The sequence below is a fragment of the Hemicordylus capensis genome, chromosome 3 (assembly GCF_027244095.1).
Source record: "Hemicordylus capensis ecotype Gifberg chromosome 3, rHemCap1.1.pri, whole genome shotgun sequence".
NCBI lineage: Eukaryota > Metazoa > Chordata > Lepidosauria > Squamata > Cordylidae > Hemicordylus > Hemicordylus capensis.
The window spans coordinates 282,858,315-283,435,030 of record NC_069659.1 but is presented as its reverse complement, the minus strand read 5'-3'; the positions used below and the strand labels follow the sequence as shown (position 1 = coordinate 283,435,030).

At 43.5% G+C, this 576,716-nt stretch overlaps 6 protein-coding genes and 1 pseudogene across 20 annotated transcripts; 4 read left to right on the top strand and 3 right to left on the bottom strand.

Annotated features, from left to right (window-relative positions):
* Positions 1-32,863: 32,863 nt before the first annotated feature.
* LOC128349368 (steroid 17-alpha-hydroxylase/17,20 lyase) lies at positions 32,864-54,270 on the bottom strand. Of its 2 annotated transcripts, XM_053305524.1 has the most exons (8): positions 53,902-54,270; positions 47,949-48,087; positions 44,480-44,709; positions 40,603-40,689; positions 37,500-37,712; positions 34,629-34,798; positions 34,428-34,531; positions 32,864-33,945 (listed from the first exon to the last, which is right to left on the bottom strand). In XM_053305524.1, exons 1-8 carry the CDS (start codon positions 54,208-54,210, stop codon positions 33,668-33,670), a joined length of 1,530 nt encoding a protein of 509 aa, XP_053161499.1. In that variant the 5' UTR covers positions 54,211-54,270; the 3' UTR covers positions 32,864-33,667. The 2 variants fall into 2 exon arrangements, with proteins under 2 accessions (XP_053161499.1, XP_053161500.1); XM_053305525.1 differs by lacking the exon at positions 37,500-37,712.
* A 54,790-nt stretch (positions 54,271-109,060) lies between these two features.
* On the top strand, positions 109,061-117,750 carry BORCS7 (BLOC-1 related complex subunit 7). Of its 3 annotated transcripts, none has more exons than XM_053305533.1 (6): positions 109,061-109,105; positions 110,287-110,468; positions 111,361-111,423; positions 112,898-112,941; positions 114,230-114,250; positions 116,331-117,750. In XM_053305533.1, exons 1-6 carry the CDS (start codon positions 109,084-109,086, stop codon positions 116,380-116,382), a joined length of 384 nt encoding a protein of 127 aa, XP_053161508.1. In that variant the 5' UTR covers positions 109,061-109,083; the 3' UTR covers positions 116,383-117,750. The 3 variants fall into 3 exon arrangements, with proteins under 3 accessions (XP_053161508.1, XP_053161506.1, XP_053161507.1); XM_053305531.1 differs by lacking the exon at positions 109,061-109,105 and adding an exon at positions 109,488-109,602; XM_053305532.1 differs by lacking the exon at positions 109,061-109,105 and adding an exon at positions 109,507-109,642.
* Positions 117,751-117,885: 135 nt separating this feature from the next.
* AS3MT (arsenite methyltransferase) lies at positions 117,886-165,831 on the top strand. 4 transcript variants are annotated; one of them, XM_053305527.1, is made up of 12 exons: positions 117,886-118,903; positions 119,196-119,233; positions 120,167-120,294; positions 122,380-122,530; positions 129,496-129,632; positions 131,745-131,814; positions 132,433-132,514; positions 133,926-134,057; positions 136,467-136,609; positions 138,254-138,379; positions 161,878-162,062; positions 164,360-165,831. In XM_053305527.1, coding segments are annotated over exons 1-12 (1,206 nt in total). In that variant the 5' UTR covers positions 117,886-118,902; the 3' UTR covers positions 164,373-165,831. The 4 variants fall into 4 exon arrangements, with proteins under 4 accessions (XP_053161502.1, XP_053161501.1, XP_053161503.1 ...); XM_053305526.1 differs by having other exon boundaries at positions 161,878-165,831; XM_053305528.1 differs by lacking the exons at positions 161,878-162,062; positions 164,360-165,831 and adding an exon at positions 153,730-153,911.
* Positions 148,152-148,332, top strand: LOC128352640 (uncharacterized; annotated as a pseudogene).
* A 4,149-nt stretch (positions 165,832-169,980) lies between the features above and the next one.
* CNNM2 (cyclin and CBS domain divalent metal cation transport mediator 2) lies at positions 169,981-466,033 on the top strand. 3 transcript variants are annotated; one of them, XM_053305514.1, is made up of 10 exons: positions 169,984-171,817; positions 354,862-355,005; positions 357,300-357,437; positions 359,523-359,692; positions 364,682-364,775; positions 365,959-366,024; positions 375,661-375,845; positions 455,291-455,366; positions 457,704-457,889; positions 465,660-466,033. In XM_053305514.1, the coding sequence occupies exons 1-9, from the start codon at positions 170,194-170,196 to the stop codon at positions 457,808-457,810; spliced, it is 2,604 nt and encodes an 867-aa protein (XP_053161489.1). In that variant the 5' UTR covers positions 169,984-170,193; the 3' UTR covers positions 457,811-457,889; positions 465,660-466,033. The 3 variants fall into 3 exon arrangements, with proteins under 3 accessions (XP_053161491.1, XP_053161489.1, XP_053161488.1); XM_053305513.1 differs by lacking the exons at positions 455,291-455,366; positions 457,704-457,889; positions 465,660-466,033 and adding an exon at positions 391,772-395,319 and having other exon boundaries at positions 169,986-171,817; XM_053305516.1 differs by lacking the exons at positions 364,682-364,775; positions 365,959-366,024; positions 375,661-375,845; ... (1 more) ...; positions 457,704-457,889; positions 465,660-466,033 and adding an exon at positions 358,495-358,547 and having other exon boundaries at positions 169,981-171,817; positions 359,523-359,655.
* On the bottom strand, positions 318,350-321,567 carry LOC128349370 (zinc finger MYM-type protein 5-like). Its single transcript, XM_053305530.1, has 2 exons — positions 321,414-321,567; positions 318,350-321,147 (listed from the first exon to the last, which is right to left on the bottom strand). Exons 1-2 carry the CDS (start codon positions 321,565-321,567, stop codon positions 320,132-320,134), a joined length of 1,170 nt encoding a protein of 389 aa, XP_053161505.1. The 3' UTR covers positions 318,350-320,131.
* NT5C2 (5'-nucleotidase, cytosolic II) lies at positions 429,321-574,271 on the bottom strand. Of its 7 annotated transcripts, XM_053305521.1 has the most exons (19): positions 548,824-548,954; positions 517,529-517,602; positions 497,274-497,333; positions 476,195-476,312; positions 473,367-473,456; positions 473,173-473,268; positions 468,099-468,190; positions 467,845-467,902; positions 467,325-467,418; positions 466,052-466,105; positions 461,639-461,722; positions 458,380-458,421; positions 454,338-454,445; positions 453,134-453,200; positions 433,680-433,850; positions 432,526-432,577; positions 432,217-432,277; positions 430,642-430,818; positions 429,321-429,857 (listed from the first exon to the last, which is right to left on the bottom strand). In XM_053305521.1, the coding sequence occupies exons 6-19, from the start codon at positions 473,178-473,180 to the stop codon at positions 429,612-429,614; spliced, it is 1,314 nt and encodes a 437-aa protein (XP_053161496.1). In that variant the 5' UTR covers positions 473,181-473,268; positions 473,367-473,456; positions 476,195-476,312; positions 497,274-497,333; positions 517,529-517,602; positions 548,824-548,954; the 3' UTR covers positions 429,321-429,611. The 7 variants fall into 7 exon arrangements, with proteins under 7 accessions (XP_053161496.1, XP_053161492.1, XP_053161493.1 ...); XM_053305517.1 differs by lacking the exons at positions 473,367-473,456; positions 497,274-497,333 and adding an exon at positions 574,117-574,271; XM_053305518.1 differs by lacking the exons at positions 473,367-473,456; positions 497,274-497,333 and adding an exon at positions 574,015-574,127.
* Positions 574,272-576,716: the final 2,445 nt, after the last annotated feature.

Below are 576,716 nucleotides of genomic sequence, written 5' to 3'. Positions count from 1 at the left end.
ATACTCCTCCAGGGGGTGGGGGCCTCCTAGTAGTGGGTGATTAGATTATTTGGGGCATAGAGAGATGGGTCTGTGAACCCCGTGTGGATGTCACAGTGACTTGCCAGCTTGGTGCGAAGGTTGCAGACATCACACTGTGTCTAAGTAGGCTGTTAGGCAGAGGAGTCAGCTGTAATGGTGCACATTGGCCCCAACAATGTTGGGAAATGCTGTTGAGAGGTACTGGAAGCCAAATTTAGGCTGCTAGGTAGCATACTGAAATCCAGGACCCCCAGGATAGCGTGTGCTGAAGTGCTATCTGTTCCACGTGCAGATGGATCTGAGGGGTGTCAATGTGTGGATGAGATGGTGGTGCCAGAAAGAGGGGTTTAGATCTGTTATGCACTGGGATACATTTGGGGGCAAGTGAAGCCTGTACAAAAGGGACGGGCTCCACTTGACCCAAGATGGAACCAGACTGCTGGTGCTTAAAATCAAGAAGGTTGCAGAGCAGCTTTTAAAAAGACGCCTGGGGAATTGCCAACAGTAACTGGGTGGCATCTGCTTTAGCCAGCAAAATCCCCTAAGGTGTGAGGGTGAACATGTCTCAGATAAACCAGAAGGGAACAAAGTAGAGCCAGGAGTTAAGCAGAAGGAAACACATGACAGCTTGCCAAATGGGTTGGATGATGTTAAGTGATAGTACACGCCAACACCAGGTGAGGGATTCAGTGTATAGGTGTCTATATACCAATGCCAGAAGCCTTCAAGCCAAGATGAATGAGCTGGAGTACTTGGTTGCAAATGAAAATATAGATATAGTGGGTGTAACGGAAACCTGGTGGAATGATGAGAACCAGTGGGACACGATTATTCCAGGATATAAACTCTCTAGAAGGGACAGAGAGCAAAGGATTTTAAAGAACTGTATATCAAAGAAGGGATAGATTATAAAAAGCTAGAAAATCTAGGTAGATCGGAATCCTCCACAGAAACATTATGGGTAACATTACAAGGACTAAAAAGAAATGTGTTACTAGGGACGTGCTATCACCCTTCGCATCAAAGCTCTGTGAGTGACCTGGAGTTGGAGAAACAAATAAGAGGCATGAAAGAGGGCCAGGGCAGTAATAATGGGTGACTTCAACTACCCACACACTGGGTAGTTGTGGGTAATTACCCACTGGGTTAATTAACATTCAGATAATGACAGAGGCGCCAAATTTCTAGACATGCTAAATGTACCTTAGAACAGTTAGTTGTGGAACCAACCAAAGAGATGGCGACCTTGAACTTAATCCTGAGTGGTTCCCAGGACCTGGTGTGAGATGTCAGTGTTGCAGAACCATTGGGTAGCAGTGACCATAGTGTGATCCAATTCAGCATATATGCGAGTGGAGAATTGTCAAGGAAGTCCAACACAGATGCATTGGACATCAGAAGAGGAAACTTCTCAAAAATTAGGGGACTGGTAAGAAGCAAGTTGAAAGGGAAAGTCAAGAGAGTCATATCACTCCAGAAAACCTGGAACTTATTTAAAACCACAATATTAGTAGCTCGGAATGTATAACAAGAAGGAAGAAAGGTACCACCAAGTTCAGGAGGACACCAGTGTGGCTGACCAGTAGAGTAAGGGAAGCTATAAAAGGGAAGAAGACTTCCTTCAGAAAATGGAAGTCCTGCTCAAATGAAGAGAACAGGAAGGAATATAAACTCTGGCCAAAGAAATGCAAAGAGACAATAAGGGATGCAAAGAGAGAGTTTGAAGAGCACATAGCTAGAAGTGTCAAATGGAATAATAGAAACGTCTTTAAATATATCAGAAGCAGAAAACCTGCCAGGGAGGCAGTTGGCCCCTTAGAAGATGAGGGTGTGAAAGGGATTATTAAGGAGGATAAGGAGGTTGCAGAGAAGCTGAATGAGTTCTTTGCGTCTTGCCTTCATGGCGGAGGATACTGTCCAAATACCCTCTCCGGAATTGAGCTTTTCAGGTTTAGTGGCTGAAGAACTGGGTCAGTTTGAGGTGACAAGGGAAGACATTCTAAACTGTCTTGCAAAACTAACAATTAACAAATCGCCATGGCCAGATGGCATCCACCTTAAAATTCTGAAGGAACTAAAATGTGAAATTATGATCTCCTAGCAGAAATATGTAACTTGTCCCTATAATCAGAGCCAGTGTGATGTAGTGGTTAGAGTGCTGGACTAGGAACGGGGAGACCCGAGTTCAAATCCCCATTCAGCCACGAAACTAGCTGGGTGACTCTGGGCTGGTCACTTCTCTCTCAGCCTAACCTACTTCACAGGGTTGTTGTGAAAGAGAAACTCAAGTATGTAGTACACCGCTCTGGGCTCCTTGGAGGAAGAGCGGGATATAAATGTAATCATCATCATCAGACTCTGTACCAGAGGACTGGATAGTAGACTCCGATTTTCAAAAAGGGATCCAGTAGGGATCTGGGAAATTACAGGCCAGTCAGCTTAACTTCGGTGCCGGGTAAATTGATGGAAAGCATCCTCAAGGATAAAATTGTAAAGCACATTGAAGAAAAGGTATTGTTGAAGGAGAGCCAGCATGACTTCTGCAAGGGAAAGTCTTGCCTTACTAACCTTTTGAAATTCTTTGAGAGTGTCAACAGGTATGTGGATAAAGGTGATCCAGTTGATATAGTATACTTGGACTTCCAAAAAGCTTTTGATAATGTTCCCCAGCAAAGGCTCTTGAGTAAACTTAACAGTCATGGAATAAGTGGACAGGTTTATATATGGATGGGGAAGTGGTTGAAGGACAGGAAACAGAGAGTAGGAATAAATGGACAGTTTTCACAATGGAGGTAGGTAGGAAGTGGAGTTCCCCAGGGATCATTACTGGGACCAGTGCTCTGTCTTGAATTTGTTCATAAACGATCTAGAGGCTGGGGTAAGAAGCAAAGAGGCCAAATTTGCAGATGACTCTCAACTATTAGGGTAGTCAAATCTACAACAGATTGTGAGGAACTCCAAAAAGGTCTCTCTCCAGACTGGGGGAGTCAGCGACAAAATGGCAAATGCAGTTCAGTGTAAGCAAATGTAAAGTGATGCACATTGTGGCAAAAAACCCCAACTTCGCATATATGCTGATGGGATCTGAGCTGTCGGTGACTGACCAAGAGAGAGATCTTGGGATCATGGTAGACAGCTCATTGAAAGTGTCTGCTCAGTGCATGGCAGCTGTAAAAAAGGCTAATTCCATGCTAGGAATCATTAGGAAGGGGATTCAAAATAAAACTGCTAATATTATAATGCCCTTATACAAATGTATGGTGCGGCCACATCTGGAGTACTGTGTACAGCTTTGATCACCGTATCTTAAGAAGGATATTGTAGAACTGGAAAAGGTGCAGAAGAGGGCAACCAAAATGATCAGGGGCCTGGGGCAGCTTCCTTATGAGGCTAGGCTACAGCATCTCAGGCTCTTTGCCTTAGAAAAGATGTGACTAAGGGTAGACATGATCGAGGTGTATAAAATTGGAGTGGACAGGGTAGACAGAGACATTTTTCTCCCTCTCTTACAATACTGGAACCAGGGGTCATCCCATGAAACTGAAGATCAGGTAATTTAGGACCAACACAAGGAAATATTTTTTCACACAGCACATAATTAATCAATGGAATTCTTTGCCATGGGATGTGGTGATGGCAACCAGCTTGGATGGCTTTAAAAGGGGCTGAGAAAATTCATGGTGGACAGGTCTATCAATGGCTACTAGACTGGTAGCTGTGGGCCACCTCCAGCCTCAGATGCATGATGCCTCTCTATACCAGTTGCAAGGGAGCAAATGCAAGAGAGAGGGCATGTCCTCACCACCTCTTGCCTGTGGGCTCCCGAGAGGCATCTGGTGGGCCACTGTGTGAAACAGGATGCTGGATTAGATAGGCCTCACGCCTGATCCAGCAGGGCTGTTCTTATGTTCTTAAGATAATCAGACAGCATCTTCTTTTGAGCCAATTAGCATTTTGAAAACCATCCTGAATGTTACACAAGGTTCTCTCTCTGGCTAGATATGCAAGGGAGAAAATGTTGACTTGGCTAATTTAACACTTCTGCCAACCCCAAAAGCATTTCAGGAAGCCTCAGATGACCCCAAAAAAAAAAAAAAAACCCTGTTGCCACTCCTTGGGAAACCCATAGAAAGTTGAGGGTGAGAACATAAGAACAGCCCTGTTGGATCAGGCCCAAGGCCCATCTAGTCCAGCATCCTGTTTCTCACAGTGACCACCCGATGCCACTGGAAGTCTACAAGCAAGAGTTGAGGGCATGCCCTCCCTCCTGCTGTTACTCCCCTGCAACTGGTACTCAGAGGCATCCTGACTTTGAGGCTGGAGGTGGCCTATTGCCCTCCGACTAGTAGCCAATGATAGACCTCTCCTCCATGAAGTTATCCAAACTCCTTTTAAAGGCATCCAAGTAGTTGGCTGTCACCACAGAGAATGGCAGAGAATTCCATAAGTTGATTATGCGTTGTGTGAAAAAGTACTTCTGTTTGTCGGTCCTAAATTTCCTGGCAGTCAATTCCATGGGACAACCCCTGCTTCTTGTATTATGTGAAAGGGAGAAGAATTTCTCTCTATCCACTTTCTCCACACCATACATGATTTAATACACCTTTATCATGTCTCCACGCAGTCGTCTTTTTTCTAAACTAAATAGCCCCTGGTGTTGTAGCCTTGCCTCATAAGAAAGGTGCTCTAGGCACCCGATCATCTGGGTTGCCCTCTTCTGCACCTTTTCCAGTTCTACAATGTCCGTTTTTAGATGTGGTGACCAGAATTGTACGCGGTACTCCGGCTGTGGCCGCACCATAGTTTTGTATAAGGGCATTATAATATTAGCACTTTTATTTTTAATCCCCTTCCTAATGATCCCTAGCATGGAATTGGCCTTTTTCACAGCTGCCGCACATTGAGTCGACACTTTCAATGAGCTCTCCACCATGACCCCAAGATCCCTCTCCTGGTCAGTCACCGACAGCTCAGATCCCATCAGCGTATACTTGAAGTTGGGGTTTTTTGTCCCAATGTGCATCAGTTTACACTTGCCGACATTGAACTGCATTTGCCATTTTGTTGCCCACTCACCCAGTTTGGAGAGATCCTTTTGGAGCTCCTGACAATCCATTTTGGGTTTCACTCCCCAAAAGAGTTAGGTATCATCTGCAAATCTGGCACCTCGCTGCTTACCCCTACTTCTGTTCATTTATGAATAAATTAAAAAGCACCAATCTGAATACAGATCCCTGGGGGACCCCACTTCTTACTTCCCTCCATTGTGAAAACTCTCCATTTATGCCTATTCTCTTGTTTCTTGTCTTTCAACCAGTTAGCAATCCACACATGTACTTGTCCTCTTATCCCCTGACTGCTAAGTTTTCTCAGGAGTCTTTGATGAGGAAGTTTGTCAAAAGCTTTTTGGAAGTCCAGGTATACTATGTCAACTGGATCACCTTGATCTACACACTTGTTGACACTCTCAAAGAACTCCAAAAGGTTTGTGAGGCAATATTTCCCTTTGCAGAAACTATATTGGTTCTTTCCTAGCAGGGTCTGTTCTTCTATGTGCTTTACAATTTTATCCTTGAGAATGATTTCCATCAGTTTACTTGGAATAAACGTTAATCTAACTGGCCTGTAATTTCCCAGATTGCCCCTGGATCCCTTTTTGAAAACCAGTGTTATACTTGCTACTTTCTAGTCCTCCAGTGCAGAGCCATACTGGAGGACTGGAAAGGTACTTTGAAATGCACTGATATACTTAGCCCTGGTGAATATATCCACCAAGTTTCCTGTGAAATCAATATATCCATAGGTGAGTATACTGCAACAACTTTCTCAAAGAGTTAGGCTGCCAATGATATACCTGGAATATGAGAAGCAATATTTCTTTCTGGATTTGTTTTTAATTGAAGAACAGCTGTGTTCCAAAGATGCATACTTTCCCAGTTCATCGGGCCATATGCCCAGCTCGAAAGAACCACAGGTATTTTCATATTATTATCCTCCCTGTATTGCCTACACTCTGTGTCTGCTTCAAGAGAATAACCCTCTCTGCCATTGCTTAATATAACCCTTGGGGCTGTTTTGTAACTTTTTGTAATTGCCCAAGAAGCCTGAAGCTTACTAGGACTTGGGATAGGAAGCAAGAGGAGAAACTGTAATAAACAGGGATTCCAATGAAATCAACAAACATTGCTGTTTGACTTGGGTAGGTTCTCTTGATATTGGAAGCACACAGGAGGGAAAAGAATCACACCAACAAATGGGAAGGAAGGAAACAGGATTGGTGCAACAGATGTTTATAAAAGAGTGGATCCCAGCACATTTTTGAGTAAAAACTCTTCTTCAAGAAACTACAACATATAAAATATATGAATAAAAAATAGTTATAAAAGGAACTATATGAAACTGCACACAATTTTTAAAAATGGATAAAACCAAGCCAATTATAACATTATAAAAAGGAAATAAGATAAACTTCAGGTACAAGGACAAGAGAGGTTATAACAACTTCTCACAAACAGACTAGCAGATTAAAACAGTTTTTAGTAAATGCACTAACTAAACCAAGGTTATGATAAATAGCTTTTTATAAATAAATTCAAACAAAGGTATTAAGACAAAGTAAACAATAAGAGACTATTTTGATCTGCCTGTTCTGGATGGGGTCACACTTCCCCAGAAGGAGCAGGTACGCAGTCTAGGGGTGCTTCTGGATCCAAGTCTCTCTCTGGTGTCCCAGGTTGAGGCAGTGGCCAGAGGTGCCTTCTATAAGCTTTGGCTGATACACCAGCTGCACCCGTTTCTTGAGATGACCTCAAAACAGCAGTACATCTGCTGGTAACCTCCAGACTGGATTACTGCAGTGTGCTCTACGTGGGGCTGCCCTTGTACGTAGTCCAGAAACTACAGCTGGTCCAGAATGCAGCAGCCAGGTTAGTCTCTGGGTCATCTCGGAGAGACCATATTGCTCCCGTACTGAAGGAGTTACACTGCCTGCTGATATGTTTCCGGGCAAAATACAAGGTGTTGGTCTTAACCTATAAAGCCCTAAACAGCTTGGGCCCTTGGTATTTAAGAGAATGTCTTCTTCATCATTAACCCCGTCGCCCATTGAGGTTATCAGGAGAGGTCCATCTGCATTTGCCACTGGCTCGTCTGGTGGCTACTCAGGGACGGGCCTTCTTCTCGGCTGCCCCGAGGCTTTGGAATGCGCTCCCTAGTGAAATAACAGCCTCCCCATCTCCAACAACTTTTAAAATGTCTTTAAAGATGCATCTGTTTACCCAGGCTTTTAACTGATATTCTTTTGATTGTTTTAACTTTGTTTTTAGAATATTGTTTTAGAAATTTTAAATGGTTGTTTTAAATTTTTTTGTTTTTGTTTTGAACTAATGTTTTACTTTTGTTTTTATCTTGTTGTAAACTGCCCAGAGATATAAGTTTCAGGAGGTATAAAAATATGTTAAATAAATACAATAAATAAATAAACCACATATAATAGTAAATAGCCTCTTGCACTCAAATTAGCAAGTTTAAACCCTATAACCAACATATTCAAATTAGCTAGACTATGGTGAATGCAGTAGGGATGAGCACAGAACTGTGTGGGGGACGTTTGAAGGTGGGAGGTAACTAGAAGGGTGAGGGAGGGTGCACTTAGCCCACCCTCCGCTTCTCCCCCCACTTCTTCCCCTCTGGCTCTCCATTAGTAAAGGCTCTGTCAGGGAGGCAGCATACCTCTCTACCGCCCTGTTCCCTCTTTGGCCGGAAGTACCAGGAAGTACTTGGTGCGCATGTGCATGCCTGGATGATTCCGCATTTATTTCCCTCACGTAAGCTTGCTCTGAGACAAAAGCTTTAATCTGCTACAGCAGGGAAGAAAGGGAGCAATATGCCAGCTGCAACAAATTAAATTATTATTATTATTATTATTATTATTATTATTATTATTATTATTATTATTATGTAACATTCTTTAATAAACTTCTGCTGCACTGTTCCTGTTTACATCTTTCTCTTGATCTTGGGAAATTTAATAAATGCTGAAGGGGGCGGGAGGTATGTGTGTTTTTCTGAAATGTTTAGTTGAGAGGCAGATGTAGCATAGCTTGTAATGTTGATTGCTTAGCCATGGTTTGGGTCTGTCACATTAACCGCCTGAATTCATTTTCTACTGCCCTAATCACATGCTCCGCAGTTATGGTGACTGTTGTTGGAAACCAGATTTCAGCTGTTGAATTCTGGTGAGATTTAGGGTGCATTCAGGTCTTCTCCCCCACCTCACTTTTGAACTGAATCGGAGAGCTTTTACAAATTCAAATCTCACTTCTGTCATGAACCCGCAAGGCAGTTTCTGGCAAGCCACCCTCTCCTCATCTCGGGGTCCCAGCTGCAATATGGCAACAACAAAATCTTTCATTGGGTTGTAAGGGTAACATCAAGATGACACATGTGAAGCACTTTCTACATTCAAAAACTGCTATTCAAATGTGAAGTATTATTATTAGTGCTCATTTTAAATACAGTTGTTCGAGAGCTAGTTCATAACCTTTTGGCACTCTTAGGTGTCTATATCACACAATCGAACCAGTGTGACCACAAATCCCTTGCAATATGCTGGAAAATACTGCGTTGTACATTGGATCCCTTGCTGATTTATTGATGCCCCTAAAAATATTGTTGCCCAGGAGACTAAGGGGGTTTCTTCTTCTCTGGCAATCCTACTTTAATGCAGAGTTCAACAGGTCAGGGAAAAGTGAAAAGCTCCCTTTCCTAACCCTGGATTTACTATTTACATATTATTTGAAAGGAAGGTTAGTGGGTCTTGGATTGTCGTAATAGATAGAGTGGCAAAGGCCACGAGCTGAGTTATCTGTCCCATCTCTAAAATGCCTGTAGTGTTGCTAGATTACAATTGGCACCTCCCTAAAACATCTATATTATAGGCAAAAGTACGCAAAGCCTTTGTTATAACAGCAGTGGCAGTGTTTTCCTCCCAGGGGCTGTGGGAAACTGCCATTCCACCAAATAAATCACCCTAAAGGTACAGGCAAGTGTAAGCCATGCAAGTAGCAGTCTTGAAATGGGACGCTGTGCAGGATCAGCTCGAGAATGCTTTGTCTTCCTCCTCTTCTTGTTCAGCTACAGTTTCTGGTGTAACATTCCCTTTCCCACTTAACTTAGAGACTCCAGCATAAATGGTATTTGCTGGCTGACTTAGCAGATGGAGTAGGGAGCTCATATCCAGCTGTATGATCAGGTGTTTCAGGGTGACCAAGAAGGTGGCAGCAGCAGCAGCAGCAGCAGCAGCATGGGAATTTTAGGCAACCAGCTCTTTAGTGCCCTGGCTGTTGGGAGTTCACTGAGGCAGAGCCCCGGACAAACACACAGTGACTGACTTCCTGACTACCAAATTGCCCTTGTAAACAGGAACAACTCCCCTAGTCCTTCTCTCAATGGGCTATTGAGCAAGTGGTAGAAATCTTCCCACTCGGCCCATGTTTCAGAATTGCTCTGGAAGAGAGAAAACACATCGCTGAGTGTCAGTGATGTTTTCCCTCTCTTCCAGAGAGCAGGCAGAGTGGGGGCATTTCTACCACTTGTATAACAGCACACATGTAAAGGGACCAGGGCAGTTGCACCCAAGCTCCAGACTCCAGTTGCATCCCTACAATATAAGTGTGCTTCAGTAGGATGTCAGTCAATATGTTCAACATGTTAGCCACGCATGGAACTATATTATGTTGCCCTTGGGCAGCTTCAAAATACCTAGTATTTTGCTGAGATCTGGGTTTTATAAGCTTGGGAACACTCTGACATCCTGACCAGATGCAGCCCATCATCATGGTATTGTCCTAATAGATTGGTTGATTTGATTGAAGAGTTCTTTCTTTCAAAGAGGCATAATCACTCTAAGCTAGGGATAAACTTATTTTGTAAATTATTTACACTTATGATGTTATTTGAAAATGTGTTGAATAGGTTATTTCTAGCTGCAAGCTGTTTGTTCTAGGGAGTGAGTTTGTTCTAGGGAGTGAACCAGCATGGCTTCCGCAAAGGTAAATATTGCTTCACCAACCTTTTGGAGTTCTTTGAGAGTGTAAACAAACGTGTAGATCAAGGTGATCCAGTTAACATAGTATACCTGGACTTCCAAAAAGCTTTTGACAAAGTTCCTTGTCAAAGACTCCTTGGGAAACTTAGCAGTCATGGGATAAGGGGACAAGTATATGTGTAGATTGCTAACTGGTTAAAAGACAGGAAACAGAGGGTAGGTATAAATGAGAATTTTCACAATGGAGGGAAGTAAGAAGTGGGGTCCCCCAAGGATCTGTACTGGGACCGGTGCTTTTTAATTTATTCATAAATGATCTAGAAGTAGGGGTAAGCAGTGAGGTGGCCAGATTTGCAGATGATACCAAACTGTTTCAGGTAGTGAAATCCAAAACGGATTGTGAGGAGCTCCAAAAGGATCTCTCCAAACTGGGTGAGCAGGCAACAAAATGGCAAATGCAGTTCAATGTAGGCAAGTGTAAAATGATGCACATTGGGACGAAACCCCCCAACTTCAAGTATACGCTGATGGGATCTGAGCTGTCGGTGATGGACCAGGAGCAGGATCTTGGGAACATGGTGGATAGGTCGTTGAAAGTGTTGACTCAATGTGCGGCAGCTGTGAAAAAGGCCAATTCCATGCTAAGGATCATTAGGAAGGGGATTGAAAATAAAAGTGCTAATATTATAATGCCCTTATACAAAACTATGGTGTGGCCTCACCTGGAGTACTGTGTACAATTCTGGTCACCACATCTAAAAAAGGACATTGTAGAGCTGGAAAAGGTACAGAAGAGGGCAACCAAGATGATCGGGGGCCTAGAGCACATTTCTTATGAGGCAAGGCTACAACACCTGGGGCTATTTAGTTTAGAAAAAGGACAACTGCGTGGAGACATGATAGAGGTGTATTAAATCATGTATGGTGTGGAGAAAGTGGATAGAGAGAAATTCTTCTCCCTCTCACACAACACTAAAATCAGGGGTCATCCCATGAAATTGACTGCCAGGAAATTTAGGACCGACAAACAGAAGTACTTTTTCACACAACGCATAATCAACTTGTGGAGTTCTCTGCCACGAGATGTGGTGACAGCCAACAACCTGGATTGCTTTAAGAGGGGTTTCGATAACTTTATGGAGGAGAGGTCTATCATCGACTACTAGTTGAAGGGTTAAAGACCACCTCCAGCCTCAAAGTCAGGATGCCTCTGAGTACCAGTTGCAGGGGAGTAACAGCAGGAGGGAGGGCATGCCCTCAACTTCTGCCTGTGGCTTCCAGAGGCATCTGGTGGGCCACTGTGAGAAACAGGATGCTGGACTAGATGGGCCTTGGGCCTGATCCAGCAGGGCTGTTCTTATGTTCTTAGGTGATGTGGTAGTAAGAATTAGTAACTCCTCTGCTGGAAATTTCTCTTCTTTGATTGTTCATCCTTTGGCTTGAGACCCAAGCCATGTACTAACACAGCTCTGTTGCAAGATACTAAGTCTTTCATAGTCAAGCAATGTCAGCATTTAGAGACAAGATTGTGTGAACACCATCTCCCTTTATAGTACTTACCTTATTCAATACTATATCTTGCCATAAACAAGGAGATTAAAAGGTAGAAAATTAAGATACAAATGAATTGCATTGCTCCATGCTGTAAGAGGCTGTTGTGCTTACGAGTTTTAGATGAGTCCGGCAAGAAGTGCTCAGTTGGCATTGGCAAGGGTCCTCTGAACTAGAGTAGCTAATGTTAGAACCACCTGTTGCAGGGAACAATACCCTCTAATTATTTCACGATGAGGATGAGACCTTCCAGGGAACAATATCGAGCATCTGTGTTCAGTGTATTTTTGCACCTGCCTCTCTGGCAATGACCTATGCTCTTATAGTGTTTCTTTATATAGTCCAATAAAAAGATTTTGCTCTCAAGAGAGGGTATTAATTAAAACATGTATAACCTGCATTTCTATTTCATGAGGTGGGACTTCCAAAGTAAGTAAAACCAAAGTTTTAAAACTAACAGATAAAATTACATTAAATTAAAACACTGCCAGCAGCAGGCAATATTTTAAAACATGTTGTAAGCTGCTCTGAGCCTATGGGAAAGAGTGGGATATAAATCAAATAAATGAAAACAAACATAACAGAGACAACTAACAAGAGGGCAATATCCCAAATAATTTTCTGCAAAAAGCATCTCTGAACAAGATTAGCTTTATTGCATGATAGAAGATCAGCAGGGAGAGGTGCAGTTTGGCTTCCCAGTGTAAGGAGTTCCATAGTCTTGAGTGCCACAATGGTGAAAGCCCTGTTCTATTCCATCTACCCAGCACTAGCTGTACTTCTGTTGGAGACTGAACACTGAGCAAGGCCTTTTCCACAGACCTAAGAAACATGTGAAACATAGTGACCAAGGAAGCTGCCTTATACTAAGTCATATCATTAGTCCCTCTAAGTCAATATTGTCCGCACTAACTGGCAGCAGCTTCTCCAAGGCTTCAGCCACAAATCTTTCCCAGCCCTACCTGGAGATGCAAAGAATTGAACCTAGGATCTTCTCAATGCAAAGCAGATGCTCTACTACTGACATTCTCTCTCTTCGCCCCAGTCAGTACTCTAGCAGCAGCATTATGTACCGGCCGAAATTTCTGAACTTTATTCAAAAGCAGCAACTTCTAGAACATGCTGCAATAATCCATCCTAGATGTGACTGAGGCATGTATTGCTAACCCAGGAAAGGGTGCAACTGGCTCATGAGTGTAAGCTCTTTGAATGCTCCTAGCCATGGAAACCGCCTGTCCATCCAGGAGTGTTCTCAAACAGCAATTCTGGTCTTTCCTGAGAGTGCAACCCCGTCTAAATCAGGCTGTACACCTGTCCCTGGATCAGCTTACAGTGCAACATTGTCAAGCTGTATTAAAATACAAAATTGGACAATACCCCCCCCCAAAAAAAATCATATGTAGGAGATGCCACATAGTTAAAAACTAGCAATTGCTGCATTTTTAAAAATCGTGAACTTTGCTCTGGATGTATAAAGACCTTTCATTTTTCTTGCTGTGTGACCAAGACAATGGATATAATCCAGAGAAAGTGCATTCTATTTTGACATTTGAAAGCACAAGTAGTTTAGGCTTTTTAAAACTGCCAGCCTATTATCAATACTATGATATAAATAAAGTTCTGCTGGGTAGTGGTGCCTTGGACTAGCTTCCTGTGTGGGTTGTTGATGAGAAATGTACAGTATGAACAAGAAACATCTTTAAAGAAAAATAAAGGGCAGCAAAAAGCCCGAAGAAAAACTTGCCCTACAAAAAAGTAGGATAGCAGAATGTCAAGAATTTTGTATATATGACTGTTTAAATTTTGACATTCACATGTGAATACTGGCAAATTGAGATCAATGCGAATGCCCCCAAACAGAAATAAACTTATTGGATTTCAGTCATTCATCCATCATATTTATATACTGCCTTATATACACATCTGTAGGTGGTGTACACAGTCCAAATTACAATATAAAATAAAAACAAACAAAACAGTTTCATAGATTAAAGAAAATTCACAGAGTAAAACAAAACAGTTTAAAATTGAGAAGCTCTTATTTTGACAGGGAGTGCATTCTAAAGCTGTTTGGGCAGCGACGGAGAAAATCTGACTCCTGAGTTGCCACCAGATGATCTGGTGGCAACTATAACAAGGCATCCCCAAATAATCTCAATAGGCGGCAGAGTTCATGACGAAGAAGGTGGTTTCTTAAATACCCTGGACCTATGCTGTTCCGGGCTTTATAGCAGATATACAAGCAAATGCTGATTGCATTTAAGTGACTGTCAGCATCAACTACAAAAGTCCTATTCTTCAGACATTGTTATCAGTTGCGGAGCCTGACTGCCAGTGGCCTGTGAGGGGCCACGGCGGTGGCCCCCCTGACCCCGGCCCCAGCACCTGACATCAGACATGGGGGGCGTGGTCTGGCTCCTGAACTGACCCCCAAAGGGGCCTCACAGCCCCTTTAGGAGCTAAACTAAGGCTGGCACTGCACAGCGCTTTTGCAGCGCAGCCCGGAGCGGCTCTTCCCTGCAGGAAAGAGCTGCTCCTGGCTGCGCTGCAAATGCAGTGCCAGCCTTTTAACCTGAACGGGCCGCGCAGCCCCTTCAGGAGCTACTTAGGCTGGCACTGCACTTGCAGCGCAGCCAAGAGCTGCTCCTGGCTGTGCTGCGAACGCAGCACCAGCCTTAGTTTAGCTCCCGAAGGGGTTACACAGCCCCTGCTCGGGAGCTAAACCAGCATTCCCGCATCTGACATCAGATGCGGGGGGCATGTCGGGGCCGCGAGGTGCAGCCCTTGATTGGGTGCAGCCCGGGTTCTTTGAACCCGTTGGTCCAATGGTGCCTCCGCCCCTGATTGTTATACCTGAGTTCACACATATTGTTATACCTGATTGTTATACCTGAGTTCACTGAGTTCACACATATAAATGTTTTTGTGTGAATGACTATATCTGTTCATTTTAAATGTGAACCTGGATACAGGTCCCTCAAATGCATTATACAGATAGGAAGTGTACTGCTGTACCTGTATTCAATATATGTTGAATACCTGTACCAATGTAGTTTTGTACCTGAGTACACTGTACATAGACTGTATGAGTGTTGAATATGTAAATAAGGCTTGTGAATAGGGCTAAAGTCTCTAATTTTTGCCATGAATTTGGGATTCTTGATACTTGAGTACTTCCTTTTTCCAAGCAATTAACAAATTATCTGTGTAGTAACCCGTGTGTGTTGGAATATGAAAAAATGTGGAGCACTGTTATTATTCATTTTAGTATTGTTTCTCTCCTACAAGGTCCCTGAAGCAAATATTTATTGCTCTGCCCGCACTGCAGACAGCTAAATCTGAGCTTTTGCAAGCCAGGGCTATAAGACAGAGCCCTCAGACTAAAATATGGGAATTTAAGCTGTGAAGCAGCTGTTGGAGATATAAATACTGATACAAGTGATTCAGCAGGATCCTCTCCACCATCCTGCAGATCAACATTCCATGTGCACGATTTCAGAGAGAGTGTTTACCAGCCAAAGGGACATCCAAGGTCATTAAATCATAGGCCAAAGTCATCCAGATCTTGATATTAAACTTCCTCAGAGTATCATTTAATTTAATGTCCATCTATATGGGACAGGAAGATGGCTGAGGTTAATCTGAATGAAAGGATGCAAACCTCAGTGTCTGCCATCTTGTGAATAGGCATAAGCAGAAAAAGCCATGGAAGCTACGAAGAAACTGCAGCTACTCTTTGAGAAGAGTAGAAGAAAGAGAGCTGATCTTGTGGTAGCAAGTATGACTTGTCCCCTTAGCTAAGTAGAGTCCTCCCTGGTTGCATATGAAAGGGAGACTAGAAGTGTGAGCACTGTAAGATATTCTTCTTAGGGGATGGAGCTGCTCTGGGAAGAGCATCTAGGTTCCAAGTTCCTTCCCTGGCATTTCCAAGATAGGGCTGAGAAAGATTCCTGCCTGCAGCCTTGGAGAAGCCGCTGCCAGTCTGTGTAGACAATATTGAGCAAGATGGACCTATGGTCTGACTCAGTATATGGCAGCTTCCTATATTCCTGTGGTACTGAGCACCCCCCACTTTAACCAGCAGGAGCAGCTGACAAGCTCTTTACTGTCTACTGAAAAGGGCCAGGGTACAGGCCTGTACCCAGTAACCCTAGCACCAGAAGACTGGGCTGGGAATGAATCAAAATAATTGTCCAAATGGGGAGGTTAAAGAATTGTGAGAGGGATATAAGTGAATTCAGAAAATGCTGAAAGGAATTCTGTCCCTTGAGACATCCCGCCATGCACTCATGAGGAGTACTGGACACCGCACAGGTTGTGGCAGTCATTACTTTTTTTTTCTGGCTGAAAATTCCTAAGAGTGAGATACAGGAAAAGGTAAAGTGTGCCATCGATGTCAACTCCTGGCAACCACAGACCCCTGTGGTTTTTCTTTGGTAGAATACCAAAGAAAGGAGGAGTTTACCATTGCCATCCCCTGCACAGTATGAGATGATGCCTTTCAGCATCTTCCTATATCGCTGCTGCCCGATATAGGTGTTTCCCATAGTCTGGGAAACATACCAGCGGAGATTTGAACCAGCAACCTCATGCTTGCTAGGCAAGTTATTTCCCCACTGTGCCATTAGGTGGCTTAAGAGTGAGATATGATATGGTAGATAAATATGACAAACAAAACAAGACTGAAAATTAGACAGACAGCCATTTTTTCTATCCTATATAATGCAGCTTAATAGATCCTTGTCTTGGGAGCTTTGAACCAGGAGGGGAGGCAGGTAAAGAAATAATTGCATACCTGATTTTCACCTGGATTGTCCCCAAACCCACTCAGTGACCATGTAAACCACCCTGGGAGAACCAGGAAAGGGAGGCAAAGGATACGATAACACACCTACTCCTGAATCACCTTAGAGCTGCCCTTCCTATTCCTCCCCTCACCCATCGTCAGAATAACAGGAATTTCAATGTGTGGATTATTTTCTTTAAAACACACTTTTAATAGTTCTGTTGTATCCTATTGGTGAATGCTTTGATGACTCCAGCTGAAAAGCAAGATACAGATAAAATGTGAATAAGATGACACAGCAAACTTGGTAAACTATGGCAATAACATGGGGTCAGTTGTAAATAAGGTTCTGCATCCTGAGGAGCTTCAACAGGCTGATAATATAAATAGTTCTTTGTAAAATTAAACAAGTTCTAGTAAGAACTATTCGTCCTACTTTCCTTTCACTGTCTCTACAACTAGACCAAATTTGGTTCAAATCGAGGTCCACAAGTTAGATCTCTTGTATCTCAAATGTTCATGCACCCGCCATCTTGGATCGGGGTGGATGACATCATCACAAACTATGCCGTTGAGGTGTCCCTGTGTGTCCCTACAACTGTACCCAATTTGGTTCATATTGGTCCAGGTGTTGCAAAGTTAAAGCTGGTGGGAGGGAGGGGACACGTGGGCGGACGGAGACACACACAGAATGCTGAGTGATCTCATAAGCCTACTGGAAAGTAGGCTAAAAAAGGCACCCACTCCAAAAAGAACTCCTGTAAAGCACTGCACATGTACAAAACATTTTTATATGAACAGAAAATTTGGAACAGTTAAAGCCTCAACAAAGTAACAAAAGTGGGGCTTCCTTTCTCTGAAGTGGGGGGAGGGGCTTTTGCAGACAGCAAAGGTAAAGGTAAGGGTGCCATCAAGTCGATGTCGACTCCTGATGACCACAGAGCCCTGTGGTTTCTCTTTGGTAGAAATTCTGACCAACTTTTCCATCTTGTCCAGCTCAGGATGGGGGCTGACTATGTAGCTTGTAATGCCAGCCCCCAAAGCTTCCCTCCCAATAACACTTCAGCAGATTCTGGGCTGGTGGCACAGCATGGGGCAGAAGACTTCAGTTGCCCTCCCCCACTCTGTGTTTTATGCCCACCCCCACCCCACTTCCATCCCCTCGATGACTATTTCAGAGGAAATGTGAGGCAGAGTTCTCCCTATCCTCACAGGTTCTCAACTTGTCACAACACTATATTGAAATTTGCGGCACCCCAACAGCTTTTGATCAGTTTTGTGGTGCCTTTTAGTATCTAATTCCTTGCTGTCATGACTCCTACCCGAGCCAGAGGAAGAGAAGGGAGTTCACTCAGGTGAATCCTTGACTGCAAGAGATTTACAGTAGGCTGCCACCATCCACTTTATTTCAATATGGGATAAACCACTCTTTCCTCCTGGAGGCTTTACACACAGGGCTTCTACCCTGAATCTTCTTAGGGAGAGTGTGTGCATTCACAAACCAGCCAAACTTACCCCAAAGTCCCTTCAAGATCCTTGGACCCACTCCACACACAAGTCGGGCTTTGTCTTGTGAATTCTAGCTTATCTCTAGGTATTTCTGGGTTTTTAAAATGCTGGTTTTAAGCTACTTTTTCTGAAAACACTGGAGCAAATAGAGAGAGGCACTGAAGTAGAATCATTAGCATGATAAAAGGGATACTCTCTTTACAAATGCAGATGTAGCTCTTTAGTAATCTCTCTCTTCTCTCCCCCAAGAAGAGATTTGCTTTTCTTCTGTTATCAGTTGTCTGTTTGATAGGTTGACCACTATACTCTCATCCTGGTCAGGTGGCAGAATTCTGAATTCATGACTTTCCTTTTGCCTCTCCTGGATACAAGTAGCTTTGTGTCGGCCATCAGGTTTCCTCTAAAAAATATCTGCTAGATTGGGGGGGGGGGGAGTTACAACTTTAATTACCTTCTTCATCTGATGCACTTCCAGACGGGGTTCTGTTGTCTTGAGCAAAAAATACTTTCTTGCTTGTTTTTTTAATCTAACCAAGAATATTATTATCATTCATTGAACTGTTTTAGATCTTTATCCAGTTGTGCTAGTTTGAATCAATTTTTTAGTATACATCTCTCTGTAATATTTGTTATGTTCATCCAGTTCTTTAGATAATCCTTTGACTCATTCATTGCAGGTATCATTAAAAAAAATCATTAGGTCCAGAGAACCTCAGTCAGTAGTGAATCATACAGCTCAGATATTTGAGCCACTCAAACATGCATATATATCACTCAGTTATTTGCAGCAGAATGTGTGAATTGCCGCCATTAAACAGTTAATACAGTGTACATAATATAGTAATATTTATTTATTTATGTATTTCTTTAACATATTTTTATACCACCCAAAATGCAAGTTCTCTGGGCAGTTTACAAGAGAATAAAAACAACCAATAATAGTGGTTGTATTAATAGTGATACAGTACAGTAATGTAGTAATAAAAGTCCCTTACCACATGGAATTTACATCTAAGGTAATTTGATGTGATGTGAAAACATATTTTTGAGATGGAAGTTTCCTGCATGCTAATTATCGCTTGATGTTCATTTATTGACCGATGAACATGTATTTATTTATTTTTACATTTATATTCCACTTCTTCTCAGTACAGAGCTGTGTACATCACACGTGGCCATGCACTTGTGATCTCATTCTAGCAGTTATAGTGTACCATTCATAATCTTTTACAGTTTGTAGCACACTATATTTGTTATTCTTAAGACAGAATATGTTAGCTCAGTGCAGACCACGTGTGAAACCTTTCCATCAGCTGAGCACAGAAATCTCATTTTCTTCAACTGCATTAACAGCTAGGCACACAATTACAATGTATGCAGCTAGGGATTTGGTGTCCCCCATCCCCAGCAACTCTTCAGATAAAGCATAGCAAATTAATAACACACTGCAAGCAAAAGTTATAATAAGCATAAGCCATTTCTCTATCTCTAGTTCTAATTTGGATTGTGTAGAATCATTGCGAGTTTAACTGGTGCCAACGTAAGATTTTGGGGAGAAAAAGCTCTTATAGTCCCCTGCCCACCACAAGTTAATGTCTTAAGCACAGAAGAACACAGTGGTTTCTCCTGTGAGTATTAAAAATAATCTGATAATAGAAATAAAAATATTTACTAAATTAATAAAAAATCATCTTGTAATAGTCATCAAAACAATTGCACCATAGACAGACGTGCACTTAGGTAATTTTGCAGCCTGGACCTAAAAGCCTTTAGAGCCCCCACCCGCCATGGCAAGTTAAGCACCATTTTTTAACATTTAGGTTCTTGAGAGCACAAACCACACCACTCAGGACAGACTAAAGAGGATTTAGGGGCTCCCAGGGGTTGTGGAGGCCCTGGACCTCGGCCCCGAAGTCCAGGGGTAAAAGCGCCTCTGACCATAGGTCTTCCCTTCAGATGCTACACTGCTCACACAAGTAGACCAAAACAGAAGAGTCATCATATTAGCCAAGCTAGAATATGCTCAAGTGTAATACTGGAGTGTATTTAGTGTGCTTATCCAATTATATTCCAGCATTGCTAAAACATTTGTTCTCTTGACCCTTGCCCTACATGGCTTATACAATCTAGCAGGGAATATATTGGAGAGGGTCTTGCTAATATCATCAGAGGCTCTCTGAGGGAGGGAAGGATGCCCCCTTGTCTCAAGGAGGCAATTGTTAGACCCAGGGGCATAGCCACCCTTGGGCAACTGGGTTCAAAGAACCTGGGCTGCCGCCCCTCAGGGGCCATGCCTCGCAGCCCCAACATGCCCCCCACATCTAATGTCAGACACAAAGGGGGCTGGTTCGCAGCACAGCCAGGAGTGGATCTTCCCTGTCTTAAAGGCAGGGAGAGCCGCTTCTGACTGGGCTTCGAATGCAGTGCTGGCCCCAATCTAGCTCCTAAACGGGGCCGTGCAGCCCCATATGGGAGTTAGATGGCCTGTGCTACATTCACAACATGGCCAGGAGATGCTCTCTCTGCCTTTAAGGCAGGGAACAGCCACAACTCCTGAACAGGGCTGTGTGGCCCCATTCAGGAGCCAGACCACGCCCCCACATCTGACACCAGACACAGGGGCGTGGCTACCCCCACGTCTGACGTCAGACATGGGGGGCAGAGGGAGCGGGGCTACCACGGCGGTTGGACACGGGCCACCGCTGGTCTGGCTCCACTACTGGTTAGACCACTTTTGAAGAAACCTGCATTGGATCCTTTAGAGCTAGGAAATAATAGACCTGTGTCCAATCTTCCATGGTTGGCGAGGTATTTGAGAGGGTGGTGGTGGAGGGTGATAGTTGCTTCTCAACTCCAGTCAGTCTTGGAAGAAGCAGATTATCTGGACCCATTTCGAACCAGCTTTTGGACGGGCTATGGGATGGAGACTGCCTTGGTTGTCCTGATGGATGAACTCCAATTAGGAATCAACAGGGGGAGTGTGACCTGTTGGTTCTCTTGAATCTCTCGGTGGCTTTCGATACAATCTGTCTGAGGGGGTTGGGGGTGAGAGTTACTGCTTTGCAGTGGTTCTGCTCCTATGTCTTGGGTAGATTCCAGATGCTGTTACTTAAGAGATTGTTACTCTTCAAAACAAGAGCTATTGTATGGAGTCCCACAGGGCTCCATTCTATCTCCAATGTTTTTTAACATCTACATGAAACCGCTGGGAGAGGCAGCTATCAATATACTGATGACTCCCAGATTTATTTCTCCATATCAACTTCATCAGGAGATGATGTACTCTCTCTAAATGCTTGCTTGGAATCACTAATGCGCTGGATGAGGGAGAACAAACTGAAGCTGAATCCAAACAAGACAGGGGTACTTGTTGTGGGAGGCCAGAATTTAGGAAGTGGTTTAGATCTTGCCTGTTCTGGATGGGTCTACATTCCCCCTGAAAGATCAAGTAGATAGCTTAGCTTGGGAGTACTTCTGGACCCAGACCTCTCCCTGATATCTTAGGTTGAGGCAGTGCCAGGAGTGCTTTTTATGGGCTTCGGCTGATACACCAGCTATGTCCATTTCTTGAGACAAACAACCTTAAAACAGAGGTCATTAACTGGTAGCATCCAGGCTTGACAACTGCAATGCGTTCTACATTGAGCTGCCTTTGTAAGTAGTTCAGGGACTGTAACTGGTGCAGAATGCGGCAGCCAGGTTGGTCTCCAGGGCCACCAATAGAGACCACATTGCTCCTATTTTAAAAGAACTACACTGACTACAAGTTAGTTTCCAGGCAAAATATAAAGTGCTGGTTATTGCCCTGAATGGCGTGGGCCTAGGGGATTTAAGAGAGCTCCTTCTTCTTCATAAACTCCACTGCCTATTAAGATCATCAGGGTAGATCCAGTTGCAGTTGCCACCGGCTCATTTGGCAACCATCCAAAACCGGGCCTTCTCTAGGGTTGCCCCGAGACTCTGGATCATACTCCCAAATGAAATCAGAATCTCCCCATCTTTTGTTGCTTTTAAGCGACTTTGGGAAACACACCTGTTTCATGAGGCTTTTAGTTTATGGTGTTTTAAAGTTCTAAAGTTTTATTTATGGTAATTTTAATTTATTTATATGATTTTTGGTTTTGGTTTCATTAGATTGTAAACCACTCTGAGATTTTATATAGAGTGGTATATAAATGTGGCAAACAAATAAATTTTATGTCAGCTCTGAAGCGTACTCACATCTATGATTGCTTAGGAGCCTGTGTAGTTGAAATGCTTGCAATGTTTTGAAATAATTATTTGGTCTGATAACATGTTGCTTCACCTTCTGTTTTGGTTTTCTCTCATTTTGAGCTGAAAAATACCACCACAGAGTAAACTTCTTTCCTCAACATGTTACAGCTTGAGAGAAACCATGTCTCTCTCGGAGCAGCCTCTGTCTGCTGTGGTTCAGGCATTTCCCTTGATCAATAACCTTCTGAAAAACTAGTTGCACTAATTTCTGAACAGGACGGGTAGCCATGATTGAACAAAGGGCTAGGGGGCACGTATCCCTGGGCCCCTGAGCCTGCCAGCTGAGTGACAGCCTGCTCTTCATTCTCCTGTTCCCACTTCTAAGAAGGAGAGAGAGACGGCAGGGCAGGGGACCATCTTTGCTTTTTGTCCCAAGGCCCACCCTAACCTTGCTATGCCCCTGTTTCTGAGAACCATCTATGCCTATGAATGTTAATCTCAGTACTCTACTCTGAGAGAAGTCTCAGTAACTGAATACCTATATTTTACCAACTAGGATATATGAGCAGGTGTGAGTGTAGTGCCATCTAGTGAGCTCCCTAGTACCCATATATGCCAACCTGTTCCAAAAGGGTCAGGTGTCAGGGGCAGAGGAACAGTGTCCCTGTTGCTGAAGCAATCAGATTGCTGCCCTCTTGCCCCAGTCCAATTGTGCATATTCGTTGACTAATTTGCATAGCTTATGGATGCACACCTAAGGTGTTCTCCATCAGTACTGCATTACTTTCAGTTAGATATGCAGATATGCATCCGAATACGACAAATACTTATAAGACGAATATTTATATACCGTTTTCCAACAAAAGTTCCCAACGCGGTTTGCATAGATAGATAGATAGATAGATAGATCGATCGATCGATAGATAGATAGATAGATGGCTCCCTGTCCCCAAAGGGTTCACTGCCTACAAAAGAAACATAAGACAGACAGACACCAGCAAGAGCCACTGGAGGGATGCTGTGCTGGGAATGGATAGGGCCAGTTGCTCTCCCTCTGCTCCATAGCCACTTCAAAAACGTGCCGCTTTGCTTTAAAACCACTTTTAAAAGGTGCCTCTTTGCTCAGTTAGCAAAGCAACATCCCCACCACCTTCCGGGCCACAGGTAATCACAAGTAACTCCATATAAGTAGAGATGGCTTGGGGTGGGAAGTGGAATATTTTTGTGTAACATTCCTGAGAAATGAAACAATAGGGGAACAATGCAAGATAGCGAGTGTTTAACCAACAGCTTGGGTGACCATTATGTGTTCCCTTTTCTCTCCCCCCGCCGCCAATTTTCATGAGAAAACAATGGGAGGGCTTTGCCCTAAGTAATGCCATTATACATAGTACACAGTACATTATACGTAGCTAAATCTAATTGGCTACATGGTGCTGTAGTGGGCATGCACCATATGTGACCTCTGGCTAGGATCAAGTAGTGAAAAAACCATCCATGTTTTTGTTTTGTTGTTTTAAATAATACTCTGCACAGCAACTTTTGCAGCAGAAATTGAACTTACAAAAACTTGCCTTGGCCGTTTTTGCTATGCTTGCTCATAGGGAAAAAATAATTTATTTGGATAAGCTTTTCTATTTAAGTGTGTCTGGGGGTGCATATTCAACATAACAGAATGCAGAATAGCTACCCATCTATATGAATGCACTGTTATAATTTAGACCCAAAGTGGTTAAAGACTGGTGAATGTCTTTAACCTGCATCCAGCTAGCAGCATTTAAAGTTGCTAAGTTTTCAACTTCTCTCATGTCCTACATTCAGGATGGAGACTGGCAGCAGCTCTCCAAGGTTTTAGACAGGGATTAATCTTAAGAACTTGTCCTCTAGAGCAGAGATGACTACAAAATGCCACAGACTTGTCGTCATGTGGGCAGCATGATATAACACCCATGTACAACTGAGACGAATGATCTTCTGCCATGAATAATAATATTACCCAGTGTTTGTGCTTGCTTGGACTAGTACATTATACAGCTCTTGGCTTGCTGTTATTGCTAAAGCCCGTATAGGGAAGGGGAGTCAGTTCTGGTTTGATAGTCTCAGCTTTATTCAAGCTCCCATTCAGTGCTTTTATCTTTCAACATGCCCTGTGCTGATACAGTCTGTTCTCCTGCCTTCTTGTTATTTAGTTAAATATTAAAGAGTATCCCTAATTGGGAAAATCCTTAGCCGAACTGCAGACATACACCTTGTACCTTGTGCTTTTATGGCCAAAGCAACTACGCTTCTCTTCTCCCCTCCCCTCTCCAGGGTAAAAGGTGACACCAGTTGCTGAGGCTGAGCTTTTAATTCAACCAGAAGCTAGAATAATACCTGTAGATCATAAAGCCATAGCTGATGTGAATCAACAATGATAGAATGTGCATCCTGTGTTACTAAATGCATAAATCCAAGGAAAGAAAGTCTAGTGAAAAAGGCACGGATCTGAGAATTGGGGGACTGGTGATTGTGCTTGCAGTCCTGTGCGCACTGATCACATTGAGCTGGTTCTTGGCTTGGCACATACTCAGTTAGCCTTGGGAGTGTGTGCTCCCTGCCTGTGTGCAAGTCAGAAGGATTCAGTTTCCAATTTGTCATTAGAAACAAGCCCAGATTGATCACAACACCTGGACCAACTGATCCTGGCTTATTCTAACCAAAGAGTTTGGAACAAACCATGATCTGAAACCCGGTATGAAGTTGGGTTTGGATCGTAGTTTGTTTCAAGCAGCACTATGGATAGAATAAGCCAGGATCAGGATCTGGTTCAGATGTCATTACTTACCTTGGCTTGTTTCTAGCCACAATCAAAAGAATTCTTCCAACTCACACTCATACTGGGGAAGTAGTAGCATGCATTACCAAGAGTAAGAGATGGTCTTAGTTCCACATGACCCATCACGAGTCCAGCCCAGTGGGACTTGCTCTGAAGTAAACATGCACAGGCAAATATTGTATATTGAATTTACTGACTCTTCCAATGTGATGCTATTTTAACAATAATGTATATTAACTAATTTAGAAAGTTCCAGGGTTTCAGAATGCAAAATTATCCTGTTTATAAAATGGACATATTTTTCTTGTTTTATGGTTAAAATCCTTTTTCCAGTTTAGATTTGTTACTGAAAATGGTAGCTAAGTGCCAGTAGTCCTAAGCATATTAAAACCTGTTGAGCTGAATAGGGTTGATTCTCTTACACGTTCTCAATGTCGTCAAAATCTAATCTTGGCCAGGAAAACAAATGAGCAGGTCTTGACAATTTACAGAGCATTTCTGTGCTCCATTTACATGAGCAGGACGCTTTACACACAGGGCTTCTACCCCGTATCTACTTCAGAGGAGAGTGTTTGTGTTCACACACCAGACAAACTTACCCCGAAGTCCCATCGAGATTTTTGGACCCACTCCACACACAAATCGGGCTTTGTGATGCGAATTCTAGCTTATCTCGACATATTTCTGGATTTTAAAAATACTGGTTTTACGGTAAGCTACCTGTAGCAAAGAGGGAGAGGCACTGACATAGAGTCATTAGCATGATAGGAGGGATGTTCTCTTTAGAAATGGAGATATTGGTCTTTAGGAAGCACACGCTCTCTCTCTCTCTCTCTCTCTGCACCCATTGGCTAGAAGGAAAACATGGAACATGCCATGTGAACTTGTTTCAAAACAAAATCTGAGAGCAGAGGGGAGGGGCTACTTCCCTCAATGCCGCAAGTGTAGTTTGAAGTATCTTTGCTCAACATTTACCCAAAAGCATGAAGCCATGTGAGAATAACTCCCTGGAGAGGTTTAGGAGCCTGTCTTGCCCTCTGTGCTGGCAGATCTTAAAGAACACTAATATTGGGGATTCTTTGCTGGTTCATTACCATAAATCTGATGGTGTAACGCCACAGCTGGGGCAACTCAAGTAGGATTCCCAAAGGGGAGCTGTTTGGGGGGCAGTTTTGCGGGTAAAGTGGGACTTGGGCTCACAACTAAGCTTTCTCATGGCAATTCCAAGGGTAATGGAATCAGGCATGTTACCATTTTTAGCCTACTTTCCAGTAGGCTTATGAGATCAGCCGGCATTCAGTGTGTGTGAGTGTCCCCACCAATCAACTTCACAATGCCTGGACCAATATGAACCAAATCGGGTACAGTTGTAGGGACACACAGGGACACCTCAATGGCATAGTTTGTGATGATGTCATCCACCCCGATCCAAGATGACAGATGCATAAACATCTGAGACAGAAGCAGGCTAATTTATGGACTGTCTAACCAATTTAAACCAAATTAGGTACAGTTGCAGTGAGTGACACACCTCAATGGCATAGTTTATGATTATGTCCTCCACAATGATTCAAGATGGTGGATGTGTACACTTTTGAGGCGCAAGTGGGCTAACTTGTGAACCGCCTAACTGATTTGAACCAAATTTGCCACAGCTGTAGGGACACATAGGGATGCCCAAATGGCATAGTGAGTGATGATGTCATACACTTCAATTCAAGATGGAGGCCGTGTGAACATATGAGGTGCAAGCAGGCTAATTTGTGGGCTGTCTAACCAATTTGAACCAAATTGGGTACAGTTGCAGTGAGTGGCACACAGGGACACCTCAATGGCTTAGTTTGTGATGATGTCATCCACATGGATTCAAGATAGTGGATGTGTAAACCTTTCAGGCGCAAGTGGGCAAACTTGTGAACTGCTTAACTTATTTGAACCAAATTTGCTGCAGCTGTAGGGACACATAAGGACACCTCAATGGTGAAAATTGTGACGATGCCATCCACTCCAATTCAAGATGGCAGACACATAAACATTTGAGGTGCAAGTGTACTAACTTGTGGACAGACTTACCGATTTGAACCAAATTTGCTATAGCCGAATAGACACACAGGGATGCCCAAATGGTGTTTTTTGTGATGATGTCACCCACCCCGATCCAAGATGGTGGATGCATAAAATTTTGAGGTGCAAGTGCACTAACTTAAGGACTATCTAATAGGGATATGCACGGAAACACGGCAGGGCAATTCAAAGGCAGCGGGGGTGCAGCTTTAAGAGCGGGGGAGGATGCACTTGCCCCTCCTGCCTCTTTCCCCCCACCAGTGTCCTTTGTTCAGAAAGTTAATCATGGTGGCAGCGTACCTCCCTGCTGCCCCATTGGCCAGATATGGCTGGAAGTCTCCGATGCGCCTGCACACATACACATGCTGGCACCAGCAGGGGCAGTGGGGCGGCAGGGAGGTACGCTGCCGCCCCAATTAGCTTTCTAAACAAAGGACGCCAGTGGGGGGAAAGTGGCAGTAGGGGTAAGTGCACGCTCCCCCACTCTTAAAGCCGGCACCTCCGCCACCTTTGAACTGGCTCGGAGGCCCATAAAGGGTCTCTGAACCGGTTCCGTGCACATCCCTACTATCTAAACAATTTGAACCAAATTTGAAACAGCTGTAGTGAGTCACACACAAGGACACATCAATGATGCAGTTTGTAATGATGACATCCACCCTGATCCAAGATGGCGGACACATGAACATTTGAGGTGCAAGAGATCTAACTTGTGGACCTCAATTTGCACCAAATTTAGTCCAGATGTAGAGAAAGTGAAAGGAAAGAAGGCTGATTAGTTCTTACTAAAATAACTTGTTTCAGGGATGGAGTGCCTGGCATCAGCAAAAGTGTACCACCTGGTTCTGTACTGCTTTATGGAGCGTCTATATTGCTAGATGAATTCTCCTGTGAATTGACCCATGATTGTTTGTTGTTTACTTCCTTAGCTTGCAGGACAGGTTCTGAAGTTGGGTGTTCTTTTTGCACCCTTCATCATCCTTATCATGAACTAACAGAAAGGAGGTTTTATGGTGCACTCCAGTAAAGGCTGGATGGAAGAACCATCCAGAATGTGTCCCAAGGTCAGGGAGAAAAGGTAACAGATGCTTTTCTATCACTGGATTGCCTCTCTTCTGTCAGGGACTATAGATTTAGAAGATGCTAAAAACTTAGAAGATGGTCCCATAGACTATAAAAGATGCTAGAGTCACTAATCTTTAATAGTCTCTGGTCCCTTCCAGTTGTTTTTAAAGCCCCAGTTGCACACAGAGCACCAGGAGGAGAGTGAGAAGGACATGTCTCCAGCAGGTGATGAGGGTCACATGGTACCCCAGGCAGGGAAGTTTGCCCTGGCAATCTAGGGGCTGAATAATGAGTTTCTTACTCTGGATCTGGGAATGTAACATAATGAGTTTTCCTGTAGAATATAGCAAGGCAATGGCTGAAGATGATGCGAGTTGTAGGCTAACATCTGGCAACCCAAGTATGAAAACCCCTGCAATAAGACTCGGATGCTTCATATAGCAGTACCGGACCAAAACAACACGAGGCATCTTTGCTGGTGCCAGGCACTCCATCCTCACCACCTTGATTTGGGTCTCAAAAACCAAGGAAAAGTGTGGGTGCATGGAGGACTAGTTGCAAGTGAGCACAATTTGTGACATTGCACAATGTAATTACTGATCATGTGGCATGTCTGTTAAGGCATCAGCCTTAGGTTCCAAATACACAGCTTTGTGGAGCCTGAGTTAAAATGAGATAGCCTTAACATTGGTCTCAAACAGGTAGGTTTTTTGACAATCTATATTTAAAACCTTCCTCTTTCCCTAGAGACATTGGATTCTATAAATAAACAAAAATATTTTATTTATTTAATGTACTTATTTGTTGTTACACATACATCTTCATTCACTTTGCTTCACATCAATCAGGTGAATTAGGTACTACCATACTTGCCTTACAATTGGAGTACGAAAATTAAGTGAGTTTCCCAAGGATACCCATAAAATTAAATAAACGAGAATTTGGATATAGTTCCACTAGGTTTACAGCCATCACGACAATAGCTACAAGCACATGTACATATCTCTGTCTTTGGAGCATCTTTAATGACTGATTAGAACAGGAGGGGGCAGATGAGACTTCTTCTTTGTCCTCTTAATCATAGTTCTGCTGAGGCAGAGGGTCCAGCTTTTCAAATATATCACGTTATAGTTCCAACAGCAGTCCCCTCATTTAATAATATACATGTTGAGGGGTTTTAGATGATTGCAATAACTGTCCTTTCTCCCCTTGTATTTTGGCCAAGTGAAGGAGTTAAGATAATTCTGTCCTAATAGGGTGTGTGTTTGTGTGATACACACACACACAGAGTAAGTATTGTTTAAAACCCTTTGCTCTTAATTCTACATGATTTGCTGAGATTACCCCTCTTACCCCTGGATTTTGGGGCCGAAGTCCAGGGCCTCCACACCCCCTGGGGTAGTCTCTTTAGACTGTCTCAGGTGGTGTGGTCACTGCTGACCTGCACAGCACCGGGCGGCCAAGTGTGATTATAATCTGTGCCGGTTGCTTTAGAGACAGAGGGGAGAGTGGGGAAAGAACAATTTGGGATGCAAATATGTTAAGTTGTGTGTTCAAATGTTTCTTTTACTGTATATTTGCATAAATATACCCCAAGTGTTAAAAAGTGTGTGTGTGTGTGTGTGTGTGTGTGTGTGTAGGGGGATGATGCTTAACTTGCAGTGGGAGGGGGGCCTCCAGCAGGGTGGGGGCTTCCAAAGGCCTTTAGGTTCAGACTCCAAAATTATCTAAGTGCACCACAAGTCACTCAGGCAGGAAGCTTTATAGATTTAGGCATGAGAGACTTCCAAGGCCATTCTGTTCTCCCCTACATCAAAACCATGAGAGTCTTTGGGTTATGTGTTAGTGATAAGTAAGTGGTACAAAGACTTACACCCATGGAGCAGGACCACCTCACAGTCATAAATTGCTCTTCAGCATAGTGAAAATTAGGGGCCCGCTGACTAGACACAACCAGATAAAATAAACCACACTGTCCATGTTCTTTAGACTTTATTATGTATGTGAAAACGGAAATTCTCAGGATTCTAACAAATGTCTTGTCTGCTCAGATAAAAGTTTGAGCTGCCTGAAACTACTATAAACTAGTTGTTCCAATGGCTAAATTAATGTGACTGACATTAAAAACAAACTAGATATTTCCCTCATTTAATTTTCATTGAGTTAATGTGAAATTAGATGAGCATGAGTTGCTAGCAAGAGGTTCATATAATTTGTGTGTTGGTAAACAGATCTGCAAACTGTCAGATTCAGAGTTTTCCCAGAGTTAACAAAATAAATAAATAAATAGGTGGGTTGTGGTGGGGACTGGGATATGGGAATCGGGAAAGTAGGCCAAACAAGGTTCTGCAGGAAGCTACCAAATTCTGAAAGGGATGATTAGTTTGTAGTGCTCACATTGCAAGATGGCCACCTTTTGTGGTAGCTTCCTTAGATATTATTTTTAGGAGGCTATGGTGTATATTGCGGTTATCAGGCAGTACAGCTCATGGATTTCATTAAGGGACCACCTACTTTCCCTTCATAATTCCTGCTCTGTCTTTGTAACATACTTCTCAAACTGGTGTTTCTGTAGCCATATGCACAGAGGGCCCTGTGGTTTAATTATTTAATACAGGCCTACCAGGAAGTTCCATCCTTCTAGCTTTACTTCACAGACTTTGGTGATAGACAGTGTGAACCAAATTCTCCCTAACTGCATCCTGTCTTAAAGGATGGATATAAAGGTCTTAAACAATACCTTCCTAACTATGTTCTGTCTTAAAGAATAATTCCTTTTGTTTCTTTAGTCCCCTAGAACTGCTTTAATCCACATCGCCGGTCAGGCCTGTCCTTATATATGAAACAGTCTGACTTGCTTTTCTTCTGACACACTTCATAAATCGATTCTAACTCATCAGCAGCTTACAGTAAACATTTAATTAAAAACACATCACAAAAATATTATAATAGCAGCAGTATAAAACAACAAAACTAATTATAAAATTATCTGCAGCAGGAAATGAATGCAGTCATTGCAGGCAGAGGCGTATCTAGGGAAAATAGCGCCTAGGGCAAGCACTGAAATTGCGCCCCCTGTCCAAACATCTGACACCCATCTTTCAGATAACTTTACCATACTATGAGCTCAAAAATACAAGTCAAGCTTGTTAATCTTTTAATATTTCAGAAACTATTTAGCAGTGCACGTAGCCAGACTATGCTGGAAAACTACAAATTTCAGTATTCTGGGGCTCATGAAATACCCAAATACTATGTGGAGGTGTACTTGGAAAACTAAACAGAAGTGCCTGTCTAATTCTCTACAATGCATTGTGGCATCACTATTACATAAGTTTTAAAAATAAATGGAGAATTTGACTTTTCCCAGGTACTCTGAAAATAATTAAAGGATATGCAGAGTAAACTGTGTCACTGCTTGGAATATATTCTAGTATTTCAGAAAGACAGTTAAAATGAGAGAAAGAGAGCAAGAAACTCCCAGTGGGCCTTAATACTAAGAATTTCACACTGATTCAAAGACAAACTCTCCATTAATAGCCATATTATTAAGACATCACATTTAACTCACTTATCACAAGAAGCAAAGTAAGAGCAAATGAATACAATTCTAGCTCATAAGCTTCAGCTCAGTATTCACAAGCCCTGATTCTCTGAACATAGTGCCAAACTGAATATATGTACAGTGACTTATATTATATTAATTTAAAAAAATACCTGTAGCCCCTTCTGGGGGCTTCCTAAAGGCCATGGGGGGTCTGCAAAAGTTTCCCCTCCCCCCACTGGCCCCTAGGGCCTCTCAGGGACCATTTGAGCATGTGTGGTGGCCATTTTAAAATATATAGATATTTTAAAAATGGCTGCTGAAAACAAAATGGCTGCCGCACATGCTCAAATGGCCTCTGCAAGGCCTGGCATGGTCTAGGGCCTCACAGAGGCCATTTGAGCATGCGCAGTGGCCATTTTGTTTTTAGCAGCCATTTTTTAATTTTTAAAAATGGCGCTCCTCTTCTAGTGGCTCCCGGGGCACGTGCCCTGCCTGCCCTACCCTAGATATGCCCCTGATTGCAGGAATGCCTTCTGAAATAAAAAGGTCGCTCCTCTCAAAAACCATGACAGGAGGAGCCGATAGCTTTCTAGAAAGAGAATTCTTTTCTAGGCTGCTATCCAGGCTGCTGAGCTGCTTCACCAAGTCTCTGGTGCCTGTCAGAATGATTCTCAGTTAATGCTGGGCCAGAAGGCAAGCCTCTGTAGCTTAAAGGTCATGTGGGTTGATAGGGTAAAAGACAGAAAATGTCCTATCCCCTTTACAGATTATGCTAAATATTGCAGACAAATGGCAATGGGCTGTGGTTGTTGCTTTCCAGTGCTGTTGCCAAGCAACACAGAGTCCAGTGTCATCTCCTCATCTACCTCTGGTGTTCATTGCTGAACTATGACAGTGTCATAGTGTCCCCCCGTGAAGTGATACAAGGCCACAAAGTATTTGTAGTGCTGTGTTCTTGCCCTGTGCATGCTCTTCTCTAATAACCCCTGCTAACTTGGCAAAGAGGCACCTTTTAATGTGGTGATTCTCTTTATTTAGCAGGGGGAGAGTAACTGGCTCTATCCACCCCTAGCACAGTACCTCCAGTGACTGTTGCTGCTGTCTATCTTATGTTTCTTTTTTAGATTATGAACCCTTTGGGTACAGGGTTCCATCTTATTTGTTTGTTATTTCTCTGTGTAAACAGCCCTGAGCCATTTTTGGAAGAGCGGTATAGAAATCGAATGAATGAATGAATGATAATTAATTAATAATAAATTTTATTTGTTAGCCAGTCCATAATGAATTGTTCTTTAGGTGACTCACAACAGAGGATTAAAACATACAATAAACACTTATAACACATTAAATCATAACAGACAAAAAAGAAGAAAAGAGAATACAAAATACAGTACAAAACAGCTTAAAAACTCATATTAAAATTTAAAAATCAGATTGAATCTGAAAATCAAAATATAAAAGGCCTGTGTGATGAAAAAGGTTTTTACCTGGCATCTAAAAGAACAAAGTGACAGAGCTGGGAAAACTCGCTCAGGATGCTATTCCATAAATGGGGTGCAACCACCAAAAATTAGAGTTTTCAAAGAGAAAACAAAGATTGTGATGTTCTCTCTTCTCCTAGTGGCTGTGTTGGGTCACTAAGAAGTTTAAAAGTCTGCTTTTTTTCCTGAAGAATTTCAATCATATCTTTTAGCTCAAATATCTGAGTGTCCTGTGTTAAGAACCAGATGTCCCGGATTCTGTCTTTACCGATGACACCTCAGAGTTGTCATTACTATAGCATACAAAGTCCTATAACCCAGGCTATTGCTCACAGAGATTGGTAGGGAGGAGATGGGCTGCAGCTACTGAAAGAAGAAAGATTACTAAGAATGTTGGTTCCCCTTCTACCTTGATGGTAGTTCCTGCTCCCATTGCCTCCATCCTAGGCAATCAGCTTTCACATTCTTGACAGTCTTGTATGTACAAACCTTTCCAGTAAACCAACTGAACAGAGATTCCCATCTGTCTCTCTGTTTAAGTGAAGTGATCTACTTCCTAGTAATGTCACTGATCTACTTCCAGCCCCTCCCAAGCCTTCCTCAGTGTGGCCTTTACTTTGAAATTTGGAACTTGGAGCACAACACCAAATTTGCCCTCTGGTTCTGGCAATGTGTGGCCTTCAGGGATGCTGAGGGTGAATCTCTGCAAGATCCAAGCCATAAAAAGGAACAGCTCCATCTTGGCTAGGACTTCTCCCATGCAAACCCGGACTCCCGCTCCAAAGGGGAGGTAGCTGGGTGAAGGAGAGTAGATGTGGTTCCCACTCTCATCCAAGAAGCGACCTGGTGGAAGGTACAAAGTGGGTTGCATTTAACATCTCTGTAGAGAACATGTCAGACTCTACAATGGAACTTCATAAGAAGATAGACCCTTTCCAAATCACAGAGCAGACAGGAATTCTATAAGCTTCAGTAATGTTTCACTGCCATGCAAAATTGCAGTGTTGAGAAGGGGAGAGAGACGGCTGACTTCATAATAAACAGGGCAAGATTCAAAGCAGAAAGGGAGACTGTGTGAATATGTTTAAGAATAGCAATAGGCAGAGGCTTGAGACTATGAGACATTTCTGGACAGGAAACTAAGCTAAGAGGGGAAGTAGGACAGAAGGATCAAAGGATAGTAGAAAAAAAGTGTTGAAAGAGCACTCTTTCTAGATCATATGGGAATCTGAATAAGAGGACGGACACACACACACAGCCACAGCCACACACTCACACGCTTCCCAGGGAGGCATTTGAACATGGAGGCAGTACTGCACACTCACCTGGATTAAATTCCCCTGGCTTGTCCCACTCTTTCTCATCATGATGAATGGACCAGAGGTTGATCACAATCCGAGCTCCCTTTGGGATGTCATATTCCCCAATGCTGCAGAAAGACCAAAAACGTCAGTGCCCGTCTCTTACTGAGAGTAACTCCCTCCCTGGCTTTGCAGCAGATCCCACCCTTTGGAAATGGTCCTCACCTAGTATCCTCTAATGCCTCATGTGGGATAAGGAGTGGAGATACAGGCCGGATACGCAGAACCTCACTAATGGTAGCCTCCAAGTATGTCATGTGCAGCCGGTCACTGAGCTGGGGATTTCTGTTATAGCCAACTTTCTGATCTAGTTCATCTTGGATCTTCTGCTGCACCTGAAGAAGGAAAAGGAACTGGGCAAGTCACTCAGACAGTGATAGCAGCAGAGTAGAGAGTCTGCAATAAACTGCCTCCTCCTTGCCTATTGTTTTATGTGAGCCCCACCCCACCTCCTTCAGCATTCCCTAGCTGGGTTAACCAACAGTTTGTGTGGGTATCCTTTCATGGAAGAAACATTCTGCCACAATGAGTAATTCAACTGATAATGAAAGGTGGGCAATTTTGAAAATAGGGGATGCTGCCTTTATTCCTGGGAGCTGCGCTACTAGAAGGTAGTAGCTGTGGTTCCTCCTGCTCTCTATTATCTGTGCTGTGCAAGAAGCAATGAAATTTCTCTAAGTGAACATAAGAACAGCCCTGCTGGATCAGGCACAAGGCTCATCTCATCCAGCATCCTGTTTCACACAGTGGCCCACCAGATGCCTCTAGGGAGGCCACAGGCAAGAGGTATGTGCATGCCCTCTGTCCTGCTGTTGCTCCCCTGCAACTGGTATTAAGAGGCATTGGGCCTCTGAGGCTGGATATGGCCCGAAGCCAACAAACTAGTAGCCACTGATAGACCTGTCCACCATGAATATGCCTAAGCCCCTTTCAGTGCCATCCAAGGTGGTAGCCATCACCACATCCCATGCCGAAGAATTCCATAGATTAATTATGCGCTGTGTGAAAAAGTACTTCCTCTTGTCGGTCCTAAATTTCAGATCTTCAGTTTCATGGGATGACCCCTGGTTCTAGTGTTGTGAGAAAGGGAGAATAATTTCTCTATGTCCACCCTTTCCACTCCATGCATAATTTTATACACCTCAATCATGTCTCCCCTTAGATGCCTCTTTTCCAAGGTAAAGAGCCCCAGATGCTATAGCCTAGCCTCATAAGGAAGGTACTCTAGGCCCCTGATCATTTTGGTTGCCCCCTTCGGCACCTTTTCCAGTTCTACAATATCCTTCTTAAGATATGGTAACCAAAGCTGTACGCAATACTCCAGATGTGGCTGCACCATACATTTGTATAAGGGTATTAGAATATTAGCAGTTTTATTTAGAATCCCTTTCCTAATGATTCCTAGCATGGAATTAGCCTTTTTCACAGCTGCCACGCACTGAGATGACACTTTTAATGAGCTGTCCACCACGACCCCAAGATCTCTCTCCCAGTCAGTCACCGACAGCTCAGATCCCATCAGCGTATATTGGTGGTTTTTGCCCCGATGTGAATCACTTTACACTTGCTTACACTGAACCGCATTTGCCATTTTGTCGCCCACTCCCCCAGTTTGGAGAGATCTTTTTGGAGTTCCTCACAATCTGTTGTGGATTTGACTACCCTAGATAGTTCAGTGTCATCTGAAAATTTGGCCACTGTGCTGGTCACTCCAACTTTTAGATCGCTTATGAACATGCTAAAGAGCACTGGTCCCAGTAACAATCCCTGGGGGACCCCACTTCCTACCTACCTCAATTGTCAATATTGTCCATTTATTCCTGCTCTCTGTTTCCTGTCCTTCAACCAATTCCCGATCCACACATGAACCTGTCTACTTATTCCATGACTGCTAAGTTTACTCAAGAGCCTTTGCTGGGGAACATTATCAAAAGCTTTTTGGAAGTCCAAGTATACTATGTCAACTGGATCACCTTTATCCACATGCCTGTTGCTACTCTCAAAGAACTCCAAAAGGTTAGTGAGGCAAGACTTTCCCTTGCAGAAGCCATGCTGGTTCTCCTTCAACAAGACCTTTTCTTCTGTATGCTTATCAATTTTGTCCTTAAGTATGCTTTCCATCAATTTACCCAGCATCAAATTTAAGTTGACTGGCCTATAATTTCCCAGATCCCTACTGGATCCCTTTTTGAAAACTGGAGTCACATTGTCTTCTTTCCAGTCCTCTGGTACAGAGTCTGATTGTAGGGACAAGTTATATATTTCTGCTAGGAGATCAGCAATTTCACATTCGAGTTCCTTCAGAACTCTTGGGTGGATGCCATCTGGCCCTGGCAATTTGTTAATTTTTAGTTTATCAAGACAGTTTAGAATATCTTCCTATGTCATCTCAAACTGGCCCTGTTCTTCAGCCGCTAAACCTGAAAAGCTCAGTTCCGGAGAGGGTATATGGTCAGCCGTGAAGATAGATGCAAGTACTGTATGTCATTCAGCTTCTCTGCAATCTCCTTATGCTCCTTAATAATCCCTTTCACACCCTCATCATCTAAGGGGCCAACCGCCTCTCTGGCAGGTTTTCTACTTCTGGTATATTTAAAGAAGGTTTTTTTAAATTCCCCTTGACACTTCTAGCTATGTGCTCCTCAAACTCTCTCTTTGCATCCTTTATTGTCTCCTTGCATTTCTTTTGCAAGAGTTTATGTTCCTTCCTGTTCTCTTCATTTGGGCAGGACTTGCATTTTCTGAAGGAAGTCATCTTCCCTTTTATAGCTTCCATGACTCTATTTGTTAGCCATGCTGGTGTCTTCCTGAACTTGGCGGTACCTTTCCTCCTTCTTGCTATACATTCCAGCTGTGCTTCTAGTACTGTGGTTTTAAATAAATTCCATGCTTTCTGGAGTGATTTGACCCTCCTGACTTTTCCTTTCAACTTCCTTCTTACCAGTCCCTCATTTCTGAGATGCTTCTCTGTGGGGCTAATATAGCCCATTGCCATCATCTTCTCAATAACCTAGGCAGAACTGGAGGAGCTGGTACCTCTGGGTAGAGTAATAGATAGAGCACAATCCACTTCAATACAGTTGTGGTGGTCTCTACACCAGCTCCAAAGATGTCAGCCACTGTCATAAGCAAGTGGTCCTCTGTCAGCCCCTGCCCCTGCAATAAGTGGCTGTTGTTGTTCTCCATGTTCAGTTTGGCTTTCAGGAGTACATCCATTAGGTCATTTGCTGAATCACCATTGAAGGCTTCCTGGAAAGGAGAACAGAGCAAGGTTCTGAGCAAGGGCGTAGCAAGGTTGGAGTGACCCTGGGACAAAAGTGAAGATGGCCCCCTGCATCCTACCCCCTCACCTTCCTCACTTTCTTCTTCTCCCTACCTGCCCCCACTTCTTCTTTGCTGCAGAAGAAGTGTAAGAACATCGATGGATGGGTGTGTGTGTGTATTCCCCTGGCTGAGAGAGGGTGAGATCTACTACCTACATATATACCTCCTAGAGAAGGCTCATCTGTTTTGAAGCTGAGATGAGTCCTCCAGTTAGAGCCACCAACATCCCAGTGAGTCGAGGATATGGGAGGGGGAGAATTAAGAGTAGGCTGTTGCCCAGCCAGGCTCCCCTGGTTATTGCCCCTCCATTCAATTATAACTACAGCCCTAGTTCAGAGCCACTATGGGCTAAGACTGAGGGACATGGAAGAGACTGGTGGAAGCCCAGGACTTGCCTGCTGTAGTGCATTAGAAATCGGAATATTTCAGTTGTACTAGTAACATGTGTTGGAGATGGAGTTCAAGTACATTGACCTTTTGCACTGACTATCCTAATGACCAGTAGGGGCATTGGGAGTAGAGGTAGCTAGTGAGGGTCTCCTTACCTGTCCCTGCTTTACCTCTACTATATGACCCCTGCCTTGACTCCTCAGGTACTTCCTGGGCTGAGTCAGTCCTCTTCCTTTCCTCTCGGAGAGTAGACGGAAACATCTCTCTCTCCCCCCATCTATCCATCATGCAGCTTTTAGACAGGACTAGGTCTTTCCTATCCAAAATGTACTTCACTAATAAACCTATTTAGTTTAGATGGTAAAAGAATATCCATGAGTGTTCTTCCCATAACTGCAACAACTAAACTGGGCACTCAACTCTGTAACTGGAGTGAGTAGCTTCCTTTTGTTGGCGCTTTGCTAAACAATTACAAACTCCAACAAAATGTCCTTTCTTTTTTATAGTGATGGGGAGGATGCAGAGGGAGGCTGAGTATACTGCAGGAGCCATTTGGAGGAGATGAACTGAAACAACCCCACACATACACCTCCACTAGGTAGGTTCCTGTCAGCAGATACAGTCAGCTTAGTATCAGGGGGAGGATGGTGGGCAGGTTTTGTCAAAACTGACCTCATTTTCACTGGTAGCCCATTCAATCTGATCTTAAAGCAAGATTATTCTTTGTGCGGATACATGCCCTCTCCCCTCCACGCTCCTTCTCCTTTCCCAATCTAGAACAGCATTCTGGCTCCAAATTTGTATTGGATGGAATCCTAGTCTGCTCCATTTTCATCTTCGTGTGATGCTTCTATCCACAAATGGTCCTAACGTGATTGTTTTTATTGCTGCTTCTGTGTGTTTTACCCACGTATAGTTTTTTTTGTTTGTATTTTATATATTTTAAATCAGATTTGTTTTATATTTTTAGCTTAATTTTTAATTGTCATTTTTATTGTATGTTTTTTAACTTTTGTAAACCGCCTTGGGATTGTTTTTAATAAAAGGCGGTATATAAATTTAACAATAAAATAGATAAAATAACTCCCAACAGGAACTTGATCTCTATTCTTTGCTAGTCACATCTCCTAAGTGGAGATTAGCCTACTGCAATGTGCTCTTGCAGATTGGACTGCTACAATGTGCTCTATATGGAGCTGCCCTTGAAAGTGTTTTGGAAGCTCCAGGAAAGCTGGTCTTATGGGGAGAGAACTGGTCTTCCCGTATTGAGCATGAATTGTCCCCTTTGATAAGCAGGGTCTGCCCTGGTTTAAATTTGAATGAGAGATTACATGTATGAGCACTGTAAGATATTCCCCATAAGGGATAGGCTGTTTTGGGAAGAGCATCCACATACTTGCATTCACCCCTGCTAACTGAGCGAAGAGACATCTTTAAAGTGGTGATTCATATTTAAAAGGGGGAGAGCAACTGGCCCTATCCAGCCACAGTACAGCATCTCTCCAGGGGCTGTTGATGGTATCTGCCTTTTGTTTATTTTTAGATTGTGAGCCCTTTGGGGACAGGGAACCATCTTATTTATGTGTTATTTATTTTTCTCTGTAAACCACTTTGAGAACTTTGGTTGAAGAGCAGTATATAAATATCCCTGGTGGTGGTGGTAGTAGTAATAGAAGGTTCTAAGTTCTCTCCCTGGCATCTCCAAGATAGGGCTGAGAGAGACTCCTGCCTGCAACCTTGGAGAAGTTGCTGACAGTCTGTGTAGGCAATACTAAGCTAGAGGGATCAATGGTCTGACTCAGTAGAAGGCAGCTTTTTGTGTTCCTATGCTGGTTCAGAATGCTGCTGCAAGGATGCTTGTTGGCAGAAGAGGCATTTTAGCTGCATCTTATATCTCGTAGTATTTAACGTTCTGACTTCTGATTTTAAGCTTTGCTTTAACTAAGGTTTGTTTTTAGTTGGTTTCTATTAGTAAGCAAGTAATAGTTTTATTCTTTATAGCCAAACGTCTTTACAAGTTTCTATTAATTTTATTTTATATTGTTTTTATAGTGCATTTGTTTTACTGATTTGTAAGCTACTTCAAGCAGTAGTGTACTGGAGGGGTAAAGGTAAAGTGTGCCGTCGAGTCGGTGTCGACTCCTGGCGACCACAGAGCCCTGTAGTTGTCTTTGGTAGGATACAGGAGGGGTTTACCATTGCCATCTCCCACGCAGTATGAGATGATGCCTTTCAGTATTTTCCTATATCACTACTGCCCAATATAGGTGTTTCCCATAGTCTGGGAAACATACCAGCAGGGATACAAACCGGCAACCTCTGGCTTGCTAATCAAGTCATTTCCCTGCTGTGCTATTAGGTGGCTACTGGAGGGGTAGGGCATAAATATTTTAAACAAACAAAACAACTATATGGGACCACTTACCTTGTGTTTTGCAAACTGTTGATACAGGAGCTGATCTCTCATTGCCACACACTGTTTCAGCAAGGCCAAATCTTTATTGGGAAATGACTGGAAACAGAAGCGGATATGATGATGAGGCTGTGGTGTTTTTAACTAATCTGTTCCTTGATCCAGGCCAGCTTTTGAATGGGGCTAAGGTTACTTGCATTCCAGTCCTGGGGTAGAGGTGGGGCTAACAAACAGCCAGCAGCAAGAGCATTGAAAAACAGTCTGCACTTGCCCCTCTCTACATAATATCTATTTCATTAAACTATTAATATTCCTGATTCCACTCCACTGCCTTGTCCTTGCATACTACAGCTCTTTCCCTTGGATTCAACAGCGGCCCTTGTTGTCCGCAGACACCAGTTCAGAATCTGTTCCCACAGATGCTAGATTCTGCTATTGAGATTCAGGAAGTTCTGTTCCATCTAACATGGAGAGTGCCCAAGTGTAATTTTTCTTGGCTTGGTACACACTTGTTAACACCTCACAACTTATCTGTTTTGAAAAACTGGAAGATTGATTGATGTCCTCTAGCTTCTTTAGGTCCCTTTGTTCCTAAAATTAATATACATATGCATAAGTGCACTAAAAAAAACACCCTTTGGATGTTGTTCTCACCATCTATTTTCAGTTCTTCTATGCACTCTGGACCAGAGCCTCACTCATGGACTCACATACATTCTAGTGCTTTAGAAGTTTATCAGCAGCACTTACTCTTGCTATTCCTGGGATCTCACTGGCCCTGATTGCTTTGCTGCTTATTCTTCCCTCCTGCTGCCAGCTGGATGCCATACCCTTTGGACTTATACAAAGGAAATGCCTGAAGGAGCTATGGAACTTTGGGACCTGTAGTTCTTGAGAGAACATGCCACATAGGGAGGCACACGTCCTAAAGTTTCCTATACATGTACATACTCTGTTTTATTCTAAAGGTAAAGTGTGCTGTCAAGTTGATTGATTCGACTCCCGATGCCCACAGAGCCCTGTGGTTTTCTTTGGGTAGAATACAGGAGGGGTTTACCATTGCTTCCTTCTGTGCAGTATGAGATGATGCCTTTCAGCATCTTCCTATATCGCTGCTGCCCAATACAGTACCAGCAGGGATTCGAACCAGCAACCTTCTGCTTGTTAGTCAAGCATTTCTCCACTGCACCATTAGGTGGCATCTGTTTTATTCTAGAGGAGATAAATTGCTTGCTCTGTTCCAATACTGCTTGTGATATGAGCCAGCCAATTTCACAAGGTATTGCATGATCTGGATATGCCACAGATTCAGGGAAATAGGTTTCCATAAACATCCTCAACCTGATCGAAAATTTACTCTCCATTTTGTTTTTCCTCCTGTTAATGCCTTTGCAGCCCAGGCTGAGCCCTTCTGGGCTGCTTGGTCTGGGTAACTTCAGGTACATGTACCTGAATGTAGACTCTGATTTTGTAAAACAGAAGCAAGTGGTCTCACGGTTAGGGGTTGGGGCTTCTTGCATCTGGCAGTACATGGCTTCTCCTTATTGAACCATTCTTAGAATAATTAAAAAACACCCAAAACACCCTTTCGGATTTACCCACATCTATTGGTGCAACGGTGTGTATCTCCTTCTCTTCTGTTCTCCCTCCCTTCCTGCTCCCCATCTTCTTCTCTCCCTCCCCCCCCATTTCTCCTTTTCCTACACCCCCCTTGTCAGTGCAGCACGCCAAGGCTTGCTTGGGGAGGGAAGGTTGGGCTCAGGGTTGGGGCGGGTGGGGGGAAGGGATGGGGGGTGGGGAAAGATATATGTAAGGTACAAAATGTCAAACATTATTAATTTTTTAAAAAATAAATAAATTTAAAGCTATACAGGTCTCACTCCAAACTTCCCACCTCTGCCAAAACTGCATATTCTGTGAGAGAATATGTAATTTTGGCAGAAGTGGGAGGTTTCTGTGTATGAGCAAGCACACATATAAGTACAACATATTTGTATTCAATATGTGTTATTCAAAATGGGTAACAGGATTCTGCCTATTTACATAACATTTTCTGATTTTTGTTTGAAGAATTCAAAGGTTTTTCTCTTTTGTGGAATTCTAGGTCATGTCCGAGAGTTCATTATTTATTTATTTATTCATTCATTCATTCATTCATTCAGTTTCTATACCGCCCTTCCAGAATGGCTCAGGGCAGTTCACAGATAAAACAAAAACAGTCAAAATCAATCGACAATTAAAACAGAGATTTTAAAATACCATAAAACAACAGTTAAACCATGAAAACAGTCTAAAAATCCTGAAAAACCAGGTACATTAAAACCCTTTACAACAATTAAAAAACCCTGGAAGGCCAGGCCAAACAGATACGTCTTAAGGGCTCTCCCAAAAGCCAATAAAGCGTTCAAATTATGGATCTCTGCAGGGAGTGCGTTCCACAGCTGCTATCCTTGCTTCCTATAAAGCAAAAATATTTTCCTGGCAAGTTGGTTCACTGGTAGTATTTTCTGTTGTCCAGTTCATCAAAAAATTATTCCTGGCACAATGCTCTACCACGGGGAAGGCTTTTTTTGTTGCACTCAGCTTCCTTAACAAATACCCACCAGCTTGCTATACAGATAAAATTTGCTGATAAAAAGCACTTTGTCATACATTTGTCTCTATTTTGTATACAGGTAGGTAGAATTCTCTGATACCCAGGATGTTTTTGTTGCACCCAGCATAATAGGGATGTGCATGAACAGATTCAGCGCTCCCTTTCTGGAATCCAGAACCTGTTCAAAAGCCAGAGTTTGAGCCGGCTAAACGGGTGGCAGGGAGGGGTGCCTTTAAAAAATAGGTAAGGAACTCCTTACCTGCTCACCCCCTTCCCGTCACCCCACCACACACACACACACACACACTGGCACTCGTTTTAGAAACAGCCGCATGGGGCTGCGGTGTTCCTTCCTACAGCCCCGATCGGCATCGGCACACGCGCCAGCCATTTGCATGGTCAGAGGGGACATGCAGGTAAGGAGCTCCATACCTGTTTTTTAAAGGCACCCTTCCCCACCCCACAAGGGAATGAACGGACAGCTCGTGCACATCCCTACATCATCAATATACACCTGTCACCTGTCACAGGGAGGTAGAGCTGTATGGTGACCAGAATTCTTTTTGTTGCACTCAGTATCATAAAAGTATACTTGTCTGCTTGGCATGCAGGTAAAATTTTCTGATAACCAGTACTTTTTTTGTTGCACCTCTTTGCCCCAAATAGCATTTGGAACACCCCAAATCTTATACTTAGAAAATAGTCAATATCCTATAGTTGATTGACACATTCCTCTTGTACTCTTGAGTGGGTGATCTGGCTATACTCAAACCAATGACTTGTCCACTGTGTTTAAGAAAATTATATGAGGAACTACCCCAAGCTCACCATTATCAATTTGAAGAATGGTGGTGGAAATGCCTAACATTCTTTGATATCACATATACAGATAGACTACTTGCTGACACACTGCACAAACCTGGAAGCATTTTTCTTTGGTTCATCCCACCCTTGAAGGATATCGCCCACATACTCTGGATCAAATCTGTGCATCTCAGAATAGTGTACAACTGTGGGAGCAAAGGAAGAGTGGTGCAAACAGCAAAGGCTACTGTCCAAATTTCCAGTCCTCCTTAATAAAGGACTGCAAATCACGTGGGAAATTAATAAAGTATGAGTCACTAACAGCTTGTCATTTTAAGCAATGCCATTAAAACAGATTAAGGGTAGCAAGAATATTCCTGAGTGGTCACAGCCCTCTTCTGCAGAGGCTTTCTTGTCATCTCTCAGAAGCTTCCCTGGAAGAACAGAGTATGTGTTCTTTAGTTGCCTACTCCTCTTGCCAGCTCTTACCTGAAGCCATGGGAAGATATCCACTAGACCCTCCTTGGCCACAGTGTCTACAATGCCTTGGCTGTATTGGAGCATGGCCTCAAACTCAGCATCTCCACGATGGTAGGATGATTTAAAGCAAAGGTTGCACACCACATTCGTAACAGCACGTGTCAGTTCAGATGCTATGTCCAGGGAAGATTCCTGTGTAACATTCAGAATTCCACATAAGGAAGCTGCTTCTTGACAGACTAGAAGAAAAGCACAGAAGAAGAGATGCATGATGGGATGGTCATAGTGAACACTTAAGGAGCTAGAAGGATGAGTCAGGATTAAGGGGTGAGGCTGAGGCATGTGTAAAATAGTTAGTTGAGCCCCAGGATTGTTTTGGATTTCAGAACTGGAAGACCTCGGTCCAATCCCACTTCTTCCATGAGTTTACTGCCTGTCCTCCTTGGGCAAGTTCCCAAGATGTAAAAAAGGAAAGGAAAAGGAAGATAGTAACAATAGGCCAAGGGCAATCAAAATGGCAAAAATACTGCAATCTTAAAAAGTGCTATCTAAATTAGTAATGGTAATCGTTATTAAGAAAAAGGTCTGTGGGAAATAAACACAGCAATAAACTTTATGTTTGATCAGTTTTGGTCTGGAATGTGCCACTTGAATGTCTCTTTAGAAAACAGGAAAGGCATTTTAAAATCAAATATAAATTCTCCTCCTTATGTCTTTTTCAATCAACACATAAACATGGTGACCTGTGAATACTGACTTTAGATTGACTAATGAGAGCACCCTCAGATTGGTCTCATCCTCAGCAAATCCCACTGAGAAGAAATTTTTATTCAGTGCAGACCTTTGGAATATGTATATAAAATTGGCTCCAGATGTGTGTGTGTGTGTGTGTGTGTGTGTGTGTGAGAGAGAGAGAGAGAGAGAGAGAGAGAGAGAGAGAGAGAGAGGGAGAGTGTACATGTATCAATATAGGTACAGTGATTGTGGTTGGCGACTTGGTTCGCTCCTGATTTTCCAAGGGCAAAAAATTGTTTACACACCACCTGATTGTCATATTGCACTGTTTACACTGTATTTTCAATGCAAAATATGTCTTCAGCTGGTGGACTATTCAGGAGCTGAATTTTTGCCATGAAACGAAGTTATGAAGCCAAAGATACACTCTGGGTGGGGCTCTGTCCTTACTCATAGTATGTGCAGGAGACATGTTGGTTGACTTGAAAGTGAGGAGGCTGATAACTTTGCATACTTTATCAGGAAAGTATGATGATAATGTATCATCAAATGATACTTTGTGCAAAGTATGATGATCAAGAAATATTTGGAATAAGAGAGGTGTGGATATCTGTCTCTACAATGGCCCTAGATAAGGGATTCAAAATTACTGAGGGGATATCTTTCTTGGCATAACAGAAAAGTGAGACCTACAGGCAGGTCCACAATGATTAATGGTCTTGTTAACAAAATTCAGACTATAAGGCAGGTGTCCCCAAACTGCGGCCCTCCAGATGTTGCTGAACTACAACCCCCAGCATACCCAGCCACAATAAATTGTGGCTCGGGATGCTGGGAGTTGTAGTTAAGCAACATCTGGAGGGCCGCAGTTTGGGGAAGCCTGCTATAAGGGATCTCTACGCGTGCAAGTTACAACATGGGGCTGTGCTTTATATAGAATACAATAAATATCTTAATGTATCAAGTATATAAATCCAACCATTCTGGAGACCATATGTTGATTATTTAGTGTGAACAAGAACAACCTGTTATCCAAGATGGCCATATGATATGATAGATAGGGTTGAGTTTAGTTGAAAATCCTAGTTCACATCTGCCTTCACTCTTTCAGGCCCTGGACAAGTTGCTCTCCAATAGCCTAAGCTGCTTTGCAGAACTGATACAAGGGTGAATGAGATAAGAACTATCAAGTTCTTCTAAAGAACTATAAGAATTATAAACTCTTTTAATGATGAAAAAGTTGTTGGAAATTATTAATAACCATCAACAGGAAGCTATTCTCTCCATAATGAATATCACTGTCTGTGACCTCTCCATCTTTGTCCTGATGAAGGAAACTTCTGAGAATTAAAGTGCATTATGATGATGATGATGATGATGATGATGATGATGATGATGATTAAATTTTATACCCCGCTCTTCCTCCAAGGAGCCCAGAGTGGTGTACTAAAGTTTCTCCTCACAACAACCTTGTGAAGTAAGTTAGAAAAGGCTATGTAAAGGTTTGAAATTAGACCATTATCTATCCTAAGTGACTGAAAAAATTACATGATCAAGTATCCATGCTTCATATACAGCTGTTCCATTGCTCCTGGCATGTGTTATGTCATGAGAGTTTACATAATTCTGTATCAAGAGAAACTGATACCATAAAATATATCTCCTTAGCCAGTCTGCAGTTAAGTACTGGCAATCACCACTAAGTGGCAGTGAAGGACAAAAAAAATTAGGCAATACCATACAGGACAGATAGTTATAGTTTTGCTTTGCAGGATGAAATATGGCTCAGTAAAATAACATAACTCTGTTCAGACATCAGCCACCGAATGGCTTGGTTCTGAACTGAATGCAGATTATTACTTCTCCCATGCTTCAAATGGGCTCTGTGATTTCCTTTTATTTTGGTTTTCAAGCACCTACATAGGCGTTTGCTACAAACTTTTTCTTTTCTTTTAAACAAGATTTCTAAACTGATTACACTTAAAACATCTGCTCAGTGAGGTGGGGAGGTGACTTCATGACTGACACAAGAGTCAGTCAATCAGTGCTGTGTACAGCCCTGCTGCAAGAGGCAGAGAAGTGGCTTCATCAGTGACACAAGGGTGGGCAATTCATCACTATGCAAATCTAGTTTCTGCTGCCAGAAAACCTCTGAACTCAGAACATCCACAGCTGGGTGCCTTCCAGACTTTCCTTGCCTCCATTTGGGCAAGTCGCATTCGGGCCATAAACAGCAGGGGGAGCAGTCTCGCAGCAACTAACAACCTGAAAAAACAGCAACTTTTTCACGCTGGATATGCGACGACCTTGCTCTATATCGCAGCGATTACATTCGCAACAAGGCATTGGAAATGTGAACGGCACCCTGCTGTCCATGTAGGGACTGCGGTGTCACAACACAGAAAGTGTGGAAGCACACTTCTGAGATTCGTCCTGACCCCATTGTGGGTCTAGTCTGGAAAGCGCCCAGGTTCACTTCTGAAACTATATATAACATCTGTGCATCCAGAGAGGTAGATTTGTTTTGCAGGGCATATTTGCTGTTCTGAAAACAAATGACTTGGAATGCAGCTTATATTTGTTCCATTACACTTAAAATCTTACACCTATCTTCACCCAGAGACATGACCTTAGTATTTTGGCTACAAGCACTATCACCAGGATCTTCCTCTCTCTGTCCTCCCGCCCCCTTTTGCTGGCATTCTCTTGAGAGCTAACCCTTAGCTGCCTTGGGGGTACTTACTGATTTTCTCCAGGGCCAGAGAGCCCTTCCCAAACATGGAAAGTGCAGAGTGCACCAGCTTGCGCTGAAATTTCCAGAGAGGACTGTAAGTGGCAAAGGCGATGTCTTTTCCATTTCGTGTCAGCAAATCCGTGGTTACCTTGAATCAATGAGGAAAAGCTTAAGAACATTCTTTTGCCCTTCCAAAACACCCAGTGCTGCAATTAGTTAAGTGTAGTTCCAGTATACTATACTAAACAGTATACTATACTATATACTATACAGTATACTATACCTTGAAGGACAAAACTGTATGTATGTATGTATTTATTTATTTAATGCATTCATATACCACCCAAAACACAAGTTCTCTGGGTGGTTTACAGGGCAATAAAAACAGTCAATAAAACATTTCAACAATTAAAATTAAAAAATTAAAACTATTAAAACACAATTAAAACAGTATCTAATTAAAAGCCTGGGTGAACAAATGTGTCTTGACTGCCCTCTTAAAAGTTGTAAGAGATGGGGAGGCTCTTATTTCAGCAGGAAATGTGTTCCAAGGCCTTGGGGCAGCAATGGAGAAGGCCCGTCCCTGAGTAGCCACCAGATGAGCCGGTGGCAACTGCAGATGAACCTCTCCAGATGATCTCAATGGGTGGTGTGGTTCATAGCAAAGAAGACGTTATCTTAAATACCCAGGGCCCAAGCTGTTTAGGGCTTTATAGGTTATAATCTCTGCCCGGAAACTTATCGGCAGCCAGTATAGATGTTTTAAGATAGGAGTGATATGGTCTCTCCGAGATGACCCAGAGACCAATCTGGCTGCCGCATTCTGGACTAACTGCAGTTTCCGGACTATGTACAAAGGCAGCCCCACATAGAGCCCATTGCAGTAGTCAAGTCTGGAGGTGACCAGCAGATGTACTACTGTTCTGAGGTCATTTATCTCAAGAAATGGATGCAGCTGGCATATCAGCCGAAGATGATAAAAGGCACCTCTGGCCACTGCCTCAACCAGGGAGACACCAGGGAAAGTTTTGTGTCCAGAAGCACCCCCAGACTGCGTACCTGTTCCTTCTGGGGAAGTGTGACCCCATCCAGAATAGGCAGATCAAAATCATCTCCTCACACAATAAGTACCTCCATCTTATCTGGAGTCAGTCTCAGCTTGTTACCTCTCATCCAGCCCATCACTGCCTCCAGGCAGGCATTTAGGGAGGTTATGCCTTCTCCTGATGACATTGACATGGAGAAATAGGTGTCAATAGAAAAATAGAACAATATCGGACCTCTGAAAAGTATACAGTGTACTGTGCTTGATTGGCCAGCAAACTCGCCTGACCTGACCCCATAGAGAATCTATGGGGCATTGCCAAGAGAAGGATGAGAGACATGAGACCAAACAATGCAGAAGAGCTGAAGGCCGCTAATGAAGCATCCTGGTCTTCCATAACACCTCATCAGTGCCACAGGCTGATAGCATCCATGCCACGCCGCATTGAGGCAGTAATTGCTGCAAAAGGGGCCCAAACCAAGTACTGAATACATACGCATGCTTATACTTTTCAGAGGTCCGATATTGTTCTATTCTACAATCCTTGTCTTCTTGGTTCCATGTAATATTCTAATTTTCTGAGATTGTGGATTTGGGGTTTTCATGAGCTGTACGCCATGATCATCACAATTATAACAAATTAAGGCTTGACTTATCTCGCTTTGCATGTAATGCGTCTGTCTCATATATCAGTTTCACCTTTTAATTTGCATTACTGAAATTAATGAACTTTTGCACGATATTCTAATTTTCCGAGTTTCACCTGTAGGTTTGGCAGTCAAACTTGTTAATCAATGACATATTTATTTTTATTTATTTGATTTATATACCGCTCTTCAAAAAATGGCTCAAGGCAGTTGAAAATAACAAAGTTATTTTTTAGCCGCACCATAACATATTGTTCTCTGAGCAGCTCACAAATAACACATTAAAAAGATTCCAGTTAAAACACATAGCAAATCAGTTACTGCTGTTTTGACATGTATATTACAGTAATTCATCATATCCCCAAACCAGAAGAGTGGGAAAACAGGATATGAGTATGTCACCATAGGCATACCATTAATTAGATAAAGGGAGAGGAGTATCTCCTGGCCCATAGCCTCTAAAGGCCCCCCAAGGCCAGCTCCTGCCCTCTCTCCTGCAAGAGAGAGCAAAGGCAAGGCGGCTGCCTACCTGCCAAATCTCTCCCTGCTTCCCCGCCCATGCAACATGCCTGCGAGAGGGAACAGAAACTGCTGGAAGGGGGGAGAGAAGCAAACTCCCCCTCAACGAAGCTTCCTCCTCCTCCTCCCGGGCAGGCTGAGGCAGCTGAGAATGAATGGATCTTTGCTGAGTTCGGTCCTGCTCTTGGGGGAGGGGAACGGTTCTGTCTGCCTTCTGTCACCCAGGCTGTACCTGGAGGTGGAAGGGGGTGGGAGACACTACAAGGAAGACAATAAAAAGGAAGCCCCCCCCACCCCGTTTTTGTTTTTAGCAACATGTGTTGCTGGGACTGCAATCTGCAAACTGTCTCTCTTCAAAGGGGGAAGGGAAGAGTTTGATGTGTATGTGGGCATGGAGAATGGAGCAGCCTCTTGGAGACCAGGTGTACGTGTCTGCTGCTCTCTGTGCTTTCAAAACTCCTGAACTCTGCCCAAGGAAGACAAAAAAAGTAAGCCCCCGCCCTGTTTTTGTTTTTGGCAAATTGTGGAGTTTGGACTGCAGTTTGCAAACTGTCTCTCTTCAAAGGGGGAAGGGGAAGAATATTATGTCTCTGTGTGTGGAGGATAGATCAGCCTTGGGTCTGTGCTTGTTTCATTTTTTGTACCAGTGTCTGCTCTCTGGGCTTGCAAAACAATGAACTGAACTCTGCAAAAGGAGAGAGAGGTGCAAGGGACTTCTTGCCTGTTTTTCTGAATGGTGGGTCTCTTTCCCACCCATTCCCCAAGTTGCATTAAAAAGCAACAAAAATTCCTAGTTCTCCCCAACCCAGCCAAAAAATACCCATTACCTTGGGTTTTTAAAAAAAACTTCTTTATATTCTTGCAAATGCAGTTGTTTACACATTGAATCCTTTAGAGACAGAGGGGAGAGTGGATAAAGAATAATGCAAGTTTGTTAAGTTGTGTGTTGAAATATTGCTGCTAATGCATATTTGCATGAATATGCTTGTTTCATGTTATTACATTCTTGTGAGTTCAGTTGCTGCTTGTGCCTTCAGGAACTCCCATGTCTGTGTGTGTGGAGGGGGGCATGATGCTTGACTTCCCAGTCAGTGTACATAGGATTGCAGTTTTATTATAGAAGTATATCAGCACAAAGTCAGGTGGTGTGGTTGTGTTTTGAAACAAGGGCCAAGGCTTTAAAACTGGGTCACTTGGCGACTCTTTAAAACTGAGTCAGTTGTGTCACTTCACAACTCTAGATTGGGGAAACTCTGAAAGAACCACATTCAAGCACTGGTTTGCTCTGCAGGATTGTTTGGATGTTAAATTAATTGCATTGCTCTTTAAGACATGTTATGTTACCACGGAAAACCTCTCCTGTGAAAAGCCAATATACAAAAAATGCAGCATGTAATTCCTACAAGTCGCCTTTCCCATATTTTGCAAATGATTTGGTTTGGTTTGAGATCAACCCCCAATCATTTGGTCCATATATCTTGGAGTCGATTCAGATGACAGTTTGGTTTGTCTGTTAATTTGCTACAGTATATTACACGTGCCCTTAATTAGGGATGTGCGAAACATTTCGAATACAAAACACAAATACAATATAATTACAAAACTCTTTTGTACCCAAAACAGTCTGTTTCGGGTGTTTTGTAGACAAAACAAAACACCAATTTTCCAGATCCAAAAGTTTTGTATACAAAACAAAATGTCCCTGTTTCGGCTACAAAACGTTTTGTTGTTTCGGACCTCCATTTTGTGGTGATCTCTGAGTCAGTCTCCATTTTGTGTTTGACATCTCTTTGAATTTCCCACCCTTCCAGCCTTCTGATTGGTGACCTAAATCATGGGCTGACCTGCTGACAATTCCCTCCTTGTTCTGCACTAGCTCTTTTTCTTCTTGCCACTCTTTACTGACCCCACATTGGCCAGGGGAAGGATTGCTAACCCATGGGGTGCTGGGTTCTGTTGATTCTGTGGTGTTCTGAGTGTAGATTTTCTAGTAGCATATGAGAGTGGATTCTTGCTTTTCACTGAAAATCTCATATGCTATCAGAGAATCTACAATGAACACCTCAGAAACAACAAAACCCAGTACCCCACGGGCTTGTGGGTATGGGGGTGGTTGGAACCCTATGTGCACTACACAACTCCTCGCTCAGGGCAACCCCAGTGCCCCCCAAGTGGAATTATGGGGCTGCTGAAATCTAAACCTCCATTATTCCCTATGGGAGAAATCTTAGACACATAAACTTCATCAAATCACAAAAGATCAGCCCTTTGCCCAATTTTTTTGAAATAATTCTGGAAGTTTCCTTGCCCCCATTGGGCACTACCACCCACTACACTCCGCTCTGGGTCATCCCTTTCCCCTTGATTTGAAGCGATACATTTGCTGGAATCTCCATTATTCCCTATGGGAAAATTCTTAAAGATGTGTAAACTTTAAAAATTCACAAAAAATCAGCCCTTTGCCTAATTCCTTTGAAATTTGGCTGGTAGCTTCCACCCATTGGGCACTACCACCACCACCCACTTTTTTCCCCTGGGACCTCTTTTAAAAATCCAAACCGATTCGGATTCAGAAAATTCGGCTACAAAACAAAACAGGGCTGATTCGGATTCAGAAAATTTGGGTACAAAACAAAACGGGGGTGTTTCGATTCGGATACAAATCGAAACAAGAAAATTCCAAAATGCACACCCCTACCCTTAATGTTCTTCTGCAGCAGAGACATGGGGCCAGGAGAAGGGGAGGAAGGCAGCAAGGGACCCATTTTAAAATCTCATCTCCAGTCCCGCTCCAACCTTGGTACCCCCCTGTATATCACTATGAACAAATTGACCCATTATATTAAAGGAAGACAGACAACAAAGCCATGCACATCACTAACAGGCTTGTATTAATTATGTGAAACTGATCACAAACATGATTCTGCACATCATGCATTTTCTTTAATATTTCCTGTACATTCACTATATGCCATATGCTCCCTGACAAAGAATAATGTTCCAAGAGTAAGTATTATTCATCCATCAAAAATAAAATTCACTGATACGCATGGAGGTATTTGCCTCCTCACCTTACTTCCTTGTAAGCTCAGTAAACTGTTAACATAGGACAGGAAAAGTATAAGATCCAAATAACCCCTTGCAAAGAAACTGCGTGTCACCATCCAATTCCTGTTCTCCCTTGCTCCTTTCCATCTATTTTTAACCCCTCATTGATGCTACAATTGCTGCTGCTGTGATGTGTTTGGGGACAAAGAGAAGACAAGACTCTGAGGAAGAAGAATTAGGAGAATAGCTATAGTTGAGTGGCAGAGCACATGTTTTACATGCATGCAAGTGTCCAGTTCAATATCAAAATATGAAGTTTATTTCATTTCCTCTCTAAAACTATAACCTTCTAGGCCCCAGTTATGAAATATGTAGTAAATAGGGTTTAATTAAATAGCTCTCCCAAAAACTGATAAATCCAGATGAAACCAAAACAACTTTGTTTTCCAGAAGCTCAGAGAATGTTTCTGCAAAAGTGGGAAATGTTGACTTATGATTGATTATTTATCAAATAAGTTCAGCACTCTTAATTCTTTTTCTTTTGCACAGTTGTAGAATGCTGAGGAAGCAGTCATAGGAGATAGTGTGGGCTCAAAGCTCTTACATCATTAAACATCTTTTCTGTATTCTGTAACAAAACTTGGTGAATTCAGAGATAGATTTCATGGTCTATATTCAAGTTAGAAACTAATGGGTTGCTTACCATTCGTGGTCTGCCAGCAAATATCTTCCCTTTCTTAAGCAGCACTTCCTTGGCATGGAGATAGTTGTTGACCACCACCACATAATGGGAGCCCATGTAGAGGCTATAGAGGTTGCCATACTTCTGCTGCAGCCTGTGGAATAATAGATGGACCTGGGGCTGTCCAGCAAGCTGCAACAAACTCCCTATGATTGGCAGGGAGGGCAGGCTTCTGGGGTAGTTGAGCCTAGGCACCAGCTTCCATTTTGCTAGCTTCCAGAAGAATAAGAAAGTCAGCATCAGGAGCAAGGCAACTGAAAGAGACATCATTGCCCTTTGTTTGGCCTGGGACTTGGTCTAAGATCCAGGTACAACTAGTCAAGGGAAGCACTCTCCTGCAACTGAAAAATCTAAGCTCTTTTAAGGGCTTGTAGTGACATCACATTGCCTTGAGGCTTTTGCCTTGCTGGCTAATCAGTTATTCTGGGAGATAACTGCAATGTGGAACGATAACAGCAAAGCAAAAAGAAATTAGCACACTTGAGCTGAATTTGAGCTTGAATTTGATTATATGAATTACCAAAAGAGTCATTCAAATAAATGTGTTTCTTTGGGGAAAACACTGGTAAAGTTACCAGACACCCACCCCACCCCCCACTTTATGGAATGTCCTTTATTATTACATATTTTTTCTTATGGTAAAACATTTTTACAGGTATTTATAAAGCAATTAACATTTCTAAGCATTGTACAGAAAATTTAAAAACTCAATAAACCCTATTTGAGGGCTTATAATCCCAGAATATAGACAAGGCACACTGTGAAATAAAGGAAAGGAAATAAAGCTAGGGTGAATAGATGCATTTTAAGAGGGTGCTTGAATGTAAAAATAAAATAAGCAAGTTAGATTTCTAGTGGAAGAGTGATGCATGAAAAAAGGATAATGGAGAAATGGTAATAATTCAGTAAAGACAATGGGTAAGAAGCCTTTTTAAAAAAAAATAAGGAAAAGTTTCCAAAGACAGTGAATAAGTATGAAACAAAGAGAGGGAACTGAGGTAATTGATTTCAAAAAGAAGAAGAGGGAACTGGATCAGAAAGGATTTTAAGGGATCGTTCCAGTCCATTTGGTTCTGTTTTGGCTTTTACAAGTCCCCAGTGGGGTCAGGTAACTGGAGACAAAGCATCTAATGCTAATATGGAAGCAGAGAAAAGCATTTTTATCTTAAGGAGAAGATAACATGAAGGGTGGATAGAAGAATTCTTATCCAAGAAGTATTCCTCAAATGTCTGTGGAAGGACACACTGCAGGAGGAACAGAAGTTGAAATAGGGAAAAGATGCTTAGGAGATGAAGTATTGTGTATTACAACAAAGAGAGAAGTAAAATAAGATTGCTTCGCTTGCAAAAGAGCAAGAGAGAAAGCATTCTGCAGAACAAGTGCAAGCATGGAGATAATGGACACTTGGAGAATGCCCAGATTGAAGGAGAGAGAAATAATATGAGCCAAGAGACTGACTAGGACAGTCTGGGAGAGCATAACCTCAGTGGGAGAGCCTGTAAGGGTCTCAGGAGGGAGGAAAGCATTTTACGTAGATATGTCAGAGGAATCAAGATGAACATAAAAGTCACCTAGAAAAAGAGTAGGGAAAGGAAGGAAGCAAGCCAGCCCAGGATCAAAATATGAAAGAAAAGTGCTAGAAGGATGATAGCAGGATAGATATTATAAAAGCAAATATAGGTGGCCCTTGTCATCCATGGTCCTGGCACCTGCCGTTTCGCATATCTGTGGTCAGGCAATGGAGACCCGACCTTGTTATTCACGAATACAAACAGGGTTAAAATTTGCCTATCTACGGTTCCTAGGTGGCTGGAGACCTCCGAAGTAATTTCCAGCCACCATTTTGCTGAACAGAGCCATTTTGCGGCTGTTTCTTTAAAAAAACATTCCTGTGGTTTTTTCATGGAAATATGGCAGAATTAGTGGTTGTGGGGGCATTGCTGGATGCCGGACACCAGCAGAGCATGGCACAGTATATTATTTCTTTAATTTCTACCAAACCTTTTTGCCCTTGCCCAAGAACCTAACCCCCCAATTGTCTTGTCTCACCATTTATTTATTTATTTATTTATTTGACATATTTTAATACTGCCCAAAACTATATTACAATAATTTAATTTTTAAAAATAATATTTTAAAACAGCATCAAAACCATTTATTATTTCTCTGTGTAAACTGCCCTGAGCCATTTTTGGAAGAACGGTCTAGAAATTGAATCATCATCATCATTATTATTAGTACTAGTAATAATACCATTGTGAAACAAAGCAAGCCTACAAGAAAGAACAAGTCAAGAACCGAGCAGAAAAATGGAAAAATAAGCCACTGCATGGTCAATATTTGCACAATATAACCGGAAAATCAAACATCACCAAGACCTGGCAGTGGCTTAAGAATGGCAACTTGAAGAAAGAAACAGAGGGTTTAATACTGGCTGCACAAGAATAAGCACTAAGAACAAATGCAATAAGAGCAAAAGTAGAAAAATTAACAACAAACAGCAAGTGCTGCCTTTGTAAAGAAGCAGATGAAACAGTGGAACACTTAATCAGCTGTTGTAAAAAGATCGCACAGACTGACTACAAACAAAGGCATGACAAGGTAGCAGGGATGGTACACTGGAACCTCTGCAAACAATACAAGCTACCTGTAGCCAAAAATAGGTGGGAATATAAAATTGAAAAAGTTGTAGAAAATGAAGATGCAAAAATATTATGGGACTTTCGATTACGAACAGACAGACATCTGCCACACAATACACCAGATATAACTGTAGTCGAGAAGAAAGAAAAACAAGTTAAAATAATCGACAAAGCAATACCAGATGATAGCAGAATAGAAGAAAACGAAATAGAAAAAAATCACAAAATACAAAGATCTACAAATTGAAACTGAAAGGCTGTGGCAGAAGAAGACCAAAATAATCCCAGTAGTAATCGGCGCCCTAGGTGCAATTCCAAAACAACTTGAAGAGCACCTCAGCTCCATAGGGGCCACAGAAATCGCCATCAGCCAGTTACAAAAAGCAACTTTACTGGAAACCGCCTGTATTTTGTGACAATATCTATAGTAATAACAACAATATTGATAATAAAATTCAGCCATCCCAGGTCCTTGGGAAGGACTCAATGTCTGGATAAAACAAACCAGTAAATAACACCTGTCTGACTGTGTAAACAAGAGATAATACCATTAAAACAATATTAATTAAAAGCCTGGGTGAATAGATGTGTCTTTAAAGACTTTTAAAAAGCTGTCAGAGATGGGGAAGCTCTTAATTCAGTAGGGAGCGCATTCCAAAGCCTTGGGGCAGCAGCAGAGAAGGCCCGTCCCTGAGTAGCCACCAGAAGAGACAGTGGCAAATGCAGACGCACCTCTCCTGATAATCTCAATGGGCAGTGGGGTTCATGGTGAAGAAAATGTTATCTTAATACCCAGGGCCCAAGCTGTTTAGGGCCTTATAGGTTAAAACCTTGTATTTTGCCCAGAAACATGTTGGCAACCAGTATAGCTCCTTCAATATGGGAGTAACATGATCTCTCCGAGATGACCCAGAGACCAACCTGGCTGCTGCATTCTGGACCAACTGTAGTTTCCGGACTACATACAATGGCAGCCCCACATAAAGCGCATTGCAGTAATCCAGTCTGGATGTTACCAGCAGATGTACCACTGTTTTGAGGTTGTTCATCTCAAGAAACGGATGCAGCTGGCGTATTGGCCGAAGCTGATAAAAAGCATTTCTGGCCACTGCCTCAGCCTGGGACACCAGGGAGAGGCTTGGATCCAGAAACACCCCTAGATTGCATACCTGTTCCTTCTGGGGAAGTGTGAACCCATCCAGAACAGGCAGATCAAAACTGTCTCTCGAGTTTTGACCCCGCGGAATGAGTACCTCCGTCTTATCTGGATTCAGTATCAGTTTGTTATCCCTCATCCAGCCAATCACTGCCTCTAGGCAGGCATTTAGGGAGTTTATGCCCTCTCCTGATGATGCTGACATGGAGAAATAGATTTGGAGAAATAGATATGTCATCAGCATACTGATAGCACTGTCCACCAAATCTCCTGATGATGTCTCCTAGCAGTTTCATGTAGATGTTAAACAACATTGGAGACAATATGGAGCCCTGAGGCACAGAATACAAAAGTATAGATTGTGAAGAAGAGCAGTCTCCAAGGGACAACATCTGGAACCTGACTGAGATGTTGGAGCGGAACCTCTGCAAAGCAGTGCCTCCCACTCCCAAGCCCCTCAGACGCTCCAGAAGGATACTATGGTTGATAGTATCGAAAGCTGCCGAGAGGTCCAAAAGGACCAACAGAGTCACACTTCCTTTGTCAATTCCCAATTGGAATTGAAATCCATCAGGCCGACCAAGTCTCCATGCCATAGCCCGCCTGAAAGCCAGTTTGAAATGGGCAAAATAATCAGTTTCCTCCAAGCTGTCTGGAGCTGGGAAGCCACCCGTCATGCCTCCACTCAAGGACATTGGAGAAGAGTGGGAGGCAGGTGACTTACTAGAAAGTGGGGAGGTGCCTGAGGAGGAGCAGGCCGGTAATGTGAATGGGGAGGTAATTGAGACAGGCCAGGGCAAGTATTTGGCACAGGAGGGGCCAGCAGGGACAGGTGATCTTTGGAGAGAAGGGTCAGGATCTGAGCCAGAGTTTGAACTGCAACTATCTCCTTGAGAATGCAGATGGGGAAAACATCAGCAGCAGGTGAGGGAATTACAAAAGAGTAATTGGCTGGTGAAAAGAAAGAAGCTGGATTGAATTTATGGCATCTGTCGGGAGTGAAGTGTTGATTAGGTGCACGTGGCTGCTGACTATAGGGCAGCCTGAGACTTGAACAAACTGCTGTAAACAACACGTCAAATTGGCTTGGAGCTTTTGTCAGAGAGATTGTGACATTGGAATCTGGGCTTTTCACTCCTCACTTCTGTATTCTTGGTGAGATTGTTAAACCTGACTATTTAGCAGTAAAACTGAAATTTGAGCTACTGGTGTCAAGAGCTTGCCTGCCGGACAACGCCTGGCCCCAGATTCATGGCACAGGAGCCAGCAGCTCAGGTTTCAAGCTGACAACAGGGGAAGCACGGGTCTCAGGAGTTCAAATGAGAAGCCAGGAATCCAAGGTTGCAAACGCTCTGATACAGTGCAAGCCCAGCTGACGTGTTGTTTCCAGCGGTTGTTCTCTGCCCACACCACCTGATTTATAGTCTTTGGCCTTAATTGTTCTCCTCCCCCAGCCAGCTGCTAGAGATTCAGTGTCTTTCTTGCTGCCTCCCAAGGAGGCGCTGGCTTCTCCGAAGTGCACTTGCTTTCGCCGCTTCTCCTGCCTATGTTCTTGGGGAGTTAAGGGTCATTCGCCCCCTGGGTTAGGATCTAATTTTTTCACCCCCAGGGTCCTCTGATCCTGATGGACCTGCTTGTACAGAACCTTCGCTCTGGCCCGTCTTAACTCTCTCCTGATGCCCGACATCAGACCACTCTCCATCAGGTGCCTCTCCACCTGCTGGAGGGTTGCCTGCCTCCCACTCCTCTTCACTGTTCGTGAGGAAGGGCATGACAACTGGCTATTGTGTCATATATTTCTGGCCAGTGTCTTCCATTGAGTGAGCTTGTGACACCACCACCCTCTCAATTACCTTGCCAAGCCATGGAAGTTTGGAACATCTACTTGTCTCATCCACAGTTTCATTATCCGCAGAAGTTGGCAGGACCGGAATCCCCGCAGATAATGAGAGCCAGCTGTACCATATATACATGAATACAAGATGAGACTGAATTTAAGATGAACCTCTTAAAATAGGGGTTAAATAAAGCTTATACCTATATTTACCCAAAAGGAAATGGACCCTGAATTTAATACACACACCCTCATGAATGCCAAAATTAAAATTGGGTGGGGGGGGAGTACTAGTCTTGTATTCAGGTAAATACAGTACATTCGATGTGTGATTGAAAGGAAGAAAATTAGAAGAGGCAGAGAGGGATAGAAACAACACGCAGATGAAAAAATTAACTCCAGTGCCTTAATCAGAGTAGTGGGGAACATGAGAGAAAGAAGACCCAGAAAAGGAGAGCATGGTAGGAGTAACAAAATCAGAATGAGAGATCTAAGTTTCAGTTAGGGCAAAAATCAGTAAATTTATGAATCAGAAAAAGATAATGAAATAGAGGAGATTTGTTAACCACAGAATGGCAATTTAAAATAAATTGCCAGAAGAAAGAAGTATTACAACAAGGAATAGGATTAGAATTATATGAAATAGAACATGAGCTAGAATTCCCTGTTAGAAGAAGCAAAGAAATCAGGAAAAAAGCTGTTTTAGAAGTAAAAGATGAAGTGGGATTTTAAAAGATAAAAAAGTACAAGTAGCTGCTTAACATGTAGACTGGGAAACATTATGGTACACTGAAAGCAAAGCCTACAAGAACATTGCAAAGAAATAGCATAAATATTTATTATATTTGAGTCTTAAATCCCATTTTTGTGATATTTTAATCAAAGCAGAGAGCAACAAATTAATAAGACAAAATATTTTGTTTTTTATTTTTAATAAAAAGTCAATTAGAACAGGATAGCAGTAAGCACAACAACCAACTCTGCAATATCCAAACTAGAAAGAAAAAATCCAGATCACAATAAGCTCGTTCTCATGACCATTTTCGGTGGGTGCAGAGGGCACGTGGAAGGATAATGGAGAAATGGTAATAATTCAGTAAAGACAATGGTTAAGAAGCCTTTTTAAAAAAAATAAGGAAAAGTTTCCAAAGACAGTGAATAAGTATGAAACAAAGAGAGGGAACTGAGGTAATTGATTTCAAAAAGAAGAAGAGGGAACTGGATCAGAAAGGATTTTAAGGGATCGTTCCAGTCCATTTGGTTCTGTTTTGGCTTTTACAAGTCCCCAGTGGGGTCAGGTAACTGGAGACAAAGCATCTAATGCTAATATGGAAGCAGAGAAAAGCATTTTTATCTTAAGGAGAAGATAACATGAAGGGTGGATAGAAGAATTCTTATCCAAGAAGTATTCCTCAAATGTCTGTGGAAGGACACACTGCAGGAGGAACAGAAGTTGAAATAGGGAAAAGATGCTTAGGAGATGAAGTATTGTGTATTACAACAAAGAGAGAAGTAAAATAAGATTGCTTCGCTTGCAAAAGAGCAAGAGAGAAAGCATTCTGCAGAACAAGTGCAAGCATGGAGATAATGGACACTTGGAGAATGCCCAGATTGAAGGAGAGAGAAATAATATGAGCCAAGAGACTGACTAGGACAGTCTGGGAGAGCATAACCTCAGTGGGAGAGCCTGTAAGGGTCTCAGGAGGGAGGAAAGCATTTTACGTAGATATGTCAGAGGAATCAAGATGAACATAAAAGTCACCTAGAAAAAGAGTAGGGAAAGGAAGGAAGCAAGCCAGCCCAGGATCAAAATATGAAAGAAAAGTGCTAGAAGGATGATAGCAGGATAGATATTATAAAAGCAAATATAGGTGGCCCTTGTCATCCATGGTCCTGGCACCTGCCGTTTCGCATATCTGTGGTCAGGCAATGGAGACCCGACCTTGTTATTCACGAATACAAACAGGGTTAAAATTTGCCTATCTACGGTTCCTAGGTGGCTGGAGACCTCCGAAGTAATTTCCAGCCACCATTTTGCTGAACAGAGCCATTTTGCGGCTGTTTCTTTAAAAAAACATTCCTGTGGTTTTTTCATGGAAATATGGCAGAATTAGTGGTTGTGGGGGCATTGCTGGATGCCGGACACCAGCAGAGCATGGCACAGTATATTATTTCTTTAATTTCTACCAAACCTTTTTGCCCTTGCCCAAGAACCTAACCCCCCAATTGTCTTGTCTCACCATTTATTTATTTATTTATTTATTTGACATATTTTAATACTGCCCAAAACTATATTACAATAATTTAATTTTTAAAAATAATATTTTAAAACAGCATCAAAACCATTTATTATTTCTCTGTGTAAACTGCCCTGAGCCATTTTTGGAAGAACGGTCTAGAAATTGAATCATCATCATCATTATTATTAGTACTAGTAATAATACCATTGTGAAACAAAGCAAGCCTACAAGAAAGAACAAGTCAAGAACCGAGCAGAAAAATGGAAAAATAAGCCACTGCATGGTCAATATTTGCACAATATAACCGGAAAATCAAACATCACCAAGACCTGGCAGTGGCTTAAGAATGGCAACTTGAAGAAAGAAACAGAGGGTTTAATACTGGCTGCACAAGAATAAGCACTAAGAACAAATGCAATAAGAGCAAAAGTAGAAAAATTAACAACAAACAGCAAGTGCTGCCTTTGTAAAGAAGCAGATGAAACAGTGGAACACTTAATCAGCTGTTGTAAAAAGATCGCACAGACTGACTACAAACAAAGGCATGACAAGGTAGCAGGGATGGTACACTGGAACCTCTGCAAACAATACAAGCTACCTGTAGCCAAAAATAGGTGGGAATATAAAATTGAAAAAGTTGTAGAAAATGAAGATGCAAAAATATTATGGGACTTTCGATTACGAACAGACAGACATCTGCCACACAATACACCAGATATAACTGTAGTCGAGAAGAAAGAAAAACAAGTTAAAATAATCGACAAAGCAATACCAGATGATAGCAGAATAGAAGAAAACGAAATAGAAAAAAATCACAAAATACAAAGATCTACAAATTGAAACTGAAAGGCTGTGGCAGAAGAAGACCAAAATAATCCCAGTAGTAATCGGCGCCCTAGGTGCAATTCCAAAACAACTTGAAGAGCACCTCAGCTCCATAGGGGCCACAGAAATCGCCATCAGCCAGTTACAAAAAGCAACTTTACTGGAAACCGCCTGTATTTTGTGACAATATCTATAGTAATAACAACAATATTGATAATAAAATTCAGCCATCCCAGGTCCTTGGGAAGGACTCAATGTCTGGATAAAACAAACCAGTAAATAACACCTGTCTGACTGTGTAAACAAGAGATAATACCATTAAAACAATATTAATTAAAAGCCTGGGTGAATAGATGTGTCTTTAAAGACTTTTAAAAAGCTGTCAGAGATGGGGAAGCTCTTAATTCAGTAGGGAGCGCATTCCAAAGCCTTGGGGCAGCAGCAGAGAAGGCCCGTCCCTGAGTAGCCACCAGAAGAGACAGTGGCAAATGCAGACGCACCTCTCCTGATAATCTCAATGGGCAGTGGGGTTCATGGTGAAGAAAATGTTATCTTAATACCCAGGGCCCAAGCTGTTTAGGGCCTTATAGGTTAAAACCTTGTATTTTGCCCAGAAACATGTTGGCAACCAGTATAGCTCCTTCAATATGGGAGTAACATGATCTCTCCGAGATGACCCAGAGACCAACCTGGCTGCTGCATTCTGGACCAACTGTAGTTTCCGGACTACATACAATGGCAGCCCCACATAAAGCGCATTGCAGTAATCCAGTCTGGATGTTACCAGCAGATGTACCACTGTTTTGAGGTTGTTCATCTCAAGAAACGGATGCAGCTGGCGTATTGGCCGAAGCTGATAAAAAGCATTTCTGGCCACTGCCTCAGCCTGGGACACCAGGGAGAGGCTTGGATCCAGAAACACCCCTAGATTGCATACCTGTTCCTTCTGGGGAAGTGTGAACCCATCCAGAACAGGCAGATCAAAACTGTCTCTCGAGTTTTGACCCCGCGGAATGAGTACCTCCGTCTTATCTGGATTCAGTATCAGTTTGTTATCCCTCATCCAGCCAATCACTGCCTCTAGGCAGGCATTTAGGGAGTTTATGCCCTCTCCTGATGATGCTGACATGGAGAAATAGATTTGGAGAAATAGATATGTCATCAGCATACTGATAGCACTGTCCACCAAATCTCCTGATGATGTCTCCTAGCAGTTTCATGTAGATGTTAAACAACATTGGAGACAATATGGAGCCCTGAGGCACAGAATACAAAAGTATAGATTGTGAAGAAGAGCAGTCTCCAAGGGACAACATCTGGAACCTGACTGAGATGTTGGAGCGGAACCTCTGCAAAGCAGTGCCTCCCACTCCCAAGCCCCTCAGACGCTCCAGAAGGATACTATGGTTGATAGTATCGAAAGCTGCCGAGAGGTCCAAAAGGACCAACAGAGTCACACTTCCTTTGTCAATTCCCAATTGGAATTGAAATCCATCAGGCCGACCAAGTCTCCATGCCATAGCCCGCCTGAAAGCCAGTTTGAAATGGGCAAAATAATCAGTTTCCTCCAAGCTGTCTGGAGCTGGGAAGCCACCCGTCATGCCTCCACTCAAGGACATTGGAGAAGAGTGGGAGGCAGGTGACTTACTAGAAAGTGGGGAGGTGCCTGAGGAGGAGCAGGCCGGTAATGTGAATGGGGAGGTAATTGAGACAGGCCAGGGCAAGTATTTGGCACAGGAGGGGCCAGCAGGGACAGGTGATCTTTGGAGAGAAGGGTCAGGATCTGAGCCAGAGTTTGAACTGCAACTATCTCCTTGAGAATGCAGATGGGGAAAACATCAGCAGCAGGTGAGGGAATTACAAAAGAGTAATTGGCTGGTGAAAAGAAAGAAGCTGGATTGAATTTATGGCATCTGTCGGGAGTGAAGTGTTGATTAGGTGCACGTGGCTGCTGACTATAGGGCAGCCTGAGACTTGAACAAACTGCTGTAAACAACACGTCAAATTGGCTTGGAGCTTTTGTCAGAGAGATTGTGACATTGGAATTTGGGCTTTTCACTCCTCACTTCTGTATTCTTGGTGAGATTGTTAAACCTGACTATTTAGCAGTAAAACTGAAATTTGAGCTACTGGTGTCAAGAGCTTGCCTGCCGGACAACGCCTGGCCCCAGATTCATGGCACAGGAGCCAGCAGCTCAGGTTTCAAGCTGACAACAGGGGAAGCACGGGTCTCAGGAGTTCAAATGAGAAGCCAGGAATCCAAGGTTGCAAACGCTCTGATACAGTGCAAGCCCAGCTGACGTGTTGTTTCCAGCGGTTGTTCTCTGCCCACACCACCTGATTTATAGTCTTTGGCCTTAATTGTTCTCCTCCCCCAGCCAGCTGCTAGAGATTCAGTGTCTTTCTTGCTGCCTCCCAAGGAGGCGCTGGCTTCTCCGAAGTGCACTTGCTTTCGCCGCTTCTCCTGCCTATGTTCTTGGGGAGTTAAGGGTCATTCGCCCCCTGGGTTAGGATCTAATTTTTTCACCCCCAGGGTCCTCTGATCCTGATGGACCTGCTTGTACAGAACCTTCGCTCTGGCCCGTCTTAACTCTCTCCTGATGCCCGACATCAGACCACTCTCCATCAGGTGCCTCTCCACCTGCTGGAGGGTTGCCTGCCTCCCACTCCTCTTCACTGTTCGTGAGGAAGGGCATGACAACTGGCTATTGTGTCATATATTTCTGGCCAGTGTCTTCCATTGAGTGAGCTTGTGACACCACCACCCTCTCAATTACCTTGCCAAGCCATGGAAGTTTGGAACATCTACTTGTCTCATCCACAGTTTCATTATCCGCAGAAGTTGGCAGGACCGGAATCCCCGCAGATAATGAGAGCCAGCTGTACCATATATACATGAATACAAGATGAGACTGAATTTAAGATGAACCTCTTAAAATAGGGGTTAAATAAAGCTTATACCTATATTTACCCAAAAGGAAATGGACCCTGAATTTAATACACACACCCTCATGAATGCCAAAATTAAAATTGGGTGGGGGGGGAGTACTAGTCTTGTATTCAGGTAAATACAGTACATTCGATGTGTGATTGAAAGGAAGAAAATTAGAAGAGGCAGAGAGGGATAGAAACAACACGCAGATGAAAAAATTAACTCCAGTGCCTTAATCAGAGTAGTGGGGAACATGAGAGAAAGAAGACCCAGAAAAGGAGAGCATGGTAGGAGTAACAAAATCAGAATGAGAGATCTAAGTTTCAGTTAGGGCAAAAATCAGTAAATTTATGAATCAGAAAAAGATAATGAAATAGAGGAGATTTGTTAACCACAGAATGGCAATTTAAAATAAATTGCCAGAAGAAAGAAGTATTACAACAAGGAATAGGATTAGAATTATATGAAATAGAACATGAGCTAGAATTCCCTGTTAGAAGAAGCAAAGAAATCAGGAAAAAAGCTGTTTTAGAAGTAAAAGATGAAGTGGGATTTTAAAAGATAGAAAAGTACAAGTAGCTGCTTAACATGTAGACTGGGAAACATTATGGTACACTGAAAGCAAAGCCTACAAGAACAATGCAAAGAAATAGCATAAATATTTATTATATTTGAGTCTTAAATCCCATTTTTGTGATATTTTAATCAAAGCAGAGAGCAACAAATTAATAAGACAAAATATTTTGTTTTTTATTTTTAATAAAAAGTCAATTAGAACAGGATAGCAGTAAGCACAACAACCAACTCTGCAATATCCAAACTAGAAAGAAAAAATCCAGATCACAATAAGCTCGTTCTCATGACCATTTTCAGTGGGTGCAGAGGGCACGTGGAAGGAGATATCAAGTTTATCTCCCCCTCCCCCCCCCGAATTTACTAGTCATGTGTGGGACGCATGGCTCACACTCCCATACAATCCATGCTGCTCCTGACAGTATGGAGTTCTGGGGGCTGGGAAAATGCAGCCCAGGCTTCAGATATCCCTAAATGCACCACGAGAATAAGGGTTTCCCCCTCAAGCCAGGCACTCTAGGTGCTCAGTTCTGTGTCTGCTTGGGCTGCTCGTGCCCTTTTATCCAGGTAAAAGGCTAGGTAAAAATCCCGGGCTGCCCGGGGAGGCAGTGCCAGGATTGGCCTCGATTCCAGCATTTCACATGAGCAGGTTGGCATCCTCACTCCTCTCCTTTACCCAAATAGTCTGAACAGGTCTTTGAGAAACCAATGACTGGGAAAGACCCGGAAATTGCAAAACTAAGGAAACATCCAGGCATGGCATGCATGCTAAAAAGTTCCTCTTAAATTAATCAACAACACTCCTCAACCAAGGCAATCCCTTCCTTGCTGCTGACAAGATTTCCTTTCACTGATTGAATTAGTGAAGACCAGCAACTCATGATTGAACCATAGCCAGAGAAACTATGACCAGCTTGCTCCATGCTCAGTGATTCTCAATGGATAGTTTGATTACATTTCCAAGACAGTAGACCAATGAACTTCACTATTTTTCAAGTGGGGCAGGAGGGCATTTTGAGGGAAAACCTTCAGTATGAGAGCCACATTTCCCACTGTGCTAACCTCCACACAGTACTGTTCTTTTCTCAGTGCTGAGAGGGCTCTAAGAGAGACAGAGCCCTCTCTTAAGAGCCCCATGGAGAAGTGCTACAGTTCCCAGGAAGGGCTACAATTGTACTCTGTGTGCACCTTCCAAGATGGAGCAAGGGCTCAAGAGGGCTCTGCTTCCCTTTAAAAAGTCACCACCATCCCAGCATTCAGCACAGCACAGCACAGCACTGCACCATAAGACTGGTAGTCTCCATACAGTGCCAGGGGACTGTACAGAGTTTTAAGCTTCAGTTGGAGCTTCACACAAGCCCAATAAACAATCAGACAAGGAGCTGCTCTTATAGTTAATGGGGGCCGCCACTGACCCCGGGTCTTACAATGGAGAACACTGCAGTTGATACAGGAGGAAATATCGGAGGCAACAGAGAAACTACCTTTATCTCCAAGTCTACAGGATAGGGTAGAAACCTTTTCTTTAGAATTGTCCCCTTTTGCCCTTGCTCTTCTGAATGGGAAAAGAGGTTGAATTGTCAGTTGACTATCAGGAGTTTCCATTTGACTATGAGGATGGAAACTGGATCCCAGGTCTAACAGTATGTACCACTCCCACCACCCCACTCCAGTTTCGTTTACAGCCCTACAGGAATGTTTGGCATGATTGAGGTGTGTCTGTGAGGAAACGGTCCAAGAATAAGGCAGTGTTTTAGCACTGAAGTTTTGGAATAACCTAGGGAACCCTAAAGAGGGGAAGGCATGGCAAATGTGTTTTACTCCCATGAGAGTTCAATACAGACTCTCTGATCTATTAAAATGAGGATGGCCGCCTGAGACATCTTTCAGATGCAGCCTCCATTGCTCATGGAACAATAGTATAGTTTTTCTAGCATCTTCTGGAAGTTATTTTTATCCACATCTGGACTCCATTGTTTTCCTACTGGATCACCCATTTAATTTAATTTAATTTAATTTAATTTTTTATTTAATATATTTTTATACTACCCAAAACAGCAGGGGCAGTTTACAATAAAACAATACAAATAACAGAAGAAGTTATAATATTACAACTATTTAAAAAATTAAACAGTGTTAAAACTATTAAAATAGTATTTAATTAAAAGCTCTGATGAACAGATGCATCCTTAAGGACTTTTTAAAAGTTGTCAGAGATGCGGAGGCTATTTCAGAAGGGAGTGTGTTCCAAAGCTTCAGGGAAGCAGCAGAGAAGGCCCATTCCCAAGTAGCCACCAGGGCGCTTTCTAGATTAGCTGCTCATTAGCAGCAAAATGCCTCTGTACAGGCAAATCACATTCAGAATGGAAACAGCAGGGGGAGCAGTCTCGCAGCAACTAACAACCCAACAAAACAGCAACTTTTCCATGGTCGTAGCTCCATTTCGCAGCGATTAAATTTGAAACAAGGCACTGGAGATGTGAACGGCACCCTGTTGTCCACGTAGGATCTGCAATGTCAGGACACAGGAAGTGTGGAATCACACTTCTGAGATGCGTCCTGACCCCATTGCAGGGTCTAGTCTGGAAAGCGCCCAGATGAGCTGGTGGCAACTGCAAACAGATCTCTCCTGATTATCTCAATGGGCAGTGGGGTTAATGGCAAAGAAGACATTTATTAAATACCCAGGGCTTAAGCCATTTAGGACTTTATAGGTTATAACCAGCACCTTGTATTTGACTGCCTTCTGTGCCAGACGTTTGGGTTGAGAGTCCACATGGAGACTCTTCTCTCATCCTGGGGAAGAATTGGCTTTCCTCCCCAAGGGAAAAAGGCTTTTCCGTTACTTTATTAAAAGATCTATATATTTAATTCTCCTGGGTGTGCCTTTCGAACGTGCTGATTGGCTGGGCTGCAGGGCACCTGATTGGGTAAGGTGCACCCAGGAGAACCAGCGGGCCAGGCTGTGGGCGGCCATGGTGGCCGCCGCTGCCGGGCAGGCCGAGGAGAAGGGGCGGGTGGGCGTGTGGGCCAAGGAGAAGCGGCCGCCGCTGGATGGGCATGCAGGCCAAGGAGAAGCGGCCGCCGCTGGGCGGGCGGAGGAGAAGCGGCCACCGCTGGGCGGGCAGGCCGAGGAGAAGCAGCTGCCGCTGGGCGGGCGGGCGGGCCAGCCGGCCAAGGATAAGTGGCTGCCGGGCAGGCAGGCCAGCTGCGGAGAACTGGCCGTTGCCGCCGCCAGGCAGGCGGGCTAGCCGAGGAGAAGCGGGCGGCGGTGGGCCCGGCTGGAGCCGAGGAGAAGTGGGCGGCGGTGGGCCCGGCCGGAGCCGCGGGGAAGCTGGCGGCGGTGGGCCCGGCCGGAGCCGCGGGCCTTGGGCGGCGGTGGGCCCGGCTGGAGCCGCGGGCCTCGGCCGGCAGCCTGGGCAAGAGGGTGGGGGAGAGGAGGTCGGCCGCAGAGGCCAGCAAGGAGCGGCAACAGCAACGGTGGGAGAGGGGAGGTAGCCGGCCCCAAAGAGCGCACAGATGTTCTGTGCGGGGGTCGGCTTGTAGATATAAAAGGTGCTAGTCTTGCTAGTCCTTAAACACATACAGCTTCAAGCATACTAGTAAGAGCACCCGCCCTTGCCCTTAAAGGTATCCCTCTCCAACCTCGAGCCGCCCCCCGCCAGTTCTGTGCACATACCTACCAAGCGGGCAAAACGGAAAACTTGTTAAACTCACATTCCCTCCAAACAAACGATTCCATGTTGCAGGGAGTGCGAACGGCCATAGGGGTACCATTAATTAGACAAAGGGAGACAAGTATCTCCTGGCCCATAGCCTCTAAAGGCCCCCCAAGGCCAGCTCCTGCCCTCTCTCCTGCAAGAGAGAGCAAAGGCAAGGCGGCTGCCTACCTGCCAAATCTCTCCCTGCTTCCCCGCCCATGCAACATGCCTGCGAGAGGGAACAGAAACTGCTGGAAGGGGGGAGAGAAGCAAACTCCCCCTCAACGAAGCTTCCTCCTCCTCCTCCCGGGCAGGCTGAGGCAGCTGAGAATGAATGGATCTTTGCTGAGTTCGGTCCTGCTCTTGGGGGAGGGGAACGGTTCTGTCTGCCTTCTGTCACCCAGGCTGTACCTGGAGGTGGAAGGGGGTGGGAGACACTACAAGGAAGACAATAAAAAGGAAGGCCCCCCCCACCCCGTTTTTGTTTTTAGCAACATGTGTTGCTGGGGCTGCAATCTGCAAACTGTCTCTCTTCAAAGGGGGAAGGGAGGAGTTTGATGTGTATGTGGGCATGGAGAATGGAGCAGCCTCTTGGAGACCAGGTGTACGTGTCTGCTGCTCTCTGTGCTTTCAAAACTCCTGAACTCTGCCCAAGGAAGACAAAAAAAGTAAGCCCCCGCCCTGTTTTTGTTTTTGGCAAATTGTGGAGTTTGGACTGCAGTTTGCAAACTGTCTCTCTTCAAAGGGGGAAGGGGAAGAATATTATGTCTCTGTGTGTGGAGGATAGATCAGCCTTGGGTCTGTGCTTGTTTCATTTTTTGTACCAGTGTCTGCTCTCTGGGCTTGCAAAACAATGAACTGAACTCTGCAAATGTCCTGAAAAACCAAACACAGTAGCAGGAGGGAAGCTGCGGGGGTGGGGTGGGGGGTGGGATGCCTTCCTTCCAAGCACTCCATGCCGAGCGAAAGGGTGCAAGCCAGGAGGGAGAGCTGCAAGGGATTTCTTGCCTGCTTTTCTGAATGGTGGGTCTTTTCCCCACCCATTCCTCAAGTTGCATTAAAAAAACAACAAAAATTCCAAGTTCTCCCCCTCCCCCTGCAAGATAAATACCCATTACCTTGGGTTTTGTTTTTTTTAAAACCATCTTCATATTCTTGCAAATGCAGTTGTTTACACATTGAATCCTTTAGAGACAGAGGGGAGAGTGGATAAAGAATAATGCAAGTTTGTTAACTTGTGTGTTGAAATATTGCTGCTAATGCATATTTGCATGAATATGCTTGTTTCGTATTATTACATTCTTGTGAGTTCAGTTGCTGTTTGTGCCTTCAGGAACCCCCGTGTGTGTGTGTGTTGTGTGTGTGTGTGGAGGCGGGCATGATGCTTGACTTCCCAGTCAGTGTACATAGGATTGCAGTTTTATTATAGAAGTATATCAGCACAAAGTCAGGTGGTGTGGTTGTGTTTTGAAACAAGGGCCAAGGCTTTAAAACTGGGTCACTTGGCGACTCTTTAAAACTGAGTCAGTTGTGTCACTTCACAACTCTAGATTGGGGAAACTCTGAAAGAACCACATTCAAGCACTGGTTTGGTCTGCAGGATTGTTTGGATGTTAAATTAATTGCATTGCTCTTTAAGACATGTTACCACGGAAAACCTCTCCTGTGAAAAGCCAATATACAAAAAATGCAGCATGTAATTCCTACAAGCTGCCTTTCCCATATTTTGCAAATTGTTTTGTTGGGTTTGAGAACAACCCCCAATCATTTGGTCCGTATATCTTGGAGTGGATTCAGATGACAATATGGTTTGTCTGTTAATCTACTACACTATATTACACACACCCTTAATGTTCTTCTGCAGCAGAGACATGGGGCCAGGAGAAGGAGAGGAAGGCAGCAAGCAGCCCATTTTAAAATCTCATCTTCCGGCCCGCTCCAGCCTTGGTACGCCCCTGCGGATGGCGCTCCTAGATGATCCATGTTACGTGCCTGCAGCATGTAGCTCTGGAGACACATTCTGGCCTCTGGAGATCCCACAATGCACCTCGTGACACACATGATGCTTTGGGGGATTTCCCCTGGAGTCAGGTGCTCTAAGTGCCCATCTCTGTGTCTGCTGGGGCTAAACATAGCCCCAGCAAACACAAGATCCAGTAGCCCGGTTTAAGGGAGCACTTGCTCCATTAACCGCAGCTAACAGCGAGGCTACAAAATGGGGCTAGGTGGTGCTACCCTTCTGGGGTTGGGCCTACTCCCGGCAGTTCTCACACGCAGCCTAACCCGGGGTGGGCTTCCCTAGCCTGGGTTAGACTGTTTGTGAGAACAGCTTCCTAATGTGTTAGATGATTGCTTTGTTACATGTTTAGTTATTCATGACTTGGCTGATTACATACATACTAGCTGACCTGGTGCAGAGCATCTGCGACCCTAGTTCTCCCTGTCTTTCTCCCCATCCCTTCAGCTCTTCTCCTCACTTCAACCCCAGTTAGTTCATCCCCACTCCCGTCAGCCCCAGTTCGTTCCCCCTCTCCTTTCAGCCCCTGTTCGTTCTTGCCTGTGGCTAGTCCAGCCACCACTTCCTCTCACCAACCGACAACCAGTCCAGCCGCCACTTCCTCTTGCCACCCGGCGGCCAATCCGGCCACCGCCTCCTATCACCACCCGGCGGCCAGGCCGGACACCACTTCCCATTGCTGCCTGGTAGCCAGGGTGGCCACCACTTCCTCTCACTGGCCGCTCACCTTCCTCTCCCCCTCCCCTTGCTTGTGAACTCTCGTGAGAGCTGCCACACATGGAATTAGCCACGGGTACGTCTTCGTGAATTATATATAGAGAGATAGATTAAAGAATTCGCTCGTTACAACATATTCAATAACCCACTCAGTTATGATAGCTTACAATAAAGGTTAAATGATTTGTGCCTACACACGATTACCATCTAGCGTGTTCTATATAGCACGAGAATGCTCATGTGTGTTCTTAAAAGCATTGTAATCAATAAAATATATCTTTAACTGGACCATTAAATCCATGGCTTTTTTTCTCTCCTGGGGATTGTTTGACCAACCATTGCAATTCAAATTTAGGGGTGCCAGGGTACTCCGTGTTACACTTATAACCAAACGTAGGTAATATAGGCTAAGGGAGGGTGCTTTAATTTACAGGACCCAACTGGCAGGGGTTGAAGTCTTAGGAGAAACCAAGGGACTCCTCTCTCACACACACACAAACTTGAAACATCTACTTGCACATTAAATGAGTATGAAATCATGAAGTTAGTCAGATTAAAGATTTAGGAAAAAATAAGTAAAAGTAAAGGTTAAAGGCAATGGTGAAATATAGTAAATACAGAGCTTTTTGTAATGTTCACGTCTTACAGATATGGAGTAATTTTTTAAAAAAAATAGTAACAAGGTAGAGACGGTTAAGTTTAAAATCAGAATTAACTATACAATAATGTAATCTGTGGTTACAAACAAATATGTCTGTAATACTTAGTGGTCCACATGCTGCGTAGAGATACAAGGGTGGAAGGAAGGCTTGCAGGGAGCCTTGGAACCAGAGTTCCATCTAACACGGGTTCCCAGATGTTGTTAACTACAACTCCCATAATCCCCAAGCAAAAGAAATTACAGGTGGGAATTCTGGGAGTTGTAGTCAACAACATCTGGGAACCCCTGTTAGAGGGAACTAGGCTTTGCTGCCCTGTTTCTTCAGTCAATGTAAGTGCCGTGCGCATGTTGCACTCCCAGTAGTTTCATGTAGATGTTAAACAGCATAGGGGACAAGACTAAACCTGCAGAACACCGCAAGCCAGTGGCCAAGGAGCCAAGCAGTAATCCCCTAGCACCAACTTCTGGACCCTCCCCGCAGGAAAGGACCCAAGCCACTTGAAAGCAGTGCCTCCAATTTCCATATTCAAGAGGCGATCCAGAAGGATACTATGTCGATGGTATTGAATGCTGCTGAGAGGTCCAAGTCAGGAGAACCAACAGGGTCACGCTCCCCCTGTCAAGCTCCTGACAAAGGTCATCCAATAGGATGACCAAGGCAGTTTCAGTCCCATATCCAGGACAGAAGCCGTATTGAAAGGGATCTAGATAACCCGTATCATCCAAGACCCTCTGCAACTGAGACGCCACCGCACACTCTATCACCTTACCCAAAAAGGAAAGATTAAAAACAGGCCTGCAATTGTTGAGGTTGGAGAGATCAAGGGAAGGCTTTTTTAGTGGTCTCACCACCGCCTCCTTGAGGCATGATGGTATCTTGCCCCCCCCCTTAATGAGGCATTAATTATAGTCTCCAACTACCTGCCTGTACCTTCTCTGGCAGATTTTATTAGCCATGAAGGGCAAGGGTCTAGAGCACACAACGTTGCCTGCACACTGCCCAGGATCTTGTCCACATCCTCAGACTGCACCAACTGAAAATAATCCAACACAATAGGATCAGATGGTACCTGAGGCACATCTGCCAGAACTGCCAAAACCCTGGAGCCCAAATCGGTACAGATGCAAGCAACTTTATCTGCAAAGTGTCATGCAAACTGGTCACAGTGGGCTATGGATGGCTCCTCCCACATTATCTGGTTCTCACGACCAGAGATTCCTGGGTAGGAAAGGGTTAACCCAGGAATCTCTGGTTGTCTGTGGCATAGGGAGTCCTTCTGACCCAGCAGCTCTGAACCTGGATAACCCATATCCACTACCCAGGCTAAAAGTGAGGTAGGAGGAAATTGGAGCACATCCTACATCGTGTTCTGGTCATCTGTGCTGCTGCTGCTTTTAAATTGCTCCTGCACAAGCTGTAACCATCTTTATAATAAAGTCCTGTGACTTGCAATGCCAGGGAAAGGAGCACTGTTGCTGTACAGAGGGCTGGTTCTCTGCTGCTCACATGGTGCATTGTGGGATACTGGAGGAGCCAGGGTGGTTCTCACCTCCTCTCCCAATCTCAGCTATGGAGATTGCTTGTGCTGTTCGTGTGGGTGTGCAAGCAGCAGAACCATGAGCAGGCTCTGATTGTTTGGGAGCAGGAAAGTAGGATTCTGTTTTCCCTCCACCACCACCCCATTTGGTCATGTGAACAAGCACAGTTTTTTGGGTGTGTTTTTTTTTTTTACAAAAGGTCAAAGCTTAGCAACATACCTCCTCTAATCCAAAAGGATTTGCTCAGTTTATATATGTATAATCATCAGCTGACCAGAATGTAATGCCTTAAGGTATAATTCAAACATACCAACCTCTCCCAGTTAACCTATGTTTTCTTTTAACCATTGACCTGCTATCAGCAACTAATATCATATGTTTAGGGGGCCAGTTTTCCAAAATGTAGAGGCTTTACACATGAAAATCTCTAGATGGTTCTAGCAGGACCTGGTCAGGTATATATTGTTTGCTGCCCACCAGTCTGTCCTGGACTCACTCAGTGGCATATCGGGGGGAAACAGCGCCCAGGGCAAGCTCTGGCCCTGAAATGGCGCCCCCGCCCCCCACATACCTGTGCCGCTGGTGCGGCGGCGCCCCAGGTGGCAGATCACCAGCGGTGGCGGCAATTCGGCGGTGGCGGGCGGCGGTGGGTCACCCGCCGAGTGCGGCAGCGGTGGCGGCGATTCGGCGGTGGCAGGTGGTGGGTCGCCCGCCAAGTGCGGCTGTGACTGGTGGCTATTGGCTGTAGTGTAGCGGCCCGAGCGGCGGCGGATCGCCCACTGAGGAGTGCAGACAGAGCGACGCCGAGGCCTGCCGCCTGGCCCGGTGTCACTTCCCAACTGCGCAGGCGCGCCTGCCGAGTGTTCGCCCGCCAAGTGTTCTGTGAACACTCGGCGGGCGATACGGGGGGGGGGGCGGGGGAATGCCACTTTTTGGCGCCCCCCATGTGACCCACCGGGGTGGCGCCCAGGGCACGTGCCCTGCCTGCCCCCCCTATCGTTACGCCCCTGGACTCACTGCTTAGGTGTTCCATAAAGCCTCCTTGATATGAGCCAGAGCAGAGCCATTTTGTAAAAGTCCCAATTTGTAATTCCTTGCAGAGTGGAAAAACTTCTAGCTCAGGGTCTTGAGACAAGTCAGGAGGGTACTTGCAAAATATGTTAATTCGTAACTGAGAGGTAATGGAAGACAAAGACAAGATTGCCTGTGTAAAGTGTGAAGATAAGATAAGACAAGATCACATATGCAAAGTGTCAAGTAAGACTGCGCACTGTGGTTTTGCAAGCAGAAGGAGGGGAGGGGGCATCAAGACAATGCAAGATTTAGGGTATAAAACTTGTGTGTAACAAGGGGGCATCGATCTCAATTTGGGAGCGGCCCCAAAAGCCTTATTTCTGCAGAAATAAACTTTGAAGCTTTCCCTCTGGTTGTGTGTTGCTGGCGTCTGCACCACCCAGACAAGAACCAGCCTTGTTCAGGCATATCATCTTGGTTGAGCACCATCTTCAGGAACTTCTTTACCAGCCTCCTTAACTGGAAAATCTGCATGCTGAGGTTATTTAAAGAGAAGGAGTTGAGGCAATTTGGTTCCCAGCCTACCTGCCCCAAAGAAGCCTGGTAATGAGCCTGGAAATCCCATGCTTCTAACTGTGTAGTCCTGGTCTTAGGGTAGGCTGTCAGCCATCAGGATTTGAGAAAGCTTCACATTTGAAGTGGTGAGGATTCAGATGCAACATCTTTAGCAACATACACAGTCCTGCTCCTCAGGACTGTAATTCCAAAGGACACTGTTTTTCCTGTATTAGTTTAGCAGTATTAACTGGGGAGGGTGGGGAGAGAATTCAGATCGTTACATTTTGGCAGCTGCAGTTTAAAAAAAGAAAAAGGTACAGCCCTGTGACATGAATAGTACTTCCTGAAATCCCCTAGATGATCAAAGGCACAGGAGCTAAGTCTTCTAGTACATCTAGATGGAACAAAGATAGATAAATTATCTTAAACCCCAGGTGTTTTGGTATGTTTGATGAAATATCTTCCAACTAGTATTTTTTAGCCCGTTATAATAACGGGCGCTAGCCTTCCCTTCCCTCCCCCCCCTCCCCCCCTTGCCTCTTTCCTCTCCCTTGCCCCTTCTATTTTTTTTTCCCCCGTCCAGTTTCCCTCTGGGCTCCGGGCCCGCCGCCACCATTCTCCCTCCCGCCCCCGCCTGCCTCCATGCCCGCCTGCCTCCATGCCGCGGCAAGGACCCCGGGGCCAGGCGCCGCTGTCTTTGGAGTTTTTGGCCAGCGCGGGCCCTTCGCTTTCGGCCTCCGTGCCACCGCCGGTCTCCCCGGCCGGGCCAGGGCTGCCCGCTACCGCCGGCCTCCGCTCCGGCCCCCCGCCGGCCCAGTCTCTGTCTCTTCTGGCCGTGGCGGCGGCTCTGCCGCTGCCTCGGCCAATTTTCTCCGCCGCACCTTCCCGGCTTCTTCTGGGCGGCCGCTTGGCCGCCCAACATGGCCGCTGGGTGCCGGCGGTTGTGTCTCCCTGCCCTCCCTGCTTCGCGCATGCCCAGAGCGACCATCGGAGGCACGGACACACGCTTGGTGTCCGTCCACGGACGGACACCAAGCCTTTTATTATAGAGGATGAAGTAAAGGATGTATGACACTGTGAGACTAATCATACACACATAATGCCAGCCTAGAGTTGAACGGGGCAGAGGTTGAAACTCCATTATGTCTGAGCACTTGAAACCAGGTTTTGAGCCAACTGCTCCTCTTTGCCCTTCTTCGAAACTGGCTCTGGCAGGGACTCCTACTCCCCCCACCCCTGCCTTCTCCACCTCCAGCCTCGCTGTTCTTCACCTTCTCCCATACTTTTCCCCCTCTCTCTCTCTCTCTCTCTCTCTCTCCTTCCCACCCACTTTCTGCTCCTGCTTTCGTCATCAGCTCCTGTCCCCTGTGTCTGCGAAGGGCATATTCTGCTGCTACTTCTTCAGGAGGAGGGATCATAAATCGCTCTTAGTCCGAAGAGTGCTTTTCAAGATCTCGTTCCCTTCCTATTAGCAACACTCGCATCTTTAACTAGAAAATCCATCCACTCATGTGTAAACAAAGACAGTGTTGGCCCTGGGCATATTCTTGCAGCTTGGTGTGAAATTCACATAAACAAAGGCAAACACCAAGAAGTCCTGGCAGATTAATTGAGAGTTATTATCTTCTTTGACCAAAGAGGAGTAGGAATACATGCTGTTCTTTAAAGTGGAAAGGACCTTTTACCCTGTTTATGGATTTCTGAATCCAGTTTTGCCTCTCCACTAATTGTGAATTGAAGCAGTTAAAGGAAACCAAGCTCTGAGTCTTCTGTTCATAATAAAATGTTGGTGTTGGTGTAAATGTAGCCTTCACAGTGGTCAAGACTCCACAGATTTCTTTCTGAACAGCCTTTCCTTTTGTGGCTGATTTATTGTGTATTTGTTAGGGCTGTAGTAAGTTATCATCATCATTAATACTGTGGCGTTTAGATTCTATGGACACTACCTTGGGAGTAGGTCTGTTTGAACTTAGTGGGAAATGCTTCTGAGCAAACATGAATAGGATTGTTCTGTTGCATTTCACCATTCACTTGTTTTCTCATGAGAGAACAAGACAGGAGTACATCCTAAGGGTGCATTATATAGTTGGCAGAAATTCCATGCTCAAACATTCCTAGCAGATTATCCTTTTGAATAGTGTATAGTCTATGATCATCTGTTTAGATCTGGGTTTCTCAACGTGTGGGTCCCCAGATGTTCTTGGACCAACTCCCATAATCCCCAGCCCCAGTGGCCTTTGGTTGGGAATTATGGGAGTTGAAGTCCAATTACATCTGGGGACCCACACGTTGAGAATCCCTGGTTTAGATTCTAGTATATGAGGAGTTGAGGGCAGGAGGAACCAGACATAGCATGCCAGAAGTGTTTCTGAGGACTCTCCTACATTTTTGGCAGAGTGTTCCTCTGCATGTTTGACTTCTGGTGTTTCTTTCTTACATTCTTTGCAATGTATATACTCCTTTTTAGGTTTAAATCTTTCAGCTTTGCTTCTGCCTTGCTTTAGATTCTGCCTTGTTTTTAAAGAAATAAAAATCTGATTTTATAAATATAACAGAATTGTAAAGTACATTTTTCCTTTCATATCTCTGGAGTGTCTGTGTATTCGTGTGTGCACATGTGTTTTATTATCTATAGTGGCACATAATAATGCACATGTGTGCACACTGCCTTGATACTGCCATCCAGAACAAAACTCATTCCACTCACAGTTTAAAAAAATTAGAGGGGGGGCACACTGATTTATATGTTGCTGGGGGGCACCCTAGCACTGGCCCTGGAGAAGGGGGTGTTGCGGGGCTCCAGTTCAATCTTTTGCCATTGAGAGTTGGGTGTTCCCCACAAGCGCAGCGTCCTCTGAAGCTGTTTCTCAACCTTTTTGGAGTCAAGGACCGCTAAATTCCTCGTGCAGAGTTTCAAGGACCGCTACATTCTTCATGCACAGTTTCCCGGACCAGCATTTAGTAAAGGGCTTTCAAGTTTATCTATTAGTGCTATATTACAGGCATGCACAACTCAAATGACCTGGTGGGCCAAAACTGATCGTGACTTGGCTCATGGGGTATGACGTCAATTTTTAGGGTGCTGATTATTAAAGTAATACTTAATATCAATCAATTAATTTAATTTAATTTAAGTGAAAATAATTAAAATGAATTTAATCAAAATTTAATTTTTGAAGTTCTAGCAGGCCAAGATTAATTTTAATTAAAATAAAATAAATTGAATTAAAAATTCTAATAAAATAAATACAATACAATCTGTACAAAATACATAATAATAAAATGCATTGTTCTTTCTTTCAACCTCTGCCAAATCATCACACTTAACACAGAGCACTTCTAAGGAAAAAAATTAGAGAAGTTTTTCTCTTAATTTTTGATAAGAGGATTATATCTTGATCCTTCACCACACAGGCTTTTATAAGAAGGAAAGAGAAAAGTGAGACGGGGAAAGAAAGAGGGAAAGAATAGGGCAGGCTTGGCTTGAGGAAGAACATGGGGCAGGCTTGGCTTGAGAGAGAGAGAGAGAGAGAGAGAGACAGAGGGATGGAAAAAGGAAAAGAGGATGGAGCAGGCTTGAAGGGAGAGAGGGAGAGAAAGAAAGAGAAAAAGCTAAAAAAGAAAGAAATGGGAAGAGGATAGGTAGGTTTGGCTTGAGGGGGAGAGAGAAAGTCTCTATAAGCTGCTCAGATCTTGCAGAAGGAGCTAGGTAAAGAGGCATAGAAAAAGCAAAATTAGGCAGGAGCCTGGGTAGGCAACAAGGGAATTGACAGGCCTAGGAAAGGATGTTAAGCTGAGGGAGCAGTCGAAGAAGGGCGGGGGGCAGGGGGAGAAGGCCAGAGAGAAAATGGGTATGTAAGTGAGATGCATGCGGCTGGGGCCTGCAGAGGTGAGAGAGACTGGAGTTAACCTATGTTCACGACAGTGTACTGTGTATTGATTTAATTAATCCAGCAAATCCCATCTCACAAGCTTCTGTATGCAAAACACCTAACGAATAGCAAAATATCCATTTGGCCAAGTATGCACAGACAGAAAATGTGGCAACAGGGACCCCACTCGGGACAACAGGGTACCTGGTGGATAGGAGGATTGGAGCAAGCAACTAGTCTCTTCCTCCTTGAGCTAATCTTCTCAAGAAAGGGGTCCAGTCTCAACCTCCACTGCTTAGCCAGCAGTCCCCATGGAATGATTCAGGGCGCCTCCTCCTGAGTCTGTGCCGCTATCCGGGAAAAGTTGAACTTGAGCGAAGAAGACCCGATTAGAAGGGCGCTAAGGAGGCCTTATCCGCCTTGTTGTCACCCTTGTCGTCACCCAACTGGAGCCCCGGGAGGACTCCCCGCCCCCAGCGGCCAGGTGCCTCCTGGGCCCCGCATTGCTCCTACCCCACTGCCCCGCTAGAACTGAACACGCGACCCAGGCGTGCAAGCGGATTTCAGGCACAGGGAGCTACCTCGGCGCGGCGTCCCGGACTCGAAAGACGGTCACCGACTCCTCGCGGCCACCTCCTAAACTCACCGGAGTGGCTCGTCCTGCCCGCCTTCCTGGTCCTCCTGGCGCTGCTGCCTGCTCCAGCTGACGTGGAAGCACTCCGAGCGCAAGCCACATCGATAGGAGGTACGGCGGCCCTAACGGGACACGCCTCTGCTGATCGCAGGAACGCGAACAGGATGAGGATCAGGGAAGAAGGTTTGGCCTCTTCTGCTCTCTTCGCCCCCGGTTTTACGTGTTGATGGCCAGAACCTCGTAGTCGAGCTCCGTCCTCTCCTCTTGCCTCGCAATAAACTCTGAGGTAGCTTATGAAAGCAGGGTCTCTGGGCTCTTCCCCCTCCCCATCTAATTACAGCGCGAATAAGCCAAGCGATATCTGGTTACTGTTGCACTTGCACTCGCGAAGGCAAGGACCGGCACTCAACATGTCACGGTCCGGCACCAGTCCGCGGACCGGCGGTTGAGAAACACTGCTCTGAAGGGATTAGCTCAACCCATGAGCGTGCAGTCTGAAGGGAGACCTGGGGCAAACAACCCCAGTCCTCCCCAGCAGACTGGCCCCCTCATGGGAGGATTGCTGTGTGGAGGAGTATCCTGGATACTGCTTTCATTTTCTTGGCAACTGCCCCCAAGTTGCTATCAAAGAATGCCCCCTGCCGCCGCCACCCCATGTGGACATGTGCATCTTTGCCTGTACCCCGAAATAGCGAACCCACTGTCCCGGGTTCTTTTGAAAACATGGGCTCCCCTCTCCCACGATTCCTCGCGCCGGTAGATCTGAATATGGCACAATGCTAGACAGGGCCTTGGAATTCCGAATGGGTTTAAAGGTCCATCCCAGTGTCTCGCGCATCCATGCACATGGCCAGGCTATGGCACATGGAGGATCAAAATCTTCTTTGGTTGCATGCAAGGCTTCACAAGGAATTGGGGAGGGGGTTACCATGGAGAGTTGGGGCCCCCACATAAGCAGGGCCCTTTTAGGTGGGCTGGCTCAACTTGTGTGCACCCAGTCCATGGGTTGACCAGTGCCTACACACAGGGGCATACCAAGTGTTAGAAGAGAGATTTACTCCCTGTATTTTGCTCGTCTCTTGGTTAGGTATTTTTACCAGATACCAGTATCAAATTTCAAACAACGCTTTATTTCATTGCTAGGAAAAGCTTTTGGGTGTGGCCGCCCCCAGTCTGGCAGGCTATCCATCTTTTGTACTCTGCCATAAACAGCTTTCGCACCTGCGCATCATATAGAAGCTAAAGTGTTACTTTAACGCCAAAGGTTCCAATTTGCTTCCAAGTGTTACATTTTCCCCTCTTTCACTCTCAAGACATCTGGCTTGCAGCCTTGGCCCGGTTTCCCCTCCCCATTGAGATATACTTTTAAGCAGTGTTATCATAAAATATCCTCAAGGCATGGGGGGGATCTATCAACAACTGCAAGCGCCATTGATAGGGCATGTATCATAGTTAGTTAAGTGCTATTCAAACCATTTGTGCTTTTTGGCTGTTGAAGCAAGTTGCAAACACGGCTGGAGCGGGCCCAGGGACGAGATTTTAAAATGGGCTCCTTGCTGCCTTCCTCTCCTCCTGGCCCCATGTCTCTGCTGCAGAAGCAGGCGTGTCACTACAATCTGGCAAGAGGAGGCAGTTGTCTGGGGGCCCCACTGCCTGGAGGGCCCCCCAGAGACATGTCACATGACTCCCCACTGTCCACCCACCCAGCCCCAAGGCCCTTCACTCAGCCAGTCCCCCTTGCCCTGTTCGTCCTCTCTCCTCCTTGCCCTCCTGGCTGGCAAGCAAAGCAGCCTGCAAGCTGCTAGAGCTCCTTCTCTCTCTGCCTCTCAGCTGATCGGCGAGTGGGCAGGGCTTCCAGAGAGGCTTCCGTGCAGGCCTCCCTGAAGCCTAAACTCGAGTAGGCCGGCAGGCGGCAAGGAAGGAAGGAAGGAAGGAGACAGGCAGAGTTCTCTACAGACCCTCTGCCCAGGCCAGCCAGCCCAGCCTTTGAATGTGGTTTTTTATGTAGAATGTCCTTTTTGTGGTTACCCACACACACACCATATATAGGGATCTGCTTGCTTGCTGTAGGGCTTTGATATGTGGGGGGAGACTCAGAAGTCTCTGAATATTTAAATTGAAACAGATTGGAAAATTGGCTGGCTTTTTTTTTAACTATCTAAAAAGTCCTATAAGTGTCTTGTTTCATGGCAGAAAATTACAAAAACTTCTGGAACAAACAATATTATATTTTTATTTATTTATTCATTCATTCATAAATGCACTTATGTTCAAGTTGTTCTGCAACCCAGAAGGTCTGAGAGATAACTGTGAAGCATGTGTTGTGCTTTTATCTTATTTTTCTTTAGAAATGCTAAGCGGGTTGGACATGCCCCAAAACCTCACTCACACTATTTACACTGTATGTCATCAGTCAGTATGATTTATCTGTAATGATATGAAATGTTAAGAAGGCCCTGCACATACTGATTTGCCCCCCAGCCCCGCACCCCACTAGGGATGACCCTGCTTCTGAGCACCTGCAGAGAGTGGTTTTTCCCCGAGGCATGGGGAGGGCATCCTAACTTGATGGGTTGTCAATCCCAACATGCTTCGAGACAGGGCCAATCAGAATTGTTCTCTGATATCACTATGCCATGCCAGCCTCCATTATCCCAGTTCCGGTCCTGTCTTTGCTTCTGGACGGTCACACTTTGCCAGCCTCCTTCAATAGGTTTTTTCCTTTCTGACTTTCCCCCTTCCTTTCTCTGTGTGCAAGGTGGGAAGGGAGTCGTTTGGTCCTTGGTCCTTTTTTCTCTCTTTGTTCCCCCCCGCCCCAAAATTCTCATTTTCTCTCGTCCTTCCTCCTTATGGAACCTTCACATTGCGGGGATATGCTGCAAGGGGCTCTCTCGGAGGGTCCCTTATCGGAGGCTATTCCAGCTCCTCCTCCAGCCCCAATCACGTCTTCTGATGCGGCTGCTGTTCCAGGGCCGATCGCAGCCGGCATGACAGCTTGCGCCGCTGATCATAGCTCTGAGACAGCCTCGCGCCTAGAGCTGGCTCCGCTGCGAAAAGCGGCAAAGAAGTCAAAGCATTTGAAGGAGCCCAACGAAGGTAAAAGGAAAAGGAAAAAGAAGCTGGCCTCCAGCGGGGCTCCGCTAAGCGAGAGGTTGCAGCTACAAGCTGTTCGGGCTCAGCTGCCCTTATCGGCAGTTGCCGATTCTCCCGCGCAATCTCCGGCGGCCATTTTAGCGGCTCCCTCTGCCGCGGTCACTCAGATTGCTCAGCCTCGAATGGAAAATGTTTCACGGGGGCGAGCAGCGAAATGCCTACTGGAGACCAAATCAAGGGGCCCAATGGTGAACTTCTCTCCCCCGGTGAGTTGAAATGGCTGGGGGAGTTTGTTACTAAACATTGCATGGCGCTGGTTACTCCTTTATTTGAGCGGGTAGGCTCTGTCTCTCAGCCTGTGCCCGTGTCCTCCATTCTTCCAGCGCCTGATCCTTCGGACCCACATAGGGGGTGAGCTACAGTCCTCCTGGTCAGATGGTCTAGACGGCCATCCTTTTCGTCCTCTCCCAATTCCAGCCCCTTGCGGGCGGTTATTCCTCCAGGAGAGCGCATTTACTTGCGTCTTTCTACTAAGAGGTGACAGCACAAGCGAAAAAGGGTCTCTCCCTCAGGTTCAGATGAGGGGTTTCCAGAAGTCCCTCCCTTCTTCCCCAGGTCCCCTTAGCCCCAGCGGCGCCAGTTGCGGTTCCCCACCGCCCTCCTATAGCCTCCTCAGCTTCTGATTCTTCTGGTGTGGAAAGAGAGGAAGGGGAATTGTCTGATGAGCAATCCCCTCTTACAGAGAAGCCCAGCACCACCACCAGGCTGTTTTCTGTTTCTGAATTTGAGATTTTGTTGGCTAAAGCAAAAAGGGCCATCAAGGATGTGACCCCTGATCAGGGGGTGCCTTCTGCTTCAGGACTAGACCAGGAGGTTTTCCCTTCTACCTCTGCAGCTGCAGTGACGGTTCCCTTTCCAAGTTTATTTAGGGATGTTATGTTGGCAGAGTGGGGGACCCCTGTTACTTCTAAATCTGTTATCTCTTACCCTAAGAAACTATATACCTTACCTGCGGATGTCATGTCCTTGTTAGCTGTTCCTATTGTAGATGGGCCGGTGGCGCAGTTGGTGTCGGGCGCCCTGCTGAACAAGGAGGGCGACGAATTTTTGAAGGCACCTGAGGAAAAGAAAGCGGACCACCTGCTCAGGAAGGGGCATGAGGCCTCTGCTACTGTCATCAGAGCCGCTGCCACGAATTCCATCTTCGCCAGAGCGTCTATCCTGTGGGCAAAGGAATTGATTAGTTTGGTACCTCCTGAGAATATCAAACTGCGTCAGGGGCTCTATAAGCTGGCCAGGGCTTCAGCCTTGATGGCCGATTCTGGTCTTGATTGTCTCCAGCACGTTTCCCGGGCCATGGCGGCAGGAGTGGCAGTAAGGAGGGGACTTTGGTTAAAGCACTGGAAGGTGGACAATACATCCGAAAGTGGCCCTGGCTGCAACTCCTTTTCTGGGGGGAAAATTATTCGGCGAATCTTTGGAGCCTGTCCTAGTTGACACTCGTGATAAAAAGAAAGCAATGCCCTCTGGACGGGGGGAATTCTCGTAGGGGGTACAGAGGAGGGTCCTCTTTTCACGATTCCTTTCGTCCCTACAGAGGTTTGGCTCAAGCCGGTTTTTCAGGATACAGAGACGGCAACAGAGATAGAGATACAAGACCCTTCTCCTTCTGTGGGTCCTGGAGGTCTCCTTGGTCAGGCAGAGGCCGGGGAGGTTACAGAAACAGATCCACCACCTTTGCCAACACTCGTGACGCCAAAAACCGTAAGCCATGACTCAGTTCAGGTGGGTGATTGCCTTCTGGATTTCACAGGCACATGGGCACTCTCCACAACTGATCGGTGGGTGATTCAAACTGTCACCCACGGTTATTTCATAGACTTTGTTTATTCTCCTCCCGATTTTCTGTTTCTGACTCTCGTACCCAAACTCAGCTCCAAACGCGTGCTGATGGACCAAGCGATCAGTCACCTGTTAGAAATCCAGGCGATAGAGCCAGTTCCAGTATCGGAATATGGTCTGGGGGTGTACTCCCTTCTTGTTCCCCAAGAAGGACGACTCTTGGCGGGCAATTCTGGATCTGAAGCGCCTAAACAAGTTTGTGAGGAAGAGGACTTTCCGCATGGTGTCCCTAAAGTCTATCAAGAGGGCGGTCCACCCAGGGGATTGGCTCTCTTCAATAGACTTGTCGGAGGCTTACCTTCATGTTCCCGTTCATCCGAGCTGTCGACGTTATCTGAGGTTTGCCTATGGTCGTCAGCACTTCCAGTACAGGGCCCTGCCCTTTGGCCTGTCATCGGCTCCTCGCGTCTTCACGAAACTGATGGTCACTGTCATAGCTCACGTTCGCCAGCAGGGGATACATGCCTATCCGTATTTGGACGACCTTCTCGTAAGATCTGTGTCACATCATCAGGCCATCACCGATGTCTCCCACACAGTGCAGGTCCTGGAGGAGCATGGCTTCGTGATCAACAAGACCAAGAGTCATCTTCAGCCATCTCAGGTCCTTCAGCACTTAGGCGTTATCTTCAATACGACATCTGCCTCGGTTTCTCTTCCCTTGGACCTACAGAACAAACTCAAGTCGGCGATTTCTCCCTGGATGGTGAGGAGGAAGGGCGATCTTATGTCCCTGGCACAAATTTTGGGTCAGATGATCGTGTGTCTGGACTGCACCCCTTGGGCCAGGTGGCATTCGAGGCCTCTTCAATGGTTCCTCCTACCCTTTCAGTCCTCGATCATGGAGAAGAAACGCGTGTTCCTAGTCCTCCCTCTCGAGGTCAAAGCCTCTTTCCGTTGGTGGCTCTCTTCGGCATTACAGAAGGGCCTTCCTTTAGGCGACCCACAGAAGGTCATAGTCACGACGGATGCCCAATCTGGCTGGCTGGGGGACGCACTGTTTGGGACACCACACTCAAGAGGTGTGGGAACCAAGGGATCTGCGCTTCAACATAAATTGGTTGGAGTTGAAGGCCATTCGTCTGGTGCTCCTGCATTTTCAGGATTTGGTTCTAGGCCGTCACATTCTAATAAGGACGGACAACGTAACAGCCAAAGCCCATGTGAACCATCAGGGCAGTACCAGGTCCAGGGCGCTGATGAAGGAGATGGATCTGCTATTGGCTTGGGCGGAGGCAAACTTATGCTCTCTGACAGCCGAACATCTCAGCGGACAAGAGAACGAACAGGCGAACTGGTTAAGCCGTCAGCAGATGGATCCGACGGAGTGGTCCTTGCTGCCGGAGGTCTTCGATCTAATATCAGCCAGGTTCGGACTCCCTCTCGTAGACCTTTTCGCATCCGCAACCAACTCCAAACTCCCAAGGTTCTTTTCTAGATACCTTTGTGTTCAAGCAGAACAAGTGGATGCCCTAGTGTCTCCATGGCCTCCCGGACTGCTATATGCCTTTCCTCCGGTACCTATCGTGGGTCTTTTCCTGCGGAAAGTCCTGACGGAGAAGGCGGAAGTTATAGTCATCGCACCCTACTGGCCACGCAGGCCCTGGTTCTTGGATCTGGTGACCTTGTCGATCCACCCACCATGGCCACTTCCCTTCAGGAGGGATCTCCTGTCTCAGGGTCCTCTTTTCCACCCAGACATTGTGTGGCTGCGTCTTCACGCTTGGCAGTTGAGCGCCGAAATCTAGCGCTCAGCGGGTACTCCCAGGGAGTGCAAGACACTATTCTCGTGTCCTGCAGGCCGTCCACCTCACATATTTATCAGTTCACTTGGGCTGCCTTTGTTTCTTGGTCAGACACATGTCAGGTTTCCCCTTTGGCTGCGGGGGGCCCGGAAGTTTTGGGCTTCCTCCAGTCAGGTTTGGATAAGCGTTTACGCCCCAATACCCTAAGACACCAGGTGTCTGCTCTTGCCTCTGTCCTAGATCTGAGACATTCTGGCTCTCAGGCCTTGCACCCTCATCTCAGTAGGTTTTTACGGGGAGCTAATAATTTGGCTCCGCCACCAGTTAACAGATTTCCCACTTGGGATCTGAATGTTGTCTTGAACTCTTTGACTAAAGCTCCATTTGAACCCTAGTTCAATTTCCTTACGTTTGTTGTCCTTCAAAGCCTTGTTTTTGGTGGCCATCACATCCTCTAGGAGAGTGTCGGAGTTAGCCGCTCTCTCCGTAAGGGATGAATTATGCGTTTTTCAGAAGGAGGCGGTAGTTTTAAAATTGGACCCCACCTTCTTGCCAAAAGTAAACTCGGTTTTTCATAGAAGTCAGGAAGTCGTTCTGCCTTCCTTTTGCCCGAAGCCCACGCACCTGAAGGAGTGGGCCTGGCACAAGTTAGATGTTCGAAGAGTTCTGAGAGTTTATATCGCTAGAACTAAGTCCTTTAGAAAAACTGATTCTCTTTTTGTGTCCTTCCAACCTCGTTCACTTGGTACCAGGGCTTCGAAGGTTTCTTTGGGTCGTTGGATTAGAGCTGCCATTTTCTTGGCGTACGAAGCCAGGGGTCTCTGGGCGCCTAGAGGGATTACTGCGCATTCTACGTGGAGCGCTGCTACCTCAGCAGCTTTCTCGGCCAGGGCTCCCTTGGAGGAGATCTGTAAGGCGGCCACCTGGAGTTCCATCACTCCGTTTGTTAAGCATTACAAGATTCCCTCTGCATACGATTCTCAGGCGGCAGTTGGGCAGACTATCTTACAACGGGTGGTATAAGCATCCGCCTGTCCCACCCTGGGGTATTTCTGTTAGCTTGGTTATGTCCCATCAAGTTAGGATGCCCTCCCCATGCCTCGGAAAAAGAAACATTGGTAGACTTACCGTGAAGTGTTCTTTTTCGACGTATGGGGAGGGCATCCAGCCCTCCCGTGGATGCTGTTTTTCTTCAAGAGGCTTTGTTTTTTCTTCCTTGAGGGTGGTGGCCGACTCCCAGGGTTACAGTTTTTTGCTATCCCTGTTATCTGTCTACCTGTCCTTGGCTAACTTCTTCTGTTGTGTCCAGATGTTATTTAGTATCCAGATGTTATTTAGCCTTTTTTCAGAATGTTCTTCGCTCACAGTCACAGTCCCGGAACTGGGATAATGGAGGCTGGCATGGCATAGTGATATCAGAGAACAATTCTGATTGGCCCTGTCTCAAAGCATGTTGGGATTGACAACCCATCAAGTTAGGATGCCCTCCCCATACCTCGAAAAAGAACACTTCACAGTAAGTCTACCAATGTTTCTTTATCTCAGTACAGTGAGAGACCACAACCAGCCCTACTTCCACATTGGGGAGCAGGGAGAATGACTTTTAGGACAGACTAGTGCATAGCTTCAGGAGCTCCTTGAGCCCTGGCATGTCTCATCTATCTTAAAATTTTACCAAGAAGAGGCAAATTCCTAATTCCCCCCCCCACTAGTTCTTTTTCTCCTGAGGAATGGTGCTAATTCTTGCTCTTTTCTCTATTTCACCCCACCTATCTTCCTTGCTTCAGTGGGACTTACTGGTCTCCTATAGGGAGCAAAATATGCTGGGAGCACAAATTAATTGGGTTTGGTTTACATTCCTGAGCATGTGCAATCCTATATGCATTTACCAAGGACAGTTGAATGCAATGAAGTTTATTTTTAAGTAGATATGCTTTCCTTGCTAGTAAGTCCTTGAGGCTGCAATTCTCCACACACTTATCTGGGACTTTTACACACAGCAGGCTTTACTACAAGTTTACTGGGAGGCTTTACTGCCCTTGTCCCAAAGAACCAATGTAAAATAGTGTTGTTGTTGTTTTTACTCTGGATATAAATCAGGCTACACTCTAACGAGCAGTGAAAAACCTGAATTGCATGTGAACTGCTCCCCAATAACTCACAGAGACTCCAGGGTAAATTGGGCCAACATGTGAATGCAGCACCTCCAGTCCAGAGGAATGCCCCGTGTGAAAAACCTCCTGGAATCAAACTTTACTGAATTTGTTCAGAATTTTGAGAAAACATACATAGGCTCACACAGCATGGTTGAAAGTCTCCTTTGCTAATCTGCAGCGAGGGGCCCATTTTAATTATTAGTGTTTCTAGTGTGTTCTAGGCATTAAAAGTAGCACAAATATATAGTATTCAATGTATATCACTATATATTGTTAATATTGTGAAGCGTGCATGTGTGTATTCAGTGAAATGTATTTCCAGGAAGCATACTTATTCTGAAATAGCAGAGTTAAATCCTATGGGGCCCGGGGTGTGCAGAGGCCCTGGACTTGCGGGGGGGGGGCGCATTTTAAAATCTCATATCTGGGCCCAGTCCAACCTTGCCACGCCCCTGTGCAGAAGAACATTAAGGGCGCGTGTAATATAGTTTAGCAGATTAACAGACAACCCAAACTGTCAGCTGAATCCACTCCAAGATATACGGACCAAATGATTGGGGGTTGATCTCAAACCCAATAAAACAATTTGCAAAATATGGGAAAGGTGACTTGTAGGAATTACATGGTGCATTTTTAATATATTGGCTTTTCACAGGAGAAGTTTTCCGTGGTAACATAACATGACTTAGAGAGCAATGCAATTAATTTAACATCCAAACAATCCTGCAGACCAAACCAGTGCTTGGATGTGGTTCTTTCAGAGTTTCCCCAATCTAGAGTTGTCGCCAAGTGACTCAGTTTTAAAGCCTTGGCCCTTGTTTCAAAACACAACCACACCACCTGACTTTGTGCTAATATACTTCTATAATAAAACTGCAATCCTATGTACACTGACTGGGAAGTCAAGCATCTTCCCCACCCACCTACACATACACACACACACAGGTTCTTGAGGGCACAAACAGCAACTGAACTCTCAAGAATGTAATAATATAAAACAAGCATATTCATACAAATATGCATTAGCAGAAATATTTTAGCACACAACTTAACATCCTGAATAATAAAAATAAAATAATAATAGAATAGAAGAAAAGGAAATAGAAAAAATCACAAAATACAAAGATCTACAAACTGAAATTGAAAGGCTGTGGCAGAAAAAGACCAAAATAATCCCAGTGGTAACTGGCGCCCTGGGTGCAGTTCCAAAACAACTTGAAGAGCACCTCAACACCATAGGGGCCACAGAAATCACCATCAGCCAATTACAAAAAGCAGCTTTACTGGGAACAGCCTGTATTCTGCGACGATATCTATAACAACAACAACAACAACAACAACATTGACAATAAAATTCAGCCATCCTAGATCCTTGGGAAGGACTCGATGTCTGGATAAAACAAACCAGTCAATAACATCTGTCTGACTGTGTAAACAAGAGATAATAATAATTCTTTATCCAGTCCCCCTCTGTCTCTAAAGGACCCAATATTTAAACAACTGCATTTGCAAGAATATAAGATGTAAAAACACGCACAAGGTAATGGTTTTTTGTTAGTTAGTTTGTTTTTTGTGGGAGGTTGGGGAGAACTTGGAATTTTTGTTGTTTTTTTAATGCAACTTGGGAGTTGGGTGGGAAAGAGACTCACCATTCAGAAAAGCAGGCAAGAAGTCCCTTGCACCTCTCTCTTCTGGCTTGCACCCTTTCCCTCAGCATAGCTGAGAGGAGAGCTTTGAATGAAGGCATTTCCCCCCTCCCCCAGTTTCCCTCCTGCTACTGTGTTTGTTTTTTTCAGGAGATTTGCAGCGTTCAGGAGTTTTGCAAGCACAGAGAGTAGACACTGGTACAAAAAATGAAACAAGCACAGACCCGATCTCCACGAGGCTGCTCCATCCTCCACACACACAAACCTGAAACTCTTCCCTTTCCCCCTTTGAAGAGAGACAGTTTGCAAATTGCAGTCCAAGCTCCACAATTTGCACAAAACAAAAACAGAACGGGGGCTTACTTTTTTTGGTCTTCCTTGGGCAGAGCTCAGGAGTTTTGAGAGCAGACACGTACACCTGATCCCTACAAGGGTGCTCCATTCTCCATGCCCACATACACATCAAACTCTTCCCTTCCCCCTTTGAAGAGAGACAGTTTGCTGATTGCAGTCCAAGCTCCACATGTTGCTAAAAACAAAAACGGGGGGGGGGGGGGCTTCCTTTTTATTGTCTTCCTTGTAGTGTCTCCCATCCCCTTCCACCTCTAGGTACATCCTGGGCGATAGAAGTCAGACAGAACCGTCCCCCTCCCCCAAGATCAGGACAGGGCTCAGCAGAGATCCATTCATTCTCAGCTGCCTCAGCCTGCTGGGGAGGAGGAGGAGGAAGCTTCGTCGAGGGGAAGTTTGCTTCTCTCCCTCCTTCTAGCAGATTTTCAGAAGTTTTCGCTCCCTCTCGCAAGTACAGTGCATGGGTGGGCAAGCAGACAGATATTTCGCAGGGAGGCATCTAGCTTGCCTTTGCTCTCTCTTGCAGGAGAGAAGGCAAGGACTGGCCTTGGGAGGCCCTCAGAGGCTGTGGGCCAGGAGACATTAGTCTCCCTTTGTCTAATTAATGGTACGCCTATGCCTACACAGCCTCATGGTCTCCCCAGAAGATTGGCCCTCTCATGAGAGGGCAAGTCTGCTGACAGAAAGCTACCAGTGGTGCAGGATATTCATTGGGTATGGATGGACTGCTTTTGGCAGGTTACGGTGGGACTGCAGCATCCTTTGCCCTCCCTCATCTACAGATCCCCTCCTAGATTTTCTCACTGTTCCCCTCTCAGAGTAACAAGGAAATATCCCTTCTGGACCCACCCGCCCTGCTTCTTGTTTGTGCAGGACTATTGGTGCAGGGCTTTTGGGGGGCCGCCAGTGCCATCACTGCCAGAAGAAGCTGCACAGGTACTCAATAATAGATATACAAAATGCTACTTGCATCAAAGAATTATGATAACCAGTCAGTTATAAATGAAGACTCGGGTGCTATTCACACCACCGCACAGGCGGGTGGTTGGGTGGTGGGGAAGGCAGGGTTCAACCTACCTTCCCCCAGACTATTGTTCTTCAGTGCGCAAGCCACAGTACGCACCCACATGACCTCTGCTGCTGGGAGCAATGCGGATCAACAGAGGCTGGGATTTGTTTTCTCAGCCTCCAGATATCCCACAAGGCACCATGCAACTTGGGGGATTCCCCCATCAGAAAGCCACTTTAGATGCCCATCTCTATCTCTCCTCGGGCTGATGAGTTGAGGCTGATGAAAGTGATGGACAATCCTCAGTGCCAGAAGAACAAACAGCTCCTGTGCCAGACAACAAAAGACTTAGGAGAAGTGTGCGTGACAGGAGACAGGAGACCTAAATCAATCAAACAAACAAATAAATAAAAGACTTCAATACTTTGTCAATAAATTTTAAATTATTTCCCACAGTTGTCTGATTTTATCCAATATAGTGGGTTGTGTTCCAGATCATGCCTCAGGAAGACAGGAAGAAGAGTTCAAAGTTGTAGGCAGTATCTGGTAGCTAGGTAGGCACAGCCCCATACTCCAGTTCCGTTCCTGTCTCGCCTCAGGCAGCACGCATTTCCAGAGAGCTCTGTGCTTTTCTCCTCTTCAGTCTGGTTATTTCCCCTAAATTCCTCTTACATTTCCTTTTTTGTGTGCAAGAGTGGGAAGGGAGTCTTGTTTTTTCATTTTACAATATTCCAAACACTTTTTAAGTTCGCTAATTTGACTGTTGGACTTGTTCTCCTTATTTGTATTTGTTTCTGTTTCTGGGCTCCCCCTCTGGTTCCCTCCCATGGATCCCTCTCATGTGGGTGACCTTATTGGGGGCTCCCTTTTGGAGGGTAACCCCTCTGAAACCATTCAGGCTCCCGTCAGGGACAAAGGGAAGAGCTGTGAAATGGCTCCCTGCGGTGGCAAACGAGCTCTCTCCCCATTACACGCCAACCTGCTTGCCGCACCTCTCGGGTCCTCCATTAATCAAGGGACTGCAGTTCTAGCCATTGAGGTGGGGAGGCTTCTCCTCGCAAAGCGTCAAAAAAGAGCAAGCACCACAAACTGGAAGGCGGCAAGCCATCTCAAAAGCCTCTGCAGAGAACCATATTTACATCAATAGAAAATGAAACCACCCGTGGCGCACCTTAGTGAATGCCTGCTTTTACAAGCAGTATGTCAGCAATGGCTGCCCAAACACCTCACTCCAGCCTTGCTTCAAGCGCAAGGGGGCTCTACTGCTACTAATATGGGGATGGGCAACCAGTGTACACCCACGAATGTTGGCATTGGCGACCTTATGGGGGAGGGGGGACCTGACTTGCCGTCCATTCCCCCCTCATCCCAATCAGCAAACTCCAGCACCAATAGTCCAAGTTCTGTACCAGCCGGGACCGGCTCGGAACCAGCACCACAGATTCCACTGGACATGAGTAACCCTAACCCTCCATCAGATGCCCAGTTTAAGCAGCCGGCGCCAGAATTTGAGGCTTGGCTCAGGAATTTCATACACTCTGAGATGACCTTCATTCCCCCTGCCCCCCTTAGGGGTGCGCCTCAGACCAATAAGCCTATATTTCTTTCTTCCTCACCGGGCTCTAGGCCCACTAGAGGGGTCATTCCTGCCAATGAGAAAGGGCATTTCTGTCCCAGGCCTCCCAGACCACGGAAATGCAAGAGACCTGCTCCCCCATTACCACTATCTTCCTCTTCAGAAGAAGGGCATATCCTACCACCTAGCAAGAAACAGGCACCTCCAACTATCCCTCCGGATACCCTCACTCCCGCTCCTAAACTCCCTCCTCCTGCACTCCCTATATGGGCTCCTCCCCTCCGCTCTCAACTTCTCCCCCCTCCCCAGTCAGAGGACTCCTCGTCCTCTTTCTCTACTGAAGAGGGTGATTTGTCTTAGGAGGAAGAACAATCTTCACAGGCCAGCTCATTCAGGCTTTTTCCACAGGCGGATTTCGAAGTGCTTTTGGCTAAAGCATGTCAGGTCATTAAGGATACTTCACCCAAATCCACCTCACAGCCTCAATCCAGCCTTGACCAGGTGGTTTTTCCTTCTACCTCCCCCTCACCGGTTCCCTTTCCCCCACGTTTTAGGGAAGGCTTGCTCGCAGAATGGAAGGTGCCTTTTGCATCTAAACCATCTACTCCATGTCCTAAAAAACTGTACATGCTTCCAGATGATATGTGTCTTTTAGTCTCTCCCATAGTAGATGCCCCAGTGGCACAACTGGTGTCTGGGTCTCTTATGAACAAGGATGGTGACGAGCAACTGAAGATTCCGGAAGATAATAAGTGTGACTTCCTCCTCCATAAGGTCCATGATGGTGCGGATATGGTCATTAAGGTGGCCTCTGCCAACTCCATCTTCGCTAGGGCTTCTGTTCTGTGGGTGAAGGAGTTGATCCAATTCATGCCTCCAGAAAACAAGCAGCTTAGACAGGGCATTAATACATTTGCCAAGGCTGCGACTTTTGCAGCCAATTCTAGCCTAGACTGCATACAACATGTGTCTCAATCCTTTGCTGTAGGGGTGGCGGTCAGGAGGTGTTTATGGTTAAGAAATTGGAGAGGGTACCACAGTTCCAAGCTTAACCTGGCATCCTTCTCCATTCTCAGGGGCTAAGCTGTTTGGAGACTCTCTAGATCAAGTCCTGGTTGAAATCAGGGATAAAAAGAATGCAATGCCTGCCCCTTCCGTCCCTTCCGACCCTACTCCAATACCTCCAAGGACTACTGACCTGCCAACAATGCCTACAGAAATCCCTGGCTCCAACAGGGCCAGCAACAGCGATTCTGAGGGAACAACAGGAACCAATCCTACAGGCAACCCTTTAGGCCTGGATTCCAGCAGAGTTGAAAACAATGACTTCTTGCCCATTGGAGGCCAGCTCAATTTCTTTTCAACAGCTTGGAGCCAGTCATCTTCAGACGTGTGGGTGCGGGATACCGTCTCCCAGGGCCTCCGACTGGAATTCATGGTTCAGCCATATGATTTTTACACCCTCACCCACACTCCCAAAGATCCAATGAAGAAGAGGCGGATGTCTCAAGCCCTTCTACATCTGATACAGATACACGCAATCGAGCCAGTACCTCCTGAAGAATATTTCCAGGGAATTTATTCCCTACTATTCCTGATTCCAAAAAAGGATGGCTCGTGGAGAGCGGTACTTGATCTCAAATGCCTAAATCGCTTTATCAGGAAATGGCCCTTCAGGATGGAGTCCCTCCGTACCATCAAGGAGGCTATATGCAGGAGGGAATTTTTGGTGTCCATAGACTTATCGGAGGCCTATTTCCACATACCCATGCATCTGTCCCATCGCAGGTTTCTACGCTTCCAGGTCCTAGACAAGCATTTCCAATACACAGCCATGCCCTTTGGCCTCTACTCGGCCCCCAGGGTCTTCACCAAGATCATGGTGGCCCTCATAGCCAGGATGTGAGAGGAGGCACTCCATGTGCACCTATATTTGGATGATCTGCTGATATGCTCCCCTTCTCTTCCACAAGCCCACAGGGACGTACAAAGGACTTTACAACTCCTGGACTCCCACAGCTTCATTGTCAACAGGCAGTAGAGTCACCTGATGCCATCCCAAACCCTGAAGCATCTCGGAGCCCTCTTTGACACGGTCCAGGGCATCATATCACTGTCGTTGGAATGCATAACCAAGATGGTGAGTCTGGTCCACCCCCTTCTGGCCGATCCATGGATGGACCTCTCCATCCTGGCGCAACTCATGGGATCCATGGTGTCTTGCATGGACTGCATTCTTTGCACCTTCTGGCACTCCCGACAGCTCCATTGGTGTCTTCGACCTTTTCAGGAACTCATCACTTCCAAAACACACAAGACGCTCACACTCACCATGGAAGTCACTCAGTCCCCCCGCTGGTGGATATCCCCAGCCATCCATCAGGGGCTCCCGCTGTCTCCACCACGTAGGATCACAGTGACCATAGATACAAGTCTGACAGGCTGGAGAGCCCACTGCATCCAACAGCAAACGTTTGGACATTTGTCCCAGTGGGGATCCTGTAGAGAATGTGGGAGAGGAGTTAGAAAGGAAAAGGGAGAAAAAGGACGTTGTTTCTGAACAAACCTTTAGTTAAATCTACATGAGAGTTCTTTGTGTATGAGAGAAGCAGCTATAAAACAACTGCCAATTTGTAGGGCACCTTCTGCCCAAACATTGCCCTGCCAAGGCCCTACTCACTCGCTGCTGCTGCTGCTGTGTAATCTGCCCCAACCCATAGTTTAGTGCTCTTCCTCTTTTAATCCCCCTCACCTTCTTCCTTCCTCCACCCCACTTCACGCTGGTTTGCACAGCACTACAGTTGAAGGAGCCCTTACCACTCAAGGCGGTGCAAACAGGGGTGCATCATGAAAATCCTGCCCCAAGCAGGTAAGCGCTCCTTCAACTGCAGCACCATGCAAACCAACGGGAAGTGGGGCGGAGGCAGGAAGATGGTGAGGGGGAGCCAGGCACATCAATACCTTATTGCCACAGCACAAGCAAGTTGGAGGCAGATGCAGATCCAGGGGGTTAGAGGTGGCAGGAGGAGGAGAATGATGAGTGGCAAGCCAGGGGCCACCACTGAGGTCTGTGCAGGCTGCCATTAGTCTGTGGGCCACACAATGAACACCACTGGTGTAGTCAGAAACTTAAAATAGGGGGTGCTCCCCCTCACTCAAATATTTGAAATCCAGCTGAAAGTGCCCAAAGACTGGCTGGTTGGATGTCTTATCTGGATGTCTGAGCAGAGACTTGATGCAGGCTAGGGGGTGTATCCCCCCCCAAATCTGTTCTGCTATAAGATAGATTATTATTGGTTAATGGAAAGGTTACAGTATTGTAAACAGAACCCATCTTTACAAGTGCCATCCTCCAGAGTCTCCCAGGCCCCAAATAGGATCTAAGATCCAGATTTACAGAACCAGAGATGGCCAAGGAAAAAATGCAGTTTAACATGAAGTTTGTAGTGCAGGCCAGAAGGCCAGCTCATTCCCAAATGTCCTTTGTTTACAAAGTAATACCTCTGAGCAACTTACCTGGGAAGATCCAGGATATCAAACTGGCAGTTCCTGAGATAGGAACATAGGAAGCTGCCTTATACTAAGTCAGATCATTGGTCCATCTACCTCAGTATTGTATACACAGACTGGCAGCAGCTTCTCCAAGGTTACAAGCAGGAGTGTCTCTCAACCCTGTCTTGGAGATGCCAGGGAGGGAGCTTGGAACCTTCTGCATGCCACCATGCAGGTGCTCTTCCCAGAGTAGCCCCATCCCCCTAAGGGGAATATCTTACAGTGCTCACACATGTAGTCTCCCATCCAAATGCAAACCAGGGCAGACCCTGCTTAACAAAGGGGACAATTCAATAGTTTAACTAATGCTTAAATGAAGATAGAGTGGTCCCCAGCCTAGGAACGATTCCTTCCCTTTAGCAATTAAAAGCAGTGGCATACCACAGTTGGAGGGGACCTGTTTTCTGAAAACGAACATCCCCTCCCTCAAAAAAAATACCCACTTAATTTTTTTGTAGTGGCCACTGCTGCTGCCAAAACAAAGCCCCCCAAGCACCCCCACTCACATGCTGCAACTTGCAACCATTGCTGCTGCTCCTCCTGCCTGCTGCCCCATTGCCACTTGCAGAGACTGGCCCCCACTGATCCCACCTGCTGCCCTGCCACCACTTGTGGCAACACCTTGCTGCCATTGCCGCCATTGCAGCCACTCCTTCTGCCCACCACCGCTTGCTACCATTGCCGTCATTCCTCCTGCCGCCGCCCTGCCACTACTTGCAGCGCCTTGCTGCTCTTGCAGCCGCTCCTCCTGCCCACCACCCCACTACCGCTTGCGGTGCCATTGCTGTTGCTCCTCTCGCCTGCCATTCCACTTCTGCTTGTGAGCCAGCATGCACAGTGGTAAGGGGCTGGATGGCCCCTTTCTGCTCTCCAGTGAAGGAGAGAGAGAGAAAGGAGCCATCTTGCTTCTTACCTTCCAAACTGGCTGGAAAATCTTGTGCCCTGTGTTGAAATCTTCCATGCCGGTCTTGTGGGTGAGCAGGTAGAAGCACTGTTACCTCTCTCCCACAGCAAGTGGCAGAAGAAGAAGGCCAGAGGTGGTGGTAGTGGATGGAGGAGGAGGGTTGAGGCAGTAGCTCCTAGTGGCCTGTGTTCACTGATAGTCACTAGGGATGTGCATGGAACTGGGCGGGGGTGGCTCAATGGGGTGGGGGAGAGTGCACTTACTCCTCCCTCCACTCCTCCCCCGGTGCTGGAGTCTGGTAAAATATTTCATGGTGGCAGTGTACCTCCCCGCCACCCCTTCCCCTCTTTGGCTGGAAGTGGCCAGGAGTACTGGGTGCATCTGCTCATGTCGGGTGCGCACATCGCGATTGCACGCGAGCCTGTCTGACGTGTGTGAGCACATGTGCGATGTTTGCCAGCACCCAGCGTGCACACGTGTGCCCGGTACTTCTGGCCACTTCTGGCCGAAGAGGGGAAGGAACAGCAGGGAGGTACACTGCTGCCTCAAAATATTTTACAGGACTCCAACACCAGTGAAGCAGGGTGAGGGGTAAGTGCACCATCCCTCGCCCTTAAAGTCCTACACCCGCCCCCCACCGCTGAATGTTCGAACCAGCCAGTATCCTGACCTGTTCGAAGGCCCATAAAAGGGCCTTCGAAGTTCAAACAGGTCCGTGCACATCCCTAATAGTCACCTATGATCACTGATAGCTACACTCCTAATTAAAGATAAAGGCCTCTAAACAGAACTTTAACAGCAGCCCAGTCAAAGTACTAATTGTTCCAGACTAAGCAATCAGAAACGTCCAGAAAGTATTAAGAATGGTTCCCCTCCCAGTGTGTAAAACAATAGAGAAGATACCAGAAGCCAGATACAAGAAGGAACTAGTTTCCTCTTGAATGTTCACAACAAACAGATAGGATGTTAAAGCCATCAAGAAAAATGTCATCCTTTTGTGTAGGCTAATTTCCCCTATCACCCCCTGGAATAGAAAGTTACTGGAATCTTTTGTCAACTCCATTCGATTTTTGGGTATAAAATATTCTGCTTCAGAGCCAGGAAATTGGACAATCTGAAAACAGAGAGAGAAAACCTAACAGATTTGCCCTTCATATAAATCTTTAGCTGCTTTAGGTTTCAGATCCCAAACTGTAGGGCTTTTGCAAACTCTTTTTCTTATACAAAGGATATTTCAATGTATTTTACTCCACCCCCACCTTCAAGCTCAAGTCATGGGCAACTAGAAACTGTTTAAGCCACAGGAAGCATGGCAATTTCTTTAGTATCTTAACACTTCAGACCAAAAGGGATTCAGAGTTCCGAGTTTTCCAATCTTTGAGGTAAATTAAAGTACCCTGCACCTTGAAAGCATAATTCCAAAGATGCACAGTCCCTCAGAAGTAGAGTTGCCATGCCCCCACAAGTTCTGGGTTTCACCCGAGTTTTAAGCATCTCACTCAGATTGCCTAGCCCACCCACATTCGCCTGGATTTCAGCTTTCATTTAAAAAAAAAAAAAAAAGCTAAGCCCTAGTCCTTGTAGAAGCAGAGTTATGGAGCAAAACGTGCAGTCACTATTCTGCTCAAAAATTATTTTCCAGCCAATTTACATAATATTAAAACACTGCAAATATACAATATTTGGAAAGCCAGAATTTGGCAACCTTACTCAGAAGACAGAAGGAAATAGATCAAACAGCATTGTGATACAGAATACTGGCTCCACTCTAAAGGAATCCACGTATTAAGCTTCTTCTCACGAGCAGTAAGAAGGGCTCACGGGTGGGCTGCAGGGAAGGTGGATTAAACCTTCCCCACAGACAATTGTCTCCCCAGACAGATGGCCCACCCAGATGAGCAGTGGTTCTCCCAGCAGCTCCAAGGGCTGGGGGGCTGGGACGCGCTGCCATGTGTCGCCTCGCCCCCTGGAGCTCCAATAGTGCACTGCATGAGTGCGTGGTGCATTGGGGGGGGGTCCCCCCTCAGTTCCCCAAGTGTGCCAGCTGCTCGTTCGCTTAACTTCATTTTCAAGAGAGGCTACTTAGGCGGGTTTGCCACTGTGTTGCCACCAGGATCGGCCAGAACCTAGTGGTTCACATGCATGTGTAAAACTGGGCTTGGCTCCCTTAGCCTGGTTTTGCATGCATGCATGCCTCATTAAATGTCTTGTCTGAATCCACTATCCTGGGATGTTCTCAAACCTTCCCTGTTCAAGAAAGTCCAGTTCGTTTGATCAGAACTATTAATGGCCAGTCCAGGAGTAGTTAGCACCTCCAGATAATCATTCACACATTTTGTCTCCCATACACCACAATGTTAAGATTTTACTGTAACGAGGATTAGTTTTTGAGCAAAAAGTGAAAGGTAGGACTAACACAGATCTCTGTGTACCTGTGATCTTCTCTTTCAGGGGCTGCAATGTTCATTTCCACCTGTTATCCTGTTATGGAGCTTGACCCTACTTTGACAAAGGAAACTCAGCTCAGCAGATTTAGGAAAGGTGCATTTTGGGGGACTTATCAAGCTACGTTTTGTCTTTAAAGTTTTCTTTGTCTTATCTTGGCTCTTTTACCTGTGTTTAACCTATCCCCACCCCTATTTGCGTTGCATGAAATTTGTGGGTGTGGAAAGAACATTTTGTTCCTATTCTAAACATGTATGTACATGTTTTTTGCTCTTATGCAAACCACTGTGTGGGAGCTACAGGCTGCATTCCTGCCCAAGAATCAGTAGTTGGCACAAAGCATCTGAAGTAGCCAACTGATGATTTATGTACCCCCCCCTTTTTTTTTTCTCTTATGCAAACCTCTGTGTAAGCATTACAAGACAGGCTGTGTTCCTGCCCAAGAATTAGTAGTTGCCACAAAGCATCTGAAGTAGCCAACTGATGATTTTCTTGCTTTTTCTCCAGAGGCAGAGCTATAATAGGGCACATGGTCTCCAAGAACCTGCACAGCTCTGCTTTCGGGGCCACCTCACTTGTCTCTGAGGCTGCTTCTCTCACCTGCTGGAGGGGAAAAAATGCAAAAACCCGTGGATAAAGGATAATAATGAATAATGAATAGAAATGAATAAATGCTAAATGAATAAATAACCAGCTCTCAACACTCATAAAAACAGTAAAACACATCTGTATAACACATATGGACATACAATAACATACCAAGTGGAATTACAATATGCAATTTAAAAATGAAAAACTGGTATATACAGGTATCCAAACAAAGTCCGAGATGTCTTCAGATGTGAGAATATGAGGAGTACATATGATGCAAGTGATAAATTCTCAGATCCAAAAGGAGGAAACAATGTACTCAAGGAGATGTTGCAAATGCTTGTAGTTCAAATCGTGAATCCTTCATTCAAAGAGAGCAAGCAACATACTCTGTAGAGACTGATAGTGGCTGATGATAGAAGATAGGAGAGCTGGTCTTGTGGTAGCAAGCATGACTTGTCCCCATAGCTAAGCAGGGTCTGCCCTGGTTGCATCTGAATGGGAGACTTGATGTGTGAGCACTGCAAGATATTCCCCTCAGGGATGGAGACTTGATGTGTGAGCACTGTAAGATATTCCCCTCAGGGGATGGAGCCTCCGCTCTGGGAAAAGTGGGAGGTTTCAAGTTCCCTCCCTCGCTTCTCCAAGATAGGACAAGATTTTTTTATAGGACAAGATTTTTTATTGAACCAACAAACTACCAAAGCATACAGTACGTTGCCAAAGCACAATTATATACAAAGTGGTTGTTTGTACATGATATATCTACAAAAATTTACACACAGTGATTTGGAAACCCACAAGGTTATGAAGTATATGCAGGTAGTACTGTAACTCAGGGGTGTTATCTCTCCAAGATAGGGCTGAGAGAGATTCCTGCCTGCAACCTTGGAGAAGCCGCTGCCAGTCTGTGAAGACAATACTGAGCTAGATAGACCAATGGTCTGACTCAGTATATGGCAGTTTCCTATGTTTCCTATGAAGTCCAATAACATCTGGGGACCCACACACTGAGAAACCCTGAGTCCTAGAATGTATAAAGCAGTGTATTCAAAATGTTGCACATACATCACAACCACCCTGTAGATTAGGCCAGTATTACTAGCCCTATATTGCAGATGGTAGGCTGAGACTGAAAGATTTTGGCTTTTTTAAGGCCATCTAGGCAGGGGCAGAGATGAGATCAGAATTACGGGCTTCTTTACAAGACACTCTGTAGCACAGATCTTAAACTCAGAATTATTATAACCTTTTCTCCTCACAGGGGCTCTGTGCTTTTAAAAACTGCATATTCAACAGGAATAGTTCCCACCCCCCAGTAATTTGGAAAGTTAAAAGATTTATTCAAGATATTGCACTCCTCTCCACAGAAAGAGATTCATTAGCTTCCCTAAACAAGTGGCATAGTTTGGGTGCCTGCCGGACTCCTCTGAAGCTATCTACTTGACAAATCCCTGCTAATTGAGCAAAGAGACACCTTTAAAGTGGTAATTATCTTATATGTAGCAGGGGGAGAGCAACTGGCCCTATCCGACCCCAGAACAACATCCCTCCAGTGGCTGTTGCTGGTGTAGCCATTCAGTAGAATCAGCTTAGATTGGTGTCAGGGAGAGTCAGACCCTTGATTCCAGGCCTGTTCATAGACCAGGAGATTCTTTGGAGAGCTCTGAGCTTTGAACTTTTGCCTCTGAGAATGCGGTGCTTATGCTGAAGGAATGCTGACAGAGAGGCTTTCTCTGGGAATGATGACTCCGTGCTGTTCTCATGGAAATGTTGACAGAGAAGCTTTTGAAACTCTGATCAAGATACTGTGCTAAACTTACTGTAAGGCCATTTGGGCCTGAGTTCTGTAATAATCGTGCTAATCAATGCATATCTATATTAGCTGGCAAGGTTTATGTAACACTGAGATATTAGAGATGATTGTCAAAAAGGATCAATATGGTTATTTTGCATGCCTTGATTTTGCTTACTCTCACCCCTGTCTCTTATCTTTGTAGCTGCAAAATTCTATACTTTAGTTATGCAGAGAGAAATTCAGAGATAGAGGACTTTATGATGTCTTAGCCGCAGAAAAGGCAATAGAAGCTGTATGAAACTAGCAGAAGCTATTCTTTCTGCAGTGATAAGACAGAAAAAGTTCTGTGTGAAAGGCTTTTCCAAAGGGAGGGGCTGCAGCAGTTTTTCACTGAAATAGCATGAGTGAAATGGCTACAAGGGGAGACACAAAGATTTTTGGAAGAAGTGCTGTTTGGCTTTAAAGTAAAGGTAAAGTGTGCCGTCTCCTGGCAACCACAAAGCCCTGTAGTTGTCTTTGGTAGAATACAGGAGGGGTTTACCATTGCCATCTCCTGTGCAGTATGAGATGATGCCTTTCAGCATCTTCCTATATCATTGCTGCCTAATATAGGTGGGAAACATACCCGCAGGGATTCAAACCGGCAACCTCTGGCTTGCTAGTCAAGTCATTTCCCTGCTACACCATTAGGTGGCTGTTCGGTTCAAAGCAAAGATTTTACCTGGTGTCTGATCTTGTGTGTTCCCTGTCCTATGTTCCCAAAAGCTCCAAGACCCTCCAACATCCATGGCCAGTCTCCAGTTTCCAGCAAGACCAGCCTCAAGCCTACCCCAGCTTCCCACTGAAGCCAGGTAATACAAAAAACTCAGCTCCACTCCCTTCCCTAACTCAAATCTCTCCATCTCTCTCCCCTCCTTTCTCCCACTTTCTTCCTTTTTCCTTTTTTTTTAAAACAAAGTGAAGATATTCTTGGTAGTTCTTATGTAATAGTAGTTATTGCTAATCATTAAGGCAACATGCATACACACCACCTGCCAGCTGTTATTTCTCTGTAAAAGCATTTATTAGAGAAGTAAACATTTAAAAGACAGTTTGGTGTCTGTTTCTTTCTCATGCCTCTGTCGAGAAATAGCTATATCTTGCCAGAGGACCAGAGAGTTCCCAGTGGGTAGTATTAATACCTTTGGCTCTAAGGTACTCTAGAGCATATGCAGAGTGCAAAGTGACTGGGAACACAGCATCTGAAAGGCACTTTGTCTCAGAACAATATATGGATTCAAAATTGAAGACCTTGGACTACATTCACTGGAATGGAACAGATCCTTGGAATAAGGATCTAAATTTCTGACACTGGAAAATGGGCTGGTCTGTCTTTGCTCAGACAGAGAGAGATCTCAAATCAATCCTTGGAATATTGATCAAGTATCTAGCCTTTTGGTTTATATATTTTAAATTCACCCTGTTCTATTAGAGATCAATTAGGCAAGACTTTCAGAGAAAGTTTTTAAAGTGATAGGCACATTATTGATACTTAGTGGCAATAAGCATAATACACACACAGAAACAAGGTCTTCTGAGTCCAAACTACCCCTGTGGGCACAATACTGGTATCTGCCTTATGTTTCCTTTTAGATTGTGAGCCTTTGGGGGACAAGGGACCATCTTATTTATATATTATTTATTTTTCTATGAAAATTGCTTTGAGAACTTTGTTTTAAGAGCTGTATATAAATATTTGTAGTAAATATGGTAACAAGGTCCACGTCCACCTGCTCTCTGACTTCATGATATGATCATCTGGACTGCATAAGTTTGTCTAGGGAGTGTGACAGTATGTAGATGGCACTTGCCTTGTCAGAGGAGGTTGGACTGAATGGCCATCCTGCCCCTTATGACTCGTATGATTCTCCCATTCCTATTGTCCCATTTTCTCTAGATACAAAAGAGTAATAAGAAATACATTTCCACCCAGAGATAGGGTTCCCCTATGAACTCAAAAGTAGTCACAGCGCGATAGGATACAAGGGGTTGGAACATGTAAAGAGACAGCTGCGCACAGAAGCTAGAGGAATAGCTACACACTAACCTTTTGCATTACTAACACTTCTGCATTGACATAGAAACTGCAGCCTAGATCCACACATGTCACCAGCTCCTATCCAACCTTCCACAATATGCAATGAAAGATGTAAAGGGCAACTCTGATCAAAATATGTGATGTCTTGGAAAATGCAAATTCTTTGTGCAAAGCTAATTCACAAAGCTAAAAAGTTGAAAGCTCTGCCCAAATTCTGGGGAAAACAGATTCAAGTTTTGTTCACAGACCAAGGAAGTGCTTTGTTGATATGGACATGTCATCTGTTTGTGCCCCACTTAGCAAACTCTGAATCAGACTGGGTGGATTTTCTTGGGGCCTGAAATCGCCCCCTACTACATTATGAGGGAAACAAAGTTAAATTTGCTTCACAGACCAAGGAAGACCAAGGAAGACCAAGACCAAGGAGAGGAAAGCTGGTCTTGTGGTAGCAAATGGGAGACTAGAAGTGTGCGCACTGTAAGGTATTCCCCTCAGGGGATGAAGTCACTCTGGGAAGAGCAGAAGGTTTCAAGTTCCCTCCTTGGCTTCTCCAAGATAGGACAAGATATATATTTTTTTAATAGGACAAGATTTTTTTATTGAACCAACAAACTGCCAAAGCATACAGTACGTTGCCAAAGCACAATTATATGCAAAATGGTTGTTTGTACATGATATATCTACAAAGATTTACACACAAGGATTTGGAAACCCACAAGGTTATGAAGTATATGCAGGTAGTACTGTAACTCGGGGGTGGGGAATTACAAGGCACATCAGGTAATGGGGGGGGGGTTACGTCCAATGTCCATTTTCATAATTTGTCCTATTGCTGTTTAGAAGAGATACTCTTGTCTTTTTGCACATAACCATACAAACTTTTCCAGAAGAGATTTACTGTCTCATCTGCGTGAACCTCTTGGTCGCGTCTTCCCTCCCTATTCCTATGCAGGAGCATTGCATAAATCACATACAGGTTTACTAACCTGATTACGAGAAGGGGAACGTTCCAATTCCCTATTATGAGAGCACCCGTTCCATCCCGTTTCCTTGAAGGTTTCTTTCTGGGACCTCAAAAAGAGGTTCTATCACTCAAACCCGAGGTTAGTTCTTCCCAAGTCTGTTTTTCCAAATCAGGCCACTCTAACAGCTTGTTTACTCCCTGCCACACTCATTTGGCTACCACACACTCTTTTAAGAAATGTGAGTGGGTTTCCCTGAATGTTTTGCCTAGCTCACTAGCTTTCTGTTTGCAGGTGATTTTAGGACACTCTTGCTCGCACTCTGGGAGCCATGGCTTAGCCACATTAAGTGGTAGTACTTGGTGGTATAAGCGCCACCTTGTTTCCCATAAATGGAAAGGGATTTTTTCTCCTTAAAGAGAGCGATGGGGTGATCGGGTTGCAACAAGTACTGTGAAGTGCGGTGTTTGTAGCATTTATGTTCTAAATCAGGTTTTAAAAAACCCACTTCTAGAATCTCTCCATAAATTGTTTTCCTTAGCTGCTTAACTGAAGAGGATCCTTTAAATAGATCCGGTTCAACCTTCCATTTTTTAAGTGTGAATAACAAATCTCTCAAGTAGTCTGGGTGTTCTCTTTTTAATACTTGTGTGATATTACCATTGAAAAATGCTTTCCCCCACCATGCTATGCCCCATGCTGACTTCCGCCAACGCAGAGCGAAAAGCGAGACCCAGGTTTTTTGCAGGAGGTTGGACATATTATGGACATTCACGAAAATCCAGTTTACAAAATTGTAGGACATGAATTCAGTTACAAAATAGGGTTGCAGGGCAGGTAGGGCTAGGCCTCCCCACTCAACCTCCTTAAATGCTACTGCATGGGCCAAAGGGAAGGACGCGGTGTGCCATACTAGACGGAAGATCTGGCTTTCAACTCTCCGAAGGAGATCGAGCGGGGGAGGATAGACTACCGCCAGGTTATGCACCGGGGATATCAGGTAAGTCCGGATGTAAACCACTTTCTGGTACATGGCAAGGCTCCATTTTTTCCACATGGTGATTTTAAGCATTACTTTTTCTTCCCAATCTGTCCAATTTTCCCCCTAGACTTTATCCTTAATCCCATATTCAGTCCCCAAGATGTTTACTGTATCTACCCACTTCAGTTTGGACTCTGGGGCCCCTTCGCTTTTACATTAAGAGATGGGTAGGCACGAGAGTTGCTGGCATCCGGGGTCCATTTTAACAAATACACTTTTGTCAGCATTTAATTCTGAGCCCGAGATCTTGCCATATTCCCAGAAGAGGTCTAGTATTACAGAGATTTCATTTTCATTCGATAACAGTAATGTAACATCATTAGTAATGTAACATAATGTTACCCTAAACTCAGAATGCGGTTCTGAGTGGACAGGTGATTCGGCTATCCCATCACTCTCCCTCCTCCTGGCTTCAGGTTCCCTCCCTGACTTCTCCAAGATAGGGCTGAGAGAGACTCCTGCCTGCAACCCTGGAGAAGCTGCTGCCAGTCTGTGAAGACAATATTGAGCTAGATAGACCAATGGTCTGACTCAGTATATGGCAGTTTCCTATGTTCCTATGAAATGCAGTGTTGGTATGGGCATGTGACGTGTGGTCCCACATAGCAAACTCTGAGTTGGATTGGGTGAGTCGTTTTTTTGGCCCAAATTGGCTCTGAAATAATAACAAAGGAAAAAAGCACCCCACAACTCAGAGACCAGAAGAGTGTCAGATATAGCCCTCGCGCCAAGCTAAAAAGCAGTTGCTGGGCCTTTGGCCCTAAAACAAAAAATGATTTCTCTGTCTCCTTCACAACTCTTCTCCCCTTCCCACACTATGCACCCAGGACCAATAAGAGGGGGAACCAGGCCTAGAGGGCCATTTGGCTTGGGCTTCAAACCCAAAGGAGGCCTCACATTTAGACACTTGTTAATTTTTTGGCGTTTGATAAGTTGCACAGCTTGTTTCTATGCACATCCCTATCAGACCAAAATGTGATACATTCTTTCAGCTTAGAGCTGCAAATGTAAGCAAGTGCATAGGAACATAGGAAGCTGCCATATACTGAGTCAGACCATAGGTCCATCTTGCTCAGTATTGTCTACCTAGACTGGCAGCGGCTTCTCCAAGGTTGCAGGCAGGAATCTCTCTTAGACCTATCTTGGAGGTGCCAGGGAGGGGGCTTGGAACCATGCAGGTGCTCTTCCCAGAGCATGACCCCATCCCCTAAGAGGAATATCTTACAGTGCTCACACATGTAGTCTCCCGTTCAAATGCAAAGCAGGGCAGACCCTGCTTAGCAAAGGGGACAAGTCACGCTTGCTACCACAAGACCGGCTCTCCTCCCACAGTGATGTGATGTTATTTATTTTGTTTTCATGTGTCGTCATTTTAACTATGGCTAGGGGCCTTAAAAGTCGTAAGTGGCCGGGGTGTCTCTGGACCTCTGAGAGGGCCTACCTGTACCCAACAGCCTCCTCCCCACCTGCACACTGCGCTTAAAAGGCAACAGCCCAGCCAGGGGCATAGCTAGGGGAGAGGGGGCCTGTGTTTACCCCTCTCTCCGGCCCCGCTTGGAGTGAGGGAGATAATGAAGGAGATTGGGGGGGGTGAAACTGGGGGACCCTCAGGAGCTGGGGGGGGCAAGTTCTTTGAACCCATCTGCTCAATTATAGTTACACCCCTGAGCCGTCCTTCAACTCTTCTCCATCCTCTCCAGCTGTCTTTCGCATACTTGCCTGCCTGCCTAAACAGCGTCCACCACATGCCACTCAGTGAGCGGAGAGAGCAGTTAGTGGGGTGGACAGTGTAAGATGCGTCTGCAGCAGACTGCACTGTTATCTGCTCTGCACACTCCGAAGCGGCCGGTGGATGGTGAGGCAGGCAGGTGCAGGACGGAGGAAGGCAGTCCCCGAGGCAAGCGGCCCACTGGGAAACATCCCGGTGCTGGGGAAAGGCAAGCCTTTGTGCGGGCGTGAGAGACAGAGAGGAGGCGGTGGCTACTGCTTGAATAAGCACCTCTTCCTGCGCCTTAAACTCCTTGCACGCTTTGGACAGCGCAGCTGGTGGACACATCTTCTGCGCTGCTGCTTGTGCCTCCCTCAGGGGGGCCAGCACAGAGAGAGAGAGGGAGAGAGGAACAGCCTCCTCTTCCTCTTCGCTCTCTTGCCTTTGTTCTCCCTATAGGCAGGCAGGAAGGTGGGTCCATCCAGTCCCCAGAAGGAGAGGGGCAATCAAGTGATTGGTGCGTGCCGCGGCGGCTGCTTCTTGCAACCATCAGTCCGTTCACTTTCTTGGGCAGCTGCCCTCTGTGCCCTGCGTAGCACAGAGCAGCGGGGCACAAACCTCAGTAGCAGCAGGTCGGTGCGTGCTGCTTAAAATATAATAATTGGTAACGTGTGGCTATTCCTGTGTTGTGGAATATATAATAAGCCCGCTGCTAGCGTTCAATCCCTTCTTCTACACTGAGACATAGGGCACCAGTAAATACAAACATGACTGATCGGTAACTGAATAGATATCCCAACCAGGATCCTCTTATTGCTATTTGCGTTCCTGTCTCTTTTGTCCCTTTTCGCTCGCCGTAATTAAATTGGCTAGGCGGGCTTCGGTGGATGGGCGAGCTTAACAAGATGGCGGCAACTCCAGCCGGAAGCGCTGTGGATGCCCAGGCTCGGTTCGGCCACTCGGTGAAGGGACTCTTGACCGAAAAAGTGACCAGCTGTGGTACCGATGTCATCGCTCTCACCAAACAGGTGTTGAAGGGCTCCCGCAGCGCCGAGGTAAGCGAGACGATGAGATCCAGCAAGCATTGCACTGGGGAGCAACCTTGGGATGGGATGAAGGGAGCACAGAGCATGCTGGGATTTGTAGTCTTCTTGTCTGGATCTGGCTGATATGAAACCGGACTTTTAGGAGAGCTTCTGCTTCCTGTATGCATGGTTATATTTTCCAAGTGTTTGCGTGGGGTTGACTTTGTGTTGTTATCTTTTCGTGGAGTGACGGAGATGAGAAAAGTAGGGATTTTTAACCGGGATTGATCGGTATTCTCTTTTTCTGGTTTAAAATCAGGAAGCGGGGATGTAATTCCTAGAAAGCTGTCCGTTAATTCTCCCTAAGTGATCTGAATAGAGATCGGTTTGTATGCTGCCCTGTGTGTATATAGATACACTACGGTATGGCCGCGCCTGCCTTCTAAGTTCTACGAATACGACAAATACTTATATACCGCTTTTCAACAAAAGTTCCCAAAGCGATTTACATAGTTATTCATAAATAAATAAATTGGCTAGTAGTTCATTCCTACAGACGTGAGTGCTCCACTTTGAGTAAACGGTTACCTATGTTACACCTGCTCGAACGGAACAGGACTCTGAATTTAAGACGACCTCCTGATTTCTTCTAATATCAAAACACTTGGAAAAAACATAGTATTGGGTTCTGATAAATACAATAGAAGTGTTTTTACCCTCTTATCATATGGTGCCAGGAAACAAATATATGGGAGCCTCCCTGTCAAGCAATGTGATGCTTTCTCTTCTAGCAATATGTCACTGCTCAAATTCCATTGAAGTCAATGGGTTATAGGCCACAAAATGAGCAGAACTGCAGTCTTGGGTACACTTGAGTGCTATCCCACTAGATGTGTCTTACTGTGGCTTGTTACTCTTTCAGTTCCTAGGGCAGGCTGCCAGAAACATGGTGATGCAAGAGGATGCCATCCTGCACTCAGAAGATGTAAGGAATACTTTATCTACAAAAATTGGTGCTTTGCCTGTTGAATAGATACTTGGTTCTTCTGTGTGTACTGCAAAAAGTGCAGAATGCAGAAAAAGTTACCATTGAAGTTTACTGCTGAGAACTTGTTCTTTTCCTGATACTGCTCAGAGCTTCAATGTTTAATCCATAAGAACAGCCCTGCTGGATGAGGCCCAAGGCCTATCTAGTTCAGCATCCTGTTTCATACAGTGGCCCACCAGATGCCTCTGGGAGGCCCACAGGCAAAAGGTGAGGGCATGCCCTCTCTTTTGCTGTTACTCCTCTGCAACTGGTATTTAGATACACTGTCAACCTGTGTCCCTGTCAGCAAGAGACTAAATTAATGCATGTAAATTTACAATAGAAACCTTGGTATTATTTATTCATGATCAGATGTAATGATGAAGTGAACAAGAACATGTCCTAGAGAATGTGGCCATGTTATTTCTAGGACAAAGAATTCATTCAGTAACAAAAATCCCTTCAATTGTATTTTTAAAATGAACCTTAAAAAGGGGGGGGGGATTTTGAAATTGTGACCGAAGGATGGCTTAAGGCTGTTTAATATGTCATTTTTTCTGGTAATGTCCCATAATCAACACACACTTTCATTTTTAATTAATAAATTATTTGAGCAGCAGTGATGATGACAGTCCATAGACTTGAAATCACTGGTTCATGACAAAGGAACCTGTTCTGCTTCCTCTTGCTGAGAGAAAAGCTGTTCGCTCCATTCTCCAGCAGCAAATAAGCTACAGAATTCGTGACCTTGTTTGATCTCCAGACTCAGTTACTCACTAGTAGTCCCATTGAAATTAATGGGAGAAGTTAGTCATGATCAACTTGTCCTACTAATTTCAGTGGGGTTACTATTGAGTAATTGAGTCTGGATGTCAGCTGTAGTTACATTTTGCTGGATTCAGCCAGTAGCTGGGTAAATTGCACTCAGTAGCTGATGGCAGATGGTGTGGTGGGTTACAGGAAGAGGTTCTGTGGGCTGCATGTTGTCCAGTTCAAGCCTGTCAGTTCTTGACCAGGCTTATCAATGATGAATTTGAAAGCCCAAACTCTTCTTACTTTGCTACTCTCAAGATCTGCACTCCAAAACTGCTTACAAAATGTCAGCAACCAGTGTTAAAAATGGTCCTGGCTGTAAAATGTCAGTAGTGTTCTCTTCATGCCCTGAAAAGTTGTGATTCATTACTTAATGGTACCCATCTGCCTGAATTGTATAACATAAGACACTATGACCAGAGTTTTCTTACTAATTTAGGAGAATTCAGGAGTTTTAGAGCATAGAAAATTATATTTTTATCATAGTTAATTCTTAATAACCCAGGGATCCTTAAAGAAGAAAAGATACTGTAGATTAGGAGAACTGAATATGTGCTGGCATCTAATTGCACTGACAGTCATAGGCATTTACAGTATTTAATATTTTTGTCTATTGCAGAGTTTAAGGAAAATGGCCATTATAACTACCCATCTGCAGTATCAGTAAGTAGCATGCATTGTTTATTCTGTGTTTGATGGGCTGATCCCCACCCGCTACATGTGCCCTGTATAGGCCCCATAAAGTTCCTTGCTAACTGGCAAAGAGGCACCTTTCAAAGTGGTGATTCTCTTTATATTTAGTAGGATGAGAACAACTAACCCTATTCATGGCATCCCTCCAGTGGCTTGTTGCTGGTGTTTGCCTTGTGTTTCTTTTAGACTGTGAGGGACATGGAACCTATTCTTTTTTCTATGTATACTGTTTTGAGAACTTTTTCATTGAGAAGCAGTATATTATTATTATTATTAGTAGTTCATTTTTCAATGCAAACCTTTTTGGGAATGTTTTAAATTGAAAAGCAGTATACAAATAATACTACTATTTGGTTAATTTTATACCAGTAGCAGGGGAGCCCTCCAGAGCAAGACTGGAACTGAATCTAGGACTATTAAAAGTAGGTCGTCTGCTACCAGAATGCCAGGAGCATCTCTGTTCGTGATTCCTAAAATAACAATGGTTGCAATCCTAAATGCACTTCTACAGAGCAAGTTTCACTGAACATAGTGAGACTTTCTTCCATATAAATATGCATAGGATTGTGCTATAAGTTGATGATTAAATTAAGTAATTGTATGCCTTTCTCCCATTGGAGTTTGATGGTAGTATAAAACAGCATGATAGAAATCTGCCTCTTAGACATGATTGTTCACAGCTCTACATCACAGGTTTCTTTATACAGCTGTACCTCACTATACATGGATCCAGCATCTGTGGCTTCGTGTAGCCATGGTTTGGTAATTAACACCTGATCTCGGCATATGTGGGGGGGGGGGCAAAAAGGGGTTAATTCTACATATCTGTAGGTTGGGGTGCCTGGAAATGACCTTGGAGGTAATTTCCGGCTGCCATTTTGTGGAGGAGAGCCATTTTGGCTCACTTGTTAACACAAAACAAAAGTGCTTTTTTTGTGAAATTTTTAGGATGCGGGCAGTCATCCTTGGACTCCCAAAGGCTTGCGGAGCATGTTAGGGCACATTATTTGGCCTGTTTTTGCACTTTGAGCATGCTTTTTTGGTGTTGCTTTTTAAAAAAAGTCGGGGGACGTAACTCCCACGATCCTGTAGACGCAATGCCTGATTAGCTGTGAAATCATGGCAGTGAAATCGGAGAATGTGGTCTCTCCTTAACTCTTCTTGTCTCTTGAGCAGCCCAATATGTACTTTAACTTACTTGTGTTCTTAAGTATCCTATAGATGTTTTCTTTGTAATGCTTTTTTCCTTGTTTTCTAGGCAAGAAGCTATTCAGAAAAAGTGAGTTTGCTTTGTTTGGTTGATACATTATCTCTGACACTTGTACTCTGTAGATTCTTGTTGCTATTCTTGACAAACATTGAGGTTGTTCTCTTCAGCTGGAAACCTGGGCTAAAAGTGTGGATAGGGGGTGCATGCGCACCCTCCTCCTCACTGCGGGCAGCTGGGCTGCCAGCAGCTCCTTTCAGGCTATCAGCAGCTATGTAAATGATAGAGGCCAGAGCAACCTGACCTCTAGCATTTCCCCAATGCACCACACTGCTTGTTTGGTACATTATGGGATTCTTGAAGGCCAGGCTTCGTTCCCCGGCTGCACCACTTGCTACAGTGGCAATTGTGTGGGTGTGCAAGCAGAGCGGCGAGGAGGGAAAGGAAGTTGTGTGGGCAAAAGTAGGTGCGCTCCTTCCTCCCACTGCCCTCTCCAACCCCCCACACAAATGTTGCATGAACAACCTTATTATCTTCTCCTTTCACATTTGTCATCATGTCTATGTTGTTTTGACAGCAATCATGCTGGATTAAGGCTATATCTCTTCTGTACAATGCTTAGCATGCTATAGATGCCAAATAGATATAAAATAATAGTAATAATATTTGCTTTTGTTGAATGAGTCTAGTTGTAAAATAGTAAAAAAAACAAAAATAAGTAATGTGAAGAGTAACTGGTAAAGAGTAACATTTCAATTTATCCATTCTTTTAAGGCCTAAGTTTTGGCCATAACAAGGCCCCCCAAGACATCTCACATATAATAACATTATAAAATAAATAATAAAACATATTACAATTTAAGTACAAAAACACAGAAACTGGCACCAGAACAAACTAGTAAGAGGAGGAAAATCCATTAACCTAAATTAAATGCCTAGCTGTGAAACACTAGCAGTGAGGGAGCCAAACAGGCCTCATGGCAAGGAGTTTCATAATCTGGTTGTCTGGAGGGGTCCGCTCTTCATACTACTCAGCAGAATCTGCATTGTTCTGTCGTCTTCTATCAAAGTTTTATTCCCTAGCCTACTAACCTCTAGCTATTACAGTATATAGATTCTGTCTGTGGTTGGTTCAAGATTTCTTTCATAAGTGAAAGCCTGATCTTTGATCCTGCGCTTAAGACCATATTCATTTTGCCAGGGAACATCACCCTTTGAAAACTATGACCATGTGTATCTCACTTTGATTTATGCTACCATTGCCATCCTGGACCCTTTTCTGTCAGAAAGATGTGCAATCCCCATTGAAAGCAGAAGCCCAATTGAAAACCTGGAAGTAAGTTTACTTGTTTGAAAGTAATTCATATCTGGAAGTTTACTTGGAAGTAAGTCATACTGCTTTCAATGGGGTGTACTAGTATGCATTATTAAGTAAGACTGGGGGCAACCTCCATTAGAATTGCAGGGAGTACGGTATTGAGCAAAGTGGAGGAAGAGAGGCAGCTGGAAAGGGACTGAAAGTTGCTATTTTAGGGCTTTGCCTGTAATCGTGTTGTACGTTTGTGGAGACCTGGACAAACTTGCTCCCCAAAGAAAAGTCTCCTGCAAATCAGGACAGCCCCAACCCACGTTCCTTAGTATATTCTGCATGAGGTCTCACCAGTTCTGTCATTTCCTAAATCACTGGTTATTGACCACTGTGACTGGGGACGATGGGAGTTACAAGTCCAAGCAAGTGCTCATGCATATATTATTTGCCACATGGGTGGCTAAGAATAGTTATGTTCTGAACCATCGTGATAGTTTGAGCCCTGGGAACAAGCTGTTCATTTTGTTAGTGTTTATATCTGGTTTTTACATATTTTTACATGTTATGGTTTTTGTAAGCTGCTGCCAAACTCTTTGGGCATTAAATGGTAGCATTAAAAGTCTGTTTTTGGATATAGATCTTCCTTTATTCCATTGCAGACCTTGGCATACAGAATAACCTGGGAAGGGGAAATCCGTGCATTAGGAGCCTCTCCATTTTATTCTGATATGCCCGGTCTATCTGTAGTTTGCAGAAGCAGCACCTTTTGCTCCATGTATAGTAATTATTCAATACAGTCAGATGTCCACGAGTGCCTGTTGAACTTTTCCATCTCCTCTCCAGTGTTGAACAGTCTTCAAATCTGTGTGATCAACTGAGCCACCTTCTGAAATGAAGAGACAGAGCTGTACCATATTTGAAGAGCAGCTGGAAACTGATGGGAGAAATATTGTCTTAGGAATTGTGGAGCCTGTTTCCACTTCAGCAAATGCACTGTGAGACCGAGCTGGTCCAAAAGTCATCTGCCAGTTGTGATGATATGAAGTACATGTGGCTCACTGTATAAGACTGTGACGTGGGAGCAGCCCATTTGTTTTGTCCTTACTTATGTTCCCTTTGTAAAAAGTTGGATAGTTCCATGTATTTATGTTAAGATCTACTATAATGCTTTTTTTAAAATGTTGTTTTCCTCTTAAGGTAGCTGTTAACAAGATTTAATTTTCCTAGGACATGAAGCAAACCTTGTTTTGTTTTCAGTATTTTAAGGATGCAATTCTTCTTGTTTCAGACTGTGAAAGCTCAATCAAATTGAGCATGTGAATTGTATGGTGTGAAACATCCTTTTTTGGGGCATAGTTATCTAATAATGTGGTACATGGATAAACCTAGAAAAATGCTTGAAATTGTGTGTGGTTATTGTATATAGGGACTACCCCTCTTGCACAGGATCACATCTTTATCATGTCACCTCTATCCCACACACAAGTTGGGTTGCAGTAGTATGAAAAAAGCTTGATCCTGTTGTCCCCTGAAATCTGATGCAGAAATTATGACTGGCACTTGCATCTTTGAAGATGAACACCTAATTTCATATATAAGCACATCAAGAACGAGTAGAGTTTTCAGAGTCTAATCCCTTTCTCTTCCTACCTGCTCAATGGGAGCTAAGACTATTGAGTGTTGTATGGAAATCTGAGGGCTTCTTTAGATTTGGTTTAAATGCCTAACAAATTTAAAAAATGCTGCATATTTCATTCTATATAGCTGCTAACAATTTCCCATTTCATTGGTATTGTCCTGTTTCTTGGTATGTTTTCTGTTGTATGATTGTGATTTGCATGATGAAACAACTGTGTATAAATATATCTATCTATCTTCTTTGCAGAAAGAGTTCTAGAATGTATTCCTTTAAGTCCGTACATCTGCTGTTAGTTTTGTCCTTGAACTGCATTCCTACACACTCACTTCTGTTATGGTTCTTGATTAAGCAGCCTTGGGTTCATTATGTAATTCTCAACAGAATCAGTAATCTATCCAGATATTCAGCTGGAGAGGTACTGGAAGTTCAAGTGCTCTGCATTGAGCCAATTTAAAATTTGCCATTGGCATGGAAGCAGAATTGATCCTATAGTATGCATTTTAAAATTATTAGAGTTTTTTTTCATTTATTAGTAATGTCATTTTGAAGGCACTCAGAGTTTGTATATGAATTAAAATAAATTGATGGAGTGACATGTTTGTGCACAAAATCATATGCAATATGTACTAAGATTGCTGTGCTTACTCTTTAAAAAAACTCAGGTAACTACATTTATAGTGGATAAACAGCAATGCAGTTCTATATTTTGTGCATTGTTAAAACGCTCTCTTCTGTGTTTGGGGCCTATTACTGGCCATTCTGTGCCTATACAAAGATTAATCAAGTAGAGCAAAACAATCTTGTTTTGAGATAATCTTAATTCATGTTGGAAGATCTTATATATGCTGGCATAGTATAAATAAGCGATTTCAGGGATGGAGTAACACTGTTAGGGTTGCCTTCATGAGCTGCATTTTTCTGCTGTTTTCATTTGCCCAAAGCACCATACTGTGGGAAGGAATGAAGCTGAGTGGATTGAGGGTCTGTACAATTGCTCTTTGGCCTATAAACAAGTAGAGAATTACAGGAATTCAGTTACACAAGCTGGGATCTTCTGCTTTTATTCCTGATCATTATTGACTGACCTGCTGCTCCCACCCAGATATTGATATGCACTCAACTTGAACAATGAAGGACACCATCAGAACACAGCCATCATTAGTTAATAGCCTTGGTACAACATTAATTTGTATTGGCTTGAATAGCAAGAGAAGGAGGGTTCTGAAATGAGATGTATTGTGTTTTCTCTACATTGCCTATGCTGAAGTAAATAAGGGATACCTCTTGGGGGTCTGGTATTTTATTTTAGAACCATCTGCTGCAGAGAGAGAATTGGGTTGGCTGCCCCTTCGCCTGATCCTTTAGGACAAGTGCACTGTTCTCAAGGAAGCAGTAGGGTGGGACAGGGCTACAGTGTCTATCTGCAAGGGCAAGAACTATCAGAGCTATGGTTTCTATAAGGCACCATCTTCAGAACTTTGGTTCCAATAAGGTCGTCTGGAGTGCCTAAGATATTTAGGGGGGGAAACTGAGTAGTGTGGAGGCGAGCGAGCTGAAGAGAAGCCATGGCCCCGACTGCTTGTCTAATGGTGTGACGTGACTTCAACCATGGGAACTAGTCACATCTGCTTCCAGGACACGCTTGTTTATTGAACAAAAGCTCGACCTCTCGTAATGACGTTGCGGTTCAGGCAGTCCATTGTTAATGTGGAGGGCAAAGTTTCTTCCTGAAGAGGATTCAAGTTTTGGGTCGGATCGGGTTGTAGAACCAGGCTCAGTAAGGGCGGGGGAAGGGAAACTTTCCGGCGTTCTTCCCTGGGCGATCATCAAGCAGCAGGGGGCGGTGGGGCTGGGTGGGATCAGACTAGAAGCACTTTTTGATGACGGTTGAAATAACTGGATAGGGGCTGTATTTGCACACCTTGGGGGGTGGGGGCTGATCGGGCGCCCGCAATCCCCCCGTGAGGGAGTGGGTTATGAGACGTCTTCTGCTCCCACCTCCTCCATACATAACACGACAGGGCAAGAGGGGTTTACGCAGCATTCTGACCCCTTTTGTTTCCTTGCAGTGGCTGCCGATGCCGAGCGAGTATACAGGGAGGTGCAGGTGAGAGCTGGGGTAGCTTGGTGGTGCTGAGATCTATATATGTTGTATCTCTGCTGCACCCGAAACTGATATTTATTCCACGCTAACATACATACACACTCAGTTCTTGCCTAGCTATTCCCACCGCAGCCAAGTGCAATCCTTGGGTGTCTCGATGTTTCGACTTGCCTCTGTTGCACCCAGCTCCCCACACAATACCTTTTTTCTTCTGTCCAGTTTCTCTCTTCCTGCACTTCCCAACTGGGATTGTTTCCTGTCATTCTCATAGATGCACTTAGCCTGACTGACAGCTGCCTGTACTGCTTTAGTCAACTCATCACTTTCGCATTGGGACATATTATTGATATAATAATTATTACTGTGCACTGTGTGAGGACTGCATGAAGTACACAGCACTTCTAATGAATCTTTCTGAATGAATAGATAAAAGCTTTCTTAATGAATAGACAAAAGCTACCAGTAAAACAATTGTAGCTGGTATTCTTGAAAAGTAATTTTAAGGTTGTCAGTGCATTAAATGTGTGTGCGCCAATTCTATTAGAATTTAACAGCTAGTCAAAGAATGGCACAGCGGGGAAACAACCTGCCTAGAGAGCAGGAGGCTCTTGGTTCAAATCCCTGCTAGTGTGTACTTCTATATTGGGCAGCAACGATATAGGAAGGTGCTGAAAGGCATCATCTCATACTGCATGGGAGAAGGCAATGGCAAGCCCCTCCTTTATTCTACCAAGAAACTAACTTTTGTGAAGAGATCACTTTCAATGTGGCTAGGTTTTGATACATTGTTTGTATTATACGCTCTAGTCTTATGTCTTGTTTTTTGTTGTACTGTCTGATCAACGATTGTAATAAAGTTTATCTATCTATCTACCAAGAAAACCACATGGCCGCAAAATGTTGAACATAACTTTAGTGTTTTTCCTCTCTTCTCAGGATTACTATGGCAAAGAGTTGACAAAAACAAAGGATCTAAAAACTAATGCCTGCCGTACTTTAGCAAGACCTTTGCCCGCATTTGTCAGAGAAGCACTACAATGTGTTCATGAGGAGGTTTCAGCAAAGTATGGTATTGACTTGAATGAGTTTATGTGGTTGTGATTGATTATTTAAATATATTGCAACATGAAAAGCTGGAGAGGCTATTAAGGCTTTAAGCAATTGGCAGATTAAGCAACAAAAGGCAAATGAGGGCAAGTTTGAATAGGTTTTGCCTAATATAGGAAGAAAGCACACATTCCTATATGTTTTTAAAGAGGACATTTTAAAGGTATCCCCACTTGCATTAAGAATTGGTGGGTAGCCCCTTCTCTATCCCCAGCAAGTTATCTTTCCAACTTGACATGCCCAACCCTGCCGTCTCAATTTTTTCCCATCAGCATGGCTGGATGATACCTTATCATCCATGTAGGTGCCACTACAATTCAGGAGAAGTGGAAGGTGTGTTGTATATTTTATTCCATTGTGTTTTCTATAGCACCGCAAGCAGTAAATTGATTTTACCCCTTCTAACAGGTTTACTGGGAAGATCCTTAGAGTTTTATATAGCATATTTTTTGCTGATAAGAGTGCTTCTGTTTGTTATCTTAAAGTGGTTAGTTGATAGATTGTCTGCACTGCCTGTATGCTTGCTATGAACTATAATTGTTGCGAACTGTTTCTGGTCACATACCGTAATAAAGATATATCTATTAAAAGTATCCTTTCTTCTAACAACTGGTATCTTTCAGTTTAATAAGTATATGACTCCTTTGCTCTGAAACATATTTATTATTTAATAGATGATCATTGCTGGGAGTCGTGGAGTCCTGAATAATATACTTTGTATATATTTTGGTCATGCCCAATTATTAATTTTTGAAAATATATAATATCAATAATTAACAACATGACAGGCTATAATTTAACTAATGAGCCATAGGTAATTCTTTTTGGCTATATAAGAAGAAGTATGGAAAACAGATGTAGAAATGGTCACATCTGTTCACAGCAGCAAAAATCTGTATTGTGAAAACGTGGAAAAAAGCAACAACAACAAGCCTAGACTGGTTAAAATATATCTGAAGTGTGGTATCTCTGCTTACAGTCTCATAAATATTCCAGGGATGAGGATAGATTTGTTTCTAGTTGTATGTTGCTTATTCAGTACTGGAATGAAAAAGTTAAAGATTTTGTATACACATATGAATTGTTCTCATTGATATAACCCCTGTTGAACTGGATCCTGATTTTGGTATTTCAAATAATTACAGCAAAATAGGAATTTTTAAAAAGTAAAAGCTGACTGCTACTTCATTACAAAGGAAATTTATCTCAAAAAATGACCTTTTGTTAATTAGTCAATTCAAAGGCAAGTGATTAATTACTAAATATTTTTTGGAGGGGCAGGTGGGTTGACAGCCATACAAAAGACAGTTGAACACCCAACTACAATGGAAACCTATGGTGAAGCAAGGATGCTTTAATAATGTCCCACATTCTAAAAAGACAGTAATGTGGTAAAGGGGTATTTGAAAACCTACCACATCATGTTTTACATTGTTGAATGATAAAAATCTTAGAAGAGAACTGTTTGACCCCTTTGCTAGGCTGCAGGTCTGGCCAGCTCATCAAATATTGACTTTTTTAAAGCATACATGTTACTTTTAAGACCATACTGTATCTGAATCCAAGTCTAGTTTTTTCTTCTTTGATGTTAGAAATCAGAGGGTCGTCTTAACTTCAGAGTCTTCTTCTTTTCAAGAAAATACAGTATAACCTGTAACCTCTATTATTAAATGGGGTCATCCTCAATCAGAATCGTCTTCTATTTGGGTAAATACAGTACAATTTACTGTAGAGGCTGCCACGATTAGGAAAGATTTTGTAGATTTTAGTTGGTCATGTTGTAGGGTCTGTGAACAGGTATTATCAGCATAGGACCAGATTTTCTATTTCCCCCCTCCTGGCATATCCAGGACTGTCCTAGATGTACACCAGTGGCAGAGGAGTGTTGAAGAGCTACAGGTGCAGATAGAACACTTGTTTGTTTTGTGCAGTGGTGCTGATGCAATAGGCTTTCCTTGCTGTACTTGCCACATGGTTCTGTCTCTTTGTCTCCATCAAAACATATTTTTCCTTCCTCATTGACTTGTCCTTACTTCCCCTAGGTACTATGGTTGTGGCCTGGTGATCCCAGAATGCCTAGAAAATTGCTGGATATTGGATTTGGGCAGTGGGAGTGGCAGAGACTGTTATGTGCTCAGCAAGCTGGTTGGAAAGAACGGACATGTAACTGGGGTAGACATGACTGAAGCCCAGGTAGGAGCTTTCCCTTTATAGTCCAATTAAGTTGTGCATTTATTTATTTTTAACCTACAGAGGTATCCTGTTCCCTGCCCAACTAGTTAGCTTCCTTCATGGTCTGCCTTCATTGTGCCAACACCCATTCTGACATCTCCACCTGTGTGCAAGTTTCTCACATGGGCTGTGAGGATGAGAGCCGGGTGGTGGTGTTACTGAGAAAATGAAACTAACAAACCCAGTGGACAATGGCATGTTAATGTCTAGTCTAGTTCAAACCCTCACGCAAGCATGTTCAAGTGATGTAAATATCATGTGGAAATATTCCCTTGCTTCAGTTAATATTTATTGCCACAATTCACAAGTTATATTTCTGCTTTCAGTGACACCACAGCCTCTCTTGCCTTTCCCATAAGCTGTCCCATACTGCCCTGTGATTAAATTTGGATGCAATCTCAATATTATGTGGCTGGTGACAATCTGCTACTGAATAATCCCCACTTTCTATATTACTTGCTTGTTTGCCCCAATACCATTTCCTTCACTGAGGCTCATCCTTTTTTAAAGCATGATTATGTGCACTAGTGCTGGTGTGCCTATAGATGCCCTTTTGAAAGGGTGGGGGGGAACACATCAGTGAAATTGATAAGGCATTACCTGACCTTGTCAGTTTCACCAGAGTGGGGAGGGCTAAGGAAATCAGCATCTTGACAAGGTTTTCCCTTGGCCTTGCCAGTTCCACTGGAAAGCAGAGAGGTGGGAACTGTGAAGGACATGGCCATGCGCCAGATGGCCACAGTTACAGAAGAAGAGAGGGAGGAATTGGAGCCATTCCTGTTAACAGTGACCAAAGAGTCACTTCTGTACATGGCGAAGACATTGAAATGTGAACATGCCATTTCCAGATTTGTACAATTCTGAAAAGGAGGATGAAAAAGTATGTTAGTATGTTGGTATTTGGTTTTTTAAATTGCATTTAGAGTTCTTGTAAACTGCTTTTCATGCCAGGCCTCTTAAAACAGTAGACAGAATGCATCTCTTAATAAGTTATTAAAAATGTAAAGTAAGTAAAGTTGTCCCGTTGAGTTGGTGTCAACTCCTGGTGACCACAGAGCCCTATGGTTGTCTTTGGTAGAATACAGAAGGGGTTTACCATTGCCTCCTCCTGTGCAGTATGGGATGATGCCTTTCATCATCTTCCTATATTGCTGCTGCCCGATATAGGTGTTTCCCATAGTCTGGGAAACATACCAGTGAGGATTCAAACAGGCAACCTCTTGCTCCCTAGGCAAGTTACTTCCCCGCTGCCCCATTAGGTGGCTCACAATTTAAAATGTAGGAGAGTTGAAATGAGATTGCAATAACTGCTAATTGATTTTTTAAAAACTGATACATGTACGTTTAAAAGTGCATTTCTGGCTTTCAGAAATGTACATCAATAGTGGGAGAAAAGTGGTGCATGTGAAATCTGTCTTATGAAAGTAAGTTTCACTTTGGTACATAATTTGAAAAAGCTATAACCCTTTACCCTTTATATGCAGGCAAGTAGAGATTTCTCATTACCACCAAAACAAAAGGTACATGGAACTGATGTGAAATTGGTACATCCCTTCCTTGTTTAAAAGAGAACGCTTTTCAACCTCACAGTTTTCTCCTCATCTGCAATAGTTTCCTGTACACTGCAATACTATACATGGTTACTCAGAATCAAGTCCCATTGTAGTCAATAGGGCTTACTTGTAGGTAAGCATGCATATCATTGTAGCCTTAGTAGCATTGTTCCAAGAAGATAAGGCTTACCTCACTGGTAGGTAAAATTAATCCAGGGCAAAATGAGTATCCCTAAGCAATAACAAAAATTTAGATAAAATAATAGAACATAAAAATGACAGATGTGAAGCAAATAAGCACAAGAATAGTGCATTAGTGTATTTAACTCTCTGACTGGGACCTATTTCTCAGAAACAGAAGCTGAGATGGTAAGCCGGTGTCTGGGATGCATCGCTTCATTCTACACACTGACTAAGTGTGTAGTCCGATGACCAAGTGCTCTGCTATTAAAAATAAATCAATCTTGCACATAGAAAACTATGTGTCAGAGAGAGAGAGAGAGATTCTATGTGTGCAAGAATAGCTTCCCCCACCCACTTATAGGAGATCATTCCATCTTTTGTGTCCCCTCTGCAGTCTGGTGGTACTGTTGAGATGTAGGTTTGCCATATCATCTGCTTTTTGTGAGAACTAGGCCTTAACCTGTTGTAGCGTTTTCCATCCTCAGCTAAGATACTTCAAGTTATGTCAGATACTTCAAGATACTTTGCAGACTCCTGGCTTTATTGCAAACTTACTGCTCAAAGCCTAGAGGGTCCGATTGAGACATGGAAGAATCAGAAAAAAATGTGTGAGAGCAAGCTGAGGCAATCCAAACTGGGAGCAAGAAAGACTCCCAGTTGTATTAATAATAATGAACGTAAAGGCAGAGCCAGGTTTTGGTAGGCCAAGATATCAGATAAGTAGATCCAGGAGCAGAAACAGGCAGACTCATTCTTAGAGCTTACATAATAGGCAATTATTAGGCTTGAGCCTGAAACATTTTGGAGGCCATTATAGAGGCCTCCGAAACGTTTCAGCCACCAGGGCTGTTTTGGCTTTCGGAGGTGGTGGAGGTGTTCCCTTAAGGGTGGGGGAGGGTACACTTACCCCTCCCGCCGCATTTCCTCCATCAGCGCTCCATTGTAACAAAGCCCCTCGGGGCGGCAGCATACCTCCCTGTTGCCCCGTTGCCTTCATTGGCCGGAAATGGCTGGAAGTACCAAGCAATTACCCGTCGCATGCGCGTGCGTGCACGTCAGATGGATGGGTGCGTGCGCGTGCATGTCAGATGGGTGGGTGCGCACACACATGTGACGGGCGCATGCACGCACATGACATGCGCATTTGCACCCGGTACTTCCGGCTGATGAGGGCAATGGGGCAGCAGGGAGCTACGCTGCCGCCCTGAGGAGCTTTGATACAGTGGAGCGCCAGCGGGGGAAATGCGGCAGGAGGGATAAGTGCACCCTCCCCCACCCTTAAGGGAACACTCCCACCGCCTCCAGAACGGTTCCAGGCACATCCCTAGCAGTTATACTGCATTGCAGGTAGGGCTTGTTACGTTTTGTCAAAGATCTGTATCTGTGCCTCTCAGTTTCTGTGGGGCTGGATTTCAAGTATGTATTGGCCATGTTGTTGCTGCTGCTCAAAAAGGAAAGGGTATGCTCTCTTTCATAGAAGGACACTTTTAGCTGGATATAGATAGTGGCTGACATCCAGACTAAATTACTCATAAGTAGTCTTACTGAGTAACAAGTATCCTCATAAGCCAGGTAGTTTTGAACCATTCCAAAGCATTTTTATATTTCAAATACAATGATTAAAACAGTACCCTTACAGTTGAGCAATAAGGGTAACGGTGCATTTATCTTAGGAAGCTACTTTTTAAGAAGCGCGTAATTTATTCCCCTGCTGGAATCTGGCGTACAGCTGACTTGAATATCTATCTATGCTGTTCAGAACACATAAAAAGGGAATACAAGTTAGGTTAAGCGTGAATGTTTTCCATTCAGGTTGGGCTTCGGGAATAGATAACATGACTGCGTTAGTCTAGAGCAGGGGTTTCTAACCTGTGGTACTTCAGATGTTGCTGAACTACAACTCCCGTCATCCCCAGCTACAATTTATTGTGGCTGGGGATGATGCGAGTTCATCAACATCTGGAGTCCCACAGATTGGGAATCCCTAGTCTAGAGGAATACCACTACCGTATTATTTATTTATATTTATTATTTATTTATCATATTTTTATACCATCTGATATGTATATCTCTAGGTGGTATACAAAATTTAAAATATTTAAAAGTCACAAATTAAAATACATGACAAAAACAATATTATAAAATTATTAAAACAAGTTTTAAAAATTATTAAAATTAATTCTAATTAAAAGCCTGAGAGAATAGGAAGGTCTTGAGGTTCTTCCTGAAAACAAACAGAGAAAGAGATGCTCTTATTTCAACAAGAAGCTTATTCCAAAGCCCTGGGGCAGCCACAGAGAAAGCCCAGACCTGGGTCACCACCAAACGAGCCGGTGGCAACCATAACTGGATCTCTCTGTAAGATCGTAACTGGCGACAGGGATTATGACAAAGGAGGCGCTCTCTCAAATAGCCTGGACTCAAGCCATCAAAGGCTTTATAGGTAATAACCAGCACTTTGTATTTCACCTGGAAACATATTGGCAGCCAGTGCAATTCTTTTAGAACCGGTGTTATGTGGTCCCTTCGTGTTGTCCCAGAGACAAATTTGGCTGCTGCATTCTGTACCAATTGTAGTTTCCAGACTACATACAAAGGCAGCCCCACATAGAGCACCTTACAGTAGTCAAGCCTGGAGGTTACCAGCATATGTGCCACAGTTTTAAGGTCATCCACCTCTAGAAATGGACGTAGCTGACGTATCAGCCGAAGCTGATAAAAAGTGCTCCTGGCCATCGCCTCCACCTGAGAAACCAGCAAGAGCTTTGGGTCCAGAAGCACTCCCAAGCTACTTTCAGCTACAAATCTTTCAGGTGGAAAGACTTCCTGGCCTCCCACAGTCAGTACCTCTGTCTTATTTGGATTCAACTTCAGTTTGTTATCCCTCATCCACCCTATTACTGCCTCCAGGCAGGCATTTAGGGAAGATATGCCATTTCCCAATGAGGTCAGCATGGAGAAGGAAATCTGGATGTCATCAGCATATTGATAACATCCAGCACCAAACCTCGTGATGATCTCTCCCAGTGGTTTCATGTAGATGTTTAAAAGCACTGGAGACAGTATGCAGCCTTGTGGGACTCCACAATTCAGTTCTTGCTTATCGGATCAACAGTCTCCAAGCGACACCATCTGAAATCTGCCTGAGAGATAGGAGCGGAACCACTGTGCCACCCAATCCCACCTCCCTCAGGCGGTCCAGAAAGATACCATGGTCAATGGTATCGAAAGCCGCAGAGAGATCCAAAAGGATCAGCAGAGTCACACTCCCTCTGTCGATAGCCAATTTGAGATCATCCATGAGGCTGACCAAGGCAGTCTCGACCTCATAGCCCACATGAAAGCCAGTTTGAAATGGGTCTAGATAATCTGCATCATCCAAAACTGCCTGGAGCTGAGAGGCCACCACCTGCTCAACCACCTTGCCCAACCATGGAAGATTAGAAACAGGTCTGTAATTAGCTAACTCTGAGGGATCCAGTGTAGCTTTCTTCAAAAGTGGTCTAATAGCCACCTTAAGACAAGGAGGCTTCCTGCCCTCCCTCAGAGCATTTATAATATTAACCAGACCCTCTCTGATAATATGATTATCAGATGAGATAAGCCAAGTTGGGCAAGGGTCAAGAGAACAGATTGTAGGACGCACAGTCTGAAGCAGTTTGTCCACTTCCTCAGGAGTCACAAACTGAAAATGATCCAATCCAATCCCATAAGAGGAGTTGCTGGACACCTCCACAGTAGACTCCACAGTAACTGTGGAATCCAGCTTGGCCCGAATCTGAGACGTTTTATCCACAAAAAAGTCATTAAAGATGTCACAGCGAGTGACCAATGTTTCCAAGTTTAAATTCAAGGGGGAGGGGGTACATACTAGCCCCCTCACAACCCTACACAACTCAGCTGGATGTGAATTTGTGGAAGCAATGAGGGCAGAAAAGAACTGCTTCTTTGCCGCCCGTACTGCCAGAGCATAGGTACATAGGAACATAGGAAACTGCCATATACTGAGTCAGACCATTGATCTATCTAGCTCAGTATTGTCTTCACAGACTGGCAGCAGCTTCTACAAGGTTGCAGGCAGGAATCTCTCTCAGCCCTATCTTGGAGAAGCCAGGGAGGGAACTTGAAACTTTCTGCTCTTCCCAGAGTGGCTTCATCCCGAGGGGAATATCTTGCAGTGCTCACACATCAAGTCTCCCATTCAGATGCAACCAGGGCAGACCCTGCTTAGCTATGGGGACAAGTCATGCTTGCTACCACAAGACCAGCTCTCCTCTCCTAAAGGTCTTCACATGTGCTCTGTATTAACATACAGAATGACATATTTCTACCACAGGAAGCACAGCCAAAAAGGGACTTGACAATTACATCTAGAGAAAAAATCACCTTGTTTTTGTTTGTTACGTACACTGGAGGTCATCTTCTAAGCTGTCATTCTTCACATGTGGTGAAGGATAGATTGTAATATCAGTTGTTTTTCTCCAAAAGAGAGGATGGATGTTTTTCTCCGAAGGAGAAGGGAAATCAGGCTATTGACTGCAAGATGGCTGTGACCCACCATTGCAGTAAGACCTTAAAAAAAGCAAATCCAGTTCTGAAATGAATGAGTGGTGTAGGGAAATATTTACATTACTGTATGCAAACTGGAGCAAGTCCAGCAAGCACAACTAGAATTATGGCTATTTATTTATTGCATTGTTTTTAATTCCATACTTTCTGTAAGGAGCCTGTGGCAGCATACATGAGTCTTCCCACCACATTTTATCCTCATGACATCCCTGTGAAGTAGGTTAGGCTTAGAGATAGTAACTGGACCAAGTTCATTCAGTGAAGAATGGCAGCTTAGAAGATGACTTCCAATGTATGTAACCAAAAAAAGGTAATTTTTTTCTCTAGACGTAATTGTCAGGCTGTGCAGGGATTTCAACCTGGGTCTCCCCAAACCTAGCTAAACACTTCAGTTAGTATGCTATATGGGCTTCCTACACTCTGGAGAGGTGATTGAAAGAGCAAGTTGGAGTCTAGCATAAAGAAAGAGGCCGGGATGGAGGAAAGACCCTTGGAGCTCAGTGATAATATGAAGACATTAAGTACCAATAAATGTATTTTCAAGCTCTTTTTCTTGCTTTGCCATGAACTTAAGGAAGCACTATCTTTCAAGCCTTTGCGTGTTTTATTTCTCTCCCTCAGGTTGAAGTGGCGAAGAAACATGTTGCGTATCACATGAACAAATTTGGTTATCAGAAGCCCAATGTAAGCTTTATCCATGGCTACATGGAAAAATTGGGTGAAGCAGGCCTGAAAGATGAAAGTTATAGTATTGTAATGTAGGTACACTTTCTAGCCTTTTCCTTACAAAATGATAGGTTATATTTTGGAGCAACTAGATTTAATGTTAAATGCTATTTGCCACACTGTACTGTGATTGGAACTTTGTAGGTTTCCAGCACTCCCACATATTTGTGCTATGCATAGCTGGCTCAAAACTCAAACTGCTGTATGGAGTGGGGTCCATCATGCCTTTTTGTACTCTGTTTCTGACAGCGGAACTACACACTACAGGTGAAACTCGGAAAATTAGAATATCGTGCAAAAGTCCATTAATTTCAGTAATGCAAATTAAAAGGTGAAACTGATATATGAGACAGACGCATTACATGCAAAGCAAGATAAGTCAAGCTTTAATTTGTTATAATTGTGATGATCATGGCATACAGCTCATGAAAACCCCAAATCCACAATCTCAGAAAATTAGAATATTACATGGAACCAAGAAGACAAGGATTGTAGACTAGAACAATATCGGACCTCTGAAAAGTATACAATGTACTGTGCTTGATTGGCCAGCAAACTCGCCTGACCTCACCCCATAGAGAATCTATGGGGCATTGCCAAGAGAAGGATGAGAGACATGAGACCAAACAATGCAGAATTGCTGGAGGCCGCTAATGAAGCATCCTGGTCTTTCATAATACCTCATCAGTGCCACAGGCTGATAGCATCCATGCCACGCCGCATTGAGGCAGTAATTGCTGCAAAAGGGGCCCAAACCAAGTACTGAATACATATGCATGCTTATACTTTTCAGAGGTCCGATATTGTTCTATTCTTCAATCCTTGTCTTCTTGGTTCCATGTAATATTCTAATTTTCTGAGATTGTGGATTTGGGGTTTTCATGAGCTGTATGCCATGATCATCACAATTATAACAAATTAAGGCTTGACTTATCTCGCTTTGCATGTAATGCGTCTGTCTCATATATCAGTTTCACCTTTTAATTTGCATTACTGAAATTAATGGACTTTTGCACGATATTCTAATTTTCCGAGTTTCACCTGTATAATATAAACACTGGCTTCCCAACCTTGTGAGCTTTGTGATAGTAATGCAGGGGTTGGAGAGGTGGTATTTGCATGAGATAGTTGGCAGGCAGGAGAGAGTCACACAATGGATCAGGTTTCCTGCCTTTCTTCGTCACCAGGAACTGTCACCTTATGTGTCCTCTTCATCCTTTGTGCATACTCTCTTTCCTCCCTAAATAGCCCAGTGTATCTCATACCATCTCACAGGCAACTTCCAGCTTCCTGTGAGATTTTACTCCAATCCCAGGAGAGTCCTAGCAGTTTGTGATTTTCTCTCTCCTGCTCTTGTTGACATGCCAGCCTGGTGTGCAGCCCCTAAGGAACATTGAGGGGTCCCTGCCCCCTATTAGTCACCTTGCTGCATCCTTGTGGAGGGCCACAGAGTGCTGCCAGGAGTGCCCCATCTCGCCTCAGGAGCTTGCCTTGTCCCACCACACTGGCAGCGCAGAGTCTGGACACTCTCCTTGTGCCCACCAATTCTCCCCTGCAGATGCTTCAGGCATTGTTCCTCAGTTAGGCTCTGAGACTGGAAGTAGTTTAGTTGCAAGGGAAATTGGCCTGGGAGCAAGGGAGAATTGGCAAGTGCGGTAATGGTTAGGCACTATTCCTCTCCTGCTTGCTGACTTCTCATGCAAATGTACCTTGCATCTATATGAACTGGCAAACTGTTTGGGAAATACACACTCCCTATGCTAGTACTGGCTGCTTTTGGAGGCAAGCTGTTAACCTACATCAGGCAGGCTTTTTTGCTTGTCTCTGCAATTGAAACAATGCAGATTGAGCAGGATTTAAATGAAAAGGAAGTTTTCTAACTGAGATTTTCAACATGTCTGATGGGAAGCTTCATAGTTTTAATAATGTATAGGCATCCACACTCTTCATTTGCCAGTGCTAGGCTATGACAAGAGCTCCTCAGGGACACGAGAACTGCCTGGACATCTCCTGCCCCTTACCAGGATGGGACACCCAAACTCCTGCATTGCCTTGCTCCAAGGCTAGTTCGGAGTAGCAGGATGAAATCTACCCTCCGTGTTCCTTCTTCAAGGTGCCTAAATGAGTTTTTATCTCCTGTCTAGCTCCAATTGTGTGGTTAACCTCTCCCCCGATAAAAGAGCTGTTCTCCGTGAGGCCTATCGAGTGTTAAAGGTAAAGTGTGAACTGGCTATGTGATGCATATTACAGAGACTGTAATGACAGTGGGGAGCAAAGGGAAACTCTGAGGGATGACCCAGAGACTTCTGGAAGCAGCTCTGTCCAGTCATACTTACAAATGGGAAATGTGTGCGGTCAGTGTCAAGCACTTTAGCCGGCGGAAGTTCACATTCTTTGAACTGAAGCAGCCGTGCAGCCCAGCACCTGTAAAGAGCACTAGTCAGGGTAGAATGAGATGTGTCAAGTCTGCACTTGGGACGTTGTCTGCAATGTGCTTTGTTTCCCAGCTGCTGCTAGATGCTGTTTATACAAAGTGAGGATGATGGCTGATTTTTCCTACAAGGAGAAGGCCCGGGTTGCCTTTGGAGACCTTGGCTAATTGTGTTGTCTGGGTGGACTGCATTGCTTCTGAAGACATAACACACACACAGCAAACTGTTCAACTGCCAGCAAACAGCGGCTGGAACCGGCATTGCAGCCCCAGCCAAGCAGTTTCCTTGACTTTAACCAAGTCACAACCTCCTTATTCCCTCCCCACAATACCCTTTGTGGAGACAGTTTTATGTGTTTGTTTATTTATTGCTTTGACAAAGGCTCCCATCTCTCTTTAAGGAAGGTGGGGAGATGTATTTCAGTGACGTGTATGCCAGCCATGACCTGCCAGAGGAGATCAGGAAACATAGAGTCCTGTGGGGTGAGTAACCCCGTCCCCCGTCCCCCCCCCCGCCGCTCACACACTTACACTGACTCAAGAATTTGAGGATACAGGGCGGAGACTCCAGAACCAGCATTGGATTTTCAGCTGCTTTGCATTTCCCTTGACCCAGAGCAACCTTTCTTGACCTTTTAAAACTTTCCCTTTGTTACTTATTTTACCTTTTTGATGGGCAGCCCAGCAGCAATAATCTGTTCCATGAATGTGCAGAAATCCTTGCAAGCAGTTGTGTGCATAGAGCCTGTGGCTACATGCAACCATCTGTGGATTGGGCTAGCAATCTTTCCCCCCAGTAATGCACCAGGGAACAACATGATCTTGCTTCCTTCCCCAGAGCATTATGGGTCAGTTGCTGGGGAGGAAAGTGGAGTTTTTAAACTCCGCTGCTGCTGCCCATTGAACTTTTTACAGTTACAAGAAAGGAGAGCCCAGCACTGCCATCAGGTAAGGCCCCTGATACAGCAGCTCAGTCTGATTGAGCTGATAGCATACTGCAGTACTGGATGCATGACTTGTCCCCTTAGCTAAGCAGGGTCTGCCCTGGATGCATATGAATGAGAGACTAGAATGAGTACCCAGAATGTTGGGGGCAATATGCTAAATCATTGTAAACTGCTTAGAGAGCTCCGGCTATAGAGCGGTATATAAATGTAAGTGCTACATGTGAGTGCTGTAAGATATTCCCCTCAGGGGATGGAGCCGCTCTGGGAAGAGCATTGAGGTTCCAAGTTCCCTCCCTGGCATCTCCAAGATGCTGAGAGAGATTCCTGCCTGCAACCTTGGAGAATCTGCTACCAGTCTGTGAAGACAATACTGAGCTAGATGGACCAATGATCTGACTCAGTAGAAGGCAGCTTCCTATGATGTGAGCACTCTCAGTGCATTGGTGAACTGATGCACTTGATTGAGATAGGAGCCAATTCCAATCTTACCAGTGATGCTCAGCCCTGATCTTATCTCTCCCTGGAATGTAATGTCCCCACCCCTCAGGTGCCTCATGCCCACCCCAAGTGAGTTGCTGGCCTACAGTTTGACATCCACTGTGTTTGGGAGAGGGAGTCCCTTGCAGCTTGTCATGCACTTGGAAGCCTTCCAAAAATTTTCTAGAGCTGATACAGACTTTAGCCTTTTGAGGAGAAGCGATGTACTTGCTAATACATTGAAGTGTATGCTAATTTAATCTTCTCCCTCAACTAGGAGATGATTTTTTTTTTTTTAAACCAATTGGATGGCATATCCTCTCCCACCTGTAAGCCAAATGGAAACTTTAGGAACTCAGAGGGGTGAAAAGATACCACACTTTCCAGAATCCCAAGCCCTTCAGGATCTGTGCTTTTCATGCTCTCTGGAAACTATCATGTGGTGATCTTTATCATTGTACCATCTTTAGGTGAGTGCCTTGCGGGAGCCTTGTGGTGGAAAGATCTCTACAAAATTGCAGAGGAAGTTGGATTCTGGCCACCTCGGTTAGTGACAACCTCTCGAATAACCCTTGCTAACAAGGAGGTGGAGAGTGTTGTGGGTAAGAGATTGCTGCTTATTGCACATACTTAGTCTCTTCTGTTACATGCTTAGTCATTCCATGAAGCAAACGATTCTAGCCCTAGAGCTTCCTGTCTTCCAAATATGCAAGACACTGTCTATGCATGTTTACATGCATGTATTATGAAGGGGTATATGTGCATGAGAGAGAGGAATGGCTGTTGGCATCTAGTCTGCTAGCTACACTAAGAATTCAAATGTCATGCTTAGAATAAATGATGTCAGCTGTATTTGCATCATTTCTGTTCCCAGAATTTCAAAAGGTTTAGATGAAGAAATATTTCTTTTATATAGTGTATGAATGTTTGTAGATTTTATATGGGCCAGTTAAAAACTCACTAGGGGACAGAAATAACGCATTTAGCCAACGTTCATTTCCAATAGGTGCTAAAACTAGATGTCTTGAAAAATCAGGATAATAATAAAACACTGAGGCTCTTCTCACGATCCGTGAGAAGAGCCTTTAGGGGGTTTGCAGGGAGAGCGGGCTTAGTCCGCTCTCCCTGCAGACGAGCAGCAGTCTGCTCAGGGCAGCCACAGCGCCTGCCCACACAACTGCTGGCTCCATCATGGAGCTGGAAGGGGCTGGGGAGACTGAATGGGACAGTCAAAATGAGAGAAGGAGAGCAAGAAACTCCCAGTGGGCCTTAATACTAAGGATTTCACACTGATTCAAAAACAAACTCACCATTAATAGCCATATTATTAAAACATCACATTTAACTCACTTATCACAAGAAACAAAGTAAGAGCGAATGAATACAATCCTAGCTCATAAGCTTCAGCTCATTATTCACAAGCCCTGATTCTCTGTACATAGTGCCAAACTGAATATGTGTACAGTGACATATTATATTAAAATTTAAAAAATACCTGTAGCCCCTTCGGGGGCTTCCTAAAGGCTGTGGGGTGGGTCTGCAAAGGTTCCCCCTCCCCTCGCTGGCCTCTAGGGCTTTGCAGGGACCATTTGAAAAATTTAAATGGCGCCCCCCCTTCAAGTGACGCCCGGGGCACATGCCCTGCCTGCCCTACCCTAGATACGCCCCTGCAAGGGATGGTGAAGGAAGATTCCACTATCTGCTTTCACCTAGTTGTGTCACCTACTTAAGCCCTAAAGGTCACAAGTTTCTGCACCCTGCTATTACAGGGCCCCTTTTCCTGGAAACAATACTCTGCCCTGCCTGACTAAAGATAAGCATCTGTTGACCATACCTTGTCCTGCCAGACCAGGTGTAAGCACAGCTAAAGCTGATTGGTGCATTATTGCTTGTTTCTGCCTTGTAATTGGTTCACCTTGTCTACTAATGGCTAAGCTTTATTCTGCTTGTACTATTATGATTCATGTATATCATGAAACTTTGGCCTCTGATAGGCTCTGTACTCAAACCTATAGCCTGTAAACACTATAAAAGACTCTTGCCAAACGCCTGAGGGTGTGCTTTTGGAAGAGAGACACCTGGCATGTCATGATCAATAAAAGCTTGAACCTGATAGATGGTGATGGTCTCTGCTCATTAAACAAACCCAGAATTCCCGGAATTTCTCCATCCAAGACTATCTTATTTATGTATTATTTATTTTTCTATGTAAAGCGCTTTGAAAACTTTGGTTGAAGAGCAGTATATAAATATTCTTCGTAGCAGTAGATCACAGTGTGATGGAGCAGTTTCTCTGCTTCCTTCCTGTGGGGGGGGGTGAGAGGGCTCCTTTGAAGACATCTCAAAAAGATGAGTCTCTCTCTCTCTCTCTCTCTCTCTCTCTCTCTCTCTCTCTCTCTCTCTCTCTCTCTCTCTCTCTCTCGATTAAGCAGGAAGTTTCCCTTAGTTCCAATGAAGACTCTAGCTTCTGAAAGATGGGAATACTTAGAGCATTCCTTTTTTAGTCTGTAAAAATATTAATTGCACACTATTCTAGCCAGCAAGAGCAGAGCACTCTTATGTGGCAATCTCCTGGCAAGTCTCCAGAGCCCTACTCCAACCCTGGGCAAGTTGATATTATATTATATAAGCATGTGTATTTCAAGCCATCTCAGCACAAAAAGGGTTTGTGTTTGTTGTGCTTTCCTAGTATTTCTTTAGATAGGTAAGACCTTGAATGAAATCACTAAACAGTCTGTATTCTGCAGCTCATTTTGTACTTACAGAGACCTGCCTGTAAAGTTTCATTGCCTCGGCATTAAAAACAAACAAACAAAGGATCTTAATCCTCTGCCTTAATGCATGAAACACAATCAGTGCTATGTCGGTCCAGAAATCTAGCTATTTGCCTACCTTTCTCCCCATCTCAGAAGCTCTGGTAGTCCACATCTACGATGATGATTGTACTGTGTTGCCTCTGGCATTGGTCATAAGGATAGTCCCTTATACTCTACAGTATACTCTGATTGCAGGTGATTGCCAGTTTGTTTCTGCTACTTTCCGCCTCTTTAAGATCCCCAAGGATGTCCTGCCCCAGCAGCAAGAAGTAATTTATAAAGGAGGAATAGTTGGGCATGAGAAGGAACTAGAGTTTGACATTAACTACAAGTTCAAGGTACAGGCCTTGTGGCCAGAATTTATTTATAATTTTTACATTTATATTCTGTTCTTCCTGGCCCAAGCATCCCAGGGCAATGTACATGAATATGCTTATCCTCACAACACTCCTGTGAAGTAGCTTAGGGTGGGAGATGTGGCTGGCCCAGACTCACCCAATCCATTTCATGGCTGAATGGGGTTTTGAACTTGGGTCTTCCCAGTCCAAGTCCAACACTCTAACCACTACACCACACTGGCTCTCTAATTCCCTTGTGGAGGACTTGTTGAGGCTGTATATGAGGCAGAAATTCTACCCCATGCCCACTAGAAGCTATAGTTCTACTTCTGTCTGATTCCCTCCCTCCCTTTTTGAACAGCTGACAGATTTTTAAATAGATTTTACATTTTATATCCTGCTCTTCCTCCAAGGAGCCCAGAACGGTGTACTACATACTTAAGTTTCTCCTCACAACAACCCTGTGAAGTCGGTTAGGCTGAGAGAGAAGTGACTGGCCCAGAGTCACCCAGCAAGTCTCATGGCTGAATTAGGATTTGAACTTGGGTCTCCCCGGTCCTAGTCCAGCACTCTAACCACTACACCACGCTGGCTCCTCCTTCTTCTGCCATGACTTAAAAATGAGGAGTAGACTTCTTCAGGGATAAAGCTGCTAGATTTTACACATTAACATTGGATCATGCACTACACATTTCTCCTATTATCACAAACATTTCTAGATATACCTAAGTTCTGAGATGCTTTCTCAGTTTATTTTTGCTTGCTTGCTTGTTTAATTAATTACATTTTCTATACCGCCACTCAATGAATTTTCTGGCAGCTTACAGCAAAATAAAACAAACAAAACATTTAACACAGTTAAAAGCAGTTAAACAGTTAAAACAATTAAAACAAAGATTCAGCTAAAAGTCTGCCGAAAAAGATGCATCTTCCAGGCCATCTTAAAGGTCACTAAATATGCTGAGCTGGGAGTGCATTCCAAAGCTTAGAGGTAACTGCAGAGAAGGCCCAAGTTGCTGCCAAACAGGCTGGCAGCAACTGCAAGTGGAGTACCCCAAATTATCTTAGTGAGTTTTGTGGACTGTGCAGAAGAAGGCATCTCCTTAAGTAATGCCACCTTCTTGATTAGTCAAGTCTACCTAGCCTCAGCCATCTGCTTGCTGTCCTGGACACTCTTTCCCCCATTTCCTGTTTAGCAAGGAGGTTTATGGCAGGGAATTTATGTTACAAATCCCTCCAGCTTCACTGCGAGCTCTGCATAATTCAGTTGCTATTAGACTTGTCCAGGGCTAAATGCCATGTTATGTGGGAGATTTGTGAATGGCTCTCCCGATATTTTGATTTTCAGTTAAATGCAGCTGTGGGGATCCCTGCATTGTACTCGAGCAGCAATGTTGGGGGAAAGAGTGTTAACCATTTTTAGCTGCACTGTGGTCCCAATCTAAATTCTCCACCTCCTTCAAGCTGTTATTGGTCTCACTATGGAAAATGATATAGGCACCTGCATGGGACAGTGGATCTAGGCTTGGACAGAGCAAAAGTAAATACAACGGGACCTTGCCTCTTTTGTACATGCCCATCTGGTCTGTTTATTGCTAGTTAATAGTTTCTTTTCTTTGTTGCCTTCCCCTTGCCTTCCTCTAGCAAGGAGAAGTGGTGGATGTGGATGAGGAGACAGCTGCTCTTCTGCAGAACTCAAGATTTGCTAGCAAGTTCTTCATCCATCCTGTGAGGCCAACCTCCGATAATAGTAGTCCTGGGAAAAGAAAGGTTGGTTATATTCTAGAGCAGCACTAATAGAGAGCATTGCTGTATCCCAAGCAGGGCCCTCTGAGTTTGCATATGAAAGACCACCCTGCAAGTGGCAACTGTACATTGGGGTGTGTGTGTGTATTCCTGCTAAGGTCTGGTTCTCACTGAAGTGGTAAAATTGTCTCTGGGCTGTGTTGTTTCAGACTGTAGGTGTGGGCTCACATGGTTCATTGTCCTCCATACAAAAAAAAAAAAGCTCCCTCCATTGTCATCTGGATTATAACCATTACCAAACAAGTCTGCCAGCTGTAATTATGGGTTACCAGCTGTTGTTTAAGGGCAAAGAATAGCTTTATGCTTGAGTTCACATTGTCGTACCCTGGAGGCATGTGAAATGGTTGAACATTGCACCTTTTAAATGTAGGCAGGAATCCATCAGAACTTGGATGAGGATGAAAGAAATAAGCACTGTTCTGGTCTATAGCTTGAAAGTAATAATGGTGAACCAAATTCTCAGATCTTGATTTAGCAACGTTATCCATAATCACCACTTTCTTTACTCTTACTTTGTCCTGAAGCTTCTGAGCCTTAAGGCTACTCTTCATGTAATTTGTCTTATGTTGCAACAAAAAATGGAAAAGTGCTAAATTTTGGATACTGAGGAAATTGCCGTGCTCCCCACTATAGAGCCAGAACTAAACAGTTTATTTACATACTTGCAAATTTCTATAATATTTATCCATTATCAATACTTGATCACTTAAAGGCTGTTGACCTTAAGTGATGGTGAAAAATGGTAGTTGATAAATGGTAGTTGCCATGCTGTAGATATGAGATGGGTTGAAAGAGAGGCCTTTAGTGACATGTATTGTTTTCAGGCATGTGCTTTGTGTAAGGCCTATTTAGCACTCTGCAGTTTTGTCCTTGTGGAACGTGATAACATCAGCAAAGAGTAGCAGCACAAATGTGCTCATCGGATCATCAGTGGTGACCATATATTTTAATTTGGTGTGTGTAGCACAAAGCAAGCTAGATGGTCGCTCATCTCTGACCTTGCATTGGGCTTCCGAAGCAGTGAAAAGTGCCAAGAGCTTTGAAATCTCAGCATGTTTGTAGGGAGCAGCACCTGCCCTTTTTTCTAAGCCTCTAAATCTCAGTGTGAGATCAGATACAAGACATACACACCCAAGCTCAGGAAGGGGTCAGGATTGGTGGCACGTCTGGCAGCCACAAACCTTGGTTGGCTACCAAGGCTTGTAGACCCTTTCCACCTAGATATACATTCAGATTTGTTTTGTCAGAGCTCCTGCTCAAATGATGGTCCAATGATTCTCTTGTTTTCTCAGCACTGTATCGGGAGCCTCTGGCACCAACCATAAATTGCCAAATACCTGTCATGCTTTAGAAGCAAAAGTACATCCTCCAGCTCCTTCAGCACTAAAATGACAGGGAGGTGCCATGATTAAGCTCTGCATCAGTCTGGGAACATGTCTTGTGTGATTTGCACTTGGAAAATTGGTTCATTAAAATTATTGCATATAGAATAGGAGCCATTTGTGCAGTGTGGTGTGACAACAAGTTAGAGAAGCGCTAATGCTTTCTATTCCCATTCCCCAGAGGCTTCTTTGTACGTCCAGTACACTTAATTGGATCTTGATTCTTACCCTTCAGCCCTGACCTGTTTTGGAGATGGTCTATGGAAAACTTTTTCTTCCTCCTTCTGATCCATCTGATGAAGCCAAACAGCTGCGTGTCCTAGAAAGGACAACCTTGTGCTTATTGGTGTATAGTGGGAAGGGAGAGAGGCTAGGGGCATGAGAGGCATCTCTTTAGATAAGGAACATAATTCAATGAGAGCTTTGCAGTGAGGTGCTGTCAGCTGAACTCTGCCAAGAAAAACAAATAGAAACCATTAATTTGGCTTTCATAATAAAGAGGCAATGCCTTTTATCAATATGAAACTCAGTTTTAAAAAAATACCACCCAGTAGTAAATAAGGTTTATAAACTGAGGCTGGATTAATCAGTAATCTTAAAGCCAATTTTCAGTTACCCTTTTTAATATCCAGCCTTCCAGTATATGGACTGGGAAAGAAAATATGCACCTTTTCAGTTTGAGAATAACTTTCAGTTTAGGCTGTGCAGATCAACTCTACTAAAACTTGTGGTAGGGATTTAGAGGCTAATAGGGAATCTCAAGCTAGTAAAATCCCAGTGTGTGACCAGCAGGTTTAGAAGCCTAAATGACTATAGTGAATTGTGAGATTTGGCTTTTAGCTCAAAATCTGTTACATTTCTCAGAATCTTTTGGGTGTGTTTATCTCAGTAATAATTACAGTAACCTTGTAAAGTAAAGCAATATAATAATTACTGGGATGGGGAGTCTGAGACTGAGAGAGCAGAGCTTACCTATAGTCTCCCAGTAAGTTTATGCCTGAGCTCAGATTTGAGGGGCAGGGGGGTAGGGGGAGAGTTCCAGGTCCTGCTCTTAACTACTGTACTGCATCTTGATCAGTGAGATTATGAAGTAGACATGGTTGCACAGTGTTGGGGAAAAACACAGCCCCTTCCCTCCATTGCTGAAATTGTGACATGATGTCTGTGATGAGTGGATGGACTTGCCTCAGAAGCCTTTGATCATGGAGGAATAGTACAGCAAAGGCCAGGATGAGAGTCACTGCAAGTAATCTATTTGTACTAATAATTGGAAGGTTGATATCACTTGAATTTATTTATTTATTTATTTATTCATTCATTCATTACATTTATATCCCACTCTTCCAAGGCGGCAGGGGTGTGGGGGGACCCTGGTTGGTACTCCAGATAGGGACCCACATTTTTTCTTTTTCAGATCTACAGAAATCCTTGGTTTGTTGTGTATGGCCTTGTGGTTTTATCTACACCTGAGCTTCTTACACTGTTCCCTAATCTTACATTTAGCTTCCAAACTTAACTGCACATGGTAGGATTTAAAAATAAAGTGCCTGTTATATTCTATCCAGTATCTTTTATGTTTTGTTGTTTAGAAGTTTGTCCCAGTGGGGATCCTGTAGAGAGTATGGGGGGGTGGAGTCAGAAAGGAAAAGGGAGGTAAAGGAGGAGTAAATAGAGTTGTTTCTGAATAAACTCTTAGTTAAATCTACAAGATTAGTTTGTGTTTGTGAGGGAAGCAGCTATAAAACATTTGGCGATGAGATTTTGAACCAGCTAAGCGTGTGAGCCTGCAAAGCTTGGGAATGTTCCTGCAACCACATTCATTGCATTATTGGGCCTACATTCCTGAACTGCTTTCTACTATTACAGCTGCTGATCGTTTCTCCAGCTTCCTGACCTGCACAACCCCTGAAGGTACTTTTTCCTTATCAATCCTGGACTCTGTTGTTCACTGGATGCCCACTGCAGTGTGGTCAGATCCCACCACCTTTCCCACTCCCTTCTCTTCCCTGGACACAATGGAGGTCCTATTTCTGCAATTACCTCCTCACTATACAGATCCCTGATTTTACTCCAGCGAAGCAGAAGGCTATATTTTTCACTGTCTGGGCTCATTTGTCCTTTTCTACCAACTTGGAAGGGGATGCCAATTCTTAATGAAGCTGCGCTTCAAGATGATCATTTGAAGCTGCTGTTCAAGATGATCATCTCTTCAAGATGATCATTTCAACCTTACTTTGAATGCGATTGTGGAACATTACAAGTTCTATTCTAGATTCCAACTACCTGGCGAATCTATCAATCAGTATGTCACAGCATTGAAATCTGAAAACGTGCCAACTTAACTGATGAGGGATCAGATTTTTATGAAAACAAACTGCTCCAAACTGCTTGAAAAACTGCTGTCGGAGCAGAAACTTACCTTGGATAAAGTTAGAGAGATGGCTAGGAGGGTGGAAAATGCTCTTCACTGTGCCAAATCGCTCTCTTTGTTTTCCCAATACCAACCTCCTGAAATCCAGGCTGTTCAGTCTAAACCCTTCAAAATCCAATCTTCTCATATGGTACTGTTCCAGAAAGCAGCAGCACAAGAAAGAGGAGCTACCACTGCTACCAATGTGGGGATTCTGCACACAAAGCCAATTTTGCCACTATCCTGCACGGAAAGTAACTTTCAACAGGTGCAAAAAAAGGGGATGGTTTGCAAGTCTGCTGTTCACTCCATTACTGATGAACTATATGATAAGGAGCATGCAAATGAACCACTTACTGACAGCATTTTAAGTGTGACAGAATCGGAGCCTGCTTCTTCACATTCTAAAGTTAAACTGAATGGCCATGAAGTGTGGGTTCTGGTTCTCCATACACTATCATTTCTCATCTGCTTTACAAGAAAATCCTTGTAAAGGATCAGATCTGCACCTGCAGCCTTCAGACATCCAACCATGGGGATATGGAGGTTCCCCTATTGCCATAAATAGTACTTTACTGCTGTCCTGGAATATAAAGGACTTACTGCAGAAAGGAAAGTGTATGTGTCATAAAAAGGAGTCTCAATATTGGACTGGAAACATCAGAAAGATCTATGGATCATGTTAGACCGAAATAGCATGGAACCTGTATTACAGATGGTGGAGCATCCATATGCTGATATGATTCTGATACTTCTTGCACTGCCATACATTTCAAACATAAAATTTAGATAAAGGCGAATGCAAAACCTGTACAACACAAAGTGAGGAATGTACTCAGAATTGTGCCAACTACTCAGAGAGGAGTTCTTAAGACCACAGCATGCTGACATCATATAACCTGTTGATTCATCAGCATGAGTCTCTCCCATTGTTCTTGTGGGGCAATAAAATAGTACACTTCGAATGTGCATAGATTTAAGGGAATTCCATGTGCGTAGATTTAAGGGAACTCCAACATGGTAGTGGATGTCCTCCATTACCCAATATCAATGAAATGCTGCTTACTCTGAAAGAGGCCTCAGTGTTCACAATTTTATGCTTGTCTTTGGCCTATCATCAAATTCCTCTGCTCAAAAGTTCTCACAAATAAAACAGCCTCCATTATGCCAGAAGGTCATTTTCAATTTTAAAAAAAGACTGCCCTTTGGATTAGTCTCTGCAGCTTCAGTATTTCAAAGAATGATACCTGCCATTTTTGGGACTACGAATGGCATCACTTACTTTCAGGATGACATTTTAGTGTATGGCAAAACCATTAAGGAGCATGATGCTAACCTGACAGAAGTCTTGAGAAAACTCTGACAACATGGACTTGAGATCTCTGCAGAAAAATGTCAGTTTTGCACACACTCGGTGACGTACTTAGGATCAGTGTTCCCTCTATTTTTTTTTCCATCTGTGCCATTGTGTAGAATAAACTTTGTAGAATAAATTCCATTGTGTAGAATAAATTTTGTTCTGGGCAGCAGTATCAAGGCAGAATGTGCAGGTGCATTCAGATTGGGGCCTTCCTGATTCAACCTGAGCAGGATCTACGATTAACTGAGCAGACCTTTAAAAAACTTGTATGCTGTGTACGTGCCAACGCCATGTGGTGGCTGCAGGGAACAGCACTGCAGATGTGCATGGCCCTCTGGAGAGCAGATCCAGCTGGTGAAAAGCAGTGGGGCGGTGGACAAGCAGGTAAGGACCTCCTTACCTGCTCTGTAAGAGAACTATTCCCCACCCCGCCGGCGGCTGCCTGAGCCATCTGTGCACATCCCTACAGCTTACCTCATTTGAGCAGAACCAAATAAAGAGCAGACAGAAGGCTGTGCCAGTTGGTCAAAGAGTCAAAAGAAAGATAGCATACACTAGGGAAGAGATTCAGCATATAGGTGCTTATATGCCAATGCCAGAAGCCTCCGAGCCAAGATGAGTGAGCTTGGAGTGCTTGGTTGCTAACACAGAAATAGATATAGTGGGCATAACAGAAACATGGTGGAACAGTGAGAACCAGTGGGATGCTGTTATCCCTGGATATAAACTCTATAGAAAGGACAGGGAGGGGCACCTTGGAGGTGGAGTAGCATTGCATGTTAAAGATGGGATAGAATCTAACAAGCTAGAAAACTTAGGAGGACTGGAGTCCTCCAGAGAAACTCTGTGGGTGAATACAAGGCCTGAAAGGAAATGTGCTATTGGGGATGTGCTATCACTCTCTGGATCAAAACTATGACAGTGACTGGGAGTTGGAGGAGGAAATCAGGGAGGCGTCAAGGAGAGGCAGGGCAGTAATTATGGGTGACTTCAATTACCCACACATAGACTGTGTAAATTTACAGTCAGGTAATGACAAAGAGGTCAGATTTCTAGATGTGTCTAGTCTGTGTCTAACACAGACACTTTGAATTTCAGAAGAAACTTCTCCAAAATGAGGAGTATGGTGAAAAGAAAGTTGAAAGGGAAAATCAGGAGAGTCACTTCGCTCCGGAATGCATGGAGTTTATTCAAAACCACAATACTAGAAGCCCAGTTAGATTGTATACCCCAAAGGAGGAAAGGTACCACTAAGTTCAGGAGGATGCCAGCATGGCTAACAGGTAAAATCAAGGAAGCCATAAAAGGGAAAAAGACTTCCTTGCAAAATTGGAAGGCCTATCCAAATGAAGAGAACAAAAAAGAACACAAACTCTGGCAATAGAAATGCAAGGTGGGGAGGCGAAAAGAGAATTTGAGGAACATTTAGCGAAAAGCATCAAGAGGAATAAGAAAAACTTCTTTAAATACATCAGATGCAGGAAACCTGCCAGGGAGGCGGTTGGACCATTAGAAAATGAGGGAGTGAAAGGGATTATTAAGGAGGATATGGAGGTTGCAGAGAAGCTAAATGAGTTCTTCGCATCCGTCTTCATGGCAGAGGATACTGAGCATATACCTGTTCCTGAACCAGGCTTTTCGGGGATGGAGGCTAAAGAACTGAGTTCTTTAGAAATGACAAGAGATGGTGTTCTAAACCAGTGTTTCTCAACCTTTTTGGAGTCAAGGACCACTACATTCTTCATGCACAGTTTCCCGGACCAGCATTTAGTAAAGGGCTTTCAAGTTTATCTATTAGTACTATATTACAGGCATGCACAACTCAAATGACCTGGTGGGCCAAAACTGATCGTGACTTGGCTCATGGGGTATGACGTCAATTTTTAGGGTGCTTATTATTAAAGTAATACTTAATATCAATCAATTAATTTAATTTAATTTAAGTGAAAATAATTAAAATGAATTTAATCAAAATTTAATTTCTGAAGTTCTAGCAGGCCAAGATTAATTTTAATTAAAATAAAATAAATTGAATTAAAAATTCTAATAAAATAAATACAATACAATCTGTACAAAATACATAATAATAAAATGCATTGTTCTTTCTTTCAACCTCTGCCAAATCATCACACTTAACACAGAGCACTTCTAAGGAAAAAAATTAGAGAAGTTTTTCTCTTAATTTTTGATAAGAGGATTACACTTTGATCCTTCACCACACAGGCTTGTATAAGAAGGAAAGAGAAAAGTGAGACGGGGAAAGAAAGAGGGAAAGAATAGGGCAGGCTTGGCTTGAGGAAGAACATGGGGCAGGCTTGGCTTGAGAGAGAGAGAGAGAGAGAGAGAGAGAGACAGAGGGATGGAAAAAGGAAAAGAGGATGGAGCAGGCTTGAAGGGAGAGAGGGAGAGAAAGAAAGAGAAAAAGCTAAAAAAGAAAGAAATGGGAAGAGGATAGGTAGGTTTGGCTTGAGGGGGAGAGAGAAAGTCTCTATAAGCTGCTCAGATCTTGCAGAAGGAGCTAGGTAAAGAGGCATAGAAAAAGCAAAATTAGGCAGGAGCCTGGGTAGGCAACAAGGGAATTGACAGGCCTAGGAAAGGATGTTAAGCTGAGGGAGCAGTCGAAGAAGGGCGGGGGGCAGGGGGAGAAGGCCAGAGAGAAAATGGGTATGTAAGTGAGATGCATGCGGCTGGGGCCTGCAGAGGTGAGAGAGACTGGAGTTAACCTATGTTCACGACAGTGTACTGTGTATTGATTTAATTAATCCAGCAAATCCCATCTCACAAGCTTCTGTATGCAAAATGCCTAATGAATAGCAAAATATCCATTTGGCCAAGTATGCACAGACAGAAAATGTGGCAACAGGGACCCCACTCGGGACAACAGGGTACCTGGTGGATAGGAGGATTGGATCAAGCAACTAGTCTCTTCCTCCTTGAGCTAATCTTCTCAAGAAAGGGGTCCAGTCTCAACCTCCACTGCTTAGCCAGCAGTCCCCATGGAATGATTCAGGGCGCCTCCTCCTGAGTCTGTGCCGCTATCCGGGAAAAGTTGAACTTGAGCGAAAAAGACCCGATTAGAAGGGCGCTAAGGAGGCCTTATCCACCTTGTTGTCACCCTTGTCGTCACCCAACTGGAGCCCTGGGAGGACTCCCCGCCCCCAGCGGCCAGGCGCCTCCTGGGTCCCGCATTGCTCCTACCCCCCTGCCCCGCTAGAACTGAACACGCGACCCAGGCGTGCAAGCGGATTTCAGGCACAGGGAGCTACCTCGGCGCGGCGTCCCGGACTCGAAAGACGGTCACCGACTCCTCGCGGCCACCTCCTAAACTCACCGGAGTGGCTCGTCCTGCCCGCCTTCCTGGTCCTCCTGGCGCTGCTGCCTGCTCCAGCTGACGTGGAAGCACTCCGAGCGCAGGCCACATCAATAGGAGGTACGGTGGCCCTAACGGGACACGCCTCTGCTGATCGCAGGAACGCGAACAGGATGAGGATCAGGGAAGAAGGTTTGGCCTCTTCTGCTCCCTTCGCCCCCGGTTTTACGTGTTAATGACCCGAACCTCATAGTCGAGCTCCGTCCTCTCCTCTTGCCTCGCAATAAACTCCGAGGTAGCTTATGAAAGCAGGGTTTCTGGGCTCTTCCCCCTCCCCATCTAATTACAGCGCGAATAAGCCAAGCAATATCTGGTTACTCTTGCACTTGCACTTGCGAAGGCAAGGACCGGCACTCAACATGTCGCGGACCGGCACCAGTCCGCGGACCGGCGGTTGAGAAACACTGAAATGGAGCAATACTTGCATAACCATGGCATAAAACACAAGACACTTTCCTTGTACTATCCTCAAGGGACTGGCTTAGTGGAAAGAATGTACAGATTAGTTAAAGTTTTTACAATTGGCTACTATGCAACAACAACCCTGTAAAGAGGCGATCCATGAAACTCTACTTGCTTTTCAAACTACTCCTCATTCCATTACAGGAAAATAACCTTTTGAACTGCTGAGAGGACAAAAATCAGCACCAAACCTATACAATGGCAACAACTGATAGGACCTTCCATGCCATGGAGGTGTAGAGATTTGTGATTCGGTAAGAGAGAAGCAACAAAAATACAAATTGTATGTGGATCAGAAACAAGGTGTGAAACAGCGAACCGTTAAAGTGAGGGACTTTGAGTATGGCTGCCTTATAAAGTGAGAAAGGGATGTTCCCAATATTTTGGACCAAAACAAATAATTGGAATCTGAGGCGATTATGGAATATTGGATTATGGAAAGAAATGGAACAGTTCAAGACTTTCCAGCAAGCATACTATGAGAAAAGAGGGAAGGTAGTCTGGTCTTGAGAGAGGAGCTGCAGAGGACTTTGATCTTGCCTCCAGTTTTGACTTTGCAGAGAATGATGAAAGTGATGGACAATCCTCTTTACCAGAAAGAACACCACTAACAGCTCCTGTGCTAGAGAACCCAAGACTAGTAGTGTGTGTGACGGAAGACCACCTAAAAGATTTCAAGACTTTGTCACTGATTTTTAAATTAGTTCAATTCTGGTTGTTATAAAGTGGAGGGATGTGTTGTATCCTATCCAATATCTTACGTTTTGTTGTTTTGCAGTTTCAGTTTTTATCAGTTTATTAACTGATGTGTCCTTTATTTGAGGACTGAATATTAATTGGATTTTTATTGCTGGGATGTGAAGTGGGAGCTTGCTTCGTTCACTCCAAGCATCAGCCTGGTATTGCAGTGTCTCCAGGAATGGTGCCAATCCCCATATTCCAGTGGGGATCCTGTAGAGAGTGTTGGGGGTGGAGTCAGAAAGGAAAAGGCAAGGGGAGGATAAAATGGGGGTATTTCGAAATAAATGCTTTGGCGCAGCGGGGAAGCAACCTGCCTATAGAGCAGGAAGCTGTTGGTTCAAATCCCCGCTGGTGTGTTTCCCAGAATATGAGAAACTCCTATATCGGGTAGCAGCGATATAGGAAGGCACAGTCTCTTACTGCATGGGAGAAGGCAATGGTAAACCACTCCTGTATTCTACCAAGAAAACCACATGGCTCTGTGGTCGCCAGGAGTTGACACTGACTCGACAGCACAACCTTTAATTTACCTAAATCTGTATAAGATTACTTTGTGTTTGTGAGGGAAGCATCTATAAAACAGTATCCTTGGTGCTGATTTTTTCTCTTTCTCCCCATTTCTAAGGCCACATTTATAGAATCTGTTTATTCTGGGCTCATATCCCACAACTTAATAACCTTTAATTGTTTTACAAATTAAATAAGTAAACCAGAGCCTGAAGTGAATGAAATGAATGAATTCCAGATGAGGTGAATGGACAAGAAAATGCAATTGAGATTTGGTTTAAGTGCAACATGATATAATGCAAAAAAGTAATACAGGTGAAACTCGGAAAATTAGAATATCGTGCAAAAGTCCATTAATTTCAGTAATGCAAATTAAAAGGTGAAACTGATATATGAGACAGACACATTACATGCAAAGCGAGATAAGTCAAGCCTTAATTTGTTATAATTGTGATGATCATGGCGTACAGCTCATGAAAACCCCAAATCCACAGTCTCAGAAAATTAGAATATTACATGGAACTAAGAAGACAAGGATTGAAGAATAGAACAATATCGGACCTCTGAAAAGTATAAGCATGCGTATGTATTCAGTACTTGGTTTGGGCCCCTTTTGCAGCAATTACTGCCTCAATGCGGCGTGGCATGGATGCTATCAGCCTGTGGCACTGATGAGGTATTATGGAAGACCAGGATGCTTCATTAGCGGCCTCCAGCAATTCTGCATTGTTTGGTCTCATGTCTCTCATCCTTCTCTTGGCAATGCCCCATAGATTCTCTGTGGGGTCAGGTCAGGCGAGTTTGCTGGCCAGTCAAGCACAGTACACTGTATACTTTTCAGAGGTCCGATATTGTTCTATTCTTCAATCCTTGTCTTATTGGTTCCATGTAATATTCTAATTTTCTGAGATTGTGGATTTGGGGTTTTCATGAGCTGTACGCCATGATCATCACAATTATAACAAATTAAGGCTTGACTTATCTCGCTTTGCATGTAATGCGTCTGTCTCATATATCAGTTTCACCTTTTAATTTGCATTACTGAAATTAATGGACTTTTGCACGATATTCTAATTTTCCAAGTTTCACCTGTAAATAAAATCAAATCACTCCCTCACAAACTGTTATTAGCTCTACAGAAGAAAAAACACAGGCATGATTCCATCAAATCATCATCCATGAAAAAAACAGTTGGCAAGAGGGTTGTATCTTGCTGATTCGCACGCAAATCACACACATCATGTGCTGCCTACATATATAACCACTCAAGTATTCATAAAGTAGAGCTGAATTGCTTTCAAGATTATAATTTGCCCAATATCATAACATATTAAAAAAAACCACTTTATTATATGAATGTTACATCTTAATCATGAACTTTACCAACCACCGTGAAAATTCTGAGCAAAATTTAAACACAGAATGTCCAAATGTAGAAATTAGACATGTATATATAATATTAAGGTGATAAAAACATTATAGAAACATAAAACAGAAGAGATCTATCTTACTGGAGAGAAGTTCAATTGCATATATGTGTTTTGTTTCCTTAGTTTCAAAAACAAGAATGTCTTAGAAATAAATACTTTGATTGAACAATCTGGCAAAATTCACTTCTCTTTTACTGCATAATAGCATTGAGCAATCAAATTAAAATTTAGGATATTCTGCTCTATTAAAAGGGGAATTATCTGTATAATCCTTGTAGAAAGAGAGAATTCTTTTGAATTCTCATGGAGAAAACTATAGCAGACTATTGAAGGTATCCTATGAAAATCAGAGTCAACCATCTTATTTCCTCCCCACTCTTAAATATTCCAGGACAACAACAAACTGATGTTTGAACTTGTCCTGGCTTGTTTAGAGCCAAGTAGTATGGTATATCATTCAAAATGACTTATCTGTTGCCAAGCTGCCTGTCCTAGCCCAGTCTTCCTATCTTGTTATCTACTGTAATTTAGAATTAAAGGAGAGAGAGAACCAATATAATCTTCTTCAATATACACAAACCCCTGCCAGCCTCATTTTATTCATAGACTTTATAGGTTGCAATCAATCACCAGGGCGTTTTTCACACAGCAGGCTTTACCGTGAGCTGACTGAGTTCAAAGTTGCACCCAAAAAAACAGGCACAAAAAGTGAGGTTTTTTTACCCTCTATAAATTGGACTACACACTAACATGCAATGAAAAACCCAAAGTGTTATGTGAAGTGCTCCTGATAGCTCACAGGGATTTTGGAGTAAATCTGGCCAATATGTGAGTGCACACCCTCCATTCTGGAGATGTGAACTAAAGGTCCTGTGTAAAAACGCCCAGGGAAATTACCTTGTTGCATACTTTCGATAGCAGACACTGGCATGGCTGACTAATGAAGATGTGATTGGGGTATATTAAGCAGGGTGGTCCATAAGTCCTCAATGTGGGGTGTTGCCTAGAATACTGGAAGCATTGCCACATCCTGGAGACACAACAATCCCTGGTAGGTTTTGGTTACCAACAATTAGAAATAAATTCACTTTTATCTAAGAGAAAAATTAGGAGACTGGCAATGAATCTTTGTCAGTGTAATATCTGGACAATCCTTGGGTAAAGTGGAATAGAAATGGCCAGCATATCCTTCCCATTCTGCAAAAATAGTTTTGGTATGAGGCCTCAGTTTGAGATGATAGCCAAACCATACTGCAGTTCTGAAACATACAACAGCACCACCTGCTGTATATCTAGTTGTTTCTCCAGTGTCCCTTTGTGATTTCCCTTGTTTAATAGTTTTGAATTTGATGCTAGTAACAGTTTGCACAAAAGCTAACAGTACCAAGTAAAGAGAAACTGAATTAATCTCTGTGCAGATCAGTCAGATTAATCTCCTAGTAAATAATTCTGTTACATAAAGTGATTGGAGATAGGTGGCTGATGGTCTTATTTTACCTTTTCCACATTCTTTTTGATGGCAGAGGTTGCTTGTTTCCTTCAGGACTTTGGGAAAGGGATGGAACACTTTCCAGACAGAGATTAATGCAAAGGAAAAAGCTGTCTCTGCTGGTCTTGTGGTAGCAAGCATGACTTGTCCCCATAGCTAAGCAGGGTCTGCCCTGGTTGCATATGAATGGGAGACTTGATGTGTGATCACTGCAAGATATTCCCCTCAGGGGATGAAGCCGCTCTGGGAAGAGCAGAAGGTTTCAAGTTCCCTCCCTGGCTTCTCCAAGATAGGGCTGAGAGAGATTCCTGCCTGCAACCTTGGAGAAGCTGCTGCCAGTCTGTGAAGACAATACTGAGCTAGATAGACCAATGGTCTGACTCAGTATATGGCAGCTTCCTATGTTCCTATGTTACTGGTTAATACAAAATTGGCCTTGACATTTGAGAGTCAAGGCCAATTCAGTCTCCAACCGTAGAACTTAAAGCCAGCATTATACATTAGGATTTTTAAAAAACACTTCTTAAAATTGGGCTGCAGATAATGGTTAGGAGGAGATGTATGGAAAGAGGGAAACACAGCTGAAAGTAAAGAAATGAGGCTCAGAAGGTTACTTTAATATTTTGTCTACAACAATAGTGGCTAAAATTATTTTTTAAGAGAGTGTTAAGTAACAAAACCATGTGTTTGGGACTGCATATGGGGAATATAGATATGCATTTGAACTTAATATAAGGAATTCAATCTTTGATTAACCCTTGCTCAGCTATGAATATCTCTGGGTGTTCTTAGGCAAGTCACTCTCTCTCAGCCTAACTGACCTCACAGGGTTGTTGTAAGGAAAAATGAGTTCTCTAAGCTCCTTTGAGGAAGGTGGAAATATAAAAGTAGCTAGTATGTGAGGCCTGTTGACCAGGCAAAGTCATTTTGCATAGGTTATACTTCTAGGCAAGTTCAAGAAATTAAATATATGTAATATAATGTTTTATTAATGTGCTTGCAAAAGGGAAGTAAAATAAGTTTGAAATTTGTAGGATTTCAACTTCAAATATCATTCATTTTATTGTATAATCATATGGTAAATTTGAATCATAGTAAATGTGAATCTGAGAAAGTCCTGCTTTTAATGGGCATTACATCATTTTGGAATTATTGATCTATTACTGAGTGTTAAATTTGTTGAACAGCAGCAGCTAAAATATGATTATTGATTCAGAATTTCTTTTTAAAACCCCCAATTTTTTAACATGTTTTCAAGCATATTCCAGTATAAAAAGTAGTAAAGTAAACAGTAAAGTTGTGCCATCAAGTAGTACATTCCGCTAATTTAAGCGGCAGGATTGTTCATTCAAAATTTGGTATCTGTAGGTCACCAGGAAGCATTACTTTATTTCGTACAAATTCTTCAAAATACATAAGAGATAAACAAACAATAGCTGACATTCTAACGGTGTGCCCTTCAAGCAGTTGCAGCTGTGGAGATGCATTGAGAGCCCCTGCAGTACTCTGTTATTTGAAACCCTCATTGCTATTGTGGAAGACAGCTACTATATCGGAGGGCTCCACTGCACTTCAGAGGTGCTCTGTAGTAGTGTTTCTGCTCTTCTAGAGTGCTTCTGGTGGATGAGGGGACCTTCTGAAATATTGGTGTTCTTGCACCGTTGCGATCAGGATTCACAGGGGCTTGCACTGCATTTCTGCAACTGCTTGAATTTGTCAGGCTGTGCATGTTTCATTTGTCAGATTGTCAGCCAGTGTTCTAGGGAAAAGAAGTTCCCAGGGTTTTGCACCCTCGCTTAACTTGAGCTATAGAATGGGCAAATGGCTTGACTATGAAGCCAGAGGTTGCTGGTTCAATTCCCCGCTGGTAAATTTCCTAGACTATGGGAAACACCTATATTGGGCAGCAGCGGTATAGGAAGATGCTGAAAGGCATCATCTCATACTGCATGGGAGGAGGCAATGGTAAACCCCTCCGTAGTCAACCAAAGACAACCACAGTGCTCTGTAGTCGTCAGGAGTTGACACTGACTCAATGGCACATTTTACCTTTTCCTTCCTAGTAGTTGGAAGCATGTTGTGCTCATAGCTCACACATATCTTGTAGTGAATATAATACCATCCCCCTCCCTCCTTTCAGTATTTTTAAATTTTATTTTACAGGAGAAGATTGCTGATCCATTTAAATTAGTGGAGCAGATGGAGGCAAACATCTCTGCACAGTTGCCCTCAGGATGCTGTGGGTCCAAAGGATGCTGCTGAATCTTGCACTGTAATTTCTGCAGAAAGAAAAAGTATGAAAGGCCACAGAGATATCCATTAAAACAATAAATGCAAAGAGAGATCATGGTATTTGGGCAATAATATAAATATGACATTTGGAGGCTCTGGCTATACTGCTGTATGTGTGTGTACACACACACACGCTCTCTCGCTCTCTCTCTCTCTCAACTAGGTGGGCCAGGAGCAGAGCATCTGGCATCTGCGCCTCCGGCTGGCCACCCACTACCACTTCTCCCCCCCCCCCCGCCCTGCTTTCTGGCTTGCAGGCCAGTCGGAAAGCTTGCCCGCCACCTCCTCCCATCCCTTTCTCCCGGCAGCCAACCCAGGCCGGCCCACCGCCATTGTTTCCCGTACCCGTCGCTAACCCCAGGCAGCTGTTCTTGCGAGAGATGGGTACGTTTTAAGAGAAATAGATAGATTTAAGAGAAATAGATAGGTAGATTGGACAGGATAAGAACTGCTTGATGCCAAAACTAATTATAGATGAAGATGACATATAACCATACAAACCTTTCCATCTATCTCCCTTCCTTTGCTGTTATTCATAAAGACTTTTTAAAAATATTCCTGCTGAGACATTCTCTCTAATTAATTTTGGTATCAAAGACAATCTTTGGAGTAAGAATAAAAGAGCTGATGCCTATGAAAACTATCTTCATTAAAAAAACATGAAATCTCACTGGATTTCTTCAACACCCCCCGCCCTGCCGAGATTACTGGAGAGTTTCATCAGTAGGATTCCCCTTTCATGCATACACTCGTCAAAAGGCCATTGTTAAATGGCAAGGCATTTGTCATACTCCCCAATTCTCAGTGCTTGACATTTTAACAAGGGCTAAAAAGATGCACTTTTAAAAATTTCATGCATTCTTCCTGGCATTGAATTTAATCCTGTCTCATATAAACACGGCACTAGATTTCTTGAAGTTTGAGAGTTTGCTGACACATGCAGCTTCATCTCAAACACTGCAATACCTAGCATTGGCCATTACAGAACATGCAACATAAATAAAACTTTCATTTCACCTAATGCAACCTCAGATGCAGTGCTTTTCAACGAAGTCAATTAATGCATCCTGTCAGAAATCTGATGTAAAGCATGGAAATGATGTATGTACATGTGTTAATCAGCCCTTGAAAGAAAATTAAGCCTAGTGCATGAATAAATTGAGGTGATGTGCATCTCAGTCAGCACCAGTCCTGTAGACTTAATAATACTGTGGAAACTTGTAGGACCTTTTCTTTTGTGACACCTACACTGTGACGGTGTTGAAAGGAAGCACTCATGCTTTTATTAGATGGTCTTCACTATTTCCTGACAGGTGCAAGCGGCACTAGGAGAAATTGCAAGAGTGGAAAGAGGAGATAAGAACAAACAAGGGTAGCAATAACATTACATATAGCCCAGTAAGAAATCTTATGGTATCTCCAACAGGTTTTAAATACTTTGCTCTTTGGACTGTCATTTAACTCAAAGTAGTTTTTTCTGCTTCTGTAATCCATAACTGACAAGCTACAAATTATATAAAGGTGTTACATAGCCCTTCAATTTATAGTTTGCAATGTGTGAATATTTCTCAGATAGCAAGTTGCAAATATTACAAATATAAAATCAGTGATGCTATGCAAACTTACATGAGATTTGAATTGATGTTTTCAAACAGCAGCTTGATATGGATAGGAATAGGCAAGTTTTGAATGGGCAGTTTGTTTCAGGTGCTCATTAATAGTAATAGTAATAATTTTATTTACAGTCATTGACCAAACAGAAAATGGAAACTAGCAAGCATTAAAATGTGTGTGTATATATATATACAATTTAAAATTGGGATGATATCCCATTATACCTTTTAAAAGCAATATAACTAAACTTAGCTACAGAAATAGAAACTAAAGCATCTTTATCTGAAAGCAGATGTTTTACAAGGTTGGCATCGGATCGATCTGCCAGTTTACATATTAAAGGAGCAATAAGGCGTTCCCTGGGATATAAATGGAGATTACAGTGGAGAAGAATATGCGCGACAGTTTCTGCATCTCCTGACCCACAACTGCAATGTCGTTCTTGTAAAGGCACACCCTGAAACCTCCCAGCTAGAAGTGCAGATGGAAGGGAATTAACCCTTACTCTCGTGAATATCCATCGAAACTTAGAAAAAGTAATTGTCGACAGATATCTTGCGGGAAAAAGATCCATATTAGTTCTTATAGTTTTATAAAACTCTGGAAGCGCAGCCCAGTTTTCTTGGATCTCAATATCAACAAAGCGTTGTCTCACCACAGTTTTCGCATTCACTAGACCCAGTTCCAGCAGTTGAGTTGGGTCTAAGCCTAGAGAGGTGAGTTTCATACTTACTGTGACACACCATAGTGACTGGGGGCTAACTGAGAGAAACTCAGGAATTAAACCAACTGGTCGCAGATGTATTTTCAACCAGAAATAAATAATCAGAAGCCAGGCCCGAGATTCAATTTTTATAAAGCCAGCCTCTGTCCTTAAAGTCACATTTGCTGTACATTTTGGCGTGCCAAATAAATTCCTCAAGAACCCTGATTGGGTTCTTTCCAAAGTGTCAAACCTTGAGTATGGACCTAGTTGTATGCCATACAATAATTGCGGAATGACCTTTGCAGTAAAGAGCTTTAAGGCAGCTGGTATGAAGCCTGCACCCTGAGTTCTAAAAAATCTTAAAATTGCTGCTGTGCTGCGTTTTGCCGATTCTGTGACCATGCTTATATGTGCTGATTTCCCAGCACTATGTTGAAAAATTACCCCCAAATATTTTATTTGATTTACCTGTTCTAATCGGTGTCCATCTAGCATCCATACAATTTTTTTTACTTTGTTGGTGAAACACATAATTTTAGATTTATCATAATTAATCTGTAGATGCTCGTCTCTGCAGTAAAGTGCTAAGGCATCTAACGCTCTTTTGAGCCCAACCCTGGTTTGAGATAGGATCACCGCATCATCGGCATACATCAGGATTGGGACTTTCTTGTTAGCTAGTTTTGGTGGATGAGTGTCAGATGTCTGCAAACACTTTATCAAGTCGTTAATATAAAGATTGAACAAGTAAGGGGCCAACACACACCCTTGTCGCACCCCTTTCCTAATGGGTACTGGATTTGTAAGATTACCAGCATGGTCCAAACGCACTCTTAAAAAAGAATTCTCATGCATTTTGATGAGCAAGAGTAGAAGCCTTCGGTCCATAGAAGTAGCCGCCAATTTAGACCAAAGACGGCCTCTAGGAACTGTGTCAAAAGCCATCTTAAGGTCTATAAAAGCGGCGAACAGAGGTCGCTTATTCCTTTTGACCTGTTTGTCCACAAGATGTTGTAATATTAGACAGTGGTCTAATCCAGATCTGTTAGCTCTGTATCCTCCCTGCTCATCCTCAATAATGCACTCCTGCTCCATCCAAGCACACAGTTTGACACATAAGTGCTTGGCATAAAGTTTACTTATAATGTTTAAGAGGCTTATTGGTCTATAATTAAAGGGATCATCCCTTCTGCCTTTCTTATGGATGGGGACCACGATCGCCGTTCCCCAATCCTGTGGGAATTGTGTGGTTTGATCAATATATGTGAAGAGAGCAACCAGCACAGGAGCCAGGTGCTCATTAATTTTTAGCACTTGCAAATCTATGCCATAAACTTTCATCCAACCAGTGTCCAACATTAGTTGTCATGAGAATAAGTTATCTATAGCTGATTTCAGATACCACGTCAATCATATGTGGTATATTGAGTTTTAGTTATTTCACCTATTTATTCATGGTAATTAAACTCATTTATAATAAGTTTTTATTATAAATATAATAGCCATTTATTCACGCTAATTAAAAACTTCATGGTAATTAAAAACTTCTAGAGTTTTTCTAGATTTTCCTCTTAGAATTACATGTGCAAATAATTGATGGGGAATGCTATTGTGGGGGATAAGCATAATTTGGATGTCTTCGTTCACCCTCTCTTGATCTTTAGTTTAAGAGTCAAAACTGAATAGCAAGGGGGACAGAGGACACTCCTGTCATCCCTCTTAGAGGGAGAGAGAGAACAGGAGGACACTCCTGTCATCCCCCTTAGAGGGAGAGAGAACAGGACAGATCGTAGTCCATTGGTGATCACACTAGACAGCAACAATCCCAAATTACATCCTCAAGCCACAAGTGGTTCAATCAAACGGCTAACGTGGCTATTTTGTTCCTTTCATCCTCCCTCCTCCGCACATCAAGATTACAATAGATTAGTAACATATTTTAAAACTGGTCCTTCCCCATCCCCCAATGTTTTGGAAATGAAACATCTCTCCTCTGTTCATTTTTTATTTCTCTGTCTTGAAACATAGAACCAATGATCTTTTGTTAAAACCATGGTTGCCCTTGCTGGCATTATCTTCAAAGAATATGGGGGGGTGGGGGGTGGAGGGATATAGTTTGGGTTGAAAGCTATAAAAAATTATTGTATTATACTATGTGAAGTTACATAGTATTATTATAATTTATATTGATCTGCATTACGCTCTATGAAAAATCCTCCAATAAACTTGTGAATAAGAAAAAACATCATGAACAATATGAAGACACTTGGGACAAATACTTCTCCTGAAAAGTATTTTAAAACCAATTAAATGGAGTGACTGTAGTTTCAGGACAAACAATGACTTGACTCAACTCTTAGTGTGGAATTTATTATCACAAGATAATATGGCTACTAGCTTAGATATCTACAGAAAAATATTACACAGGCTCATGGAGGATGTTTATTTAGCCATGATAGCCAACCATGGGAATCTTCTAAAGAGCTAGTATCCCTTTGAATACCAGATGCTAAGAACAAGTCAGCTATTGTGACCGGCTTGTGAGCTTTCCTGAAGCAATTAGCTGCAGGACTGACCCATCCACTATGCAGTCGCCAAGGACACCAATTATTGGAGATGTGGGCTTGGGGCATGAGCAGGGTGAACTTGAGACTGAACTGCACATTGGTCAACCGAGGTGCAGGGCAGTGGTGGGACATTTTACCATTTTTAAAGGCATCATCTACCTTCCTCATCATGGCCGCTCTCTCCCCTCCTCTCTCAAGCCCCATTTGGAAAAGCAGAGGAAAGTCATGGAAGGAAGGGAGGACATCTGCTTTGCAGAAAGAGAAGGGAAAGTGGTGGTGGCGGCAGAGGCCAGCTACGGGTGTGGTTGGAGAGGCAGGTTCCAGAGAGGTCATCTATGTGCTTTTCAAGATGAGGGAGAAAGAGGCAGGTGGGAAGGCAAGTTAGAGTGAATAACACATCTGTGGCTTGTTCTCCATCCCCCTCAGCTCTTCTGCAGGAGGGTGGGGCACCAAATTCCCTAGGGCCAGCCCTGATTGGCTGGCCAGTGTTGTAGACAGAGTACTGGATTAGGTGAACCTTCCACCAAGGCAACCATTATGTTACTAGGATCAACAACCCAACTTGTAATGGTTGTTCAACAGATTTGCCTTAACAACACTCTGAAAAAGCAATGAGAGGGGCTATTCCTCTGCTTCATCATTAAAAGAATAAATTAATAGGACTGCCAATTTCCTAAGAGATAGAAATTGAATGTTTAGTGTTTAAATTAGGAAGCTTTTACTCTCTCCTTATTCTCACGTACTAGATCAATCCTCATGTAGCATTTATGGAAAATCCATTCGTATTTGGGCTAACCGTTGTCTATTAAGGTGTTTTCCTGGCCATAGAAGGATGTGCCTTAAATGCTTTCCAGATTTAGAACCTAAACCTGTACTTTCATTTGTTTATATATTAATTAATTAATTTAATTTAATTAAAACTGCTACCTTAGAGAGCAAATGAAAGTTTTAATGGCCTCTTACTGAGAGATAGAATAGTAAGTCTTATTTATGATAATTCTTGGCTTATAACTTTTAAGACTCTGTTTTGATCTGGTGAGGACCCCTGGGCAACCTTATGGCAAGAAGCTGTTTTTAAATGAATTAGCCTTATCAATATTAAATGTACAGTCCCCAGGAAGGAAGAAACATAAAGAAATGTCAAATCAGGGGCAGGGAGCCATTTATACAGCAGGGAGCCATTGAGACTGAAGCCTGTCAGGTTAAATTTTAATTGCTTTATTGCAGAGCTCATAAAAACTCTGATAAGAAAGCAACAAAGGTGCTGCATATTTTTAGTACAGCCACATGTTCTGTTCTTAAAAAGCACTAGTAACAAAACCAGATTGGTGACATTTTGAGATTAAAGGCTTGTTTGCACAGTCATATACCTCAAGATAGTAGCTTAACTATCATGTGTCTTGGATTTGCGTAAGCAATGAAGTGGGATGTGGGAAATTAAGTTGAATGGAACTGGAAGGAAGCAGATGAGCCCCAGGATAATCAGGTACACTTTCCTGATAATTTAAGTGAGCCTTAGTTCATGGGGACAGATGGATATGGCTAATGAGTGCATCACTGTTAAATACAGTATTCCCTACTCAAATTCAAACTGAGTTTAGTATTGTTTTAAACTTGGAAAAATTTCCAAACCAGTTTCTTTTGTCACATTGCCTAAAATGGAGGAGGTGATGATAAATGAAAACCCACCTGTTCTGAGCAGATGGAAGGAAAATAAGTTCAGGAAGTTTCTAATAGTTGCCTCCATTGTATGTCCATGTGGAGCAAGTACTGCCCCAGCAGGCCCTGTACATAAACAAATCACTGCCACCAGGTAGAATTCTTTTGTCTGGATCTACCACCAGTCACTAGAGCCTCTGTCCTTCAGCTTTACAAAAAGGTAGAGTTACCACCAGGCAATTTAGGCAAGTAGATGTGGGGTCGGAAAAATATTAGAGACACTCTAGAAACAGTTCAAAAGACAAGAAAACATTTACTTAGTTCAAAATCTTAGTTCCTAAACAGTGCAGTAATATTAAGTAAAAATAGGAAAGAAAGTTCAGTTGAGCAAAAGTACAAGAAAAGCACTGAATAACCAAGTCCAAAAGCCTATGCAAACTAGGCCCAGCAACAGTCTCACAGGAGTGCAAGGAATAGCTTCTCCCAAAGATTCCTTCCTTTCCCTGCAGAAGGCTTCTCTCCTTCCCTACCACATAGTAGTTTCTGCCTCTCCTATGCTGCAAGTTATTCTCTCTTTTTTCTCCAATTTTTCTAAACAAATCAGTCAGATAGTAGCAGCAGAATGGCTATCCACACCGTATGTTGAAAACTGCCATGGTTTTGTGCAATACCCCCAGTACTAGGATGTTTAAAAACATTTATCTTGTGCTTTCTATATTATGCTAACAACAGATAGAAGTGACACAGAGCCCATCACCTCTGTCATTGCCTGTATGGTATCTCCTGTATGTGTTGATTTGCAGCTCAGATGCCATATGTTGCAGGTATCACATGAAAGCCAGTTTCATATGTGTAGAATTCTGCATGGGTTGTTTTTTGGCGCATAGCTGCATGAGCATTGTTTTATTTATTTAACATTTTTATACCAACCCAAACATACATCTCTGGGTGGTTTTAGTGCTTGCAGTGGTGTGCATGTAAGATACAATATATGATGATCCAGAACTACTGTGCCCTAAGCAGAGCAGGGGTGCAGATCCACCAAATTTAGGAATTCCCCTTCATTTTACTGACCCTCCCCCAAGTGTTACCATTTCATCTCCCAAAAGTAAGGAATCTGTTAACATGGGGAGAGAAAAATACTGTTTAACGAGTGACAGAAAACCACTATCACATTTTCTATCCCTCAAAACACATTTTCTACACACACCCCACCCGGCAAAGTGTATTTCCTCTCAAAATATTTAAGTGAGGAGTTTAAGTTGCTTGAACTCCTTCCACTCTTGTCTCCTGCATTCCTAAAACAGAGGTCAAGAGGAACAAAGGTCTGGGACAGTAGTTGCCCTGGTTTTGACAGGGTTAAAAATCTAAGTACAAATGATAAACACCACAAAGTTCAGCCTGAACATGATTTACATGCTCTAATTGTCTGGAAAATTTAGTTCATGTGAACTATGATTTTTTTTTACACAGCTGGCAAAAGGAAAGAGGGTGAGAGGGGCCTGTAAATGGCTGTACACTCTTACTGGTTGGCATTTGATTCTTGCAGTAGGGGGAGCTGTGCTGCTACAAGAAGTGAGAGAAAAGAGCACCCAGCCAAAACAGCAAGGCAAAACAACAACTTTAAGCTCTAAACAAGTGCCGTTGTGTCACCAAAGGTATGGTGGAGTATAATGCTGGCAAATTAATTGAAATAGGATGCAAAGCTGTGCTAAAACCTGCTAACTGGGCAAAGAGGCACCTTTTAGAAATAGTGGCTCTCATATTTGGCAGGAGAGACTGAGAGAACAACTTCCCCTATTCAGCTCAGCACATTCCTCCATTGGCTGTTGCTGGTGTCTCCCTTGAGTTTCTTTATAAATCGTGAGTCCCTTTGAGACAGGGAATCTGTATTGTTAGGGTATTTCCATAAGACCTATAGTCCTGAAATTTGGTACAAGTGTGGTTCAAAACATCCTGAGCCAGTTCGTTCTCCCCCACCCCACATCCCCTCAGCCAGTTCTGACACTGCCACAGCTTTCTCTTGGCCAGCCAGCCAACACTTTCCGGCATTCCTCTTCTTCTCCCAGCAGCTGCTCGTGAACTCTCGCGAGAGCTGCCTCGCATGGGATTAGCCACAGGCATGCATTAGAGAATTATATATAGAGATAATAGTAAGACTCTTGGAAGTATATACAGTATATAAATCAAAGGGACCTGCCACACAGTTCTAAGCATACTTATCATGTAAGACAATGGGACATTTCTTAGTCAACATAATTTCGGGTTTCTATAAGAGTGTACAAATTTGGGATATAAATGTGCAATGATACAATCTATATTGTATTGAAGAAATGGCATGATTCCTGCCAACAGATCTAAAGGATCTTGATTGCAGACTAAATTTATATTATATGCTAGTAAATTCATTTTGTAATCTGCTAGCATAGGTCCTGGAGCAACCAACTACTTCCAGGAGCAACCAAACTACCAGAACTCAATATTCTTCATGTGCAATTTTGTTTGCTGTGTTCTGTCTTGTTCTGAGGTAAACTGTAGTTCTATTCAGACATTACGTTTCATATACTCAGGTTGTGTCTGTACAAATGTTATGTGTTTTAGTGTGAATGTGTGTACATGTGTTAATTTTAAAAGTGAACTGGATACAGGTCCCTCAAATGCATGGTACAGATAGAAAGTGTACTGCTGTACATGTGTTCAGGATAACATGCGAATAAACCTATGTGTATACAGATCTGTACATGTGTACACAGATTGTACATGCATTTAACATAACATTTGGAATAGGGCTTTTGTGACCTGCATTTTCAATGCTACATGTTAAAATGTCTCATTTTTCGACTTACCTAGTAAACAAATTGCTTGAACTATATAGCCTTATAATGACCTTATAAAAAAGACACTGTATACTATTACAGTGTTGAAGTAGGACCAGAAGTCCCACTCTGGAACATCTCTAATGCCCTGCCTACACTTTTCACAGTTACAGTGGTGTTCATCTGAAGAGGAAAAATCCATAACCATGATTTGTGGGTGTTTCTGTGATTGGCAGCTTGGGGTGCCCAAGGCTGCTGATCATGGAAATGCCCACCATCATGGTTATGGTGTTCGCCTCTTCAGATCAACACCACAGTGAAGGAGGGAGTGACATACCAGGGTGGGACTTCTGGATCTGATTTTGACTCTGTAATTGTGCATGGAGCCTTTTTTTTTTTAGAATGTCCAAACAGGGCTTACGTATACCAAATTTTTCCTTCCTACTGATGTGGGAACAGCTTAACTCCAAACAGAGATACATTTTGTCTCTTTCTTTGCTATATAAACCTGTTTTCAGACTTTTCTAATTGGATACCTTGACTACACGTGTCTCAGTTTTTCAGCTTTCTAGCTAGTGTTGAGGTAGATTATCTATTTGGAGGTACTCCTTGCCCCCACTTTTGAAACAGGGAGAGTACAGATATCTTCCCTTTCAGCCTTTCCTAATAATCAGGGTGTCTCAGGTTTACTGTGTACCAGGTTTCAGTTATATTAATGTGTGGAAATACCTAACAATTTTGTGGCAGATGTCATTTCTCCCCATTTCCAGGGAGAGATGTATATACGTACTATTTCCAGATTTTAGTAATCAGGATGTTTTGAAACATACTTGTACCAAATTTCAGGACTATAGGTCTTACGGAAGTACCCTAACAATATAGATATCACTATCAGTAAGACCCAAACTTATTTATTTGTTACCATAATGAAATATTCTGACAGTGTCACTTGTAGTATACTGCAGTATTTACAGTCCAACCTTAAACATGCTTACTTGAAAATAAGTCCCACTGAATTCATTGGATAATTCCTAGCAGGTGTGCTCAAAACTGCAGCTCTAACATAAACTACAGTATATGGCATGTTTACGCAGAAACAAATCCTACTAATAAATCCTAAAATGCTGTTTCTTTTTCAGACTATTCCTATAATTAACATCTTAACTTGCTTCAAGCAATGGCAAAAGGACATAACCAAATTTGTTTGGCAAGGGAAAAGACCAAGAATTAAATTTAAAAATTTAACAGATGCTAAAGAAAGAGGCAGTCTTACCCTGCCTGATTTAAGGTTGTATTTTGATGCTGTTTGTTTGACGTGGTTAAAAGAATGGATAACATTAAGAAATCCCAGAATACTTGATCTGGAAGGATTCGATAGAAGGTTTGGATGGCATTCATATCTGTGGTATGATAAAAGTAAAGTGCATAAAGATTTTCTTAATCACTATGTAAGAAGGAGCCTAATGAGAGTGTGGGTAAAATATAAAAAATGGTTGGAATCTAAAACTCCATTATGGCTATCCCCGATTGATGCTTTAGCACGTAAAGAGATAAATATGCAACCTGAATGGGGTACCTATAGGAATTTGTTATGTTTCCAAGAAAAGGGCTGTAAATTAAAAAACCTAATCGAAGTACAAAATTTGGTTAGTAACTGGTTTCAGTACCATCAGTTAAATGAAATTTATAAGAAGGATCTTAAAGTTGGATTAGAGGATCAAATGTCGAGATCTGAGAAGGAGAAGGAGCTGTGTGAAAATGACGAAAAATTAGTTTCTAAGATGTATAAGCTGTTGCTTTTGGAGGAGACAAGAGATGAAGTGGTTAAAACGACTATGATAAAATGGGCTCAAGATGTGGGTCATAATATAGATATGGCAGCTTGGGAAAAATTATGGAAAATGGATTTAAAGTTCACTGCATGTTATACTTTAAAAGAAAATTATTATAAGATGATGTACAGGTGGTATTTGACACCCAAAAATTAGCATTCATGTATAAAAATGTTCCAAACAAATGTTGGAAATGTGGACATTGTGAAGGAACTTTTTTTCATATGTGGTGGTCTTCTGGGAAGGCAAAGACCTTTTGGGATATGATATATAATGAGTTGAAGAAAATTTTTTAAATGACATTTCCTAAGAGGCCAGAATCCTTCCTGCTGGGAATAACGCAAGGAGAGTTTTCCAGAAGAAACTTAACATTTTTAATGTATGCAACCACGGCGGCCAGACTAGTATATGCGCAGAAATGGAAGGACAAGGAAATGCCCTCAAGAGAAGATTGGTTGATAAAAATTTTGGAATATGCTGAGATGGCAAAACTTACAGTACTGATAAGGGATGAAAACTTGGAATGTTTTAAAGAAGATTGGAAACCATTCTTACTATACTTAAAGAACTATTTTTCTAATATCGATTTTTCAGCAGGGTTTGAAATTTAGTAATAATAGCAGGTTGGGTAGAGTAAAATCGAGTTTGCAATGTGTAGGATAAATGTTTTGAATTACTATAGCAATGGTTGACTTGTATAGTTAATGAATCATGCAGATTGGTGAGCGGGAAGTCAATATTTACTTAATTAGATGTAACGGGATTGTTAAGATATTGTAAAAACCAATTAAAAAATTTAAAAAGCAAAGAAATAAATCCTACTGTGTTAAATGGGGCTCACTCCGAGATAAGTGTGCATAGGATTGCAGCCTTAGTTAACTAGAACATTTCATTCACCAAAACTTCAAGCTTTTGTTTGACAAATGTTATATATCTAATTTGGTTTTTATTTGGCCAAAATGGAAGATGATTCTTCTTGCAGAGATATGGGTAGATTATTGTATTGTTTCTGTAATGATAACAGAAAATGAGACAGAGGTGGTAAGATTTGTTTTACTGAATCTTATCAAATGTGAAGCTTTCAGGATTTCTCTTTCTCTTGGGGCCAAATTTAAGATTCTCCAAAATTAAATGGAATATACTGACCTATAAGTAAATTGGATGGATTAATTAGAAAATAAAAGGCTACTTTTAGATATGCATATTTATAAAATCTATAGCAGTCTTGGTCAAACTGCTCAAACTGATCCAGGCTGCAGCACAACACTCTTATTTATACAGAACTTTCCTTTTGCAACAGTTAAGTAAACTCTGCCACTGTGAGGGGATCAAGAAACAGCCCATCTAATGGAAGTTTACTATTACTATTAGCACTAAATTAAACATCTCTCTGCCCACACAGCATACTTGCAATACAGACTAGGCTATCGTATTTGGATTTCAAGAGTTCTGGCACCTTACAGAGCATGTACAAGGTGCCTTCTCTTTGTAGAGGGAACTAGGTTATGTACAATTGTCTTAAAACACCACCCTATAAGAGAACAGAGAAAGCCAGGAAACATAGCATGTACCGTATAACTGAATGCTGCTTTGAGTACAGCTCTTAGGGTCACTTCTCAGGATAGCATTGTGCTTTGGACAGTGACCAAAATGCAAACATACATCAGTTATGGGTACTGTTTCAAATGCTGCATTTCTCTTTAAATATATGCAAGCAGTAATGGATGAGGCCTCTTGCAAATTTTAAAGTAGAAAGCCATGTCTGAAATACTCTGGTGGTAAATTTATGTCTGCACTTCACCTCTTAGGGGATGGAGCTGTAGCTCATTGGCAGTACTTTGTCTCAGGTTCAATCGCTGGCATCTTCAGGTTGGGCTGAAAAAGATCCCTGTTTGAAATCTTGGAGAGCCACTGCCAGTCAATGTAGACAATACTGGGCTACAGTGGTGTAACAAACACCTCCTCCATTAAAAAAACCCAAACCATTTAAATTTTGAGCTGTCCCCATCCCCAGCAGCACTCACTCTTCCTCTGTCGCCAACAGCACCAGCTCCTGTGGTGCTGGCAGCAGAGGAAACAAACATGTTTCCGTGTGAGAAACATCAGCCAGGAAATGGCAACAGATATGAATTCATGCTCACTGCCATTTCCCAGCTGGCTTTGTACACAATAGGCATGCAGTTTAGTTCCTCTGCTGCCGATGCCACAAGAGCTGGGGCAGGTTGTGGCGGCAGCTTGTGGAGTTGGAGTGCGACCGTGGTGGAGGGTGCACAGTGTGGAGGCAAATGGGAGGTCTGCAACAGTACCCCCCAGGGGCCTGCATTAATGGAATGTGGTGGAACACTGCTAGCTCTGCTCCTGCTGGGCTAGATGAACCAATGGTCTGACTCGGTATAAGGCAGCTTTCTATGTTCAGAATGAATCCTCAGTACATAAATTTAAAAGAGACCCTTGCATACAGAAAACTGAATGTCAAGGGTAAGACTAGACTTTCTCCTGACTTTAGAAAGGAATCTTTTGTATGGAGTAGTATTCCAAGGTTGTATCCTATTATGTATGCTTCTACACCAGCTTGAAGTGGTATTGCCCAGGAAAATATATAACATCTCATTAAAAAACAGCCCATGTGTCCAGTATAAATGACATATGCATTTCACAAGAAGTGACCTTAAATACACATGATTTCATTCAGGAATGAATCTGAATGCAGGAACTCCATTAGATGCGACTCCTCTAAGGTTTAACCACAGTACCACAATGGTTACAGAAGCTGCACCAGGTGCGTGTAATTGTTTATTTTATATGGGCCATGTTGGAAAGCGATCCTGCAGCTTTAAAAATTACAATAAAAGGGAGAATGCTGTCTACTTTTCAAAACAGTACAGAATACGATGATGCCCTTTCTCCCTAAGCAGTGAGTGCTGGACAGAAAACTATATAGCAGAAATTTGGTGGCAGGGGAGAGAAGCAAGAAGAGGTAGAAGGGAACCTATGAATCTACATGAATTCTAGTTTTGTTTTTTTAAGAGTACAAGGACATTTTTGTGTGTGGGAAAACCCATAACATTTACAGCACTCCCATTTCACAAGGAAAATTCTTTTGAGAAAGATCAACAACAGTTTTTCTACCTCACCTTAAACTAAACGGACAAACGCCATCCCTTCGCATTGCGCCAGTGCCTATGTTAAGGCCGACGCCGTTGTATGCGTGCTAATAGAATATTAAGGACGCACACATTTTCCCCTCCCCGGCTTTTGTATCTATCTCACCAGAGACGATACTGTTAAGTATCCAGTAAAAATCTAAATGGTTCACACAGAACTAGTGAGTAACGCTCTTACAAAGGCTACGTAGTTCTAACTCCAGTCAGAAGAAGGGCTCGAAGTGGTGGTTTGCAGGCAGCTTTTCCTATTGCTTGTTGCCACAAATATAGTTTTCAAGGCGGGATACTGAGGCATCCTAGGGGGCTCCGACAACTACTAATACGCTACTTAAAAAGCATATGTAGGCAACAATGTCTATGTGCTTTAATATACGAGGAGAAAGGAACGCACGCTCTATAAACAATTCTGGGCTAAAACCTCAAGAACACCCGGAACCGGCGGAAATCTTTAGCCTCTATTGGTTGCTACTCTCACCAATCTCCGCTCTTCTCCCACCCCATTGGCTCATGGTTCAATCTGGCTAGTGCTCGCATACGGACTCGTCACGCGCTTTTTCAATGTGGAAAAAGGGGCGGGGACCATGCTCTCTCGTTCCCTTTATTGCACTGTAAAGGCTTTTAACTGTCTCTTTGCAGCGCTTGCAAAAGCGAGTAGTAGCTGCTATATCCAGGACTCGGCTAAGGGTCATCGTTAGGTCAGCTGAGACCCCAGCTAAGCACTGTTTCTGAGATGTTGGGGAGCGGGATCCGCAGAACCAAGTGGTCGCCTAGGGCGCTTAACTGAAGGGGGCGTGGAGCGGAGCTTTGTCGCTGTGTGTACTATCTGCTATCAGGAGGGGAACAAGCGGTAACACTGATAAAAGTAACTATGGAGGAGGTGGGGAAGGCACTTCTCCCCAAGGCTGCTGTTTATCTTAACACTGTCCCTGGGTGAAGCCATGAGGCTTAGCCACTTCGGTAAAGGGAGAGAGCAGGTGACGGTTGCAAGGAGACCACATCACGCAGCGAGACTACGGGCGGGCCAGATGCAGAGATAGCTCCTTGCTTTCTGGCCTCTCCCCACGCTGAGTTCAGTCCCAACCAATGCGCCACGCTGCACAGGAGAGCAAACAAGAGGCGTTCGAGACTGCACAGAGCTGCCTCCGCTCGCCTCTGGGTAGAGGCAGTGGGAAGAAGCCACAGAATTGCTTAAAATAAAACCACTCCTATTAAGCACTATGCCGCCCAGAAGGACAGCGATAGCAAGGCAAGCGTAGAGCCAGTGGTTCTTTGCAGCCCATACGGATACTGAATTCACTCAGGGTGAAGTGCAACAGTCCTGCAAGGGACAGCTTTTGCCTTCTTTCTCTGGGTGACTCCGTGGTGGGGACTGCTGTGGGAGATGAGAGCGAGAACAGCAGAGGGTCTCAGGCAGCAAACCTGGAACCGGCCCTGACTTGACTGTAAACGTCCCGCCTGAGCAGCAGTGAGCCTGGAGTACTCTGCCCCTACCACTCTGCTTGGCCAACGAATACGAGCTGATCAGTTGTCTTCGGTCGCGCTTCTTCCCCCTTGCTAAAACCTCTACCGGCTTTGATCCCGGCGAGCTGAGATTCTCCGCTTTGCCTGCTTCTACCCCACTCTGACTCCACACCCACCGCGTGCGCGAAAGAAGTCTGGTCGAACAGGCAGGTGGCCGGCTGATATTTCCCCCCACCCCTTTCGTGTGCGCGCTCTGTGATTGGACCCTTGTTTTCTTCTCCCCCCCGCACTTCCCCCTGTGCAGTCCTGCTTGCATTCACCTGATTGGTCGATGCGCACGCGCGGGCTCCGTTGCCCCCCCTCCCCTCAGGGGTAGGGGTTGGAGCAGCTCCTGGTCAAGGCCCGGCAGTTGCCTGTCATCCCTTAAGGGGCTCGTAGCTCGGTGTGGCAGTTGAGCGTCGTTGCGATGAAGCCTCTCCGCTATGTGTGGCCGTGCTGATCTCCCCTGACAGGAATATGGCTGCGCGCCTGCCCGCGGCTGCTGCCTGGCTTATGGCGGGGCCGGGGGGAGGCGGCGAGCGGGAGACGCGGGTCCTGCTGCGGTTGCCGCTGCTGCTGCCGTTGCTGCTGGGCATCCTCCTCAGCCGGTGCCTGGGAGAGCAGCCCCCGCGCGGCTCTGCAGCCGCCGCTTCCTCCTTGTTGCCCGGCGTCTCCGACTCTGAGGAGACTGTTATCATTGGACTGCGGCTGGAGGATACGGACGACGTGTCGTTCATGGAAGGGGGAGCACTACGAGTGAGTGAGAGGACTCATGTCAAGCTGCGGGTCTACGGGCAGAATATCAATAACGAAACCTGGTCCCGCATTGCCTTTACTGAGCATAAGCGGCGGGGGGACGGAGAAGGCAGGCGGTCGCCGGCTGAGCAAGAAGATGGCCCGGCTCTTGTAGGCACTACGTCGTCGGCCCCGCAGCGCTGCGGCATCCGCACTTCGGACATCCTCATCCGGCCGCACATCATTCTAAACCGCCGCACCTCGGGCATAATCGAAATCGATATCAAGCCTTTGCGCAAAACAGAGAAGAGCAAGTCCTACTACCTGTGCACTTCCGTGTCTTCCCCAGCTGTTCTGGGGGGTCCAGGGGGTTCCGCTGGGGGCAGCAGTGGCGGAGGGAGCATTATTGGCTCTGATGGGAGCCCCTGGACTGAGACTACCTGGATCTATCATGATGGTGAGGACACCAAGATGATAGTGGGCGAGGAGAAGAAGTTTTTGCTTCCCTTTTGGCTTCAGGTGATCTTCATCTCCCTCTTGCTGTGCCTCTCTGGCATGTTCAGTGGCCTCAACCTGGGACTTATGGCCCTTGATCCCATGGAGTTGCGAATTGTGCAAAACTGTGGGACAGAAAAAGAGAAGAACTATGCCAAACGTATTGAACCTGTGCGCCGCCAGGGCAATTACTTGCTCTGCTCCCTACTGTTGGGCAATGTGTTGGTCAACACCACCCTTACTATCCTGCTTGATGACATTGCTGGTTCTGGGCTGGTGGCCGTGGTGGTCTCCACCATCGGCATTGTAATCTTTGGTGAGATCGTGCCGCAGGCTATTTGTTCCCGGCATGGCCTTGCCGTAGGTGCCAACACCATCTTCCTCACCAAGTTCTTCATGATGATGACCTTCCCAGCTTCTTACCCAGTCAGCAAACTGCTGGACTGTGTGTTAGGGCAGGAGATTGGTACTGTCTACAACCGTGAAAAATTACTTGAGATGTTGAGGGTCACTGACCCTTACAATGATCTGGTCAAAGAAGAATTGAACATTATCCAAGGAGCGCTGGAATTGCGCACAAAAACAGTAGAGGATGTAATGACCCCACTCCGGGACTGCTTCATGATTACTGCTGAAGCTGTGCTTGATTTCAACACTATGTCTGAGATAATGGAGAGTGGTTATACCCGAATACCTGTCTTTGAAGGGGACCGCTCCAACATTGTGGACCTCCTTTTTGTCAAGGACTTGGCCTTTGTGGATCCTGATGATTGCACTCCACTCAAGACCATCACCCGTTTCTATAACCATCCACTGCACTTTGTCTTCAATGACACCAAGCTGGATGCCATGCTTGAGGAATTCAAAAAAGGTGGGATGGTGGTGGTTGGTGATGGGAGTGGGGAAGAAGAATGTAAAAGGAAGCTTTAAGGGCTAGAAATGCACTTTATTTAAAAGAAACCTTAGATTTTTGGATTGCTAATTTCTGTGCCGGGCCTGGTTCCAGGTTATGGGGAGCCTACAACAATGTGCTTGGGTAGGGCCTCCATCCTCTGCTTTGTCACTGATCTGCCTTGCCACACCATCAGAGAGAGGAGTGAGTGAGAGGCGAAATTGAATACTCTTGCAAGGAACAGCCACTTGCTGCTTCTTGAGCTGTCTCTTGCTGAGCATCTTTGCTGGGCTCAGTCACCCACCAAGAGAGGAAGGGAGAGCAAGAGAAGTGGGCAGAGATTGTTGCTGCTCCTGCAAAGCTGCTTATTTGAGTGGTGAGGATTAGGCCTAGAGTTTCTCACTGCATTGGCCAGAGAGAGAGGGGAAGAGGGAGGAGCAGCTGCTGCATCTTCTTTCTCTTACCTTTTGTTTCCTGCTAGATGGCATGGCAGTTTGGGTTAGACCCAGCAGGCCTAGGTTTTCTTGCCACCAAGATGGAGAGTAAGTTAGTAGGCAGAGACAGCAGCCTGCACTTCCTTTGGGCACAAGATTGGGACCAGTCTTTCCTGCCACCAGAGAGATATAAGTAAATGCACAGGACTCTGGCTACTCCTGGAAAGTGCCACTTCCTTTCACTTGTTTGTATGCTCTCTTTGGGCAGTCTCACTGGGCCCAAGCCTCCCTGCAATGATGCCCAAAGAGAAAGGGCAGGCAGAGACAGAGGCAGCTGCTGCCTCCTCTCAATTGCCTGTGCTCCTCCTCTGAGTGACATGGCTAATCCACTTCTCCCTACCATGCCTCCCAGAGTGAGAGGGTGAATGGGCAGAGGTTGGAGCAGCTACCACTGCCTCTTGCTAACTTATATGCCTGTGTTTTCTCTCTGGATAGTGGTCCAGTCTCTGTTGTCAAGCCTTCCAGAAGGAGAGGGCAGGTGAGCAACTGGAGGTAGCAGTGGCTTCTCCTTGTAGCTGCCACTCACTTGCCCTCTTTTGCAGGTAGCTGCCCTGTATTGTGGGGATGGGAAGAGGGGGAGGCATTGAGGAGGAGCTGTTGCTGCTTTTGCAGCTTGTGGCCACTGGGCACACAATGGGTGGATATACATCTGAGGTGGCCAAAACATCAGCAGCAGTTGGTTAGGAGTTTGGTGGCCCTTGTGGTGCCCAAAGGTGCCAGCCTGTGATGCTGGCCCTGTCAGTACAAAATTCTGTGTGTATAGTGCTATTGTAGAATAGCAGTCTGGATATTTTGCCTTCAATTCTCCGCCTCAAGTAATGAAAGGCTTTGATTCACTGCTCTCTTTATTTCTATGTCTGTGTGTTTGGTTGAGTATTGTTTAGTTGATGATACATTGCACAGTAACCTTGTACATGTTTATGTGGAGCCATGGGCAGTCATATTTACAATGAATGTAAATATTCATTGTATTTGTAAAATGCAAAAAACAGAAGTAGATTCTGGGTTTTTTGCATTTTACAAATACAATGAATATTTACATATCGCTTTTTAACAAAAATTCCCAAAGTGGTTTACATAGATATAAATAAACAAACAAACAAAATGGCTCCCTTTCCCCAAAGGGCTCACAATCTAAAAAATAAACCTAAAATAGACTCCAGCAACAGCCACTGGAGGGATGCTGTGCTGGGGATGGGTAGGGCCAGTTGCTCTCCCCCTGCTAAATAAAGAGAATCACTACTTTTAAAAGGTGCTTCTTTGCTCAGGTAGCAGGGGATTTTCTCATACACATGAAATGCATATTTTTGTGTTGTGTGCTCACTTCACCTTTTTTTTTACTTGTACATGTGAAATGTTTTTTAGACAAACAACTCTTGTGACTCAAGAGAAGTTTATGGGCCTGAAGTGCATGTTTGTGTACAAAAGAGTTGTATAATTGTGCAGGCAAACTAATGAGTCACACAGTTTGAAGTGTTCTCCTTCAAGGAAAATTCATATTTGTGATGTAAGCAGCACTTTTCAAAGTTGAACTCTGGCTTTTGTAATCTTTTTTGCCAGACTCTCAGGTTCATAAGTTTTAGCAACTATTCTTAAATTTCAGCTTCCCCCTTATATTTATTTATTTAACATATTTGTATACTGCCCAAAATGCAAATCTCTGGGTGGTTTACTACAAAAATTTCTAGCAGTCTTTTATTTAGCACAACTTTAAAATTGATTTTCTTTGGATCTAAACAATGATATTGTCTATGACATATGAAAAACCTTCTCAAGAAATGATCTGAACTTATGCATCACAGTATTCCTACATGGAAAACACTTCTATGCACGTATTAATATGAAACCTGCATGTAGCTCATAAGACGTGGTCAAGGATGTTAGCTTTTTTAGTCTGTCTGCATACATATTGCCAAGCTGTGATTGGCTGCAGCTTTTCAGTGTGTATGCACATGTGTTTGCAGAGCACATAAGAACAGCCCTGCTGAATCAGGCTCAAGGCCCATCTAGTCCAGCATCCTGTTTCGCACAGTGGCCCACCAGATGCCGCTGGAAGCCACAGGCAGGAGTTGTGGGTGTGCCCTCTCTCCTGCTGTTACTCCCCCGCAACTGGTACTCAGAGGCATCCAGGTGGCCTGTAGCCCTCCACAAATGCCCTCCACATGCACAAATCCTGCATGTGATCATTTTTCTTTATGATCAATATATTGGTTTTAATACCTACTTACAGGTGTATTCTCTATAAGAATGTTGTTGTTATACATGAAGTGGTCCTTCAAATTACATATAGTTCAATACACACCAAACACCACTGATGTAATGGGTAGTCCTTTTTTCTTTCTGTTAGCTTCATATACACCCCAGGAGAAGGAATTCAAGGGAGGTATAATTCTGTTGGAACATGGGAATGTTTCCCATTGCAGGTATGTCACCTATGGTAAATGATGGCCCTGGTTGTGAACACACATGCTTGGTCCACTTTTAATTCAAAATTGGACCACTTGCATCTAGATTAATTCTATAAATCCTATATGCCCTTGTGACCTATTATGTTCTCTTACTGATACCACCTGTGTATTGGGCTCAGTTATCAAGGAAACAAAGAGGCATCCTTGGTGTTTGCTCATCAGTAATGGAACTCCTTTGTAATGCAGACTCGCCAAGATTGAGAATCTTTGTGAAGTTTTGGAAGTCACCTCTGTTTGGGTTTCGGAGTTAGATTGGGAAAGTGTTTGAAACTTCCTTGCATTAGACACAGTGTTGTTCTGATTCACCAGTTATTATAATCTTGATTCATTGGATTGAACTTTGGAGCAGGATATAATTCTAAATAAATAATTTGGATTTTGAAGCTTTGATCATAGATTTGTGTGGAAGGTAGTATGACCCACTGACCATCTTTAGAGCTATATTTGCTCTATAGCTGTGTAAGGAGGGTAGTGCTGAAGCTGACCTTTTCTCAAGGTAATACATGCACTGTAGCTGAACTTCTGCACTCAGTTCTCTGATTTCTAAGCAGTGCACTCTGGTTAGAATTCAGAACTATGTCTGATTGATGCACTAAAATCTAGCTTTGTATTTTAGCTTTTCCCATGTTTGAGTTGACTGTATGTTTTGAATGTGTTGATTCACATGAATTGTAAGATATTTGTTGGTAATGTTCTCTTAACCTTTTACTTGACTGCTGCATTTTCTGGAGAAGATTTGGGGGTGGGGGGGGAGGGAAAAGGTTGTTTGCTAGCCTAGGTTGTTTGCTGGGCTCCTAAACTGTAACTTGTAAGCATTAAGGACTTGAACAGATTGTATTTTTAGCAGTCTAAGATTTCCCATTTTTATAGCTAGCTCTCACTTGTACAGTGCCACTAAAGCAACTAGAACAAGAGAAGTGGGGTGGGAAAACAGATGCAAAGTTATTTTAAATGTATTGTTTTTCACTAAATTCAAAGAACTGTTTTCCTAGTTATCTTGTTCTAGTTGCTTTAGTGGCTTAGTGGAAGTTAAAATTAATGCTATAAAATATACTCTGCTTTGTTGGCACCCACAGGCTGATCTAAGTAGTTTATACTATTTTGTTTAGGTGAGTGACTAGTTAAATCAGTGCAGTTTTTTTAGTTTTTCTTCTTTATTTCAACTAAACAAACAATATAATAATGATGTGTATTCATAAGTATGTAATCAAATAAAGAAAAAAACAAATCAAAGAAAGAAAACCCCTTTGATCATTTACATAGTATGTAGAAGTATATATCCCAAATATAATATTAGTAATAATACTAATACTAGTAGTATGTAGATAATACTAATATTAATACTTGGGATAATTATACCTCCAGCAAACAGGACACTGGAATTAACTAAACTGGATGATCAAGCCTTAATATTTTGTGTGTCTCTTTCTGAGTGGCAGTGTTATTCTAAGAATTGCATTCCTTCATAAATTAAATATTTTGTGGGACAACAGGGGTAAATTATTACTGCAGTGTGTTAGATTATGATAAAATAACTTATCCACATAACCTCCAGACCTATTGCTGAAACTAAAGAGGTCCCTTTTCTTAAATAGAAAGTCAGGTAGCTTCAGGGCCGAAAAGACAGGCTTAGGTCCTAAATTATGTCAACCTTAAGATTAAGAGGTCTCATAGCATTACAAAATGGGTTGAAAGTCCCACCATGGTGCATTACTTACCCACTCCTCACTGCATTGCTCATGGTTACAGCAGCATTCATCTGAAGACGTGAACGCTGCCTATAACCATGATGGAGGCCATTGATCTAGACCAAACCGTGGTCTAAATTTTTTTTTGATGTAATTTAGTTATTTCTGCACATTTATAAATATGATAAATAATTGTGTAGCCATATAAGTATATTTTTGTCTTATCAGAATGATAATGTCTGTTTTAGAGTCTTCTCCTTTTTCAATCAGTTATGTAAAACTGAAGATATAGTCATTTTTTGTTTTTCGGAAGTCCCTCATAATGTGAGGCCGTAAGGTGTAGCTTACTGAGCTTGTGCCTAAATCTGGTACGAGATGGCTTATAAAGGACTATTGCCAAAAATGTACCTTGGTGTAATGTACTGCCAAATTCTGCCATTGTTTCTATGATATAAAACTGTTACTTGAGTGGTGAGTACACATGTGTGACTATACCTGTGCTTCTGCTGTATGAATGATTCTTGCCTAGTTAACTTGAACAGGAATGCGTGAACAAAAATTCTCTGGTGTATTCCTTCATAAATTAAATATTTTGTGGGACAACAGGGGTAAATTATTACTGCAGTGTGTTAGATTGTTTGTAAGGCACCCATTGTAAACTCCCATTAATATTTTTCCCCTCAGGGTGTTTAGTTGATGTGATGGCTCTTTATTCTAGTAGCAGAAATGATAAGCTGATCTTTACATAGTTCTCAGCTTCAAATAATCCTTCCTGAGGTTAACAAATGTGTTGGGCTGGCCCTGAGGGGTATATTTTGAAAATGATGGAGTTACCTTTTTACTTTCTTTGCTTTGAAATGATCTCATAATATTGACAAGGAATTGGATTAACTTCCAAGGCAAGTACACTGCTTTTGATCAGAATGGAAATATACAAGAACAGCAGCTTGCTGCAAGTTTAACATTCAGTGCTTTAAGGATTAATAGTGTGAGCCATTTAAACTATATTAAAAACTGATTGGCATTGAGAGTTGTTGGGTATGTGTCCCTGCCTGGTTTGGGAAGTGGAATTAGTGTGTTTGTTCTTTACAGCCAGGGGCTGTGGTGCTGTATATCTCTAATAATTTGATTGTAATTTAACATATTTACTTGGCAGGTGCTGAAATGACATGAAATGAAAGGGAGCCACACCATTTACCAGTCCAGTTAATATGAGTGTAATGGCCAGGGGCGTAGCTAGGGGAGAAGGGGCCCGTGTTCATCCCTCTCTCTGGCGGGCCCCCAGAGTGAGGGAGATAATGAAGAAAATTGGAAGGGATGGAGCTAGAGGGACCTTAGGAGCTGAGGGCCCGTGTTCTTTGAACCCTTTCGCTCAGTTATAGCTATGCCCCTGGTAATGGCTAAATGCATACTCTGAAGAACTGAGAATAGCAACTCTCAAATTGTGGGGCAGGCCTGTGGAAGGAGTGACAAGATATCTGAAGGTGGCGTGCGAAGTTCCAGGGAAGGAGAGTATCCTACAGTAGGCAAAGCAGAGTCATGATCCTCCCAGCAGAGGTAATCTAGCATTGCAGTCATAACTATACTAATCATTGAAGCTACAGAGAGGCTGGGAGCTTCTGGTCACAGCAGCTCTCCCTTTCCTGCCTCTTGCTCTGCCTGTCTGGTTTTAGGATGGAGTCTGTCTGCTCTGTTCTACTCCTAATGTCAAGCATTATAATGAATGCCCCATTCAACAAATGGTTGTACAGCTATGTGTGAGAATTCCGTGAGCTTGTCTGTCAAGGGGATGGCCAAGGTTGGGAAGATCTGAAGGGAGACTAAGGCTGCAATCATATGCACATCTTTCTGGAAGTAAGCTCTTTTGAACAAAGTGGGATTTACTTTTGAGGAAAACAACAATAATATGGAATGGGTTGCATGTTTATAAGGGGACCTGAGCTCACAGGTTTTTAGAGAAATAGGATTAGAAGATGAATTTAACTTCTTTGAGACTAATGTGAAAGTGACACACTACTGAAGATTTGAACAATAACCAGGCATGCTATCAGATTTTATTTTTTGTGTTCATAGTGAGTGAGTTGCTGGGTCTTTTCAAAACAGGTGATGGATATTATCACTGAGATTGGGAGGGGCATGCTTTCACTCACTTTTTATGTTTTCTCTATGCTACATATAGACAGGGATGTGAGTAGACTGTCTTTCCTGCTTGCTCACCCCATTCAAATTCTCTGCCAAAAATAAGTGATGTAAATGAAGAACGTTTTAGATATTCTCTTTTTAATTTATTCTGGATTCAAGACTCTGGTGTGTAAACAACTTTATTTTATTTTTGCAAGTATTGGGCTATCAGAGAACAAAAAGAATGAGAAGGTATAGTTCAATGGGTATTGGTGGCTAGTGAAGGGAAATGGGGAAATAATACAGACCTTTATAAATTGTCTTTGAATCTAGGAGCTAGATAACAAACTCTTGAGCCAGCGTGGTGTAGTGGTTAGAGTGTGGGACTAGGACCAGGGAGACCCGAGTTCAAATTCCCATTCAGCCATGATGCTACCTGGGTGACTCTGGGCCAGTCACTTCTCTCTCAGCCTAACCTACTTCACAGGGTTGTTGTGAAAGAGAAACTCAAGTATGTAGTACACCACTCTGGGATCCTTGGAGGAAGAGTGGGATATAAATTGAAAAATAATATATTACTGGACTTAAGAGGCAGACAATATAGGAGGAGGGTAAATTGGCTTCCCTTTTAACCCCTTTCCTAGTAACATACTTTGAACAGAAATAGGGCTGCCTGGGACAGTTCTGTTCAGAGTATGTTACTAGTAAGGAAGCCAATTTAAGAATTTATAATTAATAAAGATTTTATTAAATAAGTCTTCCTTGCATCTAAGTGTCCTTGTTAAATTTCTAGGTGCTATGGCTCTCTAGTGGCTGGGATTTGTCAAGCCCTCTAATAACAGATGCCATAGTAGAGGAACAGGGGGCGATTCTCCCTGCAGAAGTCCTGTGCCTTGCTCATTGAAATCCCTTTCCAAACTCTGTTTGACTTTAATGAAATCAGCCTACATGTTTAAAAACTTTTCTCGGTCAGGTTCTGCTCCATGTTTCTAATTCCATGTGGTGCTCCTGCAGAGGTGCATACTCAACCCTGCAGAATGAGTAAAGAAGCCTAATGCGGTTTATACTTGTCATGACAATAGCTATTGATAGATGTAAAATTAGGTTGTTAACTCTGAAATACTATGCATGATATAGAACAGTTCATCTAATAACTGTGAAAGGCTTAGTTGTAGCTCAAGAGCGAAGTTGAGTGTGTTCAGTTGCAAAAAGTTAAGTGGCTTGATTTGAGGTCTACAGCAGAGAAGAGTGCACAGGTGCTTTGGTTTTGGGGGGAAATGGTGGGCAGTTCTTTACTTGCCTCTCTTCCAATTGACGAGTGTGTTTTTAACGATCCTGTTTGCCTGAGCCCTGGCTAAAACTTCTGGCATTCTTTCTTGTCGTTTTCTTCATTGGCTGTTCTCAGCATGTGTGACCCTAAATCCAAAGCCTTCTATTTCTAGCTTGCTGCAAGAATTCAGCTTGAAATGCCTTGTGTTGTGACACTAATATTGTAAAGCTGGCACACTTAACACAAACCATTCATTGTACAGCAGCTTTCTCAGTGCCCTTTACAGCTCTACTATGCAGAAGTTTCTGAGAGTTCTCCCTTATCTGCTGCAATAGTAGACCTGGAGACTTTGAGTTTTGCTTCTTGTTTTATCTTTCTCTTTGCTGCTATATTACACTACAAGATTGCTGAGTTTGAATTTATAACCTGTTTCACAGAAAAGGCACCTGAATCATGTTGCTTCATTTCTCCGGCATGAGTGCACTGGTTTCTTCTCCTTTTGAACTCTGTTCAGATCTGAACAATCAGTGCATCAAGTGATATACTTCACCTATATGCTTAAAGGCATATGATAATATATACCTCTGGTTTGCATGTTATCCAGTGTGTGGGCTTAGATCAAATAGTTGCCCAGTAAAGGATGTACTTATTTCTCCTGCTAGGGCATCAGATTTTTTGCTCATTTGAAAAATTTCCCTTCTCCTCCTGCATGGGAGGTAATTTCACATATCCTCACTTCTCTTCCTGTCTGTTCATTTTGCAGCATAGCTGTAGAATCATCTCATATTCTTCTCCTCCCTGTTTTGGTGTCTTGGTTTCTGCAAACTGTGTACTCTTATTCACAAATTTCTCCCAACTTCATGGGATTGTGATTTCTACATAGCAGGATAGATTGATTTATATTACAAAAACAGATCTGAGAAAAAGTCAGATTTCCAGTTTTGAAATTAATGTTATTCCTGAAAACCTTTACATACTAATTGGATAATTGGTTGAAATAATTAATATATTGGCTTGTAAATGAACAGGGCTTTGATGCAACCTAAATGAATGCTGATAACTTTTCTTTTGGACTGCAAAATATTAGTGGCGGGGAAAGGTAATTATGAAATTATTGGATTTCTGCTTGACTCTCTCTTTAGACATGAAATGTCTCTGGGCTAAGTGCTCCAAATACTTCAGAAGCAAGGGCTGGTAATTACTAGGCAGAATAATAATGGAAAATATCCAGGTTGTTTCGGTGATATAGTCATAAATATCAATAACGCTGCAATGATAAATGCAGTCCATGACCTGTTGTGTTATACGGTATTTATGAAGTTAGACCCTCTCCTTTTTCTTTTATCGAGAAGTGCAGATATTGATCTGGTGTGTTTCAACAGTCATGGGATTCTCTTGGTTTGAAAAAACTATATTTGTTGACTTTAAAATGGATGTATTGTATACATCTTGAATTTCATTTTAAACTAGGTTATTTTTGAAAACACAAGAGGTATTATAGTGTAGTGGTTAGGGTGTTGAACTAGGACCAAGGAGACCTGATTTCACATCCTTACTCACCTGTGAAACTCGATGTATGAACACACTGGCATCACTATCTCTCAGCCTAACTCACAGAGTTGTTGTGATAATAAAATAGGGATGTGAACTATGTATACCACCCTGAGATCCTTGGAGAAAGGGCTTTAATTTAATTTGCTTTTAAAAAAAATTATTGATTCTAGTCCAACTCTGTTGCATAATATTTTTGTGCCTTGTACAAAGAAGATTGTATCCATTTTGCTCATTCATGGCCAAAGTTGTATAATGAGCTTCAGGGCTGAGTGGATATTTGAACCTCAGTTTTCCATATTCAAACCCAATACTCTGCTTCACCACATTGGTCCTTTTTCTGTAGTTGGAGAAGAGGCAGGTGACCTTGATGTATTTCTTTGTCTTTGCTAGTCCCTTCTGGCCCCTACAGTTTGATTTGCAGAGAAACATTTAATCTTGGTGTGAATGTTCTCAATGAGCCAAATTTTTCTGGCTTCAGGCCAGTATCTGCATTCTCTGCTGACAGGGTAAAGAAACAGGTGATATGAAAAATGGGAAGACAGTGCAGTGTCCTTGTCTTGATGACTATAACACAAACTAAAAGTGCACTGTGTCATAAAGTGCACTATATCTTTCTTCCAAGATGTGTGTAGACACTCTATCCTACTTGTACAGTGATCTCATTTAAAAAGATGAGAGAGATGTTGCCAAAGGACAGTTATTTAACTTCTTTTCAATTTAGTCCCCTCAGGACCAAATATAACCAATAGTGTTTTACTAGGCAGCCTTTGAGTAATCAATATGAAATGCCCAATTTTTGCCAAATAAAGTCCTAAAGTTTTTTGTTTTTTGTTTTTTTTGGTAATGCGCTTAGTCATCTGTGGAGGAACGAGGCCTAGATCTCCTAGTTTTTGTAAATAATCCCCTGTATTATTGCACTGATATTCCTAAACCACTTCTTTTTGTAAATTGGATTGTTTGTGTAACTTGCTTTGCACAGAAAACTGGTAGGGTCAAGAGTACCTTGGAGTGCCTACTGTACCTTAGTTTCACTTTGAGAATATTAGTTTGAAAGTTTGGTTTTGGAGGGAAGGGGAGTTTTGAAGAATGGAGGAAACTTTGAGTTATGCTGATTGGGTTGTTTAAAAAAATGGTTGGAGCAAAAATTGTGAATATGTAGAAGGGTTTTTCAGTGAGACCAGTTAGCTGAAGTTGGAGTCAGTTTGAGTCTGGGAGAGCCTGCAGTCAAAGCTGAAAACTTGAAGAAAGATAGTCTGGAGAGAGATTACAGAGTTGAAGAATTACAGGCACAGAGCTGTGGCAGTAGATAAAACTGTTGAATCATTGGCAGAGTGGTGCAAACTCTGCAGAGCTGAAATCACTCAGAGCTGGAAAAGAACAGGACCTGAGGCTGAATTAAGGAAAGGCCAGAGCTGCTAAAAGTGATTGGCAAGTTAGGGTACTGTGATCACTAAATTTGGGCACTGTGAGAGTCAGGTAAGTGAATGTGTTTTGACCACATTTTGTTCCTTATGCTCTTTTGGTTGCAGGAGCAGAGCCAGGCTGCTGGCGGCCTGTGTGCGGTCGCGGTGGCGGGCCCCTGGCCCCGCCCCCCGCATCTGATGTCAGATGCGCCTGGCTAGCCATGCCCCCGCATCTGACGTTAGACACAGCGTGGTCTCGCAGGCAAAGAGAAGGAAGATTTCAGTAGAAAAAATCAGAGCGGAGGGAGAGGGGTTGTTTGGGAAGCTCTGCTTGCCGGTTACACCCATCTGCTCAATTATAGCGACATCCCTGCCCAGTAAAAAGCACCACACCGATCTTGTGTTCCATAACTTCCCTTAGGGCATTCAAGCACACCAGCTAATTGCCCTGGGAACAAAAAGTTACACTCGTTGAATTTGCTGCCTGGTCCAGAAAAGTTCTCAGAGGCTCACTTTTTCGCTGGCGCTTCTTCACAGTCAGTCAAGCTCACAACAAGGTTCCCCATTCCTTCTTCTGGTCTCTCTGCCCCCGCCTCCCCAACTCCACCAGGAGCCAAAAGGGGAAATATCACGTGGAAAATCAGCTGTAATCGGCTTTGGGACCAATTTAAAGAGCAAAGTCGCTGCCAGTGCTTGAGTGCAGTAACCCTCCTTCAGAGAGTGCGCCTGCCTGTTTTTCCCCGGTAGTAGGAGATCCTCAGACAGGGTTATGAAGTGTGCATGCCCGAGACAGAACTGGACCATGTGACTCTTTGTAGGCGTAGCAGTTCCAGTTCTGTACCGCTCGGGACTAGACGGCTGTTGAGAGAGCGCTTACTGTAGAGTTTGAGAATCTGTCTTCTATCTCTGCTTGGTTCGTTGGTAACTGTGCTGCTTGAGTGTTCTTTCTCATTTTCTGTTTCGTTGGAGCCGCGTTTCGCGCTCCGCCTTTTCTCCTTCCTAACCTAATTGTGCTAGGGGTGGAAGAGAGTCCGTTCTGCATTCGGCACCAACCACGCTTTGTACAAAATTGCTGGTTTTTATTTCAATTAGCGTATGATTCGGCTTCCAAATTTTAAACGTTTATATTATTTTGTCCGTTTGAATCGGCCTCATGGACATCTCCCATGCAGAGGAACTCCTACAGGGGTCCTTGTCTGAGGCGTCGCTGTTGCCGTAGTACCTGGGCAACGCGCGGGAAAACCGCTCTGCTCCCGATCTCCCTGTTGAAATGGCGATTGATTGTCTGGCTCCCATTTCGGCTGCACCGGTGGTGCTGGCTGGGGAAGCGTTGAATGCAGGGCAAGCGCCTGCTAAAGCCTTAAAGAAAATGAAACAACATCTTGAGGAGAAGGGAATGAAAAGGAAAAAGAAGCGGAAAGAGTCCCTTGCGAAGGCAGAGGGACACAAGCACCTGAGCGAACGGCTACTAATCCAAACGGTTTGCCGGCGCTCAAAGACAAAATCGGCGGGAAATGGCACTAAAAACAAAGAATTGCGAAAGAAGCACTCTAAAACTGAAAAGAATGACAGGTGCCCGGTGGGCAATGTACCGGCAGAGTCAGGAAAACAAGTAGATACACCGCTTGGGGAAGCCTCAGCACAGCCTGGGTCCCCTGTTCATGCTGTCCCTACCCATAGCCGTGTTCCTTCTCCAACGGCTCAAGGGGTAACTGTAAGTAAGGACCAATTTTCCCCAGCAGCCACTCAGTGGCTTAAGGAATTTTTCGCGAGGGAATTTGGGTATACACAACCTAGAACACAATTGCCTAATGTACCTACGGGACAGCCAGTAGACCCTCCTATGACAGAGCATCTGCCCCTCCCTGCTCCTAGGTTAGGTCGCAGGCGGCAGCCCAACAGGTGCGGTTCCGAAAGACTGTCTTCTTCGTCACCAGATTCTAGCCCTAGGCGTAGAGCCATACCTCCTTCGGAGATTGGTTCATTCCTTCCCAGATTTTTACCACAAAGACCTAGCAAAAGGCTCAGGCACTCTTTTTCCTCTTCTTCTACATCATGTGGGGCAAGGAAGCAGAAGCGTCATAGACAGCCTGTTCCAGTGGTTCCTACAATACCACCGCCTACACAACCACTACCTGCACAACCTACTCCAGTGGTTCCATCTCTGGTTCCACCTGTTCAGCCCATAGCACCTGCTATCCCCAGACTAAGTCCACTGCCTAGGCAGCCTACCTCTCCGCGAGGATCCCGTTCCTCATCAGGGGAACATTCACCACAGATACCCATAGATCCTGAATCTGATAAAGAAGAAGGGGAACTGTCAGACGAGGCGATAGTTCCTCCCATTCCTAATAATGCTAGACTCTTTGCCTCAGCAGATTTTGACATTTTACTTACCAAAGCAAAATGTATTATTAATGATGTCTCTCCTCCAGAACAGGAGGGCGCTACACCTACGTTGGATCAACAGGTGTTTCCAGCATCAGAGGCAGTGAGTCCGGTGGTCCTTTCCCGCCATTATTTAAAAGGGTGTTGTGCGCCGAGTGGCAGCGCCCTACAGCGGCCAAGCCTATAGGCAATATACCCCCAAAACACTACATGATGCCCAATGATATTGCCAAACTCCTTGCCACCCCCAAAGTCGATCCACCGGTGGCACAGCTAGTGTCCGGGGCAATTGTTCAAGCTGAGGGACAGGAACAGTTAAAGACACAGGAGAATAGACGATCTGAATCCCTCCTCAAAAAGGTGCATGACGCCACAGCATCCTCTATTAGGATTGCTACTACAAATTCCATATTTGCAAGAGCCTCATTACTCTGGGCTAAGGATCTTGTTAAAATGGTGCTCGCTGATATGTCAAAGCTCCGACAGGGCATTAACAAGATGGCCAAGGCGGCGGCCTTAATGGCCGATTCGGGCTTAGATAGTATCCAACAATCCTCAAGGGCCATGGTAGCGGGGGTGGCGCTTCGCAGGTCCTTATGGCTTAGGTCTTGGAATGTAGACTATAGATCTAAGCTAGCCTTGACTTCTGCGCCTTATACAGGGGAGAGCCTCTTTGGCCCTGCCCTAGAGCCGGTCCTAGTTGATTCCTGGGATAAGAAAAAAGTGATGCCTACCGCACGCAGGTCCTTCAGAGGAGGTTTTCGTAGCTCAACGCGTTCCTTTCGTCCTTACAGGCAGCAGCTCAACCAGCACTTCTTTCCATACAACCAAAGCTATTCCTCCAGTTAGGCGTGGTTCAGTACTTCCAGAGGTTCAAGCCGACCTCAATGGCGACAACATTACAGAGGCAACTCCAGAGCCTTCGCCAACAAAGCCTTTACCGCAAATACCAATTACAAGAAACAATGACACCATTGCCATAGGCCGACGACTTTCGGAATTCTGTACCACCTGGATGTCCACGGCTTCCGACACTTGGGTAATCGATGTCATAGACAATGGATACGATAGTGAACTTTCCACAAGACCCCGTCAAAGATTCATTCCCACACCAAAGTCAGCCAACCCGGTGAAACATCTGCAGATGCTGCAGGCAGTACAGCATCTTCTCCAGATGAGGGCAATAGAGCCAGTCCCTCCTTCTCAATTTTTTCAAGGCACCTACTCCATCCTGTTCCTTGTGCCGAAAAAAGACAGATCCTGGTGAGCCGTTTTGGATTTAAAATCATTCAACCAATACGTTCAGAAGAGAAAATTCTGCATGGAGTCAATACACACCATAAGGGAAGCGGTGCAACCGGGAGACTTCTTGGCAGCCATAGATCTCTCGGAAGCGTATCTCCACATTCCCATCAGAGAGCAGTCCCGCAAGTACCTTCGGTTCGCATACGACGGGAATCATTTCCAATACCGGGCGCTTCCCTTCGGCCTGTCATCTGTGCTGAGGGTCTTCTCAAAAGTTATGGTGTCCCTGATTTCACACCTCCGCCTCAGGGGCGTACACATACATCCATACTTGGATGACTTACTCGTGAGAGCAAGGACGAAGGCTCAGGCCAACCGGGACTTGGCCATGTCTCTGAGGGCGCTCAAGGACCATGGTTTTGTGGTCAATGCACAGAAAAGTTGTCTCGAACCATGCCAACAGTTGGTGCACTTGGGGGCCCTCTTCGATACAGCAAGGGGAATGATCTCCTTACCTCAGGAATGAAGACAGCGGATCGAACAACAACTCTGTCCGCTTCTCCACAAGGGAACGATGGACGTCATGACACTGTCCCAAGCCCTAGGCTCCATGATAGCCTGCTTGAATTGCACACCATGGGCCAGGTGGCACGCCCTCCCTCTTCAATGGTTACTCCTCCCTTGGCAGGACCACATTATGGCGGGTCAAAAGACATCTATCTCGATCCCTCGACCAGTCTGGGAATCATTCCTCTGGTGGCTGTCTCCAACCATGAAACGGGGCCTTCCTCTGGAGGAACCCCCATGAATAATACTAACCACGGACGCAAGTCTCTCCGGCTGGGGAGCTCATTGCAGCAACCAAGTCGCACAAGGCCTTTGGTCGCCGGTGGAGGCGCAACAACCCATCAGTTGGTTAGAGCTGAGGGCTGTTCGTCTGGCACTACTCAGTTTTTGGGGCTTGCTCTCCCGTCGCCATGTATTGATCAGAACAGACAATGTGACGGTGAAGGCCCATATCAACCAAGGGGACACAAGGTCAAGAATTCTGATGGAAGAAACAAACCTGTTATTCAATTGGGCGGAAACCAATCTCCTGTCAATTTAAGGCGGAGCATCTAAAAGGAGAGAACAATTGTCTGGCGGATTGGCTGAGCCGCAGGTTGCTGGATCCCGGGGAATGGTCCATTCATCCAGAAGTTTTCGACCACATTGTCCAGCTGTTCGGACGTCCGCTGGTGGACCTGTTCGCCTCGGACAAGAACCACCAACTGCCTCGTTACTTCACCAGGTATCACTCTCGCCTAGCGGAGGCCACGGACGCCCTTCATTCTCCATGGCCAGAGGGTCTGATGTACGCATTTCCTCCCACGCCCATCATCATGAAGGTGGTTCGGAAAGCAATTCAGGAAGCTGCAGACATCATTCTCATAGTACCGTTTTGGCCTCGCAGACCGTGGTTCTCCACCATAGTCGAATTGGCCATCGACGACCCTTGGTTCCTTCCACCATGCCCAGACCTCCTGCACCAGGGTCCTCTTGTAAACCAGGAACCTCATTGGCTCAAGCTATCCGCCTGGAGGTTGAATGCTCAAAGTTAATCGATGGGGTATTCCGCGGCCATTCAAGACACGATTCTGGCATCCAGACGGGCGTCTACCCATCGTATATACCAGGCTACCTAGGCCACATTCCTCAAATGGGCGCGGAAAACCAGGGTGGATCCCATTACATCAGGCATGGTGGAGGTTTTGGGTTTCCTCCAAGATGGTCTCAGAATGAACCTTCGACCTACCACACTGCGCCGGCAGGTATCAGCCCTGGCATCGGTGCTGGATCTTTCTTCCGATGCCCAACATTCTATCCATCCACATATTACTAGGATTCTGCGAGGGGCCACTAATCTCGCCCCACCACTTGTCCGATGTTTTCCCTCCTGGAACCTGAACAAAGTACTGAATGCTCTCACTAAGTCACCCTTCGAGCCCATCTAATCTATTCCTTTAAGAATCTTGTCTTATGTCCTGTTTTTAGTGGCAGTTACTTCTGCCCGCCGAGTCTCCGAACTGGGAGCCCTTTCATCAAAAAAGGAATTTTGCACCTTTCAGGAGGATGCCGTTATCTTGAGATTGGATGAAACATTTCTCCCAAAGGTTAATTCTCTCTATCACAGGTCGCAGGTCCTCATTTTACCCTCCTTCTGTCCTGCGCCTAGCCATAGGAGGGAAAAGCTATGGCACAAATTAGACGTACGTAGAGCTATCCGTATCTACCTTAGGAGAACTAAAGATATTAGAAAGTCTGACGCCCTATTTGTTTTGTTCTACCCACACACGTTGGGCGACAGGGTATCGAGTAGGACACTGGCAGGCTGGATTTGGGCCTGCATCTTGTTGGCGTACTCATCTTTGAACTTACCTCCGCCTGGTGGAGTTACTGTCCATACAACCAGAAGTGCCGCCACTTCAGCGGCCTTTGCTGCACATGTCCCTCTATCTGAAATTTGCAAGGCGGCTACCTGGTCATCTATCTCACCTTTCATTAAACATTATAAGATTTCGGGATTTAACGAAAGTCAGGCGGCCTTCAGCCGAACTGTTTTGCAACAGGTCCTATAATTTCATCCTACCTGACCCAGGGACTGATGTCATTAGCTTGGGCACGTCCCTGTCTGAGGATCTCCTACCACCGGGGGAAAAGGAACATTGGTCTTACCGTGAAGGGTTCTTTTTCCTGGTGGTAGGAGATCCTCAGCCCCACCCGGATCTGTGTTACGCTGACTGAGCATCTACCTCGGGGGGGGGGGAACCTTAAGGGTATACCACAGATGGCTCTCAGGGTGCTCTGGAGCTGGTTCCTATCGTTCTTCCTCTGATACTGTTACTGTTGCTCCTGTTTTTCCTCAGGTTAAGTTTGTATTAGTTATGTTCTCGCTCTCAGCCCTATGGAGGTGGCTTCTGTCTAACTTACTTTCACTGTTCAGTTTGTAACATACAGCTTGACACTGTCCATTTCTGCCTAGCTCTCTCTAAGACTCTTAGGTTCCTCGCTCAACAATCCTGGAACTGGGGCTGCTACGCCTACAAAGAGTCACATGGTCTAGTTCTGTCTCAGGCATGCACACTTCATAACCCTGTCTGAGGATCTCCTACCACCAGGAAAAAGAACCCTTCACGGTAAGACCAATGTTCCTATCTGTGTATGGAGAACTGAAACTAAGCGTGTTTACAGGGAAAGTCCCAGCGTCAACTTTCAGTGAGACTCAGTTGCAAGTAGCTTTTGAAAGGCTGTGATTATTTCCTAAGACTTCTTGTGAGCTCAAACTGTATTTGTGGGCAGGGTGATGGACACACTAGTGGAGGGTCGGATCCATCGGTACTACCTTCTCTTCCGCCAGCTCTATAGAAATGAACTTTACAGTGGATTGGGGGTTCAGCATATTAGGGCTTGCTCTGCCTGCCAGCCGCTTACTACACTTCCACCATGAAGCCCTTTTTCCTTCTGCTCCGCTGAGGTTTTGTTGCTCAGACCATGTGTCTTTCATCAGGCAAAGCGTGTGGCCCCAAACTTCTCAATCTGGGTTTGAACACGACTGGCATGGGAAAGAGAGTACCTGACCCCACGTGCACAACAACAAAGTATAAGAACAGGCTGTGTTTTTTCACCTGCCTCCCCTCCCCACATTTCTAAACTGCGGAATGAGACCCAAGCCTGCCCCTATAATGTGTATATGAGAGCGGGGGCTGGAGTTGAAAATGAAGTGATAGAGCATATTTGCGCTATCTCCTTCGCTTTCTGCCTTGTGGTTTTTGTTTTTTTTCTTGTTTACACTCTGTAATGTCTCCTCCATTCTTTTGTGTGTAATCATTTAAACGTGTGATCAATGGCAGCTTTATGCTAATATTGCAGAACGAAGCACGCGGGGGCAGGGGAAGGAGATGAGGAAGGGAGCAGAGGGCAGCTTGGGAGGTGAATAGAAGCAATAGCAGTGGGGTGGGGGAGGCAGACGGAGGACACTTGCGGGCAGACACAACACTCTCTAGTTCCTGCAAACTCAAAGGGCTCTCTTCTGAGGCCCTGCTCAGCCCGGGTCAAATACTCGCAGGTAATGCAGCCATTGTTTCCGCTGAGCAAGGAACAAGAGCAGTGAAGCGACGATCAAGCTCCTCCGCCTGAAGCAGCCAGCCAATCAATTGTGCGGGAAGCTGCTACTACAGTAAGCAGCCTTTGAGGGAGAGTCATGCCCCCGGGTCTGACGTCAGACACGGGGCGTGTCTGGGGCTGCTCTCACGGCTCCTGATTGGTGGGTGGCCTGGGTTCTTTGAACCCTTTTGCCCAATGGTGGCTCCGCCCCTGTTTGTTTGAACTTGTTTTGTACTTAACTAATTGCAAAGTAAAATTTTTTGTTTACATCTAAAGGAAAATTGTAGTTTCTGTTTTCTCCACCTCATGCCTATAGGCCTTACCACCCTACTAAAGTTTGTTTTTGCGACAGAAGTTTGAAAGGCTGCTGTGGTAGACTCAGCCTAAAGCACAAAAGGGTACTTGGTGGCAGCGGTTAAACTAGTAATTGTCAAGGGAGATCCATGTCATATGTTAGCAGCAGTGCGGATCCTCCACATGATCACATTATATTAACAGTCGGGATGTGCCTGAATAGTTTCAGTGCCTCTTCGGAGAGGCACCAAAATGATTTGAGTTCCTGCAGCTGAAATATTTCGGTGTGGGTTGAGGGGTACCTTTAAAAGGAGGCAGGCAGGTCCTACCCGCTGCCCCATTGCAGTGCTGTCATGCTTAAAATGTAACTTAAAAGCAGCAGCTGCCATCCTCTTTAAAACGCTGCACTGAAGGGATGCTACTCCCAGCAGCCTTTGTGTGGCATCAGCACGCAAATGGCATTGATGCATGCACCGATGCCACATGAGGGCTTCTGGGAGCAGCATCACATCGGTGTGGTGCAGCATTTCAAAGAGGACAGCTGTGCGGCTACTGCTTTTCAGTTAAGGTGTTTTGTTTTGTTTTAAAGCATGGAAGCGCCACGATGGGATGGCAGGGGCTGGCGGCAGCTCACTGGAGGAGCAGGTAGGACCTGCCTGCCTCCTTTTAAAGGTACCACTACCCGCTCCCTGGGACGTTCACAAAGCATTTCATTCACATTCCTAATTAACAGACTATGAGACTTAAAAGAATCTCAGTAAATCTCCTTTGGCGATTTAAGAAATTTGTAAAGCAGTTTATTGGAAATTGAGGGATGTTAACATTTAACAAAGGAATCAAATTTGTTGGGAAGCAGGAATAACTTTGCATTTTGGGAAAAGCAGGAGGACTTGGAGATGATTCTAACCTTCTGATAGAGTTTCATATAAGGGCAAGTGTTCTTCCATGATATCTCTTGGGGCTGCTTCAGTGTAAACCCAAACCGGTAGGAACTCGCGTACAGTGCTATATTCTCTCTACCATTGCAACCACACATTTGTTAGTATGCGGCCGTGTTTTATCGGGAAATTCTATTCACTGTTGCTTTTGTAAACCATATGTTAAACATTCTCTAATAAAAGTCAAAGTGCTCTTGGGGCCATTCTAGACAATGTTAAATATAACATTGTCTAGTTAGAGACTTATTTTCCCTTAAAAATGGTTGCTTGGAAATCTGAATTGGGGCAACAGTACAGAGATAGGGAGTATTACCATTTACTCCTGCAACCTTTTCTCCTCAAATATTGCTTCCCTGAAGAGGATATTCCAACCCTTCAGACTACACCATTGTAGCAAATAGCACCTTCAGGGTTGGAGGTTGGATGCTTGGAGGATTTTCAGCAGGAAAATTGTGTAGAATAAAGGATTAAAGATCCCATACCTTTGCACCACAGTCCTTATTCAAATTGGGTCCTTGTGCAGCTGCTTTGTAAAGGAAAAACAGACTCCAAACTCAACATGGATGCTTGACATCTAGTTTAGCCCTCAGATGCTTTGCCTCCAGGGACTTTTTACTCATGCAGCTGCCCTTAGAAATGTGTGCTTGCTGCCATAGTCTGAGGAATGATGATGGGGGTTGCTGTTAAGTAGTGCTTGATTTAACATGTTGTCAGAGCATCATACTTGATCTGGCATAGGGCGGCAGGTGGGGGAAGATAACAGTTAGCACTCCTTTCCTTGTTGCCACCAGAGGAATGCAAAACAAAATCCTAATCCAAAATCTACTTTTAATTCCAGTTTCATTGGAATATAAATATTACAAATATTAAAATAAATATTATTTATTGTATAAATAAAAATACATGAGATTTATTATTTATTCAGTACTATTCAGCAAAAGCAAGTTCACAGTATAATTCACATAACAAAAGGAAGGAGAAGATGGTTCTCTTGGACTCAATCTAAAAAGAAATGCAAAGGAGGCATCAGCAAAAGCCATTGGGGTGATGCTATGTTGGGGTGATTAGGAACAATTGTATCCCCCCCCCCTCCGCTAAATATAAGAGAGACACTATTTTAAAAGGCTCCTTTGCATAGTTAGCAGGGGTTGATCTGTGCAAAGCAGAACTTGTGCTAACGAAGTTATCAGTAACATATTGTATTCATGTCAACACTCTTCCATTAAAGCACTCACTCACTCTGTCAATTCCTGGTGGAATATGCATCAGGGCTAAGCAGAGGCTGTAAAGTATTTATATGGTTTTTACTTCATCCAGAGCTCTTGCTTTGTTTTCCCTATCCACCCCTGCCCCGTCCCTAGAGGTTGAGCTTCCATATGTTACAGGATAATTTGGAGCCTCATATCTGAGCTGGAGGTGGTGGTGGTTGTAGGGCATTTTTCTCTTTGTTTTATCTTGGTGCATGACTGTACATAGAAGACCTACGTCATTTTGGGCTTGATGGCATTTAAAGTAACAACAAGCAAGTCAAAAAGTCATACATCAGATGCAGTAGGGTTCTTGTCCTCCAGGACTGGCACAAGCTGTTATGTGATTTAGTTTTTTCTTAAGCAGATAAGAGTAGTATTGGGAATGTACTGTGATTAGGGCTGCCAGATCAAAACTTCTGGGGTGGATTAAAGCCTTTGTTTCGGAGCAAGCCCACATGAAGGGAAGAAAAATGCTGAATCATCCCCTCTATGCTTTCCGAGCAAGGTTTTTCCTTACTTCAAAAAGCATCCCAGCTGCAAGGAACAGGGATCTAGGAAGATACAAAAGCACCTTTTAAAAAGCTTGCAGAGGTTTTTTTTTTTTTTACAATGCCCTGGCTGGATGGGCAAAAAGGAAAGATGGTGCCGTCAAGTCAGTGTTGACTCCTGGCGACCACAGAGCCATGTGGTTTTCTTGGTAGAATACAGGAGTGGTTTACCATTGCCTTCTCCCATGCAGTATGAGATGATCCCTTTCAGCACCTTCCTATATTGCTGCTGCTTGATATAGGATTTTTTCATATTCTGGGAAACACACCAGTGGGGATTCAAACCAACAGCCTCCTGCTCTCTAGATGGGTTGCTTCCCTGCTGTACCATTAGGTGGCTGGATGGGCAAAGGCTATTGTTAATTAGCTTAGTTATGTTACAGCTAAACAAACCTAGAACAGTTTCAGGGATCTACAAAGCGCAAACAAAAGAAATAGAAAGTCTAATGCAAAATCTGCCTAAACAAATTTTTCCTAGACTAAACTTCCCGAAGCCAAAGCCCTGGCTTCCTTTGTCTTGAACTCACCAAAACCCTGGTTGAGAATCAAGCCCCTGTAGTCCTATCTTCCAAGATCTGCAGCCATCCTTCTGCAGCCAAACTCCATGGCCACACATCCTTTTCTTACCCCCAGTCTGCTTCTTCTAACAAAGGAACCTTCTTTTCCTCCCTACGACTCTCTAGGTCCCACCCACCCAGTGTGCTGATTGGCTGAGCTCTGGAGTTCACAAGTCTGTCAGTCAGGACAGGGTTCACTTCTGGTTGACTCTTTATGAGAGGAGTGCCTGTTCGCTACAACTTCAGATACAACTCTTACTGTTTTATGGTTTGGGGGAGATGTATGGAAGATTTCAATAGCTGGTACAGGGTTTAAATGATGGCTGAGAAATTGTAATTGTAATTTTATTTACGGTCATTAGACCAAACAGATGGCTGAGAAACATATTCAAGAAATGATAGAGTTTGGATATACTTTTCTCTTTCTAAATGTTTATAAACTACACTTGGAGTAAAAATACAGTCAAGATGATTTGTATTTAAATGCATTTCAACAGTCAGTGTGAAGGAGCTTGATCAGAACATGATTCTCAAGAGTATTGTGTAGTGTAAGTTTACATGGAGATACTGGAATGTTTGCTCCTTTAATACATAAGTTACTGAAAAGATGAGAGTATTGTGATGAGGACTTCCAAGCAGTATTGCAATTCTCAGTCCATATCTTGCTGATTAAACTTTTAATTTTGAGTCTTTCCTAGTTCCACTAATTGAGCTCATAAAACTAGCCCTTGACACTAGAGGACCGCAGTGCTGTGAACCGTGCCATGTCTGGTGAGCGTGACCTGGCACTTGTGGAATGATTTGACAAGGTCCCAAACTGCAGCCTGCCAGCTACAAACAGTAGCGTAAATACTAAACACTAATGAGCTGCAGCTATCAGCACATGGCTAATGGCCCCAGATCAGCTGGCCACTGCAGCCTCACTGCTGCCAAGGTCACCTGATCAGTTCAGGTGCATTTGGTGTGTGATTTATTATTCTGCTGCTTCTGAGGGGATGGTGAATGTTACTGTAAATTGTTATTCCTTCAGTTTTGAGAAACAGCCTCAACTATGAAATACAATAGGAAAAGTAACATGTTGTAATGTGCATATAAGAATTAATATCTTGTTCTGTACTGAAATACGATTGAACCTATTTTTTTAAAGCAGTATACTTTGAGATAGTGTGTGCAATTCATTCATTCAGTTGAGTTCAGTTGTCAATTGAGATTGACAACTTCAGTTGTCAGTTCAGTTGTCAATTGAGATTGACAACCAGTGGGAATTAAAAATAAAAATGTTATGGCCTGAGATAAAGAAATCTCTTTTGGCTAAATGAATCAGAAAGGTGAAACTGATATTCAAAGGGCATGAACACACAGCGGCAGCATGATCCTATGCACATTTATTTGGAAATAAATCCCAGTGAGTTTGATGGTACTTATGTTTAGTACCATTGCAACATCATTCTATGGGTCGTTGTAGTAGTGGTTAGTAAAACTAGTTAGTAAAAAGTGGTTAGTAAAAATCAGTTAACATTGGACTATATATATATATTTATTTAAAATGCAGGATGGGGAGGGGAATCTGAGCTGTTTTGGCACAGATATTTGGTAGCAGGATCAATCCTAAGTGGAAAGCATTGTTGCCTTGAGTGTTTAAAGTTACTAGACTCTACATTCTCTTGCCAGATTAGTGCCCCCCCCGCTAGATTAAATTATTAAAGGAAGAAGTTCCTTTAGTCTCTTTGAGTTCTATGCAACCTCAGAGTTGTTTTCATATAACAACTGTATATGAAAGTTCATATAACTGTCTGTGTGCATGGCATTGTTCAAAGAGTTGGAAGAAAGGTCCCTATCTCAATGGACTCACAATCTAAGGGCCAAACATATTTATCTATCATATTTATATACCTCCTGATCCCCCCGCCCCCCGTGTGTGTGTGTGTGTGTATGTGTATGTATGGGAGAGAGGGAGTTGGATTGGGACTGCAATCTGGACATAGGAAATTCTTAAGCCTTTAAACTGTTGCTATTTTTCCTGCTGAAAGAGTTCTAAAGCCGGAATTAAATAGCTGCTTGGGAGGTGATTTTCAATTGGATAACAGTGTGGAGATAAATTCTTTTTTTAAACTAACACTCACCTCTGTGCTGCACTCCCAGTCCATATTGTGGCCCTAACAAGATTGCTGCTCACAAGCCTGTAAGGGCACACTGATATATTTATCAAATGGGACTGTTGTACAGTAGTTTGGCCCTGAAGATGACACAGAGAAATAGTTATGATTAAGTTACTTAGAGCAGGGCTTCCTGCCCTTTTTTAACAAGAGCACCCCTTCCATCACAAACCTTCAGCTCAGGTACCCCATAGATATGTTTAGAGAGAGTGTGCTTGTGTGTGCGCACATGTACACAGATTTAAACATTGCAGTTCCCAATCTGGGAAGGAGAGAGTGGAATTTGTTTAAGTCCAGTTACTGTACCCAATCTGGGAAACATGCACTGACTGGAACAGTCACGTGGTTCAACCTCCATGAATAAAAGCAACTCCCCCTCTTCTCCCTTAGGACTTTGATCAGTGGACCCCCCAGGATCTTTCTCTCCTTCTCCATCTCCCCCTTCTTCTTTCTCCTCTCGATCACAAGCAACAAAACCTGAATTTTATGGTAGGTGTTAGGACTCCTGTGTCCTTTGCTTGTCAGAAGTTTGCAGGATTGGGTGTACCATTCTTTCTGCCCACTTCTTTGCGCATTTACTTGGAAGTAAATTCCCACCATATTCATTAAAGCCCAAACAAGTGAGCGTCTTTGTTTTTAGAGGGTGTGTCTCTATTTATGTGCATGGAGACTGGTAATCACTGATCATGGCAGAGAGAAGCAGAAACACAGCTATATTTGCAAACATCTTGCTGCATTAAACTGTGTAGCTTTGGCAACTTCTATAAAATATTAAGCTCAGCCGAGGGTGGTTGAAGTTATGTGATTAGACAAACCATCATGGATAAATTGTGAATCCTTTGATATACAAATGACTTAAACTTGCCACTTTTAAATTGCTATTAACATTTAAAAATGCAGTTTTGTTTTTAATAATAATTATATTTAATAATTTTAATCCATTAATTAATATTCTGAAAATTTATTTTGGCCCCTACACACTAAGTCACAGTTGTTTCTGGCCTACTGGGACATTTGAGTTGTGCACATGTTTTCTGGAGTGCAGAGCATGTGGAGTGGTGATAGGCAGTATATCTTTCAAGCCTCCCTCTAGTGTCTCTGGTTGAGGCAGTGCATAGAGGTGCTTTCTATCAGTTTCGGCTGATATGCCAGCTGTGTCTGTTTCTTGAGATAAATGACTTCAGAACAGTAGTGCATATGCTGCTAACCTCCAGATTTGATTACTATAATGTGTTCTATGCCTCTGTACATAGTCAGGAAATTGCAATTGGTGCAAAATGGGGCAGCCAGGTTGGTCTCTGGGTCAGCTCAAAGAGACCACCCTACACCTGTATTAAAAGAACTGCACTGGCTGCCAATATGTTTCCAGGCAAAATACAAAGTGCTGGTTATAACCTATAAAGCCCCAAACAGCTTAGGTCCAGGGTATTTAAGAGAAACCCTTCTTCATTATGAGCTCCTCTGGGCAGGTCCATCTGCAGTTGCCACCAGCTCATCTGGTGGCTAGTCAGGGATGGGCCTTCTCCATTGCTGCTCCAAGGCTTTGGAATGAGCTCCCTGTTTTAATAAGAGCCTCCCCATATCCGATAACTTTTAAGAAGGCAGATGAGACACATTTCTTCACCCAGGCTTTTAATTAGACTTACAGATTTTAACATTGTTTTAAATTTTAAATTATTTTAATTTTTTTTAATGTGTGCTGTTTTATTGTAAACTACCCAGAGACATAAGTTTTGGGTGGTGTATAAACATGTTAAATAAATAATATATATGATGATATTTATATTTTTGGCACTGACTATCTAATATGCTAATTTTTCAAGCATGATGGACAGCAAGTGTCGTATGCTAGGGGTATGCATGGATGAAATAATTGTTTGAGGGAAGAAAAGTGGCATTTTCAAAAGTCTATATGTTGTGGAAAGAAGATGTAGTGGCAATCCCCAAATCCATTCATCAAATTTAGTTATTCAGTACAGTCATATTGATTTTAACTATTGGAAATAATTATCTGTGTCAGATTTTAAGCCTGTATATTGAAATGTATGCTGGGAAAATGGGATATTTCTCTGAGGCAAGCACAAAGAAACATTTGGAATAATAGGTCTGCAAATAAGTGAAATTGAAGGGCTGTGATTTTATCATAGAAGGGGAAAAAAGAGCCAACGTGGTGTAGTGGTTAGAGTGCTAGACTAGGACCGGGGAGACCCGAGTTCAAATCCTCATTCAGCCATGAGACTAGCTGGGTGACTCTGGGCCAGTCACTTCTCTCTCAGCCCAACCTACTTCACAGGGTTGTTGTGAGGAGAAACTCAAGTATGTAGTACACCGCTCTGGGCTCCTTGGAGGAAAAGCAGGATATAAATGTAAAAATAAAATTAAAATAAAATAAAAACAAATTATGAAATGTTTCATCTTCCAATATATTCTCTCTCTTCCTCCCTCCCTCCCTCCCTCTCTGGAATAAGATGACTGTTCTCCTTAAGCATCCAGGATGGGGCTATATACACAAATAAATCCAGTGCTGCTGTTGCTGGAATTGTGGGTCCCTCTCCTTTGTGTGTGTACTTTTAATGATTGAAGTATGATTCCAGAGAAAGAATACACTTCTCTCTGCTGGGTGAACTTTCAGTTGGAGAATGTAATTGCTGAGGGCATTTCACAACTAACAGTGGTGCATAATTGTAGTTAGTTCAGTGTTGGCTGCATGCCATTGTCTAATTACATGCTGCCTATCTAACTTCAGCAGTTTAGATTGCTTTCTACCCTGAACTGTTGTGTGATGTTTTTATGTAAGAGGTGGTGCCAAGGTTATGTCCAGATATGGCAGCACTTCATTGGTCAGTAGTGTAAAATGTGTATCTTTATGTGGATTTTTAATGTGGATTTTTAAAAGAATGTGTATATTTATAAATAGTGTAAAATAAGAGGTAATAATGATACACAAGAACTGGGTCAGACAAGGAAGGCAACAGGAGGGAAACGCTCTTAACTGGACCTGTTGAACCAGTGAGGAACAAGCAATGGCTGAAGACTGTTAAGGCTAGCATGGGCCCCACCCCTTCCCAAACTCCTAGAAGAGTCCTCCTCCAGAGAAGGCACTCTGACTGGGCTCCCCTCCTTCTGATGAGATCCATTGAGTAGCTAAGTGTGTGCTCTGTTAGAGCTGGAGCTCAGTCCTGGCCCTCTGTTGCCTTTGCTCCTGGAGATCCAGTTGGGATGGAGGGGGCTTGAGGCAAGGGACTGGAACCCCACCAGGGGGGTGCCAGGTCCCCAGAGCTCTAGGACTTTGCCAAGGGAGTGGCCAGTTCTAACTGTTCTAGTTTTGATGGTCCCAGGGGTCTGTCAGGGATGCGGATCCAGCTGAGGTGGACTCCCCTTCATCCTTGGATTCATACTTTTCTGGGTTGATGTCTGGGCAAACCCTGACAAAAAGTGCTATATCTTGATATAATTTTTCTGTTCCCTTGTTAGGCAATAGAACTTTTCATAGCAATTTAGAAAAATAATCCTTGAAATTGGAAGTCTCTCATACTGAGACTTCCAATTTCAAGGATTACTTTTCTAAATGCAGCGAGGAAGTAACTTGCCTAGGGAGAAAGAGGTTGCCAATTCAAATGCCCGCTGGTATGTTTCCCAGACTATGGGAAACACCTATATCGGGCAGCAGTGATATAGGAAGGTGCTGAAAGGCATCATTTCATGCTGCGTGGGAGATGGCAATGGTAAACCCCTCCTGTATTCTACCAAAGAAAACCACATGGCTCTGTGGTCTCCCGGAGTCGACACCGCCTTGACACAACAACAATAATACTGAAAACCATTAAAACATGGAAGTGTGTTTAAGTAGCGGTTGATGTTCTACATGTACAGTTAGCTCAGTGGGTTGATCCACATGTAATGCCATATCATGCTTTGACTGTCAGGCTTGCATTGTTTGATCTCTTCCCTTACTTCCTAGTTTGAGTGGGCCATTATACCTGAGCTGACAAACTATGGCTGTGCTTGGATCCAAAATTGAAATTGGAGAACTGTTTCAAACCATGGCTTCCAATTCTGATTTTTGGAGAGCAAGCTCCAAAGGAGCTCCTCTCACAGGAGAGAAGAGCTGGTCTTGTGGTAGCAAGCATGACCTGTCCCCTTGGCTAAGCAGGGTCCACCCTGTTTGCATATGAAAGGGAGACTTGATGTGTGAGCACTGTAAGAGATTCCCCTCAGTGGATTGAGCTGTTCTGGGAAGAGCAGAAGGTTCCAAGTTCCCTCCTTGACTTCTCCAAGATAGGGCTGAGAGAGATTCCTGCCTGCAACCTTGGAGAAGCTGCTGCCAGTCTGTGAAGACAATACTGAGCTAGATAGACCAACGGTCTGATTCAGTATATGACAGCTTCCTGTGTTCCTAAGCTCACACTATAGCTTGCTGATTCAAATGTAATAGCAGTGATTTCCCCCAGCCTAGAAGTCAGGGAATAAATTTGGGTGTGTGAGCCTGAGAATGGTCAAACTATGGTTTGGCCTTGCATGAGGCTTTACACACAGGGCATCTACCCTGAATCTCCTTTGGGAGAGAATGTGTGCATTCACATACTAGCCAAACTTACCCCGAAGTTCCTTCAGGATCCTTGGACCCACTCCACACGCAAGTTGGGCTTTGTCTTGCAAATTCTAGCTTATCTCAAGGTATTTCTGGGTTTTAAAAATGCTCGTTTTAAGCTACTTTTTCTGAAAACGCAGGAGAGGCACTGACAGAATCATTAGCATGATAAGGACTCACTCTTTACAAATGCAGATGTAGCCCTTCAGTAATCTCTCCCCTCCCCCCAACCATTGGCTAGAAGGAAAACATGTGAATTTGCATCAAAAGCAAATCCGAGAGCAGAGGGGAGGGGCTGCTTCCCTCAGTGCCGTGAGTGTACTTTGAAGTGGCTTTTCTCAACATTTACCCTGCAGTGTGAAGCCATATGCGAATAACTCCCAGGTGAACCAGTTAGGGATGTGCACGGAACTGGGCCAGTTCGGTCCGCCACCCCTTAGAACCCCCCCGACCGGTTCGGTCCGGGGGCTTCGTGAAGTTGGTGGTTTTTGGAATTTTTTTCCTTTAGGCCCTTTTGGGGTGCTTCCTATGGGCCGTGGGGGTGTGTGTGTCCGTGAAGGTTCTCCCTCCCCCCACCGGCCCCAATCTTCACCACCGCAGCCCGTTTTAGAGCTTATTTCGGCCTGTTCAGGCCTCTGTATTTTTGCAAAGTGACCATTTTGTCTGCTGCCGTGCATGCGCAAATGGCCTTTGCAAGGCCTGGCATGGCTGAGGGCATTGCAGAGGCCATTTGTGCATGCATAGCGACCATTTTTAAAATTGTTTTTTAAAAATCGCTACTGCGCATGTGCAAATGGCCTCTACAAGGCCCTCAGCCATGCCAGGCCTCTCAGAGGCCATTTGCACATGTGTAACGGTGGTCAAAATGGCCTCTGCGCAATAATACAGAGGCCCAAACAGGCCCCGGCGGTGATTACCAAGGCTAGTGGCGCGAGGGAGAACCTTTGCGGACCCCACCCCCCTCCCAGTGGCCTTTAGGAAGTCCCCTGAAGGGGCTAGAGGTAATAATAATAATAAAAATTTTAAAAAAATTCTTTAACTGGCGGGGGGAGTGTTTCGTTTCCGGTCTGGACGGAACCAGGTGAGGGTTTGGTTCGACCACGAACCCCAAAACTGAATCCCTGAACCAGTTCGCACATCCCTAGAACCAGTCCCATGTCCACTTGAATCTTTGGGCAAGAAGCTGTTGCATAGATAGTGGAATAGTAATTATGGGTTAACGTTTTCCTGCTTTTGTTGTTATAAACTGACATTTAAAGCTGGGGAGGCTAGAAGATGAACAAAACAGCTTGAACATAGAAATGGGAAGCTCTTTCTACTAATAGATTTAAATTAGGAGCCCCTGGTGGCGCAGTGGTAAAACTGCCGCCCTGTAACTAGAAGGTTACAAGTTCGATCCTGACCAGGGGCTCAAGGTTGACTCAGCCTTCCATCCTTCCGAGGTTGGTAAAATGAGTACCCAGAATGTTGGGGGGCAATATGCTAAATCATTGTAAACCGCTTAGAGAGCTCCGGCTATAGAGCGGTATATAAATGTAAGTGCTATTGCTATTGCTATTGCTAAATATGGGTCCATAACTAGTATTATTTCTAAGCCACTTTATGGCACAGCGGGGAAATGATTTGATTAGTAAGCCAGAGGTTGCCAGTTCAAATCTCTGCTAGAATGTTTTCCAGACTATGGGAAATGCCAATATCAGGCAGCAGAGATATAGGAAGATGCTGAAAGGTATCATCTCATACTGCACAGGAGATGGCAATGGTAAACCCCTCCAGTATTCTACCAAAGACAACCACAGGCTCTGTGGTCGCCAGGAGTTGACACCAACTTAACGGCACAACTTTACTTTAGTATTATTTCTAGGCAATTCCTTAGGAGCGTCTCATAGGCTTTGATTTACCAATGTTGTATTCTTTCTTTAAAAGTCAGAATGTATAGTATGATTATCTACAGCCCTTAGAGAGTACAGAAAATGGTGACTTAAAATGAGTTATCTGGTGTGTGTTTTTCTGGTATAATAGTTTACAAAGATATGACAAAGCAATCTTAAGTTGCCGTCACTTGCCATAATAAAGATCAAGCAAAACTTTATCAGTTTGTCAGTCAGCAATCATAGTAGTAAAACTGCTGACGGTGCTCTGGTACTGTGTATTTGCAAGGAATAATTTTGAAAATGTCAACGCAACCTAGGATGGTGGTCTGTCCCCCCCCCGCCCCTTTGCTTCCTATGTTGTTCCTTTCTTACTCTCCTCCTCCTCCTCCTCCTTTAAGTTGCTAGAGAGAATGTATTGTGTTTAACCTTTGCATCCATAGAGTCAGTGTTAGTCTTAAAATGCAGCCCCAGTTTTCCTATGGGAGCTGTGCAAAGGACAAACCTGGTGAGTTATAGATTTTTAGTTGGCAATGAGTGATTTCTGTGTTAATCTGAGACTGCTCCCAAATGTTGCACTGCTGATATTTAGAACCATTAATTGTACATTCATCTTTGGTGCATTATAGCATGTTTGTATCGGTACCCTTGCAGCTCTTAAAGTTATTTTATTCCTCTTTGTTTTTCCCCTATGGTGTCTGCTGTACAACTGGATGTTTTCCTCTAGTGGGTTGTTGTTTGGACTCTTTCTGGTAGGCTTAACTTGGGAGGGGGGAGTCAAATATTTTCACAGAAAAATGCTTCTGTAAATGCTGCTATCTTTGCAGGTGTCATTAGGAACATTGGAATCTGCCATACATGGAGTCAGACCATTAGTCCATCTAGCTCAGTATTGTCTACACAGACTGGCAGCAGCTTCTCCAAGGTTGCAGGCAGGAGTCTCTCTCAGCCCCATCTTGGAGATGCCAGGGAGGGCACTTGGAACCTAGATGATCTTCCCAGAGCAGTTCCATCCCCTAAGGGAAATATCTTACAGTGCTCACACTTCTAGTATGAGCACTGTCTTCTAGTCATTGTAATATCAGAGACATCTTTGTGAGATTCTACAAAGCTGGAGCTGTGCAAGTATAGTCAAGGAAAACAGTAAGAAGTGTGAATAGAGGATTTCTACACAATTTGATTTCACAGAGAAACAAGGCAGTGATTAAGGGTGAAGGAGGGCAAAGATGAGAGACGCTGTCAACCACATGTACAAAATAACAGAATGTTTAGTGCTATCTTGGTGATAGTACATTTATTTACTTGAACATTAATTGAAAAAACAAAATTGGAAGTAGAGCAACAATTGGGACATGATTAGGTAGGTTTGTACTCCACAAGTTGACTGCCTAAGTACAAATTGCTAAATGTCAAACTAGATGTGAGAAGGAAGATCTGTGAACAGATGTCCTGAAGTCTTTTTTTTTTTTTTTAAAGTTAATAGCGGTCATGAGGAATCATTTGGATGGGGGGCATGGCACTGCAGGTCATGTATTTAACCCTTGCCCCTGTTCTATTTTCCCAAGTGAAATGCCTTTTGAAGCTGTTATTAGTCTGGCTTAGGTGAACAGACAGGTATTCTCTCCCCCCACCCCTGGTGAGATTTAATAGCAACTTGTGCGTGTGTGGATTTTGATTGGGGAATTGGCAGTGGTGAAAGAGTTTTTTTTTGTTTGTTTTTTAAACCAGTTTCTAGCGCCATGGCACCTATCCAGTTTGACTTCTCGCCCTCCACTGACCATGACTACTTCATAGTTGTTTTTTTTTTTTAATGACCTTGGAAGATCTGATCACAGATCTTCCTTGTTGCATCTAGTTTGGCCTTTACATTGGCTAGGACAGACACAGACTTTTTTGACAGTTGATATCTGTGTGTGTGTGTGTGTGTGTGTGTGTGTGTGTTATATTTCTAGACCACCCCATTCAAAGGCTCTGGGTAGTGCAGAACAACTTTAAAACATAAAAACTCCATTTAAAACACACTGTGTAAAACAATATAAAAACAAATTTAAAGCAATTCAGAACCATTTAAAACCAATTAAAATACTTAAAAGCAATTTAAAAACCTTGAAAGGCCAGGCCAAACAAGTCTTTAGAGCTCTTTTAAAGGTCAACAAAGAGACTATATTATAGATATCAGCTGGGAGTGCATTCCATAGGCCAGGAGCAGCTACAGAGAAGGCCCGACTCCAAGTCGCCACCAGGCATGCTAGTGGTAATTGGAGACGGACTTCTCCACTTGACGTCAACATGCAGTGGGGATTATACAGAAGAAGGCACTCTCTAAGGTCTCCAGGACCCAAGCCAAGCTGTCCAGGGCTTTAAAGTTAATAACCAGCACTTTGTGTTGAAGATCATTTTCTTCAAGGAATGAATGGAGCTGTCGAATCAGCTGAAGTTGAGGGAAAGTGCTCCTGGTGATAGCCTCCACCTGAGATACCAGGGTGAGTCCTGGATCCAAGAGCACTTCCAAGCTGCATACCTGCTCCTTCTGGGGGCAGTATAACCCTATCTAGTACAGGAAGATCTAACTTATCTCTCAAATTCCAATCCCCCACAATGAGCACCTCTGTCTTGCTTAAATTCAGCTTCAATTTGTTATCCCTCATCCAGCCCATTACTCCCAGTAGGCAGGCATTAGGGAGTAAATGCCACTTCCTGATGATGATGATACTCAATGCCACTTCCTGATGATGATGATGATGATGATGATACCCAAAAATAGATTTGGGTAGCTATACAGTATACAGAAATAGATTTGAGTGGCTATACACTATGCAGTATACAGCCATATGGCTATATAGTAGTTGTCTTTTAACTTCAATTAGCTGGGCCGGGCGCAGAGCATCTGCACCTCTAGTTTGCCATAACTGTTTTCTCTTTCCCCTGCCCGCCCGCCCGCCAGTGCTTACTTTCCTGGCTAGCCACCTGGACGCCCACCACCACCTCCGGCCCGCCACCACCACCTCCTGCCCATCGGCCAGCTGTCTGCTCCCTCTAGCCAGCCCGTCGCTGCCCCGCCTCCGGCCACCATCGCTGTTTCTCCCCTGTCCCTGTCGCTATGCGGGCAGCTGTTTGCGAACTCTTGTGAGAGCTGCCACACATGGGATTCGCAACGGGTACGTCTAAGAGAATTATATTTATAGATAGATAGTTCTCATCTCTTTATTATGTTAGTAGTTCAGGTTTGCTGTTTAAATATTAAAGCATGTTAAAACTACCTTACACTGTGTTAATGTTGCTTTTTTACTTACAAATGCATTTCAAGAATTCTGCTGTGCTGACAAACCCTGTTTGACATAGTGGGCCTGGAGAACGGTGCCCAGCTACCCTTATTGACTAGATTGCTTGATCTTGCATGTATCAACAGTCTCTCCCTCAACAACAGCACCTGTCATGTGTAGGCTTGTCAGAAAATGTATCTAATTTTGTGGCCCCAGTAATTCTTCCTAACAAGTTTATTTCCCTCCAAAATCAGACTGTGTGTATTCAAAGAAACTTAATTTACAAGAAACTGTCATGTTGCAGAAAGGCAAATAATCTATTCTTCCAAATCATAAATTCTGTTCTCATGGGGGGTAGAGAGAGTGGACTGAAAAGCTTGCATTGACAAATTTCCTTTGGATTTAGGAGCCAGGATACTTGAGAAAATTACTGGACTGATGGATATTGTGGAGAGGGATGGTAAATGAGTTTCTCTTTATTCCTTTTACAAGTAATGTACTCAGAATAGAAACAGGTCTGCCTTGGACCAATAAAGATTTTATTAAATAACTCTAACACTGAATATCCTAGTCTACATGCCACAGTTAAATTTCTAGGAACCATTGCTCCCTGGTGCCTGGGATTTGTCACGCTCTGCTGCAAAGATGTTTAAACAGTGACCATTGTTCTATCAATACAAGTGATTTTTGATACTGGAATAGCTATATCAATTAGTCTGGAATTTAGATGACCCCAAATGCCCCACACCCCCGGCTGCTCTGCTGCTATTTGCCTCAGAAGTGAAGAAGTGTGTTTGTTGCGTAAGGTTTGATAACCAATAAACATAGATCTTTCATTAAATTAGATGTATGAAGAGAAACACATTTGCACTGAAAATTGTAGAGGTGCATAGGAGACAGATGATTCTAAAGAGCAAAGGCAAGTTTGTAATAGTCTTTGTGGGGTTTTACATTTATAGAAATGGGTGATGGAAACACAATACTTGAATAACTCTGACAAAATGTTGTAGTGAAGCTTGAGGAGAGGCCTTGAGGAGAGGCGTTGTTCCCTGTGTTAAGAGAAGAGTTTTGGGTCAGGGATGTGCCCCTGCCCCTTATTTCACTTGGAGCTCCTGTCTTGATTGACTGTATAGCTCTGTTTTTTTCTCCAGAAAGTATGGTATAAATAGGCTAAAGGGTAGGAGTATTTAACTCTTGCCTCTTGTACTACAGTCTGAACAATAATGTTGACTCTCAAGAGGAAAGCTCCCATTGGCACTAATGGGAACCTCTCCCAGAGCTAACAGCTTCTGGGACTACTGAATTTGAGACTCATGACACAAGGGGAATTTTTTTTTTTTAAACAAACCCATGCCACAGTCCTGATCAGGAGACCTCACAGCTGCTGTTTAAGTTTAAATAAAACACCACAAGGCCAAATTATGCATTGAATCTTGCATGTACTTTCGTCCTGCAAAGCTCCAAGTGCTGATAGTAGGTAGGGATTTGCCGATTGGCAAATCCTTTTTCACCTACAATGGTGGTAGCCACTGATCTGTATAGGATTTTTATGTCAGTCAGTTGACTGGTCAATATTGTCAGTTTTCTGGTCAGATAACCACAATTGTTTGGCTGCAGTCAAATATCCAATGAAGTTAAAAAAAAAAAGCCCTTGTGAGTGGTTTTTATTATATTATGGGGCTCATACAATATGAAGAGAGGGGCTCTTTGCTACCTCTGCAGGAAGGTTTATGTGTGTGTTACATTCATGTGTGCGTGCGCATGCGCGCGCGCGCACACACACACACACACGCCTCCCTTATTTTGGCCCCTGTTCTTTGTCCCTTAACAGAGAACTGCTTCTCTCCTCCTCCCAGTTAAGCCACATCATAAGATTGCTCACTGGCTATTTGCTTAACACATCTGAACAGAGTTCAAGAGGAAGTATGAAGCAAGCACACAAAAACTGCTACCACAGTGGCACAGGTCTATGTTGCCAGCTAGCAAGAATTTATCAAATTTAGCACATTTATATACTGCCTATTTGTTATAAGGTGGTTCACAAAAGATAAAAACAATTTAAAACAGTTAAAACACTTAACCAGTTAAAGGTAATTAATAACTGGACATCACTTAAGAACTTGACAGAAGAAATGTGTTTTTAAGGCCTTCTTAAAGGCCACTAAAGATATAAACCCTCATATCTCGTCAGAGATCATATTTCAAAGCCTATGGGCTGCTACAGAAAAGGCTTGACCCGAGTTACTGCCAGATATGCTGGCAGCAACTGGAAGCAAATTTCCCCTGATGAACTTGGTAGGCAGAGGGAACCATGAGAAGCAGGCATTCTCTTAGGAAACCAATTTTTACATAGAAATGGTAGATATATTTGTAGTGTGCTGCATGTGTGCTGCGAATGCAAATTATGCACCCTGTGTTACTTCATACACCCCTTAATAAGAGGACTAATACCAGGAATGTTTAGTACCATTTTGTAGAGTACATTAAGAAAGAATACATGTGTGTGTTTGTCTCCCAGGTACTGTGTAGCCCGCCTGCCCAGAGTAGAGCCTTGTCTCCTTCAAGTCAATGTTTGCTTGCTGTAGCCCACTAGTCAGGTAGATACAGCTTTATGTTACCACTGTCAACCTAGAGTGACAGGCACCTGACCCAGGAGAACCTGGACATACACAAAAGATACTTTGCACATACGTGCATAGGTATCAGAATCTTCGCTGTCAAAATATGGAAACCCTATATAGGAAACAAGTGCCCAAGAGTTGAGACAACAGCTGAGCTGCATTAGCTGTGAGAAGTGGTCTCCATGTAATTCTGACTTGGCACTCTGTGAAGCTGTTTGAAGGGACTGGATTGTAGAGTCTCCTAGGAGATGACAGTTTTAAAAATTGGTATTATTCTCTCATTCTTGCTCTAATAAGTCAATGCTTTAAATACCTGCCATTTGAACAATATTGACTGGTCAATTAACCAAGGGTTTTTATGTTTATCTTTATTTGTGAGGTAGATCAACTGCCAGTCCTAGCTTCACACTGTCACACTTAGAATCTGTTTTTCAGCTATGGTAACTTCTCTGCGAATCTTGCTTGAATTCAGGCACAGGGAGGCACTCCACCCAAGTTAGCACACATCATTGATCTTTTTAAAAGGTATTTGTAGTTCCTAATTTGGGGTCTGAGTTGGTGCTAGAGTCCTCGGATGACTCCTTCAGCACATCCATATTCAATACAGGTTGAAAATAGATGTACCACCACCTCTAAATCCTGAAAGACAGAGAGAATAAGACCAGGAAATGGACCAGCCAGTATGGCTGAAAGCTGTCCTCTGGTGGGCAGAAACAGTTTTACTTGTTTTTGGAGCTTGTAATGTCGTTACTTTATTAACTAAAATCATTTGAAAATTGTTAATGACAAGTGGAACTGTTTTGTTTTCTCTCTAGACTGAATCCCTACCTATGCCTAAAGTTTGTTTCTTAATAATCTGCATGGAAAGTACTCTTAACTACACTGTGTATTTAGAGAGGATCCCAGTCTTTAAGATGGTGAAGGTACTTCAATTACTATCTAGCTTTAAAGCTTAAACTGATTATTGTTAAGGAATGTATCCTGTGCATATACCCCTTTTTTGCATCCATGTTATGGGACAGGCTTGGGATATACAGGAGAACCCCGTTAATTGTGGACCTGATATCCGTGGCCCTTTTCTTGTGGGTTCCACAGGGCTCTGTCCTTGCTCCCATTCTCTTTAACGTCTACATGAAGCTGCTGGGCCTGGCCATCTGTCGGTTTGGTTTATGTTTTCGTCAATATGCTGATGATACTCAGCTTTATATCTCTACCCCTGGCCAAACAGGTGATGCCATCCATGTGCTGGCTCAGTGCCTAGAGGATGTCAGGACCTGGATGGGCCAAAACAAGCTCAGTCCCTCCAAGACTGAGTTGCTCTTGCTTAGTTTGCAATCTGGCCAATTGCCCTGGGTGAGTTTATCTGTTGATGAGATGCTTCCCTTGAGAGAGATGCTTTGTGATCTGGGGGTCCTTCTGGACTCATGGCTCCTGCTTGTACAACAGGTGGAGGCCATGGCCAGGGGTGCATTTGCCCAGCTTTGGCTGGTTCACCAGTTACGGCCTTTTCTCGACCGGCGGGCCCTGGCAACAGTCACCCCTGCCTTTGTTACCTCTTGTTCGGATTACTATAATGTGCTCTTCCTAGGGTTGCCTTGGAAAATGATTCGGAAGCTTCAGCTAGTCCAAAATGCAGCTGCCTGCCTCCTCATTTGGTGGCTTTAGATTTGAGAGTGTCACACTTCTTTTACGGGCACTGCACTAGTTGTCTGTCCACTTCCAGGTCCAATTCAAAGTGCTGGTTCTCACCTACAAAACCCTTATGGGCTCAGCACTTGTATATCTCTGGAATTGCCTCTTCCGTCCCATTGTATCTCGGCCTGTGAGGTCTTCACAGCTGGCCCACTTTAGTGTCCCGGGTCCTGGTGTAGTGCATGGTGCCTGGGCCCATTGGAGGGCCTTTTCTGTGGCCTCCCCTCTTCTTTGGAACACTTACCCCCCCAGATTTGTTCAGCCCCCTCCCTGACTGCTTTTAAGGCCTTTCTTAAGACCCACTTGTTTCACCAGGCGTTTGCTCTTTAACAACAACAACAACAACAACAACAACAACATTATTCAGATATTTATAAAAAAAGCAATGAGCATGTGGGGTACACAGTTAACAATCAATGGTGAGACACTTGGACAGGTTAGCATTAGAAGAGGCATTTTCCAAGGGGACTCACTATCCCCTCTGTTGTTTGTAATCGCCATGACACCACTTTCACAAATACTAAACAAAACAGGCCTCGGATACCAAACATCTAAAACATCAAGTAAAATCAACCATCTGCTGTACATGGACTATCTGAAGTTGTATGGAAAGTCCCAGTCAGAAATCGAATCACTGCTAAACATTGTCCGTATATTCAGTAGCGATATAGCAATGGAGTTTGGACTAGACAAGTGTGCTGCATTAATAATGAACAGAGGAAAAATAACAAAAACAGAAGGAATAGAACTGCCCAATGGAAGCAAGATCAAGAACCTGGAAGAGAAAGAACCTTACAAATACTTGGGCATTCTCCAGGCTGATAACATCACACACACTGAAGTTAAAAGAAAAATTGGAAGTGAATACATCAGGAGAGTTAGAAAAGTCCTCAAGTCCAAACTCAATGGCGGGAACACCATACAAGTCATAAACACCTGGGCTATACCTGTTATCAGATACACTGCAGGAATAATAGACTGGACCCAGGCAGAGCTAGAGACACTAGATCGTAAGACCAGGAAAATCATGACCATCAATCATGCTCTGCACCCCCGCAGTGATGTCGATAGGCTATACCTCCCTCGCAGCTCAGGTGGAAGAGGAATGCTGCAAGTCCATCAAACAGTAGAGGAGGAGAAAAGAGGCCTTGAAGAATATATCAAGGACAGTGCAGAAGATGCACTTCAAATGGTCCATAATGAGAAACTATTCAACACCAATGAAACAAAGCAGGCCTACAAGAAAGAACAAGTCAAGAACCGAGCAGAAAAATGGAAAAAGAAGCCCCTGCATGGTCAATATTTGCACAATATAAGTGGAAAATCAGACATCACCAAGATCTGGCAATGGCTTAAGAATGGCAACTTGAAGAAAGAAACAGAGGGTTTAATACTGGCTGCACAAGAACAGGCACTAAGAACAAATGCAATAAGAGCAAAAGTCAAAAAATGCACCACAAGCAGCAAGTGCCGCCTTTGTAAAGAAGCAGATGAAACCGTGGACCACCTAATCGGCTGTTGTAAAAAGATCACACAGACTGACTACAAACAAAGGCATGACAAAGTAGCAGGGATGATACACTGGAACATCTGCAAAAAATACAAGCTACCTGTAGCCAAACATTGGTGGGACCATAAAATTGAAAATGTTGAAGAAAATGAAGATGTAAAAATATTATGGGACTTCCGACTACAAACAGACAAGCATCTGCCACACAATACACCAGATATAACTGTAGCTGAGAAGAAAGAAAAACAAGTTAAAATAATCGACATAGCAATACCAGGGGATAGCAGAATAGAAGATAAAGAAATAGAAAAAAACCACCAAATACAAAGATCTACAAACTGAAATTGAAAGGCTGTGGCTGAAAAAGACCAAAATAATCCCAGTGGTCATTGGCGCCCTGGGAGCAGTTCCAGAAGACCTTGAAGAGCACCTCAACACCATAGGTGCCACAGAAATCACCTTCAGCCAATTACAAAAAGCAGCTTTACTGGGAACAGCCTATATTCTGCGATGATATCTTATAACAATTGACAATAAAATCCAGCCATCCCAGGTCCTTGGGAAGGACTCGATGTCTGGATAAAACAAACCAATCAATAACACCTGTCTGACTGTGTAAACAAGATGATGATGATGATGATGATGATGATGATGATAATATCATTGTTGTTCACCGCCTAGAGCAGGCATCCCCAAATTGCGGCCCTCCAGATGTTGCTGAACTACAACTCCCAGCATCCCTAGACACAATTTTTTGTGGCTGGGTATGCTGGAAGTTGTAGTTCAGCAGCATCTGGAGGGCCGCAGTTTGGGGATGCCTGGCCTAGAGTGTTCGGAGAAGGTGGTATATAAGAACATTTCAATAAATAAATAATCCGGCTTGTTTTTGTTTTTTAAAATAGGAAAAATCCTATTTTACTGAATTTTATGTGGGGTGGGGGGAAGAAACAAAACATTGCGGCATTTTGGGGGCATTGCTGGACAGCTGGGGATAGACTGAGCACAATAGGGCACTTCACCCAGTGTGTTTAGGACCATTTTACTTGTTTCCCCCACTTTTTAATGACCTCTGAGAACCTGATTTTCACGATCCCATAGACATAATTACTCAGTATTCACAGCTTTCTTTTAGAAAGAAGGTTAGAGCTTGAATATTTAAGATGCTTTCATTATTGAGAATAGTCTGAAATGCTAAGTTTGAACTTGTTGCTAAGCTAATGTTGCAAGATCCAGTTGAAAAAGGCTTTGCTACATTTCTTCCTTCTAAATCATTACCCTTATGTTTTTTTGCCAAGGGAAGGAATCTGTAAGTGTAATTTCCAAGAATAAGAGCCGTGCTAGTCCTCGAAACCTAAATGGGTATGTGCCCAAACCTCTCTGAGACTGGTAAGAGAGAGAGAGATTTTAGATATATTCCAAATAAAAGAAAATAGTGCTTGCTGAAGAAATGTCCATGGCATGAGAATAACACATCTAACAGTAATATTTTTTCCTTATGATGACTCAGACTAAAAGACCATTTGGGAAATGTTTTAGGATGTTCTTGCATATGGCTCTCATTTTTACCTGCTTCAATGTAGTATCTGTGGGCAACATCCAGGCTATGATGTATGCTAGAGGAATTCCCACGCATGGGGAAGGAATGATTTTTACAAGTATCCCCCATTCCTTTGTAGTCCTCTATACCCTCTGAAAATATGACCCTGGTGGTTGGAGAATCCTCGGGGACATATTTTTGATGGAAGTGTTCTATTTGCACTGTTTTAACTCTAGATGCTGAACCCTCTTTATAAGGATGCTGTTCTGTTAAGGAAGCCAAGATAGCCTCATATTAATTCAATTCAAATCTGATATGTTTAGAGTTCTTAATGTCTGCCATGATTACAGCTGTCCACAGCATTCTGTCCACACAAAGGGGTGAATGGATAAATGAATGGTCTCCTACACTGAGCAGGGTATTGGAGTAGAAGACCTCCAAGGTTCCTTCCAACTCTAAAATTCTATGCTTCTGTTCTATGATAGTTTCCTGTTGTATCTGAATTAGGTCATTGTAGAGAATGTGCTCCTATTAGATAATATTAATTAAAACTAAATAGCTTTAAATGCACTGGTGCTGAACTGCATCAAAATGCTCTGGTGCTGAACTGGATCAGAAATGACCTATATTGGTAAATGAATTGCTAGTTTTGGTATGACACTGATTATAATTGTACATCAGGCATACAGTTTGGGGACTCAGTGCAGCTCCGCTGCTGCTGCTGCTGCAGCAGCAGCAGCAGCAGCAGCAGCAATAATAACAAAAATAAATAAATAAATAAATAAAACTTGATTTGTTAGCCGCCCCGTAACAAATTGTTCTCTGGGTGGCTTACAGCACAACTTTAAAACATGAGACAAAAACACACAAGTTAAATCATAACGGACAGAAAAGGGGGGTGGGTGGGAGAAAATACAAAATACAATACAAAGCAGTTTAAAAGACATTTTAAAAACTATCAGTAAAAATCAGATCAAAATTTAAGAGTGAACAAAAAGGTCTTCACCTGGTGACTAAAAGAACAAAGTGATGAAGCCAGGCGAACCTCACTGGGGAGGCTATTCCACAAACGGGATGTAACCACTAAAAAGAATAAGAAATCATATTTGATGTGCATCAGTGAGGGCTGAAGGGTAGCAGTAGTACAGAAGGTTCCTAAGTGTGGCATAATAAAAATTGGTATAAACAGGTTTTTAAAAGGCTATGCCCAATCTAGTCAATGTTAAACACTCCTAAGTCCCATTGATTTCAATGGGAGAGTTAAGCAAGGGGGTGGGATACAGTACTGATCATCTGTTCAAAAACTGTAGTTCTGTATATTCTTCTCAGAATATAGAGGCTTGGCTCTGCCCCCTGCCACTTTCAAGAGCTCTAAAGCTTCAGAGTCAGTCTCTAAGTTGGTATCCTTATCTGATAGCTAGACACTGGCTGATATCCTGACTAAATTTATTAAAGGAATTCCTATTGAAGTTTAGTAGTTGTTTAGAATAATTCCAGAGTAGTACTGTTAAGTAATTTAGTCAGGATGTGAGCCACTGCTAAAGATTTTTTTGCTAACATATTCTTCCTACTTCTTGGATACTCAGTGTAATCAGTGTAATTGATTGTAATTCATACAACCAGGATATGACTGTGATGACTTCAAGCATGACCTCTCTATAGTATGTCAACATTTTGCACAAAGATCTTAGATTAGTACTAGAAGATACACTTCAGTTAAGAGAAAACAAACAGTTTCTAACTTTTTGCTTATTTGACAGATATAATTCGATGATGAATATGTATATGCATTTTAAACAAAAAATTCTGAAAGCAGTTTAAGCAGTTTATTCCTTTAAAAAGGAATAAAGTGGTTCCCTGACCCAAAAGGGCTTGCCATCTAAAAATAAATGGAAGGTAGATATAAGATGATGTCTATATTGTGAGAGACTTCAGTGCAAAGTGGGAGAAGTGGAAGAATCTGAGAATGTAGGCAGGAATGCCTTGGTGAACAAAATAAGGCAAGAGAACGTTTGATTCAGCTATGCCATGAACAAAGTTACGTATAATGAACACGTGGTTTGAGCAGCCTAAGCGGTGATTATACACTTGGACTTCGCCAAATGGGGAATAACGAAATCAAATTGATTACATTTTATGCCAACAGAAGTGGATAAGTTCTATTCTTGCAGTAAAAACGTTCCCTGGTGCGGATTGTGAATCAGATGACGAACTGCTAGTTGCCAAGGTGAAGTCAAGGTGCTTTAGTGTTAAACAATCACCCACGACTCAGAAATTTGATGTTGAAAAGATTCCCCCGGTTGAAGTTAAGAACAGATTACACAAACCCCGGCCTGATTGGTTGGTAGGTTGGCCAAAGAGGCAGCACAGAATTGCATCCAGTTCAAGTAAAAACACGCTCCACTGCTGGAGTTTGCAGGACTCCATCTCTTGTGCTTGTTCTCGTGCTTTCCAGCAGCAAAAATCAGATTTTGCAAACAGTGGAGTTCCTTCAGTCCACTGTTAGTTTGCAGTACTTGGAGCACAGATCAGGTAGCAGAGGCAGACCTGCTGCTGGTATTGTCATCGTCATGATCCTCTTCCTCCTTGAAGCCATTGAAAGTCGAGGTGCTGCTTTCTTGTGATGACCCGTTGTGGTGGTGGGTGTAGCTAACTTTTCAAAGTAGCTGGTGATGGCCGTTTGCTTCCTCTTGCTTTGCAGATCCTGGTAGATGTCCTTTATAGGGTTGCAAACCTTATACAATGTTCTTATAGGATTGCCTTTTATTTGTTATCTAAACTTGAAACATGGATTTCTGATCAGCAGATCCTAGGGACCGAACAGGCAGGCTTCAGAGCTGGTCGCTCTACACTTGACCACTGTATGATTCTGAACCATCTTGTATGTAAATACTCTAGTGCTCCCAAGGGTAGACTTTTCGCAGCTTTTATGGATTTAAAAGCTGCTTTCAATCTAATTCCTAGGGAATTATTATGGTCTAAGCTTGGGAAATCCTCGATGGACAAAAGATTGTTGTTTTTTATTATGCAGCTCCATGTCAATTCTTCTATCCGAGTCAGATATGCTCCCAATGGGGCATTAACTGATTCAATCCCCACCACTCGCGGGGTCAGGCAGGGTTGTGTTCTGGCCCCTTCATTATTCAATCTTTTTATCAATGATTTAGCGCAGTGTTTAGAAATGATAGATTCACACGCCCCAAAATTGGCTGACATTCGTGTGCCAGTGTTGTTGTACGCGGATGATGCGGTGTTATTGTCCCAGACCCATCTTGGTCTTCTTAGATTGCTGGCAGCCTTTGCCCATTATTGCAATGACAATAACTTATCTATTAACTATGAGAAATCTAAGGTCCTGGTTTTCACTAAAGCTAGGAAACTTTATAAGTGGGTGGTAAATAAGGAAAATATCGAGCAGGTTTATAAATTCAAATACCTTGGTATACATTTCCAATATAATCTCAACTGGAAATCTCAAAGATTGTATTCTATCTCTATTGCTCGTAAAACTCTCAACGCTCTTTTGCGATCTACTATTCAAAAGGAGGCCAATATATACCTATGGCTCTCCAAGTTTTTCGAGCAAAGATTGTAGCTCAATTACTCTATGGCGTCCCACTTTGGATTCAGGGAGTAACATCAGAGATGGAAACGGTTCAGTCATTATTTCTTAGGGCTATCTTTGGTTATGTTTGGAATCTGGATCCCTTACTATTTTTTTTAAAGCATGGGAACTTACTTTCACCAGATGGATTAAACTTTGCTTGGATATTCAGGAGCCCTCCTATTTTTTGTTTCTATGGAGAGACTCCTTTCCTAGCCCTTGGCTGCCATATGTTAACAACAAAATATTGCAAATGGGTCTATCTCCCTCTGAAATTTTACTCATGGGAAATGAGAAAGCGAAGGTTACACTTATAAATCTTGTTTCTAGGGGAAATAGGACCTGCTCTCCTCTATTTTTTGGTATCATGCCCCCTTCGGGGAATAGAGGTGCTAAATATTTAGCTTCCCTACACTTTTTAAAGTTTAGGATAGCTTTCACTAGGGCCTGTATGAATGTGTTGCCTTCAGCCCTTTTGGAAAAAAGATTTTAACAAGGGATCGTCAGATTTTGGCCTATGCCCTTGTGGTGCAGGCCTCCCTGAAACAGTTTCGCATGTGCTGCTATATTGCTCCCTGTACTCTGATACCAGGAAGGAACTCATATTCCCTCTATTAGAGCAATTCCCAGGAAGAGCTGACCCCTTTTATTTGAATTTTTGTCTTGAGGATCAAGATGGTGGCGAAATTCTTCTATGTCGCTATTAGATTAAGATCCTGTTTGAGATCTAATTTTTAGGAGCTATTGTTTTGTCATGATAATTATGTATTATATTACTGCTGGTATATTTTGCTTTTAATCTTGTTTTAATTTTTGTATGTTCTCTGTATGGCCTATGGCTGTAATAAATTGATTGATTGATTCATTCATTCAGTACTTGGAGCACAGATCAGGTAACAGAGGCAGACCTGCTGCTGGTATTGTCATCGTCATGATCCTCTTCCTCCTTGAAACCATTGAAAGTCGAGGTGCTGCTTTCTGGTGATGACCCGTTAGATGTGGTGGTGGTGTAGCTAACTTTTCAAAGTAGCTGGTGATGGCCGTTTGCTTCCTCTTGCTTTGCAGATCCTGGTTGATGTCCTTTATAGGGTTGCAAACCTTATACGATGTTCTTATAGGGTTGCAAATCACCAGCTGCCTTGTGAACCTGATGCTGCATTCCATCAGCGAGCGTGGTTCAAAGTCAGCCAAGGCAGTTTCCAGCTGCAGAATCTCAGACAGCCCCTTTATGGTGAAAGGCTTAGGGAGCATCTCTTTCTGTTTCTCCTCTTCTTCTTCCTCACTGCCTGGATGATATCCTCCAATTCTGCCTCTCTCAATTTCTCCTGATGAGATTGGAGGAGTTCCTCCATCTCATGTGGCTTGATGTCTTCCAGGCCTTCTACACCAACAGTGTGTGCAAGGTTGGTGATCCCCTCCACTTCATCAGCTGATGAGGGAATGGCTGCAGCAGATGAAGAGGTGTTTGCCCTAGGCCACAACTTCTTCCTGTCCGTGTTCCATGTGTAGGATTTGATCTCTGCAAGGGATGCCGTGATACAGTCATTGATGCAGTTATCAGTACAGTCTGTGATGTTGTAGCTCCTCCAGCAATCGCTGACTGACAGAGATGGAATCAGCTTCCATGAGATCCTGCATCCTCCTGAAAGTGCAGCGAGTGTAGTATGACTTGAAAGTCGCGATCAGACCTTGGTTCATTGGTTGAATCAAGGAGGTGGTGTTGGGTGGCGATCTTCAGGTTTGGATGTGTGACTCACAGGACGGCCAGGTGCATCGAGTAGCAGGAGGACTCAGAAGGCCAGATTCTTGGTTTGGTTTTACTTATACTCTACCATCATTATGCCAACATGACATTTGAATTTTTAAAATTGTTTTAAATAGTTTGTCTTATTTTGTTATTGTTGTGTTTGTTGAGAGGCAAAATATCTCTGCTCCTCGTGCAGAAAGCAGTTGTTGATCCAGCCAGAGAAAAGTGCTACAGTCACCCATGCTTTCCTGTTGGCTCTCCAGTAGACGGGAAGCTGGTTTTTATTCTTCCCTTTCAGGACACAAGGGTTCTGTGCTCAGTACAGGAGCTTGGGCTTGTCCATGCAGTCCACTGAAGAATTGCTGCATATCAGTAGTGTGAGGCGGTCTGTGTCTGTCTTGAAACCTGGAGCAGTTCTTTCTTCTTTGCTGATGGAGCAGGATGGCATCCGCTTCCAGAACAGGCCTGTCTCATCAGCATAAACCAGTCGTTGCTTGTCTAGAAACTGTGCTCAGTGCCTTCAGATGTTCCCGCTGTTTGACCGCCTTCCACCGCAAACTGAATGTAGAGCCGCAGTGCTTTCTCACAAATGACTGTTCCTCTCAGTAGTGCATTCCTCTGGGCTTGGTCCTCTATCCACAAACCGAGGGCCTTTCCCATCCATTCCATGTGGAGATCGTGTGGATGGAACACCACCTTAAGACTCTGAGACGTATTGGACACCACACTTGCATGGCTTCACTTTTCTTTGATGTAGTGCACAGTGGACTCGATGGCATAATGGTGTGGAACAGATGCCATGCTGTCCCCACAAGCTAACATGTCCAGCAGCTTCATCTCATTCAAGGGCAACAGTTGGCAAGACCTTTTACCACTTCCCTCAGGAGAGGTCTCCACTGTGCACTTGTTCATTTTGACTGTGAAGGAAGGAAAGATTTTTTTATTTTTATTTATTTATTTTATTGTTGAATTTCTATACCGCCTTTCATTAAAAAGGCAGTTTACAAAAGTTAAAAACATACAATAAAAATGACAATTAAAATATTAAGCTAAAAATATAAAACAAATCTAATTTAAAAACTGTAAAATACAAGCATAAAAACTATAAATAAGTAAAAACACATAGAAGCAGCAGTAGAAACGATCATGTAAAAGCCTGGGTAAAAAGCCAAGATTTAAGAAGCTTTCTGAAAACTGTGATGGAGTCTGAGGAGCGAATGGCCACTGGGAGAGCATTCCAAAGTCTGGGGGCAGCAACAGAGAAGGCCCTGTCCCGAGTGTACAACAGACGAACCTCCTTCATTGTAGGCACCCAGAGCAGAGCCCCCTCAGATGACCTTGTCAAGTGGGCAGCAACCCTTGGGAGCAGGCGGTCCCTCAGATACCCCGGGCCCAAACCGTTAAGGGCTTTAAAAGTCAAAAACAGCACCTTGAATTGGACCCGGAAACGAACTGGCAGCCAGTGCAGCTCTTTCAGGATGGGTGTGATGTGCTCCCACCGGGCAGCTCTGGACAAAACCCTAGCTGCCGCGTTTTGCACTAGCTGCAGTTTCCGGATATTCTTCAAGGACAGCCCCACGTAGAGCGCGTTACAGTAATCCAGCCGTGACGTGACGAAGGCATGGGTAACCGTGGCCAGATCTGCCTTCTCGAGAAAGGGACGCAGCTGGCGCACTAGCCGAAGCCGTGCAAAGGCACCCCTGGCCACCGTCTCCACCTGAGCTTCCAAAAGCAGAGCCGGGTCCAGTAGTACCCCCAAGCTGTGTACTTGCTCCTTCAAAGGGGGTGCAACCCCACCCAGAACCGGTAAAATCTCCTCATCTCGATTGGCTCTCCTACTGACCAACAGTACCTCCGTCTTGTCCGGATTCAATTTCAGTTTATTAGCCCACATCCAACCCATAACGGCCTCCAGCCCCCGGTTCAGGACATCCACCGCCTCCCTAGGATCAGATGACAAGGAGAGATAGAGCTGAGTGTCATCTGCATATTGCTGACAACTCAGTCCAAGTCCCCAGATGACCTCTCCCAGCGGTTTCATGTAGATATTAAACAGCATGGGGGACAAGACCGAACCCTGCGGGACCCCACAGGCTAGTGGCCATGAAGCCGAGCAGTAGTCCCCCAGCACCACCTTCTGGACTCCTCCCCCCAAGAAAGGACCGGAACCACTGCAATGCAGTACCTCCGATTCCCATACTCGAGAGGCGGCCCAGAAGGATACCATGGTCGATGGTATCAAAAGCCGCCGAGAGGTTGAGCAGAACCAACAGGGACGCACTCCCGCTGTCTAGTTCCTGGTGTAGGTCATCCACTAGAGTGACCAAGGCAGTCTTCCATACCCGGTGCGGAAGCCAGATTGAAAAGGATCCAGATAATCCTTATCATCCAAGACCCTCTGCAGCTGGGACGCCACCACACACTCTATCACCTTGCCCAAGAAGGGCAGGTTAGAGACCGGTCTATAGTTGTCAGGTTGGAGAGATCAAGGGAGGGTTTTTTTAGTAGTGGTCTTACCACCGCCTCCTTTAGGCACGGTGGCATCCTGCCCTCCCTTAATGAGGCATTAATAGTCACCTCCAACCATCTACCTGTCCCCTCCCTGGCAGCTTTTATTAGCCATGAAGGGCAAGGGTCAAGAGCTCACGATGTCGCCCGCACACTGCCCAGGATATTGTCCACATCCTCAGGCCGCACCAACTGAAAAGAATCCAACACAACAGGACCAGATGGTACCAGAGGCACATCTGCCAGAACTGCCAAAACTCTGGAGTCCAAATCGGCACAGATGTGAGCGACTTTATCTGCAAAGTGGCAAGCAAACTGATTGCAGCGAGCTGTGGATGATTCCTCCCCCATTACCTAGGGGGATGTGTGGAGCAGTGTCTTTACCATACGAAACAGCTCTGTTTGTCTGCACTGAGCAGATGCAATGGTGGCGGAGAAAAAACGTTTCTTCGCTGCCCCCACCCCCACTGCATAGTCCCTAAAATGGGCTCTAGCCCGTGTTCGGTCGGATTCATCATGACTCTTCCTCCAGCATCATTCCAGCCATCATCCAAGTTGTTTCATTGCCCTAAGCTCCGAGGAAAACCAAGGAGCAGATCAGGCTCCACCAAGCCAGAGAGGGCGTTCAGGATTTGTACAATGATATACAGTACAGCACAGTATTTGTGCCAGACAACCCCCTCCCCCAGTTGATAAAGTACAGTGCAGTATTTGAACTGATAATTAAAATCAGTTTTTAATGGATACTGTACAGTACTTGAGATAAATTTTTAATGGGTACTATACAGTACTTAAAAATGAATTTTAATGGATATTTTTAAACTACAATTTAAATTAACTACAGTTATGCCGTTCAGTACTATAATTAAATAACCAATATTAAAATTTCTTGATTTGAATTTTTAATTAAAAAATAGAATTTCATAAAAATAAAAAATAAATATATTAAAGTTATAATCAGCATCTTACTAGGGCTGCACAATGCTGCAAGAGGCTCCTCCAAGAAGCTCCACAGGAATGGCTCAAGAAAGGCTCTTAAGGGCTCTCACAGACTTGCAAAGGCTCCACAGAAATAGTTCCAAAACCTCTAGAGCAGCATTTTGTAGCCTTGGGTCCCCCGATTATGTTGGACTACAACTCCCATCAGATGGGAGTTGTAGTCCAACATCTGGGGATCCAAGGTTAAAAAACTCTGCTCTAGAGCAGTAGCACCTAAAGGCTCTCAGTGGCTCCCGAAGGACACCAAAGTCTGCCCAAATGTTCTTAAAATGCCTTTTGGAAGCAGAAAAAGCCATAAACACACAGACCAAAGCTCTCCTCTGTCCTCCTCCAAACTCCTATCACAACCCCCAAGCATGTGTAGAAAGAGCATGACCTATAAGGACGGAACTTTGTGCTGAAAACTGCAGATATGTGAAACTGCTGTACAGGTGGACCTTATGTGCAGGGTAGGAGTGTGCATGGACCGATCTGGGGCCACACAAAAGGTTTCCGGACCGGTCCGGAATTCGGCTGGTCCGGCGGTTCGGCGGGGGGGAGTGTGTCTTTAAGGGGGGGATAGCCCTTACACACACACACCCTGCCGCTCTTCCCCCCTGGTGCTGGACTTTCTTAAAACATTCTTGGGGTGGCAGAGTTCCTCCCTGCCGCCCCTGCCCCCCATCACTGTCTTTAAAGTTAGCAAGCCGAAAAAGCTGGAGCCACGCATGCGCCCTTCGCGGCACACACAGCAGCGACAAGCGCGAGCGCACCGCGAAGGGCACATGCGTGGCTCCAGCTTTTTTGGCTTGCTAACTTTAAAGTCAACAACGGGGGCAGGGGTGGCAGGGAGGAACTCTGCCGCCCCAAGAATGTTTTAAGAAAGTCCAGCGCCGGAGGGGGAAGAGTGGCGGGGGGGGAGTGCTATCCCCCCTTAAAGACAGGCTCCCCCCAGTGCCGGACCACGCCTCTATGGTTCTGTGCACATCCCTAGTGCAGGGATTCCATTCCCACAGATTATCGTGGGTAACAAAGCTGTGGAATAATAAATAATTGAAGTCTATGGGATTGAGGGCATTAGGTTCCCAGACTTCAAAAAACTGTTGGAAAATCACCTTTATTTGGTGAAAATGGGCCAAATAAATTGCCCTACCATGTCCTGCGGGTCTCCTGGCATCCAGCGATGCCCCCCAAAAGTCCCAAATGGGGGGGGGATTGTGGATTCCCCCTTTTCATTTTTGTGATGAAATGAGCCACAAAGTAGTTCCTGCAGACAAAATGGCAGCAGGAAATTATCTCTGCATCATTTCCATCCTTCTAGGAACCATGGATATGTGGGTTGAGGCCTTTTTGTGGATCATGAATACATGAGACCGTGATTAGTGGAACTGTGTATAGCGAGGTCCACCTATACAGAAGATAAGGTCAGGTCTATATGGATATGCAAAACCGCGGGTGCCAGGACCGCGGATATTGAGGCCCACCTGTACTCGCAAGCCCTGTGAATGTGCTTTTGAGACACTTTGATGCAACGTCCTTTTCCTTTTGAAGAAGGAACTTGTTCAGTTATTACTGTTGGCAGCTAAAATTTGCTGTTGCCAAGATTTGGATAATGTCCCCACAGTTGGAGAGGTTCAGTAAGATTTTAGAGACTTTGGTTCAAAATAAGCTCTCTTGGTTTAAAGCTTCATTAAACTGAATCAGAAGGATTTTTTCTTTGAGTGCTGATTGCTTTCTCCGAGTTTCATTGATAGTACTAAGTTGTCATATACAAGATCTGCAAGGCTTAAACCTATTTTAAATTTTATGAAATGTGATATTATAGGGTGGCTTTTTTGGTATTAACATTGTATTAAAGTTTCAGTGAGTTACATAATCCAAAATAATGAAACCCAATAAGTTGTGGCCCAACCCTTCATCTGGAAGGAAGGAAGGGGAAAAAATGACCGTCAAAGCCTGAACCAAACACAAGTCTTGAGTAGCATACTTCCACATCCTACTCAGTTTTGGAGTAGTGCCAAAAAATAAATAAATTCCAAATGTTGTTTAATTTTTTTAGTTTGTCCATTTTCTTAAATGCATTTTCTCTAGCAGCCAGAACTAGAGATGTGCATGAATCAGATTGTGCTATTTAATTCAAGCTTAAATCGAATTGCAAAATACTCAGGTTTGTCGAAACAGCAGCCATTGACAGCTGTTTCGATGAATAAACTTGAATCAATGAGTGATTTGAGCGATTCAACCATAGGGAACAATGGGGAATCAGCCCATTGTTTCTCATGAGTAGGTCCTAAGAACACCAAAGTGGGCTGAGTGGTAGGGCATGATTCTAGAATGGTATGCATTACAAAGATACTATATACAAAATACAAAACAATTAGCCATTGAAGTCCCACAGATTAACACATCAAAAACTTCTATAAAGTTAGAAGCGTGTGCACCAGTGTTCTCAAAAACTAAAAATACAAAGGAACTTGCATCACCAAGAGTTCTACCTTAACCAAATCATATTATGTAAATAATGTTTCTTTAACATTGTTTCTTTAGGATAGTTTCTAATAGCAGTCAATATATAAGAGGTCTATGAGAGACAGTATGTGTATAGAGTGCATTTTAAATTTATAAAAACATAAAATGATGAAGTGGTTCTCGAAATAGTAGGTATTCTTTATTATATAGTCGTGCAATAAGGAATACCTAGTACAGTCATACTGTGCACATGCCGCAAGGCTTTCATTTATTTATTTATTTATTACATTTATGTCCCACTCTTCCTCCAAGGAGCTCAGAGTGGTATACATGGTTATGTTTAACCTCACAACAACATTGTGAGTTAGTTTAGGCTGCGAGATGGACTGGCTCAGAGTCCTCATGGACTGGCTCAGTATCATGGCTGAACAAGAGTTTGAACTTACATCTCCCCAACCCTAGTCCAACACTCCAACCACTACATCACGCTGGCTCCATTAAATAATAAATACTATAAATGTTTATTTAACACTGCCACTACCGCACTCTCATATGCTCCATTACATTATAAACACTAGATAAAGTAGATTAAAGACAAAATATGCATTAAAAAGCCATTTGGGACAAAATCTACATATAAATCACTATTCGTTCTAATAAGCTTATTATATATAAAGTATTAGTCAGAAGTCCTGTCATAACTGTGGCTGGTACACAGAGACACCCTGAAAGGTGCTTCTGTTCTTATAAAATGGCCTCCATTCAATTTCTGCTGGTTCATCCTCCGCTACCACATTCCACACCATTCTAGAGCATTTCCCAGCCACTGGGTGTGGGAGGAAGCAAGGGATTGAAGCAGGAGTGGGAAAGAGGGTAAGCCCTGAGGTGCAAGCCAATATCTTTCTTGTGCATATCTAGTTCCAGCGCTGTACTCCCAGTGAATTTAAACTTTGACCAAATATAATAAACTACTCTAATAATAAGGTGAATTCTAATTCCTCATAAAACATATAGGGATTTCAGTATTTGGTGCATAAATCCAGAAAAAGTCACACTAGGGAAATAACAAATCCAAATTAACATGGTTATTCCAATGGTACAGTGCCATCTCTGTTAGAAAAAACAAAACAAAAAAGTGTTTCTGAAATCATCTACCAGAGAAGCTTCCTGCACTCCATATCTAATTTTGCCTTTATGCTCTTCTGTTCTTTCTTTAATTGGTCTGTCCATTTCCCCCACGTACGGTAATCTACACCCACTGATAACAGCAGTTGTAACTAGTACCATAATATGTATACTGCTTCCCATCCTGTACAATGACAAGAACACATAGATATCCTACAGGGATATCTTATCTGGTCAGGGGCGTAACGAGGCTGGAGTGGGCCCAGAGACAAAATTTTAAAATGGGCCCCTCGCTGATACACACACACTCACTTCACATGTGACTTGCCTCTGGGGGGCCCCTCGAAGCGTGGGGGCCCCCAGGCAGCTGCCTCCCCTTGCCTAATGGTAGTTACGCCCCTGTATCTGATCCAAAGACCTAGCAAACTTCTTTCCTTCTTTTTGGAAGTGATACTGAGCTGCATTTCCTTCTTAATTGTAGAACTGGCCAATAGGAAAATTTTTTTTAAGATGTTTTAGATGGAAACTAAACGAGAGATGACAAATATGGGTTTAACATAAGATTAACAACTCTTAATTTGCCACCTTTATGAAACATTGGGTGAATGTCTTCCCATTCCAGATCAGATCATTCTGCCAAACACTGGAATTAGTGACCGAAATAAAGACTAACTGACTGACTGACACTGGAATTAGCAAGTGTCCAAGCTGTTGGATGGGCAAATCAGGTAAAGAAAAGCCCAAGAAAGGGAAATCTTAAGAGGAGAAAAAATCATGCCTCTTCCTGTCAGCTATGAAAGATCCATCCTCTGCAACAGAAAGCCCAACTAAAATGGCAGACATGGGATCAAGAGACAAGAAGGAGGGGGTGACTAAATGGGACTTCTTTAATCTGTAAGAGGAGAGAAAATATAGGCAAGCCAGGACCAAATTGTTTTTTTAAAAGCCTCAAGAATGTGGGTTCCCCTTGTTAACTTAGAAAAATAACTGAAAGAATTGGCTCCGCAGCAGCCTCAGAAAGGGAAGCCATAGAACTAGGTTTATGTCCTCATACTGAAGTGCAATAGCCTCAGAAATGTGAATCTGATTTCTTTCTGAAGGTTGACGACTTTGAAAATAATCATAGATGTAATTGTTTGCATTTTTGAGGATTGTAGAAAAAAGTGAAGGGATAAGAGACCTTGATAATAAGATGGCTGGTGAAAGTGTTGTAGCTAAAAAATTACAGCAGTGGTGGAACAGGCACATTGGGTAAATCCCTTGTCTGAAATACTGTTGGGCATGCCGCAGGGATATCATATCATGATTCCTGGACTCTCACTCAAAAAGAGAAAATCCTCAAGCAACTGCAATGTAGGGGCTCCCTCTTGTTTCAAGACAGCTCCATTGTTTTCTAAGATGTTCCACAAGAAGTACTCTAGCAGAGGAGAGAAATGAAAAGCATCATGGAAAACCTGATTGCTGCACATATTTAAACACATGTCAGGACTTCTCTTTTGTCTCGCTGTTCTGTAGAAAGGTGTGCTGTTGTCAGCAAAAGAAAAGACCCAGGAGAAGGTTGTAATCCATTGGCAGTTATTGGTTTGAATCCAGCAAGATACCTTGTGAAGGAAATAAAGGAAGGCACATTGAGAGAAATAGCACTGGTGCTTTCATTTCCTTTCAGACCCTTGCTGTGTTGAAACTAGAGTTGTGGAAAACTAAAAAGTTACAGAACTAAGTAAACTACTTTCATCTCCATTCTGTCCCATTAGATGTTTTGTGGCACAACATGGTGATTTCTTGGGCTTTGCACTTTGGTGGAAAATGAGGTCAATTGTACCCCATTTGGGAATCTAAGAAATCATAAATTCAGTGTTCAGCAACTCCATCTTCCAGGTGAGGATCAGCCTTAATGGAGTTGAGTGCCCTGTGGTGGTTCCCCCCCCAATAATATGGTCTAAAAGCACCCATTTAATTAATAAGATGAAAAGAGCCCCTGGTGGCGGAGTGGTAAAACTGCCGCCCTGTAACCAGAAGGTTACAAGTTCGATCCTGACCAGGGGCTCAAGGTTGACTCAGCCTTCCATCCTCCCGAGGTCGGTAAAATGAGTACCCAGAATGTTGGGGGCAGTATACTAAATCATTGTAAACCGCTTAGAGAGCTCCAGCTATAGAGCGGTATATACAGGTGAAACTCGAAAAATTAGAATATCGTGCAAAAGTTCATTAATTTCAGTAATGCAAATTAAAAGGTGAAACTGATATATGAGATAGACACATTACATGCAAAGCAAGATAAGTCAAGCCTTAATTTGTTATAATTGTGATGATCATGGCGTACAGCTCATGAAAACCCCAAATCCACAATCCCAGAAAATTAGAATATTACATGGAACCAAGAAGACAAGGATTGTAGAATAGAACAATATCGGACCTCTGAAAAGTATAAGCATGCATATGTATTCAGTACTTGGTTGGGGCCCCTTTTGCAGCAATTACTGCCTCAATGCGGCGTGGCATGGATGCTATCAGCCTGTGGCACTGATGAGGTATTATGGAAGACCAGGATGCTTCAATAGCGGCCTTCAGCTCTTCTGCATTGTTTGGTCTCATGTATCTCATCCTTCTTTTGGCAATGCCCCATAGATTCTCTATGGGGTTCAGGTCAGGCGAGTTTGCTGGCCAATCAAGCACAGTAATCCCATGGTCATTGAACCAGGTTTTGGTACTTTTGGCAGTGTGGGCAGGTGCCCAGTCCTGCTGGAAAATGAAGTCAGCATCCCCATACAGCTCGTCTGCAGAAGGAAGCATGAAGTGCTCCAAAATCTCCTGATAGACGGCTGCCTTGACCCTGGACTTAATGAAGCACAGTGGACCAACACCAGCAGATGACATGGCTCCCCAAATCAACACAGACTGTGGAAACTTCACACTGGACTTCAAGCATCTTGCATTGTGTGCCTCTCCATTCTTCCTCCAGACTCTGGGTCCTTGGTTTCCAAATAAGATGCAAAAGTTGCTCTCATCAGAAAAGAGGACTTTGGACCACTGAGCAACAGACCAGTTCTTTTTTTTCTTGAGCCCAGGTAAGACGCTTCTGACGTTATTTGTTGTTCAGGAGCGGTTTGACAAGAGGAATACGACATTTGAAGCCCATGTCCAGGATCCGTCTGTGTGTGGTGGCTCTTGATGCACTAACTCCAGCCTCAGTCCACTCCTTGTGAAAGTCCCCAACACTTCTGAATGGCCTTTTCCTGACAATCCTCTCCAGGCTGCGGTCATCCCTGCTGCTTGTGCACCTTTTTCTTCCACACTTTCCCCTTCCACATAACTTTCTATTAATGTGCTTTGATACAGCACTTTGGGAACATCCAACTTCTTTTGCAATTACCTTTTGAGGCTTTCCCTCCTTATGGAGGGTGTCAATGATGTTTTTCTGCACAACTGTCAAGTCAGCAGTCTTTCCCATGATTGTGATTCCTAATGAACCAGACTGAGAGACCATTTAAAGGCTCAGGAACCCTTTGCAGGTGTTATGGATTGATTAGCTGATTGGAGTGGGACACCTGGAGCCTAGACTGTTGAACCTTTTCACAATATTCTAATTTTCTGGGATTGTGGATTTGGGGTTCTCATGAGCTGTACGCCATGATCATCACAATTATAACAAATTAAGGCTTGACTTATCTCACTTTGCATGTAATGCGTCTATCTCATATATCAGTTTCACCTTTTAATTTGCATTACTGAAATTAATGAACTTTTGCACGATATTCTAATTTTTTGAGTTTCACCTGTAAATGTAAGTGCTATTGCTAATTAATAAAGATATTGGAGTATCAACTCCTACTGGACTCTATGTTACCAGAAAGTACTATGCATTTGTGATCAAATGAGGGATCAAAGATACCTCACCTGTTCCTTCCATGTCTTGTGAGAAAGGAGTATAGAGGTTCAACATGCAAAATCTTTCCTAGATTTCTAATAGAATAAATGACCAGTCTTTTCAAGCAGAACTACAAATGGTTAAAAAAAATCGTTCTGCCATGCATTTTGTTCCAGACCCTTCTAGTTCTAATATCCCATTATTTATTTGCAGAAAAAGGAAACTGGCAGAGGACTGACCATTTTATTTAAGATATCAAAAACCTCAACTCTTATCCTGTTCCATTAGAAGAACTACTGGTGAAGGGAAGTTAGGGGATACTAGACCTACAACTGTACTATGGTGGCTTACAATTATTGCTATATCAATAGGGATATTACAGTTGAGATTACTCAAATTTGTAGCTGAGCACTGAATCATGATTATGGATTTCTGCTCCCTGAAATAAATTCTGTGGCAACCTAAAACTAGTAGACTATTTACAAGTTAAAGGTATTGCCATGGGAACCTATGCACCTTCTGAGTGGAAGGGAAAACAGCACTGAATTCTGAGGTAAATCTCTTTACACAAAGGAAAAGAGCAAAGAGAAGAGGACTAACTGCCTGTCCAAATTTGCTGCAGGTAAAAGTAAACTATAGTATATTTCATCTCTGGATATAAAGTCAGTTGGTCGTCGTCGTCTTCTTCTTGTGGAAGGTAATGGCGTACCAGGACCATAAGGTCCCACAAATGCCACCTACTGGAAATCCAAAAAATGTTCACAAATGTTCAAAAAGAAGAAATGGAGTCACAGATATTCAAAAAGATGGGACAATTTGAGAAATCTCCACAAAAGAGAAGTAGCAATCTTCCAATTTTGACGGTCCAAAAATAGTTCCTGAAGAGATCTACCATGGAAATTAACAGAGTGAAGAGACAGAAAGAAACGCTCACGTTCATCACAAAAACGAACACAATCCCACAAAAGGTGATCAATTGTCTCAGACACTCTCCATGAAAAACATAAATTGTTCTCAGATTTCCCAAGGAGATGTAACTTGTCTCTAGTTGAACAATGTCCCATCAATGTTCTAAACAGGGAGACTTGTCGGGTCCTTCCCAAAATACTGAAGAGTTGAAAATCACTCAGTTTAGGACAAAAAGCATACACCCTCCGACCCGTAGGGTCATCATCCCATTCCTTCTGCCAAATCTTTCTCATCTCCAACCCAACCAAGTTCCTGACTTCCATAACATTGAAAAGAATCTTGCAATCTACAGACAAATGGTCCAAAGATCGTTTTGCAATTGAGTCCGCGAGTTCATTTCCAGAGATCCCGATATGAGAACGAACCCAGCGGAACCTAACGTGAAAACCCCTCGAAAGAAGAAAATTATTCAGATTCCAAATTTCTGCAACCACAGGGGACTTATACAAAAAACTACCCCCTTGGATGGCCTGTAAACCTGACAAAGATCACAACCCCCCAGGATGCATATCCTGAATCCATTCTAGAGCCAGGGCCACCGCAGTCAATTCAGCAGTCATTATACTAACACCACCAGTTAACCTATAACCCTTTTCAATTCCCAAACTGGGTATAACAAATGCAGCGGAGACTCTATCACCCTGGGCAGATTTAGAACCATCCGTAAAAATCCTACAAAAATCCAAATTGAAGGACAATCTTTCAAAAGTCAAGGATTTTATTACAACATTTGACTTATCGGAAAGTCCGCATTCCAATCCATCAAGCAGAACCTCAGGGGGATGATAAAGCCAAATATGATATAAAAATGGCCTCATCCCCGCCTGCTGCGAACCTTCAAGAGATTTAGATTCAGGCCACAAAGATAGTCTAACAACATGAGGATAGTGGTCCCCAGAAAATTTCCCAGGATTACTAAATTCCCAGCACAGGCCATACACATTACCCCAGTTCCCAAATGACAAATTACGTAAACGGTTCCAAAGCATGATATCCAAGTACTTCCGATGCAAGCTCCTTGGCAATTCGCCAGTTACACTCCGAAGCACACTACAAGGCATGGTCACAAAAGCCCCAAGTCAGTTGGTTAAAAACTGAAGCTAGATATATAGGTGCACTTACTGCTCGTTCTTCTTTTAGCTAAATTTGGAATTCAATGTGTGTGTGGGGCGTCTATATTTAATATATTGGTATTCTTATAGCTAAAATATTTAGAAGATAGTATCTATGAACCCTGACCTACTTCTGGCTAAGTTGGAATTGGACCTAAAATTAGTTGGATGGGGAAAATTAAATGTAAGTCTATGGGATCAACACAATTAAATCCACAACAATCCCACATATAATCTATTTACTTCAGGGACTACCCCTCAATATTCCCCCATGTACTTTAACAAAATAGATAATTTGTTTCATGTGTTTTTCATGGGGGAAAGCAAAAAGACCTAGACTTTATTACAAAAAGCTACAATTCTCAACTAAAAAAGGGTTTTAACTTGCCAAATTTGGAATGCTATCATTACTTTATTTTATTTAATGTATATGCTGCCTTTCATAAAACTTATCCCAAGACAGATTACAAAAGTTAATACAATAAAATTCCACAAAATCACATTAAAATCTTAAAATCAATTAAAACTGTAAAAATACCAAAAAGCAACCATGATGTAAACAAAACAGAGCAGCTGGAAGGTGAGACTGGCATCTCCTAAAGGGTAAAAGCCTGAACAAATAAAAGCGTTTACTTTTTAAAAATCAGCCACAAACGCCAGAGAACGGACACCCATTGGGAAAGCATTTCAGACCCTGGGGGTAACAATAGAAAAGGTCTTGGTTAATGAAACTGCTCTTGGGTATTGACAAACCACACCTGATTAACTTTTCGGTTTGTATGGGTAACCAGCAAATCTTAAAGATAGCAGCTCATTACAGAATATACTTTTGCAAAGCTTCGATCTTGGAAAAACCTGACAGAGAGCTGAAGAAGAGAGCCAGCGTGGTGTAGTGGTTAGAGTGCTGGACTAGGACTGGGGAGACCTGAGTTCAAATCCCCATTCAGCCATGATACTTGCTGGGTGACTCTGGGCCAGTCACTTCTCTCTCAGCCTAACCGACTTCACAGGGTTGTTGTGAGGAGAAGCTTAAGTATGTAATGGGCTCCTTATTTAAAACAAACAAACAAATAAATACAATCAGGTTAATTTAGGGTTTTAGGAGTACAGAAAAGAAATCTTGATTAGCAATCAATACAACACTAACTGACAAAACTAACCAGGCTAATAATATCAATAATACTAGATTGAAGCTCACAAAGAGGCGTTTTAGCTTGAGATCTGAATTAAATCCACTCGAGGCTGACCAGAGAAATGGTCTTAGAGAACAGATTACTTTAAAGAGAGGGGAGCAAGAGATTCCAGAGCAGAGATTAGTATACCTAGATCCTTCCAAGGGAGTGTTCAAACACTTGTTTGGTCCAGGGGCGTAGCAAGATTGGAGTGGGCCCAGAGACAAGATTTTAAAATGGGCCCCTAACTGATATACACACATAAACACACTTCACAATATATAGTGCACTTACACTCACATCCCCATTATGAATATGGTGAATATCTAGTTCACATTGAAACTAGTTTTTTTACTCTCTGCTACTCTCTGATACTGCCAATCTCCAAAAGACTCAACATAATTCATAGGAGGTGCAACACGGGTGGGCGGGGAGTCATGTGATGTGCCTCTGGGGGGCCCCTCAAGGCAGTGGGGCCCCGAGACATCTGTCTCCCCTTGCTTAATGGTAGTTACGCCCTTGGTTTGGTCGATACCAAGGGAACTCTCTCTCCAGGGACAAGCAGGGAGGTGGGATTCAAGAGCTGGAATCCATGTGCCACTTGCAAGTCAGGAAGCCAGGAAATGTCCAAAGGAGGCCTGATCTCAGGAGACCAGTTCCTTGATGTAGCAAAGTGTGCTGCACAGATTGGGCCTGGAAGCAGGGCTGATCTGGAGGTGAAAAGTGTAATGGGCACAAGAGCCAAGGCACAGCAGGATGGTATAGCTGGTGCAAACACATGCACATGAAGCGGGTAAATCCAGAGAAGAGACACACTGTTTGGTGGTCTCAAGGACAGAAATAGGCAACATCTTGTCCTCAGGCCAAACGCTGACCACACCTTTCTGCTGAAAAGGGTGATATCCGTGATGGACAAAAGAATACATTTTGTCCTGTTCAGACTTTGGTGGATGTGCTCCAACAGCACAATGAAGTGAAGAGGTTTGAGAAACCTGTATGGGACGGTGTGAATGGGCATGTTAAAGTTTTTCTTTGTAGGTCAGGAAGACCTGGGTGTGATTGGAATATTTTAACAAGTACTCTTCTCGAGCTTCAAGCTAACTATTAACACTTCTGTTAGAGAGATGAGTCTGTTATACCTTATCTACACCTTCCTGAGAAGGTGATAAGCTCAAGGGCTAATCCGATGTGCCAACATGGAGGGGAATTCTTTGGACATTCTTGTTAGAAGAAAAGAAGAGAAAAGATCGTGCCATTGAGTTGGTGTTGACTCCTGGCGACCACAGAGCCATGTGGTTTTCTTGGTAGAATACAGGAGTGGTTTACCATTGCCTTCCTCCCACGCCGTATGAGATGAAGACTAGCACTTAATTACTTGTGTCTGCTTCGGCTTCTTCATCTATGCTAGGAATCAGAGAGGATAGCACGAGGAATAGTCCTCTTTCAGTCACAGCTTAGGCTTGACCTGCAATTACCTTCCCCTGCTGAATATTTCTGTTTCCATAAAATTAAAAGAATTTCCTTGAATTGGTCTCCTAATCAATTCAAAATTGTCAGATGCATAGTGTCTGTGCACTTTAAGTTGCACTTTGTTGATAAGAGCCAGCGTGGTGTAGTGGTTAGAGTGCTGGACTAGGACCGGGGAGACCAGAGTTCAAATCTCCATTCAGCCATGATTCTAGCTGGGTGACTCTGGGCCAGTCATGTATCTCTCAGCCTAACCTACTTCACAGGGCTGTTGTGAGGAGAAACTTAAGTATGTAGTACACCGCTCTGGGCTCCTTGGAAGAAGAACGAGATATAAAATGTAAAATAATAATAATAAGATTCCCACAAGTATGTTGTCTTTATCATAATATGTTGACTTGGAGCAGCTTTGGATGTTATGTCAATGTGAGGGCAGTTGAAACCAGAAGTGTCTGCAGGGGCAATATATGAAAGACTGGTTTTAGATGTTATAGTGATGCAGAAGATCTGAGAAGGTGCACTTGCATTTTTTTGTCGCCGCTGTATCTACCAAACATCTAAAACAGTTCTTGGATGGTGTCACGGATCACACTGAGCTGCTGCCACTTTTTCATGGCCCGGTCTCAACCAGCCCTGTGACTTTTAAGTTTAACCGCTGCCACCAAGTAGACTTTTAAGCTTTCTCTGGCTGAATCTACTACAACAGCCTTCCAAACTTCTATTGTAAAAAGCAAACAAATAAAAACCTTTAGTACAATGGTAAAGGCTTCAAGCATGGGGTGGAAAAAAATAGACAGAAGCTACAGATGCAAATAAAGTTTACTTTGAAAATTTGCTCAATTTAAATCAATAGTTTATTTGAAAGATTTAGCACCAAAACAGCAACCAATGAACATAAGGATGAAATAAAGTGTGATCAAAAAGCATCCAAACTAACTTATCTAACACTGGGCCCTAACTCTGAGTCCTCTGCTGTCACCTCAGCCTTTTCTGACTTATCTCTTGTTCAGCCTCAGGTCCTGCTTTCCTTCACCTGCTCTGCTGGTGAGAGATTTAGCTCTCTCCGGAGAATTTCTACTCTCTGCCAGTGATTTCTCAGCTCACCCAAGCTCTGATTCTCTCAGACTGTGCCAGCACTTCCTTCACTTGGAATCTTCTGTTCTGCACCACTTCTTCCAACTTGAACTATACTCTCTTGGACTCTTTTTTTCCTGCACTCTAACTTGTCCTGCACATGTACTCATCTTTTCCAGTACCAAACTTTTACTACTCTGCTGAAATCAGCCTCCTTATATATTTAAACTTCCCTCCCATTTTGTCTAACCATCTAATCAGTATAACTTATGTTCCCTCCATTTTTCAAACCAATAAAATCAAACGAGTACATTCAGCACCCTCAAAAATGAAACTATAGAGCAGGGGCTGCATACTTTTGACCCACAGCTTTCTTAATACGGTGAAAAAGCAAAGTAATTGCAATGTAAAATCCTATATACAAAAAGAAAAGGTTCAGGCTTCATTCCTTCACAGTTGGTTTTCTTTTTTCTCTCAGGTGGAATATATTCTACACTGTGTACTCTGATGGCATGCCCTCTCTCCTGCTGTTACTCGCCTGCAACTGGTATTTAGAGGCATCTTGCCTCTGAGGCTGGAGGTGGCCTATAGCCCTCAGACTAGTAGCCATTGATAGACCTGTCCTCCATAGAACTTATTTAAAGCCCTCTTAAAGCCATCCAGTCTGTTGGCTGTCATCACATCTTGTGTCAGAGAATTCCATAGGTTGATTATGTGTTGTGTGAAAAAGTACTTACTTTTGTCAGTCCTAAATTTCTTGTCAATCAGTTTCATTGGATGATCCCTGGTTCTAGAGTTATGAGAGAGGGAGAAAAAATTATCTCTTATCAACTTTCTCCACACCATGCATGATTTTATAAACCTCTATCATGTCTGCCCTCAGTCGCCTTTTTTCTAAAGTAAAAATCCCCAGCTGTTGTAGCCTTGTGTTATAAGGAAGGTGCTCTAGGCTCCTGATCATCTTGGTTGTCCCCTTCTGCACCTTTTCCAGTTCTACAATGTTGTCCTTCAGATATGGTGTCCAGAACTATACGCAGTACTCCAAATGTGGCCACACCATAATTTTGTATAAGGGCATTATAATATTAGCAGTTTTATTTCCGAACCCCCTCATAATGATTCCAAGCATGGATTGTGCCTTTTTTTTTTTTACAGCTGCTGCACATTGAATCAACACTTTCAATGAGCTGTCCACCATGACCCCAAGATCCCTCTCCTAGTCAGCCACTGATAGCTCAGACCCCATCAGCGTATACGTGAAGTTGGGTTTTTTGTCCCAATATGCATCACTTTACACTTGCTAACATTGAACCGCATTTGCCATTTTGTTGCCCACTCCCCCAGTTTTGAGAGATCCTTTTGGGCCGCCTTCTTTTTTTTGGTCATGTTATGTTGCTTTCTAGAAAAAAGAAAATGTGTTAAGATAGATGTGTGTATGAGTAAAAATCTGTCACAAGTCAGTTGGTGATAAAACAGTGTCCTTCAACTGTGTCCTAAATGTGTTGTGGTTCATGTTTATCTTGGAATATTAAGAATTTTTTTATACTAGATCTTATCAGCCTTTCTTTATGTGGTGTTGGAGGGTTTTAGTTCAGAAAACTGCATGTTACAAGTGGGCCAAAGTAAAACTTGAATACCTCTACCTTGCATACCCCAACCCCTTTTGAGACTTGTTCTGCATTTTGTTAGCTATTGTCTTTGTATAAGATCAAATAAGCCAGGGTGATATATCATGTTTATTGAACCTTTCTACCCAGTTGTTGGTAACAAACTTTTCAAGTGAATGGAGCAACTTATTGCATGCCTAGAAATTATTAAAACAGAAATCAAGTAATTCCATAGTATTCAAAGTCATGTTCTCTCTTTGGTTCTTACCACAAGATTGACATCATTCTTGAAGTAAAAACAAGATATATTGGATTGTTCCATTAAGCATAAATAGGTGTCCTGTTCTTTTAAGAATTAATTTAATAAGTAGTGTAGCTATAATTTAGTTACCTTTTAGCTTTGTAATTTGTATTTTACAACACTTTAGTATATAACTCCCTGTAGGTTCTAGTTCTTATTTTGCTTCTATTCTTTCTCATTGCTGACATGGCTGAAATCAGCTTTTGTTTCATCTGAGAGCTTCATCTTGCCTAACCTCTTCTTTCCCCTTGAGAGGGAGGGAAAAGAGTCTATTTCTTTTGTCCTTATTTCCATTTGAAGGTTAAAAATACTTTAACTGAATACAGTGTATGTATACAGTACAGTTTACAAAAGTCCTGACTTTATCTATTAATTTAATTAATTAATATACCATCTGACTCCAAATGCTCTAGGCAGTTCACAAAAACAAACACAATAAGAACCAAACCAAACCAACTATTAAAACAGCAGTTTAAAAAATGTACAACATTCAAAGATTACAACTAAAAAATTTAAAACATTCAGACATTACTTAAAGGCCTGGCTAAAAAAATGTGCCTTAAGGGCTCTTTTAAAGACTGGTAAAGATGTTAAACCACAAATGTCTATAGGGAGCACATTAGAGTGCTGGACTAGGACCGGGGAGACCAGAGTTCAAATCCTCATTCAGCCATACTTGCTGGGTGACTCTGGCCAGTCACTTCTCTCCCAGCCTAACCTACTTCACAGGGTTGTTGTGAGGAGAAGCTTAAGTATGTAGTACACCACTCTGGGCTCCTTGGACGAAGAGCGGGATATAAAATGTAAAATAAATAAAAATTCGACAGCCCAGGAGCTACTATAAAGGCCCATTCCCAAGTCACTGCCAGAAGAGCTGGTGGTATATGGAGATGGATCTCTCTTGATGATCTTAATGTGCAGTGGGGATCGTGCAGAAGAAGGCACTCTCCTAGGTAACCCAGACCTAAGCCATTTAAGACTTTAAAGTTAATTACCAGCACATTGTATTTTGCCCGTAAATGTATTCACAGCCAATGCAATTGCTTTAAAATAGGCATAATATGGTTCCTCCAAGACACGCTGGAGACCAATCTAGCCGCTGAAGTTTCTGAACTACATACAAAGGCAGCCCCACGTAGAATACATTACATTCAAGCCTAGTGGTTACCAGTGAATGCACCACAGTTCTGAGATCATTATCTCAGCCAGCATAGCATAGTAGTTAGAGTGTTGGACTAGGTCTGGGAAGACCCAAATTCGAATCCCCATTCAACCATGAAACTCACTGGTTGACTCTGGGCCAGTCAAGTATCTCTAAGCCTAACCTACCTCACAGGATTGTTGCGAGGATAAAAATAAGCATGTACTCTGCTCTGAGCTCCTCGGAGGAAGAGCGGGATATAGATGTAAAAAATAAATAAAATAAAAATAAATTATCTTCAAGGAACGGATGTGACTGTTGTATCAGACGAAATTGATAGAAAGCATTAGTAGCTCCATCACCAGCTTTGCTTTCCTGGGAGGGGGAAGAAGCTGAACAAACCACACAAACTACTTCACACAAGGTAGTTGATCACCCCTAACTTGTGATTACAGGTTGTACTGAAAACATGTCAGCACATCCTTTAGTGATGTCAAGGCGGGTGCATTCACAGCATGATTTCGATGTTATTGCATGTAGGGAGCCAGTGGGAGCTGTGTGAACTGGCCTACTGTACCAACTGTTAAGCTCTTGTGTGGTCATTGGATTATAATGGCCTAAGCAAATGTAATGGCAATGATATCTCCCTAGGTATTGGCTGAAGTGCTGTATTGTAATTAAATGTTCCCAAAAGATATAACCACTGAGAGAATGAAATGATCAACAGTAAAATGTTTGTGAATAGTCACCAGGAGGGCCCAGGATATAAGAAAGTAGGATGCCTGAGGAGAAAGAGGGGAGCAGAGAAGAACATTGACGGGACCTAAAAAATGGTAAAGTGTCTTTTAAGGTGACCAGTAGCAGGGTGTGTGTGGAGGGGCAGCAAAGAAAATTGCAGAATGGGGGAACTGAAAATTGGAACTGGAGAGTGGGAGGCTCATTATTCCAAAGCAAGGAAAAGCTGTACTTTCTTGACAGAAATAGACATGGAAGAGAGACAGATGCTTGGCACTCTGAAGTTGTCTGAGAGTGAGGATGACTAAAGAAAGCATCATAGAGTGGGAAGTGGGGCTTGAGGAAATTATAGGAAGTAGAGGCATAGAAGGGTCAAAGAAAGAATTGACTGTAAAAAACACGTCAGACATGTTTAGAAGATAAAGGACTGTAGACCATGATACTGAGGGGTGCATGAAATTGCCTGGTTCAGACTGTGAGAGAGCTTCTTTGCTTCTAACAGCCGCATAAAAAAGAAACTTCTGCGTTGATAACTCTTCCTGTTACTATAACAGTATAATAGGAATAGACCTTGTATCTTTTCATTCCATTCTCCTTTGGAATGAATGGAAAGGAATTTCAGTGAAATTCTCCCCTTCAGACTTCACTTTGGACCTGGACATGCAAAGAATCAGTGTAGTTCAAAATATGTCACCACATACAGGTGAAACTCGGAAAATTAGAATATCGTGCAAAAGTCCATTAATTTCAGTAATGCAAATTAAAAGGTGAAACTGATATATGAGACAGACGCATTACATGCAAAGCGAGATAAGTCAAGCCTTAATTTGTTATCATTGTGATGATCATGGCGTACAGCTCATGAAAACCCCAAATCCACAATCTCAGAAAATTAGAATATTACATGGAACCAAGAAGACAAGGATTGTAGAATAGAACAATATCGGACCTCTGAAAAGTATAAGCATGCATATGTATTCAGTACTTGGTTTGGGCCCCTTTTGCAGCAATTACTGCCTCAATGCGGCGTGGCATGGATGCTATCAGCCTGTGGCACTGATGAGGTATTATGGAAGACCAGGGTGCTTCATTAGCGGCCTTCAGCAATTCTGCATTGTTTGGTCTCATGTCTCTCATCCTTCTCTTGGCAATGCCCCATAGATTCTCTATGGGGTCAGGTCAGGCAAGTTTGCTGGCCAATCAAGCACAGTACACTGTATACTTTTCAGAGGTCCGATATTGTTCTATTCTTCAATCCTTGTCTTCTTGGTTCCATGTAATATTCTAATTTTCTGAGATTGTGGATTTGGGGTTTTCATGAGCTGTACGCCATGATCATCACAATGATAACAAATTAAGGCTTGACTTATCTCGCTTTGCATGTAATGCGTCTGTCTCATATATCAGTTTCACCTTTTAATTTGCATTACTGAAATTAATGGACTTTTGCACGATATTCTAATTTTCCGAGTTTCACCTGTAGAGCTGTATTTAAATAAACTGGATAGAAGAGTTCAACAGAATTGAAGATGTCACCAAGGCAAATGGAAATTACAAGTGTTTGCTTTTTTAATTTAACAGAAAGATTGCTAGATTACACAATGCAGAAATAATCACAAAAGGTATCTGGGTATATGAGGTTGAGGTATGCAAACTATTCAGATGATTTGGATTAACCATGCAGATCCACTATGAATGAAGAATGACAAATGACAAGCCCCTGTACCTGCCAGTTCTGGGTCACTCCAGGCAGTTGACCCCAACAGAGCATGTAAGACGTTCATGTCAGCATGTGATAAATTGAACCTCAATTTTTAAATTCTTTTTAATGCTTTTTAAATTCTTGATATTACCTAGGGGGATTTTCTGACATCACAGGACAAGATAGCATGGTTTAAAATTTTCATTGTTACATTGGCACTCTTTAATAGAGTGTTCAATTATGTATTGCAGGACTTGTTCACAGAAAGGGACATAATTATTGTACTGCAGAAGACTTGTTAACAGAAAGGGACAAATTGATGACATGATCAGCTTTGCATCGTACAAGTATCAAAATCCACCCTTCAGGCTCAACAGTAAATGTATAGAGAGACCTATCAAGCACACTGGTTGCACATCAGATGTATACTCTTCACTTATACAAGCTCAGAGTGACTGTCTCTGATGAATAATCCCAGTACATAGTACAAATAACTAGGTTTCATTGCCTAGTAGCTTGGACTGTATTTGACTGGATAATAAGCCTTTTAATCTAGCTGGTCCTCAGACTCATCCAATTAATTTTTCAGGTTTTTTAGTTTTTCTTCTGCGTACTATCAGATTTATCCCTAGTTATGAAGATGGGAGAAGCCATCTGTCCAGTTCTTTTGCATGTGAAAAAGAGAGGTATGTATACTATAACTGTTACCATAAGTGTGCATATTTGATAATATATTCCATTAAAATCAGTTGAGGTGCCACTGATTTGGTGTCACAGGATGAATATGGGAGAGCTGCAGTTGATCCAGCAGTCTTGAATCACAGTCCCTATTGCTGAGAGAGCTTTCTTCTAATCATTGGCTTGCTGTTTACTTTTAAGATATTTGGAGTAATCTGCTGCTTCAGCCTTACTTCTATCATCTAGGAAAAGAAACCTATCCAGGTGAAGAGTTTTCCCTGTGGGTGGAACCTGGTGATGATCAGACATACCATGGTGCCTTGTAAAGGTAATTAACCGATGAACTTTTATTAGGAGTAAACCTGGAGCAGTTCTTTAGCCTACTTGGCTGCTCTCCCAAGATCTTCAGGGCTCATGATTCTGTTCACACATTTATAGACACATTTAAACATCAAATTACCTTTTTAATAGCCCTTGTCCCAGTTCATAGTTCCTACTTTTTCTCCTTGACCTACACTACTAACATCAAGTTTATGATATTCTTATGCAAATATTTTTGTATTGGTTGAACCAATAGCATTTGTGAACTGGTATAGTCTGCTGATGTTTCCTCAGGACCTCAACCTAAGATACTATCAGGACTTGGCTGATCATCTCTTTCGGGGCTGTGATTAGCTACACGGATGGTAATTTGTGTGGTTCATGAATAGATTTCATATGGTTTAGCTATTGAGCTGGGTTGGGCAGTTGGCAGACTTCTTGTTCCTCAAATTCTTCTGTAGTTGAGAGTTGGAGCAGCCTATAGCTTGTATGTGCTAGTTCTTGAGCATGATGACTGGCTCTTACTAAGTGTATGTGTGTGCGCGCACGCAAGGCTAGAAAGTTTAATTGAATGGTAAAGAAAGTAGCTTGCCCTGCACAATTTATCAAACAGTGAATGACCAAAGTTTAATAGGTTGCATATCGTAGAAGTGCTTCTCTCTCTTCTAGGATTCGTTGTCTGTATTCTGTTAATTATTGTCCACTATATCTCGATTTATATACTGCAGTTCATGTATCAAGACAGGTATGCAACAATTAATCCACAGTATTCCATGTCTTCAACATACAGGCAGTCTTCTAGAATTTGTGTGCAGGTTAGTCAAGCTGAAAGATCAGTGTATGAAAAGTCTAGATGTGACCAGCCTCTTGTTCCTTGCTATATATCATTATTGTGCCTATGAATTTGTTAAGAGGAAGGATAATTATTTCTAACACTTGTATGTCTAACTTTTTTCTTTGCCAGAGATAATTGATGGATCATTAATAGTGCAGCAACCTAAACATTTTATAATCAGTTTTGCAACTTCATTTGGGCCCATGGCCACACAGTTGGGAAGTGATGAATGATGAAAACTCACCCAAACTCCAGCACAGGAGTTATTCGTTTTGTCAACAATTTTTGTTACCTCTTTACTTTCATGCTATGTCCAGGCAAGGCTGATAAGTCAGCTTAGTTGGTTCTACAGGGACAAAGATCTTAAAAACCATTTGTGTGGATTGGCAGCCACCTGTGATAATGCCTTCTTGGTGGTGGTGCATAAATTGTGGAAGGCCTTTCCCTGAAGGACTAACTTGCCCACGCACTTGCTGTCTTCTGCCAAATTGTAGAGGTGGTTTTCAGTATAAGGCAGCTTCCTATGTTTCTAACCTCCCTAAATGCCTGCGTGGAGGCAGTGATGGGCTGGATGAGGGATAACAAACTGAGACTGAATCTAAATAAGATGACGGTACTTATTGTGTTGGGTCAGGAGACAATTTTGATCTGCTAGTTCTGGATGGGATCCCACTTTTCCAGAATATATGCAGTCTGGGAGTTCTTTTGGATCCATACCTCTCCCTGCTGCCCCAGGTTGAGACAGTGGCCAGAAGCTTTCTTGCAACTTTGGCTGATACATCAGCTGCGTCAGTTTCTTGAAATAAACTATCTCAGAACAGTAGTACATATGCTGGTAACCTCCAGACTTGACTACTGCAATGTGTTCTGTGTGGTGCTGCCTTTGCACATAGTCCAGAAACTGCAGTTGGTACAGAATGTGACAGCCAGGTTGGTCTCCAGGTCATCTTGAAGATTTGGGGATTGGAGGCACTGTTTTACAGTGGTTCAGCTCCTATGTCTCGGGTAGATTTCAGATGGTGGTGCTTGGCAACAGTTGCTATTCAAAACAAGAGCTGCTATATGGAGTTTCTCAGGGCTCCATTCTGTCACCAATGCTTTTTAACATCTACATGAAACCACTGGGTGGGGTCATCAGGGGATTTGGTGCTGGGTGTTATCAATATGCTGATGGCACCCAAATTTATTTATCCATGTCATCAATACTGGGAATGGCGTTAGCTCCTTTGATGGGACAGTAATGGTCTGGATGAGGGATAATAAACTAAGCTGAATCCAAGCAAGATGGAGATGCTAGTTGTTGGGGATCATAGTCTGCAAGACGGGATAGAACTTTCTGTTCTGGATGAAGTTATACTCCCACAGAAATACCAAGTTCATAGCTTGGGGGTGCTCTTGGACCTGGGTCTCACCCTGGTGCCTCAGGTTGAGGCTGTGGCTAGGAGCGCTTTTTACCAGCTGTGATTGATTCGACAACTGTGCATGTTCCTTGAGGAGAATGACCTGAAAACAGTGGTATACCAGCTGGTAACCTTCAGAATGGACTACTGCAATGTGCTCTATGTAGGGCTTTATTTGTACATAGTTCGGAAGCTTCAGTTTGTTCAAAATGCGGCAGCTCCAGGGTATCCTGGAGAGACCACATCATGCCTTTAGGAAGGATGGTATATAAATTGAATAAATAAATAAATATGCACTACTGTTCTGAAGTCATGAAGAAATGGATGCAGCTGATGTTTCAGCCAAAGCTGCTAGAAAGTGCCTCTGGCCACTGCCTCAATCTTGAGACATCAGGGAAAAGTTTGGATCCAGAAGCACTCCCAGACTGCATACCTGTTCCTTCTGGGGGAGTGCAACCCCATCCAGGAAAGGCAGATTGATGTTGTCTCCAGAGTTCTGATTCCGCACCTAAGTCAATCCGTCTTATTTGGATTCAGTCTCAGTTGATTATTCCTATTAATGTGCTTGCAAATGGGAAGTAAAAGAACAGTTTGAAATTTGCAGGATTTCAACTTCAAACATTATAATGACCATATATGGTAAATTTGAATCTGAGAAAGATCACCTGCTTTTCTTAGGTTGATGTCATTTTGGAATTATTGATCTGATTATTGAGTGTTAAAAATATGTTGAGAATGATAACAGTTAAAATATGATAATGAATTCAGAATTTCTGCTAAAAATAATAATTTAAATTGTCCCCAAGCATATTCTGAGGGTAAAAATAGACATTCAGCTACTTTCAGTGGCAGGATTGTCTATGCAAAACTTGGTATGTGTAGGTTATTGGGAAGTATAACTTTATTGTGCACAAGCAAACAAACATACAAAACTTTAAAATATAAATGTAAAGAAATCTATTATATATCGTGCTCTTCCTCTGAGAAGCCCAAAGTGGTGGATGTGGATGTTTATCCTCACAACAGCCTTGCTAAGTAGGTTAGGCTGACAGACAAGGGACTGGTCCAGAGCCACCCAGTAGGTTTCATGGCTGAATGGGGATTTGAACTTATGTCTCTCTATTCCTAGTCCAGCATTAACTGCTACACCACACTAGCTCTGTTGTCCTGGTTGGGAATTATGTCCGGTTTATGGTATGATAATGACACAACCAAGATGGTGTTTTATGTGCAACGGCATTGTATGCATATGTTATAGAGCCATCACACACACATCTCCTAGAGCACTCAAAAGGGTTTATGGCACCTTCTTAGATGCATCATTACAATGCTGTCGGCAGTTTTTCAGCGACTTGGCCTTTTGAAAGGTGACAGAAGGTGTTGGTGGGTAATGACTTCTTCAAGATGGTAATGTGCAATGATGTGACTGCTCTCAGACACATGATGGACATGCACACAAAGTGCTTTAAGGCATTCTCTTCAAAAAGTGGCTAATGTGAGCCTGTCTGGAAGAGAACTTGATCTCCTGCCAGTGCTTCTGTGTTCTAATTACATACTATGTTTGCTTTATTACTTAACTAACTTTTGATCTGGCAAACCTGTTTGAACAGCATTAGTTGTATAGGTGAGTGTTATTTTTAGAAATCCCAATTAAAGCAAATCCTGGCTCTTGCTGTTTCTAAAACCTATGAGAGCAAAATTAAAACTTGATATTTAACTTTACCACATGCAGATCTCTTGGCTCCAGAGAACCAATTCCTTCTTCTTTTCTCCCCTCCCCCACAATTCATTTTAGTTCCTGTGGAGCAAGACTTTAAATTGCTGTGATTTTGTGAAAAAAAGAATCTGTTCCTGGCTGTGGGTGAGAGGCTCAATCAAGGGCAAGGGAGGAAGGACTATACTTTTTCTGCACCTTCTTGTTGAGAAAGTTGCTAATCTGGAACTGAATAGAATACTTAACCATCAGTTTTTCCTAATCAGTCTTCAGTCCTGTTTAACTTATAGAAGATGGAGTCAAGGTGGGAGGAAATCTGCTCCGGGGTTGTTTTGTATTTTAGCACTGATTCCAATCAAGGCAAATGAATAATTCTTCTAGCTGGTTTAGTGGGAAGGCCTACTTAACTACAAAGAGCATCCCTGTAAAAAGGCTCTATGAGAATCTTGGTATGTATGTTATATTGTCAAGACACTTCTTAGTGATTCAAGTAGATGTGCAATATTTGTACAGAGGACTTGTTCAGGATTTATTTAGCAAGTTATCAGCAGCTACTATTTGAGCTGAAATTTTCTGTGTTTTGAAGCATTGCTTACAAATGTGTATTATTCAGTATTTATGCAGTTTAATATTGAACTCTTCATAGCGCTGTGAAATTTGGAAACCAGTGTAAACTGAATGACCGTTCAGTATACCTGTAATTTAGTATCATCTTGCTTTGGACTATTTTAACTGAGTTCTGATAACTGAATGTCACAAAAAGATAACTGTCTTATCTGTGTCTGCTGTTGAGACTTATAAAAGGAGTTTTTGCTGCAGAGTTGTTTCCATATTCTTATATATCTACTGGCATAGTGTAGGTTTACTTTTATTCTTCTGCTTTTGTGATTTCTTTTAATTCCTTTGAGTTCAGATGACTTCTGGTGTATTTCATTGTGTTTTTCTTTTGCCTGTTTGTAAGAGAAGTTTCTTAACACTCTATATTAGTATTTAACTGTGTTATCAGATAACCCTTTACAACTATTATTAGGCATTTATTTATTTTATTTATTTATCAAATTTATATACCACCCAAACTTTCATCTCTGGATGGTAGAATGGAGTTCTTTGTAATCTGAACCTATTAAAATTTTATCTTAATGGAAGCCAGGGAATCTGCTGTGTTGACCATACATTACTCTTGGCCCATTCCTCATCTTTCTTAACCATGGCAAATGAACAGTAATACTGAAATAACAATTTCCATCTCCAGAGAGATCATCTCTGTGGTGGGGAGGAAGGGTCATATGGGTACTGCTTGAGTTGGTCAGCCATGCCACTTCTTTAGCTGCTTCCTTGGCACTCTTCAGCTGATTAGTAGAGCAGTCATGGTATGTGTGTATGTGTGTGTGTGTGCTTCCTATGTGTTTTATGTATGACATGACAACTGTGTGCCCAGTTTCTCATAGCATGCTGTGTTACTTACCAACTATTCCTCTGTCTTAGAATTCATACTTTACCTAAGCAGCATGCTTTCCACTTCTCTGTGGCTGGATCTCATGCTTCTTTGGTAGTTTGGAATCATGGGGAATAAGCTGACCAAGTTGGTACTAGTCATGCCAGTATTAAGAAGCTGCTTTATACTGAGTCAGAGTATTGGTCCATCTAGCTCAGTACTGTCTATACCAGGCCTGCTCAACTTAGGCCCTCCAGCTGTTTTTGGACTACAACTCCCAACTCCCATAATCCTCAGCCACAGTGGCTGATAGCCAGGGATTATGGGAGTTGTAGGCTAACCTCTACAGGAGGGCTGAAGTTGAGCAGCCCTGGTCTACACTGACTGGCAGGAGCTCTCCACAGTTTCAGACAGGAGTCATTCGCAGTCCCAGGCTTGGATAAAAATATCCTCCAGTGCATTTAATAGAGTGGGTTGAAAAATTCTCCAAATTATTCTCTTCAGTTCTAATTATTCTTTCCAAGTCGGAGAGACCTTTTGTGTAGGTATATACAGCCCATACTGTCCCCTGCTCACGAACCAGCTGTTGCTGTAGATATTATTATTCATGTCAGTCATCCTGGTAATTCAGTCCTTAAAATATTTGTTAAAGGTTCCCAGCTATGGGGAAGCAGTAACCACAGTGCTCCAGTGGTGTATGAATTGGGCCTTAGCACAATAGAATGTGGAACTGCTATCTGTGTATGTTTGGCAAAAATAAATGGGATGGAAATGTCCAGTGGTTCATTCATTCCCACATTCTAAAATGCTTTGTCCCCCCCCCCCAGTTATAAAATGCTTGTGTCCATCTGCCATAAGAACAGCCCTGCTGGATCAGGCCCAAGGCCTATCTAGTCCAGCATGCTATTTCCCAAAGTGGCCCACCATATGCCTCTGAGAAGCCCACAGGCACGAGGTGAGGGCATGCCATCTCTCTTGCTGTTGATCCCCTACAATTGGTATTTAGAGGCATCTTGCCTCTGAGGCTGGAGGTGGCCTATAGCCACCAGACTAGTAGCCATTGAGAGACCTGTCCTCCATGAATTTTCCCAAGCCCCTTTTAAAGCCATCCAAGGTAGTGGCCCATCACCACATCCCATAGCAGAGAACTCTATAGATGTGTTGTGTGAAAAAGTACTTCTTTTTTCAATTCTAAATTTCCCAGCCATCAGTTTCATGGGATGACCCATGGTTCTAGTGTTGTGAGAGAGACAGAAAAATTTCTCTGTCCACTCTCTCTACACCATGCATAATTCTATACACCTCTGTCATGTCTCTCCATAATTCCCTCTTTTCCAAACTAAAAAGCCCCAGATGCTGTAAATAGATGCTGCTAAAGATTTAGATGCTGCTAAAAAGCCCCAGATGCCTTGCCTCATAAGGAAGATGTTCCAGGCCCCTGATCATCTTGGTTGTCCTCTTCTGTGCCTTTACCAGTTCTACAATGTCGTCCTTAGAATACGGTTACCAGAACTGTATTCAGTACTCCAAATGTCGCCGCACCATAGATTTTTATAAGGGCATTATAATATTAGCATTTTTATTTTCAGTCCCCTTCCTATTGATCCTTAGCATGGAATTGGCCTCTTTCACAGCTGCTGCGCACTAGTCAACACTTTCAACACGCTGTCCACCATAACTCCAAGATTTCTCTTCAGGTAAGACAGCTCAGACTTCATCAGTATATATGTGAAGTTGGGGTGTGTGTTTTTGCCCAATATGCATCACTTTACACTTACTTAAACGGAACCATATTTGCCATTTTGTTGCCCACTCCTCCAGTTTGGAGAGATCCTTTTAGATCTCCTCACAATCTCTTTTAAATTTCAATACCCTAAATAGTTGAGTGTAATCTGTAAATATGGCCACTTTGCTGCTTACCGCTACTTGTAGATAATTTATGAACAAGTTAAAAGAGCACTGGTCCCAGTACAGATCCCTGGGGAAACCCACTTCTTACTTCCCTCCTTTATGAAAACTGTCCTTTGATTCCTACCCTCTGTTTCCTGTCCTTCAACCAGTTTCCAATCCATAATTGAACCTGTCTTCCTATCCCATGACTGCTAAGTTTACTCAAGAGCCTTTGGTGAAGAACTTGGTAAAAAGCTTTTTGGAATTCCAAGTATACTATGTCACAGATCACCTTTATGCACATGCCTGTTGACACTCTCAAAGAACTCCAAAAGGGCAAGACGTGCCCTTTTAGGATGGCAATTAATTAATATCTGCATTTAATAGTTCACATTCTGCCCAACCAAGGGGCTCTTGAGGTGCTGAATTGCTTTTTCTAGAAAGTTGGCATTGGAAGAAGCAAAGCAGTTTTCAAAATCAAATCAAATCTTGTTACGGTCATTCAACCAGCAAAAGCAGTTTTCAGATATCTTTTCCTGTTTTGGACCAAATAGAAATTGTTTTGATGCTTTCTTCCGGAGCTAAACCTTATATAACATCTTGTTGCACTTCTATTGCCCTGACTACCTCTAAATTTTCAAAAAGAGAAGGAATAGGATTGGTATCAGGCTTCAGGGGGACCCTGGGATAAAGCCCTGTGTTGGAACTCCCAATTTTGCATTGGAACCCATCCTCTAATGGTTGGGAATTAGCAATCCAGAGAGTGATTTGTGGTGACCACACTGGCCACTGCCATTTTTTTAGAACAACAACAATGCAGTGTGCCTATCCTGCTTCTCACATTCAGAAATCAGACAGGCACTGCATTATTAAACAAGTTCTGGTAAGAACTAACCTGCCTACTTTTCTTTCACTAGCTCTACAACTGGACTAAATTTGATCCAAATCAGTTAGGCAGTTCACAAGTTAGCTCACTTGCTCCTCAAATGTTTATGTGCCCACCATCTTGAATTGGGGTGGATGACATAATTACAAATCGCACCTTTGAGGTGTCGCTATGTTTCCCTACAACTGTACCAAATTTGGTCCAAATTGGTTCCCACTTGTAGCTCAAACATTCATGCATCCAACATCTTGAATCGGGATGTGTGACATAATAACAAACTACACCCTTGGGCCGTTCCTTTGTGTCACTCACTACAACTGCATCAAATTTGGTCCAAATCGGGTAGGTGGTCCACAAGTTAGCCCACTTGCGCCTCAAATGTTCATGTGCCCGCTGTTTTGAATTGGGCAGGATGACATCATTACAAATTACGCCCTTGAGCCATCCCTATGTGTCTCTACAGCTTTAGCAAATTTGGTTCAAATTGGTTAGGCAGTTCATAAGTTAGCCCAGTTATGCCTCAAACATTTATGCATCTACCATCTTGAATTGGTGTGGCTGACATAATCACAAACTACACTGTTGAGGTATCCCTACAACTGTATCCAATTTGGTTCATATTGGTCCAGGCATTGTGAATTTGATAGCCACGCCCACTCTGCTGGGTGATCTCATAAGCTTACTTTCCTTATGGAAAGTAGGCTAAAAAAGAAGATGGCAGCAGTCGGGGCTGCCATGAAGCATCCCAGACTAACTTGCATTGCTACCATTCAAAATTGGTCATTGGGCAGGGTTTAAGGACTGAGCTCAGGAACAGAGCGATTATTGGGCACATGCGTCTGAAGAACATGCACCACACTGCCTCTGGGGCCACCTCGCTCACCTCTGGGGCTGCCTTACCTGTCCCCCCCTTCACTTTGGCTACCGGCTGCTCCTGCTGCTTTTTCCTCCGCTGCCTGTCTCCCTCCAGCTCCACTGCTGCCTCCTCCGTCTGCCACTGCTTCTACTTGACCTATTCTTCTCTTTCTCTCTCCTCCTCCTCTTTGCCCGTGTTTGGAAGCACACAGACAGAAGAGGAGGAGAGGGGTGGAGGGTGGGAGAGCCCCCCCCACCTGACCACCTCTTTTTCTCCTCCTCTCTTCTGCCCGCACAATGCTGAAAGCGTCATAAAGGCAGAGGAGAGGAAAAGAGGTTCCTTGTCTGCCTTCTTTCCCCCCCTCTCCTCTTCTTCTGCCAGCACAAGGCTTGATAGTGCTTCCTTCCAAGCATGGCAGAGGAGGAGGAGAAAGAAAGAGGTGGTGGTGGACAGGACAAAGGTAGGTGGAAGCAGGCAGGCAGCAGAGGTGGCAAAACTAAGTGAGGCAGTGTGCACTTTGTGCCTGCTGTTCCTGGGTTTTCCATCACAGTGTGCCACACATTAGCCCCCTCCCCCCCCGCCCTGGACTGGCAGCTTAACACAGGCCTCCTTGTGCTGTTTACACCAGTGACTGGGCTGTATGTCTCCTGATGGCTAGTGCCTGACTTGTTTGCCCTCTAATGCTACCCCAGAGGAGGAATCTCTAGTCCTATGCAAGTTTTCAGAATTTCATACTACTGCTTGAACCTCAAAAAGAATAAGCTCATGTTTAAATCCTGTTAAAGTCCCCAGAAAATCTAATGACCTAATTAGCTGAAATAATGCGGAAACACTACATTACATCGAAAAAAGAAAAAAAAGTTCTAAAGTCCTTGAAAGAATATTATAAATTAGGAATCCTGATGTGTGAAATACTTCTCACACCACCATTGCTGTGTTTTCCCCAGCAACAAAATTATTTGAAGAATCCAAAGATATCTTCATTCTAATTATGTACATGAAACTTTAGAAAAGCTTTCTAGCAAAAGGAAGTGTGACATATCAGTTGAGCAGGCAGTCTTTAAGGCTGTTGTGAAGTCAGGAAGTATTTTTCTGACTTTGCAGGGCAGAGGTCACCACAGATTTTCCTTCAGTGACTCCAAGAACCTATAATCTGAATTTGCTATTTTAAAAATAATTAAACCTAAGGAGAACTTAATGCTTTTCTTTCCCTTCTGGGTGACTTCCACTTCTGGCAACTGATTTTAAAATGTTAAGCAAAATAAATATGAAACAGAATTGCTCATTATTTTTCTGTCTTGTCTTTTGACACCCTTTTTGGTGGTGTTTATATTATATATAAATAGTAACTTTAGCAATTTATATTTTTTTGTTGGAATTGTTGGGAAATCATTTTTATATTTCAGCACGACTCCAAAATAACAATATGCTGGGGGGAAAGCAGTACTTTGTGGTACTGTCTGTTGTTAATTAACAATGCAAATTAAGTCTCAGTTTTGTCTGTTATTATGGCAAGATCTATTATTTTGAGTACGCAGAGTGTAAAGTTGCATAGGATTGTGCTGGCAATATAGACCAGCACAGTAGTATGAGTCTGTGCTGGTACACCAGCAACAATTACCTTTGTTAGACGCCGCACTTGGCATTGTACAAAATATTACAAGGCACAAAATTGGATCTAGAAAGATCATGGGAATCAATATACCCAACACTTTCGACCACCAGAGGTAACTGCAACTCTGTGTGTAAGAGTAGCCATTTTCAGAAGCTCTGCTCACTGTCGTCACCATCTAAGTAAGGTGTGTGGCAACGAGGAGCAGAGCCTTCTTGGTCATGACTACTCTCCTTTAATGATATTAAAAAGCATATTTATGCTTCTGGGACAATGGCTGTAATTATTGGTTGTCAGTTGCAAACCCTGGTTCGCAAATTCACCTCAAACTAAGGTTTTTGAATGTGTCTTACCAGCCCATTGCAAAACATGATTTTTCAATTCAGACCAGAGATGGCTCATCAGTTAAGGCAGGAGGGGCTGTGCCCCCACCCCTACCCCCACCTCAACCCTACCAGAGAAACTCAAACTTACCAGTTTAGGCAGCCAGCAAATTCTCCAAAGCTCGGGACTTCCTCCAGCCCCCTCCTCCTTGCCAGTTGCTTTCTTCCTTCGTTTTATTGACTAGAACAGCTGACTAATCAAGGCAGAGTGTTCCAGAAGGAGGGGACTGCAACAGGGAAGGCCCTCCCAAAATCCCGGGCCCCATGTACCTTCCCTGGGCCCGGAACTCTGAGAAGGCCCGCCTGAGATGACCTCACAGGGCGGGTCGAAGTTGGAAGCGAGAGGCGGTCCTGAAGGTACACAGGCGCCAAACCCTGAAGGGATTTATAGGTTATAACCAGCACCTTGAATTGGACCCAGAAGCGAACTGGCAGCCAATGCAGCAACCTCAGCAAAAGTAAACATCATATTTTCTGCTGCCCATAAGCAGCCAGGCTGTGGCATTTGGGGCCTGCTGAAGCTTCCGAGTCATCTTCAAAGGCAATCCCAGGTAGAGCGCATTGCAGTAGTCCAACAAGGTTCTCTTGTAGATTAATACATCTACAGAAAACCAAAGCATTTAGGATGAAATAAACAAATTATTTTTCTAAAATGCAGCAATCTAATGAGTAACTGCAGTCGTTTCAGAACCAGAAATTATTTTCCAGCTGAAGCAGGTATGTTTTTGTGTAAATTCTGATTTGGTTTAACAGGGGGCTTGATGAACTTTAGAAACAGAATGCTGAACACATGACAGGATCTAGTCAGTGCTGTGAATTTAGCCAGTAATATTTAATGTGGTGCTAGGTTGCTTTACTTGAGTTGTTACAGGAACTGGTCCCATTTGAACAGATAAATAAAAGATGAGTTTGTATAACTTTTTGTTTGTAGCTCAAAAATGCTAGATGCATTGCTTATCTGTCTACAAAATTCTCATCACAGATCTTTCCTTGTTTCTACTAATCAGAAGTGCAAGTTAATTCTTTTATTTATGCTCGTTCTTTGACTTTATCATAGAAGTTCTTCAGGGTTTAGAGAAGTGATTCACACAAGTAGAGAAGCATACTCTCTCTTGATTAAATTATTTACTGAACAGTTTAAATTGCTGGAAATGCCTCTGTAGGTACTCAGTGCCAAATTAAACACGTTCTTTAATTTTCAAGCTCTAATTCAGTCTCTCTAAGAATTCTGCCAAATCCTGTCAGAAGTTGAGTTCTTAGTAATGTAATTGATGTTGAAAAGTCTTTAGTTGAATGAAGTCTTAAGATATGTGTGCAGTGTGCATGTAAATATGTGGTTTTTCTTTCACTTAATAATTTTTAAAGGGGCCACAAACCAGGATTCTTGTATATTTCAGTTCCTTTCTTTATTCTAACAGTGGAACAGGAGATGGTAACAAAGAGCTTGGGCACACTAAGCAGAAGTGGAGATGTAACTTCAGAAGTCTACTCTACTCTACTTCTTTAAACATGAATAGACTTGGACCTGGATCTAATTTTCCGAATGGAGTTGGCACTTTGCCTGGCTTAGGACTAGGCTTGCCTAATACTTTATTTTAGAACTGTAAAATACACTTATTTAGTGTTACAGGAGTTCTAGGTTTCTGCCCTTCAAAAACTTAAATTGTCATAAAGGATGTGACATTATCTATAAGCTATCTAAATTTGCATACATTTACAAAATACTGCAGTATTTTACACAGTTGCATATGAAATCCTAATAATTGGCAAAATATATACCAGCAGTGGGTGCAAAATTGATTGGACAGATATGATTAAAGAGTAGTGATGTGGATAGGCTGTTTGGCTTCTGAAATTCCATATCAGCAGAATCTGATAACTGGCACAAGATTCCCAAGTGTGCCTGTATAGATGTGGTGGTATATTTTGGATATGTATGTTAGAGACTTGGTTGTCTAGAAGATTATGTTTCTGTGCTTGATGTAGCTGCTATTAGGGTTGTGCACAAAACCGTTTTGCCCGGTTTGGTTTGAGTCCAAACTGGACTTGAACCGAACTGGGCATGCTTGGTTTTGTGACACTGAACCCTTCTGGCCCGGCTCAAATTTGAGCCGGGTCATGGGTTCTAAACTTAAAAGAAAATGACCCGGCCATGCAAATGGCCAGGGAGCTTGTGCAGCAGCCTCCAAATGGCCCCTGCCCCTGGGAAAAGGGCTGGAATGGTCCAAAAATGGGCTGAAACAGCCCTTGCAGGACTGGGGGGAGGTTGGTGGGGGAGAGAGAGATTAAGAATCCCCCCCCCATGGCCACACCAGCACCCCCTGAGGCCGCCAGACCCACGGTGGCTATTTATTTATTTATTCAATTTCTATACCGCCCTTCCAAAAATGGCTTATTTTTTGTTTTTAAAAAAGTGTTTACAACACCTAGGCTGGTCTCGAGCCAGCCAGGCGGGGTTGTGTGTTGGCTTGAGGTCGAGCCAAACCAGGTCCAGTCCGGTTCAAGGGCTTGCCCTCAAGCTCGGCCAGTTCAATGGTGAACTGACTCGACCTTGAGCCCATTCACACATCCCTAGCTATGATGAACTCTAGAAAGGTTTTCTTACCATTCTTGCGCTTTGGCACATATACCCATATTTCTCAATTGCTTCCACAGCATAGTCTGATTCAGACATGATTTAAAAGCTCCACTGTAGCTGTGTACAGCAGGCTGGAGGAGGAGGAAGTTCTACCCCACTGCGCCAATCTCCCACATGCCCCACCGCTTATGCTTACAGAGGTGCTTGTCTGAAGAGGGAAAAGCTCTCCCCGTGATGGTGGACACATCCTTTTTAGACAAGCCCCATTGTAACCATGAGCTGTGGGATGCACAGGTGGGATGACACGACGTGTAGAACTCCCCCCCCCCCTTCGCCCCTCTGCACAGGCTACAGTGGGGTTTTTAAATAATGTCTGAAGGAAGCTCATGTGTTATCGCAAAGCGTTGACTTTGCAAAAGCTCAATATTTTGTTCAAAATACAAACAGGAATTGAGCTATTTGTATTAAAAAACAACCAGGTTTGCAAAGGTTTGATTGAATTACATATTTTATTTTGAATGTAAAAGTTAAGTCTTCTGGGTATAAGAATTTCGGCTTATTTGTTGTATAAATAGGGACATATAAGACAAAATGAGGGAAAGTAAGCTAGACTCTTACACTCTAAAGAAAGATTACGGAGTTGTAGTGAGCTACAAACTGTGCAAGTCAGTGATGTGATGCTGTTTTCAGAGACTAGATGCTGGATTTCTTATTCCTTGAAATGTAGATGCTGCATAGGAACTACATTATAATCTACATCTTATAATCTTGAGGAAGGAAGAGGACAAAGTCCTGCCTTGTTTTTCCACAGCTTGAGGAGCTCATCCTCCATTGTATGGGTTGTGCACTAAGCATGCTCCAAAGACAAGACCAAAATTGAACTGTAGGAGTGTCTAGCTTCCTGCCTGGAAGGCACCAAACCCCAGTTCCGGTCCTGCCTTGTTCCGACTAGCAGGGCTGTGAAGGATCTCCTGCAATCCTTCATTTGTTTGTATCTACTTTCTGTGGCTAGCTTACCATTTTTTCCTCCTCCTCCCTGTCCCTCAACATTGTGCCAGGGTGGGAAGGAAGTCGTATTATTTTTTTCTAAATTTACCTAAATTCTTTTTTATTCATTCAATCTAATGGGCTTGTACTTCCATCTTCCATTGCGGTTATGCACTGTTCTCATGCTGAAGCCCCTCTAGAGGGCTCCCTCTTGGAGGGTCCATTATTGGAGGCCAGAGGATGGCCTCGTGAAAGAGAGTCCCTTTCATGGACGATTTGACCCCACTCTGCCTTGCTAGCCGGGAGTGCATTGTGCACAATCCCCCAGCTGCCCACAGCAGAAAGGCTCTTTTAAAAGGCTAAAAGAAAGTCGAGGCATTTGGAAGAAAGCAATCAAGGCAGGAAACAGAAATGCGCTGCCATTCAGTTTGGCCATTCAGTTCGGTGAGCGGCTGCTTCTCCAAGCAGGGTGTGAAGAGCTCACTCCACACCAGTTGTCGGCTACTGAGAGGAACAACTGCTGCTCCTGTTTTAATCTGGCACCCCGCTCTTGCCCTCTGAGGAGGCTGCTGTCAAAAATATGGAGCAGACTCCTAGTGACCCCCCCGCTCCCAAAGAGCAAGGGGATGAGCAGCTCAAAATCCTTGAAGACCGCAAATGTGACCTTCTTTTACGCAAGTCCCATACAGCTGCTGCTACTGTCATCAAAGCAGCTTCCACTAATTTGATTTTTAACCAGATCACCAACATTCTGGTCTGCACAGACAACATCACAATGAAGTCCCACATCAGTCACCAGGGTGGCACTAGGTCTTGTGCCCTCATGGCAAGTCCACCCAGATATTCCAATGGGCGGAGTGGCACCTTGTATTAATCTTGGAAGAACACCTACAGGAGATTGCCAGCACACAGGCTAATTGGCTCAGCCATTGAACAATAGACTCAGCAGAGTGGTCCCTCCGCTCAGAGGTATTCTCCCAAATCATACACCATTTCAGGGAGCCAGTAGTAGACCTGTTCACATCGATCCACAACTACCTCCTACCACTGTTCTTCTCCCGAATCTTTGAACCATGGGCGGAGGCAACAGATGCCCTGACCGCTCCCTGGCGACCCAGCCTTCTGTATGCTTTCCCCACGACAGCTGTCATCGGCAAGCTCCTTAAAAGATTCTGCAACAAAATGTCGGAACTTCTGCTCATAGCCTCCTTTTGACCCTGGAGACCCTGGTTCTCCGACCTACAGAACCTGCCGATCAGTTCCCCCTGGCGTCTTCCTCCCCACCTGGATCTTCTTGCCCAGGGGCCTGTCCTTCACCCAGAATCACAGTGGCTCCAACTCTTCGTCTGGAAATTAAGTGCAGTGTCCTAGCCCGTAAGGGTTATTCCAAGGCAGTCCAAGACACCATTCTGGCCTCCAGGCGTCCTGGGTGACATCTTCCAGGTGGGCACATAGAGAACGGCTTAACCCTTTGCATGCTGGGATTCCTGAAGTGCTGGCATTCCTACAGAGGGGTCTGGACACAGGTCTCCATCCTAGCACCTTGAGATATCAAGTCTCAGCACTCTCTTCAGTTCTCCACCTGACTTCACAGAATGCCTCATCCCTACATCCCCACCTCTGCCATTTCCTCTGAGGGGCTACTAATTTACTCCCTCCCACGGTCCATAGATTCCCATCCTGGAACCTAAATAAGGTGCTCAATGCCCTCACCAGAGAACCATTTGAACTGTTGGTGCACTTTTATTTTATTATTTTATTTTATTTTTTACATTTTATATCCCACTCTTCCTCCAAGGAGCCCAGAGTGGTGTACTACTACCTAGTTAAGTTTCTCCTCACAGTAACCCTGTGAAGTAGGTTAGGCTGAGAGAAAAGTGACTGACCCAGAGTCACCCAGCAAGTATCATGGCTGAATGATGATTAAACTCGGGTCTCCCTGGTCCTAGTCCAGCACTCTAACCACTACACCACGCTGGTGTAGTGTGCCCTCACCAGAGAACCATTTGAACCATTGGCGCACATATCTCTGAAGCTTCTCTCCCTCAGAGTGATCTTTTGGTTGCCAAAACTTCCACCCGTAGGGTCTTGGAACTTGGGGCCCTTTTAGTCTGTAAAGAACTCTGCCTTTTCCAACCTGATGCCATTGTCCTCAAACCTGATCCTACCTTTGTACCCAAAGTCAACTCTGCCTTTCACCTCTCCCAAGATGTAGTACTTCCCTCCTTCTGCCCGTCCTTGGTTCACCCCAAAGAATGCCTTTGGCATAACTTGGATGTCCAATGAGCATTGCACATCTACATCTGGAGGACTCGGGTGATCCGCTGTTCAGATTCCCTCTTCGTCTCTTTCTGATAGTCTTCTCTAGGTACCAAGGTCTCTAAAAATACCCTCACTTGCTGGATCAAGTCTTGTATCTCCTTGGCCTACGAGGCCCTCAACCTATCTATAAAGGGATGATGGCACATTCAGCTCGCAGTGCCGCTGCCTTCTCTGCCAGTGTCCCCCAAACAGAAATCTGCAAGCGGCTACATGATCTTCTAGCACCCCGTTTATCAAACACTACAAGATTTCAGCTTTTCACTCTGCTCAGGCCACCCTGGGCAGAACTGTTTTACAACAAGTAGTGTAACTCGCATCTCCTCCTCCCTACTTCTTCCTTTTCAGCTTGGGTATGTCCCATACAATGGAGGATGAGCTCCTCGGGCTGCGGAAAAAGCAACGTTGGTCTTACCATGAAAGGTTCTTTTTCACAGCCGAGGAGCTCATCCAGCCCACCCAGCGATGGTCATTGCTGTAATTCATAGGTGGATAGCCATTCGAGGTTCAAGATGTTCCTCTCTGGGAGGTGGATGGACTTCCAGGGTCATTAGGTTTGCAGGCTTTACATTTTCCTCCACTCAACTCTGATGCCTTGTGTTTTTTCTGCCTTTCACTTGTTTTCTCTTTGTATCCTGCCTGTATTATGAGCACTATAGTCCTGGAGCTGAGGTTTGGCACCTTCCAGGCAGGAACCTAGCCACACTCACAGTACAATTTTGGTCCTGTCTTCGGAGAATGCTCAGTGCACAACTCATATAATGGAGGATGAGCACCTCAGCTGTGAAAAATAACCTTTCATGTTAAGACCAATGATTCTTTCTGCCCCACTGATTGATTCTTTGCAGTGGGGGGAAGAAAGGGGCAAAGGAGTATGGATGTCCTGTGCATGTCCTTTCAGGCAGTCATGTTGAACTGCCACTCAGTATTTTCTTTTCTTTTCTTTTCTTTTTAAAATCCAGTTTCCCCCCATGACATGGGCTATCTTGACTGATATCTGCATTGGGGAACTATAACCTGCTTTCCAAGGTCCAGAAACTCAGTATGTGATCTCTTTAGTGAAATCTTGATTCAGAAGAAGTGCCATTTACCTGTCAATAAAGATGGTTACATTCAATAATTAGTTCACACACCTAGACTTTCTAAGAGGAGGAGGAAGCTCTCTGTCTATGAATACATGACCTCTGTTTTATGAGTCATTAACTTCTGTGTTATAAAAACTGAAGAGGGCTCTAATAACTTTAACTTAATTAAATGTACAGCCTTGTTACATTTTTAAAATAAACTAAAATAGAAGTCGTTTGTGGCAGGATATGTTGTTTTCAAGATCCTAGATGTATTGGACTTTCAAATATAGAAATGGAGAATATTTTGTATACATAGTGGCTGATATCCTGCCTAAATTACTCAGTGGAAGTCCTACTGAAATTAAATAGTCCCTTAGAGTAACTCCTGAGTGGTACTACTGAATAATATTGAATATTATTCTGGATGTCAGCCAGTCCCCACAAAGAAAAAGGCCCTTGCATAAAAGTGTGGCACAAATCTCTCTATTTCCAAGCATTCCATCCTACTTCTCCTCGCTTGATTATCTACTGCCAGGCATGATCTTTAAACCGTCCTTTGAATGGTTTAAAACTGGCCTCTAATAATACTGAGCATTTGCTGGAGCTAGCTTGTTGATGGAATTCTGAAATCTCCTACAACCTGAGCCTGGAAAAGTTTTGCTGGGTGTTCTTCTTTGTTGGTGCCCTTAATACCTGAAAACTTCATTCTCTTCTTCTTTAGAGAATAATATTATTTACGAGTGTAAGTGGCAGCTGAGTATATGGCAGCCTAAAAGGGCATGAATGGGATCAAGAAAGCATTTTCCTAGGTAGCGTCAATGTTCATTTTCTCAGAATAACGGACTTGGGAATCAGTGGACTTGATTGCTATTAATATGCCAGACAAACCCAAATTGTTGTCAATTTCACAGTACTTTATCACTTAATTAGAAACTAGAGTTGGCCTGAAATGATTTAGCCAAGTCTGGACGTGTGTGTTTATTTTTTGATAAGCATATGCTATATCAATACAACTGTAGTGAGCAAGTGATTAAATTTTCTCTGCATGTATTTGCACATAAGTTACCTGATGGCATTGTTGGGCCTTGTTTTTCTTGAATGTCTTTAATCAACCCAGGTTAAGAACATAAGAACAGCCCTGCTGGATCAGGCCCAAGGCCCATCTAGTCCAGCATCCTGTTTCGCACAGTGGCCCACCAGATGTCGTGGGAAGCCACAGGCAGGAGTTGAGGGCATGCCCTCTCTCCTGCTGTTACTCTCCTGCAACTGGTACCTAGAGGCATCCTGCCTTTGAGGCTGCAGGTGGCCCACAGCCCTCTGACTAGTAGCCGTTGATAGACCTCTCCTCCATGAAGTTATCCAAACCCTTCTTAAAGCCATCCAGGTTGTTGGCTGTAATCACATCTCATGGCAGAGAATTCCACAAGTGGATTATGTGTTGTATGGAAAAGAACTTCTGTTTGTTGGTCCTAAATTTCCTGGCAATCAATTTCATGGGACGACCCCTAGTTCTAGTGTTATGGGAGAAGGAGAAGAATTTCTCTCTATCCACTTTCTCCACACCATGCATGATTTTATAGACCTCTATCATGTCTCCCCGCAGTTGTCTTTTTTCTAAACTAAAAACGCCCCAGGGATTGTAGTCTTGCCTCATAAGAAAGGTGCTCTAGGCCCTTGATCATCTTGGTTGACCTCTTCTGCGCCTTTTCCAGTTCTACAGTGTCCTTTTTTAGATGTGGTGACCAGAATTGTACGCAGTACTCCAGGTGTGGCCGCACCATAGTTTTGTATAGCCATTTTATTTTCAACCCTCTTCCTAATGATTGCCTGTGGCTGAGGTTGCCTGTGCTGGGCCAACTTTATTTTTGTGATATAAAACAGGCTTGTGATGACAACTGGTATCACTGAGGGAATTCCAGCTTTTGTCATGTTGTTCACCAAATTTATACAATTCTATGAAAATTATGTAAATATTAAAATAAACTAGCTGTAGCCACAGCATGAGTCTCTGTGATAAATAAGTTTGGGGTATGTTCTTTCTTTCTGTGCTTCTGCCCTTACACGGGGGTGAGTGTGACTAACATGAGGTTTGGGAGGTTCAAGAGGGAAGGGGAAACATAGAACTATAGAATATTTACCAAAAGTATCCAGAGGATTTAAATATTGCTCACCATTGGGCTATTTGCTGTGCCTAGCGACATTCCCAAAGCTTAACTGAGGCTATAGAGCTTTTATTAGTAATTAGCTTGTTGTGGCTTTAGAGCTTTGACACAAGTAATTGTTTCTCATTGGGGGTATTAATTATGAATTACAAACCTGTAAAGGGCTATGGCCAAGAATGTGCATGTCTGCAGATATGACTGTTCTGTTGTTCAGCTCTGCGTTAGCACCACACTGCCCTCATTGTTGTTATAATGGAGTGTATGGAAAACAACATGTTTTGAACCTCAGATCTTTTGAGTTGTGGTACGGGAAACTATAGGATAAACAAGTTCTCCAGCTGCTGTATAAGCATTTTTATTTTGTGTACTGTCTAGGAAACAGGAACTGATAGAACTGAAGACTTCCAAATGGTCTGGAGAATGATTTGCTGCTCTTGAATACAGCTAAATAGACATACCAACCATCTAGAGAAGTATTAAACAAATTGTAAACAATATATGTATGGTCCACACTTACGTGTGTGTCTAAGATGGCTTGAATGAAGTGCAAATGGAAGACTCATGGCAACTCTGACTGAACACAGGTTGAAGTCAACATGGTTTCGTTTTTGCCAATTTAATAATCTCAGCCACAATCTCAGCTTTTAGCAACCAGTTCTCTTTGTATTGACTGAGGGCAGTATCCAGAGTGGCTTTAGTGGAAAGCAGAGTTAACAGAAGCAATTTTATCTTTCCTACTCTACTCTCTGTAGCCCATTACTGAGGACTAAGGGACCTTCAGCAATAACATAGGATGCGGTGCTGGTGGCTACAGGGGAAGTAAAGAGGTGCTAGAAAGTGCACAGCTTGGGGTATTGTGGTTTTGGATGCTCAGGTTTTGGATGCTCTGGTGGAGGCAGTGGCCAGGGTGCCTTTCCACAGCTTACAGGTGAAACTCAGAAAATTAGAATATCGTGCAAAAGTCCATTAATTTCAGTAATGCAAATTAAAAGGTGAAACTGATATATGAGACAGACGCATTACATGCAAAGCGAGATAAATCAAGCCTTAATTTGTTATAATTGTGATGATCATGGCGTACAGCTCATGAAAACCCCAAATCCACAATCTCAGAAAATTAGAATATTACATGGAACCAAGAAGACAAGGATTGAAGAATAGAACAATATCGGACCTCTGAAAAGTATAAGCATGCATATGTATTCAGTACTTGGTTTGGGCCCCTTTTGCAGCAATTACTGCCTCAATGCGGCGTGGCATGGATGCTATCAGCCTGTGGCACTGATGAGGTATTATGGAAGACCAGGATGCTTCATTAGCGGCCTTCAGCAATTCTGCATTGTTTGGTCTCATGTCTCTCATCCTTCTCTTGGCAATGCCCCATAGATTCTCTATGGGGTCAGGTCAGGCGAGTTTGCTGGCCAATCAAGCACAGTACACTGTATACTTTTCAGAGGTCCAATATTGTTCTATTCTTCAATCCTTGTCCTCTTGGTTCCATGTAATATTCTAATTTTCTGAGATTGTGGATTTGGGGTTTTCATGAGCTGTACGCCATGATCATCACAATGATAACAAATTAAGGCTTGACTTATCTCGCTTTGCATGTAATGCGTCTGTCTCATATATCAGTTTCACCTTTTAATTTGCATTACTGAAATTAATGGACTTTTGCACGATATTCTAATTTTCCGAGTTTCACCTGTATGCTAATATACCAGCTATGTCCATTTCTTGAGAAATAATCTTGTCACTTTCTCTTGTCACATCACAGTTGGATTACTGTACATGGGGCTGCCTCTGAAGAATATTTGGAAATTGTAGCTAGTGTAAAATGCGGCAGCTAAGATTTTATCCAGAGCTGCCTGTTAAGACCATATTAGACCCATTCTGAGAGAGCTACATTGGCTGCCAATTTATTTCTGGGTCGAATTCAGGGTGCTATTTTTGACCTTTTAAAGCACTTAATGGTCTGGGCACTAGGTATCTGAAGGTCCAGCTGCTCCCAAGGTTTATGCCATCTTGACAAGGTCATTAGAGGAGGCTCTGCTCCATGTGCCAACAATGAGGGAAACTCGGCCATCATGCATGTGGGACAGAGCTTTCTTGGTCATTGACCCCAGGCTTTGGAATATTCTCCCAGCTGGCATCCACTCTCCTCTACTTCCATAACGGCTTTTAGAAGGTAAATAAAAACATGTTTTTTTTACCCAGGCTTTTAGATGAGTGCTATATTCTGTGTTGCTGCTGCTCTGTATACTGATGTTTTATTGTGTGTATGTTTTTAACTTTCATTGATTTGTATTGTTTTTAATACTGAAATACTAATATTTGTATTGCAAAGAGACACCTGCTGCTAGTGGAAGAGGTGTTTGCATGATTTCTGGGATTCTTACCCTCCCCAGAGCCACCAGCACTGCATCCTACGCAATTGCTACACGTTCCTGATCCTTGGGAATGACTTTTTGAGCTGCATGGAGGAGAGTGGGAAGGATAAGATTGCTTTGTGCTAATGCTTTCTGCTGTCAATAAAACAAAATTGGCTGATAAAAGTTTTGAATATGGATGAGATTATTAAATTGATAAATCCATCTATCAGGATACTGTTTCAGAATATCTTGTAAAATTTGTAATCGGTTCTTGTTTGTTTTACTTAAATATAGCATCTGATAGAGAATCAAAGTGCTTTACACATGTTATTTCAATCATCCTTACAGCAACTATGTAAAATAGGGCTGTAGCATGTAGGCTACATACACAGACGTAACTGCCAATTCCTTCTTGTAGTGGTGTCTTAAAAGCGTCTTTGGAGGATTATATTGGAGAATATGTTTCTTTTTTTGCCAGAGATAAGGTGTCAATTGAACTTTCAAGAAAAAAACAGGAGATTCTTCAAAATGAAATAAGGGTCCCTCTCTCTGACCATTTTTGTATACCAGGATAAATGATTGATTATCTTAGGATTTGTTCACATTTGAGCTTTTTAATGAGACACCATGGGTAGAGAACCCTCCAAATGCCTCTGCTACTGAAGTGCTTCCTTCTCACTCTTAGTTGTCCAGTGTCTTAAGCAAGGACTCACTCAGTATTCTCACTCAGTATTTCTCACTCAGTATTGCAGAAGCTTTGCTGAGGATAATTCGTTGCCTCAGTTGTTCTGCTTTTCATCCCTGATAATGGCTCAATGATGGCTCCGCCCCTGACAAGATGCTTCACTTATGGATCTAAATAGAGCTTAGAAATTGTTCCACTGAACTTATTGGGCCTTCCTGCTGAATTGCAGTCTGCTATTGCGATAGGTTATGATTACTCTTCCACTTCCAGTGGGTGGAAGTTTTGATTTTCTCCACTGCACTTTTTACTGAGACTTTTGAAAACTTTCTAGAGCTTTTACATTCACTTTAAAGTTTAACTTCTTAAATGTTCTAGCAGAGGAATGTATTCTTTTTTTCACAGAACTGTTCTAACAAAATCTTTTTAGATCACAATAAGTGCTCAAAGTGGCTAGTAAAATCAAGTACAATACTAACTTTAACTTAATTTCCCTAGCAAGCTACTTTCTAATCTAATTTCATGCTTGGTAAATGCACTCTCTTGTTGCCTGGGTAACCTGTCACCGCACAAATATTCTTTGCTACATTACTGGTTAATGAGTCTCTAGAGAACGTTTTTTTTAAAAGCTAGAATTAAGCAGATTTCTTGAATCTTAAGCCACTTGGAAGTGAAGAAAACTGCGTGTGGAATTTATTGTAGTTTTTATTATTTGTATTGTGTTTGAAATTTGTGGTGTTGTGCAGCATTTTTATTGTAGTTGTATTAATTAGCTACTCTGTGAAATAAATTACAATTTTACGGATATGGAACTGAGGTTGAGAGAAACTTGCTTAAGGCTACCTAATTTGTGCCTGCCTTGGTATTTGACTCTAGATCTTATAGCTTCAAGTCCAGTGGCTAATCAAATGAGCTAACAAGGCTCCAATGATTCTCCCCCACAATCTACAGTGTGGCACCAGCTACTAACTGGATGTGATCGTTTGTGAAGAAAAAGAAAGTGTGGTAGATAAGAACATAATAGCCCCCACTGGATCAGGCTCAAGGCCCATTTAGTCCAGCATCCTGTTTCACATAGTAACCCACCAGATGCCTCTGGGAAGCCCAAAGCCAAGTCATGAAGGCGTGCCCTCTCTCCTGCTGTTGTTCCCCTGCAACTAGTATCATCTTGCCTCTGAGGCATAATGTGGCCTATAGCCATCAGACTTGTAGCCATTGATAGACCTGTCCTCCATTAATTTGTCTAAGCCCTTTTAAAAGCTATTCAGGCTGGTGGCCATTACCACATCATATGGCAGAGAATTCCATAGATTAATTATGTGATATGTGAAAAAGTACTTCTTTTTCTCAGTCCTAAACTTCCTGGCAATCAGTTTAATGGGATAACTCATAGTTGTAGTGTTGTGAGAGGGAGAAAGGCTTCTTTCTATCCACTGCTTTTACACCATGCACAGTTTTATACACCTCTACTGTGTCTCCCCTTAGCTTTTTTTCTGAACTAAAAAAGCCCCAGGTGTTGTAGCCTTGCCTCAAGAGGAAGATGCTCCAGGCCCCTTATCTTGGTTGCCCTTTTGTGCAACTTTTCCCGTTCTACAATGTCTGTCTTAAGATATGGTGACCAGAACTATACACAGTACTCCAAATGTGGCCATACCATAGACTTGCATAAAGGCATTGTGATACTAGTCTAACATTATGTTAGACTGGGGTTCAGAGAGATGGGCAAAATACTTCTAAAGGTATTTTATATACCAAATACCTGAGCAAATGTACAGGTGAAACTCGAAAAATTAGAATATCGTGCAAAAGTTCATTAATTTCAGTAATGCAAATTAAAAGGTGAAACTGATATATGAGATAGACGCATTACATGCAAAGCGAGATAAGTCAAGCCTTAATTTGTTATAATTGTGATGATCATGGCGTACAGCTCATGAGACTTATCTCGCTTTGCATGTAATGCGTCTATCTCATATATCAGTTTCACCTTTTAATTTGCATTACTGAAATTAATGAACTTTTGCACGATATTCTAATTTTTTGAGTTTCACCTGTATTTTAGATGCAAGATACAAAATATTTAGTATTTTAAAATAGTGAAAATACAAAATAGTATTTTAAAATACATCTTAAAATACAAAATACTATGTGATGGAAACAATTTTGAGATGTTCATTACTTATCCAAACCTGTTTCCATGTCCTTTAAGCAATACACATTTTTCAAAGATTAAATCACTCAATTTGTACTTTCTGGGGCTGTGAATCAACTCAGCAAAGGAAACTAACTGTTCAGTGAGACCACTTGTATTATATCTTTTTAAAAATAGCTGTCAGTCAATGGAATACCAATCTAACATACTAATGTTCTTAGATTTGTCCTGCAAAAACTTTATTTCCAGCTTTTTAAACACTCAAATCAGATCAGTTCCAAAACAACAATAAAGGAAAAGTGTGCCATTGAGTTGATGTTGACTCCTGGCGACCACAGAGCCCTGTGGTTGTCTTTAGTAGAATACAGGAGGAGTTTATCATTGCCATCTCCCGTGCAGTATGAGTTGATGCCTTTCAGCATTTTCCTGTATCGCTGCTGCCCGATATAGGCGTTTCATACTAGCGGAGATTCGAATCAGCAACCTCTGGCTTGCTAGTCAAGTCATTTCATCCCTGCACCATTAGGTGGCCCCAAACAACAATACTCTGTTCTTTTTTGCTATGTTTCTCCATTCTCACCACTCTCCATGGGTGCATGCAGGCCTTTTTTGGGAGGAGGGGGCAAAATATACACAAAGTATGTGAACAGAAAAAAACCACAACAGGATGTATCCAATGTTAATCCTGCTTAGAGTAGACCCACTGAAATAACTGAAAGTTAGTAGTGACAAAGGCTGCAGTCCTATAGCTCTGGCGTAGTCAAATAAGCAGCAAGTTGTATTTATGGTGGAGCAATCATATTTGATTTGGATTTGGATTGATATACTGCCTCTCTAAAAATGGCTTAGAGCAGTTGACAACAAATAAAAACAATTAAGATCAATTAACAGTTAAAATCAAAACTAAATCAATTAAATAATTAATATCAATTAAACATTAAAAACATTCACATTAGAATCATTTAAAACCACCATTAAAAATTTAAACCATAAATCTAATTAAAAGCCTGGGTGAATAAATGCATCTTCAGTGCCTTTTTAAAAGTTGCCAGAGATGGGGAGGCTCTTATTTCAACATGGAGTGCATTCCAAAGTCCAGGGACAACAACGGAGAAGGCCCGTTTCCAAGTAGCCACCAAACGAGTTGGAAGCAACTGCAGGCAAGTCTCTCTAGATGATGTCAACAGGCGGTGGGGCTGATGGTGAAGAAGATGTTCTTTTAAATACCCAGGGCCTAAGCTTTGGGCCTAAGCATATGGTCAAATCATATGGGGAGGAGAACAATTCCTTTTACTAAAAGCAAAATCAATCCACTACCCCCTTTCTCCTCTCTCTCTCTGCTCTTATTGAAGCACTGAGAGCAATTTGGGAGGGGGGTATTTTACAGGAGTGACTCAGAAGGATTCCCCTGTACCCAAGCTGTTACTCAGTTAGAAAACTTCTAGTTCATATATCAAATCAAAAGGATTTATTTGTATATCCTCCTACAAATCAGAAAATAAAGACTATTCTAACTGCCCCATAAGCCAATATGGTGTAGTGATCAGCTTGTTGGATGAGGACTGGGACACTCAGGTTGAAGCCCTTACTCAGTCAGATCACTGGGTGGCCACTCACTATTTCTCAGCCTAACCTACCTCAAAGGATTGTTGTGAGGATGAAATGGGAGAAAACAAACTAGGGATACTGTACGTGGGATCATCTGCTCCTGTGAGGTGCTCTCTCTCTGTTGCACTCTCTTTGTCAATGTGACCAACTTTAAAGGCTCTTGTGAGGGAAAAGGTGGCTTTTAAAACTTCAGAAGCTTTTTATCCAGTCTAAGCAAGCATGGCTGCTTGACTTCCAGTATTTTTGTGTGTGTCCCACAGTGATACGGAGACTCTTCTCATGATGAGCCTAACCCAGGCTCTCTAGCCCCAGTCTGGGTTAGGCTGGTCATGTGAAGCGTCACAGATTCCAGCACTCCTGTGCAAGCACACTCTTAACCTGGTTGCCAGTGTGTCAGTCCGAGGAGACACAGAGATGGGGGAATACCCCAGTGCACCACACACGGTGCACTGTGGGATATGTGGCGGCTGGAACAACGTGTTTACAGCTGCATATCACTCTATGCTCCCCCATGGAATGCTGCTCATCTGGGTGTGCAGGAGGCATGCTGAAAACCCGGGGCTTGGTTGTCTGGTGGGGGGAGGTGAGTTAAAAGCAGCCTTCCCCCATGCCCTCCCCACTGCTCTGCAGTTGTGAAAATTGCCTCAATGTGTCCCACCCCCACCACTGCCAGGTAACTTGGAAAGCCAGCTAAGCACTCTGCATGTCCTCAAGCAATCTGAATACAAAGCTCTCTAAAGGTAAACTTCAGACAGAGAATATGCTGATGCTTTGTTTCACAGAGAGGAAAGAAATGGAAATTTGCTACCATCAGTCAGCCGCAGTAAACAATAGGAAACACAAACAGGGAGATATTTGTAAACTACTCTGCAAAACAACCTGCCTACGCCTTAGACAAATTGCATATTTTCACAGAGACTAGACCAGAAGACTTTCAGCCTCATCAGGTCAGGTTTCTAGTTGCAGTGTTGCAGCTAGTGAGAGAGAGAAACTTTAAAGCAAGCAAGCTGTGAAGTAGGGAGTTTTCTTGCATCCGAACTCGGGGAGGGGAGCTGCTCCCATGGACTCCCATGCCACCCTCACCCCTCATTTCCCATTTTACTAACAGGGACAGTCTCTTTTCCCCCCTTTGATTTTCAAACTTGGTTAGCTGACCAGTCAGCAGCAGAGTAAAACTATTCAAACTTCAGGGGGCAGAGAGGGAGGAACAGAACATACACACGAGGATGCTTGAAAGCCAATGGACTGCCTGCTTGTACTAAAAATGCAGCTCCTGAAGCAAGAAAGCAAAGCAATGATTGGCTGAGATGTGTTTTGGTTTGGGCAATCTATCTTAAAAATACAAAGTACCTGAGAAAATGTCTATTAGATATGAAATGCAAAATACTTTTCTGAAAAGTATTTTAGATACAAAATGCAAAAGTACTAAAAATAAGTATTTTAAATACTTGTATTTTAGACACTGCCCAACTCTAGGCATGCACCATCTTGCCATAGTAGTTCAGCCATTGCATATGCAACATACCGTGCACTGTGGGTAGGATTATGTTGAAACCAACAGGTTCGTATCAATAGACTAGCTTTGCCCATATTCAGCCTCATCCACAATATGAAGTTTGGAGTCTTTTGCTAAAGTGGTTGGTATGTACTCAGTTTAGGGAGAGCAACATGTGGGCTTACATATGCTTTACAGCTGAGGCTGTATTGCTAGTGAACTTATTTACCTCTCCTCAACCTCTATAGAAGAAACAGAAGAAAGCAAAATGGATGTTGGAACAGATGGTGGATATTGCCAAGATGATGAGAGAAGACAAAGTCAAGAAAGTTAAAGACCTCAGGAAGAACGTAATAGGGAATTTCAGAAAGCTGTTAGAAGAAACAAGGAGTAGTACTACAATGACATCTGTAAAGATCTTGAGGATGGAAATATACATGGGAAAACAAGGATTTCCCCCCAGAAGATCTCTGAACTCAGAAAGAGGTTCCAACCTTGAATTGGTATGTTAAGGGATGCCAAAAGACAGATAGTAACTGATTCAGAGAAGATCAAACAGAGATGGAAGGAGTATACTGAAAATCTGTACAGCAGGGACATCAACATCCAAGATACTCTAGAAGATATTCTTTACTTGCAAGAACCTTTAGTAGGGGAAGATGAAGTTAGATCAGCACTCCGGTTATTACCAAGTCAGGAGGCTACAGGATTTGGTGGAATAGCTACAGAAATATGGCAGGCAACAGAAGAAGAATCAGCCAAGGCTCTAACCATATTATGTTTTCTTGTTGTAAACAGCCTAGAGATGTGAGTTTTGGGTGGTATAGAAATATGTTAAATAAATAAATATATAAATACTATGCCAGGAAATTTGGAGAACGACACAGTGGTCGACAGATTATAAGAGGTCAGTCCACATACCCATTTCAAAGAAAGAAGACTTAACAGATTGCGCAAACCAGTGCACAATATCCTTAATTTCAGATGCTAGCAAAATAATACTCAGGATCATCCAATGCAGATTAGAGCCCTATGTGGAAAGGGAAATGTGGGATGTTCCTCAAGCTGGTTTCAGAAAAGGCCAGAGAACAAGGGACATCATTGCTGATGCACGCTGAATAATTGAGAAAGCCAAAGAATACCAAAAAGAAGTCAATATGTGCTATATTGACTACAGAAATTGCATCAACCATGTCAAGCTGTGGAATATCCTTAGGAAAATAGGTGTCCCAAAACATCTCATTGTTCTCATGAGAAACCTATACACAGGACAGGAAGCCACAGTCCAGATGAAACATGGTGAAACTGACTGGTTCCAGATCGGCAAAGGAGTAAGGCAAGGCTGTATACTTTCTCCTTATTTATTCAACTTACCGTATATACTGAACATATACAGAGAGAAGCTGGATTGGAAGAAGATGAGCGTGGTTTTAAAGTTGGAGGAAGAAACATCAATAACCTGTGCTATGGAGGAGAGCTGGTCTTCTGGTAGAAAGCATGACTTGTCTCCTTAGCTAAGCAGGGTCTGTCCTGGTTGCATATGAATGGGAGACTACATGTGAGCACTGTAAGATACTCCCCTTGGGGGATGGAGCCACTCTGGGAAGAGCAGAAGGTTCCAAGTTTCCCTCCCTGACATCTCCAAGATAGGGCTGAGAGAGATTCCTGCTTGCAACCTTGGAGAAGCTGCTGCCACCAGTCTGTGTAGACAATACTGAGCTAGATGGACCAATGGTCTGACTCAGAATATGGCAGCTTCCTATGTTCCTACGCTGATGGCAGCACTCTGATAGCTGAGAATGTGGATGATCTGCAAGCTCTAGTAATGAAAGTCAAGGAGCACAGTGAAAAAATGGGACTACGACTAAATGTAAAGAAGACTAAACTAATGACAACGGATACAGCAGCCAGCTTCAGAACTGAAAATGAAGACACTGATGTCATGGATAGCTTCTGCCTTTTAGGACTGACTATCAACAGTAAAGGATCTAGCAGTCAAGAAATACACCGAAGACTAGCACGTGGTAGGGTTGCAATGAAGGCCTTGGAAAATAGCTATGTAGTTTTTCTACTATTAGTTAATAATTGCTAGCTTTGAACATGTGTTTGATTTTATCCAAAGTATTTACAGTTCCAATATTTTAATGGATGCTGTGTCTATTTTTATTTAAGGATGCATAAAATAAAGTCAAAATAAATGTGGGCTGACATCCAGACTAACCTTCTGGAGACACATCTGGTTTTTCTGTTGTGCAAAGGGTGATCTTCAGCTCTCATTCCTTCCCTCTGCAGCTGCTTGTGCCTCCTGAAACTATGAGTTGGGGATCCTCATGGAGATAGATCTGGGAGGCACAGGGGCAAATTGCCCCTCCCCACTCATGCTATGGAAGAAAACTGGCATATCTGTGGAAGGTTATTTTGGCCATTATTTATTAATCTTTAAAGGTTTACAAACTTAAAATTAAAGATCCATGAAATCTTACTCGGGGTGCTTGCTTCATCTCCCCACCTCCACCCTCTGATTTGGTAGCAGGAGCTGTTAGTTAGTTAGTTAGTTAATTAATTAGAAAACTTTTCATTTTATAAAAAGTCTAGCTTTTTACAAACCTTATGCATGGCAGTATCACAGCTGATGAAAATAAAAACAAGGCAAGAGAGCAGCCAAAAGAATCTAAGAACAGCAGTAATTCTAGAAGGGTAAATGTTCTACAGAATAGAACACTTGTTACTGTTTTTGAAAATAATCTATATATTTAATTCTCTAAGACATACTTGTGGCTAATCCCATGCTTGGCCGCTCTTGTGAGAGTTTGGAGAGCTGCAGGATAGCCATGGGTATGTGTGGGAGGGAAGAAAATGGTGGGTTGGCCAGCTTGCGGTGAGGGAAAAAAGCGGCGGCAGGGACGGAAGGGTGATGGGCGGAAGAAGGTGGCAATGGCTCTGTGTGTGTGTGTGTGTGTGTGTGACAGCAGGTGGGCCAAAAGGCAGGCGCGCCAGGGGCGGGGGGGAAGACGATGGCTAGACATTGGGAGGAATTCTTTAACTGCAAAAGCATTTCAGCAGTAGTCTAGTTTGCCTGCGATGGGCTCTCCTTCTCTAGAGCTTTTCAAACAGACTGGACAGTCAGGGGTTCTGTAGCAGATTCTTGTACTGAGCAGGGGGTTGGAATAGAAAGCTTTCAAGGTTCCTTCCAACATTGAAATTCTGTTGTTTTAGGAGCTCGCTGTGCAGGGCCCAGCTTTTCCACACTCTGCCTCAGAGCTCAGCTCAACTCAGTGTTTCTGTTCACAGCTGATCTCTGCTCCCAAAGCACAGCAAGCAACACTCTGCAGTCAGCCGTGGGGTCCTAGAGAAAGGACTGCATCTCTCCTTTAACAGTCAGTATTGACTACAATAGCAGCCCCCCTTTTGTGGGGAGGCTAATCATCCTTGGCCAAGAGAAGCTCAGCTGCTTCCAAACTTAGGAGGGAGGCCCTTTCTTCCAGGGTCTATTAAGCTAGTACTGATTGATTATCCATATATATGTTAATGGAATTTAACAGCTGATTCAATGCTGCTCAGAATCTGATAACAATTGTGGGCACCATGACCTGAGAAACTGTCCCTGAAGAAAGCCTTACATGAAGCAGTCGTGGGGAAAGGGGTATTTTAAAAAGCCTGTTGGAAAACAAATAATTCTATGGTGTTCAAAATACCAAAAAAAGTTTGCTGGGATGAGGTTTGGGGAAGTGTTGTCAAGTAAGGGACTACAGAGGGAGATATAGACAGTACTGTTGATTTCAGCCATTGCTTAACAGGCATGAAGTTCCAATTCTGGGGAAAATATCAGAACTCCAGTCAACATCTGTGGGTGTATTCACTTTATCTGGAAATCTTGTGGTTTTCTCTTCTACTCCTGTTCAATGTACTTGAAGAACTATAGTGGATTACTGTTTGTCATGGTCAAAGGAATGGTGCAGTTGGTGTTAGAAACATTCTTAATGCTTTTCACATAGTCATCTGCAACATGCATCAAGGCATTAGAAATTAGGGCTGATGTTGAAGGTGTGCCAAGTTTTATTCGTTTTCCTCCTTGTGTATGAAGGTCTCCAATTATATGGCCTGTGTTTAAATTTAACTATTCAATCTGGGAAGATTTTAAGGGTGACATGCAAGAGGCTCCTACACACTACAGACCCAGTTTAAGGATCTCCTTGCCAAGTCGGCTGAGGAGTCCCTCAGCCGATTCCTCAGTACCCAATCTCACCAGTCCCTCAGTACCGCGAAGCACTTGAGAGAGTGAGTCACACACCGTGGCTACGACTGTCATGCTCCTCAGGCATGCTTGACTCAGATCTCCATCACTGCAGGAAGACCTGCATGGCAAGATCGAAGATTTACTTTTTAGATGGTGAAGGGCTCCTCAGCAAGGAAACAGATGAGTTTATGGAGAGGATGAAAAAATTAAATTCACTGCTCACACCTTTATGGCTTCCTCTTCCACCTCTTGTTCTTTCAACCAGAGATTTCGTAGACCTGACAAGTCTAGATCTTCCTATAATTGCTCTGAATGTAGGGATTTCAGGCGCTCTTTCCCTCAAAGTCAAAGGAGGCCCTTCTCCTAAAGGAGTAAACAACATCAAAAGCCAAGAAGCTTCCAAACAGAGTCTTTGACTCATTATAACCCTCACCCATTGCTCCTGCTCCTTTTGCTATCTGGCTTGCCCCCTACTCAGCACCCAGCTTCTTAGCACCTCCGCCTGGGTGCTGTCATTTACACCAGATACTCCATTGAGTTCTTGTTCATCCCTCCCTTTAAGAGAATAAAATATACCCCCACAACTCCTATGTTTCCAGCGGAGATAGAAGCACTCTTATCCAGAAGCATAGGAGTTGCGGGGGTATATATTCCATTTCTATCTGGTGTGGAGTGGTTCACCATGCTGGACTTAAAAGATGCCCATTTTCACACTTCCATCCAACCTCGGCATCAGAAATTCCTATGAACACTATGCAGATTTTCTCCATCAGGCCATGTTCATGAGCGCAGTCATTGCCCATTTGAGGGCTCAGGGAATTCCCATCTTCCCATACCTGGTTGACTGGCTGATCTATTCCAGTGGCAGATCTCTTCTCCAGCCTCATGCTGGGGATGTCCTTTCCCTCCTGGAAATACTAGGCATCCAGGTGAACTGGAAAAAGTAGAATCTGACCCCTTAACATTCTTTGCAGGACATAGGGGCAACTCTCAGTGCCTCTGTGAAGTGAGCCTTGTCCCTCCAGAAAGACAACCAAGGATCCTCAACACAGAGTCCATGTTCCACTCCAACCCCAAACAGCCAGCACGTTCCATCCAGCACCTTTGGGGCCTCATGGCTTCATGTACAACCACAGTAACTTACACCAGGTTTCGTATGCATTGCCTTCAGATGTGGCTTCTCTTTGTATTCCGGTCCAATGTGGGCAGTCAAGATCTCTGCTTTAGAGATCCCAACCTCTGTTCTGGGCTCCCTGCTCTGGTGGACAAAGCTGGAGTATGTGGCATTCCAACCAACCATGCCTTCACTCTCACAACAGATGCCTCCCTGATAGGCTGGGGTGCTCACTGCAAGGACCTTCATACCAGAAGTCTTTGGAACCTCCAGCGAGCTGCCCTGCACACCAACTTCCTGGAGCTCATTGTGGTTTTCTTGGCCTTAAAGTCCTTCCTACCTTTTCTTTCAGCCCAGACTGCTGCACAGATGCAGGGCTCAATTTTGTGAATGATGCTAAGCCACCAAAGGATCAAAAGTGAAAGATGAGCAATCTGTTTTTCTAGCCCTGCCCTTAGGAGCAATGGGCCGCCTCCTGTGTGATGGCCCTTCAGATATTGGAAGATGGCTATCATATCTCCCCTTAGTCTTTTTTTTGTCCAAGTTAAACATACCCAGCTTTTTCAACCATTCCGTATAGTACTTGGTTTCCAGACTCCTCACCATTTTCGTTGCCACTCTGAACCAGTTCCAGTTTATCAACTGCACACTATGCTTCTGTTAATCCAGCCTAAGATTTCATTAACATTTTAGCAGCTGCATCACATTTCCCCAGCAGCTGTGCCCAGTTTCATCTGATCTTTGCAGAACTGGAACTGAAAGTTGACAATGTACCATCTGGTCCTATTAGATTAGATACCTTTCAGACTGTATTGCCTGAGGAGGTGGACAACAGACTGCTTGGAAGTCTGAGACCTACCACATGTGTGCTTGACCCTTGCCTTTCATGGGTAGTGAAAGTGGCCAGAGAGGAGCTGTGTCCATGGGTGGCAGGGATGGTAAATGTCTCCCTGAATCAGGGGTTGGTGCCCTCCATTTTAAAGGAGGCAGTAATTAGACCACTCCTGAAAAAGCCCTCTTTGGACCCAACCATTTTAAACAACTTTTGGCTGGTTTGTAACTTTCCATTTTGGGGCAAAGGGTTTGAGCAAGTGGTAGCATCTCAGCTCCAGGCAGTCCTGGATGAAACTGATTACTTGGATCTTTTCCAGTCTGGCTTCCAGCCTGGAAATGAGACAGAAACTGCCTTGGTTGCCCTGGTGGATGACCTACGCCCGGAGATAGACGTGGTGAGTATGACCCCAGATGTCTCAGCGACTTTTGATACCATTGACCACGGTATCCTTTTGGGCTGCCTCTCTGGGTTGGGACTTGGGGGCACTGTAATATGATGGTTCCGGTCTTACCTTGAGGGTCACACTCTACCTATCATTAAGTCAGCTAATGTCAGTGGATATCCTGAACCAGTGTTGGCAGGCTGTTCAGGATTGGATGGAGCAAACAAACGAGACATATTCCAGATAAGCGCTCTGGGTCAGTAAAATTGATTATCCAAGTGGTGAGGTAAATCAGGTCCTGGATGGGTCATACTCCCCCTCAAAGACCAAGTTTGCAACTTGGAGGTGCTTCCTGATCTGACATAGTGCTTGGAAGTACAAGAGTACTTTTTACCAGCTATGGCTGGTACGCCAGCTGAGAGCCTACTTGGAGAAAATACCTGACCTCAGTCACTCATGCACTGGTAACATCCAGATTGAATTACTGCAATGCGCTCTATGTGATTGGTTTTATTCTATGAGGTGTGTTTTTAGCCTACTTTCATTAAGTAAATTCTATGAGGTGTGTTTTTAGCCTACTTTCATTAAGTAAAGTAAGCTTATGAGATCACCCGGCATTCTGCCTGTGTATGTGTGTGTCCCTCCAACCCATCAACTTCATAATGCCTGGACCAATATGAACCAAATTGGGTAATGTTGTAGAGTCTAATGTTGTAGATGATGTCACCCAGCCCGATTCAATATGGCGGATGTGTAAATGTTTGAGGCTCAAGTGGGATAACTTGTGAGCCTCCTAACTGATTTGAACCAAAATTTGCTATAGATGTAGTGAGTGATTCTTAGAGACAGCTCAAGGGTGTAGTTTGTAATGATGTCATCCACCCTGATTCAAGATGGAGTATGCGTGAACATTTGAGGTGTAAGTGGGCCAGCCGCCTAACCGATTTAGACCAAATTTGCTGCAGTTGTAGTGAGTAACACAAAGGGACACCTCAACGGCATAGTTTGTGATAATGTCATCCACACTAGTTCAAGATGGTGGATGTGTAAACGTTTGAGGTACAAGTGGGCTAACTTGTGAACCTTCTAACCAATTTGAACCAAATTTGCTACAGCTGTAGGGACACCTCAGTGGCATAGTTTCTGATGATGGCATCCACCCCAATTCATGATGGCAGATGTGTGTACATTTACAGCTGAAATGGGCTCAACTCCCCAAATCCCTCAACTCCCTTGCTCTCATTTCAGAAATGTCATCTCACCTTCACTCTCTGTAACTTGTGGAAGGTAAAGGGCTACTATTTTCCATGGCAGCCCTTTTGCAAATAAAACTTATAGTGAGGAAGGCACCAAAACAACTGTGATTCAACTCCATTTCAGAGGATCTCAGCCAGCCTGAAGAATTTTTTTACTCTTCTCTTGGAAGTCTGTCAAGTGGAGATGGTTCCATTGGCTGTTGCCTCTTACAGGGATATTAGGTGTTTGGTCTGAAGCAAATGCTTCCACTGATGTTCTGAGAATTTTTTTTCACCAGGGCCCTTTCTGCCCCACTTATTTTCCTTCAAAGTTCCAGGACTTGAGAAACAGAATTAAGTCCCAGATGAACTGCTTTCACCCAGAGGAAGTACTTTGTCTAATTATCAGCATGGTTACTGGCACTTTGGTATGATGACCTAGATTAACGGACCTTTTTTTAGTCCGTTAAAAATTAATTTATCTCCTTCAAATGTATTCACCTCCCTGATGTATTTGTAGCATGCAAATGTCTCCAGTTTCCTTTATCTGAAGAAGGCCAGTTGTCTGTCTGGGGGTAAGCTTTTATTTGCTCTCATTTCAATATATATTTTGTATACATGAGTGATGGAGGCTTAAATTGCACATGATAAACAGTTCTGTGATTTTTTCCCCTTCCTGGGAACAAAGTATCTCTTCTGTAAGGAGGAAGGGGATGGGGAGGGGGAGAGAGATTTTTAGCAGAGGGTCAAGCAAACCGTGTTAAGCTGTCCCTCTCCTGATGCCTCTGCTCCCAGTTTCAACCTGGGAGCAGAGTCATGTGCTAGTTCTTGTGTGTTTTTTTTAAAAAAAAATCCTGTTGGGAGGTAGAATCATGGAACTGCTTGCCAGTCACATATGGCTTGAAGTTCAAGGCCACTTCAAATTATGTGAGGCAGCAAATGCTCGTGTTTATGTGTACATGCATTGAGGAATAGCATCCAATCGCTGCTCTCTGGCCTATGTGCCTTATCATACAGTTAGTTAAATACATGTATGCCATAGAGGATCTTGTTTTGAATTATTTGGAAGTCTTCATTGTTAATATAATTTACAAAATTTAAAATGAGAATTTTTCTTAGTTAACCATATCCACACTCTGTTTGAAATCTACACACAATGATTAGCATATATTCTAGCTTTTAAAACAGAAAGGCAATGGCACTCAAGGTCCTATACCGGTGCCATTGTAGACTTCAGTGTCGTGACTATGAACATTATCTCTGAGGGAGAAAAAATATAACCTTCAGGAGCATTCAGAGTATTGTATGGGTTTTTTTGGGTGGGAGAAATCTTTCATGTAGAATCGAATATGGGTCCATAGGGAGCTCATGGGCTCATAAAAATGTACTGTATGTGAGAGAGTTCTGCTGCATTGTAAATTGACTGATTTCTGTACTGAGATGCCTTCTTAAAACAACAATTGTGCAGGTTTTCAAAACAGTGAAGCCTGAATGGGATAAATTTACTTGGGGAGGATGACTATTGGTTAAAACCAGTATATATCAAACCCATTTATTTATTTCCCTTTCCAAATCCCAAAGCAGTTTTACAATGCCTTTTTTAAATTGCTTGTAGGTTTTAAAAAAATAAGTTGAAATATTAACACACAAATGGCTAAACATTTTACTGATTTTAATACACCCTTGTGCATAATACACACAAGGTGCTATTGTACTATGATGGCATCCTGGCTTTTCTCATTTCCTGTTGCTTTCAACATCATGATTTTGCCCCTTTCGTGGAAACTCTTTGTGGGAAAGGTCAAACAGTGGTGTCTGGTCAGTATTTGTGATTTGTCTGGCAGAGTAACAATGTATCTTATGAAGCTGCAATACAAACTGTTGATACCAATACAACTGGTCCTCAAAGTCTGTTGGCATATGCTCAGCTATTGCAGTGGCTCTGTGGATGCACAGCTCATGTCACTGCATAAACAGATGGCACTATTTGGGGGAGGCCTTGAAAATGTTGCTGGGATCCACACGTCGAAATATCTGAATTGCTTTCAAATGGATTTCCCCAGTGCTTGACAGCACACCATTCGGATTGCCTATCCAGAACATATTGGAACAGGTGTGTTTTCCCAACTCTGGGTGTTGAGCCCTGAAGCCATACCCCGGAGCCAGTGGAAGTTCACCTTGAGATCATAGTATAGTATGTATTTTGTTTTTTCCAGAGGCACATGTTTGACTCAGCCACCCCAAACTCCCAGCTTTCTGCTCAGTTGCTGCTGCATTCTGCTGCAGCAGACCCAGGTGCTGTTGACTTTCCTTGCTAACACTGGGAGCTCTGCAGAAAAGGAGATATATAATGATACTAGGCAACTGACTTTCAGGTAACTCCAAAGCTGCAACTGGCAGAAGAGTCAATACCATGGCCAGGGGAAAAGCTCCAGGGGTGCCTTGGCCAAAGAAAGCGCTCCAGGTGTGACCCTGGTGGCAGAATCGGCACCCTGCAGGTGGGCACTTGACTCACAGCAAAGGCTGCTTTGGGGCTTTCACACTCTAGCTAGCAGTTGTTCACACACACCCCACACATGCACGGACCTCATCCAGTAGCCATGGAGAGAGGTGGTCCTAGGGGAGCAGAGGTAGAGTGCCTCTCTCACCTTCCCCAGTGCCGTTAATGATCCTTCTGAAGGTTCACCTACGCAAACTTTGTTATGACTTTTACTTCCTCTAGATCAGGGGTTCTCAACGTGTGGGTCCCCAGATGTTATTGGACTTCAACTCCCATAATCCCCAGCCCCAGTGGCCTTTGGTTGGGAATTATGGGAATTGAAGTCCAATTACATCTGGGGACCCACACGTTGAGAATCCCTGCTCTAGATAGTCAAGTTCGACCATCATCTTGGTGCTCCACCAGGGCCATGGCTGATGCCAGTGTGGCTGATCCAAGGACCTCACTAAACCATCCAATCAGTAGTAATGACAGGTGCTGTGTACAAATGGCAAGGACTTAATCAACCCCAGCTTGTGACCCAGGCTTACTGGGAATTTCTCATTCATGTGGAATAATTGCAATCCTTGTCACAAATGGGGTTCAGTTGGGTTACCCATACCCATCAGCCCGGGGTAGACACACACTGAGCCAATCAGTTTAGCACACGTGCAGCTGCATATCTACGGACATAGACCTGTCGTTGAACAATCTTGGGTGGCTGAACTCCACTTGTCACTCTAAGAAGTCAGATGCTGACCACTCGAGGATCATATAACTACTTAGAGTCTCATTCATTATTGGAATTAATCAGACAAATTGCTCCACTAACTACAAATGATCATGCACCACCACCCATAGAATTGAGAAGGAGCTATCTTTCTGTCAATCCTTTCTGTATCCGGGTTGGGTAAGGTTTCCCATGCTGAGTCAAATTAAACCATAGGCTCCAGTCCTGCTGGTGACCTTCCATCAATGCCTTTAAATTTCAGCTTTCCAACCCTACTTGCTCAGAACCCAAAGTCGTTGGTTTCCTGGAAGTTACCTGGCGGGTTGTGGGAATAATGCTGCCAGATTGCTAGCTGGCATTGTTTGATCAGAACTACGACAGTATCTGACTGTCTTTGAACCTCCAACTTATGTTCTTAATTAATGAAAACATTCTTGGCAAATGCTTTCACTCTGGTTCATCTTGCGACGCTCCAAGAATTTCACATCCTGCAGCACAATACAAATGATTCAGGCCGTCTCTCTTAATCATGACCCCAGCTCCAAAAACCAACAAAATAGAAGAGACCTATTCCATCATTCCTAACTGGAGTATTCCGACCTGCTTTGACCACTAATTCTTTCAAAATAAATGTTTTGGACTCCCCGGCGGTGTTCCCTCTAACAGGGATTCTCAGACGTTGTTGACTACAACTCCCAGAATCCCTAGCTACAATGGCTTTTGCTTGGGGATTCTGGGAGTTGTAGTCAACATCTGGGAATCCCTGTTAGAGAGAACACTCAGTTAAGAGCATTAAGGAGGCACCAAGAGGCAGGGGTTGGGACAGGCAGTAGCTTACCTCATGGCAGACTGCCAGCTTGATCCCAGAATCCAACTCTGAGCTTTTTAACTGCAGGAACTTTAATATGCGCTATTGGAGATAGAATTACCGTGACTGCTGGTGCCAGCACCGGACTTGCTCTCCAGTGGATCCTTTTTATACGGTTTAGATTGTACTTCTTCCAATTACAGGGTCTCAAAGGAGTCTTGTATCAATATTTCCCATCACTATCTCCCCAGGTTCGGAGTGGGTAATTTGTGTACCTGCTGCCTTCCTTGGATGTGGTAGCCATTTCTCAGACTCCCTTTCCAGAATTGAACCCTGATTCCCCATTACTCATGGTCCCCATTTAAGGCACAGAGTATACCACTGACAGCTGTTAGGGCAGACAATTCAGATGCATCACCAGCACAATGGGGGAGTACAGTCAGCCCAAGGTTGTCAAAAGTCACTAAAGCAGCTGGGCGAGCCTAGGTTGGTTTTGATCTTATCAGTGTATGCATCCCTGGAGGTCAGTGCTTACTGCCATGTATTAGCTAGAATTACCGCAGTTATCAAAATAACTGTTGAAGCAACCAAAAGAACCATAACTGATTTAGTGAACCATCTGCAGTTTCACTGTGATGCCTGTGTGCACTTAGACATGCATGGCTTAATATCTGAGACACACATCTTGCTACTAGCAGCCGTATTGCTGCTGAGGTGGTGGGTGGGCCCCAGGAGGGGTACACAGCAGCAACACCCTACCTCCTGCTGCCAGGATGATGTGGGGGTCTGCTGGACAGCAAATTGGACAACAGAGCCTCCATCCCCAGGTGGCCTGCACTCTCCATCCTGCCACCATGGGCTTCTGGAATCTCATAAGCTGGAGAAGGATGCATCCACTGCAGCAGGATGGGGAGTGAGAGCACTGTGGCAGTGCTGCCTCATGTCACCCTTGCCACTGGACAGGAGCACCCCTGATGCTTACAAGTCAGATTGACCCCTACACTCAGGGTGCAGGCAGTACATACCAGTCAGGGAAAGGCCCTCTCAGAAGCTGCTTACCCTGGACACCCCATGAGGAGGGGAGGCATCCATGCCACCTGAAGCACCAGCCCAGAGGCTGGCCTGTGGAGTACCTTCCCCATTTTGGCAGCAGAGGCCTTGTCTCAATCAGGCAACACAGCAGAGCATCTTCCTTTGTCGTGTGGGGCTGTCTCAGCTCTTCCCTTTCTCTTGTAGGGAGAGAACCACCAAGCTGTGTCCACCTCTCTCCCAGCCATAAGCACCAGGCACAGGGGACTGATCAAGGGTTCTCAGGACCTGGGGCATGGGATTTGTCACTGCTGGGTCTGCCCCACTCCTTTCCTTTCCGACTGTTGGGGGACTGAGAGGGCTAATCACCACTTCTCAGAGAGACCTGGAACCATTGCACTTGCTAGACCTGAGCATTGCACTTGCCAGACTCTCCTAGCTGGGTGGGGCAGCTAGGAAGCTCCAGAATTCACTTGTGGTTATCTGAAAGTTCTGAAAACCCTATTATCAGAAATCTCTCTAGGCACACACAAGCAGGGGATGACTTCCCTCAAAGCCCATTGTAGACTGGGATGAATCCAAAACCATAGTCGGACCTCTTGTACTTCTTCCTGGGTAATATGGTCAAATCTTTCCCTATCTAGAGCTTTGGAGGTCCACCTCAGAGAACAAGTCTGCCCATCAGCTCTGACAGGTAAACCAGACCTCCCTGCTGCCCATTCTCCTCTGCCTGTTAGCGTACGTGGCTGCTTAACCTGCCTTCCCGGCTGAACTCTGAATGTTATTAAATGCAGTTGGGTTAAAAATGCATATCATAATAGGAAAAAGAAGGTATATTTTTAAATTAGAAACTGCCCACTTGAGACATGGAGTGGTAGTATGTACATCTGTCATGTGGACTGTGAGACTAAGAGGTTGGAATTAGATGGCAGGTTAAAAACTTGCTGCAATCTCTCTCTCTCTCTAATAATGTTGCCAGAGTTCATAATTGGTTTGGTACATGAATTGTTCCAGTTTGTCATGCTCAGATATATTATTTTCTCCAAAGGTGGTTCTCTGCTTGGAGTGATAAGCAGGATTTTAAGCACAGTAAGCATTCGGCAGACCAAGCACCCCAAGCTAGCTATGCTGTAAGCACCTGTGCAAATGTTCTTTAATTTTTAGTTTTAACTGCTTACTCAATAAAATTCAAGTCAATTGCTGTGAGCTACTTGACCAGGCTACTTAAATAAGCAACCTTTTGTTTGAACCAAAACAAGAAGATATTCACCAGTCAGTTCTCTTGTTGCTTGTAAACATTTCATATAGTTGTTGTTCCCCATCCATATAGAAAATCTTCTTTCGTTCCTGGGCACATTGGTGTGGTTGAAGGTCACCTTCTGTCTAGTACCAAATATAAAATCAAGGATATGGCCTATCATATGTTAGGGTCAAATATAATTTGAGGCAGGCATATGTTTCATTAATTCTTGAGCTGCATGAGTCAAAGGGGTTTCACTAGAGATGCTGAAATTTCCCAGCACAATCAGCCTGGGAGTCTCCACCACCACCCTTAAGTCCTCTTCACCACCCTCTAAGAACATAAGAACAGCCCTGCTGGATCAGGCCCACGGCCCATTTAGTCCAGCATCCTGTTTCACACTCTACTACTACTACCCTCCTCCAACTCAGGCAAGGAATTACTAGGTAGCAGATTGGGCAGTTCACAGGCAGCACCTCTTTCTCAATAATCCAGTAAACTTACTTGAAATTGGAAGATCATTGTTCTAGATACCTAGAAAGGGAGAAGCAATCATGACAGACCACAATGATCCTACCCACTGAGTTTGCTTCACCAACACAGTTGGGTGAAGTTAACTTCAACCCCATTCACCCTTTTGCCAGGTTGGAACACTTGTCCAGGATCAAGACCTCGTTGGCAGATGTGTTTTCCATTCATCAACCTGACATTCAGCAGCAACACATGATGAGTTGCTCTTGCTAATAGGACAGCCAGCATATGCATGCCTTTGAGGACTGAAAGAGAGGGTCGCTTGAAGTTGGCTTGTACATACTTTGCATGGTCTCTTGTGGCCCACGATGTCTCTGCATATATTTGCAACAGAACCTAGGGCTTAAGAAAACAAGCATCACCTATATCATGAGTGCTTGCCACAGCTGTGTCCATGTAAGTCTTCCCCCCTGCCCCCCCCCGGCCTCTTTCAATCAACAATGTATACTTTAAAAAGAAAAATGTTAGGGTAAAATTAAGACTTTTAGGCTGGACGATACAGAATACATTTACAGTTGGAAAGATATTCAGGCCTCTCAGTTGAATTTAACGCTTATTTCAGGAAACTGTTTTATGACAGAACTCTACCTGCAAGAAGGCTACTATAAATGAGAATGGCACTGTGCAGGCATCCTCTTCAGCTCTTCTTATGCACCACATGCCACTCCATCTCATGTGGTGCCTAAGATGAACTTAACCACTTTGGACTCCACCAACTGGAATATATAATTGATGTCTAGTGCACCTTATACTTTCAGGTCAACAATTTCCACCGTCTCTTTGTCAAGTATTGAGTGGCAGTATTGTGACAGCAAATTCACATTATTAATTATGTTCAGTTACATAGTCTTTCTGCATTCAGTAAGCATATTTGCTCTTTCTTCCTGGGTCACTTTTACACTGTCTAAAAGCAAAGTATGACATGAAAGCAATTTGCTTTCCAATCTTGAGTCATTCTTGATTCCTTCCTGTTCGAGCAGTAAGCTTTCCTTACAGCTCTTTCAGAGAGGATAAATCATTGTCCTTAGGGGAAAGAGGAAGTGAAGATTATTTGGCTTCCATTGTTCTATAAGATTCTGAATGATTATTTATTTTACAGGCTGGTGAACTGAATCTTAGATTCCTGACAGGATTATCAGTGGTTCTTCTAAGCCTTTGAAAAGCTATTGACCTTTGAAAGCTATTAAAGTGGGGCTTTCCCTAACCTCCACCTCCAGCCGCTCAACTCTTGTTTATGATTTCAGTTTATCTGTGGAAGCATGAGCTGATTGTTTGGGATCCTAGAACAGAGAGCCAACTAGTCAGTGAATGGTGCTTAGTAGGCTTGTGCCCGAAACGTTTCGGAGGCCATTGTAAAGGCCTCCGAAACGTTTCAGCGCTGGGGTGGGATTCAGTGCTTCGGCACCGGTGGGGGTAGTACTTTAAGGGCGGGGGAGGGTGTACTCACCCCCCCCCCGCCGTGTTTCCCCCGCCGGCGCTCTGCAAATTTCAAGCCCCTCGGGGCGGCAGCGTTCCTCCCTGCTGCCCCGTTCCCCCCGTCGGCTGGAAGTTGCGTGCGCGCGTGTGCCCGTCGTGCGCGCGTGTGCCCGTCGTGCGCGCGTGTGCCCGTCGTGCGCGCGTGTGCCCGTCGTGCGCGCGTGTGCCCGTCGTGCGCGCGTGTGCCCGTCGTGCGCGCGTGTGCCCGTCGTGCGCGCGTGTGCCCGTCGTGCGCGCGTGCTCACAACTTCCAGCCACTTCCGGCCAACGGGGGGAATGGGGCGGCAGGGAGCAACGCTGCTGCCCTGAGGGACTTGAAATTTGAAGAGCGCCGGTGGAGGAAATGCAGCGGGGGGGGGTGAGTACACCCTCCCCCGCCCTTAAAGTACTACCCCCGCCGGTGCCGAAGACCATTCGGGCACATCCCTAGTGCTCAGTTAGTGCAGAAACTTGAACCAAGAAGGTTTTTTAGAAAGAGAAACCAGGTAAATGCATTGTGACCAAATGCTTAGTAGTCCAAATTTCAACCTGAAGGGATAAGATATGCAGGAGGCTGTCAGCAGTGAATGTTTTCCTTTTAATTCAGTTTTTGATAGGGTAGGTTGGGCCTCCACAAAGAAAATAAGGGGGGATGGTTTCTCGAAGTTCAAACAAAAAATTTAAGAGTTGGGCTGCTATATGGAGGTGGGTTGGATTTGCCATTTGCTGTCTGCAGTGTCCTCTGCTCTACCCTGAACAGTGCCCATTTCTCCATAGGTGGGCAAATTCACTGTTTGCCCCTAATATCTGCTCCATGCTGGCTCTCTTACTACTACTCCTGGTTGCATTTCTCTGGCTTAGGCAGGTGATGTGTGGATGAGACCAGGAGGAGGAGGGGAGCAAGCAAGGAGGGGTTCAGCTTGCCTCTTCCTGGTTGTATCAGTCTGGCTCAGGCAAGCATTGGACTGATGCAACCAGGAGCAGGAGGGAACAAATGACTTCTAAGGCTGGCGGTCTGAAAAGAGGCATTTTCCCTATCATGGGTCGCCAGCAAATGGATGGTAGATGGTGCTGTGAAACTGCATAATGAGCAAGTATGTCATCTAGATGCTGTGTGGATAATCATAAACAGCTTGGCTCTTCAAACACAGAATTGCTCCATCTGGAAGGAACCCTGGTTGCATCCATCTGGCACAAGCAGGTGATGAACAGACACAACCAGGAGGAAGAGTGAGCAAGCAAAGCAGGGGCAAGTTGCTCCAACTCCCCCTGGTTGGTCCATCACATGCCTGAGCCAGATATACATGATCAGGAGGAGGGGAGGGAGCAACCTTCCCCTGCCTTGCTTGCTCACTTCTCCTCCTGGTTGTGTCCAGGCATCTGGTTCAGGCATCATGCTTAAATGTCCAGGCATCGTGGTGCTCTGGTGCCTGGGAATTGTTGAGCTCAGGGGTAGGTCGGTGATGAATTAGAACACCTAGCTCCCAACTAAAACAGGACACTGTGACACAGAACGTCGTTTTTCTACAGAATAGACTCATCGCTATCCATTTGGTTTACACTTATTTGAAGACAAATAGAAACTGTAGAGATCTATGTAAACACTGTCATGCCAGCTATTCCTTAATGATATTGTTTGCTCTCCACCTTGCAATCCAGAATATTGGCTGACATCCTGACTAAATTTACTCAAAGTCCCATTGGAATGTAACGGACAAGTTAGGCATGCCTAATTTGTCCTCTTAATTATAGTGAGACTTAAATTTAATTAGGATGTCAGCCACTGAAATAAGATTTGCTTGCTACAAGCTGCAACAATATTGAGAGTAATTCTTGATGTGACCCTTCCCTTGTTCTCCACTCCCCTCTCTTCTCCGCCCAGACTTGAGAAATCATGATCCTGAAGACATCTTTAAGGTTAAGCAAGAAAAGTTTGCTTTAGGGAAAAAACTTGCATGCTGATTGTGTTCTCTAAATTTTGTCCTCAAACATTAATTATGCTAGAAGGCCTGCTGGCTGATATCTGTCAGAACAAAAAAGTCTCAGATTGCTTTGCCAAGGCCTTTATGACTCATTCTTTGCCAATTCCAGGCTGTGTTAACATCCTTGCAAATTATGGGTCAGTGGCTGCTTGTTTGGGTAAGTAATTGTAATAACCAAAAGCTTGTTGTAAATATTAAAATGTGTAAACAGCAAAGTCAAATGTAGATATAATGAGATAGTTAACAATTTGAATCCATCTTACAAAAAGCCATTAACATTTTGTTCACCCATACACGTTACACAGATATGGTATGGAATAAAAGTTAAGGACAGTTGCATTAGGAATTTGGAGGGTAGTATTTGCACAGATACGTCTGTGAATGAGTTTGCTTCTTTGGAAAAAAGAAAAAAAAGATATTATTACCATATAAACAAGTATTGCTCATTTCTTGAGGAAAAGCTGGTTTTGAACTGGACAGTAGTAAATACTAGTTATCTTTGTGTTCTTTTTTTAAAAAACAACAACACAGGACTATGTATTCATAAAACTGGTGTTGCATTCACAGTGTGTTTAAAATTTTGGATACAATCATTCAAAACTGAGAAATAAGTTTAGTCTGTCTTCCATCAAAATTGATATTCTGGTACAGAATAAGGGCATGCACAGAATGGGTTTTACTTTACTTTCCAAGCTCGGAACGCAAAATGCCTCAAACGTTTGTAGTGGAACAGTGGGGTGACCTGCTGTTTCCAAGGAACAAGCCTGTTCCATTCGGAACGTTCCAAGTATTCTCTTTTTGTTGTTGTTGTTAGATTAAGATAGTGAGAGGGTGGTGCTGGGGTGTGGCGAGAGGTACCTTTTAATTAATCCAAGCACTTACAGGTATTTTTAAAATTAAATTAATCAAAGCTCTCTTACAGAGAGCTTAATCAAATCAAAGCTCTCTTACACAGTCTCTGGTACCTTGTAGCATTTAAAATAATCGAAGCTCTTAGTTACCAGCGGTAACACACTGGGCCGGCATTGCAAGCTGCTGCAGCGCTTCAGCCAGTATCCCACATGGTGGCAACGTGCCTCCAGAGTTCACCTGACCTCCACGCATGCTGGAGACGCACAAGTTTGGAACATTCCAGGTCTCCAATATGATGATATCCAAAATGGGTCATCACAGATGGCCCTTCTCATGAGCAAGACTTAGGGACTCAATATCCACCCCTTCCCCACTTATATTAAATGAATCCCATGGTAGTAATTACAAATAAGCAAATAGTTAAAAAAATCTTTTCTGGATTCAATGATTTCTATTTCTGGTGATATTTACTACTCTCTGACATATTATTATTGTTACTATGATGCTGAGTGCAGAATGAACATCTCTTTTAAAAACTAGAAAATGTTGTGTAAAGTGCAGAGAGAAAGCAAAAAGAGTCATATCTAGAACTGAAATGAGTACCACACTCAAATCTGTGCATTCTAACTGTGGAACTGTTACCCCTCTTACAATTGATACAATCTGGATACCGATGTTCTTAGATGGAAGTGTGTGTGTGTGTGTCATGTGTGTTTGATTTATATGCTACTCTATTTCATGAGCACAAGCAGTTTACAGCTTATTTTCTAAATGTTTATAGGAGGGTTTCTTAACCTTGGGTCCCCAGATGTTGTTAGACTACAACTCCCATCATTCTCAGCCACAAAGGCCATGTCTGGGGATGGTGGGAGTTGTAGTCCAACATCTGGGGGCCCAAGGTTAAGAAAGCCTGGTTTATAGTTCAGTCCTCAGCTGCCTCACAATCTTTTTAAATTTTATTTTAACAAAACTACTGACAAATTCTGACCCAAGTATGATTGTGATAATGTCTCTGGAGCTCTGCTCAGGAGAGTGGTAAAATGTTAACTTGCAGCTCCTGAAATGCTCACTCTTCTCCAGCAGCAGGAGCTTTCCTGGACGGGCAGCTTTACTGTAGAAGGAAGTGCCTAAAGTTAAGTCTTACTGAGCATTGCACTAAAGTGCTACTTTTTGAGAACACATATAATGCAAAGTACAGTAACTGTGAATAGTCAGGCGCAAAGCTGAATAATGCCATTGACTGTAAGAATGGCTTTCCTGACATTGCTGTAAATGGTTCCCTCAGATGAACTACACACACACACACACACACACACACACACACACACACACACACACACCAGTCTAAGTGTCGAGAAGCTTTGTTCAATCACCATTTGGAAAAGCTCTATCTGTCACTGGTGATAGTGGCAAAAGGTGCTACAAGTGGGCTGAGTAAGGCCAGAGTTCATTCCTAGGTGTGATGGAGTCCCTGAGGCTCTGCCTAGGAGGGAGGCAGATGTTGACTCACAGCTTCCGAAATGTTCTTTGATGATGATCCAAAACTGAAGAAATTTCACTTCTTGTTTCTGAAATAGACTGAAGGCATTATCCAGACCTTCCCCATCTTCTATTGTTGCTGTCAACTTGGACAAATTGACAGAATGAAAATCTTAATACAGAAGTTCTTGTTTTATCTCAGAGTTAGTCATACTCTGACCAAACAACATGAAAGGGTCAAACTACATCAGGGGTTTTCAAACTTTTTGCACCTACAGACTCCCCAGATCCTCAAATATTACTCATGGACCCCTACTCTATTTATATAATGTATTTTCATAAGACTGAAGAAATAGCTGCAGAAGGCCTATGAAACGTCAGTGGAATCCCAGAACTGGAGTAGCAGAGTACTGGCAGCAAGGCAGAAAATTTATTGAAAGGTAGCTCTCGCTCTTTTCATATTTATTTACATCTTAAGTGGCACAGTGGGGAAATGCTTGACTAACAAGCAGAAGGTTGCCGGTTCGAATTCCCACTGGTACTATATTGGACAGCAGCGATATAGGAAGATGCTGAAAGGCATCATCTTGTACTGCGTGGGAGGAGGCAATGGTAAACCCCTCCTGTATTCTACCAAAGAAAACCACAGGGCTCTGTGGGTGCCAGGAGTCGAAATCGACTTGACAGCACACTTTATCTTTACCTTTCAGTGAAAATGTTCACAGAACAGTTTACATAGAAAAATAAGAGGATTCTTCTAAAGTCCCCTTCCCATCATAACACTGTTACAGTCTTGATTCGCTGTTCCCTCTCCCAGTAATTTCTGTTTCAGTTAGAAAAAGCAAACAAGCAGGACCAAGCTATTTAATGTAACATGTCATTTAGCTCTTCATAGATGGCTATTCTGATCGGTTTTTGCTCTAGGGCTATATTGTACTCACTAAGGAAACAGAATACAAATCCATGACTTTAATATGAAGAAGAGACATATTTTTAAAACAAGAAGTATATACTGTATTTAATATTGTTAATCAGAGTGTTTGCAGTACATAGCAAAGGTATATTCAAAGGTATATTAAATATGTATAATGTTCATGGAATGTACATAATGCATACATACAAGAATGTAGAAAATTCTACTATTTCCCCTTTCTTTTCACACCATGTAGTCTTGCTTTCTTTAATCTCTCCCAGTTCATAGTGATACAAAATACTACAGAAGAGTCTCTTGTTCTAACTCTCTCCTTTAATTGCTCTGCTAGTTTACAGTGATCCTGACTGGCATTGAGAGTAATGCTATGAATGCTACAAAAGAGGGGCAATTCTAGAAAATCTCCCTTTCCCCCTGAAGCCTACCATGCCTCCTGAAAATATATCCCTAAGGGTCCTGTAACTTTCAGGGATATATTTTTGGGAGGGAGAGTGGGCTTCAGGGAGAAGGGAGATGGGCAAAATCACCACTCTCATGTAGCACATGGACAGCATTAGTCTGGATCTCATCCTCTGCTGATTGAGTTGCTTTGATGTAAGGCAGAAACCCATTATTATGAAGTTGCTGTTTCATAATAGTGGAGTAATTCTAATCAATTAATTTATTAATTGATTGATTTATTATCCAAAATTCCAGTGAATGTATATGAAATATGATAGTGTTATTTCCTCTTTCAGAAATTTTCTTTCTTCCTTTGTAACATGGTATCTTGTAAAAGGTGTTTGGAGCTCTTTCTGCTTGGAAAGGCTGATGTGCTTCAGCTGTGAATAGTAGATTCTGAGGATTAGTAGATGGATTTACTCACATTGCTCAATCCAATCGCCTCTAATCTTATTATACTGCGCTCAGATTATTAAAACAAGCAGTGATTCCATTGAGGATACAGCTTTTACCAGATCTGCTGTGAGCTCAGGTTGTGGGCTGTTGACATGAATGGTACTGAATAGTAAAAGTAAATATACTGAAATTATTGAACTGCAACCAGTGACTGCCAGGAGCAGTATCAGTCTTGGATTCTTCATTGATCATGCCAAAAAGATATCAAGTAATTCTGGTTTGTGACACAAGTACTTAAAATAAAAACAAAAACCTATTCTGAGATTAACAGGATGGAAACTACTTTCTCTTGGTCCTTTACAAATAAACTTGGCAAGGTGCATCAGAAAAGTGCCTTTATTCCAAGGGCCTGCTACTTTGATGTAAATCTTTACCTTGCATAGTGAAATGCTATTTCAAATGTTGATAGGTTGCAAAAATGGTTTTTCAGATGTTAGGCAGTCACACTGACATTTGGAACAATCTAAAACACCATCAACAGACTTGCTTCAGGTACACAGCACCTTCTTGGCACAGCAGAAGTCAGTTCCCCAGCACACTGTGTGACTTGGCATAGCCCTGGCTAGAGCTGTTCTTGTTAAGGGTCACTAGGCAAGTGTTTTTCTTCTTATGAGCTCTGACTTTCTGGAATTGTGCTTAGAGGTTTTACCGACTCTGCTTTGCTGACCAGCACAGCAGTCTTTGTTATACAGTCAGCAGTGTTTCTGTACTGTCCCCTCTAAGGCGTGCGCATGTGCGTGTACTCGCAAGTTTTCTGATGTCCAGTCAGTTAATTCTAGATCCCGTTCAGGTTGAATTAGGAAGGCCCCACTCTGAATGCATCTGCGCACATAGTGCCTTGATACTGCTGCCCAGAACAAAACTCATTCTGCACAGAGATGAAAAAAATTAAAGGGACCACTGTGTTGCTGATATATTATGAATCCTATAGGCTCAGTGTTTTTATGTCCTACAAAAAACTACAGATCTCTGCTGCTATCCACACCCTTTTTGTTATATTAGGCCATGATCCAGTTAGTACAGCCCTGCTTAGACTACATGAACTACTGTCTGATCTTGAATGGGAAATGTCAAGATAAGAGAATGTGTCACAAAAGATTATGCAAGTGTACTTCTGTGTGTGTTGCTTTTCTTCAGGTCAAGTATAGTGGAAGGGTTTTACTCCTTCATGTACTATTTTTGACCTAAATGACGAATGCAAATTCTAAAAAGATCCTATGGCAGAGGTGTATGGTTTTATTATTTTTTGTCTAAATTCAAACATGGAACATTTATGTATGTGACAGTAAAACACCTTTGAGACTCTCATGCTGTTTCATGTATGTGTAAATGTTGTGAATGCAAGATAGAAAATGGATGAAAGCCATTTTTAATATCATATGTACTCCTTAGTTACAGGTGTTTGAAATGTATAAACCAATTTAAGCCTTGTATAGGAAAACCTCTCCTTCTTAATCTTCCTCAAAATTTGCACATTATTAAAAATTCAACACTCCCTCCCCCCTAAACAAGTCTCTAAGTCTGCATAGACCTACCATGGGGTGAGGAGGAAAGCTGGGGGGAGGGATTAGTGTGTAGGTGAGCTTTCACATCCTTTTGTTTTGCTGTGCTGGCTCACCACATAGTAGCAAAGTTTTCATTAGCTCTCCTTTTTATTGAGGATGGAGAATTCAACTGTGTTCACTTTTCGCAACAGGATTCCTTAGAGGAGCTCTGGGCATTATGAAAAGCACTGACAAACAAGTGCTAGTGCCTGCCCCTGCACTTCCATGGTAATGTCCAAAGGTGAATTGGTACAGCTTGTCTTGCATTCACATTCTCTTTGGACATTGCAGTTGGTACTTCTAACGTCAAAATGAGTTCTTAATGGGTGTATAAATGCGAATTGCTGATGATTCACAACACTTTCTAACCTACTCCTAGAATACTGCTAGATACTGCTATAAATGTTTGCAATAGCTGGCTAAAAAGTAGCTGGCTATAAAGACTTTAGTCTTTATAGCAACATGTTCTACTGAGAATAAGCTTTGGATACAGTACAGTGTTCTGATTTCCAGAAAACAAATCATGCAGTGTCCTAATATGCTTCTGAGCTCTGTGTTTTTGTCAGATAGCTACGGTGGAGTAGTAGCTGGACAGCTTGTAAACTATGAGTAAATCATTTCATTTTGGTCTAAGCTGTCAATCTTAAAACGATGACTCAATGTTCTGCTCTTATCCCGCTGTGTGTATTCCTAGGGAAATGGCCCATACATCATTTTGATAAAGTTGTCTCTCTTTTTTCTTCTTCAGTAGAGGCTCCCCCCCCCGCTCCCAAGAACTTTATTTCCAAGCTTTAAAAAATTGATATAAAAAGTTAACTCTGGTCTTTGGGTTGTAACATGCAGTACAAATATTGAGAGCCTCTTGAAGTACCTAGCCAGTGCTTAATATTATTTATTTATTTGAATATTTATTTACTACTTTTCAGCAAAAAACTTCTCAAAGAGGTTTACATAGCAAAAGGATGAGAATGTGAATGAGACTTACCTGAGAGGGTATGGTCTTGGTGCCTGGAGTCTGGGAGTCCAAGCAAAGGCAGACCAGTGTGGAGGCTTCCAGCAAGCGTACAGCAGCAGGGCTGAATAAAACACTTGTGCCTGAACATTCTAAAACAGCTTCCAGAGCCAAGCAAGGCTTGACTTCTTCTTCTTCTTTTTGTAAATCATTTTTGTTTATTAAAAAATAAAAATAGCATGTATACATCTTTTGAACTTCCAAAAATTAAGTACCAATCCAAGATTTAACTTCCCTCCCTTGCCAACTCTCCCCCTCTCATCAGCTATTGCAGAGAACGAAGAACAATGGCTTGACTTCATAAAGGGCTGGGACATCAGAATTACATACTTGACATGAGTTCCCTTTTGAGTGAAGGTTTTCGAGAAATGGCTGAAGGTTTTGTTAGGGATTCAAACCAAGTCAGCTATTTCTCATCACTCCAGTCAACAGACAACAATAAACTACTTGATTTATTTTACAATCCTTTTATTTAATCCTTATGGATATTCATTATAACATATATTTAATAGCATTATATGTTTTAAACCTGCCCAAATTGCAAAGTTTTATTCTTCCATACTCAAACCCATCACCACTTACTAAGGGAGAAAAGGTAAAATGTATTTATTGGGGGAATACAGATTTATTGGTGGCATCAGGGCACAATGGAGGCATTATAGATTTTGAAACAAATAATCCTTTGTGTGTGGAATTAAAGGTGAGGAATCCTTTAAAGAACGGATCCTTCACTATCGGGTGCTTTCTAAACATAATTGTCTCTGGTTCCATTAAACCTATATTTTGTTACATAATATACTTTAGATCACTAAATCCTACACTTATATTAAACAAATGGTAGAGGATATGTTGGGGTTCAATGTAAAGGGCAAAGTGGCTTTCATCTGGGATTTGATTTTAGCCTTCTTTTGTATGCTATCTGGGATCCCTCCCCATCCATCCCTTTCCTCTGCTTTTCTACTCCCCCCCCCGCCTTACTGTCCCTCTTCTATTGGTTTTGTTTTTTGGGAAAGCTCTGGGTTAAGATGAGTGTTGATTTGTGCAGTAAATGACTTGTGTGTGTTCTTTCTTGCCATTCTTAACATACTTAAAAATCAGTTAAAAATTCTTTTTTAAAGGAGGGTTAAGTAGGCTTCTTTGGCGATTCATTAAAAACACTTATGTAACTTGGAAATATTTTCCCCTGTTGCTTGGGTCACATAAAATTAGACTAGGCAAAGTCCTGAACACACTGTAGGGAACGAACAATCCTTTCCTGGCGAAGGTGGTGATTGGTGTTTTACTATGTGGCTTCCGAGCGTTTTCTCACTTTTGGCCTGGCCGTGTGTGTGTGTGTGTGTGTGAGAGAGAGAGAGAAAGATTTTTGTCTTCAAGTTTTTGAGTCTGTTAGTATTTTCTCACTTTTCATTGTAAATGAACTCACTTGAACCTATTGCAAGAACAGAAACTCATAAAACAAAGTAATTGATTGCATTGTTCAATACTCTCTATTTCTTTGCAACAGTTCTGGTCCAGAAGCTGACTGTATACAATGCAAATTTCAGAAGCATTTCATAAACATTAGGATGCAGTGCAGGATTGTTTTTTAAAAGGTATATAAAACCTTTTTAGGGTGTTGTGACGTGGGGAGCTGGCATTGACATTAGGACTTAAAATTGTTGCCAGTAATCCTTACCCTTAGCAAATCAAGGCCTGCTGGAATTACACTATTATTTGCTGGGAGGATCAGTCTAATAATTATAAATTGGTAAAAAAAATTTTTTTTTAAGAACAAAACTTCAAAAGCAGTCCTTTCAAAGTTCAGGAATAAACCTTAGAAGCTTTAGTTATCCATAGTAATTCCATGGTCATCAATCTCATCAGTTATGCTTCTAATTTTTGTGGCTGACTTACTGCATTTCATTAGAATGTATCTTTTTGTATGATCTAATTGTGGCTTTTTCAGTGTTGAAGTGGCCAAGAGATGTGCCTTAAGCATGCATGGTAAGGAGGGTTCATTTCCTGGTCTAGCTTCTCCTTTTCTCACATGCATATGCATTACTCTCTCCCTGTTTAAATAGTTCTGTTTCAAGCAGTCAGTCAAGGAGGAGACTAGGGCTTGGGCTGAAGGGACAAGCAAAAGATCTAAAAAGCTGGATCTGGCTCAGAGGGCATGGATTGTCTAGTAGTAATGATACAGAATAAGCCATTTGATGATTGTAGCAATGAGAACACTGTAAACTATAGAAAAGTATATTATACTATTATGAATATGTACATCTCAAATAAGCATGCACATCATTAAGAACATTTTCTGACTTGTTTCCTAACAGATAACAATTATAATTACATGTTTGGACAGATGAGACTCATTTTAGCATTTTCTCTAGGGGGTTGTTTCAGGTATTAATAATGTTGAATCCAGAGCAATTTATATTCAGTATTTAATTTAGCTGTATTGGGAAAAGGAGCCCCAATGGTTTTCTCCTCATATGATGTTTATCTTAGATCAGAAGATGTTTTAAGATCCTGAAGTGACAGAGGAGCTATTGCCCCTTTGATCAAGGACAAATGGTAGTATTTCTTACAAAATCCTAAAAGAGGATCCCTAACTCTGTTTTGATGGAAGGGAAAACTGCGCTTATCACTCTCAAACTGAATCTATCTTTCTTGTCATCTTCATCAGGCAGAATTTAAAGTATGTTCACATTAACTACTTTTGTTTAATAAACCATTCCTGTGGATTAATTTATCTTTCAGTTAATGAAATGAGGGAGCAGTATTATGAACTCTTCTTTAAAAGGAGTGCATAACCCTGCTCCAGAATTATGTTCCCATTTGAATGTTAATCCACTAGAAACACAATTATGCTTTTGTCCACTATAGCAAGAAAGGATACTTCCTTTTGAGAATGAAGAGTAGATAATTTGGTGACATTGTCACAGAACTTCACAGAACAGCGATCCGTTAGGCGAAGGTAGGAATGTACTCCTGCACATAAAGCATGTGAGAACAGTACAGAAGTAAAGTGTGTTCTCCTGAATAATCACTATAGAATTACATTGTGTTTGTTTATATTTTGTTCATGAGAACAGTGTCATAGTAACACAGATTTACAAAACTTTACTAGTCTGCAAAAATTGTTACTAGCCTGTTTGTTCATATATGCATTTTTGTTGAACATTTGTGGCACATTCATGTACTGAAAGGGGCAGTGGAGGCAGATGGAAGAATCAACACTTTCTTCCATTTAAGAAAAGATTCCCTGCCTAGGTGTCAAGGGATGACAACTAGATGATTCGCTTTTTACATGACTGCAGTAACATCTTCTGTGGTGACTTTTTATATTTGTGATTGCTTTTTTCTTTTTAGTAGACAAAAAACACTTCTGTTTGCAAAATGAAAAACAGCAGTTGAAGACATTGTTCCAGCTTCTAAGACTGATCCACTCAGGATCATTGGGTTATCTCCACCATTATTCACAGTAATGGAATTGCGAGTAACGAGGCATTACTCCTATGGGAAGCGGGGGCGGGGTGGTTAGGTTCCAGGATGGAGGGAAAGTACCTAAATGGGGGTGGGGTACTGGAAAAGCACAGAATTCTGTACTGTACCATGTTCCATGTGTCCAGGATGTGTCAAGGAATACCCCCAAACTGTGAAAGTCATGGGCCCAGCATGAAAAATCATGGGGAAAATTAGTCTTTTCCCAAGAAATGGCTCCAGACAAAATGATGTCTGGGAGTGACCTCCACCGTCACTTCCAGCCCTCTAGGAACTGCGGATATGTGGGTTTGAACCCTTTCATATTCGTGGATACTGAAAAAGGTTGTCAATCAGACACCCAGATATGCAAAACCACAAATAGTTATTCTATGAATAATGAGGTTTTGCTGTAAGTTCTTTACATGTAATGCAACTCTCCTTTCCTTTCTATTGGGTCTGCTCAACAGAACAAGTTATAGCCTTCAATTGCTATATTCCAGTCATGAGTCTCATCCCATCAAGTTTCAGTGACACCTATCATATTTGCCTTCTCATTTTAGGATTTCAGGTTCCTTCTGTTTCTTTCCCATACTTTGTACATTAGTGTATGCATTGGTCCATGGGTCTTCTAGCTTCTTTGCTGTAGTGACTTGCAAATTTTTGAGTGTCCCTCTCCCATTTTACTTTCACTTTGGCATACATCTTCTTGTCCCTAGCTCTTTATCCTATGCTTGGTGTTGGTATTTTTTTCCTTCCTCCCTCATAAGATTCAGTTTAAAGCCCCTCAGATGAAGTTTGTGAGGCTCTGACCAAACATTCTCAGTTCTTGTGAGGTACACTCTATCTACCCTCCATGTAGATAGTGTAGGCAGTCATCCAAGAATCCACATTTTTCTCAGTGACACAGACTTTGTCATCAGTTTCCAGCTCCTCTGTTCTTTTCCTGTATCTTGATCTTCCATAGGTAGGATCAGTGAAAATACCACTTGTGTCCCCAATTCCTTTAGTGTCCTATCCATTGTCTGTAGTCCTTATAGATATGTTTTTCTGGCAGTTTTTTCTGGCCAGTTTCATTGGATCCTACATGGGTTAGCAGGAAAAGGCAATGGTTGGTAGTGAGCCTTGGTAGTCACATTCTTAATGCATGCACCAGTAAGATAGAGTCATTCATTCATTCATTCATTCATTCATTCATTATTGTTTTCCTGTACCACCTGATATAGAAATCTCCACGTGGTGTACAGTTAAAACATAACAATTTAAAAGCAGTTAAATTTTATAAAACAGATAAAAATCTCAATGAGTAAAAACATATTGAAATGTTTTGTTAATGATCTGTCCATGCAGTTCATTCTTGAAGCAAATGGTTGCTGATTTGACAAGTTCTGTGACTGTTGGAATGCTATATTTAAGTTTAGGCTTTATTTCCTTGTAAATTCTTTCCCCCCAAATTCTATAATTTCCCAGTTGCTGAATGTTTGTTCTTCTTCAGTAGTGCTAATTGTTGAAAACCTCAATTGTTTATGGCAAGCTGTGTTTCTCATCAGAGCTGGCAGAGGTTTGGTGCCTCAATCAAGTTCAGGTGCTACAAAGCACTGTGGTAGTGATGCAAGGTCATTTTCTTATTTGAAATATATAATGAAGCTTTTTATTTATTATCATTATTATTATTATTAATTCAATTTCTATACCGCCCTTCCAAAAATGGCTCAGGGCGGTTTACACAGAGAAATAATAAATAAATAAGATAGCTCTCTGTCCCCAAAGGGCTCACATTCTTAAAAAAGCACGACACCAGCAACAGTCACTGGAGGTACTGTGTTGGTGGTAGATAGGGCCAGTTACTCTCCCCTTGCTAAATAAAGAGAATCACCACGGTAAAGGGTGCCTCTTTGCCCATTTAGCAGGGGTTGAAATGAGAAGCTTAGCAGTTTTTGTATCGTAGAAGTATTTGTAATATTTATGATTCTATTTCTTCTGTTTTTCCATTCCATTTTGTAAGCAGGAATAAAGGTTTTCATGACCACCTGATAATTTGGGGTGCATGGTCTGACATCTCTTACATTACTCCTCGAAGCTCCTGCTTTAAGGTCTGTTTTCAGTTATCTAATGCCAAAAGCTAAAAAATGAAATTGTATAAACATGAAAAGTAGTCAGGAAACATTCAGATGAAATTCTTACTTCACAATCTTTGAGAGTCTCTGACACTAAATTGAATGTATTGCTAATAAATAAATCAAGAGTTGGACCAAAAATGTATTTCTCTCACATTTCTCAAGGAAATAAGAGCTGAATGAATCCCCCTGTCCAATGCATTTCCACTGTCATAGTTCAACACTTTGTTCTCTATTAGGATGCAAACATGCCATTGTAAGTAAACTAAGATGATGTAGATGGAGGCCCCCAAGCACAACAAATAACCCTGTAGATTTTGAATCTTTCAACATGGCTTTAGGACAGTGTAATGTGGGTGCCATCTACAGTATTGAGGTAACATTGCACAGCATAAATTGCAGAGATCTGGGGTGTGTGTGTGTGTCACTTATTTCACAATAATACTGTCTTGTCATGTGAAGCTGTTGCTTGTTTACTATCATAACCCGTCAGGGCTCACTTGTCTGTGACAAGTGAAAAATGATGCCTGACAAGCAAAAAAATCCTGACGAGTAATGTACCAACATAGCTCGGTGAGTAAAATTTTTTTGTCTGGCTGGTGAACAGAGCCAGCATTTCTTGACCCATGTAACCCGTTAGACCTTCATTGCTACATGCTTTCAGCAGCTTCTGTTTCATATGGACTACATCCATTTAGAAACATTGTGACATCAGTGAATGCTGGGGACTTATCTGATATATTAAGACAAGTGAGATAAATTAGTTGTTTTTTTGGCTGATAACTTAGTGAATATTTGAGGGCACATAGATCTAGCTTTATACATATATATCACTTGATTATTCAATGCTTCCTTACTTAAAGCTAAATTACAGGCTCCATTGACAAGCATTCGTGAGACAACAAAGTTCTCTCTGTGCTGTTTGGTATGTAAATAGTTTGTTAACACTTGCAAGTCACCACTTGATGTATGTGTGAAGCAGTCTTTGGTATGTGAAGGGTTTCCATTCCTATTGTGGAAGTAGGAAATATGTAGATCAGTTCCTGAACATTTTTTTAAAAATTTCCTCTAACAATGAAAGTAGCATTTAGAGTACTTGCAAGAAATCTTACCATTGTTTAAGAGAACTGCCATCATCGCCTTCTATTAAATATTAAATGGTAAAACATAGTTACAAAAATAGAATGAACAATTTCATCAGTTTCAGAATAGAATAATTCACATATTTAGAAACTAGAACAATATGAATAAAATATTGGAACACTAGTTGTATTATAGTGAATAGTATTAAATATTAGTACATTCAAATTAAAAATAATAATGATTAAGGTCATACATAATATCTAAATCTTATTCCAGAAGGATAGAAACTGAACATTTGCTTGTAAAATGAAAAGCCTATATCTGAGTGTCTCTAGCTCTTTTGTGATAAGTAAGCTTCATCATTACAGCTGTATTCTACAGGTCTAATCTGATAATGGAGGAATTATATTCTTTTTCCAGTATGATGCTATAGAGATTTTGGCAGTAATTAATAAACTGATAATATTTCAATATTAGGTTTATAATGGAAACTGCTTCTAAAATAAAATTCTAAAGGGATCAGAAGTCCATTCTTTATCTTCTAAGGGAATGGACTTCTTTTTTTAATGTTTAAATTTTTATTGATTTTAACAATATCTTAACATTCACATCACATTAAACAAATATTGACTTCCCGCTCACACCTCCTCGTGAATCGCCAACTATAGAATTAACACTTGCTATAATAATAATTCAAAACATATATCTTAAACCTTACAAACTCTATTTTGATCTACCCAACCTGCTATTATTACTAAATTTCAAACCCTGTTGTAAAATCAATATTAAGGAAATAGTTCTTTAAGTATAATAAAAATGGTTTCCAATCTTCTTTAAAACATTCCAAATTTTGATCTCTTATCAGTACTGTGAGTTTTGCCATCTCAGCATATTCCAAAATTTTTATCAGCCAATCTTCTTTTGAAGGCAGTTCATTACTCTTCCATTTCTGCGCATATATTTTTCTGGCCGCCGTAGTAGCGTACATAATGTTAAGTTGGTTGCAGAAAACACTCCTTGCGTTATTCCCAGCAGGAAGGATTCTTGCTTCTTAGGAAATGTCATTTTAAAAATTTTCTATAACTCATTATATATCATGTCCCAAAAGGCCTTAGCCTTCCTACAAGACCACCACATGTGAAAAAAAATTCCTTCAGAGTGTCCACATTTCCAGCATTTGTTTGAAACATTTTTATACATTAATGTCTGTTTTTAGGCGTCAAATACCACCTATACATCATTTTATAATAATTTTCTTTTAAAAGATAACATGCAGTGAACTTTAAATCAGTTTTCCATAATTTTTCCCAGGCTGCAAGGGAATGGACTTCTGATCCTTTAGACATTTATTTTACAAGCAAGTTTCTACTATAAACCTAATCATTTCCTCGTTAAAAAATCTTTCCAGTAGATATGCTAAAGGAAAAAATGGGGTTGGTACAGAAAACTAATTTACAGTCTTAACTCTGGATCATCTGCAGAAGAAGCTTCTAAAGGGGTCAGGAAGTTCATTTTTCTACATGGCAAGCAATGTGTCACTTAGCTACCAGCACACAGAGTGTGATAAAGGTATTGTACACAGTCATATCCAGTGAAGCATTTTAGATGGAAGGTCAGTGACACTTGCTCATGTTGTCCCCAGTGTAAAACAGGTAGAGCCTGACGCAAGTAGTGCTGCCTAAATTGCTCTGAATGGAACAAACTTGCTAGCACTATTTTCCATCTGCTGCTTCATGTTAGAGCCATTAAGTTAAATAAGCTTAAACTGCTGGAAAATTGTAACAGCAATGGAAAAGGAAAAAGGTCAGTGTGAATTTCAGGGGTTAACAAGTAGACTATTCCAAACACTTTTATGCTTTTATTTTTAAAGTATGAAACGATAGGAATTGTCTAATACTGCTTAATAACTTATATTCTACATGTTGGAGATGCTGATGTTCTCAATCTTTTAGATTTTATGTAATAAGTAAGGTGCAGGATCCAGAGAATTGTAGGCAGAGCTTCACTGGCACAAAGGGGCTTTCTTGACTCTTCCTTTCTGCTACAACCCATTAGCGCCCCCTAAAAGCCATTCCTGAGTTGAGTTGGGGCTGAATTTGGAGAGGGGAATTGGAAGATATCAGACATACACTCTGATGCAAGCAGAAGTATCTTCCACTCACAGAAGAGATGCTCTGGATCATGCCAGTGGTTTCATAAATATTTGGTTCAATGGTTTGTTGCTATGGGACAGTCTGCTACTACTATAATTATTTATATATCAAAATTCTCAAAGCAGTTTACATAGAAAACAAATAATAAATACATAAGATGGTTCCCTGTCCCCAAAGGGCTCACAATCTAAAAAGAAACATAAGGCAGGTACCAGCAGCAGCCACTGGAGGGATGCTGTCCTTGGGTTGGATAGTTTGACAGATACTCTGAAGATGTTAGCAGCAGCTGTCTTCTGTATGTGTAATGTGATGTCATAAGTAACACTATTGTTTCTTCTACTTTCCTTCTATTTAATTTAATATAAAATTTAATTAATTTAATTTAACACAAATATATACTTTTCACACACCTTTTCTTGGTAGGTGTGTGTATTTTAAAACGTTTCTATATGGTGAATTTTAACACTGAGTCTCTAATTATGAACTCTAAGTTTAGGACTTTGTAATGAGTAATGTAATGTAAAGAGATGTGAGTTTTGGGCAGTATAAAATATGTTAAATAAAACAATGTTGGCTTACTGAGATACATTGTATATAGTGGAGACAATGGAATAGATGCTATGTTTCTGCATGATGATATATTAGTTATTTTTCCCCTATGTTGGAGCTCATCAGATAGGGTTGTGTACTGAGCATGCTCAAGAGAGAACTGGATCATGTGACGTTAATTCCCTGTTGCCGGAGGCATCCTAGCCCAGTTCTGTCTTGCTCGAGCTTACAGGTCTGGGAGAGAGCTCTTGATTTTTCTCTGTCTCGGCTGTCTGTTTTTTCGATTTATCTTCCTCCACCTCCTGCTATTAGATTGTGCGAGGGTGGGACGGGAGCTGCTCTTAGATTTGGACTCCAAATTGCTTTTTCAAAACTTTGCCTTTTTCAGTTCTAATTCGATTGGGCTTACTAAAATTCCTTTTTCTTTTAATTGATCCCCCTTTTTCTCTATGGAGCTGGCGCATGCCACAGAGCTCCTTTGGGGCTCCCTCTCCGAGGGCTTGCAGCTATTGCAGGACCTGGGTAGCTCAGATCTCACTGTGGCTGCACCCCCCGAACAGGCTGTACCAGCCAGTTCCTGCACTTGCCAAGCCTGCTGTTTTGCCCCCCAGAGGCACTGGCTATGGAGCAACATTTCAGAAAAGCTCCCCAAAAGACCAGGTATTGTGGGGATCAGTCCCTGATTAAGAAGAAGAAACGCAAGCATGCATCTCCTCCCAGTAAGGGAAGCTCCGTGCAGCTCAGCGAATGGCTACTTAGAAAAACCGTCTGCAAGAAATAAAAACCTCCGAAGAGGTGCCAAGAACAGCACAAGCCAAAACAGCCAGAGGTGGACAACCAGCGCCCTTTGGGCGATCCCCTGGCATCTTTGACCTCACCCCTAAGGGGCCCAGTGCCTGAGGGAGAACTGGTTGGCTCGCGCATTCCCTCCGCACTGCCTTCAGAGCCAGCATTGCCCTCCATTCCCTCTGGACCACCACCAGAGGCTTCGCCTTCTTCGGGGCTGATTGTCCCTGAGCCAGTAAGTGATCCTACCCCCACCTCTTTGCTCTTCATATCATAGTTTGGCTGAGGGGTTTTTAAAAATGAGAATGCCTTGCGCCTCTGGCACCTGAGTCACCTGCGGCTCCGATTGAGAACCCGGTTAATTTGGTACCTGTTGCCCCGATCTTGCCTGCTGCTCCTGTGCCCTTGGCCCACCTCCACATGATGAGATGAGGCAGAGAATGCCTCTCCTCTTCGTCCCTGTATTCCAGCCACCGCATGCACGCTATTCCGATCTCTGAAAGGGGGTTGTTTGCTTCTAGGTTTTTTCCTTAATGTAAAAGGAGATCCTATCGCTCTGAAGAAGAAGAAGAAGAAGAAGAAGAACATCCAGCATCCAAATGTCCTAAAGGCATGCCAAATCTCCCTGCTCCTGCTCAGCCACCCCCTCTTAACCCTGCCATTCCTGCAGCTCCTCTGCCTGTACTTCTGGCACCTAAACCTGCTCAGGTCTCTCCTGCTCCTTCTGCTCCTCTTCCCTGCCCGGCTCCCACCCCCACCCCTCCACCTCCAGCCAGACCCAACCAATTTGTTTCTGGCTCTGAGTCCTCTCCTTCCGGGATAGAAGACCCAGTGGCACCTATTGATTCTCATAAAGAGGATGGGGAGTTATCTGACAAAGACATCACACCTCTAACCCCTATCTCCTCAAGATTATTCTCTTCAGATTTTTGATGTTCTCCTCTCAAATGCTAAGAGGACCCTAAATATAGCACCTTCTGAAGCGGCTGAACTCTCTCCTTTACTAGATCAAAATGTGTTCCCTTCAAACTCCAATGCCACTGCCACGGTACCTTTTCTATCTGTGTTTCACAAGGTTATATGCACTGAATGGCAACGCCCTGCGTCATCCAAACCAATTGGCAATATTCATAAGAAACATGAAATCCTCTCTCAGGATGTTATGTCCCTTTTGGCCTCCCCAGAGGTGGACCCCCCAGTGGCACAAATAGTTTCTGGTTCCATTATCAATACTGAAGTACAGGAGCAGTTAAAAACTCAGGAGGGCAGGAGATGAGATTCTCTTTTAAAGAAGGTTCATGAGGCCTCTGCTACGACCATTAGGGTAGCCACCACCAACTCTATTTTTGCCTGTGTCTCTGTTCTCTGGGCCAAGGAACTCGTAGCTCTAGTTCCACCTGAAAATACCAAGCTTTGCCAGGACAGTAAAAAGATGAAAGCAGCGGTTCTTATGTCTGACTCCAGCCTGGACTGTATTAGCCAGTCACCCAGAGCCTTGGTCGCTGGGTTAGCCGTACGCAGATCTCTTTAGCTAAAGAGTTGGAATGTGGACTCCAAGTCTAAACTCGCCCTAACATCTGCTCCTTTTTCGGGCTCCGATCTTTTCGGCCCCACCTTGGACCTGGTCCTCATAGAAACCAGAGATAAAAAGAAAGCCATGCCATCCAATCGCAGAGATTCTCATAGGTTTTTTCGTAACCCACCTCAATCCTTTTGCCCCAACAGGCAATTTCAAGGGCCTCCAGCCGCACAATTATGAGACTTCCGCACCCAAACCTTTAGAGGTTTTTGAAGACTACAATGGCACCAGAAATACAGAAGTAATTCTCGGGGATCCAACACCCAATCCTTCACTACACACACACACACACACACACACACACACACACACACACACACACACCCCACCCCGAAAACAATGACTGTGTTTCGGTGGGCAGCAGGCTGTCGGAGTTTGCCACAACCTGGATGTCCATATCTCAAGACAAGTGGGTCTTAGACACAATAATCATCGGCTATGCCCTCGATTTCTCCTCCTCTCCACCCCACTGTTTTATCATCTCCCCACGTTCCAACAATGTGGACAAACATCTGCGGATGATGCAAGCAATACATCATCTCCTCCAGATTCAAGCAATAGAACAGATACCTTCTACTCAAAAATGTCAAGGCATGTACTCCCTTCTCTTTCTGGTTCCAAAAAGAACGGCTCCTGGAGGGCATTCCTGGATTTGAAACATTTTATTTATTGTTTGTTTGTTAAATTTATATACTGCCTTTCATAAAAACAATCCCAAGGCGGTTTACAGCAAAATTTAAAAACAAGATTGTAAAAAAGACACAGTAAAAATATAAAGCTAAAAATATAAAACAAATCTGATTAAAATTTTAAAACAAAAGCATAAAAGCAATACAGAGTACAAAGAGCAGCAGCAGAGACAATCAAATAAAAGCCTGGGTAAAAAACCATGATTTAACATGCTTTCTAAAAGCTGTGATGGAGACTGAGGAGCAAATAGCCACCAGGAGAGCATTCCAGAGTCTGGGGGCAGCAACAGAGAAGGCCCTGTCCCGTGTGCTCGACAACCGAGCCTCCCTCATTGTCGGCACCCAGAGCAGAGCCCCCTCAGATGACCTCATCAAGCGGGCACCAACCCTTGGGAGCAGGCGGTCCCTCAGGTATCCCGGGCCCAAACCGTTAACATCGCAACCGTTTCATCTGAAAGAAAAAGTTCATCAAAAAGTTTGATGGTTTCTACACCATCAAAGAAACCATTCGCCCAGGAGACTACCAAGCCTTGGTGGACCTATCAGAGGCCTACCTTCATATTCTCATCAGACAGGGACGCAGGGTCTTCCTTCGTTTTGCATACAACAATCTCCATTTCCAATACTGTGCCCTCCTGTTTGGTCTCTGCTCGGCACCCTGGGTCTTCACGAAGATATTGGTGGCGGTCATAGCACACCTACACATCCAGAGAGTTCACATCCATCCCTACTTGGACAATCTTCTAATCTGATCCTCGTCATTTACGCAAGCGCTGAGGGATGTTGGCAACACTCTCCAATGCCTCAGAGAACATGGCTTCATGATAAACTACGAGAACAGCCACCTCAACTCCTCCCAATCAATCATCCACGTGGGAGTCCGGTTCAGCACAGCACAGGATTCCATCTCGCTGCCACAAGAAAGGATAGACAAGATTGCATCCCAGCTATGCCTCCTGCTACACCACCATTCCGCAGATGTCATGGTCCTCTGTCAAGCACTGGGCTCCATGATAGCCTGCCTGGAATGTACCCCATGAGTCAGTTGGCACTCTCGCCCCCTCCAGTGGCTTCTCCTCCCATTCCAGGAGCTGATCATGGCAGCTGTCCACAAACGGGTTGTCCTTCCAGAATCAGTCTGCAGGTCCTTTCTGTGGTGGCTATCACCAGCTTTTCTCACGGGTCTTCCACTATTCAAACCTGCTCGGACCATAGTCACCACGGATGCCAGCCTCCTTGGTGGGGGAGCCCATTGTCTAGGTCATCTGGCCCAAGCCTGGTGGTGGTCTGCCAAATCAAATAAGTCAATAAACTACTTAGAATTGTGGGCAGTTCGCTTCGCCCTTCTTCACTTTCATTGACTTGTCCAAGGAAAACACGTTCTCATCAGAACCGACAACAACACCGCCAAAGCGCACATCAACTGTCAGGGTGGCACATGGTCCTGTACTCTGATGAAAGAATCCATCCTTCTATTCCAATAGGCAGATGCCAATCTGACATCCATAGTGGCCAAACACCTCAGCGGAACCGAAAACACACAGGCAGACTGGCTCAGTCGCCAGTCTGTAAACCCAGCAGAGTGGTCTCTCCATTCACTCATTTGATTTCTATACTGCCCTACCAAAAATGGCTCAGGGCGGTTTACATAGAGAAATAATAAATAAGTAAGATGGATCCTTGTCCCCAAAGGGCTCACAATTTAAAAAGAAACATAAAATAGACACCAGCAACAGTCACTGGAGGTACTGTGCTAGGGGTGGATAGGGCCAGTTACTCTCCCCCCTGGTAAATAAAGAGAATCACCACGTTAAAAGGTGCCTCTTTGCCAAGTTAGCAGGGATCCGGAAGTCTTCTCCCAGGTCACTCACGTCCTCGGATACCCTCAGGTAGACCTCTTCACTTCACCCACCAACCACCTGCTCCCACGGTTCTTCACGAGGTATCACTCTCCTCAAGTGAAGTCAGTGCCCTGACATCACCTTGGCCCAAGGCTCTACACCTTCCCTTTACCACAATAATCACGAAGGTCCTCAGGAAGCTCGTTCTGGAACAAGCAGAGCTAATCCTCAGAGCCCCCCATTGGCTGCTGAGGCCTTGGTTTCCAGATCTCCTAGATCTTTGAATCTGACCCCCAGGGCCCCTGCCCAATCGGTGGGACCTCCGGTCCCAGGGACCTCTGCTCCGCCCAGATCCAGGGTGGTCACAACTTTATGTCTGGAGGTTGAGCGCACTAAGTTAGCTGGCCATGGATACTCCAAGCCTGTTTAGGACATGGCATCTCATAGGCCATCCACTTCTAGAATCTACCAGGCAACCTGGGCTGCCTTCCTCCATTGGTCACGGACAAACCACAAGGACCCGCTTTGGGCCGGAGTTCCAGAAGTACTGGTCTTTCTGCAAGGGGTTTGGAACTGCGTCACCAACCTGCTACCCTGAGACACCAAGCTTCAGCACTGGCATCGGTTCTCATCATCTCCAGTTCTAACAATGCATCACCCGGTCTCCATCCTCATGTTGCATTGACCAGGCCTTCTTTTGAACCTCTTTCTACCATTCCCCTCAAACTCCTGTCGTACAAGCTCCTGTTCCTGATAGCTGTAACTTCTGCCCGCAGGGTCTCCAAACTAGGAGCCCTTCCCGTCTGTAAGGATCTGTGTATGTTTCAGCCAGACTCAGCAGTTCTCAGACTTGACCTGACTTTTATCCCAAAGATCAATTTCTCCTTCCATAGATTTCAGGACATAGTCCTCCCCTCCTTTTGCCCATCCCTGGGAAAAGATCTGGCACAAGCTGGATGTCCGCCGTGCACTTTGCGCTTATATCAAGCGCATGAAGGGTATTCGCAAATCGGATTCCCTTTTCATGTCCTTTCACCCCTCTTCCTTAGGCAACAAGGTCTCCAAGGCCTTACTGTCACACTGTATAAAATCTTGTATTCTCCTTGCCTATGTTACTCTTAATCTTCCTCCTCCTGGTGGGGTCACGGCTCACTCCACGAGAAGTGCAGCCATGTCAGCAGCTTTCTCAGCTCACACGCCACTTTCAGAAATCTGTAAGGCGGCCACATGGTCCTCCATTACCCCTTTCATTAAGCACTACAAAATCTCCTCTTTTTCTTCACCCTAGGCTGCCTTCGGTCATAGAGTTCTCCAACAAGTGGTCTGAGACATCCTTCCCTCCCTATTTATCGACTTTCCACTTTGGCAAGTCCCTATCAGATTAGCTCCAACATAGGGGAAAAAGGAACATTGGCTTACCATGAAGGGTTCTTTTTCCCTGTAATCGGAGCTAATCAGTCCCACCCGGATGTCTTATCCAGAAGTTACTCCTCGGGAATATTGGGTGTTTCCCCCCCTATACTTTCCTTCTTTGTATGTGGGAAGACAGCTCCCAGGGCTATAGTCAGGCTGTTCTGTCTTTACCTGTTCTCTCTCTGCTTCAGTTTGGAATGGTCTAATTGTTTTTCTCTAGAGCCTTTTTTCTCATATAGAGTCTTCCTTACTCAGCTCTCTCCTTCTGACTATTCTCACTCTTCGCGACAGCCCCGGAACTGGGGCTAGGACACCTCCGGCAACAGGAAATTAACGTCACGCGATCCAGTTCTTTCTTGAGCATGCTCAATACACAATCCTATCTGATGAGCTCCAAACATAGGGGAAAAGAACCCTTCACGGTAAGCCAATGTTCCTTTCCCCCCAGTTTAGGGGAAAGAAAAGGGAAATATTGGTGCATGCAAACAAACTCTGTCTTGGCTAACACTGAAGAGCAATAGAGCAGTTCTCAGAATACAGTATTGCTTGGGTCAGTGCATGGGGATAGCAGTGCTGCCAAGAGTGATAATCATCCATGTAATTAGTACGTGGTTAGGGTGTAATGACCGTGGCCCTTAGTAATGACTCTGAATCTGACCCTGAGGAGACTGGGCCAGCACTAGACCTAGTCACAGTCCGTGACATCAGACCAAAGCCTGAAAGAATACTAAAATTGGAGCTCCCTGAAACAGCGCCCTCTGAGCATGAGCACCCTGAAATGGCACCCCTGGGAATCATGCCCCCTGAAGAGCTGGCCTTTCCCACACCTTTAAAGTCCCTGATTTCTGCATGCAAGTACCTGGAATGGACTTAGCAGGATTGAATTGAGGAGGAGGTGTACTAGATTCCAGGTCTGAAGGCTGCCCCTTAAAGACTTCCACATTCCAGGCAAGACAAGAAGGCAGAGTCCAGGAGGGACAGCCTTAGCTCAGGTGTATTTAAGAGCTAAGTCTACCTCCTCTGTCAGAGCAACTTGTCTCCTGGAGCTGTCCATGGTGCTGTAATCCAACTTGCTCACCTTGCTGCCTTCTTGACTTTGTAGTATCATCTGTTGGACAGAATACACCACAGGAAGTCCAAACCTAAACAGTTTGGAGCCATTTAAAGGTAGGTTAATAGAAATTAACTGCTTCAAGCCAGCAATCCTCAGATGGGTAACAAATAGCATGGCTACCAGATGGGGAGACAGAAGGACTCCATGTACATCTGGGAGCCCTTCAGGTACCCCTAGGGGCATTAGTACCCCCTGTTGGGAACCCCTGGACTGAGGAAAATGGATAGCTTGGTAGATTGAGATGATGAATCTCTTATACTCTTGACTACTTCTCAAACGTGTGTCCATATTGAGTTAAAACAATAATGAAGCATCCAAACAGAAGTGTCAGTCAGTTGGAGATACAGATTTATATGAAGGAATAATGTTTTGAGCGAATGGTAGAGCTGGATACTGAAATGCATAGGATTTCATGAGATCACCTTGGAACAGTGTGTAGACAGAGGAGGACCAAGAATAAATCCCTAGGGGAGAGTGAGAAAGCATAGGAAAAGTTTCCCTCTGTGGAAACGTGGGAGGAAAACAATGAGACAGGAAGAAAACCATCTGAGTACAGATTCAAAGCCAGAGACCCTGAGCATAAAGAGAATCACAATAATGCCGCTTCCCACCGCCACAGGAGGTGGAGTTGTGCCCCCATCACCTGAAGCAGGCATGGGGGCCACCATCTTAGGTTCCCCCTCCACGTGGCCTTGATCAGCCAATCAGGGGAAGGAGGTGGGCGGATGGAGCCTGGTCACCTCCATTCATAGCAGTCGCCTGGCAGGAGGAAGGAGTGTTGCCGGGAGCTCTCTGTGGCCATGTTGGCCAGCAAGTTTCGTTGGTGATTTTTGTGAGGGCAGGGGATAGAAGCCAGATCGTAAGGGATGCAGAGTGTATCTGGATGAAAGTCAAAGCAAAGGGAATAAGCTACATGCTCCAGGAGTTTAAAGTCAAAGAGTAGAAGGGAGAGTGGGTAGTAGCTGAAGAGGAAAAGGTGGACAAGGAATGGCCAATCAGGCAATACAGAACAGCAAGATGGAGATGCAGAGGAAAGTAATCTCGCAGAATTAACGTCCCTGGTAGAGAAGCAGAGTGGTGGGGGTTTTGTGGGCAGGAGCTGTAACTATAACTGGCAAAATTTGGAAAGAAAACGTCTTGCTAGCATGACCTTAAAGGTGACTTGTGTGAGAGAAGGAGAGAGCACCAAAGGCAAGGGCAGCAATATGACTGTTGTAGGAAAGGACCAGGTTTTAGTGAGGGCAAGTCGTGGAAGGACTGGGAGAGGGAGAGATTGTGGACAGACTGCTTTCTGGATGAGGAAATGGAAGAAAGAGGACCAGGAAGGTGGGCTAGCTGGGATTAGGAAAGAAAGGCTACGAGGGTGCCTTGATATTGGGACCATGTATCAGTAAGTAGAGGAAAAGGGAAGGAATATGGCAGGATTAGAGAGGTGAAGAGCTGGAAAGCAGTGTATGATGGTGTAGCTTTTCAAGAGGAATGGTTTGGTCACAAGTATTAATTCTAAAGTTACTATGGGAACAAGTTTTAACTTTTGCACGCTGAAGGGCCTGTTTCGAGCTTGGAACAGAACAGCCCGTTCTGAGTCAGAACGTTCCAAATGCTGTGAAGGGAGTGCCAGGGTGGGTGGTGAGGGGAGGTGGGAGGTACCTTTAAAAATCATTATCTGGTTACTGTTGCACCTGTGAGCCGTGGTACCCACCCAGCATCTCATGCCAAGACTGCCCTGCCTAAGGCTCACTTCTGGTCTCTGTGCATGCTTAGCATTCATTTGCAAGAAAATGAGTGCTTCTGGTAGTATTGTCTAATAATGTTGCCTCTATAGGTTGATCACTCTGTCATAACTAATCTTGATACCTGTTTCACATAACTGAACAACTTTTCAGAAGATGAATATTATTGCTTTCTGTGAATGGACTCGGTAATGCAGTGTTTATGGCTGTGAAGAAAGTAGTGTGACTTTAATATGTGTCTTAGGTGTGTTTTTAAAATGCTGTAACGATGATTGTATATGATCCTTTTACATTGGAATTAGTATATGAGAAAACACTCATTTCTGTCTGGCCTAGAGCGGCCAGCCTTTTCTGTCACATATCCAATGTTATTGGAGGTAAGTTGTTGCATGGCTATTCAAGAAGGGAGGAAGAAGCAGCCTGCTCTGGGGAAAATGCATGAGAAGGGAAGGGGACTATGATATATGCATCTCCATATTGTATGGATTTTATGATCCATATCATTAGAGGGAGCATGAGCAATGGGTAGCAGAGATTTCAAAGGGACAGAGAGGGATCAGTCGGTAACTGGCTTTGGAAGCCAAGTTCACAAGGAACAGTTTTTAGAAGAAAGGAATCTTTGACGATGCAGAATAGGAGGGAGATGTCCCTAGCCTGAGGTAGGGAGTTTTTAGTAGGTTGACAAACATTGTTGCCATACTTGAATGTAACTGGCTCCTCTATCCTTGATTCCACATGCTAAGCAGGGCCCTCCCTGGTTGCATTTAAATGGGAGACTAGTTACATGTGTGAGCACTGCAAGATATTCCCCTTAGGGAATGGAGCCGCTCTGGGAAGAGCACCTGCATGCAGAAGGTTCCAGGTTCCCTCCCTGACATCTCCAAGATAGGGCTGAGAGGGACTCCTGCCTGCAACTTGCTGCCAGTCTTGTGTAGACAGTACTGAGCTAGATGGACCAATGGTCTGACTCGGTATATGGCAGCTTCCTGTGTCCCTAACTGAGACTCAGAAGCACTGATTCTCCACAGAAAGTGCTAACGATTATTAGACTCTGGATTAAAGAAAGGCCTCTGAGAGCAAAATATGTATATTGTAGCATTATTCCACTGAGACTTGTGCTTAGCAGTAGGACACATTTTCCCTTTGCAAGCCTCATATTTAGATTAGGAATACTTTTGGGGGGCCCAATAGCCATTCTCAGACAGTGTAGTCAGGCTTGCTTATCTGGCCCACAAAGACTGTGAGTCTGAAGGAAATGACAGAAATAGATACATTTGTTTCCAAAACACAACCTTTTGGTCTAGAAAAAAAGATACCTGTCTCTTGGGAAAGATGAGAAGGCTCCCATCTCCCCTGTCTGTCTGGGCTCAAGGCCCCATATCCTTTGTCTCCGACTGGCTCTCATTTCTTATCGTTTACTAGAAAAACATTCCAGCATGTGTATGTTACCACCAAAAAAGATGGAGAGATTGATGTCCTGTGCAGTATCTTTATTTATAGGAAAATGGAGATGAACCAAAATAAGATGGGAACATTGAAAGTCTTTAAATACTCTGGGAAGGATGGAAAATGGGTGGCTTACATTGTCCCCAGGGTTCAGGAGACTTTCTCATGAACAGCTTGCAGGAACCCACTGAGTAGTTCTTTCCATCGAACTCAACCAATTCTTTTGTGAAATGTCATCCTAAATGCCTCCTGTATTTGGTGTTATTAATCTGGCAGTCATTAGATTTTACAGGAGGAATGTTGGTGGTAAAGGTTTGAGCAATCATAATTCTTAGGCTCTGTTTTCTGTCATGATGTTTCTTTATTTTTACTACACTGATTGCTCCATTTTTCAAACATGTATATCTTTCTGCTTTCCTTGGTTATAGTTGAAGTGGCCAGGAGTAATTTTGTGCAGTTTTATTAGTACTAAGTTTGATTCCAGAGCAATACTGAAGTGTAACCACATTTATCACATTACAATTACATCTTAAATGCATGGTGATTTTAATATATTTGTATATTCATATGTGAATATCATGCTATACGTCTTGCTCAAATAAAAGTCAGACATAAAGATAATTGTGTAATTGGTGCTCAGTATCCAAACAGGGTGCTGCTTTTTCCTAATCTTTCTTTTTCAAGTTCCAGAGGGCAGTCTGGGATAGTGCCACTGATGTATAGCAAATTAGACACAGAAGTGCATGGCTTGATATAATGCCAGCCTGCTTACCTAGTCTCAAGGATTTTGTAAGAAATCCCTGTCAGCAGTTAAGAATGCTGTTGGGGTACTTTTCCTTCCCTTAGAGTCAAAGCAACCTGCGAGTGTTGAAGGAGAAAGATAACGCAGAAGCAGATACGGCTGAAATCGTAGCCAGTCATGGTGACGGGTTTGCTACGCAGCTGTTTGTCTGAGAGTATAAATGTATTGCTTTCTGTAATGGTCCTTTGTCTTGTTTTGAGCATTAGCCAAACAATACCTTTACTACTTAAGAGTAAATAAACCTTTGATCTTAAAGTCTTCTCATCTGGGCTGATTATTGACTCCATCTGCCCAGGAACGAACCTCCTTATTAGGGACAAGGTTACCCTGATACATCACCACCCTGATACATCACCATTAAAAGGCAGAATCAATTGTTTCGCTGTACCAGAGGAAGGAGCTCCTCACACTCCTGAACCAGTCCTATATTTTGAACAGGAAGCAGGGTTTATAGAGCTCCCCAGAGCTCTAGCTCCAGCAGATTTTTTAAAAACCATTTTTAATCCTTTTGCCCATCAATTTATTCGGTGACACTGAGTTCTAGTGTTATGAGGGAGGGAGAAATTTTTCTCTATGTCATACAATAATAATTTTAAAAACCTCTGTGGCGTTTCCTTGCTTAATAATATTTTTCCTTCAAAGCCCTAGATATTTTTGCCTTTTCTCATAGGAAAAGTGATCCAACCACTTGATCATTTTCATTTCCTATGCCTTTTGCAATTCCACAATAGCCTTTTTGAAATGAAGTGACCAGAAGTATAGACAGTGGCTGACATCCTGCATAATGAAGCATTGTGTAAAGAGAGACCATGGGGACAGGCCAGGAGCCCTTGCAGAACTCCCTTAGAATACACAAGAGCCCTTGGAGTCAGTCTGGAGTGCTCAGTACACTTGAGAAACTCTCTGTAAGAGCGAAAACAGGTTGCTGACCCTCAGTAGTGTGCTCTTAACTCGAAGAGCTCCATTGCAACAGTGCACATACGGGGACTGGGAGAGTTGCGCAAGGGTTCCTGCCATATCCCTACAGTCCCTCCTTATGCACACACTTTGTTAGTCAGGATGCCAGGCAGTACTCTACACACGTGGACAAATTTGTTGGTACCCTTACAGCTCATTGAAAAAGTATTTTATGCCTCCTGAAAAGCGATGAAATGAAAAGCAGTTGTCCCATGTATACCTGCATGCCTTTGATATGTCATTGAGTAAAGCAAGGCAAAGCAAGTGTGAAAAGAGATAAAGTATTGCTTATTCTACAAAACATTGGACTATTCTGAAGTGGCCTTCTATGAGCCCTGATTTGAATCCTATCTAACATCTAGGGAAAGAACTGAAACATGCAGTCTGGAGAAGGCACCCTTCAAACCTGACACAGCTGGAGCAGTTTGCTCAGGAAGAGTGGGCCAAATTACCTGTTGACAGGTGCAGAAGTCTCATTGAGAGCTACAGGAATTGTTTGTTTGCAGTGATTGCCTCTACGGGTTGTGCAACAAACAACAAACAAATGTCCATGTGCCAACATGGACATTTTCATTCTGTAATCCGCCAGAACCTCAAGATCTTTTCTGGTTAGTCACTACTAGGATCTTAACTATGTGATGTTAGGATTTTTTGACCCTCTGTACATCACTTTATACTTACATAAACTTTCATTTGCCAGTTTGTACCCTGTTCACTCAGTTTGAAGAGATCCTTTTGGAGTTCACTGCAGTCATCTTGAATGTTCATCAGTAATTTGGTGTTGTCTGCAAACTTTGCTATCTTACTGCTCACCTCTGACCCTAGATTACTTATAAATAACTTAAATATCTCTCATCCCAATACAGATACTTGGGGGAACTCCACTGCTTACTTTATGTACTGTGAAAACTGTCAACCTGCCCTCTGCTTCCTGTTTTTTAATGAGTTCTTGATACATAAGAGGACTCATCCTCATGTCCCATAACTGCTAAATTTACTTTGGAGCCCTTGGTGAGGGATTCTGTCATATGTTTCTTTTTAGTCCAAGTACAACATTTTTATCAGATTGCCTATATTTTTTTTGTTTGCCAGAGTTGCCAGAAGCTAAGGGGTATACTCGTGGGTCAAATGGGCCGTAAGCCAGAATTTGGCTTTTTAAAAGCCAAATCTGGCCACCTAGGAACTTGACACTTTCAAACAGTGTTCTTTCTAACAGGGATTCCCAGATGTTGTTTACTACAACTTCCAGCAGGGGCGTAACAAGGTTGGCTTGGGTCCAGAGACAAGATTTTAAAATGCCCCCCCCCCCCATCACCACCTTCCTCTCCTTCTCCTGGCCCAATGTAGCCTCTGCTAACTATCCCAACTAGTTAAAAGGTGTAAATAACAGCACAGCAGAACCAACTAATACAACAGAAGAACTTTACCCATTGCACATATTCCAACTACAGTTACAAGGTGTGCATAACAACAGACCCAACTAAAAACAGTATCAATGAAGAACAGTTAACACTGCACACATAAATAACAGAACCAACTATTAAAACAGTATTGATGAAGAACTTCACATTGCACATATCCCAACTATGATATCTCACACCCACCATCCAGAACTTAATTCAATGGCTTCTTGAGTGCTTTCAGTTCAGCAAAGTTGTCTATTATCTTTTGTATATCCAGTTTCTTTGCTCTTTCATTTTCAATGGATAGCAGAGCAAGGCTACTGAGTTTTTCCTGAGACATGGAACTCCTCATGTAGTTCTTGATGAGCTTCAGTTTTGAGAATGATCTCTCAGAAGATGCCACTGTTACGGGTAGGGTCAGGAAAAGCATATATGCTGTGCAGATATCAGGGTAACTGATGCAAAGGCCACAATTGTCAATCATGAGCAGTTCAGCAACTTCCTTTATAGTTGTTTTTTTTTTTGAAATCTCTTCTTTCAATAAATTTCTAAACTGTATCAAGTATCTTGGAAGAGAGGTAGTCAAGTCCATGTCATATTTACTGACCAAAAGTTCTCCTGCTTCAATTAAGTCCTCATCAGTTGCTGATGTCAGTGTTGATGGGTGAAGAGCACTGAAGATAGTAACAATCTCATGTAGGCCCTCAAAGCGTTGTTTCAATTGTGAGGAAGCTATATCCAGCACACAGAGGAACACATTTACTCTAAAACAGTCCTCTGCATTTGTTAGCCTTTGATCCTCAGATAGCTCATCATGAAACCTCTTCACCTTTCGCACACGTTGCTCCTCAAACACCTGGGATACTCCACACTTTTCTGACATTTTTGCTGCAGTTTCACGGAGGGAGTCATACTCATTTTTGTTCTCTTGCAAATTAGTGTGAATGGTTCGGAGATAGGTTGCTGCTTTGCTGAGGTCGGTTTCTGGGGACTGTAGCATCATTGAAACAGCATTAACAGGTCCTAAAATGTTAGACAGCAGCACAGTAAGGAAGACAAACTGAAACTACTCCATTTTGGATTTCAAAGCTTTGGCTTCTGAGATTTCATCTTTCTTCTTGCTTAGGAGGATTATTTCAGTAAGCACTTTGAGGATATCTGTGAAGCGGCACTGAAGGGCTACTAGTGCCTCATGATGTGACGACCATCTGGTCGGACAAAGTTTCTTCAGTGTCGTTTTTGATCCAGATGTTAAGTGAGCTAATGTATGCCAGCGTTTGATGCTATGTGCAAAGAAGATGTATATTCTTTCCACAACTCCAAAGAAGTTCCTTACCTCTGGAATATTGGACATTGCATCATTCAAGACTAGGTTCAGGTTGTGGGAAGCACAATGAACGTAAGTTGCCTTTGGCTGTAAAGCCTGAATTCTAGCTTGCACACCACTGTAGACACCACTCATGGTTGCAGCTCCATCGTAACCTTGGCCTCGCAATTTTAGGAGGTCCAGTTTATTGCTTTCCATAGCATTCAAAATAGTCTGTGTGAAGCCAGATGCAGACTGATCCTCCACCACCAGAAAGCCCAAGAATGTTTCATGTATTTTTATTTCAACTGGCTGATCCTTTTCGTCGGTCTCAACAGAAACGAAGCGGACTACCTGGCTGAGCTGATCTGTCTTGCCAGCATCCTGTGTTGTGTCTATGATGACAGAGAAAAATGCAGCTGTGTTGGCATCCTTTATTATTTCTTCCTTGATGCTTTCTGAGAGTATATCAATCAGTTCATTTTGAATAGCAGGGCTCAGGTACTTTGTTTGTCGCTCTGGAATAATTTAGCAACTCTTGCAATACAGGATCATATTTTGCAATTAAGGTGATGATAGAGAGAAAGTTGCCATGATTTCCACCTGTGCTCACATCTTCCCTGTGACCTCTAAATGCCAGGTTGGACGTAGCCAGGGTCAGTGTGACATTGATGATTCTATCAAGCACTTGCCTCCAGAAGTTTGCCTCTTTCCTAATCGCAGCTTCTGCTTCTGCTGACACTGTTTTGTTCAGCCGCCAATGATCCAGAACAGTCATACACTCCTGATGGCCAACAGCACCTTCATGGACTTCTATCTTCCTTTTCAGATTATGCCAGTCACGAACTCCTCTCACCCATCCTCCCTCTCTGTCCTGAGAAAAAAGCCAGCATGGTTGACAGTAGGCTTGGTCTGAAGTTGGCGAGTAGCACAGCCATTTCCGCTGCAGTTTTAGGCCACTTTTACTCAATTCTGAATAGTAGGTTTTTGAGAAACGTCTGTTTGACTGGCCATGCTGTGGAAATGGACCTGGTGGTTGGCATGGCCCATTTGAAATAATGAAGATCTTTTCAGCTGTACTAAGAGGTTCACTGTAGAGTTCTTTGTCAGTAGGAAATTTTTTTGAGATCAAATCTACATTAATTTCCTTGCCAGCATGTTCTCTTGTCTCTCCTTCATGTCCTCTCGTTTGAATGTCTTCACCTTGCTCAGTGGGTATTGACTGCTGTGTTGTCATATCTGCTGCATGTTCACCTTGTTCCTGCTCTACAGGACTTGAACCATGGCAGATAGCACTCACTGTTGCCGTTTCTGTAGTCTGAGTCACCTTATCTTCCTCCAGTGAAGTGCCTTGGCTGGTCTTCATGAAAAATGATGTGATTTTTGGTAGCTTGGCCTCCTCTGCTAGCCTTGCTTTCTTCAACCCACGTTTTTGAGCACCACTCTTCTGTTTTCGTGTAAGACTGGAATGGCTGGTACTTGGAGTTTCCATTTCTAGTGTAAGTGAAATAGGAAGAATCACTAGTCCACTCCATTACTAGTGCAAGCGAAATAGGAAAAGTGCAGAGTCTCCCTTTCCCCAGGACCTCTGGCCAAAGTCCAGGGCCTCCGCACCACAGGCCCCCAAGGAGTTATAATGTCTTAATTTATAATGCTTTCCACCAATTTAGTCAGGAGAAATATTGGATGGGTCAGCCTGTAATTTCCTTACATCCCACTGACTTCCTTTTTTGTTTGTTTTTAATTATTAAATTTGCTACCTTTCGGTTTTCCAGTTGTACTTTCGGGCAGCTTGCAGAGAAGATACAGAATCTTGATCCTTCCCACAGTATACAAGATAAACTGGAGAGCTGTTTTGGAGAATCTGCAAGCCTCCCCTTCAGCCCAAGCAAATACAGGATTAAAATAAAGCATTGCTAGTGACAGATGTGGCTTATCTTGCTTGGATAAGAGGAGTCCTGTGAAGAAATCATATGGGGGCAGGTGTGTGAGTGGCAGTATGGCAATACTGTATTTTTAAAACATTATTAATGGTTTATTAATACATCAGTAAAACAGAAACATAAATGAATTTGGGGTTCCACCATCAATGTGAGCAAACCATTATATTAACACCATGCAAATCTAATGTATTACCTTTTTCCTCGTATCATTCCCTCCCTTTTTGCTTGCTGCTTTGGGAGTATTGTCTTCTTTATTTTTAGTCATCCCTGTTTCTTTGGCATCCCATCTGTAGCATCATATGGTGAGGATGGAGGTGGGAGGCAATGCATTCCCAAACTTAACATTGGCAGCATTTGGGACAATAGAAAGTCAATTGAGTTGGGAAATATTTCTTTATTGTGTGTGTTATTTCCTATAGATATATCATGTAAGCCTGTTTAAAGGAGAAATTATGTTGTAGTATCTAGAAAAGAGGTGGCTTTGGATTTGGATAAATAATGTTCAAAACTCTCTTTTTTTCAAGAGGTATATTTTTCTGTTCAGGGCAGAATTTCAGATAAGCCCTGAGGGTGTGATCAGCTCTGGTCAACTACACTGGTCCAATCTGTGCTGTCTTTTTCTCTCACCACCCACTGCTTACTGCAGTCATCTCACCTGGATGTGCAATTGTAGATGAACTAGTGGCAGCAATAGAACTCCCTGCTTGGCTTTCTAGATATGATACCTTTGGTAAGTGGAAGACAAGTAGCTAAAACAGTGGTAACCAGTCCTGGTTCTCTTTTGGACAGTTAGAAACATGGCTTGGCTTTGGGCCAGCTTCATGTATGCAACCAGGGCATAGTCATTTTGAAAACTTCATGAATGCTGCTTCAGACGGAAAGCCATTTTGCTGAATCATTCCTTAGGCAGTTCTGATGAATGTTTATCACATGATTGTAAACTGCAAAAATAAAATAAATTGAAAATATCTGGGAAAGAATGGGTAGCCACTTTATGCAAGCAGCTTTTCATATGGAGCATCATATAGTTGCATCTGCAAGTGACTTACTACACTTACTACATGTGTGCATCTGATCTCCTTTTTACTTTGTGACCTTGTTACTAAGATTTCTCACATTTATTTAGGATTTGCCCCATGTCTTGTTGGTTATAAAGGATTGATAGTACCAAGACAGAGGCTGGATTTGCCACGTTGTCCAGATTCTCAAGCTGACTGCCCGCAGAATCTTGCCTTCGCTAGCCTAGTCCAGGCTTTCAAAAGTGCTTCTCAGATCCAGAAAACCCTTGACATGCCATTTCTGCAGTTGGTGGACCAAGCTTTCTCCTTCTGTTTCTCATGAGGTCATTTCATCATTGGCTCTTATCCTGTTCATCTTTTTGTACCTCTTGTCACTGTGGGACTCAAGCCATAGTGCCTTCTCCCTGACAATCCACTTGGCAGCTGTTTTCAGATTCCACCCACATTTAACATTGGGATCAATATTTATGGTCCCACTTGTTCAGCATTTCATCAAAGAGTTGTCCCAACCCCCCATTCTATAAATATCACCCCCTAGAGATTTCTATATTAGGTGATATAGGAATTCAATAAATAAATGGTTCCAGGTGGTTCTCGTGAGGCTCTTGCCTAAACACTTTAAACCCCCTAGCCTCATGTAACCTAGGTAACCCTCTGGGCCAGTCCTCCTTTCTGACTTTATATTGTGAAACAGTTGTAATCTGGCTAGATGGCAGCTCCTTGCCCAAAGGTTTCTCACTTTTTCATATTCTTTCCCTGGTCTCTGATGGAAAACTTCCATCTCTGATGCACTCATCTCCTATAAGGATCTTTTCTTTTATATTCATTACATTGCCTTGTTTCAACAAGTTCCACACCTCTTCATACACAAGCCCTTGTAAGGGCTTGCATGTACCTTCTCAGAGGTTCAGCTAGGTAATTTTGGAGCCTGGACCTAATGAGCTTATGCCCCCACCCAAACCCACAGGTCTGGGCCAGAGTGGATGGGTGGGGGGAATGACTACACAACCCCCAAATAATCTATATATCTTCTTGATCATTCACCACAAACTCAAAGATCTGGGCCAGAATGCATCCTTCCCCCCAACCCGCCCCACCCCCCAAAAAAGACTATGCAAGCCCCAATGGATTAACATAGCTTCTTGGCCATTCACAAACTAACTAGGACACAACATGTGTCCTTTGTTCCATAGATCACTCACAAAACCAACTTGGACATATAGTGCATTTGTAAGCAGGGGGGAGTTAAAACCACAAAACATTCTCCTTGCTTCACAGTTCTCATGCAGACTTTTTGGATCACAAACCAACTTGAGCATAGTGCATTTGTAAAAAACAAAGAATGCTACTTGTTCAATCAGATATAACAGTTGCACTTTCACTAGATGTAAAGTACTCTATGGACAGAGAACTTTTTATGGCAGTAGTGGGGGACATTCATTAAAAATAACAAGATTGACCGATTGCCTTGAAATAAAAAAAAGACACGGAGCCCTGCCATCTTGGACTACATGTATGCTCAATTTCAGAACTCTAAGGCCATCCATACTAGAAATGGAAAGGATTGGGCAAAAGTGGGAGGCATGTTGCACTTTTTTAATGAAGGCAAGGGGCAGATTCCTTCACATGAGCCTGGAATGATGGTCCAGAGGGGGGCGGGGGGCGGGGCGGGCTTAAGTTCCAGACCTTGTAATTTGCTGTCATGAAACAAGCCACTTATAGGATTTTTTTGAAGTTTTTTTTAAATTAAAAAACCAACAGATTGACTAATCCACCTAAAAATCATTACACAGAGTACTGCTAACCTGTCCTACATCTGAGCCCAATTTCAGAACTCTAGGCCAAGCCATTCCCAAAATATTAAAGGGGTGAAAGGGGGTGAAATTTACCCTTTTTAATGAAGGCAGTGGGCAGATTGCTCCACATGAGGGTGGAATCAAAGTCTGTGGGTGAGGTGGGGCTTCAGTTCCAGATGTGTTTGTAATTTGCTGCCATGAAACGTATAGGACTTTAAAAAAACTTTTTTAAAATTAAAAAAAAATCATTAAATATAAACAGATCAACTGATTTGCTTCAAAATCAATACACAGAGTCCTGATAACCTGTCCTACGCCTATGCCAAATTTCAGAACAATAGGCCAAGTCATTCCAGAAATATAAAAGCGATAGTCTTTTCCCTTGGGGAAAATCATGGGGCCCTCTAGGTTAGTGGACACACAGACCTGGTCCCCCATGCCCATGAGTAGTGGCACCCCTGTACCTTCTTGATGCCTTTCACAATGGATCTCCTCTGCTATCAAACAAATGTACCAACTGGTTTATCAACCCATCCCTGAAGCTGTCAGAGCTCATTCCACATACACCATAGTGGTTTCTGCAGCTTCTGGCAGAGCAGTCACAATTTCTGATTTCTGTTGGGTTTCAAACTTATACTTTTATGAGGCACTATGGCCTTAATGTCTTTTACTCTACAGGTGCAATATTTGACAAGAATAGTTTTGCAGTCTTTGTTCAGTTGAGGATGCTGCATCTTCCTTCCAGTGAAGGTACCTTTTGTGGTCTCCCATTGGTGCACCTAACACAGAGAGACCCCAAAGAAGAAGAATGAATTGCTTACATGTAGCTGATGTTATCTGAAAAATAATTTGTGCCGTCATACTGCTCTCCAGCCTCCAACATTTTTTTTCAGAATTGTTTGCCTTCTTTGGCATTCTGATGTGGCAGTCTACAAGAAACTGGGGGAGGAGGCATTTAGGCGTGTGTATACACTGCAGAGGGGCAAAGTTCATACAGAAATTATTAAGGCTGAGCTCTAGAAAGTTCTGAGAGAGGCTCTGCACAGGTGCACACCCCATAGGTGTGATTGCACAGATTACTTGAAGAACATCAATCAAAATAAGCAACCTGTTCTTCTTATAGCTGTCTTGGAATAGTGGGAAGTGTGTCATCACTACTTGGTAATTAAACCTCCTTTTAAAAAAATACTGTCATGCTCAGTTTTCACACTTTTAATTGTTATAAACTTGAGTCGTATTGATCTGATTACTGCAGTTTGCAACATACTGATTACAAAGCATTGTGATCGTATCCAACTATTAAAAAACATTATATCTATATATTTAATTCTCTAAGGCATACCCATGGCTAATCCCGTGTGTGGCAGCTCTCGCGAGAGTTCGCAAGCAGAAGCACCTTATTGGGCAGTGGGGATTCCATATGCAGATAGGGAGAAGGAGCCTGTTGCACCGTCGTGATTTGGCAGTGGGGATTCCATATGCAGATAAAGAGGAGGAGCCTGTGATGGTTAAGGTCAGTTGGAATGCAACTGTTAAAGATGTTCTTGATTGTAGAGGAGGGGAATAATAAAAGGATAGTGGGCAGGGGTCTGCAAAGAAAGGGGTCGTGAGGGAGGAAAGAATCCCTTCAAGAGAAGGAGGCTGCCATTGTGTGAATTAGATGAGGAAACAAGATGAATAAGATATTTTAACTCAGGGAGGGAGGGAGAGAGAGAACATGATGGGAGTGGGGGAAGAGCGAATAGAGGATTAGGGAAGAGAGACAAGGGTGAGGCCTGGGCCCTAGCCTGTCAGCAGCCGGAGGGGAATGAGTGGCCATGGTGGCACCGGCAGCAAGGTTGGGTCCAGTCAACCACTGCTGCTGTTTGGGGCTACCAAGGACATTGGCAGAGGAAAGCAGGTAGGCAAGGGACGGACCCAGGCCTGAGGGGAACAAGTAGCCATGGCGGTGGCGGCAGCAAGGAAGGGCTCCTGTGGGGAGGAGCAGGAGCGGGGCTCAGGTGAGGAGAACTCTGGGGACAGGAGGCTGCAGCTTGGCCAATAGGTGCCAGCAACACTGCAGCCACAATCAAGAGGGGTGAGGGGGATGGAGTAAAGGGATGGAGGAGAGCATGAGTGCAGCTCAGGTGAAGCTAGAAAGAATCTCTGAGGTACGGGGCTGTGGCAGGAGTGAAGGGAGCAATCAAGTACTAGTGTGCAGATGCTCTGCGCAGGTTAAGCTATTATATAGATATTTACCTCTCCTGGTCTGCTGGCATAGCACAGAATTTATGACATGTATTTGAATCTGTATGTGGATGTGCACGTGTAATTCTGAGTATCCTGAAGGTTGTGTTAGGGAGAAATGCATGACCATGGTTTGATTTGCCAAATATCACACTTAATAGGATGAGAGAGGGTTATGTGTATTCTGCTGAAGTATAGAAAAGCCACAGAACTTTCTAGAGACTGCAGAATTCAATGTCCTCCAAATACCTGTGTGTGTGTGTGTTTTTAAAGCAAATTTTACAGTCCCTGTGGCAGCTAAGATAGGTTCCAAAATGTATAGGTAGTGCCTGCTCAAATGCTAGAAGCTAGAAAGGGGCTCAGTTGGAGTAGGGAGTTCAGGGGGTGAGGAGTCAGTGCTGTGACCATTTTCCCTCCTCATAGCTAAGAGAAGCAGAATAAATCATGCAAATTTATAATATTTGCATGATTTATACAAGACTGAGTACAGCTATTCTTTATGTAGAAAATATTGCTTTGCATGATGATGATGATCGTTAGATTACTTTGTAATTATTTTAGAGTTCATAGACCCATGGTATCAAGTTATTAAATTCTTGTCGTATTTTATTCTTTTAAAGGAAGAGCTGGAATCATTTATCATCTCAGATCATTATTTTGTTCCTCCGTTCAAATTCATTCAATGTATGACTGCCCTTAATGAAAAGGTAAAATCTTTTTGTAATCTGAAATGCCCAAATTATGCTGAAAGGTTCCCCTTTTTCCTAATTTATTCAAATCTGTCACATATTTTCGCTATTAAGGACAAACCCACATGTTATGCACAAAACTACATATCCTGTGATTCTTTTGTCAGGCTTTTTCATTTACCCAAAGTAGCTGCTAAGGTCACAAGTGGAAGTTCAGTGGGGCAGGGAGAAGTGCCTCCTAACTATTTCCCTTGGGTGAATGGACAACAAATAGCAAATGAAGTTCAATATAAGTAAGCCCAAAGTGATGCTCATTGAGGCAAAAGGAAAAAAAAATCCTAACTTCTCATATACACTGATGAGATGTGAACTGCTGATGACTAATCAGGAAAGAAGTTTTGGTGTTCTTATGGGTTACTCAGTGGGAACACCTACTCAGTGTGCAACAGTAGTGAAAAAGGCAAATTCCATGCTAGTGACTTATTACAGAAAATGCCCACCCCAGCTGCTTTTATCTCCATTGGGGAAGAGATACAACTTCTATGTAAAAAAACAGGGTAGGGGTGACTTCTTAGTGGGAAAGTTGTGTGGTGAAAAGCCCCTCTCTCGCTACAACAGACATTTCTGATAATAAAGCCCATTTCTACCAACAATATTGTTGTCTTCTGTTTCAAATTACAGCCTCAGGAGCTACATTGCTTTTAAAATAATAATAGTGGAACTACATATTAGGCATGTGCCCGAAACGTTTCGGAGGCCATTGTAAAGGCCTCCGAAACGTTTTTGCACTGGGGCGGTTTTCGGTGTTTCGGCACGGCAGGGGTAGTACTTTAAGGGCGGGGGAGGGTGTACTCACCCCCCCACCGCGTTTCCCCCGCCGGCGCTCTGTAGATTTCAAGCCCCTCAGGGCAGCAGCGTTCCTCCCTGCCGCCCCGTTCCCCCCGTCGGCCGGAAGTGGCCGGCGTGCGTGTGCCCATCTGCCGTGCGTGCGCGCACGATGGGCGCACGCGTGCTTGCAACTTCCGGCCACTTCCGGCCGACGGGGGGAACAGGGCGGCAGGGAGGAACGCTGCTGCCCCAAGGGGCTTGAAATCTACAGAGCGCCGGTGGGGGAAACGCGGCGGTGGGGGGTGAGTACACCCTCCCCCGCCCTTAAAGTACTACCCCCGCCGATGCCGAAGACAATTCGTGCACATCCCTACTACATATGTAGTTTCTGAGAGGAACTGAAATACTAGCTAAATTATAAGTACCAGGAAATGACAATAGTCTGCAAAAGTTTAGAAGCTATAAATAGCATAAAGGGAAAGACATAATTTGTAAAAACTAGAAAGCAACATAAAAAATACTTCAGCAACTTAAAAGTGATAATTAAAAAAAAAAAACTCCACACTTTTCTGTATTTCCTAAAATGTACATTTAAGTATAAATAATAATATCTGATTGATTCCACTGATTGATATCAGTCATATCAATCTGTGATGCCTGAGGATGTGGACAAGCTGCTTAGGGCAGTGTGGCCTACCACTTGCTCTCTGAATCCTTGCCAAACTTGGCTGCTTCTGGAATGCTCTCCCAGTGGGTGTCTATTCTCTGGTGTCTGTGGCTGCTTTTTAAAAAACTGAAAACACTTTTATTTGTTCAGGCTTTTGCCCCTTAGGGGTTGCCAATCTCTCTTTTCCGGCTGCTCTGTTTTGTTTTTATGGCTGGTTTTGGTATTTTAATGTTCTTAACTGTTTTAATTGATTTTAATATTTTAATGTTATATGGAATTTTAGTGTATTAACTTTTGTAAATCGCCTTGGGATAATTTTATGAAAGGTGATATATAACTCCAACAATAAATAAATAAAAAATCTAGCAGCGAAATTGTTGGAGGTGGCCTATATCATTAACTCATTGCTGAGGTAGGGTAGGAGGATACCTACTTGTTTGAAGGAGGCAATGATTAGACCACTTCTTAAGAAGCCTTCCTTAGATAGACCAATGGTCTGACTCAGTATATGGCAGCTTCCTATGTTCCTAAATACTACTGCAGCACACACACAAGACACCTGTCCCATCCTGACACTCAGCCAACTTCCATAATCAAGATCCTACACACACACACACCCCACAACTGCCTACTCCTAGATTGACAAGGAATACAAGCCACACCTAATGGCACAGCAGGGAAGTAACTTGCCTAGGGAGCAAAAGGTTGCGGGTTCGAATGGAAACACCTATATCAGGCAGCAGTGATATAGGAAGATGCTGAAAGGCAACATTTCATACTATGTGGAAGGAGGCAATGGTAAACCGCTCCTGTATTCTACCAAAGAAAACCACAGGGTTCTGTGGTTGCCAGGAGTCAAAACCAACTTGATAGCACAACAAACCACACCAGGACTACCAACTTTCTAATAAGCCTCTGTACCCACTTCTCAGTGTTCCAACAAGCCAGCAGCCAAGTCAGGTACAGAAACATCAAATTGCATTTGACTTAAAGCAAACATTTATAGCCAGGAAGGAAGGAAGGGGGAAGGAAAGAGATAGATACATAGACAGATAAATAGACAAGAAGTGAGGGAGTAAGGGAGAGCGAGTGAGAGAGAGAGAAGGCAGGAAGGAAGGAAAGAAGGAAAGAGGGAAGGAAAGAGATAGATAGATAGATAGATAGATGATAGGAAGTGAGGGGGAGAGAGAGAGAAAGAAAGAAAGGCAGAGAAGAAGGAAGGAAAGAGAGAGAAGGAGTGAGGGAGAGAGAAAGAGAAAGGAAGGAAGGAAGGAAGGGGGAAGGAAAGAGATATATACATAGACAGATAAATAGACAAGAAGTGAGGGAGTAAGGGAGAGCGAGTGAGAGAGAAGGAAGGAAGGAGATAGATAGATAGATAGATAGATAGATAGATAGATAGATAGATAGATAGATAGATAGATAGATAGTGAGGGAGAGAGTCATCAATCAATGACTATCAAACACTAGATAAAGGTCATGAATTATATCCAAGTGGACTGATTTTAGTACCATATTATTAATTTTTCTTTAAAGCTTTTCTAGTGCAACGCAGCTCTCATATCAGAAGTGCTGCTTTAATAGAGAGCTCTTCGAAAAAAATCTAAGACAAAAGCCAAGTACTTCAAAACTTTCACAAATTTATATTAGCCTCTCCATGACAGTTCAGCTCTATTGTCCTTCCCTTTCTCTCTCAGCAATCATTCCTTTGTATGTGCAATGGAATAGCTGAACTGGGGAGGGAGCAGGGCAGGAGGTCTTCCACAATGTTAAGCACTTTACTACTTATTTTAAAACTAGAATGATGACACTAAAAGAAATAATAAAGTACCATCTTATTCCATATATTATTGTGACACCAGAAAAAAAAACTGAGGGGGAGCACAGAAGGGGGAAAGTGTACTTATGGGTGGGTGTAGCAGCTCTCCCCCTATGAAATCACCCCTTTAAAAGGTGCGTCTCTGCTCAGCATTTTCTCCGGCACTGTTTCTGCTGGCCGTGCTGTCACCGTGTGACCATTTGATGAACCCAGTTACAATACTTGTCCTGCTACGTAGCGTAGCTCACTCACCCACTTTGTCTGTCCTGATTTAAATTCTCCTTTAAGGCAACGAAACTCAGTAAGCTCTAGAGACAAAGGGGTTAATTAGCTAATTAGGCACTGCGGCTCGCATGACACCTGAAGGGGATCTGCATTTTTGTCGTCACTCAGCAGCGTCCCGTGGGTTTGCAAGCACTTCACAGAGAGGAGGGGCGGGACAGACAAAGATCGCCTTTCGTGGTGGCGCCTGTTGGGCGCACGCGCGCAGCCTCCCAGTTTTGCCACGCCGACCCTCGACTGTAGCTGCCTGGAGGAGCCCCCGCCCTCCTCCTTCTCCATTCAATCAGCCCCGGGCAGGAAGGCTGAGCAGAGACTTTAGGTGCTATAAGGACGGGGAGAGAGGCACTCTCTCTGGACACACACAAAAAAACACACCACAGCATGAAATGATCCTGTCCGGAGTGCAGCAGGGCTGCGGCGGCTGCTTTCCCCTTCCCAATGCTCCTCCTCCCACCAGCCCCGCTGCTGCCTGCCCCCCACCCGTGCCCCAGACAACTTTGGGGTCAGCAGCTGCTGCCAGCCAGCGCCGGCTCTCGCGCTATTTTTTAAAAAATAAAATTTTCAAGAAGAGCTCAGCAGACAGAGAACACACACACAACTCCTCCTTGTCGTCGACGACGACCACCAAACACTCGAGGTGGTCTGTTGTTCTCCACCCGCTCTCGCTGTCGCTGTGGCTCTGCCTCCGACCGACGACACCACGTGCAGAAAGTGCTGGGGACGCCGACACTGGGAGGGAGGAGGATGCACGCATGTGCAGCGGCGCGACTCGGCCAGCTTACGCTGATCAAGATTGCGTGTGTGCCCACCCCCTAGAGGGCCTGCCGAAGCAAGCCAGCGTCCCGATTCCCGAAGGCAAGCAGCATAGCAAGGCAAGGTGAAATAGGCGTACGGTGCGGTGCCTGCCAGCAGGCTGCTGCCGCCGCCCGCCAACCAGCTGACTCTGAGCAAAGCAATGGGGGGGGCACGGCCGTGGCAGGGACCACTCGTGGGGGGGCGCCACCACGCGCCTCCTGAAGCTAAATAAATTTTTATTTAAAAATAAATAAATTTTAGATCGGCGGGGGGGACACTTTTTGGCGCCCCCCACGTGACCAGCAAGAGTGGCGCCGGGGGCATGTGCCCCCCCTGCCCCCCTATCATTACGCCCATGAGGTCAGGATCGAACTTGTAACCTTCTGGTTACAGGGCAGCAGTTTTACCACTGCGCCACCAGGGGCTCATTCATGAAGCTGAATACAAGCAAGACAGAGGTGCTCATTGTGGGGGATCGGAATTTGAGGGATGCGTTAGATCTTCCTGTGCTGGATAGGGTTACGCTCCCCCAGAAGGAACAGGTTTGCAGCTTATGAGTGGTCTTGGATCCAGGCCTCACCCTGGTATCCTAGGTGGAGGCTATGGCCAGAAGCGCTTTCCATCAGCTTTGGCTGATTTGACAGCTGTGTCCTTTCCTTGAAGAGAACGATCTCAAAACAGTGGCACATCAGCTGGTAATCTCCAGGTTTACCAATAGTTCTACATTTGTATGTAGTTCGGAAACTTCGGTTAATTTCCTGCCTTTGTACGTAGTTCGGAAACTTCAGTTAGTTCAAAATGAGGCAGCCAGACTGCTCTATGGAGTAACCCAGAGAGCCCATGTTGCACCCAGACCCAGGAAGACATAGACGTAGTTACATTTGGTGAAGCTGGCCTCTTCATTAACATTCCAATTGCAGTGGACTTGTTAAGGCATTCAGCTAGGATTGGCACTCCACCCCCTCAGTGCGGGCACTCACAGGTCGGCCACGTGTGTGGCCGCCTTACACTAAGGCCTAGGGCGCTGGCACCTTGGCGCGAGGCAGTTTGACCGCTGACAAGCGGGAACGCCCTTTTCAGCCAACCTAATGTCAGGTCCCTGCTGTTGGCACTATCCCTCCGACGCAGCACAGCCATACGGAAGGAAGCCGCCTAGAGTGGGGTAGGAGTTGAGCTGCATCCCTGATCTGTCAAGCCTCAGGGGATCAGCGCCTCCTAGTTGAAGCCCCAAAGCTTACCTAAGGTGCTGCACCAGTTATTTCCCAGTTTTTACCCACACTGTACCTGCCACAGCGGGCGTTAGCCTAGCTTAACGCCCCGCACCCCACAGGCCCTTCAGGACCATTGCCAATCCCAGCCTCAGTCATCAATGAGTAGCCACATCCCCTCAGGTGAAAGGTGTACCCCATCACCCCTGTAGAGTGCAGGCTGTGACAAGAGTGTGTCATTGTGCGGTGTGCAACCACCCCTCATGTCAACGCCGCATTAACTCTCCGTCTAGCCCTATCGATCTTGTTCTGCTTATGTGTCCCCCTCCATACTCTACACTGCGTGATGTCAGACAAGAGTATAACCCTCTCTGGGCACCATGCCAGCACCTTCTCCAGGTCCGGTATGGTCTGCTGAGACAGCGAGAATCCCGGCTGGCTGACTAGGTCGTTGCCCCCGAAATGCAGCGGCAGGAATTCGCGCAGCATTGGCAGAAATTGGGCCCTCTGCATGCCCATTCCTCCAAGCCGTTCCGCTGAGGCCCACTGCCCCAGGCCCACCTGCGTTCTGGGTTTGGCGCCCTGCGCCCGCTTGAACACCCCGAACAAAAGCGTGGCCCCAGACGAGGACTCTGGCCCGCTCCGTTGGAGACATCATGTGACTGAGACCCACATCCCAGACCACTGTGTGCTCCCTGTTGAGGCCCGCGTCCCATGTTCTATTCCACGTTCCAAGCCACATGGCTGAGACCCGCGTCCAGACCACCGTGTGCTCTCCACCATATTGCTGAGACCCAGCCATTGGTGTTCCATTGTACGTTCCAAGCCATGTGGCTGAGACCCGCGTCCAGACCACCATGTGCTCTCCACCATATTGCTGAGACCCAGCCATTGGTGTTCCATTGTACGTTCCAAGCCACGAGGCTGAGACCTGCGTCCAGACCACTGTGCGCACTCCACCATATTGCTGAGACATGTGTCCCAGGCCGTTTGGTGTTCCATTCCACGCCCAAGCCACAAGGCTGAGACCTGCGTCCAGACCACTGTGCACTCCCCACCATATTGCTGAGACACGCGTCGCAGGCCATTTGGTGTTCCATTCCACGTTCCGAGCCACCTGGCTGAGACCCGCGTCCCAGACCACTGTGCATTCTCCAGCATGTTGCTGAGACCCGCGCCCCAGGCCATTCAGTATTACATGCCACGTCGCTGAGATGCCTGGCAATGGAGGGTCGAGCCCGTAGAGTGGGGATCTGAAAAATATTAACCTGTGCAACTGCAACATGTTGAATTATTATTATCCTCAATCCTTGTTTATGTAATATTATTATTGTCTTAACATATTATATCCTGTTTTTCCTTCCGGGAGCCCCGAAGGGTGCACTACACTACTTGGTTCCTCCTCCCAGCTGCCCTGTGGGGCAGGTTTAGGCTGCGAGAGGAGTGACCCAGCAAGAATTGCAGCTGTTACTCCCCAATATTTATTTATTTATTATTGTCCCAACCTGTTGTATACTGCCCTTCCCCCCGGGTGCCCAAAGGGTCTACTACACAACTTGGTTCTTCCTCCCAACAAACCCGTGGGGCAGGCTAGGCTGCGAGAGGGGTGACTGGACAGGCGTCACCAAGCCAGAATCATGGCTGAATGAGGAGTCAAACTCAAGGTCTCGTCCATCGGGTCCCCCCACCTGCATGCAACCAGGGGAGACCCTGCCAGCCAAGGGGGCAAGCCACCCAGCAGCCCTGAGGGGCCGGTAAGAAAAATGACTGGCCTGCAGTCATCCAGTAAGAACCATGGCTAAGTGGGGGTTTGAACTCAGGTCTCATGTCCTGGTGCATTTAACAGATGTTAGGACTAAATCACAAGAAAGGTGTTGCAGCAAGAACGGTGTTGCAGCCCGGCCTCCCTGGACCAGCACACAACAGCCCTGCGGAGCGGGTTGCTCCCAGAGAAAGACTGGCCCGCAGTCACCCAGTAAGAATAAATGGCTGAATGGGGATTTGAACTCGGGTCTCAGTCTGCGTGCATTTAACTGATCTCAAGATTAAATTGCAAAAACAGCGTTGCAGCCCTGCAACCCAGGGCCAGCCACACAACAACCCTGCGGGCGAGTTGCACCCAGAGAAGAGACTGGCCCGCATTCACCCAATAAAAACCATGGCTGAATGGGGATTTGAACTGCGAAGAGACTGGCCTGCATTCACCCAATAAGCACCATGGCTGAATGGGGATTTGAACTCAGGTCCCACTCTGGGCACCTACAACTCCCGAAAAGATTAAATTTGCAGGAAAGGTGCTGCAGATCAGCATCCCTCAGTGAAAGGGGCGAGTACTCATCCCAAGGCTATCTCCTTGCTAATTTTCCTAGCTACTACCTGCTCCATCCCTCGCACTGATTTCAAATTGTGCACAAAACTATGCTTACGTAGAAACTGGCATGGAATCCTAAAGCCCTCAGAAAAACCAGCCTCCAGGTAGTGTGCACGCTCCCTGTCTGGGTAGTCGCGCAGGAGCCGCCGAAGCGCCGGCATCTTAATTGGGGTGGGGCCCCTCCATGGGCGGCTGCAGGCCCCTTTCTCCCACCTGAGTGGCAGCACCCCCCTCCCCCTCTAAAACCCTTCATCCGGTGGCAGTGGAGGCCTGCGTGCCGGCCTCCACAAAAGCCACATTAATGTCTGTACTTGCTTGGGGAGTGGGAGCACTTCCCGCTCCTGTTAAACTCCCAGCAAACCAGGGGACTTTGAACCCCCTGGGCTCCCGCGGACAAGGCTGCTGACACCGCTGGAGTTTTGGAAATTAAGTGGCCGCTTTCCACGCGCTCCCCAGTCAAGGGCCTGGATGGTGTCCTGATACGGAGCCACAGCTCAGAATGCTGCTTTTCCCATGACAGCCCTGGGTTGTTCGACACCTGATCCAGACCCTCGCCCGTCAGGTTCCTCTGTGCCGCCTCCTGGCGTGGGTGATGTCCTCTCGGACTGGGTGATGGCAATGCGTTAGCCTCGAGCGCTGCTAGGCGATCAGCAAAGCCCTGCATTAATTTTGCTCGCTTCGCAGCCCTGGACACCCTCTGTATTTGCACGGGCACCCCAGATGGGCCACCTCCCCCATCGTCCCCTCTTGGCGCTGCCCGTTTCTTCTCCAACACTTCCAGGCGAGCGATAAGCGCCCTGATGGCCCCCAGCTCATCTTGCTCATCCTCTGAAGAGAAGTCTGGCAAAGCTGGGGGCCTCTTAGGGGGATGGGATGGCTTCTTCCCCTTTCCCATTGGCGCCTTCTCGGGGGCCATGGCTGAGGGTTCCTCAACCAGCTGAGTAAAACACCCGGGGGGGGGGAGGGAGTGCGTGTGAAACCCAAGCCTCCGCGCTTTACACACGCACACGCAGTGCCTTGATGGAGTAAAAAACACGCAGGGAGGGAGTGTGTGTGGAATCCAAACCCCTGCGTGTGCACACACAGCGCCTTGAATTAGCTGAGTAAAAAACACAAGGAGGGGGTATGTGCTAAACCCCAGTTTCCATGTCCTACGCACAGAGAGTCCACCAGTTAAAGCCCAGGGAGGGAGTGCGCGTGAAACCAAACCTCCGTGCCTTACGTGCGCGTGCGCACACTGTGCCTTAAGCCCACTGAATAAAACACAGGGAGGGAGTGTGGGTTAAACCTAAGCTTCCATGCTTACGCGCGTGCATGCAGTGCCTTAAACTCACTGAGTAACACCAAGGAGTGTGAACCCAGATATCCATGCCTCACGCGCGCGCATGCAGCACTGAACAGCCTGCTACTTAGCCCACCTCTCTCCCCCGGCTACAGGCAGTTGCTAGCAATCGGGCCTGGGGACCTGGCGCCAAAGGATGCTTCGCTCACCTCCCTCTGCCAAGCTGCCCCCCACCCGGCCTTATCCCGGCCCGTGGCAGTCCACCCCGCAGACAAGCCTCCAAACCTGAGGCCGGGATAAAAACCCGGCCTAGTCGCTGCTGCCGCCGCTGCTCCACTGCCCCGAGGTGGAGCAGGCCAAGCTGTGCCCTCTGCTCTGCTGTGTGCGGGGGAGAGGCGAGCTTCGGCCTCGGAACCCAGACCACACGCCAGCAGCTGCCAGCCTGGCTTCCTGGGTGCGTGCGCGGCGGTCTAAAAAGCAGCAGGCTTAAGAGCCCAGGACTTGCTGCTACAGCCAAAGTGCAGCGGCCTAGGCTGTCTACCAGTGGGGTGGGAGGGCTTAAAAGCCCAAATCTCCCCCTCTGCTGCCTAACTGTGGGGCGGGAGGGCTTAAAAGCCCAATTCCTCCTCCACAGCCCCCGGCGCAGCTGGATTCTCCGCAGGCCTGGCCACGTGCTCGTAGCTGGCCCGGGAGAATCACCCACACTCGTCTGCTCTCTGCAGCTCCGTGAGACGGACTTGGCAAGTGCCTGCAAGCGGCCCCGGCCCCAGGAGGACGCCTGACCAATGGGAGTCAGCTCCCAGCGTCACGTGCTCCTCCTAGGGGGCTGAGGCAAACGAGCTGCGCAGCCTAGAGCGGCTGCGATTGGCTTGCTTATGCCTGTTCTCAAACAGTTGCATTGGCTGCCAAAATGTTTCCCGGCAAAATACAAAGCGCTGGTTACCACCTTTAAAGCCCTGAATGGCTTAGGTCCAGGTGACCTTAGAGACTGCCTTCTTCTGTATGATCTCCATCGCACGTTGAGGTCATCTGGATAGGTCCGTCTCCAGTTACCACTGCACGTCTAGTGGTAACTCAGAACCAGGCCTTCTCTGTAGCTGCTCCGGGGCCTATGGAATGCACTCCCAGCAGATATCCATAGTTTGGGCTCGTTGCTGACCTTCAAGAGAGCCCTAAAGACTTACTGGTTTGGCATAGCCTTCCAAGGTTTTTAAATTGTTCTTAATTGGTTTATTTTATTTTATTTTAAATTGATATTAAATGCCTCTGAACTGTGTTAAATCTGTTTTTATATTGTTTTAAGCAGTTTGTTTTAAATGGTGTTTGTTTTTGTTTTTGTTTTTGCTTGTTGTGCACTGCCCAGAGCTTTTGGATGGGGTGGTATAGAAATGTAATAAATAAATAAAATAAATATACCCAACACTTAATGGAAAAACTTCACATGGCAAGTAGCCTTCTCATGTGAGCAGAGTAACATGGGCGCCATTAATTAATGTCAGATTATGACACCTTATCTGTGAAAAGAAATATGGCAGTTTATCTTTTCACATTAAGGTAGGCGGCACAATCATATTCATAGCTTGTCTGCATATTCTTCCCAGTGGCCTCTGCTGAAGATACCAGGGATTGCTACAAGTTCAGTAGGGCTTGAGCTCTCTCCATCAGCAGGCTAAGGTTTGGGGGAGGTAGCAACTCCCTCTTGTATTCTCCCAGTAGCCTCCATTGTATTCTCCCAAGACACCAAAGATTGCTATGGGGTTTAGGCTTCTTGCCACCCTGTATCATCTCCATCAGGGAGCTGAAAGGTTCTTGCCTTACAGTGCATGTCAAATCATGCCATAAACCAGAAGTTACAGGATCTCAGGCGAATTTTAAGCAAAAACTAAGGAAGGAAAAAGCAAGCAAGGACTGCTTCATTGGCAGAGGTAGGACATGAACAAGGAGTAAGAAGATGGACAGTGAGTATTCTGTGCAGTGTGTGCTATTTGTATCTCCCCACCCCACCCCCACCCCGAAAGTACGAAAGTATCATAGACTACACCTGCAGCAAGTATAAACTAATTGCTCTGTTGGAAATGGAAGAAAGAATTTCCACACTTCATCTCATTGAAGGAGATGAGGTGTTCTTGGTCAGGATTCAAGGGGCACTGTAGCAATGACAACAGCAGGAGATCAGTCAGTTTCAAAAGTTAATACATGTTGCTAGTGTTTGTATTGGTTTGCAAATATATGTTTTTAAAATTGTCCTGTTTGTTTCTTTTATTTTTAATGCTTTATCCATCATGTGCATATACAATCGCCATAAGTGTGTGTGTTTTTTTTTAATGAGGACAAGAACTCCCAGAAGTGTACTTTACCCATTGGAAAGCATTGTTGAAATTAATAAAACAACATGATTGACTTATGTCCCATTAATTTCAATTGACTTAGTAATGACTAACTTGCTCTGGATGTTGTCAGTTAAAATCAACATTAACTGTACATATATGTACCCCATCTGAAGCCTAGATTTGAGGAAATCCTTGATAAATGAGCTCTGAGAACCCGGTCTTCTTTTGCTGGTCATTGAGGATGGTTGATAGTTTTTCTGGTAATTCTGCAGCAGCGGCACCTGGAAGTTTTTCTCCAGCGGCCCTCATGAAGACACAGGGACATCTCAAAGAAGCTATTTGTATATGGCAACAGTTCCCAACCTTTTAAAACAAGTGTACCCCTTTTTCCAAAACCTTCAACTTAGGTACTCCATGAATAGTGTGTGTGAAATGCAAATTTAATGCACACATTTAATGTGTACACAACTTTAAATGTTATGGTTATGAGACAGGTTGCTCCAGTCACTGACTTACATCCAGAGTAAATTACGCATGAGTACCCCATTGAAATTAATAAAGCAGGTTTACTAGTCCTATAAATTTCATTGGGAGTACTCATTGCTAATTTTCTGAGGCCTGTCAGTCATGAGTGACGGGTACACTGAGCTTCAGCATATAGCCTGTCACTCAAGAGCAGAGAAGGAGGATCCCTCCCCTTCTGCAATGAGGATGTGTCAGCTTCAATCTAGTGATCCTCAGGTTGGGAGTAAATAGCATGACTGTAGTCTGGGAGGCAGAAGGGCTTTGAGCCCTTCAAGTCCCCCTATGAGTACTAGTATCCCCTGTTGGGAACTCCTGGTGTATGAGAAGCCTGCCTGGAAGACACTACAATGGAGTGAATTGCTTGGCCAAGCAAATTGCTTTGTCATCTTTCCGCCCCCAATCCTCAAATGGGAGTGTTCCTTCAGGGACATTTGCCTTATTGCAGGGGCCTCTGGAGGAAAGCTTCCATTTGCAGATGGGGAGGATGAGAGAAGCCAGAGATGGAATAACTAAATCAACCAAGAGAGTTGTGCTGCTGCCAACACAGAACAGTGGGCACTGGCTCAGGGCCTCAGGGTTTGGCAGTGGGCCTTTTGATGGCCCCAGGCCCCAGCAAGTATTCAAATTGGCTGTTGTTAGGCCTGCCCCACCCAATCTCCTCATCACACAACACAAGAACAAGTATCTCAGAGATATCGCAATACATACAGTTTCTAAATAAAGTACATATTAACAAGTATACTTTAATGGTTAAAATTGGTATTCACAAAAGTCGGCTTAGTACATTTAATTTTGGAAGACTCTTTTAAATCCAAATGGAAATTGGCAATTACAAAAATATTACTACTATACGGATTCTCTCAAGATGATTATTGGATTAGGTTTCGACCAGGCTAGAAGAACAATTGTGCAACGTATCCATGACATGGAGTTGCAGATGGAACATGCAAAGTTACCGAGTAACATTTACATAGGAAGTCAGAGCATTGAGCTATATATTTAAGTAGCATCCTAATTCCAAAGTTTAGACAAGCTCTAACACTTGCCCATGTAAATGCTCTCCCAACAGCTGTGCTCCATGGGAGATTCCAGGGTATACCATATGCATCAAGATTATGCCCTTGTGGATCTGGTAATGTTGAAACAACTGCTCATGTTCTTCTGTATTGTGATTATTACAGAGACATAAGATGCCAACAAATTGCCCCACTTTTGATTAATTTTCCGGGTCGTGGAGATGATTTTTATTTAAACTATTTGCTCACTAATCCTAATTCGGATGTTATTCATATTGTGCCAAATATTGTTATATAATATGCCAAATGCGTATAAATGTAGTCTGATTTTATATTATTATTTTCTTATTTGTTTTATATTGTTGTATTGCTGGTCTATGACCGAAATAAAGTTTTACTTACATATTGACAAGTAAATTAAAGCTATCCTGCAAAAACTGCAAGCTTTCAAAGCAAATGAAGAGCATTTGTAATTGTAAAATCTGAAAACTATGGTGAAAAGGCAGGAAAGGTGAGCCATTCCTTAAAGAAAAGACCAGAGATGAAACTATAGCTTGGGGGGATACATTCCCCACTCAGCATTGCTATTCATGAGTTACTAATACAAATAACTATACAGCCATGTGGAAAGTGTGAGAAATCTTTTCCACGCTTATGAATACATGGCCAAAAACCTTATACCATGTTTGTAATCAGGGGCGTAGCAAGGTTGGAGTGGGCCCAGAGACAAGGTTTTAAAATGGGCCCCCCCTCACTGAATCTCAGCTCATGAAGTAAAGAAATCTTAAATGAGGCTGAATAGTGGTATCAAAAAGCATTGTTTGTGTGTGTATGTGTGTATACACACACACACACACACACACACACACACCCTATGTGCCACAATAGAACATCATCCTAAATTATTTTTTAAAGGTTTTTGTAAATTGTGGACAATGCAAGTCATTTAATGGTACGAGAGAAAAACATGCTGTTCTGGTAGCTCCAGGTCTTAACACTCACATCAATTTTGGAGGATGAATACAACTGAAGGAAGCCCGGGCGGGTGTGTGGATGGGAGAGTCAGTCATGTGGCTTGCCTCTGAGGGGCCCCCCAAGGCTGTGGGCCCCCAGACAACTGTCTCCCCTTGCCCTATTATAGTTACGCCCCTGTTTGTAATACAGACAGTCAAACACCTACATGGTAGAAAACCCTGCTATGTGAGAAACCTGATTGTGTGGTTTATTCTGTCAAGTTTTAATGGTGCTGTCCTTCAAGTTTAAAACCTACTGCTTTGAGGGAATAGCTTTGCTAATGTGGTGTTAAATAAGGCATAAATGGTGACTGCTGCTGCTTTTTTTAACTTTAAAAATTAATGAGAATATGAGATAAAATGGGAGTTTGAATTATAATTAAAAATCTAAGATGCCTTAGTTCAGGAACTAGCTTAAGTTGTAAACTGGAAACATTCTTTCTTCCTGCCTCCCCCTTATTTTTGCTATAACTTTGCATATTTTTGTAAATGCCCAAGCTTTTATATATATACACTTTGCAATTGCTTTTATAGAAACAGTTTGAAATATTTGTCACATTTTCTAGTGGTGGGAAAATGTAAGTGGAAAAAATGCATTTGTTCTTGTGGGACAGTAAGGTAAAATAGCTACTTGTGTAATCTGAATCCTTTTTTTAGATAGCCACTTCAGAAATAGCTAAACTATAGCCCCAGTATGAACTTGAGAAACATTTCCTCTTTGTTAGGATTGGTGGGCTTGTTTGTCTAACCCATACTGAAGACAAGAATAGGACAACTTCAAGCTTTCAGCAGGCTTAGAATGGACTAATAAATAAAATATTACAAAAAAATAAGAATGGGCAAACAAGCTTGCTCTTTCAGTTGCAGGGAATTAGGTGTAACTTGTTCTGTTGGTGAATACATTGTTTCATTATGTAATTATCTACTCTCTCATTCTCTTCACATCATTTCTTCTGCTCTGTTTTTGTCTGCCAGCTGTGTGCCTAACTAAGGCGGGGGTGGGTGGGTTATCACAAAACATTGTGCTCTTCCCTCCAGTAATCTGAGCAGTGTGCTCAATTCCCACAGCATTTCCCTTTGAAAAGGTGCTTCCATAGAGCTATCTGCTACCCTATATTTGATAAGTGATGGGCAGTCAAAGAATCAGGAGCCAAGATTGTCTGAAGCCCTGCATGTTGGCTATGGATTACATGGGCTGTACAAGGGAAAGCTTACTTAGAGAGGGTTCTCTCTGAGCCTAATCTGAAAGATGTACACTAGAGCTGTGATAATGTTGATTGATGGGAAGTAGAAAGAGAAAGTCCTGAGACTAGCACAGGATTCTGAACATCGTAAAGAAATATAGCACACTAAGACTGAAAAATGGTCGGCAATCACTTCATAAATCCTTATTTATGTGAACATATGAAGATAAGTGAGGGGAAATACAGCTATAGTGAGTATATGCTGTAGTTTTGTGGCTCACGTGGTAATTCGTCTACCTACATACTCACACATCAGATTTGTTTGTTCTTTCCCTTTTCACCCGCATTAGGCTTATCTTTATTCAAAACATTGATATGTTTTTGCTATTGCCTCTGTTTAGGATCTCTGGTATGTACTACTTGATCTCTGTAGGGGTCCATGGTCTTCTGCACCCCCACAGAGATAATAAATTATAGGTAAGCAACCTGTTGTTATAGTTATCCTTAGCCTGATACACCTATGTGAGCTGAAATACAGAATTAGGTTGTTCTTGATCTTTCATTAAAAAATTATTTGTGCCATTTACTTTTATTTTTAGCCTTTTTTAAAAAAACATGTAGTATTCTAACTGACATGCAGACATCGGAAACTCAAGTTCCACAACACGTTGTCTGAAGAAAATCAAATGACATTTTTCTGCTCCTGTTGACTGGCACTGTCCTTGTTTTTTAACTGCTTTTTTTTTAAAGTGCCCCCCCCTACTATAAATACCAAATACAAATGCCAAGTATAGGAACATAGCATAAGAACAGCACTGCTAGATCAGGCCCAAGGCCTATTTAGTCCAGCATCCTGTTTCATACAGTGGCCTACAAGAAGTCTCTGGGAAGCCTCAGACAAGAGGTGAGTGCATGCCCTCTCTCTTGCTGTTGCTCCCATGCAACTGGAATTAAGAGGCATCGTGCCTCTGAGTCTGGAGGGGGCCTATAGCCCTCAGACTAGTAGCCATTGATAGACCTGTTCTCCATAAATTTGTTTAAGCTCCTTTTAAAGCCATCCAAACTAGTTGCCATCACCACATCCTATGGAGAAGGATCCCATTGTTTAATTATGTGCTGTGTGAAAAAGTACTTCCTCTTGTAGGTCCTAAATTTCCCAACCTTCAGTTTCATGGGATAACCCCTGGTTCTAGTGTTGTGAGAGAGGGAGGAAAAATTCTCTCTGCCCACTCTCTCTACTCCATGCATAATGTTACATTAGGCTCTCCTTAGTAGGGATGTGCACAAATGGTTTTTGTTTTTTTTTTAATTTGTGCCCAAAACAAATCACCCCTGATTTGTTTTGTATCCAAATCTACTCCCTCCAAATCACCCCAGATTTAATTTGTATTTGCTTTGATTCGATTTGGACTGATTTGGACCACTTAACAAGGTCTTAGGGGCACCATATTTGGGTGGTGGGTAGGTCCCCATGGGTGTCACTTAACACCCAAATTTCAAGGCAGTGGGACACTTGGTTGATTTTTAATGAATTTTTTTTAGCTTTTACCGATTTTGAACATTTCCGCCATAGGAAAAAATGGGGATTTGAAGTTGCCATATCCTAACCCTAAAATGGACCCCCAGCTTTCATTAAAAAAAAAAAAAAAAAAGCTAAGCTCTAGCCCTTGTAGAAGTGGAGTTATGGAGCAAAATGTCCAGTCATTTTTCAATTGTTTGGATTCTTTGGTGTATAATAACTTTTCCATATAATGAATCCCTATGAGGATTCATTCATCGCACACCTTCATTTCTTCTGTTCATTTTGACTGTCACTGTTCAGTGCCAGCTGCCAACCACCATGTGCCAACTACATCCCACCACACACACACCTGCAAGGCAATGGGGTACTCATTTTAATTTTTAGGAATATTGATATGTTTAGATTCTTTGGTGTCTAATAACTTTTCCTCATAATGAATCCCTATGAGGATTCATTATACGCCTTTGTTTCTTCTGTTCATTTTGACCATCATTGGACAGTGCCAACTGCCATGTGTCAACTACACACACACACACACACTGGGGTACTCAGTTTATTTTTTAGATATTTTTGAAGTGTTTAGATTCTTTGATGTCTTCATTACACACCTTCATTTCTTCTGTTCATTTTGACCCCACTGCTTTGCAGGTGAAGGTGGGGAATTAGTGGCATCCCATGTTCCAACTACCCAGCAACCCACAAGCCACTGGGTACTCAGTTTATATTTTGGGAATTTTTGAGGTGTTTAGACTCTTTGGTGTGTAATGAATCCTCATAGGGATTCATTGAGGGAGTTATTTGTACACTAAAGAATCCAAACACTTAAAAAAATAGTGACCACACATTTTGCGCCATAACTCCACTAATACAAGGGCTACAGCTTAGCCTTTTTTTTTAGAAAAATGAAAGCTGGGAATCTGGGGAAATCAATAGGAGGGGTCTGAATCTCGAATTGATTCGAATTGAATCAAGCATGATTCGATTTGTACCCGAATCTAGCCAATGGACCACAGGGGCGATTTGTTTTGTCTCCAAATCACCTGAATCAGCTAGATTCCGGTACAAATCGATTTGTACCTGAATCACTTTGCACATCCCTACTCCTTATTCACCTCTTTTCCATACTAAAGAACCCCAGATGCTATAGCCTTGCTTCATAAGGAAGGTGCTCCTGGCCCCTGATCATCTTGGTTGCCCTCTTCTGTACCTTTTCCAGTTCTACAATATGCTTCTTAAGGCATGGTGACCAGACGTAGTACTCCAAATGTGGCTGAACCATATATTTGTATAAGGGCATCATAATATTAGCATTTTGTTTTCAGTCCCCTTCCTAATGATCCCTAGCATGGAATTTGCCTTTTTTACCACTGCTGCACATGAAGTCAACACTTTCAGTGAGTTGCCCAAGATCTCTCCAAGACCTCTTTCCTGGTCAGTCTCAAGATCTCTCTCCTGGTCAGTTACTGACAGCTCAGATCCCATCAACATATAAGTGAAATTGGGGTTTTTTGCCCCAATATTGCTTACATTGAACAGCATTTGCCATTTTGTCGCCCACTCTCCCAGTTTGGAGATATCTTTTTGGAGCGCCTCACAATTTGTTGTGAGTTCTGTTATCTCTCATCCCCATACACAATTAATCCAATTTAAAATTTAAAAATCTGATTTTTTAAATTAAAAAATATAAAAATATATAAAATATAAAAATAATATAGTAAACAAGTGTCAAAAATAATTATAAAACTTTAAACTTGTTACAAGGATGGAGGATACATTATAATGAAAATGGTAATTATGATCTAATTTTTCAAATATTAATGCAGATCTGCTAAAACACAACTTGTCTTGCACAGCTCTCAAATTGTTACAGAGAAGTAACTTCCATTGGAATGAATGGGATTTTCTCACTCTCTGAGTGTTTAAGTGTTCATGTGGAGTTCAGCTTACACATGGAGCTTTTTGCGAGCATAAATCTCCCCATTAATACAATACCAGGTATAACTACAGGCATGGAATGGCAATGTGTACATGGAGCAGCGACCTATTGGACTGAACTGGTAAACTGTTCTTTGTGTGAGAGCTTCTATTTGCATATATTGTCCTGGGGCACACACTGACACCAGGGACACAATGGCCTAATAGCCCTTAGGGACATATTTTTGAGTGGCACAGAGGGCTTCCTGGGGAAGGGAAGGTCTTCAAAAATTGCCCCTTCACCAGTGTATTTAGTCGGCTCCTCTTGCTGCACCAGTGCTTCCTTGCTCTGCATGTCAGTGACTGCCCATTTGACATAAGGTGTGTGTGTGTGTGTGTGTGTGTGTGTGTGTGTGTGTAGTTCTAGCTCCCAGTATTTAAAAGAGCTATTGAATTAATCCAGCAAAAGATGTCAGTTGAGTGAATGGTCCCTCAGCCTGATTCAATTAATTCCTTCTAAGGATGACTCAGGATGCCTGTAATAATCCTGTTAATGGGATTATGCAAAAATGTACACTGAACTACAGAACACTAGAAGCTAAATATGGGAGTTGTTAATTATTAGAACATTCAACCTCTTTGATATAAAGCAGGAATGACCCTAATAGAATAATGTTGACAGTTGTGTCCATCCTGGAATGAAAGTTTTGGGCAATAAAGCTTCCATCATTTTTTCTGGGTAGTTTTTTTTAAAGCAGGCTACAACGATGTGATGCCACAAAAGCTTGTTTTCCTATAAAGTTCAGGCCATGTTTCATGTCTCATTCTATTTAATTGGGCAAATGACATTGGCCTACAAACTGCACAGTGAGCTGCTGGCACGCTTGCTGCTTCTGAGCCACTCTGTATCCTACCCTCATGGTCTGCAAAGGTGGGACTGCTCTGTAGCTATTAAGGAGTGCATCATGACAGTTGTGACACTACTCCCTCCTTTCCTAATGGGAGATGCATTGTAAGTGCGTTTACACACTGCTTAGTTGGCATGAATCAGCCCTGCCTTTGCAGACAGTGCAGGTGTGATGTATAGTGGCTCAGAAGTTGCGAGCGCTCCTCTCGCTTAGTGGTGGCTCACTGCGCAGTATGGGAGCCAGTTTGTTCATCATCTTTGTCTGTTCTACATACTCAAGGAGAACTTTTGAATACAGCTTTCATTGTGAATGCCTAAAGCTAATATGCCCTAATGTACAAAATGAAAAATGTAAAGATTACAGGGTTTAGGTAGGTAGGTAGGTTGGTTGGTTGGTTTTAGGAATGTGTGTGTTTGTGTGATTGGCAGGAACAGGAATGAAAAACCTCATCTCTGTAAACTTTTATTTGAAATGTGCTGAGTGGGGGAAATTAGTGTCCCTTCCCCCAGAAATGTACCTTGGCACATATTTTGTTTTCTGTCTTAGCACAATACTATACAGTAGTCACTGATACATTTTAAATGTAATGCCCCACCTCAAGCCACCGTGATATATGCTGTTTGATTCCACATCCCAGTATATTTTCCAAGAGACTAGCTACCTGTTCCCTTCATGCTTGCAGAGGATTGTCACTAATTGAAAATGAAGAGTGAACTTCTCTTAGTTTCATATGCAAACCTGTTTTTGTCACCAAGTTTCTGCCAGTGATTAAGCAAACATGGAGCTGTATTATAGGTGCTCATTTACTTCATACCTTCATCCAGTTTCTTTTCTGCCTATGGAAAGGTTCCAGAAAGTTTGTCTATCCTCCGATCAAGTATAAGGAGTTTTAAATTATTCTGTTTATTGGCTGCCATTGTCATATACTGTTCCCTTTGTTAGCCTCTGCTTTTGCTGGAAATTGCTTCAAGACAATGGACAGAAACAACTTGGAGCCCTGCTGATCTGTTCTGCAGCAGCTGTAAGATGGAAACCAGTTGATTAACTCCCATATTGAGCACCAGAAAACTGCAGGTGTATCTGGTGTAGAAGTCCGGGAATGATGCACTTTCCAAAGAGCTTGAACAGCTGTGAAAACTGCTTTGGCCTATCTGTTCTATATGAGTTTCAGAGGGATCACAGACAGCAAGAATTGACGGAGCTGTTACCAGGCCCTGATGTACTAAGTGACTATGGAAGTGACCATGAAGATGGTACCCTCATTGGTCTGAAAGTCTGTAGAAGTTGTATAAGCATCCAAAGCAAGGTATACCACTTCTTGCAGCATAGTCCCAGAAAATGCCATAATTGCAATTGCTGAAGTCAATTACAAATTCTATCTTGGAGCATCTTTTTAAATATGAACACGGAGACCGTTTCTTCAAAGAATCCACCTCTTTGATGACAGAACCCTAACTGATAGGTTCTGAGGAATTTCTGAGACGTGGACAGCCAGCATTACATCTTTTTTACAGGGAGCACCAGGCTAGAGAAGACCAGCAGAAGAAGTGACACTACTCATAGTACTTTGCTACTGGTAAGCCAAACTACACTGTGTAGTAACTGCCATCTTGGCAGGCCTCTTGTGATAAGGGAGATCTTACCACACATAATGCATGACTTTAGAATGAAATAATCAAAGGAGGGGAAGGGAGGGAGTAATATCGGAATAATAACTGTAATTTCTCATGTATTCTACCATGTGCTATTCTGTTATACTGGTGTACTCACCCAAGGATTCCTTCACATAGCTGGGGCTTACTTTTTCACTCAGTTCTTCTCGCCTCATTCCTCCTCTTTTTCTTTTCAAATACATATTGATTTCCTTCCCCCCCCTTTCTTCTCTCCTCACCACAAAGCTAAATGTACAGGAATGTGTTTTCTGCAACTTGCCTATTTGCTATGTCCACTTCCTTTCCTTACTTTTTTGTACTGTATTTATTTTCAGGGGTCACTCAGACAGCTATATATGGCAAGTTTATTGTTCTGAGTCGCTAACCTTTCTTTCTGCTCCCCCCCCCCCAGTAATGTGGCTGGGCTAAAAATCACAACCTGTTGCCAGAAGAGTATGAAGAAGAGAAGGAAAACTGCTGTCTACCAGAGATGTGGCTCATGAGATGATAAGCCGAACTGGAAGGAAATTGTGGAACTTAACTACCGTCAAACATGACCCCTGTGTTGAATCTCCAGAATGTTTAAGTTTATGGCAAGATGACAGCTCTTTAGCAAAATATAAGTTCCACAGAGGTTCCCAAAAGATGACATCCTCTGTGTAGATCAGCTGGTATTGGTTGTTTACCCTGCTCCCCAAGAGTTCTTGAAGATTAAGGCTACTACAATGCAATTCACTCCTGAAAGCATAAGACAGACAAAGACCAATAGGGAGGAAAGGCAAAACTATCTGATGTGGCTGGGCAATCACTGTTTGAACAGTGCTGTGTATCATGTATTACAGAGATAACTTTTATTCATTATGGCAGTTTCCATTAGTCTGCACTATTCTTTTTTTAAAATATCGTCATTAAACATTACAAATATGGTGGTGTTGGGAAAGTTTTATTTGGTCTCTTATAGTTTGGAACTTGTAATGCAGGGGCTCATTCGTCTCTTCTGTCTAGTGGAACTTGTACCAAGCAGTGCGAATTGTTGACACACATTTATTGGTTACATCCAGATGCTTCAGTGTACAGAGAATCTAGAAGCAGCCAAGGTTTGGCAAACATTTAAAACTTGAAGGACTTTAAAGTGAATGTCCTTTTTGTTCTTATAGTGATGCACAGGTTTTATCACCTAGCATCAAAGTGAGTATGCGTGATCTGCTTTGTAAGGTCTTATGAGTGCATTATCTCATTTAAGATTCTTTCAATCTCTGCCCCATTAAATTGTATGAGATAGGGCATCTATTTTGGTGGAAGTATTTTTGTAGTTGAGGATGGGAAGTTGTCAAAGTACATATACAGTGCATATCATGATATTTATTTTAGTGACATTAACTTTACCCCATCAACTCAGTTGTGGAGATGCCCATCTTTCCAAGTTTTGATGGAGTTTTTTCCAATATAGTCTCTAAATACCAAGTCCTAAATATTTGTTTTGATGTTTTTGAAATGCCCATGGTGCTAGACTCTATGTTGGGATTATCCAAACCCAGGGAAAGCATCTTGGACCAATTTATCTTGTATGCTAACAGTTGCCAATTCTTAAATTAAGTCCAGTACTGTGGGGATTAAGTTTTCTGGCTTGATCAGTAGTAATGGTGCATTATCTGTATAAATGGTATTTTGAGATTAGATTTCTGCAAATCTATCCCTTGTCTCATATATCTCCCTATGCTGTCGTATGACAAGAGCTCCAAAGTGGAGTCAGAAAGGAGAGGTGACGGGACAACTCTACCATGCTTCATATCACAATGTAGTTGTATGGTTCCTGAGTTATTCCCATTTTACTCTGATTTTAGAGACAGAAGCATCATAAAGTGACTTGCTTAGTCAAATAATTTGGTAGGAAGGTTCATTTTTTCCAGAACAAGTGAGGGCAAAGGATCTTACTGAAAACCTTGTCTGCTTCTAAGGAGTGTGCTACTAGTAATTATGAGGCAAGTGTTGTGATGTTTATCAGACTATAGATGTGATCAGCTCCTTGATATTTATTTATAAGACCCACTTAGTTATTATGTAGCGGCTCAGGTAGACATTTTTGAAGCCTGGCAGCTAATAGTTTGGAGTAGATTCAATAATGAAATAGGTCTGTAATTGTTACAATCTGTTAGGTCCAAACTAGGCTTAAGCAGAAGCATGTGCAGACGCCATGTGCATGCTGTTACCAGACAGAAGTACTTGGGATGCATGCCACCACAGCAGGAAGATGCATGGGGTACCAGAGAGCAAGTAAAGACCTGCTCTCCATTTTCTTAAAACCCCCACTCGCTGTTTTCGTCCCAGTGGTGCTGGTGCTTGAACCTCAGTTCATGCACATCATTATTTGATGGTTCATTTGATTATGTTTGTGAGCAAGCAATTTGACTGCTTTCTCTCCTGCCCCCCAGTAGTTTTGTTTAACACAAGCTAGGACAAATTCCATTTCCCAAGAAATCGGGTTATACAGTTCACATTTGAAGGCCATTAAAGCACTATAGGATGTCTCCCAAGATTGTTAAAAAAAAATTTAATTGCACAATTTTGTTCTCTCTTGCCTCCCTCTTAAAAAATAAATAAAAAATTTAATACCATATTTTAAAGGGTATGTTTGCTTTCAAATAAAGCAGACATATGCCCCCAATAATGAATTGTGATGGGGCGATGGACTTATTGGTTTCGAGGAAATATGTGATTTGTAGTTCCCTAGTGTTTTTGAAGGTCGCTTCTGAGTAACGAAGAGTTAGGACTTTTCAAGCTTTCAATCTTCTCCCCTCACAAGGGAAGGTGGAGAAGGGTGGCGGGGGGGGGGGGGGAATGATGCTACTTTTCATGAAGGTAAGTAGGGATTGAACCATATGACTGCTCCAGGCAGCACACACTCACCAAGTTGGAGTGGGTGGGGGTGGGACTGACACAGCAAATTCCCCCTTTTCTTCCTGCACATGGCAAAGAACCTTTCATTAAAGTTATCTGCTGAGAGGGGGAAGTCCTGTGGGCTAGCAAGAAAGACCCTGTGGGCTATATCAGCCTGCAGACTGTAAATTGTGCATGGCTAATCTCAACCATGATGCAGTATTAGGCTTGGATGACATCATGATATGCACTTCTGTTTCTCCGTATTTGTTTTTCAAGTTATACTTGCATATGACTGCCAAAAGTGTAGATTTGGTTTCAGTTGTTGAGTGTTATTAATTTGGGTAACATGTAAAGAACTGATATCTTATTTTACTTTTATGGCAGTAAAGCAAAAAGGGCAGAAGTGTCATGATGAAAAAATACTTAGAAATCACCTTTTAATATGGAAGATTCCCTGAAGAATCAAGATCACATGTTGCATAAGGACTCTATCTTGAAGCAGTTAGTTATGACTAAAGCACTAGGCATCTCCCTGCAAATCTGCAATCTCATCTGCATTATCATCTTGGTACATTAAGAACTGGGACCATGACATCATGGAGAAAAGTATACATCAGTTACATCAATTTAAAGGACAAGCAAAATTGACTCTCTTTTTGTTATGCTGTATGGTACCAACTTTTGGATTACTTAAACAATTATTCTCAAGCTTCATACCTGAGCCATTTTTGGAAGGGCGGTATAGAATTCGAATGAATGAATGAATGAATATCTGTAACTACAATATAAGAATTTACCTTTAAGAGTTATTTTGCTATTGTTTGCTGAATTCCAGTTTGTGTTCATTATACAGCCTCTCCCTTTTCCCCTTCCCTCCCCTTTACTCCACCCCCCTTTGTGTTCCTGATTCCTTCTCCTTGTCATTTTGTCAATTCCAATTATGTATTAAAGCTTCTATAAATAAAAAGCATTTAAAGAAAGAAATGATCTTTTAGTATGGAAGATACTAAAGATGCTAGTTGTTTGTGGTGTTTGTTTTGATGGAGTTTGTCAGACTTATTTATTTTCTGTGCTCTGTGTTGTGTACTTTTTTTTTTTTAATGTGGAGGATATTAGAACAAGAACTTTCAGGGAAGTGTGTTGCAGTAGGAAACATTAGATACCACCACACTTCTCTATCCTTTTTCTCCTGTTGACAAATTATATACGTGTGTGTGTGTGTGTGTGTGTGTGTGTGTGTGTATATATATATATATATATATATATATATATGAAAATAAATTTTTTTATATTGTACAATCAGGGCAGCTAGAAATTATATAACTTGCAGAGATACCATCTGCGGTCATATAACATAACTTCTAATAGGCGTGGCTGAGAACTTCAACATTTGGAAAGCAAATAGATAACATAATTATAATGGTGGAAGGAACTTGACTATCCTTTTGAGCCTTGGACAAAGTTTATTACTATGTTCATAATTTTAAAACACAAATCCTTGTAATAATTGTCTCGTTGTAAAATAAGACTTCAAGATAAGTCTTGCTGGTGCTGTGGAGTTGGTATTTAAAGTATGTCCATCTGCATCTAAATGAGTAGCTCCAAGACAATCAGATTATGCAGTAGTTACTTTGGTGAGAATATCGCGTAAGTGGAATGGAAACTTCATTTTGAGTCTAATATTAGACCTTGCTTTGGAAAATTCCTTTTAAATGATCACAAGCTGGGAATAGCAAAAGAATTCAGCTTTCAACAGACAGCATTCACAAAGAATTTGTTTTTAACTGCTTACGTTGGGTCCCTGGGAAAGCAGATGTGAAGCTTACTAAGCTGAATTGGTTTGACCTGATGCCGTGTTTATGTCAGTTGTTGATAAGGTCCACTCCCTGGTCTAATTTTTCCAAGATATCTTCATTCTTTGAGCATGAGTGAGTTTGGATAGGATAATTTGAATGCTTGTTAGTTTAGTAAATCCCTGGTTCCTGGACCAAATTCTTATTGTCTAAGAGTCTAAGCAGGAGTTAAAGGAAACGGGCCAGTTGTTTCCCATCCATCTGGAGTGTGGAAGTAAGTCCCACTGAACTCAGTGGTACTTACTTCCAGGTAAGTGTGCATAGAAGTACTTGTCTTGACACATCTGAAATTGAATCAGCAGATATATCTCAGTCCCTGAACATCTAAGAAATAACTGCAGTCAAACTTGCTAGACTTTGATCAGTTGGTTTAATTGTTCCTTGTGAACTCTGGCACTTAATAGTTCAGTGAAAGTTACTGCATGGCTAATAAACAGGCATTGGAGTGACTTTGTTAAACCAATGGCTGTAGAAATGGTACACATAGCATGTATATTCACAATGCAAATCTTTGATTTACAATGAGGATCATTATTTTAAAATTTGGCATTTAAAATAATGACCTTTATGGCACTGGGAGTTATGACATTTCTATCATTCTGTACAATAGCAAGATTCATCTGAAGTGCTATAGCAAATAAGCTAACCACAGATGATGCCTGAGAGTGGCACATCTAATCTTCATTCATTTGTGATATTCAGCAGCATGTTGTTGCCTGCTGCCAGCTGTGCAGTAAAGGAAGCCCCTGAACGTCTTTGGAACTCATTATGTGATTTCATCTATCTGCAGATGAACAGTTTAACATATCAAATGTTTTTAAATGCAATATGCCAACAAACTAGAGGAAAAGGTATTGCAGTAAAGTTTGTTTCAGATATCACCATTTCCTCATGGCAGAGCTGCAGTAACTCCGAATGTTTTGCAGATGTCACCAGTTGAATCATGGGAGTAGTTCAGAGATCTTTGAAATTGTTCTGGCATGCCACAGAAGATACTGGACATGTGATTTGGAATCCTGAAGAGAGAGGCATGCTGCTTCCATCAAATGGGGAAAACGGAGAGAGATGCTTAAACAAAAGTGGTCATACAATGTTGGAAGTACTAAAAATATCCAAAGGAACCATTTGGTTTCTGGATATCTATCTTGTTACACAAAGTAACTTTAGACTGTTTACAAATGCTAGGTAAATTTTTAGGTAGTAAAATGTTTTTTAAGGTAACAGTGAGCAACGTCTAGACCAGCTAGTTATGGCTAAGCACCATTTAAATCAATGAAACAATTTAGTCATGACTAACTTAATCACCATTAATTTAAATGGGACTTAGTAATGGCCAACTAGTCGAAATGTTACCCATTATCCCTTTAAACATCTGTTGTGGTACTGCAGGATCTGTCTTGTACTATGACTTTCTATGTCACTTTGAGAGTGGCTAGCCAGTTATTCTGCTATAATTTCTAACTTCTTGGTCTACTACTCTGTGCAGGTAAATCTCACTTGGCAATAGTGCAGCGGGTGAACAATGAAGGGGAAGGGGATCCTTTTTATGAAGTCTTGGGCATTGTTACCTTGGAAGATGTAATTGAAGAGATCATCAAGTCTGAGATTCTAGATGAAACAGATCTGTACAGTGAGTATTAATCTTCACGATCTTGTTCCCTCGACCAGTGGTGAGCCCCTCTTCTCATGTAGTTCTCTCTCTTTTTTCTTTTTAGAGTAATTGCTTAATAATCATGAGGTAAAATTGGGAGAGGAGACAGGACACTAGGGAAGCTAAAAGTATTTGTAAAACTCAGCCTTGTGTCGAGGAAAGGAGGGAGTGTGTGTGTGTGTGCGCACACACGTGAATTTTTTTAAAAAACTTGGTTGCAGCTCACCACCCTTTAGGGTGAATATGCACCAGCTCAGCAATCTGTCCTTCCCTTTTCAAACTGCTATAGGCTAGAGACAAATAATAATTTCAGGGAGTTCAGTGGATTGGGAGCATCTTCTACTTTTGTCCCCCTCATTTCTAGTCAACAGATTTTGCAGATTTTTGAAACAATACAAAAGTAAGATGAGTGCAGACACCCCAAGCAATTCCTCTTTTAAACTGTGTCCTATGTCCCTAGCCCTTGAGAGAAGAGAGATCCTTCTCTTCTCCCCACTTTTCATGGCGATTCCTATCCTTTGCCTATGCTGCTTGGATAAGAAGAAGGGAGAGCAAGTTCTCCTTTGCAGGCATGATTTCTTCCCCTTACCACCATAACTTTAGAGAAGTAGGGAGAAAAGTGGGGAGAGGAACTGCTTATTTTCTCCACCCATACTCCCTTTCACTTAGTGGCACTCTCTCAATGGAAGTGAGTGAAACAAGAACAGATACATGGTGGTGTGCTGTACCTGTATGATAGCTCTGTGTGAGAGAGATATAACAACTGAGTGTGTTGTGAAAAGAGAAATGTTCATAGAAAAATTCATGTGAAATGTCATGGGTGTCCACTAGTTAATATATTGGCCCACATACCACACAATGAAATGTAGGGGTTTGAACACCTGTCTGCGCTGCTGCATGTGTTTAAACACCACTGGCAGTGTTGAGAAACAGGCCAATTCTGCTTCAACTTAAAGTTGCACAGATGCAGTTGTGCAACACAGTGCCTATTATTTCCCATGGGCATCATGTCATGCCACTTTAAGTTAGAGCAGAATTGTGGTGTTTACATATACACAACAGCACCGGCAGGTGCTCAACCACATGTATTTCACTGTGCAGTATATGGATTATAATACTTAAGGCACAGGTTTGATTCCCGCCACCCCATGGGAAAAGTAACTGTATTGGAGCCATTTTGATTTTAAACCATTAGCCTTCTTAATTCATATTCACTTTTATGTTTTTATATAAAAGCATAGGACTTCTACAGCATATTTGGTTGGCCACTAATCATTTCCATGTGACAGCTCTGTGCTACCTAGGCCTTTATTTATTTTATTTTATTTATTTTACATTTTTATATCCCGCTCTTCCTCCAAGGAGCCCAGAACAGTGTACTATACACTTGGGTTTGTCCTCACAACAGCCCTGTGAAGTAGGTTAGGCTGAAAGAGAAGTGACTGGCCCAGAGTCATTCAGCAAGTCTCATGGCTGAATGGGGATTTGAACTCGGGTCTCCCCGGTCCTAGTCCAGCACTCTAGCCACTACACCACACTGGCTCTCCTTTAGCTGCTGTTCTGTAAACCTCCTACACCTTTTGCAATTGTTATAGAGACATTTAGTACAAGACAACAGTCTGCTCTATCCCACTTGCCTCATTAAAATTTGTTCAGCTCAACTCACCTTTCTTCACAACAGCTTTATTCTTGGCACAAAACATGCACTAGGACAATAGGAGTGAGGTGACTCTTGCTGCTCTAGTCTAAAGGTGTCACATTAGGCTCTGTGGGAGATTTTCTCAGCACCTTCACTTTCCCCTGATATTACCACTGTTTGGTTCTCCTGTGGTATAAAGGGATGTTTCCTCAGGGCTACTGCTTCCCTGGCACAGGGGCAAGCTGTCTGCCAACACCAGTACAAGGCAGTCAGATGCCCCCTTGTGATAACACTGAGAGCTCTTTGCCTGAACTTTATGCTCTGCAGCACATTGTAAGGACAGGGTCATAAGTTCATTCACTCTGTAACTAGCACTTTAAAAAAAAAACAACCCTGACATTATTCAAGTAGCAAAAGATAAAGTCCACTTCAATCTTGTAATCAGATGAATGGACCTTCATATAGGAATTTCTTCCTGTACTGCTGACGACAACCCATGATAGTAGTTGTCCATGTAACTTCTAGAATGTGAGAATGCAGTCATGTCTGTATGCTGTTCCTGTTTTTAAAGAACATCTCCCAGTGTTCTACTAGATCCTGATATATAACTATTATTTCACTTCTCCACCTCCAGCTGATAACAAGACTAAAAAGAAAGTAGCCCATCGGGAGAGAAAGCAGGACTTCTCTGCCTTCAAGCAGACAGACAGCGAAATGAAGGTTAAAATCTCACCACAGTTGCTCTTGGCAATGCATCGTTTCCTAGCAACAGGCAAGTGTGGCTTATCACGGTTCGATCACTCCAGGGTCCAACAGCTGGTTTGTTAGCAGAGTCTGGTGAGGTAGTGGGTGGGGCAATGTAGTCCAGCAGGGAGGCTGGGTTACATACAAATGCTACTATTGTATACTTTCCCCCCTTCTTAAATTCTTTCCAGTGTTGGTATAAATTCTCTGAGATATTAGCCAGGAGTGGACCAGTAACTTTATTATTGATCTGGAAGATAATAATGAATTTACATGTGTGGACTCCATCAGACTTCAGGCCAAGCTATATGCTACATATTGTGTAAATTTCCCTTGACTTTTTTATTCCAATAAAAAGCTATTTTTGGGTGTTGCAGTGAAGGAAGGGCTGCTTAACCCTTTCTCTGACAGCCATTTTAAATCTCAAAATCACTCCCTGTCCCCAATTTTACCACGGGGAAAAGCAGCTGGAGGGGCAATTTTGAGAAGAAAAACTGCCAATATAAAAAAGTCAAATGCCTCTTTCTTGCCTCCCTGCTTTTCAATAAATAAGAGAGTCAAGGGAAAGTTGTATAGAACTCCATGCAATATGTAATCTGAACGTAATTTCTAGTAATTTTTTAGAAGTAGCAACTCAGAAAGCAACATAATTAAGGATTCAGCACCAAGTAATTTGTGTAGAAAATTCTGATTTTTCATTTAAAAAATGGGGGGTTTAGCCCTCTTCGTCAGATATCTAGATTATTGTCTGCTTTTGAGGCAGCCTTAGCAGTGAGCCTATAAGTTGGATCTGAATGTCACTCTTATTCTAGAAAACTGTGTTCTGATGGAAATCAGTTAACAGGAGAATATTCTGTATTGGCTGGAGTTGTATATCTGCCATCTTTTAATCTGGAAATTAACTTTTAGTTGAGTCCCATTTGCTAATGCAACTTTAATAAGACAATTTGTCACAGGAGAAAGATGTAGATTTAACAATAAATGCAGGATATTCTTCTTAAACTCATTTCCACAGAGTCCTCTATGTCTTCCATAAAATCTCTAAAAGCATTCTTTGTGATTCTAATGCTTGTATTCTTATGTAGGGAGAGATGATGTCTTGTACTTGAAATATTAATCTCGCTTGGAAATGTTTAAGGTATAATATATGATCCTTTATATTCAGACTGTTTTAAATCTAGAGCAATATGCATATTTAGATGGTCTATAGATCGTTTATAGATGATTGTTGCCTTGTGTGTTAGGCAGTTTAAGTGGCCCACCTTAAGAATATGTCTTAACTTTTGTGCTTGTGGAAGGAAGTGTCAGCTGGTGAGACTGAACATTTTCAGTATGTGTCTTATGTCAGCCATTCTAATCCTATGTATTTGAAAGTGGTATCTCTCTTGTTATTTTCATCTGTGTTGCAGCCCCCATTTTGGGCAGGATGGACTCAGTGGCACGTATTCAGTTTTTGCCTTTTGGCTATGATAGAGTAAACTTATATCAGGCCTTTAGGCCTACATAAATCAAATATTTTTAAAAACCAATTATTGAAAACCTCTAGTCAGCATTTTCAACTCTGAATCAAGCTATTCCTGAAGGTTCCTCCCCACTATTTTTCATAATATCAAACCATTAAAATCTCCTGGATTGTTTTCAGTAGACACCTTGAGATTGATGCTGATTCCTTGATTCTTCAGGCCAATCTTGGAGGGTTGGCAACAGTGTTCCCTGTAACAGGGAATCCCAGATGTTGTTGACAACAACTCCCAACATCCCCAGTCATGGTCATGCATTGCAGAATCTACCTATAAATTGCACAGAGTTGTTTTGGGCAGATGTGACTTTTGGAAGTATTTGATTAATGGTTGTTGTTTTTTAAAGAGCAGCAGTTCTATGTGCTCTCTATTTACAATGTGCAATGACTATGAAAGTGCACTGAATGTTTTAATGAGAAAGTTAACTAACATCCATTGTCTTTTGTCATGTATGAAATGCCTTCAAAACCAGAAAGTAGTTTTTTTTAAGTTATCCCTAAAAGTTTTGTTTCTGCTGTTGTTCAGTGCTAAGTAGCAAACCATGCTGACTCATGAGCTATGAGATGTATGTCAAGTTCTTTTTATATCTTTAGAGGTTGAAGCATTTGGCCCATCCCAGATGTCTGAGAAGATCCTGCTAAGGCTGCTAAAACATCCCAATGTCATTCAAGAGTTGAAATACGATGAGAAGAATAAGAAAGCCCCTGAATACTACCTCTATCACCGAAACAAGCCTGTTGATTACTTCATTCTAATTTTACAGGTCAGGCTTAAACTGTATATAAGCATCTGTCTCTCCTGCATCCCATGTCTGAACATGACTGTATTCAGTATAAAGTACTGCCTAGAAAGTCTGGAATTTTCAATGTGAAGTGTTAACAGTGAGACATTCTAATTAAAATTGTGAAAGTTGTGTATTAAATATAAGCAAGTTCAGAAGTTAAAAAAAAGGCTTTGTGTATAATTTACATTGCTTGGGGAGTGTTGAGAAGCAAAATAAATAATATTTACTAGGGATGAGCTAAAAGGGGAAGCACTATTTGCACTTTGGCAATGGCAAAATCATTTCCCCTGGCATTTTATATTAGAGACTGCACTGAAAGATGATGAAAATTTCCTTTCATACAGAGTGAGAGCAATTTATTATCCAATTGGCTGGGATCACCAGGAAGCATTGCCCTCACACTCAGTCAGCTGGCTTTGTATGCTTACCTTAAATGATGAGACAAAGCTATATCTGTCTGTCTAGTGCTGTTTTGGAATTGTGCTCGCCAAGTGAACCCTTATTGGTTGGGGTCACTCGAAGAAAAAGAGAGAAGATCCATCGAGATGACAAAAATAACACTGAAGCAGGAGAAAAGAGAGGAAATGAACAAGCAGTGATCGGGGTGGAAAAATGTGACCATTAAGGGATATATTCAAGAAATACTCTCCCCATTCCTAACTATCTCTCTTTCTCTCTCTCTCTTTCTCTCTCTCTCTCTCTCTCCAATATACTCATGGGAACCACTGTGTGTCACAAGTAACATAGGATCAGAAAACACATATAAACATATTAGGAGGTGCTCCTATCCAGACAAAGTCATTTTGAGTTGACTACACTTATAGGAAAGTTCAAAAAATTAAGTCTATGCCTTAGGATTTTGTATTAATGTGCTTGTAAAAGGGAAGTAAAGAACAGTGTTTTAAATTTGTAGAATTTCAACTTAAAACATTATTCATTTTATTTAAGTAAATTTGAATAATATGAAATTTGAATCTGAGAAATCTTCTGCTCTTGGGCATGATGTCATTTGTGAATTATTGATTTGATTGATTATTGGTCTGATTATTGAGAAATGAGTAAATGACTGGTGCAACCCTCTTATTTATATTATGTAGCCAAGGCAAAAGGTTCCATGAGTGGTCTGCTGTATATTCAGAACTGAAAGTTAGGATTAGCAACAGACCAATATATGTGAAGCAACAGACTACTATATTCACTGAGGAAATAGCACCACCTACTGACCTTCTAATGTATTTATATACTCTGTCCATTTGTACTGTACAGACATTTTTGTGCCTGAAGGAAAACGTCAAAATAGTACTGTGCTTCCACCACATTTTAAAGATGCAGACTGAAAGCAGGAAAGTTGTGTGTCAAGAATCTGCTTGAAGTGATTATTTAACGTAATTTCATAGTAAGGCTGGCCTCAATTCCTTGCCTCTGTTTTGTACAAAAGTGGTCATCTCCTAGTTCTGCTTACTTTGTGACTTCTAACAAGACTGTAAATATAAGTAGTCTGGAGACTCCAGACAAGAAATCACACAAAAAGAAAAGTTCATTTGATTAACATGTGTTGACTAGCAGACATTTGTGTTGATTAGCAATCCGCATTCTGTCAGCAGCAGTCAACATTCTGTCAATCAAACGATGGTCACATAGCTTTTATCTAATCTGTACAATATGTAGAATTTTTGGCATGATGGAATGAGGAAACTTACTTTTTGGATTTTACTTTCTACAGTTTCATCTTCACACAGTGACTCAAGCTAGACATTGCACCAAACCATAGTTAGGATATTGGCAGACCATTTCAAATAATAGTTTCTGATTCTGGGTGTACAAACCATGATGTGTGCAAACAATATAGTTTGGTGTGATGTCTGAATTGAGCCACTATTGTAGAAGACTGAGAATCAAAGCATGCAAGCAACTCTAAACCATGGCTTGCCTGTGTTTTTGAAAGCTCAGTTCATGATTTAGCATGATGTCTGAATCAAGCCAGCATCTGGACCATAATCCTAACTAATTGTAAAAGATGTCTTCTGTTGAAATAGTAATAATGGCAGCATCTAATCATAGTGTTTGTGTTACTCTTGGGCTTGAAGCAAGAATGTTCTGTTGTTAACCTATTACTACTAATATGACTGGTCTGTTCACCTACTGACTTACACATGGGCGGTCCCAATTCACCCTTTGTTCCTCTCTCCATTCAGGCCAGTTGTGACTTTTTCAGATTTTATTAGCACTTACTCAAAATTCCCAGGATAGTGCTCCAAAAAATGATACTGTGTTTCTACCCACAGAATTGGTCTTCCTCCCATTTTCTAAAAGTCTTAGCTATATTGAGTTAAGAAGTCTGTCATAAGCATAAGAAGTCTGTCACAATAAGCAATGTAATCTTAACTAGCCACTGGATTACCAAGATTGTTAGAGCAATAGAAGAACATTAATCCCTGCTAACTGAGCAAAGAGGCACCTTTTAAAAGTAGTGACCCTCTTATATTTAGAAGGGGAAGAGCAATTATCCCTTTCCAAACCCAGCACAAAATTTTTCCAATGACTGTTGCTGGTGTTTACCCTGTATTTTTTTTAGATTGTGTGCCATTTTGGAATAGGGAACAGTTTTATTTATTTTTGTATGTAAAACACTATAAGAACTTTCTGTTGTTGAAATGCAGTATATAAATGTATGGATAGCTACTTGAATTGACTTTACTTCATGGGAGAGAGTGATTTCTGTAGCGTCTTAAGTAAATTTTGTGGAAGACCATGTGTGTCTCAGCTTAAGATTTCTAGAAGTAAAGACGCAAAAGTTCAAGTCAGGAATGCAGAATTACTGTAGTTTCTTTCAGACACTTTGTTTACAACAAACACATTGTTATTTTAGTTTTTTTTAATGTGAATTCTATTTTGTACTTATCAAATATTATTGGGTAATGGGAAGGGCATGTAATGTGCTTTTCCCAATAAAGACTGCAGCTGCTATTTGCCCTAGTAGGATGAATACAAACTGATCTCTACACTGATTCCTACTGTGTTCCCCAAAAGGTGGAACATGGTGGGTGGTAAAGCCTTTTTAGAGGTGCATTTGCAGAACTGTACACAACAGCCTGCCTCCGTTGGGGGTGCTTTACAACAGCTGAGGTTTAGCAGTAACATGCTGAACCAGCAGCATGAGATTCCTGTGTGGATTTGCCCTTTGTTGCTGATATAAGCAGCAATGTTTATTTCCTGAGAATAAATTACAGGTTGAGTATCCCTTATCTGGACATCCAAAATCCGGAATGCTCCAAAATCTGGACACCATGCCGTAACAAAAACAAAAAACAAAACGCCTCAGCTCACTTGCTCACAGATTCCCAATTTGGCTGCTTTTAAACATGCAGTCAAAAAATTCTTATTTCAGAAGGCTGTTAGTGACAGGGGTTTTGTCTGTAATTCTCTCTAGTTGCGGCTCTGTTTTTATTGTGAAGCTTTTAAATGTTTTTGATGTTCTTGCTTTGGCGCTAGAGGGAAAAGGGATAGCCCCCTCCTCCACTCCCTGCTCAGTTTGGCGCCTGCTCTGTTGGCGTCTGTTTTGGTGCTCTGTTGGTGCCTGCTCTGTTTAGTAAAGGTACGGTACAGGGTAATGTCAAAATGTCAAAAAGGCCTGTAATCATAAATTCAATGCTTATTTGTTTTTATACTTTAAATAAAACCTAAAAAAAATAAAATACAGTTGCAGACAAGAGTTTCTCTCAGCCCCATCTTGAAGATGTCAGGGAAGGAACTTGGAACCTTCTGCATGCAAGCATGCAGGTGCTCTGCATCTAATGCTAACTGCGGGTGCTTTTAATGTGTGTGCGCTCTCTCTCTCTCTCTCTCTCTCTCACACACACACACACACACACACACACACACACACACACACACACCCCTCATGTTGACATAGAGGGTTATGCCAAAGTAACTAGGTTGCTCCCTTACTATCTGTGAGTGGTGCTTGCTTCTTTCTCATCCCTTGAATCTTCCTGAGAAAAAGAGAAGAAATAATCTCTGGCAAGGGTTGCACTATTCCTTTCAAAAGGCCATATTGTAATCTTGTATGAATACATGTATGGCAATATTATGAACATGCATTGGGGGTGGGGGGAATAAACCAAGAAGAAAATAGGCATATGTAACACTACTGCATACTCATGGGGACTTGGGATTAATGTGTGTTATATCAACACACATTTTGTTGTGTGATGCTATGCTGGAACAAAAGGTTATAGCTTAGCTGGTCCAAGTTTTTAAAAAATATATATATCATGGAAACTCTGGCTACACTTATGCTACAGATTATATGTGTTATACATTCATCAGATTAGTGCGTAGTAAGACAGCAGCAGCAACAAGGCCATAGTGTTGAGTTGATGGATTATCTGCAGTTTGGGAAGAATGATAATCTCTAGTTCTTATCATCTCAGGTCTTCCTCACCCCTTACCTGGAAGGATGTAATACATGGTCAAAATCCTAAAGATGTGAGAATGGGAGCCCTTAGAAATTAAAAAAACAGATTGTACCGATAAATTCCATCTAACCAGTTGTCTTTTTGAAAGGGTTTTCTATATACACTCATTTGACAACCTTTTTCTCTGCCTTGAAATCAGAAAGGCATAGGAAGATGGTTACTGAGAAGAAAAGAACCAGTTGGTGCTTTGTTGAATATCACCAGAAGCAACACATACAAAGCATTACAAAGTAGGACTCTGCACAGGTCTCTAAAAGAATTCCATTCACACAGGAAGTAATTTTTGTCAACTCTGCAAAAGTCTGCAGAATTCTTTCTACCCAGTGATTTCTGCATGACTGTGGAACTGCAGGAAATGAAATACTGCATGTGTACCAGTTCTATCAGGGGGGAAAAACAGAAATAACTTCCATTGATGAAAGAATATTAACTCAAATCTGGAATTTCTAACACACTAAGATCACTGATTATTATTTTTTTCCCTCCACAGGGGAAAGTAGAAGTGGAGGCTGGGAAAGAGGGAATGAAGTTTGAAGCTGGTGCTTTCTCCTACTATGGAGTGATGGCTCTCACAGCATCCCCAGGTAAGTCTTGTGTCTGAAATTCCTTTGGAAACTAACATCCCCTATTCCTGGGATGTGAGAAGGCTTGGGAAACTACTTCACAGTTTGGTGAAATCTCGTATAAGCAGTGCATGATAGCACCCCATCCCAAATAGCCTGAAATGGAGATAACCTTAAACCAACCAGAAGTATTTAGTTGTAAAAGTGGAATCTCATTGAATGTTTATTGGCAAGAATATACTTTGGAATCTAGATATTTTAGCTTAAAATTTCTTGGTAGCTTTTATTTTGTACTAAAAAAAAACCCTGTTTAACCGAAAGAGAAGTAAATTTTATGTAGTAAATTAGAGGTTTAATTTGGATAATTTGCTAGAATGACTCCAAAGAGATGTTGTCTTCTTTTGTAGTTTGGGAGGAGATTAAGAATAAATAAATGCCTAGTTCCTACATACTGCCTGTTCAGATACTTTGTGGAACTGCAGTTCAGTCTTGGTTCCATGTGACTTCTAAACTGGGAAGTGAATGCTCCCCTCCACAGCCCATGTGAGCCTCAGAAGAATTCTGTTCTAAACAGAGTGCTTGGAATAAGCCAAGATATGAACCCAAGGTTTGAAGTGATTTCAGATCTTGGCTTATCACAAGCATTTTGGTTAGAATAAACCAAGTTTGGTTGGTTTTGCTGTCATGACCAATCATGGTTTGTTCTAACCACAGTAGGAAGTGGAATACTTCTGATTCATGGATGAGTTTTTGGAAATATCACTGCTTTCAAATGGCCTATCATAATATTTTTTGTTTTCTACTCTTATTTCTGATGATGATAATAATAATAATAATAATAATAATAATAATAATTCGATTTCTATGCCGCCCTTCCAAAAATGGTTTAATAAGTGCTGGAGGGCTAACTTCAAGAGGACTAGCTAAATGTTATTTCCCATTTCAAAGACTGTTTCAGTGACTATTACAGTTAGTAAGTCAGGAGCATGTATAGTCTGCCGACTTCTAATTTTTAAAATATTATTTTTAGTAATTTTCTGATCATCCCTTCATTATTGTTTTATGCATCTTTACTTTCTTCTGATTTGAATTGTTTTCCCCCCACCTCCATTGTGTGGAAACTGACCATCTGCTCTGTCAGTTGTAGATATCGGCATCCTCTCTGATCCTGATCTCATCACCTTTTTTTCTCTCCCTCTTCTAGTTCCCTTATCCCTGTCTCGTACTTTTGTTGTCAGCAGAACTGAATTATTAGCAGCAGGTTCTCCAGGTAAACATGCATGCTTTTTGTTCACCCTTCTTTTAACTGTACTTGCCCCACATCTAAACTGCAACAGTTCGTTTTTACCTAATGTCCTTCTTTAATGGGAAAATGCAGGACAGTATAGGTAGCCTGGGCTTACGTTTGTGATTAGTTCATAGCAAAACCACCTTGAAACAAACTTATAAACTTTTTCAAAATATGTTTGCTCATGGAAAGTTATTTCTTAACTTTCCAGCGTTGGTTTTCTTTTTAGAAACAAAGGTATGTTTTAATTTCTAATCATGTACAGTTGCAGCGGGGAAATGCTTGACTAACAAACAGAAGGTTGCCGGTTCGAATCCCCGCTGGTACTATATCAGGCAGCAGCGATATAGGAAGATGCTGAAAGGCATCATCTCATACTGCACAGGAGAAGGCAATAGTAAACCCCTTCTGTATTCTACCAAAAGAAAACCACAGGGCTCTGTGGGTACCAGGAGTTGAAATCGACTTGACGGCACACTTTACCGTATGTTTTAATTTCCAATCATGTACAGTTATAGAGAATGTTCTTTTCAGTAAGTTCTGTGCATTCCCACATATGGGCATGTGATGACACCAGTAAGAATTTTTAGAAAGCTCCATAAGACTGGGACAACAGGTCCCTCTCACTTACCCATGCACAGTAGAGTTTACTGCATTGGGTGAGTGGGCAGAGTTGGTGACCCTGCTCAGTTTATTCCTAATCGCACATAAAGTAGCAATGAGAAGGAGCCTCTAGAGGGCTCTTAGCTCTTAGCTCCTAGTGAAATGGCTTCCTTTTATAAGTCCTCTTGCCCTCATCACAAACATGGCACTCTTCAAAATGTGTATGTACCAGTAAATTCCACAAAGCAGACAGTCCTGATAAAAGTCATATTGCCAACACTTGCAAATGCTGTCAAAAACTTACTTCAAAGCCAGAGTACTTAGAACTCAAAATCTCACATCCATTACAGGAATCATAGTGAAAAGTTTGAACTTGTGGGGCCTTAAAGAAAAAAGCTTGAGGGGGAACATGATAGCAATTGTTCAATAACTTTAAAAGCTGCCATGAAGAAGAAACAGTGGAAATGTAACCAGTTGGGTGTGCATGGGGGCTATTCTCATGTTGTGTTAAAAATGCAGGATAGCTTTGAGCCAATAATCATTATTGATTATGCATTGAGATTGTGAAAGGGGCTCACCTTAAATGAATTCATTGAGATTGAATTAAATGAATGCATTGAGATTGTGAAAGGGGCTCACCTTAAATGAAAGGCCGTCTTCTGTAAGAAAGCCGTGGCCTTATGGCAACAGCATTTCAAAATGCTGCTTTCCCCTCCATCCTCATGCCTTAGAATACACTAGTACAGGAAGCGATGTCATAATATTGTGTCCTTTTCTTGGCATTGAATACTGGGGGGGGGGAGGGATGGTTGTGACCTATAGCTACAGGGAGTGGCCATCCCACCCCACCAGTAATGCACCAGGAAAATGGTGCAACATAATAGAGGAAAAGGCAGCTATTTTAATTGCTGCTACTGCAACTGCCATCTGAGGAACCACCTTCTTTGTGGACTCCCAGAGCTTCTGTAAAAGTAAGCCCCCTTGATCCTCCAATAGGTTTGATTCAATGCCAATATGATGTGGCATTGCATTGAATCTAATTGTCAATATTGAAGGAATTTTTCTCCAGAATCATTTCTGAAGAAAAATGCTGCAAAGGGCTTGCATAACCTCAGAACCAATTATCAGTTCCATGTGATGTGCAACCCTCATAACCAGGGCTACTAGGAGAAGAAATTATGAGTTCATGTTACTGCAGAGAAGAATGAAATTGGATAACGCTTGTGAATTAAAATGTCCATTACTCAGTGTACTTAGAAACAGTGAAGTTGTGGCATCTTTAGTATTTAAGGTGAGATTGAATAAACTCCTGTCAGAGATGACAATTAAGCTGCATGAAGTCCTTTAATTGAAGAGAATTCCAAATTGTACAGATTTGTCCCTTGAGTCAATTTGTAGTTATTTATTCTCTGAAGGAATTTCCCCTTATTGACAACTTTATCTTTGCAAGTAATCTAGTAATGAACAGGATGGAGATGTTGTGTGTGGGAGAATGTGTGTGTGTTTTCAAATATACTTTTCACCAACTCACACTTAATTATCACCTTGTTTACTACCAAGAGATCTGGATTGTGATCCATTGAGCTCTATTAGTGATGGGTTCTGCGCCTGTGTGGAACTCTCTCGTTGTGGAGTACCATAGCTACATGTGACGTTTCCGCCCCACCCCACGTGACTACATGGCTGATATGATATTTAAGGCAGGAGGAATGCCACTCCCACAGTTCCTTTTCAACCACCGTAGCAATTGGTTCTTCAATTGTTGTGCCACCTCGACTTGGTTTCTCTCAGTGCACGAGTTCTTTTTTTTAAAAAAGGATTGGTTTCCCCAGCTAATGAACTTTGGACCATTTATGACTACGAATATGGATAACCCTAGGAAAATGAGGGGAAAGACAGAAATGACAACCTTGAAACGTTGCTCCAAGTGTAAGGTGAAATTTCTATCATGATTTATGTCTGATTTGCCTTGGAGAAGGACATAACACCTTAACATGCAAAATCTGCATGTTGTTCTCAAAGCAGAAGCCCTGCAGCATTGGGAGAGACCACCTGCTTCCTAGACAGCCCCCAGGGTGAGAGACTGGTGTGGGCTGTCTGCTTGTTGCTATTGCTGCTGCTGTGTTGAACATCTGCCTGCAGGAGTGGGGGGAGAAGGCGAATCCACCTGCCAGCCTCCTGCCTGACCTGCAGAACTGTGGCCTTTGGCAGTGGCTGCTTCGCAGAATCAGGGCCAGGACTGAGTCAGCAGTTCTTGCTACTAGCTGACCAGAGGGGCTCTCTCTGGCCCTATATAGGAACGCTGCCTGTGGCGGTGGGCCCGCCACCAAAAGGGTGACACCAAAGAGGGTTGCCCCTTTGGGGGAGCCACTTCGGGGGACAGCAAGGGCGAGGGCCAGGCCTCTTGGCCCAGGTATATTTTATGTGGTGGGCATTTAATAATGGGGCTTCTGTTTTAATTAGTCCTGACTGAGGATATTTTAGAATGTGTCTATGACCAACACCTTGTATTTTGCCCAGAAACATATCGGCAGCCAGTGTAAATCCTTCAATATGGGAGTAATATGGTCTCTCCTAGATGACCCAGAGACCAACCTGGCTGCCTCATTCTGGACCAACTGTAGTTTTCGGACTACGTACAAGGGCAGCCCCACATAGAGTGCATTGCAGTAATCCAGTCTGGAGGTTTCCAGCAGATGTACCACTGTTTTGAGGTCATCTGTCTCAAGAAACAGATGCAGCTGGCGTATCAGCCGAAGCTGATAGAAGGCACTTCTGGTCACTGTCTCAACCTGGGACTCCAGGGAGAGACTTGGATCCAGAAGCACCCCCAGACTGCGTACCTGTTCCTTCTGGGAAAGTGTGACCCCATCCAGAACAGGCAGATTAAAATCGTCTCTCGAGTTCTGACCCGGCACAATGAGTACCTCCGTCTTATCTGGATTCAGTCTGCTTGTTATCCCTCATCCAGCCCATTACCGCCTCCAGGCAGGCATTTAGGGAAGTTATGCCCTCTCCTGATGATGCTGACATGGAGAAATAGATTTGGGTGTCATCAGCATATTGATAGCACCCTGCACCATATCTCCTGATGATCTCTCTCAGCAGTTTCATGTAGATGTTAAACAACATCGGAGACAATACGGAGCCCTGAAGGGACACCATACAAAAGTTCAGATTCTGAAGAACAACAGTCTCCAAAGGACACCATCTGGAACCTGCCCGAGAGGTAGGAGCGGAACCACTGCAGAGCAGTGTCTCCCACCCCCAACCCCCTCAGATGCTCCAGAAGGATACTATGGTCGATAGTATCGAAAGCCACCGAGAGGTCCAGAAGGACCAACAGAGTCACACTTCCTTCCTCTGTCAATTCCCAGTTGGAGATTATCCATCAGGCCGACCAAGTCAGTCTCCACCCCATAGCCAGCCCGGAAGCCAGTTTGAAATGGGTCTAGATAATCAGTTTCTTCCAAGATTGTCTGGAGCTGGGAGACCACCACCCTCTCAATTACCTTGCCCAGCCATGGAAGATTGGAGAAACCTCTAGTTACTCAGCTGTGCAGGATCCAAAGTAGGCTTCTTTAGAAGTGGTCTAATAATTGCCTCCTTAAGACTAGGAGGCATCCTACCTTCCCTCAGAGATACATTTATGATCTCTACCAGGCCTTCTACAATAACCCCACTGCCAGATAGTATAAGCCATGTCGGGCAAGGGTCAAGAAGACAGACGGTGGGCCGCACCGTTCCAATCAGTTTGTCCACATCCTCAGGAGTCACAAACTGGAACTGATCCAACCTAACCACATAAGAGGATTTGCTGGACACTTCCACATCAGACACTCAAGTAATTGTGGAGATGGAATCTAACTCGGCCTGAATACGAGAGATTTTGTCCACAAAGAATTCATTAAACACATCACAGCGGGTAATCGATGGTTCCAATTTCTGATTCAAGGGAGGAGGGGCACATACTAGCCCTCTCACAACCCTGGACAACTCCGCCAGACGTGAACTTGCAGATGCAAAACAGGCACAAAAGAATTACTTCTTTGCTGCACGTATCGCCTGAGCATACGCCTTAAAATGAGCTCTATGTTGCAATGTGTCGGATTCAAGCCAAGTCTTTCTCCACCTGTGCTCCAGTTGTCTACCTCACTGCTTCAGCCCCCGTAGTTTGTCCGTATATCAAGGGGCCAGTTTTGAAGCGGGTCGGAGAGGACGCTTAGGAGCGATCATGTCTACCGCCCCGGTGAGTTTGCTGTTCCAATTCTCCACCAGGGCATCAACAGGATCTCCAGCACAGCCAACACTAAATCCCTCCAAGGCTTCTTGAAATCCTATAGGATCCAATAACCTTCTCGGGCGGACCATCCTAATAGGTCCCTCACCCCTGTGAAGGTGGGGTGTGACTGTGAGTCCAACCTTAACCAGATGGTGGTCCGTCCATGACAATGGGGAAATCACAGGATTCCTCACCCACGAAACACCACCCTGATCAGAGTGAAAGACCAAATCAAGCGTGAGACCTGCAATGTGTGTTGGTCCCGAAACCACTTGAGATAGGCCCATAGTCGTCATGGCCACCATGAACTCTTGAGCCGCCCCGGACAGATTGGTCCCGAAATGACCATTGAAGTCGCCCAGCACCATAAGCCTGGGAGACTCCAACACCAAGCCCGACACCAAGTCCGTCAGCTCATTTAGGGACTCTGTTGAACAGCGGGGCGATCGGTACACCAACAGAAGCCCCAGTCTATCCCTGGTCCCCAAACTTAAGTACACTCATTCGATATGGTCAGACACTCTAACAGGGATCCTGGTAAGGGAGATATTATTCTTATAGACCACAGCCACTCCACCTCCCCACCCACGGTCCCTCACCTGCTCCTCAACAGAGTACCCTGGAGGGAGAAGCTGGGACCACACTGGGCCCCCAGCCTCCCCCAACCAGGTCTCTTTAATACATACCAGGTCAGCACCTTCATCCAGAATCAAATCATGGATGGTTTCTGATTTGTTCTGGACCGACCAGGCATTACAGAGGAGCAAGGTGAGGTTCCAAGGGTGGTCGGCACTGCTCCCTAAGGTCAAAGAGATGGCAGGACAACCGGAAGGCGAAACAGCTATTAGATTTCTATGTCCCCTTCCCCTGTAACGACCCATTGACCTGCCAACGTTACTTCTTCTGTTTCCCACCACCACCGGGATGGCTGCCCCACAGTCAGTGGACACGCCCCCTGTCTCCGCATCTCCAGGCAAGCCCAGACACATTCTAAAATATCCTCAGTCAGGACTAATTAAAACAGAAGCCCAATTATTAAATGCCCACCACATAAAATATACCTGGGCCAAGAGGCCTGGCCCTCGCCCTTGCTGTCCCCCGAAGTGGCTCCCCCAAAGAGGCAACCCTCTTTGCAAAACAGCTAGTAAATTTCTATGTCCCCTTCCCCATAACGACCCATTGACCTGCCAACATTACTTCTTCTGTTCCCCACCCCACTGGAATGGCTGCCCCACAGTCAGTGGACACGCCCCCTGTCTCCCCTTCTCCAGGTAAGCCCAGACACATTCTAAAAGATCCTCACTCAGGACTAGTTAAAAGATAAGCCCTTTTATTAAATGCCTCCCACATACAAATACCTTGGCCAAGAGGCCTGGCCCTCTCCCTCACTGGCGGGCCCGCTGCCACAGGCAGCGTTCCTATATAGGGCCATAGAGAACCCCTCTGGTCAGCTGAAAGGCAGGAACTGCTGACTCACTCCTGGCCCCGATCCTGCAAAGCAGCCACTGCCAAAGGCCACAGTTCTACAGGTCAAGCAGGGGAATGGCAGGTGGACTCGCCTTCTCCCTCTCCTGCAGGCAGATGTTTAATGCAGCAGACAGCCCACACCATTCTCTCACCCTGGGGGGCTGTCTAGGAAGCAGGTGGTCTCTCCCAAGGCTGCAGGGCTTCTTGGGGAGAAGAATGAGGGAGGTTCGGCTGTCATGCACACGGGACAGGGCCTTCTCAATTGTTGCCCTCAGACTCTGGAATGCTCTCTCGGTGGCCACCTGCTCCTCAGTCTCCATCACTGTTTTTAGAAAGTGTGTGAAATCTTGGCTTTTTGCCCAGGCTTTTATATGATTCTTCCTATTGCTGTTGCTTTGTATCTTGTATGGTTATATTGTGCTTGTCTTTTAATCTTTTAATCAGATATGTATTTTTATATTCTAGCTGATAACTGTGTAACATTTGTAGTCTTGTTTTAACGTTTGTTGAGATTGTTTTAATGAAAGATGGTATAGAAATTTGACAATAAATAAAAATAAAGTTGTGCAAATGCAGTTGAACAACAAAACACCAATTTTTCCAATGGAGTCCTGCTGTACACTTTTGTTTGGACAACATTTTGCCAGAGCAGAGCTGCCCTGGGGTATTTATACGAACACAACAGCACACTACTGCAACTCACATTTCATTGTGCAGTATGTGAGCAAGACAAACAAACACTGTCTAAGGGCCTGAACAAATAGTAAGGTCTTTACTTGTGGCTTAAAGGAAGGCCAGGGAATAGACATCTACCAAGAGGGCATTCCAAACCCTGGGGGCAATAACTAAGAAGGCTACTGTTTTATGCACACTGAACAGGGCCTCTCTGCACACGGTGCAGAGCTCCCTCCCATTGTCACTGGCTGTATCACTTGTACTTCATTAGGCGGTCTGTGTGTTCCTCAGAGGCAATCACAATTACTGAGACAATTCATCTTGCATTGGGCATTATGGAGGGAAAAGTGAAACAGGACTCGGGCTAAATTGAACGTTTGCCATTTTGTATTTTGGTGTGAAAGATGTCCTTTCAGGGGTGGTATTGAAATATTTTCTGGAACACCCTGCACCAGCTCACGTTTTTTGCTGCTTATTGATGATATTACAATGCACAGTCATTTCACAATGATGCCTTGAAGTTATTTTAAGGCAGGTGTGGGAAGAAGGTAGATTGGAATCTACAGATAAATCAACAGCCTATAATGGATTCTGATTCACAATAATGTAATAATAGAAAAAAAAGGCAATAAAACAATTATTCTCCATCATAACTGGCCTCCGCCAGTCAGTCACTCCTCTCTCAGCTTCAATGTTCCTCACCTCCCACCCCCCTCTATCGTGAAAACTCTCCATTTATACCTACTTTCCATCTCCTGTCCCCCAACCAGCCAGCAATCCACACATGTACCCATCCCCCGACCACCAAGTTCCCCCAGGAGTCCCCGATGAGGAACCTCTATGGATGCAAAAACTGGACTTTGAAGAAGCAGGATAGAAAAGTATTGACGGTTATTATTTATTATTATTAATAATGATGATGATGATTTTTACATTTTATATCCCGCTCTTCCTCCAAGGAGCCCAGAGCGGTGTACTACATACTTAAGTTTCTCCTCACAACAACCCTGTGAAGTAGGTTAGGCTGAGAGAGAAATGACTGGCCCAGAGTCATCCAGCAAGTATCATGGCTGAATGGGAATTTGAACCCGGGTGTCCCCGGTCCTAGTCCAGCACTCTAACCACTACACCATGCTGGCTCCATACTTTGGTACAGAGTTTTTGAACTTTGGTGCTGGAGAAGACTCTTGAAGATATCATGGACAGCCATGAAAACAAACAAATGCATCATAAAACAAATCAATCCAGAATTTTCACTCGAGGCACAAATGACCAGGCTCAAACTGCCATACTTTAGACACATTATGTAAAAACCCAGCTCCCTTGAGAAATCCATAATGCTGGGAAAAGTTAAAGGAGAGAGAAGAAGGGGATGACCAGCAGCAAGGTGGATGGACTCAATTAAGACATCAATTAATGCACCACTGAGAGACCTTAAAGGCCAAGTTGAAGACAGATCATCCTGGACAGAATCTATCGATGTGGTCGCTAAGAGTCAACACCGACTTGATGGCATGTAATCAAGCAATCTGGTTGGTGGTCTTTGGGTTCAAGTCAAAAACAAAGTGGATCCTGTAAGCCTGAAGTTTGCCTACTTCTTTAGGGTAAAAACTGCTCCCTTTTAAAATGGCTAATCCAGTGTTGTTTTTCCAGGCTCATTTTTAAAAGTTGATCTTTTTTTTTTAAATGGCCACAGTGAAACACCATTGTAATGTGGGAATGTTCAGGCATGGTGGAATAGTGCTGAATAGTCCTCAAGCTTTGCCAGACGTGCATTTATCAATTCCATATTATGAAGATGTGCACCTATGCCTATTTTTTAGCCACCTAGATACACACATTTAAAAACTTGAAATGGAAAGCATGACATATAGGAAGTGGCTTTAACTGGATACAGAACAGAAACAGTTGAGGTAGTACTAAATGTCTTATCCTTTGAGTCTCTGAAGATATTGTGTTGCAAATGGCTATGACAACTTAGTTAAAATGAAAGCTGTATTTCTCTTAAAGCACTTGTATACTTATTTGGTTTTTAATCCTGATAAATGGATCAGACTCTGTCATTACATTCCTCTTAGATCATCTTTGATTCCTCTTACATCCTCCTTGGGCAAGTTGTATGATCTTACTTTGGGTGCTATAAGAGAGCTCCCGTGTCCCAGAAAAGCTTTGTGTTTTAATAAGAGTGGAGTATACTAACTGACTAACTAAGAAGTTACTTATAATAGGCAAGATATTAGATTCTGACTGTTGGTTTTAGTTATTTATATTTATATTTTAAATGAAGTTTTAAAAATATTGCTTATGATTACAATGGATCATGATCCAGATCTTTCAGATGGCTGACTTTTTATTGCTGTGTTTGAAGTTGTAGCTTGTACAGTTATGGTTCTAGCAACAAGCTATTTCAGTAGGAAAACTTAGCCAAAAGAACTTTATGTGCTTAAATGATTGAATGTGTTGAAGGGACTATTCATGGGCTGGGCTAAAGGCTATATTCCATTAAGTGATGTGGGTCTCTAGGACTTATTGTGTTAAAGCATATCCTTTTGCATATTTGTTTAAGTATGCATTTCTTTCTCTCTTTCCAGCTGAAAACAAGTCACCACCTCGTCCTTGTGGCTTGAATCATTCAGACTCTCTTAGCAGAGGGGATCGCATAGATGCAGTGACACCAACGTTGGGGAACAGCAACAACCAGCTGAACTCCTCATTTGTTCAAGTGTATGTTCCAGACTACTCAGTGAGAGCAATCTCAGACATTCAGTATGTCAAGGTAGGAAAGAAGTGAAATGTGTCTTTCATACACAGCGTATAGTCTGGGGAGATAGGCTATCCACAAACTCTACTGGTCAGCCAGTCTCATTTATTTCTCTTATCCAAAATTTGGAAGCAGCAGTCTTTGACTGCTGCAACTCTTCACTTTTGCTATTGGAAAGTAACATGAATTCTACCTGTCTTGTGGAAAATTTGCACACTACTTTGACAAATGTGTGTTCTTAAAATAATGCTTTGTGAGGTAATGCAAGTGTGGAGGCATTTGTGAATGAATATCAGCAGGTGGGAGGATGCTTTATGATCTGGATCGAGATCCCTAAGAATGGGTACTGTGCCTGTGCAGGACTCTTGCAGTAGAATGCTGCAGCTCGTGGCAACTGAGCCCTGCCTCCATACCCACAGTGTGCTATTTAAAGGCGGGCCGGTGCCATGTCCCTCAGTTCTTTGTCAACCGCCGTTGCGTTCGGACCTTGTTCTGTTGTTTCTCATCTGATAAAGTTCTTCAAATTTTCTTTGTGAGTTCATCTATTTAAAAACAAAAAAAAGGACTGTTGTTTTGGTTTATTGACTTGATTTTGGCTTCCGGACTACGTTGGCATTATTTGACCTTTGGAACAGACTTTGGACAACACTTTTCAGTTATCGTTATGGCTGAGGAAAAATAGAGCTTTAGAAGGCAAGGGCTGTAATGCTAAGCTCCCCTCTAAGGACCTCCATGATCTGTGCCTCATCTGCCTTGGTGAGGAGCACAGCACTTCCTCTTGCAGGATATGTCTGCCTTTCTCCAAGCAGACATGCAACAATCAGGCTCTGAGGCTTCGCACCGTCATATATGATGAGGTGCTAAATCTCTCTACTCTGGGCAAGCCCCGCCCATCAATGTTGAAATCGCCATCAAAAATGGTCTTGATAAAAAAATGTCAAAACCATTGGCATCGGCTTCAATGTCTATGGCTTTCAGGAGCCCTAAGCTGCCTTCAGGTGCAAACTCAACTTCCAGGCACACGAAGTCCAAGACTAAACGGGCAGCCTCAGAAACTGTTCCATTGACACTGATGCCAAAGTAGGCTAAAACCATAGACTTAACCAAAGATAGAATGCCATCACTATCGGGTCTACAACAGCGGGCGTCGGACCGTGTACGGGCCTCGAAGTCGAAGGTCACCCTCAGTATTGGCCCTTCAACATTGACATCTTGGACACTGAAAAAGATGCCAGAACCACAAGAGCCTCTCAATGCCTACCACCCTTTGACACCGACACAGTCAACATGGAGGGCTCAATCTCTGTCTGCAGCTCCAATACCGATTTATTCCACAGCAAATTTGATGATTGGCGTTGAGAAGCACCGTCGACACCGAAGACGCCCCCTCCCCGCTGTTCCCAACTGTGATGTCGACGCTGCATATGCCAGTGTTGTCGGCATTGAGGCAGGTCTCCCCTCGGTGTCAGATGATGATGCTGACATTCAATGCCAATGAAGAGGATTCAGACAGAGGTACCTGTTTGGATCCTCCACTCTGCACATTTTACTGTTGATTCTAGATTCATCCTCCAGCACACCTTTTACGGCCACATTCAAGGGGTTTCTCCCAACAAGCGCAAATGAAGCACAGCAGTGCACGGCTACATCAACAGGGTCTACTACTACTCCTTCAGATAACCAGCCACCTTCTTATACCCTATCCACTGCCCACATGGAGGGTCCTTCAGCTTGGCACTCCTGCAGTTTCTCACATGCTTTGGCTGTGGGATCAACGCTCACTATGGCGGCTATGTGGGCCTCCTCTCCTGGTTTTCCATATGACCTTGAGGGGAGGCCATCGAAGACGGTTCCATCGAAGTCCTACCACCCCCTTAATACTTGTTTGGCACAAGTTCATTCGGTAAACACCCTGGCAAGTGGAGATGCTCCTGCTTTGCCAAGCAGGCCTGTTGTACAAACTTCTGTAGCTACACAGACCGCTGCTTTGCCACCTGTACCTCTGGTGTCCACGCGACACAGACAGGCTTACTGCCACAAAAAGCTCCATGCCTGGTTGTGAGGACTCAATCATGATCTCCACTTCTGCCACCTGTGAAGTCTACTATTGAGACCCAAACACATATCTCACACTCCCCCGCTGGATCACCATCAGAGCATCATGTCTCGTCCGATTTTGATTCATATCCAGAAGATCCAGACACATTGACAGACCCGCCTACTGATGTGCCTCCTTCTACCTTGGTCTCCTCTAACAAAAAAAAAGAAAGCCTACTATAAACACTTTAGGGAAATGGCAGAGGCTTTGGGTTTAGAGGTTAAATCTTTGGGTTAAATCTGAGCTAACCACCATAGACAATCCTGTCTACAACTTTATGATGAAGTCTCAGTCATCTCAACCTGTGGCTCTTCCTGTTCTCCCAGTTATCCCCAGGGCAGCAAAGCGTGCATGGGAAGTCGTTCATACATCCACCCCAACCTCCAATCGCTTCAAGAGCTTACATTGCATCCAAGAGAAGGACAATGCCTACCTGCTAAAACATCCTGCTCCTAACTCCCTGGTCATTGACTGCACCACCTTGACAAAATCCAAACAACGTCAAACAACTCCTGCAGACAAAGGGGGAGAAAGTTGGATCTTTTAGGGAGAAAGATCTACTCCATGTCATGTCTGTCAGTTAAAACTGCGAATTATTTGGCCTGCACAGCTAAGTATAATCATGGCCTGTGGGAAGCCCATCAGGGTGACTTAGACACCTGAGGAGTAGAAGGAAATTCCAACAACTTTGGATAAATCGGCTGTGCTTACTCAGCAACAGTTGAGCACGGCAAAACATCTGGCCAAGTTGGAGTCTCGTTCCATGACCACTGCAGTCTTGCTACGGAGACACACATGGCTTTGCTCCACTACTCTACAGGGCAATATGAAAGAAAATATTGAGGCCTTACCTTTTGATGGTAAGGGCCTCTTCAGCGAGGCAACCTAAAATTGCTATGGAGCAATTTTAAAAGTCAAAGTTTACTGCAAAGACTTTTACCACCTCAGCTTTGACTTTTCCCTACGCATCAAAATATCATTCTTACTCTAGACAGAAACCCACGTTCAGACAATAGGAGTGCCATGATTTCAAAGAACAATATCACCCTTATCATAAAAGCTCCTATCATGTTAAAGGCAAAATCACTCAATCTCAGCATACGAAACAGGTGGAACCTCAAAACCATCTTTAAGGTACAGGACTGCTCAACGTCACATCCACACTCCTCACCTTTCCCGCCACCAGGGGCATTAACATCTTTTTAAAAAAAGATTTAATCTTTATTAACTAAAAAGAAAAAGTTACAACTCTGAACTTAAAAGATAACCATTAAAGTACAAGCATATCAATAACAAAGGGTTGTTATATCCAACCAGGCATATTTACCTAAATAAAAATACCAGGAATACCAAATGAAAAAATTAAAAGCAAACCATACCAAATGAAAAATCAATCAGATTAAACCTGGGTCACAGTGGTTCATATTTCTTTTGTATACCCAATTCATGTTCTAGGCTACAAGTTATTAAATAAGTAGCTCAAAACAAGTGAAAAATAACTATAGAAATGGAAAAATATTTATCATTTATCTATAACTGGACTAGAGGTAAAATTTAAAAAAGGGGAAACTCCTAAAAAAAATAGTAGTACAGATCCAGAGTAAAAATCATTACTTCTATTTATCTCTGACTAGATTGGAAATTTAAAAAGAAAGGAGAAAAACCCATAAAAATATACCATAAGAGCATTGTCAAAGAACAGGCCTCATTAGTCATAATCCAGAGTAAAGATCATGACAAAGATAAAAATACCATTAGGGCTTATTTTGAGTCCAAAAACATGTGCATAAAAATTCTTCTATAGCCTCGAAAGGGATGCCAAAGGAACACTGCCCATCTGTACTTGATTCCTCTTGAAGAGGGTATAACTGTGAAAAGAAAGATTGAATATTGGATTGTCTTCACCATCGGTAATCCTGTAGTATCACCAGTTCCCAAATCTAGTTGCGTGTCTAGATTTGCTGCCACAAAAAACAAACTGGAGCATGCATCTTCACTTCCTGTCATGATAAAGAAATCATCCTGCAGTGAACAACAACTTTGCACAGACAGTGCTTCCCAACCAGAAATGTTCTGGCATTGGCCGCATGGATTGTTCTCAGTCATCTCCTGTCCAGGAGAGGGCATTGCAGCAGGGGTGTAACTAGGGAAAATGGCGCCTAGGGCAAGTACTGAAATTGTGCTCCCCCCACCCCCATTGAAACATCTGACATGCCCCCCTGTCCAAACATCTGACACTAAGAGCCAGACATGGTTTAATTGTCTAGTGCCCAGAAAAATACATTAAAAAAACTACTTGGTTGGTTTGCTCGCTGTAAGGTATTTATAATGTGCACTGAGGCTGGGTATGCTGGGAGTTACAGGTTAACAGAGGCATAGAGAGAAAATTAACAGAGACGTATGGCTTCTTCCATATTTTTTCCTTTATAGTATTTTAGAAAACAACAATAAATACCTGTATTTTATGGACTATAAGACGCTACGGACTATAAGACGCACCTTAATTTTAATCCAGTTTTTCAGAGTTTTAACATATTAAACTGTTATCAATAGTTTACAAAGCCAAACTAAACAAATAACATTTGCCATTATTTATAAAGCCAAACAGACCTTTAAAATCCCAGAAAACTTTCATCGGAACTTTCTTTCTCCTCCTCCCCTCCCACTTCTTCTTCTTCGTCGTCGTCATCATCGTCCTCCTCCTCTTCACTTCTCTGAACTTTCCTTCTCCTCTTCTCTGAACTTTTCTTCTCCTCTCGCCTCCATCTCCCCTCCAAGCCCTCCCACCACGCCCCGCTCTGTCCTTCCCCTCCTTCTGCCATGGAGCAGAGCAGAGTGCCTTGTTTGCAGGGCCTTAGGCCCAGAACGGAGAAAGCGAGGGTGCAAACAGCGAAAGCGGACCACTCCGCTGCGAGCACGGCTGCCGCCAAGCATGCCTCAGCCACGCCCAGGACCACCGCCCCCCCCCCCGCCGGGCGAAGGGCCATCCACGGCGATGCTCCCCACTGCAGAAGCGGGCGCCTCGAAGAAGGGCCGCCGCAGCGCATGCAGGTGCACACAGTGACGGCCGCCATTTTGACTCGGCCTTCGAGGCCGACGCGGACCAGCAGCAGCGCAGGAGGGCCCAGGTGCTGGAAGCTTTTACGGTGGCACGATCCTCGGAGGCCACTGGCTCGTCGGGTGAGGAGGAGGAGTCCACGGCCCAAGCGGTGGAGGGTGAGCTGGAGCGGCAGTCCCCAGGCGGCACGGGGTTAATAGAGGGTTGCCCCCAACCCCCTCCTTTAGCATCGGTACAGGCTTTGCCAGGGGATACCCCCCCCCGAACCTGTTGGGCAGGCTTACAAGTATAAGACGCAGTTACGAGTATAAGACGCACCTGAATTTTGGCGGTTATTTTTCGAGGAAAAAAGTGCGTCTTATAGTCCATAAAATACGGCACATGTGCTTAATATCAGGATGTTAGATGGAGATGAACATTGTCCAGGTAAACAGGTAATGATGTAATAAAAATTGCATGCATCATGGCAAAAGGCCAAAAGCATACATATTTCAAAATTCAGCATAATAGAAGCTGAATTAATGTAGGCAAACAGACAGGTGGTTGTGGGTGGATTTAATGAAATCTACTTGAATTATTATTTTTTAAGCCACAGACTTGGGTTTGATGTTTAAACAGCAGCCCTCAGACACTAACAACAGCAATGGTTGGGCCCAGTCTGGGGGGAAACAGATGCTGCAGCATACTGAAGCTAAACAAGCACAGATCTGATCAGTTATCTCAAGGTGAAATGTCTGGGAGCCCTATCTAGCTGCATGGTAATACATATTGAATTCTAAATCATAAGAATGAGTTCTAGAGCATAGGACATGAGTTAAGCATAAGAAAATACTGTCCTTTAAAAGTTAGCTTCTCAATTATCTCTCTATCTTTGCTTTTTACTGTTGAATTTCTCCAGCACAATAGCAACAAAATGATACAGCAAAAAAGTGATCAATAAAGTCATGTAACTGACTTCAGACTAAACTATTGCTAGACTGACTCATCTTAAAAGGACACCTGAACTACTGTGGGAGAGGGAGGGACTGTGCAGTATACGAGTTCTGATTCTCTTTTCATTCCACTTCATTATTTTGCTTATACAGCCTTGGCTTGGTGCAGCAACATCACCAAGTCTCAGTTAAGAGAGTTCCTTCCCCGCCCCTCCACATTACTCTTACATGATTCACAGCCTAATTTCATTCCAGCTTTCTACCCAGTTTACCTTGGAGTCTTTTGAGACCAATATTTACTTTTCTCTCTCTGGAACAATGGAGTGGGAAGACTTGGAATGACCCGAAAGCAATGCTGCCAGCTTATGCAGTAGCTCCTGATGCCCTTATCTGCTTACCAGGAGTTTTTGCCCCCGTAAACCAATTGATGGCTCTCAGACTCTCTCTGGGTAACAGATGGGGTTGTTCCTGTTCAAGGGAGGGAGCAGCCGGCAGCGCGGTGGGCAATGCATTGCCGCCATTTACTGTACTAACAGTGGCGAGAAACTCCCCCCTCGCCCCAAGACTCCTCTCTAGGCAAGGGGGCAGAAGTTTCTTGTCACCACTGTTAGTAAAGTAAATGGCGGCAAAGTAAAATGCTTGCAATGCATTGCCGCCATTTACTGTACTAACAGCGGCAAGAAGCTCCCTCCTCGCCTCCGGAGTCCTCTCAAGGCGTGGGGTGAGGGAGGAGCTTCCCGTCGCTGCTATTAGTACAGTAAATGGCGGCAATGCATTGCAAGCCACGGCGTGGCGGCTTACCATTTACTGTAACTAATAGCAAGGGAGTTAGGGGAGCCAGTGGGAGCGAGGGCACCGCGGCTTGCATACATTGCCGGCAAGCCACCATTATTGGGGAGGAAACGACAGACACGGACGCTGATGACAGCTACACACAGCGGGCGCGGGCCAAGGCACCGCCAGCTCCTCTTTGCTCACAGGTACACACAGGACTCGAGGCGAGGGGCTGTCGAGGGGAGGGGTTCAACACCACACCATCTTCTGCTTTACAATTCAGTCTTACACTCATACCCACTGCCAGCCGCCACCCTACCACCCCCGAGACACACCCCTGAGAAGAACCCCTGAGAAAAACCAACAAAGCCAACTGAACTCAAGCAGCCCCAACTAAGCCCCCAAACATTATCTGACCTCAACCCTCCCCCCCGTAAATTTAGTTAAATAAAACAAACAAAATAACTCTCACACACCTTGGTCTGGAGCAGCGGCACACACTTTATTGAAGCAGCCAGCAACAACAAGCGAGCCAGCAGCCCAGCACAGTGATTGATGATCCTCCTCAGTCAGCATGGCACTAGAGAAGAGCCAGACTGAGCATAGCAGAGTTTGTGGATGATGACGCACTGGGGGCGGAGATCTCATTTCGCAGTGCTACGCAACTTCGAGGGTGGGGGAGTGCCAAGACGTGGTGCTGCAGCAGCGCTCATGGTGCCCATCCAAAGGCAAAATTTTGTGTGGGTGGGAGGGGGGCGCCAGGGGGTCAAGGCATCAGTTACATTATGTGCCCCCCTCAAGTGGCGCTCAGGGCACGTGCCCTGCCTGCCCTGCCCTAGTTACACCTGTGCATTGCAGTAGAGCATAACCTCTTGTCTATCCATGAAAAAGCCTGTTTGATCTCCATGGTAACCATATGTATAAGCTGACGGGAAGAGAAAGTCTCTCAGCTTAAATCATATTTTCCCAAATTAGAGTCCTCCAAACAAAACTTCCCCATAATATTAAAGTCATTGTTGATACAATTAACATTTAACTGTATATTAGTCATTTTTTTTAAAAGGTTCTTGTTTAGGCGTCTTCAGGATAAATTACAGTCCAGCTTCTTAATCAAAACTCCCTAATTTTCTATTTTTATTTTTACACAGGGAATACTACCGTTCGATTCCTGAATAAGCCTTAAATCAATAAAATGTAATACAGTCAAGCTTCTTATCCAACTCCCTAATTACTGTGTTAATAAGCAACCTATCACAGGGAATCCTAAATCAGCCTTAGATCATATATTTACCATTAAACAAATGCATTAAAATCAAGAATAATACAATAGCTATTCGCAAACTCCCTACTTAATGTGTATCACAAGAAATGCCATCCAATAAAAAGCATTATTCAAGGGAAGGTTCTGATATGAAAAATCAAGACACATTGATGCAAATAATATTCATATTATAACTTTCCTCTCCAGTGGATAGCTGTACTGAATTTACACAAATGTTCAGGCAATTAAAATAATACAACTCTAGTCTCTTCTTGTGACAACCGGATAAAATTGCAATCCACAAATGTTCTATGAGATAACGAATAAGAAGACTCAAACAATTAGTCTTGAGGAAGGAGGGTTAAACTCAGCCAAAGATGTTCCTTTAGAGTGTGAGAGAATAAAAACATCCGTGTTACGAAGAGCATAAACTTGGAGGCAGCATTATATCGCAATCAAAAATTGTCAAAAAAGTTAATAAACTGCAGTTCTTTAGTACTTTAAATCCCAAAATTAACCTCTGCGTCAGTAAATTACCCTCTAAATCTGCAATCCATATAAGTTGACCAAGAAAAAATAAATCAAACAGGTTCCAATAGCTGACTTACCCATATGTCCTTCCAAGCAAGCTAGAAACATCAAATTCCAGCCTTAGACAAACAAACAGCAACCGGGGGTGGGGGGTAGAATAAAACCAATTCTTGTCATATCTGAGAAGTAATAAAGAGTTTCACTCCTTAAAAATTAACAAGATGAAAAAGAAAAGGAAAAAGAACTATAATAGTTATAATCTTGTAAGTATATCCCCATAATGTCAGGTTATTCCATTAAAACGTTGAATTCGAACAAGCCAAAACAGAAAGAAAAACATTTGCTCAAGTCCACTGCACCATCCGTACATCCAAAGTAGGGATGTGCAAAACGTTTCGGGCACAGATCGATCTGTGCCCAAAACGAGCAATTCCGGGTGATTCGGGGCCGAGCCAAATCACCCCCGATGCCCCCCGATATTTTTCGTGCCAGGGTTCTGTTGTTTATGAGATATTCTGGGTGTGGATTCTATGTTAGCAAATTAGAGTGGATTCATGGTGTCTCATTGAAAATCTCATTTGCTATCATAGAATCCACACTCCGAATACCTCATAAACAACAGAACCCTGTACCCCATGGGTTAGAAACCTATGGGGATGGTTGGAATCCTATGTGCACTACACTACCACTCGCTCTGGGCCACCCCAGCACCCCCCAAGTGCACTTATGGGGCTGCTGAAAGCTCCATGTATACCTTATGAGGAAAAAGCTTAAAGACGCGTAATCTTCAACAATTTACCAAAAATCAGCCCTCTGCCCAAATCCTTTGAAAAAATTCAGGTAGCTTCCTTGCCCCTACCTGGCACTACCACCAACCCCACACTGCTCTAGGCCACCCCTTTGCCCCCGACGTGAAGCTATACATTTGCTGACAGCTCCATGCTTCTTTATGGAGAAAAACCTTAAAGACGCATAAACTTCAACAATTCCCCAAAAATCAGCCTTCTGCCCAATCACTCTGAAATTAGGGTGGTAGCCTCCACCCATTAGGCACTACCACCCCACCCCACTCTTTTTGCCCAGATCCCACGTTATGCCCCCAATCTGCCCCAAAGACCCCAAAATTTCAAAAATTCCCCATAAATCAGCCCTTTGCCCAATCCCCCTGAAATTTGGGTGGTAGCCTCCACCCATTGGGCACTACCACCCCACCCCACTATCTTGCCCCTGGGACCCGTTTTTCTAACCTGAATTGATTCGGATTCGGATTAAATCTGAATCCGAACCGAATCAGGGGTGATTCGTGTAGCCCATATTCGGGCACAGAACAGAACAGGGGTGATTCAGTTCGGGTCCCGAACCGAATCACCGAAAACCCAAATTGCACACCCCAATCCAAAGTTCTTATAGAAGGATCCTCAAATTATAATTTGCAAAAATAATCCATAATATTATACCCTAAGAAGTCCAGGTCGAATCAACACAAAAGTCAGGTCAAATTAGGCGCGCGCACGCGCGCGCACGCACACACACACACACACACACACACACACACACAACTTATAAAAAGAAAAGAAGAATGTAACAATCAAATAATCAGTTAACCGAAAAACAAGCCAGCTGCATAACAATCCTCCTTGTTTACTTAAGTTAGCTGATAACCAGAGCAGAGTCATCAATAAAAAAGGAGGAGAGAAAAAAAGAAAGTAACTTTGTCTTATGTTTCAAGAGCTGCAACAATGTAAAAAGCAAAGAAGCCATCCATGTCATCTTCAGTAATATGCTAATCTTCTGTTTGTTTAAGCTGATTATCCAACTTATTCCATGGCAATCCACATTCCCAGGGTTGTAATTGTGAAAGTTATTGGAGTATTCTTTACTCTGGCATTATTGCAGGTTCAGAGAAGCAGAAAGAAAACAGGTTAGAGGAGGGCAGGCATTGCTAAAAGGCTGGTCAGATCGCCTCATCTTCTTCAGAACGAGATGCTCGTGGCAAAGATCTCCCCCACTGAGTTTGCCCAGGCACCTAGGCAGCTCCCAGGGGAAAGGAAATTGGCTCCACATGTCTTCTAATAACAATCTTGCTGATTGAAAGTAATAGACCGAAGAGAGCTGTGACCTTGGTGGCAGCTGCCACCAAAAGTTTCAAGTCACAACTCCATCTTGCCTTAGAGTTCCGGGGCATTAGCATCTTGGCAAGCGAGCATCAACACCAGCTTCACAATTCTATTGCTTCCTCCAGCACACAAATCCATTGGGCTGGCACACCATGCCCCTGCATGGCATCACATAACATCAGACCACTGGGTCCTGAAGATCATATCCTTGAGATACTCCATAGAGTTCAGAACGACTCCAGACTTTTCAGGGATGAAGTTCATCCCTTTGTACTGGAACAAGTGTACCAGTACAAAGTCTTATCCTTCTGTCTTTCCACTGCCCAAGAGTATTTACCAAATGCATGGCTGTGGTGGTGGCCCATCTGGGATGCAGGGTATAGCAATCTACCCAATTTGGATAGTTGACTCCTGACATCTAAAGATCAAGGAGAGTTGCATTCTCAGACATTGTATGTTTTAAATTTTCTCCAAGACTTGGGGATCCAAATAAATTGGAAAAAGTCCCATCTAGAACCAGTATGTGTCATCAGCTACATTGGAGCAGTCTTGAACATGGAAACCAGGAGAGCATACTTACCAAAAGAGCGATAAGAGTGTATCAGGGATCTGATCCACGAATTCCAACAACATCCGTCTCAGTCAGCTCAACTCATTCAACAACGCTTGGGCTTCATGGTATCATGCAACACAGTTGTGCATTTATGCACAGTTGAAGATGCGCAAACTACAGCTTTGGTTTCTGTCAGTTTTCTGCCCAAACGTGGACGGTCAACACAAATGTCTGGAAATACCAGATCAGATACTTCACCCCCCTACCTGGTGGACGAACTGCCGAAATCTTTTAAAAGGGAGTTCCTTTGCAGACTCTGACTCAGTCAATGTGGTTGACGATGAATGTGTCTCTGCTGGATTGGGCTGCCCACTGCGAGGACCATCAAATTCAAGGCAAGTGGAACCCCCAACAAACTCAGTTTCATATCAACATTCTGGAACTGCTGGCTATCTTCCAAGCAGTGAAAGCTTTCCTACCAAGGCAAGGTCATGCAGGTGCAGTTAGACAATACCACTGCCCTGGCCTACATCAACCGATAGGGAGGAGCAGTGTCATGGACCCTTTGTGCCCTCAGCCTGCAACTGTGGCATTGGTGCATCAGACATCAAGTTTACCCAATAACCATATAAAAGGCCTGGACAATATCCTAGCAGACAATCTGAGTTGCACGTTTGCACAACAGCAGCACCATGAGTGGAAGATCAAGTCAAAATATATTGCCCCACTCTTCAACAACTGGGTTTGTCCCACCATAGACCTATTTGCAACTCTGGTAAACTTGAAGTGCACTTGTTTTTGCTCAAAGGCTGGTCACAACCCGCAATAATTGGGAAACGCCTTCCAGATGGACTAGACTCAGGAGATCCTGTACATGTTCCCACCATGCCCACTGATCAGTCGAGTGGTAGCGCATCTTCTGACTCCATGGTGGCCAAGGCAAACATGGTTTCTACAGATACTTAGACCATCAGGAAACCAATACCAAAGACTGCCACAAGAGCTAGATCTTCTGACACAAGACAACAGTCACATCCTGCATCCCGACGTACTCACACTCCATCTGATGGCATGGCGAATTGGCTTCAGATCCTATTCAAACGAAGGAAGCCTTCCACCAGATGTAACTACTTTGGCAAATGGCTATTTTAAAACCTGTGCCAGAGTGCATGGTTTTCAGCCTAAGCAAGCTACCGCTGACGTACTCCTCTACATGACTACCTTAAAATTGCAAGGTTTGGCTAATGTGTCCCTAAAAGTACATTTGGCAGCACTCTCTTCCAAATATCCAGGCTGTGATGGCAAGACTCCTTTTTTCTCACCCAGATCGTAGAGCTTTCCTGAAGGGCCTCATGAATGTATACCCACCTATTTGTACTCCTGTGGAACCATGGAGCATATCCTTGGTTCTCTTTATTTATTTATTCATTCATTTATTCAGATTTAATCCGAATCCGAATCGATTCAGGTTTATTCCTCCAAAACCGCCTGGAGCTGGTTAGCCACCACTCTCTCAATCACCTTACCCAACCATGGGAGATTGGAGACCGGCCTATAACTGTCCATCACTGAGGGATCTAGGGAAGGCTTCTTAAGAAGTGGTCTAATAATTGCCTTCTTCAAACAAGGAGGCATCCTACCCTCCCTCAGCGATGAGTTAATGATATTAACTAAGCCATCCCCAACAATCTCCCTGCTAGATAAAAGCAGCCAAGTCTGGCAAGGATCCAGAGAACAAGTGGTAGGCCGCACTACCCCAAGGAGCTTGTCCACGTCATCAGGCATCACAGATTGAAATTGATCCAATCTAATACTGCAAGAGGGATTGCTGGACACCACCTTAATAGACTCTGCAGAAACAATGGAGTCCAAGTCGGCCCGAATACAGGAGATTTTGTCCGCAAAGAACCCATTGAAAGCATCACAGCAGAACAAAGTCCCCAGGGATTGGTTTGAATTGGAAGGAGCCTGAATCAAACTCCTCACAACCCAGGACAGCTCTGCCGGACGCGAACCCGCAGAAGCAATGCGCGCGGACCAGAATTGTTTTTTTGCCGCACGCACCGCCTCCGCATAAACTTTCAAATGGGCTCTATGCTGTGTCCTCTCACATTCAAGCCGAGTTCTCCTCCACTTGTGCTCCAGTCGCCTACCTTGCTGCATATCTACTGCCCTGGTGAGTTCCCTATTCCAGGTTCCCACCAGGGCATCGACAGAGTCACTGGCAGGACCAACATCAAAACCCTCCAAGGCATTTTGGAATCCTACTGGGTCCAACAGTCTTCTCGGGTGGACCATCTTAATAGGTCCTCCACCCCTGAAGGGCTGGGTTGTGGCTGTGAAACCAACCTTAACCAGGTAGTGGTCTGTCCATGACAATGGGGAGACCACAGGATCCCCCACCCACAGAACACCACTCTCATCCGAACAAAAGAGCAAATCAAGTGTGTGGCCAGCAACATGAGTTGGTCCTGAAACTAGTTGAGATAGGCCCGTAGTTGTCATGGCCACTATGAACTCCTGAGCCGCACCAGATAATTCAGCCTCACAATGGATATTGAAGTCACCCAGAACCAAAAGTCTGGGTGACTCCAACACCAACTACTGTACCCTCCTCCATTAGAAGCGAGCTAAAAACCCTTATGGATCTTGATGGATCTTGATCCAGATAAACAGGTTGCTCATCTGTAACTTATGATCTGGTAGAGATCCGTCAACATCCATAAGACCTTCCCGAACCACCCCTCTGCAGAAGTGTTCTGCTATGTGCATTCTGAGCGTGCATGCAATTCTCTTCCAATGATGAACTCACCTGCTACAGATGTTTGTCCTCCACGGCAGTCTGAGAATGGAAAAACATGGAGCCGGCCCGCCTTTAAATAGCACGCTGTGGACATGGCCACGATGAGCTGCAGTATTCTACCACGAGGGTCCTGCATAGGCAGAGTACCCATTCCTATGGATGTTGACAGATCTCTACCAGGTCATAAGATACAGGTGAGCAACGTGTTCCTCCCATGGATTCTAAACTGCACATACTACCTGGCCTTTCTCCCACCTGCCAATTCTCCTCTGCATATGCTCCCTGACCCCACATTAGCATCATGAAGCAGTCACAGAGTTGGAAGCTACATGTTTGCCTCAGCAGCCATTTAACCTTGTGGGCTTCCAACATTTCATAGGCACCTTCTAAACAAAATGATTTAATACATTGCTAATAGATCTTGGACAGTTATGAATTTGAGATTTTACCTGCACTGATCAAGCCCCTTTCCATATGATCTGATGGCACCCATTCACATGCAGCTCAAAAGTGGTTCAATTATACTGTGAGATGCAGCAACTATAGTTTTCTCAGAAGTGTTTCCATTGTACTTTCCACAAAGCTGGGGAAGCTAGTGCTGCACCTCTACTGATGAACATAATAAGAGAGAAGAAGTCCATGTATCTGGTCACTTCTCCTTTCTCTGTACCCAAGTGCTAATTTAATTTACAATGTTTGTCATTGAATACACTCTCATTTCCTACCAGAGAATCTACTCTCAGAACACCTCAAAAAGAACAAAACTCAGTGCCCCATGGGCTTGTCGTTTTGGGGATGGTTGGTACCCTATGTGCACTACACCACACCTCACTCTGGGCCATCCTGGTGCCCCCCAAGTGGAGTTATGGGGCTGCTGAAATCCCCATCTTTCCCTATGGGTAAAAGCTTAGATGTGCACACTTCAGAAATTCTTTAAAAATCATCCCTTTCACCAATTAATTTGAAATCTGGGTGGTAGCAGGCACCCATTAGGGCACTACCAACTGACCCCTTTTCTGCCCCAAAGACATCCCAAAAATTCTTTTAAAATCACTCCTTTGCCCAATTCCTAATCTGGGTGGTAGCTTCCTTGCACCCATTGGGCACTACCACCCACCACAAACCACTCTGGGCCGCCCCACGTGGAGCCATAAGGTTGCTGAAATCCCCATTATTCCCTATGGGGGAAAGCTTAAAGACCCACCAACTTCAAAAATTCTTTAAAAATCACCCCTTTGCCCAATTTCTTTGAAATTTGGCTGACTCTTTTGCCCCTGGGACCCTTCCCCCCAAATCAATTCAGATTTGGATTCAAATTTGGAAAATTGGGGTACAAATCGAATCTGCGGTAATTCGGGGGTGGGGGGAGATTCGGACCCAAAACAAATCAGGGGTGATTCAATTTGGGTACAAATTGAAACAAAAAAATTGATTCATGCACATCCCTTGTTCCAAGTTCCCTCCCTAGCATCTCCAAGATAGGGCTGCGACTGCTACCTGTAACTTTGGAGAAGCTGCTGCCGGTCTGTAGACAGTATTGAGCTAGATGGATCCATGGTCTGACTCTGTATAAGGCAGCTTCCTATGTTCCTGTCTTCATCATTCTTATGCTTTGTTAAGTCTAATGTTGTATTATTATCTCAGAAAAGTTATGGGTCTACATTTTTTTCATTTTGAGGCAATCGGGGTCAGCTGGATTGGGCAGAGATTAATGAAAAAGTCAAGGTGTGCATTCCCTCTTAAAGGCAAAAGCAACAAATAAGATATTAATTGTAGATTTCTCTTTTTTGCATCTCTTCGTATGCTTGGCATAGATCTCAAGGCAGCAATACCAAAATGCCCTAATGGCATCCCGGATGGACAAAACACCTCAGTCCTCGGACAGTGAAACCACTAAAATAGAACTGACTCTTACAGAACTACATGATGGTTTGCCGGATGAGACGGCAAATCTGCTGAATGAACAGAATTGTGTAACTCACAACAAGTCCAACCACAGTATGCACAGTGAAGGCGCCATCTAGGAGCTGACAGATAGCAGCTCCCTTTTCCTCTGCCCTCCAGTCCAGCCCTCCTATTCATCAGGACCAGTCCCTATTCCTTCTCCTTGCCTTCTACCTGACTGCAAACACCATTAGTATGTGCTTATCAAACTGTGCTGCATCCAGAGCTCTGAGACCAAAGACTTTATGCCCATCTCGGGAGCAGAAAAAAGTGGGAGCAAAGGAGAGCTCAGAGAGTGAGACACAGATACAGGAAACAGCAACAATCTCCTAAGCAAACCTTGGGAATGGTGAGCCACCCCTCTGGGGTGAATGACAAAATTCTTCCTAGTGGAGCAGAATCACGTTTATTTTTCCAGTTGTATTGTTGATCCTTCTAAATGTGTGCAGAAAAGTTTAAACCAACAATTGTGGTTTATTTTTTCAAGAGAGATCATGGTTTTTTTAAAAAAGTATTTTGCAGTTTTAAATGTTGCAGGACCTTCCCAGTTGAACTCTATTGTGTTTTTTTGTGTGAATTTGCCCATTGTTCCTGTTTTCCCCTTATCTTTCTGTTTCCCCCTTGCTGATACAGCAAACTGGTACTAAAATGTATTTGTTTTGTAACGAACAAAAAATGAATGAAACCGAAGGAACCTCTGGCATATATCTATTGGGAGCCTGGGGGAAAGGCTGTATTTACCCCTTGACTAACCTCTACAGGAGGGGTTATTTTGGGGTTGTGCATTCAAAAATTCCTGAAAAGGTCATGTTTAGAGTTAAGGAATATCAAAGAAAACATAATGTGTGCTGAATGAAGGTGGGTTCTTGATTTTTTAAAAGGTAGTACATTTTCCAGATAATTGCATAAAGTAATTTTAAGCCCAGATGTTTATTCTGGGGAAGTAATGATAACCTACCTCCCCTGTTCTGAGTGCTGTCCTACATGTTATATTTTCAGAGGGTGATGCACCATCATAGTCAACATGTCTTTTACTTTGAGCAAAGATCTTATAATGTTAATAGGATAGATTGTAAGACTTGTCAGTCTGCCAAAACCCTAAAACTTTTTGTGTAAACATGCTGCTGATGAGGGTGGCCAAAGTAAATCACTCAGAGGTTTTCTTCTTGCCTGATGAAGGTTACTGTGGATGCTGGACTGCTCTGCCCTGTTAGATTTGAGGAAAGCCTTTCAGTATAGCATCAAGCTGTATTTGATGGAGTATGTGTGTGACAGAGTACATTTCAACAGTGCTATTGGAGAGAAGCAGCTGAGAGCATTTCTGCTCCTCCTCCATCTTCTAACCTTCCCTTTCATTTGTATTTGTTCTGTGACAGAGCCACCTTGACATGAATACCAAACTGGGGTTGCCTTTTGGACATTCCTACCTCTCTGCATCTCAGGAGGTTGAAATGTACTATGTAAATATTATTGGGGAGTCAACCTAGAGGAGCTCTTTGCATTGTGTATTTCAACAACTTCACTTGACATTATTGTGACTCTGGGTTGCCTGGGCCTCTTCTCATTGATTATGAGAGGTATGGCAGTGAACATCAGTATTGGTCTATTGATAGAGTGGCCTGTTCTGTGGTGCAGTCACTGGACCAACTTCCACACTTCGCTACGTACAGGATATCCTGAGATCTGGAAGGGCTATCTTCCTTTACCCAAATGGAAAAGCAGTTTAGTGCTGACGGAAGCAAATTTTATTTACATACTTCATAGTTCTGCTTATGTAATGTTTTCAGGAAAGGAACAATTTTCACCTCCCAGAACTCCTTATGTGTACTTAAGAGTGAGTTGTATCCCATTAGTCAGTATTTCATTTTTGGCCCATGTAATAAGGAATGGCAAGGAGGAAGTTAAAACATTTTTAAAAGCCCTTGGAGCATTTCAACCTTTCTAGTAAAAAGCCTTCATGGAGAGGCATCTCAGTTCTAATCATGACTAGAAAAACGGAAATTTTAATTTACTAGCATAATTCTTTTTTAAAGTTGTCGAGGGCTGTATGTGAACAAAACTAACCAGTTTGCATTGTTTTATTCTGCTCTCTCTTTGTTAAACATGTTTCTTCATGGAATGACGGCTTTTTACAGGCTTAGTCAGTACTTAAAGAAATGAAGATAGGCCTTTTGAACTTGGAGGCGGCCAGAATTGCATGCTTGTTTCCAGAGCAGTGCAACAATTTTAAACATGAATTCTGGATTGTTAGGTAATGTTGAAGATGATGCCTAGATTGTGTTTTGGATCAAAGCAGTCAAACTACAACTGGCAGAAAGTAAAGAATATCCTTGAGCAAGAGGCAGATTCCTAATTGATTTTATTCCAAGATTTCATTCAACTTTTGTGTCTTTCCAAATATGTTGTCCCTCATACTGGTTAAATCCTGCAAAGAAAGAAATGCTGTTCCGGACTATCATGAAATAATTTTCTAGAATTCTCTTAAAAGTTGGTGTTCTTCCCACATTAATGTAATTGTTATGAATTAAACCCAGAAAAGACTATATAAGCTTGCAGTCTTCTCTAGCCTAGTCTTTTCTGAATAATCTCTCTCCCAGAATGTTTTGTGGTACAGAGCAAATGAGTAACAGGCCATTTGTATTAAATGAGTACCAGCCCATGTAGGGCTGGGAAGATGCTCTCAGCTCAAATCTGCCTCTGTTTCTGAGCAGTATTGTGGATATAGGTGTCTTGACATACCTTGGCACAGCAGGTACCTTCCGACTGCTTGCTGAAAAGTGATCTCCTCTCCGTTCAACAGCTCTGTAGACTTGACTGAATGTATAACGGTATTAATGTGGAACGTCCACCTCCATCAGGCTTTCTGAATTTAGTCACATCTATAGGAATTCTATTCAAGTTGTTTTAAAATGGTGCTTTCTGTGTTATGTATTAGATCAACTAGTTAAAACACATTTGGGGCAACAATGTGTGATTTACAGCAATTGAAAAAATGACCTTAGAGAGAGAACTTCTACAGCCCTTCTTGCCCATAAGATAGCAGCAGATGAGGATGGGAATACCATTTTTCTGTAGCTGGAAGCTTTGGGAAATTCCGGTCTTCGGGCCTAGATAAAACTTTGGTTTACTGTAATTGGCATCCTTCTCCAATTGCTCTTGCTGCTTTTATTCTCTGTGTCTCCCTTATTAAATCAGTCAGGAATGTTATGATTACCAGCACTGACCATCCAGCCTTTGTCTTATAATGTGCAGATGGATACTGGTTTTGCACAAAAGTTATTTGAAGTGAGACTTTTGACGGTAGTATTTAACATGCCTAACTGTGAATTACATTTTACACCTGTAGGTGTGAATGCCTTTGAACAACTTGAGATCCTTGTACTTTTTTTCTAAAATGCATGTGTTGCCTTTCTCTGTGTGTGTGTGTTTTGTTTTTGTTTTTTAAAGTTCTCCTTGATCATTGTTTTTTCTTCAAACCACATAGTGGCCCAGAGATCATATGAAGCATTAAAACCTGGGTTTGGAAGAAGTGGGTAGCATCTCAGCTTTTTCCCTCTTTAGACCTGTTTTTCTGTGGGGGAAGAGGCTTTACAGAGTATCATTATTTCCCAAATTATTTTGTATGGTTATACTGAAAGAACAAATCCTGAGATAAACCGCAAGATTTTAGAGGAAGTATCACAAATGACACAGCTTGTGATTTGGGTAGCAACTGGTAATATGTTTTGAAGTACAGTGCAGCTTAAGTAAGCAAAATTCCTCTGTCAACACATGGATTTGTTCTTAATTATATTGGCATTATTCATTATTCACAAACCACCCTCTCTCCCATTTTTATCTCTCCTATGTTTCCTTTTAAGTGCACTTTTATGCCTAAGTATCCATGGGTTGTGTCCAAGAAAACAATAAAAAGGATATATTGCCATCTGACCCTTTGAGTGGAAAAGTGTGGGAAAGAGTCCACCACTTCATCATCCCCTCCCTGTTCCACCAGATGTACTAGATTTGCTACAACTTACCACTGAAGGGGGAACTCTTGTTGTTTTAATAGCCAGAACCCAGAATGTTGGGGGCAATATGCTAAATCCTTGTAAACCGCTTAGAGAGCTCCGGCTATAGAGCGGTATATAAATGTAAGTGCTATTGCTATTGCTATTGCTATTGCTATTTGTGGCAAGAAGAAGTTCAGCTGGTCTGTGAGGGCATAAAATACACCTGGAAAACTTCTCGCTGCCATGCCTCAGACACCGAGTCTCCAACTGGCTGTTGCATTTGGTTAAAACTGTACTGGAGACATTTTTGTTAGGTGGTATAAAAATATAATAAATAAATAAGGAATCTGAGGACCAAAATGTAACATTTCTGGGTCTGACTGAAAGTCACTTAGCAGTTTTGCTTTGTTTGGTTTGGTTCATGTGATCTCTGTGAACACCACGTGTGTTCCTTGTGCTGGAGAATGCATTGAAATCATTCTGCAGAATGATTCTGGAGAATGCATTGAAATCACATGGAGGCTGCTTTGAAACTGCACCTTCATAGTGGCTGTTCTGTGTGCTTTGGTCACCACTACACAGTTTGTTTCTATGATGTTGCAAGGCATTGCTGTTAGTTTATGGCTGCTTGGAGCAAATCACATGGCAGTGACCAGTCTACACAGCCAATTCACATCGTAAGCCACTGAAGAGGAACAGCTTGCCACATGGAGCAGATGTAATTTCAAGCAGCCTCCACATGGTGGGCTTTTTGTATCAAATAGGTCAGAGCAAATGGTGAGTATAGAGGTCTACTTGTTAGGTAGCTTATAATAAAAATTATCCTCCATGTTTACTTATATTGGTATACCATATGCTAGTCTCTTAGCATCTGGCATATCTTATTCAAATTGGAGATTCCATAAGAACAGGGCATAGCACAAATGTTTGTACTTCACTATAATAATTGCTTTATTCTTGTTAGCTTTGATGTCCGGGTGGCATAATTCTTTCAGCACCATGTGAAATAGTTCCTGGCTGCCCTGTGCCTTGACCTACTGTGATTTGGGGATAAAATGAGCTTCATATTGCTTCAAAAAGGTTCTTGGTCCTTCAGCGGGGGAAAAGATCTGAACTAATTTTAATCATCTTGATCAGCTTAATGTAAATATAACAAAGTTTACTGCAGGTGAGAAAATGTCCCCCTGCTCTTGAAATGATGTTCGCTTCATAGATGAAAACTAGTTTGCTTGATCATCTTCTGTAAGGATGACCTGTTTTCTAGGGAAAAGCACAGTTTCTTCTAGGGTCTTGACATCCTTCTGAAACATTTTCAGGAACTGATAGTTATTTGAGTCTGGTGGACTTACTGTCTCCCCTCCCTCCCATGTAAGATTAATTTTCAGTGGTTCCCCTTTACCCTGCCCTGGAATGTGCACCATGATTAGCCTCATGTCTCTAATCCTTCTTCTCATTGCTGGGCTTATTGCAATGGAAAACCTTTGTAATGAGCAGTGATGTAGAGAAGTTAGAACATCAAGAAGAAGGAATGTGTAGGCTTGATTCACTAAGCTCTTCCCCTTTCTAGGAGTTGGATGTTTATGTAAAGTGAATTGAAATAGGCTCCTGGCTGAATTAAATCCATAATTAATACTGATTACTGTACTGTGGAACTCTCGTCCATTCTGTCACTCAACCCTTCTTATTTCTGGAGGAGTCCATTGCTATTTGAAATACAAGTGTGTATGCTAGCTGGCAATTGCCTAGCCCTGGAAAGAACTAGACTTTCTCCAGAAAAGTATTTGATTTTGCTTTGTAAGCAAGTCAGCTCCACATCCAAATCTTCTTTCTCTAACCCTTTCCCCATTTATGCCTCAGATGTTTGCCCTATTTAATTTGTCATCCTCTTCTTCTAATGGCAGTGATAGTGGAGAAAGCACCTCCACTTCTTCCTCCTCACCCTCTTCAAGAAGTTGTTCCAGTTCTTCTGACTTTGAGACAGATTCTAGTTCCTCCAGTAGCAGCTGTAACACAGACAGCAGCATGGATGATGAGCTACCAAAGAAAAAGAAATAATGCTAGAACTCCTTCCACTCAAGTGCCTGTATAGCTGCTGTGGTGCTGCTAATGCCACGGAGTGCCCTTTCAGCAAAGTGCTTGAAGCAAAGACAGTCTTCCACTAAATTTTAGAATAGGTTTTTACTGAATTAGCATTGAATATTGAAGACTAGTGGGCCTGGGCACAGAGCATCTGTGCCTCTAGTGCGGCCGGGCCCACCGCCGCCTGCGCTTCGGCCGGGCCCGCCGCCTTACCTCTGCGGCCGCCGGGCCCGCCGCCTTACCTCCGCGGCCGCCGGGCCCGCCGCTTTGCCGCCACCGCCGCCAGCCCTGAGGGTGCCGCCGCCGCGGCCGCCGGGCCTGAGGGTGCCGCCGCCGCCGGGCCCGAGGGTGCTGCTGCCGCCGCCGGGCCCATCGCCGTGGCTGGGCCCAGGAGTGCCGCCGCCGCCGCCGGGCCCAGCCAGGCCCGCCGCCTCGGCTCCGCGGCTGGGCCCGCCTGGCTCCCCGGCCATGGCCGCTGCCGCCATTCTCCTGGGTGCGCCAGGACCAATCAGGCGCCCCAGCAGCCCAGCCAATCAGCTGGGCTGCCGGGACGCATTTCTCCTGGGCACACCCAGGAGAAATATATATATAGATAATGGTGATAGGAATGCAGAATTGATTGAATAGAACTATGAATGTTGGGAGGAATCAGGAAGTGCTGGTGCCTCTTTAATTTTGCCCCCTCTTTTATTTTTATTTTTTTCTTCTGCCTCCTGGATTGTAATACAGCCAAAGTGGGGCCTCTTTGGATATGCCCCACTGAATATCTATTGCTTCAGTCCACCTTGGAGCACTGCATTGGGATTTCCTTGGTACAGGAGTCTGTCAGAATTTGAGAATAGATTAATGTGTAAATTGAAGCCCAAACTAGATGGTGCATGCAGTTTCCTGCAAGTTTCTCCTGTTCTTGTTAACTGAAATTCAACTTCAAAAGGCTAGGACACACGATGAGACTCTTTCTCTATGGACCATTTTCCCGCTCAAAACTGGTCCTCCCGAGTTACTTTTTCTCCTGTGGGGCAAAAGCCGAAGGAGCAGACAAATGTGAGTTGGGCACCCTTCCTGCCCACTATTCAGTGTCCACAGCCTTCTGAAGCTAGTCTTCATTTGGGGGGGGGGGGTAGAATCCTAAAATGCATCTAATGTCTAGTTTGACCCTTAGATAAGTAAGTGGAATTTGAAAGCCTTTGTGGTAGAGGCTTACAGCTAGGTGTGTGTGAACTGGCTTGACCTTGAGCTGAATCAGCTGAGCTGGTTCATGGCAGCGGGGTGGAATTGTTTTTTTAAACGGTGACTTACCGCCACCGAGGGCTTTGGCAGTCTTGGAGAGTGCTGCGGTGGCCGTGGGGTGTGTGTCCTCTGGCGGTTCCCGCTTCTCCTGCCCTCGCTCCCCCCCTGTACTGTTTTGGCCTTGTGTGCATGTGTGGTGACCCAAAAGGCTACTGCATGCACACTCAGGGCTGAAACATCCACTGGGGTTGCCGCTGGAGACCCCCACCCCACAAGGCCGCCAAAGCCCTCGGTGATGGTAAGTCACCATTTTAAAAAAAAATTAAAAATAATGTTTTACCACACACACTCTCAAGCCGGGCCCGAACTGTTTCAAACTCTAACCAACCAAGCTTGGCTTCATTGTGCATAAAACCAAACCAAGCCCAGTTTGGCTTGAAACCAGTTCAATTTGAGCCGAACCAGGTTTTCCAGTTTTGTGCATACCCCTACTTACTGCTGTGGGACTGGAGCTTCCACCTGCCATCAGCATGAGTAGTAGTACATTACTGCCATCTATGCTCATCTCCTTCCAATGGTGCACCTCATAACAAGAGAGAGAGAGACTGCATCCTAAGTCTCTGCCCATATTTGCCACTTGCTTTCAATTATCACTTAGTACGTGAATGTGACATGTTTTGGCTGCTGTCCTGTTTCCTGGTTCTAATCCATCTTAGTTTGGCCTGGAATTGCAGAATACTAATTTTTAAATTGTATTTATAGTCCTTCCAACTACCCACTCCCATGACAAATTATCCAAAAAAGGGTAATATCTCCATTTAAATACTTGCCCCAAACTAGCTCAGTGTCTTAGAGGAAATTGAAAGACCATCCAGCACACTTGCTATCCCAGCTATGTTAGTAAGCAAAGGACCGGACAATATGGTCCACTTGGAAGTCTGAGTTCTCTTTTCCACCATTACAGACTGCAGTTTAAACTTCTCTCAAGCCAACCTTTCCTATGCAGTTAATTAGCCTTTTTTTCTTTGAAACCCACTGTATGCTGCAGAAATTTCCAATATTCATTCAATTCATATCACTGATTTTTAAGACCACACAATTTGTCTCCATATATTGCTGCATTTCAAAGCCTCTTGTATGTTCCTCCTATTTCCCTCCTTTTTTCGGATCATTGCTAAATTATATCATATTGTACATTATAAACTCAAGTATGTAGTACACTGCTCTGGGCTGCTTGCAGGAAGAGCGGGATATAAATGTAATAATAATAATAATAATAATAATAATATTCAATTTCTTCCAAAGTAGTAGCATTCTGCCCAAAGTATTCCAGATTGTTTATATAGATCCCGAAAAAGCACAAATGAAATGTACACATTTCATAAGCTGATTGATATCCCAATGGAGTATATAATTACTGAGTGGTGGTGTAGATTTCCAATCTCTATTTATTTTGAACCTGTTTTTTGTTTTTTTTTTGCAATTTTATTCAAAAGCAGTTTTTTTCTGTTCGATAAATGATTTCCCCCCTCTTGAACTTTCCTGTTTAAGTGATTCCCCCCGCCCCTATATTTCATCTTTATTTTAATCTACAGGGGAGTGACTTGGTGATTTCTGAATTAGCAGTTTGGGGAATGGAAAGGGATTATTCTGAGGGAAGTCTGGCTTCTGCAGTGTTAGGCCAGGACTTATCATTCATAAGTGGTGACTAGCTACAACTTTCTCACTGAAAGGAGCAGGATAAGTTCCAGAGATGAAGGGACATTTTTTAATTTGTTTATTACATTTTTATACTGCCCCATACAAAAAAAGTCCCTGGGTGTTTCACAGTCTAAAAACCATTAAAACACTGACACAATTAAAACAATTTAAAAATACAAATAAAAACTCTAAAACCCGGAGCTTTAAAACTATAACTAAAAGCCTGGCTAAACAGGTCCTTCTTCAATCACAACTGGACCTCCTCAGATGGCCTTAATAGGTGGCGGGGTTGATGAAAAAGAAGGTGTTCTCTTAAATACCTTGGACCCAAGCCATTTAGGGCTTTATAGGTAATAACCAGCACTTTGTATTTTGCCCAGAAACCTATTGGCAGCCAGTGTAGTTCTTTTAAAATTGGTGTAATATGATCTCTTCAGGCAACCCCGGAGACAGTAGTGTGTTTAGGCATGGACCACAGTGCGGGGATCTGTGGCCTCCTGCCTACTGGGGAGCCCCAAATGCTATGGGAGGCCTCCCCAGAGCCCTGCTGCTTCTGCCCAGCCCCTGCCCTGTGCGCCGCCGCTATTTCCCTCTCTTCACCGCTGGGGATGGGTGGGTTAGCAGAGCAGGCAACCCCAGCAGCAGCAGTGGGCACAGGTCGGCCTTCTCAGCCTGTTAAGACCAGCCTCCTCAGCCTGTGCGCATGCGCAGTAGGAGTATGGAGCATCCCGTGATGTCAAGAGTGAAAAGAGGCACAAGAGGTGAGTGAAATAAGGCCAGAGCATGCAACGGGCAGCAGGCAGCAGTGGTGGCAGATCAGTCAGCCAAGAGGTATTTTTTTAAAAAAAATTAAAGGGGGGGGGCCTCCGATGCTCTTCAACCTCAGATCCAGGCACCAAAAATACCTAGTTACACCCCTGCCCACAGACCAACCTGGCTGCTGCATTCTGTACTAACTGCAGTTTCTGAACTACATGCAAAGACAGCCCAATGTAGAGCACATTACAGTAGTCAAATCGAGATGTTACCAGCATATGCACCACTGTTTTACGGTTGCTTATCTCCAGGAATTGGAACTGGGGAATCAGCCAAAGCTGATGGAAATGTAATAACTAAATAAATAATAAATGAAGTACTCCTGGCCACTGCCTCAGCCTGAGAAATCCGGGAGAGGTTTGGGTCCAGAAATACTGTTCTTTCTGGGGGAGTGCAACCCCGTCCAGAATAGGCAGATCTAAACCACTTCCTAAGTCTCTACCTCCCACAATAAGTACCTCCATCTTGCTTGGATTCAGCCTCCATTTGTTCTTCTTCATCCAGCCCATTACCGCTTCTATACAGGCATTTAGGGAATTTAGGCCATTTCCTGATGAAGTTGACATGGAGAAATAGATGTGGGTGTTTTCAGCATATCGACCACACGCTGCACCATGCTGATCTCTTCATGGAGTGTGAAGTGTGGCTCTTGGAATGGCAGTTCTGCAGGATTCTGTCTGATGGAATTATTACTACATTTGCATACTGCCTCTTCTCCATGGAATGCAGTGTGGCATATGGGGGATTTCCCTTCTTTATCCTTACAGCTGTAACATGTAAGTTGGGCTGAGTGAAAGGCTGAAGGCTGGGTAGTGAACTTCATAGCTGACTGAGTCTCCCTGGTCGAGATCTAACATTCTATCTTCTCTGCCATATTGGCTGTCTGGACTACAGGTTGAGGTTTGAATTCCACTCATAGGAAGCTGTAGCACAAGGAGGGGGGTCTGTTCAAGTTATCTCGGTTTAAGCTGAAAAAAGCAGCAATTCTTGTCACAGACTATGTTTTTACGGTTCTCCAGAAGGTGATGCTAGAAACCTAAGATTCACAATAAAATGCTACTCTGAGCTCCTGGGTGGAAGGATGGGGATACAAATATAACAGGCTATTTTCTAAGCTAGTCTTTAATCTTGGTGTCACTTTCTATCTTGCTCTTCAATCCTGCTCAGCTCTTCCCTCCAACACAGTCCCCCATTTGTCATGTCTGTCTTCTCTGTCACTAGCAGCCTTCACATGCTTTCCTGGAAGTGGGAAGGAAGACTACTTATCAAACACCAGTAGACCAGCTTTTGGTATCAGCCTTGGAGGAGAAAGGGTTTGTTTGTTTTATTTTTCCTGCGCATGGGGTTTCTGATGTGCAATTTCCTCCTCCACTTGATCTTTTCATTTCCCCAGCATCTGCTGTCAGTTAGAATGCACACTAGTATCAGGTAATCATTTGCCACTTTTCAGTCTCTCGTCCCTCAACTTTCTTAACTTTAAGCAGCAGGAAGGAACTGTGGGTAGCCTCAATATTTGTATTTCTGTTCGCAAATGTTCTTCTCTCAGAAGGGGGAGATGCAGTTTTCCTAAATTCACCCTTCCCGCTGTAGTCCCCTGTGTCCACCAGAAATCTGTTGCAAGGGTCCCACAACCTTCAGGGACATTTTCAGGGAGTGCAGGGGGACAGCAGAGGGAGAGAGGTTAGTGAAAATCACCCCTCCTTCCTAGTTCCTTCTAGGGTGACTACTTGTGAGTGAAACTAGTCTGGGTGCTGCCTAATGTTGTTTCCTTTTAATTTTAAGCAAACAAAACTGCTATGCTATGAGATTCCTGACTTGGATTCTGATTTCTGTACTTTTATTTTGGGGAAGTGATGATTTTTTTAAAAAGTTAATTCCCTGTTGGAATTATACAGGAAGGCTAATAACCTTTTTGTTTTCTTTGGCTATTTTTCATTTTCTTTTTTAAAGGGGAGTTTAATGACAACTCTTCTTCCTTTATAAGACTTATGCCTAAACCTTTTCAAAGAGCAGCCATAGAGGGGCTGGAAAGCACCATAGATGCAAGAAGTTCAGTCTCTCTAACCTTCTCTTTTTTTTGTCCTTTTCATGTTTGTTTAAATGAGGGTTGGGATTCCCTCCTGGTTACATTAGGTTGATATGCCCAGATCATACTGAACATTCTAATCTTTTACTTTCATGCTAGGGGTGAGGTGGGAAGGGGATGCTTGTGTAGTTTAGGAACAGTTAATAGTGCCTTGTAGCAGCATTAAGTTGTTTGGTTTTTATTTAGATAATATCTAAGTTGCCATATTGGCAGTGTCCACCATGGTGGACCAGTGCTATCATTCATTTTACATTTCCTTTTCTCTTTTACTTCAATACCTGAAAAACCAGTGGAGTGCCCATTGTACTAACTTATATATACTTCTGGGCACCCAGCCAAATAAGTAGCAGCTGTTTGGAACAGAACAGAACTTGTTACATTATGGTCCCATCTCCCCATACCTTGCAGAGGTTGGTGAGAGAACTTAAAGGGGGACTTAAAGCAAGCAGCAAAGCAATCTGTCAGATATCTCTTGGAGATACCTAACATTCCAAGCAAAAAAGAAAGTTGGGTGGGGTGATCTCATTTGTGAAAGAGTTGGGCAGATTCCAAGTGAGCCCAGTCTGCCTCAGCAGAAAGCAGCTGTTCCATGAAAATCAGCTAAGGTCCAGAAACACTTTTACTATACATAAATGCAGACACTATTGGCTCCTATAGTCATAAATGGTTCTTGCTGTATTTAGTGCTGCCCAGAGCAGTAGTGTACTGGGGGAATGGTGTAAAAACATTCTTAATAAACATAATTAAATAATTAAAAATGGAGGTCATTCTAAACTATCCCCAGCATAACCACATATCATATTTACCCAAATTGAAGACAAGTCTGAAATTAAGACAACCCTCTGAAAAAGTAGAGGTTAAAAACAAGTTATACCTGCATTTGTTCAAGCAATGTTCTGGAGATGGCAAGAGCCACCTCCATTAGAAAGACAGGTCAGGTGGGACCCAACAATGTTGTGCCTCATATCCTTAAGACATGCAGGCCTTTATTCATCTAGCCATAGCAACCTATGAAACCTTTTCCCATTGCAGAAAGAGAGAAATAAAATGAAACGTTTCAGGTTTATGAAAAGTCCACATAACACAGAGCTTTAAGGCTACATGTGCAATATACTTTTTCCTTGGGCATTTAGGCTAAAAAGATGACAATCTTTTGGCTTCTATAGAATGACATGTTTATCTTTAATGCAGTCGGACATGTTTATCTTTAATGCAGTCCTACTTAAATGTAGATGAAGAATATAGCAGGGTAGCCTAAGACAGAAGGTCAGGAAGACTAGAAGCATCCATCCATCAAACCCCCAAATCTAACCATGAAGAACCCAACTGGAATCACATCTGTTCTCTCCACTCTAATCTTGAAAAACCCTGGAGAAAAATTCCACAAGACTGTTAGGCATATAGGACATCCTAGAGTCTTAGTCTTGGAGCATTTCTACTGTTTCCTGTTTAAAACACATAAAACCTGCAAATAATCTATGGACATTGTTGTTGAATTGAGAGGAAAGAGGTCTACCTCTACCAGAAGGCCAGCCAACAGGTCAGAGACCCGAAAGTCTGCACTCCCCTTACCCAAAACCAGGCAACAGCTCAGCTAGTCTGCTTTGGATTTCTGAATTCCCTGCATAGGAACCTGTTAGACAGCAGAGACCATGCCACCCAGAAAATGTCTCCTAAACCTGTGAGCTGGATCTTGTCCTATTTGTGCATTTCTTATGGTATTGTCTGTTCAGACAGCACAAGTTCTCCCTGTAGATGAAGTCACTGGATCCTCTTCCTTGAGCCTATGGTGCCCAAGAAGCTTATGTCTATTGTTATGTGGGCCTGCTAGGTCTCTCTGAGAGGGTCTTCCATAGACAGATGACTCTAAAGGATATGGTCTCATCTCATGTCAGTGGTTCACAAACATGACACTGAATTGTAATCATCTCCCAATGAAGTAGAATATGCCACTGCTGAGTCCTAGAATTAGATCTGACCCACACGACAGATTCTTTGCAGCAATAATGTAACTATGGTTGCACTAATTAGATAAAACCCAGCCTGGTAAATTTTATTTATTTATTTATATAACAAATTTCTATATTGCCCAAAACTTGCGTCTCTTGACGGTTTACAATAAAAACAATACAAATTAAAACAGAACTAAAACCATTTACAATTTAACACAATGTTAAAACTGTTAAAAACTGTAAATCAATTAAAGCCTGGGTGAACAAATGTGTCTTAAATGCCTTTTTAAAAGTTGTCAAAGATGGGGAGGCTCTTATTTCAACAGGGAGCACATTCTGAAGCCTCAGGGCAGCAACAGAGAAGATCTATCCCTGAGTAGCCACCAGACGACCTGGTGGCAACTGTAGACAAATCTCTCCAGATTATCTCAAAGGGTGGTGGGGTCATGAAGAGAATGTCTTCATACTCTTTATGACCCCTGAAGAAGACATTCTCTTAAATGTCCAGGGCCTAAGCTGTTTAGGGCTTTATAGGTTATAACCAGCACCTTGTCCAGAAATTTATTGGCAGCAGTGTAGCTCTTTCAACTAGGAGTAATGTGATCTCTCCTAGATGACCCAGAGACCAACCTGGCTGCCACATTCTTTACCAACTGGAGTTTCCAGACTACGTACAAAGGCAGCCTCACATAGAATGCATTGCTGTTAACAAGTCTGGAGGTTACCAGCATATATACCACAGCTCTGAGGTAGTTTATCTCGAAAAATGGACACAGTTGGCAGATCAGCCAAAGCTGATAAAAAACACCTCTGGCCATCACCTCAGCCTGAGACACCAGGGAGTGGTTAGGATCCTGAAGCACTCCCAGACTGCATAGCTGTTCCTTCTGGCGAAGTAGGACCCCATCCAGAACCAGAAGATCAAAATAGTCTCCAAAGTCCTGACCCCACACAATAAGTACTTCCATCTTCACTAGATTCAGTCTCAGTTCATTATCCCTCATCCAGCCTGTCATTGCCTCCAGACAGGCATTTAGGGAGGTTATGACTTCTGATGTTGCTGACATGGAGAAATAGATTTGGGTGTCATCGGCTTTAGGGCTTTATAGGTTATAACCAGCACCTTGTATTTTGTCCAGAAATTTATTGGCAGCAGTGTAGCTCTTTCAACTAGGAGTAATGTGATCTCTCCTAGATGACCCAGAGACCAACCTGGCTGCCACATTCTTTACCAACTGGAGTTTCCAGACTACGTACAAAGGCAGCCTCACATGCATTGCTGTTATCAAGTCTGGAGGTTACCAGCATATATACCACAGCTCTGAGGTAGTTTATCTCGAAAAATGGACACAGTTGGCAGATCAGCCAAAGCTGATAAAAAGCACCTCTGGCCATCACCTCAGCCTGAGACACCAGGGAGTGGTTAGGATCCTGAAGCACTCCCAGACTGCATTGCTGTTCCTTCTGGGGAAGTAGGACCCCATCCAGAACCAGAAGATCAAAATAGTCTCCGAAGTCCTGACCCCACACAATAAGTACCTCCATCTTCACTAGATTCAGTCTCAGTTCATTATCCCTCATCCAGCCTGTCATTGCCTCCAGACAGGCATTTAGGGAGGTTATGACTTCTGATGATGCTGACATGGAGAAATAGATTTGGGTGTCATCGGCATATTGATAACCTGCACCAAATCTATGGAGCCCTGAGGGACACCATACAAAAATTCAGATTCTGAAGAACAGTTTCCCAAGGGACACCATCTGGAATTTGCCCGAGAGATAGGATTGGAACCACTGCAGAGTAGTGCCTCCCACCCCCAACCTCCTCAGATACTCCAAAAGGATACTATGGTCAATAGTACTGAAAACTGCTGAGAGATTCAAAAGGACCAACAGTCACACTCCCTCTGTCAATTCCCAATTGGAGATCATCCATCAGGCCAACCAAGGCAGACTCCACCCCATAGCCTGAAAGCCTTGAAATGGGTCTAGTTAATCAGTTTCCTCCAAGACCGCTTGGAGCTGGAAGGCTACCACCCTCTCAGTTACCTTGCCCAGCCATGGAAGTTTGGAAACATTTTGCAACCAATGTGATAGAAATCTGAATCCTGTCCAAACAACTCTCTTCCTGGGTGTCCTAGAAACCTATGGCCACTGAAGCATTGCAGTGTCATCTGAATATTCTGAATTCCCTGTTGGAAAGAAGACCAGGTTTAAAAGACAGGTAACTATAATTAACTGTAAATTCCATGCAGAAGCAGGTAAGTCACTAGGGACCATCAGGTTTGGTTTAAAAAATAAAAACAAAAACAAAAAACAGAATAGAAGTCTTAACAATAACTGCTCTAATAAACACATCTGAATTATTTGCAGACCTGGTAGCATGGGTTGTGTAGATAGGTTTCCATGAGATCTACAGGTTACTCACCTGTAATGTTGGTTCTTCTAGTGGTCATCTGTCCTTTTACACTAATGGGCTATGCGCCTGCACAGAGACCTCGTCAGAACCTAACAAGCTCAGTTCTCCTGCTTTGGGCAGCTTCTTTATGTAGCTGTGCCACTCCTCATCCCCTCAGTAACAGAGTCCAGCTTCAGTAAACCCCGTGGGGAGGATGTGTTTACTACAGGCGAGTAACCTGTAGTTCTTCGACATGGTCTCTGTCTTTTACACTAATGGGCGCATAAGAAGCAAGCACCCAAGGAGGAGGGAGAGACAAAAGCAATATGTAATCTGCCAGAATAATGTATTTAGAAACAAATACATCAACTGAAAAGCAACTGCAAGACACTCCTGCCAAATACAGCATCATTCCGTGCCCTGGCATCAATAGCATAATTTATTTTATTATTTATTTTATTTATTTAATACATTTACATACCGCTCCAAACCAAAGTCTCGGGGTGGTTCACAAATATAAAACAACAATACAAATAAATAAAACATTAAAATCAATTAAAACTCCAAAAGCTGCTTTACAATATTTAAATTACAAAAGTTAAAAGGCCTGGTTAAAAAGATTAGTCTTCAAAGATCTTTTTAAAACCGCTAGAGATGGGGAGAGTCTTATGTCAACGGGAAGCGCATTCCAAAGTCTCAGAGCGACAACTGAGAAGGCCCATCCCTGAGTGGCCACCAAACGACATGAAGGTAGCCACAGACGGGCCTCCCGACGAACACAGTGGATAATGGGGATCGTGCAGAAGAATACGCTCTCTTAAATACTGTGGGCCTAAGCTGTTTAGGGCTTTATAGGTTATAACCAGCACTTCGTATTTTGCTCGGAAACCTATTGGCAGCCAGTGTAACTCCTGTAATATAGGAGTAATATGGTCTCTTCGAGATGACTCGGAGACCAACCTGGCTGCCGCATTCTGTACTAATTGTAGTTTCTGGACTATGTACAAGGCAGCCCCTCATAGAGCGCATTGCAGTAATCAAGTCTGGAAGTTACCAGCAGATGAACTACTGTTTTGAGGTCATTTATGTTCTCTTTTTGCATGAATCTCAAGAAACTGACTCAGCTGGCGTATCAACCAAAGCTGATAAAAAGTGCTTCTGGCCACTGCCTCAACCTGAGAAAGCAGAGAAAGGTGTGAATCCAGAAACACTTCCAGACTGCGTACCTGCTCCTTCTGAGGAAGTGTGACCCCATCTAGAACAGGCAGATCAATACTGTTCCCTGTGTAATGACCCGGCACAAGTACCTCCGTCTTGTCTGGATTCAGTCTATTATCCCTCATCCATCCCATTACTGCCTCCAGGCAAGCATTCGGGGAGGATATGCCTTCTCCTGATGATGCTGACATGGAGAAATAGATTTGGGTGTCATCAGCGCTCAATTCAGTTGGCCAAGCAAGAACTATACTCGACTAGGCACTCGGTGGACTGATAACACCCAGCACCAAATCCCCGGATGATCTCTCCCAGTGGTTTCATGTAGATGTTAAAAAGCATTAGAGATAATATGGAGCCATGAGGGACCCCATATAAAAGCTCAAGTTTTGAAGAGCAACAGTCTCCAAGCGACACCATCTGGAATCTGCCCAAGAGACAGGAGCGGAACCACTGCAAAGCAGTGCCTCCTTCTCCCCAACTCCCTCAGACGTTCCAGAAGGATACTATGGTCGATAGTATCAAAAGCTGCCGAGAGATCCAAAAGGACCAATAGAGTCACACTTCCTCCATCAAGTCCTAATTGGAGATCATCCATCAGGCTGACTAAGGCAGTCTTCACCCTGTAGCTCGCCTGAAAACCAGTTTGAAATGGGTCTAGATAATCAGTTTCTTCCAAGATCTCCAGGAGCTGGGAGGCCACCGCCTTCTCAATCACCTTACCCAACCATGAGAGGTTGGAGACAGTCCTGTAGTTATTAAACTCTGAGGGATCCAAGATAGGCTTCTTAAGAATAGGTCTAATAATTGCCTCCTTTAAACAAGGGGACATCCTGCCCTCCCTCAGAGAGGCATTAATAATTGCCACCAGGCCCTCCACAGCAACCTCCCTGCCAGATAGTGCAAGCCACATCGGCAAGGATCAAGTAGACAGGTGGTAGGACGCACCGTTCCAAGCATCTTGTCCACATCCTCAGGAGTCACGAACTGAAACTGATCCAGTTTAACCACACAAGAGGAGTTGCTGGATACCTCTGCACCTGGTACTGCGATAACTGTGGAATTGGAGTCTAAATCGGCTCGAATATGAGAGATTTTGTCCACAAAATACTAATTAAAAGAGTTACAGCGGGCAACTGATGGATCCAAATTTTGATTCAAGGGAGCAGGGGGTCCTGACATGACAGGATCATCTGGCAACACATGTGACAAACTCTTCAGGAAACTCTTCACCACCGGGTCCTTGAACCATGAAGCCCGGGTCATAGGGGAATGGGCCACAATGGCAGCCAGATGTACCTTAAGGGATGAAATCTTTAAACCAGACTCCTTAAGGGACAACAGATAATTACATATATCTTGTACAGAAGGATTAAACGCATCAAACCTATTCAAAGAAGTGAACAAACAGAAATGAGTCCACTTGTGATCATAGGATTTCCGTGTGGACTGTTTTCTGGCTGAAACCAAAACTTCCTTGAGTCTCAGTGGAAAGTTGGCAGTACCATCCAGGCCGTCAGATGTAGGGGCTGAATATCTGGGTGGAGCAACCACGCCCCCCCCCGCAACAGCAGGTCCGGTAGGGTGGGTAGTTGCACCCAATCCACCACCAACTGCCTCAGGGCTGGAAACCAAGGCCTCCTGGGCCACCAAGGGGCAATCAGGAGGGCCCTGGCTCGATTCACCCTCAATTTGCGCAGGGCCCTCGGAATGAGGGGAAACAGGGGGAACACATACAGTAGAGGGCCCGTCCAAGATAGGACAAAGGCATCGCCTAGAGAGCCCTCGCCTTCCCCTCCCTGGAACAACAGAGGGCACATTGAGCATTGTCCCAGGAAGCAAAAAGGTCCAGAGTTGGGATTCCCCATTTCACAAATATGTCCCTGAGAACACCTCGGTCTAAGGCCCACTCATGGGAGACCACCGTCATTCTGCTCAAGGGGTCCGCCTGGACATTCAGGGAAGCTTGTATATAGACCATGTGAGGTGACCGCATGTGTCACACACCAATGCCACAGGTCCAGAGACAGGAACAGAAGGCTCCTTGAAGATGTGCCACCCTGTTGATTGACGTAGGCTTTTGCTGTCATATTGTTTGTTTGGATCATCACCTAACAACCCCCGATTACTGGCAACAACCCCTTGATTTGGCCAGTAACTCTAAATAATTGATATGAACATAGGAAACTGTCATATACTGAGTCAGACCATTGTTCTATCTAGCTCAGTATTATCTTCACAGACTGGCAGCGGCTTCTCCAAGGTTTCAGGCAGGAATCTCTCTCTGCCCTATCTTGGAGAAGCCAGGGAGGGAACTTGAAACCTTCTGCTCTTCCCAGAGTGGCTTCATCCCCTGAGGGGAATATCTTGCAGTGCTCACACATCAAGTCTCCCATTCAGATGCAACCAGGGCAGACCCTGCTTAGCTATGGGGACAAGTCACGTTTGCTACCACAAGACCAGCTCTCCTCTCAGGTCCTTTCTCTGGGGACCAATGTCTGTTCAGGCAAAACCCTTCCAGGTGTACCCCCCAACTGAGCTCCAATGCATTGGTCGTAATCACCCACAGGGATCAGAGAGCCTGGAAGGGGGTACTGACGTTTAAGTGCTGAAACTTGGCCCACCATGCCGCAGTCACCTGTATCCAGTGAGGGGGCATGCGCAGGGCTAGTGCCAGACTATTTTGTGCCCTAGGCAAGGCTTGCATCCCCCACCCCTACACTCTGCGCCCCTCTGAGGTCTGTGTCCAAGGCGTCTGCCTTGTTGACCTAATGGTAGCACGAGCCCTGAGTGCGCTCCAAGTGGCCTGGGTCCCGAAGGGGATCGAACACATCCAGAAATCACCTTTGAATAATGCTCATTTAAAGGCACGCTTGAGGCAGTATGTAAGTGGTGGCTGCCATATGCTCAGTAGGCACTGCACCAAATGCATCGTCTGTGGGCCTCCGGCCAAGAAAGCGATGGCCAGGGTCCTGAGAGTATGTATGCGGGCGTCCGGGGAAAAAGACCTTCTCCAAGGTCGTATCAAAAATCAGCCCTATGAACTGTATCCTGTGGGTTGGTTCCAACTGGGATTTCTTGAAGTTGGATCTCGAAACACAAACGCTGCAGAGTATGCACGGCCATCTCAAGGGTGTCCAGGACCTTCCGTCTGGTGCTCGCCAGGATGATCCAATCATCCAAATATGGCAGCACCTGCAACCCTTTATCCTGCAGAAAAGCCACCACCGGGGTCAGACACTTTGTAAAAACCCTCAATGCCATCATGAGACCGAACAGCAAGGCTTTGAATAGATAGAGGATCCCTCCTGATCTGGAAGCACAGGAAGCGTTGATGCTGAGGACGTATCAAAGACGTGGTAATAAGCGACTTTTAGGTCTATAGAGACCATCCACATGTCATTCTCCAGGATGGTCATAATAATCAGTTTGTACACCAGGTGCATCTGAAATCGTTTGTACACCAGGTGCCTGTTCAGGGCCCTGAGGTCTAGTATAGGATGCCGACCTCCATCCAGTTTTGGCACAATAAAGTATTGGGAATAAAACCTGGGACTCTCCGGATTGGTGAGCTTCTCGATCGCATCCTTTGACAGGAGAGTGGTGACCTTCTGGTCCAAATTCGGAGTGCATGGAGTAGTCACGACCCTAGACACGGGCAGCGTCCCGCAGAACTCGAGGACGTAGCCCAAACTTATGATCGTGAGGACCCACTGGTCCATGGTCACTCTGTCCCAGCTCGCCGAAAATGGAGCCAGGCGAGTCCGAAAGTGCCGCAAGTCATTGTTTCTTTTGGAAAGCATTCGGGCGCTGCTTCTGAAAGGCCGACTTACCAGGATGGAAGCCCAACTTGCATCGCGACTGGAACTTGTTGCCATGAGAAGAACATTCTGAAGGAGACTACTCTTGAGGAGGGGTCTTCTGTGGATGATAAGATGACCACCTGAAAGTTTTCTGTGGTTTGGTGGTCAAGGACAAATATGATGTTGATCGCACCGTGCTTCTCAGCTTCTGAACCTGCTGGAGTGTGTCATCCATCTGCTCTACAAATAGGCTAGAGCCCTCATACGACAGATCCTTGACCCTAGCATGGGCCTTGTAGTTCAGTCGAGACGACAGCAACCAAGCATGTCGTCAAAGCGCCACAGACATGGCCATCACCTTGGCCATGCACTCCACCGAGTGCCTAGCTGAGTGTAGTTCTTGCTTGGCCAATTCAATAGCCTCACGCAGGAACGCTTTTGCTGGATCCCTCTTGTCCTGTGGCAAGCGATCCAAAAATGGACCCACCTTTTCCCATAAAAAGTAGTTATATCGTGTGTTATAGACCTGATAGTTGGTCACCCTTAAATGGAGGACTGAGGCCGAGTAGAGCCTTCTCCCAAAGGAGTCCAATTTTATGCCCTCTTTATCACTCAGTGCCGACTGGCCGTGATCCCTGGTTCTTTGCAGAGATGGCTCCACGACGATTGAATTGGGTGTGGGATTACTCTTTAGGAAGGCCGTGCCATCTTGCAGTTGCATCCTATAAAAATTCTCCAAGCGTCTGTTAGGCTGAGAAAGAGTTGCTTGCTTTTTCCAGTGACCCTGCATGACCCCCAGCAATGCCGAGTTAAGAGGCAAAGCAGCCGGTACCTCGGCCTCTGAATTGATCAGGCTGAATAACGGGTCCAGTTCTCCTTTCTGCTGCGTTCCGAGGCTGTCTCCTAGGGCCAAAGTCATGCGGGCCACATACACGGAGTACTGCTTAAGGTCCTCCGACAGGGAAACCAGCTTTGAATCCGATTGTATGTTGAGCAATGACAACCCCTGGGAAACACCATCAGATTCCTGAGAGCTGGTATCACTTTCATATTACGACGCAGGAGGAGCCAGAGAGTCCTGAGCCAAGGTAATCAAATCTGTAGGGGAGTCAGGCTTGCTAACCAGATTGTCCGGTGCCAAAGTGAGCAGCTCCATCCCAGCTGGGATCAGAGTTTCCAAGGAAGGGAAAGACCTGGACAGGGCACAGCAGCCTGTTGTAGCGAAGGAGCCGAAGAGGGCGGTTCGCGTCGCTTGCCTCGATCCCGAGGCAAGCGTTGCAGTGAGCGGGAACGTGGCCTCCCTTCCGAATATGATGGGGCCTCGCACCAGGCCACCCATATGTGAGACACTCCGAGTAACGAGGGCCATATCGAGGCCTAACATAGTTTGAATAGTTCAATTGATAGTCTATTTGATATCTACTTCACGACCCAGAGTCCTGGCGTCGAGCACCATATGAAGGCGCGACCACAACCAAGGGGCAACAGTGCTCCGAAGCCTACTATCGATCCGAATATGCGGGCTTGTGACAGTTCCAGGCCCGATCCTATCTAATTGGATGAACGCTCCTCCGATTCCCAATGGGCACTGGTCCCTAAGAGGGATGCGCTCCTGACGCCTTCGAGGAAGCGAGCAGCGCCTAGGGGAATAGGCCTCCCTTTTCAGTGAAGCGTACCCAGACTCCTCCGATGCCACAGAGCATTCTCTACTCGAGCGAACCTGAGCAGGAACCAAGTTCAACTAATCCTCCTCCAAAGGTGAGCTAGGCCGAGCCGAAATCGAAATCTTCAGTGTAGGATGCTCCGAATCCACTTTAGGTTTCTTGACCACTGGGGCCTCTGACGCAGGAACTGACACGGCCGCCTTCTTCTTTGTTATGGGAGGAAGAGGTCAGCCTGCTGGCAAATCACGAGGCAACTTTGACTTCTTCCTCTTCAGAGTGCATAGGCTCACTCAAAGCCATCGAAGGAATTGCACTAGGAAGTACCGATACCGGTATCGAGTCCAGGTTTTCAACCTCCACAGGAGCAGTCTCCTATTTTTGCGAGCCTGCTTCATAAACTTTTGACAGTGAAGACAGGTCTCAACAATGTGGGAATCCCCCAGGCACAGGAGACGCTCGGTATGAGTATTGGGGGAAGGGGTCATAGATCAGCAACAAACATATTTTTGAAGTTCGTCATGCTCAGCATAAATGCTGAAGGCTGGCCGGCCACCACGCTCCATCCCAGCCAGGATTGGCGCTCCAAAGAAGGGAAAGACCCACGAAAAAACAAAACACCACGAAAAAAATGCTACTACGCACAAGAAATAAAGAATTAAAGAAAAAGCAGAAGCGGGAAGAAAACAGCAAGGGGATAGATAAATCCTACTTGTTGTCGGACTGCAGACTCCACGATGTGCAGACAACAAAAGACTGAGGGGATGAGGAGTGGCGCAGCCGCATATAGCAGCTGGGGGCAGGGTTCCCACCCAAAGCAGGAGAATTGAGCTTGTTAAGTTCTGACGAGGTCATTGTGCAGTTGCATAGCCCATTAGTGTAAAAGACAGAGACCACATCGAAGAACCAAGAGCTGCAGATGATGCATCTCAGCTAGGCGAGTTACTGAAGTCTCCTCTGTACTAGCAGGGTTATTGGCATTATATTAGTACCTATGAAATCTCTACAATCCCTAGATTGCTGTTTAATTAATCCTGACATCCCCTTTTAGAGGACTTGGATGACTTCCTCTCCTCTTATTTAGGATCTGAAGGAAGAACAATTTTCTTGCCTATTTATTTTGGGTCAGTTTGGATGGTACAGTCCCCAGCACACACAATTATGAAGGGGACATGCTGAGAGCGTTCCTGTTTGCATGTCCCCACAGATGTCTCAGCATCCCCCTGGCATGGGGAGAGGAGCTATTCATCTGAATGGCCCCATGCAGACACATGTTTAAACAGATACTTGGAGGGCATGTATAGGAGCCATGTATAGGAGGGCATGTATTGGAGCCATTTGAATTAGCAGCCCCCCCCCCCAATAAAGGGACATGCCAGGAGGATATCCACACCTGGTATGCACACTTTGACCTGCTCCCTTCATAATTGCATGTGTCAATGGGCTGTATTGTCGAAACCAGCCCTCTATTAGAACATCTTCCAAAGTCTCCAAAAGGAGTACTTTCTAGGAAAGGAGCCATGGCTCTTAGAATGCATATATACCCACTGTTCAAATAAAGTTTGCTTACAATTATCTGTTGCCATGGTGCAGAGAACATTGCATAATGTCTAATTTCATCTGCCATGAAGACAAATTTATGTAGGTTTTAGAGATTATTAAATTATTCTGCAGTACATATTCTAGGGAGTTTCTTAAGCCAGAAGACTGAACCTCTGGTAAATATTATTTATTTATTTATTTATTTATTTATTTTTTCACATTCAATTTTTATTAATTTTAACAGTAATATTATCATTCATTGCAAATACACACAAAAAGGTGGACTTCCTGCACACATCTCTTCGTGAATCATCAACTATAAAATTTACCCTTGCTATAATAATAATTCAAACCCTTACAAACATAGCTAATCTACCCAACCTGCAGTTTTTTTTACTAAATTTCAAACCCTGCTGTAAAGTCCATAGTAGGAAAGTAATTCTTTAGATACAACAAGAATGGTTTCCAATCTTCTTTAAAACATTCTAAGTTTTGGTCTCTTATTAGTGCTGTAAGTTTTGCCATCTCCGCTTATTCCAAATTTTTTATCAGCCAGTCTTCTTTTGATGGCAGTTCATTACTCTTCCATTTCTGTGCATATATAATTCTGGCCGCCGTAGAAGCATACATTAAAAATGTTAAATTAGTTGTAGAGATTACACCTTGTGTTATTCCCAGCAGGAAGGATTCTGGCTTCTTAAGAAATGTCATTTTAAATATTTTCTTTAATTCATTATATATCATATCCCAATAGGCTTTAGCCTTCCCACAGGTCCACTATTTTTTACATTTATATCTCGTGTTTCCTCCAAGGAGCCCAGAATGGTGTATATGGTTGTTTGTCCTCACAACAACCCTGTGAGGTAGGTTAGACTGAGAGATAAATGACTGGCCCAGAATCACCCAGTGAGTTTCATGGCTGAATGGGGATTTGAACTCAGGTCTCCCCAGTCCTAGTCCAACACTAACCACTGTAATTGCAGCTGCTTCATGGTTAAACTAAAGTTCCTAGATTTCTTTACCAACATCCCCAATGTTTAGAAACACAGTGCCAGTTTCTGGCAGGGAATGCAACTACAGGGAACCTTTAGAGCTTCCATGAACTCCAGTCTGTTTGGGGGGGTGCTGGGAAACACTAAATTGTAGCCATTTAAAGGAGAGTTAAGAGGCTCTTTTATTTTTGTCCCTGACAGTTCCCCTTTAGACCCTTTTGGGTTTGGGAGAACCTGCACTCTAAGCAGCCATATTCTAGTAGGTTTTTAGCCTACTTTCTCATAGGCTTATATCACACAGCATTCTGTGTGTCCATGTAGCATCCCCTGTCAACTTCACAGTGCCTGGACCAATATGAACCACATCGGGTACAGCAGTAGGCAGAGGCGTATCTAGGGAAAATAGTGCCTAGGGCAAGCACTGAAATTGTGCCCCCTGTCCAAACATCTGACACCCATCTTTCCGATAACTTTACTATAATATCTGCTGAAAAATAGAAGTCAAGCTCGTTAATCTTTTAAAATTTCAAAAACTATTTAGCAGTGGATGTAGCCAGACCAAAAAATGCTGGAAAATGACAAATTTCAGTATGCTGGGGCTCATGAAATACCCAAGTACTATGTGGAGGTGTACTTGGAAAACTAAACAGAAGTGCCTATCTAATTCTTTACTATGCATTGTAGCATCACTATTACATAAGTTTTAAAAATAAATGGAGAATTTGGCTTTTCCCAGAACTCTGAAAATAATTAAAGGCTATGCAGAGTAAACTGTGTCACTGCTTGGAATATATTCTAGTATTTCAGAAAGATAGTTAAAATGAGAGAAAGAGAGCAAGAAACTCCCAGTGGGCCTTAATACTAAGGATTTCACACTGATTCAAAGACAAATTCACCATTAATAGCCATATTATTAAGACACCACATTTAACTCACTTATCATAAGAAACAAAGTAAGAGCAAATGAATACAATCTTAGCTCATAAGCTTCAGCTCAGTATTCACAAGCCCTGATTCTCTGCACATAGTGCTAAACTATATATGTGTACAGTGACTTATTATATTAAATTATTTTTTTTTTTACGTGTAGCCCCTTTGGGGCGCTTCCTATAGACCATGGGAGGGGGCATCTGCAAAGGTTACCCCTCCCACTACCGGCCTCTAGTGCCTTGCAGAGACCATTTGAGCATGTGCAGTGGCCATTTTTTTAAAGTATTTTTTTAATGGCCGCTGAAAACAAAATGGCCACCGTGCATGCTCAAATGGCCTCTGTGAGACCTGGCATGGCCTAGGGCCTCACAGAGGCCATTTGAGCATGTGCAGTGGCCATTTTGTTTTGGGGGGCCATTTTTTAAAAAATTAATTTCAGGAATTTGCGCCCCCTTCAAGTGGCTCCCAGGGCATGTGCCCTGCCTGCCCTACCTTAGATACGCCCATGGCAGTAGGAGCACATGGGGAAACCTCAATGATATAGTTTGTGATGATGCCATCTACCCCACTCCAAGATGGCAGACGTGAACCTTTGAGGTGCAAGTGGGCTAACTTGAGGACTGTCTAACCGAAGTGAACCAAATTAGGTACAGTTGTAGTGAGTGGCACACAGGGACACCTCAATGGTGTAGTCTGTGATGAGGTTATCCACCTTGATTCAAGGTGGCGGAGGCATGAGCTTTTGAGTAAGTGAGCTAACTTGTGAACCGCTTAACCAATTTGAACTAAATTTGCTACAGCTGTAGGCACACCTCAATGGCATAAATTGTGACAATGTCATCCACTCCAGTTCAAGATGGCAGACACGCAAACCTTTGAGGTGCAAGTGCACTAACTTGTGGACAGTCTAACTGATTTGAACCAAATTTGCTACAGCTGTGTGGACACATAGGGATGCCCCAATGGTGTAATTTGTGATGTCATCCACCCCGATCCAAGATGGTGGATGCATGAACATTTGAGGTGCAAGAGAGCCAACTTGTGGACCTTGATTTGAACCAAATTTAGTCCAGTTGTAGATACAGTGAAAGGAAAGTAGGCTGATTAGTTCTTGCTAGGACAGCTTGTGTTTTGTTTTTGCGGGAGGTGGTGAAGAGTCGATCACTACCTTTTCACCAGACAGCTCACCCTCCCCTTCCGTTTCTGAGGGAAGGGGCACATTCTTTGGTTTCTGCTCCTCAGCCTATATAAGTTTGCCAATATCTGTCACTATTCCCCAACATAAGTCTAACCCCTCAGGGTTAGATGGAGAAGTAGAAGGAGACATATGTCTGCCTGTGATGACTCAGCTTTGTTCCTGGGCATATCAGTTCAGTTACCAAGTCCCTGAGTGGCACACGTTTTATCCAGCTGACGAATACTGGCTAGAGGGACTCACACTTTACTGGGAGCAGCAAAGGAAAATGAGCCTGGCTTATGGAAGAGACTGCCTCATATATCTCACTGCTTGGCTGTACCTGCCATGCTGTGCTTCAGTATTATGACTTCTGTTCCAAAATGGACACTTTTTGGCATGAGAATTTTCCAGAAATATTGATCCCACGTGCAGGCAAAAGGCTGATGCTTCTTGGGTGAGAGATAGTCACACTCCTTGTCAGAAATCAGCCTTGGTCCCTTGCTCTTCTTTGTGGTCAGTGCTGGCTTTCTCAGCTGTGTTGCCGTCATTCTGGTAGGAAACCACATCCACTGAAGAACATGTCTTACCTGCGAAGGAAGATGAAGCTCTGCTCCCACATACTTATGAGGAAGAGCTCTACCAGGTCAGGTATACTTTGTTGGCCCCGCTGAGGATGCAATTGGGTTGAGGATACTTACCTTCCTTGCCAGAACTTCGTCCAGGAGCCTTGCCCCCCCCCGCCCCGCCACACTCCATTTCCACAAATAGCACACATAAGCATACCATTGTGTGGTATACAAGTACTGATAAAATATAATAAAGAGAGACTCTACTGCACCAAAGACCTTGACAGAGAGAGAGGTGGGGGCTTCCTACCCACAAAATTAAGGCATGCCCTGTTCAAGACAGTTGCTGCAGGAACAATATTTAAGAGGGTGATAAAGGTAACACTCTTCTCCGCTCCACGCACCACTGTCCAGGTCCACTCCATTCTATGAAGCAACAGTGTGGCATCAGAAACAGCTGGTACTTCATCCCTGCCTTCACCGTGCTGTCACCAGTACCTGCCTACCTCTGCACAAGTTGTGTTTCTTCAACAAAGTGGCTCATCTATTAGTTTTGGTAGCACACGTTGCTTCCTCAGCCTTGATATTTAGTTTTTGCTTCAACACACACAGTATTAGATCCAGTGCTTGTACTATATGTCTGGTGGTGGTATTGCTCCTGTCATGCCTATCACCATGAACTAATAGGAGGGTATTGCACAGGATATAAAGTCACATATGCCTTAGATGTACTAGATTTGTGGCATGCCTGGTTTTTTTCATAATATATGAACAGAAACTAGCACCAAGCTGCTTACAACTTGGGATGGGGTGGGGGCAAAGTCTTTCAGAAAAGACTTATGTAGGGGGAAATGGCTGAAACATTCTGCTTCTCTGAAACAAACAGGATTATGGTGTTCCAGTCAAGCTCTGCTGCTCCTTGTGAAGACTTTTATTAAATTTTGGCAGCATGTGCTTTACAGGGTGGGTGGGGCAGGGGAGGCTTTTTGAGTACTATTCACTAACACTTGGAATGCTCACTTCCTATCTACAATTCACACTCCTTCCAAGAACAGATGTGGCAGTTGAATTATTTGTGCTCATTAGCAGAGCAACTGGTCACAAAGTCCAAACTAAGATTAGGGAACTGCAGCGCACCAAATTTCAAGAACTTTGGCAATTTTCAGTGGCAGGAGGACCAGGATATTTGTTCCAGAGCAGCAGCCACAAAGGTAGAACTGTAACAGGCTGCTGGGTACCTGAGAACATGGCAGTCTGAGCAGGATTTTCCCTCTTCACGAAACTTCAATCCTCACTGAGCAGGTTCAGATTACATCCCTACCCCCACGAGTCAATAATGCAGACCACAGTAGCACTATATTGAAATCAGCCCACAGAAGCATAATATTATTGTGCTGTATAGAACTGTAGCTTAACTCTTGCCCAGACTGACGTTTTCCTCTGGATAAAACACCAGCTATCAACTCAGAATGTCTACTATTGACCCACTTGATTCAGACCAGCAGTTTATCTATACTGCTGATTGAGGAGACCAAACGTCAACATGATATCCCTACATTTCATGAAAAGGTTTAGTCTGTGTCATGCTCCTGTATCTCTCAATTACCATCTATGGACCAGAATTTAAAGCATATTTTATTCTGTAATTACAGCCTCTTGCCCTGTGCATATCTCATGAGCCAGGCAGTGCAACACACTGATGAATGTGTTTATCATAACCCCTCTTTAGACACAAATCATAGATTATTATGAAACCTCATGATTTATTAATTTGCAGATCCACAACAGCAGCAACAGCTTGCCCTGCTGATTTGCAATTCAATGTACTTTAATAACAGAATTATAAGCAGGTGATTCAAAATTTAAAAGTCTAATACTTAATAGGGCCACTGTTCGTTCTGTACTTGAATGGCACAGAATGGATGGGATATGCAACTCCTCAGGAAACTGAATATATCACCTAGTTGCATGAAGTCAGTCAGCTCTCCTGCAGGATAGCAGACTTAACTCAGGTGACAACAGGGTGATATGAGAGCCATTTACAAACAACAAAGACAAGACACAAATGGAGCAGGCCTCCTAATACTCTCATTGCTGGAATGTGACCGTGGTCACAATAAGAAACAATGCAGAAGGTGGAAGCTGCTTTTTTGTCCAGGCTCCAGGACCCTATGCTTCCATCCACTATGACTTCATGTTACACACTACAGTGACTGTCAGCTGAACCCTAGAATCTTACAGGTTGCTCCTATACAGAGCCCAAAGTGTTACTACCAGTAAGGCCAGGAGATGTGGCACAAACTATCTTTCTCCCCTCCACAGATGGTTTAACTTTTCTTTTTCTGGGTTGCTTTATGAGACACATTCCAAAGAGATGAAAAGAGTATACATCAAAAATATACTTCCTCTCATTTCCTGATCAGATATAATAAAGGCAACCCATTCAGAAGTCCTGCCAGTAGAGAAATTCAAAGCTGAACACAAGTACGTGGCATTAAGAACCTGTTTTAGAGGATCCTAGAATGCATGCACTACATGCCGGGGATAGTTTCGGAATCTCAGTAGAAGAACATTGGACTTATTTTGATAGGTTCTTTCTCCACAGTGGAGAGGAGATACCTTTTGAACATGCTGCACCTCCCATGTACATCATGAAGACATGGTTATGCAAATTAACTGACTTTCCAGAATGCTATGGGAGGTAGCCACTCCCATTTTCAGGACTGACAACAATTGTAACAGAGGCCCAGATGATTGCATGCAGCAGTATAGTAATGAAATCTAAAAGGAAAGGAAGTTGGATCCTCAGAGGGAGCTAGTATTGAGGCTGTAAGCGGTGCTTTAGGGGGAGGTTCCGTGGAGATGGTGGTCCTGCAGTGGATAAGCTTCCAAAAAGAAAATTGGCTAAGGTAAAAGCTAAATTACCAGCTAAGCTGTCTTCTAAAGCACAAGTCAAACTGACCCCTGGATCCACCCAGACCAAGATTGATTGTTTTCTTACCTCCTCCAATATGGATAGAGGAGTCGGCGAAAGAAATGAGTTTAAGGGGTGTTTTGGAGATCCTGAGTCTAATGTTTCTACCATAGGGGAAGCTGAAGTTTGCTCAATCGACTGAGGTTGCTCTGTAGACAATGCTATAGAGAGTTTTTTGGATTCTTATACACTTGGCATCCACCCCTCTCCTTCTCCCAGGCAAAGCGGTGTGACTGTGGATAACTCTCTTCAGCCAGAAACGGCCTCCTCCGTGTATATTGATACATGTTCTAATGCTGGCCTCCATTCCAGGACCTCTTTTTCTAAAGATGTAGCAACAGCGCCAAACTTTAGTGTGAAAACTTTGGCTTTATTATCGGAAACTTTAATCCATCTACTTCAGAAGTCCTCTACTAGTTTGTCAAAATTAGAGGATATACTTGAACGGGTTACCATTCTCCAGAACAGCTTTTGTAATAAAACTGTCCCCCCAGGTATTCGGGAGGCCAGCACTCAAACCATGCAGATGGACTTGGCGGATCTTAACCCCTCCAACCCTTCTTCAAATGACTTTGTTTTAAGCTTAGATCATGAGGGGGGACTTCAATTATTCCCTTGTCAATGCGAGTTCACCATCCTGCTTAAGCAGTACAATCAGCATCGCTGGGGCACTATCTCTGCTATTAAAAAGTCTCTAGCTCAGCTTTTGGCTTTTGAGGAGGAAACAGTGGATCTAAAGGCTTTTAAGAAGCGGTCTTCAGGAGACCCATATGTTCTGAGACTGCTGTTAATTTTTGAACATAAACTAGTCCCAGCTTCACTGCTTAGAATGAGGCGCCTTTTGAGCAGGTGGAGTATTTATCCTAAGAGGGTCTTCTCTAGTTACTCAGCTGAATCTCCAGCGGATAGATATCTGCAACGGATTAAGAGGGGCATGAGTCTCTGGAGGGCTAAGTCTATGAAATCTCCCCCATGCAGTGGCCGTTGCCCTTATTCTTCTATCAAAGATGGGTCTCTTGGTGAGGAGGTTGGAAGTCTCTTGCAGCGCCAGATACCCTGGACCGATTCTACCTGGGTCACTCGGTCGCTGGCTGAGTGTTCGCAGGCGGGTGTGATGCTCTCTTCTACAGGGCGGAAGGTCGAACCTGATCATGGAGAAAGTTCTTCTCGATTCTGCTTAGATTCCAGCTTGTTGTGCGGAGGAGGGGCTGCGGTCTGCCAACCCCCTGGGGACTCAGGGCAGTCACCTGTGATGTCAGAGGACCCCCTGTGGTTCACACGATCCTACGTTGAGTGTGCCTCCGTGTGTTCAGTGGTCTCGGATGATGGTGGGATGCACACTCGCTCTCCTGCCTCTACTTGCTTCCCGGGAATCCCTTGCTCAGTGGTCTCGGATGATGCTGGGATGCACACTTGCTCTCCTGCCTCTTCTTGCTTCCCGGGAATCCCTGGTGCCAGAGGTCAGGGTGCTGCTTCATCAGAATTGTGTATGGAGGTGACAGGGAGTAGGTATATGACAGGGGTGTCATCAACAAAGGTGATTAACCCGGGTGTAGTGGAAGACCTCCCCACTAGTGCACACTGTCTTCGGTCTCAGTCTAAGCGATACCCCCCCCGAACCCTAGGTCAGGTGGGGGTAAGCAACCCCCATCTATTAACCGGCTGAATGGAGGGGCCCTGGCTGTTGATCAGAATATAGTTGGTCTTACCTGGCGCTTATGGAGAATAACCAAATCCAATCTAACAAGCTCCAGGGTTTTTTGACAGACGCCTACTTTACCTCAGCAGCCAGTCTCCTTGTTAACAATGATTCAAGGCTGGTTTCTTGTTCAGAGGACGTACCCCTCTTCAGCCATTGACAGCGACTGGATTTTCGAGAACTACTTTGCTGCACGTGGAATGTGGCTGGCTGGCTTTCTAAGTCAGATGACAGCGCTGTGGTGCAATTTATCTCCAGTTTGGACATTCTCCTCTTACAGGAGACCTGGACAATGGGGGATATTGTTCTGGAAGGTTTTCGGGTAGTTTGTAATCCAGCCACCCCGAGTGTAAAAGGGGAACGGGCGAAAGGAGGTTTGGCAGTTCTGGTAGCCTCCTGTGTGAGAACTAGCTATCTGACAAACCAAAAATGTGTGGCATAATAGAATCAAATACTGAAAGAGACCAGGAGAACCGTACTAGAATGAGGTGAGAGAATTAAACCATTTCAAAAAATAAACTTGTGCTTGACAGGGGTGAATTCAGCCCTGGAAGTGCTGCCATTTTCATGCATACAGTATTAGGACACATCTTTGTCCCAAAAGCTGAGTGCCAGCTCTAGTGTTGAACTGAAACTGGAATATTGTGACTGCTGAAGGAACTATGGAACATTCATCGTACCAATTCCAAACCATGCCTGGGAAGCAGTTTTAATGAAATGCACTAGTAAGAGGGACAAAGGACACACACACAGCCCCTTACCCCCATGTTCTATAGATGGAGCAGTGCAGTTAGGCACCTGTGTCTGTTCCTCCTTTGTCCTGTGCAAAATCTTTTACATTTGGAAAAGGTCTGCAAATATCACATTTGCTAAGAAGAAAGGGCTCCTGATTAGTGTTAATTTTGCTGTCACCCCCACCCTAGAATCTGTTCCTGCCAATCACTTCCGTCAAGGTGTCCACATTTCATTTCTATTCTTCCTCCTCCTCCTCCTCTTCATCATCATCCTCATCATGGCAATGTGTGATCTCTTGGGGAGTTTGAGGGAAGAGGTTGGGTGGTTTAATCTCACTAACAGATCGGGTCAGCTGGTGCCGTTTGTCAGAATCTTTGAAATCTACTGAAGTGCGGTCCGTGTGGCCATGGGTGGCTCTGTCTCATTGATGTCCACGTGGGTGTGCTCCACTGTTGACTCATGTGGCTTCTGCATGGAGACAAGGTGAAGTATCAATTTATCCTCTTTTATCCGTTTTATTTTAAGCAGGTCCAGCCAGAGGAATGTGGGTCATATATGCTTCCCCCGCGACTTGCTAAGGATAGGGTTTGTAACCTGGCCGGTCTGTGCCTTTCCCAGCTGGCAACCTGCTTTGATTTAAACATTTTGAACGGTGCAGTTCCTGGCGATCGTCCTGCAGAATTTACTTTCTGGGCAGGCCGGGGTCTCTCCACCATTGACTATTGGCTTTCTTCCCGTGATTTGGTACCATATATGGAGCAGTTATCAGTACTTCCATACCCCGACAGTGATCATTTTCCTGTTTTGTTAAGGATTAAGATCCCTTCTAGGAGCATTCAGTCTTGGGAGTGTTTCCGCCCCAATTGTACTCCAACTCTGGGCGGGATTCGGGTGAACTGGAACTCCAGATGGGCCGCTTCGACTCATATCCTATTAAATTCAAAGGAGATGAGGTGTAGCTGGGAAAAGCTTTTAGATGAAGCTGGAGGCTCTGGAGTTTTAGATAATTATCACCATCTGATACAACGTATCCAGGAGCATTTTCGTCAGGTCAGCTTAGGGAGCTCCCTTCGTAAACCCAGGTCCAGAGAGTGGTTCGACCATGATTGCCAAGTGGCTAGAAAGGACCTGGTTGCAGCTTTTAGACCTGCTCAGCAGGATCCTAGGATGACATCAAATGCCAACCTGCTGGCTAAGAAGAGGAAGTATAAAGGCCTTCTAAAGGAAAAGAGAGCACTGGCCCTAAGATCTCTGTGGAAGGACCTCTTTGAGGCAGCTAAAGGTGCCAATGACTCTAAGTTTTGGCGCTTAGTGAATGCACAGTGGCGCACCCACTCTCTTAATGCCAGCTGTGCAGTACCGATGAATGATTGGGTGACTCATTTTAGTGATCTTTATAATCTCGGGGAGTTCCCTTCAGCTTCTGGGAAGTTGGACTTTAGCTCTGTTCCAGCATGGTCACCAGTTACGGTACTGGAGGTGGAAAAATTAATAGGTGAAATGAAAACTGGTAAGGCCCCAGGATTTGATGGTATTAACCCTGAGGCTATCCAATTGGATATTGAATGGTGGGACCCTGTGCTGGCCAGGCTCTTCACCTATATAGACTCCACTGGACAAATCCCGAAAGAGTGGAGTACCATTGTTATAGTGCCAATTTATAAGAAAGGCGAAAGAAATCTCCCCTCGAATTATCGGCCTATTCCACTGTTAAGTGTAGTCAGCTGTACGCCAGGCACCTTTTAGCCAAACTTCATGCCTGGATGGAGGACAAGAGTGTTTTGGGGGATGAACAGGCCGGGTTTAGAACTGGACGAGCTACCATTGATCAGGTTTCTATCCTCCGTCATTTGATTGGGAAATATGGAGATAAGCCTGGGTCGGCTTTATATGTGGCTTTCATTGATTTCAAATCGGCATTTGACTCTATATCTAGAGGACTGCTTTGGGAGAAGCTAGCTCAAACGAACATCGACAAGCGGCTTCTTCTTTGAATGCAACAGCTTTATGCAGGCTCGAACATCAGGGTTAGATGTCACCCTAAAGGCGAACTCTCACAACCTATAACAACCTATAAAGGACTGAGGCAGGGATGTATCCTTGCCCCCTCGCTTTTCAATTTATATCTCAATGATTTGGCCCCTTGTTTAACTGACCCTAGCCTACATTCGCCATATGCAGCAGGTGTGTGTATTCCTATACTTCTTTATGCAGACGATGCTGCTATTTTAGTTAGGACTGCGGTGGGCCTGAGGCGAGCATTGAAAAGATTAGCCCTCTACTGTAGAGCCAATTATCTTTTGATCAATCACTCAAAATCTAAAGTCATGATTTTTTCAAGAAGGCACAGGCTGTTAAGATGGTCAATTGAGGATCAACAGTTAGAACAGGTCTATACATATAGATATTTAGGTGTGACCCTGCAACCAAGGGGTTCATGGAAGGCGCATATAGATCAAGTTACTCTTACTGCACGGAGAAGTTCTCTGGCTATCCGGAGATTTTTCTACTCTAAAGGAGGTGAGATCATTTCGGCCGCCTTGAAATTATTTGCGGCCAAAGTTAGGAGCCAGCTATTATATGGGGCGCAACTTGGTCCTTTTCCTTCATACAAGTCTATGGATGCAGTTCAAAATGACTTCCTTAGGGCTCTACTTAGAGTACCTAGATGTGTCCCCAATGCATTATTAAGGTTCAAGTTGGGTGTTCTTAAGATTGAGGTCTGGGCCTGGTTGTCTATTTTTGACCTATTGGCTTAAAGTCAGATTTTCACCCCGAGGATGGATTTCCCTTATCCTGGCTGATGTATTCCAGCCCACCTGGGACCAGGCTATCCAGGACAAAATTGTGTCCTTGGGTCTGTCTATGGACTACCTGGTCCTGTTAAGTCACAACCAGGCCAGGCAGATCCTGAAACAAAGACTCTTGGACTTCGAAATCCAACAAGAACTTTCCCGAATCCCTGATTGCACTAAAAGGAGGCTGGGTTTAAGCAGTTTTAGTTGGGGCCCTGCTGCTTATTTGAATGCCCTGCGCTTGACATGCTATCAGAGAGCCTTTTTTAGAGCAAGATTTGATATGTTACGCTCAGCGGTGCTCTCAGGGAGGTTTCTGGGGATTCCTAGAGAGGATAGATTATGCCCATGTGGTATGGGGGAAGTCGAATCCATCCAACATGTTTTGTTGCGCTATTATATAGAAATTTAAGATGTTCCTTACTTACTCCTCTTCTGACACCCTTCCCAGGTTGCTCTGGAGATTTTTATGTTTCCTATCTTCTTGCAGATAGAACTTTAGATGTCACCTTTAAGGTGGCTAAATTCTGTTCTATTGCAGTACTGTTGCAGCAGCGAGCTTTTCCTTGATTAATTTTAAATTTTTTATTGATCATTTGTTTGTGGATATTCATCTATATATTTAAATATTTTACTTCCTTATTGTATTTCTTTATGCTATGAGATGTTATGTTATGTTATGCTGACCTTGGGTCGCAAATAAAGAACTTTGACTAATTTGCATAGCCCTGTCTTTATGGAACACATGCGAGATGCAACATAGTTAAAGGATACCTTCGTCCACTGTGTGAGAACTAGCTATCTGACAAACCAAAAATGTGTGACATAATAGAATCAAATACTGAAAGCGACCAGGAGAACCGTACTAGAATGAGGTGAGAGAATTAAACCATTTCAAAAAATAAACTTGTGCTTGACAGGGGTGAATTCAGCCCTGGAAGTGCTGCCATTTTCATGCATACAGTATTAGGATACATCTTTGTCCCAAAGACTGAGGGCCAAAGAGTGCCAGCTCTAGTGTTGAACTGAAACTGGAATATTGTGACTGCTGAAGGAACTATGGAACATTCATCGTACCAATTCCAAACCATGCCTGGGAGGCAGTTTTAATGAAATGCACTAGTAAGAGGGACAAAGGACACACACACAGCCCCTTACCCCCATGTTCTATAGGTGGAGCAGTGCAGTTAGGCACCTGTGTCTGTTCCTCCTTTGTCCTGTGCAAAATCTTTTACATTTGGAAAAGGTCTGCAAATATCATATTTGCTAAGAAGAAAGGGCTCCTGATCAGTGTTAATTTTGCTGTCACCCCCACCCTAGAATCTGTTCCTGCCAATCACTTCCGTCAAGGTGTCCACATTTCATTTCTATTCTTCCTCCTCCTCTTCCTCCTCCTCCTCCTCTTCATCATCATCCTCATCATGGCAATGTGTGATCTCTTGGGGAGTTTGAGGGAAGAGGTTGGGTGGTTTAATCTCACTAACAGATCGGGTCAGCTGGTGCCGTTTGTCGGAATCTTTGAAATCTACTGAAGTGCGGTTCCGTGTGGCCATGGGTGACTCTGTCTCATTGATGTCCACGTGGGTGTGCTCCACTGTTGACTCATGTGGCATCTGCATGGAGACAAGGTGAAGTATCAATTTATCCTCTGAGAAGGTGGTTTTGACATTATCTGCAGCACATGTATAGATGCTAACAGACACAAGTGTCAGACTACCACATATATGCTGCTGATATTTCAGAGAGAATTTATCATTCCAGAGCACTGCGTAAAACTGAAGATACAAAAAAGAATGTAAATCTCACTCAATTTAGCTCCTGTCAGATGAAGACAAAGGACAAACTGACCCATCAGTTTGAGACCCAGTTGTGAGGGACCATGGATCCCTACAGAGATCTGACCCATCACTGATAGCACTTAGAGAACAACAAATCCAACTTGTGTAACTGCATGTAGTACTGATACGGACCTTGTAACTGCCTGTGTCTCTCTCTGAATACCAGTAAGCTGATTGCTACAAATGAGCCACTCTTTACTTTGACAAATCCCTGCAGTCATAAAAAAAAGAAACTCCTTAGAAAAGTAAGCTCTGACTATATCACAGGTGACTACTACTAGAGTGGGGCCTTCCTGATTCAACCTGAGCAGGATCTAAAATTAACTAAGCAGACATCAAAAAAACATGTTGGCACATGCACACACATGTACGGTCTTAGAGGGAACACTCTCCTTTTGTGCTGTCCACATTAGAACATGCATCTTGAGAGTTGTGTACTCTTTTACTCTTAAGAAATCTAGGTTTGGCAGGTATCAGACAGTAATCTCTGTAATCTCATTCAGAAAGACAGATCTCTGCATGCAGTATCTGGAATGGAGCACCATGGATTTGAACTCACCAGCACATGGGCAGCTCTGAAGAGATAACTGAAGGGATAATACAAGAGGTTGATGAAAGATGCTGCATAGAGGTCTGCATAGCGCATCACCTGACTGGCAAAGAGAGTTTGTCGAGAACCACTTCGGAACAGGCTTCCCATCATCCCATAGCACATATCCATGTCATGAGTCACTTTCTACAATCAGAGTGCAAGTTAGAGAGATATTTGCTCCAATTCAGAAATTTCGTGTAGAAGTAGGAGCTATAATGCATGCAAGGGGCTCTTCCGTTCCTTCAGTGGAGAAATAACTCCACGTATATAGAAGAATTCCATTGCAGTGACACACTGGAGCACACATGGATTAAGGAGATTGATTCAAAAACAGCACACACAAGATAAAAAGCCATTCTAAACATTCCCAGACAGAGAGGACCTTTCAGCAGTATACAGCTCCACCTATGAGTAGCGTAAACAGAAATCTGTGAAAAAACATTAAACAAGGTAAACATATATATGCATATAAATACTAATGAATAAACATGAAAGCATGCTACAAATATTTACCAGGTTTACAGACCAAGACACAATTGCAGACTAGAAAATAGAATATCAGTACAAGCAGACTTAGGAAGAGTATACAAAATGCAAGTTGAAGGTTTTTTCACAGATTTCTGTTTATGCTTTCGCTTTTTGTCCGTATTCCCTGGTTTTGTTTGTGTTTGGTATTTGGGGAGTTTCCACCTAAGAGTAGGCCAGCATGAGCTGTGGTTTGGTGTTTCAGGATAAAATAAAATTTGGGCAGGGGGATAGAGAAGAGCTAGTACACTGCTAAGGATCCAGTGCGTCCAGAGGTATTGTGGCAAAAAAAGTTTTCAGGACAATGTGTATATAATGAGATCAATTTCAAAGTTCTCTCTATAACTTGTACAATCAAATAGAACTGAAGATTTAACTAAGGCTGTCATTATGGTTCATCTGTGAGTTTCAGTAGCTTTTAAAGAAGGCAAGGCCTAGGATGCATATTGCCTAGCTCTCTATGCTTAGCTGTCTCCAAAAGACATGATCGGAGGGTGGCTAAGCAAATCCAGTGCCACTATAACTGTTCACCATTCCAAATTCTCAAGCTTCACTAAAAGGGGCCCAACCCAAGCAATTCAACTCCATGTTTGCCTCTGCTCTCACAGTGGCTGGTTAGTTTAAAAACATTACTGAACTTTAGCTTCACACTCGCATCTCTGCAGCTTTAGGATTTCCAGTTGCAGACGTACACCAGGGCTGCACAACTTTGGACCTCCAACTATTTTTGGACTACAGTTACTATCATCCCCAGCCACAATGGCCATATATGATGGAAGTTGTAGTCCAACATCTGCGGGAAGGCCAAAGTTGTGCAGCTTTGTCTTACACTGAGAGCTCTTGATACCACTAACAGTTATGTTGGTGTGAGCATTTCACTGGAGTGTTGCAGATATGACCACTTCACCATAACACTACTACAGAATGCTTCTCTTCATAAGGGGTTTTACTAAAGCACAAGGAGTAAAAGTCAAACTAAGATACTTTGAAGCAAAAATACATTCTTTACACAAGTACCTTAATCCGCCTCTGGATGGAACTGATATCAGGGCGCTCATTGCTGCTGCTGTCCAAATGCCTGGTCAAAGTTGGGGAAAAATTACAGGAGAGCAAGAGTAATGTAAAGGTGAGTCTGGGAAAGAACACATTCATTTAGGAGAGCTGTTTGCATGGAGCAACACTAGCTCTGCTACAAAGAGTCCCTCTTCCCCCACCCTACCCATAGGTTCCATGTCAATCTGGATCTCTTCAACAGGGTGCAGCCATTCAGTAAAATGAAGGTACTCAAAGTAGTATTTACACTGGGGAGAATAATCAATTACTTACTTGTATAGCTCTGCTAAGAAGATGTCTAGACTCTGGAGTTCTTCAAAAAGAGCTGAACAGCAAGGGTGGGAGTGGAGAAATAAAAAGACATCATCACAGTGGTAATCAAGGGAAAGTCTCCTCTCCAGCAGAAAGTTCCTTTCTGGCCAATGTGGCAAGAGGGTGTCCTAGACAGTCACTAAGGATTAACTTACTTTCTGAGCAGCAGGATTAAATCTTGTTGCTTTATTCTGCAATCTCCACTATACACTTCAAAAAAGTAAGTTTGCTAACTCAGGAGAATAAGGGTTCCAGATCCATCTCCATAAATAAAGCTCTCCTTTATTTCAAATTTGTGAACAGTGGGAGGAACAAAGGAAACTGCCTTATATAGAACCAGTCCATTGGACCATCTAGCTGAGTATTTTCTACACTGACTGGCACTAGATCTCCAGGGTTTCAGGCATGGATCTTCATCTGCACTATGTGGAGAACCCAGGGAGTGAACCTGAGACTTTCTCCATGCAAAGTATGGGCTCTGTCACTGAACTGTGGCTCCTCCCCAAGCAATCATAAGATTTAAAAAAGCAAAACAAAAACCAGTCTATTATCCAATAGTTAAAAAAAAAAACCCCAGGAAAAAAGCAGTCTTTTGTAAGTGTTTGCAGAACCAATTTGGCAGGGCAGTTCCCCTTGCTAGAAGGATCCAGGACCTTTGGGAATCTCTTACTAGGTTTACTGTTTCTATTTCTGGCCCTCTGGTAGCCTCTACCATGCTCACATAGCATGCTGCTGAACGTTTCAGCATCACTCCTATATAAATAGTTTAATTGGCAAATATAGGTCACAGTATGTATTAATTAATTAATTAAATTTATACACCAATATATATACAAAAGTGGCTCAGGGTGGTTTATATTAAAATCAAACATAATAATAGAACAATTAAAATTAAAACTAAATATCATTAAAAACCAGGCTAAAAAGATGAGTCTTTAAGGCCCAGTAACAACATTATTGGCAACACTGCTTCTTTTCCATCCCTTTAACACACATAAACGTGCATATAATCTTTGGAAAGCAAAGCAAGTCCCTTCCCAGTTATCCTACCTCTATCCAGCTGAGTAACATCAATTAAGAATGAGCAGTTTGGGCCTAGACTGGTTATTACTCACAGCTTTTATCTGTCCAGACATGAAGCTCCTGTGCCAACTCTGGAATTACTAGGAAGGTCCTCCAACCCTGACGTTTCTTGGACTTCAGTATATCTCCAAATATGTGGTCACCAATGTATAAGATGTCTTTACCCTTGGCCCCCAGAAGGTCACAGATTGTATCAGAGGAGCCTGAGAGGGAAGGAGAAAGAAGATATCAAGGAGGCCTACAGCACAGCGCAACAGCTTCTACTCACAACAGCCGGTGGCCTTCTGCTCTATGCTTCATAAGAACAGCCCTGCTGGATCAGGCCCAAGGCCCATCTAGTCCAGCATCCTGTTCCACACAGTGGCCCACCAGATGACACTGGAAGCCACAGGCAGGAGTTGAGGGCATGCCCTCTATCCTGCTGTTACCCCCCTGCAACTGGTACTCGGAGGCATCCTTGGAGGTCTATAGCCCTCCAACTAGTAGCAGTTGATAGACCTCTCCTCCATGAAGTTATCCAAACCCCTCTTAAAGCCATCCATGTTGTTGGCTGTCACTACATCTTGTGGCTTCAAATACATGAGTACAAAATGCTCACATACAGCACTTGCATACCCTACTCTTGCTCAGAATCTTGCAAGGAGCTCAGAGCAGCTTAAACGTTTCCCAGGTGGGCTGTATACAGGCAACTTATGGGGTCAAATCTACTTCATTTTTGCAGCAGAACTACATCATCACCAGACCATTTTCCTGAGCTACACTTGTATTTCTAGCAACTTGTCTCTTTAAAATACATGCAAGGGGTAAAAGGACTGGGTTGCATCTTGCCTTGTATGTTTAAAGATACAAGGTAACAAAATATACAAACTGTTCAGGTGTGGTACACGCATGTGAATTTTGTACTTGAGTGTCATGCCAGAAAAGAATCTCATTTAAAGTGGTTCACAACTGGCTCTCACCAATATTCTGTCTGTCTCATAATAACATAAAAACAATCCTACTGGATCAGGCCCAAGGCCTATCTAGTCCAGCATCCTGTTTCACACAATGGCCCACCAGATCCCTCTGAGAAGCCCACAGGCAAGAGGATGCCCTCTCTCCTGCTGTTGCTCCCCCGCAACTGTTTAGAGGCATCTTAACTCTGAGACTGAAGGTGGCCTATAGCCACCAGACTAGTAGCCATTGATAAACCTATTCTCCATGAATTTGTTTAAGTCCCTTTTAAAGACATCCAAGCTAGTGGCCATCACCACATCCCATGGCATAGAATTCCATAGAATAATTATGCACTGTGTGAAAAAGTCCTTCCTTTTGCCAGTCCTAAGTTTCCCAACCTCTGGGCTAGAGATTGCTGGTCTTTTATTTTTATTGGGTTGTGCCAGGCCTTTTTGCAGATACTTTTTTTGGACTTACTTGAGTGGGATAATGTGGGGAGTGGGGTGCATCCAGCAGTTCTGGGGCAGCTATTATTGTAGTGGTGAGAAATAAAAGAATTGGCACTGGCAGAGCAGCTGCCGTTACAGAGGAAAGGAAATCAGTGATTTAGTAACTGTTTCCACTTCCAACTGCCTTGCAACTCTCAGGCCTCAGGGAGCAGCTCCAACTACCACAACATCTGACCTTGCTCCTCTGCAATGCCAGGTCAGTTCAGAATAAGATTTAAATTGTCTATGATTTGATTGTGGATGAGGGAGCTCACCTGGCATGTACAGTGGGTATAGGAAAGAATCACCCCCTTTGATAGACCTTAAATTCTGGTTCCCTTACATCCTGAAATGAAAACACAAAGAAAATTCCCTTCACCAGCTGTACTTATCCAATGCAACCTATAACATCCAACTGAAAAACATCACAATTACAGTCCAGAAAAAGTGTCAGAAATAAAAAACAAGAATTACTGAGATTGAAAAAGGATCACCCCCCCCCATGTCAATATTTTGTTGAACCACCTTTTGCTTTAATAACAGCCTTGAGTCTGTTGGGATACTTCTCTATCAACCTTGCACATCTAGACGGAGCAATATTTGCCCACTCCTCCATACAGAACTGTTCAAGTTCGGTCACATTGGATGGTAGGTGTTGGTGGACTGCTATCTTCAAATCTCTCCACAGATTTTCTATGGGATTTAGGTCTGGGCTCCGACTGGGCCACATGAGGACGTTCACTTTTTTCTCCTTCAGCCACTGTGTGGTCAATTTTGCTGTGTGCTTCGATCGTTGTCATGTTGAAAGGTGAATCTTCTGCCCATCCTCAACTGTCTGGCAGAGGGTAGCGGGTTTTCTTCCAGAATCTGATGGTATTTTGCCCCATCCATTTTTCCTTCTACCCTAACGAGAGCCCCAGTCCCTGAGGCACAGAAACACCCCCACAACAGGATGCTGCCATCTCCATGCTTCACTGTAGGTATGGTGTGTTGTGGATGGTGAGCTGTGTTGGATTTACGCCAGGTGTACTGTTTGGTGTTGAGGCCAAATAGTTCAATCTTGGTCTCATCTGACCATAAGACCTTTTTCCATTTGGCATCAGAATCTTCAAGGTGCCTTCTGGCAAAGCTCAAACAAGCTTTAATGTGGCCTTTCTTGAGAAGTGGCTTTCTCCTTGCGACCCTCCCGAACAAGCCACATCTGTGGAGTGCTCGTGAAATTGTTGTCACATGCACAGAACAACCACTCTTTGCCATGAAGTCCTTTAACTCCTTCAGAGTGGCCATTGGCCTCTTGGTAGCCTCTCTTACCAGTTTCCTCCTTGCTCTTCCATCCAGTTTGGAGGGCCGACCGGATCCAGGAAGGATAGCAGTCCACCAACACCTACCATCCAATGTGACCGAACTTGAACAGTTCTGTATGGAGGAGTGGGCAAATATTGCTCTGTCTAGATGTGCAAGGTTGATAGAGAAGTATCCCAACAGACTCAAGGCTGTTATTAAAGCAAAAGGTGGTTCAACAAAATATTGACATTGGGGGGGGGGGTGATCCTTTTCCAATCTCAGTAATTCTTGTTTTTTATTTCTGACACTTTTTCTGGACTGTAATTGTGATGTTTTTCAGTTGGATGTTATAGGCTGCATTGGATAAGTACAGCTGGTGAAGGGAATTTTCTTTGTGTTTTCATTTCAGGATGTAAGGGAACCAGAATTTAAGGTCTATCAAAGGGGGTGATTCTTTCCTATACCCACTGTATAACTGAGACCTGGTTGGGGGAGGCGAGTGGTCCAGTGTGGGCTCAGGTTCTCTCACCAGGTTACTCTGTTGTGGAACAGGCTAGGGGAAGTGGGCGGGGGGGGGGGAGTGGCTGTGGTCCATACAAATACCATCTCCCTTACCAGGGCCCCTGTGAGACAGTTGACTTATATTGAGTGTGTACTTTTGAGGCTGGCAACTAGCAATAGATTGGGGATTCTGTTGGTGTGCTGTCCACCCTGCTGCCCAACTGACTCCCTAACTGAGCTGACGGAGCAGGTCGCAAATTTGGTGCAGGAGTCTCCTAAACCTTTGGTGCTGGGAGACTTCAATATCATCTTTGGGGCATGCTTGTCTGGTGCGGCTCAGGAGTTCATAGCAGCCATGACAACTATGGGCCTATCCCAGTTAGTTTCTGAACCAACTCATGTTGCCAGCCACACACTGGACTTGATCTTTTGTTCAGATCGGCCGGCGGGGGGAGGGGTTCTCCGTGGGTGGGGATCTGGTGGCTTCCCCATTGTCATGGATGGATCAGTACCTGGTTAAGGTTGGTTTCACAGCCATAGTTCACCCCTGCAAGGGTGGTGGACCTATTAGGATGGTCCACCCAAAAAGGCTGCTGGACACAGCAGGTTTCCAAAAAGCCTTGGAGGGTTTTGAGGTTCGTGCAGCCAGTGATTCTGTCAATGCCCTGGTGGGAACCTGGAATAGGGAACTCACCAGGGCAGTAGACATGATCACTCCTAATGTCCCTTCCAACCTGCTTCTAAAATGGCCCCTTGGTACACTGAGGAGTTGCAGGGGCTGAAGTGACTGGGTAGGTGGCTGGAACACAAGTGGAAGAGAGCTCAGCTCGAATCTGACAGGACACAACATAGGACCCATTTGAAGGCTTATGCGGTAGTGGTGCGTGCAGCTAAAAAAAGATTTTGGTCTACGCACATTGCATCCACAGGTTCGCGTTCAGCAGAGCTATCCCGGGTTGTGAGGCGATTAATTCCTGCTCCTGCTTTAAATCAGTCCCTAGAAACTTTCTGCTGTGATGCTTTTAATAGACAAAATCTCCTGTATTCAGGTCAACGTGGACTCCACTATTTCTGCAGCGTCAATGAAGGGGGTGTCCAGCATAGTAGTGTGCATGGTTCGGTCCGGCACACTTGTACAGACCTCCGGACCGGTTCAGCAGTCCGGCGGTCCGGATGGGCGGGGGCCTGTTATTTTAAATGTTACGTGAGGTTTGTGACGTGCGCGCCAGCGTCAAAGCACCACTAGCGCTTGTTGCTTTTAAGCCTTCAGGACTAACGACGGGGGCAGGGGCGGCAGAGCTCCCTGCCGCCCCAAGAAGATCTTTAAACGGAACAGCGCCAGAGGGGGGGTAAGTACCACCCCCCTTAAAGTAACAGGCCCCCCCGTGCCGGACCGGGGGGCCTCCGGACCTTGCACACCCCTAGTACAGCAATCCCACTTGCAGTATTAGATTGGATCAGTTTCAATCTGTGATGCCTGAGGACGTGGACAAGCTGCTTGGGGCGGTGCAACCTACCACTTGTTCTCTGGATCCTTGCCCAATATGGCTGCTTCTATCTAGCAGGGAGATAGTTGGAGGTGGCCTAGTTAATATAAATGCATCGCTGAGGGAGGGTAGGGTGTTTCCTTGTTTGAAGGAGGCAATGGTTAGACCACTTCTTAAGAAGATTTTCCTGGACTCCTTAGTAATGGATAGTCATAGGCCAGTCTCCAATCTCCCTTGGTTGGACAAGGTGATTGAGAGGTGATGGCCGACCAGCTCCAGGTATTTGGGAGGAAGCTGATTATCTAGACCCATTTCAAACTGGCTTTAGAGCTGGCTATGGGGTTGAAACAGCCTTGGTCAGCCTGATGGATGACCTCTACCAAGGAATTGACAGAGGGAGTGTGACTCTGTTGGTTCTTCTGGCTCTCTCGGCAGCATTCGATAACCATCCACCATGGTATCCTTCTGGATCGTCTGGGGGAGTTGGGGATAGGGGGCACTGCTTTGCAGTAGTTCCGCTCCTATCTCTCAGGTAGATTCCAGATGATGAAGCTTGGTAACAGCTGCTCCTCAAAAAGGAGCTGATATATGGAGTCCTTCAGGGCTCCATTCTGTCACCAATGCTTTTCAATATCTACATGAAACTGCTGGGTGAGGTCATCAGGAGTTTTGGTGCTGGGTGTAGTCCCAAATCTACTTCTCCTTTTAATCTTCATAATCAGGAAATGGCATTCATTCCCTCCACCTTTAATTTAAACTTGGAACCACTGGTTACTTGCTGTGACATTTTTAATGACTTTTTTGCAGATGAAATTTCTCGCATTTGGGCTGAGCTGGATTCCATGGTTACTTCAGAGTCTGCTGTGGAGGTGTCCAGCAACTCCTCTTATGGGATTAGATTGGATCATTTTCAGTTTGTGACTCCTGAGGAAGTGGACCAATTTGGCTTATCTCATCTGATAAGTATATTATCAGGGAGAGTCTGGTAAATATTATAATGCTTCTCTTAGGGAGGGCAGGATACCCCTTGGCTTAAGGAGCTATTATTAGACCACTAAGAGAGGAGAGGAGAGCTGGTCTTGTGGTAGCAAGCATGACTTGTCCCCTTAGCTAAGCAGGCTCCGACCTGGTTGCATATGAATGGGAGACTAGAAGTGTGAGCACTGTAAGATATTCCTTCAGGGGATGGAGTCGCTCTGGGAAGAGGAGAAGGTTTCAAGTTCCCTCCCTGGCTTCTCCAAGATAGGGCTGAGAGAGATTCCTGCCTGCAACCTTGGAGAAGCCGCTGCGAGTCTGTGAAGACAATACTGAGCTAGATAGACCAATGGTCTGACTCAGTATATGGCAGCTTCTTATGTTCCACTTTTGAAGAAGCTTGCATTGGATCCCTAGGAGTTTGCTAATTACAGACCTGTTTCTAACCTTCCATGGTTGGGCAAGGTGATTGAACAGGTGGTGGCCCCTCAGCTGCAGGCAGTTTTGGATGATGCAGATTATCTAGACCCATTTCAAACTGGCTTTCGTGTGGGCTATGGGGTTGAGACTGCTTTGTCGGCTTGATGGATGATCTCCAACTGGCTATCGACAGAGGGAGTATAACTCTGCTGATCCTTTTGGATCTCTCTGCAGCTTTCGATACCATTGACCATGGTATCCTTCTGGACTGCCTGAGGGAGGTGGGATTGGGTGGCACTGTTTTACAGTGGTTCCGTTCCTACCTCTTTGGTAGATTCCAGATGGTGTTGCTTGGAGACTGTTGCTCTGCATACTTCAGCGAGAACTGAAGTATGGAGTTCTACAAGGCTCTATATTGTCTCCAATGCTCTAACATCTACATGAAACTGCTAAGAGAGATAATCAGGAAGTTTGGTGCTGGGTGTTATCAATATGCTGATGACATCCAGATTTACTTCTCCATGTCAACCTCGTCAAGAAATGCCATATCTTCCCTAAATGCCTGCTTGGAGGCGGTAATGGGCTGGATGACAAATAACAAACTGAGTTTGAATCCAAGTACGACAGAAGTACTGACTGTGGGAGGTTGGGACCCAAGAGACGGTTTAGATCTGCTTGTTCTGGATGGGGTTACACTCCCCCTGAAAGATCAGGTAGGTAGCTTGGGCGTGCTCCTGGACCCAAAGCTCTCCCTGGTGTCCCAGGTTGAGGCAGTGGCCAGGAGTGCTTTTATCAGCTTCGGCCAATGCGTCAGCTTCGTCTGTTTCTAGGGGTGAATGACCTTAAAACAGTGGTACATCTGCTGGTAACCGCAAGACTTGACTAGTGTAATGCACTCTACATGGGGCTGCCTTTGTATGTAGTCTGGAAACTACAATTGGTACAGAATGCAGCAGCCAGATTGGTCTCTGGGATAACACAAAGGGACCATGTAACACTGGGTTTAGAAAGAACTATAGTGGTTGCTGATATGTTTCTGGGTGAAATACAAAGTGCTTGTTATTACCTATAAAGTCCTTAAGAGCTTGGGTCCAGGCTATTTAAGAGAGCACCTCCTTTATCATGAACCCTCCCACATTTTACGATCTTCTGGAGAGGTCTGGTTATGGTTGCCAGCAGCTCGTCTGGTGGCGACTGAGGACCAGGTTTTCTCTGCGGCTGCCCCAAGGCTTTGGAATATGCTCCCTACTGAAATAAGAGCATCTCCTTCTCTGTTTGTTTTCAGGAAGACCCTCAAGACTTTCCTGTTCTTGCAAGCTGTTAATTAGAATTTTAATAATTTGTTTTATATTGTTTTTATTGTTTTAACTTGTGATTTTTAATATTAAAATTTGTACACTGTCTAGAGGTTTACATATCAGTCAGTATAAAAATATGATAAATGAATGAATGAACGCATGCCTACAGGCAGTAATGGGCTGGATGAAAGATAACAAATTGAAACTGAATCCAAGCAAGACGAAAGTGCTCATTGTAGGGGCTCAGAATTTGAGGGATGAGTTATTGCTTCCTGTGCTGGATGAGGTTACACTTCCCAGGAATGAGCAGGTATGCAGCTTGGGAGCACTCCTGGACCCAGGCCTCACCCTGGTATCTAAGGTAGAGGCTATAGCCAGGAGTGCTTTCTATCCGCTTTGGCTGATTAAACAGCTGCATCCATTCCTTGAAGAGGATGACCTCAAAACAGTTGTGCATCAGCTGGTAACCTCCCGGCTTGACTATTGCAATGCGCTCTACGTGGGGCTGCCTTTGTTCGGAAACTTCAGTTAGTTCAAAATGCGGCAGCCAGATTGGTCTCTGGGGCAACCCAGAAAGACCATATTACAGTAATCCCTCGACCAACGAACTACTCAACTTACGTTTTTTTCGAGTTACGAGCGACAAAAAAGACCGGAAGTAGTTGCCTGTTTAGAATCAGCTTACTCGACCTACGAATGTTTAGATGCGGCTTCCTCGAATTACGAGTGTTTTGAGACTTCCGTGGTGCGCTCCTCGACTTACGAAAATTTCGACCTCTGAACGTGCGTTCGGAATGGATTATTTACGTAAGTCGAGGGACCACCGTATGCCTGTTTTAAAACAGTTGCACTGGCTGCCAATGTGTTTGCAGGCAAAATACAAAGTGCTGGTTATTACTTTTAAAGCCCTTAACAGCTTAGGTCTGGTTTAGGTCTGGGTTACCTTTGAGAGCACCTTCTTCTACATGATCCCCACCACACATTAACCTCATCTGAGGAGGTCCGTCTCCAGTTACCACCGGTACATCTGGTGGCGAATCAAAGGCGGGCCTTCTCTGTAGCTGCTCCTGGGCTGTGGAATGCACAGAGTTCATTACTGGCCTTCAGGAGAGCACTTAAGACCTATCTGTTTGGCCTGGCCTTCCATGGTTTTTAAACTGTAAATGTTTGGCCTGGTTTTCCAGGATTTTAAAACTGTTTTAAATGTTTTAATTGTTAATTGTATGTATAGTTCTTTATTTTATTTTAACTGATTTTAATTATTTTTATTTTAATGTAAACCGTCCTGAGCCATTTTTGGAAGGGCAGTATAGAAATCAAATAAATCATGGGTTGACCCCTGGTTCTAGTGTTGTGAGAGATGGAGAAAAATTTCTCTTTGTCCATTCTCTCTAAAGTTAAAGTAAAGTTGTGCTGGCGTGTCAGTGTCGACTCCTGGCAACCACAAAGCAATGTGGTTTTCTTTAGAAGAATACAGGAGGGGTTTACCATTGCCATCTCCCTCACAGTATAAGATGATGCCTTTCAGCATCTTCCTATATCGCTGCTGCCTGATATAGGTGTTTTGCATAGTCTGGGAAACAAATTAGCAGGGATTCAAACCAGCAACCTTTGCTCCCTAGGCAAGTTACTTCGCTGCTGCGCCATTAGATGGCTTCCATTCTCTCTACTCCATGCCTAATTTTATACACACTATCATGTCTCCCTGTAGCTGCCTCTTTTCCGAATGAAAAAGCCCCAGATTTTAGCCTTGCCTCATAAGGAAGGTGCTCCAGGCCCCTGATAATTAGGGGTGTGCACGGAACCGCCAACTGCGGTCCGGCACTGGGTGGGGGGGTACCTTTAAGAGCGGCAGGAGGGTTTACTTACCCCTCCCGCCGCTTTCCTGCTTGCCGCCGTAATCTTGAGTAATTGGGGCGGAAGAACACCAGCCGCCCCCGCCGCCCCCCCGCGACTGGATTAGGGGCCAAATCGGCCCAAACTACTGCCGCGGCCGCCCCACCGCCGACCACCCACCCAACCGCCCAACACAAGGCCCAATCTCGGGCCAAGGTAGCCACGGGGGGCGACCTGATTAGGGGCCAAATCAGCCCAAACGACTGCCGCCGCTGCGGCTGCCCACCCGCCCGCCCTCCCAGCCGCCCGAGTCCTCACCATAAGAAGGCCCGTGTCAGTCGGGCTGATCAGGGCCCCACAATTCTAAAAGGAGAGGAGCTCGCAAACAGAGCTCCTCTCTCTGCAAAGTCTCGGCCCGAACTCCAGGCGTCCTTTGCGCCTAAAGCCCCAGTTCGGGCCGAGATGTAATGTAATGTAATTTTATTTACAGTCATTGACCAAACAGAGAGTAAAAACCAGTAAACATTAAAATATGTATATACATATATACAGTTTAAGATTGGGGTGATATCCCATTATACCATTTAAAAGCAATATAACTAAACTTAGCTACAGGAATAGAAATTAAAGCATCTTTGTCTGAAAGCAGATGTTTTACAAGGTTAGCATCGGATTGATCTGCCAGTTTACATATTAGAGGAACAATAAGGTGTTCCCTGGGATACAAATGGAGATTACAGTGGAGAAGGATATGTGCGACAGTTTCTGTATCTCCTGATCCACAACGGCAGTGTCATTCTTCTAAAGGCACACCTTGAAACCTCCCAGCTAGAAGTGCGGATGGAAAGGAATTAACCCTTACTCTTGTGAATATCCATCGAAACTTAGAGAAAGTAATTGTCGACAGATATTTTGCAGGGAAAAGATCCATATTAGTTCTTATAGCTCTATCAAACTCTGGAAGCGCAGCCCAGTTTTCTTGGATCTCAATATCAACAAAGCGTTGTTTCACTACTCTTTTCGCGTTCACTAGACCCAATTCCAGCAGTTGGGCTGGGTCTAAGCCTAGAGAGGTGAGCTTCGTACTTACTGTAGTACACCATAATGGCTGGGGACTAACTGAAAGAAACTCAGGAATTAAACCAACTGGTCGCAGATGTATTTTCAACCAGAAATAAATAATCAAAAGCCAGGCCCGAGATTCAATTTTTATAAAGCCAGCCTCTGTCCTTAAAGTCACATTTGCTGTACATTTTGGTGTACCAAATAAATTTCTCAAGAACCCTGATTGGGTTCTTTCCAAAGTGTCAAACCTTGAGTATGGACCTAGTTGTATGCCATACAATAATTGCGGAATGACCTTTGCAGTATAAAGTTTTAAGGCAGCTGGTATGTAGCCTGCACCCTGAGTTCTGAAAAATCTTAAGATTGCTGCTGTGCTGCGTTTTGCCGAGTCTGTGACCATACTAATATGTGCTGATTTCTCAGCATTATGTTGAAAAATTACCCCCAGGTATTTTATTTGATTTACCTGTTCTAGTCGGTGTCCATCTAGCATCCATACAAATTTTTTAACTTTATTGGTGAAACACATGATTTTAGATTTGTCGTAATTAATCTGTAGATGTTCATCTCTGCAGTAAAGTGCTAAGGCATCTAACGCTCTTTTGAGCCCAACCCTGGTTTGAGATAGAATTACTGTGTCGTCGGCATACATCAGGATTGGGATTTTCTTGTTGGCTAGTTTTGGTGTGTGTGTGTCAGATGTCTGCAAACACTTTATCAAATCGTTAATGCAAAGGTTGAATAGGTAAGGGGCCAACACACACCCTTGTCGCACCCCTTTCCTAATGGGTACTGGATTTGTAAGATTACCAGCATGGTCCAAACGCACTCTTAAAAAGGAATTTTCGTGCATTTTGATGAGCAAGAGTAGAAGCCTTCAGTCCATAGAAGTAGCCGCCAATTTAGACCAAAGACGGCCTCTAGAAACTGTATCAAAAGCCATCTTAAGGTCTATAAAAGCGGCAAACAGGGGTCGCTTATTCCTTTTTACCTGTTTGTCCACAAGATGTTGTAATATTAGCCAGTGGTCTAATCCAGATCTGTTAGCTCTAAATCCTGCCTGCTCATCCTCAGTAATGCACTCCTGCTCCATCCAAGCACATAGTTTGACACATAAGTGCTTGGCATAAAGTTTACTTATGATATTTAAAAGGCTTATTGGTCTATAATTGAAGGGATCATCCCTTCTGCCTTTCTTATGGATGGGAACCACAATCGCCATTCCCCAATCCTGGGGGAATTGTGCTGTTTGATCAATATGTGTGAAGAGAGCAGCCAGCACAGGAGCCCACCAATCTTTGTAGAGCTTCAGAAGTTCCGGCGGGATACAATCGTTTCCAGGTGCTTTCCCGCATTTCAGTTGCATGGATAATTGCTCTACCTCTTTAGTGGAGACCGGAGACCAGTGTGGTAATGAACCTATTTGAAGGGGGCCTTGGGGAGAGATATCATTATAAAGTGCCCGAAAATGAGTTTCCCATAATTCTGGGGTTATTGAGCAGGCCTGAGTGGGCCGAGACTTTGCAGAGAGAGGAGCTCTGTTTGTGAGCTCCTCTCCTTTTAGAATTGTGGGGCCCTGATCGGCCCGACTGACACGGGCCTTCTTATGGTGAGAACTCGGGCAACTGGGAGGGAGGGTGGCGGCCGCCGCCACGGCAGCAGTAGTTTGGGCCGATTTGGCCCCTAATCAGGTCGCCCCCCCCCCGTGGCTACCTTGGCCCGAGATCGGGCCTTGTGTTGGGCGGTTGGGTGGGTGGTCGTCATCATCGGCAGTAGTTTGGGCCGATTTGGCCCCTAATCCAGTCGCGCGGGGGGGGGGGGGCTGGTGTCCTGCCGCCCCAATTACTCAGAAGATTACGGCGGCAAGCAGGAAAGCGGCGGGAGGGGTAAGTAAACCCTCCCGCCGCTCTTAAAGGTACCCCCACCCCCGGACCGAACCCCCCAGCTCCGGAGCGGTCCGGAGGCCTTTTCAATGGCCTCCGAACCGGTCCAGGCCCACCCAACTGATAATCTTGGTTGCCCTTTTTTTGCACCACCTATACGCAGAGTCTCTTACCTGGAGTTGGCATGCACTATCTCCCTTACTATTATTTGACTTTTTTGACCAGCTGTCATGTATTTCCATCTCGGTTGATCTAATAACTTTGCACCCTCACACTTCAGAGGACTTTGCTTGCCAAACCAGATAACATCCAGTTCCTGTTGGCAATCCCCCAGGAGTTGATTTTAAAAACTGCTCTGCAAGCTTTTTGATTTTAAGTGCCAGCAATTTGGTTCTATCTTGGTTCTAGTCGAGCCCATCCCTTTTGTACAAGCTTTACTTGCCTCAAAATGTATCCCAGTGCCTAACAAATCTAAACCCCTCCTCCCGGCACCACCGTCTCATCCACGCACTGAGACCCCTCAGGTCTAAGGGTCCTGGTAGGTTTTCAGCTTCTGATATATTTAAAGAAATTGTTATTCCCTTTGACACATAGCTATATCATGCTCCTCAAACTCTCTTTTTGCATCCCTTGTTGTCTCCTTGCATTTCTTTTACCACAGTTTGTGTTCCTTTCTGCTATCTTCATTTGGGCAGGATTTCCATTTTCTGAAGGAAGGCTTCTTCCCTTTTATAGCCTCCCTGACTCTACTTGTTAGTCACGCTGGCGTCTTCCTGAACGTGGTGGTAGCTGTCTGCCTCCTTGGTATACATTCCAACTGAGCTTCTATTATTGTGATTTAAATTCTCAAAAGAGTTTGGAGAGTTTGAGAATTTAGAGTTAATATGTGCATTGCATTGCTGACATATCGACTTACTGTGGTTTTAAGTTCCATGCTTTCTAGAGTGATCTGACCCTCCTGACTTTCCCTTTCAGCTTCCTTTTCACCAGTCCCCTCCTTTATGAGAAGTTTCCTCTTCTGAAGTCCAACGCATCTGTGTTTGACTTCCTTGACAATGCTCCACTGTTGTCACTGTTCCTCGATGATTCTACAACTCTGACATCTCGCACCATGTCCTGGGCTGGGCACCACGCAGGATTAAGTCCAAGGTTGCCTTATCTCTGGTTAGTTATGCGACCAACTGTTCTAAGGCACAGTCATTTAGCATGTCTAGAAATTTGGCCTCTCTGTCAATACCCACATGTGAATTGGCCAAGTCTATGTGAGGGTAATTCAAGTTTCCCATTATTACAGCTCTGTCTCTCTTTGATGCCTCTCTAATTTGCTTTTCCTATTTCAGATCACTCTCAGCATTTTGATCCAGAGGGCGATAGCACATCCCTTACAACACTTTTCCTTTCAGTCCTCGTATTGTCACCCATAATGATTCTGTGAAGGACTCCTGTCCTCCTAGATTTTCTAGCTTGTTGGATTCTATCCCTTCTTTAATATGCAGTGCAGTATTCTCTCTATTTTTCTCATCTGTGTGCAGAATGGGTTTTGTTCTGGGCAGCAGTATCAAGGCAGTATGCACGCACATTCATTCAGAGTGGGGCCTTCCTGATTCAACCTGAGCAGGATCTAAAATTAACTGAGTGGACATCAAAAAACGTGTGAGTTCACGTGCACACACACACCTTAGAGGGAACACTGATACAGTGCTATTCCACCCCCAATCTGCCTTTGCCTGTCCTTTCTGTAGAATTATATCCAGGAATAAGTGTCCCACCAGTGCTCACCATTCCACCAGGTTTCCAATATGCCCACTATATCTGTTTTCATTAGCAACCAAGCACTCCAACTCACCCATCTTGACTCAGTGGCTCCTGACATTGGTCTTATATAAACACCTATACGCAGAGTCTCTTACCTGGAGTTGGCATGCACTATCTCCCTTACTATTATTTGACTTTTTTGACCAGCTGTCATGTATTTCCATCTCGGTTGATCTAATAACTTTGCACCCTCACACTTCAGAGGACTTTGCTTGCCAAACCAGATAACATCCAGTTCCTGTTGGCAATCCCCCAGGAGTTGATTTTAAAAACTGCTCTGCAAGCTTTTTGATTTTAAGTGCCAGCAATTTGGTTCTATCTTGGTTCTAGTCGAGCCCATCCCTTTTGTACAAGCTTTACTTGCCTCAAAATGTATCCCAGTGCCTAACAAATCTAAACCCCTCCTCCCGGCACCACCGTCTCATCCACGCACTGAGACCCCTCAGGTCCACCTGTCCTGCTGGTACTGCATGTGGAACAGGTAGCACTTCAGATAACGCTACCCTGGGGGTCCTGGACTTCAGTATACTACCTAACAGCCTAAATGTGGCTTCCAGTACCTCCTGACTGCATTTCCCAACATAGTTGGTGCCATGTGCCAAGACTGCTGACTCCTCCCCAGCACTGCCTATCAGCCTATCTAGAAGCTATGCGATGTCTGCAACCTCTGCACCAGGCAGGCAAGTCTACAAATGGGTCACAAACCCACTCAATGCCCCTAATGATAGAATCATCCACTACTAGGAGGCCCTGGAGGAATATCGTCTGTGCAAGAAGATATGGGCACATCACCCAAAGAAGGGGTCCCTCCTAAGGGACCATTCCCCTCTTCCTCAGATGTCCTCCTTGCCTGAGACCTTCATTCTCCATGACAGCAGAGGAGCTGTCAGCCTCGGAGTGGGATGCCTCTATAAAGTCCCTGAGGGTCTTATATACATACCTCTCTGCCTCCGAGCTTCTCCAGGTCAGTCACCTTGGTTTCGAGGGAACAAACTTGTTCTCTGAAAGCCAGGAGCTCTTTGCACCGAGTGCATACCCAGGACTTCTGCCCATCATGCAGACAGTCATACACGCAACACTTCATGCAATACACTGGGAAGCACCCCCTCCCCTGCTGGCATTCTACCTTCATAACTGGTTTTATTGGCTATTTAGAATATATAGAGCTTGATTACTTGAAAGCTAGGTGTTAGCTGCAGTTGTCAGCTAATTACAGGTTTTAAGCTCCATCCTCCAAGAAAATTACAGAAGTGGGGTAGTATTCACCTTCTCCTCATGCTAGCTGTCTCCATTGTGATAAAGAAGGACCGCCTGTGTGCCTCCTCACACACTTCCCCACTAAACTCCACACAAAACTCCTTTGATATCTGTTAGGTCTTTTTGGTGGTTGTACCCTGTTAATAGAGTAGTCTCCCCAGTGAGGTTCAGCTGGGTTCCTCACTTTGTTCTTTTAGATGCCAGGTGAAGATGTTTTCGTTCACTTGGTTTTTAAAATTTTGGTGATTTAAAAAAATGTTTTTAAATTGTTTTGTATTATATTTTGTATTTTCTCTCCCTCTCCCCACCCCCCGGTCTGTTATGATTTAATGCTGTGTGTTTTTATCTTATATTTTAACATTGTGATGTAAGCCACCCAGAGAACAATTCGTTATGGGGCAGCTAACAAATAACATTTATTATTATTATTATTATTTCTTCTTTACACAGTCAGACAGGTGTTAATGACTGGTTTGTTTTATCCAGACATCGAGTCCTTCCCAAGGACCTAGGATGGCTGAATTTTATTATCAGTGTTGTTGCTGTTATTATAGATGTCATCGCAGAATATAGGCTGTTCCCAGTAAAGTTGCTTTTTGTAATTGGCTGATGGTGATTTCTGTGGCACCTATGGTGTTGAGGTGCTCTTCAAGTTGTTTTGGAATGGCACCTAGGGTGCCAATTACCACTGGGATTATTTTGGTCTTTTTCTGCCACAGCCTTTCAATTTCAATTTGTAGATCTTTGTATTTTGTGATTTGTTCTATTTCTTTTTCTTCTATTCTGCTATCCCCTGGTATTGCTATGTCAATTATTTTAACTTGTTTTTCTTTCTTCTGAACTACAGTTATATCTGGTGTGTTGTGTGGCAGATGTTTGTCTGTTTGTAGTCGGAAGTCCCATAATATTTTTGCATCTTCATTTTCTACCACTTTTTCCATTTTATGGTCCCACCAATTTTTGGCTACAGGTAACTTGTATTTTTTGCAGATGTTCCAGTGTATCATCCCTGCTACCTTGTCAGGCCTTTGTTTGTAGTCAGTCTGTGTGATCTTTTTTCAACAGCTGATTAGGTGGTCCACTGTTTCATCTGCTTCTTTACAAAGGCGGCACTTGCTGTTTGTTGTTGACTTTTCTGCTTTGGCTCTTATTGCATTTGTTCTTAGTGCCTGTTCTTGTGCAGCCAGTATTAAACCCTCTGTTTCTTTCTTCAAGTTGCCATTCTTAAGCCATTGCCAGGTCTTGGTGATGTCTGATTTTTCCACTTATATTGTGCAAATATTGACCATGCAGTGGCTTATTTTTCCATTTTTCTGCTCGGTTCTTGACTTGTTCTTTCTTGTAGGCCTGCTTTGTTTCATTGGTGTTGAATAGTTTCTCGTTACTGACCATTTGAAGTGCATCTTCTTCACTGTCCTTGATATATCCTTCAAGGCCTCTTTTCTCCTCCTCTACCGTTTGATGGACTTGCAGCATTCCTCTTCCACCTGAGCTGCGAGGGAGGTATAGCCTATCTACATCACTGCGGGGGTGCAGAGCATGATTGATGGTCATTATTTTCCTGGTCTTACGATCTAGCGTCTCTGGGTCCAGTCTATTATTCCTGCAGTGTATCTGATAACAGGTATAGCCCAGGTGTTTATGGCTTGTATGGTGTTCCCGCCATTGAGTTTGGACGTTAGGGTTTTTCTAACTCTCCTGATGTGTTCACTTCCAATTTTTCTTTTAACTTCAGTGTGTGCAATGTTATCAGCCTAGAGAATGCCCAAGTATTTGTAATGTTCTTTCTTTTCCAGGTTCTTGGAAGAGAACCATTGGGCAGTTCTATTCCTTCTGTTTTTCTTGTTTTCCCTCTGTTCATTATTAATGCATCACACTTCTCTAGTCCAAACTCCATTGCTATATCGCTACTGAATATACGGACAGTGTTTAGCAGTGATTCGATTTCTGACTGGGACTTTCCATACAACTGCAGATCGTCCATGTACAGCAGATGGTTGATTTTACTTGATGTTTTAGATGTTTGGTATTCGAGGCCTGTTTTGTTTAGTATTTGTGGAAGTGGAGTCATGGCGATTACAAACAACAGAGGGGATAGTGGAAAATACCTCTTCTAATGCTCACCTGTCCAAGTGTCTCACCATTGATTGTTAACTGTGTACTCCACATGCTCATTGCTTTTTAAATAAATATCTGAATGTTTTTGCTGACACCAGTTGTTTCTAAACATTTTAGTATCTATGTGTGAGGCAATGAGTCGAAGGCTTTCTTGTAGTCAATCCATGCAACACTTAGATTGGTTCTTCTTCTCTTGCAATTTTCTAAAATCATTTTGTCAATCAGCAGCTGGTCTTTTGTTCCTCTGGTGTTCGGAAAATTTCCTTTCTGTTCAACCGGAAGCTGTTTGTTAGTTAATAAGTGTTGCATGACTTCATCTGCTATTATTCCAGTTAATAATTTGAAGATGGTTGGCAGGCAGGTTATCGGTCTATAATTACTTGGAACTGCACCTTTTGCTGGGTCTTTCATGATGAGATGAGTTTTCCCAGTTGTTAGCCATTGTTCAATATCACCTCCTTGCAAAATGTGATTGAACTGTTTTGATAGTTGTTTATGAAGGCTTGTTAGGTGTTTAGGCCAAAAGCCATGCAGTTCATCGTCGCCTGGTGCAGTCCAATTTTTAATTTTCTCGGCTCTTTCACTTATTAATTCTGGTGTTGTTATTAGATCTTGCATTTGTTGGTTACATTTTTCGACCTCTTTCACCCAGCCTGCTTTTTTATTATAATCTATTGGATTGTCCCATAATTTCCCCCAGAATTGCACTGTTTCTTCTTTATTTGGTGTTTCTAGGTTTCTTGCAGTTTCTCCTTCTATGCTTTGGTAGAAACGTCTCTGATTCGATTGGAATTGGAGATTCTGCCTGTGTTGTGTAATTCTGGCTTCGTATCTGCTAATCTTCTTTGACACTGTTGTTATTTGCTGCTTTATTATTTCCAGGACTACTCTAATTCTCCTTGAATCTAGGTGGTATTTTTGGATCAGATACTGTTTGGTGTTTTCATTCTTCAGCTTCTTGTTTTTCATATCTTTCAATTTACTAGCATCTGATCTAAGCCTGGAGATTTTATTTTCTAATCTAATCTTTCATTTAGGTGATGTACTACTTTCTTTTTTTACAGGTCCACTGATCTTATATCTGAGCTCTTGTGTTGTTATTGTTGCTGCACTGTACATTAGTTGGTTTGTTTCTTGCAAATTATTGGTTGTTATTTCTGCAAGTGCAGCATTGACATCTTTTAATACCTGAGCAAGTTGTTTTTTGGCAACTGTTTTTAGCGCTGGAAGTCAAACCCTGGTGGTTGTTTGGTTCATGTGCTCAGTTATTTTTTGCTTTAGTTCTTGTTGCTTTTCTGTTAAACGGCATTCGGGTTTTTGAGGTGAAGGCAAAGGGGAGGTTGCCTGGTTTTGATTTTTTTAAATTATTATTATTATTTTACACAGTCAGACAGGTGTTATTGACTGATTTGTTTTATCCAGACATCGAGTCCTTCCCAAGGACCTGGGATGCCAGAATTTTATTGTCAATGTTGTTGCTGTTGTTGTTGTTGTTATTATTATTATTATTATTATTATTAGCAGCAGCAGCAAATTTCTGTTTACAAAGCTCTGAATAGCAAGGCTTCCCTGATTTGAGCCTTGTCATATTATGAGCTGCTTCCAAACCTCAGGAATGTGGTCCTTCCCACAAGCTGTGTGGCTCGCCAGCAGCTAAACCCCACCATCTCTCTAGCCACAACTGAAACTGAAATTTATGAGCAATCTCTGTTGTTCAGAAGAGTCCCTGTAGCTCTTTGGGTAAGAACTAAGAACAGGAAAGAACTGGCTTCCATTCCTATCTTTTATTCACCAAAGCATACTTTCACAATTTCAGATACAACACACAAAGTTCTTTCTCTGTTCCTCTTGGGTGCCATGAGATCCAATGTCAAGACACAACTCAGCAGGTACTGCAATATGAATACTGCTGAATCTTCAGAAGTCTTAAAATGAGCCAGAACAGGAATGGCACCCTGTAACCTATGCTGATGACAAGATGTCTCCACCAAAATATACCAGAAAACCTCCTGAGAGTGGAGAGCCCTCTCCTCTGTAGGAAATATTTGCGGAATTCAAACCACAGATTGGGGTAGATTAGCAGGCAAAAATCTCTTCACATCCCCCATTATAAGTAACTTTACCTCCAGAGTAGACAATGCCATGTTGCAGGGGCCCTGTGTAGGTACCAATTTTCAGTTTTCCAGTAACCTGAAGAATAAGTGAATCTCCTGTTAGTGAAACTGCCAAAATATTCCCAGTGGCAATATTCTTATTCTTTCATTAGTCGAGATCAAATAGGAAGACTGCTTGCTATCAAGCAATTCAGTGGGAAAGTACTGCCTTCCCTCTTCTCAATACCAGTTTCCAAAATCAAAAATATGGTTTGCTTCACCATATTATTAGATTGTGAACCCTTTGGGGACAGGGAGCCTATTTATTCATTTATTTCTATGTAAACCACTTTGGGAACTTTTGTTGAAAAGCGATATGTAAATATTCATTGTATTCATATTTGTATAGTTTGTAATGGTCCAATATGAAAGGTTGCACTGATATAATAACCTATAACATCAGATGTCAAATCCCACCATAAGTGCAAAAGCACAACTTTTGACTTTCCACTAGCAGCAGCCAACAACACTCCTGTACTGAGGATTATCTTCGGCTCTTGCCTCAATCTGTGCCATTTAAGCTGTTCTGGCAGAAGTACATTCTCTGCAATGCCTTTGCATGGCCTCCAATAAAATGCTACAGTAGCCAACACAAACCTGTGCTTTCTATGTGTTACAATAAAAGTGGCATTGGCAATTGCTTGGCAAGCAGTATACTATGGAGCCAGTTGAGTCTGCCCATTTCCCAGGCTTAAGACCAGAATTTAGCTGTAGCAGAGTTATTGATAGCACAGTTTCGGTTAAAACCACGTGAGTCAGGTTCCCAATGGACCAGTCCCACAGAGTGCAAAGGCAGGTAGAGAGGCTATGTTACAGCCACAGTAAAATGATCAGTTGAGCAGCAATTGAAATTCAATTGATCCAAGTCAAATGCAGAGTTTCTAGGCTCTCTGAAATTGTAATGTTGACGCTGTTCTTAAATTTAGTTCTGTTCAGCACATCCAGCTGAAAAAGTTAATGCTGTTTTTAAGAACATGCTGCATTTTACTTAGAGGCCATATTTCCTTTTCTTATTTCTCTTTTGTGGAGATAATCCAAAATTAGCTACAACCATATTTAGGACCAAATATTAAATGAATTTCTATTGAGAAAGTATGTGCTAGGAATTTAAACACCCATGTTTGGATTTTCAAAGTATACTGCTCCATGTTTTCAGATCTAACCAAGTACTCACCGTATCCACCTGCCTCAAGACTGTGCCCTCCCCAAAAAAGAGAGGCTTGCGTGCATCTACAAGGATGAGGTCAAAGTAGGATTGCCATGGCCGATGAGAGCTGCCAGGCTACGGAAGATAAAACAGAAGCATCTCTTTTTTTACATCATCACATATACATTTTACAACAGATATTGATATTTACTTTGGTATTTGACTGATTTATTTCTGCAGTAAAGACCAAAAATAATTCTATGTAGTCTGATAGCACATATACTACGAGAAAGGAGTAAAACAGTTTCTCTGTCCCAGGATTCATCAGTTCTTACAATGCACTGCAAACTATCCAAGGAATTTCAAAGCAGAAGCAACTACTGAGAAAGTTAAGGAAGGGGACCATTTGTATGTTCACAGTATTAATTCAAACCTTATCCAAATGCATGAATCTATAACAGAGCCTTGCCTCTGAAGAATACAGTAGTCCATTTATCTGAAGCTGTGAAAAACAGGTTGCTCACCTGTAACTGATGATCTGGTAGTGATCCGTTGACATCCATTGGAATGGATTCTGTGCCAGTGCTGCAGCCTGTTGATGTGGAGTACCACAGCTCCTCTCGGCAGTTGCGCCCCCACCCCATGTGACCATGTGGCTACTTAAGGTGGGAGGAAGCGCCAGCATTTCAGTTCCTTGGAGACAGCCCAAGTAGTCGAACATCTTTGGAGCAATAGGAGAGTTCTACGTAGAAGACTTGAACACTATTGCTGAGGGGAGGTTCAAGAGGGTCTAATGGATATCAATGGAACACTACCATATCATCAGTTGCAGGTGAGCAACCTGTTTATCTGGGGTATGATCCACTGAATCCATTAGAATGGGTGTTTAGTTAGTTCCTTAAGGAGGAAGGAGTCATAGACTTTCCTTTGTAAGATATGAACAACTTCTTTGTCTTTCTGATCGTCTTTGTTCTTGATAGGTAGAACAGAAGAGTCCTTCAGACATCCAGGGAATGCAGAGCCTTTTCAAGAGCTGTGCCCGGAGAACCGAAGAAGGTAGGAAGTATGATGTCTTGGTTTATGTGGAAGTCTGTCACCAGCTTAGGTAGGAAAGTAATATCAGGACGTAGCAGTACCTTATCTGGGTAGAAATGAGCATAAGGCACATCAATCCTCAGGGCTGTAAGTTCACTCACCCTGCGGGCAGTTGTAATTGCCACCAAGAAGGCAGTCTTCAGATAAACCAGCTTCAGGCTAGCTGTAGCCAGGGGCTCAAAGGACATATCTGTCAGAACCGAAAGGACCAAGGATATGCTCCACTGGCTGTCTTACTGGAGGATACAAATTGGTGAGACCCTTCAGAAAAATCTTGCAGCTGGGGTGGGAAAATACTATCTTTCCATCCCATCTGGGATGCCTAGCTGAGATCACTGCTAAGTGAACTTTTATGGAGACATTAGAAAGCAGGTAGATCTTTAGCATGGTTAGGTACAGCAGGACATGAACAGTAGCTTTCAGTGGGCAAAAACCGTTTAAGGCTGCATAGCAAGTGAACCCCTTCAATTTACTAGCATAATTTCTCCTAGTGGAAGGCTTCCTCTGGTTAAGTAAGATTTTATTTAGAAGCCTATCTTCCATGCTGTTAGCTGTAGAGTGAGCACCTCTGGGTGCAGTACCTGACCATTTTCTAGTGACAGAAGATCTTGGTGCTGAGGAAGCCTCCTGTATATGTGTCTTGACAGTTTGAGTAGATGCGGAAACCATGGTTGTCGAGGCCACCATGGAGTGATCAGGATGCATTTGACTTGGCATGTCAGAATATGTGCCACCACTCTCCGGTAGAGGTGGATACATGTACAATAGGTGTTGAGACCAGTCCATCTGGAACGCATCCCCTAATGAATGTGGGTCATGGCCTGCCCTTGAGCAGAACCTTGTGCACTTGACATTGAGCACTGTTGCCAACAAGTCTATTTTGGGAAACTCCCAAGCTGTGAATATTGGAAGCAAATACTTGTTGTCTAATTCCCACTCATGCCGCTCTGAGACTGAGAATAAGCTCTGTCCTGAAGATTGTTTCTATTGAACCCTGAAGACCTCCACGACCTATCTTAATCATAGTCATAAGCCACTCCAGGAGAAGTCTGGCTAAAGACACTCGCTTGTCAAGTAGGTGAAATGCCATGAGAGAATCCACATGTGTACCAAGATGACGAAGTGGTCAATTGTGCTGCTGTTAAAGTATAGGGCACTTGTTGATTTGTATGAGCCGCTGCTGTATAGATCATCCCTGGAGGCAGAGAACGCGTCTCTCTTCTGAATGTGGAAAAACCCCTAAAAGTTGAAAGGGTGGTAGTGTTGGAGTCCAACATAGATAGTAGGGATTGTGCTATATTTGGATCCAGTGCGCTCACTTCCTTGACACGAGGAGAGTCCTCCTCTTCAACCTCAAAAGTAACCAGCACTCGGCATCAAGGCGTTAGGGTATCTTAAAACTGGTGTGTTCAATGTTGAAGTCAACTGTTTCGCCATTGGCAGCGATAGGGACTTCAACAGCATCGTTGCTGGGGACAAAGAAACCAGTTTTTATATCAGTGCTGACTTGGATGCCAGTGGGGATAGAGGCTTTGGGGATAGATGGTCTCGATGCCAAGAGCGATGCATCAGACAAAGCTTGTATTGATGTTGACGCTGCTATGACAAGTTCCCTGGATGTCGATGCATGGACATGGATGGCACTTGTCGATGTCAAGGATGGATCCTTCGATGTTGATGCCAGCACCGAAGTTGTTTGTTTCGGTGTTGATTGTCTTGATGTCAACGTGGTCTGAGTTGATGGTCTTGATATTGACACAAAAACTACTTTCTGTGCCGAAGTCAGAGACGGAGCTGCTTTTGACGTTGATGATTTCTTTTTCTTTTTGGTGTGCTCAGATGCATCTGCCATTTTGTCTCCAGGCTGTTTCAGACCTTTGGAGACTTAAATGTAGGTAACGAGGGTTTAGACTGGGTTGAATCCTTAGCCCTCGAACCATCCTTATTAGGAGATGGATGGCGCAGCCCTCAAATGAAGCTGCTGGTTGTGTTGTGTTTGCTTTGCATACAACTGGCAAACTTTACAAGCGGAGGTGTTGTGGGCCTCTCCCAGCCACAGCAAGCATAAGTCATGGCCATCTTGTGAGGGTAAATTCGCTTTGTATTTAGAGCAGCGTTTAAAAGCTGCCCCCGCCCTTCTTTTTTTCTAAACATTTAGGGTCATCCATTGCCATTCCGTTTTCAAAACCAAAATATCTGTCTGATCTTTCACCTCTAATAGTCCCGTTACACAAAAATACAGTCAAAAACACAGTCCAAAAGTCAAAATAGCTGATTCAACAATTTCTTTTCTTATAGAACTCATTCATATCAAGCAACTAGAACATGCAGCTGCAGTGACCGAGGAACCGATTGCCACAGCGGTCGCAAAGAAATGGATGTGCTGGTGCTTCCTCTCACCTTAAGTAGCCACATGGTCACAAGGGGTGAGGTGCAAGCTCTGAGAAGAGTTGTGGTACTCCCCACCAACAAGCTTCAGTGCAGGTGCATAACCCATTCTAATGGATTCAAATGATCATGCCCCAGATATATCATTTATTATTTGCCAACATATTGAAACAGCATTGTTACCACAAGTCCACTAATGCAGGATAAGTGACAATTCCTTTTATCTAGGCAAGCAGCTTGCCACTCAAGCTGCTTGGTGGCAATAGGAAACAACAAAGCAATGAATCTGATTATACCATTATTAGATATCAGGGGTTCCTATTTCTTACTACCAAGATAACTTCTAAAAGCCATTGTATCCAATATAAAGAAATAGACAATAATGATTGCCATCTCTTCTTTAATAATAATTCTAAATGATCTCTCTCAGGGATGCATTTTACAAATACAAAAGTAAATAGCTAGCCTGTTTTTAAAAAGCTAATTTTCCAAACTCTATGAATTAGAATTTGAATTCTATTCTCAACTTATTTAGGAAGGGACAATATACACAGACTATTAGAAAAGCAACAACTTCATCACCCACCTTTGGTCCATGTGGAAAATCAAATAGGTAAGTCATAATTTTCTGAAAGGCAAATTAAAAATATAACTTAAGCATCTACAGTTGTATGAACAGATATCTTTAACGCCACTTACAAAAGTATTGTGTTCAAGTTAGATCCTTACAGATCCTTATAGTCACAGAATACACAAGTAACTGAGCAAGTGGGAAACCATAACTATCATGGTATACGTTTATAAAGATGGGCTCCTGGAGCTATCAAAAAGCTATTTTTGTGCTTCAAGATAACATTATGCAGTTCTGACTTCCTAGAACTGAAGTGAGTAATGTACTTTCTCAAATCCTGAGAGAGTGAGCACAAACACACACTGCTCTCAACAACAGACCTACAGGGCAAAGATCTGGGGTTTGACTCAAACTCTCTGAAAATTTCCTTAAATACTTATAACTTGAATTAGGTTGCCATCTCAAGCAGCCAGTATTAGGTTGGGGTAATGCCTATACAGTTTCACATCTTTGAAGATGTGCTCTGGTTCTATTTCAAACTAATATTAAGGAGGACAGGATTCCCAAGAGTGTGAGTATGTTTTAAACAGCTGAAATCCCATAATCAGGACACCTGAATATTCAATTGTGAACAGGAAATGTTAGCATTAGACTTCGCTCCCAAATTCTTTGTGAGTGCAATCTTGGATCAGGCACATTAAAAAATTCTTAAATGGTAGGATATTATCAATGGGATTTAGGGGCAATTCAGAACTCATCATTCTTCCCATGTTTGCTTCTTCATGGTTTTGAGAATTTCTTCTATGAGTTACCAAATACTTTTTGGTGCCAAGATATCAAACCATGCCCCCACGATACTTGGAGCAATGCTATAATAAAATACCAGTAAAACAGCAGCTTTGTATTAAAAGATGCCCTCACAGTATAAGTTGTTATAATGGAGCTTTCAGCAGCCCCATAAGTGCACTTAGGGGGTGCTGGGGTGGCCCAGAGCGAGTGGTGGTGTAGTGCACATAGGGTGCCTACCACCCCCATGGGTTTCTAACCCATCGGGTACAGGGTTCTGTTGTTTCTGAGGTATTGAGTGTGGATTCTATGATAGCATATTAGAGTGGATTCATGGTGTCTCACTGAAAATCTCATTTGCTATCATAGAATCCACACTCAATACCTCAGAAACAACAGAACTCTGTACCCCATGGGTTAGAAACCCATGGGGGTGGTTGGCACCCTATGTGCACTACACCACCACTCGCTCTGGACCACCCCAGCACCCCCCAAGTGCACTTATGGGGCTGCTGAAAGCTCCATTATAACTTATTATGAGGAAAAACCTTAAAGACGTGTAAACTTCAACAATTAACCAAAAATCAGCCCGCTGCCCAAATTCTTTGAAAAAATTCAGGTAGCTTCCCTGCCCCTACCCGGCACTTCCACCAACCCCACACTGCTCTAGGCCACCCCTTTCCCCCCAACGTGAAGCGATACACCCTTCATTATACCTAATGGGGGAAAACCTTAAAGACGCGTAAACTTCAAAAATCACTTTAAAATCACCCCTTTGCCTAATTCCTTTCAAATAATTCTGATAGCTTCCTTGCCCACCCTAGGAACTACCAGCCACCACACTCCACTCTACAACACCCCTTTCCCCCCGACGTGAAGCTATACATTTGCTGCAATCCTAATTATTCTCTATGAGGAATTCAAAAATACTTTAATAATTCACCAATAATCAGAGGAGTGTCCAATTGCCTTGGGATTTTTTGGGTGGTAGTCAACCCTGTCTGTTTACCACCCACCCCGCTTTTGTGCCCCTAGGTGCTCCACAATAGGGGATATGGACTGGTTCGGGTCCCATTATACTCTATGAGAAAAATAATTAAAAATATTTCAAATATTCATAAAAAATCATAGGGGTGTCTGATTGCTTCAGGGTTTGCATGGTTGTTGGCACCCATGGGTGCTCCACAATAAGGAATAATGGCCTTGTTCAAGTCCCATTATATCCTATGAGAAAAAAATAAAAATAATTTCCAAAAATTCATTAAAAAATCGTACGAGTGTCCGATTGCTTTGGGGTTTGGGTGACAGGTACCCCTGGGTGCCAGCTACCATCCTACCAATTTTCAGGTGTCTGAACCTATCCGAACTGGTTCAGATCCGAACCGAACCAGGGGGTGGTTTGGACAAAACCAAAACCGAACCACCCCCTCCTGGTTCGGACCTGGTTCGGATCCGAACTGAACCGGGCGAACCGGTTTTGTGCACATTCCTATGAGAATGCAGCCCTGATTGATGCCCTTCCAGGTTGGGATGGGACTTGAAAGGAGGGCTTGAGGGTTGCAACTTACCTTGTGGGTCATATTTGTGCGTAGAATACAAATTAGGTAAAGCAGGAGGAATTAGGTAAATCAAGGAGGTTTCCAGCTTCTCCCACAGCTTGACTCAGGAGATGGAGTCAAATGCAGCCTTGAGGTCTATGAAGGCTGCGTACAGGGAAGTTGTATTGTTGGTGGCGTATTTTTCAGTGAAATGCTGATAACTAAGCACTGGCTGGTCGTGGATCAGCCCTCCCTGAAGCCAGCCTCCTCCTCCACAAGGAGATTTTCTTGGTCCAGCTAGTCCCTGAGTTTCCAGTGTAAATGTCTTGCATAGAAATTGTTGGTTGTGTTGAGCAAACTGATGAATTCATTTTATAAGTGGATCTCGGTTCACAACCCCTCAAATGCAGGATGCAGACAGAACTGTACTGCTGCATATGCGTTCAACGTAATGTATTAATAATTGTGTGTGCATACAGATCTTTATGTGTACACAGATTGCATATGCATTGAACATAACATGTGAATATGGATTTGCTGAGATTAAATTGTAAATATTTTATTATTTAAAAGATTTTATATCTCACTATTCTTTACAAGTGAATTTGTGGTGGCTTACAATGAGATTTTAACACACAAACACCATAAAAGCTGAAACGTATTTTTAAAAACCCCACAGGGATAAAGGACATTCATTTAAAACAGAGGGTGTGTGTGTGTGTGTAGTTAAGGGAATATCTGCTGAAATTAAGACTTTTTAAAAAAATCTTCCATTTAAAGTTGAAGAGGGAGGAAACAAACCTAAAATCAGGCTTTAACAAGATACTGTTCCTAGCTTGGCTATGTATTTAAAAGAATCCAGGAGCCTCCATCTCATATTCTCAAGAAGTTATAGTACCAAACTCAATCCAGTCCTCTAAGGTAAATGCTTATATTCTAGAAGTACTTACATCAGTGTATTTATAGTCACTGTTTGTGGCAAGGAACACCTTTCCCACCTCGTTCATCCGACTCAACAGCAAAGGCAGTTTACCCTAAAATGACAAATATTTATATAGTATTTGATTATTAACTAACCACTCAAGCTGAAATCTCCCCTTACGTTCAGGGTCCATCAGATCTTGAGATGACAGTGTGAACAATGCCATTTCAAATGCTAAATGCGTATTCCAGCCTAAAATGTATTTTGTAATACTGCAGGATGAAGCCATGAGCCACAATCTCATGCCCAGGTAAGTGTTATGGGTAATAAGCACATAGAGCACAGCTGATTCAAGGTAACAGCAACAAAGGCACCTCTCTGTGTTGTGCATGCCTGCATTCTGCTCAGTTCCAGACCAGAGAGTGCTGCCTGCATGACGTTAAACATTTAGAATGGCTCATTACACTGGCAAGCCTTCAAGAAGTCAGATTTGTGACTCTGTGCTACATTCATATTTGACCAGACCTTCAACTGAAAGAAACGGTTTCAAACTGAAATATCACAAAACATTTTATAGTATGTAATCACAAACCTAACAATTTTAAAATGAGGGGTTGCAAACAGCAAAGATTTTTTTTTACTGGATATTTTAAAACAAAATTACACTTATATTTGCATTTAGCATGGAATATTATTATGCCATGTTTTCCTACGCAAAGGGAATGTGAACTACACTTGTTTCAAGTGCAAGCTAACAGCTCTGCTGGAAGAGAAGGTGGATGGGGCTTGAGGTATGCCTCTCTACTTTGAAACTTATCCAGAAAGAAGAGTTGTTCCTGGATAGAAAAAAAGCTCCAGGGACAGAAGGAATTTTTCAGGGGGTTGAAGTAATCCCCATTGGAAGAGGTGAGACCACGGGAGACATGACACACAACAGGAACAGAAGATATTCAACGCCACGGGTGCTGAGTAATCAATACAGGACTCTACTTATGGAGGGTGACCCACTGCCACCTCGACAACAATTGCCATTCCGAGGTGCACAGAAAATGGGGGACGATGGTCAGTCCGCCAACATCTATCCTGATGAGGATGAAATGTGTCGGAGTAGTAGGTGACAGTTTACTAAAAGGGATAGAGCCACTTATGTGAAGATCTGAGAGATCAAGGGAGTTTTGCTGTCCTAGTGAGCACATCTGGAATGAGACTCAAATCTACCAACCACTACCCTTTGCAAATCACCACAGCAAGGAAGCCAGAAGATGGTGATACTCACGACCTTCAGTGTCTATTCACTAATGCACAGAATATGGGGAACAAGCAGGAGGAACTTGAAATCCTAACATGGGAAGCAAAATGATTTGATAGGTAACACTGAAACTTGCTGGGATGAGATTAATTCTGGAATATATTACTTAATGGTTATATTTTTTCAAAAGGAATAGACCCAACAGAAAGGGAGGCTGAGCTACATTCTATGTAAAGAAAACATACACCTGCACAGAAATTCATGAATCTGAACATGGAAGCCCAGCTGTAAGTGTCTAGGTAAAAATAAAAAAGGAAAGAGAAATAAAAGTGACAAGTATGGTTGTAGGGAGGGAAAGAATTGTGGAATAGGTTATATCTAAAGTTGAATGTTGTTTGTTTGTGTGAATGTGTGCATATACACATATAATGATCTGCAGATTTTTTAAAAAACTATGCATAATATACATACAGTATAATGATGAGCAGATTAACAGATTTAGTGCACTACTTATCCCTCCATTCCTCAGGTATACTGTTGTCTTTATGTTCCTGAGGCAGGGGGTAATCCCCCAGCACCAAGAGTTTAAATGTGTCAAATCCCTTCCCCTTCAAAAACACAAAGCTGTGAAATGACTGGTGAGGTTACAAGTGTTTTAGACATTGTCCCCCCTCAGAAACAGAAGGAGTTGTGAGTGCTTTAAGGGAGTATTCTTCAAGCTGAGAAACTTCCCACTCTCTTGTTCCAGTCCTCCTTCCCCCAGTCTTCAACACTGAGTTCTATCAGTGTTGCCCACGTGGTTGTTTATTAAGTGCCCTCTAAGTCTATGAATATTCTGTTCCAACTGGGGCAGTAAGGTGGCCTCCTTAGGTTTTTTCCCCTTCAGATTTCTGTGAAACAGTCATAGAGACAGGTTACTCTGAGTCTGCTGGTTCCTTCCTCTTGTTCAAAGGTGCTCTGGATATGTGTCCCAAAGGAACATAGTATTTTCAGCTCTTCTGGAAATCAATAATAGATACCATCATGAGAATATTACTATAGAGCACTTAGCCAAGTGGAAGACATGGATGATGCTTTCCTCAGTCATATTACCACATTTAAAATAGAGTCAGGTGTCAAGAGCAGGAGAGGACTCAGGATTCCAGTGTCCTCCCAGACATGGCAGAGGGGATGCTTATCAAATGTTCAGATCACATAAAGCTGTGGGGCATAGCTAACACCTTAGAAGAATCAAGATTCAATCTGATCTGAACAGGATCAAATATTGGACCAAACCAACAGGATAAATCTCAATAGGGATAAATGTAAAGTCTGCATTTGGGTAAGAAAAATATGCAAATATAAGATGGGGGAGACTTAGCTTGGCAGCCGTACATTTGAAATCGACCTAAGTGTTTTAATGGATGACAAGCTGAACATGAGGCAACAGCATGAGGCAACTGCTAAAAACGCTATTGCAATCCTAAGCTGCATGAGCAGAGGCATAGGGTTGGTTCATAAAAAGTAATCATTCCACTCTGTTCTGCACTGGTCAGACTTCCCTTAGACTGTTGTGTCCAGTTCTGGGTATTCCATTTTAAGGAGGACACTGAAACTGGAATGAGTTCGAAGGAAGGCAACAGGGTCCTATGAGGAACAGTTCAAGCAGCTGGGTATGTTTAGAATGGAGAAGAGGAGAAGACCAAGGGGGATATGATAGCAATCTTCAAATATCTGAAAGGCTGTCACATTGAAGAAGGAGCTGACTTGTTCGCTGTTGCTCCTGGGAGGAGGCCTAGAACCAATGGGTTGAAAGTGCAAAGAAAGTGCAAAGAAGGTTTAGGCTAGACATTAGGAAATGTTTCCTAACTGTAAGAGCTGTTCAACAGCGGAAAAGTCTGCCTTGTGCAGTGATGGGTTCGGCAAACCCTTTTGCTGGAGATTTTCAAAACACAGGCTGAACAGTCACTAATCACAAACACTGCAGCACGTTTCTGCACAGAGGAGGGGGTTGGACTAGAACAGTGTTTCTCAACTATTCTGGAGTCATGGACCGGTACATTCTTCATGCACAGTTTCTCGGACCAGCAGTTAATAAAGTAATGTTAGTATTGCCCTCCTCACCGCCACCTCTACCCCCAGTGATGTCATGTGCCAAGGGGGCAGGGCTCGGGGTCCACGGAGCCCAGGCGTGCTCTCCAGAGCTCATTTCTAGGCAGGCAGCCCTCGCTGCTGGATAACATTCATTTTGCTTCCTTAAAATGAACATTATCAAGCAGCTAGGGCTGCCTGGAAAAGAGCTTCAGAGAGCTCCTGGTGGCAGCCCCCGCCAGACCAAAATTTTTTAGGGGAGGAGGGGTGATTTTTATTAGTGATGCCTCACGGACCAGTACCCAGTGCCTCGCGGACTGGTGGTTGAGAAACACTGGACTAGAAGATCTCCAAGGTACCTTTCAACTCTATAATTCTATGATATTAAAAATATTTATAGAACACTTTTCAACAAATAGGGTTTTTAAGTGATTTACATAACAAAAGAAATGTGTTCTCTCTCAAGAGGGTTCCCAACCTTAAAAAACAAAACAAAAAAGAGACACAAAGTAGACACCAGCAACAGCCACTAGAGAAACACTATGCTGAGCTAAAAAGGGACAGTCCCCCTACACAACATGTGAGCTAGCACTTTCAAAGGTGTCTCTTTGCTCAATTCACAGGGTCATGCAGTTCTGTACTACAGAATGCTCATTACTATGTATTCACAGTACGAAAGACTCTTCCAAACGAAACAGGGAAAGTGCTGGTTCTGCTTTATCTCTTTCAGGATACTGAGACATGAAAGGCTCCTTGGAATATACCCTACACCTTTGTTTTGGTGCTGCTGTGCCTCTCACTGTTGTTCCCTGGAAAACAACCCTTTTTATGAAGTGGAAATGCTTAAGAGTTTTACTGACACGAGTAGGAAGGAGATAAGGAAACCAAAGACAGAAACATTAAACCATTCCTATCCAAAAATGCAATGTTTGCTGAAATTATACCATCAGTGAGTGTCAGATAAAATTCTGGTTTTTTATGGCTGAACTTTCCATCTTGAATGAACTTTTTGGCTGAAGTTTCCAACTTGCTTCTAGAACTAAGTGGCAGGACAATGTCTTCACAGGTATTGTATTAAATAAACAAACATTTTTCAATAAGCAAGAGGTTCTCCATACTTACATCTTTCACCACATACTTCTTTAGATTCTCAACTGTCTTCTCCTTTAAAGATCCCTGAAACAACAAGGGAAACCTTAGGAGAAAGCAGAATTAATGATCCAACAGACATCTTACTCAGGTTTCGTATTAGTGTTAGTTTCCATGCTGTCATCACACTGTAGAAAGATGTACCAATGATACTTGACACTGGAGACAGAAATTTATTTGTATAGTTTCATATGTCAAGAGGTTGGCTCAGGTTAGGCTAAACATGTGGGCAGAGAACCATAGGATTCATTCATGATATGTAGGATAAACAAACATAGAGGCAAGATGCCATTCATTCAAATGCAGGAACTTAATATTTTCAGGGTGCAGCTGAAGTGCAAAACAGAACTGTCCGAAGGTGCATGAAGCAGTTCAGTTGCTGAATTTAAGGGGCAGTGCTGATCCTGAGAATTAACTGGATATAGGAGGCCAGCTGGGAACTGTATATAAATTGCCTTTTGGGAGAGTAGAAGAGTTTAAATATAATACAGTGAAAACCATGGTAGTTGCTTCTGTGATGGGTCACAGCAAGCACCTGCCCCATAATGAGGAAAGGTAAGGAACTGGAGCAAAGATGGGATAACTCTTCACCAATCCCTTCCTTGCCAGTCCTGGAGCACCTTCCTTATGTGGCTAGGCTACAGCATCTGGAGCTCTTTACTTTGGAAAAGAGGTGACTAAGGGGAGACATGATCGAAGTGTATAAAATTATGCATGGAGTGGAGAGGGTAGACAGACAGAAATTTTTCTCCCTATCTCATAACATTAGAACCAGGGGTCACCCCATGAAACAAAAGGTTGGGAAATTTAGGACTGACAAGCAGAAATACTTTTTCATACAGCACATAATTAATCTATGGAATTCCTTCCCATGGGATGTGGTGATGGCCACCAGCTTGGATGGCTTTAAAAGGGGCTTAGACAGATTCATGGAGGACAGGTCTATCAATGGCTACTAGTCAATGGCTACTGTGGGCCATCTACAGCCTCAGAGGCATGATGCCTCTCAATACCAGTTGCAGGGAAGCAACAGCAGGAGAGAGGACATGCACATACCTCTTGCCTGTGGGTTCCCGGAGGCATCTGGTGGGACAGGGCTGTTCTTATGACTCTTAGCTAGTATTTAATATTTACTCAATGGATGGCAAGGCAAATGTTACACTGTTCAAATTACACACAATTCATTCAAAAGCTAAGAATAACAAGCTGTATTAAACAATCTCCAAGTCCCCAAAGTGCAAATCACCTTATAATGAACCCAATCCACAGCATCTCTCACATCCTGGAACATACTCCTGAAGGACATGAAGAGGTCTCCATCTTTAAACCCTGTTTCACAACTGTTGGAAAGAGAACAAAGCACACAACTCAGTATCACATTAAAAAGGGCAGCAACCAATAAGGATAATACATGAGGTATGAAAACTGCACAACTGGGAACAGCAACACTGTACAAGTTACAGATTGAATGAAAAGTAGACCCAAACCTATTTCCACTTAAGTTGGACGAATATTTGCTAAACTAAATGGTCTTATGATCATCCATTCAAGTCAGTGACATTTTACCTGTGAATGGTGAACCTATAAACCAGTGGGTCTTATACCAGCTTATCTACATAAACAATACCTTAAATACTTTCATTTACTATGAAATGACAGTATCATCAAGCTATAGAATAGAACATTTGCATTGTTCTTTTCATACTTGCACTGGAAAAAGAAAACAGGTATATGCTAGCAAGCCATAACCAAAGACACATACTCACCTTGAATACCTGTCACAGTTAGTAAAAAAATCAATCAGACAGGCCAACAAGTAGGTCTCTGCAAGGAAGCAAAGCCAGATATCAAAATTAAGGCAAGGTTATATATAAAATAAAGGACTAGGCAGAGAGTGGCTCATCTAATTAATCCAGGGGAAAATGGTAACATTGTCACTTTGAAATCAACAGCCATAACACCTGACTTCTACAGCACAATGTTTACTCGCTCCCCCACCCCCTTCCATCTAATGTCTCACCTGGTAAGTTGAACAGCGTGTTTAAAATGTAAAACCTGTCAGTGTCATCCCTCTGGATGAATTTGTTAGGATACTGCTCTCGGATCTCTGGCCTGAAAAATATATGGGGCAAGTGAAAATACTAATTAATGATATTGGACTATAACCACTTCTTTACATGTCTATATAAGTTCCTATTAAAGACCAGTAAGACTTATAAAGAAAGGAAAACAACCTCTGCTAAAAATACTGATATTAAAGAATGGCAATTGAGACAAAACAAACATCTATGATATGGTAACATTCCCTTCCTACCAAGATCAAATGTGATGTACCAAAAGAAAGGACCCTACTCCCTTCGGCTCCTGTTTACTCTCTCTATTATATCTCAACAGAAGAGCTGGAAGAATTTAAAAACTATATTATATTTTGTTTTGATTTGGATGGTTTGTTATGATTACATATGCCATACAATGAACAGATTATTCCAGAAAAAAAGAATTAATTCTTTTTAAGATGGTGGGATGGACCACCATCTGGTTAAGGTTGGACTCATGACCACATTCCACCTCCGCAGGGCAAGCAGCCATTAGGATGGTCCGCCCAAGGAGATTATTGGATCCAATAGGATTCCAAGGAGCCTTGGAGAATTTAGTGTTGGCTCTGCCAGTGACCCTGTCGACACTCTGGTGGAGAATTGGAACAGTTTATTTAATTTTATTTATTTATTTTTATTGCACGTATATCCCACTCTTCCTCCAAGGAGCCCAGAGCAGTGTACATGGTTATGTTTGTCCTCACAACAACCCTACGAGGTAGGTTAATCTGAGAGATATGCGACTGGCCCAGAGTCACCCAGGGAGTTTCATGGCTGAATGGGAATTTGAACTTGAGTCTACCTGGTCCTAGTCCAACACTCTAACCACTGCACCACACTGGCTCAATCAACTCACCAGGGCAGTGGACACGATCGCTCCTAAGCATCCTCTCCGACCCGCTTCGAAATTGGCCCCTTGGTAAATGGAAGAACTACAGGGGCTGAAGCGGCGAGGTAGACAACTAGAGCACAAGCGGAGAAAGACTCGACTCGAATCTGACAGATTATTATATAGAGTACATTTGAAGATGCGGCAGAGAAGCTATTCTTTTCTGCTTGTATCACGTCCGCAGTCAGCGCAGTCCAGCGGAGTTGTGACCCCTCGAATCAGTAGCTGCGACCAACAATTACTCACTGTGATGTTTTTAATGAGTCTTTTGTGGACAAAATCTCTTGTATTCAAACTGACTTAGATTCAAACTCCACAATTGTTACCAAGTCTGATACCAAGGAGTCCAGCAGCTCCTCTTATGTGATGATCCTGGATCAATTTCAGTTTGTGTCTTCTGAGGATGTGAACAAGTTGCTTGTTGGTGTGGTCTACCACCTGCCCTCTTGATCCTTGTCTGGCAGGGAGGCTGTTGTAGAGGGTCTAGTAGAGATTATAAATGCTTCTCTGAGGGATGCCTCCTTGTCTTAAGGAGGCAATCATTAGACCACTTCTGAAAAAGCCTGCCTTGGATCCCTCAGAGTTAAGCAACTACAGGCCTGTCTCCAACCTTCCATGTTCGGGCATGATGATTGAGAAGGTGGTGGCCTCCCAGCTCCAGGCGGTCTTGGAGGGAACTGATTATCTAGACCCATTTCAAACTGGCTTTTGGGCAGGCTATAGGGTGGAGACAGCCTTGGTCGGTCTGATGGATGATCTCCAATTGGGAATTAACAGAGGGAGTGTGACTCTGTTGGTCCTCTTGGATCCCTCGGCGGCCTTCAATACTATTGACCATAGGAATTTCTGAGGGGATTGGAGGTAGGAGGCACTGCTTTGCAGTGGTTCTGCTCCTACCTCATGGGCAGATTTCAGATGGTGTCTCTTGGAGACTGTTTTTCTTCCAAATCTGAACTTTCCTATGGTGTTCCTCAGGGCTCCATACTGTTTAACATCTACATGAATGTTGTTTAACATCTACATGAAACCGCTGGGAGAGATCGTCAGGAGATTTGGTGCAGGGTATTTTCAATATGCTGATGACACCCAAATCTATTTCTCCATGTCAACATCATCGGGAGAAGGCATAACCTCACTAAGCCTGCCTAGAGGCAATGATGGGCAGGATGAGGGATAGAAAACTTAGGCTGAATCCAGATACTTATTACAAGTACGGAGCTACTTATTGCGCGAGGTCAGAACCAGGGAGATGATTTTGATCTGCTGGTTCTGGATGGGGTTAGGCTCCCTTGAAGGAACAGGTACACAGTCTGGGGGTGCTTCTGGATCCAAACCTCTCCCTGGTGTGCCAGGTTGAAGCAGTGGCCAGAGGTATTTTCTATCAGCTTCGGCTGATATGCCAGCTGCGTCCATTTCTTGAAATGAATGAACTTAGAACTGTGGTACATATGCTGGTAACCTCCAGACTTGACTACTGCAATGCAATCTATGTGGGGCTGCCTTTGTACGTAAGTCCGAAAACTGTAGTTGGTACAGCATGTAGTAGCCAAGTTGGTCTCTGGGTTATTTAGGAGAGACCACATTACTCCAGGGTTGAAAGAACTACACCGGCTGCCAATACGTTTCCAGGCAAAATACAAGGTGCTGGTTATTACCTATAAAGCCCTAAAAAGTTTAGGCCCTGGGTATTTAAGAGAACGTCTTCTTCACCATGAGCCCTACCACCTGTTAAGATCATCCAGAGAGGTTCATCTGTGGTTGCCACCAGCTCATCTGGCGGCTACTTGGAGATGAGCCTTCTCTGTTGCTGCCCTTAGGCTTTGGAATATGCTCCCTGTTGAAATAAATCTTCCCCATCTCTGGCAACTTTTAAAAAGGCACTGAAGACATATTTAATCATTCAGGCTTTTAATTAGATTTATCGTTTTAATACTTTTAATGTTGATTTTAACTGATTTTAATTGTTTAATTGATTTTGATTGTAAACTGCCCAGAGATGCAAGTTTTGGGTGGTATAGAAATATGTTAAATGAAAATTAAAATTAAATAAATAAATAATTCAGCAATATTTCAATATTTATTTGATAGGCCAAAGTATACAACACGAAGATGGCATGATTGGGGCTCATGTTTGTTTTCTTAAAAATGTAAGTAGCAGCCACATGGGGCCCTGAATTGGATCGAAATATGGCTGGAGAGGGAGCTTTAATTCTTTGCCTTAACCATAGACCTGATCACAGTAAAGGTAAAGTGTGCCGTTGAGTCGGTGTCAATTCCTGGTGACCACAGAGCCCTGTGGTTGTCTTTGGTAGAATACAGGAGGCACAGCACCATTTAAAAAACTAAACACTCAGATGCCAACCATGCAATATCTATATTGTCTAATTTGTTCCTATCATCTAGGTGAATAAAAGCTACATGTATTTCGTCCAAACTCGAAGACTAATAAGATTTCCAAAGTTAATATGATTAACAAGACAGTAAAAAAAAATTGAGCTTTTGTTTATTTGTTACATTTCTATACTGCCACACACAAATGTCCCATGGTGGTTTCCCCTAAAGCAACAGGAAAAACCAGGCCTAATCTCTACGAGACTTAGTGCACATCTGAGGTATGTCACTCAAAATGCATGAAAATCATCATCAGCTATTCAATTCTATTTTCATCAGGGGGGTGCTCAATTTGTTCCAGCAGCACTTAAATTATTTCTAGCTAAATCCTGCCCTCAGATGTTGTATGGATCGCAATTGGGTACGCATGCTAATTTTGCAGCTTTAGAGGTCGTTCAGACAAAGTTTTTCAGATCTATTTTGCAGACCCCTAGATCCCAAACATCATCCGGAGGCTGAAAGCTGGTATTCCACGAGTGGAGGCCCGGGTATGGCTTTCCATTTTAAGTTACTGGCTGAAGTTACATTTCTTTGCTACAGGCTTTGCTCATCTTACCCTTAGGGATAGTTTTAACTCCCATTGGAAATCGTCAATTTTTTGTAAACTAAGCCTTTATGGCTTTAGCTTAGATGTCCTGCTGAAGATGGGATTCATCTGTGAGAAATTGGCACTAAAACAACGGATATATGATATGGAGGCACAAATTGATTGGTCTTTAATCTCCAAGGAAGTTGGGTGGGGGGGCTACAGCCCTATAACAACAAACCTGCGAGTTATTTAGATAAACTTGCAACTGCTAAATATTGCAGGATGTTCCCATTGGCCCTATTTATTGTATTACCTTCGGCTGATTTGGAAGGTAGGTTCAGAAGGATTCCTACAGAACAGAGATTGACTGTGTGATTCTGGAGATTGGGAATCAATTTTTCACATTTTACTTTACTGTTTACTGTTCCCTTTACAGGGATTTTCATCAATGTTTTATTGCTCCGCTATTGGTCTATTATCCAGGGCATACAAACATATTTTATGTTAATTACTTGCTTTCTGTCAAAAAGTTTTGTGTGGTGGCTAGGAAAGTTAGGCATCAGCTCATGTAACTTGGGGTTTATTTTTTATGCTGAGACATTATACAAAACTACTGTAAACACTGTTGATTCTTAGGAACATAGGAAACTGCCATATACTGAGTCAGACCATTGGTCTATCTAGCTCAGTATTGTCTTCACAGACTGGCAGCAGCTTCTCCAAGGCTGCAGGCAGGAATCTCTCTCAGCCCTATCTTGGAGAAGCCAGGGAGGGAACTTGAAACCTTCTGCTCTTCCCAGAGCGGCTTCATCCCCTGAGGGGAATATCTTGCAGTGCTCACACATCAAGTCTCCCATTCAGATGCAACCAGGGCAGACCCTGCTTAGCTATGGGGACAAGTCATGCTTGCTATCACAAGACCAGCTCTCCTCTCCTGAGATGAGAATTTGTATGTACAAATTCTAGTTTGTACATACGTTTTGAATTCTGTTATTTGACCGTAAATAAACTTGATTTGACACGAAACTAGGCCTAATAACTTGCAGTGTTAGGGCAAGGGCAATACCTGAGAACAATTAGCAGCTCAGACCTAAACATCTTTCTTCAGAAATAAGTCTTACCAAGTTCAATGGAATATACTATGTGAATTGTAGCCTATCAAGTGAGTGCCTGCATTCACAGTACTCACCCTCTCATGAAGTTAAAACCATGTGCGCACACTAGGATGTTCCCATAGGCATCAACTTTCAACAGGTTTCCAAAAAGAGAATCAAATACCAGGCCTCTATTAACATAGAAACACAAGGATTGACATAAGCATAGAAATACCAAGCAGTGACAAAACAGCAAGAGTTTGAAAGATAGTCTGTTGGAATGGCATACCTGAGCCAGTTCTATCATGTTCTGTCCAAACTAGAATCTGACCCTAAGCAGGATATTTTGCTGACAGAGTCCCATTGAACTTTTGTTTAGCTGCAGAGGAAAAAATAGTCTGCATTGCCTGGTTTAAACGTACAATTGATCTGTTCTGTTATAATTAGCTCATTTATCTCAAAAGAAAGGCTGAGTTACACAATCAGCAGGACAGATGCATAACTTTCAAAAAAATGAGAACTTAGACCTCCCACTGACCCCAGTGACCAATGAGAGTAACTACAAGATTGAAGCTGAGGGAAGTCTCCTCAGGTCAAAGATTTGCCACATTTAAACAAAACAGACTTTACTTGTTTAACATCAAAGCACCACCTAAACACCCAGTTATACATCCTAGCTGCTTACACAGATGTGGAAGATTTCTAAGATAACACGTGTGCAACACTTTGAACACAATAAAGCCCCGTATAAACATTATGACTTAAGGGTTAAACCCAAAAGGATTTAACCCTTAAGTCATAATGTTTATATGGGGCTTTATTGTGTTCAAAGTGTTGCATACGTGTTAGCTGCCATTCATAAGGTTAGCTGCCATTCATAAAGGGTTAACTGCCATTTATCTGCCAGGCAGCTTTTCAGAAGTGCCTTAACAACAATCAGTAAGTTGTACATGTTTTGAGCAGTTTTGTGTTTAAACATGGAATTGTTCTAAACACATGGAAAGAGTGTGTTTATTTGATTTTAACAGTTAAAGGTCAGGTGAGGACTACAGAATTGATTGCAGTTTCTTTCTCCAACTACTTTTCTCTTCAGCTAAGCTCCATCATCCCCTGCTAACCTGGCAAAGAAGCACCTTTTAATGTGGTGATTCTCTTTATTTAGCAGGGGGAGAGTAACTGGCCCTATTCACCCCCAGCACAATACCTCCAGTGACTTTTGCTGGTGTCTATCTTATGTTTCTTTTTAGATTATGAGCCCTTTGGGGACAGGGATCCAGCTTTATTTATTTATTTATTTATTATTCCTCTGTGTAAACCGCCCTGAGCCATTTTTTGAAGGGCGGTATAGAAATCAATCAATCAATCAATCAATCAATCACCTCATCTCTATGAAAAACATTTTGGGAGAGGGACTGCAGGGATGTAAGCAAAGGGAGGGTTTAATGCCTTTCACTTTGAAGCTATCACCCCATGCCCCTTTCCACATAACTGGAGTAGCTTCATGTTTAAACACACAGAACTGACACCACTGTATCTGACTTGGCCTTAAATAGTCATCTTGCCAGTGATGACTGGCAGCGACGTTGCACACACACTCCTCTTTCTTGTCATATTGGTCCTCTCTCGCCACAATGTGCAATTTTTTTTCATTTACCCATGACCTGACAATATCATACAGTGCATTTCTCTACCCTCACTGCATGTCACACCTGCCACTGGGGAAATGCATGACACGATGATGACATATCATAGGTAAATAAAATTGCACTTTAAGGGGAAAGAGTGATGACACAGGGAGACTATTTTGAACACCCCCAACCCCATGGACCTGTCTGCTGTAATGTGTAGTTTGGCCCTGAATGTGAGAGAGCAGGAAGGAGACAACCAAAGTAATCCCAACTGCTAATATAGTATCTATAATCAGTTAAAACCCTCAGGTTAGGAAAAACCCAAGTACATTCAGAAGAAATTTAAAAGCTAAACAGACACTGCTTGTCTGAAACAAGACTTTATAATTTGAAACAAGGGCAGGTCCCTGGTTTTGTCCAAGAGGAGCATCTGCATCCAGGCCTGCCACATGACAAAGCAGTGGTGTAACTGTTTCACAATGAACCTAAATCACAATTTTTCAATACCTGCCCACTTTTAAACTGCACCACTGCAAACGTTCTTTCAGAAGTCTTTGCAGTGGCACAGTAAAACATGAAAACACACACTGGAAAAAGCACTGGGCAGTAATCAAGTAACTGGCCCTGCCATTTGACCACTAATACCCAATTCACATGCTTATTTTTATGCTGCTACAGAATACACTGTGGAGATTTGACAACCTCACTTTCACACTAGGAGCAATTTCTCCATTATTATTTTCGATAATGGCAGAAAAACTACTCCGTGTATATTTTAACACCTCAAAAATAAGTCAAAATGCTTTGTTGAAAAAGTTTAACACATTAACAGTTTTGCATTTCTTCTAGCCTTTTCTAAACAAAACAGCATGTTTCACCAATGCCTCCATTGCAAACACTGGCCATACGCAAAAAGGAATGTGCAGAGCACTCCATGTGTGCAGCAAGGCTTCCAAAGGTCCACTTTCTGAAAGTAGCTCTACCCCAGTTGGCCAGTGAGCTGCTCCCAAAACTCAGGGGGACCACAAAAGCAGTCTCTGACACAGCACAAAAAGCTGGAGGAGAAAAAAATTATCCACAGAAATCCTGTTACATACAAGAAAACTACTAAAAGCATCTGTAGATTCTTATAGAGCTACAAAAAATAGCTATGCATATTTTTCCTCCAAGTAGTTACATGCAAGATGGTTAGCATCCCTGTATTTTATTAAAGTTCATCTTTACATAACTTGAAATCTGGGGAAAGGCATCACCAGACTATACATTTAAGTGTTCTTGTTCTGTGGTTCACTACCCCCAAACACTTTTCATTTGTTCTCACTTTTCGTTTGTCTCTTTCAAAACATGTTCTTTGCCAACAAATCCTCTTGCATTTGCAAAAGTCTGAAGCAAGTCAATGCGCTTACGTATAATTGCATAACACCTAGCTAAAACTATATCACTTTAAAATAGTACAGAGGATATTCTTAGGTAGTTTAAATTCATTTACCTGGTAGGGAACGTAGGATCATAGACGAAGCTCAGCAGCTCTTGGGGGTATCCAATTGAAACTAATCGTTCAACTGTCAGGTCAAATCCAAGGGATTCATATTCTGGGGATTTATATACTGCGATAAAATGGGAAAATTCAGGTTAGGAATTACCACACACACCCCTAAGCAAGAGAAAATATACAGGTTGAGTATCCCTTATCTGGACATCCAAAATCCAGAATGCTCCAAAATCCGGACACCATGCTGTAGCAAAAACAAAAAACAAAATTCCTCAGCTCACTCGCAGATTCCCAGTTTTGCTGCTTTTAAACATGCAGTCAAAACTTACTTATTTCAGAAGGCTGGTAGTGATAGGGGTTTTGTCTGTAATTTTCTCTAGTTGCGGCTCTGTTTTTATTGTGAAGCTTTTTAATGCTTTTTATGTTCTCGCTTTGGCGCTAGAGGAAAAAGGGAAAGCCCCCTCCTCCACTCCCTGCTCAGTTTGGCGCCTGGTCTGTTCGTGTCTGTTTTGGCACTCTGGATCCCATACCCAAGATATCTCATTATGCAAATATTCCAAAATTCGGAAAAATCCAAAATCCAGAACACTTCTGGTCCCAAAGAGTCCAGATAAGGGATAATCAACCTGTATACATTAACTCTGCTAATTTCTTCTGTCTTTACAGCTTGTTCAGTCACCTGCTGAGCCATCAGGCTTTCAAATCTGTAGTGATCTTAGAAGTTTCATTACACTAGAGGCCCTCTGCAGAATGGAAGTGCTGTTCATATTTCAGCAGCAGAATACTTAACATGAAATATTAGCCTGTAGTTTAGGGAAAATATATTCCGAAAAGCATCACCACCACCATCTTATTCTCAGCTGCACACCAAAATTATGGGGTAGGAAATTTTCTAGAAACAGAACATTTTCTAGAAATTTCACTTATGCTTTATTTTTCTATAGAACATTTTTATTTCTAAAAAGTCAATTTTTCATAGCATACATTAGTAACAATAAATAGATGCCAATGTAATATGAGGCAAGCTTCACAATTCAAAGTCATCGTTTTTCAAGTAATTATTGCTAGGAAGTATGTGAGAAAATACATATATGTTTTATTGATTTGCAAACAAGAAAAAATTATATGTAGGGAAGTAAAACTTTTTAAACTAAATATATAGATCAGATAACATGCCAGATTGCATCACAAATTGTATTTGTATTTAGGGTATTAAGAAAATTTGCAAAGTCAAATCTTCTGAGAAAAAACAAGAAGAATTAATGGGAATTTTTCCTGGAAACCCACATCTCTGCTACACACACACACTGAGAGTCCGAAACCTGTTGAAATGCTGAACGTAATGCTGCAGCCTAATCTTAGATCAAACTTCTAGTCAGGAGACCATGGATTAAGAGGGCCAGCTGTTAGTTTCTAACATATTAATAGAACCTTGGTAATGTTACCATCTTGAATCAAAATATTAAATTATGTTATATTCCAGATTATTTTGTGCAAAGAAAATACACTAAATAATTCATTTCAAACATTGCACCCTTTGTCCTTAATATTTTACCTAGATCTATCTTCCTGTAACCTTTTGCCCCATTCTCAGTCACCAATAATCACTGTTCTCCACCATCTTGACGTAACATGTTACATTTTTAAAAACCATTTTTCTTTAACTGTTATCTTAGTAGCAGAATACCTTCTGCCTTTTATTCATGTGTCCTGTATTTTACACCTTTAATTATATGAATTGCTAATGGCGCTTGACTAGATCATTAAGATATTGACCAGGATCCAAAAGACCCAAGCAACCAGCTGTGTGTGCCCAAAAGGGACTTTGGACTTGATTTTTCATAAACAGCAGCACCCTCCAACCCTGCATAGTCTTTCAAAGGCAGCTTGAAAGTTTGCATGAGCATATGCTGTAAAAAAAACTGGGCAGATCAAAGTCTTTGGGACATGTTTAAAGAAGCTCCTGGAATCCCAGCCATAGTGACCCATGTAAGATATAAATTATCCTAGCACTAAGTATAGCAATACTATTAATTTTCCTCTGTCTTGAATGCAATGAGCATATTGGTGATACCCAAAGCTGCATATGTCTTCTTCTAATAGAGATTGCTGGTTTGAATCCCTGCCGGTATCTTTCCCAAACTATAAGAGATTCAACATATAGGTGCTTATATGCCAATGCCAGAAGCCTCCGAGCCAAGATGGGTGAGCTGGAGTGCTTGGTTCCTAACACAGAAATAGATATAGTGGACATAACAGAAACATGGTGAAACACTTATCCCTGGATATAAACTCTACAGAAAGGACAGGGAGGTGCGCCTTGGAGGTGGAGTAGCACTGTATGTTAAAGAAGGGATAGAAACTAACAGGGTAGAAAATCTAGGTGGACTGAAGTCCTCCACAGAAACCCTGTGCGTGACAATACAAGGCCTGAAAGGGAATGTGCTACTGGGGACGTGCTATTGCCCTTGGGATCAAAAAGCTGACAGAGACTGGGAGTTGCAGGAGGAAATCAGGGAGGCTTCAAGGAGAGGCAGGGCTGTAATAATGGGTGACTTCAATTACCCACACACAGACTGGGTAAATTCACAGTCAGGTAATGACAGAGAGCTCAAATTTCTAGATATGTTGAATGACTGTGCCCTAGAACAATTTGTCTTGGAAACAACCAGAGAGAAGGCAAACTTGGACTTAATCCTGAGTGGCACCCAGGACCTGGTCCGTGATGTCAGTGTCATGGACCCTTTAGGGAACAGCGGCCATAGTGGGATCAAATTCAGCATACAAGTGGGGAGAGAATTACCAAGAAAGTCTAACACAGACATTTTGAATTTCAGAAGAGAAAACTTCTCCAAAATGAGGAGTATGGTGAAAAGAAAGCTGAAAGGGAAAATCAGGAGAGTCACTTCGCTCCAGAATGCATGGAGTTTTTTGCATTTTAAAATTTTATTGGTTTTTACAATGTCTTAACAATCCAATTACATTTAATTAAATAAATATTGACTTCACGCTTACCAGTCTGCACGGTTCATGTTAGCTATACATATAAACCATTGTTATAGTAATTCAAAACATATATACTCCACATTGCAAACTCGATTTTACCCTACCCAACCTGCTGTTATTACTAAATTTCAAACCCTGCTGAAAGCTCCATGTTAGAAAAATAGTTCCTTAAGTAAGAATGGTTCCCAATCTTCTTTGAAACATTCCAAGTTTTCATCCCTTATAAGTGCTGTATGTTTTGCCATCTCAGCGTATTCCAAAATTATCAACCAGTCTTCTTTTGACAGCATTTTATTGTCTTTCCATTTCTGCACATATACTGTTCTAGCCGCCATGGTTGCATACATAAGATTGCCTGGAAATCTAGGACCAACAAATGGAAGTACTTTTTCAACGCACAATCAACTTGTGGAATTCTCTGCCACAAGATGTGGTAACAGCCAACAACCTGGATGCCTTTAAGAGGGGTTTGGATAACTTCATGGAGGAGAAGTCTATCATTGGCTATTAGTCGGAGGACTATAGGCCACCTCCAGCCTCACAGGCAGGATGCATCTGAATACCAGTTTCAGGGGAGTAACAGTAGGAGAGAGGGCATGCCCTCAACTCCTGCCTGTGGCTCCCAGAGGCATCTGGTGGGCCACTGTGTGAAACAGGATGCTGGACTAGATGGGCCTTGGGCCTGATCCAGCAGGACTGTTCTTACGGAAATACCTATATCGGGCAGCAGCAATATAGGAAGGTGCTGAAAGGCATCATCTCATACTGTGTGGGAGATGGCAATGGTAAACCTCTCCTGTATTCGACCAAAGACAACCACAGTGCTCTGTGGTCACCAGGAGTTGACACCAACTCAACAACACATTTTATTTCCTGTAACTCATGTATGTTTCATGTGTGATCCAGAATTACTTCTCCTTAACAATGTAACTGCCTATCCAATTATGCCTCATTCTGTATAAGACCTTCCTTACATTATTGAGTTGCTCATGTTACTGATAATCTGACGTTCCAACTCTTCTATGTACAGAAGCTTACCACACTTTAAATGCACTACTGTATCCACAAACTTTGAAGGTGCTTTAAAAAATGTTTTGGAGCCACTGGCTTGAAACAGACATTGCTAAACTCTTGGAGAGTAATTCTGATATTCTGTGGCTAAGAGACTGAGTTGTGAATCATTACTTCTCTGGTTTGAACCTCACCTCTTCCATGAGCTCACTTAGGTGACCTTAGGTAAGCTACTTCTCAGCTTCAGCTCCCTAACTGTAGTATGAATATAATACTTATCTTTTAGGGTTGTAAGGATTACCAGTGTTATGGGACAGAAATCTTTCCACCACCAATCTTTTGTACAAAATGTCCAACTACTATATTTTTCATTGAATTATAAACTTCATTTATAAAGCTTATTGCAAGTGAAATAAAATCAAAATCAAAATCAAGCACACAATGTGTTATTTCTTCTCCTAAGCTGTGGAGGTTGGAATCAAAAACTTTATTTCCTCTGATATGGTGGAAAGGATATGGTAAAACCCATCATTTGTCCAAGATTGCCATCATGATCCTAAACACTCCATCTATAGCTACTTCTTGTAAATAGAAGGCTTTCTGCTTTATCGAGACCAAGACAAACAGACCTCCAAAGGAGCACATTGCTAAGCTTGTTCCTATTTCTCAAAATATCTTGGTCCTGGCAGAGAAGCAGTCTTAGGTACAACCACTGCAGGTACAGCAATCCTTTAATGGCAAGAGAAAATGGCTCAAGCTAGGCAGTGTAAGTACTTCTATAAACAGTGACCTACATCCAGACTGAGAGTTGCAGATGATTAATGCTTCTGCACACGCATGGAGGAGTGGGGCAATTTTTGGTGATTCCCTCTTCACTTTGTAAGCCTGTGCCTCTTCAAAGATTGTATCCAAGGATCCTGCAGTCCTCAGGAACAATTTCAAGAGGCACATGTAGATGCAGAGGAAAGGAGAGATTGCCCAAAATCCCCCTGCCCACCAGGCACAGAAGTGTTCTCCACGTTACACACACACACACACACACACACACCCACCCCATATGTGTGTGTGTGTGTGTGTGTGTGTTCATTCTCCCCCTTCCCCACCCTGCGCACATTATGTGTTTACTTTGCTTATGGGCTATCTGAAAAACTTTGACATATGTAGGCAGCATATATAATTCATATGATGTATTTTTAATTTTGTTACTAAATATATTGTTGTTATTATTGTTAATTCAATTTCTATACCGCCCTTCCAAAAATGGCTCAGGGTGGTTTACATAGGTCAAATAATATGCTAAATCATATCAGAGTCTATTTAGGGCACTGGAAAATGTGCATATTAAGATTTTGCTGAGAAATTTTGCAAATGAAGAAATTCTAATGCAAATGAAGAAAAGAATTTGCACAAGAAATTTTTCAAATTCAACTATTTCCAAAAGCCATCACTGAAGATTACATCAAGTTAATACATGGGATGTGCTTTGCACACTCAAAATCCTAAAGATGACAACGACAAAGGTGTTACTTGCTGCCTGGAATAGTTTCACTCCCAATAATTAAAAATCTGGTAGGAACAATCAAAGCTTCTAAGACATATGGTGAAAATTAGAAAAGGCTTTGAAAAGGGTTAGGTCAGTAAATTAAAACAGAAGAGTCATCAGTCCAATGCCATATAACTAACTGAGTTATATATGTTTAACAACTTGTAAGAGACACAAGCAGAAGAGCTGGTGGCTGCACAAGGACAGGACAGGACTTCGTAAGTTTGACTGCCATCTCAAAAGCAGAGCCAAAATGAGAACATTGGTATAGAGCAGCGATTCTCAACATTGGGTTCCCAGATGTTATTGGACTTCAACTCGCACAATCCCCAAACAAAGGCCACTAGGGCTGGGGATTATGGGAGTTGAAGTCTAATAACCTCTGGGGACCCAACATTGAGAATCCTTGGTATAGAGCAGTAGTTAAGAGCACAAAAACCTGGAAATCCCCTATTTGAATCTCAGGTAATATGAACTTACTGAGCGACTATAGTCAAGCACCTATCTCAAGGTTGATTTATGCACAACTCAAACATGTATGTTATTTATTTTATATAAAATATTTCTTTAAAATATTTCAATACTGCCCAAACTGGGCAGTAAACTGGGTGGTTTACAATTAAAATCATTTAAAACATTAAAATATTAAAAACCCAATATTAAAAATATTGAAACTATCAATCTAATTAAAAGCCTGGGTGAATAAATGTGTCTTCAGTGCCTTTTAAAGAGTTGCCAGAAATGGGGACGCTCTTATTTCAACAGGGAGCACACTCCAAAGCCCATGGGCAGCAACGGAGAAGGCCCATTCCTGAGCAGCTGCCAGAAGAGTTAGCGGCAAACAAAGATAAACCTCCCCAGATGATTTTAACAGGTGGTGAGGCTCATGGTGAAGAAGACGTTCTCTTAAATACCTAGGGCCTAAGCTGTTTAGGGCTTTATAGGTAATAACCAGCACCTTGTATTTTGCCCAGAAACGTATCAGCTCGGCAGCCAGTGTAGTTCTTTCAACACAGGAGTAATATGGTCTCTCCTAGATAACCCAGAGACCAACCTGGCTGCCGCATTCTGGACCAGCTGCAGTTTCCGGACTACATACGAAGGCAGCCCCACACACAGACATGTTAGCTACACCACAGGTAATGGGAGCAAGCTTTCAGGCTTGCTTATCCTCCCTCACCTTGTATGTAACCTATGCACATGTCCCTGTTGTCATTAAAAGATTAGATGCACTGTGATGAAAGATGCACAGGCCCCTCAAAGTATCCTATCATGCATAAGGGTTGCACCTGGACAGGATGTTAACTGGTCTTCTACAAATCCCTTCTAGTTACCCCCCCATAAAACATTTAGCACAACTCTATAGTTCTTATCTGTGACAGAAACTAAGTTTATAGTATGGTTCACATGACAACTTTAAACAAAAACTGGAGAGCCTGGCAGTGCACATACTTCTGTGAAGCATGTAATCTGTACTCAGGATTTTACAACATCTAGTTGGCACTGCACCAAGTCAAAATTAAACTGACATTGACAAGCCAAGCTCCAATCTAAGATTAAATGTTGGGCTGATGTGGCATCGAGAGCTGGTCTTGTTGTAGCACACATGACTTGTCCCCTTAAGCTAAGCAGGGTCCACCCTGGTTGCATTTGAATGGGAGACCACATGTGAGCACTGTAAGATATTCCCCTTAGGGGATGGAGCCACTCTGGGGAGAGCAGAAGGTTTCAAAGTTCCCTCCCTGGCTTCTCCAAGATAGGGCTGAGAGAAATTCCTGCCTGCAACCTTGGAGAAACCACTGCCAGTCTGTGAAGGCAATACTAAGCTAGATCAACGGTCTGACTCAGTATATGGCGGCTTCCTATGTTCCTATCTCCAAGATAGGGCTGGGAGATTCCTGCCTGCAACCTTGGAAAAGTCGCTACCAGTCTGTGTAGACAATACTGAGCGAGATGGATCTATGGTCTGACTCAGTATATGGCAGCTTCCTATCTTCCTATGTTTCTAACCAGAGATTACAAAAAATATATATCCTGAGTTCAGTCAAGATGCTCTGTGGGAGCACATGTGTCACCAGAATCTCTGGTTTTCATTTACCAAACACTAAAGTGAAGTCATCGTGTGAATAATAGGGATGTGCACAAACTGAGGCTCACGTGCAGGTTCAGCACCGCAGGGAGGGGAGTGGCGCTGGCAAGTAGGATCTTTAAAAAAGAGAGCAAGTGCTTACCTGCTTTCCACAGCTGCATGCACATTCCTGCTGTGACAGCACTGCCTCCAAGAACCTGCACGTGGTGCTGGCACACACATACAGTGGTCCCTCGACCTACGAACTACTCGACTTACGATGTTTCCGAGGTACGAATGACAAAAAAGACCGGAAGTCGTTGCCGTTTTAGATGCGGCTTACTCGGCCTACGAATTTTTAGATGCGGCTTCCTCGACTTACGAATGTTTTCAGACCTCCGTGGATGCGCCCTTCGACTTACGAAAATTTCGACCTCCAAACGTGCGTTCGGAACGGATTAACATCGTAAGTCAAGGGACCACTGTAGCTGCAGATGCCATGAGCATGCTGCTGGCACTGCACGTGGGTTCTTGGAGGCAGTGCCATCACAGCAGGAAGCTTCATGCCATGGCAGAAAGCAGGCAAGGACCGCTTTCCTTTCTTTAAAAAAAAAAAAGATTCCACTCGCCGCTCCCCTCCCCACAGCACCGAACCCGTGCACAAACCGAGGTACGCATTGTGGGAGATTGGAACTTAAAAAATGGTTTAGAAAAACAGCTTGACCACCTGTAACTTTTGATCTGGTAGAGATTCATCAACATCCATAAGAATGGGTACTGCACCTGCACAGGACCCTCTCGGTAGAATGCCACAGCTCATCGAGGCAACCAAGCCCCACCTCCACACCTATAGCGTTCTATTTAAAGGCGGGCCAGATGCCATGGTCTTCAGTTCAAGCAAGTGAGTTCATCACTGAAGGAGAATAGCATGCACACTCAGTACGCACATAGTGTAGCACTACTGCAGAGTGGTTTGGGAGGGTCTTATGGATGTCGACGAATCTCTACCAAATAACAAGCTACAGGTGATCAACCTGTTTATCTGGCTCGAGATCCATAAGAATGGTTGTTTAGCTATCTCCCAATGGAGGAGGATGCAGTAGTAGCTATTGCAACACCCACTTTAAAACGCTTCTCCTGAAGCTTGCCTCGACAGTAGAGCACACATCTATGGCATAATGCTTGACAAAAGGTAATTCAGTGGACCAAGTTGCTGCTTTACAGATGCCTGTGAAGGTTACCCCCTATTAAGTGTGCAGCTGATGAAGCATAGGCACAGGCGGTTGGTTGCTTCAGGCAGTTGCACATTCTATGACTTATAGGTCAGCACGAGTTCAACTGGACATTCTTTGTTTGGAAATGCAAAAGCCTCTCACAGAGCCCTCATAAGCTGCAAACTTTGATCTGCAGCCCAAAGTTGTAACTTGTGCATCTTTCACTGGGCATATCTCACCACTGTGCTGCAGGATGCCATGGGTTCCAGGAGTCTTTGAGTGAGTTGAGCTGGCTGAGATGGATGCTGTTGGAAATTGAGAACCAGGTCCCTGAAGCACTTGAAGCGCTCTTGAGGTAAGTATGCCCTTCTGGATTCTGTGTCTAAGATTGCTCCAGTGTAGTTGATTATACGAACCGGTTCCAGATGGAATAAAAACCGGTTCCAGATTCTTCCAAATGACTTGGATCCCCAAGTCTTGGAGAAGGAGTGACAAAACTTACGCTGTCTGAGAAAGTAATTCTTCTCTGTTTTTGGAGGTCAAGAGCCAGTCGTCAAGATATGGATAGTCCGATATACCCCAAGTCCTTAGGTAGGCCACCACCGCAGCCATACATTTAGTAAAAACCCTGGGGACGGTGGAAAGACTGAAGGGCAAGACTGTGTACTAGTACATTTGATTTCCTAAAGCGAATCTCAGACACTTCCTGTATTGTGTTCTGATGCCAATATGGAAATACGCGTCTTTGAGATCCAGCATTACAAGCCAGTTCTTCTGATATAGAAGAGGCAAGATCTCTTAACATGCTATCATGCGGAATTTTCTCACATGGACAAATATGTTCAGGTGGTGTAGATCCATGATGGGCCGAATCCCTCCATCTCTTTTCGGGATCAGAAAACAGCAGGAGTAAAAACCCTCCCGCCTGTGTACCCACTGCATCGGGATAACAGCCCCTTTTGATAACAGCTCCTTCACTTCGAATAATGCCTGGGAGGATTGAGTGAAACACAACCCTGAAAACCTTGGGGTTGTCCTGAACTCTATGGAGTTTCCCGATGTTATGTGGTGCCAAGCGGAGACATGGCGTGCCACATTGATTTTGGATGCTGGTAAGAGTATAGGGTTTGTGAGTCTGATGTTGTCCTTCATGTGCCAAGATGTTAACACCCCCGGTGGTGGGAACTGAGAGGAGTGTAGTGGTGACAGTGGGTGGGCTTGAATCTCAAATATTTTTCTGAGGTTCTACCTGTTTTGTACGCTGAGACTGATTAGTCTTCCCCTTGCCCTGATAAGTGCACTTATGGTAAGGATGGTACTGTTTCCTAAAGTTACAGCGTTCTTGCTGTCTGAATGTGGGCTTTTGTCTTGAAAAAGAACAATACTTGGACCCATAGGAAAGGGCTGATGCTGAACGTTTTCAGTCAACTTAGATTTCTTTTCATTCTCTCAATGGTGTCCTTGCCGAAGAGGCATCTATCTATCTATCTATTTGATTTATATACTGCCCTTCCAAAATGGCTCAGGATGGTTTACAATTCTTACCATCAAATGGAAAGCCCTCAATTTTTTCTTTCATTTCACCCTGTAGATTAGTAAAGCAAAGCAAAGCAAAGCATGCCTCCTCATGGAGACTGTAGCAGTCAGGGAACACGATTCTGACTCGGCCAGGTGTTTGGCAGTACTTAATTGTTGGCGAGTAAGCACTGTCCATTTATTCAGTGTCTGCTGGAATTTCTTCTTAAATTCTTCTGGAGAAAGGATGTCCAAATTATTTTGCAGATCCTCCCATATGCCATGGTCATATTTTGCCGTGCCAGCGGAATAATTCATTATTTTAATGGATAGGCACAAGGTGGAGCAGATCTTTCTCCACCAAATATCCAATTTCCTCCTTTCTTTATCTGCAGGCATAGTATGGCGGCGACAGGTATGCCTGCCCTATCTATGGTAGGGCAGGCAGGGCACATGCCCCTGGTGCCACTTGAAGGGGGGGCGCCATTTTTTAAAACTAATTTTTTTAAAATGGCCACCGGCAACCAAATGGCCACCGCGCATGCTTAAAGGGCCTCTGTGAGGCCCTAGGCCATGCCAGGCCTCACAGAGGCCATTTGAGCATGCGCGGTGGCCATTTGGTTTTCAGCGGCTATTTAAAAAAATATTTTTAAAAATGGCTACTGCATATACTCTAATGGTCCCTGTGAGGCCCTAGAGTCCAGCAGGGGGAGGGAGAACCTTTGCAGACCCCCCCCCACGGCCTTTAGGAAGCACCTCGAAGGGGTTACAGGTTTAAAATTTTTTTAGAAATTAATATAATTCACTGTACACATATTCAGTTTGGCACTATGTGCAGAGAATCAGGGCTTGTGAATACTGAACTGAAGCTTATGAGCTAAGATTGTATTCATTTGCTCTTACTTTGCTTCTTGTGATAAGTGAGTTAAATGTGATGTCTTCATAATATGGCTATTAATGGTGAGTTTGTCTTTGAATCAGTGAGAAATCCTTAGTATTAAGGCCACTGGGAGTTTCTTGTGCTCTTTCTCTCATTTTAACTGTCTTTCTGAAATCCTAGAATATATTCCAAGCAGTGACACAGTTTACTCTGCATATCCGTTAATTATTTTCAGAGTATCTGGGAGAAGTCAAATTCTCCATTTATTTTAAAAACTTATGTAATAGTGATGCTACAATGCATAGTAGAGAATTAGACAGGCACTTCTGTTTAGTTTTCCAAGTACACCTCCACATAGTATTTGGGTATTTCATGAGCCCCAGCATATTGAAATTGGTAGTTTTCCAGCATTTTTTGGTCTGGCTACGTCCACTGCTAAATAGTTTTTGAAATCTTAAAAGATTAACAAGCTTGACTTGTATTTTTCAGTTGTTATTATGGTAAAGTTATTTGAAAGATGGGTGTCAGATGTTTGGACAGGGGGTGCAATTTCAGTGCTTGCCCTAGGCGCTGTTTTCCTTAGATATGCCTCTGGGCAGCGACCTGTCCTACAAGGAGGCAGCACAGTCTATAAGGGAATCAGGGGCAGGATGCTTCAGAAGATACTCATTGTTCTTCTCTTGAATTTGCTATAAGCTCTCTAAGCATTTAGAAGTGTGGGTTGAGATATGGATCACCTCCCACGCACATTTAGCAGCTCTGGAAATAACTGGGAAAACTGGAAGAGCCACTAGCTGAGATGACTGAGATGTAATCATAAAGTTATAAATGGGATCATCTATGGTGGCAAGCTCTGACTTAAGGTGAAGCTCTAACATGATAATGATATACTTTCATTTCCTCATTACGCGAGACATGAATGGCTGGAAGAATGTCTGCTAGAGGATCGGCAAGGGTATCTGAATCATTAGGATCCAATTTGAAATTGGAGGAACTGAGAAGGTTGGACGGTGAATGAGCTGAATTGATTCATTGATTTAATTTTTATACTGCCCTTCCAAAATGACTCAGGGCGGTTTACAATTAAAACAAAACCATTAAAATCAGTCAACAATTAAAACAAAAATTATAAAACAGTATAAAACAACTAACAATTAAAATATCATTAAAAGCAATAAAACAATCAAAACAATTTAAAAAGCCTGAAAACCATGTTACAACATTAAAACCAATTACAACTATTTAAAAACCCTGGAAAGCCAGGCCAAACAGATAGGTTTTAAGGGCCCTCCTGAAGGCCAGTAAAGCGTATTTCTGTCAGGACTCATTCCACAGCCCAGGAGCAGCTACAGAGAAGGCCCACCTCTGAGTCGCCACCAGATGAACCTGTGGTAACTGGAGACGGACCTCCTCAGATGACCTTAATGTGCTGTGGGTATCATGCAGAAGAAGGTGCTCTCTAAGATAACTTAGACCTAAGCCATTCAGGACTTTAAAGGTAATGACCAGCATTATGTATTTTGCCCAGAAACATATTGGCAGCCAGTGTAACTGTTTCAAAACAGGCATAATATGGTCCCTCCGGGTTGCCCCAGAAACCAATCTGGCTCCCATATTCTGAACTAACTGAAGTTTCCAAAATACGTACAAAGGCAGCCCCACGTAGAGCGCATTGCAATAGTCAAGCCGGGAGGTTACCAGCTGATGCACAACTGTTTTGAGGTCATCCTCTTCAAGGAATAGGCGCAGCTGTCAAATCACCCAAAGATGATAGAAAGCACTCCTGGCCATTGATACCAGGGTGAGGCCTGGTTCCAGGAGTACTCCCAAGCTGCACACCTTCTCCTTCTGGGGGAGTGTAACTCCATCCAGCACAGGAAGAGCGATCTCACCCCTCAGATTCTGAGCCCCCACAATGAGCACCTCCGTCTTGCTTGGATTCAGCTTCAATTTGTTATTCCTCATTTAGCTCATTACTGCCTGTAGGCAGGCATTTAGGGAATGAGTGCTATTTCCTGAAGATGAAAAGGAGATGTAGATGTGGGTGTCATCAGTATACTGTCTTTCAACCAGTTAGCAATCCACACATGTACTTGTCCCCATGGGATAAGGGGACAAGCACATGTGTGGATTGCTAACTGGTTGAAAGACAGGAAACAGAGGATAGGTATAAATGGAGAATTTTCACAATGGAGGGTAGTAAGAAGTGGGGTCCCCCAGGGATTTGTACTGGGACCGGTGCTTTTTAATTTATTCATAAATGATCTAGAAGCAGGGGTAAGCAGCGATGTGGCCAAATTTACAGATGATACCAAACTCTTCCGGGTAGTGAAATCCAAAACTGATTGTGAGCAGCTCCAGAAGGATCTCTCCAAATTGCGGGAGTGGGCGACAAAATGGCAAATGTGGTTCAATGTTAGCAAGTGTAAAGTGATGCACATTGGGTCGAAAAAACCCAACTTCAAGTATATGCTGATGGGATCCGAGCTGTCGGTGACAGACCAGGAGAGGGATCTTGGGGTTGTGGTGGATAGCTTGTTGAAAGTGTCGACTCAATGTGCGGCAGCTGTGAAAAAGGCAAATTCAATGCTAGGGATCATTAGAAAGGGGATTGAAAATAAAACGGCTAACACTATAATGCCCTTATACAAAACTATGGTGCAACCACACTTGGAGTACTGCGTACAATTCTGGTCACCACATCTTAAAAAGGACATTGTTGAACTGAAGAAGGTACAGAAGAGGGCAACCAAGATGATCAGGGGCCTAGAGCACCTTTCTTACGAGGCAAGACTACAACACCTGGGGCTTTTTAGTTTAGAAAAAAGACGACTGCGGGGAGACATGATAGAGGTCTATAAAATCATGCATGGAGTGGAGAAAGTGGAGAGAGAGAAATTCTTTCCCTCTCACACAACACTAGAACCAGGGGTCACTCCATGAAATTGATTGCCAGGAGGTCTAGGACTAACAAATGGAAGTACTTTTTCACACAACGCGTGATCCACTTGTGGAACTCTCTGCCACAGGATGTGGTGACAGCCAACAACCTGGATGGCTTTAAGAGGAGTTTGGATGACTTCATGGAGAAGAGATCTATCAATGGCTACTAGTCGGAGGGCTGTGGGCTACCTCCAGCCTCAAAGGCAGGATGCCTCTGAGTACCAGTTGCAGGGGAGTAATGGCAGGTGAGAGGGCACACCCTCAACTCCTGTCTGTGGCTTCCAGCGGCATCCGGTGGGCCACTGTGCGAAACAGGCTGCTGGACTAGATGGGCCTTGGGCCTGATCCAGCTGGGCTGTTCTTATGTTACTGATAACACCCAGCACCAAAACCCCTGATGACCTTACCCTGCAGTTTCATGTAGATATTGAAAAGCATTGGTGACAGAATGGAGCCCTGAGGGACTCCATATAACAGCTCCTGTTTTGAGGAGCAACTGTCACCATGCTCCACCATCTGGAAGCTACCTGAGAGATAGGAGCAGAACCAATGCAAAGCAGTGTCCCCTATCCCCAACGCCCCCAGGCGATCCAGAAGGATACCATGGTGGATGGTATCAAATGCAGCTGAGAGATCCAGAAGAACCAACAGAGTCACACTCCCACTGTCTATTCCCCGGTAAAGGTCATCCATCAGGCTGACCAAGGCTGTCTCAACCCCATAGCCAGCTTTAAAGCCAGTTTGAAATGGGTCTAGATAATCAGTTTCCTCAAAGATTGCCTGGAGCTGGTGAGCCACCACCCTCTCAATCACCTTGCCCAACCAAGGGAGATTGGAGATTGGCCTGTAACTATCCATCAATAAGGGGTCCAGGTATGGCTTCTTTAAGAGTAGTCTAACCATTGCCTCCTTCAGACAAGGAGGCACACTACCCTCCCTCAGAGAAGCATTTATGATATTAACTAGGACACCTCCAACAATCTCCCTGCTAGATAGAAGCAGTCAAGTCAGGCAAGGATCCAGAGAACAGGTGGTAGGCCGCACCACACAAAGCAGCTTGTCCACATCCTCAGGAGTCACAGATTGAAACTGATCCAATCTAATATTGAAAGAGGGATCGCTGGACACCTCCTCCATAGACCTTGCAGAAATAGTGGAGTCCAAGTCACCCTGAATACAGGAGATCTTGTTAGCAAAGAACCTGTTAAAAGCATCACAGCAGAACGACCCCGGGGACTGATTGAAGCAGAAGGAGCAGAGACTAAACTCCTCACAACCTGGGATAGCTCTGCTGAGCATGAACCTGCAGCTGCAATTCGCACAGACCAAAATCTCTTTTTCGCTGCACACACCACCACTGTATAAGTCTTCAAATGGGTCACATGCTGCATCCTGTCAGATTCAAACAGAGTTCTCCTCCACTTGCGCTCTAGTCACCTACCCAACTACTTCAGCCCCTGCAACTCCTCAGTATACCAAGGGGCCATTCTTGAAGCAGGTCGGAAGGGACGGTTAGGAGCAATCATGTCTACTGCCCGGATTAGTTCGCTGTTCTAGGTTTCCACCAGGGCATCGACAGAATCACTGGCCACACCATCAAAATCCTCCAAGGCCTTTTAAAATCCTAATGGGTCCAGCAGCCTTTTTGGACAGATCATACTAATAGGTCCACCACCCCTGCAGGGGTGGATTGCAGCTGTGAAACCAACCTTAATCAGGTAGTGGTCCATCCATGACAATGAGGAAACGACAGGATTCCCCACCCATGGAACACCCCCCTGATCCGAACAAAAGATCAAATTGAGTGTGTGGCCGGTAACATGAGTTGGTTCAGAAACTAATTGGGATAGGCTCATAGTTGTGAACTCCTGAGCTGCACCAGACAAGCATGCCCCAAAGAGGATACTGAAATCCCACAGCACTAAAAGTTTAGGAGACTCCAACACCGACTCCGCAACCAGCTCCGTCAGCTCAGTTAAGGAGTCAGTTGGGCAGCGGGGTGGACAGTACACCACCAGAATCTCCAATCTATTCCTAGTTCCCAGCCTCAAAAATATGCACTCAATATAAGTCAATTGTCTCACAGGGGCCCTGGTAAAGGAAATGGTATTTGTATGGACCACAGCCACTCCACTCCACCCCACCCACCCCCACTCACTTCCCCTGGCCTGTTCCACAACAGAGTAACCTGGTGGGAGAAGCTGAGCCCACATTGGACCACTCGCCTCCTCCAACCAAGTTCAGTTATACATGCCAGATGAGCTCCCTCATCCACAATCAAATCGTGGAAAATTTCGGTCTTATTCTGAACTGACCTGGCATTGTAGAGGAGCAAGGCCAGACTCTGTGGGTCATTGGAGCTGCTCCACGAGGCCTGAGAGTTGACAGAGCAGTTAGAAGTGGAAACAGTTACTAAATTACTGATTTCCCTTCACCTGTAACGGCCAGCTGCTCTGCCAGCGTCAATTCTTCTATTCCCCATCACTACAGTAATAGCTGCCCCAGAACTGCTGAGCACACCCCCAGCACCATCCCACTCAAGAGAGCCCAAATACATATCTGCAGAGAGGCCTGGCACAAACCAACTCCTCAGCCCCACCCTCGAAGGCCACAAGGGATCTTGAGCCAAACAGCCTGGCCCTCACCCTCGTTAACCTGCAAAGGGCGACCTCCTTTGGTGTTGCCGCTTCAGTGGCAACCCCGCCAGTGGTGGGCCCACCGCCACAGGCAGCGTTCCTATAAAGCCCAAAGCTGAGCATGTACCCAAGGAACGGCTGAGTCACTCAGGAGCTGCCCAATCCTGCCCACACTCCCCACAGATGTTAACCTGAGGCTGCAGCGCCACAGAGGAAGCAGAAGCAGGCAGGCAACAGCAGAAGGAACCCCAGGACCCACCTGGTCTCTCACCCCAGGCTGCACTGCGTGGGAAGCGGAATGACAGCAAAAGGAACCCCAGCACCCACCTGGTCTGGGTCTCAATGGTTTAGTATGAGGTGGTATCTGCCCTTTTGGTCTTTCTTCTCCACCCTACCTGTTTGCCATGCTCAGGCAGTCCGGAGTCTCCCCCAATGCGTCCCTGTAGATTGAGCTCACTTTCCCCATGCCCACTGAGGTAGATGGTCTGGGTCTCAATGGTAGTCTTGCCTGATGGTGTGGGAATAGGCAGTTTGTGTCCCAATAGCCACACCTTTAAACAGTCTGTGCGGCTGTATCCACTAAGGTTTTTTTTCAGGTGGCCAGGCAATATTCTGTGTAGCAAATAGAAACACTTTATACAGCAGGTTTTATTGGCAGGGCTGGACCATCACCACCAGCCAGGGCTTGCACAGTCCAAAGAGCAGATGCTAGTGGTAAGTATGACTTAGACTGTGAGGATCTCCAGGGTTGGTCCTCCTGGAAATTTTAAGGGAAGCCTGGAGATCTGGTTCCCATAGCTGCAGAAGCAAGAGTTGCACCAGCAGCCAATAAATGTGAGAAACCACATGAATGCAATGGAGAAGGGCCTGCCAAATGGGCAGCAGTCAGGGCACACAGTACAGGAGTACCACGGTCGATCGACAACCACAACTGACTCCCTAGGAGTTCCCACCTCAGTAGCCTGTGGAGGTAAACCTTTGAATGTGGATGTCGAAGGAGTGCTTGAATTAGAATCCAGTATGGAAAGCAAGGTGCGGGCAGTAGCAGGATCCAATACAGCCTCCCTGTCCCTCATCTTCGAAACTGAACATTGGTATCGGGGTTTGGCATTGAGGAGTCACCATTTTCAAAGCTACCAATACAGGCATATTCAAGTTTGAAAACCGAACTTGTGCTCCTGGTGCCGATGGAAGATGCATCAGCATCAACAGAGACTCTCAATTTCTATCAGGTGGTGTCGACGGGGCTGAGGAGTCGACTGGAGTTAGAGCTGGAGAGAGAGAGAGAGAGAGAGAGAGAGAGAGAGAGAGAGAGAGAGAGAGAGAGAGAGAGAGAGAGAGATCGAGAGATCGGGCCCTCAACATTGACAAGCTCAATGTCGACATCGAGAGGTTCCTCCTGTCCATGTATCTCTGAAACCTGTCGTGTCTCTTTCCTCAATGTCGAGGTTCTCAACGTTGAGCAGTGGCAGTTGACCTTGATGGTTGTCAAGGGTTTCGAAGGCAGGCTTTGCAGACCAGACGGGGATAGTGTCTTCTCCTTCATCAAGTCTTCATCTTCGTCTTCTTTGGTCGTGGAGACAACGAATGAGTATCTGATCTTGACCGTTTTCCTCTAGACTCGAAGCTAGATTCAACTGAACTTTCAGGCTTTTGAAAGTGGTTGATATCGACGTCTAAGGTTGTGACGGCTTCGAGGAAGTAGGCTTAGTTGTTGGCACCGAGTCTTTAGAAGTCAATGTAGCAAGTCGCAGGTCATGGTTCTCCTGGTATTGAAGGGCTTAACACTTCATCATAAATGGCAGCACGAAGATGCAGAGCCTGATTGTTGTGTGTCTGCTTAGAAAATGATAAGCATATCTTACAAGAGGACACGCTGTGTTCCTCCCCACATCAGATCAGACACAGATTGTGGAGGTCTTTCAAGGGGGACTTGGCACTACAGCCCTCACACCTCTTATAGCTCAATTTCTCCTCAGCCATATCCAAAAACATAATCAAAGTCTGTTGTAAGGTCGAATTAATGCCAAAGTCCGGAAAGCTGTTCCTGAGTCAATAATCTGAAATTAACAAATCTGTGGTGGGTTTTTATTTTAAAAAAAACAACCCACTAATGAACTCACAATAAAGAACTTTACCGATGAGGAGCAACAGCCCGGGGACTGAATGCAATGGTGGTGGGAAAAGAACGGAAGAACAGACTGCCTTTAAATAGCATGCTGTAGGCATGGAGGTGGGGCTCGGTCACCTTGATGAGCTGCGGCATTCTACCGAGAGTGTCTTGCGCAGGCGCAGGCCCCATTATTATGGAACTTGACGGATCTCAATCCAGATCTGCCTTTTTCAACGGGGTTACACTCCCTCTGAAAGAACAGGTACACAACCTGGGAGTACTAATGGACCCAAACTTCTCCCTGATATCTTAGTCTACTTGCATTTGTTTTAAATCTTCTTTTAAGGAAGTCAGAAAGACACACAACTGAAGACAACTAAGCATGCTCATTGCCTTGCATGAGACACAGAACCCTCAGGGCAAATGAGTGTCAGGTTTTTTTGTTTGTTTTTTAAAGGAAACAAAGTGCAGGACGGGCCTACTGGTAGTATCCTGGAAGGGGAGTTCAGATCAAGAGATGCACACTGTACCCCTCATGCCCAGTTCTTCCCCCAGATGCTTTAAGCTTTTAAGGACTTTTGAATTCTGGGTGTGTATGCACGTGATCTATTAGGAGAGCAAAATGGTTCCACTAGTCCTAAAAATCTAGCTCCATCCAATTCTACTGAGAACTGTTTCAGTTGTTATCCACCTCACTTGTAATTTCTTTCAGGTTCCCAATTTGTACATTCTTAAAACTAAATTCCTCACCCAGTCTCAAACACAATATATCAAAGACTACTTCTTGTGCTAAAAAGAAACCCTGTGGTGTCCTACCTTTTCAGAGCAAGCATTATAGATATGGCATGATAGATAATATGCCATATTTATTATTATTGGAGTCCAGTATTGACCACTGTTGGGATTTAGTCCCTAGATCCAGGAGATACCATTGTGTATCCCATCAGGTTAATCCCCCAAATCCTTCTGGATGACCTTGCTCTCCTATATGGTATTTCAAGAGTATTTAAGTTTTCAGAAGGAAGGAACTTCCTGTCTGCAGAGAAGCAGCCAAAACCTTGCATAAGTCTCCTTCTCCGTTAGCAGATCACTCAAGTGAACATTTATCTGCGCAGACAACATATAAATTTGCAAAAGGCACAGTGCAGATTGGACACGAAGGATGAAAATAGATTATAAAGGTTGCTCTCTGGTTACTGTGACGTAACCCAAGATATGTTTTCCTTTAATTAGACAACTGGGAATGGAGCTGGAATTCACAGAGCTCATGTCCCTTTTTGACAACACTCTACACCAGAGCACTCTAGATTAATCAGGATGAGCTACAAGCTCTTGACATTTTCTTGCAAGCTACACAAGTGCTCATTTGGTAATATGAGCTCCCAAGCAAGTAGTCTATCTACTTAAAACTGACAGTGTGAACATTTAGGTGCCGAAAATGTGGCATTATAACTGCATAAGTACCATTCATTTATGCACAGATAAACTATTGCTTCGAGCTGATGAATCTTTAGTTGTCAAACTGCTTAATTATTAGCAAAACAATGCAACAATTAATATGAATCATTGCAAACTCCATGTTACAGTGATTAGAATATATATAAAATATGTTTTATAATGTTGCTATGCATAATCTGTTCTGCAGTGAGCAAAACAGGTGCAGGTACCCACTACATGCACACCCTCTGGACAAGGGAAATAGAGCTGCAAGATCACATTGTTGGCCTTATGTTCTTCATAAGGCTGGCAAGACATGAACTGATACCATAATGTAGCTAAGTTAACATTTTATTCTCAGGTTTAGGGGCTGTGTCCCCTGGCAAATGAGGCAATGTTTTGAGAACAGAAACCAGCTGACAGCATTTACAATTTTCATTTTTGTCAAATTACAACACACAAAAATTATACTATGAAAATTCAAAACTATTGTCCAAAGGCCTTCTTATGCAGTGTGCATGTCACAAGAGAAGCCAATTTGGAATGAACAGGAAGCTATGTAGTAAGGTATGCGATACCCATGTATTCTAGTGTTACCTTCACTGCCAAGACATGTACAGCAGCAATTTTATAGCCTCTTGAGAAAAAGAAAAAAAAATCTGCAGCCCCTCCAGCTAGTGCAAAATGTTGCTGCCAAGATTTTAACTCACATGAGGCAGATGCAGATGCTGAGTGTCACTCCAGTCTTGAAGGAGTTACACTGGACTCCCCTGTCAAAAAGAAAGAATCAAACTGACTTTAAAACTGCAACAGTGGTGGTGTGCTAACAACGGTGGGTGCATTTGCTGGCATTACTGGCTTGAGAATGGCCAGTTTTTGGTCTAACACACGGCTTGTAGTTGTCTATAAACAAAATTATATCTTCAAATCTACAAAATGTGCTCAGCTTAAAGATTTTAAAATGGAAGTTTGAAAAAGACTTCAGACAGAGGTTTTGGTGTCTATATAGGGATTAAATATATGAATTAGAAGTTACTACTGTATATGAATCAAAAACTAGACCACTGGATTTTAAACACATCATTAAAATCTCATTCCAGCAGCAATACGAAAACTTTATAGTTACACTAAATTATCCATTCAGTATCAAATTGTAATTGTGCACTCTGGTTTAATTGGCAATTACTAGGTTTAACCCCCACAAAAACTATTTTAGATACTAGCATGGTTTAAAAAGTCAACATGGTAAGGGTCCAAGACAAAAACCACACAATATCAAGATATACATTTAAACACATATTGAAACAAACTTAATATTTCCAAATATGGCCTCAGAACATCAAATACTGGAATTTTCCAGTTTTCTAATCTGACAGAATAGAAGTTTTCTATTCTGATAGTGTATTTGGAAAGACAGCTGTGATGGCAACTGGGTCAAGCAGGAGCAGTTGTAAAAATATATGAGCTCGTCTTCTTACAATTTCAGTATTGGCTCCAAAGAAGGGACCTCAAGGAATACTAGCAACCTTGGAATGCTGCAGCAGGGAGATAAATAAGTTTCACATTCCATTTTTTCTCAAGTTGGTTGAAGAGAGCTGGTCTTGTGGTAGCAAGCATGACTTGTCCCCTTAGCTAAGCAGGGTCTGCCTTGGTTGCAGGTGAATGGGAGACTAGAAGTGGAGCATTATAAGAGATTCCCCTCAGGGGATGGAGCCACTCTGGGAAGAGTAGAAGGTTTCAGTTCCCTCTCTCGCTTCTCCAATATAAGACCGAGAGAAATTCCTGCCTGCAACCTTGGAGAAGCCACTGCCAGTCTGTGAAAACAATTCTGAGCTAGATAGACCAATGGTCTGACTCAGTATATGGCAGCTTCCTATGTTCCTATGGTTCCCATCTCTTGACATGCTATTGCTCCCTTCTCTAGTCACCAACAAAAAGGATAAAGTATGAAGTTTTTTAAATAAAACCTGAGCATACTGAAAATGCCAGAACTATTTGGCAGCATGACTGAGATACTTAAATCATGACACCCGAAAGCACTTTGAATCTCTGGACTATAATTTTCTATGAGCATCCAGGCAATTAAATCCACAAAAGGTAACCAACTTACAATGTTTTTAAAAGCTAGCCCACAAGTCATACTATTATTGGTGGCATATTAATAGAATGAAAGAAAACTCCCTCACACATTTTTCTGGTAGCTTTTCCAAGCAATCAGCCAGGGAAGTGGATACAGAGAACTTCTATCTAGTGCAATGCTAGGATTTCCCAGGAGTATTCAGATACAAACATTTCAACTAGGCTTGTGCATTCGATTCGGGTACAAAACATTTTGTGCCCGAACATGGCAATTTCGGAGGTTTTGTAACCAAAACAAAATCAAGAATTAAAAAACAGATTTTTGTTTCCAAATCGAAATGACTGTGTTTTGGACAGAATGCCTTGTTCTTCGGGAAAGCATTGCAATTCAAATTGTCTTCTCTGACTCTCTCCACTCCAGCTGAGGCACTGAGTGATTAGCAGAAAATAAGATATGCAAAAAGCTGTTGAGCATGAATGGTTTAGTTAAGTATGTGTTGTATTCAGTGTGATTGAAATGCAAACTGACCTTGCAAAGGGATTTGGAAGACAGCATTTTGAGACAGAAATACCCAAATATCTTTGGGAGCTCAATGCAATTCCAAAGCTCTTGCTAAAAGCCATGGTATAAATTGTGTGGAGAAGCTTTTCGAGAAGCTGGTTAGGAAAGTTCTGAAATTACACAGGTTTTTCTTTCCAAAGGTTTAGAAAGAATCTCTTGACTTGTTCAGGGGTCTTTTGAAGAGCTATTTTGTTTTTCTTCTGATTTTTATGAGTTATAGTGGTGTCTAAGTTTTGTTGCTCAAGTTGAGCAGTCTACTGTAATTTAGGCCACAATGTAATTTGGTGGGACATGATGTCTAAGCCAATGGTTCACAACTTTCGCCATTGCAGGGACAGGTCATCCACATGGGACTACAGGAGACAAAAGGAGGGGGGTGGGGAATATCCCTGTCAATCTATTGACATCTCCAGGAATCTTAGTTGCTTCTCTCTTTCTTGTAACCATGATCCATGGTTTTGCACTCTCTTAAATGCAGTGATGATAAATCTCAACAATTCTGAACAGTAGGCTGATTTGTTTGGGCTACGGCTCAGACCACTTCAGTTAAATGAACATTTGAAGCTGTTCCATAGTATCAAGGCAGTTTTATTTTATTTTTTTACATTTTATATCCTACTCTTCCTCCAAGGAGCCCAGAGCAGTGTACTACATACTTAGGTTTCTCCTCACAACAACCCTGTGAAGTAGGTTAGGCTGAGAGAGAAGTGACTGGCCCAGAGTCACCCAGCTAGCATAATGGCTGAATGGAGATTTGAACTCGGGTCTCCCCGGTCCTAGTCCAGCATTCTAACCACTACACCACTCCGGCTCATTGGTCTGTCTTGCTATCTCAAATGACCTGTGGTCACTGTTCCATGGGGAGGGAGTGTTTTTATTGAAAGATTGTTTGAATCCACAAATGGGTTGTGCTGCTGTGCTAGTGCCAAAGGGACGGGCTCACACCCGCTGCAAAATTCTCAGATAACTGTGCCAAAAAATTAAGTGTTGTTGTTGTTCATCTTTCTCTTCACTCTTTCAACTTGTTTATGTGGGGCTTCAGGGACAAAACAGTGGGTTGGGTGGCAGTGCCCCAAGGGTGGTGCACCCAGATTCCAAATAGGGCAAAGGGCTGATTTCTTAGGAATTTTTGAGGTTTACGCGTCTTTAAGATTTTTCCCCATAGGAATAATGGAGGTTTCAGCAGCCCCATAACTCCACCTGGTGGGCACTGGGATGGCCTGAAGCGAGTGGCAGTGTAGTGCACAGAGGGTGTCAACCACACCCCTGGACTGCTAACCCAAAAACAGCTGGAGGGGCAAGGTTCCCCACCCCTGCTCTGGAGGGTAGATGTGGTGCATTATCAGGCTTATGACCATCTATAATACAACAATGACAGAAGTGAGGCTGGTGAGTGATGGGAAGTGAACCCATTGCTCTGTTACTCTACATACTTGGACACATCAGACAGGGCTTGAAAATGTACTAAAGCTGCAATTCTGTGTACACTTATGTGGAAGCAAGCTCCATTATACACAGCGGGGAATTATTTCTGAGAAAACATGGACAGAATTATATTGCAAATGACTTTTTAAAAGTATCAGTCAAAATGATATGTTAAGCTAGTTGTTTGGATTATTAACTATTTCAGCATTTCTAAGATAAATCAGCGTGTAAGAAAAAGCACACACTCTAAAGCATAAAAATGCATTGGGTGCATCCATAATAATGCGGGTAACCGCGGTAGTACTTTAGAGACAGAAGTACAAAGATTCTTGATATCCAACAGTTACTACAGTAATTCGTCTCTTGAAAGTTAATATTTGTTTTGGATTTGCATTTGTTTTTTAACTTAATCACAAAGCTCCTTTACAATCCACTTTTCCCAAGGTTCATAATTCTCAGTGAACATGCTACATTTCCAGGCTATCATGCCAAAATATGGCTTTAGCTAATAAGACAATGCACCTCCTCAGTGTTCTACTAGATCAGACCAGAGATCCATCCAGTTGTGGTCTACTGGATCAGACCAGGATCCAGTAGTTCCACATTGGCCTATCGGATGTCTCCAGAAAGCTCACAAGCAGGACCATTTGTAGACTCCAAAATCCCCTTTAAAAACTTTCTAAAACAATAGCCAAGGCCACATCTTTTGATGGTGAATGCCACATGATACATAAGGAGAACAAAATGTTGCACAGAAAAAATCATTTTCAAATGCAAATAGTTTCCAGAGCACTATTTCAAATAAGGGTCAATCAAAATATACCACCTCAGCACTGTGTTCAAAAGTAATTCATTAGATTAACTCAAACATGTTATTTTCAGCCCATCTTACTTACTAGGAAACGCTCCAGAGGGTTAATAATAATGGCTCACATTCTCCAGAGCTTTATGAGTGCAGAGCAGGAGCTCTTCCCTCACAGAGAGTCAATGTACTAGTAGAATTGCAATACCACTCCACAGCCAAGGGCGCAAGGAGGGAAACTGGGGAACTATTTTCATTTCTCTCCCCACTGCAAAAGTCCTGTTCGCTGCCAGGAATACATCCCTGAGAGCTGTGTGACCCTCAGAAATATATTCCTGGCAGCAAACAGAGCTTTTGCAGGGAGGGAAGAAAAATGAAAATCACTCCCCAATTACCCTCCTAGCATGTTTGGCTGCAGAGCAATGCAACTAGTGTTCTGGCTCCCTGAGAGGATGGAGCTCTTGCTCTGCTCTTGTGCAGCTGATTACTGACACATCTTAGCCACAGTTAACAGGGAAAACAGTGCTCTTCCTGCACTAGCTCTTAATATTATTATTACTACTACATTTATATCCCGCTCTTCCTCCAAGGAGCCCAGAGCAGTGTACTACATACTTGAGTTTCTCTTTCACAACAACCCTGTGAAGTAGGTTAGACTGAGAGAGAAGCGATTGGCCCAGAGTCACCCAGCTAGTTTCATGGCTGAATGGGGATTTGAACTTGGGTCTCACCAGTCCTAGTCCAGCACTCTAACCACTACACCACGCTGGCTCCTATTATTTTTAATATTTGGTAACCATAATGCTTAACACATCCATTCAGTATTTTATCACTTTCTCTGGTTTTACTATATTTGATATCAACAGCAGCCAATATTTCTAATCTTGAAATAGATTAGGACAAAAAAATTACTAGATACATTTGACATTGAGTCAACATGACACTCTCTTACTATTCTTTCCCTTGACACTTCTATATTTAGGGACTCACCTCCTCCTCAACTGATTCCAAATTTAGACGGTTCATATTTCATGGCATATTTCTCTGTGTTCTTTGGTGCTTATGACTTTTTCCAAAGTCTAGATTTACACTTTTGCACCTGATTGTAATTTTGGCATCTTTTGTATTCATTGTAAATGTTTGAAAAGCTGTCTATTAAAAACAAGTTATGAACACAGCTTCATCCTTTTCTTTATTTGAATTATCCAAGCCATTCCTCCCCCTCCAAATCTTACCTCCCATCAGTCATATATCCCTGCCCACTAAATCCCTTCTACAACTGGTCAGTTTAGAACTGCTTTGACTGAAACACAGAGAAACTTAATCCTGTTTATGAAGCCCATGTATTTCAGCTTTGCCTTTTAGGTTTGTGCCACAAACACCTGTTCTAGACATAAAAATATCCTTTAACTTGCAATACTAGTGAAATGATGGGAAGGATCTGAAAGAGGACTAGGCCTCATTTAGAGCAACTGCTGGGAGGGTGGGCCTTTCCTAATAAGAGGAAAAGCCCAGGAAAATCAAAGCAGAAGACTGGGCAGGAACCACACTCACAGCCACCAACAAAAGAAGGGAAAGCTTTGGGGGGGTTAGTTTGTTCTGTCCTAAGAGTGCCCTGAGCAGCTGCTCAGGAAATGGGAAGACCACAGCCTGGAGGCTGGAGACAGGAGGAAGCTCCTTGCCTGTGAGTAAGAAGTAAAGGACCAGTTCAGTTAGATGTGTGAGGGAAGTTACTTTATTCATTCATTTTTATTTATCAAATTTATACCCAGCCCAAACCTACGTCTCTGGGTGGCTAACAACAATTAAAACACATATAAAAGTTGAAACAGTTCAACATATAACACATATAAAAGTTAAAACAATACAATAATTTTAAAACCATTTTAAAATTTTCCTTTATTGTGTTGCTTGAATCTGTGTTTATTTTTATTTATTTTATTTATTTATTTTTACATTTTATATCCCACTCTTTCTCCAAGGAGCCCAGAGCGGTGTACTACATACTTGAGTTTCTCTTTCACAATAACCCTGTGAAGTAGGTTAGGCTGAGAGAGAAGTGACTGGCCCAGAGTCACCCAGCTAGTTTCATGGCTGAATGGGGATTTGAACTCGGGTCTCCCTGGTCCTAGTCCAGCACTCTAACCACTACACCACGCTGGCTCATGAGTTGCCTGGCTAATGAAAACTTCTCTCCTTTACAATCTGCTTTATGAAGAGAACTGTTCTTATTGCATACTCTTGAAATGCGCTACTCTTCATTTTGGTCTGCCTTGGTCACATGCCTCTGGAGGCCTAGGAATGCTCAGCTCCTTCTAGGGAGGATTTGGCCTCTTTACTCCCCAGGAATCATATGGAGAGAGTGGTTTGTCCCACATTAAAATAAAGTGGATGGTGGCAGCCTACTGTGAATCCCCTTACAGTCAAGGATTCACTCCAGGGCTCTCCCAGCTCCCCTTCTGGCTCTGGTAGAAGCTACGACAACTACATTCATGAGGAGGAGTATAATGGGACTAAAAATAATTGGAGTTGGGGATGAGGACATCCCTCTTCCCTATGTAAGTGTTCTAGTTACCTCTGTTCCCTCAGCGCTAGGTTTCCAAATCTAAACAATATATTGGTCAACTGCTTACTTTGCCTCAAGACAGAGACACAATGCCATTTCTGCCCATCACTGTTCCTTGGTCACCATGAAGTCCTCCACTTTTGTGCAGCCTATAGTCCACCACTCACTCTTTCACAATAATCTTGTGAATATCAACTTAATTTTTTTAAAATAAAAACCTCCAACACCTCATAGCTATAAAGATTTGAAAGCTGAACAGCCATATGTCCTAGTAACAGAAACCATTATCCTTATGATTTCTAAACTCATGTCTTGATTCTGAACAATAAAATTGTGAACTAGTGTATCACCAAGTTTTTCATCAACCACAGCTCAGATGATAAATGGCTTGTCCTATTTTCTAATACACTAGAAAGAAAAACGCATAAAGCAAAATGCAGAATCTCCTGCCAAGAGCTCAGCACAGCTCTAGAACTCTATTAACTTAGCTCTGTGTTCTCAAAAAGATTTAAGTCTACAGCCAAGGATAAGCACTTACAGAAATTCTATACTTTAAACCTGTCTTGAATCTTAGGAGAGGAGAGCTGGTCTTGGGGTAGCAAGCATGACTTATCCCCATAGCTAAGCAGGGTCTGCCCTGGTTGCATATGAATGGGATAATTGATGTATGAGCACTGTAAGATATTCCCCTCAAGGGATGAAGCTGCTCTGGGAAGAGCAGAAGGTTTCAAGTTCCCTCCCTGGCTTCTCCAAGATAGGGCTGAGAGAGATTCCTGCCTGCAACCTTGGAGAAGTCACTGCTAGTCTGTGAAGACAATACTGAGCTAGATAGAACAATGGTCTGACTCAGTATATGGCAGTTTCCTATGTTCCTATGTCTGCTAGGGCCTATCTTGCAGAACGGTTGATCCTGTGAGGATAAACAGCTGTGCAGCACTTTGGAATAATATGGAAAAGAATACTTGACATCTTTCAGGTATTCCACCTCATGGAAAGACTTTCACATATGCATTGATCATAATGTACAAACACAAGAAATGAGCAGTGATATATTCCAAATATACAAGGCCAGCATACTTGAGCACCAGTCTCTTTGGCTTATTTTTCCTCAGAATCATTGAAAATAATAACTCTACTTGCCAAATATACAGAAGCCACTACTAGCTCATATGGACTGAAATTCCAAACAAACCATTTTCTAGTTAAAAACAAACAAAAAGATTATAGACTTGATCGGAACTGCTAACAGATATGTGGACATGTATTGACCTATCAGTTAGAATTGCATTACAGTATATTATAAATTCCCTTCCTTCTCAGAGTATGCTCAGAATAGCATATGTCCCATTTTATCCCCACACCACCACTGTGAGGTAGGCGAGACAAATGACTGAACCTAGAGTTCCTTTTAGTTTGGATTTTTTAAAAAAAATCTTGTTTAGCTTAATTTGGTTAATTTCATTAGTCTAATTTTACATTACACTATTTTATCAATGTTGTGAGCCTCCCCGAGCAGTAGTATACTGGAGAAGCAGGGAATAAAAAATAAATATTTTTAAATAAGTTTTAATGTGTTATTTGCTTACACATGGTCCCACTGAATGCATACCTTTGCCACCAGCAGCCACCCCAAAGAGGTAAGAACAATTTATGTGCAAGGGCAACTTTCCAAATGAAATTACCCTAGCTATTAAGTCACACAGAATCTCTTTTATAAAAGGAGGAGATGCAGCCCGTTGTTGACCAGGCAAAGTCATTTTGCACAGATTACACTTATAGAAAAGTTCAAGAAGTGAAATACAGGTGGACCTTGTTACCTGCAGTCCCCGCATATGTGGTTCCGCGTATCTATGGTCGGGCAACTGACACCTGATCTGATACAGTTTTTTAAAAGGGTTAAGAACCATGTATCTGCAGTTCCTAGGTGGCTAGGAATGACCTCCAGAGTCATTTATGGCCGCCATTTTGTGGCTCTTGAGAGAGGGGGATTTACTGCAATTTTGCATGGAAATATGATGAGATTGTGGCTTTTGGGGGGCACTGCTGGATAGCTGTAGACCTGAAGAGCACGGTACGGCACTTTATTTCAATTATTTCTGCCATTTTTAGCCCTGCAGGATCCTAACACACACACACACCCGCCAAATGCCACTGACTCAATTCCTCGTTATCTGCGGTTTTGTTACCCGCGGAATTTGGTGGTGGTGGAACCTCCTGCACATGAGTTCCACCTGTATGTTATATAATTTTATATTACTGTGCTTGCAAAAGGGAAGTAAAAACAGTTTGGAAGGTGTAGGATTTCCACTTCAACAAGATGAATAATTACCATACATAGTAAATTTGAATCTGAGAAAGATCTTCTGCTTCTCTTGGGCATGTCATTTTTGAATTAATGATCTGATTATTGAGTGTAAAAAAAATCTGTTGAGAACAATAACTAAAATGTGATTATATTCAGAATTTCTGCTAAAAAAAATTAAACTTTTCATCAAGCATATTCCAGAGTAAAAAGTAGTACATTCAGCTAATTGCAGTGGTAAGATTGTATATGCAACATTTGGTATATGTAGGTAATTGGGAAGTATAACTTTATTTTGCATAAGCAAATCCACAAACTCTTCAAAATGTAATAGATAACAAAAAATTTAACTTTTAGGACAATAGAAGAAAGTTGTTTACAGAAATATTCCCATTCACATTAATGAACAGCTAATTTCGACTCTTCCGGTTTGCCAGGCACTCAAGGCCAAACTAGACGTTACATGTGTAATAAGCACAGCAGTCTCCATACATTTTTAAAATATGAAAACCAGTTGTAGGAGAGCAAACCATATTTGATGGAAGAGCAGCAGGAGGAGTGGGACTCCCCCACCCCAGCCATTTCCCCCCACTCAAAATTGCTTCCAATCCTACTCTGTGGAAGGGACAGAAACAAAGTGATTTAGTAGAAAATCAGAAATCTCTATCCTCCACACCCATCCTTCAGTGCCGACTGCATCCTATGCAGCTGTGTTTTGTTTCAAAAAACACAGAACTGGAGAAAAGTACACATCAAAGCCCCTTCCAACACTAAAATTCATTATGTTATGACCATGTGTAGTTTAGTCCTAAATAGCTGTCCCTTCTCTGGTAGGAGAATGAAGTATTTCAATAAGTAAGAGGAGCACAGTGTAGCAATACAGGAGCAAGGGACTATGAGAATATGTGTCAGTGATTTTCATTATTTTTTGAGCAGGGGCCACTTTGGCAAAAAACTTTCAATGTGAGACCCATTTCCCACTGTGCTGACCTCCACACAATACTGCATTTAGGAGAGATACCGCTCTCTGTTAAGAGCTCTATGGGGAAAGTGCTAGGAAGGGCTGCACTTCTCAGCACTTTGTGCATGCCTTCCAAAATGATGCAGGGGCTCAAGAAGGCCGAGTTTCCCTTAAAGGAGCCTCACTTACGTGTAAAGTACAACACTGCATGGTGGGGATGGTAACCTTCACATGATGCAAGGGGGACTGTGCATAAGTCCACACAGAGTCACACAGGCCCAATAAATAATTAGGCAGCTGCACTTAGGATTGATGGGGGTCACCACTGGCCCCCAGCCTTACAGTGAAAAATACTGATCTATGCAATGAACTGCTTTATATACTTTGTGCCTTTTTAAAAAATATGTCTTTCCCTATGTTTTCTTAAGCCTTATTTTCTTATCTTGTAAACCTTAGGGATACATCTCTGACAGAGCAAGTTTTTCAGCAAAATTGCTGTTATAGCCCAAATCATATTAAAGACTCAGAGCATATATGTTGTCTACATCAACAATCAGGAAAACAGGCACGCCATAATCAAGAAGCCAAACTAGTGAAACATTTCCTTTAACTTTCCCCCTTAACAGACTTGGTATAGTTAAGTCCTAAACATGGAAGAAGCGTGGGCATGCAGGACAAAAGAGAACACAAACTGAAATACTAACATACTAGCTGATCCCGCACAGAGCATCTGTGCGGCAGTACACTCCCCCCACCTTCAGGCCCAGTTTGTTCTCTCCACAGTGAATTTTCTACTTTCTGCCCCAGTCTCCCCTGCCCTTCCACCACCTTCTGCCCTAGCGCTAGTTGGGGCCAGCCACAACAGGTGGCCAGTCGGTAGACTGGCCCCATTCAAAGAGAGGACAGGAGGAAAAGGGATGCCTCACAGTTCCCCCAGCTATTTTGATTGCGGGCATACCCAGGGCAAGGTCTGTGAGACTTGCAGGTCTTTAAAAACAAGACAGCCAATAATGAGGAGCCAGTGATGGAGGAGGGTATGGCACAGGCCCTGTGACTCCCAGGAGCAATGCAGGTTTCTTATGGTTGAAGAAGTGGGGGCCCAGGTGAATGAAACCTCTCCTTTTCTCTGTAAAACTCTGAAGAAAGGCAACGCAACTTATGAGTTCATGTTTAGTTCAAAGCTTACAGAAGCTGTTGTTTAATTCATGTGCATGGTATAATCTACAAGCTGCTTATAATCTACTGCCTCTTATAATTCTATTATTTTACTCTAAACACCATTCAACCTAAACAGAAGATCACCACCCAGAAAAACTAATTAAAAAAACAATGCTTAAGTAAGGTTTTTTAGTTATCACAGCTTTTCTCTCACATTTGAGCCTCTCTCCATACTGCCCTATGACACCAACATTACCTTAGGTAAAACACCAGATCAAACTGGATAGGAAAGTAATCTATAATCTATGCTACATATGTCAAAGTGTTCCATGTTCTCCACGATAAATTCATTGGTTTTACATAATATATTTTGCAAAATACACATCTGGTTCCAATAAAGGTAATTGCAGAAATTAATGAAAGAAATGAGGCATTGTAGTAGCAATAATAATTTTTAATCAATCAAAAGCTGTCTTGTGAGTAGGGTAAACAAGTTCTTATGCTTCAAAGCAGCTAATAACTCCCAGGGAAACATAATGACTTCTAGACTTATAAATAAGGGGTCAGTCAATGCAAGTCCCAACTCAACAGTACATACACTTTTCTTCTGTAGAATTATATTTGTTCAAACTCAAACATTACACGTCAAGAGATTAAAAAAATTCCAGGGGATTGTTTATCCAGGGTCCTACAAATTTTAGCCTCATGCTTCAAATATGTTGGTCTATTCCATGTATAAGTAGCTTTAGTTATGTCCTTTCATGACAAATGACTGTACTTTTGCTTTGGTAACATCCAGATTGGACTACTGCAATGCACTCTACGTGGGGCTGCCCTTGAAGATGGTTCGGAAGCTTCAGCTGGTGCAGAATGCTGCCGCAAGGATGCTCATGGATGCAAGTCGCTTCACGAGTATCACACCCATCCTGTGGCAGCTTTATTGGTGACCTGTCTGCTTCCAAGCTAGATTCAAGGTGCTGGTCTTGACCTTAAAGCTCTACACGGCTTGGGGCTGGGGTATCTGTCGCACCACATTCACGCAATTCATATCAGGCCCAGCTCATGGCTCTGCCACTGACAGAGATCCAGCTGGCGGGGATTTGACTGAGAAGATTTTTGGCTGTGGCCCCTTAGCTCTGGAACACCCTCCCTTAGAGCTTCACCATGCTTCCTCTCAGTGTTCTTAAACAACGACTAAAAACACATCTTTTTAAAGAGGCTTTTAAATGTTTCACCTGTTGCTTATATCTGGTAAGTTCTTTAGTTTTTAGAGGGGCGGGTATAAATATTTTTAATAATACATTTTAATCAGGCATAAGCAGTCTTTATCTATTATATGTGTATACCACACCAAACTTCTGCCTCTGGGCAATTTACAGCCACATAAACAAATTAAAACAGAAATCAAAACCTTAAAACAATTTGAAACAACATATCTAGTTTAAAAGCCTGGGTGAATAAATGTGTCTTTAGAGACTTTTTAAAAGTTGTCAGTGGTGGGGAGGCTCTTATTAAAGCAGGGAGTGCATTCCAGAGTCTTGGGACAATGACAGAGAAGGCCCATCCCAGACGAACTGATGGCAGTTGCAGACAAACCTCTCCAGATAATTTCAATGGGCAATGGGGCTCCTAGTGAAATAGATATTAACCACAGCAAATATGCATGGTACAATGTATGTATAAGGACAGCTTTCCAGATGTAATTTGGTGTATCATATTATCCTTCTACTAATACTTTTTACAGAAAGAATAGTCCCTGCCCAGAGGTTTACGGACCAAGAGGAGACATAACATTCAAGGAAAGGGAACAAGAAGTGTAACAGGTAGAAAAAGCAAGTCATATGGGAAAGGCCTAAGCAAAGAGATGCATCTCAAGATGATTGTCAGAGCAAGTTGGGAGTCACATGAGAAATAATCACACCAATGATAAGGGTCAGCTAAAAGAAAATGCACATAATCAAGAGAAAGACTGTTATCCTAGGCTTGTTGTGGGGGGATTGGTGAATGATGATTGAAAAGAGTAAGAGAACAGAATACAAGGAAGGGAGAAACTTAAAGGGAAGTTGGAGAAGCATGAACCCACAACAGAGTAGTGAATGCCAGCGCAAGGAACAATATGAAGGAATAATGTGAGAGGGGTATTGGTGCTGAACACACATACAAGGTGGCTTGAATGGAGACCAGTCAGTAAGGTATTGCAGTACTTAACACAAACAAGAAAATGTACCAATATTCTAGTACAATCAGCCGGGGGGAAAGAGGCCAGATAGAACCAGTAACTTTTGGTATTTTGATGGCCTGGTATCATTCACAACATTGGACTCTGTGCCTGTGCAGTAGCTCCTGCAGAAGGATTCATCAGCTCCTTGGTGCTCTGAAGCCACACCCTTCGCACATAGAGCATGCTCAGTATCTTTGGCTCCAGAGCACTGATCCTCTCAGTTCCTGGATGGATGATGTTGAGTTGAAGCTTTCCCAGAAGAGACAGGTAAAGAAAGAAGGTGAGAGCATCCAATGAGCAGGGAGGCTGGGTGGGTGTTGTAAATGATACCTGGCCTCCAAAAGATCAAAGGTTACAGGTGAGCAACCTCTTTGTGGTAGCCCAGTATCATTCCCAACATTGGGTGATTAGCTAGCTCCCAAAAGAAAGGAGGTGGGATTTAAAGAAATTTCTTGAGGACTGTATGCCAAAAACTAGCCTCAGCCACAGAATGGACATCTAGGGCATAATGTTAATAAAGGGTTGTTCAGAAGAATAGGTAGCAGCCTTTCAATTTTCAGCAAAGCTAACTCCACAGAGGTGAGCAACGGAAGTGGTCATTGCCCTTCTGGAATGAGCCTTGATAGTAGCAGGTGGCGTGAGATCTTGCTCCTCACTGCAGAATAGGATAGCCTGAACTAACCATTATATGTGGAGCTAGGGGGTAGACTTGGTGGTGAATGCACCAATCCCAAATCTGAAAGGCAAGATTGGCACAGGCATTTGGAAACTGTGCTGCCTTGATGGTTTAAGCACGCTATGGCCATGGTATTGTCCAGCATTACCAGGACCATTTTACCAGACAAGAGAGGAAGAAATGACTTCAAGGCCAGGAAGACTGCCATAAGTTAGAGGACGTTGATATGCAGAGATGCCTGCTGATGGTTCCAAAGGCATGGAGCATGAAGGCCTACACAGCAGGTCCCCCAGCCTGTCAGATGCTGTCAGACAGAAATTGAGGGCAGAGGCAGTTGGAAGGGTACCGCCCTTCCAAAAATGGCTCAGGGCGGTTTACACAGATAAATAATAAATAAATAAGATGGATCCCTGTCCTCAGAGGGCTCACAATCTAAAAGAAACATAAGATAGACACCAGCAACAGTCACTGGAGATACTGTGCTGGGGGTGGATAGGGCCAATTACTCTCCTCCTGCTAAAAAAGGAGAATTACCACATTAAAAGTTGCCTCTTTGCCAAGTTAGCAGGGGGCCTATTTTCCTTCGATAAGGAGAGTGTTGGTGCCGCTCTACAAAACGGAGCCGATGCCTAGCATTGGAGGAAAGTCATAGGAACATAGGAAGCTGCCATATACTGAGTCAGACCATTGGTCCATCTTGCTCAGTACTGTTTACATAGACTGGTAGTGGCTTCTCCAAGGTTGCAGGCAGGAATCCCTCTCAGCCCTATCTTGGAGAAGCCAGGAAGGGAACTTGAAACCTTCTGCTCTTCCCAGAGCGGCTCCATCCCCTAAGTGGATTATCTTACAGTGCTCACACTTCTAGTCTCCCATTCATATGCAACCAGGGCAGACCCTGCTTAGCTAAGGGGACAAGTCATGCTTGCTACCACAAGACCAGTTCTCCTCGCTCCTTCGACACTGTCAACAGAAAGCTGGCACCGAAGACCGGCGAAGCCAAAGATGAAGAAGGTCAAAGGGCTCAGTTGATGAGGGACAGTGGCAGAAGCAGAGTTGGATGTGGAGAAGGACGGACTGCAGAGATCAATGTTGAAATCGGAGCAGCGAAAAACACCGATACTGATGTCAAAGTCAGCAGGAAACCCAATCTCAGTGGTGCAGAAAAGGATCTCTCAGTGACTTCAGGAGATTATGACAAATTGGAACAAATGACACGGACGGTGGCAGGCATCAGCGGCACCAACGAAGGCAACGGAATCAGTGACTCAGAAGATCTCACTGACAAGGAGCAATGCTTGACAATCATCACTGTTGTAGTAAAGGGTGATGTCGAGGCAGAAACTGAAAACAGCATGGAGGAGCTGGTATGGCCAATGTCGAAGCAGTTGAGGGTGGGATCAACACAGATGCCAAAGACGACTATGTTTTGGGATTGTAGAAGCTTTGGTCTCTCTGTGTTTTCTTTTATGGTGTTTTTGGTGGGATTCTTTAGGGAGATCCTGCAGCTTCTTAAAAGCTCTGGAGGAGAACTTGGATAGAGTCTTGGAAGCCAAGCTCAACTTTGAAAGTGTCAAGGTCATTGGGGTTGGTGGGCGCAAGGCAGCTTCATGCAGTGCTGCCCTTATATGCAACTCCCAAATTCTCTAGGCTTCTTATGAGAAGGAAAGACAAATTTTGCAAAAACAGACAATATGGTCCTCTCCTAGGCAAAGGATGCACAAATCATTCTGGTCAGATGAGGGCAGAGTGCCACTGAATGTCCTACAGGTTATTCTCAAGCCCATCAGACTAGAGGCAAACAAATCCAAAATGTAGGGCAAAATTGAAGTCAAAAACAGTCCAAAAGTCCAAAAAGCCAGATAATCAAATATACAACCATTTGTGTTTTCCAGGAACCCTAGACAAAGGAACAAATCCCTGAGGAAGTACACACTATGGCAGATGGAAATGAACTAAGAGAATGCGCATGGCTTCAGAGGGCTTCAAGGAGCTAACAAATCCTTCCACAGGAGCTACTGCACAAACACAGAGCCCAATGTTGAGAACAATACCAGTCTACCACCAAGATTAAGTAGCTGCAGGGGTGAATTGTATCTATGGGCAAAGTGGGTGGCACTCACCAGTATTCCCTCTAACAAGGATTCCCAGATGTTGTTGACTACGACTCCAGTAATCCCCAGGCAAAAGCTATTGCAACTGGGGATTCTGGGAGTTGTAGTCAACAACATCTGGGAATCCCTGCTAGGGCACTCACCTTAAATTTCTCAGTCAGCCATGTTGTCTCTGCCTCCATACTGTGTGCCTACTGTCTCACTCTGTTGTTCCCTACTGCTCTTGCTTGCAGTCTGCTGCTGCTTTAAGAGTTGTGAGGTGGGCAATGGTAGCGCCAACATCAAACAAATGAAAAGCCCAAGATCTTTAAAAAAAACGTTAATAAGGCAGGAGCCAGTATGCATGCTCACTTTTGTTTTGCAATATGGGTGGTCCTAGGACCGCCCTATAAACCAATCAGAGAGGGACTAGATAGAAGCTCAGTTGGATTGTATACCAAGGAGGAGGAAAGGTACCACCAAGTTCAGGAGAACGGCAGTGTGGCTAACGAGTAGTCAGGGAAGCTATAAAAAGGAAGATGACTTCCTTCAGAAAATGGAAGCAAGTTCTACCCAAATGAAGAGAACAGAAAAGAACAAACTCTGGCAAAATAAATGCAAGGAGACAGTAAAGGTTGCAAAAAGAGTTTGAGGAGCAAAATAGCTAGAAGTATCAAGGCGAACAACAAAAACTTGTTTAAATATATCAAAAGCAGAAAAACTGCCAGGGTTGGACCCTTAGATGATGAGGGCATGAAACGGATTCTTAAGGAGGATAAGGAAATTGCAGAGAAACTGAATGGAGTTCTTTGCATCTGTCTGCAAAGTGCAAGATACTGACCATGTACCCACTGAAACTGAGCTTTTTGGGCTTGGCTGAAGAACTGGGCCAATTTGACCAGAGAGGATGTTTTAAACTGTCTTGAAAAACTAAAAATGAAACTAACTCAGATGGCATCCACCCAAGAGTTAAAGAACTCAGATGTGAAAGTGCTGATCTCCTAGCAAAAATATGTACCTTTTCCCTACAATCAAGCTCTGTACCAGAGGACTGGAGAGTAGCTAATGTAACTCCAATTTTTAAAAAAGGGATCCAGGGGTGATCCCGGAAATTACAGACCAGTTAGCTTAACTTCTGTGGCAGGTAAATTAATGGAAAGCCAACTTAAGTATAATATTGTTAAACATATGGAAGAACAGGCCTTGCTGAAGGAGAACCAGAACGGCAAACCTCTCTAACCTTTTGGAGTTCTCTGAGAGTGTCAACCAGCATGTGAATAAAGGTGATCCAGCTGACATAGTATACTTGGACTTCCAAAAAAAGCTTTGACAAAACTGCCCACTAAAGGCTTGAATAAACTTAACAGTCATGGGATAAGGAGACAGGTTCATGTGTGAATCCATAACTGGTTGAAGGACAGGAAACAAAGGGTAGGAATCAATGAAGGGAAGTAAGAAGTGGGGTCCTCCAGGGATCTGTACTGGGACCAGTGCTCATTAACTTGTTCATAAATGATCTAGAAGTTGGGGTAAGCAGCCAAGTGTCCAAATTTGCAGATGACACTAAACTATTCAGGGTAGTGAAATCCAAAACAGATTGTGAGGAGCTCCAAAAGGATATCTCCAAAATGGAGGAGTGGGTGATAAAATAGCAAATGTGGCTCTACATAAGGAAGTTTAAAGTGATGCATACTGGGGCAAAAAACACAAACTTTAAATATCACTGAGTGATGGACCTGGGGAGAGATCTTGGGTCATGGTGGACAGCTCAATGGAAGTGTCAACTCAGTACATGGCAGCTGTAAAAAAGACAATTCCATTCTAGGGATCATTAAAAAGGGTGTTGAAAATAAGAATGCTAATATTATAATGCCCTTATACAAATATATGGTGCAGCCGCATTTGGAGTACTGTGTGCCGTTCTGGTCACCATATATTATGAAGGACATTGTAGAATGGAAAAGGTGCAGAAGAGGGCAACCAAGATGGGCAGGGGCACGGAGTACCTTCCTTATGAGGCAAGGCTACAGTATCTGTGGCTTTTTAGTTTGGAAAGGAGATGACTTCAAAAGGGACATGAGAAAGGTGTATAAAGATACCTTCTCTCTCTCTCTCTCTCTCTCTCTCTCTCTCTCTCTCTCTCTCTCTCTCTCTCTCTCCCACAATACTAGAACCAGTGATCATCCCATGAAACTGAAGGCTGGGAAACTTAGGACTGACAAAAAGTACTTTTTCACACAGCACACAACCAATCAATGGAATTCTCTGCGACGGGATGTGGTCATGGCCACTAGCCTGAGTGGCTTTAAAAGGCACTTAGACAAATTCATGGAGGACAGGTCTATCAATGGCTACTAGTCTGGTGGCTATAGGCTACCTCCAGGCTCAGAGGCAAGATACCTCTAAATACTAGTTGCAGGGGAGCAACAACAGGAGAGAGTGCATGCCCTCAGCTCTTGCCTGTAGGCTTCTGAGGCATCTGGTGGGTCACTATGTGAAATAGGATGCTAGACTGGATGGGCCTTAGGCCTGACCCAGCAGGACTGTTCTTGTGTTCTAGTCTGATTGACTCCTCAGGTAGCCAGAGTGCCCAGAGGGTGGAGAAGTCTTTTTCATTTAGCTACTCTGAAGAATCCAATCACCATTTTGGTACACTGGCTGGCTGTTGTTAAGTCTTATCTTTTGCTGGTCTGTTTGTGTTTGTTTGGAGGAACCTCTGCTTTCTCTCCCTTGCTCTCTGATCTAATCTGTATGCAAAGCATTATGGTCCATTCCCAAAATGACATGCCATAAAACATTGGAAGGAACAGCAAACTGCAAGACTGGACTAATCAGACTGCAAACTGGCATAAGAAACTAGAAAGTTCTTTTAGGGCATATGCATGGATTTCTGAGTCCAAACTACTTTTAAAATAATTGCAGAAGTGGCTTTCCATGTGGGTGTAGTGTACAGAAGGAATGGATTCTGTTGGAAGGAAAATAATTTTTAAAATTCATTTGCTATGCAGAGAGCTAACCAGGTTTTTCTGTAACATTAGTATGTCCACTGTGGGTTATGGTTCACTGGGCAAGGATTAAGGAAGTGATCTGTATTAAAATCATTTGTTGCTTGCTATTCATTTTTTAAATTATCAGGCAGACAAAGCTGCCCTGGTGACTTCAAAATGCATTTATTCTCCACAGAAACAGTCTTTTGTAGCTGGTCTCTGCTTTACTTGTGGCTTGTACAGTTCTTTTCGTGTGTGTGTGTGTGTGTGTGTGTGTGTGCGCGCACACACACACACACACACTTGTTTTGATCCTGTCATGTTAGATACAAGTCTACACACTACTGTAGTACTGTTAAGCACTATAAAGCAAATGTTTTCCGTATTTCTCTGTATCTCTGCTAATAAGCAACTGAGATTTGGGTGCTTGTGTGTGTGTTTGTATTTTGATCCCACTCATTAGCTACAAATCTACACTTTGCCAGTTATTGCCAAGGTACCTACCTAGTCCCGGCTCCACCTCTGCAACTGCCCACAGTTGGCTCCACCTTTCACTACCTGTGGCTCCATCCATTTCTGCCTAGCCCCCACACCCACACCCAGGAACCACCAGCCACCACTGAGTAGCTGAAAATAAGAAACAAGAAACACGGGACAGAATGAATCAGAGAGAGAAATAAAATTCTAAAGACTACCCAAATTGCAAGCCTGGGGAGAAGAGGAAACAACATTATCCAAAATGAATGAAGAAAAAGATTGTGATGAAAAAAGACTTGGTGTTTTGTGGACTATTTTGAGGAATTTATTTTGAAGTAATTGCTACCTAGGTGGCAGCTCTCAATTCAAGTGAACACAGCTATGCCAAATGACTGCAATGGAAGCTTCAGTGGAAGCTTTTGTGGGTCAAAAAACATAGACTTGAGCCCAGAACACAGTTTTAGACAAAACTGATCAAAACTCCATATAATCCACATGCTGTAAGTAGCACCATTCATCTTAGATGAAGGAAGAATTGTGTTGAGAAAAAAACCTACTACCCTGAAGGATACTAATCTACTGCTATTTTTTTTTTAGAAGTGAACAAAGCATCAAATAGGGATTGGTTATGAAAAGTATACATATTCATACACACTCACCAGCTAATGTATAATCCATATCAAATCCAAAGCACTTTATTTTTTCCATGGCTAGGCTTCTGTTCACAAAAACCCTGCAGAAAGAAAGAAACCCAAGGGTAAGCATATTGGTATGAAATCTGATTGAACAAATGTATTCTTCATGCTCTTTGATGATCCAAAAGTTTCTAATATCACATGAAGAAACATAAGTGACTGAGAGGTTTACTTTTCAATCCCATGCACATTTGTTTGGGAGCAAGAACTATTGGATTCAGTGGGCTTACTTCCAAGTAAATGTGAATAGGCTATTGATCTCCTAAATATAAAAATATAAAATGCTGCAAGATGACACCAATAGCTTTTCTTCATTTTCTAACAAAGGCTGTCTACTACCATGTTTCATTAATTACAATGGGACTACTTATTTAATTTCATCTGGACATCAGCCACTATCAAGATTTTTCATCTACATCATACGTATGAACTTAACAGTACTTTGTTACAGTTTGCAAAGTTTGTAGAACAATTTCTTTGTCAGTGCGCACTGAACCAGAAGTCAAATTTTTAAAAGGGGGAGGGAGGGGGGAGACTAAACTATCTGCCTAGGTAATTTTTTTTAAGTGACTGGAAGCAGGAGAAAGGTATAATGGTAACTAGCCCTGGATAGTATTTGCCTTCTAACCTCATCTGACTGTAAATATGTTTAAAATTAAAATGCCTCTCAAAAATCAGAGCTCTATACAGTACATAATTAAGTGACTAATGGTATAATATCTCATGCAATTTCATTCCAATCCAATATATACACATGCACAGGTGAATTTTAAATTAATTTTACATTAAAAATAGCATTTTAAAGGTCAGCTTGCACATGCCAAGGTTGTACATATAATATATCCCAATATATAACAAGAAAACAATTGCTCAAATATGTCAGGACCTCCCCAATGGTTGCTGTATTCAAACCCAGATCTTTCTGGATCTGAAGCCAGAGTGCTCCCCACTTAACCATGTAAATAATGCTAAAGCTGGAAAATTCTCAGACTCAGTTAGCTAGTGTCCACTATAAATAAGTTTTCTTTTCCTCCTTTAGCCTTCTCTCGTGAAACTAAGTACAATAGTGCATGGTCCTTTACATTACAGTCTTACCTTGTTTATGTCTGCCTGTCTAACATTCTTGCACTCCCTGATCTCAAATTGGGTTTAACTTAGAAATCCAAGAACTGCCTAACTCTTTGGTAACTCACCTCTATCTAATTTATCCAACACTGATTGATGACAAACTCCCCTTGGGCCTCACATCCTAGCAGCATTTAGATCCATAATGAACTGACTTGCAATGCTCTGTGTGGAAGATTTGATCCTGCAAATCAACCGCTGCTCTCAACCCAGCTTGCAAAAATGAAACTAACAAGGTCAGGTGCATTAGGTATTTAATCTGACACCCAAGTATTTTTAAGCATGAGGTTTAGTGGTAGGCAATGACCAACCCGTGGGCTAAATATTGGCAACAGATCCACAGTTGGCCCAAAAGTCACCTATATGTTATATCACAACTCACATGTTTTCTGTAGTGACCCTTCAAGGATTGGCAACGTATCAGTCCAGGTCTTTCAGCAGTGAATTTCCTGGCAATCGTTAGTGAGGAAGGGGATGACAGAGGAGAAGGAGCTTGGCCTCTCTCCTCTGTGTGCAACCCTCCAAAAAGCTTTGTGTGCTGCTTGGATAATTATCTGGTTGTCAGCTTTATACATCAGTAATATCATTTCTGGTCTCCCCTGAAAATCCAGGACCAAAATTACAAGCTGGAAAATTATTTATGTTAATCAAACCTTACATTCCCAAAGGCAGACTGGATCTGCTCCGCTTCTACTTTAGATGTAAACACACACACAGAAATCACTTGTTTAGGAAATTACTGACTGAATTTCAGGCTGTACGTGATGATATCAGCAATTAACAGCCTCTTATAAAGAGAAGTTGACTAAATCAAATCACTTTTTAATCTATGATGACTAGGTTAACTAACTGTGCTTCTAGCATTCAAAAGAAATGAGAAAATGGTAGAGTACAAAACTATTAGCATGTATTGTTACATCTTAAGGTTTTGCTTGGCTCCCCATTCCTACTGCTAACAAGACATAGATAATTAATCTGACATTTACAAGATCATGAAAATGGATATAGAAGACCAAAACAAGCAGATAAAAACATGCAAAAAGGAGCTAATAATTGCTGCTGTTCTCAACATATATCTTCTTCTAAACTCAAACCCTGCATGGGAAGCTAGTGTCACTGTGAGGCAATTTATAAAAGTGAACATTTGAACAACAAACTGTTAACATCCAAGGTCAAACTATCATATTCCTGCACTAGCAGTCTTACCTCATCTCACTTGGACGCTCCTCTTGTAAAATTTGCAGCCGTTCAATTCAGCAACTTGCCTGATCACATTACCCAATTTCTTGAAGGCTGCTTACCCTCAAAAACACGCAATTTTGTTTCAGTCTGTTTTGACTTTAGAAGAGCCCTATGCATGAAAGTGAAGATGCCGCACATCTCCTTAAAAAGTGCTAGAGAATACACATCTGTGGCTAATTTCACAAGTCATTGGATATCACTGTTCTACACAAGTCCATTTGGAATAGAGTTTCTCTGGCTATAGCATGTTTTACCCTTAACCTTCCATGCTGCTGTTAAGAGTCACAGTTTCCTGGCAAGCTGCCTGATTTTGAAGTGAAGCATGTAGAGTACAACGAGGGGTGGTGGAGGAGAGGAATTAAAGATGACAATCTTAACAGTTACATAATAGCCAGCATCATAATATATTAGAGGAAGACTAAACAAAGAAACATTCTTGGACATATTTCATGATTCACTGAAGGCGAACTCTGGAAATAAAGAGGAAGGAAGAATCACTGAACACGACTCAGGCTTAAACTAACAAATGATGTTTAAGCTACAGCAGACCACCCCACCCCTCGACCATCCCCACCAAGCCCAAACCAAACTTGTGTAGTCATATCTACATACCCAAAAGGACTTCCAAGCAGAGTTGCCAGAACCTAAGGGGTATACTCGTGGGTCAAATGGGCCGTAAACCAGAATTTGGCTTTTTTAAAAGCCAAATCTGGCCACCTAGCTTCCAAGCACAGAGAAGTATCTTTTAAAAAACCAAAAATGGCTCAGACCCATGGAATGTTAAAAGCATCAGCTGGAGGTGTGTGGGGTGGAGGAAGCAGAAGGAAGAAATTGAGACCTAATTAAGCCCCTAAACATATAATATTCCCAGAGGAATTATGGTCTGGAGGAATCTGCCAGAAAACGGCTACTGCACACGCACAGAGGACATGGGAATGTGGCTGCTGCGCGGGAAGTGCTGGAGAGCGTGATGCCACAGTAGGAAGCTGCAGTGAGCAGCAGAAGAGTAGGTATGGATCTGCTATCCTTGATCTTAAAAGGTGCACCCACTGCACTTCGAGTCAGTGCACGAATCACAACTCGTGCACATCCCCAGAGCACTCCTTTTAGGGGCTGCAAATGCACTGAAAATTTTTGTTACAAGTTCCCATTTGTTCCTTTTAAATATCAGTCTTGATGGTCTCATGCATATCAGCTGGGCAAAGAAATTCCGTTACCCATCGACAAGGTGGTAATTTCTGCAATATTGGGGGCTCTTCAGCTATTCAGAAAAATATTAGCTTGTAAATTAGAAAAAAGGAAAGATGCCCCAAGATAGCTTAATGAGGACTGAGCATGCATATTGCCCTCCAAGAAGTATAAAATGTTCATGTTTCAATTGTGGGGGATGGGGGGATTAAAGGCTTCTTGGAAGCCTTTTGCGCAGGCGCACTTCCAAGAAGCCATTTTCAGCGCCGCAGCCGGGGAAGCGAGCGGGCGGCTGGGAGCTCTCCCGCCGCCCGCTCTAACTTTAGAGTGCAGCCGCCCGGGGAAGGGGACGGGGTCGGCGGGGGAGTTCTCCTGCCGACCCCCTGAGCATGGGAGCATGGGAAGGGAAGGGAAGGGGCGGCAGGGGTCCTGGGGCGGCAGGGTTATTCAAGCTAAGTCGGGGGGCATTGAAGAGCCGGGCGGCAGGGACTGGGAGATACCCTGCCGCCCGATTGAGTATTGATTCAAAGCGAAGATTAGCAGCAGTAGCAGCCGCGGAGGAGGGGGAATGAAGCGGGCAGCAGGGAGGTATGCCGCCCGCTTACTTCAAGAAATACGGAGGCATTCTTGAGGGGGTAAGTAAAGCCCCCCCCCGAACTTGTTTGGAATCCCCAACCCCAGTGCCGGACCGCAACTCCGCAGTTCCGTGCACACCCCTATAGGCTACAGCATCTGGGGCTCTTAACTTTGGAAAGGAGGTGACTAATGGGAGACATGATGAAGGTATATAAAATTTTTAATGGGTTAGGGTTTTAGGCTTTTAATGGGTTCTTTGCAAACAAGATCTCCTGTATTCGGGTCGATTTGGACTCCACTATTTCTGCAAGGTCTATGGAGGAGGTGTCCAGCAATCCCTCTTGCAGTATTGGGCTGGATCAGTTTAAATCTGTGACTCCTGAGGATGTGGACAAGCTGCTTGGGGCGGTTCAGACTACCACTTGTTCTCTGGATCCTTGCCCAATGTGCTACTATCTAGCAGGGAGATTGTTGGAGGTGGCCTAGTTAATACCATAAATGCATCGCTAAGGGAGGGTAGGGTGCCTCCTTGTCTGAAGGAGGCAATGGTTAGACTGCTCCTTAAGAAGCCTTCCCTGGACCCCTTAGCGATGGATAGTTACAGGCCAATCTCCAATCTCCCTTGGTTGGGCAAGGTGATTGAGAGGGGTGGTGGCCAACCAACGAGGAAACTGATTATTTAGACGCATTCCAAACTGGCTTTAGAACTGGCTATGGGGCTGAGACAGCCTCGGTCAGCCTGATGGATGACCTTTACCAGGGAACCAATAGAGGGAGTGAGATTCTGTTGGTTCTTCTGGATCTCTCAGCTGCATTCGATACCATCCACCATGGTATCCTTCTGGATCGCCTGGGGGCGTTGGGGATAGGGGGCACTGCTTTGCAGAGGTTCCGCTCCTATCTCTCGGGTAGATTCCAGAGGGTGGAGCGTGGTGACAGTTTCTCCTCAAAACAGGAGCTGTTATATGGAGTCCCTCAGGGCTCCATTCTGTCACCAGTGCTTTTCAAAAGCTACATGAAACAGCTGGATGAGGTCATCAAGATGTTTGGTGCTGGGTGTTATCAGTATGCTGATGAAACCCAAATCTACTTCTCCTTTTCATCTTCAGAAAATGCATTCATTCCCTAAATGCCTACCTACAAGCAGTATTGGGCTGGATGAGAGATAACAAAGCTGAATCCAAGCAAGACAGAGGTGCTCAGAATCTAAGAGGTGAGCGAGTTCCTGTGCTGGATGGGGTTACACTCTTCCAGAAAGAGCAGGTGGGCAGCTTGGGAGTACTCCTGGATCAATGCCTCTCCCTGGTATCTCAGGTGGAGGACATGGCCAGGAGTGCTTTCTACCAGCTTTGGCTGATTCGACAGCTGTGCCTATTCCTTGAAAAGGACAACCTCAAAACAGTGGTGCATCAGCTGGTAACTTTCAGGCTTGACTATAGCAATGCGTTCTACGTGGGGCTGCCTTTGTACGTAGTTCAGAAACTTCAGTTAGTTCAAAATGCGGCAGCCAGATTGGTCTCTCGGGCAACCCAGAGAGACTATATTATGCCTGTCTTGATACAGTTACACTGGTTGCCGATGTTTCCGGGCAAAATACAAAGTGCTAGTTATTACCTTTAAAGCCCTGAATGGCTTAGGTCTAAGTTATCTTAGAGAACACCTTCTTCTGCATGATACCCACAGCACATTAAGGTCATCTGAGGAGGTCCGTCTCCAGTTACCACCAGTTTGTCTAGTGGCAACTCAAAGGCGGGCCTTCTCTGTAGCTACTCCTGGGCTATGGAATGCACTCCCATCAGAAATCCATAATGCCATGCGATGTGGTGATGGCCACTAGCTTGGATGGCTTTAAAGGGGGCTTAGACCTGTCCTCCATGAATCTGTCTCTCAATGGCTACTAGTCTGGTGGCTGTGGGCCACCTCCAGCCTCGAAGGCACGGTGCCTCTCTATACTAGTTGCAGGGAAGCAACAGCAGGAGAGCGGACATGATCTCACCTCTTCCCTGCGGGGTCCCCAGAGGCATCTGGTGGGCCACTGTATAAAACAGGATGCTGGACTAGATAGGCCTTGGGCCTGATCCAGCAGAGCTGTTCTTATGTTCCAAGAGCTCTGACCACTTCAAGGCAATCACACATTGCACCAGTTACCTGAGGATTACGTGAGCAGGAAACTATTCCTCTAGCCCCAGATGTCAGTGGTCTCACATTATTGTCATCAACTGAGTTTCTCAATAATGTATCCCCATTCACAGGGTTCCTCATGAGTCCCTCAACTTGTGCAGGGACATACTGTTGGGAGGCACAGGGGGCTTCCCCAGGAAGTGAAGGGAATTTTTAAAATGCAAGTGCTCAGATTTTCTCAGTGCACCGGTGCTCCCTTAGTCAGGATGTAAGCCATGGTATTTTATCTACTGAGATCCATATAGGTTTCTAGCAAAATTATAATCTCTTCATTTTTGTACAGAAGGTCCTACAACCCAACTGGTTCCTGAAAACTGTGTCTTAACTCAGAAATTGTTTTCCCATAGGAAGCAATGTTATAAAAAGGGTTTTTGCTCCTGAATCAAGGATGGAGACCCTATTTCTTTTTCTGCTGTTGTCAAAGCTGGTGGTGTGGCAGTCACAGAAATGCAGCAGAGAAGTTGATGGTGGAGAATCAGAAGTTGCTCAGCCTTACCACTCACTCCCTTCCCAATCCCCTTCTGGCTCTCTCTCACTTTTCTGTGAAACTAAGAGAGGCAACTGGGTGGCTCACTTCTACCTCCTTCTCCTGGGCAATGGCTCAACAAGGAAGAAACCTGGGAATTGGCTTGCCCAGCACAGCACAGAAGTTACACCTGGAGGAAGCAGTGGTAGTGGTGGTGGTGGCAGCGGCAGCGTGGGGAGCCTCTTCAGTGAGCAAGTCAGCTAATCCCTCTAATGCTGCAGCAGCAGCTGTCATTAAGACTGGCAGTCCTAGTGACAATGTGAACCAGAGCCTCCATTGTCACCTCTTCATCTTCTACCCTGCAGCTTTCTAGTGGAGCCTCTCCTCCCACGACAAGTGTTGTAAAACTAAAACACAGTTGTAAAACTGACACAAGATAGCAATTTACAGTTAAGTGCCATTTGTCTTAACTCTGAATATCTTGTTGAGGACTTCTTGTATTTGAATTTGCCGGCCAATGAAGTCCAACTGTTTTATTTTCCACAATCAAAAAGCAATGAAATATTTTAAATCAATTTAAATTGCCTGGAAATTTGTAGACTCTTATATAGAAAAATCTGTAGGACACATTTGTGATTTTGATGAAGTACCTCTGGAAATGTCTGGCCAGGTCTGCACCCATCCCCCTCCAGTTTTGACCAGGAACATTTAGGACTTATCGCTAAAATGGTGAAAATCATAAAAATACAATAACTTGAGGACCACACTTTTTAAAATTTAAAATCTCCAACAGGATATATACTCTCATTTCAAAAGTGTGCCACAGATCTCTAAAAATGACAATATGGTATCCAAAGCAATCGTTGGGAGACTATTGAAAATAAACTCAAAACACTAAGAGTAGAAGAATACAATCTATAACTCATTATAAAGTTAATTTTAAAAGTGAGCACCATGTCTAAAAAAGTCCACATATGTAATTTTAAAGCACTGGAATCCCTCTCTCATCACCATCAGACTTTTTAAAAAGCCTTTCATTACCACAAGAAAAGTATTAAATTATCTGTCCAGTTCTGCAGAGTTTATTTTATACAATATTTAGGCATCAGCCTCAAACCCTTAAACACATAGATGAGTAGGCTCTGGAACTAAGTGGACTATTGGAATAGGTATGACTACAAAAATTTCAAAATGGAACAAATCTAATAATATTGACAATGAAACTACAGTGAGGGAAATAAGTATTTGATCCCCTGCTGATTTTGTCCGTTTGCCCTCTGACACAGAAATGACCAGGCTATAATTGGAATGGTAGGTTTATTGTAGCTGTGAGAGACAGAACAACAACAAACAAACCCTCAAAAGCCCAGTGCCCAAAAATCAGCAGGGGATCAAATACTTATTTCCCTCACTGTAACTCTTTACATCATTAGTAACTTATCCTATTCTTTCCCATGTAAATGTGTAAGGATTTTTCTAATTTCACATCCTAAACACTGTTCCCTCTACTGTGCGCGCGCTCACAAGTTTTCTGATGTCTGCTCATTTAATTTTAGATCCCACTCAGGTTGAATTAGGAAGGTCCCACTCTGAATGCAGGTGCACGCACACAGTGCCTCGATTCTGCCGCCCAGAATAAAACTAATTCCACACAGAAAAGAACAAAATTAGAGGGACCACTGATCCTAAACTATTTTCCCCTCATCAAAACAGTATCATGTTTTTCCTCCTTAACCCCCAAATTTAACAGGAGCATACATCTACAAGAACGAAGATTTAGCTGACAAGTGCACAAATGTTTTGAAAATAAGTATTTCTTCTTAGAGCATTTAATATTTTTAGAAAACAATGTGAGAATCTTTTTGTAGCAATTTAGAATAGGCTGTTATAGCCATATCACCAGAGAAAGTAGATAAGATGTCCTGCTACCTTTTGATCAAAGTACCACTTGAAAGAGTGGTTAGGTGGGAGAAGAAGAAGAATCAGGATTGTCTGCTATTAGATATAATTAAGTGTTTACTTCCCATTAAATGGGACAAATATGCTGAATCCCTTTAGTAGAAGAACAGGACCCACAAATCTGAATATATCCTGTCAAAGTCATTACACTAGCAACCAACCTTGAATCAACTTGGATTTAAACCTATTTGTATCTTTAAAAAGCGGGGCAGAGCTTAACAGAGACCAAATATTAACAAGTGTAAGGGAAAATTCTGTCTGCCTTAACACATACAGAAGAGAAAAACCACCACTTAATCTGCTTTCCATCAATGATTAAACTGTATAAAATCATCTGCAAAACTATCTTAATCCAGTGCCTGTAGTTTCCAAGTTAATCTCAAAGAATGAAACTGTATGCCTGGGCAAAAACAAAATGCTACCGAATAAGAACAACAGAGTTCTGTGTGTGCAGATGGCATTGCTATGACCTAGTTTTCAAATCCATTGGCTTCTCTACATTTACACAGCTAAAGCTCTCACTCTTGCAACAAATATAACTAATGATTATGAAAGCATGTTTCTCAGTATATAATCTTGTACAGTATAACAAAATAAAATTCCCCACAAATCACTTCTGAAAAATAGGAAAATTTAAACACAGAGTTCTCTATTTTGTTTACATAAAAGCTGATAGGCATCAAAAGATTTGTACATTTTGGACCATGAAATATACAAAGATTACATAGTTAAGAAAAGTCTCGGTTGCATGTCTTTCAGCATTAGAGAGCAATAGAAGAATAAGTACATTAAAAGAGTGGGTCCTCGGTTTATGTAAATACAATTTCAAGCATAAGGTCATGCTTTCATATAGACATTGAACAAATTGAAAAATAAAGTTATGTAAGGTATTTAATGCCTTACGACCATTATTGTACAGGCAGCAGGGGATATGCTTTACTTTTGTACTATAAAGGAACATTACAGAGTTTGTTGTTCAAGAAACTCAACAGTAAATGCACCAGAATTCTAGCATTCCTAGTTCTGAGGCTTTGACTGATGTTTGAATTAGTTTTGTTTTGTTTTTTAATTTTCATTAATAGAAAAGATGTCAAGAAAATTAATAAGCCACAGATATGAGGAATTTCTCTTTTAGTGTGACAGCTGTTCAAAATTTTAGCAACTCATCCATAAGGGCTTAGTAAAACCCTCTCGAAATACACCAAAATCAGTGGAGGCCTTCTAGCTTTTGACAGAATTTAGAAAAATCATCATTTCAGTTACTCAGATTTTGATGGTAAAGCTCATATTACCAAATTCATTGCATTAAAAGTTACTTTGTTTATATTCATGTCATTATGAAGTCCCATATTCCAAACCAATTTCTACAGAGGTGAGCTGAAACAATTTTACTGAGACCTGTTTTGCATTTTTCCAACTATTTCTTTGTTTTTCAAGTATACATTCAATTTTGATTCCCCTCCCCCTACATTTAGCTAAATACTCATTTGGTTGAATCCTTTACAGCATTGGGTACTTCAAAATACTTGAATTATCACTGAATTATCAAACAGATACAACCTATTTTTGAAAGATATCCAGATTCTTTGACAAGTTTCCAACAGATTATTTTTGAAATATGGTAGAAATTTTGAATCCAAAATTTCAATCACCTGTATTTCATAACAAGTTCTCAAGCACAAATTTTGTTGTCAGTAATGTAAAGAGTAGGTTCTATATGTGGGTAATTCTTTTTGAAGTCTAAAAGCTACTCCAGTTAAACATTAGCTTTACTTGGGACATCTCTATTTCCATGTCTTGGATTCTATTCACTGGCAAAACAAAACCCTGATCAATTTATGTTGGGAACTTTGTGCCCACCTTTTGACCCCCTTTCGTCAGGGCAGTTTTGGTCAGGTTTCACACATCACCTCTGTGAAATCTGTGATATAGAAAAAACGTATCTAAAGTGAAGCAGAGGCAGGATTAGAATCCAGAAGTAGAGGCCTAACTTCCAGACCTTTTGCCTCAACCCTAAGCTAAAGTGGTATTTGAAAGGGAAAGGGAAGTACTGTGCCATGGCTCACAACATCTGTATCTAAAGATAATCACCCACATAAGAGCTGCATTTGTACTGGAAGACTCATTTTTGTCTGACTAACATGAAATACTACAACTAAGATTATAAAAATATAAAATAAAAGCAAATACCTGAGTTCTGTTCCTTGGCAGTTGCCAGTAACAAGAGAGAATGGAAACCCAACTTTTTCCATTGTTTTAACCTTTACTAATCACAGCTGTTAGACACCAAAGAACTGCATACAATAATCCAAAGGGTAACTAGAAGTATTCCCTCAGAGTTAAAAAATAGACATCACAGCAATTTGGTGTCTCATTCTCAACCTCCTTCCTGTTTAACTACAATCACAGTACATGACTGTACTCCTACAGAGGGACCAGCCTCACAATTATCCTCAACCTAGATAAATCAAAAAGCATGGAGAAAAGGAGGTAGCATTCAACTTGTAAACAGTTCAGAAGATCTTCCCAACAATGGCATATCAATTTTATTTCTACTGTGAAATTTAGTGTATCAATTTTATTACTGACTGTTTCAGTTAGAAGGTAGCTATTATTCAGTCCCTATTTTTGTTTACACCATAGGCATTCCCCACAAATAGGCTGCACAAGATATAATAAGATGTGCAGTTGACATCAGCCATTAGTCTAAAGCCTACTAATGCATTCTGCTTAAGAGGAAATGTGGACTGGGGGGAGAATCTATTCATATTACAAATAAACCCAACTATCTATCACAACTGCAGACTACAATTGTTTTTTAGTCAGTCTCACTCTTTTCTTTTACTTGAATTTACAATCAGTGTCTGCTGCCCTAAATTCGAAGTTTACAAAATTAAAAGTTTATCTTTACAAAATCATGCTTCAGCTGAGGTGCAAGAATAAGCACTGTGCAAAATTCACTACAGTGACAAAGTTTTTAAAGCTTCAATTGTCTAGAACCTTTTAAAAACGTGAAAAATAAGTAAGCTTTCTTATGCAATACTGGCTTCTGATTTTCCATCAGGTACCGAGTCAGCATTCACTAGACAGGTTAAACAAGTTTCAGAGTGCTGTCAAACTGTTAAATCATACTAAGTGGGTGTTATGTGTAACACAAATTATTTGTCAACAGAATTATTCAATTCCGAGTTTGATAACAGTAATATACTATAACTAGTGACACACACTTGCGTGCTTAAATTCTCAAGTTGTACAGCACTAACATACTACACATATCCAATATCAGTAAAGTATTTGTGATTTTTTAAAAACTATTTTTGATCAAATCTACAGTCCCATTCCAGATACATAGTTGGAATACTGCAGCACTGATCACATATGAGAACCAGAAAGGAGAACATATTTGTACTGATCGTGTTAAGTACATCATTAGAACTAATGTACTTAGTTTTTTCTATACAAAATAGGAGCTTTGAGGAGAACCATGGCATGGAAAAGAGGGAAGAAAAATTTACTACGATGATGACGAATATTTATATACCACTCTTCAACCAAAAGTTCTCAAAGCGGTTTACATAGAAAAATAAATAATACATAAAGATAGTCCCCTGTCCCCAAAGGGCTCACAGTCTAAAAAGAAACATAAGGTAGATACCAGCAACAGCCACTGGAGAGATGGTGTCCTGGAGTTGGATAGGGCCAGTTGCTCTCCCCCTGCTAAATATAAGAGAATCACCACTTTAAAAAGTGTCTAACCCTTTGCTTCCACCATGATCTGGACTGCTCTCCCCACCAGTGGTCCCTTTAATTCTTTTCATCTCTGTGCAGAATGACTTTTGTTCTGGGTGGGAGTATAAAGGCAATGTGTGTGCACCTGCATTCAGAATGGGGCCTTCCTGATTCCACCTGAGCGCAATCTAAAGCCGCCGCCCCCCCCCCCCCCCCGCCGGAGCAATACAGGGGACACTGAGTATTGTCCTGCGAGGCAAACTTGTCCAGAGCCAGAACACCCCAGTCTGTAAAGATGTCCCTCAAACCCCACTGATGCAGCATCCACTCGTGGGAGACCATGGTCTGTCTGCTCAGAGTGTCGGCCTGCACATTCAGGACACCCCAATATGCATCGCCTGTTGTGACACCCTGTTGTCCAGGCACCAATACCACAGGTCTAGGGACAGCACCAGAAGACTCCTCAAAGAGGTACCGCCCTGGCAGTTCAGGTAGGCTTTCGCCGATGTGTTGTCGGTCAGGACCAGAACCGACCGCCCCTGCAACAGGAGCAGAAACCCTTTCAGCACGTTGAAAATCGCCAGCAGCTCCAAGAAACTGATGTGATGGTTCCACTCCTCTGGAGACCAGTGCCCACTCAGATTAAGGCCGTCCAGGTGAGCACCCCAACCAAGCTCTGACGCATCCGTCGTGACTATACGTGAGTGAGGAAGCACCTGGAAAGGGGCACCAATGCTTAGATGCCAGACACTCATCCCCCACTGGGCTGTTGCCCTCACCCAAGGAGGGAGCAAACGCCAGAGATGACCTGGATCTCGAAGAGGATCGAACACGTCCAAAAACCACCGCTGAATGATCCTCATCCAAAGACAGGCATGAGGCAAAACATAAATGCTGGACGCCATGTGTCCCAACAGGCGCTGCACAGAGCGCATAGTTTTCGGGCCTCCCACCAAAAAGGTGACCACCAGCTGTTGGAGAGCCACGATGCGGGCCACGGGAAGGAAGACCTTCTCCAGAGCCGTGTCGAAAATCAGTCCAATGAACTGAATCCACCGGGTAGGCTCCAAATGAGACTTTTTTGAAATTTATTTGGAACCCCAAACTTTGGAGGGTATCGACCATGACTCTCAGGGCTTCCCAAGCCACCTGAGGGGTACTTGCCACTATCAAGCAAACGTCGACATATAGCAGGACTTGAAGGTCGTGTTCTTGCAGGAACGCCACTACCAGAGCCAGGCTCTTTGTGAGCACGTGAGGTGCCGTGGTGAGGCCAAATGGTAGCACCTTGAATTGATAGGTAATCCCACCTATCAAACCTCAGGAAATGCCGATGTTGCGGCCGTATGGATACATGATAATAAGTGTTCTTTAAGTCCAATGAGACCATTCACAGGACCCTGTGGAGGACAGCCATGATGTTCGGTACCGACAGCATTCAAAAAAGTTTGTAAACAAGATGTTGATTAGGCTGAGAAAGCATATTAGGTCTTTTCTAATGTGCTTTCACCACCATCAATAGTGCAGGGTTAAACGACAAAACTGCTGGGACGTTGGCATCAGAGTCAATCAGGCTAAACAGCGGGTCCAATTCACCATCTTGAGGGTTACCCCAAGTTCACCACCAAAGCGGAAGCCATATGAGTCACATAGGCTGTATAGAGCTTTATGTCTTCCGAGGGGGACACCGGCTTTGAATCTGAGTGGATATCGAGGGGCGACAATCCCAAGGAAACATCCTCTGAGTCCGAGGAACTGTCCTCACTGCCCGATTCAGGCTGTAAGGGAAGGGACAGCTCCTGGGTTGCGGGGGCTGAGCCCCGGGGAGAAGCAGGCTCCGAAACCGGCACCAACTTGCGGTGCTCCGTTGAGGAGGGTAAAGCCAGCGCTGCACAATCCACTCGATCCGGAAGGAAACGATGTGGAGAGCAGGAACGTGGGCGAACCGCTGAGTGCAAAGAAGGGACCCTCTCCAGTCTAGGAAGTGAGGATTGACCGTAAGTGCGGTCCTCCGAACAGTGTGGTCCATACTGAGGCCTGACGTAGCCTGCATGATCCGATATGCTGTCTGATCGGTACCGGTCGTAGGAACCGTAGTCCGGACGCCAAGAGTTATACACATGCTCCATGGCCAAAGGGGAACAATAGTCCAGAGTTTGGTACCGATCCCAGTACCCACAGGAAACATCTTGACGGCAAGGCAAAGGGTGATCCTCTTGGTATCGACATGGGGGGGGGGATCGGTGATGCGGAAGCCACAATGAGCGTTCATCAAATCTAGGAGGGTAATAGGCACTCTCTCCCAAATAATCATTGTCCCAATCTGCTGCTGCTGCTGCTGCTGCTGCTGCTGCATTGAAGGTTTCCGGCGGTACGGGGGAAACTGGCCTTTCTTGCCCCATAGGGTGATCTTGCTGGATGGCTCTTGTCTTTTCATGGGCCGAATCCAATGAAGTCGAAGCACCAGATGCTTTCTTCTTTGGAGGAGGCGGCTGTTCCTGGTCTTCCTACAAGCACTTGGTCACCTTAGACCGCTTCTTTTTAGCCTTCGGTTGTGGTTCCGATGAGGGTGAAGGGGAGGGGAGCTCCTCTGAGTACGCCCTGTCTTCTGATGCTGAAGCCACATGCAACACCGCCGGTATCGGAATCGAAGATTCAATTCCTCCAGCAGGGACAGCTGGTCAGTCCCCCGATACAGAGGCAGCCATTCCGAGAGACCTTTCTAGCTGTAAGGCTTCCGAAGAACGGAGAGCCAAACCCCACAGGGCCACGCACAAGCGAGAGACCCTATTATGTCGAGCCTGCTTAGTAAACTTCTGGCAATGCAAGCAGGTTTCGACTACGTGGCACTCCCCTTGGTTGGTTGATTTGGTTCTAATTAAATATAAGATGGTGGCACGTTTAGACGCTGCGGCTGAGAGCTCCTCGACTTGGAGACGGGTTTTTTTTGGTCGTGTTATTTATAGTCAGGAAATGTCTTTTAGGAGTAGAAAGGGAAACTGTGGAAACTGTGTTATGAGGGAGCATTTGTGGGCTTGTAAGATTCCAGAAATCATAAATTACCGGAGCTGGAGGAGGATAAGGAGGAGGAGGAGAGAGCGAAAGCAGAAAAGAGGCTGCAGAGGACGAGGTTTAATGAGAGCGAAGAAAATGGCAAGGAAACAACGACATAAATCAACACTCCCAAATATCTTTTACTCCAACGTGAGGTCATTGGTAAACAAACTTGATGAGTGGAGGCTGCGTGTTGGAGTTGAAGAAGATATCCGAGACTGCTGTGTGTTGTTGCTGACAGAGACATCGCTTAATTCATTTATTCCAGACACAGCCGTTGAATTACAAGGCTACACAGTATACCGGTGTGACAGGACAGAGAATTCCAACAAGAAACAAGGTGGAGGTGTGTGTATTTATGTAAACCACAAATGGTGCACAAACTCTGTTAGGTTGGATAGCCACTGTTTCCCGGATGTGGAGTTCTTAATGATTAAATGTCGACCCTTTTATCTCCCCCAGGAATTTACAGCAGTAGTTTTAACGGTGGTGTATGTGGCACCAACTGCAAATGCACATGTGGCCATGGGTATTCTGTATGAAAACATCAATAGCAGACTGAGTAAATACCCAGAGGCAGTGCAGATTATTGCGGGGGACTTCAATCATACAGACTTGAAGGCGGTATTCCCAAATTTTCACCAGCATATTAAGTGTGCAACAAGGGGGGGAAATATGCTTGACAAGGTGTATATGAACATTAAACGAGCATATGAGGTTAAGCCCCTGGCACACCTCGGCAGGTCAGATCATGTGTCCCTGCTTTTGACACCAGCATATACACCCCTCAGGAAGCAAGCACCGATATCAACACGTACTATTACAGTGTGGCCTGAGGGGGCCTCTCAACAGTTGCAGGACTGTTTTCAGGAGACCGATTGGAATGTGTTTGACCATGAAGATCTGGAGATTCATACATCAACAGTTTTGGATTATATTAAATTTTGTACAGCCAACGTCACCAGGGAAAAGCATGTAAAGATATATCCAAACAGGAAGCCCTGGATGACGGGGGAAGTTCGGGGGCTGTTGAAGGCCAGGAATTCTGCTTTCAGAACTGGAGATTGGGTATTGTATGGTATAGAAAGGGCGAATCTGAAGAGGGGTATTAAGAAGGCAAAAGCTGTGTATAGGGGGAAAATTGAGAACCACATGAGCAGTCATGACACCAGACAAGTGTGGCAGGGGGTTCAGCAACTTATTGGCTACAGATCTAGTGGTCCACCAACTGTAGAGAGCAGTGCCTCCCTGGTGGGGGAGCTGAATACCTTTTTTGCCCGGTTTGAGGTGACACTGGCAGTGGTTCCAGCAGTGCTGCCAGAGTCACCGCCCTTACTCCCCGAGGGAAACATTGTTAGGGTGGAAGAGGGGGAAGTGAGACAGATACTGAAGGAAATAAATACGAGGAAGGCTATGGGCCCTGACAGAGTGGTTGGTAGGGCGTTGAGAGACTGCTCGGAACAACTTGCTGGAATCTTTATAAAGATTTTTAATCAATCTCTGGCCCAAGCTACTGTTCCACCTTGCCTGAAACCCTCTACTATTATACCTTTACCAAAAAAATCAAATATAGATAGTTTGAATGACTTCCATCCGGTGGCGCTTACACCCATTATAATGAAATGTTTTGAGAAATTGGTGCGAAATCGTATTATGGCTTGTCTGCCAGTTGGACTTGACTCCGGTCAATTTGCATATAAGAAGAAGAGATCCACGGAGGATGCTGTGGCTATGGCCCTACACACTGTCCTGACCCACCTGGAGAGACAGGGGAGCTATGCAAGACTGCTTTTTGTAGACTTTAGTTCTGCAGTTAATACTATTCTTCCACATAGATTGGTGCCCAAATTATTAGATCTGGGGCTTCCACTGTGCTTATGCAGGTGGATATTAGACTTTTTATTAGATCGTTCTCAACGGGTTAGGATGGGTTCTCATGTCTCGGCGGACCTCAGTATAAATACGGGGACGCCGCAGGGGTGCGTGTTGAGCCCACTTTTGTACACGCTTTACACATATGACTGTGTTCCCAATTACCCCAGCAATAAGATCATTAAGTTTGCAGACGACACAACTGTGATTGGTCTGATTACTGCTGGAGAAGGGGAGTCGGCCTATAGGAAGGAAGTGGAGTGGCTGACTGAGTGGTGTGGGGAGAATAACTTATTCCTCAATTTTTATTTTTATTTTTTAAAAGGAGATCATTGTGGATTTTAGGAAATGTAAATCGGATATTCAGCCACTCATTATTGAAGGGATTTGTGTGGAACGGGTTTCCGTGTTCAGATTTCTGGGAATGGAGTTGAGAGATAATCTGACATGGGGAGCAAACACCAAAGATCTGGTGAAGAGAGCACAGCAGAGACTATACTTCTTGAGAATTCTCAGGAGGAATAATCTTTCAAATAATCTACTGTTGATGTTCTACTGCTGTACCATAGAGAGTGTGTTAACCTATGGAATCTGTGTGTGGTTTGGGATTTGCACAGTTAGGGAAAGAGCATTGCTGTCCAAGGTTGTTAAGACTGCGGAGAGAATAATTGGGTGTACTCTTCCCACTTTAGATCAAATTTATGCCACCAGGAGTTTTAACAAAGCAGTAGAGATAGTGCAGGATCCCACGCACCCTGGAAATGATCTCTTTCAGCTTCTGCCTTCGAGAAGGAGGTATGGGGTCATAAAGGCCAGGACCAGCCGCTTGAGAAATAGCTTCTATCCAAAAGCGGTTTTAGCTTTGAATGCAGCAAAATACAGTTTCTGATGGGGTTTTTGTTTTTCAGTTCTCAGAGTTCTTTAGTGTTTCTTTTAGAGTTTTTAGAGTAATGGGTATGGGGGGGGGTATATTGGGATATATTCAGCTATTCTTTGTTAGGTCCTGTAGAGGTTGTTGTAGATTCTTTCAATCTCGTTGTTCTGTACAGGACAATGACAATAAAGATTTATCGTATCGTATCGTAAGCACAGGAGGCACTCCGAGTGCATATCGGGAGAGAGGAGTTTAGCACACAAGTATCACACTTCTTAAAATTTTTCGTTCCCGGTATGCACGCCAAAGGCCAGCTGACCACCATGCTCTGTCCCAGCGGGGAATGGAGCTCGAGAGAAGAACCGAGGAAATAAAATGCAATACAAAGGAAAAAGTGCCACTGCACGAAAGAAAATAAACTTAAAGGAGAAAGAAACAGGAGAAAAACAACCAGGATAGGCTTAAACCAACAGATTGTGGAGCTGAAAGATTCACGAGTTTCACTGAAGCGCGGACGAATAAAGACTGAGGGGATGAGAAGTGGCACAGCTGTATATAGTGGCTGGGGGCGGGGTTACTGTCCAAAGCAGGAGAAATCGAGCTTGTTAGATTCCGATGTGGTCTCTGTGCAGGCGCATAGCCATTTGTGTAGAAGACAGAGACCACATCAAAGAACAGCATATTATCTGGAACATGGTAAAAGTTTTAATGGTGTCCCCTCCCCCTTACAACAAGCACAATGAAAGTCTCATACAAGGCCCAAGTTTATTTGGCTTACTTAATTTAATGAACTTCATTTACAACAGAGGCGTAACTAGGGAAAACGGCGCCCGGGGCAAGCACTGAAATTGCGCCCCCCCCCCCACTCTCCTTCCCCCCAGAAATATGGAAATGTGTCACAGTCATAGTCAAATGTGGGTTGTGGGCTGCATCCGTGCAAGTATACTGGGACAGGAAAAAGGAAACATGAGGCTACAAGGCTCTTTAGAAATATATATTTTAAAGAACTGTCTTGCATACTAACAGCCTAAGTTTGCAGTCCTCATGGCCAGAAAATAAATGCTTTTAAACATAGTAATAGGTTTTGTGTCCCAAAATGGAAAAGACAAGACAGGTATTCTAGTCTTTTCCATCATAGATATTCTAGTCTATTCAAGATTTATGCTTATATTATAATAGAGACTTAAATTATAATAGACATATATTCTAGTCTATCATAGATATTCTATGTTTATTAATTCTATAATAATGTCTATTTGTAGCACACTTTACGTTGGTTGTATTCCTGGGAAACTCAATGGCCACATTCAGCCACCATTATTTGAGCCATGATCTCCTCCTCTTTCTGCTTCCCTCTCATACACAGTCTTAATAAATAACCTCCTGGTTTAATTAAATCACCGTTTGCCTATGCACCTGAACAGCAAAACTGAGGTTTGGGCCCTTCATATACCAGAATTGCAAACCACACTGTGTGATCCTAGTTTGGAGTGCTTACTCAGCAGTTTATTGGATGTAAGCTGTGAATGTGAATGCATCCAATTGGATTGAACGTAAGGGCAAGTTATGGTTTGATTACGTAGGAAGCTGTCTACAGAGTCAGATATTGGTCCACCTAGCTCACTATTGCCCACACTGACTGGCAGCAGCTCTCCAAGGTTTCAGGCAGGAGTTTCTCCCAGCCCTACCTGGAGGTAGGGATTGAACCTGGGATCTTCTGCATGTTATTTGCAATTACATCTGACTTGCTTGAAATTACACAGGCAAATCAAAAAGATCATGAATAAGTAGGGGTGAGATTTTTCTTTGTTTTAAAAAAGCCTTCCCAATTTCCTCTTATTTTTAAAACTCTCTCAAAGGAAAATATAAGTTTAATATGTAAAACAAAATACACATTGAATGAAAAACCGTGATTAACTTTTTAAAAACTATTAAGTATGTAATTAGAAGAATTCCATTACATTAAGATACCAATTTCTTTAAAGCCAGAAATAATACCTACTGAAACTTTAATTATTTAAACAAGGAGAGAAAAAGGCATGTTATCTTCCCTAACAAAGATTAAAATCAATTTAATTGGTTCTCCACTGCCTTGACATGATTCTCTCTGTGAGTCAAGCAACCAAAAAGGGGAATTAATATCGCAGCTGCTAATCAAGTGATATTTGTGCACTCTATCTTATTAAAGCTACAGGGGCAGAAAGAAAAACTTCCCATTGCTACTTTTTGGACCAATTTGTTCACACTGTATTAAATGGGATTTCCCCCCCTTCAAAAATATAGATGCTTTACTTATGTTTTGGAGACAGAACATCAACAATATGCACCAAATGAACAAGGCTGAAAATGTTGTAGACTGTATGTTGCTAATAAAAATCTGCTATAAAGAATAAACCTAGTATTAATCCAGACAGACTGAACATTATTCAAAAATTATATTAATGAGTTCCAAATTAAATTGCCACCCCACCCCCCATGCTAAGGGATGATCCAGAAGTTGTAATTACTAGCAGAGCTGCAAAGATCTTGTGTACTAGTACTACTAGTTTCCTTTTGCAATCCTACCTCTGCAAAAGGAAACTCATGCATGCAAGCCAGGAGAGTGACTTGTGGCTCCACCTGCATTGCATGAGTTTCCTTTTGCAGAGGTGGGATTGCAAAAGGAAACTCGGGCAATGCAAGTGGAGCCACAAGTCGCTTTCCTGGCTTGCACTGCGTGAGTTTCCTTTTGCAATCCCACCGGGACTCACACAATGCAAACCAGAAACTGCAAGCCAGGAGAGCACCACTGGCTCCACTTGCAGGCAGCTACCCTCGGTTTAGGGGTGGGGGTGGGGTGAAGCCTGCTATGCAAAGCACAGAAGAGCTAAAAGGAGGACGTTATGCAAGGGAATAGGGGCATTCTCTCACACACAACACACACAGGGGAGAGAGAGAGATTTGAGCAATGAAACTTACTTTGTTAATGCAGAACAGAAGAATAAAATGCAGCCAGAGGACAGTGTGGTGAGCAAACGGCAGGCAGACAGAGTCAAGGAACGTCCCCAGCAGCAGCAGCTCTCGCAAACTACTCCGCTCCACTCCTCCTGCATGCAGCAAGCAGGGAGGGAGGAACTGAGACAACCAGCATGGTGGTCATGTGTTCTCCGGCAGCCAATGGGAGCTCCCGCCCACCGGAGATCTCCGTAATGACAAAAAAAAAAAAAATCACACAAAAAAATTTTTTTTGCCAAAAGCAGGGGACTGGCAGGGGCACTTTTTGGCGCCCCCTCCCAAGTGGCGCCTGGGGCACCTGCCCCCCCTATCGTTACGCCCCTGCAACTGTCAGCTCATTGAATGGAAAGGCTGGAAAGCCAACAAAATTGAAGCATCCAGAGTCTTCGGAATTGACACAGTCATGCCGTCTTTGGTATCGAGCCCGTGACTTAAAAATCCATAAAAGATGGAGCTCCAAGGTGAGCTCTCACCCGAGTCAAGCAAGTTCAACAACCACTGGGCATCGCACAGTCCCAAGGTGGCTTCCATGTCTTCATCCTCGACATCGATGCTAAAGGAAACTGGTGAAGGGCAAAAGGCTTGTGGAGTCGGGTGACCTGCTGGAGAAGGTGACTGCCTCAGCGTCGAGAGGGAATGTTCTTGACGTTGAGTGGACGATGTCATGGCCAGTACTGCCTTCAGTGTCGATGCAGATGTCAACACTCGGTGTCAATCCATGGGAAATGGACAGTCCAGGATCACAATGTCAGGGGTTGCAGGACAATACCGAGGCTTCGAAGTCACTGACTGGAGAGCCGTCGAGGAAAAAGTAGCACGGGACATAGTCTCAGTGGAGGACTTTGAACGCTTCTCTAGGTGCTCCTTGTGCAGTGGCTCCCCTTCAGCATCGGGATCCCTTTGAGTGGCTCCCCTTCGGATGTCAGGACTTGTTTTTCTTCCAAAGGGAAGTTTCAGAAGGCGGCTTTGGCACCTTAAACGTCTCAGTGGGAGTTGTCACAGGAGACTGGGTTGATGATTTTGACTGCGCAGTGGCAGTCCTCGACACCAGCTTCGGCACCGTGCTCAACATCCATTTCAATACTATACGCGATGTTGAAGGTACAGGAGATTTTGGTATCGGGGTGCCAGGGCAAAGCACTTCATCATAAAAGGTTGCCCTCAGTCGTAGCAATCTGTTCTTTCTCATTTAGTGGGAGAAAGCTAAACAGATCTTACAGGTTGATGTGTTGGCTCATCTCCCAAACAAAGTAAACACAACTCATGATCATCCTCTGACAGAAGTTTAGCATTGCAGCAAACGCAGTATTTAAAAGTCTTTTTCATATCCATTAAAGGATGGGAAAGAAAGCATTTAAAATACTTAAGCTTTTGTTCGAGGTCCGAGTCCTGTCCAAAGTTGTAACCAAATAAAGCGTCCGTTCGTTTTTGTCAAAATAAAGGGATTTAGAATAGGAAATGTCTGGTCCAGTCCGAGGTCATAACACATTGTAAACTAAACTTTTTACTTTTTTTTCCACAGAAAACTGTTCCGGTCCAAGGAGGTCACTGACCGAGATGCCAACACAATGGCAGTCAGAAAGGAACTGGGGAGAAGGCGTTAGCCTGCCCAGACTAAGGAAACCCACCACATGCAAGGGGTGGGACTAAGCACTTCGAAGAGCTAGTCAATTTTGTCTGAATGGTCCTGCGCAGGCGTATAACCCATTCTTATGGCTACAACAGATCATGATCCAGAACAAATTAATATATTTGAGGTGCTTTGAACATTTATAAATATATAAATATTTTACTGTGACAAGTTGACAGTGACTTGCTCAAAGCTGTCAAACAGGTCAATCACTAAGGATTTCATTACTGAGTCACTTCATCAGCCTAAAAATATGTGAATGTTTACAATTATAATTGTTATAATGTCACACTTCTAAATCTTTTTACCTTTCCCTATTGAGCAAAAATCACTACCTAGAAAAGGACAAGAGACAGACTTGAGCTGCCTTGATCAAAAAGAAAGACAGACTTATTGAGTTACTACCATATTGTGACCTCAGGAATCTGTAGCTTACTTTTCATGAAGTTTCCAAATGCAACACTGACCAACATAAGAAAACCTGGTGAAATAATATGGACTACAAGACAAAGGGAAATGGGGGCACGAGACAATTGTGCTATTAAATGGTTTAAATTTGTATTTCACCTGTTGATACAGAGATTTGGGCTCTGTTCAGCACTTATTTTCTTTTTCTCATCATAATAAAGAACGATACTTAGATTTTATTCATTGTCATATTTCCTTAATTATTCCACTATTTTCTCCCAGTTTAGATTCAGTCATTCGAAACCTTTAGTTCAAGATGTGAGTTAAGATTATTTCAATTCTCACTCATGCTTTAAAAAGCGAGGAAATTGCATGTCAAGGTATCCATCTTAACTTCTGCACCATATAAACTGTAGGTACTTTGTACAGTCTCATATTTTGCTGTTTCAGCAGTGAGGCTCAATGTAGCCCCTCCCCCCTACATCAGGGGGCAGTCTTTGTTCCATGTGCCAACACTGAGTGAGGCTAGATTGTCATGCACATGGGACAGGGCCTTCTCTGTTGTTGCCCCCAGACTGTGTAATGCTCTCCCAGTGAGTGTTGTTGCCCCCAGACTCTGGAATGTTCTCCCAGTGAATGTTTACTCTGTGAAAGCTGTGGCTGCTTTTAAAAAAACAACTCAAGACTTTTTTCCTCCTTGAGGCTGCCAGGTTTCTCAGCTTTCTTGTGTTTCTTTTTAATTGTTTCTTGGTGTTTTATGGTTTTAATGTTTAATTTATTTTAAAGTTTTAAATGTAACTTTTATGGAATTCTATTATATTTTAACTTTTGTAAACCACCTTGAGATGCTTAATATAAGGCAGCATAAACATCAAAAGAATAAATAAATAACCCCACATCTTTAGTAATTAGTAGGTCCCACCACTTTTACTCATAAGCAGATGCACTTGCAAGGTTGAGGTGAATAAGAATGGACAGTCCACTCAAGTAAGATTGAGGGTCTACTCACAAAAGCACACAAGTGAGAAAGGGCATGGGGTCTACATGTGATTAAAGGTCCCATGCTCTGCTATAGTGCATTTGCCGATCCAGGAGTCTTCAACGCGGAGAGGAGCACCCGTTCAGATTACTTGCCCCGAGACTCCGAATGAGGACCCTCCGAGAGAGTGCCTTTCAACAAGTCCCCAACTTGGGACACCTCCATAGCCCAGCAATACTATGGCAAGGACCAAAGTTGAATTAAACAGAAAAAAACAACAATTTGGTATCACAAACGCGACTCCCTTCTCCTCCTTGTGCACAGAGGAAGCAGGAAAGGAAAAAACTAACCTGAAAAATATATGAAGAGCTAAGGAACTCTAACCAAGAGCTGTCTATCGGAGCGAGACAGGACTGGAACTGAGGTTTGAGTGACAGATGTCTAGCTAGATATACAGCGACTGAATTTCAATTGGTCCCGTCTGGGAGCATGCAGAGGCTGACAACCCATCACATTAGGATGGCCTCCCCATACCATAGAAAAAGAACTGTGCCTTGTAGAGATGCATCAGACAGAAAACCATTGGGTGTATCTGTAGGAAGGCTGGATTGGGGACCTCTTGAATTTCTGTCTGGACACTTACTATAAAGGTAGCATTTCTATAAGCATCGTGTCTTGTAGAGAAGGAGAGAGAAATTCAACAGCAACATCTGGGGAAATGTAGTCAGGAGGTCCTGGAAGCCAAATTTAGGCTGATAGGTAGCATTTTGAAGTCCAGGGGCCCCAAGGCAGCATTCTCAGAAATGCTACCTGTTCCACGCACAAGTACAGTGAGACAGACAGAGCTGAGGGGCTTCAATGCGTGGATGAGACACTGGTGCTGGGAGGTGGGGTTTAGATTTGTTAGGCACTGGGATACATTTTGGGGCAAGCAAGGCATGTACAAAAGGGATGGACTGCACCTGAACCAAGATGGAACCAGACTGCTGGCGCTTAAAATCAAAAAGGTTACAGAGCAGCTTTTAAAATGACACCAGGGGAACAGCCAATGGGAGCTGGGCAGTATCCAGTTTGGCAAAAGCCATCCTTTAAAGTGTGCAGGTGCAAAGGATTCAGATAAAAGAGAAGGGGACAGAGCAGATGAGAGCCTGTGCCAGCAGGTCAAAAAGTCAAAAGAATAGCAAACATCAGGTGAGAGATTACGCGTATAGGTGCTTATATGCCAGTGCCAGAAGCCTTCAAGCCAAGATGGGTGAGCTGGAGTGCTTGGTTGCTAACACAGAAATAGATATAGTGGGCATAACAGAAACATGGTGTAACAGTGAGAACCAGTGGGACACTGTTATCCCTGGGTATAAACTCTATAGAAAGGACAGGGAGGGGTGCCTTGGAGGAGGGGTAGCACTGTATGTTAAAGAAGGGATAGAATCTAACAAGCTAGAAAACCTAGGTGGACTGGAGTTCTCCACAGAAACCCTGTGGGTGACAATACAAGGCCTGAAAGGGAACGTGCTACTGGGGACATTCTATCGCCCTCCGGATCAAAACGCCGACAGTGACTGGGAGTTGCAGCAGGAAATCAGGGAAGCATCAAGGAGAGGCAGGGCTGTAATTATGGGTGACTTCAATTACCCACTTGGGGTGTGCACGGAACCGCACAGCTGCAGTCCGGCACCATGGAAGAGGTTCCTTTAAGGGTGGGGAGGATTTACTTACCCCTCCCGCCACTTGTCCCCCTCCAGCGCTTGTATTTATTGTAAGAATTGGGGCGTCAGGATTAGGGATGTGCAAAAAATTTCAGGCACAGATCGATCTGTGCCCGAAATGAGCAATTTCGGGTGATTTGGGGCCGAACCAAATCACCCCCGTTGCCCCCCGATACTTTTCGGGGCTGAGCCGAGTCACCCGAATTTTGGGGCTGAAAAATTCGGGTGATTCAGCTCATGACCGATTTTTTGGGGAATTTTTGAAGTTTTAGTGACTTTGGGGCAGTTTGGGGGCAGAAAGTGGATCTGCCCCAAAAGAGTGGGGTGGGCTGGTAGATAGTGCCTAATGGGTGGAGGCTACCACCCACCCCCAATTTCAGAGTGATTGGGCAGAGGGCTGAATTTTGGTGAATTTCTGAGGTTTTTCTTCATAAGGTGCATTGTGCTAGATTGATCCATTCATCGTATTCTTAGTAAATGAGAGTGTGAAAAAGTGAAAGTGGGGTCATGAGAGTTGTTTAATTGAAAAAATCTCATTTGCTATCATAGAATGAGAATTAACACCTCAGAAAAACTTCTGAGGGGATGGGTGAAATTGGGGACGGGTGGTAGCCTCCACCCATTAGGCACTATCTACCAGCCCACCCCACTCTTTTGGGGCAGATCCACTTTCTGCCCCTAATCTGCCCCAAAGACACCAAAACTCCAAAAATTCTCAAAAAAATCAGCCCTCTGCCCAATACCCCTGAAACTGAGGTGGTAGCCTCCACCCAATAGGCACTACCACCCCACCCCACTCTTTTGGGGCAGATCCACTTTCTGCCCCCAAACTGCCCCAAAGACACAAAAACTTCTAAAATTCTCAAAAAATCAGCCGTTTGCCCAATCCCCCTGAAATTGGGGTGGTAGCTTCCACCCATTGGGCAATACCACCCCACCCCAATATTTTGCCCCTGGGCCCCCTTTTTCCCCCCAAATCGATTCAGATTCGGATTAAATCCAAATCCGAACCCAATCAAGGGTGATTCGGGTGGCCCATATTCGGGCACAAAACAGAACAGGGGTGATTCGGTTCGGGTCCCGAACCGAATCACCGAAAATCCGAATTGCACACGCCTAGTCAGGATACCTCCCTGCCGCCCCTTGCCCCTCCACAACGCAAAAGGCTCTGGCAAGCCTTTTGCGCACGCGCACGTCACGCGCGAGCTTCCCAATGCCGGAGGCCCAGTCTACCCGGCCTCAGGCCCTGCCGGTGGGTAGACCGGGCCTCCGGAGGCCTGGTCTACCCGCCGGGATGAGGCAGAGTAGACCGGGTAGACCGCCGGGATGAGGCAGAGTAGACCAGTCCGGACCCATCCCTATTACCCACACACAGACTGGGTAAATTCACAGTCAGGTCAGGACAAAGAGGTCAAATTTCTAGATATGCTAAATGACTGTGCCCTAGAACAGTTGGTCTTGGAACCAACCAGAGAGAAGGCGACCTTGGACCTAATTCTGAGTGGCACCCAGGACCTGGTGCATGATGTCAGTGTCATCAACCCTTTAGGAGACAGTGACCATAGTGCCATCAAATTCAGCATACATGCGGGGAGGGAATCACCAAGGACATCTAACACAGACACTTTGAATTTCAGAAGAGGAAACTTCTCCAAAATTAGGAGTATGGTGAAAAGAAAGCTGAAAGGCAAAATCAGGAGAGTCACTTCACTCCAGAGTGCATGGAGTTTACTCAAAACCACAATACTAGAAGCCCAGTTAGGTTGTATACTCAAAAGGAGGAAAGGTACCACTAAGTCCAGGAGGATGCCAGCATGGCTAACGGGTACCGTCAAAGAAGGCATAAAAGGGAAGAAGACTTCCTTCCAAAATTGGAAGGCCTGTCCAAATGAAGAGAACAGAAAGGAACACAAACTCTGGCAAAAGAAATGCAAGGTGACAATAAGGAAGACAAAAAGAGAGTTTGAGGAACATTTAACCAAAAGTATCAAGGGGAATAACAAAACTTCTTTAAATACATAAGAAGCAGGAAGCCTGCCAGGGAGGCGGTTGGACCATTAGACGATGAAGGAGTCAAAGGGATTATTGAGGATATGGAGGTTGCAGAAAGCTGAATGAGTTCTTTGCATCTGTCTTCACAGCAGAGGATACCGAGTATATACCTGTTCCTGAACCAGGCTCTTTAGGGATGGAGGCTAGAGAGCTGAGTCAGATAGAAGTGACAAGAGATAATGTTCTAAACTGTCTGGAAAATATGAAAACTAACAAATCACCAGGGCCGGATGGCATACATCCAAGAGTCCTAAAAGAACTCAAATATGAAATTGCCGACCTCCTTGCTAAAATATATAACTTATCCGGGAAATTACTGGCTGGTTAGCCTAACATCCGTTCCAGGCAAATTGATGGAAAACATCCTCAAGGATAAAATTGTTAAGCACCTAGAAGAACAGGCCCTGCTGAGAGTGAGCCAGCATGACTTCCGCAAAGGTAAATATTGACTCACCAAACTTTTGGAGTTCTTTGAGAGTGTCAACAAGTGTGTGGATTAAGGTGATCCAGTTGACTTAAGTACACCTGGACTTCCAAAAAGCTTTTGACAAAGTTTCTCATCAAAGAATCCTGAGGAAACGTAGAGGTCATGGGATAAGGGGACAAGTACATGTGTGGATTGATAACTGGTTTGAAGACAGGAAACAGAGGGTAGGTATAAATGGAGAGTTTTCACAATGGAGGGAAGTATGAAGTGGGGTCCCCCAGGGATCTGTACTGGGACCAGTGCTTTTTAATTTATTCATAAATGATCTAGAAGCAGGGGTAAGCAGCGAGGCGGCCAAATTTGCAGATGATACCAAACTCTTTTGGGTAGTGAAATCCAAAACGGATTGTGAGGAGCTCCAAAAGGATCTCTCCAAACTGGGTGAGCAGGGGACAAAATGGCAAATGCAGTTCAATGTAGGCAAGTGTAAAATGATGCACATTGGGACGAAAACCCCCAACTTCAAGTATACGCTGATAGGATCTGAGCTGTCGGTGATGGACCGGGAGAGGGATCTTGGGGACATGGTGGATAGCTTGTTGAAAGTGTCGACTCAATGTGCGGCAGCTGTGGAAAAGGCCAATTCCATGCTAGGGATAATTAGGAAGGGGATTGAAAATAAAACTACTAATATTATAATGCCCTTATACAAAATTATGGTCCGACTACACCTGGAGTACTGCAATTCTGGTCACCACATCTTAAAAAGGACATTGTAGAACTGGAAAAGGTACAGGAGAGGGCAACCAAGATGATCAGGGGCCTAGAGCACCTTTCGTATGAGGCAAGACTACAACACCTGGGGCTTTTTAGTTTAGAAAAAAGATGACTGCGGGGAGACATGATAGAGGTCTATAAAATCATGCATGGTGTGGAGGAAGTGGACAGAGAGAAATTCTTTTCCCTCTCACACAACACTAGTCACTCCATGAAATTGATTGCCAGGAGGTCTAGGACCAAGATACGGAAGTACTCTTTCACACAACGCGTGATCCACTTGTGGAACTCTCTGCCACAGGATGTGGTGACAGCCAACAACCTGGATGGCTTTAAGAGGAGTTTAGATGACTTCATGGAGGAGAGATCTATCAATGGCTACCAGTCGGAGGGCTGTGGGCCACCTCCAGCCTCAAAGGCAGGATACCTCTGAGTACCAGTTGCAGGGGAGTAATGGCAGGAGTTGAGGGCACGCCCTCGACTCCTGCCTGTGGCTTCCAGTGGCATCTGGATGGCCACTGTGCGAAACAGGATGCTGGGCTAGATGGGCCTTGGGCCTGATCCAGCAGGGCTGTTCTTATCTCTAGCAAGTGATTGGGAAAGCAGCACCTGTTGGCAAAGTATGGGTGCATGGAGCTTCATTTCTAAAACAACATAATATACAAGACTTACAAAGTATTTACAGCTTTTATGGTATGGAATTTAGAAGTTCCATGCTTTTTAGAACACAAGCAAAAATTGAAAGTATCTCAACTCTCATATCTTAAGCTGAAGATTTTTGGATGATTGAATTTCCAGACTTTTTAAAAAAGAATATCTGATTGAGCATTGTGGGAATGGGTAGTATAATAGTAGCTCCTAGCCATGCTGGTTAAGTGGAGCCTCCATATTCATGGACAGTCTCTCTCTCTGATATAGCAAGCTTATTTTCAAATTATTATGTGCCCTTGCGAGGCCCCCTGCCACCTCCTAAGTCACCCCACCCCGCTTCAGGACCCTCAACGGGCAAAATCAGCGATAAGTGCCTTTAGCACTTCCTTTTACCCTCTTATGTGGATTTCAGAGGCTAATAACTCAGTAAATCCTAGATTGCTTTTTCCAAAACAAAGGATTGTACTTCACCATATACTTGAATTAACACACACACACACACACTTACTTACTTACTTACAGGGATATTCAGACAATTATGACCTATGATATCAGATGGCAAAAAAGGTAGTGAACACTTAAATCCCTATCTTTTGGGAGTTTGTAATTAAACCACTGTATCTCAGCCATTTTTCAACATATATGCATCAAATGTAGAGGGGCAGTATCTCTTGTCAGTTGATTCTGCATACAGTCAGGCAGATTTTACAAAGGACTTCAATTTTACGACCAATAGAATTAAATATTCGAGACTTATAATGGTTAAACATTGAAACAACTCTTCATCTTAACTATACTGGCACTATCGCCTGAGTATAATCAAACTTGATTTTAGCCACTTGCCTGGTCATTTATGGAGAACAACAAATCTCATTCCCACTTCTAGCTTTAAAGAGCTAATGGCAACAAGTATCCAAACTGCAAATAATGATGTCTATTTGTGTACCTTCCTCCCTCCCCACCACCATTCCTAGAATATCCTTCCCGTTGCCTTTAAAATACAGACTGAGCTCTTGGAGTTATGCACAGAATCATCTCCCCCATCACCACCACAATGAAAAAAGTAATGGGTAAAACTGTAGTGGACAACTATGCCTTGAAATGTTCATCTGTAAGGCTGCTTAATATATAAATTCAGATACCACAAAATAGTTCACAAAATGATTTTCTGTCCATACCTTGCTTAAAGGTAACCTCAGGTTTGGAGACCTCTCACTTCTACCTGAAGAAAGCAATTCAAGCTTGCACACTAAACTGAGATTGAAGGCATACTAATATTACTTTTCCACTTCTTACCAAAGTAAGTATTCTTACCTTTCCCTGCAATACATCACTGGAATGTTTACTTTTGCCTACATAAAGAGCTTACCGGTGATATGCTTCCCTACGGTACTTCTTCAGAGCATACCCATCCATATTTGCAGGAAGATCTGCTGCATTTTGTAGTCGATCACTCCATGATGTTGTCATCTTTTTTATTTTTGCAGTGGTCATTAAACTCTGGAAGGGAAAATAAAGAGATTGACTTAGTTTGCAATTCATGTTGTACAAGAGTGTTCTACAACAATTTCCTGTTTTGTTTTTTATTTAGTCAGCAATACTTGGGGAAATACTACAAAGAGCCTGATAAAAACAATTTGTATTTTACTGGATTAATAAACAACTAAGACAAAACTAGAGGTGATGCATCTATGTACTATTTCCATAGTGTAGTGGTTAGAGTGTTGGACTAGGACCGGGAAGACCTGAGTTCAAATCCACAATCAACCATGAAACTCACTAGGTGACTCTGGGCCAGTCATGTATCTCTCAGCCTAACCTACTTCACAGGGTTGTTGTGAGAATAAAAAAAACCATGTACACTGTTCTGAGCTCCTCAGAAGAAGGGCAGGATATAAGTGTAAAAAAATAAAAATAAATTAAAAATTAAAAAGTGCTGAAATTTAAGACAGTTGCGGACAGAAGACCAGACCAAAAAAACTTTAGGCAGCCGGGAGCAGTGTTCCCTCTAACAGGGATTCCTGGATGTTGTTGGCTACAACTCCCATAATCCCCAGCCAAAGGCCACTGTAGCTGGGGATGCTGGGAGCTGTAGTCAAGAACATCTGGGAATACCTATTAGAGGAAACAGTGGTTGGGAGGAACCAGCAGATTTGGAGTGACCCACAAATATGTTGGTGTTCAAAAAAAATATGAGGGGAAAATCCCAAGGGTGCAAAAAAAAAGACCCAGACTGCCCTCAAATCAGTCAATGGTACAGAACATTCAGACAGTTAACAGACAAGCAAGTGGGCAGAGCTAATAGAACTCTATGCTGCGGTAGGCAGAGGAAGGGATGTGCAAACGGGTTTGACATCAAACATATTCAACATTGAACCTGTTCGGTTCGACCCCAGCCACGCAGAGGCCAATTGCGCAGGTGTAGTGGCCTCCAAAATGGCTGCCACGCCGGAGGGGGAAGGCCCGAACAGGCAGATGAACGGCCAGCGGGGAGAGGGGGAACCTCTGTGGAACCTCCCTGCCACCTCTAACTCCCCTAAAGGGGGTAAATAAAAATTATTGTTGTTTTTAATTGTTTGTGAACCTCCCTGGACTGAACCAGATGGAGTTCGAAGGGGTGCCGGACTGAAATGGACTCAAACCAAACCAGACTAGCCAGTTCTATACACACCCCTAGGGAGAGGAGATTTTGAAGAAAAAAAGAGCAGGAAATGTATTAACTTGAAGAATACTACCTCAAAACCGTCACAACTCGGGGACGGTGCCTAAAACCCTTGCTTTGTCCACTAGCCATTTCACAGTTTTGTGTTTCTAAGGGGGAAGGGCTTTGAAAAGCAGCTGGGACTGAGTACCACTCTGCCACCCCTTCCCCACAAAAAATCCAGAAAATGGGGGGGAAGTTACATATGAAGAAACACCCAAGTTAGAGCAAGAATTCTTGTCCTTGCTTCCAACTTTTGTTTTTTCACCACACTCAGCCACAGGCTCAAGTAACACTTATATCAATCAATCAAAATCAGTCAATAAGTATTACAGTCTTTTGCAGGGATTAAAGCCTTTGTCTCAGAGCAAGTTCACGTGAGGAGAAGAAATGCTGAATCATCCCTGCCTCGCTAAGCTTCTCCTAAAACTATTCTGAATTATCAGTAGGTTCAAAATGCTGCCGCTGCCACCGCTGCCCCTTTTGTTTCCAGAAACTCTTTGGGCTTGGGGTGGGATAACCCAGGAAAAGTTCTCTTAATTTGGCTCATGGGCAAGTACAAAAACCTTCAGCATGCAAGCCTACACCTGGTGATAAAACCGATAGTTGCTCAACATTTGAGGACGTGTTTGCACCAGAGAAACCCCCCTTCAGCCCCGTCCCTTTTCCTGAGTTAAAAACCAACTCAGCGAGGCTTGTAAAAAGAAAAGAACTTTAAAGAACAGTTTTATTCAATTACTACAGACTGCTTCCGTCTGAGGCTTTTAGGTTTTAAATACACTCAAACCTATTTCGTAGGTTACAAAAATAGGTTGTCTTAGGTACATTTAAATGTGTATTGTCTTTTACAACACCCTGGGGGCGAGGAGGCTAGTGTCTCTTATTTCAATTACATTGCAGGTAAACTGTAATAGAACAGTATCCAAAATATTCAGAGCACACACTCCAAAGAAATATAACTTCTAACGCAAAGTCTGACTAAACAAACTTCTCCCTAAATTAATCTTCCCGAAGCCAAAGCCCTGGCTCCTTGCCTTGAACTCACCAAACTCCTGATGAGAATTCAAGCTTCCTGCCCTCCTCTCTTTAAAGTATCTGCAGGGTTATTCTCCTGTAGCCAACCTCCAAGGCCACATGTCCTCCTGTGCACCTCCAGCCTACCTTCTTCTAACAAAGAACTCCCTTCATCCAGGCAACAGCTCTCTAGGTCCCACCCACCTGGTGTGCTGATTGGCTGAGCCCTAGAGTAAAAGGCTAGAGAGTTTAAAGAGTTATTAGGTCTAGTTAGCATTTACTGTCGGTCAGAGTCTGGCAAATTTTGCACGCAACTCCGCAGAACATAGCGACGTTGTGTTGTGTGGAGGGGTTGCAGTCAGAGAGTCATATGAAGGTGTAGAATTGATCAGGGTGGCCAGGTAATTGTGGGAATCTCTATAGAACAGGAAATAAAGAAGGATATGCTTTACTCCTGAGTAAAGACTATCAGATCGGGCAGTGATTGGCTCTGAGCAGGTGCCCTTCTCGCCTCCTCCTGGTCTTCCCCTGCCCAGCCCCGTGCTGTTTGTTTGCCTCTGTTTGAAGGCTGGGAGGGAAGGGTTCTCCTTGTTCCTTGTCTCCCGGGGGCAGGCTGCCATGCCATCAGGCAAGGTGACTCACTCCAGTACCTCCTCCCTACGTCTTGCATAGCTGCAATAGTGCCTGCAGTAGGACAGCTTGGCCCAAGCATACCAGTTCTGGGGTGTGCAGCTTTGAACGCCCAAGGCATGGACGAGCAACAGAGCTGGAGCCTGGCCACTGCAAAGGGATGAGAGGAAGGACCTTGATGGAGCAGCCACCTCCTCAGCTGATCCCAGGCCCCCTGCAGACCCCAGACTGTGGGCTGCTGCTGCTGCCACCACCTCCTCATTCTCTTCCACTGCAGTGGCTGCCAAGACCCCTGCCACCACCACCTCTCCCTCAGGGCATGACTTTCAAGAAAGAGCTGGCAGGAAGTTGCCCTCTCAGCATCTCATCTTCTCTTCTTTGTATGCATGTGCGTGCCACAGCTGCCAATTGGTAAAGCACAGTGTGGGCGGGGCTTGCCACATACGACCTTAGTGTATGATAGATAGATAGATAGATAGATAGATAGATAGATAGATAGATAGATAGATAGACAGACACTGTGACATATTTCAGTCGAGAACAGGGTCTTATGGCCTGAATCTGAGAGTGATGGAGAATGGCCTGACTCATCAGAAGGCATTTGGTCGGATTCCTGGAAATGGGTGGAGATGATGAAATGGTCTGGGGTAGTGAAGGAAAGGTTGAATGAGTACCCCCTGGAAACTGTGGAGAGTATCCAGCAGTCATTTGTGACTGAGGACCATTCGGAGGTGAAGCAGAGGGAAAGGCACCGTGGCAGCTGGAGCAGGAGTACAGAAACATGTTCTGATCCAGAACAGAAGTAGCCTGTGCATGGTCTGAGGTAGTAACATCATTAATAGCCCTTTCAGCCTTAGTGAGGAGCACCTCGAAATCAGCAGACGAGAAGAGGAAACATTAAATCGAGACTTGGGACAAAGTCTCCTCAGCAGAGAACTCACCCTCCTCGGTGTCGGTCATGTGGGTGCTCCAGGTCTGCAGACTCCGAATGAGTGAAGTCAGAAACAGGAATGATTAAATTGGCGGGGAAGGAGGCTATGCAGGACTGGGCAGAACCAGCAAGGCTTCTGGAGCCAGTGGAGGAAGGGGCAGCCTGTCCATGGGACACTGTGGCCAAAGGAGAGGGCCTGGCTGTTTTGGTGCTGCAGCGGGCTCACCTGGAGAAGAGTGAGACAGCCACTTTTTGCACCTGGTGCCCACAGGTCTGGGGACAAAACGCCCTCTTTCCGTTAGTGGAACGGCCTCTCTATGAGGACTAGAGTTGGGGATGAGGAGAAGGAAGGATGAGATGGACCCCTGGGATTCCTGGGTGAAGGTTGGGGGGTGAGTGAAGGAGGAGGAGCAGGCACAGGTTGAGGAGGTATGCAATGAGAAAAGCACTCCCTGGCCCTCTTAGAGTATTGGGTCTTAGGCCTTGGTCCAGGCCCGCCTGGAGGAAGACAAGAACCTGGGGAACCCTGGCCGAAGCTGGGTCGATCCTCAAGCGCCTTGACCATCTGAGAAAGGCGGCCCAGGTTGTCTGATAAATTCTATTGGTGATCTGGCGTCTGGCGGCCAGAATGGTATTCTGCACTGGCTTAGAGTATCCCTTTTTTGCTAATAGCGTGCGCTCAAACTCCAGGCATGAAGTTGAAGCCACGCTGGGTCTGGGTGCCGCAACAGCCCTTGGGATAGCAGGTCTGGCCACAGCGGGAGGGGCATCGGTTCCGCGACCGAGAGAAGCACCAGATCGGCAAACCACGGGCGCCTTGGCCAGAAAGGCGCCACAAGAATGATCTGTGCTGCCCTCTGGTGGATCCTCACCACCACCCGAGGGATCAAGGGAAAGGCATACAGGAGACACCGAGGCCAAGGGGCATTCAGGGCGTCTGTGCCTTCCACGAGGTGATGGTGGAACCTCATGAAGAAGCGGGGTAGCTTGTAGTTCTCTGGGGATGCGAACAGGTCCACCTGAGGCCTCCCCAGTCTGTTCTGAATCTGTCTGAAGACTTTGGGGTGAAGGGCCCACTCCGCCTGGTCCACTGTCCGGCGACTGAGCCAGTCTGCCTGAACATTGGAGATCCTGCTCAGGTGCTCTGCCCTGAGTGACTGTAGGTGGGATTCCGCCCACTGGAACAGGGCATTGGACTCCTCCATCAGGGATGTGGACCTGGTTACGCCCTGGCGGTTCACATGAGCCTTGACCGTCATGTTGTCGGTCCTGACCAACACATGCTGACCTTGTAGGGATCCCGAGAAGTGGAGGAGGACCAATCTGATGGCCCTGAGCTCCAACCAGTTGATGCTGTGTTTGGCCTCCTCTGCGTTCCATAGGCCCTGGGCTGACTGTCCTTCGCAAAGGGCTCCCCATCCCGACAGGCTGGCATCTGTAGTCAGAGAGATCCTGTCGGGCTCCCTTAGGGGGTTTCCCTTCTCCATATTTTTGGAGAGCCACCAGCGAAGGGACTGCTGTACCTGACGTGGGAGTGGTATCAGTCATCCCCTGCAACCTGAGATATCGTCCTGAAAGGGCAGTAGCATCCATTGTAATGGACGTGCGTGCCACCTTGCCCATGGCAGGCATTCTATGCATGCAATCCTGGACCCCAGAACCTGCGCTAGTGACATGACCTCTGCCTGTGTTTTAGAAGCGGTAGGATCTGGTTGCGCAGTCTCTCCCTCCTCTCTATAGGGAGGGATATGGTGGCCGCCTTTGTGTCGAACCAGGCTCCCAGATGCTGGATAGTGTGAGATGGTTGGACCTGGCTCTTGGCCTCGTTTATCAGGAAGCCGTGGGACTGTAGTAGCTGGCAGACTCTCAGGACGTCTGTGTTGGCCTGCTGAAGGGACTGTGCTCGAATTAAAATGTCGTCTAAGTAAAAATGGACCCAGTGAGACCCTTCAACCTCATGTGACCCACCAGTGCAGCTAGCACCTTGGTGAATACACGTGGGGCCGAGGAGAGCCCAAAGGGTAAGGCCCTGTATTGGAAGTGTTTCTGGTTGTAGCAGAACCTTAGAAACCTCCTGTGTGAGTGGACAATGGGTATGTGAAAGTAAGCTTCCTTCAGGTCTACTGATGCCAGGAAGTCGCCAGGCGCCACTGCCTCCCTGATGGAATGAAGGGACTCCAGCCGGAAGCGTCGCTTCCTGATGTACCAGTTCAACCGTCTGAGGTTTAGGACAGCCCTCCAGGTTCCATCCTTCTTGGGTACCAAGAACAAAATGGAGTAAACACCACGCCCTATTTTGGTCATGGGAACAGGCTCTATGGCCCGGATCTGAAGCAGGTGGGCTAAGGCCTGCTTCATCCGCTGGTGTTTGATCTTGTTCTTGGACCTGGGGAAAGCCAGGAACTGTTCCCATGGGAAGGAGTTGAACTCCAGGCAGTAGCCGACTATAACACCCACCTGTCACTTGTGGAGGCTGCCCACTTGGTGGAGAAGTGTTGCAGCCTGGCCCCTACTGGCACATAGTCAATTCTGCTTACAATTTTGTTGTCCTCCCATCTGGGGGCGGCAAAGCGTTGTTGCCGTTGGCCTGGTCTGTTTTTCTGGTTCCAGTGGCTGCTGTGTCCCCACTGGGATCGTCCCTGGAATCGATTCTGTCACTGGCCCCGGAAGCCTGTATCTTGCTTATAGAGGCGAAAGGAATGTTGGTTAATGCGGAGAGGTCTACGTGAATCTCTGCGGCCCATCAGCATGGCCTTCTTTTTGTCCTGTGTCTCTACCAGGACTTCATCTAGTGCCTCACCAAAGAGGTTGCCGCCCTTGAACAGGGCAGAGGCCAAATTGGATTTTGATTTTGCATCCACCTGCCAGCTCTTGAGCCACAGTGATCTGCGCAGCACCACGCTAGCTGCCACTGACCTGGAAGAGGCTTGAATGGAATCCAGGCTTGCATCTGCCATGAAGGCAGCCGCCTTTGCCAGTTTGTTGAGGCCTTGTCTGAGTACCGTCTGGCCCGGCTCAAGCTTGGTGAGGAGGTCCTTAACCCACAACACGGATGCGCGTGCCATGACGGAGGTAGCGGTTGCTGCTCTAATGGAGCCAGCAGACGCCTCGTGGGCCTTGTGTAAGAGGGCCTCTGCTTTCCTATCTTCAGGGCCCTTAAGTTGTTCATCCCCCTCTTTATTTACGATGGCCCCTGACACTATAGCCACTATGGGTGGGTCTATTTTGGGCACCGCAATCTCTGCCATTGCCTCATCGGGGAGGATATAAATCTTCTTGGGGAATGAGCTTGTGTGTCTGATGGCCGCGGGATTAGCCCATTCAGCGTACATGGTATTCCGGAAAAGTGGTGGGAAGGGAACCACGGGACGTTGGTGCCCAGCAACAGGGAACACATCCAGTGCCAGCTGGCCTGATGTCTCCTGTGCCTCTGGCTGAGGGGCCGTTGCATTAATGACCCTCTTAGCTTTAGATAGCATTACCTCATACATATCCTGAGGGAACAATCTCAGGATGGGGCTTGGGGTCTGAGGGGTCTCCTCCTCAGAAAGTTCCCCTTCTTCCTTATCAGACTCCTCAGGATCACTGTGGTCCTCCGGGTTTGGTTCTGGAAGGCACCTATCGGTAGAACCAACATCTGACCTGGGCACTGTTGGAATGAGGGTGATTACCTCTCCACTCCCCCCGGCTTGATTTGCTCTAAAGCTACGTCTGCCGGTAAGGGTGCCCTCAGAGGTGAGTCTGTGCCTTAGTGTGCGACTGCAGCTGTGTGCCCTCTCCGGGCTGTCCGAAGAGGAAGGGGATCTAATCCGTGTTCTTCCCGCTGTGTGCTGCAGGGATGTACCCTGGGGTAAGAGAGAGGCTTTCCTCATCTCCCTGGCCACTGCTTCCTTAACTGAGCGTGAAAGCGCTTTGGCATTCGCCCTCATTTCTTTGGCCATCATTTCCCACACCCATTGTGCCCTCTCCTGCATTTGTTCCGAGTCCCCAAACGCAACGCTTACCTGGTGCCGGCTAGGTAGCGAGGGATGCTCATACCTGCATTCACAAGGGCTCGTGGGGTGGTGTGGGTTGCTCTGTCCGTTTTGTGCTCCAACACCTGCGGAATGGGTGAGTGGTCTACGAACTTCGCCCAACCGCCTATCGTCACAAGATGCGAGGGTGAGGGGTCTATGGACTTCGCCCTGCCGTTCAGCGCCTCTGTCGGAGTTTATCAGTCTACGTACCCTTGTACAAGGGTCCCCCGGTTCAGTTTGCAGCTCCCAGGAAGGTCCGCCTGATGGCTCCTGGGTGAAGCCATAATGTCCTTGTATGCGAATAGGACCTGCTTCTGCACCTGTGGTATAATCATGGCCATGTGGAGCCAAAAGGTGCTGTGGCACATTTAGGCCAGCAGGTGGCACTGCTGCCCTTCCCTTAGCTGCATCCGAAGTCAGCAGACCCCAGGGGAGGGAGGTCAAAATGGCGGCGTTCACAGGATCCTCCTCTAGAGGAGACCGCTCGGCCGAAGCCTCCCGGGGGGGCGACCCCTGCGGGGACGACAGTTCCCACTAGAGCAGCCACATCAGAAGTGGTCCCATCCGTAAGGACAGAGGCAGCCGTAAAGGCGGGGGCAGCTGCAGCGGCAGCCGGCTTGCCCGCGATGGCCTGCTGCGCGGGCGCCCGCACCATGATTGCCAGGGAGGAGGTCTCCGGAGAAATGGCGGCGGAAGCCCGGGCCGTGGAAGGCACCGTGATGTACGCTAAAGTGGCCGTAGATGGGGTGGCCACTACGGTGGCGGTTTCCCCAGCTGTGGGGGCCGCAATGGTGGAGTCCGCTACAGCGGCAGTTTCCCCCGCGGCGGTGGCGGCCGCAATGGTGGAGGCCGCTACAGCGGCGAGTTCCCCAGCGGCGGCGGCCTGCTTGGTGGCTGCCATCTGGATGAGAGCCGCTGACGCGGCGGGGAGGGAAATGGAGGCGGCCGCGAGGGTGGACGTCTTGCCTGCCCCTTGCGATAGCTCCGGCAAGGTGGGTCGGATGTGGGAGGGGGGCTGGGAGAGGGTTTAAGGACTCTTCCCAGATGGTGCCCGATGTGGGTGTACCCGGGGGGGCGAGGGGGAGAGGGCACCCGCTCCCCCCAGCCGGCCCACCAACCACGTGGATTTCCTGATCTCCCTGCCACCGCAGCGAATCGCTGCAGGTGGCCTGAATTAGGATTCTTTCACTCTGTCGCAGAGCCGGCAGAGTGTGTGGGTTCCTCCCCCCAGTCTCATCCTCCTTTTTCTTCCCTTTGGGGAAGTTCTTTTTCCTCTTCCCCTGACCATGTGGGTTAGGGGAAGACGAGTGGCGGAGTCTCTTATGAGACTTTTTCTTAACCACCCTAGGGTCTTCCCCAGTGCTTTCTGAAAGGGATCCCTGTAGGGTATCCCCTGTCTGGGAAAGGTCCATGTTAGTAAGGGAAAAAGCTCACCAAAGAAGAGTTGGAAGGGATGGTCCGGGCAGGAGCCTGCCCAGATGCGTCTATTCGGGAGCTAAGACAGGAAGGAACTGGAGAAATGCACCTGGGCATGCTGGGAGAAGGGGATGGATCATCACCTATCTGAAACACCTGAGACTTCCTGTCTATCGGGAGCAAGGAGCAGAAGACAACCCATTGTGAGCCGTGACCTCCTACTTCGAGGGAGAATGCCCACACACACAGTGGATGGCATCATGCAGTCCCTTCCCCCTCCTCACATTTGAGTTGAAAGACTCATGAAATATGGATGTTTCTGTGGAATCCCAGAGTAACATATGAGTTCACATGTACTTGCTTCTTTGCCATGGGAAGAAAACCTTCAGCATCTGTAAGTGTTCGAATTGAGTCCAAGACTATCATGCAATAACTTGCATGACAGAAATGCAAGTATGCAATAATGTTTATAACTATGCAAATGAGCATGGTATCTGCTAAGTAACTTAGCTGGTATCTCAAAATACAGCAATGCCTTTTAAGGTCAAAGTATCAAAAAAAGGCTCAAGTACCACCGAGGTTTTGCTCCAGCAATGAAAATAGATTGTGCATTCTACCAGAACTCCATAGCCTCATACTAAAACTCTTAGTTTAGTGAATAAAGTGGAACTAATGCTTTGCTGCAACTCAGTTTCAGCCAGCTTTACCCATATTCACCTCTGCTCCATACTGAAATAATTCACTGTCTGACTGAATGCACTGGCTTCAAATTATTCTGATGAATCAGAAAGAAGGATCTGGATAAATGTGATTCAATCTCAAATCGAACTGCAAAATCCTCATATTGATTTATTGAAGTAGTGGCCATTACCGGCTGTTTCAATGAATCAACTCAAATAGATTCGAGTGATTTGGCCTTAAGGAACAATGAGGAATATGAATCACCCTATTATTGTTCCTCATGGTTAAGTCCTAGAGACACCAAAGTGGGCTGGTTGGTAGAGCAGGATGGGTGTTTCCTACCACCCAACCCACAAAAGAAATGGGCAAGTGGGCAATCTTTTTGTTAATATATCCCCAAAAAACTGTATAGGATCCTATGGGGGTTTCGGAGAAAGGTTAGAAATAATTTTAATCACCTTCTTGCTTATTTCTTTTGTGGGTTGGGTAGTAGGTAACACCCATCACACCATACTACCCAGCCCACTTTGGTGCCCCTAGGACCTACTCATGGGGAACAATGGGGTGTTTCGGGTTTCCCATTGTACCTGATGGCCAAAACTTACTGCACTCACAGACTGCACACACCGAGTTTTGCATTGCAAGTTGCAATGCATTTTGCATTCCTGACTTGGAAGACACTGCAGATTAGAAGCACACAAAGGAATCTGTACTTTCCAACACATAGCACATTTCTTCACAGTCCAAAAATGGCCAAAAATGAATCACTGACCCAGAATCCATTGCCAGACATAGCACCTGTGCTGCAGCAACAGCATTGGCACAAGTTGCTCTCTCTCACACACAATTATGACTCCTTAGTTCAGCATTGTAATAGCTGCCACAGCAGCACCCTTAGCAGAAAGCATAGCCATGAGCTCAACTATAACATCTTCAGCCACATTTTGAATGAGTACACCATGAAATTCAGATTGCAGAGCAGACTAGAACAGTGAGTGAAGCACAAGTTAGTCTCAAGGCCAGGCATGGGGCTCATCTCAGAGCAATCACTAAGAAAATATCACACACACACACACCACACTCGCCACAACACCATGTCACAAACAGACCAAATCACAACTCAAGGAAGTCAGCCAGGCATCTAAGTTCTGCCTTTGTCAATCTGAGATCCAGAACAAGTTGTTCTAGCAAAAACTAATCAGCCTAATTTCCTTTCACTGTTTCTACAACTGGACTAAATTTGGTGCAAATTGAGGTCCACAAGTTAGATCTCTTGCGCCTCAAACGTTCATGTGTCTGCCATCTTGGATCAGGGTCGATGTCATCATTACAAACAGCACCAATGAGGTGTCCTTGTGTGTCACTCACTACAGCTGTTCCATATTTGGTTCTAATTGGTTAGCCATTCCTCACGTTAGTGCACTTGTGCCTCAAATGTTTATGCATCTACCATCTTGGATCGGGGTGGGTGACATCACAAACTACACCACTGAGGCATTCCAGTGTCTATTCAAATTTGGTTTGAATCAGACTGTCCACAAGTTAGTGCACTTGCGCCTCCAAAGTTTACAAGTCCACCATCTTGAATTGGGGTAGATACATCATCACATACTTCGCCATTGAGGTGTCCCTATGTGTGCCTACAGCTGTAGCAAATTTGATTCAAATCAGTTAAGCGGTTCAGAAGTTAGCTCATTTGCACCTCAAAAGTTTATGGTTCCGCCATTTGAACCAGGCTGGATGACATCATCACCAACTACACCACAGAGGTGTCCCTGTGTGTCAGTCACTTCAACTATACCTAATTTGGTTAAAATCAGTCAGTCCACAAGTTAGCCAGCTTGCACCTCAAACGTTCACGCGTCCACCATCTTGAATTAGGGTAGCTGACATCATCACAAACTACGCCATTTGGGCTTCCCTATGTTGTCCTGGCGCAGTGGGAAAATGACTTGATGTAGCAAGCCAGAGGTTGCCAGTTCAAATCCCCACTGGTATGTTTCCGAGACTATGTTTCCCAGACTATGAATCCCCGCTGGTATGTTTCCCAGACTATGGGAAACACCTATATCGGGCAGCAGTAATATAGGAAGATGCTGAAAAGCATCTTATCATACTGCATGGGAGGAGGCAATGGTAAACCCCTCCTGTATTCTACCAAAGACAACCACAGGGCTCTGTGGTCGCCAGGAGTCGACACGGACTTGATGGCACACTTTACCTTTATATTGTCCCTACAGCTGCAGCAAATTTGGTTCAAATTGGTTAAACGGTTCACAAGTTAGCCCACTTGCACCTCAGATGTTCATGTGGCCTCCATCTTCAATTGGAGTGGATGACATCATTACAAACTATGCCATTGAGGTGTCCCTATATGTCACTCACTGCAGCTGTACCTAATTTGGTTTACACTGGTTGGACAGTCTACAAGTTAGCCCACTTGTGCCTCAGATGTTCACACAGCTGCCATCTTGAACTGGAATAGATGACATCACCACACACCACGCCATTTGGGCATCCCTATGTGTCCCTACATCTGTACCACATTTGGTTCAAATCACTTAGACGGTTCACAAGTTCACCCACTTGCACCTCAAAAGATTGTGCATCTGCCACCTTGGATTGGGGTGGATGACATCATCACAAACCAGGGTGGATTTGATTTAAATCAAACTGATTTAAATCACGATTTAAATCACTAGCAGGGTGGATAAAAATCAAAAAATCCGATTTAAATCAAAAAAATCTGATTTTTTAAAATTTAAATCGGATTTTTTTGATTTAAATCGGTTTTTTGATTTTTATCCACCCTGCTAGTGATTTAAATCGTGATTTAAATCAGTTTGATTTAAATCAAATCCACCCTGTCACAAACTACATCACTGAAGTGTCCCTATGTGTCCCTACAACTGTACCTGATTGGGTTCATATTGGTCCAGGCGTTGCAAAGTTGAGGGATGGGGACCCAAGGACACACACACAGAATGCTGGGTGATCTCATAAGCCTACTGGAATGTAGGCTAAAAACCAGATAGTTAATAGTATAGCAGCAATAGCAGAGCATATAATATTCAGTGCTCTGGAAAGAAAACCACAAAAATCAAACCTTTCTTGATTCCTTTTTTCCTCCTCTCCTAATGTATCAGCTTCAAGGGCACATTAAGGACTGTGTGCGCCTCCCATCCCCAGACTCTTAGAAAACACTTTGAAATTCCCTCCTTTTTTTGTTCCCCCTCCCTCCCACCAGCCAATGGGGGCATAGCTGCCCATGACAACACTTTATTTAAATTATAACAAACCAACCAAGAAGCAAGAAAATCTCAAGCCAATCAGAAGACAGTGCCAGAAAACCAATCAGCAAGGGGGGAAAGCCTGCCAGAATAGTACTCGAATTTATTCAAGCTTGGATCTGGGTCATTTTCAATTTAAATTTGAAGCAACCCTTTATTTTAAGGGTGTTTCAAGTTTGAATCACTCGCAACAGCCCTCGAATCAATTCACACATCTCTACAAGGCTCCATTACCTCTCCCTACTTTTTCATGATTTTGTTTGCTTTAAAAATAGACAAATTCTTCTTTTCAAATCAATGCCAAGGACAAAAGCTAAAAATAAGTTGAGCTGTACCCTGACATACTTTTTTAAGTCAGTGGGATAAGTATGCAACAGCACAGGCAGCTAGCCAGTCAAATTTCTCAACTATGAACAACTGAAATCTATGGCACGTTTCTTAAGTTACAAAAACCTATTTGTAAACTACTATGCTTAGTTCTTAAAAACTAAGCATCTGCAAATAGCTTCAAATAAATATAGAAACCTATGCACATTAGGCATTTTAGAAACAACCTGCTGAAATATATTTTAATTGCAATTCTTCCAACACAATCACAAGCAAGCAACTCTTTCTGCTATAAAGACAATTTCAAAGAATTTCTAACTCATAATGTATGCTCAAGTGTAAATCTCATATCAAGCTAATATAATATGAGAACACATCTGTGTGGCAGGGGGGCGGGTGCATCCTCTATAATAAAAGGCTAAGTGAGTGTCCGTGGCCTTGGAACGTTGGGGATCTGCGTCCCTGTCTCCCTGGGCTGTTCTGGGCCTGCGCAAAGCGCAGGCCCAGAACAGCCCAAGGGAGACAGGACCGCAGATGCCAGTGTCCCAAAGCCATGGGCGGCCATTTGCCAGCAATCACCCATCCTCCTTCCGCGGTCCCACAGGCGGCCATTACGGCCCAATCGCTGTCCGCCCTCCACCACCATCCCGGCCACACCAGCGGCCATTTGGGCCCAATCCCCGGTCCTCCTTTCACGGAACCCACGGGCGGCCATTTCACCCCAAGCACTGCCGTTGGCCGCCCGCCCGCCCTCCCAACTGCTGAGCCCTCCTTACCCCGGCCATGTCCGTCGGGCTAAAAACTCCTTAATTTCAGAGAGAGAGAGGAGCTCGCAAGCAGAGCTCCTCTCTTTGCAACGGCTCTGCCCGTACTGACACTACGGCTGTAAAGGACGCAATAGGCGTCCTTTACGCCCAAACCGCCAGTACGGGCAGAGGCTTTGCGCAAGAGAGGAGCTCTGCTTGCGAGCTCCTCTCTCCCTCTGAAATTAAGGAGTTCTTCGCCCGACGGACATGGCCCGGCGAAGGACACAGCACTTCGGAGGGTGGGCGGGAGGGCAGCAGTGGCGGCGGCGTGGCAGGATTCACATGGCCCGATTTGGCCTGGGTGGGAGGGAGAGAGGGCAGCTGAGCCAGCGGGAGCGGCAACATTCACATGGGCCGATCTGGCCCTTAATAAGGGGGGGGGTCGCTACTCTGGAGAGCCCAGAGCGAAGAAGAACACTCAGAGTCCCTGGGTAGAGGACAGTGTTCCCGACCCAGAAACTCTCCACTTTTAGATTCACTGACTGCCTTCGTATAAGGTATAAACAGTTTTCTATCAACTCTCAGTGCACAGTGGGGCAGACTATGACTGTAAGCTGCACGCTTTAAAGAGACTTTTATAGCTTTTAATTTATCAAAGGAAAAAATTAGCACACTTTGTGACAGCCAGTGATGGAATTTACTCATTTGGAAGGCATTGGTTTCCTGTCATTAAAACTACATCATGTCCTTTTCTATTAAACTTGAACTGGGGGCAGTAAGAAGTCACTAAAAGGAAATGAAGAGGTTTTTTGACAGAGAGAGAGAGAAAGGAAGGCGTGAGGGAGGGAGGGGAGACAGGACAATAGAAAGATGGAAAGAAGGAAAGAAGGAAGGAGAGAAAAGAAAGAGAAGGGAGAGAAAAGGACAAAAGAAAGAAGGAGGGAGGGAGGGAAAGAAAGAAAGAGAGAAGGAAGGAAGGAGAAAGAAAAAGGAGAAAGGAGTGAGGGAGAAGGACAAAAGAAAGATGGAAGGTAGACAGAAGCAGCCAGCCCCAAAGAGTGAGCCTGTTAAATGAAGAAAAGAGGAAAAGAAAAAGAAAACAGAAAGAAGGGAGTGAGAAGAGGTGGAAGAAAGGAAGGAAAGGAGAGAGAGGGAGAGAGAAGGAAGGGAGGAAAGAGGGAGAGAAAGAAAAAAGAAGTAAAGGAGTGCGAGAGGGAGGGAAAAGGAAAGAATGGAGAGAGAGAGAGAAGAAAGGAAGGAAAGAGGGAAAGAAAGAAAAAAGAAGGGAAGGAGAAGAGGGGGAAGAAAGGAAGGAAAGGAAAGAGGGAGAGAAAAGGGATGAATGAGAGAGAGAGAGAGAAAGAAAAGAAAAAGAAAGGAGGGCAAGAGAAAGGGAGAAGGAAGAAAGGGGGGAACGGTACTAGCGCCCGTTATTTTAACGGGCTTAAAAATACTAGTGTATATATAATTTTTAAATGGGATATGTATTTTTCTCTGTTTTTCCTATACAAAAATTTGCACTTGTTCTTAAACTGTTTCACATTTTTACAGATCCAGAAGCTTTCTATGGGGACCTGATGACTAAAACGTTGGGGGAAGGGGGGGTGTTTGCCAAACAATTTTCCCTTTCATTTGTCAACACAGATTTGGGAAGTTTCTGTTGCTCATTATACATGGCTACTTTTGTACACATCTTCCTTTCAGCTGGCATAATTTCAATATTTTGACCTGACCTGCTACAGGATTAGGTGGCAGGAACAAAAGATTAGTGATGATCCTGCTTTTTCTAGCTCCTTCGCAGTCAGCTTGCAAAACAAAAAGAGCAAAGTTTTAATACACACAGAAAAAGTATATACATTGTGAGAGTCTACTGGTGCATCCCGAGTTGCAAAGCCACAACATTCTAGTGAATACTAACACCCAACATTAAATTTATCATTGTATATGCATTCTCTACACTTGTATAACTTCATGGGATTAGCCCTCGACAAGCATCAATTAAGCTTTATTACACCCCTAGGGGGCAGTAAACATTCTCTTCCTTCACTCAAATATGTACCAAGCACAGAGAATTGCTTTCTTTGTACAGAGGGGAAAGTACTGATTATTCGTTCAGTATTTCAATGGTTAAAAGAATAATTTATTATTTCTGCAGTATACCGTCTGCCAACTGACACACAGGGTTCTTGTAGCAATTTGCAACAGAATAAAAACACAAAATTCAATAAAATGAATAAATGTATATGCACTTCTAAATTTAGGACTGCTGCATCATAATAATCTCAATATTACCTGTCAGTTTCTGCTTATCAACAAGAACTTATTTAATGTTTCAGTTAATACTTATAGGAAGTATAACTATTCATAATAAGGAGTGAAGAACAGAGAGGTTTCAATAACTTCTTACAGAAATAAAGCCCTGTTGGTAACATAACTGCTCATTGAATCCTATCTGAAGCCTTTATCTAAATGATTACTCAAAGCATGTCCTAACTGCCTTTTAGACTTTAGTCACAAAAGAGGCAAAATGGACTAATAAGCTATACTGAGAATGAAGCACAGTCTTGCTGCAGGGGGATAATTCTTTGTGCACAACTATTAAAGAACAGGCTCCACTTATGAACTGGAAAGGGAAAATACATGGTGTGCCAAGAAAAAGATAACTTTGCTAACTGAGCAGAGGAGCACCTTTTAAAAGTGGTGATCCTCGTTATTAAGCACGGGAGAGCAACTGGCCCTACTCATCCCCTGCACATCCCTCCAGTGGGTATTGCTGGTGTCTATCATGTTTCTTTTTTAGGTTGTGAGCCCTTTGGGGACAGGGAGCCATTTTCTTTATTTATATCTTTTAAACAACTTTGGGACATTTGTTGAAAAGCGGTACATAAGTATTCATAAAAGGATTCCTGAAATAGTGGAGAATTGCTATATTGAGGAACTGATAAAATTTCTAGGATTTGCAACTTTAAAAAAATTGCTACAGGACCACTTGTATACTGTGCATTAGAGCAAGGGAAGTAAAAGATAATTTATCAGGGAAGAAGTACCATCAAAATGGGGGTGGGGGGTGGGGGATGTACCACAGATTGGCAGCAATCTCACTGATACCATTCAATAGGTACCCATGGCAACGATGCAGCAACAATCCCTAAAGTACACTAGTGCAAATAACTGTATTTTCCACAAAAACTGCAGGTTTATTGAACATGAAGGACAAGGGTAGGACAAGCATCCTAACCAGCTTCAGGAGCACACAGAGCTCCTGATCTCTGACCATGTGCAAGCTAAAACCTAGGTAGGAGGAGGGGGAGGTGATCATGTGGGAGGCAAGTGCAGACTCTGACATCATCCTACCCAGCAAATTACCAAGGGTGGAGAAAACACCATTGCAGCTTGCACCCACCTCCCACATGATCACTTTCCCCTCCTCCTACCTAGGTTTTAGCTCGAACAATCAGAAATTGAGAGGGCACACAACTCCCGAGGCTAGGGAGGGCACTTGTCCTACCCAATTCACCGTTGTGTGAACTACCTTTGCTTTAAGATTTGAGCATCAGAAAGGGTTAATTCCCAGCTGTAGCCACTGAACACAGCACCGGGGGAAGGGGTGTGCGTGTGCTGGGCAACATGCAAACTATTTTAGTCATGACTAAGTCCTATTGAAATTAATGGAACTTAAGTTAGCCATTACTAACTTGTCTCATTGATTTAAACTGCTTAGTCACAACAAACTAATATTATTAGAGTTTTATACCGCCTCACCCAGATGGCTCTAAGCGGTTCACAAAACTAAAGCACAGATTTTTTATTTTTAAAAAATCATTAAAACCAGTTTAAAATCATTTCAGTGCTCACCAAAGACCAAGCTAAAAATATATGTTTATCTTTTTATAATAAATACTGCCCTCTTCTGTACTTTTTCCAGCTCTGTTTGAGATGATTGACCAGAACTACACACAGTATTCCAATTGTAGCTGTACTACAGATTTGTATAAGGGTAAGTGGCGCAGTGGGAAAATGCTTGACTAACAAGCAGAAGGATGCCTATTCAAATCCCCGCTGGTATGTTTCCCAGACTATGGGAACTATAATATTTCCCAGACTATGGGAAACACCTATATCGGACACCTATATCAGGAAGACTATGTTGCCCGGACTATGGGAAACACCTATATCGGGCAGCAGTGATATAGAAAGATGCTGTAGGGCATAATCTCATACTGCACGGGAGGAGCCAATGGTCAACCTCTCCTGTATTCTACCAAAAGAAAACCACAGGGCACTGTGGATGCCAGGAGTCAAAATCGACTTGACAGCACACTTTACTTTTACCTTTATTATAATATTATATAAATATGTAAAATGTAATTCATATTATATTTAAATATATAATAATATTGAAAAATATAATTTTCAATCACTTTCCTAATTATTCCTAGCATGGAATTCATCTTTTTCACAACTGCCACACACTGGATCAATATTTTCATTAAGTTAAGCACGGCTCCGGATTTTTCTTCATCAACAGGGCTTTTGCAGGGAGAAAAGTGAAGCAAAAAATTGCTTCCCAAATCCCCTTCCTCATCCGTAATTGAGCACTACTACAACACACCTAGTGTCCTGGCTTCCTACAAGCTCATAAAGCTGCAGAGAATGTGGGATAATGTCTTCAAATTGCTTCAATATTTCAAATTGCTTGAAATAAGGATAAGTGATGAGAGGTATATGGAGTATTTTATTTTAATATGAGCTGTATATATCAGATGGAAAAGTGTAGAAGTTCCTTTTTATTACCTTGTCGTAAAGAACCTAAGATGGTATCTATGTTTGTTTATGTCTATGTTTTGCTCACATTTATACAGATACCTGTTTATACTGGTGTTCATATTTGTATCTATGCTTAGGTTTATACTTATCTATAATATAAAGCTGTTCAGGCCTCACTGACTGCCTGACATTAAACTCTCAGATAAAATCACAGAAAACATTCCATTCTTGCAGGTAGGTTCCAGACTTTGCCCAGGTTACCAAAAATATCCAAAATCCAGGAAAATTTGGAAAGCATGGAAAATGATACCTCATAGAGATAGCAAAAGAATAGAGTCACATTGAGCTATTATTATGCTTCCTGGCCTTTTGGCTAAGATCAAGTGCAGTGTGTAAGAATTTGCTTGTAAGTTCAAGCACTCACTGAGTCACGCACTGACTGACATGAAATTCCCAAACCAAACCATGGAAGATAGAAACATGCTGTTTTCACAGGTAGGTTGCAGACCTCACCCAGCCTACATACATACATAATCCAGAACTCCAGAAAAATTCATTACTGTCCCAGAAATCTAAGGAAACTCTCACATTGAAACACATTGGGAATGAGACTTCATAGAGCTAGAAAAAACTAGAGTCACAACAAAATAAGACATTCATATGCTTGCAAACACCAAGCCCTTTTGCTAGTATTCATATATTTATGCTTTTCATATAATTTGTTTATATAGATATTTGTGTCAATATTTATGTCTGTACCTATTAGACATTTATGTTGTCCTTTTTTCAGGTACAGTATATAGCTCTATCTAGTTAACTGGGGTTTCACTATGAGCTATTTTTTATTATACTGTATATTCATGAGTATTTATATATTTGTTTATTTAAGATTGTCTGTGTGGTAAGGATAGGGTGACTGACAATTTATAAACGTATTTGCATATGAGGAACAGAAAAAGACAACACCTGAAAAGGATTCTTTTTAGACAGGGGCTGTTGTTTTTTTGACAGTATGTCAGTTAGTTGATCATTTAAGCACCTAATGAACAAATGAGATATGCAGCATATATTATGTGGGAACAGATTATGACATTTTGATTTTTAAGTTGTGTATTACACAGGAATTAACTAACAGAATTTGTAAAAGGTTACTGTGAGCTTAATGCATAGACACAGAACTTAATATCTGGATAGAATTCCTTTGCAGCTAGTTCATCAATTATTTCAAATTTTAAAATATTACACAAACAAGGTTAGAAAGATATTCTAAATGTCAACACAATTTTAGGTAGCTATGAGCATGCCAAACACCAGGTATTTTTCCAAACATGTCATTTTTGCTTTACATTTTCCCTTCTAGGGATGTTTTAGTTTCAACATCCCCGAAAAAAAACACAGAGATAAGAAATCTAGGAAATAGTAAGACAGACAACTGCAAGGGGACCATCTGCTGCCATAGCATTTCTGCTTATATATTTTATAATACAATATATAAATATTGTATTAAGATCTACACCAATACAATGGTGGCAGGAGGATACCCTTGTAACACAACAAACAAAAACAAAACAGGAAAATCACAACGTCACAGCCAAATGCATGCCCAGCTCGGGGCTTACAAACTGATATTGTAAGATTATATTTTTCTTACTATTTTGCTTGTCATGATTAATGTTTTAATAGCTAGATAATAAACTTATAAGCTATCCTCAGTAGCTCCTGACTACCTATATATAGGAGAGAGAGAGAGAGAGAGAGAGAGAGAGAGAGAGAGAGAGAGAGAGAGAGTATATATGCACACACACCTATATATAGGTAGCCCACTACATAGGCTACCTATATAGCCACGGTGTGAAACAGGATGATGGACTGGATGGGCCTTATCCAGTAGGGCTGTTCTTATTTAAAAGCCTTTACCCTCTGGGCCACAACGTGTGAACTGCATTAACAATATGCTATTTCATTAAATTTACTAGAAATGTTGTAGAAAGAGAGGTTAACACATTACCAATATATTATTGTGCTGATCTAGTCACAGTCAAAAACAGATACAGTAGACCCTCAGCCAGCAGCATAGCTTGCAAATTTGACCACTCTAAATCAGAGAAGAGCAGTCTCGCTGGAATGGTTTAATAGCCTTCTGCCATTTTGGATGGCAGATTTAAGAGAACTAGCTGATCCGGCGCAGAGCATCTGTGCCCCTGTGCAGAGCATCCAGCACAGTCGCTCCGCATCTCCCCCCCAACCCATCGCCACAGTCCCCGTTGCTAATCTCATGCACAGGATTAGCCATGGCAGCCAAGATTTTTACTGTGGTGCCTGGTTCAGCTCCTGCATGCTGCCCTGATCCACCAAATGGCTGCTGGAATCAGGCTCTGCTACAGTTTCTCTCTCTCCCCTCTGCATGCACGTACTGGCAGCTTCTGGATTCCTGCAGCTCACTTTCTTTAAAAACTATATTGCGCGTGCAACCATCCAGCTGCTGAGTGCACAAACACATGCATGCAGGTCCCATGAAAACTGGGCTGCTGAACTGCTTTCTCTTCATGAGTTGCTCTCTGCTTTGTTCACTCTTCCTCCAGAACCTCTTCACTCAATATTTCCCACAGAATTATCTCCATTATACCATCTCTAAACTCTCTTCCCCCATCATCACCCAGTGATTTGAACCATTGATGAATGAGTTAAGAGGTCCACTGAAAAATAAGTCTAGCTTCTAAATTTCTGTGGTTTCTCTTAGATTAAAAGAAAAGGCCTGACTTGGCACAATATAACAAACTAGCTGGGCTCAGGCGCAGAGCACCTGCATCTCCTCAGGCCTGCTTCTTCCCGCCCCCCCCCCCCCAGCCTGGCCCACTTCTCTTCCCCCGGCCCACTTCTCCCCACCTACCCGCCTGCATTTTCTGGCTGGCCCACCACCTCCCTCCCGCCTGGCTGCCAGCCAATTCCTGGCGGACGGGCTGCTGTCTGCTCCTACCGGCCGGCCACCAGCTAGAAGGAGCAGCCTACTTCTTCTGCCCCCCCCCCCAGCACTTTCGGGCTAGTGGGCTAGACGGAAAGCCAGACCACTACCTCCTCCGGCCTGCCAATTCCCGGCAGCTGGTCCAGCCCGCTGCTGCTTGCTCCCGGCAGCCAGGTCGGCCCGCCACCTTCTCCCGCCAGCACCCCTATTTTCTCCCCATCCCATCATTAATTGGCAGCTGCTCGCCAACTCTCGTGAGAGCTGCCACACATGGGATTAGTGATGGGTATACCTAGGAGAAATAAATATATAGATTACTAGAGTGGATTAACTGAAGTGGAAAGATTAGATCAATCTAATTTTATAATTTCTGCAATTCCATATTACACAGATTCAAAACCAACTGTTAAAGCTACAAATGTCATGTTGTCTGAATTGTGGTAGTCCTCCAACTCATGATCACAAATGGATCAAAAATGAGTGGAGTCATACACTTGCTCCTTCCCTCCTCCACCTGCATGCAACTTTCAGTTTGTAGTTTAGCTCTCACCATATAGTTACAACATCCAAATTAAGTAGGCTTCAAAAAATGATTCAGGGGTTAAGCCTAACCAAATGGATGTCACAGCAAACTATAGGATTAGTACTAAACTGTGAACTGAAAGTGAAGCTGTATGCAGGGGACAGAGAGCAAAAAGAAGGGAGTATAAGGCCCTACAGCTCATTTATGATTCTCCTAAATTTGGTTTAGAGAATCACTAGAACTGACGGTGTCAATTCCTTCAGGAGTATACCATTATTATAAGTGTATGAATCACTTTTCAGGGCTATCCAGTTTGTGCTTTATTTTATGCCACAGCAGGTATTGTGTCCTGTAAGGGACTGGATTAGAAGATCTCCACAGTCCCTTTCAACTCTAAAATTATATGAGAAAGAATATGTTATTATCATTTAAAGCAGTTCCAATAAGAGTTGTAACATTACTACACAGCATATAGAACAGGGCTTAACAAATCCAAGGCACCACGGAGCCATGGTGCCTAGAAATTTAATAGGTAGAGTTATTTAATACAATATTTTATTGTCCCAGGCATTGTTGTTTAAGTAAGTTTCTTGTAAAAGGAATAAAGCCCATTTACTCTTTCTCCACCACATAAAGTCTGTCAATAAGCCCCAAAATTTTGGCATGCATCCACTATCTGGCTCCTAAATTTTTGGGCTGGCTCCCATGTTCCAAAAAAAATTGTCAAGGCCTGATGTACACAGCTGTTCTATTATCCATTCTTGCACTAGAGTATTGACTTTAATGGTCAAACTAGATGGGCAGCTAACTGCACAGAATTAAGTTTAAACTGTTTAATTGTTTTTATTAATTGTTTTGTTTGAACTTTTTATTCTGTGAAATTTTTTCATTGTTTTTACTGTTTTATATTTGTTGTTTTAAATTGTGTACACCACCTAGAGATGCATATATCAGATCATATATAAATGTGATAAAATCAATCCATCCCCATCAACTCCAGTCCTACTCTGAATTGGCTTCCCACAGCTGCTTTTTTAAACGTGGCACTTCTGGAATCAAGAACACCTCTTTAAAATGCAACTAAGCTTCCTGTCGTTTCATGCTAAAATCACAAAATCAGGCCCAAAATGAGGCTTTCAGATTGATCTTGTGATGTGTACAATCAACAGAGATGGTACAAGATATTGATTGAATGATGGGGCAAAGTACTCTCTACTCTGTGATTGTTCCAACATGAACAATCCGCTGCAGATTATAAACTATAGTCTGACACAAGCTCTTGCTAAGGCCACCTAAGTAAGAGAATGGCAGCCCAATCCTTATGCAAGGTTTGCTTGAAATACCTGACACACTGCCAAGCCAACCTCTTACTCTATATGCAACCCTGCCCCCTCTGTTTCTCCACCAGATTTCATGGTTGTGTAATGAAGTGTTGTGAAGAAGGAACTATCAGTTATTCCAAACTGCTGTTCACCCTCAAGGTACTGGCTTTTTAACATAGCCTTCCTAACATTAAATCTAATCCCACTGCTAAAACCTTGGTCTGAAAGAAAGTTTTACTCAACAGAGTTCCAGTCTATACTTTGTCTCACATTTAGCTGTCTTAAGTGCACACGTATATGATGGGATTTTTAAAAACACCACCTCTCCCATCTCGAGAAAAACTTGTCTTTAGTAAACTTTGGCATAGGAAGCCAACCCTTTCAGTGCCTGTGCAAGAGAGATGGAAGTCTTAAGAGTACAAATGAAACACAGTTGCAGCAAAAGGATAAAAAGAGAAAGCTTCACATTGCAAAAAGATTCTCTCCCAAACAAAGCAGGGGGGCTGGGCGTGGTAGTGGTGCAGAAAACATGGATTCCACAACCAACTGCCCATCTCACTATCTCAATATTTGCCTGGTGAAGGGAGAAAATAATATGGGAATGTCTCTTAACTAGAACAACTTAGCCCCACTTTCAAGGACTCTTTTCCTCAATTCTCAAGAGAAGCCACTGATTCAGAATCATCTATCTTCCCAAAAAGAGTCATTGTTACTTAATTGCTTGCCTTGCTGCTAGAGTAAGGGATACTATCCCGCTAAGACCCACATCCCAAGTGTATTTAGAAGGAAAGGGCACACATGCCCCAAACGGGAAGGAAACCACTTTCTCGAGTCAAATATCGCGGCTTTGAGGGCGGGGACTGAGGATTTTTTCCTCACACTCGCCCCCTCCCCCAAATAAATTGGTAAAGGAAGGAGGAAGAAAAGACAGGGAAAGTGAAGTTAGAGTCTTCCTCTTCAGTCTCCTCAGACGAAAGCGTGGCGCCCTTTAGTTAGGCGCCTGCCTCCCTCACCTCAGAAGACGGTTTTCTGCTCAGCCCCGGGGTGGGATTTCAAGCACAACCCCTCAGCGGGAGGGAGGGAGGAAGAGGGGGGGTCTCGGAGGAGAGCTGCTCTTCTTCTCTCGGGGGAAAGGGTGGGAAAGGTTGTCCCACCCTCAGCCACTTATGGGGGCTGGAGACAGGGTCGCCTCCCCTCTTCCCGGGTGGGGGGTCATCGTGACTTCCCGCCTTACTCATGCCAGCTCTCCTGAGAAAGCATCAGTTTCTCTCTCCTCCCCTAGGGAAGGCGCGGGAGGTCTCCGTTTCCCGACCGGGTACCCTCTTCGTCCACTCACCTCCGTCTCGCGCGCTCTCTGCTCCTCAGTCCTCACTCGCTTTCTCTCTCCCCCCAAAAGAAACCGCACAGCTGAACTGCCGCAGCGCAGGACCTCGCACGCCACGCATGCGCAAGAGTACTCTCCTCCCCCCTCCACTTCACTTCCCCGCCACCTCCTCCCCTAGCTTAGGGCTCAGGGAGAACGTTCCACTCTACTGCAATGCCGCAGAGAAGGGCTGGAGATGTGACGGCCACGTTGGGGCGGGAGAGACGGCTAACTGTTAATGTTCGCTTGTTTACGTGTCGCACATTACGAATCAGCCAACACTGAAGCTAGACTTAATTAGAGAGAAAACACTTATAAGAGACCTTAACCAGCCAGGAGGACTTTTACTGTAGTAGTTGGACCTCACCTGTCATCCGCTCTGGGGATGGTCCAAAGCCGAAACGTCAGGCCTGATCGAGCCCTTTTTAAATAAAAGTGAGGCACAGAGCCATTTGAGAAATAGTTTAGACTTTAAACCCTTTCAACATTGTATCCCTTCCCAGCCAGAATGCATCCAGAACAGAATCGGCCAGAATCAGAGGATGTAGCTATAATTGAGCGAATGGGTTCAAAGAACCCGACCCCACAGCTCCACCCTCCCTATTTTCTTCATTATCTCTCTCACTTCGAGGGGCATCCAGAGAGCGGGCGAACATGGGTCCTCTCTCCCCTAGCTATGCCCCTGGCCAGAACAGACACTGTATAAATAATGATTGTGATAAACACAGTGGGATATGCTGCAGATGCATGAAAACAATGTTTTGGAGAGAAATGAGATCCAAGCATTATTAACTTCTCCGCAGCCTAAAATCATTTTAACAAAAATAGGTTGGAATGACTGGTTAGGCATCTATCACACTGACAGATACGCCCACCACAAAAGGACCAGGTGGGAACAATTATTATTATTTTACATTTTATATCCCGCTCTTCCTCCAAGGAGCCCAGAGCGGTGTACTACATACTTAAGTTTCTCCTCACAACAACCCTGTGAGAAGTAGGTTAGGCTGAGAGAGAAGTGACTGGCCCAGAGTCACCCAGCAAGTATCATGGCTGAATGGGGATTTTAACTCAGGTCTTCCCCATCCTAGTCCAATACTCTAACCACTACACCGGCTCTCAATGCAGTGAATCATAACATTTCCACAAACTCCACGTTCTGCTGTCAATTCCAGGTGATAAACAATATTTTGTTTTAAAAGGGGAATGGGACTCAAAATGTGAAAATACTTGACAGTGTTTTTAAAAAGCTCAGAATGCTAACTTTGGGAAGCTATGCTCTGCTTCCCAACCAAATTCACAAGTCCTCTTGGCAGGGATGACTCCAAGGGGTAGTGGGACACTCCCCAGAAAATATTTTCCCCTTCCCCACCAGAATGAAACTTGACAGCAAAGTGTCAGACAATAAAGTCATAGTATATGACGGTCCCATAGCTTGAACTGATTATTTTAAAAGGCCTCTGTTTTTTAAAGAAGCCTCATTCACTCACTCCTCTACCGCAGAATAAGCAGCAGCAGAACCCAGTGCAGTCATGTAGGCAGCCTCCTCTTCTAGCCTCCCTCCTAAGACTCAGGTCAACCCCTTCCTTTCCTTCCTGGCAAGAAACTGGGCTGGGTGAGAGACCCTGTGTGCAGCAGCAGGACATCCAGGGCCATCTCCCTGCAAATTTTAGCTTGCCTGGTATCTATCACTCTTCACATCCCTACCGGTCCCTTCTACCAGTGGTGTTGGACAGGAAGAGAAATTTTGCCTAAAAAACAGACTTGAAGGTTTGTCTCTAATCCAAAAAGACAGTATTCTAAGAAGGATCTGGCCTATTTTCTGAATGTCTGAAAATGTCAAGCAAGCTTCAGTCATAATTACCCATAAGTATTTAATGTTTAGCCAAAATCCTTGCTCCCCTAAAATTATTTGTCACTCCTTTGCTCCCCCAAACTAATTGTTCTAGAGTCAGCCATGCCCCTTGGACTAGATGGGAGTGTAGAGACGGGGCCTTCACACTGGTGGTGCCACAGTTACAGAATACCCTCCCAAAGGAGACCCAGCAGGTTCCCTCTCATCTGGTTTTCCAATGGGCTTTAAGAACTTTTTTGTTCAATTATCAATTTGATTTATACTGCTCTAACTGCTTTTATATTGTTTTATCACTGCTTTTTAATAGTCTGTTTTTATTGTATGCTGCTTGGTGTGCACCTCAGTGTAGATATGCCGAACAAAAGCAAATCAATACACAAATAATAAAATAGGGATCATAAGAGACTTCATGCATTCTTCCACCACTAAAAACTAGTTGGTAAAACATATATAATAATGCAATATACAAAGTTATGTCCACACAAAATTAACATTGAGGCACTTCTGCCAGGTATTACTGATATATATATATAGTATTTGATGAGTTTGTGGATTTGTTTGCAGAAAATAAAGTCATATTTCCCCATTACATACAGATAAAACCATTTATTATTTATTATTGTTATATTTTATATCCCGCTCTTCCTCCAAGGAGCCCAGAGCAGTGTACTGCATACTTAGGTTTCTCCTTACAACAACCCTGTGAAGTAGGTTAGGC

What these genes read in the sequence shown, in the direction of transcription:
- LOC128349368 (XM_053305524.1), bottom strand. Translation starts at nt 54,210, where the DNA reads ATGATGTCTCTTTCAGTTGCCTTGCTCCTGATGCTGACTTTCTTATTC. An exon ending in AACAGTTTGCAAAACACAAG is followed by an intron (nt 37,713 to 40,602) that starts GTAAGTGGTCCC and finishes TCTCCTTTCCAG; the next exon opens with GAAGCCTTCAATGGTGATTC. An exon ending in GCCAGGGGAATTTAATCCAG is followed by an intron (nt 33,946 to 34,427) that starts GTGAGTGTGCAG and finishes ACCTTCCACCAG; the next exon opens with GTCGCTTCTTGGATGAGAGT.
- BORCS7 (XM_053305531.1), top strand. Translation starts at nt 109,500, where the DNA reads ATGCGTCTGCAGCAGACTGCACTGTTATCTGCTCTGCACACTCCGAAG. An exon ending in GGAGGAAGGCAGTCCCCGAG is followed by an intron (nt 109,603 to 110,286) that starts GCAAGCGGCCCA and finishes TAAATTGGCTAG; the next exon opens with GCGGGCTTCGGTGGATGGGC. An exon ending in AGGGCTCCCGCAGCGCCGAG is followed by an intron (nt 110,469 to 111,360) that starts GTAAGCGAGACG and finishes TTACTCTTTCAG; the next exon opens with TTCCTAGGGCAGGCTGCCAG.
- AS3MT (XM_053305526.1), top strand. An exon ending in AGGCCTATCGAGTGTTAAAG is followed by an intron (nt 131,815 to 132,432) that starts GTAAAGTGTGAA and finishes TCTCTCTTTAAG; the next exon opens with GAAGGTGGGGAGATGTATTT. An exon ending in ACATTAACTACAAGTTCAAG is followed by an intron (nt 136,610 to 138,253) that starts GTACAGGCCTTG and finishes GCCTTCCTCTAG; the next exon opens with CAAGGAGAAGTGGTGGATGT.
- CNNM2 (XM_053305513.1), top strand. Translation starts at nt 170,194, where the DNA reads ATGGCTGCGCGCCTGCCCGCGGCTGCTGCCTGGCTTATGGCGGGGCCG. An exon ending in ACTTCATTCTAATTTTACAG is followed by an intron (nt 359,693 to 364,681) that starts GTCAGGCTTAAA and finishes TTCCCTCCACAG; the next exon opens with GGGAAAGTAGAAGTGGAGGC. An exon ending in GGCTCTCACAGCATCCCCAG is followed by an intron (nt 364,776 to 365,958) that starts GTAAGTCTTGTG and finishes TCCCTCTTCTAG; the next exon opens with TTCCCTTATCCCTGTCTCGT.
- LOC128349370 (XM_053305530.1), bottom strand. Translation starts at nt 321,567, where the DNA reads ATGCTTTATTTTAATCCTGTATTTGCTTGGGCTGAAGGGGAGGCTTGC. An exon ending in TACAACTGGAAAACCGAAAG is followed by an intron (nt 321,148 to 321,413) that starts GTAGCAAATTTA and finishes CACTTACACTAG; the next exon opens with AAATGGAAACTCCAAGTACC.
- NT5C2 (XM_053305517.1), bottom strand. Translation starts at nt 548,948, where the DNA reads ATGACCACTGCAAAAATAAAAAAGATGACAACATCATGGAGTGATCGA. An exon ending in GGTTTTAACTTCATGAGAGG is followed by an intron (nt 468,191 to 473,172) that starts GTGAGTACTGTG and finishes TATATTTTTCAG; the next exon opens with GCCAGAGATCCGAGAGCAGT. An exon ending in TGGATTGGGTTCATTATAAG is followed by an intron (nt 466,106 to 467,324) that starts GTGATTTGCACT and finishes TTGTTGTTTCAG; the next exon opens with GGATCTTTAAAGGAGAAGAC.